At 42.4% G+C, this 576,716-nt stretch overlaps 7 protein-coding genes across 10 annotated transcripts in view; 5 read left to right on the forward strand and 2 right to left on the reverse strand.

Moving 5' to 3' along the window:
• Positions 1 to 64,911: 64,911 nt before the first annotated feature.
• SPOCK1 (SPARC (osteonectin), cwcv and kazal like domains proteoglycan 1) lies at positions 64,912 to 363,154 on the forward strand (the record flags this gene model as incomplete). The annotated part of the gene is made up of 10 exons (XM_084268439.1): positions 64,912 to 65,079; positions 164,077 to 164,122; positions 241,167 to 241,281; positions 268,378 to 268,510; positions 301,446 to 301,560; positions 349,821 to 349,937; positions 356,104 to 356,325; positions 356,929 to 356,991; positions 362,460 to 362,597; positions 362,964 to 363,154. 10 exons carry the CDS (start codon positions 64,912 to 64,914, stop codon positions 363,152 to 363,154), a joined length of 1,308 nt encoding a protein of 435 aa, XP_084124565.1.
• A 77,883-nt stretch (positions 363,155 to 441,037) lies between these two features.
• KLHL3 (kelch like family member 3) lies at positions 441,038 to 478,895 on the reverse strand. The gene is made up of 14 exons (XM_084268547.1): positions 478,843 to 478,895; positions 475,836 to 475,942; positions 470,585 to 470,706; positions 462,262 to 462,424; positions 458,974 to 459,083; positions 453,994 to 454,110; positions 453,132 to 453,281; positions 450,472 to 450,589; positions 449,573 to 449,770; positions 448,628 to 448,729; positions 445,877 to 446,005; positions 442,104 to 442,244; positions 441,745 to 441,888; positions 441,038 to 441,495 (listed from the first exon to the last, which is right to left on the reverse strand). The coding sequence occupies exons 1-14, from the start codon at positions 478,878 to 478,880 to the stop codon at positions 441,467 to 441,469; spliced, it is 1,668 nt and encodes a 555-aa protein (XP_084124673.1). The 5' UTR covers positions 478,881 to 478,895; the 3' UTR covers positions 441,038 to 441,466.
• Positions 478,896 to 498,826: 19,931 nt separating this feature from the next.
• On the reverse strand, positions 498,827 to 500,629 carry HNRNPA0 (heterogeneous nuclear ribonucleoprotein A0). The gene has a single exon (XM_084268526.1). The coding sequence runs from the start codon at positions 500,303 to 500,305 to the stop codon at positions 499,370 to 499,372; it is 936 nt and encodes a 311-aa protein (XP_084124652.1). The 5' UTR covers positions 500,306 to 500,629; the 3' UTR covers positions 498,827 to 499,369.
• Positions 500,630 to 513,722: 13,093 nt separating this feature from the next.
• Positions 513,723 to 514,908, forward strand: LOC311195124 (neuropeptide Y receptor type 6-like; the record flags this gene model as incomplete). Its single annotated transcript, XM_084268462.1, has 1 exon — positions 513,723 to 514,908. The coding sequence occupies exon 1, from the start codon at positions 513,787 to 513,789 to the stop codon at positions 514,906 to 514,908; it is 1,122 nt and encodes a 373-aa protein (XP_084124588.1). The 5' UTR covers positions 513,723 to 513,786.
• A 32,153-nt stretch (positions 514,909 to 547,061) lies between these two features.
• LOC311195332 (palladin-like) lies at positions 547,062 to 550,977 on the forward strand (the record flags this gene model as incomplete). Its single annotated transcript, XM_084268713.1, has 6 exons — positions 547,062 to 547,409; positions 548,642 to 548,704; positions 549,232 to 549,373; positions 550,014 to 550,037; positions 550,558 to 550,677; positions 550,964 to 550,977. The coding sequence occupies exons 2-6, from the start codon at positions 548,642 to 548,644 to the stop codon at positions 550,975 to 550,977; spliced, it is 363 nt and encodes a 120-aa protein (XP_084124839.1). The 5' UTR covers positions 547,062 to 547,409.
• Positions 550,978 to 551,286: 309 nt separating this feature from the next.
• MYOT (myotilin) lies at positions 551,287 to 569,417 on the forward strand. Of its 4 annotated transcripts, none has more exons than XM_084268549.1 (10): positions 551,287 to 551,526; positions 557,672 to 558,274; positions 560,381 to 560,531; positions 562,993 to 563,094; positions 565,128 to 565,177; positions 565,738 to 565,870; positions 566,968 to 567,175; positions 567,644 to 567,809; positions 568,310 to 568,443; positions 568,828 to 569,417. In XM_084268549.1, exons 1-10 carry the CDS (start codon positions 551,327 to 551,329, stop codon positions 568,998 to 569,000), a joined length of 1,920 nt encoding a protein of 639 aa, XP_084124675.1. In that variant the 5' UTR covers positions 551,287 to 551,326; the 3' UTR covers positions 569,001 to 569,417. The 4 variants fall into 4 exon arrangements, with proteins under 4 accessions (XP_084124675.1, XP_084124676.1, XP_084124677.1 ...); XM_084268550.1 differs by lacking the exon at positions 551,287 to 551,526 and adding an exon at positions 555,838 to 555,973; XM_084268551.1 differs by lacking the exon at positions 551,287 to 551,526 and adding an exon at positions 555,846 to 555,973 and having other exon boundaries at positions 558,098 to 558,274.
• Positions 569,418 to 570,701: 1,284 nt separating this feature from the next.
• The window catches only part of PKD2L2 (polycystin 2 like 2, transient receptor potential cation channel), a gene marked incomplete at both ends in the record, with an annotated part of 10,814 nt that continues 4,799 nt past the window's right edge, over positions 570,702 to 576,716 (forward strand). The window contains 8 exons of the mRNA XM_084268714.1: positions 570,702 to 570,762; positions 570,867 to 570,968; positions 571,210 to 571,340; positions 572,551 to 572,807; positions 573,264 to 573,485; positions 574,077 to 574,305; positions 574,824 to 574,994; positions 576,436 to 576,617. Coding sequence (XP_084124840.1) covers positions 570,702 to 570,762; positions 570,867 to 570,968; positions 571,210 to 571,340; positions 572,551 to 572,807; positions 573,264 to 573,485; positions 574,077 to 574,305; positions 574,824 to 574,994; positions 576,436 to 576,617 — 1,355 coding nt within the window. The remainder of the gene's footprint in view (positions 570,763 to 570,866; positions 570,969 to 571,209; positions 571,341 to 572,550; positions 572,808 to 573,263; positions 573,486 to 574,076; positions 574,306 to 574,823; positions 574,995 to 576,435; positions 576,618 to 576,716) is intronic.

A 576,716-nucleotide genomic window follows, 5' to 3' on the forward strand; every position in this document is an offset into this window, starting at 1 on the left:
AATTTAAAACAAAAGTGCAGCTTGTTAATGAGTTACAGTTCAGTGTTTGCAAGTCAAGGATGTATATTCTGCCTGTTGATCTCTAAGGACACTTGTCATGTGTGGGGAGGATCAGAAGACCTCTGGATTTAAAGACTCACTGCCCTGCAGAGTGAAGATGGAATGTAAATAAGAAAGGCAACTTTTAATCATCATTTTTTATCCGTTTCTAAACCAAAAAAGAAGGGAAACATTCTCATTAAACAAAATTCCACCCAAAACATTCTTCCCCCCACTGTTAAGATTTCTTTTTAGTTTCACACTTTCCTGAGCAAAAAATAAAGCAAGAAGAGTGAAGTTTCTGTAGCCATTATTATCCCTTGGGGAGAGTGCTTGAGCAGCCTGAATGTGATGAGCTGTTAATGAGGCTTTCTCTTCAGATTCCCTCTTCTTTCCAGGAAAGAGCTTATTCTCTCATCCTGAGCCCTGTGAAAAGGGACAAATTACAATTATGAAAAAAATCAGAGCATTAATAACCCAGGAGCTATCTCAGCCTTGTGGCAAAGCTCTGGCTGGCAGGTGCAGTGAGATTTCAGTGACCTTTTGAGCAGTATCTGGACTGGAGGCGTGTGGGAGCTTGGTCCTTCATTGTGGAGCAGATAAGAAAGGTGATGTGAAGAACTCTCTAGCAGCAGTTGTTTCCTCAAGGAATAGGAAATGGAGTGAGAGCTGCCTGGCCTGTATCTTCCCTTTTAGAGGTCTTAATTGTGTTAAATTCAGAAAACCTCTAGGCACTCTTCACCCTGCATTAAGCTTCTTGTCACTGAGTTATATGACTTGCTTTGATCCACAGCCCCACTGTGATTTTGAGCAAAAACCTTGGGACTCTGCCCACTAACACCATCCTGACACAGAGCAGCTGAGGTGCTGCACCTTGGGACAGCAATTTGTTGCCCTCTCTGACCTTGGCATCATTTGTGAGGCAAAACAAGAGAGGCTGGCTGGATAAGAAAGAGCAAGGCAGTCTTGACCATCTACTCAACTTCATGTTTGCTTGCCCCACGAATTATTTTCAAGAGGAGTGTGTGTGTATTGGGGGGGTATTGGTTTTGGTAGAGAGGCAGAGAGACAGGGGTGTGTCACCTATTTCTAGGCAGAGCTGAGGTCTGACAGTCCTGGCTGTCTTGGCTGCAACCTTCATGTGCTGACACAGCACCATCCTTCATGGGTAGAGATGCTTCTGCTTTGTGCAACTGCACAGGTAGTACTGTAAAATAAACCATTCACTGCTTGCAAGGGGGTTTCTAGTGTAAAGTCAGTCACAGTGTCCAAACCAGACTTCTGCTATGAGAAGGGTGGCAATGTGTTGCTTCTGGAAACTAATCCATCTAAACTGTACAGGACCAAGTTGCTCTGACCACACCAGGGGGTTGGCCTTGCTGGTGACTCTCCCTCACTGAAGGTACTCCTGGTACTTTGTGGCTCTCTTCTTTCCCTGTAATAGAGGAGTGGACCACCTTCCTAGGAAAATAAATAAGTAAGTTTCTTACGCACTCTACCTGTGTAGCAGCAGCACCGTGGGAGATGTTATTTACATGAGCTTCATGAATATTTATGGTAATATTTATAGCTTTGTTCAGCAGGAGGCTTGATCAAGTCAGTAGTATGTCTGGGAATTTGTCTTCAGTATACTACTTTTAACAAGAATAATTTGCATTTAATAAAGGGCCTGAGGTAGCACATTTCAATCCAGATCTGAATTTCTTGGTATTTGGGGAAATATTTGGATTAGAGGTTTCATTCCATATCCATTTTCACTAGGAGTGATAGAACAAAAATAGCTCTCAATCCAAAGGACCAGGCTTACAAGAGCAGTGTTAGAACATACCAGAAAATAGAGGAAACTTTCCCTTGTAGTCCCTACAGCATGGGTGCTGCATAATTAGGAGCTGGACCCTGACTGCTTTTGGTGACTGCCTTTCTGCCATAATCACTGCAGATAATTTAGGATGGACAGCTGGAGACACCTAGGAGCCCTGTGATGTATTTTAAGTGTGACGTACTTGTTCAATCCACCTTTCCCTCCCCCTGTGTGATCAGGCTTCTCTGGGCATCTTGGGTACAGTACAGCCAGGAGGGAGTTGTGGGGACGGTTGGCAGTACAGGGAGATGCCAGGCTGGGAACACAGAGGCTCTGTGCATAAGGGGTGTCTGTTGCCAACTGAACCCTCTGACGTTAAAATACCAGGTACAGCCCCCCTCCCTCTTACACCAGTTATAACTGGCCGTGTCTCCAGCTGACGGGCTCACTGATCGGTGTTGAGCTAACTAGGGGGAAAGCTGTGTTTTCTCTGGGCTGAGGTGTCTGGGGAGGAATCAGTGCTCTCCTTTCACCTGTCCTCAGCTGTGTGGCTTCACTGAGCTGCCCTTTAGAACAAGGCAGTTCTCAGGACCAGCCCTTGAGGCAAAGGGATCCTTCTGCCACCGCAGGAAGCACAGTATTAACTTGGCTGTAACTATTTATAGGTCCAAGCCTCTCAACAAAAAGTTGAAAGGCCAAGGAGTTAAGAGATGCAGAGTGACTTCAGCTGAAGACAGGGAACAGAAATAGCTCCAGGATAAAGCACATAAGAACCTGCTTTCACTCATCCTGACCTCTGGGTAATTTTTGGGGAAGAGACTTGTATGCTTTCCAGTTCTTCTCTATAGTAAAGTCATAAAAATATGCTCTGTCTAGTTGTGTGCACCACTCTTTCTCATGATTTTGTTTTGTGTGCAGCAGTATTCTACCTGGTTAGCTGGTATGGACAGGCTGTCTATGATGGGACCTCCCTGATTTGGTTGATATTGCTTGGGAGCATCAAACTCTGACCACTGTAAGTGGTAATTTGCCTGTTACAAGCAACAATTACTCCATGCCCCAAGTAACCTGTGATGTGTGTGGTTCCCGTGCATTGTTTGAGTCTTCCATGGTGCCTTTCACAGAGCAACCTACTGGGACAGAAGATGCCCAGGTTCCCCCCTCTAACTTGAGCTACATCATTTCACTTTTGAGTTGTTCTGCTGAATGTAGTTGCTTTGTCATCAGGTATGATATGGCAAGAGCTTGTGCCTATTATTAGACAGTGTGAGCTATAAACCTTTGGCCCTACGGTTACCTCCAGCCATTCACTGATGATTGCTGAGCTGCCATCTCAGCATAAATGTTATAATAAGTTTACTGAAAAACATTTACAGCTGTATTTGGTGTATATGTTTGAGGTTTAATTTTCTCAGCTAGAAAAACATGGATGTAAAGATTATACTATGGGGACTAGAATCAAGTTTTAAACAGTAGTTATGACAATTTCTTCTGGTTAGGCAACTTCTGTTGAGCTTGTTTAGTACATTTTGCAATCGTTTCAAGAATGGTTCAACAAACATTAAATGAAGGGTTCACTGAGGTCTGACCTTGCTGAGGTGGAAGGAGGAGGAATAAAAGGATCTGCATCTGTAGGTGCTTGCAGACTGCTGAAACCTTGAGCCAGGATGATTTAGAGCCTGAGCAGGGTTTATGCAAATGTTACAATTCTTCTGCATTCATACTTCAGTGCTGCTTTGCTTCCTCAGGAAGATATTATTGTGTCCTGGGTCATTAATCTCACCACACAGTGTACTATTGCATTCAAGATTTGTTAATACACTTGGCAGCCTTGCTTGTTTTTCTTAAGCATATGTTGAATATTTACACAACAGCTATTTGTACAGTTCCTGTAACGTGCCAGGACAGCTTCCAGTTAGCATCAAGAATCAATTCTCTGCCTTTCTAGAAGAACTTTTAGAAAAGAATGGAAGATTTAAAAGACTTTACCAAAACCTTTACTGTGTCTTCCTCCCTTGCGGTAAAAATTTACCCCCTAGCCATTGTGTGCACCTACTAATGACTCATTAGGAATGTAGCTTCATGATTTGCACAGTTGGTTTTGAAGTTTGATGTCTGGCTATTAGATATATTGTGGTAAAAGCCAGAGAATAATTTGAATTGAACTCTAGAGGTCTGTTGTGCTTTCTGCAGAGTTTGTCCCATTGCATTTGTGGGTAGTGAAGAGGGTCTGACTGCTCCCTGCTCTGTGCTGTTGGGAAAATCCATCGTGGAGCTATGCTGACCCCAGCAATTGCTCACCTGGGTTTGCTCCTTCTCTCCCTGCTGTTGGTAGTGAAAGGGTGTTGGCTTTCACAGACTGGTCATGGAGAAAACCTTCACAAAGCTCGTAACAGGTTTGGTACAGCAGGTAACCTGACCTGCGCTGAGGAATCAAACTATGGGGGACCAGCATCTGTGTGTCTCAGCCAGATCCCTTACTAATGAACCCAAACACGCTGCTGGTAGCCTCTACAAGAAGCTTCTAAATGTTAATTTTCACTGTAAATCATCTGAAGGGTCTATTATTGCTGCTTCTCAGGTAATACTTTGTGAAACAAGTGGGTGTTAATGGTTGCTCTGCACTTCCATCCATACTGCAGGCTTTTCCTGGCTGCCAGGCAGGGACAAATATTCTTGGATTGGTATTTCCAGTATGGAAACACACGTTTACTGGGAGGGATTGTGGTTCCTGTGCAATATGGTGGGAATCCTCTGTGTTCACCAGTAAAATGTGATTAATGGCATCACTGTACTAAATGCAAAAGCTGAATGGTTTCTAATGTGGTAAAGAAACAGCAGAAGGAAAACTTTAGACTTCATTGTAATGACGAGTGAAGATGAACTGCTCACAGGAAAGGAAATCGGTGGTGATGGTGATAATAGAAAAGTATCTTTGTAATTAAGAGGGAATAACTAAGTCTTAAAAGTTGTATGTGCTTTCAAGGTTTCACAGTTACTGATTTCTAAGGCACTGGAAAATTATTGATGCATTTGATTGGGATAAAACACTTAGAAATTCAGACTTGGTGTGAAAACCATCCTAATAAAGGCAGTTTCTGACTGCTGCATGTTGTGACACTGTTGTCCACATTGTAAACAGGATGATCAAAACCTGAAGTGGTAACAGCAAAGAGCTCCAAGATCAGTCTGATGTTGGAGAAAAACCTCTACAAAGGCTCTTTTCATGTAATACAGCAATATGAGAGAGGATCTGATTAGCAAAGTTATTTCTCCACCGGTACTCTTTAATCTAGGAGAAAAAGATGAGAAGAGCCAGTGACTGGAACCTGAAACCAAGTAACTTAGACATGGGATGGATGCTTTCATCAGTGTGCATGGGTAGCTACTGGAACCGTGTGCTGGGGATAGTAATATGGGGGTTTTAATCAGGTTCTTGTCATCAAGATTAGGAGCCTTATGAAATCTGTGCTTTAGTGGAAACTCATTATGTGGTCAAGTCCAGTTGGTAAAATATACTGGTTTATGATATAGGTGTGTATAAACGGGGTTGTCAGGTGGCAATGTGCATTGGTCAGAAGACTCTGCCTTCACCTGAGCTCAGGTTAGGTGTCGGTGAGCGAAGCAGGCAGCTGGCATATCTCCTCCATCCAGATCTTCCTACTGGACTGGCACCAGAAGAAGCACTCTCAACTCTTAGGCTGGGAATACTGCTTTGAATGGGGCACTGGGAGTGTTCAGAGCTAAGTATAGATTGTTTAATCCAATTATTTTAGCAAGTGAAGTCTGAAGATGTCACTGTAAGAGGACATATGTACACAGTTATTTCCACTTAACAGAATTAGCTAAGTAACGTAATTACATACTTAATAAGCACTCCATTTATTTGCCATCCAGTTATCAATTTTTTAAAAAGCCATTTTCTAATGCAAGTAATTAATTATTCCTTAAATTTATTGGGATGCTCAAATGAATGCAGAAATAGGGTACCAAGCATCCTGTGGTAAGCGTCAGTTTGCTTGGTGTCTGCCCTTTACCTTCTTGCACATGTCATACAGCCACAATTTTCTCCTATATTAAGAAGAAGAAAATGTGTGATAAGGCAGACTGAGATTTCTTTATATTACATATTTTAGTTTCTTTCAGGACATAGTTTTCCTACAGCTCCTAGCTGTATTAAGAGCTGTCAAAGCTGGGAAAAAAACCCCAACCAACATTAGAACCCAGAGCTTTATTAGTATGATTTATTTTTTCAATTTAATATTGTACCTGGAGCTATTTTACATCATGATTCAGATGCAGGGAGCACAGCTTACAATGCAGAACAGCTCACAATTTGAGTTAGAGATGTTTCACTGTAAATAATAGTTTTGATTTTAAAAAAAATAATTGAAAACCACAAAGCTACACCAAAGTCAGTAGAAGCTCTTGAGGAGAAATACTGCAGGGAAGACTCTTTTTTTCCCATTCTATTTCAATTTATGAGATTCAAAAAGTTAAAATGATTTAAAAGTAATTACATGGGGGTTACATGTAACATGTCTGTGTGTACCCTGCTCTGTGTTTCCTGTTGGTGCCCATTGCAGAGGAGTGATTCCAGTGCAGCAATGAAAGTATTTCAGCTTTCCAAGGCTATGAGCTTGACCTGGATGTGCATTACAATAGGTCAATGTTTTGGTAGTTAGGCATTTATTATGTCATCTATGAAAAGTAAAGCGAAGGGAGATAAGAGTCACTACTAAAGAGTTTTGAGGGATGCCAGGTACATTGATGAAGAGGATATGAAGTCTGGGATAAATTTGGAAGAAACAAATCAGAAGATACCAACAACTTATTAACCTCATTGTTCTGAGGAGCATAAATTTTGCAAAATATTTTTTTTATCCTTAAACATTAGCCCTTAAATCTAGAGATAGATATTGTTTCTGATTCTGACCTTTGCAACACCAGTGCAATGTGGAAGCCCTTCCAGGGAAGCCAGCAGCATTACCCTGGCTTGTGTAAAGGTGAAGGGAATCTGCCCCCCTGGGAAAGGTTTGAAGAGCTTGGGGCTTGCCCTGACAGAGTGTGTGTCCTGTGTCTGTCTTCCATTGAGAGGTCACAGAAGAAAGGAAACACCAAGCATGGGCCATGGTTAAGAGATATTAAAAGGTATCTGAAAAATAAAGATATGGAGCTACAGAGAGGTTTGGGTGAATGCTTCATTTGATTCTCATCACGTAGGACTAGTTAAGGCAAATGGATATTTTTATAATCAGGGCTGGAAGGTGACAAAGAGGCAGCAAACTGCAGTCAGAATGGAATTGTATCACTGTGACACAAGCACACGAAACCTTGAAATGCTGCTTGACTTTTATAGGAAACTGTAAATCAGGCCTGGATTACTTGAAAAGTTCAAGAGCCTTAGAAAATGTTTTAGTTTAAATGCAGCTGAGTTTTGTGATTTGAGCTGTTAGGCAGCCAGGACTGAAAATGAGCAATGCAAAGAAGTTATTTAAGAATCTCCCTACAGCAGAACATCGCACCTGCCAAAGGGAAAAGTAAAAAACCTGCGATGTTCTGTTTGTCAGCTGGGTAGATGTAGCTGTGAGGTTCACCAAGGTGAATGCAAGCTAAAAGAAGCAGCTTTGTAAGGGCTGCAATTTGTCGGTATTCCTTCTAAGATTAAAAAGAAAAAAAAATGATGGAAAGGATATTTGTCATTTTTCATCACAGTTGTAGGGCTTTTAAGTGCACAGTGCGCTTTGTATTACACAGGAAAGATGTAGCACCTCTAAACTGATGAACTTGTTGCCTATTTGCAATTCAAGAATACAATGCTAGCCTTTCTGATGTCAAAAGGCAACAGGCCCAGGGTCTTACCCTGTAATGTAAGTGTGCTCTGATGTGTCCTGGTTGCTTTTCCTGATTGTGGTTGGACTCTGATCTTGAAGGTCTCTTCCAACCCAAGTGATTCTATGATTCTACTTCCTATGTTATGGGGAAGAATAGACTGTTACGTTGTTTGTCTCTTATGGTAGAGCTTTCAATTGATACAGTAAAGTAAATGCAGTTACATGTTACAGAGAAACAGACATTATTACTAAACCACAAATTAAATCCCTCTGGCGATGCCCTGATTAACCTTTAATACACGCTTTTCCATGCACATCATCTCTGTTTGGTGCAAAGGTTCTTTTCCTAAGCTGCTGTCCTATTTAAAGTACCCCAAAGGCTTACAAACCAACTGGCAGCCAGAGCTGGGAATCTGCAATGTGTCCATTACACCCTGGCAATGTACTTTCTTGGGCTTTAAAGAAACTTGAACAGAAATCAATTTTAAGTGCTGAAACATTTTGTGAATTGATACACAGTAGTGGTGTGCTGCCTGGAGAAGAATGCAGAGGAAGAGAGAAAAGGTTTCCATGCCAGCAAATGTGTCTTTGACTGTACCAGAGAACAAAGTGTACAGACCTTGAATATAATTTATATTTGCCATGAGACCTAGAGATGTCAGAAGGCTGAAGTTAGTCAGGACGACTCAAAATGAAGGATTCATGCTGTGCTGCCTAAGCCAGAATGTCTCAACTGGGAAAAGACATGTTGAACACTTCAAAAAAGGAATGGAATTGGGTTTTATTTCACTGACTGACAGCTGTACATATCATTTGCAGGAAAACCACCAGTAATATCGATGTCAGCTGTACTCGCCATCTGAAAACAGCACTTCCCTTGAAAAGCCTTCCTTTTTATTAGATCATCATCTATGTCAACAAGACTCCTCCTTGGCCTGAGCCCATGCTGGAGGCCAGCCAAGGCTGGGGTGAACAGTGCGTGGGTGCAGCTTTGCAGTCAGGTTGCTTGTGGAGAGAGCAAATCAAGCCAGTCTGTGAGGACAAAGCCCCTGCTACAGCCCCTCAGCTCCCTCCCTGGCAAGGGCTCTCCCCAAAGGGTCTGTTTAGCACCCACAACCAAGGGTTGCCTGAGGATTTGCTTTCCAGTAGAAATGTTCAGAGCTTACCAGTTACAACAGCTTGTAAACCAGCTAAGAGTCAGCCCTAAATCATGATGCCCATAGGAATGGACATCCTCAGGTACCTGTAAGTGCTCGGTCAAGAGCTCTGTAATGACCCACTGGCCTGATGTATTGAGGCAGGGTGCCCGGGTTGGCACTGAGCCACAGTGATGGGGAGGCAGGCAGCAGGAAGCTTCACAGCCTCTAGCACAGAGGCTCATAAAGTCAAGCTTTAGTTTAAAACTTCTAGTTGCCAATACCTTTGAGGCAGGGAGTGATGGTGCCTTTACAGGGAGCTAATCAAATTGCCAGCACACACATTTTACGGTGATAACCGATTTGATTTACAGATGGGATTCAGGAAACTCAACCGAGAGGCTGAAATGATGATGACAGTCATTATGGACTGTGGCATTAACTTGCTGGGATGCAAAAAATCACTCTGTAGGAAGTAAATTAAAATCCATGAATGAAATTAATTCAATTTGTACTACTTGACCAGTAGGCTTTATATTCCCTCAGAATGTCATACACTACATCGTGTACTTAGAGGTCACAGTTGTCACAGTCCTTTGGAGAAAGGCGGGGCAGCGAGCAGAGACTGAGGACTGGAGATGTAGGAGCTAATCTGAACCCAGGCTCAGCATGGTGCTTGGCAGACATCTGATTTTGAAGTTACAGTCACAAGTCAATCCTGGCTTCTATGAGCTTCTCCTGAGGAATGAAATCCCCAGGTATGGAAATACAGAGTATGAACTATGGTGAGTGTGAGGCTGGTTATGGAAAGTATGTCATGGCTGAGCAGAGCTGAGTCCTGAGATGCACTACATTGGGGAGAGGCTGCAGACCATCATTGAGGGTCTCCATGAGCACCTACCAGGGATCAGATTGTTTTCTGTGATACTATGAGGAACTTGGCTGTTTTAAAAGGAAAACTAATTACTTTGTTCTGCTGGAAACTCGGGCATATCCTGGAGAGTGTGTGTGTGTAATGTGAGGTCAAGCCACTGTTCCTCTTGGTACATGTTCTGTCAGTGTGTCTGCTGAGACAGACGGTGATTCTTCTTGTGGAAAGCCAGTACAATTAGTTTTGTGTTAATATCCCTCTTCCCCTCAGCTTTGCCTGTCTCCTGCTTTCCTTTCAATACTCTGGCAGTTCTCCAGACTAGAAATTTGACGAAAGGGCAGGGATGTGTTACAAGCACTGGCAAGGTTTCTCATCTTTGCTTCCTTGTTCTCTGTGTGCTTACCCTCATGTGAGCAGGATACAGCTGTCTCTCTGGTCTGGGTAATGAGTAGATCCTGTCAGAAAAGCAGGTGCTATTCAAAGCTTCTGAGCATAAGAGTAACAGCCAAAGGGTAGTGAGTGTGTCTTCAGGCACCTCTGAGCCTGCCATGGGAGAGAAGTCCTGGATATCACTGTGACATTCTGGTACTGAGGAAAGTCACTGTTTGACATGTGCCCTGCTCCTTGTGACAGGTGACATGCCTTTTGTTTCCCAGGAATTAAAACATCTCTTGGAATCTGAAATCAGCTATGAAACTTGACTGTTTAATGCTGTCCAACGTAGTAAGAGCCAAGCCTGCCTTGCAAGCTCTCTGCACTAAGATTGATAGCAGGTAGAAATGAGTGCATCAGGTGTACTTGCTCACTGGGGCAAATGTATCAAATCCTTGCACTACTTGGTCTCTGATCCTGTTTCTGATGTCTTACCCCAAATAGCCTTCCCTGCCAGACATGAGTTAAAGGAATAATTTAGGGTGTCCAGAGAAGTGTTCTGTTCCCTGTTTACAGCAAAGAGAAGCAGCCTGTGTAAGTCCCTTGCAGGCAGCAAAATATGAGATGCTCTGTTCCAGGATGCTCTTCTCCCAAAGGACAACCAGCACCACAGATGAGAACAGGACACACAGGCCATCCTCTCCCTTTGCAAACCGGAGACTGAGCTCCTCCAGCCCTAGCCCTTCATCTCTACAGACAGAGATCTCTTACATCACCTGTAGAGTTAAAACCTGAGGTATGTGGAATAAACTCCCACGACTGCTAGCAGTGAAACACCTGGTAAAGGGGACTATTTCCAATTGCATCTCAGCACTGTCTGCCCAGGTATGCTCTGGAAATGCATGGGCTGGGTTCTTGGCTGTGTGGCTGGGCAGAGACCTGAGCAGCCTTCCCAGGCAGTGGTGAGGGGCAGAGCCTTGAACTGGCTGCTCCGTTTTGAAAAGCTGTAATTTCTTTCCTGAAGTTCAGAAGCGGACACTCCCCTTTATCTAATGATGATGGATGTTGTAGTTAAGCCAACAAGACAGCCCTGGGCAATAGGAGCACAGGGAAAGTCAACGTTAAGGAGCTTTCCATCAAGTGAGCCACTGATTATTGCTGTGCAGGGAAGGCTCCAACACCCTGCCAGGCTGACCCAGGCCAAGCAAGTAATTCCTGAGCAGAATTTAACTAAAGCTTCAGTGTATTTCATCCCTGCCTTAGACATCACAGGTACTATCCAGAGAAAAAGAAAGCCACCAATGCCTGAGGAGTGAGTTGTGCAGTATAAACTCGAGCAGTGATCGCGGTTTCTCTCAGCATTTGGGTGTTTGCAAGTCTCTCATTTGGGCTTTCTGATCCCCAAGAGGTGTTTTCTGCTGTGCTTTTTCACTAGCAGAGGTGTTAACAAGTCTCTTCTCTTCTTGGCTGTCCATTTTCACAGAACTTGCAGAAACTTGTTATCTCTGGGATAGCAACATCTTTGTCACACATGATTCATTTGAGGCAGAAGCAAAGCATAAAGATTGCATGCAAGGCATAAAGTGAACTGTGGGCATGATTATTTCTTGTGATTAGACAGGTCTTTGCTCTTTCCTTGGTGGTGTTTTTTTTTGTTTGTTTGTTTGTTTGTTTTTTTTAACAAATGCCATATAAACTCCTGGCTGATGTCAGCAGTAACCAAAACTGGGCCAAGCATCACAATGGCAGAAATCACAGTTCATTTTTTAAGAATACAGACTTTTATTAATAGAAGACAAGGTTCTCTTTTTTTTTTTTTTTTTTTAATAAATGATAGTCAGAGAAATTGAGGTAGACTTAAAGATTAATTGTAGTCTCCAGGTCTCATTCTTCTTGGATGAGAATAAGAGAAAAAAAAAGTGACTCAATTTTTCACATTTTTTTTTGTCCTCCCTTAAATACCTCCAAACCTGAGCAGCTTTAGCTTCCCCTTTCACATCACACAGCCAGCCATGTCCTCAAACCTTACCAAGAAAAGTGGAATGTCACGTGGTGCTTCTGAAAAGATTTTAGTATTCAGAGCTTGCCTGAGTCCCAGGAATCCTGGAGATAAGGCAAAGGTCAAGAAGAATTAAACAACACATGTAAAAATGAAAAGGTTTCTGATTTAATATTTGTGCTGTAATGATATTACAAAAAAGTGCAGTAACGTCTGTCCAGAAACTTGTGTATAGCTCTCTGAAACACCAGAAAAGGCTGGTTGAGGTTTGTACATTTAAAACCTTAATGTCTTCTATGCAGGTTTCCATGTGGTTTCATTTTAATAGGGAAGGTCCCTTTTGAATTAAGAATTGCTCATCATCCCCAGATCTTTACTGCAAGCTGGTACAGTTAATATTAGGTTATGAGGTTAATATTTTGTTCTGGCATTGCTGTTAAGTAAACCTTAACTTAATGTCCCATCCCCACAGGCCTGTTTATATTCCATCAGTGCTGAGGTACTGCCGGGCTGACTCCTGCTCTTACCTCTGCTGTCAGAGTGATTCCAAAGAAACTGTATCAATATGGTGATAGGCACTATATATATATATATATGTATAAATAAAATACATAAATATATAGGGCCTATAAATAATTCACTGGCTCCTTTTTAGTGTGGCTGCCGTACAATAGAGAGCTGCCTGTGCTAAAAGCATAGGGAAGAAAATAATTACAATGGAGCAAAAGCAAATATCCATGACAGTCCAGTAAATCTGAGAAATCCCTTGAGGGTGAAAGAACAGAAAAGAAATTAAAGGGTGGCTTAAAGCTGGAGTGAAATGTGAAACATTCTGGGAGGGTGTACAGGCAGGCTTAGAGCTGGGTATAAATAGCTTTGTCTGCTTTTCAAGAAATCCAAGGAAGGGTGCAGATATAACTTTCCCTTATTGCCAACTCTAGTGCTTCTGTAAAGATGGCAATATTCCTGTGTCACACTTCCAGCTGAAATATTGCAGAAGTAAGGTTGAAGCAGACTGGCACACATACATTAGATGCCAAGACCCAGAAATACACAGAGGGCAGCACTCCGAGACATGCCGGGTGCCCATCCTGCACCTCAAGGCACTGTTGCTCCTGCAGTACATAAGAAGGTCCCTTATCATGCAGGTCCCTTATCCCATCTCCCAAGCAGCTCTGTCCCTCCTGGAAAGCTTTGGAGTGTACTGGCAGATGAAAAATCTTTAGATCTGATCCCTTTTTCAGGGACCTGCACTGAAGGGACAATTCATCTATGCTGCAGAAATCACTGTCCCCAGACTGCTCCATTTTAACCTAGGAGTTTTCTAACCCCAGGCTCCCTGCTGATGGCATTGTGCTGCTGTAATGGTGCAGTCAGAGCTGAATAATAAAGTTCTAAATCATTTCTGGCTTCGCACAGCAGAATCTGAGAATCAGAATAGTCTTTATCTGCTTTGGACCTGAAATAGCAAAGGCTCTGTTTCCTGGATATGAGGTCCCACACAAGGAATGGCAGAGGATATTTTGTATTATTTGTGTTACTTGTGGGAAGAAAAAACAAACAAAAATATTATCAAGTTTCCTGAAAACAGGACAAGGGGATGGGGGAAAACCCCAAGCTGACACGTTGTCTGGATGATCTCCTTTAATAACAGTTGTGGGACCAACCTTTCCATTTTCATTGGCAAAAGGAAACAATTAGCTAAAGTGTCCTGCACCATTGTCACTGCGACTTCCAGGCCTAAGACAGAAATGACAACCATGGCCAAAAATTGAAAGATTGGCTTGATGGTGGTATTAGTGTGTGTCAGAAATGCTGAGATACAGCAAAAATGATTCAGGGATATTCTGCCAGGAACCCACTTATCCAGGGTTCAGAACCGCTTGAAGCTTTGATCTCAAGCAGAACTGGAAAATAAAATCGTTATCAGTGCTTGATGTACAGTCACAAGATCTTTTCCTAACTGCAGCACTGCCACAGGCACTTGAAGAGGGGGTTTGTTTCTCAACAATATCTTTTCTGTAGCTTGGGAAGAGGTTCCCACGCATTCCCCCTCCTTGGGGAGGTCAGGCTACAGGGTAGATGTGTGACACGGGGGCACTGGGTACATACACACAGTCACATCACTGGTTGCCTGTCCCTGTATGATAAAAGGAAAGAGGGAGCATTTTAGGCGCATTTATTATTTGTAATAAGGCATTATTTTTCCAGACACGTATCCAACGCTTGTAAGAGCCACCTTGCTTTCATTCAATGAAGAGGCTCCAGACTGATGTGCACTGACCGCTGCAATTAAGCTCACGGTGTGACTGTTGACCATTAAGTGCAAGGTTTTAATTTGTAAAGATGTCAAAGGTGTCGGTCAGCTACTGCCTGTGTAATCAACATGCTGCTTAGTGGAGGCACCCAGTGCAAAATGCCATTGCACGTGCTATGAGTTTTCAGTGGACCCCAAGGAATAATTCAATGCATTATTAAAAATCCTCTAATTTAGAAGAATATTAATTGAGCTTGGTGCTGAAGTTGAATATTGAATGGAGGGAAGCAGAACACTTTTGATTATAATGGAATTTCTTAGCATTTGCTTTCACATGCTTCAAAGTAATTTGAATAATGAGGTAAAGGTGGCAGCATCACTGAGTTTCAGCAGTTTCTGTGTAAACTCCCAACAAATTGTTGATTGAAATGCATTTAAAATATTTCTTCTGTTAACAGGAATTCATCAATTCCCTTGGCTCCTAAGCAAATAGCTGAAATCAATGTGTGACCTATTTGCCTTTGTGAATGTCAGACCTGTGTCACACCTCTCATTTTTTTCCTTCATAACATAATCCCCTTGGCTGCTATGACCGTCGCCTCTGCGCTGTCTCCCCTTTGAGGAATGTACTCTTGGTCTCACAGGCAGCAAAGGAGAGCGTAGGAAGTTCTTGCCTGTAGAAAGATAATGCAAGAGGTACATTGCTTAGGGGTGATTAACTGTGCAGCATCTTAACCTGAGGCAATTACTGCACTTTAGACTGTAAAAGCTCACTGAGTGAATTGGGTGTTTGGAAAGCAGCAGAAAAGCCATCGCAGTACCCTGCTCCAAAACCTGCCCTGCTCCAGTATCACTGGTGGGACTGTCACTGGCCACTGCAGTAGGGCTTTGAGGTGGCCACTGTGAGCCCTGGGGGGATCAGCTAGCAATGGCCATGCCACTGCTGCCTGGCATGGGCACCGTCCTCCCTGGGTACAGCAACCTTGTTAGAGGAGCAAAGGGCAGAGCCTGCCCACCCTGCATCTCCAGGGAACGCTCCACTCCAGAAGCATCGAGCTCATGAGGCCACTGTCACCATGACACTGTTACTGGCTCTGCACGTGGTTCAGCTCTCACAGGACTTGGGGAGTTTTCTCCTGCTGTTTACTCAAGCTGGAGCAAGAGGCTCCTTTTTGCTTTCTGTGGGACTTGCTGGAGCACCTTGAAAACCTCCCCAGGTTTTCCTCCATGAGCACCCAGCAAGGGGACACTCATTGTCCCCAGGAGTTGCACAGCCAAAGGCAGAGAGCAAGGTGGGTCCTAGCAAAGGACAAGGAAGCACAAAGCACCCAGCAGCAGTGTGGTTGTGCTTTTTAATCCATCTCTGCTGTTGGAAATGGTCAGACCTGGTAAATGATTTTATTGAGCACAGGAAGCTTAGGATGTGGCAAAACCAGGGGGTTGAGTGAAGGACAAAACAGCAGCTTGGAAGAGGAGCACAGCATTTCCCAGTGCTTCTTACGTCAAGCAACAAGACAAATTCCCAGCAGTTTCATGCTTAAGGTGCTAAAAGTCTAGTTTGATAATTAATTCCCTGTACCAGCCCCTGCTGCAACTGGTCTTTCTCTTACATGTTTGCTGTGAAGGCCTTTCAGAATCGGGGGAATCATAGTCCTGCTCAAGACACTGAAACACAGATAGAGGGATCCCATTCACTTTTTAAGGAAGAACTCATTCCTTTGTCTCCATCACTCAGTCAGAAGGTGCATCCCAGCGCCCTGGCCGCTGGCTGTGGGTTAGGCATGTGTAAATAGAGAGAGTTTTCATGCCAGGTAAACCAGAGTTTGAATATTTGATATTACTGTTCCCTTTGCAATGTTTTTTCCCCCCTCTGCCTACTGAAAAAGGGTTTCTGCTGCTGCCGTTTCTGTCTGCACGGGATGCTGGTGCCCTCTACTGCTTTGCCCAGGCTGGATCTAGAGAGGTTTGCCCGGAGGCAGCTTTCCCTTGCGAAATCCCATGGGACAGATACACACTTGCCTGGCAAAGGATATGTCCTTAGTAGGACTTGAGGAAAAAATTAGCCAAACCCAGCGCCTCTGATTCTTTTAATTCTATGGGGGAGGAAAAAAATCCCCGATAAATTAAATAGCACTGTCTTACTGGCTGATACGTGTGGATGTATGGATGGATGTTACTACCCAGGGGAGCTCCTACAGTCCTCAATATATTCCCCAGCCCACTGTATCGAGGAACGAGTGCCTCAGTAGCTCTCCTGGCTCACAGGATCAGCATGCAAGTACAAACTATTGGTGTATAACTTGATTTGGCTGCTGTGTCCAGCTCTGTCCTGGTCAGGCTCGTTGTCACAGGTCCCTGACAAGCATTTAGGGTGTCATCCAGCTAAAATCAGCTGGTTCCTAGGAAACGTGGGCTGGCAGCCCCACCATACTGGGTCAAGACTCCGTATTCCAGAGTACTAAAGCCATCTTGGAGAACTCTTAGACAATTCTCTTATTGCCTAAGGTAATTCTGTGCTGCTGGAGAAACGTAACAGTGTCTTCCCATATTTTTTGGATGTTTCCATTAGCTCTGTAACTTTTGCACAGCACATTTTTATCCTGCTGCTGTGTATTTTTAGCCACACTTCCATTTGCAGGTGACACATAGTACAGGAGCTGTCGTTGCAAGAACACCCATGGCTGGATTTTAGCTAATCATGTGCCGTCCCTTCTAACATTAGCATTTAATGTCTCTGTATAATACCTGGAGCTAAAAATACCTCTTCTCCCCCCACCCCTTGCAAAGTGAAAGCTGCTTAATGCAGAAACATCACCACGTTTTAACTTCTGTACTCACTAGATGTGATGCTACGTACCAGGTCCTGTCACCAGCAGTTCATCCCACCAGCTGCTCCTCAGTGGTGATCAGGAGGTTGAATACATTGGTCACCATACATGCTGCTGCCATCAATGAACTACAGAACATGGGGTTTACCAACTTGTAGTTGGTTACAAGAGTTCAAAGCAAAACATATGAAAACATTATATGTAAAAACTTAAATCAGGTAATAAGGTCACTTTTTCTGTTCATAGAGTGGGAGTTTGTATGGGTGGAAAACAGTTCTAATGTGTAGTGCATTTTTTTTTAGGTGTAACATTTGTATTGGAAACAGTAGGAAAAAATGTCTCCTTATTGTTAAAGTGCTAGTGACAGTGGAGGAAATACTTTTTGTCAAGCCTAAGCTGAATTGTTCCCTCTGCCTAGTAAGTACTCTGAGCAGCTTGGACACATTTGCAGTTGGATAGTTTTCTAACTAAGAGATGAAGCTGAAAATGCTTTCCACAGACCCAAAACCCCAGCAGGATATGTGGTTATGAGACTGCCTTCTTAGTGGACTTACTTTTCTTCCTTAAACCATATCAGATTCTAAGTTTTGTTTAAGACTGAGACTGGGCTTTGGGAGACTTGACCGTGCAGCCTGGGACTTACCCTGATCTCTCCCCCTTTGCAGGAGTGGGGTTGATTTGTCCTTCCAAAGCACATCCAACCTTAAGAAATCTCTCTCATCTGTAGCTTGCTCCAGCTCTGCCACTTTTATGGAGAGCATGCAAAGAGATCATAGGCTTCTGCCAAAGATATGCTTTGTTTGCTCTTGACAATGAACCACTGCTCAGTGAGAATGGTAATTTGTGCTTTTTCACAAAACGTGAAGAAACAAGAACCTGAACAGATTACCAGCACAGATAACTGCCTCTGCCAACACATGAACCTTCAGCTAATTGCTTGTCAGCTGCCTCGGGAGCCTGAGCAGTTACCTCACTGGCTCCTAGACACTTGGGGAGGGGGACGGGGGGACAATTCACTGTCCTGTGTGAAGCACGACGTTGAGGGAGATCTGCATAATGCTGAAAAAAATCAAGTCAACCAAACAGATACCACTTCAGTGCAGAGCAGCAAGTGTCCGGGAGGCATTTATCACACGCTGTACAAGTGCTATTGCATCCGGTCTGGTTGAGCTACACCATCAGAGCCTTTAAAATAAAAATGCCTTTATTCTGATTCTTCATAGATTAAATGCTCCAGCTGTGGTTTATGATATTTCCATGTCTTTTAGAACAGTTAAGCATCCCTCACTAAAATGCAGCTCAATCAGAAATCCTTGATGCTGCTGTTTTTCTGTGCTGACATTTTTTTCCTCTCTACAGAAGGCAGAAATCCTGAGTTTCCATTCCAGCTTCAAGTCCAAAACATGAAAGGATTAGGGGTTTGATTGGGGTTTTTTCTTCAACTCAAGCAATCTTACCTGTTCAGATGTTTCCTCCCTTTTCTTTCCTCTCCTCTTATTAGCCTTCTGCCCTTCCTCAGATTGATTCCTGCAGCTGTTTGGAGTCATGGCCAAAGCACTGCTACACGGCTACAAGGGGCTTGTGTTTCAAAACAGGTGTCAGAATTTGTGATTGTCTCTCCCTAAATATCAGTTGTGCCCATCAAAATGTATTTTATCTTTCATGGCAGGGCATTATCTGTTTGTTCCTGATTATTGTTTGCTGTGGGCAGCTGTTCTGTCACTGCCTGCAAGTTGTTTTGCTGGTCTTTCAGTTACGTGGAGAACGTGTGCAGGATTGATACAGTGGCTGGACAATTTGTGGAAAGGCAACCTGCTCCTGTTGTGATTAACTAAGCTTTGAAAACTTTCAGAACTGAGGTCTGGTTTACAAACTTGAGTATTTACAATGACTTTAATGGGAGTTTAACCCTGAGGGTGAACCTCAAATGAGTTGTGCAGAGCTGCTCAGAACACCCTGGAGAAATTCTCTTGGGACTTCCCACTGTAAAGAGGAACAGGGGTGGGAGAGACTCAAGTGGCAAAGATCCAGCCAGGGCATTCAAGCACCACTTCCAGAGATGTAAATTCAAGAAGGTCTCCAGGGCGCCTGAGGTACTTTTCTTGGTGGTGAGGGGGTAGGAGCTTCTCTGAGGGCATTACAGGGGGCTGAAGGTGTTGTCTAAGGGGTCCTGTGCAGTGAAGGTGCCCAAAAAGAGGGGGCAGGTGGCATTGTAAGAATATTTAACCAAGTCTGGAAAGCTTCTGGTTTACAATATTGAACCTGGACCTGAGCCCTGGGGACTTTAACATCCAAACTGGCACCTAAGAAGTTTCCCACTGAAAGTAAGTTCCATGGTGTTTTTTTTTCCTCTGACTTCATATATGCCACAAATGTGCATAAACGTGCCAGGACATGGTCTAGAGATCCGGGTAGTCTCCCTGATGGCCAGTGCCTAATACCGAGAGTAGCTAACGGGTGGCTGCGTTCCTGACCGCCGCTCAGAGTCGCACCCATCACTCGTCTTAAGCACGGAAGCGCGATCAAGTGACGCCGGAACACACACAGTTTGCAGCCAGCGGGTTTTGAATGTTTTTTCTGGGTGAAATTCAGCAAGGGCCCAGGAGAGGGCAATGTTGGCTGCCTAAAGGCTTCAAGCGGCACGCCAATCGCTGTTCCTGGCTTTGCCCCAGCCTGCCACCTACAAGACCCTCTCTGCATCTGGGCAAGTAGCTGGTGGGAGGACTGGGAGCCTTTGCTCAGCAGCATTTGCACCACTGTGAATGATTAAGTGTTCATGGCTCGCCTTTTTGTAACACATGTTGTGCTACACAACTCAGCCAGGGGTGGATGTCTAAGGTCTCCTAAGATCACCCAGGACCTCTCTCCTCCCCTGGCCACAGCTGCCCCAGCCCCGGCAGGCAGACACTGTCAAACACTGGTAAACTGGGAGCTGCATGATGCAGCCTCCACACTCAGTAATCTTAATCAGAGTTTTCCCTGACTCTAAAGGAATCCCCAGTCAGACACCAAACAAAAACCTGAACTCGTCTTCTTCAGGAAGGCTGTAAACAGAGCTGAATTTTGTTCTCAGATTAATCATTCAAATGGAGAGTGAGCTTGCAAGAAAGGTGCAGAACTGTGAGCTAAATTCAAAGCCTCTGCTGGAACCACGTCCCAGGAGGTGCCTGTGTGTGGGAGGAAAGGTCAGGAGAAGCCTTTGCGGAGTGATCCAGATCAAAGAACTCTTCCTTGCTGACAAATCTGGTTGCATAAAGGACAGCTCCTCTCTCCAAAGTTCAGGCTTCTGAAGTTGCCTTTAGATCTGTGAAATGAAAGCCAGTTCATTGATCAAATGCCTTTAGATCCCAGTGATTTCCAAGTCATGGCTGTGACTTGGAGCACACAGGGTTGCAAGGGGGAGCATACCCTTGGCTCTGCAGGGCAGAAAGAAGTGTGTCCATCCTGCTAGGGCAGTAAGTGTCGCAACCAGAGCTCTGCACTCAGTTTTGACCTGTTCCTTTTACAAATTGGCCGAGCCTAAGACCTTTCCTGCACAAATGTTGCATTAAAAACGTGATTTACCAGAGGCTGTACCTTTAGCTTGAGATAAAAACTCCAACTCATGGTCTGGAGGTTAGGAGGAGTGTTTAACCATGGCTGATTTCTACTACAAACTTCACTTGTTCTGAAACCACTGACTTTTCCTAGCACTAGCATTTCTTTCCCCCATCAGCTCTCTGTGTGAATGGCACAGGCATCTCAGATTACCAACTGATGTCTGCATGCAGGCTACCAGAGGCTCCTGTAGTCCCTGGGCAGTTTGGGGCTCTTCCCATGCAACACCTCCCACATGCAGCTGTAGACTTATCCCCAAGACCATCCAGATGTTTCACAGCAGTTACCTCACTTCTGTATGGCAGCATCTTCCTAAGCAGGCTAATTGTCCCTTTTTCCCCCTGTTTCTTTATTCTTTCTTTTCTGCCTACATAAGAGGAAGGTAGATCAGCTATTAAACCAGTCACTGCTCACAACAGGCTCACCAGCCTCTCTTTTGGTCGCTTATGGTGCTGTATGAATCTTTGACCAGTAAAGCACCTTTACATCCTCTGAAATGCCAAAGCCATAGAGGAAAGCCCGGTTTCAGATCTGATGTTCAGCGGCAGTCAGAGCTGTACAGAAGAGATCACAGAATCACAAGGTTGGAAGAGACATTTAAGATTGAGTCCAACCGCTCCTGTCCTATGCTAAACCATATCCCTAAGTACCTCATCTACCCATCTTTTAAAGACACCCAGGGTTGGTGACTCAACCCCCTCCCTGGGCAGCCTGTTCCAGGCCCTGACAACTCTTTTAGCAAAGAACTTTTCCCTCCCATCTGAGCTGACCCTGCCCTGGGGCAGCTTGAGGCCATTTCCCCCTGTCCCATCTCCTGTCCCCTGGCTGAAGAGGCCATCGCCCACCTCTGCACCCTCCTATCAGGTCAGTGTAGGTGGTGATAAGGTCGTCTCCCCTCAGGCTCCTCTTCTCCAGGCTGAACACCCCCAGCTCCCTCAGCCGCTCCTCATAGGATTTGCCCTCCAGCCCCTTCCCCAGCCTGGTTGCCCTTCTCTGGACTCGCTTGAGGACCTCGATGTCCTTCTTATGATGAGGAGCCCAGAACCGGATACAGCACTGGAGGTGCAGCCTCACCAACACAGAGTACATGCCAATCAGTCATGCTACTCATGAGAACGGTGCGACAGCCAGAGGAGGGCACTCTTTGAAAGACACCTGAGGTTTGAAGCTTTGCAGTTAGTCATGAAGCAATGTGCATAGTGCTAGGACGGGCAGGCAAAGTCTTGAGGTGTGCAGGGAGCAGGCTCCAGCACAGGTGGAGTTGTTGACATTCCAGTGAGCAGGAAAGACAGTGGACACGTGTGACTTGATCTGTGACTTTTGCCCGTGTGGATGATTTTCTGACCTCTCAGTGCAGAGCTGAATGTTTTCCAAATGCTGTAAGTACATAGACCTCACCCGTACCTGTGAGAGGGACTGCTTTTGATAGTCCTCCTTTCTTCCAGAGGAGGAGGAATTTCTGCTACTGCGTTTTAAATGCATGCAAAGGAATGTGGCATCTTTAGCTTGGATGTTGGTGGTGTGTTTCCACTTTCGTTCAGCTAGGAAATCTGTGTGTGAAGAAAGCACTTGTGGGAGAAAGGTGGAGGGTACAAGAAGCTTTTGAAAGCTAGAGAGCAGCAGTGTTCCAGCAAAAACAGGCTGGGAAAAGGTGTATTAAAGAGGGCAGTGTTAAATGGAAACCTAGCAGATCGCAGCACAAGTGAGCAGCTAAGATTAACAGCGCAGCTAAGAATTAATGAGCCAGCAGTGCTTCCCTCAGTCTGCAGCAGCAATGCATAATGCCTGTGTGGATTGCTGCTTGTGCTCTCCTGCTCGCCACACCTCATCTCCATCTGACGCAGAATCATTTTGCAAATCTCTATTAAAGCTGTAAGTGAGAGTACTTCATGGGCAATGTGTTAGGTCATTCCTCCAGCGAAGCCACAGAAGCCAAATTTCACAGTCCTGGAGTCTGATGCTTCCCAGATGAGACCTTGAGCTGAGTCAACCTAAGCAAAAATCTAGAGAAATGGGCAGTATCGTCAAGCAAGATGGGTATTTGGCATATCTGCATTCTCCTGTCCCGTGGCTCTTTGATCACTGTTGCTCTTTGGAAAAAGAAAGGCCTGAAGCTGTTTCAAGCCACTGTGACATCATCTGTTCTATAGGGAATTAGGTCCAGAAACTATAGGGCTGTTGGACTGGAAAAAAGATTTGTAGCTGTACTCATCCTGGGGTGTGTAAGATGTGAAGTTTTTATATCACAAAAAAAAAGTTTAGAACAAATATTACTCTTTTTAATATGGCACATGATAATCCTAAACTCGTAAACACAGTCAGCCCTAAAGAGAGGAGAAAGATGCTTCTCCAATAGCAACGATTGCAGGCTTGCTACAGGGGTATAGCTGATACACAGGTTGCTATGATGCTTTGGTTACTAGTGCACAAACTGCAGTGCTATGTGTGAGTTTTGATGAGAACATAGATCTATGCTGATTTAATGCTGTCCATCACTTGCATTGCTCCCATATGCATCAATCAAAGTGTGTTCTTGCATGCTATCCTCCCGTTGCATTAGAATTTCTAAACTAAGTTTCCAAGCTTTTAAAATCATTTTGCTGCATTTCTTTCCTGTTTTCTCAACCCTTAAGAATTTGGACAGTTCTAGGTTGTGAAGTATCTCTTTCAATGCAGATGCATCAGTGCTTCAACCCAGTCATACCAAGGAGGATCAAAACAAGATGTGAAGGTTAAAGATAGATCTGAAACAGAGAGAGACATGTACGTTTATCCCAGGAGCTATCTCAGTATTACAATACAAGAGGATTTTTGTGTATCTATAATCAAAGGCTGACTCTTGTTGCTTTTTAAGTCAGTGATGAATTTCTAGTGAATTGGATAGGAAATGTATCACAGTCTTATTGTATAATTGTGCTACATAAACAAAAGAAGGAACAAATCACTTCCCAAAGCAGAGAATAAATCTGTTGTCTGTTATAGTCAACAGTGCACCAGGAAATAGCTCATAGTAGTAGAAATGACAGTCCTGATTCAATTTGTGAAAACTTACGATGAGTTTTCTGTAACTCTGGGCCTTCCGCTGTCTCTGAGCCCCAAGCAAAGAAAGAAGAACCGTGCTTAGGGCCAAACCATCCCTCTGCTGCACACCAGATTCTTCCCAGGTCTTTGCCTCCTGTCTTTGTTCCCATTTTACATCAGAGATGCATAACGCATGCATTGGGTGATGGAAAGTTCACAACCTGAATGCAGGTGACTTCAGGTTACAGAAAAAGTTACTGAGAAAAAGAGTAAAGTTACCACCCAAGTCTGCCTGATCAAAGCCTCTAGTGAGAAGTGCCCTTTGGTGGGAGCGAAAACACACATTGGCACCAGGTTTTCCAAGGGGCTCTTTGGGTAATGTTTGTTCTGCTGTTACAGGAGTTCAATAGCTCTGGTACTCTAATCCTCTGGAGACTCTTATGTGAGTGGATGCCTCTGTTCATGGGTGACATCCAAAACCAGGAGATCCATGGTGACTATCTACTTTGATCTCCTGCAAAACTCGGGACAGGAGCCTTACCCTGCTTTGTGTGTTAAGCTTTTACCCTCTATTCAAGATGTATCATGCCATTGCTAATGTATTTTCTGCATGTGAGGACAGCTTATTTGGAGATGCTGTAACTCCAGGCTGCTTAGTGTAGGAAGCTGAACAGAAGCCGGAGTGCAGTCCTTGCTGTGCAATCTTAAAAGGAGCTGAAACTGTAGACTTCAGGGGAGCTGGGGTTTCATCTCCAACCTCAGAAAGCCACAGAAATTAATTGCCCTTCACGTTCGGTCTTGTTAAAGGTTAGAATAATCCATTCCTTTCTATTGCTGCAGCCCAGACCACTGTTATCACTCCAAAAACCTATTAGGTTTCAAAATATGATTAAGTAGATTCTTGAGGGAAGACAGGGTGGGAGAAACTGGGGTGAGGGTTTTTTTTCCTCCTGAAAGGTTAAAACTTTCACCAGAGTATCAAGCACACAGCTTATAGGAATTCTGCTTTATGATGGCATATGACACCCAGAGATGTTACATATTAACAAAACCCCACTGATAAATTTTGATAAACACTAAACTACCGAGCTTGTTAAAATAACACTTTTTTTCCAATCACAAATGATTCCAACATGGGGAGAGAAGTATCACAGCATCTCAACCTGCCTTGATCAGAAACGTTGCCACCGCGCATAATGACTTGTTGAATCAGCTGCGAGGAGCCATGAAGAGGACAGCAGTTCTGTCTCATTAGAGGCTGCAATCATTTGAAATGGGATTTTGCTCAGAGCCTGAAGAAAAGCAGAAAAGGTCAGAATTTCTGAGCAAATTCTCCTAATTCTCATGCCTTTGTACGTTTTGCTCCAGCAGAAAAGGAAGTGTTTCATTTCATGACTTTGTTTTGTACTTGGGGATATTTTTTTAATCAAAGGAAATCCAAGTTAAATGACCCAGTTGGGGTGAGTTATGAGCGCAGAGGGTGGGAGATGGTGCTGGCACCCTGTGCCACGGCAGCACATGCCTCACTTCCATCTGATGCTGAAGCAAAGAGCTTTTGCAATGCTCCTAGCTCTTAATTACCTGAGGCTTTTTGCTCCACCCCTTCCCCCTCCCCCCCCCCTTTATTTTTCTTTATTGTCATATTGTTTAGATGATCTGGGTACACTGGGAACGTGGTGTTTGCACAGTCCTTGGCTACAGCTTTTACTTGAGGTAGATGTTATTGAGGGGCTTTTAAAGCTTCTTTGAAAATAGGAATTGTGACTGTTGGGCTAGGGAAAAGGGGAGAAGATGCTTAACCAGCGTCTCTAATATATGCACAAACTCCCAGATAACTTCCTGAAAGAAATAATTTTGTGTCATGGGACACTAGATGAAAGGACAAGATCAGGAACATTGCTTTGGCTGTCCAATGCCTTTCTTACAGTCAGTTGGCCTCCCTCCAAGGAAACTCAGCCAGCTGTTTCATCTCAAGGCCAATTTAACGTGCAGAACAAACTTGGGTTTGAAGTATTCTCAGGACAGGACTGATGTGAGAGGGTGGGGTGTGTGACTGGCACCACTGCCAAACTCCAAGAACAGTCTGCGTGCCACCCAGCCTGCACGACTGAGGGCATGGTGGAAAGGTCATGTTGCTCCTCTGACTCCTTCACTGGCAAGATGTTTTGCTGTGCAGAAAGACACTGCACTGTGATACGAGGGACACAGAAAGGAGGAGAAAGAAAGCAATTTACGGTACCTCTGCTGTTTGAATCCTGCTGTAGCACTTTAGCTATGCTTCTGTTTTGGAAAGCACTTGACTTGAGAGAAATCACAGAATTGTAGGGGTTGGAAGGGACCTCAAGAGATCAAGTCCAACCTCAAATGGATATGACAAAATTACAACTATTAAATATTGTGCAATTTTTCTTTACTGTATTTCCCACTGATCAACACGTCCCTTTGCTGCCATCCCACCAAGGTGTATATTTAAATTCTTTGAAATATTCTGTGAGTTTGGGGCTATTCTGTTACTAAATTGTTTATTTTGATGTAGATTACACATCATCAGAGGGTGTTTGTCATCACTGCTTCAGAACTTGTTTGATGCTGTTGTTCTGATATATCTGTCTCCTGAATATGACATCTGCAACACAGGCTGCAATAAATCATGGACAGAAAAGCAGCATCAGGGACAGTTCCTCTAAGACTAATAGCAGTGAAATCTTCTATGTGCAGGTTTTAGATGAAGGTATATTTTTAAATGAAGGTAAAATTGTTTTACCTCTAAAATGCAATGAGATCCCTTGATGGGAATTCAGTCTACCTTGATTCCATGGCTCCAGCTCTTTACATTAACTTTAGCCCCCCCAAGCATTTTATAAGCACATAAGGTTGTAGGACATGCAAGTGGTCAGGAGCCAAAAGCCATACTGAATTATGAATCAAAAAAAGCTCCAACTAATGTCTCATTATTAACTGCTAATTCCCCGTTAGCTTGGTGTAACAGGTAAAGAATCCTGTGTTCAGAAATAGCATCTGACAAGCTAAAGAAAAATGAGTGTCAGCAGTGGTAAGGAGAGGTAGTCTGAGCAGTGACAGGATCTTGCAGACGTAAGGAGCATGAAAAAATGTTTTAGCAGAATAAATGTGAGTGAAAACTCCTAATGTGCCAATACTGGAGTCAGAAATCTCTGTGTTTCTACTTTATGAGGTGATTTGGATGCCAAAACAAAGTGGCATTTAATATCCACTTTGTGTAAGTGGTAACAACTGTACAAGGTTAAAAAAAAGGGGGGGGAGAAGTGCAATCTATTTGATCTGGCATAATATGTTATATTATAGGGCAGTAATTTGCATGGGAACCTGTACTCCAAGAGTGTCAACATCTATTGTTTTGTTATCACAATGATGCTGTCCACTGATCTTGAACCCAAAAGGCATCATCAGAGCTGCATCCAAGAAGTAAAAATCCCAAATTTCTGAGTCAATGTCTGCCAAATAAATAGGGTTTGACAAGTGGGACTCTGTCACTTACTCCACACATGCAGCCGATATAACAGAAAATACACTTAGGAAAAAGCTTCCCAGAGCTCTACTTCCTCTTTGCAAGAAAGTTGCTGAAAGATGCTGGTTGTACTGCTAACTGGTGTAACTTACATGGAGGAGAGAAGGGATTAAGTTTAAGGCTTGATTTGGGAAAATAAATGCAAATAAATGCTTGGAGATCTTTGGAAAGGACCCTTCCAAGGAAGCCACATGTGCAGATGTTTTTGCCCTCCAGCAATTTCACTTGTGTGATCATACTGACAACTTGATAATGCAGCAAGCACAGTCTGGCTGCAAACAGGACCCACCTCACATGCTTTCATTTTGGGAAGTGCTGAGGATCTCACCTTGAAGATAACCTTCAAGCCACTTACTTACCGATGTGATGGTCACTATAATGGTAAACATCCCCATGGAGTTATTTCTTGTTCAGTTTTGGGCTGTTCTTTTTTTTTTTTCTTCTCTGTAATTAAGCTTATTTTTAGCTGCTGTAGCTCAAACAGCAATTGTCCTTTACAAGATTACACTGAAAAATGATTTAACATTGTATTACACTGAGCAGATAAAGGGGGATACTAAGACCAGGGAAGTATGCAAACATTTCAGTAGGCAGGTAATCACTGTAGCCAGAAGAGTATATTTGCTAGAAGTTCTGCAAATATTTAGTGATTTAAAGGTTGCTGCTGTTATTGTACAGACTTAGATTGTCTTACTAAATTACAGTCTCCTAGCCTGAAAACTAATTATTTCTTTAGCAGAAGTCATGGATGCCAAAAATCAGTCAGTTTGCATGTGCTGGTTCTCTGCAGTTATATGCAGCCTTCTCTTTACCGAAGCATCTCAGAGCTCTTTAAGAATGACACGTGATCTTTTAGCCCAAATCAAAAAGTTAATTCAAAAGCTATGGGACACTCTCAACACAAGGTCTCCATCTGGTAGGATTTATCTCATGACTTTTTCTAAATAGTCTAATTCTAACCAATGAAGTACCACCTCTTATGGCTTTGTGTGATGGGAGCAGAAATAGAATGTTCTGCTCACAAGTTCTGGTTTTGACTGCTTTTAATGGCCAATTCCTATTTGCAGTTACAGCAATGCCAGTGTGCCTTCTTGTAAATATCTGACATGCAGCAATTTTCTTATTCAGCATTCTAGTAAGAAAACTGATTATTTGTTTCTAATTTACAAGCAAGCCATGGGATCCCAGGTCCTAAACCCCTAAATCCTTTTCCAGAGCAAGCTCTGTTGAGAACAGATCCTCTACATTGAAAGCTGTCCTACAGCCAGATCTTCCTTGAACTGTGACAATTTTAAGTCCATTTGTCTCAAAACTTTTATCTCATAGTATAGTTGATGTAACTTCCATTACCTCTCCCGCTGGTTTTTCCTTTTCAACATTTTTGGGGGGCATTGCTTTTTGACAACACGGGCACCTCAGCTCCCTTCAATTAAACAACTTCTGAAGCACGGTCAGCTGGAAGCAGTGGTCAGCTGGAGGCATTACTCAGCTGTCTCAGGTTCAATCTCATGATGTTACTGTTACCAAAAGCTCTTTCCATCCAAAGGTTCTACAGCCAAGATCCCCAAAGATGGTATTACAGGTCTAAAAGATAAAGAGCTGGTTCTTGCTCAGCTGCTCTGCAGCATACCAGGAGTAGCTCCTTTAGTGTTAATACAGTTGCATCAATTGGGAACTGATGTGAGAAGAAAATAAACATCTAGGTTATCTCTCCAACACTGCCCTTTAATTTGTAATGACTGAGTTATCATGAAGCCCTTCTAATCACTTCTTTTTCCACTGAAGATTAATACTGAGTAACAGGGTTCAAGAGAAAAGATTTTTATCCTCTCTGTGTAAGGCCTGGAGTGCTATTAGAATATTTTGCTGAAGGGTGTGCTCTGGAGGAAGCAGCATGGATGATTAGAAAGGGCAGTGGAGTTAGGAACCCTGTTAATGAGGTTCACATTGGTCTCTTGTATAAAAGAACAGTCATTTCAGTTCACTGCCCCTGCTTCATCCTGACTGTCTGACACGGGGGTGCTCCTTGCCTTCTTTTGGTCCAGCATCTGCTTCTCTTACTCCTAAATCTCTCTCTCTCTCTCTCTTTGTCCTTGTTATGGTTTAAGCCATAGAGAGAATAATTTCTAAAATAATTTGAGAATCAAGTTCCCTAAAGATATTTGGGGCTTTAAAAAATAATTTTAAATTAGATTCAATTGGGTTGCCTTTCCATTTCCTGAGCTAATAGAAGCTGCTGGTATGGGGCTGGGGGAATCTGAGCAGTGTAGGAGATAGAAATTTGCATTTTAAAATAGCATCAGCTAAGATTCTCAGGGGTGTTAGGGAACCCAGACTTTAAAGGAAAGTATGAAGTATTCTGAAGCCTAAGAAATGTTGCAAGAACTGACAACTCAAAAACTGCACTGTACTTTTCCAAGAGACTGTGCAAGCTTTCTGTTTCTTTTCTGAAGACATTTCTGTGCCTTACTTATGCTCTTACTGAGACCAACGCTGTGCCTTAGATCAACATCCCAGTTTTCCTGAACAGCTAGTTGCAAGTGGGAAGTCCTCTTCCACCTCCTCCACATTTCCCATACACCACCACTTCTTGTGAGGCTCCAGGTGAGTCATTTAGCTTGAGGCCACCCTGTTCAGCAGTAGATAGACATTAAGTCAGCCTAAGGCCAAACTGCAGCCTTAGCAACCAGTGGCTGCTCACACTGATAATTTCCAGTAAAGATTTCTCATGCTCCCAAAGCTCTCTTCCCACTGAGGAGTCTGCTGGGCTTTTACTCAGCTTTGTTTTCCAGGTGGCCTTTATGGAACTCGGAAGTCGTCAGCCAAAAGTTTGAGGAGAGCCTTGATCTGGCAGAAATCAGCTGCAGGTCAGCAGTGAGTCTTATTGACTCACCTCCCCCTGTGACATCCCTTTCGTGGGCACGTATGTTACTGTGGATGCCCAGTGTCAGCAGCAATCTATTTTCAAAACATGAAATTATGAAATTCCCTTAAAAGGGACCGATCTGTGATCATCTGGATATGGTTCTTTCTTTTCAATAACAGTAAGGAATTGAAAAAAAATCAGTGTTGAATAGATGGCTACAGAAACTATTGCATGCTGAGACAAAATAACTTCACATACTGTTCTCTTCAAAATCAAAATATGAGTTGGATTTCATCTGTAAGGAATGACAAATAAGTAAAGTGTTGTAACTGTTTGTATGTCCAAGAAAAGAGGCAGGGGAGATGAGCATCAAGCAGAAGACCAGAGGTCAACAGCTCCAGATAAATGCTAACATACAACTTTAGGTCTTAGTTCACTATGTAGGTAAATAAATACAGAAAGATTTACGTAGCCTCACACCCACCAGCAGCAGATGGAATCAAAGGTTTTGATGAGGCCTGAAAGATTCAGCTGTGCCAAGGGTGGTTAATGATGGCATAAAATTTGTTTAATTTTTTTGGAAACTGGGGAACTTTGAAGGCTGACAGACCACGTTATTCTTTAGGGATGTAAGGAAACCAAGACTGGCAGAACCCCAGGTGCAGATATTAATTTGTATTGGTGCAGTTCTCACAAATTCAAGGAGATTCCTTGGCCTCCCCACTCAATGCAGAGGGATCTCTGTGTGTGTTTAGTCTCTCACCTTAATGGAATGGGCTTTCAGCAGAATAGCGGGGTGAACTGCAGAGAGAAAAAACTCCTGGGAAGTAACGAAGAGCTGAGAAGTCTCACTGTTTTCTTTTGGCCATCTCACAGGAAGCTCTCAGCCCTTCTCATTTGATTCTGTATTTTGAATCCCTGAAGACTTCATCAGCACAAAGGAAAAAGAAAAAAACCTGACTGCTTGTCACGCACGTTTTTTGCATGAGTCTCTTGAGGGACAGAGTGTCTCTGCAAAGACAAAAGCCAAACTCCTTTGTCAAAAAATGGTCCAGAAAGTTAATACCTTTATCTCCACATGCAGAGTACTCAATATCTCTAAAAGCTTTTTCTTTTTTTTAAATTTATTTTTAAATGGAGCTCTCCATTGCCAAAGCCTGTCTATTTGTGTGTGTGCATGGGGCACTTTTCTGTTGGTTCTATTTACTGTGTACAACGCTTCTCTCATATTATAAGCTCCCCAAGAACAGATCTCTGCACTTGAAACCTTCAGTGCTACCAGCCAGTTGAAGGGTAACCCTGTTCTTAAAGGAAAGGCTTTTTGGTTTGCTTAGCTGTAGATATTCCCCACGTGATGAAAGAAGAAAGGGCAGAGAGGGCAAGTTCAATAGGTCGTATCACAAAGTCAGAGAACACAGCACATTGTTCACAGGAAAACTTGATCAGAATAACTGTGCAGATTTAAAAAAAAAAAAAAAAAACCCAAACCAAAAGTAGGTCTTGCACTAAATTACATAGAATTAAATAAAGACAAATTAGGCTGTAGCTGTTTCCCACAGTCAGCTGTGCTGTATCAATGACCTGGTTAGCAGGAGAGGTCTTCACCTAAGTCAGCAGTCACCGTGCCCAGGAACTGCATCACTGCATCTGAATGTGAATTTCGATTTTACAAAGTGTAACGGTTTTTTAATAGATCACTAAACCCTGGCATTCAAACACAGTGGTGTACTGGTCTTGTCTCTAGTTAGAGGTAGAAGACCAAAGGGTCAGTTTGCTCTCCATGTGTTGCAATCTGCAGAAATTTCTCTCCGGGCTTTTGGCAGTGACAGGTTTGCTTGTCACTGAGTTTGGTGTAAGAGGGTGGCTCAGTGAGAAGGATTTAGGGAGCATCTACCCAGAGGGTTCAGACAGACCCAAGCACATGCTATGCTCCAAGCTGCTGCAGAGAGCTGTCTGGCAGAGGTAGGCTTGGCGCTGAGATGGAGTAGATCTATCCTGGCTTTCAGCAGGGGCAGAGTGCTGTCAAGAGTAGCTGCCTGGCTTCTGACCTCCAGCATCCTCACATCTTGCTGGCCAGAGGGAAGAGCAAGCTCAGATCAGTCCCTGCAGAGATGGCCCCAGAGAAAAGGATTTAAGTGCCCTGTGAATTAAAAAAGTTTGATAAGTACTTGTGAAAATCCCTACTAGGCTTCTCTCTTTGCAAATGCAAACACCTTAATAACCTGATTGCTAGTGTCTCGCTCTCTCTTTCTCAGTCTTAGTTTGCCTTTAAGGTGGGGAAGTCCTGTCCTCCTCAAGCATATTAAAAAAATAAGGAGCTCAGACAATGTAATAAACCAGGGATTGCAGAGGAGCTCATAAGGGGAGCATACAGATACAAATATTATAGCCTGATTAAGTTCCGTTTCAAATACAATTTTGAATTGCAATATAATATTCAGGAGCAGCATATGATGATGTACATTTCTCACATACAGCAGGTATCACAATGATGCACAGGACTCCAATACCTTTACTGTCATCGTGCAAAAAACCCTATAGCACATAGTGCTCAGTACTTGCTCCCATCAAAAGAGACACTTAAGTGCATGTAGCTGTTTCTAGGAAGGCAGATCAAAAGAACTGAGCCAACTGAAGGCAAATCAGCTGTGCCGTTCTTGACCACCACCAGTATGAGGGATGAAGCAGAAATACAGATTGCAGTTTCTCCTTTTCTGCCATCAAAATTTACCCTGGTTAATCCAGAGGCACTGGAGACATTGCCAAATGATTGTGATCTATATTTTAACTGTTATATCAAGTTAGCCTTGAAGTGCCTGCTAAAGATGACTGGCCCACTAAAGATTACTTTTATTTGCAAGTGAAGCTTATTTTATACCTCCCTTTTCCAGCACACTGGAGTACCTATGGCTCTCAGCTTTGAGGCTGTTGTAGCAGAGGAGGATCACTGCAAGGTAGCTTTTCAGGTCACTAGTCATTTTTCATCAGACTGAAAGATCTGCCCTCTCAGATGGTTGGCGTATAGCTGGGATCTGAGCCTCTATTTCCAGTTGTCTAACGAGGACAGTGCTTGAGCAGCATATAACGCCAGACAGAATTACTTTCTGCAGAAAATATCAGGTCATGGTGATTCTCTCATCCTGCCCAAAGGACACGTCTCAGCTGAGAGTTTTGAAGTTAGAAGTGTATGATTTTTTTCCCCCTTATGATTTAAAAGTTCCTTATGGCAAATTCAAACAACTGGACTTGTAGTTGGTATGTTGCAGTTGCCTGTTAGTGTACTGAGCTTAAAGAAATGTATCTTATATGACTTGGGCTTTTCTTTCTTCCCAGTGTATGATGAGACTTGTTTTTTTCTCTGCACTCTTGCTTTAGGGAGCTAATCAATGTAGATGTTTGGATTGGGTCCTCTATGTGTTATATAACCTCTCTAGTAATCAGGAGATAGCAAGGAGTTATAATTTGACTAACAACAGAGATTGCCTAGGGAAGAGCATTCCTGCACAGCTACAGCTCCAGGACAAACATCTAATTACACCTTTCACTTAGGCTGAAGGAGACAATTAGAGACAGTGTCCAAAGTAGTTAACCAGGAAGAAATGGGGAAGCTGGTGGTAAAGCCATACAAGTAGTGTTGAGAGAATGTAAAGATTTGGGTGCTGGAAAGCAGTGAAGAGAGTCTCTGCATCCCCCACCTGAATCCCACTGGTAAGGGTTACCACTTCCCACTGCTGGCAGAGAGGGTAACTAAGGCACTGGGAGTACATGGAGCAAAGATTAGAGGGGACTAGACTTGGGACTATCTAGCTCTCCAAATTTAGTGCACAACTGAGATTCTAATCAGGACAAAGCCTTAAATGTAACAAGATGAGTATTTGTTAATGGGTTTGCTTTGTCTCAAGGGCAATGCTACAGACACTTTGATACTGTCCTTTAGCAGAGGGCAGCTTTGTACCTCTACATCCATGCAGGACAAGCCACCTGAGTGGGACAGGACCTGACGCAGTTCCCACTACAGACTGTATGGTGGTGAAGCAAATACATTCTTTACAGAGCTTCCCAGTTCAAGCTTGTTCAAATAAATAGCTGTTTCTATTTTATCTTCCTCTACCTGCCCAATAGGATGCCTTTATTTAGTCGGAAGCAGAGATGTGCATCGCTAAACTGCAGCGGGCGCATCCCTGGAATGAGGTCTGTGTGATGACCTCCCTGTAACTGGATCATTTTCTGGGGTATTTTCTGCAGATTGCAGCAGGTAGCAAATAGTTTTAGTCAAAGCTTTCAAATACTGTAATTTGATGTTCCAGATGGTGGTGTATGATGTTATTTTGACTTTACCATTATAATGTTTTATGCTCTTTTTGAAAACTAAGTACATAATGTGAAAAAAAATCCCATTAAATTATTCAAATATTTTCTTATGAGGCTATAATATAGGCAAAATGGGGAATGAAAGCAATTGCCAGAGATGTCCCTTTTTTTCTACCTGAGAACTGTGATTTTCTAATAAATGCAATACTCCTTGCTGAAGAAGATATATATTTATTAAAAAGAGTGATTGTTTGCTTTTCAAGGTAACGTTTTAGACTTTTGTTTGCTTCTTAAGACTGAATGAATAACGTGTATTTACACTCGCTGTGTATAAAGCTGCATTATCTTTCATTGCTCGTGCAGCCTTTCGAGGGTGTTAGGTTAGGAAATATATTGTAATTAAAACCGAGGAGCTGGCTTTAAAAAATAGTTATCCATTGCTGTGCCTGGGAAAGAAACGTTATTTCCTTTGTGACAAAAGAATAATAACCCTGGCAGATGGGTTGCTGCAGAGCTGGAAGAAAAGCTCTGTTAGAGTGGGACTGACAAAGCCTTCTGTGCAGAACAGGAAGTCCTGCCGTGGAGGTAATAAAAAAGACCCTATTTCTGCTCAACTAGTTCCAAATAATCCCTACTTTAAAGATGCCTTCTGACTTGCTAGGTAAATAGTGTGCTGTTAAGATATTAATGAGTCTTCTAGATTATTGGAATGACCTTGTTGTTGTTACCTCAGCATAGACTTTTTGAAATGTAACGTTGTATTGAGCTCAAAGCTTTAATATCTCCTGGTTTGGATGGTACAAAAGGATTCAAGCATCCTCTGGTTGCTTTGGCTGGTGCTTTTTTTTTTTTTTTTTCCCAGCAGATTGCTGTTGTTAGAAGACATTAATTAATATGTTATTGAGCCTGAACTTTCCCATGTCTTTTCATCTTTGGAAAGGGGTGATATCTCTGTGAAGAGCTCTCCAGAGAGCTTTGATGTCCATCAACTTCAGCTTCATAAATGCTTTGACCTGAGGGCAACAGAGACAACTCTGTTAATGCCCCTGCTGTGAACAGGATACACAGGTTATCAAGGAAAATATTTCTTTAAAATATTGAACCCTGTAAAATCCACCTTTACTTTCTCCTCATTACAATCAGCAATAAGACTTCCAAATTTTCATTAAGAACCCAATTAAGATAACTGTCACAAATTAGGAGACTGACAGACAAGCCCAACTCTGTAAGCCACACAAAAGTGGTGTCCCCAGATATCAGAGCAGATGCTTTACCAGGACTGTATTCCTAAATGAGTCCTTTCTCACACAAAGATCTCCCAAACCTGTGAAATCTGTGCTGCAGTGTAGTCAAATTAGCTGTAGCTGTAATCCCAGAAGTGGGCTTGCTGCAGCATTGCTGGAACCTGGACTAGCTGTAGTATCTGTATAGTATGGAGTAGCCCACCCTACCTTCTCAGCTGGGTTGCTCCAACCTCACCTACTCAGCATTAAACCAGCACAGGTTAGAGTAAGTTACATTGCAGCCACGGCTGTGACAGCTAGAGATGCATCCCCCTGATACAGGCAGAGGTGAAACGTTCCTGTATTTACAGAGTAAAATGATCTTTGAGGAGGATTATCTGAAGCAAACCTCTCAATAGAGCCTCAAGGGAATTGTTTCAATTTGACTTTTGTTTTGTTGACTATTCAATGCTACCCTATCTCTTCTTCTCTTAAAATAGATTAATGGATTTCCCACCAATCATTCCCCCTCCCCTTTTTCTTCTGTTCTTTCCTTTGAGGTGGTTTTCAGCTATTTTTGCAGGGGAGGAAGAGGAACAGGTTTGAGTATTATTGGCTCCTCAGGTCTCTTACACAAACAAGACAGATTGCTGGCAAATAGGGCCTAGATTGGATCCCCACTATTTGCTCTCTTTATTTTTACATTCCTTTCTTTTTTTTGCTAGAAAGTCCATTTAAAAGAAGTGAAGCAGAAAAGCCTCTTGCAAAAATAATTAGCTAGAGTCTTTTCAACCATGTGAAAAGGAACAAAATCTAAAAACCTACATCTTCAGCAAAGAAACACCAACCTAACGGTAATAAGGCCTACCTTGAAAAGACAAAGATGAAAAACAAAGCATTCAGGGCCAGTCCAGTGGTTCCTTTTTGAAGGGAGAGATGCCATCAAATTCCAGACCTAATCAGGATTCTGCTCTTTCAGGATTGCTGAAGTCAGACCTGAGCAAACTCAGAGCTGCTTTCTGATTTGGTCTGAGCTGCAGCTCATGTCCAGTGTTTCTCCTGACACTTTGGTGAAAGGCAAAATGTCAGAAGGGTTATTGATGCTGTGATCAGTGCTGTTTGAGAAAAGTAAGAGCCTTACACTAAACAGCAAAGGTTGCTTTCCCATTTTCAGGACGACTGAAACACTGTGAGAACTTGTAGAGCTTTGTGTTATGAAGCTCAACTTCTCCTGGTATTCTAGTCTCAGAGCTGCTGAAGAGATAAAGCTCAGCATCCTCCTAAGTTTGCATCCAAAGATGCTCTCTAGTTCAAACCGTGCACACTTGTGCATTTACTTGATGTGAAGGTGTGTGCTTTAGAGGAAAGCAACTGTACTCATTGGATTCTTACTTGATAAACTTCTGGTACCTAACAGAGACACTTCTGTGTACTTGGAAATGTGAACATTTCATGTGAAACTCAGCAGGATTGTAAATTAAGCAGTGATGGTGGTTAAAATTTGCTACAGGTAACACAATTTACCTCATTTGTCCTTCTTGGCTGACTAATACCTACAGTGCTTTCTTGAGATGCTGTTTCTTGGACTAAATCTGCTGAGACAGGGCCCCTCTTTGCCAAGTGACATGTATTGCTGTTCACAAAATCACTTCTAGGGGAGCAGTTATTCCTAAAGATGATAATGGGTTCTGTGTAAAAAGGCTGTCACTTGATTCATTATGTCTTTTTGCTGGTTTTGCTGGACAGGGAAGGAAGGACAACATTTCACAACTTAGTGTTTGTGATGTTGTTGAGGACAAAAGAGTTCACCGATAATATCTGAGGCTCACTAAACTAGGCTCAAAATTTTGCCTATATAAAGGGAACAAATGCTTCAAGTCCAAAAGGAGATTTAGTTCTTTGCTTTCCAAATCTCTCTTCTGAGTCCAGACTCATGTTTCTTTGCTTTATTGACCTCAAAATTAACAGTGAAAAACAATCCAATGTAAATCACCTTGCTAAGATTAAGCTCTTCTAAGGCTCCTCTCATAAAATATCTCTAGAGAGTCACTGCATGATCCTTTGTAGTCAAATAGGTAACAAATAGCCTTAATTCCATGCATGGACAGAAACCACATAGTTATTTAATGATATTAAGCAAAGTTAACTAACAAAGTGAGATGATTAATTCAGTGAGATGTTTCAAGTAAACATGAGAATTTGTGTTTAATCTCTGGGTATGCATCCACTGGTGAAGCTATTATACTTTTACTGTAATAGGGAAGAGAATGTAGAGCTGACATTCCTGTCATGAATGTGCTGTCCATGCTGTATCATTCAGACTTGTTCTGGTGCAGAGTTCAGATTTACCAAGATTGTGAAAAAGAATGTATAGAAAATTAGATACACACTTCTGTTTCCACCACAATTATCACATCATAAGCAGTGAGGAATGGAAAAACTTAATTCAAATCAGTGCCAGAGACTATTCCCCATGTAGGCAAGCAGGGCGCTCCAGCTGCCAACTGACTGTCTACTACAAGAAGCCTACCATAAGTCCAGAAAGCCTATTGTAAACCCATTTTATGTCATAAATGCAGAGACACTGTCTGCGGTTTAGATGAGACATGGCAGAGATTGTATTTATGCCAAGAAACAGGCAGCTCTACTGAAAACCTTGGAAGAGTCTGTAATTTAGCAAGACTAAGTCCTCAGTTGTTTAACTCTTCACTTTCAAGTGAAGAGTTGGGGTACCGAAGCAGAAGATGGGATTCTTTTCTCTTCACCCTTAGGCTGACTCTGATTCCTTCACTGATACCAGATACTGCTGCTTCAGTTGCTTAATTTTTTGCTGCTTTAGGGCCTGGATCTTTCATTGCATTTAGCAATGACACTTGAGATACTTTCTGTGAAGACATTTAAATCTCAGGATTTAGGTACTGACCTAAAGCCCACTGGCATTGACCCTGGTCCTAAGACCCTCATCATCATCCAGTGGTCAAGCTCTGAACACGCTGCTTCTGCGGTAACCCTAGAGTTTTCGGAGAATGGCAAGTAAACTTTCATGAAGATTTTCAAAATCTTATGATTCTGAAGCAGAATAAGAGCTGATTATCTATACCTAAGTAATGAAGGGAAGCTTTTAATTTGTACGAAGAACGAACTCACTGTTTAACTGTTGCCTGTAACTGGGGATTTATTAGCCACTATTGGAGTCTTAAGACTTTTAAGACTCAATTGGACTCTTTAAACTCAAATGTCTTTATATTTTAGCTCAGTCTCAATTACTTCTTTTATTCTCCTTGAAGGGCAGCTTAATAACAATTAAGTAGTTTTTATTCCCAGAAGATAAACCAACTTATGAAATGCTGTATCAGGGAGTCACAAACATGAGGTTGAAGTGTATTGGAGGAGTGAAAACCAGGCTTTATGCTCAGCAGTAATAGTCTCTCTTTGCCTGTTTAAGGGACTTTCTATAGCAAAACCCATTAAAGTGGTGATAACAGTTTTTCAAAACAGATTGAATTAAATGTTACAATTTCAAACCATGTTGAGTCTCTGTTTCTGACGGAAGAAAATGAAATGTAAGGTGAATATAAATGTTAAAAAACTACATCCTATAGCCATGAAAGGGCTAAGATGTGAAAATTACTTTCCCTTGTTGGTAACCAGTCAACGGTTCAGCTGCCTAAAAAGGGTCTGTTTCACCCACTGTGAAATGTGTGGGCAGAAATATCACAGTATCAATGCTGCTTTTGAGGGAGGGTTTTTAATGGTGTTAGGCTGAACACCCTGACTGTCTTTTGGACCAGAGAAATTATTTTCTTACAGCTTTCACTTCTGCTGACAGAGAAGTTAGCACCCTGCTCCTGTTCTACTAAGCACTCTCTGTTATTGCAACCACTGAAATTTGTAATGTTCTGAGCACCGTAAAGTTAGGCAGGCTGCATCCAAACTGGCTGTCATCATTCTCTCTGAAATAATATGATTTTAAATAAATGCAGTCCCAAATGTTCCTTTTAGTTATCACCACAAAACAATGCATGGAAATATTGCTTGCTACAGCTGACATGATGACTGATGTGGCCCATTGAAAAGACTGCTCACTTCCTTAAAATGCAAATACCTGCAGACAAAACCTGAAAACAGCTAATGAGCAATTGCCCTTGGAAATGTAGGAGACAGAAGATATTCCATCCCATTCCTTTACATATTCAGAGGCATGACTTCTCAGTAATTCACCCGAGCCATCACTCACTATATGATTCATTAGATGTTAAAAAATGTTTGAAGTTGTCATATATAAGACAACAAATGTGCAAACGAGATATGCAGCTGCGATGAATCTGCAGAAAAGGAACAAAGCAGACTTCCTCACTAGCCAGAAAGTTCAGAAAATGCTTTAAAAAATCCCAAACCACAACACTCCAACAGAAGGATGTCCCAATTTCACAAAAGCTTTCATATATGGTTTGTCACAACAAATGTATCTGTTCAATTCACAAATAGCTGTTCTATAGTAAATTTTTAGATCTTAGGACTAAAGACTACAATAAAAGCAAAGCTTCTGAGTAATTATACTATACATCTTAGCCATTCTTCCTAAAATATTTTGTTTGACCAAGTATGAAGGGTTTTTCTGCCAGCTTCCAAGATTCAGAAGAACCTCAATGTATTATTGAACTACATTAAAACAGAAATAATTCTGCTCCAGTTCTGCCTGGCCATACAATAATTTTTCAGACACCTCACAACAGTGGAAGATTCTTTAGAATACAATCTGTGTCACCTGAGAATTCAGAAATATTCCTTATCCATGACTAAATCTCTACATCTGCATGCAGTCCCTATGTAAAGCCACTCTAAGCCATGCCTTGAAAAGCGGGATGTTCTGGGCTTCCAGTACTCCAGCTGAAGAGATTTCATTTCAGAAGGTCGAGTGTTTTGATCGTCAAATTCCTTCTTCTAGTTTATAGCTTGCCTGTGAGCTGTGCAGTACTGTGAATATTGCAAAGTAAGAGGAAAGCTTACAAAGGGTGTGGGAGGGGGAGGAAAATATTATAAAATACAATCTAAGATAATCTAAAGTCTTAGAAATTTGTCTCGTCTCTTAGGACCAAACTAAGGACTGTAAGTTTGCTTAACAGAACCTTTCTCTGGTTCCTGATCATGTTAGTTGAAAACCAAATGCTCTGGTTTGATTTTTTTTTTTTTTACCATTTGCCACATTTCAATGAGAGATTTGGATGGATGTCAAACGATGATCAAAATGAAGCTGTTCTAATGATGACCAGCAGCCTTCAGTTGTACCTCTCATCTGTGCTGTACTTTTGGGAAGTATGCCAAGGAATATTAGAATATTATAATAACTTTGTTAGCTCAATTAACAGAGGTTCACGCTCTATTTCTGTACTGTTTGGAAATGGAGACAAAATAGTTGTAAAACAACAAAAAAAAATGGTTGAAGGAAGCAGAGTTCTGTATTAGTGTACCTCTTTCTTCTTCTAATATTCACGTCATCACAGATACATTTTTTTTCCAGGCAGTGTCTCTGCAGAGCTAAAAGGCTGTAGATTCAACTGATGTCCACATCATGCTCTGAGATTAAAGGAGATCGGGTATAATACAGGAATGACTTACAATCTCCGTGAAAGCATTTTGTTTCATACCATTGTAAAGAGTCTTTTGATTATGGGGTAAGGATCTAATTTCACAAGTCTTTCATGTAAATAATTCAGCCTTAAGAATCCACGCCAGGCCACTTTCTTTTTGATGCCTTGAGATACATGTGCAACAGCAATCCTACAAAGCAAAACTTCTTGTGCTTTTGAAAGATTCTGATGACTCTCTGAGAATATTTATAACTTGCCAAATAGCCTGAGCCTATTAACTGTGGGTGCATTGTTTGAACTTTTTATTTTCCTAATCAAGATTTGCACATTTCCGAGGAAACAGCTGGGTTGCTTGCACTACTGAGGCTTTGTAATTTCTTCCTTTGCTCCAAAGCAGGGACAAAAAAGACTTGAAGTTTTCCAGCAGGTAACAAGTCAATTCACACCATGACCTGGTGCCTTTGGCTCCTATTTCAAAGCACCTTTGGTACCCCAGGAATAGGAATGTAATCCCTGCTGTGCCACACTAGAGACACATATAGAATGGACAAGTAAATTCACGGGTTTTCAGGACTGTGCACATGGGTGCCAAGTAACCTGTCCCAGCATGGCAATCCTTGTTCTGTTAGACACCATAGAATCACAGACTGGTCTGGGTTGGAAGGGACCCCAAGGATCGTAGAGTTCCGACCCCCCTGCCACAGGCAGGGACACCAACCTCCAGGCCTGGAGCTACACAAAGTTACCCAGGGTCCCATCTAACCTGGCCTTGAACACCCCCAGAGACATCCACCCCCTCTCTGGGCAGCCTGTTCCAGCCCCTCATCACTCTCTCTGTAAAAAACTTCCCCCTAATATTTAATCTAAACTTTCACACCATGAAAACATCCTCACACAAATCTCACAGAAAAACTGAATAGTGCAGAATGGAGGGAGAGCTGGGCTCTGGGGTGGGAAAACAGCTCCAAGAATTTGTTAGATCCCCCCTGGGATGCTAATAAAAAGATTTGGGTTCCTCTTCTGACAGATTATTGTGTACTTTAGGAGAAAGAAAGTAGCCCCCTGCAAAGTGCTGGGAATTTAATACTCAAGCTCCTAAGGAAAGACAAGTCCTTACTGGAAAACTGCATTTATAGACTGTCCAGAGATGAAATGTTCAGATTTTGATCAGCAACTGAATTCTTTGACGCTGCTTTTTTTTCACAACGGCTTTCACAGGGCTTTGGTCCCATTCCTGCTTACTGTGAAATAAAACTGTCTAATCTTAAAAGCTGCCGTGGAACAGAATGTTCATCCTCCCAGCAGCTTTGCCTGTCATTGACATGATTATTTCCATGCTACACACAGGCAAAACAAAGCTGAGAGATTAAAGGATACACCTTTCCTGTACATTTTAGCTCAGGTTTGTGTCCTCATTTATCTTGCACGTGTACCCCCTTCCACCATTTGGTTATCATACTGTGTCATTTCAATTTGTGGCTTCCAGAGTCAGATTGGGGCAGAGCATCTGGGTGGTTTGTAGGGTAGGTGTCTGTGCAGCACATATGAATCCTGCAAAGCTGTCTGTCTGCACGGCATCTCACTCAAGACTGTATGTGTGGCTCCTTGTAACCTGAAGTCAGGAAGGGCTGCTTAAATGACAGGTGATCTGAGCTTCCTGGGTTGACTTTAAGCTTGAATTGAAGTGAAAGAACAGTTTTACAGTGTGACACCAGTCCTGGTTGGAAGTGCAAAGTCTACAGCTGGCTTGCCTAGCTGTTTCTGAATTGTTGGACTTAGAAAGGGTGAGTCAGGAGAGCCACAACAGCCAAATCAGAGGCTCAGTCACAGGTATGGATGCTACCAGAAATAAATACAAAGCTAACCCAAAAACTGGCAAGGTCTTTCCTGACGCTCATTCCTGGTAACTACGCCACCTTGCCATTTAAATCAGCTCACTTACTTGTGCACTGAGTTATGTGCAATGCAAATGATGCTTTAAATCAGTGATTTCCCTGCATGGCCCTCGGAAGGTTTATTTCCTCTATTTCATGCTCTCCCTCTTGTTGGAGGGGTCTGAGCCAGTCCTCCCCACTCCTCTCACTCCACTGTTGCACTTTTATTGTAATTGGTGTCTGACTCCTGCCTGCTTCTCAGGGATTCAATTTGCCCACCTTCACTTCATTATCTCATGCCCTTTAGTTTCTACTTAATGTGGACATTCGTGTGTTGGCATCCAGGCTGTGCTTAATGTATGCAGTGAACCCTCCTGATTCCGGTAACAGGCTGCTCCTAGGTGACAAAATTATCTTATGAAATACTCCTATTCTTTTGTGCCACTTGTTTTTTTCAGGCAGGAGCTTCTTTGTTCTTAGAACTGAATTCTTCCAGCAGAATCCTAATACAGGGATCTTCTTTTGATTTGAAATTCTCAAAATTTGAATTTTTTCTCCCCAGTGCTGTGTAGTTTTGATTTCCATAACTTAACTTTAGTGAATGCAGTACTTAACATTCCAGTGAATGTGTTTGCTCTCTTTGTTATAGGTACATGAGAGAGAAACTCAGTACAATTTCATGCATACAAAGGCACAAGTACCAAATTTAAGAGCCTTTTTATTGATCTAAACATTGAGATGTACCTGTCTTACAGAAAATATCTCCAGGCATGTTAACTCTGGGATGGGTGCACGTTCAGAAGTGTAACACATCAGCACAACATAATATGGCTGTTGTATAGAATTCTGTTTTAATGATCATGAATGTGACTGCCTTGTAATTACATGATATTCTCTATATAGCTAACAAAAATACTTATGAGCTGATGGGTGACTTAGGTACACAATTTGCCTCACAGTCTGCAGTGAACCTGGATTGTTTTTATAGGATTTGGCACGGGAAAGCTATTAAAAGATCAAGCTAGAAAGCCCACAGGGGAAAGAATCTCTGCTGCTCTGGGGAGAAAGGAAAAGAGATGCTCTTGCTATACCTCATGAAGCATATTTAAGTCTTAGCTTGCATACTGTAATGTTGATCCTTGTTGACTCTGGAGAGTGTATTATGTTGAATTCTTCAGGGCTTGTTCTGTATGGGACAGCTCAGAAATGTTGTGTGTCACTGGACAGAAGGCAAAGGCTGAAGAAAATGGCCTGAAAGCCCCAACATATGAGTCAAGCTCAAGAGTGGCAGTGGGGTTGAAGAAGCAAGCTAAGCAAGCCCTGCTGTGCTCCTGGCTTCCTTGCTTTGACGCTCTTGCCCACTGGGGTAGTTCTGAATTTGAGACACTTGATGAGGAAGCAGTACACCAGCTCTGCAACAGCTTAGCTGTTAAATGATCTTCCTGTGAGTGCTGATACAGGAGCTCTGTTATACAGAAACTGATCTAAACCCAATGAATTTGGGGTGGGTAAGTGCCTCCAGCCGCTTATTTGACCGTAACGAGAGTTGATTAGAATGTGTTGCCTGAGGTGAGCAACAGACTGCAATGTCAATAAGCTCCAGACCCTACTGAAATAAGTAAATAATAACCAGAACTGTGAGATGAGCTAAAAGCTTCAGACACCTTTTTGTTGGCTTTCTAGGTGAACTGTGTCCATCTTTCCTCTTGCACTCTCTGACAAAGGAAAGACACAAATTATATTCTAAGACTATGGAGGGAGAGGGGCAAACAGTGATGGATATAAATACTGAGTCAGAGTGATTGACAAAAATATTTAAACAACTCAATTTTTGCTTTTATTTTTTTAACAGGGGTTTCTAGGCTATATCAAAGCTGCCCTTTGTTTTGCTAATCACAGACTGCATAAAGATGAGAGCCTCATTTAAACCCCAAAGCGCCTGTTAGGTGTACCTTGTGCTTTGGGCCCAAATAAAATCCTGCTCTGTCTCTCCTGTCACAGGTTCTTGGTTGAAATGGTGTCTTTTATGACAGATCTCAACTTCTATGAGGAAAAGATTGCGTTATCATTAGATGCAGTTAGGTTATGGTGACCATATTGTAACATTCCAGGAAGCATCCTCTTCAGACCTCTGGTTCTTGAACAATCTGCACATAAACCAGTAGAACAGTTTTATCTCCTGTCAAAGAAACGTGCAAAGATCCAGTAGGGCACAAACACGTGGGGGAGGCAGAAGACAGGGCTTTTTGCAAACCGCCTTATTCATGATTAGCTGAGTTGTGCCATGTATCCAGATAATGATGGGATCCGAATTATTTTTCTTCCCTTTAGAGAAATGACGTCTCTCTCTGTGGACCCTAACAATGAAATTTGCATTACAATGCATGGCCTTTCTAACCTTCTGCCTGCAGTGTTCGAACTTTCCTTGATCATAATGATTAAAAATCTCTTGAGCATACAGTATTTTCTGATGTTAAAAGATTTTATTAGAGAAAAACCTGAAGTTAAACAGCACATAAAGATAATTAAACATAGAGGGTCTCATTTCCTTACATCTTCCTGTTTGGTGTGTTGCTGCAGGTTTCATTGCTTGTGATCAAAAGATGAAGAGGGAGTTCAGATAGACACAAATAGGTCATCTTCTCTTGCCTGGCTGTATCAGTATTGCGCAGCTGTAGTTGAGGTTTGCAAGATCTTTAACAAAAGTTCATTTCACATTCAGAACACAGACAGATTTGTGTTGCAGAATCCTTTTCACATCCACTCACCACACAAAAAGCATGTGCTAAATTGAGTTCAGCCCATAGCAACAGTTCTTCTGATAACCTTGGAATGCAGGCTGCATGGACAGAGGACACTTTAAGTCTTTAGGAGAAATACTTATTAAATAAGACCCTGCTTTTATAATAGAAGCCCAACTTCAATAAAACACTCTCAGGCATTCTGCTTCAAGTAACTAGGGCATTTATATAGCCAGGTACTCATCCAGCTTTTATCTTGCCACTTCTAGCACAATCTCAATTTATGTCTTTAATTTTTTTTTACTTCTGACTTTTGTCCATCTCTGTAATTATTTTTTTTCTGTTTAATTCCATGCTTGCCATCATGAAATCATGAAAATGCAGTTCCTGAAGCTGTTCAAATTTTGCAGTTTTGATTATTTAATTACAATACTTCTGGGCCTTTATATGCTATTCTTTATCACTCTAATCCAGATTTCTTTCAGAGGAGAAGGAACAGCAGGGAACCACGGACTTGAGGTGAGATTTCACACTTCCTCCCTCTCTTTTCTGGCTCTGAAATATAAGGTAGGGCACTGTTGGAGGCACACAAACAAATGTTTGAACTTTTCCTTCCCTTTCCTCAGCACCTGCACAGTCCAGCAAAAATCAGACTATTGGTTTTTTTGCTCAGCAAATACGATGCAGCATTTTGGATGTCTGCTGAAAGAATCCTGTTAGAAGGCTTATCCTCCTTCATTTTGTACAATATAATGTGCCCTGCTCACCTTCTAAGAATTTGTCTTTGTTTAACAATGGCAATGGAGCAGCTATACAAAGACAGATTAATGGGCATTAGGTGGTATTTGTCTCTGTCCCCTCTCTGGGACCATATAGCTTAACTACAGAGTTGGCCAGCAAAACAATTCAAAGAAAAAACAGATAAATGCCTCTTCCACAGATTATCATCTACTCTTCCTGGTTAGATTAATACAATATAAGCAAAATACTGTTTCACATAAAACTCCCGTATGATAAAGGGAAGGCAGAAAAATCCCATTAAAGTTGAGTGTACAATGAATATTTTGACAGACTCATCTGCATCTAGTTTCATGGTTTCATAGCTGCACATTTTTATCATTATCCTTAGCAAAACTATTCCATGTTCAATTACTATAGCCACTGAAAATATTTACTCTTATTCCTTTTACTGTTAACCTGCTGAATTTTGACTAAGTTTCATCCTTCCCCCCCCCCCCCTTTCCTAGTTCATTTCCTTTCTAGGCAAGGAAATTCTTACAAGCAATGAGCCTTCCTACCATCCTGCACCTTGATATGCTGTGACCTATCCTTCAGGAAAACTCTGCATGTCTTTTCTCAGAAATGAGTTATGTCAGGTCTTAGTGAAGTTAGTGTTTCTTATCTAAATTGCCTCCTAGTTTCACCAGGGGTTTGGATGATTGAAGTGGGGAACTAGATCCTTAACCAATATAAATCAAGATACCACTATTGATTTTAATTATGTATGGTGTCTCCTTATACTAACTGATGGTCCAGCCTGGAATAATAGTATAATAGATGGCTTATGATTTTTAAGAAAATAAACCTTTTTCCTCTCACTGGAAGCATCTAGCCTTGTTTCTTACACCTTTTCCTTCAGCAGCAACATTGCACAGGGGTAATGAGAGCCTTATAAAGCTTACCTTTTAACAGAAGAAGTGCTTTTGTGGTACAGGGAAGTTTATTTCCTGATTTAGCCTTTGCTAGTTCAAGATAGAGCCATAAGCTACCAAACCTGTATTGACACCTGATTTAGCAAAAGCCTTTCCACTAACCAGTGTTGATGGGATTTAGCTTGGCCCATTCTCTTCAAGCACTGATGAAGAATTACTTAATATTTCTTCCTTATGTTAAAGCAGCTGTGAGATAGGAAAATATACCATATACTGCGGGCAAATTCTAAACATAATTGTTATAACCTATATACCAGATTCCAGAGTCTAGTCAATGTGACACACTCTTAATTTGACACATATAATTAAAGGTCATAGCAGCACTTCCTAGTTTCAGAGATAGGGTGAAAAAAATCAATCTCAGCTACTTAGATTTTAAGGAAAATTTTATCTAGGAGAATAACCACATCATTTTTAAACCATTTTTCATATTCATATTTAGTGAGCAATCCTTGCTAAAAAGTGCATAGACAGTGACTTCAGGGAGGCTGTTTTCATAAGATTACACACTGTAAATACAAATTCTAGAATTAGACCTGCCTGCCTTTTCTTTTGGTAAACACACAGTCCTGCCCACAATGACATCCAGCATTTGCTTTGAGCCAGGTTTATTAAATGTACCATACACGGCTGCGTCACAGCAACTATTGTTGGGGCTGAAGGCAGGAGATGGTGACTGCTAAATGGTACAGCACAGCTGAATCTTGAAGATAGGCACTTTGTTTTAGGTGGTGTTTAGGTGGCTTTGTCAGCAACAAAGTGTATATGTGAGGAGTACATGCGTAGCTGGAGGGATACGGAAGGCGCCTGCTGGGTGCTGGATGAATACATAGTTGTATGCTGTGAGTACGCAATGATGTACATAATGATGAAATAAGTCACAGGTCACTTTGAGTTGTGAAAACTCCAGTTCCTTACTCATGGCAGAGAGAACTCAAAATCAGGAAACCTGGGCTCCTGTTGGTTATTGCAGACAGCAGTGGCTCTGCTGACCATGCTTCCTGAGCCAGAAGAACCTTTCATTGTAGTCTCATTCCAGTGCTTACCTTGGCAAGGTTTGGACACAGAGAATTCAGTACAGGGCCCTGAAGATACTGTAGCCAGTTCCTTAGCAAAATTTTAAGGTCATATTACAGACTGAGAAGTTATTTCACTTTCTTCTTATGCAAGGAGACATAAGGAAAGTGTAACCTAAGCAAGAACTAATGGAAGACAAATGTCTACAGTAACAGTGAATGAAAATAGCCTTCTGAAAACAAAACAACAACAAATAGACTCATGAGATTAGAAGAGAAAATACACAGGATCTAGGGTTTACCAATAAAGAAAAGTGTATGAAAAAAACAGCCTGGCAGGTCTTCTGCTGCTTATCTGAGACCTGAGTAGTCAGACCATCCTGATCTTGAGGAATAAGGTTTCTCTGAAGCTGTCTCTGAAGGTCTTTATTGAATTTCTGAGTGTGAATTACTTAACATTTTAGCTCTGCAGCAGAACCTGGCACAAGGAAGTCATTAATGGTTGGGTTAAGATACTGTATCACAGTTTTCTGATATTCAACCTTAGTAAAATGTTTCCAAAATAAAAAGGCAAGTAATTCTCCCTCCTGCCAAGGAACAAAGTTACTACAAAGATAGTTATGGCTTCTGAGTTTCTTTTAGTGCTGTGCTTCTGGGCTTTTAAACACCCTGCCAAAGTTGGGAAGTAAGACCTTTAAAGAAAAAAATAAAAAGAAAGTGTGTGTGTGTGGGGGGGGTTACCTCCAAGTTTACTCACAAGGTCATATCTATGTTTAAGCTCTTTGCTGAACTAACTTCTACTATTAGAGCTGTGGCAAGGACTGTCTCATATTTTATGTATGAACTCTGAAGTCCCTGGTTGATGTTATAATATAAACACTAGTAATTATTTTTAATGTTATGGCTGAAGATAGCAGTCAGCTACTGTATCCCATTGCTCTAACAGATGTAGGCTCTGAGGCTGCCCTTGTCCTGATGAGTTTGCAGCCTAATTATTAGTCGAAAGCTGTCTGAGGATCAACAATCACACAACTACTTGCACATGGGTTTTTCTCCTCAGTTCCCCAAAGACATACACAAAACCAAATCTGTGCTTCTTTTAAAGCCACATTTAAAGAAAATTAGATGTAGTAAATAAAGCTGAGTTTGAGAGGAGAAAAAAACCGTGAATAGGATTTCCCAAGTTGCATGGAAAGTGGGGGATTAGGAAGAAATACACTTGAAATATACCTGTTCACACAAAATGGACAAGAATCAATGAGAGTGGAATAAGTGCTTTCTTACAAATTTACATCTTTAGCAAAGATAGACTTAGGAAAATAACATCGAAGTCCCAAAAGAGTCATGTAGACAAATGCTAGGAAAAGTACAATAAATTCAGTGGCTTCCAGAACAATGATCTTAGTCTGCTTCATCCCATATGATTAAGTCTGTGAAGCGGGAGAAAAATTTTAGTTAATAAAATCAGGGTTTAGAATAAACCTGCAGGAGTTTTTAATGATGGAAAAATATAGAAAAAAATTATGTTGTTTCTATTTCATACAGAAAAATCCAGATATTTGAATAATTAAATGCCATAAAAACAACAGAATGTATCTCATGAAAAGGTCAAAATTACATTCTCCCATCTTTAGGTTTAATGACATTCTCCCATCTATAGGGTTTGCCAAAGCTGCAGATAAAAGTCACAGTCTACATCACAAACCATACTGCACCCCTAAATATAGAGGGCTCTATATTTAGAACAAAGCAGTGTTGTTAGTGCTCTGCTAAAGTGTTGTCAGTGCAGACTGTTTTCAGATGCATGAGGCAGGCTCTGTGCGAGGAATCTCAATCAAAGCAAACCTACCTTGGAACTTCCATTTCAGGTACAAATCTGCCATGACTCTGTGGCTCCTGAACCAGTTTCTTTCCAGTGGTCCATCATTTTCAGAGCATAACCTATCCCACTTGTCATCTCTTCTACAGCCCATAAGAAAATAAATAAAGGATAAAATGAGATACAGGGGGTTTCTGCAGGGGGTACATTTTATAGCTATGACAAAACCACCCAAAAGCCAAGCAGCAAGGTCTTTCCTCTGATTGTAAGGGAGAAGTATGCCGGCACTGCTGATGAGAAGATAGAAGTCTTATCTATATAATGAATACAGACAACTTGATAATATTGGGTTGCAGAAACAAAATATCACAAGAAAATTTCACATCCTACAGAAAACTGGTGAACTATTACCAAAACTTGACCCTGTTGCTTTGAGCTAAGGCTGTCCCATTGTAATGATTTGATGCCTGACTCAGGGTTTGGGAGCAGACTCAGCATTTTGGATGCACCCCTGGGAAAGAACAAAGGTGATCTAAAAGTTCCTGCTCTGTGGCTTTGTAACCAATAAATGATGCAAGAGAGCAAGATGATGTGAGCTCCCTTGGTTTATGGAACTCTGCAGATATTTATTTGCCTGTGGTTCACCGGGAAAATCCTTTCCTTTTTAAAGTTTGCTTTCACAGGAACTGCTGCTGTACCCATCCCACATTAATATTCAGGATCTGCACTCATAATCCATTGCTAAGCAACACTTAACAAAATTGATCTTGCATTAAGCAAGCTCTGGAGCTTGAATAATACATTATTTCCTCTTTCTAGTTATAATCAGTGAAAACCTTTGGTTGCCTTTTGAATGTCACAATATTAAAACTTTTTATTTTAAACACAGATGTAATTGCTAAGAAAGTCCATTTGGATTAAGGATCAGATGTAAATTCACCCTTGGTACTCTTTAATGCTAAGAGTAAATAAATTACAAAAAATTGTTCAACCCTTGAAGATGGTGGACAAACTTAAAGACCAGAAGGAATATAATATAGAGCAGCGATATCCCATTTTGCATTCAGATACATTGAAGGCAACACCTTGTCAGCTACTGTGTGTATTTCTTAAGCATCTCTGTCACTGTTTATTTATATTCTGTATTAAGATCACACAACTGTGTGCATTTATATGCTGAATACAGGAGTTTCTGATTCCCATACACGAATTTTATGTACATAGGAAATAACCTTGCCTCTCTGGAGTTTTCTGAATGGCTGCTGGGGATGGAATTCCATGCCTTGAAGTTGCAAGAAATTACCTGTTTCGTCTTCCAGCCCATTTCTCTGCCACTGCAGGATAGCTCCCCTGAGTATATTCACCAATGCCTTAATCATCCTATTCTTAAGAGTCTCAAGCAATGTCTCCTTTGAGAGTTAGCTGCACAGTCTATTAGATCTTAGTGCTAGACAATACTTATTTATATTCATCCTATATTTATTAAGCCAGAGTCCTTCCTGTCTCTTTCCTTCCCCAACCCCAGCTACACCAGTGCAAAAGAGAAAGCAGGAAGTGTTTTTCCTGTGATTGCCAAAGGCCTGGCTGTTGGTAGAATTATGTATGCTACTGCCATCAAGCCTTTCTTTCCCTTCCATGGAATTACTAGATGTCTTAAAATTAAAAGTTGGGTCCTAGAGACTATGTGTTGATTCATTTTAATTATCTCACAGTTCATTCTATAAGACAGTTTTCTAAACTAAATCTGAAATATAATTTTAATTAAAAATTCCTAACAGGATCCAGAGAAGGTGTTAATTTGTTGTCATCTCTTATGAGCTATTTTTGCTTATGCTCTGGTTTTCTCCATCAAGCAATCCAGTATCCATGTTGTAACACCTATGACTGATGTAAAGAACTTTAATCAAAGGCTCTTCCAAGAATCTGTACTTTGCAGTTAAGAAGTGTACGAGTTGTTTAAAAGGGTAGAGAATATAAGCTGTGTATCATTTTCCCAGGGTACATTTTTAGTAAAATTAACAAAAACACTCCACTTTCTTGTCTTAAGGACTTTTACATTTTTTTTCCTATTTGTTTTCAACAGTGTAAAATTTATGTTGTGGCTTCTCTGTATTTCATTATCCAGATCCCTCTCAGTTTAGTATCTTATACAAATTCTAGTACTGGGCTGTATCCACCTTCTACCAGGTAATTGACGAAAGTGTTTAATTAGACAATCCAAACATTCATATTTGCTTACTTACTACTTATTTCTCACCAGCCACTGTCTTAAATGCTTGACTACGTCTTTCTTCAACCATTCATTTCTACCTGGCAAGTCTTGTAACTCTGCTGCAGATGTAACTTGTTTATGTGTTCTAGCACAAGCAGAGTGGGATGAATATCCAGGCACAGTGCCCTACAGTGCTGCTCTGCATTGACATGTCCTTCCCTCCTGGCACTGCTCTGGATTCATTCCCACTATGACAAACTTTACATTACATTACATTACTGCTTGGGATTCACTAAGAAAAAACATTCCAGACAGGCCAACCTTTCCAAGGGCAACCTTTGGCCTTGGTCCAGTTGACCTTACAGATATCCTCTACTAAAATAATATTCTTGGTGTTTTTGAATAATCATGCAAATGACTGAATGAATTCTGTAGTGGAGAAGTGTGAGTAAAACCACACACATTCTGTGACACATTGACAATGAATACAAAACTGCCAAAACAATCTCAGCATAAATTTTCAAACCCTTTTTTCATCACATGCCACCAATTTCTGTGAAATTCTTATAGAGCTGCTGTGAGAAAAATAAAATATGTGATCTTTAATTGATAAAAATGTAGCTTGAAATTAAAACCATGAGCATAAACTTTAAATGTTCAGTGGGGAGACATTTAGTCCCACAGTATGACTGAACTGGATTTTTGAAAGGTATCTGAGTATCAACATCTGTATCTCAGCACAAGTTTTCCTCCTTGTATTTTATCCCATTTTATTCCTTCTCTTTATTCATGAAGGCTGAAAGTTTCTCTGAAAAAACCCACCCCACTGTGCAATCCTGTGATGGCAGTGCACCTCTAGTACAAATATCCCACCATTTGATAAGGTGACTCATATTTTTTAAAGAGGGAGTTGTAATTTTTTTAATCCAGTTGAGAAAAATTCATTACTTAGTGCTTTTCCATATAAACTTAAACAACATTTTGCTCTTGCTGTACTTCGTATGCTTCCCTGTCGCTGTGCATTTATTAGGCATAAACCAGGATGTAAACATCTGGTCTTAATTATACACTCTTTGTATTTTGCAGGGAACACAACAGTTTGCATTCATCCCTAATAAGGAAAACAGAATTATCACAGTAAGCCAGAAAGAGTCAGGGTTTGGTGCCCTTACATTCTTCTTTCTGGGATTTATAGACAGAGAAGTCTCAACTGAGATTATGGGATAAATCCAGGACCCAAGACATACTGTTGATTTTACACCTTTTCCCTCTGACTTTTTAGCTCTGTGTCTCTGATGAGTGCAGCTTTAGTTTCCGAACATCCAGCCAACAGGTTTTCAGTTTTCTGTTGAACAAAATGTCAGCAAGTGATGACCTATGTTTCACTAAAACTATTCTTGATTTCAGTGTGAAGTCTGGAAACAACTCCAGTATGTCTGAGCAGGTTCTTTGTTCTTTAGATACTTTCTCCCAGCAACTCTTTGGACTATGAATGAGGAGAAATATTGGTCAGGAGCCTGAAGCCACGTTTCAAATGAATGGCTTAAAATCACACACACTGAGCAGCCTACTGAGCTTGTCAGTATTTACATATCTAGAAAAATAAATTGAGACATGGGATTGTAAACAGAAAGCTGTTGAAGGGGACAGGAAATAACATTACTATTATATAGTTGTTCCTAGTCATGGTTGTTAAACCCTTCAATCAGAAAGCACAGGCAATTCTTTTCATGTGGCATCAGTGTGATGTTGATTGTCTCCTAATGTGCTCTTTCGCTCCGTGTGGTCCCTACTGCTGTTCTAGGTGACAATGTTTAATAGCTCATGCTTCATTTGAGGCCAGACTTCAGACTTTTCCTTTGACTTTTCAATGTCTAAAGTCACCTTTGTGTATATCTTCATGCATTTTTTCTATGAAGCCCTGGGGGATCACTATCTTTGCCCCTGTAACAATTTAATAATCTCATTAAAACATATATGTGGGCCAGAAACATTCAGACCTGACCTGTGCTAAAAGTATTAATTTTTTCTTGAAGGGGATCTCATCTGTGGCTTTGAAACTTGCAGTTTATACTTCATCACAGGTCAGACAGGCTGGTGGTGTCACTTGGATTTTGAAAAACATGTATATAATCAAGCTCCACACTTTGTTTGGTTGCACTCCTGTCAAATGCTCCAGTGTCTGCATGCAACCAAGAATCCTGCACCTGTAGGTGAGGAAAAATAATCTTCTCAACAGGTTATTTGCCATATTCTCTGCCAATTGCAATAAGTTGTCTATATGCAGTTTAAGCTGACTTTATGATTCTAAACTACTTAAGAAAAACGTTAAACCTTTGACTGAGGTGAAAAAATCCCTTTTCTGTCTGAACATATTACTACTAGGGTTTTGTAGACATTGTGGCTCCCCAGAGTAAGAGAACTGACTCACCTCTGAAAAAATATTTATTACTGACTTTGTTTACTCTATCACAGCATCCCAGATTTCAAAACTGGTTACAATTTAGCATGATTGGCCATTCAGGATAGATTTGAAAGATCCAAATTAAGTCCAGACAGAGTAGCACTGCTCCTATTTGGTCATCCCCCAAGATGTTGGTGTGGGGAGGGTGTAATTTGTGAGACAGACCACCTGGTTTTCATCACATCTGTAATGTAGCTCTTTTACCTGAAACCAGAACTGTCCAGATCAAAGTCTTATACCTAGAAATTCAAAATCCATCTCCATCGTAACTTCTGGGTTACAGAAGTTGTATTAAATACAAATACCCTTTTGTAGTTAATTAATTCAAGAAATCTTCATACATTTTTTTTTTGTGTATTGGGGAAATATAGTTATGACATCACTGGATGATCTTCCTGGCTCTATTAGCTTCTCCCATTGTATCATTTATTATTTACACTGCACGGAATCTACCTCATTTATTTGTAGGTTCTCCTAGACCAGTAGTTCTTGTTACTTCTAAAGCTACCAGGAGATATTATACAGATACTGGGCAGTTTTTAATGAAAATCTAATTTTTTTTGTGTGTCATAAAAAAAAATTTGTTAGTTTTTCTACCAAAGACATATCTTTCCTGGAAGATATGCTAAAGGTACAAGAACGAGGAATCAAAAATTTAGGGCCAGGAAAACTTCAAGAACCTGTCTAATAAATCTGCAAGGTCTCAGAAGTCATCTTGCCTGCTTATCTTTTGTTTCCTTCCCTGCAGACCCCTTTCAGAACTTGATGATTCACAAAGGAGAAGGGTGTATTGTTTGAAGCACTTCTCTCCCTCACTGAACAACACTTCCAGTTTATGCAGTTCTTTTCCCCAAGTCTATTAATAAGGAGAAGGTTCTACTTTTTCTTATCTCAGGAGAATACTTCCCTTGGGATAAAGCAACAAGCATTGCATCTTGTTCCTTTTCATCTTATCCTTTTTTTTTTAGTCTCTTCCTTAAAGTGAGAGGAACTTTCCTTGGGGGTTGTGCTGGTTTTGGCTGTGAGAGTTGATTTTCTTCACAGTAGCTGTGATAGAGCTGTGTTCTGGATTTGTGCTAGAAGTGGTGTTGGTAGCACAGGGATGTTTTTGTTCCTGTTGAGTAGTTCTTACATGGAGCCAAGGACTTTTCGGTTCCTCACAGTGAGTGGGCTGGGGGTGTGCAGGGAGTTGGGAGGGAACACAGCCAGGACAGCTGACCCCAATGACCAAAGGGGTATTCCATACCATGTGACATCATGCTCAGCCTATAAAGCTGGAGGAGGAAGAAGGAAGTGGGGGATGTTTGGAGCAATGGTGTTTATCTTCCCAAGTCACCATTATGGGTGATGGAGCTTCTACCCAGGAAAGCTTTTCCCTAGGAAAGCTCCATCTCATTTCCATTTCAGCTGCCTGCCCTTAGGAAGCGGTGAAGGAATTCCTTGTTTTGCTTTGCTTGAGTGCCTGGCTTTTGCTTTACCTGTTAAGCTGCCTTCATTTCAACCCACAAGTTATCTCACTGTTACCCTTGCTGTTTTCTCACCCATCCCACCCCAGGGAGTGTGAGCAAGCAGCTCCATGGGATTTAGTTGCCAGCTGGGGCTAAAGCACGACAGGGATTAACTGTCAGAGTTTTTCCTCTGTTCTGCAATACGTTCTCTATCCCCTGGGAAACACACATCTTCCTTACTATGTTGGATTCCTTGCTTTTCCAGTGACTTGGCATCATCAAGAACAGGAATCAAACAACAGGCTTATCTTCCCTTGAAGCAAATTAAATCTGTAGCTTTTCTCAATTCATGTCCCTGTAGATTTGATTAACCCTCTTAAGAGAACATGCTCCCCAGTAAAATGCCCCGAGCCACCTTTACTTAGCTTATTCTATCTGGTTTTGGATTTTTTGTTTTAACTAAGAATATTATTGTTGGTATTCCATTGGCTTGTGCACCAAAATCTAACCTAGAATTAACACTTCTCAGTTCCTCTCAGTCCAACAGTCTGTTCATCTCCTGCTGCAGTGTTATGTGCTACCCTTATCAAGAATGTTTCTGAGCTGTTACTGTCACTGTCATGGTTTTTGATGCAAGAAATCTCTCCCAGGGCATGTGAAATTATGTAAGCCTTTACCATTATGGCATTTCTTTCCAGGCATCGGCAAAATTGTGGCTCAAATATATGGCACTGTGTGCCACCCTGTGTGCTACTTCTCATATGGACTTTGACATTTAGTTCTGTATATACTCCTGGCCCCAGGCATGCTTTGTTATAATATTAGCAGATTATTTCTGCTCCCTATGGAATCAAAGCACTGCCCCCCTTCCCACAAATGTCACTGTAGCATGAATTCTGCTTGGCAGATTCTGATTGCTTTGTCTGGGGTGAATTCCAGGTCTTCTGCAGTTTCTCTGCCAGAGCTCTTTTCCCACCTGTGAGTTGGTCTCCTCCTCCCTTGGTGGATTCACTCCCTCCCACACACCTTGGGAAAACATGGAAAAACTCTATTCTTTTTCTATTCAGCATTTAAAATCTCAATGCTCATCTTTGTTTCTTTGCATTACTTATATCCCTTTAATACAATTTCAGATATGGCCAGAATGAACTGAAAACACATCAAGCACTTCAGAATCACTTACTGTGAGAAATAAGGCTAGTGACTGTCTGCCTCTCTTTCTGCCAGTCTCCGTGCTGGCCGACACAAGGTGAAGCTTGGCATCCTCCACATTTCTAGAGACTGTCACTGTGGGTAAAGCATTTTCCTCCTTTACAATTCCTGCCCCTAGGAGAAATACCAAGGTCTGAGGGTTATTTTTCTTATCCTGTTACCATAGGCACTTCAGTAATTGCTTAAAGCAGAGGAAGATTTCTGGAATCTTCTTAAATTTTTGTCCATTTTCTGACCAGCACATGATCCTTTGCCAAGTACTGCCCATGGTGTGAAGACATGGCTGAGCTGGTTGTTTATAGCAGCAGGACCCTGTTTAGCTGGCTCAGGATCTGCCATGCTTGAGCAGTGGCTGTGCTGGGGTAGATGCAGTGATAAAAGCTTATAACAGATCTGACCCAATGGCCAAATATTGTCAGGAATTCAGAACCCTCATGCTGCGCCTGGGGCATATGGTCCACGTTCTTCAGATTTCTTACAGCTAGCTGGGTGCTAGCAGACACTAATCCAGATCTAATTTTGCACCTTTTATGTCTCTTTCAGTTGTTGCCACACCTGATGACTCTCTTCCCTCCCTACTGAAACTTGTCCCCTTAAGCACACAGACCCTAAGGGATTAGGTGATGGTGTAAAAAATCATTTGGTTTTCCATAAGGGTTCAAGTTACTGGCAAAGAGAATCATCAGCTTCCCTAGAGAGCTTAAGCTTCATGCCTAAAATTTAGCAGCAGGGAGAAAGAAAATTGTTTCTCTCCATTATCTGAAAGTATTGCATTCCAGCACATTCTTAACATTATCCCCCATAGGAAAACATTGAAGCCACAAAGACTGGGAAGGGTTTATGAGTATGCAAACCATTATGGCTCCTCCGTGGCTCATCTTTATTGTCCTCATCTATAGCCATCAATATGTTTGTTTTATTTTCTTTAATGAAAAGAGGGTTTAGTGAGAGCCAGAAGATTGCTTGGTACAATAAATCCCTAGTTCTTCTTGTTTTCATGCTACTCAGCAAATACAAATCTGATGTTAACCATATGTAACTGGGCTGATGCCAGGTCTGGTCTCTGAAGTTGCAAGATGTTTTGGGACTCTGTCCATCAAGCAGCACTGCTTCCAGGCTGGCCCTGTAGTCTCCAGGAGAGCTATGGCTTTTCTATGTGCTTGTATGAGCAAGAGGAAAGGGGTATGGGAGGAGTGAAGTAAATGAAAGGAGGAAGGGAAGAATGGAAGTTATCATAAGTGCAAAGAACTCAGATTGTGAAGGCTGCCTAGGATGGTGTTAGAGACAAAAGAAAGAAAAATAGCAAAAATGGGAAAAATAAAAATATTGATAACATGCAGAAAGAACAAGAACCCTTGAGACTCACATTTATATGAATGGAAATCTATTTTTTGTAATTCAGCCATTCATGATGCTCTATCTTCCATACAATTTTAATCTCTGAAATCTAATAACAGAAATGATGTTACCTATTACTGTTTGGTACTGTGGTGTCTCACAGATGTTCAAAACAGGATCATAAATGTGTAAAAATTGAACAAATCCATTTGATATCCCATATATTAATCTCCAAAACCTCTATTTCTGTTCATATATTATAGAGAAGGCTTAAGGCAACTCTCTAAGACTGCTTGACAGCGGGAAATCTTGGAATGATATTTTCCAGGCTGAACAGAGCTACAAAACTTCATACCAGTGTTTCCTCCCAGCTAAGTATGAAGGCTGAGGACAAATTTAATTCTCATGACCTTTTCCATCTGAAAATGAGGACTGCGTTGGCAGAGTTAGCTCTGGCATTAAATGGTGAGAGCTGTTCACTGCAATATTTATGTTAACCGATTTTTGTGATGCAATTCCTAGTAAAAGTTCCAGTAGTAATAAAAGCCACTATAAAATAAGGTTGCCATTTTACAAGACACTTTGTGAAATACCATAAAATTACTTTTGTCATGATCACCATAACCACTAGAAACATAAGAAAGTGAAACCGTTTGTCAAATATGCAGGGATTATCTTCCCATTAAACACTTAGTCTTTAAATTGATGGATGTTCTGATCTGACCCAAATTGACTAATTCATGTGGGTAAAGTTGTTTTTTTATGTTAGTCTGCAGGTCTTGAGGACAGTAATGACAAGGCCTGGCTTTTACCTGGTGCACTTCTGGTTTTGTGGGCTCTTTCTGGAGTCAGTCACACCCTTCAGAGAACAATCAGCAGTGGCTAGGATGAACCTTCAGAAAACAGTCAGCAGTAGCTAAGATGAACTTCTGCTCTGAGGCATCATTCAGATGACTTGTTTCTTTTTCCTAGGATGGAGGAAATTGAGGATTAGCCTCAGAAGTCAAAAGTTAAACACCATGGATACCTGCCTTGATCTCCTCTTTCAGGTGAAATGTACCCATGCATCTCAGCATACACTTTATATGAATCAAAGTTTTTGCACTTTTAAATATATTTTTCTCTTTTCTTGTCACCTGTGAGCAAGATAGAGTTTCAAGGTGGGAAAGACCCAGTCCTGATATCCCCTTCCAACTTCTGTACGTGACAAGTCCCTTTATTTATTCATTGTTTTAGTGTTCTTTTGCTTGAGTTGTTTTGTTTCTTATACCTCTCTATGATTAACTGTGTTCAGCTTTTACTTTGCCCAGGACTTGCCAGTATTTCAATTTACTTTAATCTGGGATATTACAACTAAAACACACTAGAAAACAGACTGCAGAGCATGTAAGATATTTCCAGGTCAATGGGTTTTTTCTCTTACACTGAAATCACTGACATTGGGGTTAAGTGCCTCAGAAGGACAAGAACACAAGGGATTGCACCAACTGCAACACTCCAAAGTACCTGGTGCTACTTCACCTGCTAGAAATTCGTAATTTTCCTGCTATATGACATACTTGCAGTACTCCTGGTTGCAAGCATTTAGCAAATTCATATAAAATTCTAGGCACAGTTGCAATAAAAATATGGCTGTCTTACATAGAGAAGAGACCAGGAGCAGAGGCAAATAAAGAGGTCAAATCAGAACCTGTATTTGTAGTATTTTTAGAGAAGAGGAATTATAGTCTGTTGTAAAATGGACAAATGTCTTGGGAACTTTGTATAAGCCAACAATCACTTATTGCACAGGTTAAACAAGGTTTTTTTCTGCACAATTGCCCAGAAGAACTAAAAAAGCTGAACTCGCAGTTCTGAGAATCAGGGGAGGAAATAAAACCCCTCTCTATTAAGAGGCTACACCAGTATATGGAAGATACAAAGGGATGTTAAATAAAGTTCTGTCCCACTCCATGTACCTTTTCAGTGATATACTTTTAAGTCCAGTAAAGTTACAAGAATTAAATTTTCCTAATCCAACAGTGAAGGACTCTGGTACACAGTAAAGTACAGAAATGCACATTTTTACTAAATATATTCTTTCCTATGTGAATGGGGTTTGGGGTTTTTTTTTGTTTGTTTGTTTTTTAAATGAATTCAGTGGAATTGTGCCCCACAGGAAGAGGGGAAAAAACACCAGTAAAAGCCCAATGAAGATTTTCAAGGCTGGAAAGGCTGCAGCCACTGTCTCAAGAGCTATGGAAGCAATCAAGCAGGTAAAAAAGTGAGTGCAGCAGGGTGAAATAAAATCCTTCACATGACAACACTTAGGTGCTATCGTTAGTGACTTTACCCTGCTGGGTATGCTGCTGCTGGCTATGACATGGGACAAGTTCAGTGTCACTTTAGGGACATCAGGAGTGGCTGACATGGTTCTCCAGGCATCCTTGCTTTGGTCTGGGGTGAAGTTCATGTGCTGCGGTTATTTTGCCTGCTCGGCTGGTGCTGAAGGCTTTTGCTGTTAACTGAAAGTCCCAGAGTGTCCTAATTCACACAACTACATCGTTGTCCTGCATGGGGAGTTGAGCTGGAGGTGAGATCTGGCCCTTGATTCTCATTTGAGTGAAATGGTTTCTGCACCAGAAGGTTCTGCTTCCATAATGAACCTGGACAAGCTGCACCATGGAGAAGCTGGAAGGGCATGGTTGTAATTACAACTTCTGATCAAACAATTTTCACAGCTCAAGTGAATTATTAAATAATATCCAAAAATCAATACTCTGGCACTTTTTACAGCTGCGAGCATGATAATGTTTTTTAACTCCTCAGTAGTTTTTCTACCTTGGAACAAAAGAGATTTTCACATCCAAAATACCAAAGAATTGAAACCTCCACTATAGAAAGGTCTATAATATTATATTCTTGGATCAGAATTAGAAGCGATTATAGCACTGTCCAGAGATAAAAACAAGCAGACAAGGGTGTTTCAATTCCAGTCATGGATGATAAACAGTGTGGAGGTAAAATGCTGCAGCTGCTGAGTGATAGAGATTGCTATCAGGATTAAACAGGAAGCCTGTGTTCTACTGGATCAAAAAAGATTAGCCATTTTTTGAATATGGGATTATATAGTAATTAAAAAAAATGAAGGCACATTTCTGACACAAATGTTACCAGTAAGAATGCAATCATTCCCTTCATATACAATGTTTCTGTAATTTATCATTCAGGTCTTTGACTGGCAAGTGTATCAGCCTGCTTCATACTAAGTGAAGTCAACCCTGCTGCAGTCACTGAAGGAGCGAGCCTGGTTTAGTGTGCTAACAAGTGTTTTGTACAGGAGGAACTGCCACTATAAATATATAACAGGTAGAACTCCTACAAGTTTTGGAGGCAACAATGTTCAGCTGCTCTTTACCAGCCTGGCAATTCAGAGGTTGAAGAAATGGTCAACGGGGCATTAACTTGGTCTGACTTCCAGTGGGATCAAGGAAGTAGTTAACTATGCAAAACTGATAACCACCAATGTAGTTCCTTGTGCATAAAATTCCTCAAATATTTAGCAAGCAACGTGTTTTGTGTATGCTGGAAAGCCACAGTGTTTGGGGTGAAACACATGAGTCAAGTGGAACTGAATGGCAATAGATTTCTGTAAGCTCGCTGGGGAAATCTCTTAACCGTAAGATTTAAGATGGGGCAAGATCTTTAACGTCTGTGCAGAGAAGACAAATTCTCTGTTGTTAAAAGCCTTACAGAAAAGGCCTGTTCAGAATAAACTGAACAGTACTCTCTTAATCTAAGGAAGAAAGGAGGAAGCTTGTGTTCACCCTGCCAGGTGGAAGTTATATAAACCTTATCTGTCACTGAAACGAACAGTTTTATAGGAATTCTGTGCACAACAGAGAGATATTGGAGGGGCAGACTTACCAGGGAGCACCATCAGAACAATGGTGTAGTCCAGTACAGGCAGGAAGGTGGAGCAAGGCATTTGGCTATGGATTTGCATCCAAACCTGCAGGTCTTATTTTAGATTTGTTAGGCTTATTTTAGATTTCTGCCATTTGTTGCTTTTATTGGGTTATATTTTGCCCTCCTGAGGCACGTAGCTTTCATCAGATTCTGTGTGTGCTGAGGGGACAATGCAGTGTGGGGTACTTATGTGCATATGTGCTTGTTCTCTGCTGTTAAAATTAATAAACCCTCATTGTTTTCTCAGTCCCAGATCCTTTATCATGGTTATGTAGTACTTAGGAGCCATATTTAAAACCAGATTGAGGAATAGAACTGAGTTCAGTGCTCAGATATAGCAGTAAAAACTTATTAAACTTGACCCTTTGCTCTGTTACTAACAAAGACCCTAAGGTGTCTGTCCGGGAAAAAGGGGAATCAACCCTGTTGACAGATTTCTTGGAGAGCAAAGGCAGTATTTACAAGGCAGTTTGGTGATCCATATTTGAAAAAGCTGCCATATGGAGCAGCACTCCCATCTGTATTTAATACGGATGGTCAGAAAAAGTACATGTGCTCATTTTTGGGTGTGATGTTAATTAGCAGGGGCTGAGTTCGTTCTTCTGCCCAGGTGCAGAGAATGAGCCCATCAAGGAGCACCTCCACCCCGCAATTTAAAAACCAATAGCAGATGTGAAAAATCCCTCTTTCCTATTCTTTGAAATGCTCAGAAGAGGGGGAGGAGGAGGAGGAGGAGGAGTGTCTTCCTTACGGTCTTTGAGGATGGACACAGCAACAGCCACCCAAATCCCACCTCCCCAGTTGACAATGGAGATCTTTCTCCTTCCTTGCTGGAGAAGGTCTTTTCACCCTGCCTCGAGCAGTATGTAGCTCCCCACAGCTGCCTCTTCCCATCCTTCAGAGATGGAGACAGCTTTCCCGGACACCCTGCTGACAGCCTGGGCAGTCCCTCGCCTCACTGTCTGGTGCAGGAGCAGAAACCACAGGGTGGGCTGTGTAGAGCAGGTGAGGGGAGCTCTGTGTCAAAAGGAATTAAGGCACCTGGGCTGTGTTGCGCGCCTTTGGAACGCCATCCCTTCTGGGGAGGGTAAAACCATTGACTCAAGACACTCCACACCAGGTTCTGCAGGTTAAGGTTGAGTGCCCGTGCCTCCGAGGAACCCGCACCCAGCCTCCCTGACGCCCTTCGCCCTCCTTTCCCCCGCCCGCTCCGCCGGGTGCGCAAGCAGCGCCCCGCCCTGCCTCAAGCCGGAGCCGCTCGGCGGGTAGATGGCGCCAGACCTCGCCGGCTGCCGCACGCGCGCCCCCGCAGCCGCGCACACACGCGCGCACCTGGAGCCGCTGACGGCGCCTACTCGGGGCTCGGCGGCTCCGCGACCCGGCAGCGGCATAAAGGAGGCGGTGGCGGCGGAGGAGGAGGCGCGCACGGTGCTCGCAGCCTCGGCCGGCAGCACTGCCCGGAGGTAGGGGCGTCCTCACTCGAGCCGGCAGCCAAACTTGGCGGGGGCAGCGCAGGCTGCACCCGCGGGAGGCTTTTTGCCGCGTGTCCGGTACCGCTGCGTTCTCCCCGGGCTGGCGGCTCTGCGCGGCCCCGGCTGACCCGGGGTGTGTGTTAGTTTGTTTGTTTATTGATTTATTACAGCCGGTACCGTGGTGGTTCCCCGCCTCTCCGGGCTAGGCGGGTGGGGTTGGGTCTCGGAGGACCCAGCAGCTCCGCAGCCAGAAGTTGGCGAGGGGCGAGAGGGGGGAGACGAGCCCCAACGTGGGTCCCCGCAAAGTTCCCGGCCGCCCCCGCTCCGCTCCTCTCCTCTCCGCTCCTCTCCTCTCCTTGCAGATGTCGGGGGTGCTGGTAATCGCTGCCTGGTGCTTCCTGCAAGTGGAGAGCCGGCATCCTGAGATCATCACGAGTAACAGCAATCACGGCAATTTCCTGGACAACGACAAATGGCTGAGCACCGTTTCGCAGTACGATAAAGACAAGTACTGGAACAAATTCCGGGATGTAAGTACGTTTTACCGCATACTTCTCGCTTGTTCCGTCTGAGCGTAAGCATCCTCTCGGTGGGAGGCTGCTGGCTTTTAGAAGCTGTGGGCAGAAGAGAGACTGCAGCTTGGGCAACCGGTTGCTGCTTGTCTGAAGGATGTTCGGAGGTGTTGGGAAGCTGGACAGACAGTCCTGGTGTTCTCTGTTGCCCCGACCGTCGGGGCAGCTCGGGCTCGGTGTCAGTGTGTCTGAAAGCCTATGGTCTTCAATTTTCCTTTGGGGAGGAACTTTGAGCGAAGTTTCTGTGCCTGCTGCTTAGGAAGCTAGTTAGCTGTAAAATGATGGAATGCTATGTGTCTGAAAAGAGAATATTTACCAGTTCATACCACAAGGTGGTAAACACTCAAGCTTGCTTTTTTTTTTTTTTTTTTTTGCCTGCAGTTTTGGTGGAACACATTTTATTATCAATTCTGCTCATGGAAATCTTTGACACTAGTATAGGGCTGGAGGCAGCGATGCTTTGAGTTGGGTTTTTTTGGTCTGGAAAATAGGGGTTACTTCATGATGTGTTATGTCACGTATCTGTACCAAACAAATCTATTTCTAAAGCTTAAAATGAATTCTTGAGTTGCCCTAGATTGCATACAACTGCATCTATTTAATCAACGACAGGAGAAAGGGAAATGCAATGTTTATGGTCAGTGTAATATTTACGGAGCCCCTCTTACTTCTGTTGTCTGTACCCTGGAAAAGCTTTCTTGGAGCGCAGGCAGGGATCTCTGCTTCAGTCTGCCCGAGGCTGGCTAAGGGAAACGCTACTGTTGCTGTTGATCCTGAGCACCCTGAGGTTAAATGTTCTCTATCGCATGGGATTTGTGTGCCGTGGCTGTAGGAAAGGGAAGAGCAGAGCTGGCTTGCAGGACTATTCTGTAAGGTTTCTTTTTTAGGAAGCCCTGGTGTCTTATAATATATTTTCAAGCTAAACTTTGATGCTGTGCCTTTGTCTCAGTGGTCTTAACGCTGTATTTTACTTTGCAAAGAGGAAGTCAGAGTATTCCAGTTAAATGTGACCTGTCTCTGCCTAGCTCATCCTCCCTCTGTTTTTCTGGGCTCGTGGTCATCTCTGTGTCTGAGGGAGTGTGCTGCTCTGAATCTCAGTACAACGAAGTGTGGCCTTAACAATGGTAGCAACAGATAGTCAGAACGTGTGTGTTTGTGCAGTTGCTGTGATGACATCTGCCTACTGGGACTGCTGAAGTTGTGCTATAATAGGTGGCTGGAAGAGCCTATGCTTGTACAGTGACTGGTGTTTTCCTAAAGGGATTCTACAGTTAACAGTGGCTCAGAGACTGTCGCTGGGTTCCAAGGGAATCTTTCGAAATACCTAGTTTAGCCTCCTGAGGAAGGCAGGTGTAGAGTTTCACTTGTTAATTTCTAACACCTGACTTGATGTGGGAATTCAGCAACATTTGAAAATGGTAAATTGACAGATCAATCGGAAAACACTTCTAGGCACAGACTCATAACAAGGTACATCATTCAACAGTCTCTATCCAAACCGAGACCTTGTATTAATTCTTCATGAATTCAAAGTTTCTATTTCATTTTATGCAGTTTGGGGGTGGGTGGTAGGGGGTGGGTGTGTTTGTTTTAAGCCTGCAGTCCTTGCAACTTCACTTCTCCTCCCCTTTCCCCAAACTCACAAGTGAGTTTGACAGGGGAATTACACCACAGGAAAAGGAATGTGTATCTGAAGATTACCTCCTTCGTTGCCTCCTGTTTTAAGGTTTCACAGCTGAAAATGCTGGCAAAAACTTTAAAGCCTCAAAACCCTTTTCTATAGGTGGAATCATTTTATGGGGGAAAAAAAAAAAACCCAACCCATTTAACCAGTTCTCTGCCAAGTAAAAACAAATTCAAAATGAGGCTCATAGAAAATTTAGGTATCTTTCTTCCCCATCACTTTAAAATGAGCATGTTACAAATGTGTACGATTGCCCATGAAACCTTGTATGTGTCAAATTAACAGAGACTACTAATTATCTCCTATGTAGCTTTAAAAAAAAAAGAAAAAACCAAACTTGTATATGTAATTCAGCTTTTAATAACTTTCCCTCAAAGGAAGTGATTTATTGAATCATAGTCTTCTCTGGGAGGTTGTGTGTCCACAGGTGAAGGCCTGCATAGGTACAGTTGCTGCTAATGTAGTAGGTGTAGTAGAGGCAGCATGCTTCTTGTGTGCAGAGATGTAGTTAGAAGAAATCTGGTCCTTGCTTCACAGCTGTGTCTGGGATTATATTGTTAAAACGCTCGTGAGACCTGCCTGGTGAAATGCAGTGCGATGGCATTAACTGTACAGGGCAGACAGTGTTCCATTCGTAACTGTTGAATTGTAGGAAGCTGTCTTCTCTTTGTTCCCAAACTGGAACTGCATATCTACATCCTTACTAGATGAGGTTCTCAATGTGGGCTTTGCACAGAAGGCTGGAGTGTAGAAGTGGTGTTTCAGTTAACACTTTCTGGGCCTGATGGTACAGAGCAGAAGGACAGCTGACAGCCTGGACATCAGCAGAAGGAAGGTTGCAGTAGCTGTCACAATTACCTTTAGTAGCTTTATGAATTTGCTGTCATGTTATACAAATGCAATTGCACAGGTTTTTATGTAGCTGTGTCTTTATGTACAGCAGGAGAAAGGCTGCATGTATGGAGCTGAGGTCTGAGTGGTTGGGGTGTGGCCACTCTATATGTGCACAAACATCTGCACACACATATGGGCATATAAATCTGTTATCATGTCCCAGTGGTGGATATCTCTTGCTAGGTTTTTTTTTAAACAGATGATATATTGAATATAAAATTTTAAATTGGGCTTCTCAACCTTTTCAGATATTCTCTTCAAAATCAATTGGCTGGTCAGCCTTACTGAGCTATGGCCCAATATGGCCTGATTTGAGAAGACGGCTATTGATCTTTCTTTAGTACAAGCCATATTTCTTTTGGGCAAAGACAGCATGGTAGTTGCACTTAATGGCCCAGCAGTCATTACTCTTCTGTGGAAAGAGAGCACAGAGGTACACCTCACTTCATGTCTGGATTATGTCCACATAATCAGGCTAAATTTTTAAGTCTGAATTGAATAGTGCGAAATAATGACCTGTCAACATTTTCAAAAGGCCTCAAGGGATCTGGCTGAAACAATACAATACAGTCTTTTCACATGATTTGACTACAACTTGTAGAATACTCAAGTGCTCCAGTTTAAAAACAGTAAGATGAACGTGACTATCCTGTTGTGAAGCATGTACTCTTCAGAATACTGCCTTTTGTCCAGCTGTCCAGTATCAATAATGGTGTAACACATCTGATGTATTAATAGCTTGCAGCATAACCTGAACTTGATGTTCCTCTCTGTCTTCCACCCCCTTTTCCTTTTCTGTCATGGGTTTTCTGTGTGACCAATGACAAAATCTTAGCTCTGTCTGAAGGGGATAATAGTATTTTTCTTCCTCCCAACTGAGTGTTGAAGCTGTAAAAAAAGAAAGGACAGAGCTCAGGATCTATGGTAATGTGGAATTTATCATTCACCTAATACATATACATATTGAACTTGGTTTCATATGTAGTGAAGTAACTGACCAGTTCTTGTTTAGTAAGTGTCTGAAACACAAAACCAAAATCAATATAATTATTACTGCAAGAAGAAAAAAGTAAGCAAGCTGGAGTCTGTAGGGAGAAACTGCAGCCATTTCCTTCATGCATATTTGAGGCTTGGAAAAGCAGGCTTTAGGGATGTGGCAGTTTAGTTATTTTGATTTTATGAAAACAAATGTGGAGGGCCTCAATCTTTCCATGAAATCTGTTGAGAGAGATTCTTTGGCTTCAGAGGAGTGTGAGCACAAATTCGACACCTGAGTATAAATTCTTAAGAGTCTTGGAAAGCATTTATGATGGGACTAGCCATACACATCACTGTATTAGGTCACATTGCAGCAATCTCATTGTGTTCACAAATGCTTGATGCACAAAGCATGGAGTTAAATGTCCCCTTAGCATTAGGTCTGTCTTTTAATCAACATTACATGAATGCAGTAATTCTGTTACTCTTACTTGGAGTTATGTCTATTACATTTTTAATGCTTATTGGTAAAAAGGTGGTAAGTTCAAGTAACTATGGGTTAAACTGCAAAAAAGAAGAAAAAAGTTAAATGAACTTAGAGCATGTGTATTGCACCGTTGAAGGAGTTGCTATGAAGTTGAAAGCTAAGAATCTTGGTATGAACTCAGGTTACAGTGCATGTTTATACATGGCAGGCTGCCAGACCACGTTCTGAGCATTAACTAAGCAGTTTCTCTAATGTTTATTGCTTAGAGAGCTTCAGTTCAGCCTATCACGTTAAAACCCGCATGCATTATGTGCCTGGAGATGCTTTGAGACTGTGCATGCCTAAGCAGCAACGCATGAAATGTCATCATCTGTGTGTATAGGCTTTCAGGATATTGTGGATAAATAGTTCCATATAACTATCAGCAATATGAATAGTCATATATAAGTAGATTAGATATTAGATTTCCCACGTTGGTTGTAGACTACAAGTTATTCATGTGCATCACCACTTTGTGTTTATGGGTTCCTCCTTCCTCCTGACAGAAGCACAGTGTTAGCTGATGAAGCACATACAGGGCTTAAACTGGGGGACCTGTATTGTTCCAGCTTTGCCACTGAGGAATTGTTGGGATTTGGTCTGGCTCTTCACACTTCTGCACAGCTGTTCCTGTTGTTGCACTTAACTTTCTCTGATTTGTTTAGCCCAAAATTAGAAGTGTGGCGATGCAACTTGATAGTAGAGAGCTGGAAAACATGACCAATCTTGGGAAGGGTTGGAATACCAAGCAGGTGGAATTGGAAGACCTTGAGAACTCAAGTAATAGAAACGAAATGAAATCTAAAAGTACAAAGTAGAAGGTCATGGAATGGGGAGCTAACACAAATTTATTCTGGGTCCTGGCAGCTCAGCTTGAAATAGATGAGAGGGAAAACCTATGTACTTTTATTGATTTGCAGAGTTATTCTAAGTAACAAAAGTAATGCTACACTAAGGAGATTAAATATGTTGTAGAAATTCATAAAATGAGAGATTTCTGGTTTGGGTGAAGAAATGAAGTCCTATGAGGTATAGGAGAGACTTCCTACTTAATTAGGAATATTGTGAACACTTCTAATTGTGGAAGTTCAAGAAAGATGAGTTTTAAGAGTTAGTAAGCCAAAGGCTTTTCATCATCATAGGGGATAAGAGCCTGGTTTAAAAGAATATCCTGTATTAGTTTACTTACACAAAGGTAATTGTGTAATGTTTGTTGAGAGGCATGGCAAAAGCTGCCTTGTTTGAAGCTGTTTACCCAGGCACTCTAATATAGGTTGCCTCTTAGGGCTATCCTTACCTAGAAGAGGAACAAGGTTGGAATATAAATGTGATTGTAAAGGACATTTGAATGCACCTGCCAGAGCTGCATGAAGTTTAAAAGAATAGCCAAACATGAGACTGAATTTGTGCACCTGTAATTCAGAATGAGCATTGTATAAACAGAAGAGAAATGCTTACAAAAATGTGCTTCTCAAACTTGAATCTTTCCTTCTGCTGTGGACAAGGGGGGAAAAATAATGGTGTTTATGTCAGAATAGTCAATTTGAAGGTTAAATCAGATCAAAACTTGGTACAGAATTGTAGGTTTGTCAATACATTTGTCAAAATTCACTCTTGTAAAAAGAAAAGAAGCTGTGAGTTGTGTCAAACCATGTCAGCAGATTGAAAATAGTCACAGGAGGCTGAGTTCTGATGTCTGTTACTCTAACCACTGTTATCAGTCTGAAGTATCCATGGTTAAATAATGTTAGTTATATTCCAGGTAAATTATCTGGAATTAGGCTTGAGAAAATCAGCCTCATTATCCTCAAGTGCAAAAGTTAAAGCTTAGTTATGATACTATGTTTTGAACACCAGGGAGGTTATTGCCTTTTTTGGGGCTTGGATAATTTAACTGTTTGCTCTATACTTATGGTTTTAGCCAGGAGGCTTGAGATATGTAATTTCAGGCAGTGCGACTTTAACAATGTGTGCAACATTGTGTGGGTAAAATACTGAATTTGGGATGGGGCAGCTGAGCTGCTTTTCCAAGAGGCAGGACTTCACAGGGGAAATGCAGGTCAAATATTAGGTCTAGGGCATGAAAACTCTTTTTCTTTCAGATGGCATCTCTTCATTCAAGCCTGTTTGATTAATTATTTCCTTGTGTAACCCTAAATGAAGAGCTGTGGTGATCTTGGTTATGTTGAAGCTGATGACCAGAAGACTTCAGTGAGGTCCGAGTTTGCTTCTCGTATTCCTCACTATTCTGTTCCTCATCTTTCACTGTATGTGAAAGACCAGGTCCATTAAACAGTTCTGTTTGGTTTTGGAGGATATTATGTACTTGGAAAAGGCTGAAAGACCATGTGATGGCAGGAGGAGCTGTCCAGCTAATGGCAGCGAATCTGATACTGTCTAAGTCCCAGGAGAGTAGCGTTCTCCTGAGCTCTGTACTGTGATGGAATACAGAAAGGCAGAGCTTCACAGGGTGTATTCCTTGGATATGTATCCAAAGGAAGTGCTGTTTATTAGTATCCAAGGACAGTGCTATCAGATTAATCTCTTGTTTGATAATATAAGCTTCACTCAAGGTATGCAAGGGATAATTTTTGCCCCCTCTTAAGTGAAGCCAATCTTTTTGATGATGGTTTATTTAATGCTAGATAGGTACATCTCTAGTTTGATACCATGTAGAAGGAGGACTAGGCATTTCCTGTTAAAGCAGAGAGTTTCTCTATCTTGTTTCTTTTTAATGTTAAACTATATCTGGTGGAATTGAGGAGTTAGACATTTTAAATCTTTTAAAAACTTCTTTCTTATGGCTAAAAAAAAATTGTTTCATATAAAAGCAGTGGAGGGGCTGCCTTCAGTACAGATATGTATAAGCACAGGATAATTAGTGATTAGAATTGTCTGCCATATTCCTTAAACACAACCACAAATCTCCATGTTATGTTCACTCAGGACAACAGCATCTAAAAAGAAACCATGTCACATTTAATTAGAATAAATGTAGACTGGAAAAATACTGTGCAACTGTCAGTTATGCATATAAACTGCAGCTCTGCAGGACGAAGGAAACTGGTAAACCAGATATATTTGCTCATAAGGAAGGAAGTGGTAATTCAGATCAGTGGCCACAGATTTATTAGTCTCCTTATGCTTGTATAACAAAGTTAAGTTGGATATAATAAGCTGCTTAATGGTTTATTTTCATTGGAATATGAAGCAAGATGGACTGAAATGGTGATCCGTATGTGACTCTGGTTTTATATCTAGTCTCCTTTTCTTTCTGTAAAGCCTTTGGCTCTTCCCATGAAGAGGTGCTTTGAGTCTTATGAATGTGTCTTATCTTAATAAATGTTAAAAAGATTGGGAGAGCAAAGATTTTGTTGCTTGTAATGAACTTCTTATAGCCTAAGATGAAAGGTAATTTTTTTCCCCCAGAGAGAGTGCTGTCAGGGATTGTGAGTAAGCATTTCCCATCCAGGTGCAATGCCTTGTAAGAGAAAAGAAGACTGAAATTAAGTACAGGAAACTTCAATGGCTATAAATGGACAATTTTTGAGTATTCATAAAAAGATAATACAAACAATTTTAGAAGCATTTAAAACACATTGAAACTTCTAAATCTAAAGCAACATCTGCCACCACAAATAGTCCCATCTCTGTATGTAAAGGGGAAAAAATCAGGTTCTTATGGGCTATATACTGCTCTCAGCACTTTAAGAAACCACATTAGTCTCTGTCAAGCTACTCCATCCATAGCTTAATGGCAGAATATGGCCCTATGTGATCAAGCAAGAGCAATGTTCGATGTGGGGTGTGCTCAGCGTGGCTGTAGTTTGCATTGGCAATGAAAGAAGCTGCAAACAGGAAGCAATTTTGAAACCTGCCTCCATCATTGCAAAAGCATTACTGATAACACAGTTGATGCGTTCCATCCAGAATGATGCAAGATTGTTTGTAGAAGCTGAACTCAATAAGGAGATATTTAGGTATAAAATAAAGTACTAAGCTGAAGCCTTAGGACATAGCTGTTCTTAAAGTTGGAGCTTTTTGAAATTAGGACTTACTGAAACTGCAACAATGGAATAAATGTGTTTCCTCAGTCAATCTTTAAAAAGAGAAACTATAGGTACTAGCAAATGGAAAAAAACCCTCAAACCCAATAAACAAGTGCACATACACCCTCCACTCCCCAAATACAATCTGTGGTATAGGCATATGAATGCTGGATAATTTAACAGATCTAGCCAAAAGAGTCATGGCTGAGATGGTGACACGCTCCACTAGGTGAGAAATCATGGTTGGAATGGTCTTGTCTAAACCCAGAAATCTCTCCTCATGAGAAACATGTGGCAGAAGGAGGAAATTAAGAGCTTGGCATGTGTGTCTCTACCTAGGCAATCAATTTATAAACACAGGCTGCATGGGAAGAAGGTAGATAAGGAAAAATGTGTTGGACTTCATTGGTGTGAATTCCAAAATGATAGGTTGGTCATGGTGTTAGGGTTAGAGGGAGAGGAGAGCTGAAAGCTAGTTAGCTGGTGATCAGTATCCTGTGCAACTCTGAGCTGGGCAGCAAGTAAGTAAAGCTCTGGGTAACCCCCACTTAAGAAACGTGTGTGGTTCTGAGTGCAGTGGTAAAGATTGTCTTGTGGAGTGTACACAACACTCTGGACTCCAAGCAATGACTGCTGGCTTATTGCCAGATGAGAAGTTATAAACATCTCTCTGCCTCTATGTGGTCTTCCTACTGTGTGACTTGTGTGTTGTGTGGCGGGTGGTATTGGTTTTAATTTGAAATAAACATCAAAGATGCATTGTAGAAAGAATGCATGTGCTTTAATCACTTTTGTTCTTGCAATGTAGTTGTGGGTATCTGTAACATTCTTAATTAGCAGAGGAACAGATGGCAAAAGCTTGGTTTAAAATGGAGCATCCACTGAGTGATCATGTGCTGCTGCAAGCTTATTTGGGAAGCAGTTTGCCCTGTTCCCTTGGATGGTGCTCCAATACAGGGTGCAGAATAGGAAAAGAATTTGTAACGGTTAGGGTAACCTAGTGTGTAGAACATATAAAGCAAGGAAAACATCTACACTTTCAAAACAATCTCCTAGATGCTGGAATCTCGTGCTGCACAAGGATGAATTTCAACCTTTATTGTCCTACATACCTGAAACTTGTTATATTCATACGTAGAGTAAATATAACAGCATGTCCATAAGATTTCTCTCTTCCCCGTCCTCCTTTCTGTACAGAAAGGAACAATTCTGTTCTCTGCCAAATTTTTTGTAGGTATTGCAATGTACCTTACTTAAAAATGTTAACAAAACTAAAGCTCCTATATACATTTTGCTTGTGTGCTTCCAACATCAGCATTGTGCTGCTGTTGTTCAAAGCTAGAAAACATGAGAGGATTTTGTCAGCATTTCACCATGACACTTGTTTCACATAGAAAGCCAGAGGGCAAAACAAAGTGGTTTCTTTTGGTCCATGTAATATTTTTAGAGAGCAGTGTAGCCCTGCAGGCACAATCACTGAGACTTGCGTGAGGTAATGTTCAGAATGATGAGATCTCTGATGTAAAGGCTGATTGATTAGTTGTGTGACTCCATTCTCCTAATTCAAAACTTAAAAATCTTTCATTTTAAGAAGAGGCAGGAGCAAGGAGAACAGAAGGTTGCTGAAGAGAAAAACACTCTAAAAATGTTTTTTTCATCAATAAAGTAAAAATACAGTATTTTCTATCCCAGAGGATCTGGATTGTTTATTGCAACCATCCAATCTAGTCAAGATCATGTTTTCTTTTCTCTTTTTTTCTTTTTAAACAATAAATGATGTTGAGATGTTTACCTCGGTGAGATGACCTATATTTACCTTCAAGTCACAGTGAATTGGGTATTCTTTTAGTCTGTGAAACTATTTTATATCACACTTTCTCCCTGCAGACTCTGTGGATGCAGACATAAAATGTTTTTAGAGCGGTGCCATTCCCTCTCTATATGGAGTACTTTGGACACTCCAATGAAGTGGTCTTATAGCTGACACTTTCCTCCATGTGTTGAACTGTACATTTATATATGTTGTGAACTTTTAAATATGTGTGAACTTTTCCCATCATAAGCTCCCTGTATCTCCTCACAGCAAGCAATTCACAGAATAAACAGGTATTTTTTTGCTTGCCTAGACATCTTTGTCATCTCCAATTTTCATGTAAAACTGACTCAGAATTTTTCCAGGATGGAAATTAAAATTTGCAGCTGTGCCAGTTTCTTCACTGATAAGATTGAATGAATCGATTGTGCTTATTCAGTTAAATTGACAGCTGGTTTAATTCTGGAATGCATTTAGTGAATTTCTTTGGGTGGAAACTCTTCTATGTGCTTGATAATTCAGAAGCCAGCTCACTGGGGACTGTTGTTTTTTCAAGGACCAATATAAGTTTTATAATACAAATAATCTTTATCACCACTATTGATGTGGTCAGTTGTAGAACTAAAATGAAAACATCCATGTTGGAACGAGGTCTTTTTATGTTGACAATCTCTGCCTTCTCTGTTGCCGCTGTTAAGAGTGTTTTGCTCAGACTGGAAGCAAACTACAGCTATCTTTATTGAAAGAATAGCACTTGCTGAGAGTTTGACTCCTCTTGGGCCCCATGTACCTTCCCTTTCCTCTTGTAGAGCTCATCAAACCAGTTCAGATTCAGGAATACCCTTTTCTAAGTTAGCTGAAGTACTTACAGTTTAGTATTGAATGAAGTATTTTTAATTTAGATATTACCAAAACAGATATAACCATGATGTTCTTGGGTAACAGCATTCCAGTCATCTTAGTATTCAGCTAAAAAAAGCTACAGAACCAAGATCATCATTTCAGTTGTCCCGTAACACAACTAAGCCTGAGCTGTTTCAAACTTTAGTCAGAAACACTTCCTTGACCAGGAGTCTTCAGAATTTATTTAGCCACATTGGTTCCTGAGTCATAGGAACTTTGTCCTGAGGAATTCCACTCTCTTCTTTGCTTTTGAGGCTGAGTCAATGAAGTTTTAAGATGCTTTTTGTCATAGTGATTCCTGAACACCGTATGGTCATGGCTTTGGAAGATGTTTCTTAATTGCCAAAAGTATGGAAAAACAAGAGAAAATGCCTCATCACCCAGGATCTGAAGCTCCTGCAGCTGTGCTACTTTCTTCAGCCTTTCAAGGCTGTTGAAGTTGAATTACATAGTATTCCCTCTAATGATAGGGCTTAGCACTACCTGTGGAGATGCAGACTTGTTTCTTTCAAGTCAGACTGTAGCTTGCACTAAAGTCACTGTGCAAAAAGGAAAAAAAAGAGCTGAGGAAGAGATGAAGACCACCTAACCTGCTCTCCCAGTACTCCTGGCTGTGTAGTACTTAGGACTGTTTTGCGACTGACTATGGATTCTTTGCAAAAGCATGGGGAGATACTATTACAAAGTACAGAGAGCTGGAAACCTGATTTTTTTTTTAAAAGGATCATTAAGTTACTGTACTCAGCAGTTAGCACCACACCAGGCATATTTTTCATGTTCTACAGAAACCCTCATGAAATCCAATGAAAGGGAGTAAACAGCTTACTGTTAACAATTAGGAGGAATGACAGGAGGGAAAGTAAAAAGGGATTTTATAAATCAAACTTTCATTTGCTACCTGGGGGATGTTTCCTTCTGGGGGGGAGGGGGGGAGAGGGCAAGGTGTTGCTTAATTTTGTTCCAAGACAATTTTTATGGAGTGAATTCTTGATTTGGAGGAATGTCTACCTTCCTGGGCTTTCCAGTGAGGCAAATGTAATGGTAACTTAAATCATGCCTCGTCTGCACTTAACTCCTCCTCCTTGCACATCCTTTGCATATGTCATTGGCGGTGCCAGGCCTTTGCCTGCTTGCCATTTCTGAACACTACATGTCCTTTTTCCTGGGCCTGTACCCACAGACCACATAGAGATTGTGATTTCCTTCGTATTCCTGCATGGAAGACAGCAACTACCTAGCCTTTCATCCACATCTTTCAGTTCATCACTCCTTGTAATTCTGACACTGATTTGGATTCTGTGCTTGGTTTAGGGCGCTTGTATTACCTTTTGCTTTCACATGCAAGCAGTGGGAAAAGCTAGAGTGCTACAGGAATAGCTCCCCCTTCATTTCAGCCTCATCATTTGTTATGTAAGTGGCTTTATTTTCAACTTTCACTTTCTGAGAAGCAAAGCAAAATATATGGGTTTTTAATCTCTGAAGTCTTGTTTGTGCCCTACTGAGTATGAGAAATAAGGCTGTTTTCCAGAGACAGACCTTAAATCATGCTTCAAAAATTCATAGTAAATTCCCAGAAGTGAGGCAGTGGGAGCTACTGCTGTCATCTGGAGAATAAAAACAATAAGAAAATGCCAGGCAAAAAGTCAGGGCCAGCCTCACTTAACAAATGAAATGGCAAACTACCAGCCAGCATTAAGAGGAGTACCCAATAGGTGCTGCTTTTATCCCTGTACAATTGGCAAGGCTCCTCGATTGGTGCCTGAGAGAGAAGAGACTTGATACTCGGGCTGGGTACAACTGCACGTAAGTGGACTAGAGCCGTTACATCGTTTGGCACTTCTGACAACTTTATCCCAGGAGAGCACTGGGATTTCAGCTTGTCTGTTGAGTAGGACGGCTGCTCTGGGAGAAGAATCCTAACGTGCCTGAGACCTGAGTGGAAAAGATCTGCTGGCATTTCTGAGTGTTTCAAAAGTCCTGACCATACGAAGCACTGGTTTCTCTCTTACTGAGATTGGGGGTAGAAAAAACCACCCCACAATCCTGAATTTAAACCAACCAACCCAGATTAAAAGTGGCTCTGGCAGATTGTTTGCATGAAAATGATGCCTATTTAGAGGTGATTAATTCAAACCATTGTCTGAGATGCAGGACTTTTAAGCCTAAATATGTCTGCCTGGGGAAATTGTACTGCTTATTGTCATTGAAAAGTTGGTAATATCTTTCATCAAAACTATTCCAGGAATCTGCATGCACGTTTTATAAAGATGTTACCTGTAGAACGAATTTACCTTACTCTCAACTTCTCCATCATCAAAGATCTGTTCAGGAGCAAAACAAGCTGCCCGTGTTACCATTGTTGTAGTTGATATCATAGAATATGTCTGTCCTTGCTAATGTTTTCATTTCCTCTCAGAAATAACTGGTCTTCCATCTGTCCCTTTGCTGTGATCTATGTTGTGAGGGAATCCCTTATATCATGTTGAACTCTCCTGTGGAAATAATAGGATATGATAACTGTGGCCAAACTTTCATGATTTCTGGAGATAAGAGTTTTAATGTGATACAAGAGCTGAAATGAGTCGTCGAGAATGGAAAATGGATGTTTCCCACCTACATTTTGGCATGTGGTGTAAAGAGAGTAAAAATAATGAACTGCTCTTAGCTTTTCCTTCTGGTGACCAGTTCTCTCGCTTTTGCCCATTTGCTGACAGTTTTATACTCAAGCTAAGTGTCTCTGAAAACCAGATAGGATCCTTTCCTGCTCCACACAAGGTTAAGTCATTTTTTTCTGAAAGGGCTGTTACTGGTGTAGATTGTCCTTTGGTGCTCTCACTTTGGAAACCCTGTACTGAGTTCTTAAAGTAAGACATTTTGGATTATAGCATCTAACTCTGGTCCCATTTTTGAATGACAAGTGACTAGACAAAATATCTCTCAATGTGAGAAAGTGTCTCCTCGAATTGTCCTTCTGTCCAGCTAGTCTATTGACTGATTTGAACAGCCTTTAAAGCTGCAATGGCTACTGGGGCTGGGGAAGAACAGACTCTCCTGAGAGTCTAGGTTCTCCAATAATTAATAAGTCACTAGATAATGCTGTTCCATCATCTGGATCATTCTGAGTCTCAGTAGCCCTTTTCAGACAGGGACTTGACTCTTCACCTTCACTTAAGACTTGACCGAGCCCCAGCCCTGTCACACAGTGCTTTCCAAGTATGTGCTTTCTGTTTTTGAAGGCTTCCTGCTTTGACACCAGATTCCCTGGAAGCCATCTACTCTTATTTATCTCTGAAAGTGACTTTAAATAAGACCTGAGCTCTCAAGGAAAGAAAGCATTTTAAATGATTTCTCATCAAAATGTTGTTAGCAAGGCATACCTAAAAATAAACTGCTGCTCCCCTCCTTTCTAGAGTGAGCTGAGAGGACAACACTAGTTGAATCATCCCTCTGAGTCATGCAAACAGCTGTCATTGTTAGATGTAAAGATGAACTAAAAAGCTGTCATTTGCTTGAGAGTATTTTTATACTTGACTCACTTGTCCAGTGAAGGGGAGAAGGGTGGTTTTTTTTCCTCTTTGCCTCCTTTCACATGGAAAATTACAATGAAGCCATGTGTTGTGGTAATGGCTGTAAACTCTGCTACTGAAAAAGCTTTACAGGAATCTTCCACCTCAGAGCATCTGACATCCTGAATTTTTTTTTTCATTTTGTGTTTGTGCAGAAGCTCTTTGAGGCCCCGTGCAGACACCAACAGAGCCCTTTCCTCAAAAGCCTGTGCAAATACCTTCTCCTCCCCAACCATGTGCTGCCTAAAGTTCACCTTTATGTCTAGACTGTAAATATGGGCCATGGTCTCACCATGACAGCTAATGCTTGGCCCTCGATTTCATGTTTTTTTTCCTTGCCCTTCTCTATCTCATTCTCTTTGGTTTATATTTAAGTATTTCTTGTAGTCAACTCTGCAGCACCTTCTTTACCTGCACTACTTTTTTTGCCCCTCTTTACTCTTTTTTCACTCTTTCTTCTCTGTTGTCTTTTCTTTCTTTCCTTCCTGAATTTTGCTAGTGTTAATCTTCCTCCCCTTTTTTTTATAGGCATATTTCATATATCCTTCCTGTGAGAGTTCTCCCAAACACTGCTAGCTAGTCACAGCAGCACGGAGCTATTTTATGCAGACTGACAATGATGTGATCAGTCTGGTTTTGACCTTAAACCTCGGTCATTGAAAACCAGTGTATATCCCTGCACCAGGAACCCTTGCATTATGGGGTAGCAGTACCTGAAGAGTAGGTCAGTGCTGCAGGATGACACAACCTTGGCAGAAGACCTAAGTGCAGAGATGACTTCAGTAGTCTACCATGACGAAGACAAGAGTGCTACTTAAAGTCTACTTAGAGTCCTAATTTCTCTAGTACTCTGTCTAACTTATAATTGTGAGCATTTGCTTAAGCTCCCTAGTCACATCTTCATAACAAAAAAAGGGAGTTTTGGAAATCTGTCTAGCTTGTAACATAAAAAATAAATCCCTACTTCCACTAGAAGAGAGTGGAAAGGAGATGAAGATGCATCTCTTCTTTATTACGATGTCTACCATAAAGCTTAACGTCACTGACCCAAATGGCTGTTATCATTATATCTCTGAAACAAGTCATATTTTAAATACTTTTCTGATTTAAGGAATCTAATAATACAAGTCTTCTATCATGAACTGGAAGGCTTATCTGTTCAGGTTTGAGCACTTGAAGCTTTTTCTGGGAGCCACATTAAGCAAAGCGTGATGCTCTCTTTTAAGTTAAGTAATTTGAAATTTATTATAGTTGATCTCAAACTACTTAAAGAAGGTAACAGTGATACTTCTGCAACCCTGTAGAACCATTTATTTATACTCTGGAGGACTGAATTTATACCATGTAAGAAGCTTTGAGGCTAAGCCTGAGGACAATGCTGTCTGTCTGCAGTGTCTTGTAGGCTGCACCATCATGTTTTCTTTCCCTCCCTTATCCCTAACCAACAGGGTAATGATCTTTTTCTGAGATGTACCAGTCTTTAAAGTTTGTTAGTGGGCTTTTGAATGCCTTTGTTTTGGCATGCTTTCATATTGTTTGCTTCCTAATCACCTGGGGACAACTCTGCAAGGAAAAAATGCAATGACTGGATGTGACATGGAGCAGACCTGGCAGTGCCTAGTGATCCCCTGAGTGATGTCAGGAGCGCCCTGCTCCCTGGAAACTGAGCTGTGTCATCTGGTAGAGCTGTAGGCTCAGAGTGGGCTAGTGACACATCACATCTGCTGTCCTACTCTAGTGTCATGTCTGGTTAAATGTCTGAACCACTGCTTGCTTTCCTTCCTTCTCTTCCTCCTTTTCCTCTATGGGCAGACACTAGCGCTAGACTAATTTTTTAGGTGGTTTTTTTGTTGGTGGGTTTGGAGGGTTTTTGTGTGCTGGTAGTTCTTCTGCGGTTTTTTTGGTGGTGTTTTTTTTTTTCTTCTCTGTGTTGTAATTATTAGCTCATTGCATTGTATTCATTTTATGGGTGAAACCTTCTGGTGCGTTAGGTATATCAGTGGATACGTGATGCCAGATAAATGTTCTAGCATAGCGTTTGTCCACGAGAACCTGGATTCCTGAGTGTTATATAAATAACAGACTAGTAAGAGTTTGGGCTCCTGAGAAAGTGTTGTAGAGCTAGCAGACCGGTGCAGTCTTTCCAGTACTTAAAGCCTTGCTAAAGATATGAATTTTTCTGTTAGATGGGAGATCGCCAATGAGCGTAATTTTGTCTACCCTGAAAATAAACTTAACAGAGCCTCTTGGAACACAGCATAAAGGAGAGAGACTAGCATAAAGCAGCTATATTCACTTAATGCAGGAAATAAAGGTATTGTATAAAGTGTGGGTTATGGAAAAGACCCATTTGGAACCCAGGGTTAACGCTTTGTACTGAGTATTCAGCAGTTCATAGGTGCTACAAAAATTAATTTGTAGACGTTGTGCATTATTTCAGGGTAATTGTAGCCACATGATTATTATGTAAAATACCCTGGAATTAAAATGCATTCTTTAAATTAAGTCAATATTATGTTAACTAATATCTGTAGCCAGAAGTAGGAAGCAGACAGCATGGATATGTTATGTTTTCAATACCATGCCTGAAGCCTCAAACAAATTGCTGTTTATAATGAAGTTGTGAAGTGCTCGCCCTGATAAAGCTTTATCATGTTCAGATTGAAGATACGTTTCAGCATATTCAGGAATTCATAATAAACCCCCCAGGTTCTCTTTATCTTCTGCGTGGAAAACCATAGTTTGTACTTATCTGGTCACTTACCTGTCAAAACAGTTTCCCTGAGAGCTGGGGAAAATGAAGTGTGAGGCATATCATTGTCTCCTTAAGTCCCACTCCATTTTTCTGAATGAAAACCTGCTGAAGTTGTTGGTATCCTTCCATATCAGCTGTATGCACATCTGTAACCGCTGGGATAAATGTCTGTCATATTTCTGCTTTCCCCAAGGGAGTTCTGATTGTCCAGTAAATAATATTGCATGAGTATTTTTACCTTTGTCTTTAGGCCCAATGCAACTAGGAGGCTTTTAGTAGCCCCCAGTAAGCTGTTCAAAATTGAACTACTCACACTTTCAAGTAAAAGAAATACATAACCTTTCTCTTTCTTTTCTACTAGTTTTGTCAGCCAGCTGAGTACCAGTTAGCTTTCTATTCAGTTGCCTTCTAATATTTTTTCTTATATTTCTTGTCTTGTGTATGATTCGATAAGGTGTAGCAGTCTGTAGCATCAACTGAAGTTTTACAACCAGCTTCCTTGTGGCAGTCTCTTTAAATCCATCTCTACCTCACCATGTTCACATCTGCACAGTGCTGTTTCTATGGGAATAATTAGGAAAACTTAAAAAAATTAGGAAAAATAAAAGTCAGCAGCCAGTATTTGGGATGAGGATGAGGAGAATGCCTGAATGCCTTCCTTTCAGAGGAATTTAACGAGGAAAACTTGCTATCCGTAAATTCATGATGAATTTGGGTAACTGTGACAAATATGTTAATGGTTTAGTTAAATATGTAGGGAGAACACTTAGAGATTCCAAATCTGCAAATGTTTAACTATGTGCTCAGCTTTGGAGGAGTAATGATCACGAACTCTGTAGGCATGTTTGTGTGCTCCAAATTCGGGCCTTCTGTAGCAGGATTTATGTTTAGTGATGTGTTTGATTAGCTAGTGGCTGGTGTTTGAGCCCCAGTGCCCAGTTGCATGGCTGCAAGCTCCAAAATCTGTTGCTTTCACTGGAAAGCAATTAATTTTATCAATGTAGTAGAAACAGTGTTTAGGAAAAGCTTCCAGTGACTGAGTTATTCCTAAAATTTCATGAAATTGTGAAGCACTTCACCTGCCTCTGGAATGCAGCTATCTGCAGGGTAAAATGTAGCAGCAGGTCTTACATAGAGGAGTTAACCTGACCTGACCCTGCAAGGCTGGGTGTCTGACAGAATCACAGTGTGAGGCTGTACAGCTGCAGCCAGACCTGCAAATGAACAGTATGAACTATGGACAATCCAAGGAAATGACAAAGTGTCGTAGGAGATATGGAATATGTTGGTTTCTATCATACTTTGTGGGATCACAAAATGTCCAAAACGTGTTCAATTTTCTGAGATCGAGTGTATTTTGAAGCTTAACTTTTTTTGAAGTTGAGCTTGCCTTCTGTTTTAGTGGGGTTGATATTTCTCTGTGAACCCACTCAGTGGTTTTGATTACAGGTCTGCTCCAGAATGACAAGGTGAGGGTATTTTCTTCCCCCATTTCAGTGTTGTTAAATTCTGAGTGCTGGCAGGGCTGAAATATTAGTCACTGGGAGAGATTTGCCATTATTTTCAAGAAGTCTGGTGACACATTAGTGCTCTGAAGCTTTCACTTTAAATGAAGCTAAACTGACCTTAATGGCTGTCTTGGCTTTCTTCCCTGGTTGAACACTTCTGTATCTGGTGTGCAGCTCTCAGGTCTCTGTTGTTGATAAAAAACAAATTGTATGCTTATTCCTGAACTCAAATCATAGAATCACAGACTGGTCTGGGTTGGAAGGGACCCCAAGGATCATAGAGCTCCAACCCCCCTGCCCCAGGCAGGGCCACCAACCTCCAGACCTGGATCTACGCAATGCCTCCCAGTGTTTTCCCATTTTTAGCAACTTGGAGGTGTTAGCCATTTGTAATTTTCAAATGCCTTAGTGGAAGAGCTGTTGGTTGGCTCTGCAACATGCTGTTGAAGTGACTGGCATGCCTGACTGGCATCCCTGCCTTTGAAGATGACATTAACCTGCATAAAAAGGACTTTAGATTTTTATATTAGTGATTCTGTCTGTGCTGTTGATGTTGACAATGTTGCAACTAGTTTGGGGTTTCTTTTAAATCTAGCATAATTTTCTTTTGAATTTTTAAAATTTTAAAGATGCTTTTGCTGCCCATTCATCTTTCTTATGCTCACAACAGTAATCATACTAGTGAAGTCCAGGCATCTACCTAACCTAACATCCAGCCTGTGCCCAGTAGCAGACGTCAGGATTAAAACTGTAAGAAACAGATTGTTTCTTATTTCATATGTTTTCTCTTAGGGGCACCATTTGTACTGAGGACAGTAGTGTCCACTTCCACCAGAACTTTATAACCACTTCAAATAGTAGTATTTTTAGCTCGCATTAGGTACAGATGATGTTGGTTGGTTGGATTTAATTAACTTACTGTATTTTATATCTGAATCAGCGTGAACGCCTGGAACACTGTGGCAGGGTAGTTGTTTGGGCCATTTTTATAGACAGGAGGGCACCCTGGATATTACTGAGAACTTGGATCCTTTTCTGCACCTTAATAGAAGAGTCCCAAAGCATGTACTATATATACCATGTCCAATACTCTTACACTATGAACTAAAAATTCCTGGAAATAATATCAGCTTCTAAATACAAGGAAAGAAAAGAAAAAGATAAATTAAAAAAAAAAAATAGAACCCCCCAGGAAGCCCTAAACCCTTAACTACTTTGGGGTCTTGCTTTGTTTATAGTGTGTGCTAACTGTATAAGGGGATGAAGGGAAGGGTGTTACCTTGGGCATTGTTTCGCATTTTTAATCTGTTTAAAATTGCTGCTCTAATCTAAGGGAGTACTGGTGTTTCTACTCAATCAGTGTGTCTTTTCTGAGACTGTACTTCAGAGTAATTTCAGATACAAGCAGTCTTCTCTAATTGATTTTTATTCCCTGTGATATTGCATTTGATATGGCAATTTTTATTGTTAGCATTTCATCTCACAACCCATCTAAAGTGCCCCAAATATAGTACTTTGTACTGCTTCAGTTTGCATGCCAACAGCATGGGAATATTAAAGGCAGAGCATGAACGATCTATTGGTATTCCTCACAGCGAGCCCCCACGTTTGTCTTTGAAGGTGTTGGCATGGCAGATTGGAAGCTTTTTGTCCAGGTCTCCTTAAGCTGTGTTATACTCCTACTGTATATACTCAAGTATATCTTGCTACTTTTCTTAAAAATAAAGCTCTATGCATTCAAGTATGTATGGTGTATTCCCCCAAAATAATTTAGTCACGGTGGTGATTCATATGAATGATGATTCTCATAAACTTTTGTCATGAGAAATGTACAAATATACTCAGTTATGTTGTTATCTTGTTGGAGATATAACTGAAAAATAACATAAAAACGATGATAAAATGAAAAGCCGGGAAGAAAAAACACATTTTCCTTCTAATATGTTCTGGAAAATCCTGTAATGTTTTTTTGGCTCATCTGTGAGGGCTTAAAGAAACAAAAAAAAAAAACCCTTGCTCAGGTTGTTTTATGCTCTGCACGTGTTCTTACCCACAGTAACAAGGTGCTGGCAGTGATAGGAGCTTGCCAATGGGAAATGGCTACGTTGGACCAATGGTGCTGTATTTAATTTCAACCTTTGGGCAAAATAAGGTGGCGGCGGTGAGAAGCTTATGATCAGAAAGTGTTAATTCCCTCCTTTACTAGACATCAGCAGCAAGGGAGGATGAGAAAAGAAGAAATAAATTCATTTTACTCTGTCCCAAAGTGGTGTATCACTACCTGCAGTTGACTCAGTAGGCTCCAGATTTTGGGCTGTGTAACCCAATGTAGTCCAGGTCTCCAGAGCAGCAACACATGGGTTTTATTGAGAGACTAGGGAAGCCCTAGGGAAGGAGGAGGATCTTGTTAAGAGAGTGGCTGTTCCTTGTTTATTGTTTTTAACTTGATCTACCTCCACAGGTTATATTATTCTTGCTCTAGTTTGAATTTCTATTTCAAAGCAGTGTTGCTCCTTAGTAATTTATGAACAGAGGTTTTCATTTCCCAATTGTCTTATGCATTTGCATTGAAGAATGATGCTACAGTATTTTGAAATGCCTCACTTTTAATTTTTTTCCCCTTCCCCTCCATATAATTACTATTTGATTTAAGGTTGCTATTGATTTGTCCTTGGCCATTTTGCTGTGTGGTTTCTTGGTGTAAACAGATAACAGTTGAACACCAGATAAGAGGGCATGAGTGACACTTCCAATTGTACAGTGCTGTGCTGTCAGTCACCAGGAAACATTTCCTGCATTTGAAAGGCTCCTCCTATGGATTATCTTTTGTCATGGCGATTGTTTTGTGGTATTTGTTGATGTATTATCCTGGACGATAATGGAAATAACTATTTGTCAGGTATGACTAATTATGTGGCAACAATCACTTTTCTATCAAACCTACATGGCTTGAGCAGAAGGTTAAAATAGGAAGGGTTTTTTAACTAGCTTTCTGTTTACCTGTGGAACCTTTAAGTGATGCTGAAGAACTTTGCATTTGGGCAAGTCAGTAAGAAAATCAGAGCTCGTGTCATTTACAGTTCTTCTTTTACAGTTTTGCTTCTGCCAACTTGTAGTGTTTCTGTGGCATGATGCAACATAAAGGCTTGCTGTGACAGCCAGTTTAGGTACTGCACACGTAAAGAACCTCATGACCCAAACCCTAAAATCAGCCCAGAATTCTCCCACTCAATCCAGTGGGTTGGTGAGTGTGTTCTCTGACGTGATCTACAAACCTGTACATCTCAGGCATTGCACAGTTCACAACCAAAGGGAAAATTCACTTCAGATCATAATGCCTTTGATATAAATCGGTAGGTAAAGCAGAATGTTCTAGAACAGGATAATGTAAAGGTTTTTTTTCTGATCTGGGCTGCTTTTTTCCACAGACCTTGTGGAGAATCCCTGTGTTTTTTAGAGAGTTCCCATATTTCTTCCAGTCATCTTGAAGAGCGGTTGCAGACAGGCTGGAAATAGTGGCCAGCTGTTGAGAGTGCAGATTTGGAGCTGAACCACTGTCTCCTGCTGATTGAATGCTAAAATCAGCAAACCGTGATGAAATTAAAGAGCAGACCTCATAAAAAACCACGTAGCTGAGTTTTAGAAATCTTCTGTTTGCATGCATGCATTCATGCATATAGAGGAAAAGGCTTTCTCTTACTCTCTAATTGCGAAATTAAATATAATTACGTTTAATTGAGAAATCCTAAACATCCTTGGTCATCAATGAACACTGCCTTCTCCAGGTGAAAACGCTAACAACACCATCTGACCTGGGGATGCAAGGTTTCCCAAAGGCACTGGGGAGGGGCTGATGAGCTTAGATGGAGTTGTGGTAACTCAAACATCACAAAAAGAGCTTGAGTACCTTCTGCTTCTTTTAGAAGTTACTGAAAGAGCTCAATTTATTCAATGATGATCATAATCCTGGCAAATCTCTCGCTGAAGTAGCTGTAGCTGTATAGAAGCAGAATTCTGTTTCTGGTAGCATCAATCCTGCTAGTAACATGAAGACATTCGAGAGCTGTTCTGTCCGTAGCATGATTCTCCTTTCCAATAGAGAGCAGACAACCTGTCATAGGGCAGCGGAGATGCTTGTGAACCCTGGCAGGAGTCTGGACACAGTGCTGATCCAGCAACGGGTGATGGAAGGGAAATGCCTCATCGTTGGAAAGAGAAATTGGATTCTTGCCAATGTGAAGTACTTCTCTAAAGCCAAGGCTCAGCTCATATTGTACAGCTTGAGCTGCAAAGGTTTGCAAGGAGAAATTACCCGTGGCCTAAGACAGCAAAGGCTGGTTTGCTTTTCCTGTCAAAATACCTCAGCATTTGCTGGGCACTTCCAGGGGACAGTAACCCTCCCGGCGAGTTCCCCTGTGGTACTTATCGCTGCTACGGGAGGTGGGATTTAGCTGTGTGTGACTAGGAAGCCAGAGTGGGAGCTGCTGCCTGACTGGTACTTCAGTTACCTGAAAGGCTAAATGCTGCTGGACTCACACGAAAAGGCTTCTTAGTCACAAAGAGGATGGGATGTCTGGCTGACTGCTTTCAGCAAGAGGTCATTGGGAAGTTTGTCGCTTTTAGTCTGAAATACAGAGTACTCAGTGACTTTCAGATGAAACAGCAGCATTCTTCCTTTCACAGAGATTCTTAGTGACAATCTCTTCCTTGGGAAGGATTTTTTTTTATCCTCATTTTGCTTCTGCTTTAGGTCTGCTCTGATTGTCAGATGGTGCAGGGATGTTGCTACATTTGGATGCTGATTGTGTCATTGTCAAGGCTTTCTAGCGCTCAGAGGAGATGCTCTTTCATGTCTGTCCATGTGGCAGTCACTGAATATCCTGCAGCAGGAAACGGGACATACACAGCAAAACCCAGCTCAGTCCACAGCCTAAGGAATTCTGATTCAGCAATAAACATTATAGAGATATCTGGTGTCAAAGCCCTCAGATTCATCTGCCTCGCGTTTTCTAACGCTCAGGAATCTTGACATAATGCTGGTTAATATCCTGTGTATTTTCAGTTTGTGCAGCATGTTACAAATAATTGATCTATGATCACATTTTGCCTTTATTGCCATGCAGCTAGAAAGATACACTAGCCTCTTAATTACAGCCAGCTTTTAGTGAAGATAATTAAAGGAACAGCAACAAGGACCCACAAAGTTTCTTTCATTTTGACAGTGTCAGTATTTCAAACTGGGGTGGGAGATGAAATACTCTGTTTGCATTCAACCCTGAATGCTCTGAGGATGTTTGGAATTGTTCAGGCAATGACCCCTGTTACTCAAGGGCTAAAATCTGCAAGCCCAACTGGTTTTACCTTTCTTCCTTGGCTTTGGTTTTGTAGTTGGTGTTTCATATCTTGAGCTCTTGCTTTATCGTTTGGTTGCTTGTGTTGGTTTCTGGTTTCTTTGGGTGTGAGGTTTTGGTAGGGGGGTTTTGTGGGGATTTTTGGTTGTTTTGCTGTGTTTTTCTTCAGGTGTAGCGTATTGAAAGGCATGGTCTTTGATTGTGGTGGATCAAAGACAACTTTAATAACAACTGAGCAAAAATCTATACCCTCTCGATGGCTGAGGCAGCAGTCTCGGGTCAGGTTTCAGCACTTTTCATGAATACTAGAACCAAAACATTCCTGTAGGAAGGGTTGTCCCACCTTGGGGGGACTCCTGCTGTGCAGGCGTCTTTCCATCTGCACCTTCCTTACCATGACAAAGCCCACCGTGCCACCTCCCTGCTGAAGGAGGCGCAAATTTACATCTCTAAACGACCCTCTTTTTTTTCCTGCTTTTTCTCTGGCTTTTGCAGATCCTCTGCAACAAGAACTGGCTCTTTTCCAGGGCTGCTCTGCCATTTCCCACACTGAGACACCTGTTGTGAATCATGGGAGTGACAAAAGGAACATCCCATGGATCTCTGGTGTATTTAGTCTTAGTAAGTGCCCATTAACGCTGGTTGTATCTAATGGAAGATGGAAAGTTCTTTGGCACCTGCTAGAGACCATGCTAAGTGTAAATATTTGGAAGTTACAAGAGCTCTAGATTGAAGAGTTAATGCGGAGTGTTGTTAGCACCTCAGTCCTTCCACGTATTTAAGAGCCCACCAGAAAATTCTGATGAACTATGAAGTCTGTATAAAGTGATTTTGGGAAACCTGGTACAAAGTTATTTCTCTTTGCCGTGCTTTTTGGGGAAATCATAACAACTTCGCAAATCTACCATGAACGCAGGAACCTTACCCTTTCACTTTTGTGTAAAAAAACCTCAGTTTCATCAGAGAGATGACTTTGCAAAGTAGCTGTGAATTTGTTTAGAGCCCTTAGAATTGTACAGGAGAAGCTCACCAGACAGAGGAAGCCACAGGAATCTATGGACCTCTCTGAAACCCGAGGACCCACTTGTACTGGATCGTTTGAGAAACGTAAAATAATCTTGGGGGGAAGGAAAGAAAGAAATCCATTATAAAGAGAACCTTCCTGTTTTATTTCTAGGAAAAAGAAAAACCCTCAATGCAATAGACATGCTTTTGTAGTTAAGTTTGTAAACCTTTGCAACACAGAAGCAATAGTGTTCCCACAGAGAGATTCTGAGGCCAAGGAAAACATCCTATTTTTCATCCTGATACACTTAAAGGTGTTAAGTCAAGGTGAAAATATTTTTCTTGATTTGCAATGTATTTACACAATGTAACACATTAAAATAAAAGCTTGATTCCCGTTTTATTTACAGGTCATTATGAATTCCTTTTAAAACAATGCATGGACCAGCAAATTCCCTATTTGTAGTGTACCATCTGTAAGTCTTACTGGATCTATTTAATTAGATTTCAGTGCAGCATCTGTAGCACTGGTAAATTCAAATAATTAAGCTTCATGATTTCTTGTGTATTATAAATGTCACAAAACTAGTTGCTGCAGAGCAGATAATTCCTTTTTGTAATTGGAATTTCTGTCATGAATTGTTTCCTCATTTATAGCTATTAGAACTTTGAAAATAATTTAATATAATTGGGTTCAAATTGAATTACTTTTTGCTCTAAGTTCATACTTTTTATATCTTGTTCTGATGTGTTGTATTTTCCTTTTCGCTTCAGTTAAACTTAAGAGGTTTTAGGGAAAACATATAATTACTCCTTTATCATTGCAGCTAAAATAACTGTGTTTTGGGAGAGGAAGGAACAGGGAAACAGATCTAATGTGACCCAGATACAACCTGAGTTGTATTTACCCCAGAGCATTGCATGCTTGTGCCAAGACTTGAGTTTCTGAACATGTGTCACTATCTGATAACCTTGGTTTCATTAAAAAAAATATAAATCCAAACAGCACCATAGGCAATACCTAGATTGGTGATACTTGCCTCTTGGTACCTGGTTCAAGGGTTGTTTCTATAGTTTTCAAGGTTTTCCAGTAGTGATATAGAAAGTCCTTTGAGTAGAGACTCCAATGTTGTGATCCGGGGGCTTCGCTGTATAGCAGCTTAGAGAATGTTAGGGGTTGAAAGGGACCTCGAAAGATCATCTAGTCCAACCCCTTCACCAGAGCAGGATCACCTAGGTTAGGTCACATGAGAACATGTCCAGGTTGGTTTTGAATGTCTTCAGGGAAGGAGACTCCCCAACCTCTCTGGGCAGCCTGTCCCAGGGCTCTGTCACCCTCACAGGGAAAAAGTTTTTTCCTTGTGTTGCATGGAACCTCCTATATGCTCACTGCGCCTGAGAAGAGCCTGACTCCGTCCTCCTGACACTCATCCTTTACATATATGTAGACATTGATAAGGCCACCCCCCAGTCTTCTCCAGGCCAAAAAGACCCAGCTCCCTCAGCCTGTCCTCATAAGAAAGATGTTGCACTCCATCTTAGTGGCCCTGCATTGGACTCTTTCAAGTAGTTCCCTGCCCAAGCCATCGGATCCCTCGTGCCTGGCAAATGGAAAGTTTACGTGGTATATTCTGGGCAGACGTGAAGTCCCCTTTGGCTGTGTTTTAGATTGACCTCAAAGCCATGAGGCGTAGGTTAACCCTGCTCAGAGAGGTTGACTTAGTCAGCTTGCTTCTGTCACTGCATTAATACAGCTGCCTGGCATCCCATCATCTCCTGGCTCCGCGAGCTCATGTCAGCCTGGACATGATGGCTGTCAGCCTGGCAGAGCTGGCGTTGCTGCTGAGGGCACACAGCAAGGGGGCTTCAGAGACCAAGGTAGCACTGTTGATTACTAGACTGTTATATTTACTAAGTTCTGTGTGATGACATTGTTCTGTGAGGCAGAAGGGAAGACAGGGACACCCTACAGATGTAGTTCTCTGCAGGACTCTTGTGCTCGTTTCATTGAGTGGAGACTCCTGTTACACAGCACACTGGGTTAGAATTTGGGTACTGAATGGAGCAGAACTTACCTGGCCTTTGTCAACTGAATGTGAGAGAACTTTAGATTGGAATCAATCTTGTATGTTTTAGCAAATACCTGAAGCTATCTGGGTCTGGTCACAGACCAGCTCTTGGGAGCAGATCTAGATTTAATTTTTGTGTCTGCCTTCAAAGTTTTGGGAAACAGTTGAAAATTTAAGCAAGATGTGCTATAAATGTTCTGAAGCTAACAGGCAAATAAACCCTTTCCACGTAAAACCTACTTATCTTTTTGAAATTCCTTGGCTGACAACTTGATCTTCAGATTTCTATGACTTCCTGGCTTATGACATTTAAATTCTTACCATTGAAAATAAAGAGATTAAATCACTGAAGACTGTGAAAGATACCAGTTGATGATGTAATTTAATTGGTAAAACACTGATGTTTGAGGCTAAGGATTATTTTATTCAAAACTGATCTTTTCAACAAATCGGACACATGGATTTTAAAACCTGGGACTAGATTTTTGTTTACACTGACATGTAGCTTTAGGTGTTGCCCTGCTGCCCTTTAACCAAATGAGTTAGTGGAAAATCAGGCGCTTCGATCTCATTTTTGGATAGGACCACAAAGTGCTCTCACTGTTCTTGCAGTGTAAAGGTGTCTTAACAAGTCCCCAGAAGTGCCGATGTACTCAACACCCTTAATGGTGTAATGGGAAACGATTGCTCCTACACCTCCCCCTTTCTCTGCACTCACCAAGTGTGTTTCCACTTCAGGAATCTGAAGTAGAGATGATCTGACTTCTGGTTTTGACAATTTGCTGGGTGAAGGGTAGAGCCAAGAATAAAATTCAGGTCTCTGCAGTGTGATCATACTCTAGCTGTCCTGCCTGGTCCTTTCAGCCTGATGCTAGTAGAGGCTTTGCTCACCCAGTTGGAAGCAAATTTGGGGACAGCCAAATCTTACTTTAATTGTGTGTGTTGTTCTTGCAGGTGCAATTTAATGATTATTCTTTCAGCTATGGAAAGTCGGTGCACTTGAATCTTACTGTTTATGTGTAATAATGTCAAGTGATGGAAGGTTTGCAGTGATGCCTGTGGGAAATGTTGTATTTATTGAGTATTTATTACAAATCCCTTGCTGTAATGGAAAGTTAAGCAGCATGGGGAGCATGCTGAATAGGTAGTAAAGAAGGAATCACAGCAAGTTAAAAAAACTCTGTAGTTACAGAAATGCTGATGCTGACCAGCTCTTGAGAGTTGTCACTAAAACATGTGGAATCCAGTTCCAGTGTCTGTGAAGAAGGTTGAGAGTGTCTGACTGACCAGTGACACTACCACACTAGTAGTAGGCAAGATGCTGCTCAAAACATGGGAAGCTGGCACTATGACTCTAGTGTTGTGAGTGAACCAAAGATGATGTGAGATCAGAACAAACAACATGCTCTATAGCTTCGATTTCCAGGGCAGGTTGTTGAACAAAAAGGTCAAGACAGAAAAAAGGTTCAGTTTTATAAATGTCAGTATTGCTGGCTGGGCACTCACTGTGTGGGCCAAGCATTAATCTCTCACCAGGGTGAACATTAACGTGGCAGTCCTAACACACTTCTGTAACACTACTGTCTTTTCCAGTGATTAATGAATTAAGCATTATTCTATTATTACCACTGGGAATTGAGTGGAATCTGGTCTGATTAATAATTTTTCCCGTTAGACAAATTATCAGTTTCCAAACCATCTCTAAACGAGTGATCATTTCTCTTTCAAGGGGTTGTTTAATTATGTGTGTGTTTTAAATATGTTGCATGCGATTTATTGTGATTTATGGACCTGACAACAAGTCTGCATGTTTGCTGAGCACTAAGTTTTGTTGGAAATAAACTATTAGGTTCAGGGATTGTTCTTAAATGTGATTTTTTTTTTTCCCTTCTCTTGTCTTGTTGCATTTACTTAATGATTGACAGATTTACTTCTTTTTAATATTCTATTTTATTCTTCATATAAATTCTCATATTTTAGCCTTTTCTTTTTCTATCCCACATAGTTCTGCACATGCCAGTCTACATGGAGGAGTTCAAATGCTCTCAGCCTAATGCACAATTGTTATTTCTAAGCCAATGTAACTGCACTGAAATAACAAGATGAATAGAATCACAGAACACAGTACTGGAATACTGTTATGATGAATCAGGTTTAGCCATTAGCCAAAAATCTGCTGAAACAACTCCAATAATCCTGTATCTGCAGAACGAAGTGCACCAGATATTTTTCAAATACTATGAAAACAGAGACTGTGCTTTCCTGAAATTGCCATGTCCTTTATTATTGTTGTATATTTGTGAATTTTCTGGAGTCCCATGGATTTTTCATGATCAATATGGATCATGAAAAATCCATGTTCATAGGTATGCCACCTGGCACGTACCGGGGCTTGTAGTAATATGAAAGCCTTGGAAACATAGAAAAAGTTGATGTTTGCTGGCATGACAAGAACAGCCACAATAGTCAAGTTTATGTCTCTTACTCCTAACGAGATGTTACAGAAGTTTCTGAAAGGTAACTGCATGTTTTTCCAGCAGTGGCTAAAAGGAAAATATTGATCAGCATGGTTGATGTAATGTTGTATATTAAGATTTTTGGCATGCTCTAAGCGTTCGTTAGGCTGTTTTGCTTATACCACAGTTTTAGCAGCATTCAGGCAAATAACTGAAATGAAGATCAATAAAAGCATTAGAAATAAACATTATTCTCTTGGGTGAAGCAATACATTGTGTTGTACCTGTGCAAAGCATCTGCTTATGATGTAGTTAATGAGAAAGCACGATGAGCCAATTGATGGAGGAGTTGTCCCAGATTCCTGTCTTCTGGTGGGGTAAGGGAGGGGAAAGAAAAGAGGTGCTTCATAAACTGTTGATAGTCCCTTAAAGCTGAAATTTGTTGTTCTTACGGAGTGGCTGCAGGAAGAGTTGTGATGCGTGTGACTCCTGCTGAGCTGTGCTCTGTGGGAGTTGAGACACAGTGTTCTTTTGCAGTGGATGTGGCTGTCATTTTCTAAGCTTGATGCTTATGTAAAATGTGGCTTTTAAGTTTGTGATGTGGGGTGGTGGGTTTTTTTCCCATCTTTATGCAATAGTAGTGCAATTCTTTCAGACTTATGGTGTGTCATCTTTACATAACCATTGCAAGTTGCTGAAGCAAAGAGAAGATTCTTTAACTCCTAAGCCTTCAGTTTTTATTTCTAGTGACCCCTTTGGAGGGGCTGTGAGCAATGTTCACATAGATTCTGAAGAAGCCTTTAAAAAAAGTGCACCCACTCCATACACACCGAGCTGCTCCCAAAAACCATCATGTAAAAAATACAGCTAGAAGAAAGTAATTTTGGAGGAGCTCTCATCAAATACATTTCAGTCAGTTGTTCCAGTTTCTTAGTTCTTGTCATATTAATAGCTAAACCTAGAGATGGGGAAAAGAAATGTATCCTGTTTATTGACCATATTACTTCACTGGTATAAATTTCTGTATTTAATGGATTCTGATATTTCTAACTGGGTGTTGGGAGAATGCATGCAATCCTGTGCTAAAGGGGAGATTCAGGAGCATTTGTAACAGTTGGATGTTCTGTTGGTGTGTTCTGCTTTCAGAATAGCCTTGCTGAACAAAGCAAACTTTATAGAAACACAAAGTAAAACAAAACAAAATAAAATCTACAAGCAAATTAATCTGGAATTCACCATATTTTCTCATAGCCCTCTTTTTCCTTGTTGCTCAGAACTGCTATAAAATGATTTGTTTTAAAGGATGGTTGGCATTTGAAATCCTTTGAAAACCTGCTCTGACATCCCAAAGTTTATCCTTCTAAATGGCACGCTATCAGAAAGGAAGTTAAACAAAGGGTATGTGTAGAAGAGCACAGACAATATCAGAGGAAATGATTGTTGCACCTTGTGATCTCAAAAGCACATAACAGCTAAACTATAAAATAATGTTGTGTAAAACTGGGACAACAAGATATTAAAACCATGGTAGTAAGGGGATAAAAACTTGCAAAGCTGTATAGGCGATAAGGTTTCAGAATGTAGGCTAGGAGAAAACTGAATTTAACCAAGGAAATAGAAATGATGTAGACACAGTGCCTGATCAGCAATGCAGAGCAATGTTCAAGTGCAGGCAACATAGATGAGAATTGGGCCACAGTGAAGGGAGGAAGGGAAAACTACCATAGTTCTTTATACAGAATAACAAACTAATTTTCGATGTGGTTTAAAAAAGCCTTAAAAGTTGCTTTATTTTGTCAGGATCCACTATGGTTTTTTGTGTATGTGCTCCAGAGCCAATGATCTACCTGCTTTAAAGCAGAAAGCATTTCCCTTCTCTCTTCACCACCTGTAACGTGCTTCTCCCCAGGTATCTCAAGTCTCTTTCATTTTTCTCGGTAATCAGCTGGTTTCTTCAGCAATTAAAAACTTGCCTGCACACAGAAATAAAAGCATTGGTAGGCAACAAACACACCACAGGCCCTCTCCTCCCTCCTACTGTTGTTTCTGTAGATTCTTCTCGGTTGTGAATAGAACTGGTAGGAGTAGTTTTTCAAAACTGGCGTTTCTTCTGAACCACAGAATGCTTCACGAGTACCTCTTGAATGTCCTGCTTTCAAGTGGGGATGTTTTCTGAGCTCCAGAGCTCTCCTGGTCTTGTTTATTTTTCCAACTGGAAAAGAGACAGCACGATAAAATTCTACTTGTGGAGAAGTTTTCAAGTATTTAGGAATCTTACTCCACTGGGAAATGAGGGAACAAATTTGAAACTCTTCCAGTGTGGGTGAAATGTCATTGTCTGTCCATGGTCAGGGCTGGTAACACAGGATCCCGTGGTGCCGTTGTCAGGCTGTCACGGCAGGCTGGCGGGTGGCTGTGCTCGAGCACCCTGAGTGGAAGTCCCGCGGCTTTACTTGAGGGTAGATGCCAGGAGATGGCATCCCCAGGAAAAGAGCTCGTACGGGGCTGTTGGGGGTGACTGATGGGACTGAAGGAGAGTAAGGCAAAGCCACCTTGTTACAGCACGCTTCGCTCGGCAAAGGTAATGGTGTGAGCCCTGCCAGGCGGGGTGAGAGATTTGCTTTCGGAGAGGAGTCCTACTCACAGGAGCACTGGATTTCCTGCAAGGCTATAAATTAAACCTGTTCCTAGAGCTTTGCTGGGTAGCAAGAAATGTAAGATTAGATCAGATGAGTTCTATTATTCTGAAATAAGGTTCTGTAATGATTTGTTCTATTTTGTGATAAATGCAGGTGTTTAGGAAGGTATCAGTCACTTCAAGCCCCGGTCACGGGTTCCCCAGAGGAGCACACAGCTTGCATTACGTGTGACTCCAGTTATGTAAATGGTGAGGATGCCTTTCTCAAATCCCTGACCAGGACCCTGAGAGCTGCTAAATGTTACTGCAAACCAGGGAAATGAAACAGCTGTAAAATTTTGGATAGGCAGGACTCAGAGCCCAGAAAAAGGCAGAGGAATAAGCTGCCACGCTACTGTGCTACCACTTCTCTTCCATGTACGAAGACACGCAGCCTGGTCTGCTCTCATATTTGAATCAATGCAGGACTTGACTCTGCACACAGCACAAGGGGCAGCATACTGTTTCTGTAGCAGTGTTGTGATACGTCTGCTGAGGGAAAAATGTCTTAAAAATGAACGATAAAGGTTTCAGTGTAAATGAGGAACAACTCGAATCCATTTAAACTCTGGATTTTTCAATTGTCTGCCTCCTGTATTGCAGCGCGCTGCTTTTAGTTCCAAATACCTTATTATAGCATTTTAAATAACAAATAAATATAAATACCTCATTATAATATTAGTCATATAATCTGGTGAGCTGGTTTGATTTATACAGCGCGAGCTAAAGGGTGTTATTTGGCTCGTATGTACCCACAGATGCGTGCCTAGTCATGCTGTTTTATGTACAACACAGCTGCTACTGTGTTACTGAGTTTTCCATCCCAGTGAAATATATTTTTCCCACGTAAAGCCTGATTAATCAGCCTGTGTGCAAAATTGAACCCAGGCTGCAACTAAAATCCCCCATCCTCACCCAGGACTGGCAGATATCAGTGCAGCTGAGAGGTGTAGTTGTCATCTGAGGGGTAGAGGAGGAGGAGGCTGCCAGAGTGGGGGCTGATGCCTTGTGGGAAAGGACTCCCGTTGGAGATGGTGACGGACTATCTCCTGTGGGTGGGACCCCACGGTGCAGCAGGGAACTGGGGGTGAGGAATGGCCCTCCCAGCCAAGAAGAAAAACAACTCACAGAGTCACTAGGTTGGGAAAGACCTTTGAGAGAGTCCAATCATACCTGTCCTCTACTAAACCATATCCCTGAGTACCTCATCTACCTGTCTCCTAAATTCATCCAGTATCAGTGTCTCAGCCGCCTCCCTGGACAGTCTGTTCCAGTGTTCCATTACCCTTTTGGGAAAGAAGGGAGTGAAATCATGGCTAAAGTGCAGCCTGCTGAGAAGAGAGGGGTGGGGGGGAGGTGCTTTAAGATCTGGTTGTGTTTTTCCTCACACAACTGTGGTGTCACTGGGTGTGCAGGGCAGTGTCATAAATTAGAGCTTTCTTTCCTTCATTCTGTGTTGAGTCTGTTCTGCATGTGATGCTGATTGTGGAATGATCTCTCCCTGTCCTTATCGCGGCCTTTCAATATTTATGTCCAGCTGAAAAAAGGGAGTGACAGAGTGGCTTTGGTGGGTGCCTGTCCTTTAGCTGGTGTCAAACCACCACAGTGTAGCAACTGCAGGATTTGTGGGTTGTGCTGTGTTAAAGCCGTCTGTCACATCTGCATAGCTACACCTTTTCATCCTGCTCTCTGTGCCTTTTCAGAGCTATTATGGGGACATCGTCTAAGTAGACAAATATGTGGGTGCTTCAGTTGTGACACTGTGACTGTGTCATGGGGCAGTACACTTCATCAGGAAGGTGCAAGCCTGGGATTTAGAAAACTGGATCTCATGGCCTTTCATGTTTCCTGTATGCCCCATGTCACTAAACTATGGCAGCCCCCAGCTTGCAGTCCATACACCTTTGGCATGGGAACATGGTTACTTGTTCATGTAGGGACTGTACAGATGATGTAGCAGCATTTATGAGGCTCGCAGAGATCACCACTTTGTGGCCCCATGAGTACCTTAGAGGGACTGTAGGAAATGGTTTCCTCATGCCTCAAATGACTCTGGAGAACTCAGTTTTCCCCGAAGCTAAAAGCCCAGGTGCAGAATGTGCTAGGACTTGTCCCTGACCTTTCCTTTCCCTACTTGCTTCCCATTACTCCTCTGTTCCCCTGTATCATTCTATGGTTAGCTGAAATATTCAGGGTTCCAGCAGCAAGGCTTGCTGTGATTTGACTGAAGAACCATATGTCGACTCAGCAGGGCAAAGTCACCTATAAACTAGTTTAGATTTTTTGAAGGGGAGGACAGATCTTGCATGGAAGGGGTAGTGAAAATCACAGTGAAATGGCATCAGTGTCCATACTGCTAGGTAAGCAGTGCAGTGATATATCAGTCTTGATCTTTCATTACAGGATTCTGCTAGGCTGGTCATCTTTCAGCCTTTAACAGAGCAAAATAGCCACTTTAAATATGATTCATCCAACTCAGGCTAGCTGTGCTGTAGTTACATTTGAGCCAACTGGTCAAACCTCTTTTGGAGGCACTGGAAAGAAGCAGGCAATTAATTCTCCAGTGCAATTCATCTGTCCTGATTGGGATAGTTGTGTTAAAATGAGAACAGTGCCTGCTTCTGCCTGTTGACTAAAAGAAACCCAAGCAACCAACTTGGATGTGTCAATATTCAGAAAGCTGCTGACACATGATCATTCTGCTCCTTAAGCTTTTCTTTACCACCTCAGGTGATATATAGTCCTGAGTGGAGCAGGAGTTTTGTTATTAAGATAACAGCAAATCTTACTGAGTCACTATCTTTGGGCTGCAGAGTTCTAACTTTCCCATGGCAGACTACAGGTGCAATTCTTGAAATACAGCAACATTATGTATTTTAGGTTATAGCCCATAGATGGCTGAAAATTCTCAGTACTGGGGTGTTAAAATGGTAATGTTCTAAAATAGTTTAACATAAAGAAGAAATGTGACCTATTGAGAAGAGATTCTTACAGACTACACTTTCTTATTCCACAGAAAACAATTATAGCACCTATTTATTTATCAGTATCTTCAGTATTTTTCTTTAATATGGTACAGAAAAGATACATTTGCAGAGTGATACAGACAGTGCCCTACAGAATTTAGAGGTCTCCTAGATTTTGTTGTTGTTTTTCTCATTATTGTGGAAAGTTCTGTGTTACTCTGTAGCAGTGATACTAACAGGCTGCTCTAAAAGCAACCCTCAGCATTCCCACTGTAACCCTGGGAGCACTTCACTTCCATTCAGTGGATAATGACTAGAGGGTCGTTTTCTGGTAATCACAGGAAAACTTACAGGGACAGATGACAATGCTGAGCTCCAAAGAATAGTATAAAATTAACCTTGTACTTGTGAAGGTGGCTGTCACTAAAAAGTAACATTTCAAATTTAAGGCTGGATTGTTGTGTTGTGCTATGTAGCAGAATAGAGATTCTCAAGATGCACAAAGACACCTGAAACCTTGCTGTAACTGTCAGTAGTTTCCATGCCTTAACTGTCTGATTTGTCTTGTTTTGATCTGAGCAGAAGGGGTGGTTTTCTAACAAAGCAAGTGGCTTCTGTGGTACTTTGGATGTGAAGGGAGATGATTATCATTTCCCTCTACCACCATATGGCTCTACTGACTTGATTAGAATCACTCTTGATCTGTACCTTCAGAAATGAGATATTTCAACCTTATGACCTGGGAGAAATGGTATTTTTTTCTATTTGATATGTTTTATGAATGATCTATAATTTGTAATTTTAAGTCAGGTAAGCTCTTGGAAGCTGAAACTGGTGGATGTTTAAGTTTCCAGAAATTTAATAAATATATAATTTCCTCATGAATATCTACTCCCTGGTAAGCCGAAGCAGATGCTGCACAGTTTATCAAAAGATTATCATGAGAAGGGAACTTCTCATTTGTTCATTCTTTCTGTGGATACAATCTGGTGAAGTAACAAGTATTGATTTCACTTTTTTTTTTTACCAAATTCATTTTACCAAACTTTTCCCAATTCCATTTATGTAAAGAAGCCTTAAAATACCTGTAATATCCTCAAGCCAGTTGTTACCATTAAGGATTTAGAAAATAACAGCATGCTGATGGAGAGAGACCTGGGTGTACAGCTCTGACATTTACGGCTGTTTCTGTAAAGGCCAGTTTTGTCCATCAAAATGCTTGTAACATGCAAGTAAGACATTTTTGAAAAATATTTCTTCTAATTGGTGTGGAAGGGACAAGCAATACTGATTCTAGCTAGTTGCTTGCTGACTGACACAAAGTGAATACTTCTTAATAATCTCACATTTTGGTTAGCGTGTTGGAGGTGGGGAGAAAACCAGGGCTGTGTTTTGCCAGTGCACTTTATGTAACATTTGAGAGAGTTGGGTGGGTGGAAATGGTAGACTTTGCATTTCTGAAAGTATCTCCTGTTGTGTGTTTCTTCATAGCTTGGACCTGCAATCTGCAAGAGCTTCCAGGAGCTCCATTCACATTAATTAATGAAATGAGCACTGTTTTTGTCAGTACATTCTGTGACTGCCCCAGTCTTTTCCATGTTATAATATGTTAAAATATTTTTTATCTTAAATGAGAACATTATTTTACACACAAGTTTCTGTTCATAAGGAGGGGCTTTATTATGGGTACAGAAAGTAACACTTGTAGCTAGCAAGCTGTATGCAAGAAGCATTCTCATTGACCAGTACCATGGTAGCATCCTTGATTCATTGGCAATATCTCTTTTCTAGGGGGCAACCAAGTAACCCATAAGGACAGCTATTAGGTGGTTCATTAATGTTAGCAGATTGGTGTATGTGACTTTTTGCAGACCCAAATCCAGAGAGACAGATATGAGACTCCTTGCAGACTTGTTCTGGGATGAAGCTGGGTCACTCTACTCCTCTTTTGTCTCAGTGAGATTCCTTTTGCTGTTAATCTTCAGATTAAAGGGATAGTCTTCAAATGGATTATTAAAAATACTGCTGAAGTCTGGCAGTCATCCATTTCCTTACCAAAGACCTTCTCTGTGTCTCATTAGAAACGATCAAAATCTCTTTATTGTATGCTGGAAGAAACTCTAGTTAAATTTAAAAAGAAAAAGGAAGATTATGAAGCTTTAAAAGTCACATATCTCTTGTAATGTGCCAGAGCCAATGCCCAGCTCAATTTCTAGGAATCTGTTGAAAGATTGTCTCTCTTGTCCTTCTGTAGCCAGAAGTTCCTGAGGGCCAGTGTCTTTTGAAGGCTTTTCCATCCGATTTGTTGACAGTTTCAGCAGCACAGTTAGCTGTGCTAGTGAAACTGTAAGAGGATGAAGGGGGGTCCAAGGCATGGGTGGTATCTAAATGTCCAGCTCCAGGATAGAGTCTCAGGTGAGGAGCTATTAACTTTGCTGTGGGGAAAGATCCATCCAGTGTAAGACTCCACTGCAGCACATGTGAAAGGGTCTAAACGCATGGATATTCCAGAGGTATTCCATTGTGTCCCCATTTACTCTGGCTGAAGAAGATACTATCCCTTGGGTTCATGCAAATTGTGTGCCCTCTTATTCTTGCTTTTTCTGCTAAGATTCCTCACAGAATTTCTGAATCATTTCACAGATTATTTTGTTACAACTAATTGCTCTATTCCCATCTCTTCCAGTATTGGGTGTCCACATGCACATCCACACTTGGACGTGTTCTGAAGTTTCCATAATCTCTAAATTCTTTCTAAATAAATGTGGGCATTGAATGAGCAATTAACATGCTGCACCAAGTGGGAACTTGGCTCGGTGAATCCCAAAGGGATATGGTCCTGTCAATCTGATTTTATTTTTTTAAAAATTTTATTTTTAGGAAACACTTGTGCATAGATAAGCAGGAAGCTTCATGGGACCATCTGACATAACTATCACAAACCTGTAGCTGAAAAGGTTTGTAGATATTCTTGACTATAAATGAGTGCAGCTGGTGTACTCAAGAGGCAATCGGCAGCGTGAAAGAGATTACTGCCAGGTTACGATGCTACTAAATCTCAGTATTTAATATGCAGTAGTGATCATGTTCAGTTTGAAAGATGAACAATCTAGTCATTTTGCAAAAAAGGACAAAGAAATGTAGCATTGCCATGTGATAACCTTATCTGTGGCTCAGAGATGTCAGATTCACTATTCCTGTTTCTCAGCTAGAGCGTACCCAGAAATACTGAGATAGAAACACTGCAGATGTGGAGAAGTGTGGTCTCAATTTGTGCCAGAGGGGTTCAGATTAGATGCTAGGAAAAATTTCTTCACCTAAAGAGTGGTGAAGCATTGGAACAGGATGCCCAGGGAGGTGGCAGAGTCGCTGTCTGTGAGGGTGTTTAAAAAATGAGTAGATGAGGCACTTTGGGTGATGGTTTAGTGGTTACACTGGTGTAGGGTGGACGGTTGGATTTGATGATCTGGAAGGTCTTTTCCAACCTTGATGATTCTACAACTCTAAGACAGAGACAGTATTAAATTTTCAAGTAAGGCTCTATGCAAGTTGATGTACAGACTTGAGATGGCAGGTCAAAGGACAGCATTGCTCTAAGGAAAATATGGACCTGCAGCCTTGCCTGTGAGGGTTAAGGTTGTTCAGTTGGGATCTGGATATGATACATCCAGGCTACACCGTTATTCACTGTCAGTTCTCATCCTTTGCCATTTTGCTACTTAAGCCACTGTCAATTTGAAGGTGCTGTCCATGGTGAAGTTACTTACTGGACACGAGGCAAGAACTTTGTTGAGACAATGCTTCATTTCATTCTAAAAGCAATAAAAGACTATACCTGTTGTCTTTTGCTCGTTAATATGCTAATGTCATTTGGGGCGGGGAAATATCTTTGTGACATCACAGAATCACAGGGGTTGGAAGGGACCTTGAGAGATCATCGGATCCAACCCCCCTGCCAAAGCAGACATATTTATGGATTTTTTTTTCAAAGATCTACAAGAAAGAATCAGAAACATGAGGCTGGGTTGGAAAACTATAGTCAAAAAAACCCGGTTAGGTTGGTGGAAAGTAGAGTTCATTGAAGTTATAAATCTTTCTGTTCACGTGCTCTGTAAGCAGGTAGTTTTATGGTTGTATTCCATATTTTTACACCATCTGGAGAGTAAGAATTTCAAAGCAAATTTTTTTTCTTATTTTCATCACTGTGTCAGAAGTTTGCTCTAAATGCTTTGGGAAGAACAATTTTCTCACATAATGAATTTGAAAGTAAGTTTTGACAGATTGAGTCTCCCATTTGTCTAATAAGCGGAGTCTGTAATCCAGTATTACGTGGTGGTGATTGGTGCTGAGAGTTTGAGATTTGATTTTCTAACATTCTAAATGCAGAATGACATTTAAAAAGTGGTTGAATTCTTATTAGGAAGTTACATGCTCTTCAATTATTTTACACTTTCAAATTCCCTCTGAAAAGAACAACAAATTTTAGTAGTAACAGCTTAGAATATTTTTATTGAAAATCCTTCCTTTAGTGTCTTCCAAAATCAATTTATTAGAATGCCTGGTTATTGTTTGTGTTCATAAAATACATATAACATGCAAAACCAATTTGTTAGTGTTCTAATGCAAATCAAATTGAATAATCAAAACCAGCTATTCTGAACTTCTAGAGAAGGTCAAGCAAGAATTAGTATGGAGTGGTGGGCAGGAATGAAAATGCATGATTGAATGTGTTCCATCACACAACAAAGAACATTTCAGAGATTCCAAAGTTAAATCAGAGCAAAGCATTAAGTGTACAGGTGAGCTGGCTTGCTTTTGAGGTTTACGCTCTTGCTCCAAAGTAGCGCAAATATCTCAAAGTATTTTCTGTGCCCTTAGAGATGAATTAGTTGTACAGAGCCAGTTTGAGTGCCTGAAGACACAATATGGTATGTAAAAACACTAGACGCTTGCAGAAGGTAATTTCTTTTTAATGTCCTTTTCCTTGAGTCATTTGCCTATATCTGAATCTCATCTTTCATGTTTTTGAAGACTACGTAGATGAAGTGAGGAACCAGCAAGTCAGGAGCTGCTGAGCTCAAACGTGTTTTTCTTAATGTCATAGTTGGTTTTATGATTCCTTTTGAATCCCTTCTTTCTTTTTTATGTCATAGTGTCTTTCTTGCTCATTGAATGTTGGGAGCTAGTACTGCTGGAAGTCCTGTCTGCTGACACATATAGTATTTTTCATGATTGTGCTATCTATTGTACTGCATATCTGGAAGCAAAGTGGTTAACAATTTGCAGGCATTTGGCAAAGGTCTGTCTTGAATGCTCCTTGTCTTGATGATAAGAACAAGTTTGGGGCAAGACTACTTGTGAAATGTTTATCTTTTATTTTCTAATACCAGATATAGAGGGATCTGCATGTGAAGAATGTCATCTAGCAGTTAAAAATGGAAATCACCCTACACCAAATGTAAGCTGGTGTTGTGTAATCTGAAATAAATGTTTCTGAGACTGTTAACAGACTGGGGCTGCTACACTGGGTGGGAAAGGATTTCCCTGAAGAGAAAGGACATCTTATTGGTTCTCTAGGCGTTTTGTATTGCTATCACAATACGTGTTTCTAAACTCTGTTATTCTGACAGGGAAATCTCATTCTAAACGGACAGAATAACTTGGAGGAAAATTTGAGGGGGAGGTGTTTCTTCTTAGGGAACCATCTGGTTCAGTTTGAAGCTTCCTGCTCTACTCTTTGTCTGCAATAGTTGCAATTACTGTTCTGTATGTGTCCCGACACTTGGATGTAGTATGTGTGACAGCTACTGTAAACCAAACAGAACCTGTATGTGTGAAACTTGGATTCAGAAAATTTTTTTTCTATAGAAATAGATTCGTTTTTAAAGCCCAATTTGAAAAGTGTATTAAAAAACATTAATTAAAAAAAAATACTTTTTTTTTTTCCCTCTTGTTTCATAACACACTGAAATATTCCTTTGGATTCTTTTCTCCTCTCTACATTCAAGACATCTGCCTCAATAGACCTTAAGTCATAGAAGTAGCATTCCTAACCCTGTAAGCAGTTACAAAAGCTGATGGTTAGTGCTGAATGTAATGGATTAAAAAAAAAAACAAGGCTTTAAAAAAAGAATTCAGAAAGCCTCCATGCAACTCTTCACCATCTTGAATAACCTTTGAATGTCACTAAAAGCTGTGTGCAGTTGTCCTATTTTCTTGCCTACTGCAATTATATCAATTTAAATTTTTTATAAAGCTCTATGTATAATGACAAGTGAATAATTCACAGTGAATGAGGGTTGTCCACCACAACCCAGCCTTTTTTCCAGAGTAACAGATGCAAACCTTTCAATGGTCAATAGAGAGAGTTATTTGTCTCTCTTAAATTCTCAGTTTAAATAAAATTGGATTGTGGGCAAGAGAATCAATAGCTTAAATAGTTTACTTAAAAGCATTGAGGAGGTCAAAAAGAGCTTTTGTAACAGGCCAGATACATTGAAGGGACTGTTCTGTGCTTAGCCAGCTTTTAGCCGTGCTGCTGCCAGCCATGGTAGTATTTATGTAGTACTAAGGTATGGCACAACTAGATTGGTCTCTTCAAACGGATGGGTTTAGAACAAGTGTTTGAAACTCTTCAGTTCTGAAGGATATTGCCGCCAGAATCTAACTCTCTTGAGGTAGAAATCCCAAATTTCCAGAGGAGCTGAACAGAATCAATAGATTAGTCTTCAGATTTGGATGTAATGAAAATGAGACTGGAATAATCAGTCCTCTGGCAGCCGATAATGCTGGTGTGAAGACTTCAGCAGACTTATTTCTTGTGTTCTCTTTCACTGTATCATCAGAATGGCTGTAAGTAATGGATTTCTTACATGCCAGATGTTGCAGGAGTTTTTTTGTTGCAGAATCATTAATCCTTATTCACAACTGAGGTTGTAGACACTAGATAGCCTAGAGTTATTCCAGCACTGTTTAGAAGAATAGTCTGAACCAGAAACTGAGTCCACTTTCTTTGTGAACAGTCTATTTACCTGACATTTCCCATAAGGACTTGTCCATGGATCATTTGCTGCTGTTTCACTGGATTTCAATAAATTTAATCTAGAAAAGCAGAATTGTTATACATTTTGCTAAAATTCCAAATTAAGGAAGCTGAATGCTTCTCAGGGTTAGTTTAAACAGCAGAGGTGAATTTTTTTAGTTCAGCTTCTGAACAGAAACATTTGAAGAGGGGGAAAGGGAAATGTGTTTCAAAGAAACCAAAACTGGGCTAGGAGGTGGTGTGTTATTTTTAAAAACTCTATGCATGTCATATATGAGAAGAACCCAAAACACAAACATACAAAGCACAGTATTTTGTTCCTTCTTTGGAAAGATGTTTTGCATCTCTGTGTGTGTGTGTCCCACTATAACCTTTTATCTAAACTTTTCCAGTTCTTGCAGTGATAAAACTCTTATGGAGATTGTAGTGCTTGCTCCAAGAACACGAGGATTGCTTAGTGTGTGTCCAGGGTGTGTTGTAATCCAGTGGATGAACACGATGCTTATGTCTGTATGGGCTATGTTCTGCTAAGTTTTACAGCATGTCAGAAGGAGGGAGAGAACTGAATGCCAAGGATGAAAATTTTCCACTGTATTCCATAAATGTGCTGACTGTGAGGACTCTGATCTTGTGCGATTTCAGGTTAGCACCCCAGAAATGTCTTCTCTGATGGGTTTAGAATGGAGCCTTTGTATCTTCTGGTGGCTGAAGTTTGGTAGGGGGGTAATCAGTTGGTACAGCAATCCATTCTTTCACAGGCAGGCTGTGGAATGGTGGGCTTGGAATGATGTGATGCCTCTGAAATTGAGAAATAATAAAACTCATATGATTCCAGCTTAATCTTCTCCCCATTCCCCCCCCCCCCGCTTCTGGCCTGCATTTGGCTGGTAGGATATGGGAGAAGCAAACCAGTTAATTTTTAGATGTCCTTTATTGTATGCTGATCATAATATATCACAATAAATGAAAGAGGTTTTTTTCAGTTTGTACTTTTAAAAAATAACCATATCTGAAAATAAATTCTGCCTGAAACAACTGGAATATTATCTGACTAAGAGGGTAAAGCTTGGATGATTTATTTTGGTGAATTTGTGGTTTGGTTAAAGTGGAACAAAATAGGACTGGTTTGTCTGATAGTAATGCTGTGTGAAGCAAAAGGCATTTTAAAGTAGCTTATGAAAATAAAGTTCGGAAATCACAAGAGTTGTGTATATATACATCAAATTCAGCGCATAGCATTCTTGGTAACCTGACTGCTGACTGAGGATGAATGGATCTGTACTAAAGCACTTGGTTAGAATGGTTCCTGAAAAACCAGTGTCAGATCATTTATGTCCAAATAAACATCAGAAATAAACAGATGAAGAATATTATCAAAGAATTATAGGGTAATATAATTAACTGTAGTTTTGCTGGGTTTATAAGTAGCCTTTTGTAAGTCAAATGTGTTTTGGATTTTTTTGCAATGAATATGTTGAGCACAAAATTTAGCTGATGCAATAAAATGGACAAGCTGTTCAGTCACATTGTGTGTGTTTCTATGAGGCTAGATGCAATTCAGAGATCTGTTCCCAACTAATTTATAGAATTCAGTGGCAGCTCTTGAAAAGTGACTCGCCAGCCAGTCTCGTTCCTTCATTGTTGTTATAGTCCCTATTAAATCTTCCTCTGATGGAATTGGCAATAGAAGCTGCAGCTGAACAATTAAGAAATTGCTGTAAAAATACCTGAGGCGTGTGTGTGTGTATATATATTTATATACATAAAGTAGCTTTTTAAAAGTAGAATCTTGTTAGACCACAGCAAAAATAGTGAAATAATTTACATGTTTCTCCAGTGGAGTAAGTCACATAACGTCTGCACAGTATTTCTAAAAGTGTATTTGTTTTGTTTGTAATTAAATTGGAAATGTTAATGTAATTGCAGTCTGTGCTGCATGCAAAGCAGAAAACAACCTCAATGTGTGGTGTTCAGTGGGAATCCTAGAAAAGTGCTAGTTGAGCATAAGCGTATTGCTGCAAGGTCCGCAGTACGTAGAATAATCCCCATAACATGGTACAGGATGAGATCTGAGGGTGCTGCAACAATACAGAGCAGGCTACAACCTCTGTTCATCAGAAGATGCTGTGTTTACTCAGTGTTTCTACTGTAGTGCTCCTGCAGGCCTTTGAAACTCTCCCCTCTCCTGCAGTAGTGTTAAGATTTTCTTTGCTATGTGCCACTTCAGTCGGGAAAACTGCCACACAACTTACTCTACTGATTCCTCTTTGGTGTGCACGCAGAAATGGTCAACAAAGGTAAGCAGGATCTGTGTGTTCCCCACGCAATCTCAAAGCACTTTGGTGTTAGGCACTTACTGCTTCATCAAGAACTGAGGTTAAGAAGCTTTCCTCACTGAATTTGCAGCATTTTGTATGGGTGTACCTTTAATGTATGGTTTCATCCAGTTCCAAGGAGGAAAGGATCTCCCTCCTTTTTTTCCTAATGAAGAAGGCATGGCATTTTGGTTTTATACTTACATGGAAACCAGACTTTGTTTCTCTGAACCATACCCCTGCCAGGCCTTCCCAGGAGAAGCTGGGCACTGCCTTATTCTCTCTGGGCAGCGGTGACACCTCCCTACTGCCTGCTGGCACAAGCATAAGGAAATTCAGTGTGTGCGTAGGTACTGGCCTTGATCATTGCAGCCTCTTCCTGGATTTGTGTGAGAGTTTTGGAGGCACAAGTCACTCTACCATATGATGGATAATATGTTTTCTTAGTAGTAATAATTAATGGCTGTTAAAAGTGATTTAACATGGCTTGAAACCTGATGTCAAAGACATACACAACTCATAAAAGAACAAACTAAAAGAATGCCCAACACTAAGTGGTAAGGTGATAGTATTTGTATTGGCTCATTTTACAAAAAGGAATTGTCCTCTTTATTATTTCTGCTTATTAATATGCTGTTAATAAGATCTGAATAGTTTTTGAAAACATGTTCATTTACTGAATCCTCTGAGGGAGCAAACCTTGAAAGGAACCATGTCATTTGAAGTATGTCAGGCACAAATGACTGATATGTCTGTCTGCCAAAATTATTTGGCTTCATTTGGCTTTCTAAATGGGCTTTTTTGCAGTAGTGTCATACATAAGAGATGATTAATAGAATGAGGAAAATGAGGAATCGAAAAAAAGAATCACAAAATAATTTCCTTCCCTTGTGTTATTACAAGGTTGAAAAATTCTGAGACATCTTACAGCTGTTAGAAACCATTGCAAAGAAAGCTTTTTGCCCAGCAAACAGCTGAAAAGTAAGCATAAAAAGACATTGCCATTTTAGCAGCATCTTTTGAACTTAAGTCTCTCTTCTTGTATGTTAAAGCCTCAGAAACACTTTCCCTTATAGTCTGGGAATTGTTTTTCTTTGAGGTAAGGATGAATCTGTGTTTGTTTGATCTGTTTTATGTTCAAGGCGATTAACGTATATTCAGGATAATGAAAACCATTTCAAATGCACACTGCATCTTTGTTATGATTAAAGGCTGATATTAGCTCCCTGCTGAGGTTTGCAAAACCAGAGCTTGGCTTAGGGACATCTTCCTGGCTCAGGGACGTGCTTCTGGACTACCATAGTACATAAAGAAGTTCCTTCCTTGTCATGTTGGATTGTAGGATGTTTTGTTGGTTGTGGGGGTTTTGGTGGTTTTGTTTTGTTTTGTTGTGGTTTATTTTTTTCATTTTTGTTTTTAACTGAGATATAGTTGTTGCCTTTTTCTTTTGCCAAATTATTCTGTGATACAAACTTAAGCTGTGAGGTCAAGGTCCTGTGTCCTCCTTCTATTTACTTCTTTTCCACATGTATTAAAACCACTGGCAGAGCTGCTGGAGTTTGTTGTTGTTTTTTTCCTCCTGTACAGTTACATAAAGTGTTTTGCATTTAGATCTCTGAATATAACTTAAACTACAGACATACTGCAGCTCTGAAGTTTATCTTCAGACACCTGCCTTCAGCTCCTTATGTGTTTGGGTTGGAGAAAATGGAACAGGGAGGAATTCTCTTTTTACTTTCCTCTGCAAAATTCCTTAATATGTTTCTGTAGAGTGCCTGCATCTCTAACTTAAGAGTTGTTAGTTTTATTATTTTAGATGTTAATGACTCTTTTTCTCCATGGACCTGCTTTTTATGTTAGCAACGGCTAGTAAGGAAAAGTTGTGTGGCATGGTTGTGAGTTTCAATCCTGTGTGAGTTCATGGTTTCATGTCATGAAGAGATCAGAAACACTCTAAAGAGGGCAGGCTGACCACACAGACCTCTCACGTGAGCCCTATAGAACACTTTCTGTTACACAAAAACAATTACTGTGCATCTCTGAAAGCGCAGGGGTGGTTGTCTTGGAGGACTTAACTTGGAAAGCATCCTCAGGAAGCATGTAAGTCATCTGGGGTTTCTAGCACACTGGTGGCTTGGCTTGGGCATCCCTCTGCCCTAGCACTCCTCCCAGGACAGATTTAGATGCTGGCCTCTTCTCACACTGCACTGTGCTGGGGACTAGCTCTGCCAGGGTCACATGGGACTTGGATGGTCCAAGGGAGCTGGTGGATGGATTTGGCCACTCATGGGAAATGTATAGAAAAAGGGGTGTTTTAGGGAGGACCATCAAGGTTACCAATAGGTTGAAAACCACAGTCAGTGGCATAAATTTCCTTGAAGGAATATTTACATTCTTGGAGTCTTTTCCTACCCCTTTCTTTTGATTACTGATTGGGATTACAGACCAATTAACAACCTCCTCTGTGCCTGACTCTGCTCAGTTCTTCACTGTAAACCATGACATCAGCAAAGCTGTCAGGCTCAACTCCTCTGGAAGAGGTGAAAGGTTTTAACTGGAATTGCTAAAATGGGTTTCTTGTAGACATGTTGTAAGATGTTAATATACAACTACCATATCGGTATCATTGTAATTGTACTATATAAATTAGTTATCTACAGTATGAAATAAAATTATAATTTTATCGATACATCAGAGGCTGTAGACTTCCCTCAACTAAAACTTACTTTCCAAAGCATCCCTTCTCTCAAGGTAGCTCTAACAGTATGATTTCTTGCAAATTTGGAAAACACAGACTCATGAAATACCTTGATTTCTTGAACAACCGTGGCGCTACTTAGTAGAGCAGAAAATTAGATCTATTGAATTCCTGGTAACTATGTAAAACAACTTATTGCATTATCATATGTGTAAGATTTTCTTACAGGCAATTAGAGAACTTGAAGGCATTATCTCAGGAGGAAGAAGCAGGACATTTTACCTTTTCAAAATTCTTAACCTGGGGGAAAGCAACGTCACCTTGTTGTGCCAGGCTCATCAGGCTGCATTTCAAATGGGGCTGTGATTACTATAGTTGGCTTTGTTCACTATTAGCTCATCCCTTCTATCAAAAGCATTTGTTTCCCTAGTCCTGAGCTAAGTCTTAGCCTGTTATTGTCAGCAAGCCAACTTCTATTTTGATAAAATCAAAGTAAATGGGCATCTGTTCCATGTCCGTATTCAGTGCCTTGCAACATATTTCTGAGACGATGCCATACATCTAAATCAGCCCTTTCCCCTAATTTTAAATATATTTTTAGTATTTAAGACATTGTGACATTTCTTGCCACTAACTTCAGATTTCTGGAAAAAAATCCCTCATTACACCAGAGCTACAGAATCTCTTTTTGAGTAAGTGATATACTTGGAAACGTTTTCCTTATATGATAAGGGCCTCTGGTTTCAGTGAAATCTCAGTGGCATTCTCTTCTTCTCATCTTTCCGACCATTAAATTTTTTTTCATTACATTTTAGAACCAAGTGGAATATATTCTTCTTTGTGGAAAGACTAAAACTTTTTTTCTTAATGAAATCTTCTCAAACTGTGAATAGAAAGATTTCTTCCAAATGCTCTGGCAAACTGAAGCATTCACATTTTTTAAGGACGGCAGATGTCGACTTCAAGAAACGACATAATATCAAAAATGTTACTTTCAATCAAAGTGGGTTTTTTCATAGAAAATATGCAACCAGTCTAACTGTGCATCACATCAAGGGTGTTACTGACTCCAGCTCCAGTTTGAAGGGGGGAAAGAAAAATCATCCCCAAATGTTAAAGCAGCCTATTGCATTCTCTCCATATTTTCTGAGGAATGAATACATCTGACAACTGTTTATGTTTATGAACTTCATCCAAAAGGAACTTTTCTAGGAAAATATTACCGAGGTAAATGCGCTGACAAAGGTAACGAAGGTAAAACTCTGCTTTGGCAATGTTTCCTCAGGGGCATATTTTATAGACAGAAGTCATGTTCTCAAGAGTGAGGAAAAATCATTAAAAGAGGAATTTCATTATTGCTGAAAAGAATATAATGGGTTTCTATATGATGGAGAACGATGGTATCGCTCATTTGAAGCCTTTCTTAATGCACCAGTGACTCTACCATTTCAGTGAAATGCCAAAAGAGATGCATGGTATGAACCCCAGTGTCCTTATTTACTGCAGTGTTTTATCCTGGCATGTTCATCATTGAGTAAGTGCCATTGAGCAGAGCTGACATTTCAGAACAGAGTTCTTCTCTTAATTTTTTTTTTTTGGTTTTAACATTGTTTTGCCATTTGGTTCATTGCTTTTCAACCCCTCCTTACTGTGAATTTGCTTTTCTTATTCCTCACCTTTTGCTTTCCCTTTCCTTTTATAGGCTTGTTAGCATCAGTTAAGTGATGTTCATTGCCACTTAAAAGACTTTGGGGAAAAATTTGAATTTACGAAGAATTTGCATCTGTGAAATTGAAGACTTACATCTGACTATCAAACTGTCTTAGAACTGATAATTCAGTACCACACAGGCCTGGTTTTATTACTCTTAGGTAGTTTGCTTTCTTGTTATAGCTAAATATAGAATGGTTTATGAAGATAAATCAGATGCATCATTCTCCTAGTTTTCAAGAAGGGCTACAGATCACATTATGTGAGTCAAAAAACTGTGACAATATTAATCACTGTGTCAATCACTGCACCGTTTCTTCATTTTAAGCCACATTTTACCTCAAGTCTTAGAACAGTAATCCCCAGTTTTAAAATATACTCACCAGTCCACTCCAAAATGCCTTTCACTGTGTTATTCTCATTTATAAATCAGGAAAAACTGAAGCAAAAGGGGAAGCAGAAGTAAAATGAGTTTTCTGAGTCCCATTCAGCTTCCCCTGGCTCCCATTATACTTCACTTGTGATACGGCTCTTTGTTAAGTAATCATCTCCTCTTGATGCCATGCTGCAATCATGGTCATCTTTGCTCATTGTGTCCTTTCTGACAGCAGAAAAGAGGGATGAGTTGCTTTTTTTCTTCGGTACCACAAACGAGTCAGAGGGCTCATCAATACATACAGAAGACCTCTGACAGCAAATTTAGCCTGAAATAATTTCAGTGGTCCTTCTGGCCTTGCACCTGAATTGTGCGAGTTTTGGGGAAGAAAGTTGGTGTCTTTAAGGGGATGAATAAGCTTCTGTGGAAGCAAGGGAGACCCAGTCTGCAGCGGTGCTGATGGCAGTTGTGACACGTGCAGCTTGGCTGCAAGCAGGAGGAAGGAGCTGCTTTTTTTTTCAGATGAATGTAAATCCTACCTCTCTGAGGAGCAGCTGAGGCTGGCATGGGTTCTTCCAGGAAATAATAGCTGGGTTAACTATCCCAGGCTTATTATGATAATTACCACCCCGTGGTTTCAGCCCTATAATACATATAAGTTCCGGACTGAGAGCAGCATGAAGGGAAGTGAAGCTGCTCAGGAGCAGAAAGCAGCCTGGTGCTGTACCACATAGCTCAGCACAGGCTCCTCACCCTGCATCTGCTGCCCCCATGCATCTGCAGCGATGTCGGTGCCTAGTCCAGCTCAGGTGTATGCAACCAGTGCAGGGGACACGAGTAGATGAAAGACATTGCACACTCTTAGTTTTCTTGCCAGTTGTTGTGCACTGTAAAACCAGGAAAGATTTCCATGGAGAGAAATGTGGGACCTAGTCAGTCCTACTGTGATGGTCATTTGCAGAGTAGCTTTTTGGTGTGGTGTGGGTTGTTTTGATTTTTAATAGCCCCATGTCAAAAGGAAGGGGAATGCCTTAGATATGACACCTCTGTGTTGTCAAAGTACTGGTCTCCTAGAAGTCCTTCACCTCTCTCCAGACTTAATAGGTTGTCTTAGTGATTGCCTTTCTTGGTAAGGAAAGTGAAGACGATAGTTGGATGGTGGGATTATGATTAGTAGAAGTGCTTGGGTTCCTGTGTGCTGTTGAATGACAAAGGGAGGTGGAAGGTGCTCCATCTCTCTTAAATGTATTGGGTTCCTCAGATTTAGGTACAGCCTCCAGGTAAAAATAGCATTTCTCTACTGCTCTGTCTGTTCTGAAAGAATTTTTTTTTTTTCCAGCTGTTAACACTGGAGTGTTTCTGCACATCTTGATTTCCAAAGCCCAGCTGTTGATTATGTGCTCCAGTAAATGTCCCCAGGTGTAGTTCTCAAACACTCACTTCATAAGTAATGTCCAAATACTATGAATGCTGACATATATCTATTTAAAAAAAAAAAAAAAAAACCAAACAAGGAACAGAAACCCACAGCTGAGGACTGGATCCTTTTCTGATGTAAACTGTTACCCCTCTGAAAACTTATAATTCAGAATGTTTCTGCTTGGTGTTCAACCTGGCCAGCTTGGATGGGGCTTTGGGCAACCTGGGCTAGTGGAGGGTGTCCCTGCCCATGGCAGGGAATTGGGCCTAGATGGGTTTTGAGATGCCTTCCAACCTGAACCACTCCGGGATTCTTGGATAGTTCTGTGACCTTAATATCTAGAGGTCAGGAGACACAGTTATGTTGGAACCACTTCACACTTTTGTGAAAGCAGTTTTAAAACACTCTGCAGTTGAACTTAGGGATGTTTGTCGCAATCCTTTTGCATGGGTCTTTGACTCTACAAGGATGAAAGTTGTAGGCAATCAAGTTCTGTCATTTATTTCTGCCTTCTGAAGGAAAAAGGGCATATATTTCTAAAGAATTTGTTGAATTTTACTCCTTTTGACTTTTATTTAACATAAAGACTTTAAATGAATCCGTTTGGGAACAACACATAAAAGCACAGTATCAGTTTGGCATACAGCAAATTACCAAAATACATGTACTCACAATTTCTGCATATGAAACACGTGTCACTGTCCAGAACTTCAACTTCAAGGTTCTAGATCATAAAATGATTAATTTATTTTACTGTATTTTGATGGAGTACTTATAAAGTCAGAGTTGACAAACAGACGATGAGAAAGAACATGTTCTCTTCAACCTGAGATTATTTGGCTGAGGATAGGTTAAAAAATACAAATTTAAAATAAGAACCCAACTCAGTGGGGTGTAAATAACTTGCCGAGCAAGTTGTTGCCAAGCTGTGACCTACACAGCTGTTTGTTTGAGAACTCTTGCCCATACTGTGATTTCAGAGATGATAAATGTGAAGCAATTAGCACTGATTCATGCTCCTAAGTGCTACTTGAAGGTTCAGTCGAGAAACTGTGCTTTTGTATGATTTCCTGTAAGTGGTGCTTCAGCATATTTAATAAGGTCAGTTATAATACATGTTTGAAAACTGCATAAATGCAATCAGGAAAACATCCCTGATTGCATGAATAATAGCTGTTGTGCATGCTTAAAATGCAGTAAATTAGGATGTGATATAAATTGAGCTCTAGAGACGTTTTTACATTAATAAACTTAAAATCTCGTGTATTTTGACTAAGTGTTCTGATTAAGCAGTGATTTGTAGAGTGTGAGGAGGAAATACCCAGTTGCTGGAGAAAAGGCAGTTAGAGACGTCATGGAACCAAATCCGGTGGTGTTTGTGTTAGCACCTATGTTCCAGGCAGTCGCAGTGTTTCAGTGCAGGACCAGGCTTGGAGACCTCCTTACAAATCTGTGAATGATGCAAAGCTACATCCAGAATCGTGTGTGAAGTCAAAATGTGGTGGGTAAAAAACCCTGGCCAACTAAAAGCTGGCACTTAGAAGAACAATGATCCGATTTGTGATGTGTGGTCTGGCTAAAATATCAAGGCCATGTATGGGGTTCACGCTTGTTTAGAGTAACTAAAGCATGGTGTTCTGCTTTGTCCTAGCAAGAGCTTAAAGCTTGTCTTGACTTTGATTGCCCTGGAGTTTTTGAACTTCATCAGCTGAGTCCTTTGTAGAAGGTCTGACCTGAGCTGATGACGCACACTAAGATGGGTGGGCTTTGTGCAGCTAAAGTGTAGATGGCACGTAGATAGTGTATTGTGAAGAGGTCTCTGCAGCAGCAAGGTGATGATAGGCAATGTGCTTGTCCCTTGTTCTCTGCTCTTTGCAGTGTCAGTGAAGGTAAGAGCACATGTGGGGAGCCCTCTATTTCAGGGGCTCAGATTGGCTAAATGTCAGGTGAAAACAATTACCAGGACAGTTGGACTCAGATAACCTATGAGAGAAGTCAGTAGAAATGTCATGTGCTGGGAAAGAAAGGTTGGGTTTTGACCCAACTCTACTAGTTTACGACTCAGTGTCAGTATACCTGAAATAAGAATTTCTAAAGGGATTAATGGGGAGCCAGTGAACTTTGTAGCAGCTCTTTAAAGAAAACAAACCCCATAACAACCAAACAAAAGCCCCCAGATATTTAAGTAGCCAGCACAAACAGGAATCCTACAAAGACTTTCAGCAGATAATATTACTGTCATCTGTAGATTCTTGTCCTGTTTGTACCAGTTGAAATTGTGTAAGCACCTGCTCATTATACTAATGAGAGTTCTGTGTATTATTTTTTCTCATGCATCGGTGAGATTCCTCTGGAGGTTTTGCTTGAAGCAATTTATATGTGAGAATGTTTTCTTCAAGAAGTATCAGCGGTTATATGCTTTGCTTTGTTCTGGTGGAGATGCTTCAGGTATCTTAGGTGGCCTGTCAACTGACACACAATGACTGCTGTAAGTTGTAGTAGAATAGGGCTGGCAAGTCCTCAGTCATTTGGCCTATCCTTTTGCTCCAGTACCTCTTCTTTTCCTGACAGGTATGGATCAAGCTGGTTCCCATGCTGAATATTGCTAGTGTATGTTGCTCTACAACTTGGATGTGTGCTTCATTCTTCTTAAGATTTTCTAGTGCCTAGTCAGAATTTTTCTGTTGGAATTTGAGGTCATATTTACATTAATATAAAGAATAGATGCTTTTGCCCTCTACATGAATCTTTTGGGGACTGTTTCTTATCTTACTTGCAGACTGCAAGCATTATGGGTTATTGAAGAGGGCACAGTATCCGTTTTTCTCCATTTCAGGAGTCAGTATGAGTTTCCTTCACTGCTGTTCCTTTCCTGACTGTTTCCACAATCCTCTTACATTCCCTAGCTTTTACTCCAGTGGCTCATTGAAGAATTCAATGTCCATGAACAAGCTAATATGGTTTCTGGAAACTTAGATTTCCTTTCACTTGCAACTGCTTAATTGCCTGTTGATTGTATTCCCCATGTCCTTCTGAGATGCATTCTAAATGTGAAATTTATGTAGATAAAAGGTGTTCATGTATTTTTGCTGCATTTCAAAAATTATGATACTGAAGTTTCTTGAGTCTGTTTTAAGTTTTAGGGAAAAAAGTGGAAGCCATAGGACTTGAAGAACCAATGTGTTAAGTGAGAAGAATGTAAGGATGAAGATGAAGAATGTGGTTTCGTAGATGGATGAGAGTTTAAGGAACTCTGAAGAGCAATTGGCTTTGGTTTTAGCCTCTAAAGAGAGTAAAATTCCATTGACTGAGACTGAAACTCTCTTGGGTTTCTCATTCAATTCCAACCTTGTACTCACTGGGCCAATAAACAGATAAAGAAGAACTAAAAAAAAAATCAGATTAAAGAGAGAATCTATTGCTGGTAGCACGGCTGTGGTTACATCCTTTCCTTGCATCATAGATTACTCTCAAGCAAGACCATTCACTGTGGCTATTGATAAGACAAAAGCTTCTGCTTTTGATTGTTGCCTGCTGAAGAGATTGACCTTTGGCTGTGCTGAGCAGGAGGGCTGCAAAGAAAAATGCAGATGGGAAATTCATTTGCCTTCATTTTTAGGTTTATTTTCTTCCTCGCTGCCCACAGGTTTCTCAGTGCCATTTCAATGGTTTTTGGACTCTTCACATGAACATATGTTTCAGATGATGTCAGCAATTCTCCAGGTGCAGGGTTCTCTTGCTAAAGGCCTGTTCTGCCCTCTGTTAGCAGAACTGTATCTTCCCCACATGCTCTGTGAAGAATGAGGAGATCTGAGTTAATTTTTGGCTCTTTAGATTTATCCAGTTATGATGCTGACCCACTTTCTGCCCTTTGCTGAATTCAAAACTTCTGTTGACTTAAACCAACAAAACCCCACTGGAAGAACTTTTTTTTACATAGTGAGGGTGAGGGACCCCTGGGACAGGCTGCCCAGGGAGGTTGTGGAGTGTCCATCTCTGGAGATACTCAAGACCTGTCTGGACGCCGACCTGTGCAATATGAGCTGGGGAGCTGCTTTGGCGGGGGGTTGGACCCCATGAGCTCTCGAGGTCTCTTCCAGCCCCTGTGATTCTGTGATTCTGTAAATTGTACGTGTATATCTGAGGGCAAAGCTCATTTTTTCCATTGTTCCTTTTAATGGCATGACTGCAGATCTCACTTTTCTTAGGCTGCTGTATTTCCCCACACCATGGTATGGTAGAGAAGCAAAATGCTTCTGTGTAAACAGAAACAAGTTCATTAAAATGGAAACGTTTAAGTTGGAATGAGTTTGAAGCCAGGCTTCTAAATGCTGCCATGCACGTTTAGTACACCAATTCCCAGTGGTATGTGCAGCACACTTTGTTCAGGTGGGTAGCTTAAATTTTATTAAGTCTGGCAGTTCTTTATTTCACTGCTGATTAGATGACCTATGAGTAGTGTAGCATGTCACCCTTGCATTGAGAAAGAATTGGCACTGCCTGTGGAGTTGGATTCAATTGTTGGGACGTATGAATGTCTGCTTCCAAATGCTTGACAGAGATTAATAAAGTGCAGAGTTCCTTAAAGGGAATCAATGACAAAATGGCAGATGCTATTTTCTTCATCTGTTCTCTTGAGGAGTGGGGAGGGGAGCTGCATTTTCAAAGTAACAAATACAAAGAATTATAGACTGTTAATGAGGGATTGTGAAGATTGGGCACATCTCGAGTTCCGTGTGTGATGGGTTACTGCCTAGGTTGAGGCTTGGGAGTCTCAGGGCAAGTCCTGCCCTTGGTGACATAATTCACATGGGTCACAAGTGTAATATTTGTAATTCCTCCTCATAAAACATTTTAAGTACCTGTGGACACCTTTCTATTTGGGTTTTCCTGTTGATGCTGTCTCTTAAAATAGTGATTTTCAGGGAAATATTTTGTGGCAGTTCAAGGGAAGCTTTGCTGTCTTCTCCTGGATGTCCATGACCCAGTTCATACATACACATTTGCCTTAGGGGTTAGCTACTAGCTATGTGTAAGTATCTTGGGAAGAAAATGATTCCTAATCTTGATTTTTAAAATATTGTTGAGTTTTCTCTTTACTAGAAGAAATGGTTTCACTTTTTCTGCTATTAATATTAGGTTGTTGAAATAAAACTTAGAATTATAATTAAATGTGTCATACTACTAACACACTGTTACTTATAATTTACATTTACTGAAGATTAGGCAGGTGGTCGTTTTTTATCCCCATTAACATTTCAATGCAAATTTGGGTGTGATGTTGCTCTTGGGAAAATCTGTTCTTGTGGAAATGTGTCCTTAAATTGAAAACTACATGAGAAGGGAATGAAAGGATCAGCATTTTCAAGAAAATAGTTCCCTCCAGCTTCTGTGAAAACCTTGCTTGCTTTTCAAATCTTGTGCCAGCTGTTTTAAAGTTTTAGACCTACGAGATGGTCGTGCTATTCAATGTTTTTATAGACTAAAATAAATAAAAAATCCATCACAGCCAAAAATAGAAGCTATTGATATGTCAAAAAGTGTTAATGTAATCCACCTACATGTACTTAATTTGGTCTGTTTAATTCTTCTCCCTTTTCTCCTACTCACCCAACGTTTTTGAAGAGTTACAGGGTACGTGGGCTCATGTATTCTCCTTTGCAACTCAACTCCTGATGGGGCTGAGAAAAACTGTATGGAAAGTGCATCTTCCTGATGAAGGTTTCCCATTGTCCTATACAGTTACCTGCCCCCTGACAAGAAAAACAATCATTTTAAACACAATTTCCCCTACAAGTATTTCTCACATGTAACTTATGCTGAAGACTCCCTGATGAGTTAGGTTTCATTAACCTTTCTTTGAGTCCAACTGTCTTTGTAAAGAGAATTTTTTTTTAGACTTCAGCTCCAGAAATGATCCCTGGAAAAGCACTCTTGTATTTTTCTGTGCTATGGGCTTTGTGGTCATTTAGTTCTTTCCCTGGCATCACTGAGTGCCTATTAAATTGGAGTTTAAGGTTGTTAGATATGAGATGGGGAAAAAACTGGTTTAAGTGCTTAATCTACCCCAGTAAAATATCTTGAAAAAGATCTGTGAGAGCATATCACGTCCTGATTGGCGGCTGTATATAGAAGGCAAATGGAAGGAAACCCCTTTTATCTCTTCCAGATAAATTTAGCTGCAACAGGCAAGTATACTAGGGGGTGGGGAAGAATGTACGTTGAGAATTTTGCCACTCTAAAAACCAGTCTACTGGGAAGGACAGTGTTCTGAGAGATTTGTTCATTAGGTTACCTATTTAATTTATCTATATTGCCATGTATGGGTATGTTTTAAAAAACATATTTTGTGACAGACTTTATTGGTTGTGTAAGAAAAAAGATATTTTATTTGGGTCAACATACGAAGATTTTTTTTTTACAGATTTTGCTAACAGCTCAAATCTCTACTGTAAAATTTTCTCCATCAAATTTTGCTGCATATATAAAAAGAAAAGGCTTAATTGGGAGAATGAATCCAAGTGATTAAATGACAAATTGTTTTGCCTTTTATTTAATAAGGGAGTAAGCTAAGGGCTTCAGAAAAGGACTGGAAAAAAAATTCAGGAGTTAACTCCTGATTAACTTTTCTAACCTTTACCTAACTTGCTTTTTACACTTCCCTCTTGAAAACAAGTTAATACAAGCCAAACTCTTTTTGCAGCAGGTATCTGTTTCCACAGAGCTGTCATCAGAACAGGATCGGATTTCATGCCCAAGCTGTTCTGAGATATATGAGAGTGCCTTATGAAGGTATCAGCTTGGATTGAGCGTGTTAACCTTACTCAGACTTGTTCAGTTGAAGGATTTCAGTGGTTTCACTAGTATCTTCTCAGTGGAAGTAGATCTAGGTAGATCCATACTTTTTTGCATGCCTCTCAGCAGCCTGTGAAGTTGTGATGACCTGTTCAAGGTGGTTGGATTTACCACAGAGGCAGTTATGTTTGGTTTGGGGTAAAGGCCAGAGGAGCAGGACCACCTGGGCAAGCATTGCTGTGCAAGGAATACTGGACCTTAATTATAAACATACTACTTCTGGTGAGGACCTGAGCCCCATCCTGCCACTCTGACACTGCACATGTACCAAAGGCTTGGCTGCCTTTGTTTCTGAGCTCCTCAAGGGATAGGAGCTACCAGAGATGAATTGATGACTTTTCATCGGTGTCAAAATACTTTCTGTTTCTATCAGTGTGAATTTTACTGTGAATGTAGGAATCTCTTCCTGAAATATGTTTTCCAGGTTTGAGGGGTTTTTTGTTGGTTTTGGGTTTTGTGGGGTGGTTTTGTTTTTTTTTCAAACTCCTATTTAATGTGGCCTCTAAGAGAAATAAAAGCAATTTAGTTATTAACTAGGAATGTAAAAGGAAGAAAATCACAAAGTCATGAAGAAATAGTGTAGCCTTGGACCTTTAAGAATAAAAACAGCGTTGAGAGTTCTCAAGTGCTGTCACAAGGTTTTGCAATTTTCAACCAGTTTTCCTTTTAACAAAGTCTCAAGCCTCTCCTCTTCTGACTTGTCATGTTTTTCCAGCGTCTGTATGAAGCTCATGGAGGCCAAGGGATGAGTGATCTCATGAGGTCATCCATCAACTTATTCTTCACTCTCTGTAATTAAGCTAAGAGCACAGTGGGAGGCTCATCTTCATACACTGACCTTCCTGCAAGAAGGGAGGTTATACAATAGCAAACTAAAGTTTCTTTTCTAGTGTAATCAAATCTCTGAGGCTGGCCCTATGTGTATGCAACTTGTAACCAGTACAGAGACCAGAGCCCTAAATGGGAAATAAAGTTGTTTCTTCTCATCCTTGTAATACGAACGTAGATAATACACAACAAATACATTAGAAAGTCATCATTTGACAGACAGAAAAATTTCATTTTAGTGTTTTATTCAGGATTTTGCCATCTGTTGTTAGAAAAAGCTATTAAATTATATTGGACAAGACAGGTTTCTTGAAGGAGAAGGAATGAAGAAGGTGACATGGGGACCTTCACAGCTCTGGGAACAAAATCCAGATTACTCTAGTAAAAGCCCAACTAATAGCTAAAGAACATATTAGTGAAGCATACAGACAAGGCTAAGCAGAATAACAGATTTAGAGTTTCAAGGCTAGATACAGCGCCGTAACTGTAGTGTAAATGGGGCTGCTCTGATTAACATGGTTTCTGGTTTATCCATCTTCAGTAGTGATTTCAGTTCTGCTGCTTAAACATTTTCACATCTATGGACATATTAAATGGTCCTCCTTTGAATTGTGTACTCTGAATCATGTAGGGCTTTGTTCTTCAGGGCTCTCAATGTAATCACAATCAAATCCTAATAATGACAAGTTTCCTAAGGAGTGAAAACGCAGGTACAGCTGGGGTGTTAACCACATGACTTTGAAGATGAGACATTCTTTTAGTCTCCCAATGGATAGGTCTTATCCTTTCTTGTGCATACACCATATTTGCAGCAAACTACAGGTGTTAGTTTTTCCTCAGGATAGGAAGTTCCTAAACTCGTATAGTACCCATGACCAAGTGCTGTCCTGTACTTTGAATGTATCTGCCCACTTCTTCAATGACGGATTGTCCAGTCAGTGTATCAGAAGAGTTCTCTGCACTAGCTGTTCGTTGGTGTGCAGGGGTAGTGTGGTTTTTGCTTGTAAAGATTTGGCTGTTTTGTAATGTACCTCTTTAAATAACTGTTTCACTTTGTCCACACTGTGACACAACTCTGTGAGAGATCTGGGAGAAGGCTGGTTTAAATCACCTTCTTCACTTAAACAGAAATGAAAAAAGAAAAGAAAAAGTGGGAGTTACTGTCACACTTTTTGCCTTATTTCTACAGATCTTACGGATCCTTCTTTGCAAGAAGTAGGATCTGTTAACTCTTAAGGTCCTCCATATCTTAACTTTATTTTCAGGTTTTTGAACAGAAAGAGTGTTCACGATACTGAGTGTTTCATCCTGAGTCTATGCTGTGTAGTAATACTACTGCTTAGGTTGATTGGATGCTTGCTAGGCTGATGTGTCTCATTATGCTCTGTGCGTTGTGTGGCTGGCTGCTCTTCACTATTTCAGCGATGTAACTGTGTCTGGGGTCCCTGACCCTCATCTTACTTGTGCTGCAGTGGTGTACAGGAGCCTCGCTCCATTCTGGTGTGTCTCCATTCTGAAATATAGTTGTCTGATGTTTGACTCTTTTATGCTTTGAAGAGATGGAAAACGACTGCTAACAATTACCTTTCCTTGTTAAGATTTAGGGATACTAAGCTGGGGAGGATTTTTGCACAAGGTTATTTTTTGTGAGGTTATAACACACTTTAATAGGCTGCAATTGTTTTAACCAGAGGCTGTAAATATTAGGGAGAATTACATACACTGTGACTTTTGCAGGTTGTTAAACAAAATTATAGGAGGAACAGAGTATAGAAGGATGTGCATCACACGTGAAAGCACTCTGGGTAGGCAGCCTAATGGGGGGACAACACTAGGATATGTGGGCTGTTTTCTCAGCTGTGTAGTTGGCTGGTTGTGTGACCTTGTGAAATACATCCCCAGTTTTGTACCTCAGTCGTCTTTTCTGTTTAGCTGTGACCACTTCGTTTGCCTTTCAGTTCCTGTGTAGGTTGGGAAGAAATTGTGCTGCTGCAGCTACAGTCAGCTGAGTTTTGCTGTGCTCTTGACATGCTGCCTTCTGTTAGCGTTTTCCATGGCTAGCAGTTGTTGGTGAAGAAGAGGGATCTGGAAAGCAAACTTTTAAAAATATTTTTTTTGAAGACAAATGATGCTCAATGTGTCCCAATTTGCAATTGCCTAGAGAACAGCTCTGGCTTATTTTTAGCAAAGGTCTAGATTGGATACCTAAGTACCAAAATACATGGACAAACACCAATCAGGATTTTGAAACTTACTTTACATTTCAAAATTACCCCAGAGGCTTTCTCTGTCTGTCTCCAGTTCCCTTCCCATTTATTAGCTTAAGTTTATGTATTCAACTTAAAAAATTTTATGCAAGTTTGGAAGTGATGCTCTCTCTGAGTTGTACAGAATTAAGTGTATGCATCTCTGGACACCTACAATTAATTAAAACCCGGCCCAATGCAAACAGATCTCTGATGCAATAGTTCTCTATATCCCAGTGGTTTAAGAGCTTGAAAGCAAACATTTAAAAGCAAAATAATCAGTCATCATATCTCCTTCAATCAAATTTGAACTAGGAAGACTTTTTGTTGTTACAGGATGCTATAGAGACATGAAACAATTATTGATCAGCTGCACTGATTTCAGCCGTTACCTGTCACTGTATTGAAACAAGACAGAAGTGAAAGGAGGTAGAACTCATATTAGGATACTAGATTACTTAGCTCTTTATCTATTTTAGATTTCATCAATCTTAATTACTGGAGGTGGAAATTTTAGTCTCAGTCTTACTGAAAGCCATTCTTTCCTCCAGTCTTTCTGGAAAAAACCTTGTTGGCATTAAGTCAGCTACCTGCAGTTACGAGATATTTTTACTTTTTTTAACTTAAGACCAAACAGAAAGATGCAAGGCTATCCCAGACCCTTACCTGGATATCTGGCTAAAGAACAAAGAACCAGGTGCAGGGATGCTTAAGAATGCATGAAGCATCTCCCCAGGCATTTCTGTGCCCTGGTAGAGATTCTTCATCTTGCAGCAGCTTTTCCTCTTCTCCAGAAACTACTGCTGTTTTCATTATCTGTTCCTTAATTGTTAAAGTTAAGGTACCAGGTTTTTATTCCTTATGGGTTTTCATATACATTTTGCCTAGTAAAAGCAAGTTCTGTCTCTCACTTGTAGCTGGGGCTGATTCCTGTCCTAGTAATGAATGTGCCTTACTGAGAAGGACTGAGTTGTATGTTCAGGAAACACATGCACCTTTGGTATATCTTCAACATCCATGTTTGATCTTGTGCACTATCCTAGGTTCTTCCCATGGTAGAAATATACTAAGTGTATAATTATCACTAAATCCCCCCCTCAGAAGAAATACAACAAGGAGGAGAAAAGGTAATGCTTTTATTTCTCCCACTGACACTTACCCTTTTGGGGGAGAGAGGTGCAAAGTGGGAAGGAAATAAGGATGAGAAGTTGAGGGGACAGAACAGACAGCAAAGCACTCTGAGCTGTAGAAAGGACCAAAGAGGATTTATATAAAAATACATCTACTTATACATTTCTTCTGAAATATTATACTGAAATAGCAGGTTGAAATAGATAGTAGATAGATTCCAGGACCCATTATATCATCCTTCCCATCATTTGCCTACCTTTTTCTTTGCCTTTTTCCTTGGAAAAAAACAGGTCCTGGATATAAATGTCTGGAACAGTTTTTATAACAAGAGTGGACAAACTGACAGAGGATGCATTCCTTAGGGAATATCTGAATAGTTTTCCCTTCCAGCTGTTACCAATATTTGTCACTCAGATGATAAAGCTGTTTCCTGACAGTTGATCAAGCATACTTGACACTGTTTTAATAAACATGGAGTATTTCCCCTGTGTTGAAGTGGACTGCTTTTATCTGTTGGGCGAGCAATTTGTTCCAGACACGGGAAGGGCACCCGACAGTGGTGCCAATGTGTTACTTAGAATAACAGAGTGATGGACTACTAAACTAATCTGACTCACTTTGAAGAAGCCAAAGTACTTATTTCTCCAAGGACTGGTTGTTTATTGATATTGATGAAATATAAACAAAATATAAATGTAGCAAAAGGTGAAGAAATTAGTATGTTAACAGTTTTACTAAATTTCTCCTAGGATTTTTGGGGAAAAAAAAAATGATAAAGGAAAAAAACTATCAAAATTGGCATGGCTTTCTTGCCAAGTAGAATACTAAGAAAAGAAAGTGAATGACATTGAAATCAAGTTTTCCTTTTAAAAATCTGCCCTCCAGAAATGCAAGTCCTTTTTTTTTTTTGTATGTAACACTAACTGTGAGCCCTAATTAATGGACATAAACCTATATGATTCTATCTTGAAAACCTTTTGAAATTCACTACAGGAAAATGCTATCTCTGTGATAAGTATTTGCATGAAGGGTAATTTATTTGATTTTTGCTACTACTGCTAATAATGTGCTGGGTCTACAATAACACAAACCATGGCAAAATAAGCGGAGTCCATTTATTTTTCATACAGATAGTGTGCCCTAGACCCACCTGTGGCCAGGTCTGTGGTAGAAGCCAGATAGCTGAGCCTTACATTGCTTTTGGGTATAGAGTAGGAATAACCAGGCAGTCTAGCCATCCATTATTCATCTGGAGGTGATACCTAACTTAAGAAGTTCTAAATAATCCATTTCCAATTGATACCACCTTGTGCCCATGATGGAAACTGTATTTACACTTGGGTGTTAACGGGTTGGTAATTCACGCCAGTGGAAATGCTGTTATTGGTACTTGGTTGTTTTATTCATAGAATGGTCTGGGTTGGAAGGGACACCAAGGATCATAGAGTTCCAAACCCCTGCCACAGGCAAGGCCACCAACCTCCAGGCCTGGAGCTACACAAGGTTGCCCAGGGCCCCATCCAACCTGGCCTTGAAGACCCCCAGGGACAGGGCATCCACCCCCTCTCTGGGCAGCCTGTTCCAGCACCTCACCGCTCTCTCTGTAAAAAAAAGTCCCCCTAATATCTAATTTAAACCTTCCTTCCTTTAGCTTTAATCCATTCCTCTTTGTCCTGCCATTGTCCACTCCTTTAAAAAGTTCATTACGCTCCTGTTTCTCTGCTCCCTTCCGGTACTGGAAGGCTGCAATGAGGTCCCCCTGCAGCCTTCTCTAGGCTGAACAAGCCCAGCTCCCTCAGACTCTCTTCCTAGAAGAGGTGCTCCAGCCCTCTGATCATCTTCGTGGCCTCCTCTGAACCCTCTCCAACACTTCTATATCATTCTTGTATTGGGGCCCCAGCTCTGGACACAGGACTCCAGCTGGGGCCTCATGAGGGCAGAGTAGAGAGGGACAATCACCTCCCTGTGCCTGCTGGCCACCCTTCTTCTGATGGAGCCCAGGATAGCACTGGCCTTACGAATTATTATAAACTTTACAGATATTATAAATAAATATTCTAAAATAGAAAAAAAACCCTCCCCATGGCACTGAAAGGATTTGTTCTAGCTGTGTGCTGCTCTGGCTTGTGTGGCAGTGCAGGAAGTCAGATCCGAGAACTGCTCTGGCTGAAAACCAGGTGGATGGAACAAGTTGGAAAAAGGTCCCTGTTTTCTATTTCTGTGGCAACAGAGATTCATGTCAAAGTGACTAAGTAAAGATAGCTTGAGAAGGAAATGTAGCCTAATCTCTGGTATTTATTTGGCATAAGAAAAGAGCTGGTATCCTGATGACATAAGCAGGGCAAAGCCAGCATTCAAATCTCTATTATACCTGTGTAATAACACATATTATTAAATTTGATGGCTTTGCTTGGGATTTAGTATAGAATCAAAATCTAAATCTTGGAGAAGTAGAAATGGACACAGTGTTTTATCAGCATGTGTGGAACTAGTCTTGTTCTACAGCTCTTGGAGACCCACAGTTCAAGTGAAGTCCAGTTGAGAAAAAGTAACTGGGTGGTGGGAGGCGGGTGTGGAAAAGGGCAGGACTGGAATACTTCAGTGAAAAGAGGAGATAGAAGGGAAGGAGCCCCCTGGGATACATAGCATAAGAGGGGATTTTTGCTAAACGCTGAGGTTTGATAGGAACTTCTCAACTATTACCTGGTGCGTCTACTCTGTGTGGGAAACTTATAAGTACTGTATCTGGTGTCAAATCTGATCAGTTCCATGTCATTCCTCTGAGCAGTGCATATAGCTTGTCTGCTCACTGCAGCTTCCATAATGGCATTTCACTTCTTGTCTTGTAAACCAGTGATCACAAAAGTGGGCATTTAACTTTTCTGACCTAATGGCATGGCCTCACCTTAGAAGTAGCTCTCAGGGGTGTGCAAAGCAAATAACTGGGTGGAGAAAGCGACAGTTCCAGAGCAATGATTGATGCAAAGAATGTAACATGGTGCCAACAAGATGTATGCATGGTTCCTAAGCAGATAAGGAGAAGGAAAGTCTGTCTGAGAATTGCTGCTGCTTTTTCTGATTTTTTTTTTTTGAGTTGCAAGATATTCTCTGCTTTTCTTGCTACTGTTTCTGCGACTAATGAATAAAGATGAAGCAAGGTACTGTGCCTCTTGGATCTACCCAATTCTCTCCCACCAAGAGAATACAACTTGTCTATCATGCAGTCACCATGGTTTCAAGTCATGATAGCTAAATCCTTGCAGCTAAAAATCCTTGACAAGCCTCTGACGCTGTGTTTAATCCTAGCTTTGTTTTAATCATGATTGTGTATTCTGTATTTCTAAGACACGATTATAAAAGTGAAGTGAGCTTGTCAGGAAGTCACTTCAAGGCTTTACAGGGTTTGGCAACTGATACCCAAAAAATGTAACTTCTCAGTGAAGAATGAGGTGTTCTGTATCTAAGCCCAAGGACTGTTCTGGCATCATTGGTTGAGTCCCATTCTGGGTGTTGCCATAAGGAACCCTTGAATAGGAGTTGACAGCTTCCCTTGTTGCGTGTTGATGTGATAGGTGCAGGAGGCAGCACTCTGATGTGACACCAGAGTAACTGACACCAGAATTCAGTCCAGTCTACTATAGCAAAGCTGTCATTTTTTGTTATTTTATTTTTCCCCTGGAAGTTTATCATAATTTAGTGGTTTATTAACAAATAACTTTTTTCCTACTAAAATTGAAGAAGGACATGGGCAGACACTGGGGGTGGCTTAAAGAGAATAACTGAATTGGCCAGAAGGTAGAAAATACAGGTATCAAGTAATTACAAAATATGAAAATCTGTATTTTAGTATTACACTAACTGTGGAGCAATGAAAACAACCAGCTGCACTTGATGTCTATTTGAATTATGACCAAACAGTAAGAGGAGAATATGCATTTCCAGACCAGTGTAGTAAACTCAGAGGTTTGAGTAGGTTGGGTGAGATGAGCTCACAGATACTTGGATGTTGATCTGAACTGCAACAGGTTATTAGCTCTTTTGACATTCAAACATCAGCAACACAAATCTAACACATATCCAATAAGTAGTTAAGTCCAGAGCTGAAGGATCGCTCAAGAGGCTGAAAGAAAATGGTACTGTTTCTTCATAGCATAACTCTGATTTCCATCTTCTGATGCTGAAGTATGTAACATCACCCACATTTAAACACTTTGGGAGGGGGAGATAGTGCTTTTCAACACTCTCTTTAAAAACCCATGTGGTGAACAAGGTGGTTACTTGAAAGTCACCTAACAGAAAAATAGCCCAGGGGACTCTGAGAGCTGCCATTAAACAAAAGGATGAGCACAAACCAATAGGCTATTTGGATCCAATACCTTCCATGAGTCTGTGTCCTTTTAAAGAAGCTATTGATCTTTACCATCAGACATGTAGACAATCAGTCATTCTTTGGCAGCCACATGTATGCATGCTGCAGTAATCACATCATGCATCATGTTTCCCAGGAAAATATTGATTTTTTTTTTACACTTTTTTGAGTTTTCCAAAGATGATTTTTCTTTTTACAGTTTTTCACCACATGTGGATTTTATAGGAATCCTGTGTGAGGAGGGCAAATAGACAGTGTTGTGAAATCTCAGGGTGAGCTGGGAGGCTAGTTTAAAAGAAACATTGATTATTTTTTTTTTTTAGGAAGGTTATTGAAGTCTTAAATGTTTAACTGCTTTATTTCCATTTGATTACATTGAAATCACTGGTCTTAACAATTAGCCAAGTCAGTTATTTGCTTTTAAGAAAGACTTAACCATTATCTGCTCTATTGTCCTTCACAAAACATCAATGTTATATGCTTGATGTATCCTCACATTGTGGGAACAACAGAAAATTAATTGTCAACTCCAATAATTTAAAAGTGAAGATGTTACAGTTGCCAGGTATCCATTAAAAAAAGAAAAAACATCTACCAGAAAAAACCAGACACTGGGCTTAAGGGCTATGGATGTGATTTCACTCAAGTGTAATCACTGTAATTTGCAATGTGGTGTTCTTGGACTTTGGAGTTTGGACTCTGATCTCTGGAGGTCTCTTCCAACCCCTACAATTCTGTGAATATGGAGACAAACTATAGTGGGGTGAGTATAACAAGTACTGGGATGGCTTCTTTCTTATAAATGAATATATTATTATTGTTACTGTTTTAATTGGAAAATTGAAGAATTTTTGAGTTGGAGTGCCTGTGTATTTCTCCAGTGCGTCTATAAACTGTTACATAGTTACTGCAGTTTATCCAATATGCAGAAGAAAATTGTGTTCTCTCCAAGTGACATTGATTCATGCAGAATTTCAAGCTTTAATTTTTGTCATTAAAAGTAGCTGACTCAGAGAGAGAGAAGTGATTGGAAATCATACTGAGATGGTTTCAGAGAACTGTCTTGTGTTTCAAGAAAAAAATGTTTTGAGGCCATTCTGTTTTCCATGGATTATCAATTATAGCCTGATAGCATATTGCAAGGTTTCTGACCTAATTATTCATAGTAAAATCTTGATGTCCTTTAGGTCAAAGATAAATCTGAAATTCCAAAATGGATGTCCTACAATAAATCCATAGCTTCATTCCATTATCTTTGATCATTGTATTTCAAGAGATGTCTGGGTAAAAATACTTCCTTTCATATATTTTGACTATACAATGATTTCTTAGACCATAAAATAAAAATTCCTTCATTTTGATAGGACTTTTTTCTTTTTTTGAGTGAAATTTTATCCCTTATGTAGGAAGTACAACAGACAGAATCAATAAAACTATTGAATGAAGCTTCTTAAGATTAATTTTTCAGTGCTGTTAATACTGAAGCAGCACAATGTTAAAGCAATCCTTCCAGTGTTGGAATGTGCTGAGCAACACTTGAAACTTTTAGTACTTTAGAAGCTTTAATGTAACAAAAAAAATTACATTCCCTAAACATAATGTGGGAGAAATGTAAAATTTGATTAGCAGGTGCTATTTGTGGGAAAGGTTCTTACCCCCAATAGCAAGATCATTCATAAGGGGGATGAAGCGTAATAAATAATTGCTCATTTTGCAGCACTTCTGAGGGTTTCTTGCTGAAGGTGTGTTTTGTAGGCAGAGTTTTATCTGTTTATTTTTGTGTTTCTCTACACAACTCAGAAGGAAAGATCCACATCAATAAATATACAATCAATACTGACCTTGTTTCACCTAGCTTCAATAAGACAGCCTGCTGCAAACTATTCTAATTGAACTCTTGACACCCAAACTATGCTGATAAGATTGGTGTTGCCTTCTGTTCAAGGATGATAAATCATTTGGGTGAAATCTCAGCTCATTTAAACGAAGTCCTGTACAGGACTGAGTTTTATTTTCTGGGAAAAAGGGGTTGGTTAATAGAAGTGGACTTAAAGCCAGAGGAATTTATCTTGGGGCTGCAAAATAACTTTTCACAGTAAAATCTTAGGAAAAATACAAGGTGAAATTCTGAGGGAGGTTCTGATGAGGCATGTTGCCCTAGGGAATACACAAGAGAAGTAATGGACTGCGTTCTGAAAGTACATTCTAAGGTGGTGGTGAGACTTTTAATTTTCCATTGTTTCCATTAGAAACATCCTTCTTTAAAATAAAATAAATAATTTAAATAAAACACACTAGGATAGGGTTTGGTCTTGTGGCATTCTAGATAAGGGGCCAGACTCTGACAGGAATGTGAAAGGCTGGGCCCTAGAAATGGTTAGAGCTGATCTTCAAATGTTGTCCAAGAGGAGACCAAAGTAAGTGACTTTGTAGGTAACCTCATTCTGCAGCTACCGGGAGACAGCCAAAAGACAAGCACGCAGGAAGGTTGGGAGGCAAAACTTCCTGCAATCAGAGCAGCAGAGTGGGCCTGAGGTCCCCAGGTATAATCTCTGATTTAAAGGTCATTGATTTTAAGTAATTTAAATTTACATTTAATTTTAAAGCTTTTCCAAAGGAACTCTTACAGAGGAGCTGGTGAGATCACAGAATCACAGAACATTAGGAGTTGGAAGGGATCTCGAAAGCTCATCTAGTCCAACCCCCTGCCAGAGCAGGATCCCCCAGACTGAATCACACAGGAATGCTCTATCTCAGATGTGCAGAAGACAGTGAAACATTACTTACTGAACTTAGCTAAAGAAGGGACCCAAACCCATGAGAGCAGTTTCTGTCTGTCTCTTTTGTTATGAGTTGTTCTTCTCTTGGAGTTTTCTTGCTGTATAATTCAAAATTGATTGAAGAAAAAATAGCAGACAGGAAAGGCCATAAATCTCAACCCTCTGGTGGGGAACAGGAACGTATTTTTTTAAGAAAGAAGACCAAGAAGACATTGAGAGCATGCCCTGATGTGTCATTCTTAGGGCAGGAGTACCCCTACCCATGTACCCCCTTGCAGAATACAGGATGGGGAATGGCTCTTCCTGTCAGATTGTGACATGACTTGACGTGTGGAGTCCCTGTCCCCTCGGTCCTTTGGGGAAAAAGTTGTGATTTAGGAGTGTGATAGGTAAAACTACACATTCAGAAATAAATCTGAAGAGCTTTAGGACACATGGATAGGGACCTGTGTTCCTGACCGGACAGGAACACGGGGATGCTCTAGCGCAGTGGAAAACATCTTACTTGGCTCAGTGCAGTTCTGGTTTATTTTCTATCCGTGCACAGCAGCAAGTAAAATTTATAGTAAACCTTCATTTTGGGTATTTCATATGACATTTGTGTTAACTTTTTACTATTAAATCTAGGATTCAAGGGTATACACTGAGTTTTTTTTGACCACAATAAAATAATGAGCTGTGCAACTTGAAATGACCTCAGTTGCCCTACTGTCACTGGAGATGAGGTCTGTGTAAACATAAATATCAAAGTATTTCAATCATAATGTCAAAGCAGCTTTCATTTATTTATTTATTTGAATAAAAATACAAGGAAAACTTTTTTCCTGCCCTGGTGTCCCATTTTCATCCCAGAATTGCAGGAGCTGAGCCAGATAGATGGGCTCTCTTGAGAGCAAGCAAACTAGCTGCTACTTATAAATAAAAAACAATCACGTAATGGCAAAGACAAATAGAATTTGCTTCATCACTTAAACTTTAATACGTACAACTGGTCCCCTCTTACCATATCTTTGAAGGAATATTGTTATTTTTTCTTGGGGATTTGGGGTCTTTGTTTGTTTTATCTTTCCAACTGCTACTTTAAAAGCCATGGAAGATTTACAATTTCCATTGTGTATTGTACTCATGAGCTGTGACAGTGTAGGGTATGCTTATATGCTGTCGTATGAAGACTATTTTATAAATGTCAGTTGTCTAACACAATAAAATATTAACTTTAGCACATAAGGCAATACATTATTTATGTCTTAAATGCATTATTAATCTATTTAATAATGCATTAAATAGATTGAAATACGTTAACTGGGATAACAATGACTTGCAGCAGTTCTTCATATTTCTTATTACCTAAAACCCTGTGTGACCCTATTAATTTTGATTAGATGTCATCCATGGGTGTCTGTACAAGCAGGTATGTGTAAGGAAATCACTTTTGAAGACAGAAGTAGCCCTTACTTAAATATAGATTGTTTGACTAGCCTTTGATGCCACGTACTGAGCACTGTTCTTCTGGGGTCCCCAAAGGCACCTACCACAAATAGCCCAGGACTGGGCCTAGGTTAATGGTCTTCCCTGGCATCAAACCTAGTTAAGTGGACTGTGTAAAGTTGGAGATACAGGTGACTTTTAAACTTTTAATATATACTCTGTACTGGAGGTTTAGTGGAGATGTATGCAGGTCTCCAGGCATAACCTGGGCTTACACCTCACATCACGCTCTTGCTCCTGCTCTCTGCAAGCTATGCAGAGGATCAGCGAGCTGACATTTCTCAGTGCCAGGTATTTGTAGAGCTGGATGGTTCTGCACTGTGTTTTGGGCAAATGTTTCCTTCAGTAATAATGTGTTTTCATTTCTTCCAGTAGAAACTGAACTATTTTATGAGGAATAAAATAGTTTTGGGGCTATTCTTTCAAAACAGAGAATACCCTTAAGCAAAGGTGTGGCGTGCCCTGTTAAAATCTTTCTCCTAGTTGTGGAGGTTTAACCTTCCTATCCCTAGACAGTGCCAAGATATCTTGTGATGTATTTTGTACTGTGTGTTCTCTGACTCCTTGGTTAATATTGTTACAATTCCTACAACAATGCATAAATATTAATGAAAGCCTGTGTTAGGGTCTGTTTGGGCTGTCTTCCAACTTTTCTGTTCAGCTAGCAATAGAAAAATGTCTGGCCTTTTGAATGAATCAATATTTAAGCATCTTATGCAAATTGGAAAATTTTCAACAGGCAAATAAACATTTAATTCCAAGGCAAAGCAGGGTTCTGCAACCTGCCAGAGAATGTCTTTAACCACAAGTGGGAATAGACCTGCTACTGTCTGCTGACCCTACCCGAGCAGTTCTTGCATCTTTGCTTTGGCTACTGAGCCAACCAACCAGAAAAGCTGAAGACTCGTGAAGTCTTAGATATTAGCATAAATATCATAAGGCAGTATTTAATTTTTTTTATTGGAATTTTGCTCTGCTGTTTTGCTTCTTTGTCTTATTGTTCTTCAAGGTTAATTGTAGTTTGTTTTTTGAGTAGTTCTGAGGTTTGGAAAAGTGGCAAAATCCATCCCTTAGTGGCTGCTTTGAAACATTGTCTCCTTTTTTAATTTGATATTGTTAATAAACCAAACAAACCCCCCTAAAAAACCAAACAAAACAAACCATGTTTATAGTTTCTTCTGCCTTCAAGAATTCCTACGCAACACAGTTTCTTGACAGATGAATAGCAAGAATGCCTCTTATATACCTGAAGTCAGACAATTTTTAAGTCACATCTTCAATTCCTATAAAGAGGTGATTTTTTTCAGACCTGTTTTGACACTGCTTATCTTTGATGCTGTCAGCTACCTGCAGCAGCTCAATGGGTAGTGTCTAGAACTGATCTGGTATTTCCATGCCGTTGCAGCCATTTCTCACTTACCACTTCAGCCGTAGGAATGAAAAATAGATGAACACTAACAGGCGTATCAAGTTCTACCCATCTCTCCCGTGAAATCTTTGGCTTCAGTTGGTCAAGATTCTTCACTAAGTGTTTTGAGTATTGCCCTCTGGTATACTCCTTCATATGGACGTCAGACATTGATTTACCCTGTGTCAGAGTAACAGGAGAGACTCTTCGTTGTCTTTTTCCTAACTAGGATAATTACGTTTTCTTCAGAGAAGTGCTACAGAGTAAGTTGTCTTCTGTTTCTATAGTATTAGGAAAACACTGCATTGCCCACAATGAGTGAATAATTTGACTTAAGTCCTAAAATGCTTTGTAAAACTGTCAGTATGTTTTAAGACAATCAAGCTTGCTAGAAGCTGGCTGCTTTCTAAATCATGGCGAGTGGACTAATTGGTCACGGAGTGGAGAATATTCTTACAAGTGTATCAGGCTTGCTCATGTTGCTTGCATCCCCTGTCAGCTGTAGGCCAAATGCCAGAATCTTAGCATCCCACATGTGGAATTGGAAAATATAGATAAGTCTGTGGTGTCTCTGCTGATAATTGGGTTGGAATGAGCAAATACTCTCTGAGCAGCAAACTAACGAGGCTTGGTTTCCTACAGATTTGTGCCATGTGAAAGCTTTTCCAGCTTTCGTGGAGCCTCAGGCACATGAATAATATATGTGTTCATACCACAGGCTCTCCCTTAGTATTCTATTAGGGGCAGTTAGAAAAGCTTTCTTCTCATCCATCTCTCATGTTGGGATGTAGTTATCTTTGAGACCCCCTCCCCTTCTATCACACTGATTTTAAAAATCAGTCAGTGTATTCAGAAAGAGATGGCGAAGGGGATTTATGGACTTGTACACAAACCCTAACACAGAAAGAATGTGTAAACAGTGTGTCCTTAGGAAACTAGACTAAAAATTTAATGCAGCTATGAAAAAATGATTATTTCTTTTCTACCTGATGGGGTCTGTTTCTACTCTTAATCCAATTATATAATGTAAATGTCTGTTTTATCTGCTGCGCTGTAACCTATTGTTAGCTTAGGAAGGATGAGATTCACAATGAATATTGCCTCCATATGCTCTACGTTGAAATGCTTGAGAATGGGAGATCTGCCCTCCCAGTAAAGGCTGGAAGTGGTCTCTGGAGGTCAGATTACAGGATGTTAAGCTGTGTTATCAGGACTGAAGAGGTTCAAGGAACTATCTATCTGTCTGAGCGTTCAAGTCCCTTTTCTTCCTTCTTTGCTGGCTTCTGGCAATCAAATTCCTCCACTGCTGGAGAGCTGTTCTTACCCACATATCAGCTCTCTTACAAGGATCCTGCAGAATAACCTCCAGAAACAACCGCTGTCTGCAAATTGCCTTCTGATGCTATCTGCTTGATGGGGGGAATTAAATCCATAGTTTTTCTGTGCTCATTTAGAGAGAGCTATTTCACATGGCTTTAAAGAATACTCTTGTCCTGAACCCTAGGCATTAACGATGGGGCTGTCTGTGTCTATTCCTGGTGTAACTACATAAACTACAACACTTACCTTTCACTAGTGTCACTGTGACATGATGGAGCATCTGACCCTCTATCTGAGCTGTTGAGTAGACTATTGGTATCTTCAGCTCTAAGGAAATATAATTACAGGAATAAGCACCTGAAAAAATATCTTTATATATGCAGCTGAGAATACACATTGTTTTACTCTTTGTATCAACTATATCATGTTTTATTTTTGTACCACTATTACTTTGGTAACATAATTGCATTCCATGAGTCTTCAGTCTGTTATTATTAATGGCCATCATATTGGCAAGTTAATTTGGATACAGTTATTTCCTCCTCCTAATACAAACAAGATTTGATTAATAAGAAACATTAGGAATATATAATGTGCCCATTATTACAGTTGTGTATTTGCCAGTGTGTATTGATGTCTGGAAGTGGCATTGTTTGTTTTCACTCATGCATGCATTTGTTTCACTTGCGTTCAGCATTTTAAATAACAGAAAATTGCTAAAGCAAGTGGGGAGCAACAGCAACAACAACAAAAAAAGTGTTTAGAGCTGGTGATTAAGCCGTGTGAGTCTGTTACACTCCAAGGTATGTGCAATAAGTATGGATTCCACACGAAAGCCCAGTTATTCCCATGGGGTTTTGGAAGTTTAATGCTGTTCTTTTTCTGCGTTTGTGCCAGTGTCAGCAATGGAATATTGATGTGCTAATGCTAACACTTGCTGATGCCTCCTGATTTGAAAAGGTATCAACGAGTGATTCAGAAAAGTACATAAATAGTTGTCCTGCCTGCTTATGGAAAGCTTGAATTATGAGAAATAAATAGATTATGTATATCAAAGAGAGTACTTGGAGCTGAAGCTGTAATCTGTTTCCAGTTCAGCCCACCCCTCTACCTTTATAGCTTTCTAACACAGTTAAATCATACTGTGCTATTTTAAAGTGTGGTCTCTGACCAAGTTTTTTTTTTCCTTCCCCTCTTCCCCCTGCTCAAGATGTCTGGTTTTGATTTGTAGGAGAAGGTAAAATATGAAGAGTTACTCTCATCAGTTCTTTTCTTCTGTTCCAACCAATAAAGCCTGTACATTTACTGTTAGTTTTGCTTAGCAGGCTGACACACACACACACACCTTCTTCTTTTAAAGATCTTTAATATTTGTTGGTCCATGTGCTGCTGTCGTTCTGGTGAGTCTTTATAATTGCCTTCAGACCTAGCTATGTTTTCAGCCAGACCTGTTCCTTGGGTAGTGCAAAGCCACAGGTTCCAAGGACACCAATTTCAGTTTGTGGAGATGTGTAAGTTAGTATATTCCTCATCCCAGTGCTACAAATCTTCTTGTGTGGTTTCTAGGGTGACAAAAGTTGGCTGCCATTGACTTCCACTTGAAATTCTGGAGCATAATGCTTTAACTGAAGGGTTTGTTGGTTTTGTGGTGTTTTCTTTCCTCTGCACAATTTGAAGTAAGCGAGCTTGAAATTTCTGTGAAAAAGATATTGGAGCCAGAAATGACCTGAAAGCAGACCTGAGGCATTAAAAGCACTGTTTAGAAAAACTGTTGTCTTTATTTCTTCCCTCTCCATCCCACAATAGGCACACATGAGAACTGCCAGATTTTCCTACCCACCAAATGCAGCAACGCAAGGGCCAGAGATCCCTGTTCAGTAACACCTTCCAGAATGTAGATGTTCACTTCGCTGTGTTCTCATCAGCACCGAGGCACGAGTAGACCTGAATGTGCAGAGAAGGGTAGTACAAATATTTTCCAGCCCATGTGAAGTTCAAGCAGCTGTGACAGCAGCACACACCCTTGCCAGTACAGAGGCATGTACTGCCATTCCCTCCTCCATGCAATGCTGTCTTGTGACGTCTTCAAATCTATTCCTTGTCTTTTAGAAGGTACCACCAACTCTGAAGGGAGTAAATGCTCTTACCGTCATACAGAGTCCTAGCTGTTCAGCATACAGCATTGAGAGATACAGTGCATCACAAGTAAAGGAGATGGAGGAATTATTCTAGAAGTCACAGCACATGGCTAATCCGTTTCGCCACTGATGATATCCGTGAATCTGTTTGTCTGCTTTGGCTGATCTGAGTAGGCGTTTGTATTGGGAACATCACTGTGCTGTCTCAGTGCTTTCATATCTCTTGTATATTAGGGAGGAAACATCTCTAATTTAATTAGTTCAATTAATGGCTTGAACGAGTTTAGGATTTATTATACAATGGATGCTGGTTTAAGAGAGACTTAATTATTCATTTCTACATTTGGGTAAGAATAATGTAGCCTCAAAAGAAATAAATTCCTCTTAAGTTTATAGGTGTTAGTTTCTTCCACTGAGCTGTAAAAAAGTCTGATGAAAGAAAAATCTAATGCAGACACAGTAAATTACTCAGCTCCCACCTCACACTGGGATTGAGCTCAGAAATGATTAATGTGCTATAGATTTCTATAGCAGGTCAGAAGAAGCGAAGAAAATGATGCACTCGCTCTCACCAGGACACAACAGCCCCAGTGTTTATTATGTTCATCCATGCTTTGTCTGTCTGAAGGATACAGAGCAAGGAGCCAAAAAAGCATTTATCTTTATTCTGTGTAAAGGAGGGAGAAGATGACAATTAAATTACATAATGGAAAGACTAAACCTCTGCAATTTGTATTTGATCTAAAAGCACCTATTATCTAAGAAAAAGGGATCAAACTCTACTTTTGGTGATATTGTTACTATCCTGTAGTGTTAAGCAGGCAGCATGAGTGTGAGTGAAGAGCTTTTCTCTGTCTGTTTCATTGGGTGTAAAGAATGTGATGTTATCGGTTAAGAGAAAATTATGAGATTTAAATGGGTGAGGATTGGGAAGAAGAGACTATTTCCTGTTTTCTCCACACTTCTGTTCGTGATCTTTCTCCTGCTGTCTCAGATGTGTTGTGGCATCATTTTCCACAAGAAATTGCTAAGATAGCCTGGATCTTGAAACAGAAGTAGCTTTACACTTCTGCATTGGTGTACTTCACTTCAGGATGTCCTTGGGACGTAGCCTGTGCTGGGAGAACTGGAAATGTTGTTCTGCCTGTGTGGCATCCCTGCAGCAAACAGACCCTAGTTTCTGTGGTGGGTTTTTTCTTTATCTCTTTGTGAAGTTAATGTACTGGATGGTTGTGTAGCAATGAACAGCAGCTCATTCAGGGACGTGGTAATGAACAGCAGCTCATTCCAGGATATGGTCTTTGTAACCTATATGGGAGGTTATTCAGATAAGAACAGCTGGATGGGTTTTCCTGAGGAATTAGTTGTGTTGTATGCAGGCAGGACTGTGTTGTATGCAGGCAGGACTTCAGTTCGCTTGGCAGATGGCCACAACTCAGTTGTGCTTTTGAAATTTTCAAAAAAAAAATCCCCCCAAACCACCAAAACCCACTTCCCCACACCCCACCTTTTGTATATGCTGTTTTAAATGCTAGTTTTATTCAGATAATCAAGCATAACGTTTCAAATAACAAATTTAAGACAAACGCGAAATACATCAAAGATAGATCCTTGGGAGATGTAATCTGCTAGTCTGCCGGAGTTTTGTTAATAGATAGCTGGAAACCTGCACCTGTGCTATAAATAAATAACAATAATAAGCAGGATATCATCAAAGCTTAGTTAATTCCTCATAAGTGATAAGATTTGAGGATTTGTTTTGGTTGGCATTCCTATCACATCCTTTATGTATGTATGATTATACCAAGCAGCCAGGTTTACCTGTGGAAAAGATTTGAGTCTGAATTTTTTAACATTGGGTTCCTTCAGGTTCTTTGAGATATTAACAGACAAAGATTGTGCCAGCTTTTTCAAATTTGTAGGGAAAGCTATTATTTCCTTTTGCTAGTGAAAAGACATTACAATGTCACTGTTGATGCTTAGAAATCAAAACTAAAGAGTAATAGGGAGTAATGCTCTTAAACAGTGGGAATGAACTGGTAGATACCCAAGTGCTTCTTGGTCCTGTGAAATCCTTAAAATGGAACTGGATATTTTTGCACAAGTTTAGGCTACACTAGATACATAGCTTCTGAGTTTAACACTGAAAATACCAAAATTTAACAGTACAGCTGATCATCTTTCAGTCAAGGTTTTACTAGCAGGAGCACCTACTACCTTCCTTTTTTGAATGTAGAAGACATATGTGTCACAACAGAGCCTTACAGCACTAAAGTAAACTTTATTTCAAAGTCACAGACTGTGGTGTTCCTGCATAATGAGGCACACAGTCATTTTGGAAATAATTTCAAAAGGTCAATTTTTCCCTTTTTGTGCATGGGAAATGTGCCAGTTTTTTCAGTACTGAGATTCACAGACTGCACAGTCACAGCAATCTGTTATACTTTAGTCTGATTTCCTGCACTACCCTTTGAACTGAATTGTTCAACATCATCTCTGATATCATTATGTATTTATTTGTTTATTTTTATTGCAATTTTATGGAAGATCTCAAATCAGGAGTGGAGTTTCTCCTTGCAGAACAAAAAAAACCCTCATCCACAAACCAAAAACAACCAAACAACTGCAAAACCAAACCACAACACCCAGGATTTGGTACAAGACTATTTCTAGCACAATAATCAGTCTTCCCATTGAATGAGCAGTCAGTGCTTTGGATTAAACCCTATGGTTTTATGATGGCTCACCCAGCTGCTGTATCTTCTTGGCTTCCCAAGATCTTGTTCCGGTTTTCAAGACTTTTCCTTAGGGATCAAGGTGTCTGCTCTTGAGTTGGAGTTGCTTTATAACAAATTGCCTGCATTCTTTTCATGTGGATAGCCCAAATCTGATTGAAATTACTCTAACTTTCCATTGCTTAGTATTTGAATGTTCATTCCAGTCATCACAGTGGCTGAAGTCTACTTCTCAATATTTGGAAAGAGTTTGTGACAGTCTGTGTCCCTCCTGTTTTCATAGAATTGTAGGGGTTGGAAAGGACCTTGAGAGATCATCGGGTCCAGCCCCCCTGCCAAAGCAGCTCCCTAGGACAGGTCACTCAGATAGGGGTCCAGGCGGAAAAAATAATACTCCCTTTTTTTTTTCCCTTTCATAATAAAAGTTATTTTTTTACTTCATTCCTTGCTTTTGACATCACAGAAATTTCACTATCTCCCCTAATCTAAAAGATTAATAATATTTCTGTCTACTATTAGTAATTACATGAGGTGATCAAGCACAACTGAGCCTTCCAGGGAAGTGCACGAAGCTTATGTCTCAGCATTCCCCACAATTTTTCATCCTGTTGAACTGTTTCTAGGTCTGTGGCATGTTTCACCTTTCTGCTTCCAGTTTTATAATTAGGACTGCCTTAGTCTGTGACTACCCTGGACATCAGAGTGTAAAGTTTCTGTCTCATGTGTATGTGTAAGAGGGAAGCAATGCTGCAATCTGTTCCCTGGCATTTCTTACAGCTGTAGTAAAAGGCAGCAGCACCAGACTTCAATGAAACCCTGTTTTGTGTGTGTGTTTGTGAAGAAATAGTAAATTTATTGGGAGAATCACTTTGTATTTGAAGCATAACTCAAAAAAAAAAAAAAACCAAAAAAGAAGAAAGAAAAAGCTGGCTGTAATATTTGGGAGAAGACACAGTGTGGATTTTTTTTGTCTTGTCCTTTTTTTTGGTTGTTGTTCCTTTTTGCCCTTTATGCTAAAAAAATGATGTGAACATTTCCCTGAGAAATGTTTTTGCAACACTTTATGGTGAACTCAGACATCTCAGAGCCAGGCTTTAAGTTTGTAGAAATACATATTCACGCTGTTCTGTCCTGGCTTGTTTATTTTTAAGAAATTCTCTTTTCATGCATGTGATAGGTTAGCCATCAGCAGAAAGTTATCTCTGATGCTTGTTGATCAAGGGAGTATGCTCCAGAGAAAAAGGAACTTGATGCTGTCACATAATTTCTGTTTGTTGGGAAATACATGCTCTAGTTGTGATAAGATGTGATACCCAGGTTTGTGTTAGGGTCTAGCCATTCACTTTCCCAACCCAGATGATGAAACCAAACCAATATCTTAAAAAGACTCTTTTTCTATTTTAACCCCCTTTTTGCTATGCTCCTCTCAGGCAGCAGACAGCTAGTAATTTACCTGAGTTTATGGGTGGCTGTGGAAGCTGTCTTCGTTGCCCACCCTCTATATACCCACCAGCCACTCCACAGCATTTTACTGCAGCAGTGGGGGAACAGCTCATCAGGCCGGTGCTGGGAGGGTGGGGAGGACTGGGGTCCTGGGTGCTGTGGGCTTGGAAACACACTGGGACAAGGAGCTTGGTTGGAATGGGAGCAGAGGCATAGCACAGGAGTAACCACCCCACCAGACATGTATATTAAAGCCCTTGGGGGCTTAATGATGAGACCAAATGTGCTTTCCTACTTTCTGGTGGTGGTTGTGTGGTTTATGTGCAAAAATTAGGGACCCATTAAGGAATGCACTGGCTGTACTTGCTGTAAACAGACTTTACGTACATCACAGTGACTGAATATATAACAATATGGGGTTTTTTTCATCTCCAAATCACTTTCAAGTGTAGAATCGATCACTGTGCCACTCTACTGCAATGGGTACATTGCTCCAATTGCTAACAATAATATTGCAGTAAATAAGAAATGTTAAGAGCTTGTTTAGGATACAAAAGTGTAGGTCATCTTACTTCAAAAGGAAGAAAATTGTTTTAGGTGGAATTGGGTATTTTGTGGATTTATATGTATTTGACTGAGATGAGAGGTCCCCAGACCATCCCCCAGATCCTTTCTGAAATTACTTTATTTTGACTGATGAGCTGAAATGAATAAAGATGATAGATAAGGCAGTCAGTGTAGAGAGTCCTTGCTTTGGAAGAATATTTGTGTTATGTGTATGTCCAGCCCTGTTCTTTCCCTCTTCTATCTCAGGCTTTTTTGCTATGAATTCCAGAAAAGATACTCACAGGCTGTGACAGCTGGGTGAATATATATGATGTTAATAAAAACAGTATTTTAGCTATCAGTCTTCTCAGCTGGAGAGATACCTGTAGTAGCTCAGTGCTCAGAGTTACCTTCAAAGTTTATCATGCCATCTACAGAAAATAAGCTTCAAGATCACAGTGATGTGATCAGCCCATAAAACTGTGGCCAAAAATTCTGGATAAGAGATCAGAGCCTGTTCTCCCTTACTGCTCTCATCACTTCTCCTGCCCCTGGGGCCAGCAGAGCCTGGTCCAACCTGGCCTGGGAGCAGGTTTGTGTGTGGATCTCTGCAACTGCTCCCTGATTGCACCTTATGGCATCCCCGACACATTTCACATCTCAGCAGCCCTCAACCCCCCGCACTGTGTGCCCTCCCACACAGGTTTTGTCTGTAGCATTTCACACCCAAACCTCTACTCATCTGCTCCTGCCCCGCGCTGTATTCCCAGCCTCATGCTGTTCGCTGATGAACTGATGCTCAATCTCCTCTCAGAACTCCTTTGTTATCCCCCGCTGCCAAAGCTGTCTTAAGGTATTGGCACAGCAGCACAGTGCCTCATACAGTTTGTCTTTTGCAAAGGGGAGAAATGAGTCTGTGTTTGGTGGGCTGCTGCTTTGTGCTGGTAAATCACTGGCTGACCACTCTGCTACCTGGCTTCATGAACTAATGGTAAAAGAAACCAAACAAAAAGCAGTAGTGAGGTGTTTTGTAAACTTCAGGTTAATGAAGACAATTTAAATAACACATGGGAAGTAATTGTGGATTAGAAGCACTTGGAGAATTTCTTCCTAGTGAACTGGAAATTTTAATCTATTGGGTGGAAAAATGGGATGCCACTGCCTGGCTAGAATGAACTGAAACTGGATTCCCATATATCCAGTATGAGAATACTGGAATTGCCATAAACATTTATGTTCTGAGGTTGCTGCCAGTACATTGTGGAGGGATGTCTGTTGAATTGATTGTAGCAACTGTCCAACTTTCTAAAGATAAATTATTTGGCTCAGTTTTCACAGAACTACTGGCTGATTAAATCTTCAAGCAAACAAAGTGCAGCCTGCTTTGGATTTCTCTAAAAGCTAACTTTTTCTGGTAGGAGGCATTCCATTGTCTGGCTGATGAGTACTATATGTATAAATAATCAATGTTCATCAGAATGTCAAAAAACACGTGAAGAATCTGGAAGTGATGGGATGGGGAAGAAAGGCAAGATTCTGTGAGTAGCCCCTAAATAATAAATTATATATGCAGGAAATTCCTTCAAACTTTTCTTTTACTGAGAGATAGGTAATAGACATGTAACTTTTTTTCCTCCTCTGTAGCATCAGCAAATGATGAACCAGTGTTTTTGCAAGTGCTGCTCCTGCAGAGGGCTGATATATTCAGAAACGAATCTGTTATGCTTAAACTGAGGAGGCAGCATTGCAATTTCTCAGCCAGGTTTTTCTCTTATTTGTATAGAAATAAATTAGGCATTAATTCTTTAGTCCTTATTCCGCTCTCATTTCTATCACTTTTACATCTGCACAAACCTGCTAATTTCCTTTCACCTACTCCTGATTTCTATTGATACAGTCGAGAATATAATCTGTCCTGGTGAGTGCAAAGTAAACAAAGAGAAATAGATAATTAAAGATATCAAGGACACATAGGAGACAGAAACTGTAGTTAGAATCCATCACGTGCATCAGGACAGACAGTGAAAAATCAGGGTATCTAGATGACAGCCACAAGTGAAATGGAAAACAGACTAGGGGTTGTTTTTCTAAAACATGTTGAAGCGATGCCAGTGTGAAAGACAGTGAGACTGCATTGGTGATGCCAATTGAGGAAAGCAAAATGCCAGGCTAAGGTCATAATAAAAGGAAATAATAAAAAAAGAGTCTATTTCCTGAAAATGAAGTGATTGGATGAAACAGGAAAGAGACAGAAGAGAGGAACTGTAGACCGTCTTTTACTAAAACAATTCATGTGGTGGCTGAAAATCAGTATGAAGTTGAGAAAAATTTAACAGATTAGAGCAATTTTTTTTTTTTAGCGTGATTGAATGCAAAACCAAGCAGAAAATCTGAGCCAAGGTGAAGAAACATAGGTAATGAGAAATCTTTTAGGGATTTGCATACTCAAGTTGAAGCAATAGGCACAGAACAAACCCAACTGCTAACAGCCTTCAGTAAACACTCATTCTGCTGCTGGAGTTGTCAGCAGTCGCAGAGGAATCTTTGGAGTGTTTGTAAAATGTAGAGCCACTGAACCTTGCAGAAAGAGATAAAAGATATACAGGTAATTTTGCAGTTCTTTAATGTTAGTACAAACCTTCAGGAGAAAAGCTTTAAATTCAAAGAGGTACTCATAAGATGCTGAAGGTCTTAAAACCCAGAATTATGAAGATTTATGATTAATGACTTCTTCCCTCCCTACCTTATTTTGAGGTTTTGTTGATTTTTTTTTTTGAGGCAGGAATTTTAGATTAGCCATGCAGAACTAGATAGAATAATCTGTAAACCAGCAGGTACAGCCAGTGTGGAGTGAAGGGAAAAGGCTGCAGTTGAAAACGTCATTAATTGCATGGCTATGGAAATCAGGGGAGCACACTACAGTGTCACAGCTTGCAGTGACAAAGAATCACACAGAATATTGGCTGTGGTTATTTGAGATGTTTAAGTATATTGACTTTCTGGGGGCTTTTCAAAGCCAAAAGGCTCCATTTTTATACCCGGTTTGTAGACATAGGGAAGAGAGGATTATATTTGGTACAACACGGGCAAATAAAGCGGTACTGGAACATTCAGGGATGTTGGTGTGGGGTGAATGTTTATTCATCTTTCTGAGCAGATGTGAGACTCACCGTGGCCATTTCTTTCAAGCTCTTCCTGGTTCTTGTCATGACAAATGATGTTTGATCTTTGAAAGGATAGCAACAGATGTATAATGATGCCTTCCAGCAAATTTCAGGATCTACCAGTCTTTCTTAGAGGTGAGCTATAGATGTGATCTGAGAGGAGGGTCTGCTATAGAGAAAGGAAGGATTTAAAAATCCAGAACAGGGTCTGTCAGCAGCTGGTTCTTGAGGTCTCTGCTTTACCCTCATGCTATTGTGTTATACTCCGCTCGCTGAATTCATCTCACACTGCATCAGACTTTCCCATCACCAGCCAGTAATACATCTCAGTCCATAACAGTCCGGCTGACACGATCTAAATCTCTTTATCATCCAGTAATCACGCTTTGGTTTTGTCCTCAAAGGTCTTAAAAGTACTGTACAGTGAGCACATGTCTTCATTAGCATTTTCTTTTGCATCAAAGTATGCCTTAGAGGCAAGTCTCCCAGTTGACTCCAGTTAAGGTGCTGCTGCTCGCATTGCAGAGCATGTGAAACGGATTCCTTACTGATGAAAGGAGAAAACAGACGTGCTTGGAGATGTCTGTACCTCAGGTAATAACCAGCAGGTCAGTTCAGGGGATCAGGCTGGGCTAGTCTGAACTGAAGCATGGACTTCATGTGCAGAGCAGATGTTGCACCCTCAGCGTGAATCATCTGATTCTGTAAATCCACTCCTCAGGCCCCATGCTGCTTGCAGATGGAGATGTCAGGATCCGTGCTGTGGGAGGCTTGTTGTGTGCGTCCTGTCCTCCTGTAACTTACATCTGCAAACCTGCTTGTGCACATTGCCACTGGTGAAGGGTCCAGTCCTTCTCCTGGCACACGACATGGTACTTTTCAGCCATCAGATGGTCTCAAACAGCTAGTAAGGAGAATACATTAAATTGCCATTTGCGTTTTATTAACTGATTCTAACACAGAGAAAGTGCCTGCAGCCCCCTGACTGGTGCTAGGACTGCTTCCATCACATGCCCACTGTAAAGCTCTCACAGCATTAGCGTCTCAGTGTGCTTAACTGTAATTTTCTGAGGACCAGATGAGCTGGGAGGTCTAGGAGGGCCTTGTAAAAGTAGATCTTTCCAGTCCTCAAGCTAATATTAAAACTCTGAGGTGTTTTTCATTCGGCTGGATTTTTGCCTCTTGATTTCAGGTTGCAGTTTCCTTCGTAAACTCTTTTCAAAATACTTTCATGGGAATGAGTTTACCTCTGAAATATTCTACCAGCTCATATTATCTTTGATGGAGCTGACAAATGGCTTGACAGCATCCCTGAAATCTGCCAAAATACAGTTTCAGAAATGACAGTGCCAAGCAAGGTAATAATCTAAATGAATGTTACTGCAGCTGAACATTCACATTCCTGACTTTCTTTAATTCAAGCAGAACCAGGCAAATCCCCTGCTGTTTGTTTCTTAGTAATTATAAAAGTTTCTGGGTTGTGTTTCCCTGTTAAGGCACGATTACAATTCACGTTTCAAGGTTAGCTTTAACAGATAACCAATTTAACACAGCTTCAAATTGTTCCTTAGATAATGGGATGAACAGGAATAACCTTAATGTACAACTACTAAGAAGAATGTACAACTACTAAGTAGTAGTTGTATGCTATGTTTAATTAGCTGTTCAAATTCCAAAGGATCTCCTAAAAAATGGGTAAGAGCTGCTGTTACTTTGCTCCTCGGAAGTCTCCAAGATAGATGAATTTGCAGCCTCACAGTGTTTGTGGAGATGAAGTTTATCTGGTGGATTTTGTGATGTTACTGGGTTTGAAGTGTACTTTTCAGCTTGAGCTTTCTTAGGTATTAGAGCTGGTTTAGAGGGCTTACAATAGACATTATAGATTTAATGTAAAAATTATTTTATCTGCCTCACTAAAACCTGTGTCTGACTTCCATGCAGGATTGTAATGGTACTGTAGTGCCAGGCAATTTAGCATTTTAAATCTTGCAGTGTTTGCACTGTCTTAATTCCTAATTTTGTGGATATATTTTTAAGATGGTCTTGTTTTTGTGGCTATGTCTATCTCAAACAAATACTTATTAAATCACAGAATCATTGCTTTGGGTTTTAAGAAACCTTAGATGACGTGTCCCTCCTTTGGACTCGCTCCAGCGGGCTCATGTCTGTCTTATGTTGGGGGCCCTGGACCTGGAAGCAGTACCCCAGGTTGGGGTCTCAAGAGTGGAGTAGGGGGAGAGAATTCCTTATCCACCGAGTGGTTCATCTGTCAAATCCATCTCTACAATTGAGAGGCAAGGATGTTGTGCAGAAGTGTCAAATGCTTCTACACAGGTCCAGGCAGATGATGTCAGTTTCTCTTCCCTTATTCACCAACTCTGTAACCCTATTATGGAAAGCCACCAAACTTTTCAGGCAGGATTTGCCCTTACTGCAGCCATGCTGGCTGTCACTCCTTATTTTCCATGTGACTGAGCATAGTTTCCAGGAGGATCTGCTCTGTGATCTGGCTGGGAACAGAGGTGAGACTGACCAGCCTGTAGTTCCCTGAGTCTTCCTTTTTTTCCCTTTTTAAAAATGGTGATTGTGTTTCCCCTTTTTTAGTCAGTGGGAACTTGACAACTTCTCAAACATGATGGAGAGTGCCTTAGAAACTTTGTCTGCCAGTATCCCTCAGGATCCACAGATGCATCTCAGCAGGTCCTGTGGACTTGTGCACATTTTTTTAGAGGATGAATTTCCATCTCATTCCTTTTGCTAAAATCTGTTCAAATGAACTCCTCTCTAAGCCCAGTTTGCATTTTTTGAAGCAAACAGAAGCATGACTAAACCTCAGTTCTTAGCTTGGGTGAATATTGGTATTTATGAAAGAAATCTGCATTAATAAGGTGCAAGTAAACATCTTATTTACCTGGAGATTCTCAGAGCTTGCCACTGCTTATGGCACTTGTGAATAAAGTCAAGGCTTTGGCTTAGCAGCATGAAAAATTGTTTATGAAGAGCACTTAAGGCATATGTTCATTAATTAAGTCACTAAAGATGGAAATAAAGTTTTTTTTTTTTCCCCAGGACTGGTTAGATTAGTTGTAAAGCATCTGTCTCCAACCTTTTTGTACCACAGTCCATGGAACCAAGTAAAGGTTTATTTTAGAATGTGTGGAGTGTTGAATTGAAAACAGAAGAATGTTTTAAGAATAAGAGATTAATGTTGAGGTTTGCTCACTATAATCTTAGCAGATGTGTGAAATTCACAGTAATTGTGTGTATGTATGTCCGTGTTAGACTCTGGGTTCAATTAGAGAATGTTTCTGGAGATCTTCAGTACATTTACTTAATTCTATATTCTGTAGGTGCAGCTGCTTTCTAAGACATACATTTCCTCTGATTTTACACCTCTAAGGTTTGGAAATTAGTTACACTCCATGTTTGAACTACTTTCTCAGCTGTTAGAATTAAATAGGCAGTTGTACTAGACCTCAGGTGTAAAATTACAGCTTATCAAAATTCAAATGTTCTCTTGTACCTAAAGAAGTCTTTATGACCTTCAGTACTCTTAGATGTCTCTCAGTGGTGTTTTTTTCAGGTTCTAGCCTTTGTTAAAATGCTGGTTTGGTTTGCTTTAGACACATTTTATGATTTAATCCCTTTAATAGTGAGCAACTGTAATGCCTAGAGATCAGGAACACCCTTCTGTTTACAGCAGAGCAGTTCAAACGGGCCTCTCTGAGATCTGGATGCCATATACATTCTCTTGAACCCTATATACATTCTTTTGAACCATTGCCACTTGGGTAGAAGGTTCCTGAGGTTGTAAAATACAGGTTTGCTGGGTCTTATTTTCTCATGTCAGTGTTCATCCCATGCTGTGCCACGCTACATACTGACATTTTACGAGGTATGTTCTGGCAAGTTCCAGAGAGCATTACGTCTCCCTACAGGAGACTCTTTCAGATATCTGTCCTGATTCAAGAACCGTCCTGCTGTAAGAAATTAAAGGTCACTCAGTTTTTTCAACTTTAGTCAGAAGAACTTAACTTGAATGTCGTTTTATCATCATAATCACAGCTATGGACACTTAATACATTATATATTTCATATTTTTAATATAACCTTTTCTGAGAAGCTGTGAGATTCGGTTACACTGAATATTGTTTCTGGAGTGTGGGCTGTGTGAAATTCCCAATGTGCACAGTTAGGAATTCAAAACGATGGATCAAGAGCCAATGAGATCATGAAGTGTTTAAAGCTTCTGAAATTACCTAACACCGGTCTATCATGGTTCAATCTTTCTGCTTGTTTGTCAGGATTCTGAAGCAAAAGTGAAATACAGTCAGAGTATGGTTGGCATAATAGTGTTTGTCAGTGAGGACAGTGGATGTAGCATCTGCGACAGAGGACAGTAGTTGTGGGGTGAATAGTTCCAGGCTTAGTGTACAGGGTGTGAGGGGTTACTTATCTCCCTCCTTGAGGGGGAGATACTAGGATGGTTGCAGGGATTAAATGGAGTCAAATCCTTATCTGGTAACAATGATCTTGTCTTTGGTTTGGAATCTTGCAAATATAGGTCTGCACATTAATGCATTAGATTAGAGTTCCACTTGCATTTGCAAAGAAAAAGATAATGTGGATTAAAATGTTGAGCATGGATCTGAAATTGCCTCTGGACAGCATTTTGTGGACTTCTCGAAGTTATGCACAGATCGGGTGCTCAGGTGCTGTCTTCTGCTTGGAAAAAAGTAGGATCAATGCACATGGAAATCCTAGTGCTGCGGACACTAACAGCCCTGGCATTCAAATCCCACTGGAGCCATTACTGCAGTTTAGCTACCCTTTGCCTGAACCAGAATATTTTGTTTCTTTGGCCTTTTTACCTTTCTTTCCCCCGTTTGTATTGATTATTTGAGCTAAATCTTTTGAAATACCATTCCAACAAAAACTCTTTTCTCTCCAAAATACTATTACTTCAACCAGATGACAAGTAGCTTAGTGAAAACTAAGCTATTTAACTACATAATAGTAGTAACTTTTTGTTATTGTTGCTTTACAACTGACACAAGTTAGTTTCTTAATATTCAGAATAATCTGTTTTATTTCATCATAATCTGTCTTATTTCATCAGTTTAATAGATTAATGAGGTACCATCAGTAAAACGTTACATGCACCTCCTATGAGTTTTCAGGAGTAACACAAGTGTTTCAGTAGTGAAACAGTCATGAGGGATATTACTTGAATCAACTGCCATAACTATAATGGAAAAACTCGTTGCATCATAAGTTTGATAAATTGGTGAAGCTATTTAAAATATCCTACTATACGTTCAAGCTGTTGGTGATAAACTAAGGGAGAAGCTCTTTCTTGAGGGAGGACAGGATTTGTGTTTAGCAACTGCTGTGAGTATATAGCTGTTTGGCTTGCTGTCGGGTTTGCATAATGATTTTTGATGTGGTGTTCTTTTTTTATATAGAATGGATAAAATGCCAGAGGCAATTAACAAAATGATATTATAAACTGGAGTGGAAACCACAGATTTGTGATGGCTCATAGGCTTTCTGATCTGAAAATATGTACAAATGTCCCCCACAGTCAGCAACTGGTTATTTGATAGAGTAGTTGTCCGTGACTGGTTTTTCCTCATACAGTTCTCCAAAATTTGAAATATCAGCTAAAACTGGCTGCTGGAGGGCTGCACAGCTGTCCTCTCCAATAGCAGTGTGCCTAGTTTGATTTCACCTTTTGCAAAGGTTTTTCTCAACAATACTTGGAGCCAGATTTTCCTTGAAGCTACAATTGAAATAAAAACGAATGCATATGCTCTCCAAGGGACAGGTTGCTGCTCATAATTCAATATCATTCATATGGTCTCTTTCCAGTCATTAGTTATGCATTTAAATAAGTAATTTAAAAGATTTAGGACATACTAACTGGGTTAAACTGTCTCAATAAATCTCAGGAAGTTGTGCTTCTAGATAGCAAAGTTATAGAAGTTGGTTTTATTCAGCTGCTGCTTGTTCCCTTGTACATTTTAACCACTGGGATTTGTATATCTAAGTGGAATATCAATATGACTTTATTCATTCATAACTTTTATGTGTGTGATTATTAGAATAGTGAGATTATTCCCATAACAGTAAATTTTAAAAAATAACAACATGACTCAAACCAGATTTCTGAAGACTTCTTGTAAAATAACACAAGAAATAACTGGATATATTTAATTATTATGCAAATTGTTATTCACTGTCAAGCAGTTCTCATATGTGAAAGCAGTGGTAGCATTAGAATTCTTTTATCTGGATGTTGTTCTCCAGATACAACCCCCAAATGTTCAGCTAAAAAGGGCCACTGAATCTGTCAGAAACAGCTATTGCAAATGTGCTCTCAAAGCAACAAGGATACTGAAAGTAAAGTAACATTGCCAATGGCTTTATAACCTTCAAGCTTAATGTGTTTGGCTTTCAAGCTGCCTAAAAACAATTGCTTTCTAAATATGTAATTTGAGTCTTTGAATGAAAATTAAGATGCGGAAAGAGTTTAGTAGCTCTCCTTTCAAGGTATGCTTTAACTATTACACCTATGGAGGATATGATTTACTAACAATACTATTTTCTATATAAAGGGAACCTGCAGGAGGGCATTCTTCATTAACATTCACAATAATAATCCCAGATAAAGGCACAGTGGTTTTGAGAAGTGGAAGATAAGCGAATGATCGTGTGAGAAAACACCTAGTCCAGGTTGTAGTGTTAATTCAGGGATCAGAAAGGAGACTGCTTTAAGGTGGGGGGGACGTATTTCTGTAGCATCTAGCTCAGCTTCTTGTTTCCTGCTCCCTAGGGGCTACTCAGTTTGTAAGAGTGGGAATCCACGATTCCCAGGGCGGCTTCTATCTGTGCAGAAGCTGCTGCACTATTTAAGTATTTCTTCACAGGTCAAACTGAGGACCTGAACACAGCTGATAGGAAGAAGGTTTGTGTGTTTTCTAGCTAAGAATAAAAAAATCCTGTTGGTTTTGACTGTATTTTCCCAGTCCTCTGAAAATGGTGTAACTCCATTGACTTGAGCGTGTTCCACAGCAGACTTTTTTGTTTTCTAACTGGGTTACGTAACTGCCACCACAAATAATACAAGTGCCAAGTGCTGTTTTATCAGAGGGACCTCTGAAGCTTCTTTTACCAAAACACAGGTGGTTTCCAGCCTCCCAGGGGGGGCATTCGGCTTTGCTTTCCTGTAGCACTCTGCTTGGGCTTGACTCCTTGGTACTGAGTCCGTAAGTAGCTGCTGCAATCTGGACCTCTTGCTGCCTTTGCACCCTGTGGAGCTTCTGTCCAAGCATTCTGGGGCTGTCCTCTTCCTCTGATTTTATCCCCTGATTGCCACCTACGCCTTCCCTTCCAAAACAGTTTCTGGATAAGTAATTTTAAATTTAATTTACTGTCTAGCACTGGGAGCCCTGACGGAAGTTCAGAAGTTGAATCGATTGTGTTTGTTGTGAGAGCTGGATGGGGAGTTCTGGTTCAGAAAAGATTTGACTAAACATGCTGTTGGTGCCAGGGTATAATCAGAGAATAACCAAAGTCATCAGAGTCTCTTAAATGTCTGGTACCCAATGCAGGAGAGGGTAGGGGTTGGAACTAGCTGATCGATAAGGTCCCTATCAACCCAAACCAGTCTGGGATTCCCTGAGTCTCTGACCTTACCCATTTATTTAGGGGTCAGTAACTATTGAGCTTCCCTGCAGATTGCCCCAGGATCTGATTGCCTGAGGAAATTGTTTCAGCTGAGATGGTAAATCATCACTGCAATACTTTTCATCCTGGGGCCTCATGAGAAGTATTCCAGTGCCTGACTTCCCCCCCCCCCCCATCCTAATTCCTCCCTCCCCTTGCTGCCTCTCTGATAGCTGCAGTGGAGGCCAGGCCCCTTTGCAAAGGTCATGGAACTTTGTGACCGGAGAATAAAACACATTGAACGTGACTCTGCAGTGCTCCTGAGACTGTTCTGTGTGGTGGAGGCACTGTAGCCAAGGGCTACGTGTCATTAATTTACAACACAAGCAACCAAGTAAGGTTCTGTTTTTCAGCTTGGCCTTGGAGCATCTGTGAGAGCATGGCACATATGACAGCAAGTATCCTGAGCCCAAAGCTTGGGACACTCTTTGTTTTACCTTGCTGACATACTGAAGTGTGAAAGCCTTGATGAAAGTAAAGTTAGTAAGAATTATTTAAGGCTAGGTAGGGCTAAGAGACCCTTTAGCACCTGCTAATGAGAGGAAGAGCTCAGGCAGAAGTGATAATGTGTTTCTAAATTTAGTCTATTAAAAGGACCAGCAAAGAATAATCAAACCAAGGCCTTTTTTTTTTTCCCTTTCCCCTCCAGTTTTAGGCATTTCAGCATAAGCTACTGTAGACAGTCATGTAATTCTTGCAGCCACCCAAATATATCAGCTGTGTGTGCTGGCACAGCGCAGTGCTAAAGCAGCCACGTAGCTCCTGGCTCACAGCTGGCCCTCCTTCATCCTGCCTGAAACATGAGCAGAGAAAATGAGCATCTGTTTGCCCTCGACATTGTAGGCATGCCCCCTGGCTTCAGTCTTTTGGATAAACAAAGAGTGGTTTAAGGGGTTTTTTTTTAAGAAATATTTTTAATTCTTACTATATTTGTCTTTTTATATAAAAAAAACCACCAACCCAACAAACAAACCCTGCACAAAACACAACAAAACAATAGAGCAGCTGGAAGATTTCTGTGTAAAAGGCAATAGGATTGAATTCTAAAGAATGAAAATTCTTATTGTGGCTGACATGGACTCAGTGGTAACATATTCTTTGATTATTTTTCAAGTTTTTGTTCATTTCCAAAATTTTTGTCACCCCAGTGAATAATTATGACTGTGGGTAAAGAAAGCCTATGCTGAAAGTTTTGCCTGTCACTTTCTGTTGCCTATGGAAACTTCTAGAAACATCTTCCAGTGGCAAATCTTACTTCCTAATACATCACAAAAACCCCCCAACAACCAAGAAAAAATATATTTTAATTTATGTAAATAAGAATGGGCCACACTAAGCAGAAGACATTTTTCTGTGTGTTGGTGGTAGCTGAAGAGGAAGTAAGTAATGCTGAGAATTTGAGTCTGAGCAGACATCAAGATGTAATATCTGGTCAAGGATCTTTTGCTGTGGTTGCCCCCTCCCTGGCAGGGCTCAAGCACAGGCTGGGTGGGGCTTTGGGCAACATGGGCTAGCAGAGGGTGTCACTGCTTATGGCAGGGGGTGACACTAGTGGGTCTCTGAGGGCCCTTCTGCCCAAACCAGTTTGGGGTTCTGTGATTCTATGCCACACATACCTGAGGACTTACTTGGAGATGTATTTATATGTTCTGTACTGCTGTTAATAGACAGGTATTGATGTATTAACATTAGGGTCCATTGTGAACTCTTTATACCAGCCTGGCTTTCATTCTAACCTACAGTGTTTCATTATGTTTTCATTAGTGATGTAGGCACAGAGTTCTAGGGAGGTTCTGACACCCTTAGACCTTTCCTTACTCGTGGTTCTACTTCAGTTGGGAATGGATTCTTCTGATTTCACCACTTCAAGTCGCTAGCTCTTTAAACTTTGCACTCCTGGCCTTTCTGGGACATTTATTACTTAACTTTTCTAAGGTTTCACCTACCAATTTTAAAATGAAATATCCCCAGTACAAGCACTACTAAATCACTAAGTAGAAGTGTCCTGTGTGGATACATGTTCCCTGATTCCCAGGAGAGAAGGAGAGCTCAGAGGTGGTTAGAGATGCCTTCAGGTGCATGGGAGTTTGGAGTCAGCTCGTGATGCTAACACGGACTCCTGGCAGTTGCTACCACTGGGAAATCTTTATTCACTGAAGTACTCAGTGGGTAAAATATTTTCTCTTCCTCTTAAATAAATAAATAAACGATGTGTAATTTGCTGACACAAACTCTTTGCTTAAAACAGGCAATAGGCCTTGGGGAGATATTTATGATACAGGCTAGATTGACTTTAGCAAGCAGCAGCTGGTGCTTTCACACTGCTCGGTGTTGGAATGATCTTCTGTACTGCAAGGTAGAGAGGCAGAAAATGCAGCTGCATCTTTTTGGAGCTAATTTTAAAAAAGCGATGAGCTCGTAATTACCACTTTTCCCAGCTGGTCTTTATGAGGGTAAAAGGTTTAGTCATAGATCGAGGATGGAAGGGGAAAATACTAAGCAGGCTGCAAGCCAGTGTTAATAAACATCCCTCCTGGAGATACTTGGAAATTTAAGCTTCTGTTGGTTGGGAGGAGCTGGGAATGAAGATTACCTCCAAAAGGTTATCTGGCAGTCCTTAGGGCTATGCCCTTTGTATATGAGTTTCTTCAGGAAGGGTTTCGTGGCAGCAGGGTACCTCATGGGCCCATCCAGTTCAGCCTGATCTTCCCAGGCATTGGGGAGGAAACTAAACTGAGCTCCTTCTGACAGCGCAAAATATGGGGGATTTTCTGTGGGCTTTTTCAGCCAGCATCTCATTTCTGCTTGATTCATACAAATGACTTATAAACTGGATTAATGCAATGAAATATAAATATTTATGCACTCATTTAGCTAATGTTTGGATCTATTTATAAACAGGAGCATCTTGCAAGTGCTTCTTTTTGACAAGTAAATGAAGTAAGTATAGAGAGTGCCTGTGTGTTAAATTAACCACGCGTCATTAACTATCCCGAAATACCAAGTCTTAGGTAATAACTAAACCAAAAAGTGACAATAACTTCTAGGGAAAAACTTGAATACTTAAACTGCAGGCAAACAAGAAGCTGTTGTTTACTTTCCTGGTTGTTGGGGGAAAGAGGATAAACGTGTTTGGGTTAACCATTAATTTAAGGGGCTTTCACTGTATTGTTATAGTACTGATATGGGGGGTGATAGGAGAGAAGAGAGGTGACAAATTAACTTATCGCTCTTAGGGTCAATTTCTGTTTGCTGACTTTCCTGATGTGACTAAAAGGAAATTGTATTGGAGTCAGGTCTTGTTGAGGGTTTGATATTTTGCAAATCCTGGCTATGAATCTTGATGAATAGGTTGGGACAAATGAGATTTTTGATAGTTCTGTAAGAAAGCTTTTGTGAGCTTTTAAACTAGCACTTTTCAATATGTCCTTTGCATACTTAGTTTATTCTCTTGGTTGACTTTGTTGATGGCATATCAGTCTAAGTTGGCTGGATTTGACCCCGATATATTGAAAGATAAAAGAATATTTTGCTCTTGTTAAGAAACAATCATTTGTTATGCATCATACAGCAAAATGGATTTAAATCTCTTCAAAACATGTTTCATCTCATGTCTAGATTGCTCAAATCAAAATATAAAAATGCAATAAAGAACCAGGGCTCAAGCCTAGCAATTTATATTAGCTTTTCTAAATATTTTTTTCACTTGTTATGATCGCAACTTCTTTCTCAGTTATGTTTCCTGAGGGTAAAATCTTGAAGTAGGATCCCTTGATGCCGAGTGATGAACAGAAACAGAACTGCAAAGACGGCTCCTGTCCCAGGTCTTGCAATTGAATCAGGTCAGGGGATGTCAGAAGTGAGCTGTTCTCTCTGTGTGGGACTGTCTGAGGTTATCTGCTGTGCCGTCCCAGGTGGATGTCTATCGTAGGCAGGCAGTAGATTTCATAAAGGAACGGAAAGGAATCTGGCCAAAGGCCTCATCCCACACCCAGTGAAAACAGACCAGACCTCAAGATTTCCTATGGAATTGGGTTGGGGCCAGTTTGACAGGAGTCAGGTTTGTTTTCCTGGAAGTGGAAGCTGGGTATTTAGTTGTGATGAGAGTCCATCAGGGACCTGGAGTCACAGTACTAGCAGTAAAGCTCCGTACAGTGATTGTACTCTGAGAGAGGGACAGGCAGTGTCTAGAGTTTGGGGTTCACTCCAATTCCTGGCTGTGTGCAGAGGCCAAGTCAATACATCACTTTTATCTAACACTGAGCTGGGCTTAGGGACTCAGATCCACTCTTGGTTTGCAGCACCAATCTTTTTCTTTTCGTGCATGACAGAAGATGTGCAGAGTCCCTTCAGTTAATTCAAAGATTGGCTTAGTCATATGCAGGCACTGAACCAGAGGCACTGAACCACCTCCGAAGTGTGAGTTCTATGTAAGGACAGAGATATTTTTAAGTATTTCTTCATCAAAAATATTTCTCAGTTGCTATCACCTGTTGTTTTGAAGTGGATCTGTGCCTGGGTTTGCCTTCCCTTCAAAATCTATTGATGATGCAGGCTTCAAAGTCAGCTAGGAAAAATAGAAAGTTAATTCTTATATCAGTTATATTACAGATGGGTATTGTGGAAAACCTCTTTCTGGTGTTTTTGCAGTCAAAGAGAAAAAGAAAGTGCCTGGTTTTTGTTCTCTGTGAAAGAGAACAAAACAGGATGGCAAAAATGAGTACTAACAGGACAGCATTTGACTAATAGCAGGGATGTGACAGCAAAGGTGGAAAGGTAGAAAGAGTGAGAAAATTATTTAACTTAGAGGTGAATGTCATCTGAAATAAGGGATTTCACATTTAAAAGGCTGTTGAGAAGAAAATTGATTAATGTTAACATAATTTTATATTGTTTTATTTCATTCTTTTTTTCTTTTCTCATTTGTAATGCTTACCTATTCAGGAAGTTGAGGTATGTTTTTCACTTTTCACTTGTAAATATCCATGGACTGAATACATTTATTTACAAATACTGTAATTTGTATTTTACTTTAAGCTCTTATGATCAACTGTTAATGTTGTTATGAATTAAATGTATTGATAGATATTAACTGTTAATGTGTTATTATAGAATTATTAACATGTTAATATTAAAATGGCAGAGGTTACAGCAGACAGTATTTTTAAGGCTGTTAGTACCTGTCTTAGTAGGAATCTCAGAAATGTATAAATTTCTCTACGTTTTTGTCAGGAAGGTGTTTTATTGAATGGGAATGTTAAGTCTCTCTAATCAAGCCAATCGTATTTTTAAATGCATCTTTATAAATATGTATAAAAAGAATGATATAGACCTGGAAATCAGGGTCATGCTGAGGCATGGTATATCGCTCTGTCAGCATGCTCTTTTCCTCTTGGAAGAAGCTGCTGTGAAATGATGGTATCCATTCGGATGCTTTTAAGAGTTCCTCCTCCAACAAAAGCCATTTCAGGTTAATGTATAAATTTCAACACCTGCCAGAGTACCAAGCACAAAGCTCTGTCCATTCGTCAAGTCAGAGCTTTAGGTGGTATTTAAATGAGATATAGATTTTCTGCTCAACCATATCTACGGGGTGAATTTCACCTTTACAGTGCCATAACCATTCAGTTACAGTCCTTGCTGGCATCAATGCTGAAGTGAAACTAGTGCTGTATTTTCTGTTGTCCAACTGATGTAAGTTATCTTGAACTGCTATTGACTGTGTTGCCCTCATGTATGTATAGTTATTATTTACTCCTATAAATAATAATGAGTTTCATGTATTGAAAATCTCAGAGGTTTTCTCGTTTGTACTTTTTTAGGGTTTTTCCTGTGTTTCTTCTTGTGTATTGTCCTGATTCATCATACTGTAGTTTCAGGCTTTTTTCCTAAAATAAACACAGTTTCCAGTTTTAAAAAGTAATACTAAACAGATCTGCACAAAGGAGAAAAGGAGTGGGAATGGGTTTATGGAAGAGATGGGTGCTTTATGGAGTTTTTGGTGAGGAAGGTGCATTTTCTGTAAAATATTCCTTTTACACTGAAATTGAGATTAAAAACCCCCTTTTCCAATCCGTATTTCAAACCTGGTTCCATACGCCAGCAGCGTAAGAAATCTTTCCGAGGATTTGAATTATTTAACAGTTTCTGATCCTGAAAACCCAGCAGCAAAGGAACACCTAGGAAAAAAAAATGTAAGCAGGCAAAAATATTATGTTGCTGGAAAAAAAATTCTTTTCAAAAAGCTTAAAACCCCAACACGTTCTGAAAAGTGATTAATGTGTGGTGAGTTCAGTGGTACATCATGATCAATTACAGAGCACTGCAGACCCATGAAGTGGCTTCTGTATTAACAGAGCTGTGGAATTCAAACCAAGCCTGTGAGCCTATTTCTGGTGCCAAACCCCCTACTTCTCAAGAAAAAGTATAGATACTTTTGATGTATCTGAAATAAAATGTGAATAATAATCTTTGTTGTCATTGTGGGACATCGTTGCTGTCCATGAAGTCAGTACAGATGCTGAGCACGAATATACTTGGAGAAAGAAAATATATTTCCTCCTGATAGTTGTGCAGAATCACATCCAGCCCCTTCATTACAGGAGCAGTTGCCTGTCCCCCGAGCAGGTTGAGAGGAGCAGGGTAGTTCTGGTTCTCCATGGCAGTGTTACTGCTCACTGCTTCCCATGCTGGCCATAGCCTTCAGAAAGCAGTGAGGTGCATCTCCTGGGGTTCAGGAGAGGGCACAGAGAGTCCCTACTCATCCCCTAAGAGCCCTGTAGGCTGTTCTGCACCCAGAAAGTAAGACACACTGGCTTCCAGGTCTCCAAAGTGTTCCAAGTTAGGGTGATTGGATGGCATGGAATTCAGTGTATGGGAGACAATTGGTAGGCAGAGCCCCATGGAAGAGAGAATTCGGGTGTCTTATCCACAGTGATGGATTTTAAGTTACCCTCCTGACAGGAAAAAGAAATCTAGGTGTGGTTCTGGACAGCTTGATGCAGACATCTCTTCAGTGGAAAGCCTCAAGAAATGAATATAGAATACCACACGTGTGAAAAAGGAAATAAAAATGAATATGCAGAAAAATATCATGTGTTATAAAAATATCCCATGCTTCTTTGTTTCAAATACATTACTCTTTTGTTACCACTTCCTCTCAAAGAGGACACAAGTGAGATATACAGAATAGTCTGAAACTAAATTTAACTGTTGGGCTTGATTCTCAGTTCTTTAAGGATAAGGGTTGGTGGCTCTCTGAAGGCCGGGGAACTTTGCCTTCAGGTGAACATTTGCTCAATACATAGAGTACAAATAGATCCATGTACAGAAGAGTTTTCCATTCTTTCTGCACCGAGCCTAGTTTGCAGCAGAATGATCGTTTGGCCAAGTACTCTGACAGTCCCTGCATTCTCCACAGGGCTCTGACCAGATCTGTGTAAAACAGAACCACGAGGCTCACAGCAGAACTGTATCTTTACATCAGAGTCCAGGAGATTTTTTAAATTTAATAGTTGGGACACTGGCAAAAATATTCACTGCAAGTGCTCCTGGGTGTTATTGTTGTTGCTGTATTTCCATACATTCACAATGGTTTGATTTACCTGTGTCCAAATTAATATAAGTATTTTTGGATTTACTTTGCTGACCTTTCACCACACCAGGATGGTGTGGATCATGTGACTTTATCTGAACAATATGCTCTTACCTTTGCTATCAAAAGTTGTAGGCTGATATGAAATAATAGGGAGTTAGCAGAAAATAGTGAATAATGGGCATTACTTTGAAAAAGAAATGAGCAGAAAAAGTCAAGGTGTTGAACCCAAGGAAATTTTTATTCTTCAATTTCTAACATGGAAATTTAGGATACAACATGTGATAATCTAATCTGATTTGGACTAAATATGTCCATCAAAAGATTGATTCATGTGTAGTTTAGTTACGTAAAAATTGTACTACAAAGACTGTTTATATTTTTCCTGACTTTCCTTCTTTTTTTTTCTCTCCCCGTTTAGGATGATTATTTCAGGAACTGGAATCCCAACAAACCTTTTGATCAAGGTAAAGTTAGTATACATTTTCTGGTGTCTTCTGCTATTTTGTGCAATCCCCATGTACTTTATGCCTTTCTCCCTGTGTCTGGCTCATGTGGTAGTGAAGAGCCATATTCACACTTACCTCTCATTCCAAATGCTGTCATGGATAAGATGGTTCATGTATAAGGGTTTGACTCATCTCTATATTTTCCAGCCATGTTTTTTAGTCCCCACCTATTCCAGTTGATATTCAGGGGTGGTATATATGCTCAGAGACATTCTCTGCAACCATGAATCTTAGTCTAACATGCAATTTAAAATGGGTGTCTTCACGTAAGTTTTCTGTCATGTTAAAAACTTTGCTAATAACTGCCAGAAATGTGATTATTGGATTTCCTAATGCTTAAGGGGCTGGGTCTGTTAGCTTCTCTGTTTGCCTGTTGACAGTTGCTCATTTTCCTGTTTGTAATGTTCAGTGGAGCTCATGTAACTCCTGCTTGAGAACACATACGAGGCATGGGTATTCCAGCTGTAAAATCACAGGTAGATGCTAGACTTTTCCCATTGCTTAAGGCATTTTTAGGATCCTGCATTCATTTGACTAGCTTTGCTGCATTATCCAACACCACGACTCTTCAACTGCAGAATGCCACTGTCTTACAATTTTATTCAAAATGCTGTTCTATAAGTTTCAATCTACTTCTGCTCTGAAGTTCGTAGGGATTTTAAAAGAAGTTATCCTGAAGTCAGTTAGAAAGAAATGATCATATACATCAAAACTACAGTACAATTGAATTACAGTCATGTAGATCCATTGTATAGTCCTCCTCTCTTTTGCATCCTGTGTTCAAAGTTGAGTGTCATACGAGTGGAGCGTGAAACATCCACTGCCCTTCAGAATGTGAAGTGCCTATTTGGATATATAATCAGTGTGATTTTGCATTCAGAAAAGGTATTTGTGCAAGCAAACTCCTTGGGCAAATTATTGAGATGGCAGACAACTTTTAGTTTTGTTTTGTTTTTAAAGTCTTCACAGTGAATCCATCACAATGTGACACAAGGAGGGAAACAGAAACTTGGAAATTACTTGGCCTTCTTCAAGCATGAATTGTCTCTGGTGTCACTGGGATGTAGCCAGTGGATAATGGTTAAAGAATAGTAGATAATATCCATGTTGCATAAGTGCAGGAGATGCCCAGTAGTTTGGTTTGTTGCTTTTTTTTTTTCATAAGTCTTTAGGGAAAAAAAAAAAGAAGTTATGTTACAGAGAAATATTTTTATGCTTCTAGAAATGAATATTATGAAATTACACTTCTGAATCATACCATGAATCAAGCAAGTAAGAGAAGGAATGGTGTGAACAAATGAATGAAGGCATAACTAACGAGAGAAATGACAGGCTAGTGGAGGAGCTCAAATCACAATATTTGCTTTATTTGCTTTCCCTTTGAGCTTTGGTGGTCATTTACTTTACAAACAGGAGACAAACAGGACCAGATTTTAATCTTCAAAATTGCTAATATGTTTAGGCAGAGAAAACCCATTGGTATGACCCACTTTCAAAGATTTCACTTTATTTCTCTATTTCACTGCCAGATATGTTCCTTGTGTTGGCTGTATGTAGCTCCCAGGAATGTTATTGGGGGCTTACACATGTTGGAGCTGAAGAGTGGAGATTGTCTGTCTTTATGGAAATGCAACTTCAAGTGTCAAAGGAAAGGGAAAGATGATGTTTTTGTCAAGGCATGTATCCACAGAGATTTTAAAAAGCATTTGAGGGATTTAGGTTTACAAATCCTATTGACTTCAAATGGAAGTTATGCTCCTACCCCTTTTAGAGGCCTTGCGACCCTCTTTTCTTCCCAAGAGGAAAAACAAAAAGGTGAATCCTGACAAAATATTGCAAAAAGATTTTGAACTGACATGCTTTAAAATGGAACTTGTTCATTGTATTCCTGGGATGTCTGACTGGGCAAAACCACAAATCGTTTTAGAGAATCTAAAATCATGTGTGGGTACCTGGAAGCGATACAAACAGACATCTATTAAAGATTCCTGTCTCTGCAAAGGTTCATTTCTCTCTCAGTGTAAAATTTCTTGCGGACTATGAATAGTCTGTTGTCGGAAGGCAGGACGCAAGCTAGGTGATGCTGTCGTGAGTGGGATACTCTGCCTTGCACAGAGATCTCTGCACTCCTTTTGTCTCATTGAAATCTTAGAAACAGGTTTTATTTGGCCAGTAGGTCATTCTTTTTGACAAAGAGTCATTACTCTTGACTGTGGTAAAATTCACCTGGACTTGAACGTTAAAGTAACCACTTACACCTTTCTAAAGAGATTTTGTGTACAGAATTACCTTACAAAACCGTTGCTTAGTTTAGGTGGAGCATGTGAGTCTTTAGCCACAAACCTCTACGCTGTTGTCACCCAAAAAATGAAAAAAACCCACATTACGTTGCTACTTTAGGCTCTGAATCAGAAGCTGACAGGACTAATCCTCAGTTTGTATCTATAATTATATAAATACATATTTATACCTGTTAGGTGTATATATATATGAGGATAAATGTGTGTGTACTATATATATGTATATACTGAGTATATATATAGATTACCATTTAAATAGGAAGTGCTGAGAGGAGGAGGGAAGTGAGGCAGGAAGGTGGGCTTTCTTTTGCTTTTCCACCACAGCTTTAATTTCCATCATTTTCCATGCAGAGGAAAATGAATAGTCAAAAGAATTTGTCTTTGACCCTTGTCTAATCTCTTTAGTCTTTACTTGTCCATACTTCCTGCCCTGATTTTTTTTTCTTTCCTTGTTCCTTCTTACTTTGGGGTGTTTAAATGTCCCCTAAGCTCCTGTATGACTTCGGAGGTATAAAAGCTTTTGTTTAGTATTCTTTTGGGCTCTTATGTCAAGAGAGCCTGCGCAGACCTCGCGGTCAGGAGCTCTAGCTTGCTCCTGTCAACTCAAAGGATATGTGTTCTCACCATGCCATTATTATTTTGAGAGATAACCCAAAGGCAAGTTTTAACCTCACAACACCACGGTTATTCCTGCAGTGACTGAAGAGAAAAAACTTCTCCAGTGGGTGAATTAAAGCAGACTCCTGCCTATCTCCCTGGGTTGTTTGGGAAATCTGTGTCTAGCATCACTAAGCTAATTTGTGTGGATACCCCCGCTCCTTGGGACAGATTTACAAGTGTTTATTGGTTAAGATCTATTTCTCAAATTCTAAATCTAAAATCATGTTTGAATATTCTAATTGTGAAGTCCTCCATGGAAGCCAGACTAGAGTCACCATGACGATGCGGGGAGGGCAGCACTTAGAAGTAACTGAAGGTGGCTAGTACCTACCAGCAGCGATCTCCCAGAGGTAGCTGGAGGATTCAGTATGTTTAACAGCTTTGAAAATCTACAGCAGTCAGAGGTTTTCAAAATCAGCAGAGTTCTGCTTTTAGGCTCTTACTTCATTTGCATCTTTTAAAGAAGTCTGCTGGGTCCGACCAACTCCATAGTCTTTTCTAAAGTAGTAAATAAAGACATACCTCTATCCAGCAGATTGAATTATTTAATTATGCATTTAAAACTAACAGTAATCAAGTTGTCTGGTTTCTGCTTGCAGTGCAGTGAGAAATATCTGCATGTATGTCTAAATAAACCAAAATACCTTGCTTTGTACACACGACTTTCACAGAAACTGCCTCTAGAGAGCTGCATGAGGTATCTTTACATAACATGCCTTTCCAAGGGAGGTCAACTTGGATGGTTCAGCTGGGTCTCAGGGGGCACTTGAATGATCAGAATTTATTTTTAGCCTAGCTACCAGCCCAGCTTTTTATTCATCTTGAACCCAGGAGAAACCAATACAAAGGTGAGCATCTTGCTGACTGAGCCGAGCTAACGAGGCGTTGGGGCTGCGAAAGGCAGGAGAGCATATAGCCTGAAAATGATTGCTAGTCATTAATATTGAACTCTGTTCTGTCAGAGTTACAGAAGCCAGAAAGCAGAAGAGTGTAAGGGGCAGGTTGGTCAGGATTTTAAAATATGAATCAAAGGGTTGGGTGTGGGTTTTTTTTTTCTGACAAGGTCATTTGAGAGTTCTTAAAGAGCTTGATAGCTGAATTGACGTCCTTTCCTAGTCTTTTCCATCTACTTGGGAGAAAGAAAAGAGGGAATCAGGGGAAAAAGTTTAGCATACCATTCTCAGGTCAGAGATTTTGGTATGGTAATTAAATGTGTCTGATACTCTGCACTTAGTCAGACTTGTTAGAAAATTAACTCATTAAGACTTTCTGAATTATTGTAAGTGAAAGCTGTTAAAAAAAGTAAGTTTAGGTTATTGAAAGTTTCTTCTAAAAGCCACCTTTTATAACCTGTAGTAAATTCTTCTGCAGACAAATAAATGTTATTAATTTCATGATAAGAGGCACAAAGAAAGAGTACCTTTTGTTAGATTTTAAAGTTGCTGGAATCAATTTGGAACGGAGCCCAATTTGCTAGAGATATGGCTTTTTTAAAAGCATCATTACCCAGAACATAGGAACTGTGGAAATGATGGGATATACTTTGTGTTACAGATAGAAAAGCTCTGAATCCAAAAATATTTAGACCACTGAATTGAAACCTGGACTATGAGAGGGTGTGCCTGCCCAGGCAGCTAGACGGTCCTTGAGGTCCCTTCCACCCCAAACCATTCTAGGACTGAGCTGCTGTTATTATTAAGAAAAGGCAACATTGTAAAGGGAGAAAAAACTTGCTTCTGTTGCAGTGCTGAACTTTTCCCCAAGTTTCTTCCCAAGATTTTTCCAAAATCGTTTTCCACAACCATGGACTTGTCTGCTCAAGCAGGTGCAAGGTTCCCCCTTTCAATTTTGATTGTGCCACCATCTGAACTTTCCCCCTTGTCTTCCGGCCTTTGTCATTATTTTCCCTGTCTTTATTCCCAGTCCTCTTCCCCTGTAATGGAGAAACCTGGACAGGGATGTTACTACTCAGGGCTTTCATTGTCTGCCCTGGGAGGAGAATAAATATGTAAATTCAAAAATCCCTCTTCCACTGTCCCATGTGAATATCTTCATCTGCCTGAATCCAACCTACCAATCACTGACTCTAATGTCAGACACACTGGTGTAGACTCAGCTATCATTATTAATTACAGATGTGAACTCTATCATTTCAAAGAATTCCCCTTGAACACTAATGAAAGCCTGAACTGGCAAAATACCCTTGCTTTTGAAGAGGAAACACTGCTTTTGAGTAGATTGCAGCCTCCAGCATAGCACAGCCTATGACTTTCACAGTCCAGCAGCCCCATGGAAGTGAATTTGTCAAATTTAGAGCTTTATACCTCAAGATGGATGTATTGGTATTCATGCTTCCTCGCCTTCTGCATTGAATCGTACCTATGTCTTCCCTGTGTGTAACTGGCAAATCTAGACTCCAGAAATAGCTTCCTGCAGCTGTGCACAGTAAAGTTTGCCTAAAATACAGAAGCCTTCCAAAACAAAAAGGATGATAATGGGAAGCCTGTGATGCAGGATGAAAATCATAGAACGTACAATTATTTTTGAACATGTAATTTTCTCTTAGCCCAGTTAAGATGTTCTTTCAGAAAATGCTGAATAAATTCCTTTCAGAGAGTTGTTTAATACTGTACACATCTCAACCCACAAATATATGTTAGTTTTATAATAAATGTTTTCTATTACTGTGCCTCAGATGGCAGATTTCAATTGAGTAAGTTATTTTGCAATTTATTTTTTGACTGTAGTTGAATTAGTTTTAGAAGCTTATTCATAGGACAGCGGCAGATGAATTATGTTTATACATCTTCAGTAAATCAGTACAATTTTAAAGCATACCAACAGAAAACAATAGCTGAGATCCAGCACATGAAAGGCACTATCTTCCACCAAAGGCATTTCAAGCCTACATGGCTGCTTGCCTTCTCCAAGCAGATACATGTGGTTCTCTTCGTGTGCTAGAAGCTTAATATTGGATTCCTGATAAGATTGTAAGCAACCAATTTTGTTATTAAATATGACATCAGAAGTGACAGAGATGGGGTTCCTGTCTGTGAAGGTGTTAAGGCTGATGTGCTTTGAACTGAGATGATGATCGATAGGTTGCTTGTCTAGAATTTTATTAGCCCTCGGGGAGCACTTGTTAGCTTTGTCAATAATGGTGCTGCCTTTCTTTTAATATCTTTTACTTCGTTGACTAGGAAGCAGACATGATTTTTAAAGAGAAATTCATGCCTCCCCATGCTCATCCACCTCCCATTGAAGTAAATCCATTTCTGGGAATATCACCAGGTCCAACCCTGCTCTCATTGACTTCTCTCTGTGAACAGGGTCTCCTTCCCTTCAGTTCAATATTTACGAGTTCATTTTTGGAAACCTACCTAAACCTTTAAAAATGAACTGTTTATAAAATATATGCCTGTAGAGCTTGCTTCCTTAATTGTTGTGAGAAAAAACACAGTGTATTATCAGATGAACTGCTCCAGTTTGGATTCTTGTTTAACTAGACCAAACCAATCACAGGCAAAGTATCCAGCTTTGAAATATTCTTTGACTTAAATATTGGATGGCACAGCAGCAGATTTATACTCCGTGTCAGAGTGAGTTTTAAATCACTAGCCAGTCAGAAGAGTAATTTACACAGTATTTGAACGTTTCTATACTTGAGTTAATAGGTGATTACTAACTGTCATTTAATTCTAATTGAAAAACAAGAACTCCTGTGGAAAAGCAGAAGGCAGAGTGACAGTGGCTGTAAGAAAGGTATAGTGCCAAATTTTTAGGAAGAAAACAACATAAAACTAAAAACCAGTGATTTCAGTGTCAGATCTCAGTAAACTGAGAGTTGGTAATGCAGAAATTAGAGGAAGAAAAATTGGAATAATTGGCATCTTCTCAACATCAAGAGCACAAATATGAAATACCCAAACGCCAAGAGCTTGGTTGATGACAAGGTTCTCAGTGACTTCCATAGCAAGTGGCTGCTTGTATCCTCCAAGCAGATGCATGTGTGTGCTAGAAGCATAATACTGAATTCCTCAGCACAAATAGGTTGAGCTCTTAAGGGACCACAAAAGGTAGCTCCAAACTCAGAAAGCCAAGAACAGATTGATGTGTTTGGGAAAGGATTTGAGAATAACAATGTTTTACAAGTGTATTGGAAGGAAAAGAAAAATCATGAAAAATGATGGCTCACTGCTCAGTGGAGAGAGATGCTTGTATAAAGGCGCTGGGGATAAGGCCAGAGTGTTGTTACCTGTCTTTGCTTAAAAGGTCAGCTGTGGGCAGCTGGGTATCATAACTAATATCTTCAGCAAAAGTGTAAGATTCTGGGTTAGGAAAAGAGCAGGCTTGAGCAAATCCCAAGTTTGCAAATCAGCTGGAATTAATCTAAGGTTTAAGTGAATTGCCTAAAATAATTTTGAAGATATAAAGTTATCTTTGAAAACTTGATGAAATCGTAGAAGGCTGGGGAAAGGACAAGCAGCACATATAATTTTTAAGTTAGAGAAATGAAGACAATTTTAAATTATATCCCATGAGTTCAACCTGAAATCCCGGGGAAAAAAAAAGTATTGGAATAAATATTAAAGCAAATACTTGTAGCATCAAGAAGATAAGGGGATGAATAAAGCTGGTATGGATGTCAAACTAAACTAATTTTCTTCTGTGACATTTACAGGCCTTGAGACTCAGGGATAAGCTTACAGTATCACATATCTTGACTTTAATAAGGCTTTTGACACTGGCTTACATTACTGTCTTATAAGCAAGTTAAAGAAATATTGTCTAAAAGAAATAATTATGAGGTGGCTACAAAATCAATTGGAAATCTGCACTCTGGTAGTAGCTGTCAATGGTTCAATGTCGGGCTGGAAGGATAAATTGAGTAGAGTTCCTCTGTGATTTATTTTGGGTCAACTCTAGATGTTGAAATTACTATGCTTATTAAATGTAGCACTGCAATAAAATTCAGTCACCTTAAGAAGACTAAGAAGCAGTCTGAAAACAAGGGATAAAGTTCAGTCTGGGCAGATGCAAAGTTCTTGGGTAAGAATAATCTTCTGCACAAAACAGGATGGAAAACAATCAGATAGTCATAAATTTGGAGAAAAGGGGTAGGGGATTACAAGGGATTATGAACAGAACATGAGTCAACATTGTCATTCTGCAGCAAAAAAGAGAAATGTCACACTGGCATGTGCAACTGTGAGTAATCCTTCAGCTCTAGGCAGCGCCAGCAAGGCCTTGGCTGGAATCCCTTGTCCAGATTTGAGTACCAGGTTTCTTGAATAGTATGAAACAACTGGAAAGCCCCCAGAGAAAGTAACAGATATGATCAGAGTTTCAGAATATAGTCTGCGAAGGAGAGGAGTGCCTTCTCTGTGGAGAGAAAACAAACAACCAAACCAAAACACCACCAAAACCCCAAACCAAATCACAGATCCTATTTTCAAATATGTAAAATTAACTGCAGAGTAGAGGAATTATTCTCTGCCCATTGTGGATACAACAAGGAGCAACTTGTTTACATTGTAGCAAAGATTAATGGCAGCCTTTATAATGACTGCAATACTTAAACATTGGGAGTGATATTTTAAAGAGGATGTAGTCTCTGTCCTTTGGGGTATTCTGAAACATGTTAGATAAAGGACTTGCAGATAATGGCACATTGATAGCTGATCTAGCTATGGAGACTGGGAAAGGAATCAGCATCCTTCCCAGAATTGCTATCCTAGAGCTGTCATTCTGTAGTTGTATTTTGATTAATGGAATCCAGCTGATTTCATTGAAAGCACAGAAGAAATGCTGAAGAAGGGATTTCTTAAAATAGATTTCCAGTCAAAGCAAAGAAGGGAAAATAAATGAATCAGTATCCTTGACAGAAGTTTTGGCACCACCTGAAAAAATACAGGTTCTCACTTGAGGGGAGCAGTGTGCATAGGTACCATGGCTGTCACAGATGTGTAAACCTCCATGAACCTAAACAGGGAGTGGAAAAAGGCAGCTTGGTTTCTCTGACTGCTTCTCCCTACTTCTCTTGCTAATACAATTAGGAGGATGTCCTACAGAAATATCTGTATGTGGATATGAGTAGAGGGTTTTGTCCAGGCAGGAATCAGGGTCATGATCTAACACTAAGGTTAAAGATATGGATGAAAATCAGCTAATTATTCTCTTTCAATTCATTAGCTAGAACATGACGATGCATTTGTACTTAGGAATTAAATCTTCTGCAGCTATAAACCTAAATGCCGAGGGCATCATAAGACTGAATCACAGTTATTTTTTTTTTCCTTTTCTCATAGCTTCAGATTAAACATAGTTGCATTAAATAGTATTATTTCTCCTCTGATCTGATTGCTTGCATTGTAGCTTCACAGTCCTCAGTCATTTAGAAAGTTACTTTAAACTATGAAAGAGGGCCAAATTAGTACACAGTAATATAAGTAAGAAAAGTTTTTGTATGCATGGTGGTGTTCTGCACTAAAAAGTTCCCTAAGCATAGTATATTTAAAATTAGTGAGAGTTTGGTAAAGCATTATTGAATCACATTCTGTTTTTTCTCTCTGTGTCCTCTGGTTGCAGTGGACCTTGGCATTGATACATCTCTACCATCAGTTACTGCCCACGTGGTCCCTTCAGAGGTCTTGGTAACTTTGTGTGTATTGTTTTTGAAGAATAGAGAAGTATCTGAAGGATAGAATTTGACTTTGACTGTCCTTGAACCCAGTGTTTGAGGATTTGGTCAGTTTTAGCTACGAGAGACTAGTAAACAGCATTATTGTTCTATACTGAATCACAGAACTGTCAGGGTTGGAAGGGACCTCCAGAGATCATTGGGTCCAACCCCGCTGCCAAAGCAGGGTCCCTAGGACAGGTTGGACAGGTCAGTGTCCAGATGGGTCTTGAATATCTCCAGAGAAGGAGACTCCACACCCCCTGGGCAGCCTGTCCCAAGGCTCCCTCACCCTCACCGAGAAGAAGTTCTTCCCCATATTGGTGCTGAACATCCTGTGCTCCAGCTTGCAGCCATTGCCCCTTGTCCTGTCTCCACAGACCACTGAAAAGAGGCTGGCCACTTCCCCTTGTGTCCCACACTCGAGATATTTGTAAACATTAATAAGATCCCCTCTTAGCCACCTTTTCTCAGCCCCAGTTCATGTGCATCCTTGCAGTGCCTCTTCAGCTCTCCGAGGGTGATGCATACAGATGAAATGCTGTCCCATAATGAACTATCACATTCACTTTCACCACAAGGCAAAACTGTAGACTCAAACCTGAAAAGTAAGCAAGTTCTGTTCCTGGAAGAGCTTTAATTTATAAGCTGAGCAATTGATTCACTTAGTCTTTCAGTTGCCATCTTATCCTGAACAACAAACAAACAGAACTCAGTGATAAATGGATGTGCAGATAAGTAGTCCTAGGGATCACTGCACATTACAATGATCTTTAACTCAATGTAAGTAAGAAGTGTTGTAGTAGTGATGCATCTGTGTGTTCCTGGAATTTCTTCTTTCGTTTAATTGCCGGGGGTTAAAAAAAAACCCAAATCTGAAAATGCACGTTGGGGTCTCTAAGAGCAAATTATCTTTGCAGTGAAGGCTCCAGCAACTAAACCTGTTTCTCTGTTCACTGAAGACCTTTGCAACGACCTTTCCTATTTAAAACCAAGCAATGGAAAGTTGCTGACACAGGTCACAGAAGTCTGCAAAACTGAGAAAGAAAAGAACCCTTGCTTTTCATGGTGTTAAATACAGACATCTAAGTAAAAACGCGCCTGCTTCTCTCTCAGCAGACCATAAAGCTACCTAAGGAAGCAGTGTTAGCTGAAAAAATGTACCTGTGATTTGTTAATTCTGTTCTGAACTCTAGCACTAACAGTTTTTACAGTTGCAGTAAATTCACTTGAACCCATAGGACCTATTTATCCTCAAATCCCAGTGATATTTTAGCTATCCCAAAGGACACCACGGTGCAATAATTTTGTACTTCTGTAAGCAACATTCCTGTCTTTGATTTTATTGATCGCTGCCACCTTGCATCTTTGACATTAATGGCAGAACTGCAGAACTCCTGTTCTCCCATCAGTGTCAGTGCATTTGTTTCTCTCCCTCCCTCCTGATTTTTCTACAATTTGCCTGATGTACACATGGTACAAGCCACACCACAATTGTCTGAAGTCCCCCCTTAGAAAGGTATTAGATCTTTGGTTAGTTTTTCAAGTAGCAGTGCTCTTTTTCTTTCTTTTTTTTTTTTTTTAATTTAAGCTTCCCAGCACCCCTTTGCTGTGGTGAATAGACACAGTGAATATCCAGCTGACAGCCATTTCAGCAACCAAAAGCCAAATCCTCCAGGTTGTCTTTAAGTGTCTATTTTCCAAAATTGAGGGTGACCTCAGTATCCTTGAGTGTTTAAAAGCTGTGCTTAATTGTCTGAGGAGTTCTCAAATCTTGAGCAATTCTCAGGTTGCTGACATAAGAATGCAAGTTTAAAAAAGTGCACATCTTCAGCAGTGTGGAGACTGTCTTGTTCTGCATGCACTGGGCATCAAGGAGACAACTGCTTCTAACCCTTCAAATTGCATGTTTGCATGAGTGTCAGCTAAAATCTGACACTCATGTTGACACTCATGTTGGAGCCTGAAGACTTTTGAGCAATCACATCATTTTTTTTTTCTTTTTTTCCCCCTCTTTATTTTTCCTACTAGCATGGAAAGTAAACATCCTACCTATCTCAATGTCCATCTCAGCTCACACATTTTATGCAGGTCAAACCATTTGAAATATCCAAATAAATCCATGAAAAAGCACAATTGTATTTGAGAAATACCATGAGGGACCTTAACATGGATGATATGTCTCTGTATCAGAAACATAGATGTATTGGTCTTGATACTTTAAATCATAAAGATAATTTGTTATTACTTTTCAGCTTTAGATGCTTCCTCAACAGATCTCCTAAATATGCTATTGCTGTGTGCTGGGTGTAGGCTGTACTTAGTTGTTCTCATTCCTAATTGCCTAGCCTTGCTTCTGGCTTCGTCATCGTTCTGTTGGAAGAAAGTGGCATGATATCTGGGCAAACATTTTTCATTTTCTTTATGCTTCTCCTTCTGAGCTCCTTTTTCATAAAGTGGCACTTCTGGTATATTTTCCTACACAGGACTATGCCAATACCATTTTTCCAATGCCTATAAATAAATTAAGTATACTGTAGCTTGAAAGAGAAATTGCTATCAGCTGGTGTTCCACTACCTACAAAACATTTTATCTTCTTTCAGTTTCTATTACTTTGCTCTCCCTTGGTTTTGTGTAGGAAGTTGTATTCCCTGTTAGTGTCATGTGGTGCATTTGTGTATATCACACTTGATGTATGGAACTGTTGCAAACACCTAGTGTGGATAGCTCAGCTTTTGAAATTGCATTGAAGATGGACTTTGTGACAGATGGAGCTGTTGATATGATTTGGAAATAGTTCTGTTTGTATCAGTCAGTCAGGTACTCTATTTTTCAAAATGGAAAGAAAATGAAGGTTTGAGATGGAGGAGGAGACAGAGGCCACCCATCTAGTGGGAGCAGAGAGCTTGAGTTCAAACAGAGGAATGCACTCAAGAGCTATATGTGTCATTTTTATAACGATACAACAAATAAATTCCTTTTCAGAGGCTGGACTTTTTAAACAGGACACAGGTACTTAACTTCACCACCTCATCTGCAGTTATCTGAAAGCCAGATACCTATCCTGAGGTACTTGTCCATTTTGACGTTGTAGTAGACATTGGAATAAGTGTTTCGGGTTAGGAAGCCTCTTTGAGGTCTAGCTAAAATGAGTTAACTCCCAGAAAGCTAAAGTTAGATGGAATCAGGTATTGCACAGATCCTCTCCAAGAAAAGCAAGATGCATATGGGGCCCTCTTCTAAACACTGTGATCTCAACTTCCCTGGAGAAGAAGAGGTCAAAAGTACAATGGTTGCTACATTTATGAGGAACCTGTCCTCATTTTGAATCTCAGGGATTTTAGGATTGAAACTATTTCTGTGCTTTGTGGAAGAGATGATGCGTTCCAGGAGAGTAGTCGTGCATTCTATTCAAGGTTCATTCCGTTCTATGGAACAAAAAAGGAGTCATGCTGAGTTTAGTTTTGCACAAAGTCAGCTAAAGTTCCAGCTGCTATGCTAGCTACACCTAAGTTATGTTTATTGCCTTTCTGCATTTTCTGAAACTTCTGCCAGGCTTTCAAATGAAGAAAAGAACTCAGAGGGGATCTGTGACATGAAATGGCCATGGACAGGTATCCCTTACCAGCAGGCTTCTGCTGGCACACCCCCCCTTGGGTCATTTCCATCATCTTTGTGAGGTCCGGAGTATTTGAAGGTTACCCAGCTAAGAATATGGCAGAACACCAGGCAGAGAAACAGGGTGTGAAGGCTGGGGTGAAGGCTGCAGGAGCTGGAAATTTATGTTAGTTTCACTTTTACTCTTTTCCTTTGAGTTTGAAAGAGATGAGGAAGAGAGAGATGAGAGAAGTGAAAATGAAGTATGCAGTACACGATGTTTAATGCTTTGAAAAAGAATCAGATAGTTTAATAATGGATTTTGTGTGTGACAGTCCTTTGGCACACCTGGTTTTTACCTGTCCATCAGTATGCCGCGTGGTTTGTCAATCTAGCAAAGACGAAAGAGACTTTTGCTTGCTTTTCTGAAAGAACTCAATTTCTGTGATCTCTGTGCAGCTTTTAAATTAAAAAAGAATACTTTTTGAATTAAAATACAGAATCTAGACTCTCTAGACCTTAAGATAGGAAGTTTTTATCTCACTTCTGGTTAATATGCAGTGAAAGAAGGGGTGGAGTTTCAGGGAGTTGCTGGAGCAAGGTTGTACAAGATGAAAATGCTGCTTTCTGGCCGGTGGAGAGGCCAAAAGGAAGATTAAATTATATGTCTGGAGCAAAGGTCTTTCTTGTTATTAATTTTCGGGATGCCTGTGTTAAATTCTATTTTGTGTTTGTCCAGTAAATTGGCAGCTTAAGATGTTTCAGAAGAATATTATTTAAAAATACAGTCTGAAATATTCACAAGCACGCTTTTGTTTAAAAGCACTGGATAATTATGAGGCCATTCCTACATGTAGGCAATTTCCTCAATGATGGGGCCCTGGGCAACCTTGTGTAGGTCCAGGCCTGGAGGTTGGTGGCCCTGCCTGTGGCAGGGGGGTTGGAACTATGATCCTTGTGGTGCCTTCCAACCCAGACCAGTCTGTGATTCTATGATCTATGATTCTTAGTTTGAGAAATTAATTTTCAGCGTGCTGACTAAACAAACAAAAAAAATAATTAAAATAATTGTGTGATCTGTAGTAGGGAGCTAATAACAATGTTTTGTCTTGTATTTTAATTATGCTGGTTGTTGAATTAACTAGTATTTTAATAAAAATTAGTAGTAGCATTTATTTTCCATGGAGCCATGTGAGTTTACGTGACATGTCAAAATGTAAAGAGCCTAGGGTGTGGATGTGTGTGGTGAATGGATTTTATTTTAATGAATTATAATATAATTGCCCTGCCTTGGAAATTAAAGTTGGGCATTAAATCTTAATTCATTAATTCCTTTGCATCCTTTTTTTCTTTGGGGAGAGCAGAGGAAGTAGTAAAAATTCTTTTAAGCTTATAAAGCTGGAAGACGTGTATGACAAATAGATTTAAAACGAATTACTAAGAGGTAGGACACAAAGGCAGAATTACATCAGTGTCAAATTCTGCCCTCAGTTATGTGCAGGCTCCTTGGTGAAGTTACAGTGATTTAAATTTAGACTTGCATTACTTAGATGGAAAATGCATGCTTATTTCAGGATTTCTCCATTTCAATCATTCTGATAGAAACCTTACTACTGGGCATTCCTAACACGTGCATTTTCCTACCCATGTAGATATCATGTATTATGAGAATGGATGAGCAAATTTGGTCCCAATTAGCTTCTCTTTTTTTAAACTTGGACAAATTTCTTATCTTGGCTTGTGGATTTAGCCCATTTCTTCTCTGGTAGATGAAAGTACAAAGGTACAAAAGCAGTGCTGATAATAATTGGTAGAAACCTCTAAAACCTTTGAAGGATTAGGAAGCCACCTTCTCATCTCTTTTGCCTCATATCTCATCATCGATTCTGCTGGAGGTCTACTTCTGTGCAGTGGCCAACACTCTGGTGGCCGCCTTGTCTCTCTCGTCTGTGTGGGTGCTTATTTATATTAGCAGAATGGAATCATGGGATCATCAAGGTTGGAAAAGACCTTCAAGATGTCTGAGGTATCTGGCATCAGTCTTCAAATGCTTATGCATTACAAAGCTGTGGTTTTGAAAGAAGTTTCAGTGTGAGCAAAGCAGGATTATGCATGTGTCCCACGTTGTAGTTTTGCTGTTCACTGCAGTTTTCTAGGGGACAACTTCATAGCAGAGGTGGAAAAAACTTCAGTAGGCCAACCGCTAAAAAATGAGTAAGTGACCAGATCTCTGACTTCCAGAGCTGCCTAGCAAACAGGCTGTAAAGAAAGCATCTGCAGATTCAGAGGTAGTGATGAGCTCAGCATGATCCTGGAGTTTGGCTGGTTTAGTTCTGTTCTTCTAAATGCTGTCTGATGTTATGTGCTGCGTCCTTCTACTGAAGCAATTTCACACCTCATCTGCTGGAGATGAAAATGGCAGGGAACAAACTATAAATCCAATAAAACCTTAGTTTAGTGGATATATCATCCTATCAGAATCTTTTCAGATAAATAATTAGTTCATCACTTCCTCAATCCACTAAATTTGCAGAGCTTTGGAAATCACATGGGGTGATGTTAGCTCAACTGGCTTCCAAGTAGTCAGCCAATCCACCCTTGACCCTAGGCAGCATCAACCATATTGGCAGAATTCCTGAAGCTTATAGACCAGTTCTTAATGACCTTCAGTACAGGACACTTCACAGTTGCTCCAGGAATTTATTCTGGCACTCTCCTCAGGTACTCTTAGCCATTAGCGATTTGTAATCTGAACTTCCCTTTTACAGTTGAAACCACTGAACTTTTGTCTGTCACTGACATGGCCAACAAATGGGTACCACTTTAAATTTAGTGGCTTTTTCTTCATATGAAGCCTTGCTGTGATGTTTCCCTTCAGTGTTGACAACCACAAATCTGTTAGTCCTTCCTCATAGATCATTTCTAACCTTATTAGCCTCTCTCAAACTGACCCAAATGGGGCATTTCAAACTAAAAGCAGCAGAAACAAAGTGTTTTAGGGACTAGAAGGTAATCTTTGGTGTGTGATGGTAACACCTCTGTGCATGCCCATGAGTTTCTATTTGTGTGTGGGACAATCCGCTCATGGAGGTCGATGTTTTTTGGTGCTGGTTTTGCAAACAAGCAGGGTCAGAGGAGCAAGAACGATATGCAGTAGGATCTGAACCAGCACTTTTCCACTGTCTTCTTGCCAGTTAAGCCAGTTTGAAAAAGGTTCTTGCCATATCCTCCCAAGATACAAAAGTGGTAGTTTCTATTGTGAAGGGCTGCTGATACATTTCCCAAGGACCACACCACGTTCTCTATGGCTCCCAGTTCCTTCCTGCTGGACTTTGGAGTGTACATGTGTTTCAAGATATTAATTATGCAGTCCAGTGATAAAACTGGCAGATGTAGCTGGGACTGTAACAACTTTAGGATAGTATCAGGGCAGGAAAACTACATCTATAACATTCCTCTTCCCCAATCTTTTCACACTGTGCATTACTCAATGCATGACGGGGCTGAAGAGGGTTGTAATATCTTCCATCCCCTTGCACTTGTAGACTGCTGGCATTATGGAGTTGGCAGAACTGCCAGAATCTTTTACCATTCATCTGAGATTCTTTAATCACCTCTCCAAAGGTCTGTGACACCAAACCTAACTCTTCTGACAGCAAACGTGGGTGTATACAATTCCATTCATCATTCCTCTTTAATAGCTCCACCTTGTGTGTGTGCTTTGACTGTTTTTAATGATTTGTAGAGAACGGAGATATGATTTCACATGTGCACCCTGCTGTAAAACTCCAGGAAATCTGGAAAGGTTTTCCTAAACTGGATTGGTATTTACTCATGAAGAGTATCAGTCTAATGGGAAGAACAGTGATACATTATTATTGGTGTATACGTATGTCGTGGCTTAGCTCTGGCCAGCAATTAAGCACCACACAGCCTCTCACTGTATATTGTTTTATTTAACTGCTTTTCAACATTTGCATTCATATGGTTGTCTCAGCACTTGCATTTAAACAAAATGAGCTTTCTTCAGCATAAACTTTTTTGTATGTAAAATGAAGGAGAACTTGGGCATTACTTTCCTGCACTTTGGATTTTTCCTAGGATTGTATCTTCCATAAACACTGCAACCCAGTGTTTGTGTTCCTTGTGTTCTCCACCAGAATCTCTGGTTTTCAGTTTAGAAACAAATGGTGCTTTCACATTGTTTGAAATAGTTTCACCCTCATTGCTTCCATCTGGTTAAACAATCCTTTAATCCATGCTCAGGACAAACAGATCTTTCAGTTTTTAATGTTTTTATTAGTGGATGCCTGTATCATGTTCTGGTGGTGTAGATGAGGTACGATTGATCAGTTTATCAAATGACAGTTATTACTGGACCATTAATTCTGGCTACACAGATGATTAGACGTAGAGATTTTTACACCTAGGGCAGTGATTTTTTTTCTTTTTTAATAATATGGATTTAGAAGATATTTATGCAAGCAGAAAATTGAATCAGCATTGCCATTGGTGCATTAAATTATGCCATATTATTAGAGAAGAATTCCCTTAGAATATACTAGGAGATAAAAACAGAAAAAAATCCCATTTTTCCATGAGGATTACCAGGAAGGGCTTAGCATCTTTAAATTACATTTTGAACTTTCAAGTATTGTGCATGCCAAAAATCATTCCTTTTGCCTGCAGGATGACTCCTGTGTGATTTATGTATGTTCAGTGTGTGCACCTCTCTCCCTGAATCACTAGATGCTAGTGATGATTTAGCTTATGTGCTTTGATTTGTGCAGTTTGAGATCACGTGGTCTCCTGAATCGAATTAAATAAAAGAAAGGAAGGTGAACATTCTTTGCTATATGGAGGGATAACTTGTGTGTGTGTGTTATAAACAAGTGACTAATTGATGTGACAAAGAGTAATTCTGTTAGTTAAACTTGACCCTGGGCAGCAATAATGTGATTGAAATTTCTGCACCAAGCTGCTCCTGTCTGAAGAGTCCCATTCTGGTACTGACTGGGACAGTTAGGACACTTGGATAGAAGACAGGAAGAGCAGGTAATGCCACACTCTTTGGTACATCTCCTCTCTTCCATAGAATTTCCTCTTAACCACAGAGGTACAATTGCACACCAATTTAGACGCTCTTGGCTCCAAAAGCTGCCTCTTAACAAGATGTCATAAAGCGAGCAGAGTTTCCAGTTTCCTGGCATAAAGGCATCAATGCACAACACTTGATGGGAAAACCAGTCAAGTTTGGTCACTGGTCATCTTGAGAGAGACATTCATGTGCAAAGGGCAAGCAAATAGGTGGATATAGTTGTTTCATATGTTGTTCTACTCTGAATACGGCCAGAGGCTGCTTGAGAGTGTCCTCACTCCAGCAACAGCAACCTGGAATGATAAGTTAGAGGGAAAGGATGCTGGTAAAAGAGTAGTGGAACACTGAATCCAGTTAATTTCTGCTTTCAGATACCCTAAAACTGTTAGTTTTGTGGAATAGGGTCATGGATATATGGGACGTATCCCTAATGCATTGCAAATAGTGTTTATTTTTTCTTACTGTATCTCTAACACTAAGAATTCGTGCTTGTTGACTGTAAATGCTGTTGAAGTAAATATGCATCATCTCTGCAATGTCCATACAGTATTAATCTGTCCCTTGTTATCATTACCTTTCTGACAGATTTGTAGCACATCTTGTAGGGAAGGTACTATCACAGCCACCTTTTTCTGGAACCACCTGATACATTTAATTTATAAAAAAGCAAATTGGAAGATGATGGATTGTACAGTATAAATTTCTTTATGCTAAGGAAACTCTGACTGCTTAAGTGTCCTTAATGTCACAGAAGAAAAAAATAAAAACTGCCACAACTAAACTGAGATTGATTCAAACTGGAAATTACACACATTTTTAGAGTGTGAACTAAATTGTGCAACTTAACTATGGTAGAAAATGGCCACAGAAAGTTATAGAAGATTATTTAAATTCCCATTCCTGGACTTTCTCATAACTGTACATAGACCATGGCACCAGGTTAGATTAGCCCATTAGACTGAGAATCATCTGATACAAGGTTTGATTTCCAGCTTTATTGCCAGCTTCTTGGGAACCTGGGATGAGACCATATAAACTGAGGTTTCGTTCCTTTTGCATCAAATTGGAGTAACAACATTTTCTTTTTCCCCTACTCTGGTTTAATTTAGATATGTGTGTGTGTGTGTGTGTGTGTGTGTGTGTGTGACCTCCATGAACTGTGTGCTCATCAATTCTTTAATAGGGCTGTCCTCTTAGTTTTTGCACCAGCCGCTCCTGGGGAAGAGACAGTTGCAAAAACAGGTGCCATCCATCCTCTTCCCATGCAGTCCATCACCTTCCAAGGTTCTGCTGCTGTTATTGTCCCAGGTATCAAATCAGGATTCAAGATTCAGCGTTTAATAACCAGTGTTCAGTATTGAGATAGTTATGAACTAACAGAACAGGCTGCAAAAGGGGCAGGAACCTCTCCAGGTGGCTGTGAAACACTCACTGATAAGCCAGTTGCCATTTAACAGCTTCATTTTTCACCTCAGCCACCTCCTGATCCTGCCATTTACCTGTTAGTACCCACAAGGTTTCACTGAGGATGAAAACCTCCTGTTTGCCCCACATCCCTTTCGTGGCTTTGGATTGGACTATCCCTTGTGGCAAAGTGAAATTTTATAAAAGTTCTGAGTGTGATCATGCAAATTCTATCCCATGTTTCATTCAAATGAAAAACTATTACATTCCTGTATACCCTTTGGCTACTAATTTCTGTAAATTGATAAGAAGAAAAGTGATGAAATATTTTTGACACTGTTCTATGCAATTCTGTACATTTTAAAGTTCATGGACCCAATATATTCTAAGGATGAAACATCAGCCCCTTTGTAGTGAATGGGAATTCTGTCATTTATCTTAGTTGAGGCAGAATTTCAACCCAGATGCTTACTTTCTTTTTGAATCTAGTTCAAAATTAAGTAGACTGTTTAGAGTTTTTTAGGGGAGAATAAGGGAGATATTGTTGTTTGGGTTAAAAGACAGGGTGCATCCTAGGGGGGTTTGGAACTAGGTGATCTTTGAGGTCCCTTCCAACCCAAACCATTCTAGAGTTCTGTGATCCTGGAGGGACCATGCTCCAAAGAAATCATTTCCATTAGACCTTGAAACCACTATAGGGTATTTTCAGATCCCAGGTTCCACTCCAGAGCCTCCAAAGAGGTCCAGTGAGTTTTGCAGGCTGGTAAGGGTGCAAAAGAATAGCAGGAGAGGAGTGAATGAGGAGCATGGCTTGGTTAGACTTTGGGGAGCGTGGTAGGATGAGGAAGATGAAGAGTGATCCTTGGGGAGGATCAGAAGTAGGGAGGTGAGGAAGAGAGATTTAAAGAGAAAAGAAAACTTAGAGAAGATTTTTTTTTTTTGGTAGAAAAGAGATAAAATTAGGGAAGTGGGGATAATACTGGCAGGGAAGAGAGAAAAATTGTTATGATATGAATGAGTTCTATGAATAGGAGTGGAGTGTCTGGGAAATATTCTGTCCTTGGTTTTGAATGAATGATACTGCCCATGTGTCCTGGGTGGGTTCCACTCTGTCTACTGGTGCTAGACAAAGTTGTGAGATTTGCCATGTAACAGCCTTACACTACTGGAGTTTTCTGCAGTATCTTCCTGTTGCTTCCCCCACAAAACACAGTATTAAGTCCCACTTTATAAAAGCCTTTTCATTAGGAAAGCCAGGTTAAAAAGTGATGAGGACAATGGTCTCTCCCTTTTGCACTGTTTTGTTTACTTCAATTTTTGTCCTCCATCTGTTTGTAACATTTCTGCTCCTTTAGTTCCAGTTTTTTTATCCAGAATTTAGCAGTTTTATGATATTATTTCAGTTTTCGTATCACTGGAAATTCATGAATTCCAGCTACTATTGAACCTTACTGTGAAGAGTAGTTTGTGTGAACCACTTCAGAGACAAAAAGTCCCTGGTGAATTCAGAATAAGACTTTTTTAAGCACATTGATTTTTTTGAATTGCCTCTGGGTTTTGGTGTTATTTTCTAAAGAGTTTTTTCATTTTTCAGAATTCCTATTGCATCTTTTGATGCCTTATCTTCTGGCTTCTGTGAGCTTTTCTCTGCCTTTTATGGCTTTTCTATCATTCTACTACTATTTTTTGTCCTTTCCATCCCACCTATTATTCCGTGTTTCAGCTTGGATCTCTCTCACCCCTGTGGAAGTGCTGGTATGTTCCACATCAGCAGGGCTGATTGCTCCCATTAATATTTCACCAATATCTTTTGTAGGAGCAGCTATGTGATCAGACAGATCGGATTAGCCCCTATGTTGTTGGCATTAACAGTTGGTATTTTCTCTAACATTTAAAATCATCAGAGAAAAAGGGAAGGATAAGGCTAGGGAGCAGCAAGATGCTTCCATGACTGTAGGGCGACTGGAAATCATGAGCGAAAGGCTTGTTCTCAAACACTGTGTGTCTACGTGGAGTCAAAAAATAGTAATACTGAGAATTTTAAGGGTGGGGTTTTTTTTTAAATAAAGAGCTTAAAGATTGACTCCTGGAAGTCAGAGCTGTACATTCCAGAGCCAAAAAATAAGGTTAGTCCTGCAAGAGTTCAGAAAACAAAGTGAGTCTGTTTAGGTATGGTCTCACACAGTTATGCTCAACTAGGTAACTAGAAAAGCAATTAGGGGCAAACCATCAACGAGGAGACCTGCCAGAACGAAAATGAAACTGAAGATTACTGTTGTTTACCTTCAGCTTCTCTGAACTGAAATTACTTTTTGTTCCTTCTGTATTCAAACACAAAGACAAGAGCAGTTTAATCTATTTTATGTCTTTTCTGAACCTCCTGATGGGAATTATCATTTTTCCAATCTGCCTTATTTGCTTGTATAGAAGTGGCCAAAAGAATCTGTTTTAGTATGCTTCTGCAGTTGTAAAATACAGCTTTTAGTTTCTCTCAGAGTTTTCTTTCTTCTACACCATAATTGTCACTCCAGACATCATCTAAAACAAAGAATGTGTGTGTATATCTTAGGTTGTCACTAGATTCTCCAGTTGCTATTTTCCATTGATGGATATGGTGGCACTGGCCACCACTGATTTGTCACACTAGGATATTGGTGGGTTTACTTTAACGTACCCCTGCAGTGGAATTGTAACCAATTTCAGCAAAACCAGATAAGTAGAGAACTGAGATCTGCCTTGAAAAGTTTGAGTGGCTTTGACAGCTGGAATCAGTCACAGAAAAATTATTCCTAATATGACTATCATGTGCTGATGGCATGTAAATGCACATAGATATCCCTCTTGCAGTCCCCAGAGCCTCTGTCTCTCACATTTAGAGTGAAAATATGTAAAGATGACCAGGAAAATGAGGATGTGTGATGTTCATTCTCAAACTGGACAGGATAATAATCCTTAAAGACAATCAGCACAGTCCTCCCTGTGATTTTATATTGAAAATTTGTTGTCTCTTAAGAGTTCAGGCTCCCAGAAAATCACTATTTCTTTTCAATTACAAAAACTTTTACCATATGAAACCAGCTCACCAGAAATGAAGCCTTTACCTCTGCTCCATGCTTTCCATATTCCTTCCCATTGAATTGGGGTCTTTCCCACCACTTGCCCAAACAGAGCAATTCAGTAGCAGAATCTGTGACCCTCTGGTGCCAGGAAGGCAGAAAGGAATACTTCCAACTTCTCATCCTTCTGCTGGACCTAACCCCAACAGAGGTCCCGAAGAGGTGCATAGCTCTAACAATTGTTTCCCCAGACAAATCATAAACTTCTGAAGAAGGCAGTCTGATTATTCATAAAGATCCCCCCAGTACTTCAGCAAAACCCCTGTGCTGTAATTTGTCTGTTGTTCCTTGTTCTGTCCTATAGATATGAAGAACAATCTTGAAGGATAACTGCTTGCTTTATGACAAGCATTTGCTCATTTCAAGACATATCATGGCTCCCTGTCGAGTCTTTTCTTTCCTGATGAGTTCAATCTATTTCCTTTTTTCATTTCTTTACAAGTCATATTCAAAATTTTATCAAATTTACTGTTCCCCCCTGATCTCTTATCCTCATCTTATCCTCTTATCCTGTACATCTTGTTTATACTTTACCCAGACAGAACCATATTCCAACTGAGGGCATCAACAAAGCTTAATAGAGCAGAATAATTATCTCCCATGCTTTAGTTAAGACTTCCCTGCTAATACACTCCAGTAAAAAGAGTTTCCTTGTTTGCAACAGCTTGACAGTTTTGATTCCTATTCAGTGTGCAGTCCATTGACACTCTGGGATCCTGTTTTCTATTATTTCTACCTAGTCAATCCCCATTTTGTGTTTATTCCTTTGATTTCTGCTTTGTAATGATGCTACTTTGTATTTGTGTGTACTGTCTGTTGCCTTATTCATTCCTCCCATTTCCCAAGATCATTTTTCACTGTAACCTCCAGAGCATGACAGCTCCTTTCCTTGTTGCTGTGGTTTATAAGCCTGCTCTCCGTTCCATTATCCAAACAGTTGATCTATCTCTTTTAATCTCAAAATGCCTCCTCATTTAACTGAATCATGCCAATTAGCACAAAGTCCCTCATGTGAAGACAGACTAACATAAAAAATGAGCTAAACCCGCTCAGATGCCTGTGTTCATTTCAGTGCATTGGATGCTGGCTGGGTGGCTGCACTTGTTGGGGTTTGCTCAGGGAGGAAGGGTGGTGTTTGTTTAGCCCTTACTCTGAGCTATCTTGGTTTTATCTGCATTCTCCAAGGACTGAGCCTCCGGAGGCTCTGAGCCTGCCCAGCAGCCTGTAGGAAATGAACAGATGTACCAGCTTCACAGATCCATGGGAGCAGGATGTTGGTCCAGGGTAATGTTTGTTCTGTTTGGCAAGGTGATTATCAAACCAATCAAAACCCAGGAGCCTGGTTCTCACTGTTGGGAACTGAGCATCTTTCCTGCTGATAGTGCCTGAACCTAAATTAAACCCATTAGGAGCAAAGTGGTAGTTTCCAAGTGCTGGCAAAGTGACAAGAAGAAGGCAAGGTAGTTTTGTCAGGTTTGGGGTGTTGGATTTTTTTTCATAATCAGAAACTGAGCTCTTGAAAACTTCTTAACAAGGGGAGAGGTATTAGTGTAAGGAAAATCAGCTCTCTGAGGCTGAGAGCTGCAACAGGCACAGAACAAGAAATGCGAGTCACGTATCTCAGTACATAAAAGAAATTTGAGACTGTGTCCTTTGTGCACTGCCCTGATGTCTGTGCTGCCTGTGGGAGAACTGCCGTGGCTGGAGCTGTGGGAACTGGTATGTGATCATTGGGATCTGCACCAGCCTATGGTTTTGTTCGGGCTGGCAGCTGGTCCACTGGGTCCGGTGGTTTCTGTGCCAGCAGGGACCAGGATATTCCTTAGGGACAACCCTGCTAGCTTTGGAGATTTTGCGTATCGTCAGACTTCCAAATCAGGGCAGCATCATAAACAAAACCAAATGCAAACATACTGAAATAAATCATTTTTACAGTAATATTTGATGCTTTTCTTTGCATTCCCCAGTTTTCTTTTTTGCTAGTTCAGCGTGTGGGGAAAGAACATCACTGCTCCTTGCACAGGCACGTTATCTTATGGTCTCTGCTGTGGCATCTGCATGCCAGTTATGTAAATAACACTTTGATACCCGTGTGGGGTCACTTTAGCCTTTGACGTTATCAAGGCGTTGATGGTATGTGTGGTAAACAGTGTAAATTGGTCAATAGTTTAATTTGGTCTGCAACTTAATGACATTTTAAAGTATGCACTGGCATTTCTGCTAGGCTGCCTGTCATCGTTTTTGCCTTGACGTGGCAAATAAAGGCTTACTAACTCAAGAAAGAATTAGCATGAAACATGTCCATCAATCTCCATAAAGAAGCATTATGTAGTAGAATTTTATTAACTCTGAAGTAAAGGCGGTATAATTGAACAGAAATGTGTGCAGCAACTGATAGGGTTGTCTTGAGAAATCCCCAGGCTTGCTGGTGTTCCTTCTTTTTGAGCACAATTTTAATTCTAGCTTACATTTTTTTTTTTTGTTATCACTCTTCAGCCTGTGGACAGTACTAAATATTTTATTTGGAGAAGCTTTACAGAATAACCTGTGTTTCTTACCCATCAAAAGCGTCTGACTGACCTGAAATCAGATAAAGTGCACACAGGAAGGTACATTCTATCACCTAGATGCTGCAAAGTCACCTCTAGTTCAGCTGGCTGTTATTAGACCTATCTAGCAAAATAGTTCACAGCATCCTATATTGATAGAGGAAGATAAATGTTACAGTAGATGCACTTTAAAAGTTCATTCCAATTTTAGAAGCGTCGCTAGTAGCTGAAATATCCTACGTTTTAGGTATGAAGAGTATCACTGGAATTGATATTACCTCTGCAAAAAAGATTCTGAGAATCCGTTACAAATTGGGCTGGCTATTATGAACACATTTCATTTTATAGCATTATATACTGCACAGCATGTACACTTTGGAAAAAAGTGGACATAAATTAACCTTGTAAACGGTTTCATGTCTTGCATTGAACGAACTGCTGTGAGTCTAATCAGAAAAGCACGGAAATAAGAGATTCCCATTGATTTCAGTGGTCTTGGGTTCAGATCCTGCATGTGTGTGATTGTTGAAGTCATATTGTGACACATTTGAGTTAAAAAAAAAATAACTTATCTTCCCTCAGTTGCTTAACATTTAAAGCTGTATGTTTTCTCATCAGGAATGCCTTGTGTATCAACATCACCCTTCCTTTCCATGCAGAGCTCCTTGACTGCAGTAGGAGTGTCATGCATGGAGGGACAAGCAGGGTCAGCCTTAAAAAGGTGAGCAAGCAAGAAATGATCTGCTCAGCTTGCTTTACTCGGCGTGTATTACACAAGCTAGGTGACTTTCAGTCATTAATTACAACTGGCATGAAATAAGACAGAGTTAATTTTTTCCTGTTGCTTGTTAGATGTTATTTTACAGCATTTCCTATAGTTCCTCCATTTTTACATCAGAATGTTTGTACCATTTGTGTGTCTGTAACCAAATTCTTGACGTTACCAAACATTGAGGAAAAAAACTCTGATGATCTTTCAATTTTTACCTTGTTACGACCTGTCTCAAGTTCTGCAGGCCAGTTGCTTTCAACCTGACATCCACACCACTGAAATCAGAATGAGGATTTTAGTTGCTTGAGTAGATGAATGATTTCATGATACGTTTTTCAGAGAGATTAATGTTCTCAATTTACTTAGAAAGCCATTCAAGTCCTTCATATAGTCCAACAAAATAACTGTCCTCAATCTCTGGAAGTCTTTTCCTTTCCTCTCAAAAATATTGAGAAAGCATCTTTAACCACTAAGTGCTACCTTTTATTTATCACTACCTACCACCTAGGCATGCTTTGCTGCAACTGCATCCTACACAAAGAGAACTTATTTTGATTGAGGAGTATCCTAATGGCACTCAAACTCAACAGGTTTTTCATATCCCTGTAGTACACTTGCAGTTGATTTCTTTACAAGCAGCTGAGCTGTGAAAAGGGAAAACTGGAAAAACCAGCATTAATTCTTTGCAATCAGTTTGTTAGAGATGCAGTGCTTCAAACTGGTGGCTATTAAATGCAGAATATTTGTTGCTTGTAGGTTGGTACCCCAGAGGTCAGATACATATGACATTAATAATACTCCATTAGCTGTTGCATCGGTTCACTCCATCAGCTTTGCATGGTACTTGGCAGAATTCTTCATTATTGGGTTCAGGACCCCAGATGAAGCAATGCTGTGACCACCTCACTCCTCTGAGGTTCTTCAGCAGGGAATATAGTAAAGAGATTGCTAATTGCTTTTGTGAAACATTTCAGTTTGATGATACGTGCAAGTAGCTGTCTACATATCTAGAATCGCAGATCCCTCACAGGAGAATTCCCTGGTTTATTAGAGACAGCCTTCTCTTTCTTAATTTCTTTTAATACAGAATCAAATTGTACATTTTTATTAGAGACAAGAAAGCCTGCTTCTGCCTTGCTTGGTCTCAGTGCACCAATATTTTTAAGCCTGCTAAATGTTTCTACCTTCATCACTGATGTTTCTGTGCCTCAGTGTTTTCTTCCCAAATCCTCATTACTGCTTTCTTAATGTATTATTGTTTTGTTCTGGGCATGATAAAAGCAAAAAGCCATTTTGTGGTTTATTGCAGCTCACTTGTGTCTTCACGTAGATTATTCAAAGTCAGGTTGCCCAAAACTCAGCATGTACCTGAGACTTTGGATCTGTAGCATCTTAAGCCTTCCTAATTCCTGATTTACTTAACCCTGTTCACTTTCCCAGCCTTACCTGTGCATTCCTTTAGCTTTGGACTTTATCCAGCATGTCTTGATTAATTTTTTCCTTAACTTTGCAGTGAATCTGTAACTTTTGCATGGTTGTTTTTCCACTCAAAAGCCCAACAAAGGTTGCTCACACAAGCTACTATTGAATGTGAGAAGTGAAAGTTGAAAATTCTGATTTCTGCTCAAATACTCTTGAGCATGAGCCCAAAATTGGATTCCACAAACAGCAGGGAATGGAGAAGAAGCTGTAGAGGAAGACAGAAAGATCTCATTAGAAGTAGTGATAGCATGGCAGCATTGATTAAATAGGTGCAGCACTGAGATAGGCAAATTTTTATGCGGGATTTTGTAGGAACAACGGCTTAATGCTTTTCCCAGCTCAAACCAAGGACCTTCATATGCACTGTAACATTTGGGGCTATGTAGTGAGTGATGTACAAAGGTATTACAAGGCACTTGTATGAGGTATTTGACTCATTTATTATGGATAAGGTGTTAGAAGTAGTTCTCCAGGCATGTAGCTCTAATTTTCCATGCGGATTCCTGACATTTTTCTGTCGTTGTGTTCTTCCTGTCCTTTCTTTACTTAAAAGTTATTATTTTCATTTCAATAAACAGTACTTTTTCTATAATCTGGATATGTAGGGAATTTTTCTTGAAAGAAATCACTCTGAGTAAGCTCTGGATGTGAATTACAGAAAACATTGTGAACTCAAATACCTTTTTATCACAAATGTATCTTCAGAGACTTCTGTCACCTCTTATGCCATATAATTCCTGCATAGCCCAAGTGGTGCTGCTTTGCTGAAAGAAAGAATGGCTGGCTTTTTACATTGCTGGGTCTTATAAGTGTAGCTGTGATTTTTCTGAAGTTGGGGTTTTTTTCATAATAGGAAACTTGGAAAATAGGGATTTTTTTTTCTAATGATGCAGTTATGGTCAGGCAGGCTAGTTCAGTTGCCTGTGGTAGATACATTGTCAAGATCCAGAGGATCAGGTGATAAATAAGTAAATAGATAAGTCTAAATAGGTCTGTGCAAGAAAATGTCACATTGCCAGGAGTATTTCTTAGTAGATGGGCTGTAGGAAGATAAGCTTTTAATTCTTCAGTGGCAGATCATTTTCCTGCTGTATAACAAGGGCAGCCAGAATGTAGGAAAAGTCAGAGCTTGCAATTTTTTCATTGCTTTTAAAATTTCAGGTAAAATAAATTTTTAAAAGGCACTTAGGGAAATGGTATTTGCATTTCTTCTAACGGGGCACAATTTATCAAATTGAAATACTTTACTGGGTATTTTACTCTGCATTCTCTTCATTGTATATTACCAGTCAAGACAAATTAGGAGAAAATTTTCTTGGGTAAGCCTTCAGGAAAAAAACCCAAACAATGCAGGTGTGATAATATGTTAGGTTTGGATGTGTCTGATAAGCCTGCAGAGTACACTCTGTTTTCTTTTGCTTTTATCTTGCACTAAATGTACAGGAAATTCATCATTGGAAGCTGTGCAAGACATTCATGACACTTGTTCCTCTTAGGCATTTTTATCCATAAAGAGCTCAAACCACTGGCTTCCATGATTCTTCACTTGTGAATGTGTGGTAGAGGCTGTCATGTCCCTAAACTTCCTTCCTGGAAGGGGATGAGGTGGAAAAAACAAGAAAAAAAATACTTTTTCAGTGTGAATTTGCTCTTCAGTTTGTTGGAAATTCCTTTGTTGGAAATTCCAGAACTGATGTATGTTCAGGACTTTCCATTGAACTGGGAAAACTTCCTTCCTGCTTCATTTCAGAAGTCTTCAGAGAAGGGATGAGCTAGGATAAAGATTGCTGGCTGGTGGTTGTGATCATCTCTTCAACTTCAATTGCAGTCCATTTAAATGTTTGAACAGTGTCAGCATCAGGGCTAACAATGGCTCTGTAGTTGCCTTGAATATAGATGTTCACCTTTTATTCAAAGTTACCTACTTCTGACTACGTCAAAAATATTTCCCTCATTAGCAGAAGACAGATATTAATTTGTCCTTCAAAGATATGATAAGCATAGTGTTGAGGGAAGAAAACTATTCCTGGTTGACTGTGGCATTCACATAGCAGGACAATGTTGCTATTGATTTAGTCTGGAATTTTTTCCTGGGTTTCTCTTGGAAAAGAGCTGTTCATGTTCTGAAATTTGCTGCAAGACAGGCACATCATTATTTTACAATTCTTCAAAAATCCAGACCTTCCCACTGAAATGAAAGAGTTTTGATTTCTTTGTTGCTTATTCCATAGCTACTAACAACTCTCTTCATTGAAACTGTACAATATAGTGAAAAGAATTTTTTATTATTCATAAATAATAGCTGTTGGCCTGGAGACCAGCCAGTGAATTGAGTAATATAATGGAGCCCTTGATTTTAAAAAGTTTTATTTGTATTTGAGCTCTGGCAGCAGGCTTTTATTGAATGAAAGCTGTAATGCTCATAACACATTTTGCATGATGGAAGATCAGCTTCAAGCCAACCACAAAACTGTTGCTTAAGTGACAAAATTAATCAAGCTCCTGATCATTTGGATCTCCTCAGATTTGATTAAATAAATGAAAAATAGAGAAAACATAAATGCAATCAATGTTGAGAGGGAAATGCAGCATTATGGATAACTTTTGAGTTGTTTGTAAATAGATAAGAATGACCTAAGATGATTGCATAAGCAAGTTATCATCAGAACAGGAGTATGGTATAAACCATTTGAATCTGATCAGCATTTTATTAATCTTCTGTGTGGCTGGAACTATCTGTTCAGGTGCATGAAGGATTAAAAAGTGCACACTGAATATTTCAGCAGCGAGGCAGTGAAATTGTGAAGCCATGATAACGCTGGATAAAAGGGTTATATGAGTTTTCTGGCATCTACATTTTGGCTGCTATTTATCCAAAACTGTTTCATGGAGCAAAATTATATTCTAGTGGTTGTTTTTTGGCAGTGGGAAAAAGTTGTGGAAGCTCAAGGGACATTAATGAGTTGTAAAATCATGAATGGACAGAGGTTCAAAATGTCATTACAGGAGTAGATACAATATTTTGCAATACTGAAAATCGATTTATTCCATTTTCTTCAGTTACAGTTAGTGAATTTAAAATGGCTTGTGGACAGTTGGATGAGTAGAATAGAAATTATTTGTTTAACTGAATTGACCTTCACTACAAGCCAGTAGTCTCAGCATCATCAGGCATCACAGCATGGTTTAGTACCACTGCCATAAATTTCTATTGCCTGAGGTAGGAGCTTAGTTTTGATACCCCCCAGAAATGTGTGTGTTTTAACTCTGTCAGAGAAGGATTTGAGAACGACCAAATACTGGATCTACCAGAGTTCACGCTGATGTAGAGCTTGAGCTCCTCAAGATGAAAGGTGTACTTTCTGGAACTAGAACCAAGCCTTTACTCTTCTCTTAGGAGCAAATGTTTGCCCAACAGTGCTTAGACCATCCCAAGGTCAGCTATTTGGACAGATGGAAGATGAGCTCTTGCAAGTGCTGCTCAAATTGTCCTTTACCTTGTGCACTGGTGAAGTTTAGGTGCATGTATGAACCTATTCATTTTCAGGAGAGGTCAGAATGTTTTCACAGTAACACAGAATTGTAGAGGTAAGTTAAGGATACATTGTACTAATTTTGGATTGTATGGAAAGCAAAAATATTTTTTTTCCTATTATTTCTTAAATAAACTTGTTCATGGAAGCTGGTACTTCAGCACAGCAGCAGCTGTTCTCAGGTAGTGCAGAAGTGCCCTTCCATCAACTTTTTTAGACTTATATACTGAATATACTGAACAGTTCAGAAAACCTGGATTTTCTTCTGGGTTTTTTTGTAAACCCTTCCTTAAAAGCTATTGCTGGCACATCCTCAAACTACTCTTTCAAGTTTTATACAAAGTAGTAAATGTCTTTGATATGTAATAGAAGGATTCAATATATGCATACACAATTATAGTAGCTAAGCTGAAAACATGGGGCTTCCATTCTTTATGCTCATCAGTAGAGCTCTGAGAGCATAAAGCTCTTCATGAGGGGAAATTGTTACTCAAGTGCTTGGTTTTGAAAGATGCTGTGATTTGTAGTTTTGAATGATAACCAATCTCACTGAAATCAACTGGAATACCAATAGGAAAAGATGCAGCATTCTATAGGAGCTGGTTTTTTTTCTCTCCTCAATCAGTCCCTGGATTTAGGATGATTTTACTGTTTCTGGATTGCTCTTTCTGTCATTGTGGTGGAAACAAACCAACAAACAATAGGCCTTGTTTCCATTTCCTGGGAAACGTCTGTTCTCTGTATCTCTGCAAAATGGATACAGGAGATTGGGTTTTGTTAGCAACAGCAGAATTATACATACTTTATCCTGACTCTCCATAACTGCAGTTAACTTTGAATGTTTTTAGAGAAGGACTCCTTAACTTTTTCATGCCCAGTTTTCATAGCATACAAAATTAGTTTATTATTCTTTGGCTAAAGGCAGCATTTGTTGAGAGAAGTGGTGATTGGAATCATATAGCTACTATATAGAAGTAAATCTATCTTTGCCATCAAGAGCCTGCCTTTGAAAAGGAAACATATTTTTAAAAGTAGCTTTCTAATTAATTGTACACCTATGTTGCCATTCAGAGCAGTGGTGACAGCCCCTGTGCCCCCTTGCAACTAGCAGTGAGATGTTGGAGACATCTTCCATTCCAACATTGTACATCACTGAATCTGCTTTTACGGCTTCTTCTTAATATTCATGAAATATGCTTGGCAGATTTGTATTGCAAAAAATCTTAATACCTACCACTGTGCACATGATTTGGAATGAATGATTTTCCAGCTTGAACATTACTAGCCTTGTTCCTATTAAAAATCCCCATATTTTATGTAAGCAGCTTGTTGGACAAATTGTTTAGATGATGAAAGTTTTTCCTGTAGGCATGTTTGTTGCTTATCTTAAATTTTTTAAGGATTTGGTAATGTAAAGTAGTAGAAGGCTTTGCATCAAACAGACTCAACTCCCTGAGTTTATGCCTAATGACTGCCCCAGGAGTAGAGAGCAGGTTGAGGGAATTACATTCCAGTCAACGCATGACCCAAGCTGAAAGATTTGCCTTTAAAGTCTTGTTAAAGGAGTGACTTTGGGTACTGTGTCCAGTTTTCAAATGTGATCTGTCACTTGATAGTTTTGAAACCAATGGTATTTAGGGTCCTACAGACAGCTTGAATAGTGTATTATCCCAGAAATATCATATCTAGAAGATATAATATCTAGTGATATAATTTATAGAATTGTTCAGGGAAGCAAATCTGTTAAAAATATGAGTTTAAATAGATTGTCATGATCGTTATTCTACATTCTGCATATAGATTTTAACACACAGATATATACACACACACACCCTTTAAACTTCTGCCTCCTGACTTCCAGGGTCCTCAAGATAATTCTGGAAATGAGCAATCATACTTCTGAAATGTTCCCACAGTCCAGACTTATTAAAAGAGTGATGATCATTAGCCAGTTTGACTCCTGTATTGTGTCAGAGCTAAGTGGTTGTCATTGCTAAATTCAATTTCCCATTAATGTATCCATTTGGAGAACACAGCATGGAATTTAAAGGGGAAGAGACAAAAAGTCTGTGGACAATTAACACAAAGCATTTACAGCCAGACTGTAACATCCACCCAGAGTTGGGATTATGGATTGGGCCTTGCAGGTCCAAAATTGGGCAAAGTGAAATCCCGTGCCAGCTCAAAACCCAGGCTGTGGTTGTGTGTGTGTGAGCCTGTGACCCTGCACAGCCCTGCAGGCAGCCTGAGCAGTGAGTAAGAACAGAGGGGAAGAAGAAAACTTTCCTGCAGGTTGTTAAAGTAAACCAACCTAAATTCTGACTTCAGAGTTAACTGGAATTTCCTCTTTTAACTGGGTTGCTCTGGCACTGGTACAACACCGAACGTTGGTAAAATCTGCAACACTGCACTTGGATCGATCAGCTTAGTTTGTACACGTGCACTTAGTAACACCGGGTAGTGCTTGTTGCTAATGGCACCCACTCCAATCCGAATCCAATGCAAGTCGTGTTTCAGCCTATCTAGAATATTTCTGAATTTTGCACTGGGAATGGATTGCTCTGATTCTCTCTGTAAGGTTCCAAAGAGAACCTTCACAGTGCTTTCCATATTTCTAGCGTTGATCTCCAGTTAATGCCATCGACTTTCCTGACAGCCATTATGTCCTGGAGTCAAGATTTTCCTTCGTTGTACCCAGAAAGATGAGCAATCAGCAAACCCAGTGAAATCTGACAGTCGGTCTCACGTTAGGCTGTAATGTTTTTAGAGAAGGGGATATAAATATGCATTAGTAGCTTCCACAGATTTTTGGAAGATTCTGTTAGCTCCTTCTCTTTCCTGATTTTACTTTGGAAGTGAACTCTGTTCTGTAATGGTGTGTTTTGGGTCTAACAAATTAATAACAAGCAAAATGAAAAGAGGTTAGATTAAAGTTGCTTTGCCAGATCGTTTGTAACTGGCTGCTTCTGTGACAGTGACAGATGAAGTGTATGGTCTTTTTTGGATGTAGTATATGTTCTATCAGCATGTGCAAACCCACATTCAGGGGTTTCATCCAGAGCGGTACCAGAGAACTGCAAGGAGTAAATAATTAACAGGTAAAGAACAAGCAGATGGTGGTTAAAACACAGCATAATACCTGGGCTCTGTGGGATTCAGGAAACTTGCTGGAGGTTGGAAAAGAGATTCCTCTAGCAGCAATTTACTTCTTTCAACAGGGAGAACGATGTTAGGTAGTGATCAATAGGGAGCACGATAGCAAGCCTGCTGAAGTAGAGAGAGAAATTCTCTATGGGGAGAAAAGACGAAGCCTAAACATTGCATGGATTTGATCCTTCTTTCTTCTTGTGCTGAGGAGAGAACATCATGTTAAAAGGGAGGCTGTTCCTACAGGTACATATAGCGAGCAAACCAGAAGGATCAAACAGATTAATGGAAAAATACCAAACTCCAGTCTTCAGGCAGATGGACATGAAACAGGGTGTGTTTACTGCTGAATATGCTTCAGATCACAGTTGGGTGCTGTGTGAAAAGACAAACAAAGCAAGAGCAGACATGCTATTGCACAGACCAGCAGCAATTAGTTAGCAGCAGCCAAAGGGTTCCACAGAAAGCTCTAGGAGCACTCCAGGAATATTTGCAAAGCACAGAAATGTCATGACATAGATACTCAACCTGTGCAATCAAGGACCTGAGTAAACACTAAAGGGCAATTCAACTAAGCTGTACCAAATGATTGGCTCATGCAAATTAACTAATCTTAAAAGATGAGTTAATTCCTGATAGATTAGTAATAAGAACAAAGTAGGAGATCAAATGAGCATTCAGAGAATCTATCCTAAGTCTATCAAGATCTCTAGACATTTACAAAACACTAGCAAACAGGCTCGTGCAGTACACAGAGAATAAAAGGAGCAGATGGAGATAATTCATTAAGTTAGGGAGTTCATGAAAACACATAGAAGAATTGAAACAAAGCTAACGTAAAAATAGAAATGTGCTATTAGTAGATAAAAGACAATAGAATACCTTTAGGTAGTGTGGAAAATAACCGGCATGGGGACTCTTGCTGTAATGGCAGCAAGAGAAATCAAACTTGCAGACAGGAAAATTGAAGGGAAAATATATGTTAGCAATTTAGTTTACCACATACTGGACAACAGCCAACGGATACAGATGCTGGAGAATGTCATTTGGGATCAGCCTAGCAGGTGGACAAACATCAATGCTGCAAGCAAAAAATACTAATAGGATGCAAGGTTCTGTATAGAACTGATGATAAAATGTTGTATAGATGTGGAAAGGCAGTAGATCCCAAATTTTCTGAGAGAATTTAAGCATATGGTGGCCAGGCACACAAGGACCACAAATGAGAATTTAATTGTGAAGTCCTGATTAGAAAAAGCTGTAAGGAACAAAGAAATCTTGGCATGCGATTGCTGAATGCATAAGAATTCAATAGATGGCCTCAGTTGCTATCCAGTGACAGCATTTCTCATCAAGCTACACATCTAAGGGGATATCTCTGCCTTCAGATTCGCTGCCAGCAGCAGTGGTCGGGGAGGCAGCGGGCAGGGTGGAGAAGCAGCTCGCACAAGCTGGAGGCCAGTTCAGTCAGCGAGGGCAGAGTCTCCCACGAACTACAACCTAGAAATCCTGCCAAGGTCAAAATATTTCCTCAAGACAAGTGAGTTGCTTGGTAGCAAGCTACTAGATAAATGAGCAAATACCTCCTTTTTCATGTAACTGTTCAGCCCCTGGGTGCATTTATCATAAAACCACTAATAAATTTGATGACTACAAACAGAAACCAAAATTATCTAGTGAAGCAGGCACTCTGGTGAGATTTAATTAGCAGGACATAAGTAGAATCCATGGCAAAGATACCAGACACTCCAACCACCACCCACAGAAATGCCAACACATTCCCTTACCATCAGAAGGAAGATTTTCCCAGATTATTGCATTAAATAGCCTGCAGATTATACACAAAGCTTGAAAGTAGGAACCATAAAACAAGTAGAAAATTACTTCAGTCTGAAGTAAGAGTGACGAACTTAATCATATGAGGACCTTTATCACAATCAGTATGTTTTTACCTGGTTTATGACAGTAAGATTTTAAGGGAGTTTCATAAAATACTGAATAATAAGTAAGCTGGTTATGATATTCCTGCTTAATGTTGCTTTTTTTTAAAGATAAAAATGACAGAAGGTGCTTTGTAATAGAGAACTTCCAAAAATGTATTATATAATACATTAATAGCCTAACACAGCAGGTAATACATAGGAATATGAAGAATATGAGCTGCAGGGAAGTGGTATGAGGCATGGAATAGAAGAACTGAATTCCATCTTTTTGTACATGAACACCATCAAACTACCTAGCTTCAGAGAATTTTAACGGCTCAGAGTTTCTTGGACTTACTTCTTAGTGGCATTAGAGTGCCTACTAATAAAAAATAACGTGTAAAATATTTGTGCTTAACAATTTGGTATCTTGTCACACTCTGGGCAACAAGGGAAATGAAACCTGTTCCTTTCTCTATTGTGCATCTGTATAAACCAGTTTTGGTCTAAATACATCGTGAAGGAAGGAAAATTAAACATGAGAATTGTGTCACTATAGGTAATAATACATTTAGTCTGATGATACTATAGATACAAGTTCTAAAATGAAAATTATGTATCAAATCAATTTTCCCATGGAAATTTTGCAGGCAAATTACAGGGAGGAGCAGATGAAAGTCAAACATTTCGGTAGTGAGAAATCAGAAATCCTAGTATGTTAGCACTAAATCAAGGGTATAGTGTTTGGGTTTGCATTCTGCAATTAGTGTTCTTGTAATTTTAGTCCTTTTAGAATATTTCTTTCTGTTCTGATTTACCTGCAGGATGTGTTTCTGTAATGCAGGGGCTTTCAGCTGGATAGTCCACAAACTCCCACAGGACTTTATAGGCAACTTTAAAGACTGGAAAAGAGTGAATTTGCTGCTAAAAGAGATAAATTTGCTTTTCTCCCCAACTCAAAACTTATTAGTCTGGAAATTAACGACAGTGGAAGTAGTATGTTTTCCAATAGCAAAGACAAACTGACAAATTAATGGAAATTCAAGTTCTGTTTCTTTGTCTCTTCCGTGACTATGCCGACCTCTCAAAATATTTACTTCTACATTTCCTTTAACTGTAGGTAGTAAACTAACTTTACCTTCAACAGTAAATTATTTAAACTTATTTTTAATAAAGTAATATTTGTTAATTGTTATTATTTAGTCGGTTTCAGTCACACTTAGCATTTTGTAATCTTTTTCACCAGGTAGGAGCAGAGTGCCTCTTGATACAAATTGTTATGAAAATAGTTTTATGCCCCCTGCCTGTGGTGATGTTCTTCATTTACTACTTCTAGTAAGTAAATTTAGAATGCCTCTATCAGTTTGAGCAAATCCAAAAGAGAAGACTTTTTCTTACATTTCAAAGTACTCTATCTCAGCTTGGACTGCTTAGATATTTTTTCCGCAAAGCCTTTGAGGTTTTTGGTAGCATCAGCTTAAAATATTGAAACATACAGCAAACCTAGATTTCAAAAATAATAAATTAGTATTGCTGAAGCATGATTTCTTTTTTTAATAGATTCTAATAATAATCACTCTTCTGTCATACTTATGGAGGGTTACAATGTCACTAGAACAATTTTGGGGGTTATGTCTGTCAGTGATGAAGTCCACTGACCTGGCAACCAGGCAACAAGGTTTTGAGGTTTTTATGTTCATGTTCCCTTTTTAAAAACTAGGTTCTCCCAGCCTTTTTAAAAATTTTTTTTCCAGACCTAAGAGCTATAAATATGGAGGTCAGTGGTTCAATGGCTGTTTGGTGCGAATGTTACATAAAGCATTGTGAAATACATAATTAGTTTCTGGGGTTTGCTGTGTTTGAAAAATTTGGGAAGTTTGCTTTAATTTCAAGTGTTTGGCCTTTGGCTCTGTTGTGGCACTGCTTTGCTCAGGGTTTGACTAGCCTCTGTAGGTTTGCTGGAAGCAGAAGAGAGAAGTTGGGAGTCTTTATGACTTCTCTTTACCTTCTCTGTTTAGTCATAATGATGAGAGTTAGTTAACCTACTGTCTTCATTCGTGCTGTCCTCCTCCACTGGTCTTTATGGTACACACTGAGGTCCTACGATGTTCTTCCCATCATCACACCAAGCTGTTGATGTTACTCTTGATCATCTTTGAAGAAAGACAACCACACACGTGCTCACCAGAATATCTTTCCACTTCACTAACCGTGTGTCCCATACAGAGAGCAGCCATCAGTGTGCTGCAAAAAAGCAATTTTTGTCTAGCAGTAAGGTTTGTTCTAAAAAGCTTTGGAATAATCTCAGTGGATTATTTTTTTCTTATACAGCGATATACTCTTGGGATCTAGCTAGTTTTGCAATTACTTTACACCTCTTCCTCCTGGAAAAATAAATAAATAAATGGATTAGTGTATTACAGCTATGGGAAGACAAGCTGATTTCATTTTTGTGCTGTTTAAGTGATTGGAAGTGTCAGATTTTTCTGACTTTAATCCTTTTTGATTAATTTCCCTATTTTATCCTTAAAGTAATATCTTTCTCTCCTATAAAACCATTCCACAATAACCTAGAATATTTAGGGGCACTTTTCTGCTCTCAGTTATAAAATTGTAAATCCACGGTAATGCTACAGAGTTTCAAGGCTTTGCTTTCAATTTACACTGGAATAGCTGAGAACAAGAAGGAGTTCTGGCTCTTACAGTAAAAGTAAAGGAAAAATAAAAAGCTGTCCTTGAAATTTTATATAATAGTAAAACCTCAATCCCAGGGTAGCAGCAAATTATGCTGCCAGCTCTGCGGATTTAACCAGATATAGGAGTGTGCAACCAGATCCTCACAGTGCAAAGGTCTTGCTCAGAAGAAAGTTCTGTGCAGTTTGTAAGGATCTTCTTGAAGGAGTTAATATTTTTCCTTTTTCCATCATGCTCATTTCATATTGACTCAAGATTTGTTTACTTAGCATATTTCTTGCTGTACCAACGTGATCCCACGATCCCTTAGTTCTGCATAGAAAGATGTCATAGGCAAACGTACAGCTTGTCTTGGTTCTGTTGTGGTTTCATTCTGAAACTTTGAATTCTGTTTCAGTGATCAATGGGAACAGTCTTCTCCCATGAGTTTGGTATGCACGACATAAGATTTTTGGTATTTGACTTGAGGAAGTACAACCCTTCTGGTGCAATGATCAGTGTTACTTTTTTCACCTGTACCCCCTTCAAAAACAGAAGGCATACACCAAAGAGCATAAACATCCTGTTGTCAGCGGGTGAATATTCCCACTAGAAAAACTCTCTTCTTTAAGTATGACTTCTGGAAGTCTCTGGACTTCTGTTTAAATGGATAGAGATACCCTATTGGCCCTTAAATTAGGGAGGTTCAGTGATAGTAAAGTAGAGAAACATTATCCAAAACAATAGAAGCAAATTCCTTGAGGAAGCTTGTTTGCTGCCTAGTGACAGTAACCTTTAATTCCCTCCTACAATCTGACAGCAATAATCCTAGGACAGCAGGACTGAAAAGCAACAGGGATCAGCTTCCCATTTCACCCCTCACTTTCAGCATTATCTGAAAAATATTTAAATAACTTTATTTGAATTTTTAAACCTATCATTAGTCTATATCTTCAGGCATCTTCAGACATTTCTCTCCAGTGATCTTTCCCCAAACTGTCGCTTTGATTAAGTAATTTAAGAAGAATGTAGCAATAAAGATGATTCCTTGGAGCCGTATGAAATGGGTTCTTTTTTTCCAGTTATGTGTTGAAATTGGAGTTTCCCATTGAATCTCACTGTTGGCATAAAGGCTTTATCAAATACATTAATTTTGATTAGAATATTTTCAGGTATCTGGACACCTGTCTGTGCAATATGAGCTGGGGAGCTGCTTTGGCAGGGGGGTTGGACCCAATGATTTCTCGAGGTCCCTTCCAACCCCTATGATTCTATGATTCTGTGATTCTATGATCTTATGCATTAAAGTGAAAAAACCATTATTTTCATTTACTTTTGAAACAATTTCTGCTATATTAGGGAAAAATTCAAAGCCATGTTTGGGAAAACAACCAAGAGAAAATACTAAAGTTAAGAAAACCCTTTTTGTTACAGGAATATAAAGCACAATAGGGCCTGTTTTTTCTCTTGCTTTCAAATACTTCTTAAACAGAAAGCTTAGCCTGACATCAGTAACAGGTTTTTCCTGAAAATGGATTGTATTATCAGGTCCCAAAGCTTTTCTTTCACCTGGTGATCCATCAAGGCTTTCAGCGAAGTGTTCTAGCCCCAGCCCAAATAGCGATCTGTCTGGTGACTCCTAAATATACATGGATGTGTGTGAAGTTTATCAAACATTGCCAAGACAACCAGAAGGAAATCTGATAGCAAGAGTCAGCTTCTCTTCAGCCTCAGGTAATAAGCAGAATGGAATGAATTTTCAGTAGAGATAATGTAGTTGTTAAGAATAAGTCAGCCATAAAAACCTAGTTGTAATCTGTAAACACCAACCAGGTCTGGGCGAGCTGACTTTCACCCTACTGCAGAAAGCAATCAACGTTCAATTAGTCAAGTGTTTTGATTAGTTGATTTAAAAACATCTATGTACTGAATATGTATGAGATTCCTAAATCAACATCCTCAGATCAGTGGATGAATTTTTGACAAAACCACTTGTCCAGCAAGTTTGAATGGTTTACAGTTGATGAATATTTATTCATACATGCATTTATAAATGAATTCTCCAGTTCTGTTCCTTGGCCCTTAAGTAGGTGGTGGCAGTTGCCAACCAACCAGACTGTAATAACAAACAGCTTGTGATTTATTGTTTATATTTTCCTTTTTCACCTCCAAAATGTTCCAATGCAATCATTTTAGTCTGCGAGCTTTTTACAAACTCTTTTTTTAGTAGAACTGTACCTAAACTGGAATTTATATTTAGGCAAAGGTCTGGAATGTTATCCGAAGTGGTGTTTTCAAAGGTACTTGTGTTTTCCTTTGAAATCAAGGGAGTCCTTGATATGCAGTATGCAGAAATCTCTGCCATAGTTTATGCCTTCTGGGTGTCAAAATTCTTCCTGAAAATATAGACCATCTACCCAGTTCTGGTTTTGCTCTGCAAACACTTGCGATTGGGCTGTGATTCGTTTACCTTCTCATTTTCCCTGCTCATCTCTCACCCAAAATGTTTGTACTTGCAAGAAAAGCAGCTAACTCTTCTAAAATCTCCTGACATCAGGAAACACTTTGCAATCCACTCTGAGCTCTAAGAAGCCCAATTGTGCCAGCCTTTTGAAAAAGCTGACCTTGAGGATTATTTGTCTGGTGTTGAATGGAAGAGATGTCTGGTACTTACTGAGGCACTTCTTTGTGGTGCACTTTCTTCATCTATAAAATGGGATTAATTCTGTCTTCCATAGTTAGAAGGGGGTTGATGTGTTCTTCTGCACCTCAAAAGCATCATTAACTACTCCCTAAGTGTAAGCTCTGTTACTGTGTCATGGTATAAACCCTTGCTACTGCTTCCATCATAAAAACTAACTGTATCTCTGTGAATTGAACCTCCTGGTTCTCCTTTCAGTCATCAAACCTAGTTGATGCTGTATACTACCACAATCAGTCACTAGTGTTTGGGGGGGGGATAACAATATATAACGTTGCATAGCTATCAACACCAAATTTTAACACAGATATATTTCAAATGATAAAATCTGGAATTGGCAGCAGGTTTGGATAGGATCCTCCTAATAGCTGTCTGGGACTTCTTTTCTTTTTTTCAATAAAGTTGAGTGCATTATCAAGGGAAATATTAAAATTCCCATAAAAGGAAATTGAAAATACTATAGCATTACATTTTTATAAACAGATATTATAGTGAGAGCACTTGAAGTTAATTCAGAAACAGCAGGGAACCTCATTAATGTTATATAACGGGGATAAAAGTATGTCTGACTTCACAGCTTTGCTTTTGGGCGTGTTTACAAGAATTGTTAGCGGAGTCTCAATTTTTGGTTGCAGATATTCATTATTGTTATTAGCTTCCATGAAATGATTAGTATTTAGTTGGTTCCTATTTTGCTGTCGTGTTCATTAAGTTTTTGAACCCCTATAACACACTTGCCAAGCAGAACTGCCCTTTGCACGTCTAAGTGACAGGCTGACAAAAGAGTAACATGATGATTTCAGCCCTGCCTGCAATGCAAGCAAACCCCAGAGGAGGGGAAAAAAGCAATCCCATGTTAGCAATTGCAGTAGATACAAGTCTGGTGAGGTTACAAAGATTTTTTGAGATTTGCCAAAGAAGCCAATTTGACAAGAGTCTCATTTGACACCGAGATTTGTCAAGAAGGGAATGGATTTTTTTCATTGAAAAAGTGACAGAAACAAATTGACACCTGTGTTTTTAGGTTGTTGAGTTTTGTCATCTTATACATAGGAGAAACTTAGCAATGTTTTGTTTTGATGTTTTTAAAATTAAGGGTTCCATTTGCTTATTTGAAACATTTTTTCTGCTGTGTAACAACTTTTTTATGTGATGTTGATAATAATAGTAATAAGCGTGATGTATATATTTAAAAGCAACAGCTAAATAATAAAACCAACCAAAATTTCCTGAAACCTGAAAGCACAGTATCACTTGGGGAGAAGCAAAATCTCTGGTTATATTGTATGTTTTAATTTATTCTGAAAGAATTAAGTTAGTGATAGCTTCTCACAGGATTAGTGGATTAATTAGCTGCTTTTGAAAAAGAACTGTATTATGGCCTACATGGCTCATCACAGTAAGAGCTTTACATAAAATCTCTTGGTTTAATGAATAACAAGTTCTTTCCAGTAAGATTCCTAAAGATAATCCCACCACAGACCCTGTACATCTTGGTATTTGGAAAAAATATTTAGATGTTTTCAACCTGTCACATATCTGTGTCCCCTTTAATGTTTGATGAGTAAATAGTACCTGTCATCATTCCACAGAAAGTTTTCTCATGTTTAGAAGAGAGTTTTGATGAGTTGCAGTAGAGTCCACAAACCCCTAAAGCAATGAAGGTTTTTTGTAATCCTATGAGAAAATTAGGGGACCCATTCCTGAACTGATGGAGAAGGTCTGACAGCTCCCCTGTTACTTGCTTTCCTTCAGAGCAGATTTAATTTTTTTCTGAGTTTTTTTTTTTATTTTTAGGTTGAAAAACCATCAAGTTCATTTAAAATATATATAAATATATATATAAATAAAAGAGAAAGATAATTTCTACAGGTTACTTGTTTTATTGTATGATAGGCAGTGACGGTGACATAAGATCTCCCAGCCCATTAGTTCCTTGAATATTCTACTAAAATATTTTTCTGAAATTTAGAGTGGGAAAACCAGAACCTGGGAAAACATTTTTGTCTTGTTTTGGTTTGTTTTCTGCTAGAGGGAATGTCAACTGCACTACAGAAAGCAGCAAATAGAGTAGCCACAGGGAGACATGCATCTCTCAGATTCACTAGGGAGTTTAACTTTGGCACGTGAAGGTAAGAGAAACATGCACCAGGCATTTGGAACAACAAAATTAAAAGGAAAATCTTTGATAAATAGAGTTGGAATCTGATGTGGAACTGCCAGGCATAACGAAGGCACACAGACTAAAGAAAGGTTTAAATTAATTCATCGGCAATATTTTGTTGGTTTTGTTGAATTGTGCCAGACTAACTTTTCTTCTCTAACCTCTAGGCTGGGTAGTTGCAGTGTCTGAAAGTCCTGAATGACTATTAAAATTAATGAATTTGAAAGTATTCCTGAGGAAGGAAATTATCTGTGGGATTTCTTGAAGAAAAAAGGTTCTTAGCAAATTTTGGCACAACTGGGAGATCAAACATTTAAGTGTCAACTTCACTTATCTCTTACCATTTTCAAATTCGCTATTTCAAAAAATAATGTTTAGATGATAAATGCTTATTCCAGCTTTTCTTTTCCCCACTGAGCTCTGTCAGGTAACTGTGATTTGTGGCAATTATTTCAGCTGCAAAATTAATAAAGATGTGCAGCTCTGATATTTCTCTCTGAGTGCAGCCACTTAGTTAAAAAGATCTACAAAGCAAGGAAACTCAGAACAGGAAAAGTTAGAGAGCTTCTGTATTCATCTTCCTGGAATCATTCTGCTGCCTCCTGCTTATACTCTTGTGTTACTTTAAGTTATCTTAGCATCTAATGAAAACAGGAATGAGGTGCGGTGCCAAGCGTGAGCAGTACCACAGTTTGCTCGCTCTCTCCAGAGATGGAAAATGAAAACAGTTTGGCCCATTGAGCAGGGCCCAGAGGGAGGAGAGCAGGTGTTGCAGGAACTGGGAAACCGTCTGGAATAAAGGAGAGCCCCATGAGATCGCTGTGATGCAGCAGAATCCCTGAGGGCTTGTGCCCTCTGTGTTTGAATTTTATGATGTTGTTCTGCGGTCATGAAAAGGAAAAAGCAATGCCTGTGCTTGTTCCAGAGGGGCATTCAAAGGATGCTGAGGTGCTCAGGCAAGTGAATATACGTTTGAAAAATACGTGCATTTGGTGATGACCCTGTATAGTTTCAGTTTACACCCATTCAGTGGTGTCCAGGCATGACTGGATAACAATGTCACTTTTCAATTTTTTGTTTTAAACATATTCCATGTGATTCTGTTGGGCGCAGAACACACCTTTCATTTCTACAAGGGGATTCATTTGCTTTCCCAGGCATTTGCAAAGCAGAATACCATTGCTAGAGAATGAGAGGAGGCGAATTCATACAGGAATTTAGCACAGCCTATGGGCCCTGAGTTGGCATCACGCTGGTGCTGGTGATTTCAGAGGTACCGGTTCATCCAGATCACAATTCACCTAACAATGAATAGGCATTAAAAAAATAACAGTAAAACCAACCAAAAGTGAAGCATGCATCTCAGAGGCAGATTTCGATTGTGGACTTCCAATATGTTTGTGATAAAATGAGGTTATCTTCAGGGAATTAGGATGCTGATGGAGAGGAAAATGTGTGATCATTTGTAAGGCAGCAGCCTTCTCAAGACTTATATAATGGTTTCCTTATTCCTGCAGAACAGAATTAATGTGTCTTATCAAACACAAATCAATGCCTGTCTTTTACAGACTTCTTTTGTGATTCTCCTATGCAGCCTTAACTTGGTGTCTTAAGTTGAATTTCACAGGACCTAGAACTCAGTTACTTTGGAAATCAGTGCTATTTCTAAAAAGCCTTGATAGGAATCAATAGGAACAGAAAGTCAAAACTCCCATAGAATATATATACCTAAAAAAAAATTGTTTCAATGTCCCTGCATTTATTTTTATTATGATGTAAATAGTATATTATAGTGTAAACCAGAATTCTATTAAATATCATTATTGCAGGTGAATTTTATCATACATTGAAAGAGATATGTGTTGAGTATTGTCAAAATCTTGTTTCTGCAGAACAGTTCTATTTCAGAGAAATTAAAACCTTCATTGGTAATTTTTAATTATTTTTAATTGCAAACCCTTCTTGCTGTAATTTTTTTTGTATCTCTCAGAGAAATTGTGTTGCAAACCATGACTGGAGCAGCTAGATGCCATCACCAACTAATCAATTATAATGAAAAAAAATGAGAGTCAAATGTAGTGGAAATTGATAGATGTAGCATCTGCCTCTCATTGTGCCTAATATGAGGAACGTATTATTAGGATTGGAAACAGTTGCCTGAAATTCCAGCCAACTCAGGAGCTTACTGGTACAACTGGCTGCGTTCAGATGCAGAGGTTTGAGTTACTGGTTTTGATAGAAGAATGAGTGGGGGGGGGGGTCAAAAAGATCTGGAGTATTGTACATACAACACAAAGTACAATAGAAGGTGATCAACAGCAAGAAACATTGATATTATGGGCTGTAGATGTATCAGGGAGCTTCTAGAATAATTCTGGCTGGGAAAGGAGTTGAATACTTTTAGGCAAGGAAGCTATTGTCTGTTCTTTGATTAATTTTGTTTTTCAAGGACACAAGAGTATTTGTCTTTTGTTCTTTGCTCATGAGGCTTTCTCCAAAGGCATATCTGACTGTCCTCCTCCTAACAAGAGAAACCTACAATAACTCAAATTTCAGCCATTAACTCTTTCGGTTTATTAAAATGAGATTATTTTTCAGTGTTTGTCACTGTAATACAGGAATCCTACACAGTCTTCTCACATTTTTCATGAACTATTTTTGAAGTATGTGAGACTGGTAATATTACCTGTGAAATGAGGTTACCGCATCTATACATCTGAAGCTTCCTTGGGATAGAACCCAGTCCAGTGCTTCAAACACAAGATCCTCCTTCCTTCCCTTACCAGCTATTCACTTGTTTTGAAAGAGGAAAAATACAAACCAAAATATCCCCCCAAAAAGCCCACAAACAAAACAAAACTCCACCTGTAGAAAAGAAATTGAAGGTGTAGGGTTTTTTCTTGAATATTCTTTCAGTTTGTAAAGGATTTTTAAGCTACTCTCCATTGCAATTTTACCCTGTAAGTGCCACTTGAGTAATATTACTATTCTATCCTATGTCCAATGTAAATAAACAAATCAAGAAACTGTAAATTTGGGACCTGGGTGAAGGACATTGTGGGTTTACTTATTGTACCTCCTCCTATTTGAGTGGCTTTGTTTCCTAGTTACCATTCGTATTTTCTTTCATTCTCTGCTGAATAGGAACAGAATTTATATTTGCTGCCTGAACAGCTGTGTTGGCAAGATCCTTGTGGGGCCAATTTTGTGGTGTTTTCATGAGCTTATTCTCCAGGCCACACGCATCCTGGGTGTAAGGGTAGAGTTTGCAGTGGGCCATTGAGTTCAGTGGAAGCTGTGCATGAATAAAACATGCTGGACTGGGCACATTTTAGGCTACATTTTCAAAAAGACACCTCTGCTCTGATTTACATACCAGTGTAATTGGTCACTGTTCCAGTTGGGACAGTTTAAATATATTAAGTGTGTACAGAACCTCTTGGCAGGACTGAAGTCTGTGTTTGAATTGGAAAAAACCCCATCTGCTTTAAAGAATGTTTATGTTAATTAGGAGTGTACTGCAAATAGCTGTTATACATGTGGGTAACCTCTGGAGGCAAATTGTTCCAGCCCCATGGTGATTCAATGGCATTGTGTAAACATTGGTGAGGGGACAGGATTCCATAAGCCAAAAGCCAATTATATCCTGTACTACTTTGTTCATTATCATAACTTCTCTCTGTATAACCTTTCCTTAGTCTTTTATCTTATTCCCCCTCTCTTGGTGCCTGTTTCTATCTCTTGCCTCCCACCTTATGTCCCCCTTCTCCTTTTCACCTGAATAGCACTTGTGTGACTTCGAACACCATCATTTCCTTGGTAACTACTTTACCTTTGTGTTTCAGCAATAAGGGGTTGGAAAACAGTTCCAGGATCTTCCTCTTCACGTGTTCTGCTAATGCATTGTTTCCTGCTGTGCTCAGAGCCAGGTTTTGCATGTGCAGGGAAAGGACCCCCAGTAGGAAGCTGAACTCCTTGCAGGCAGCGTGCTTCCAGGCAGACCTGTCCCATACTCCCCTGTACCAGTTCTCCTGCCATAGGGTTCTCTGCCTGAAGGGAGGATAAGAGCAGGGATGGCTCTTGCTGGGTGTAATGAGTGATTTGCTGTATCCTTTTCCTGTCCTGCTCGGGCAGACGTTGCCTTGCTGGCACAAAGTTGTGTTTTCTACATTCCCAGAAACCTCTGTAAAAAAGATTGATCTGTCATTTCACTCAAGGTTTGGAATGCACCACTCTCCAGATATCTGTTTTCACAACTCCACTCAGAAATAGCTTCTACTGAGATGTTTAATGAAATTCAGTGAACTTTCTTAAAAATGACAAAAACCACGAGCCACAACCCTTCCTTATTTGTGAAATATGTTGTAACTAAGTGGCTTTGATATGACAGGTCAATAATACAACACAGTGCTATAGCAGATATGGAGATGAAAGAGCTTGGGGATGATATGTTGGGACAGGTCCTTGAGCCCCCTCTCTGTAAGCAGTCAAGAATAAATGTGTCATTTCCAGGCTTTCAGGCATTGTCATTTGCAAGAGTGTGCAAAGGTTTAAGGGCTATAGCTGCGGTAGTAGCAGCAAGTAGGAAGTTTATAATGATTAATACATTTTTATAGGCTTTGATTCTGTGTATCTCCTTGGGGATACAAAGTGCCCTTAACTCCTGCTGATGCTGGCAAGAGTTAAGAGTTGTTTAGCCCTCCTCCCTTCATGAGAGCCCTTTTGTTCCTACTCTCAGCCAAAGCATACAGTTGAGGCTTTTATGTTCACCAGTGTGATGAAACCCAGGTATCTGCTGGCATTACAGGATAAATTTCAAGCACTGCCTCTGCTTTTGCAAGTGCTAATTACTATAGCATTCCTTTCCTGTGGGTATCTTTTTCTCTTGTTCCTGAAATGGCATTAATCCACATACTCCAATGTCATTATGAAAAGGGAGACTCAACCAAGTAAAGTAATCGAGACCATCATTTAATCATCTTTCAGTAGAGCAAAGCCTGTGTCCTTTGCTGTAGGTACTTGGGTAGTATGGTACTGGCAGAAATTGCATCCTCCTAGAGCTGGTTTGTTACATCCCATGAGAGAGACCATTCTCCAGTAACGTAGGCAGAGAACATTGCAAGTGGTTTTGAGTATGTAATTCTGCTACCTCAGGAAGGGCTGGAACTAAAGATAGTGCAAGTCACCAACAGAAGAGGTTATCATATGCTGTACATGGGCATGTGTTAGTATAGAGAAAAATGTATTTACAGTAATTTTTGTTGGAAATTTCTCAGTGCTTTTAATCTTTACACTTCTTAAGTTTCATGAGTGAGCAAAGAAATGTCATCTTGGGCACCAATTATCGCTGAATTTTTCACTAGTATTTGATGAAGGTGTGCTAGCTGTGTGTCAAGAAACCTAACCCTGCTTCATATCTACATGGTGGCTGGCAGCTTTGGACCCTTATAATGCTGAAAAAACGCAGAATTACTGTCATTCTTCTCTTAGCAAGAAACCAATTTGGGAAGAGAGTTAATCATGCATCCACTAAATTGATGTTACTTGCCATGTGTGGTAGATAAAGAGTCATCGCTGTGCACCTGCGGTACAGGGAAGCAAGAGGTCAAGTGGTGATGACAGACATGAAATAGTTTAGGGCCATAAGACCGTTACTTAATTTCAAGATTTTAATAGTAGGGTTTTTTCCTCTTTTACACTGAAATTTCCGTTGGGTACCAGTCATTCAGGTGTAATGTGGATCTGCAAAACCAAAAACCTCATCCCGAGCTGCTGGTGTAATCTGTGCACAAGTGTGTAAGCAGCTTGTAGGACACAGCAACTGGCATTTTAAGACAAAAATCTTGTCTTAACATGTCATTTCAGAGAAATGACCTTCCATCTAGACACATCAGCTGCAAGAACTTTTAAGCTCCCTCCTTCATCTCTCTAAAGCAGAGTGGGAGTTGAGAGGGAGAGAGCTTGTGGTCAACTACCTGGTAAGACTCTGGAGAGTGAACCAGGCAGCTACCCAACCATAATAGGTTTATATTATCATACATTATTTGTAATTTGAGTACTCATCCAGGTGCCAAGAGTCTACCCGGGCTCTCTATCTGCATGTGATTTTGGCAGAGTATTGGGGGATTCTGTTTAAAGCTCCGAAGTTTGGGTTGTTTTAATAATTTTTCTATTGAGTAGATGGTGGCTTTTTTTAGGAAATTCTTTGCAAGACAATGGTTAGAATATTGCTGCCTATATTTTTCCCTTACTACCAGGTGTTAAAATCACTTTTTTCTTTGCCATTTTTAACTATCTTGATGTCTATATATAAAATTAGATATTCTTCATGGGTTTGGGAGTAAAATGGACCAACTACCGGGAAGGAAATAGTTCTTCTCATGTCACAAACTAGATAACCCTGAAGCAACGATGTAAACCAACAAAACCAGTGTTGCAGCAGTATCCTACCATAATGATCCTGGCAACTTAAGGGAGGGTGTTATTTATTCTGAGGTTTGAGTTTTGGCATGATTTACTGATTAGCAAACTCTGTGATGATTAATCTTATTGAGCTATAGTTTATCTAAAATACCACGCTAACTAAAGCGTCTTTCTTATAACAAGGTGTCTGATTTTTAGCATAACTAGGTCTTCACACTGAGATAGCACTTGAGAAATATTGAATATATCTCTGAAACTCCTAAGGACAAACAAGTAATACAATAAACTGGTTTTGACCGTGATATGTAGTAGCTGCTCAGGTTGTCAAGCTCAATTATGTTTAGATAAATTAAAGTTAAGGCATGTCTTATTCATGTTTAAATACATCAAATGCATTGCCCAGGCATTCATGTCATTGAACTGTTCACGTTAACTGTATTTATTCCTTTTATTTTATTTAGTATATACTCAGAGGCTCGATAAGTAGCAATATTGTGCTGTAATGAGCAGATGTATGCTGCAGTGCTTTTCAGAGAGATTTAGTTCAGTGATTACATTTCCTTGATCTGCCAATCTGCACATCAAAAGAAGGTATTTTGTTTAAATACTCTGTCTACCAATATTAACTTCACTGAGTAAGTGAACCCCCACTCCCCCTCCACACATCAGTATGTTTTAAAACTATTCAGGGATTATATTTAAGCCACTGTAACGCTAAAGGTACATCAGCATCTGTTGTAGCATAACATCCACAGATGAAAGGCAGAGAAGATAAAAGGGAAAGAGAATATTATTAATTAATTGTGGATATGTAATGGGCCCCACTTCCAGTCCAGTCTCTCAAAAGTAACTGGCATGCAGAACAGGCTACAGATGGATTTACTGCAGTGCACATATGTCTGCAAATAACCAATGCACATGTCTTGGGTTTTTACTTGTTGGATGACTGGCTTGTGGGAATGGAATGACTCACATTGTAACACAGGAACACAAAGAGATGCCAGCACACTGCTGCATCTGTAGTATTAACTCTGTTCAGGTGAACATTGGAACAGATAGGGGTTCTTTTCCCATTTCTTGTAAGTTTGACCCCTGAGTGGACTGTTACCTCTTACTGGGGTCTCCAGTTGTTCTTATAAGTAATTAGAGGCCCAGTGACACATGTTACTGTTATTTTTTATTGTTTATCTCTCTCTGCAAGGTTCAGTTTCACCCTTTGAATAAGTCAGCCACCTAGCACAGCTTACTTGGCCTTTAAATCAGCAGAGGTCTATCATGTATCTGGCTGGAACAAACAACACTGGAAAACAGGAATTTCTTTTCTAAATGACATGAACTAGTCCAATGTCCCCTTTCTCACAGTGGCTCGAGGCAGTTGCTGCAGAAAAACAATGTGTCAAAACTGTGCAATAAGCAGATAGGCAGGAATTTGCTATGTACCTTTGAAGGTCACCTCAAAGCCACCTTCAGCACGAGAGAAGTTCCCAACAGCTGCAGACTGCAAGGCTGGCAGGAATGCTACACAGCAGACAGGACAAAGACGCACGGATTCTTAATGTGCCAGTAAGTGGTGTGAGATGTCAGTAGTCACCATGTGTAGCGAGAGCAAGTGACCCAGAAAGAAAGCCTTGCACAGCTACCATCACAGTCATCTGATATTTCACAGATACAGGTTTAAGCCTTGAAATATTTAAGCTTTAAAATCCTTCATGGGATTAATTATGATAGCACTAGGTATTTTTGCTGTCTGCATAAGTGTCCAATCCTTTGGGGACCTTGTTAATTTATTATCTTCATCACTTTCCTGTGGCAGTGGTTCTGCTGTTCTGCTGGGGATGGGTGAGCATGAAAAAGCAGCACTCCTTTGGCACTTCTGTCTGCTGATTTCATACAGCTGACAGAGACTTCCATTCTGGGAAACTGAGCAAAGAATTACTGTTTTCCTCATACTAGAGCTTGGGTTTATGTGCACAAATGTCGTGTTTCAAAAAGAGCATCCTGCACATGTGTTTATATAAGTGGTCTGATATTTCCTCAGTCCTAGAAAGCTTGTTTGAACATCCCAGGACAAAATCCCCCTTGCTGTACCAATAAGACTTGCCTGTGCTTCTGCTTTGAGAGCAAGAAACGTTGATGCCAGCCTTAATCCTACACTTCTCTTACGAAACCAATATACAGGGCGACGCAAAGATCTGTTGTGTTGACGGTGCCCTGTCCTGCTGAGAAAGCTCTCTGCAGTGTTTGTTTACCACCTTCCTCAACAGAGGAAACAGCAAACGGGCTGGGTTTTTTTCAGTGGCAGCAGAGATGCTGCTTTAATGTCATCTCTGTCTTTTCCCGTGCCTGACTGGCTCTTCAGAGCCGGTCGTGCTGTCAGCCAGCAGGGTTCCATGTTTGGGCAGGTGGTGCACTGCTGACAGTGGAATAGCTTGAATAGCAGGAGAGGTGGCAAGATGCCCACCAATTTCAGGTCTGTTTGAGGTTACTAAGCCTGATATCAAAGTCTAGAGAGAATGAGCAGCTTTGATGAACCATGGCTTTCATGATTTCTTCGCGTTTGCTATGATACTGGCTTGCCAGAGCCACCAAAGCTTTTGGGTACATAGGGCTTTTCAATTCTTTTTCCCATTCACATGCTGCCCTGAATCAAGGCTGAACACTGACTTATGGTAGGCACACTGCACCACCCTTCATACTGCTATGCTTTGCACTCCCTCGTCGGAAATGCCAACAGTTGGGCGCTTAAATATTGCGGAATCATTATTGCCAGGGTCCTGAGCATCACAGCGAGCTCCAGTGGTTTAACACTCAGGCATTTTTCCTGCCATATTTTATCCATCCGAGAACCTGCTGTTACATAAAATGTAATTTGAAGTATGGTACTTCATTAAATGATTTTACAGTATTACAGCCACCCAAAAGCTTTGATGTAGAAGATAATTAGTAAGAAATTATGAGGAGATAAAGCATGGGTGGGCAGACAAGGCTAATGAGTCACAGTCAGCAGAAAGTGTGAACTGAAGGAGTGTGCTGTCATTAATATCCTAAGCATACTCCTGTTGTATTTCTGCCCCAGGTATGAAAGGAAGACACCAAGAAGATGCATTCTCAGAGCCAGAATCAGCTTCTTCATCTTGTGTGGTCTGTCAGACAGGGAGCAGTTTCATTGCTGAAACACAGTACCTTAAATTCTGAAAATACCAGGCCATAAAAATCAAATTGCTTCCAAAACAAGCAATGGTTTAATTGGTTGCTGAGGTTTTCTTCTGCTAAGCCTGAGAGATTTAAAAGAAGGGTTTGTTTTATTTAAGGATGGTATTATCCTTGTTAAGATGCTGAACTTCATTGCAATACTGATTGAGTTTCCACACTTCTGGCAGACTTGGTGATTGTGCTGGGGATGGTATTGAGCTTCATCACAAATTTAAGCATATGTGCTGCCTTGATGTTATTTGGATGAACTCTGCAGCCTTTCCCAAGAGAAGGGAAGAACCACTTAAAACTATTTAGTCCCACCTGAACAGGTACCACCAAGGTGTCAGCAAAATTCTGTTGTTTTCGTTTGAGGTAGGAAAACACTCTCCATTTGCTGTTTGGTTGGTCGGTTGGTTTTAGTATTGCTGAAGATGGTTTTGCTGTAAGTAGAGTTTCCAGGTGGCTGGTCTTTTTCAGATGGTATTTTGCTTCGGTCCTGTGTGTATCCTGGTTCATAGAGATAAGGTAGAAGGTGATGAGGAGGAAACTGCAGTGTATATTGAAACCAAAGATACCATTAATTAAGCAGGTAATAATCCAGAAGTAAAAGCCCCACGGGTCCATTGTTTAAGGAACAAAAAATATGATGATATTGGAACGACAAAAGGGTTTGGCCTTAGTTTTCTGTTGAGATTTTCTTTCCAGCTAATCACATATGCTCTAGTGTGTTCCTTCAGTGAAGAAGGTGGTCTTAGAGCACATTGTGTTTGAATAATGTCTTCCCTTACCATTTCCCTTGCAGTTCATCTGTATTCTGTTGCTGATGCAACTTGCAGTTACTGTCTCTTACCTTTACCAAGCTGCCTTCCTGAGGACTTCGCAGGTTACCAGCTCTTGTAGTCATTTTTAATCATTGTAAAGAATCATATCTTTCTAATAAGGCAAGTGATTAATTATCCTGCCCTTTTTATCAGTGTAAAGCCTGTCAGGGGTGCAGTGGCTTTCAATTACAACCTTTTGAGGTTTGCTTTGGCAGAGTCCAAAACACTTAGAGACAACCCCATAGTTAGGCAGCCTCTTTCTCTGGGCAAACTATTATTATCTCTTTGCTTACTGTTCTGTTTATTTACAAATAAAGACCAAATATCCCTGGTTGAACATATGAGAAAATAATAAGAAATTCCATTACCCCAATACCAAAGAAAAATTCTACATCAGAAGCTTAATGGAAACGGAAATGTATTATTCATTTCTATGATTAAAGAGCCCTTCAAAAGCTTAAAATAAATGAAATTCCAATATGAAATTAAAAATATGTTTTTCATTTACAGAGCGTTCTGAAGCAAGATGCTTTTGTCTTTCCTTAATAGCCTCACTCCAGACTCAATTGTTATAGATGACGGTGGAGATGTAATGGAGCTATACAGCAGTGCAGGGAGGGAGGCAGGAGAACAGTGCCTGATAAGGCGAATAAAGCAGCAGGGAACTTTACACAGCGTGTGAATCTGCTTTATGGCAAGCCATATTGCTTCCTTCTCCATAAATCTGGAGGAAGCTTTGGCAAAGGACTTGAGGCAGTACAAGGTCCAGAAGTACTGAGCATCTCCCAAACCCACAAATCCCTCCACGGCAAAACCCTGGTGTTCCTCATAACTGATGATAACTCATGTACCCTGGGCACATGAGGCAGCCCTGGTACAGTGTCTTCTAGCCTGTGCCTAGGGAGAGAAATACATATGTGCCTCTTGCTACTTTGGGAATTTTCAAGTGGCCTTTGAATTGTTTCCATCTGCCTTTTGAGTGTGCTCTGTGAGATGCCCCTGTACTCAGTGGGAATATAGACTCTGCCTTCATACTGTGGTATGGAAGATTTCCTCCACAGAGGGAAAAACACAACCCTTTTGACTGTTTACATAAATATCAGAAGGATTTGGTGGGACACAAATCTCCTTCAGCAGTAATCACATTTTTGTTGCAATTAGTATAACAAACTAAAAATCATTTTGCATTTCACTTAGGCCGTTTGTTTTCCCAAAGGGAGCTGTTCCCACCGTTAAAAACTCTTTGCCTGTGAAACAGGTGCATAAATAAAAAGACAACAGGAGAAGAAATGAGTAGTTATCCTGTTAGCATTCAGAGGTTTATGGCATTTTGCTACCTGTAGCTGATGGTGGTTAAGCTAATTGTATTCAAACCTCCCTATGATTGATTAATGCCGTGTGAATTCTAGTTTGCCTATTCTATTTCTGACACTGGTTCTTTCGCTTGTTCCTTGTAGGGAATATAGTGTGGGTGTAACTGATCTCTCCTCCTTTGAGTTCTAGGTATGGATGGGAAATTCTCCCCAAATCCACCAAACTTTGCACTTGCAGGAAATCTTTTTGTCCTGCCTTTTGTTTCCCTTCCAAGCCCCAGTGCAGTGTGACAGGCACCATACTATTCATCGCTTGGCTGGCAGCGCGAGACGTAGTACGCTCTCAAATTGCTTCGCGGAGCATCTCTGCAATAGATCAGCAGGGAGCTCTGAGATGAGGAGTGTAGCCTGCATCTCCTCTAAGATTTACTGTGTCGTACTCAGGGCTTTATTCACATTTCTGTGAATATACAGGGATTTTTCTTGTCTACAGCACAAATAAAATAATCCTCTCTTTAATCCTGTCAATACCAGTCCTTCAAATAGCCAGTAGAGGCCAGTCTCCCAGTGACGAAGGTCTTTAACATCTGCAGTTGCATCCAGAAGCTTCCAACTTTTGGGAATACAGAGTGCAGCACGCAATTTGGCTAATTCATGATGACAGAGAAGTACATGTCAGTGAACTGGTGCAGAACTGGCAGCCAGAGATACCAGAATTCATATTTCCTCATCTTAGACTGATAAACCTCTTGCTTCCACTTTTCCCACAGGCTAAAGTGCAGCTACTGCAATTTTACAAGGTTCATGAAGGACTACTGAGGAAATTTAAAATCTTCCTAAGGTGCTAATAATGTTAGGCTGTATCTACCAGAACAAGCTACCAGCTCTGATAGATAACTGAAGTATAAAAGCTCAGGTTAAGAAAGTCACTGTAACTTATATAGTCTAAACAGGGAATCCATAATACTGCTTACCAGGCTTTGAAACATCCATAGTCAGGGACAGGTCCTTGGATTTCATGTACAGGGCTGTGCATACTGCTTCTGTATTAAGTAATGATGGGACCTGTTCATGCATTTGCTGACTAAACTCAAAGCATAAGTGCTTTTGGAACTTTTTAGAACCATAAATGGAGACAACATGCCCATCTCTTTCTCCCCATCTAAGGAGACTGCTTTAAAGACTGCCTAAATGAAATGGTAGCGTTGTTAGCAATTAAATATTTTTAATAGCATTACCTCAGTAACACAGGAGCCAGCCAAAGTTGTCTCATTTTTTTTCCCTTATGGATTATTGCATTATCTGCAGGGTGCATCATCACAGCAGCAGGGATTCATCTATCTACATTTAGGTGTCTGTTACTATGGATCTGATTGTCTAGATTCCATTTCTCATTGGTACAGGCAAATAGATACTCTGGGGTGCAATTCATCTCATATTCAGATAGCTGTCAGAAAACAAGTCGGAGGAGTAGTCAGGTTTTAGATGCCTATGGTGTGGGAATCTAAGGTAAAATGAGATGGTTTCCCACCTGGTATGTTTATGTCTTGACATTTCTACATCAACATAATTTCCCAACTGGTAGTTGTCAAACACTGGAGGATTTTAGATTTTTTTAAAGCTTAAATGGAAGAGTGAGTGAGTCAGATTTAAGTGATATAAATGTTTTCATTTCTTGTTTTAGTCCCTCAAATGGAGAATTGTACAGTTTGGGTTTGTTTTTTTTTGCCCCTTTGAATTATATAGGATGTAAGGAAATGTGGAACAGAATGTATTTTAAGGGACTGCACTCTTACAGGAAATAAACACCAAGCACTTCAAATTGCCTCAGCTATTAGAAAAAAAAGCTTTACTTTCAAAGTGTGTTATTGAAATGGCAGTTCCCATCACCGTTAGCAGCCCCTGCACAGAAAAGCTGGGTGTAATACCTTCACACACAACAGATTTCTGAAAGCAGGCATTCAGCCACCCGCCTTGAATAAGAGTTTGACTTGGACATATAGTTATCCAGGCACAGTTTTGTGGTAAATTCAGCATGTGGTCATCATCACATAAAAAATTGTCCTTGGTGTTTATTAGCTTTTAGTGAGGTGTATCATTACTGTAACAGTTTAGAACCTTGAACGCCAAAGTTTGGCATCTTGCAATTGCTGCCTGGTACCGTATCTTCATGTACTAACTCGTATGTCACGTAGGGCTAAAAACAGGAGCCTAGCTACTGAGGTGAAACTACCTCTTGTGTCACTATCACATGAGAATGGAATGCCATAGAATCCAAGCTTGCTTTAAAACAAAAAATCCAACTTTTTTAAATTTCAAAATTATACACAGAAATATACAGAAGTTGGTGTAACCTGTGTGTTTCACCAGGTCATTACAGCAATAGCATATTGTTTGCAAGCTAAAAATTAAAATAAGAACATCTGATCAATATATTTTTCCAGGTTTTTTTAGCTAGTGAATATTCTACACATTCTAAACACCATGTTGCATATGAAACACAAAGTTCTGAAATATATGAAACTAGAAAACTGACCACAAGGATGTTAATTAGGGCCATGTCTTGAGTAACTGGGCAAGACTAGCCACATATTCTTACAGCTTCTTATAATCTGAGTAGCTTGGAATTGAAAGTTCAATTTGTATTAATGAGGGAAATCATTCTTCATGCTGTACATCAAGATGATAAAATGTGTATTCATTGACTAGACTACAGGTAGGAACATAATGAATTCAGGGACTCCCAAAATAGCTATCGGGCTTTACCTGGCACAGCTAAAATCTGTGCTGTCTGTATTTGACACCTGCTTTGCAAATCTGGTTTTGTAATGTCTCACCAAGCCCATGCTCCTTCCCCTGGAGTTGGTGTGACCACATCCTTTGACTGGGGTTCTGCCTTACGGCTGACATCACCACCACTCCTTTCTGCTTTATCAGTGTCTCTTCTATACCTCCCGTACTGGATATCTCACCAGTAAATGCAGCTTATTCCTTTCATTTCCTCCTAATTTTCTAGGCAACCTACAGATCTGTGTTCAGTTGAGCAACTCATTTTAATACATTTTAATCCATTTCAGAACAATAAAGTCAAGGCTAAGAAGAAAGGCATTTCAGGGCTGTTTTATGCGTACAGCACTGAAATAAAATTCTGATTTTCCTGTAGATTCAAGATTTTATCACTTGAGCTCAATAGAAATCCCTGAGTGTCTTCACAGGAACTTCAGTTACTTGGTTACTGCAGCTTAAGTTAGTATTTGTAGCTAAAACTTACCAGCCATCAGCTAAAGCAGCACAAAGGGCAGCATGCTGCTTGCAGTCGCATGTCATGCAAGAGGATTCATTCAGTTGTCAGGGAGAAGCAAGGACAACTTACACTTCTTTTCATCTGTGTAGTGGGCAGATGAGGCTTTTGATTTCTAAGTGACTGGTAAGAGGTACCTGTGATTATAGATTTCACCTGATGGAGGTGTTCAGTTATACCAGAATTTGGGATCCTACAGCCTGAGAGTTGAGATTGCATTGGGCTGTAGATGCTAGGTCTTGCCTCTGTGCTATTTGCAGACTCGCCTTGGAAATGTGGTATCAGTTGTACTTTTTCCCTCTTGGCTGAGTAGTTGGTAGGTGGCTAATTAATGAAATTCCACCCCCACCTCACACATTACCCACCCCCCCCACCTCCCACAACCAATTAAACATTAGCTTAGTTACCCAGGTCAATATTTCAAGGCAGTGCTGATGAGATAAGATGTCAAGTTAGAAGAAAAGAAGATCATGTTGGTAAGTAAATGTAACACATACTCACTGCAACTGCCAAGTTATGGAACAACTAGATTTTCAGAAAGTTAATTGGTTATTGAATCCTCTGAGTCATTTAAAGTGAGAAGAGCAAGTCTTCCTCAAAGATGAGGATGTAGCCTAAAGATAAGTTAAATGCCAGCTGCAGGCTGAAGTAGCTGGGCAAAACTTTAGTGGGGATGATTAGGATCATTTTATGTCAGCAAGCAAGTAACCCGTGATTAAAGTACCAAAACATACTGGCATGCTGTAAGATGATAGTACTTCTATAATACTTCAGTTGCATTTGCAATCTCTTAAGTAATATATGTGCCAGAGAGAGACACCTATGGGGTCAGTGGGCCCACAGAAGATGCAGCACTTAAGTGGAATCTCTGGTACTTCTCTTAGCACATCTCTCTCTCTCTCTCACACGCGTTTCTGAGGACATTAGTTGATTGCTACTTTTAGGTTGGCTTTTATTTTTTACTGAAACATGCACAGTTACCAATACATGGAGCCTTCTGTTCTTCACGTAACATTAAGTATTCATTGGGGACTGCTCACGTAGGTGTTCTCTGCTACAGATTTGCCTCAGGAGCCTGTAATTCCTACAAGAAGAGCACATATCTTTATTTCAGAGTCATCACGGGCTATCATGCTGGTAGATGCTCTCTCACATTCTGCTTCATTAACTGTTCCACATTTGTTTCCTTTTCTTGCCAGCCCTCTTAAGCCATATCCCCAGTATAACTCCATTAAAGCCTGTTTCAGCTTCAGTCAGAAGACAGATGGCTTCATGCTCTATTCCCTCCCTTTCTGTGATGTACAAATTAGGTCTTGAATACTTCTTTCAAATGTCAGCAAACTACTGGTTGCACTCTTGCCCTTCTAATAAAATGACAAAATATTATAATTGTGTTTTTTACACTGGATTTGAAAAATTCATGGTGCTAGGGAGGGAGCAACTAGACATGGGAGTGTGGGCACAGCTTGAGATGTCATTACTGGGCAGCAGTACTGCCCTAAGGACTTTATATCTGTTCCCACTAAATCTGAGCCTGTGCTCTGCATTTGCAGGTGCCTAGGGTATGGCCTGGGATAGTTGGTAATAGGCACATTTAATCTCAGAGAAATAGTAAAAGGAGTCTAGAAGGTATTAAATGGTGGTAGATGCCATCTTGGTGGATTTTTATGGGGAGGGCCAAGATCTTGTGTGAAAGACAGGGTGATCAGTTGTGGGTGTCTCTGTCTCTGATTTCAGCTGCAGAAAGATGTAGGGTTGTGTCAGGCAGTATTACAGTATAAATTGTAGGGTAATTGTCCACGTGTGACTGTAGCACTGGACAAATTTTCACATGATTTTGAAACCATATGCATTATCTAGATGTTAGCAGTTATGTGATGCTTTTAAGATTTCTTCTTCCTACATTGCTTCTGTGTACATTCTGTATGGATGCACACTGTCATCTTCACATTAACAGTTTCTCCAAATTAAGTGAAGCATGCAGCACATGCACTATTCTTTATTAGCTAATTATCTTGTTGTGAGTCCCAATATTCAGCAGTCCAAGCAAATAACATAGATGTGAATTATTCATTGTGTGAGAACTGCCATAAGGGGTAAGAATGAAAGATTCTGGCTATTCTGGTCTCCTCTTTTGATAGCACCACCCAGCAGGAGCGACAAAGGCATTGGAACAGTGACAGCATGCAGAGATAGGGTCACTGACCCAAACTATCCCTGATGTTTGGCTTCTGTTTTCTCTTCTAGAACATATTGCCAGGCTATCAGCTTTACCACGGTGGCAAGAATGTTTATGTCTGATGTTGGTTTATTTCCATTTGTTTCTTTTTCATTTTGTTTTTGTGCGTTTTTTTCTCAAATGTGTCAGCAGTAGAGTGGAAGCATTTCAATCCTCCGAGTGACCAGATCTGTTGTTTAGGTAAGCCTTGAGTTCCCCTACCTTCCTACCGGTCCTGGCTTACGAATCATTTAGCAAAACCTATTTAAGAGCAGAAAATTAAATCCTGATCCCAAAGAAACCGAAGCTTTCACTGGTCTATGACAACACCCACTGTTTCTTCATTAAAAGATAAACACCTGTGAAAATATGGCGGGTTTAAAATTTACGTATTCTCTGATACAGGCACTTAGGACTTCCATGGAGGCAATGGCTCCTGATCATCTCTTGATCCTATGATTCTGTGATGCTGTCAATATGTGGAAGAACTTCTTCACGGTGAGGGTGACAGAGCCCTGGGACAGGCTACCTGGGGGGTGTGGAGTCTCCTCTGGAGATATTCAAGACCCCTCTGGACACCAACCTGTGTGACCTGTCCTAGGGACCCTGCTCTGGCAGGGGGATTGGACTCAGTGATCTCTGGAGGTCCCTTGTGACCCCTATGATTCTGTTATTTATGGATGGAGGCATTTCTAGCATCTGCTAGTTAAGGCCATCAGAGGAAGTTGTGGGTAAGCAGCAATATACAGTCAGAACTCTGGCTGTAACACTCTGGGATTTTAAGCACAACGAAAAACTTATTTGAGGTTACTCCCAGATAAGAGAAACCATATGATAATTTTGTGTCACTACAAAAACATGACAGCCTGCTGCCAGTGAAAACACACATCACTTCCATATTTGTAGCCATGAGCCTGAAGAAGAGCCCAGCTTCCTCTTGGTTTGTTTGCTTTCTCAGGCTGGAAGTTAACAGCAAGGGTCAGTGAAGCCCTTAGAATCATAGAATGGTCTGTTGGCTTTGTCCTTTTTCATAATAAAACTAAATGATCCGAAAATCCACCTGAAAATGTAGTTAAGTGATGTAAAATTTAGAGACAGTAACAAATTACCAGTAGCAGAACATGCTGAGTTTCAAATCATCCCACAGCCTGAGAGATTGCTAAATTAATTAGCTTGATAGAAAACTTCAAGGAGGAGCTACTGGGAGAAAACACAGAAAGAAGGAAAGAAGGTACCTTCTTCTGAAACAATGACACTGTCACCTTGACACCTACTGTTTTGGAGTGTTTGCCAAGCCCTTAATAGAAAAATCTATAAATTAATGTTAGGGTGCTAGTCCACCTTCAGCAAATACTGAGAGCCAGTACTAAAGGCTGAACACATCCAAATGGCTCTGTCCCATATAGATTCTTCGATGGTTAAGGAGCCTATTATGCCTAATAAATATCTTGCCTGTTACTGACTGTTCAGCTCGCATTAAAAGGCCTCATATGGTAGTCTTCCTTTAGAGAAAAAAACAAATCACGAATATTTGTGGGCCATTTAAAAAGCTATAGGGCATGAAATTGATACTGTGTGAGAAAGAGAGAAAGAATTCCCTCATTAGGTCTTGTGCATTAGTACAAAGGCTGTTGCTGTAGTTTAATCTGAGTTCCTGTGATATATCCTCAGAGCTCATTTATACCAGATGTACACATGGAATAATACATTAAAATATTGATATTTATTTTAATTATGGGGTTTTTTAATGTCTCAATTTTTTTTTTCTTTGTATGTGTATGAAAGAGCCAGGGATGACAAAGTAGCTGAATTGAGTACCCTGGACTGAAACCTTGTCTCCTTGATTCCAGACTGTGATGTCTAATGTAATGGCTCTCAAGCACTATGGGCAGAATTACATTTTTCTTCTGTTGTTGAGGAACTTCACTGTACTGAACACTAAGGCAGCTGCTGTGGCAACAGTAGAAGCTGATGGGAGAGGGTTTCTTTCCTAGCTCTCTGACATAGTTGATAGGATAACTTCACCGCCACTTAGGTTTACTGGTTTGTACAGCTGTTCCCCACCTTTGTATCATAGTAAAGAAAGCTATTTTAATATCCAAGGTGCTGAAAAAAGGGGCAGAGTACAGAACATGAAGTTATTGCTTAATTATGTTCTCTCCCACACACCTAGCATATCCACGTTGTCTGATGTCTTTGCTGTGACATGACTTAGAGTGGATGAACATTTTGAGTTAGGTTTTTCTGGCAATGACTCTATCCTGGAAAGTACCATGAAATCAGCTGGAAAAATAATCTTGCCTAAATTATGAGTGCAAATTCAGTCATCATGTCAGACAAACACATTTTCTCTGAACAGATTTTAATGGTTAACTGTCATAAAATCAAGCTAAACTCATTTTCCAGTTCCAATAGCAGGCCAAGTAATGCCTGGAGGTATTAAAAAACCCCCAGGGGAGAGAGGAGGAATCTGAAAGGAGCATAGGTACTCCCTCATTGTCAGTACATCTTACTGTATGGCTTGCTCCGCCCTCTTCCTGCTGTAGAGAAAACCTCTTAGTAGTGAAGCATCCTTATTAAAAAGTCAATTTACTGATTAAAAACAAATAGAAATATATTCTACAGAAGAAGCAATGGGATGGATAAATCATGCTCAAATACAACTTCTATTCCCTTAACATCACAGCACATTTATATAAATGTAAATGCTTTTTCCTCCCTAACACTAAGGCCACAGTTACGCTGTTTCTATCTCCTGATTGTTATTTTCCAACAAGGCTCTTCCTTGAAATTGGAAAAACATCTGGTATTATTTGGTATTCGCTCCAATCTGTGGTCCACTGCTTATCTTTCACTGGGAACAGTGAAGTCTAGGGAGGGAGACAGCTGTTACAGGTAACATTCACAAGTTTTTAGATCAAAGCTGAATGAAGGTAATTCATTTAGAATTTTAATGGTAGGTTCCTGCTAGAGTCCTCCTTCCTTCCCATCCCAAACCACCAGTACACTGTTTCCTTGCTGTTCGTATTATTCTTGTCTCAAATTTGGGGCAATGCCTCCAGATATGTGTAGAGATAAATCAGACAAGTTGACACTGGAAATATAAGATGTATTCCCTGAAAGGGAGTAAAATCCAGTTTCCAATTCCATTGTTACTTCGTGTTTGAATTATTCATCATTACTGATGCACATGGTTCCTTTTTATTAGAACTCTGTGTTTTATCTTTGTTCTAATAAAAAGTAACATGTGCACCAGGACCCCTGAATAATTCAGTGTTACTTCATAACTCAGGAAGCTTACTCTTTTTCGAGGTGTTTCTTGCCTAGGTGTTCCAGAAATTAAGCAATTCTCTTAGGAACAGTTGTTCCTCTGTTGTAGAAGTGGATTTTAGCTACCATGCTGAGTGCAAAGTTACAGAATTTGCTCTTGTATTGCCTCAGGCAGCCTCGGCTCTTGCTCTGTGGGAGAAGGACAAAACAACATTTTAGTTATTCCAGACAATTACTCAAGTATCCACAAGGAACTGTTCAAACTTTAATTCTTCGTACAGGATTTTTCTTCGGGATTATTTTAGCTAAGTAGTGGCCAGAGAAATAGCACTTCTCCTCTGTCAGATGATATTTCCATCAGTGTATATATTTTTTTGAGATGCACAAAGCATTTTAATTAAACTGTGAATCTGTTTAAAGCCTTCTGACCATTGTTTTTGTGTGTTTAAAAATTATCAATCATGAATCAAAAGACATATCAAGATGCCCTGGAATGCATTAATGAGACTAGAAATTTAGCCTGGTGTGCATTTTCCAGAGAGCTATAAGGAGCCAACTGCAAAGCGTGTTGATTTAGCAGCAGCTCTGTAGAGGTAATCTTTTGTTGTTAAAAATTAATTCAGAGGTCTCAAAACCAAGAGAGGAACTGTAGGCTGTGGGAATTAAAAGTTGGTAATCAGTTTCCACACTTCTGTAGTAAGTAAAGCATAGCAAGGAAAAACCCAGCAGGAAGTACCCACTGTTGAGTGTTACTCTTCTGTATCTGTTGTTCTGCAGGGCTGTACATGTCCTGTAACCATATTTTCATGGCTAGCACACCCAACAAACACTTCTACGTTGCAATGCTAATGCTCGTCTTTGTGACGCTTTCTGTCTTCCAGCCTATTTGACAATCTGCTTTTTCCACTCCTGAGGTTAGCTGCTTTCTTCACCCTTCCATGTCACCCTGTGCAAAAAACTCACCGACCTCCTACTATTTAGAAACTCCCAGTCTCAAAATTTGTCTCTTTGGCACAATTTCAGCAGTTGGAGGTCGATTCCAGCAGAGTTGAGTTAATTTTTTACAAACTTATTTTGCAGTTTATTAATTTTCATCTCTATTTGTTTCACATCTTGCAGTGTGGAGTGGTATTAGATATTCACTGATTTGCACAACGCTTGTTTCTGTTAAACTGGTGCTAGAAGGAGGAATTCTCTTTGCTGTGTTTATATTTACTTTAGAACCAGCCAGGACAGGTGTTTGTTTTTCTGTTTATTTCCCATTTAAGTCTCTTCCAGATATCAATTATGTGACTAATGGATTATCCATAGAAGAGCTTTGACTTCTCCTGCTTGGGTAATTCCTCTCAAAAGCAATGTAAATGACATTAAGCTTCAGTCTATTAGGCTAGCCAGCCCCCAGCCAATTTATACTTTTGATGTGTTTTGTGCTTGTTGTAGTTCTGTGTGGCTGGGTTCTGGTGGAGGAGAACCTCTTCTCATTACCCCACTCTGGTGCCCCTGGATGTGCAGTGCAGTGTAATAAGTTAGATAGTTTTATTTCATTTAGTTCTTTCATTTATTCAGTTTCAAAAGACGGTGGTGAGTCTTTTGCCCATGATGCTGATTGCAGAATGATCCCTCCCTGTCCTTATCTCAACTCCTGAGTCTCTCAATATATATTTTCTTCCCTGTCCAGCTGAAAAGGGGAGCGATAGAGCAGCTTTGGTGGGCATCTGGCCTCCAGCAAGGGTCAAACCACCACAGAGCTGTTCAGATTTGTGCTGTTGGAGCAGCGTTCCTCCCATCAGGTCATGCCATTTGAAATCATATCTCATGGCTAAAATCTCCACAGCTTTAAAGTTCTAGTGGTTTATTCTGGCAATAAATTCTTTACAAATCTGTGATTTTTCTATTTTGCCCCCAATGCAGAGGTGTTCTGCAGAATGCTGACCATCTTGCAAGGTTTTCCACCACAGAATCCACTTGATAGTGACTGCTTCTGTGTGACAGGACTGAAACCACTCTTCTCCTAATGAAATCAGGCTTTGAAAAGCCTTTTATTTTTGTGTTTGTTTTGCTCAGTGCACACTAAAACTAATGTAATATGGAAACAAATCTTCCTCTGTTGATGTAGAAAATAAAGTGTTTCCCATGTTTCCATGGAGACAATCAGACTGCCATAAGCGAACACGAAACGGCTCTTGGCTCTGCAGAATGTAGCTGGTTTGAAATCACTACAAGTCATTCACAGGGGCCCTTTGCTTGTGTTCCATGATGGTGTCCAGGAGTCCCATGGTGATTTCTAGACAGCTAAGTATTACTCTAACCATTTTAAATGCTCGAAAGGAGAGGGAGCAGAGTGTGACTGACCGATTTACCCAAAGTCAAAGAAGCAGCAATGGTAGCAAGGAGAAAACACAAGAAGGGTGTCCTTCCCTTCTTGCCTCTTTTTCTAGGGTGTCCACTTCCCATACCCTGAGATGCTAAGAACAAGTATAGAGGGGGTAGTTGTCCCGTGGCATTCTGTTTCAAAGAGTCTAATCCCCATTGTATTTTATTAATTAAGAAAAAAAAAAGAGCTCCTGTATTTTATACTCAGTAGTTGGTAATGTTCGGAGCCAAATTCTATTTCATTTATCCCAGCAAATAAGCAAAAAAACTTAATGGAAAAAGTGGAGGTTTTCTCATTTCCAGGGCTGAATGTCTTATCTAGTTTAACATTTAAATACGAGTATGTAGAGATACGCTGGGTGCCTGGCTGGGAATTGCTGTTACTGTAACAACATTGACATTCAGTCTGTCGACAAACAGAGCAAACTCGTCAGCCTTTCAGAGAAGTCATACCCAGAATTTCTATTGCTTGCTTAGCTCTCTGCAGTGCTGTTAGAAAAGAATTGTAATTATGCATATACTGGAATAGAGATTCGTAAAAACAGCAGTTTGGTCCTCATTTTTTTACTGTTTGCTGATGGAATTGGTAATAACAGTGATGTGCTTTTGATTCTGTGTTACTTCTAAAATATAAGCATTAAAAGATAAGTTCTTCATGTTTTTAAATGAGCCCTGATGACATCAAAAACCTAATGAAGAAAGACAAAATTTGATTGGTAAAAGAATTTTCTCTCTAAAAAACAGAGTAGTTCTATATCCACTTCTATTTGTTTCAATTTTATTTTTTTCCTACTCCTAGTTCACAGTATTATTCTTCATTATAGTTCTTAATCAAAGTTGGAAAAGGGTTTGGTTTCTCACAAGCTAGCTATCTGAATTAAATCATGGTAATTTTTCTCCCATTATATTATTGCTTAAGTATAAATTACAGCAGCCACAGAAGTATTTCAGAAGGGTTTCATGACATACGATGCAAGTTCTCTCCAAGGAAATCAAAATATGTGTTTGCATTCATCAAAAATGGGGAGAGTGCATCTTTAATTATGCATGAATAATTTGAAATATTGTTTTCTGAAGAGGGTATAACCTGTTTTGTTGTCATCGGCCTTGGAGTAAAATAAATTGTATTAAATGAAATCTTACTAAATAAATGATAATTCACTCCAGTGTAACAGAAAACCAAAATAGTCTGGATCAGTTCACAGAGAAAATTATATTAATTTCAAAATTACTGAAGGATTGTCAGATCCAAGCATTCAGAAATCTCAAAGTTATCTTCAATATATTTCCTAAAATACGTCTCCTTTTGATTTGGAGTCTTTTGCATGGCTTTGATTTTTAAAAAATCTTTGTAGCCAGTTTTCAGTGTTTCCCCAGCAGCAGTGGGAACAAAATCAAACTGGCTTCTGGGGAGAAAAACGAAGCTGTGTTCTGGTACCAGGATCTGGAGATTTAAGGGACTCAGCCAGTATCACCCGTGTTCAATCACAGATATGGAAAATGCAGCCTCAGCTTTTTACAAAAATAAAATCTGACTTAGAGCCATTTCAGATGTTGCCAGCTAGCCAGTCCTACCAGTAAGGAGATACAAGTGCTTTGTCTCTCTTTTCCTCACATGTGTTGGGTAGAAAATGGAGCTTGCAAGCCTGAGGGAGTGGGTTTCACTCCCCAAGAGGCATGGCTGGGCTTGGAGGCACTGAGGGCCAGGACCTGCAATCGGCAGTGCCTGTCCTGCAGGAAGGACCGTGCGGCTCTGGCACCGGTAGGGTGGAGATCTGCTGGAGTCAGTGGCAGGATGCCCGAGGTTAGAGACGCTTGGCTGTGTCATTAGGGAGTACCTTTGAAAAGCAAGCACAGAGCTGAGGCTGACCGAAGGAAACCGTCATGTTTTTAGCTCAGCTCCTGTGCTGAGGATCTGTTGAGACAGATACTGCAGGACTGCGTCCTCCCTGCAAGGCAGAAACAGGGCTTGCTTCATTTTCTCATGTTCCACCAACTAAAGATTAAAGCGATCTTTTGAAGCTCTCTACTTCCATCCCAGGAAGCTTGAAGCTGGATCACCCCAGGGGTTTTTGGGACTCAGAGACAGAAACTGTGGAGCTGCTGTCATTAAACATATGCCAAAGCCTCGTGAGTCCCTGAGAATGGGAATTGGGTTGGTTTTGTACCCTCGCTACTTCAGAGAGTTAATAATTGAACAGAACATCTGACCGGTGTCCGTCTGTCTGTGGGGGTTTTAGGTCTGTTTTGCCTTCAGGTTACAGGGACATGCAGAAAGCCACCCCCAGGTATGGCACAAACCAGCACAAACCAACACATGGCAGAAATGCTCAGAAGTTGGAGAAGGAGGGTGGCGCTGATGCCAGACCATATTTTATTGAGCGGATGCGAGCGCTCTGCACTCGCACGTTGGTTGAACCTTTGCCTTGCAGGCAGGAGAATCGTTCCTGAAAAGTGCACCTGGTTCTAGCTGCAAAACAGAGCGAGGTCATAGCTGTATTTGACAGCTTCTTTTTCTGGTTTAGGGAAGTATTTGAGATATGTTTGCAGCATATTGTGATATAAATTATAATGATTCATTGTCAGATTGTGACTGATTACCACATCCACCAATGGAAGCACATTTCCTAACTCACAGTCCTGTCTTTTTTCCTTTTCTCATTTTTGCTGCATCAGATCTCTGTGTATTTGTCAAGGAAATTTATTTAAACACGCTGGTTCTTATCCTTTGCTTTGGAAGGGAAATCTGTAGAGTCCTTTTGCCTCGGATGGCCCTCAGCAATGTCAAAAGCAATTATATGTCAGCTATAATAAATGATTTTTGAAAGTGCCTGTAAAAATTAAAATAGATGTTTCCATGCACTATCCCAATGTCGTCAGCCACTCAAATGTTAGGGTGCTCTGAAACAAAACTACACCAAAATACTACACGGTGATGGAATACATGCTGACAGCTTGATATGTTACTGTTTAACTGCCTTGAGAAATTTCATTTACTGAAAATAATTCACATGCATGTTTGAAACATTCAAGCCTACAGTAATTAATTTTCAGCTGAATTGATTTCTATATGCAAATTGCTCTGAGTAATTATGCACAGAGAGAGCATGTGAGAGAGAGAGAGACTTAAATATCTGAGCTTGTTAATCGAAGACATGTTCTCCCCTAGACTTGGGGGAGGGTTAACACCAATTTTCTCCCTAATCAAGCAGAATAATTTATCCCAAGATTTGCAGACGTAGAATAAAAGCCATTGGTAATTATTTGCAATTTATAGGGGAGGGGGGTAATCTGTTATTAAATAACATTTTTGAAACCCAGAATTATTCATACCAGCTTTGAGAAGAAAAGTTATGCTCAGCTCCAATAAACAGTGTAGTCTTAGCCACTCAATGTGACGACTTACCAACCTGTAAAATAACTGAAACATTACAACCAAAACTGGTTTTAGGCATCATGAACCAGAACCATGCCCTCTTCCTTGCAAAAAAACAAGGGCAAATTGTATAGAGATTTTCCCTAATACAAGTTGAAGCTGGCTGCATGGCATCTTACATGTTTGCTTTATGGTTTTCATGGTAGTATGTAGTTCCTCCAAGTGACTGCTTAGCTGCTATGATCACACTTTGGCTGTCAGCGCTGCTCTAAGTGGAGACAAGATGCTGATGCCTCTTGGATGTGAAGTTTGACTTGAGCTGATCTTTGAGCTTCATGTGGTGTGGGGAGGAATTCAGGTGAGGAGTCAGTCTTCCTCCCTGCCTGCCTAGACTGACGGGTGTTCACAACTTCTGTGCTCGCTTGTGGAGTGTGGATGGAATCAAGTAAGACTTAAGAAAATTGAAATGCCCTCCTGTAATTTAATGCAGCATGTAGTAGAGAGGCTTTGTTTTATTATCAATCTCTTCTGTCTCAAAATATGCACCGGGATCTCTGCTTCACAGACAGCAGGTCCCATTTTCCAGTTCATCATACCTTTCTCGACAGATGTTCTTCTTTTCTCATACAGTCAGAACAGTTCCAAGGGGATTGCATAAAAGCAACTGCTCTTGACATTTCATTATGCAGAACTATTTCTGTCATTGAGTGATCATAGTACTTATTGTCAGGCAATTTTGAAAACAAAAAACCCAATATTTACATAATGCCGTTGCTGTTTGATTGTGTAGTTTGTTTCAGCTCCACTAAACAGCCATGAGTTTGAAATTACTCTCTTCCCCCAAACGAATGGTCATAAAAACAAAATCAAGCTCATAAATCTTGCTGTGAACTAGTTGTACAGTTTCTGCAGGATTACACACCCACTGCTGCAAGACATTGAGAGTATTTATTTGTTATCACCCTTTTAAAGTCAAATGTGTGAAAAATACATTTCCTCTGTTGTGATTAACACCGTGACCCACGGCTGCAGCATAGAGAGCTGCGGTCTTCGAGAGCAACTTCTCCCTCTATTGCTGTTGTCTGAACTAAGGAGTTTCCTCCAAGTCATAAGTCTTATTTTTATAGTGGCAATATATATAAAAACATGAAATGTAATAGAAAAGTATCTCAAACACTGTTGTTAAGGCTCTGTCTGACGTGGATTTATTTATATTGCAAACAAGCAATCTCTGGTGAACGGTACAGGGAGGGGAGAGGAACAGTTCATAAGCAGATGTTCTCTGGTCTGCTTCCTGGGGCTGTGAGGGAAAGAGATTTGGGATGCAATTGGTGTTTGTAATCCTTTTAGTATTGGAAAGAGATGTCAGCATACCCTTAGGAGGTTGTTAATGGTCTGATGCAATCCCTGGTGTCTATTGTTTACCAATTATTCTGGTATCTCTATGAGATAACCACAGAAGATTTATAGTTTTAAGAGGGAACTTAGGATGCTATGCATAATAAAAGCTTGACCAAAGAAAGGAATGTAAGTCTTTTGTCTATTAATGACAGAAATTCTGATTCTGCACCTCTCTTTGACATAATTGGGCCTAGCACAGGTTTTGGATCACTGCGTACATACAAAAGCCTTTCCCCTTTGCAGTGATTTGGCTGATCTATAGAGTACAATTTTCCTACAGAAATGTTGTGGCCAACGAACCAGAAACTTTAGCCCTTTTAAACACTTCTTCACTTGTGCTCTGCCAGGCAGGAAGAGACTTCAGAGCTCAGGGTACCAGGAAACCAGGGCACCAGCTGGCCAGAAAACAAATGCCAGTGGCAGAAACATCTAGATGTTAAGTGAGGAAGGGTAAGACTTCTGAGCCAAGATAAAAGCCAGAAATTCTAAATTTTCCCAGGATGAAAAACTTCTGAACATATTTATACTGAGAGATGCACAGTACTATATTTCCCATATTTCATCCAGCTGTCTCTTGGGATGGATACGGCCCTTGGAGACCAGGTGTGCCAAGATTTGAACACAGGAAAAGCTCAGGAAAGGAAACTATGGAGCTTAAACCTACAAAAAGATAGGTTGGGTGGTTGAGGTGGGTTTTCAGCAAAAGATTTATGTTTGTATGAAACCTTTGATTGCTCTACTGGCTAGACACACATGCCCTCCAGAAATTTTGGACCTATCCTCAACTACTGTCAGGTCAGATTAACTGACCATATGAACTACACCTTCAGTCTCAGTCTAAAGAGAAAGTGGAGATATGTTCACATATTACAGCAAGGCTTAAAGGTATTTTTGCTATTACTGTGCAGGCAGACCTCAGTAACTGCGTGCAGGCTCTTTAACATAGGAAAGGGATGGCTGTAGTTGCCTTTCAAGCTGATAAAATAACATCTTCATTATAAAAAACTTAGATTTTTTTTTTTCCCCACTCCACTTCCCACTTTCATTTATTTATTTGTATTTTTGGCTCTTCATTTTCAAAGATTTCATACCCATTGCTTTAGGACAAAAAAGAACTGTGCTGATAAATATGGTTGTTATGTTTCATCTTATTCCCAAGGGTCTTTTCTTCTGCAGATGATGAGCATCTGCTCCTAGTCATGTAGAAATCTGATTAACAAAGCATGATCTTTGATTAGCATATTTCAGAAACTGTTTCTTATTATGAGCTCTCCTTAGGGCTTGTGTTGCTTAGCAGTACAACCTTCCAAACTTATTTAACGTCTTGAGGAACTTTGCAGACATATAAATCCCTCTTTTTTGACCTTTTATGCTCATATGGATCATGCATTCTGCATGAAGAAAAAAAATCTCAAGAAATAATAGTCCAGGTTGTGGGGTATTTTTTTGCCATCTCCTGACAAAGCCCACAGCTTTGCTTGTATTTAATAAACTTCCTTCTCCTGTGCTGAGCTGTATGTAAAGGCTGTTTGTAATGAATAATAAATGACGCATCTATAGTCTGTTCTGTTTAAGGACCTTCATGAGCTTTTCCACAACAAATCAAATAATTCCTCCACACAGAGGTGGGGAAAGCTTTATTTATTATTATTGCTAGTAGTAGTATTCTTCTCAGATTTTAGAAGCAAGGCACTGAGGTAGAGAGAAGTTGACACCTGATTTAAAAGGAAACAGTGACCAGGATTTCCAACCACATCTTTTTCCATTCCTGTGCTTCAGACCGATGATGATTCAACAATGGTATTTGGTTTTGATAGACAGCTTTTTCACTGCAGAACATTCCAAAGTCGTGTTTCTTTTGACATTAATGTATTGTGTGATGCTGTTTTGGAACGCACATACTTCAGAAGTGCACATATTTTTATTGCCTTAGAAGACCTAGGGAGTTCCCAAAGTGGATATAATTCTTCAGTCAGAGTAAATTTTACGATGAAAAAATGCTAAGTTTTGAAACTCTGTACGATCCCACATAGACCGTGTGGGCCTAAATCTTGCTTCTCTTATTTATTCTATACTAGTATTGACTTTCAAGGCTAAACTCACATCCCCGCTGGCTGATAGAACACTACGAGCACAAGGCCAGAGAGTGCTCTTCAGCAGCCCGGCAATGTTGGCAGCTATTAGCCCTGGGCTCCTAGCCAGTTTGCACTACCATTTCTGTTGACACAGCATTTTGCATCAAGGATAAGTCACCAGCAAATCAGACAGTGTGCATGTGCTCCAGTAAAAGAGCAAGGCTAGCTGCAAGCAAGCAAAAGTTCTGGTCATTAAATTTTTTTCCTTGTAGATACGACCTTTGCATTCCATCAGCCCAATGAACCTATAATCTGGTGACCCTTCACGCTCCAAGTGGTGCTTACTTATTAAAGGCTTTGCAGAAGGAGGGTATCTCACTCTGTTTTCCTGTTTAAGAATATCTAGGTAGACAGATAGGTCAAATATCTGCCTGCGTTTTTAACTCAGTCTCCAGTGAGAGCCAAGTAAGAGGATTAAGAATGTATATCTCACCCGCTGTGCGCTGGGAGCGTAAGGAGCAGCGGATGGGCTACTTCTCATGTGCCGGTTAGTCTGACTAAGAAAAGACATGAAAAGGAAAGAGCAAACTGCTCCTGAAGAGCCGTTTCAGCCTTTGGTCTCTACAGAGGGACAGACCTGGCCCCTCAATCCCTGCCGAGATATTTTCCTAATGGCAGCACGCTGGATGTTGATGTCTCTTTGTTTGCAGTGCAGGAAACAAACAGCCTTTTCTCCTTCCTCGTTCACTTCACCTCTTCTATCAGTTTTAATGGATTTAAAAGAAAAAAGCTTTTAATACTTTTGGTTTGTTCTTATGATTTCCACATGCCTTTCACCAAAGGCATACCACTAAATACATAGGCAGTGGTGAAGCTCAGGTGCTCCTCACAAATATGTAATGGGTGTTATCGTGGTGAGAGCTTGTCGTTCTGGCTTGTCAGCCATCAGCTGCAGCCCTTCAGCTGTGCAGGAAAACAGAAGAATCCCCTCCTTGTTAGAAGTACATTTGCTGTCATATGAAGAAATTTCTCTCCCATAGCAAACTGAAGTTTCTTGTACTTCAAACAGTAACCTTTAAAAGTGTCTCTGCTCATTTAGTAAAAGTGGGGAGCGGTTATCATAATGTGCAGTAAGTGCTTCAGACAGTCCCAAAAATGAAACTAAGAGTGACCCATTAGGTGGAGAAGAAGGAGAGAGGTAAAATGGGATTTGAGGACACACTGGCGAGGAACAAAACATTAACTCCATGGCAAAACAATGTCCAAAATAACCCTAATCTAAACAAATCACTTCTTAAACAAAGGTGGAATTTCTCTGCATGGCTGAGACTTCCCTTCTTCTGAAATATTCACATATCCTTTTTCTGAATATTTGTAATTCATCCTGGCAGATATGCCTTATTGCTGATCTTTAGAAGCATCCTTTTGTGAGAGTCTGAATTTAGATAGATAGCCTTTCCAATGGGACTTGATTGCAGAGAAGTATTTGTAAGAGATTTTCCTGGGTGGGGTCAGTGCTCCAAATGGAGTGGTATCCAGCATAGATCTCTATCCCTCTGCTTTTTTTTTTTTTTTTTTTACTTCAAAGATTACCAAATCATCACTCATTTAAAGAAGCTCTATAGAAACTTGGCAGGAGCAGGCAGACTTGCACACCAGCAGGACAACAAATCCTGTCTGCCTCTGTTGAGCTGCTGTAGGGACCACAAGGCTGCTCCAGTGTCTAACGCACCAGCATCTTCTTGCCTCCGGGAAGGAGCAGCTCATGCCTCCGTTGAGCTCAGACCCTCTTATGCCCTTTGGATTCTAGACAGGATGGTCCCAAATTGTATCAGACCTCTGATACATGCTTAATATCTTCATTTATTTAAGGAGAGGGGAAAGGTGTGTGTGCCGTTCTAGTAAAACCTAGTGCAACATACCATGGTCTAATTTCTTTCTTTAGTGCTAGGCAGCGTTTTTATGTATAGATAGAAAACTGAAGGGGCTCCTCAGACTCTCCCTGCTTCTTTCTGAGTGTGGTTGTTGCGTCTGGGGAAAACAGTTCATCACAAGCCTCCTGTTAGAATACTGGCAGTGTATCGCCGTGCCATTTCCCTTCTCAGATAAGCGGAGCGTGTGTGTCTGCGCGCAGTAGTGCTGATCCTCTTGTCTCAGCTGAGTGCTGGGCTTGGTAGTTACTTTCTGTCTGCAGTCCTTTAAGTCCGTTTTGCATCATCTTTAGGGCACAGCATTACTCCTTCAAATCCACTGTCGTGCTGCCTCGCAGTGCTCTTTTATAGAGGGGCCGATTTTAACTGGCGGGTTGGTACGTGGATATGTTAAGGAGAAAGGTGCATGGGATCTTTCCTCATCAAAACTGTCAAGAGGGTACCTGAGAGTGAACCTGAGTACCCCCCACTTCGCAATGCAGCACTGCTCATCACTTTTGTTCATTTTGCAGGCTCCCACCTAGCTTCAGTACCTCAAATCATCCATCACATTACGGGGAGATGTTCCCTTTTCTGCTGCTGTCTCCTCTCCAGCAACTTAAGAGTTGTAGAGATAAAGATTACCCATTGTGTTACTCATCCTGGGGCTGGCTAAAGGGCTGAACATACGTTTTTGGGCTATGTGTCTGTTGGTCCTCTTAGACTCCAGTTAGGCTACTGGAGAAAATGACAAAACAGCAGTGATTGGCTCCTCATGGAACCAAAGGCTCAGACCAAAGCAGGGATGCTACCATCAAGAGGGGGAACATTGGAAAGTGTTAGAAGGAGAAGAAAGACTGAAAAGTTCCCTTTGGAGGAAGAACTTTCCCTGGGGAGCATCAGCAGGGACCGATTGGGTGTATTTGCTCTGAGATAGCAACTCAGCATGGTCTCTGGTCCCACCTCTGACAGCACTGATGGGGATAAAAGTTTTATGAAAGCCCAGGATTATTTTATTGTTATGACTGCTCTTCTGCTCCATCATTTTAAGTACACTAGATGCTTATCCAGGATAATTGAAAATAATTTCTACAAAATAATATGCCTGCTATATCTATGAAATTAAATTCCCTCTGCAATGTCAGTTATTAAATAGCTTCTGAAATACTAGTAATTTATTTTTACTTCTGAGAGTATTTTATCCCACCCTAATTCTTCTATGAAACAAACAAAATTATATAGATTATCATACCAAAACTTCTTCCCAAAGTATCATATCTAATATTAATGTGAATGCCAAGTTAGACTCACCTCGCTGTGCAATAATCAGAGTCCTTAAGGTCTCCATCTATCATCCTACCTGAACATCTTTATTTAACACATGGTCTGGAAACAGCAGCACAAGGGGAAAAGTATTTATTCTCTCAATGTGGGGGAGTTCATTCTAACCAGTTGTCATCTGTCAGCCAAGAGATCACTTTATATGCTATTCTCACTTTCTTTTTTAATATGTTTTGGATTTTTATAGCCCTTGATCCATCCAAAGATCCATGCTTGAAGGTGAAGTGCAGCCCACATAAAGTGTGTGTCACTCATGACTATGAAACTGCTATTTGTGTGAGCCGCAAGCAGCTGGTACACAGGTAAGGAAACTTTATGTCAATTGAGGGTTTTCTGTCTGTGCGTCCATATGAGGAGAAGTAGTAACATGAGAAAATTCCAAAATAAACAATAGAAAACTTTCCTTTAAAGTTTAATTGGCATTTTTTTCTTAAGACAAATGGAAGTCTTCTTATTTATCGCTCATTATTTATTTATAATTTCAAAAAAATTGGACTGGAACATGGTGCACCATGTCATGTGGAGTGCAGAGTGCTCTGCCAGGGCTGGGAGTTGTTTTCTCCTCTCACTGAGAAGTAAGTGTGTGTATTTTAATATATGAAAACCTGGAATATGAAATGAAAACACTGTGTTGGAGACATGTACAGTTCCCATACCTTAACTAGAAACAAAGAAATAGATTAATGAAGATTTTATATATATACATATATCTCAAACCTATGCTTCAATTTGGTGAAGAGCGCAAAAACATCGGTGGAACTTTGTAGAGCGTCTCCCCAGGGAGTCACATAATTACAGAAAGCTCCAGATGTGATTGTTGAATGACTGAATTAAGAGCAAATGAAATCCCTAGTATATTAAAAGCTTTGGCCCAGATGTTCAAATTAGGCTGCAGAACTTCACTGGGGGAAGATATGAATAAACGAAGAAAAGCCTACTGAGCATCGGTTGAAATATTCTACAAACAGTCAAGAATGAAGAAATTTATAAACAAATTTAGAATAAACAAGCCAGCACTGCCCTATTTGGAAGCAGAACAAGTAGAACTAGTAAGGAAACTGGTCAGGAGTATCTCCAGAGCCTCCCTGAGTCAACAACAAGAATTAAACAGAAGAACTAAAACCCCTTTGCTTGCCAACAGATGTGGAATAAAACCTGTCCTGCTGTAGTGGATGACTGAATGGTTGGTCTGTACTTTGAGAAAAATATGTTGTGTAATATGTTGTGTTGCTTTCCTTACATCTGAGTGATGTAAGGGAAACTGGGGGTTACTCTCCAGTTTCTTTCCCTGTTCAGTAGGGAAGCAAAAATTTCCCTGTAACAGCTCAGGTTCCTAAACATAGCTGTCAGCTGAGGTTGTAGTTCCACAGCTGCTTAAGCCAAACTGAATTCAGGATGATCTGATACCCATGTACCAGTACTACATCTCATTTTCTCTCATTGCTACCTGGCTGAGGAAGCTAATCTAGTTTAAAAAAAAAAAAGAATTGTCTTTGATTTATAATACATCATTAATGGTGTAATGTGCATGAGGCAGTATGTTTAATCTTTGGTTTTCAATAAGGAATGAGCCCTGGAAGGATGTTAGGAGTATGGCTCTGTGCAGTGCTTACATTCTAATGACATTTTTGGCATTATGTGGCATACAATTTGCAGACAGGGTAGCTCTAAAGTACTTGCCTTGTATAGGAGACCTGAGGATGTATAGACATAGATGTTGAACCAAATGCTTTCTGAGCTATTTCCAGTATTTAACATCCCAAAAGCAGTCAAAATGGCACACAGTAATGGTACAGAGGAGGAGCTGAATGTCCCCTTTTTCCAGAAACCAGGCTGTGTTTCATGTGATCTCACCACGACTCCTCCACTGCCTGCAGCTATTTCAGCTAACCTTTGAGTAGCACTCTGACTATGGAGATAAATAGAAAAGTACTGAAAACTTCCTTTGAAAATTCTCCAAACAATTTCCAGCAAGTTTTGTAATGCTGAAAGAACCACTGCTGATGTGTGATCGTGGCACATATGTCCCCAAAGTGATTTTATTCTCTAAATATCCAGCTACCCTTGCCTCAGAGGGTACACATGCCAACTAGGAAAGTAACTAGGCCACGTTCTCTGCTGATTTGGATGAGTGGAATTACACCACTAAAGATTTTCATCTTTAGTCCCTCAACATTCTGTTCTTTTTTCCGTGCCTGACCTGAATAGTGTTGTACATCCAACCCCAGTCATATTTAAGGCTGTGTTAATCAGGAGTAAGAGCATTACAAGACATAGAGTTGCACCTGTTAAAAACCAGTGGAAGCCTGAATACATCAGCATGGGCACACAGGTAGTAAGAGCCCTTGAACAGCACAGCGGCGATGCGATTGCATTGCACATCCACGGTGCTTTTGGGTGTGCTCAGAAGGATTTTCCATTTCATGCATCATTATCAACTTGCTCTAGTGGCTTTACAAAGCATGTAGGCTCAGCAAAAAGTAATCAGAAGAGCAACATCTTGTGTTATTGCTGAGGCTTCCAGAGTGAGCTGTGCCGATTTGCATCACCTGATTAACTGGCCTGCTGAAGAGTTGCAGCACAAGGAAACTGTATTTTTTCAGGGGTAGTGCAGCTAACTTTGAAATCACCAGTGACACTGCAATGCCATTGCTGCTTCCTTTCCTTTGTGCTGGAATGATGCTCTATAAACCACTGCAGGAATGCAGGGATGGCGGATGAAAGGGAGCTGAATGAAAACTTGTTACACTTTACATGTACTCAGATGCCAGCTCCGCGATGACTAACTCCCACTGTAAGGCTTTCAGGCAGAGCAAGCCTCATGCCTTTGGTCATGCCCACTGGGGGCCTGGTGGCCATGGGATCTCCAGGCCCAGATGGAAGGGCTCATGGGGTGGGAGAGCCACTCACCATGCTGGGAGGTTTGGTTGTGGCTTACCCAGGGTGCCGAAGTACCATGCCCCAGGGCAGCCTGGCAAACCTCCTTCCTTACACAGTCACCTGCTGAACAGCCTTGGGTCTTGAAGATAAGGGAGAGGATGTCTGAGAGGTGTTTCAGACAGATAATAGTATTTTGTCAGCACATCCTCTAAGGCGTTTACAGTACAAATTGGACAGGACATTATGAGAAAAGGCAAGACTGAGCAGTGATTGAGGAGTGTGTAGAAGATAAATTTGCAGGTACCTTCTTATATGCTTAACAGTCCTTGGACTAATGACAGACCCTTATGAAATCTTTTGTGCAGATTAAAACTCCTTTCAATTTGGACATGATCTATGAGGAAAAATCTTTATTAGTTCAGTTTTGCATGAAATGCAGTAGTTAATATCTCTCAAAGACTTCTCATACATTTGCATTCCTCTAAAACTTCATGCAATTTGTCTCTGACTGTGCTGGTGCAGCTGAGCAGGAAGGAAAGATGTCACTCTTGGGCTTCCTGGGAAAGAACAGCATGAGAAAAGCGGATTGGTGAAAAAATAACGGGCATATTAACATATCCAGGGTTTGCAGCTTTGTTCAGTCCATTGAACTGGCGATCACAAATTATTACATCACTGCCTTGTATGTCACTCACAAAGGTAATCAAGCAATGTCTCTGCTTCTCTGGTGTGACTTAAGAATCCAGCTATTTACTCAGTATTTCTTCAGTACTTACAGGGCTACTGCTGCTGACAAAAGAGGCCACTACTGAGTGCCTCACAATTTATTTTTTTTTTAAGATCTGGACAAATTCCCAGATAAAACATCTGTTCTTCTAAATTACTCATCAGAGGCTTGGTCTGACCAACTTGGCAACGCTGGCAACTACACTTACCCAGAATGAGCAGACAAATCTCCCTCTTTCTTTAGAAATCCTACAGTTGATACATCATTTCTGGGTTGGGAAGGACCCTGTTGGAAACCAGTCCAGTAAAACATCACCATGTGTGAAATTGAGCAGTTCAATACCACACTATTTGTGTGCTTTAAGTCATACCCAAAAGGGAATCCACAAAAGAAGGAAATTAATAGTTGTAAGAACATCAGTGACCCACCTGCTTTCAAGAATTGCTTGGGACCAGCACAGAAAAATCTTTGACCGCAGCAAATGCACTTTTAGGGATTTATGGAAAAGTTGTGCACGTAAGCCTGGATTTTAAACAGGGCTATTCCTCAATGTCTATGTCTTAGCTCAACAGTTACCTTTAAAAATGCACTAAATAACAAGACTTACAGACACCCCAGTCCTGTTTTGCTCTCCCATCAGACTTGTGCGTGTCTGGGTGTTTCATACTCCACTGGTGCTGCCACATACATGTTCAGGGGTAACATCTTTTCCTGCTGAAAACCTGACTCCCACTTTTTCAGCCACCTGACCTGTGTGAGGGAAGGCTTGTTCCTGAACTCGTGATGTTTAATTCCATGTGATTTATGTGGTAACGTTTATCAAAGCCCAAGTATGCATGCAATCTGTATGAGGTTTTGTAACAGAACCAAACCTGGGAGATGATTAATTATCTTTGGATCTACTAATAACATCAGTTTGTTCCCCAATTAGCCTTGCAGTGCTCATAGCTTCTTTTTTTCCCTATTCTCTTGTTCGTTTTCATGCTGATTCAGAAAATAATTGCTGTTCATTTTTGTGTTAAGTACGATTCATGGAGAAAAGCACATCCCAATGGGAACTTTACAAAACAACAATGCTCAGCTTCCTGTTGGTAAATTTATCACTGTTAATTGTGGTTTAGTTGCATTTTCTTCAAAGGACGACCACAAGCAGTAAGATAGGGGAACTCAGACAATAATAGGGCAAGACCACTCTGTGGTTTATTCATTATTTTTGTCTTTCTCCACTGAGACCATCCCTCTAGTTTTTCTAGCAAGCTTTTATTACTTCTGAAAATTTTCAAATCAGTGTCACTATTTCTAATTTCCCTGCTTTTTTTTCTGTTTGTGCTAAAGTGAAGAGGGAAGGGATGCAACTCCTTAACAGGGTGAATTCACCCCTATTTCACTGAAGTCTTGGTGCTACTTTGCAAGTTGGCAGAGGCAAGAGAGGGAAAATTATGCAGAAATTTTGAAAAATCTGCTGTGAAATTGCTGTTCATTCAATTGAGATTAAATTCTAGATGAGAAAAAGATGGAGCCCTTTTCTGTGGTGCTGCAGTAGAACACACTTCGTTCACCTATCTTGGGCAGACAGCATGCTGAAAATATGTTCTGGGAGACTGAGGCCTTCCTAAAGAAAGAGGATTCCTTAACTTTATTTCTGAGATGTAGGACCCCGCTTGATAATCTCAGATAATACCTCTCTATAATAAAATCACTGTGAACAATAAATAGTTAATGGATGCAAGAAATACAAATATCAAAGTTATTTTTTGTATCTCGAGGTTTTTTGAAGTTCTGGGATGAATTCACAGTTAGGATTTAATTTTTACAGCAGATTTGTTTATTGGCAGCAAATTAATTTTTTGGTTGATTAACATTTTCAGAATTAAGGGAAGAAAACTGCCCAGTTCAGAGCAAAAATAAAAGCTTTTGGCCACTGTTTTAGAAAAAAAACCCAACAAGCTATTTGAAATGTGTTGGATTTTATTCCAAGTAACAATACAGCAATATTTTCATTCCTCTGCAAACTGTTTTGGCGTCACTGAAACTGGTTTCCCCTAAATAAAAAGAGAATGTTTTCATGCAAAGCATTTTATCCACCTCTAATGCTGAACACTAATCTCCTGGCATAGATTTTTGCTTCGGAAGAAAGAACGTTGAAATATTTGATTAAACAGATACTCACAAAAAAAACCCACAACAGATTGTATTAGGGTTTTTTCAAATAAATATATTGTACTGGGGAAATTGCCAAAATTTAAGCTTATTATTCCCAAGGTTATCTCTGACGGAATCTTGGAGAATTATTTTAATCCTCTATGAATGAAAGTTCTAGACATGAACAGGATGGAGTAAATGGCTTTTTTAATTATAAACTACAATGCATTAGTCTATAAACTATTTTATTTCTAATATATAATCACTTCTGGCACGTTGCACAATTTAACTGTAGCTCATGCTGTTTGTCCAGAAAAATAAATGAGAATCTGAGAAAATCAAAGAGGGAGGGGGCCTTTGAGGTCGCAGCCCAGCACATCACATAATGTGATGTGCAAGTGGTGTGTACAAGTCTTTAGAGGAAACTTAAGAGCTTTTAAAAGTATTTCATCCCTGGACTGCCTGCAAGAAAAGGCATATCTCTGCTGCAGCGCAAGAGCTTTGAGGTTTGCAGCAGACAAGTAATAGACACTTGGAAATCCAGATTGTTTGTTTTTCTTATGTGGGCTAAGTTGCCTTTTAGGAAGACAGAGAGCACATGGCATGATGTGCCATCAATCTGCAAGTGCTCAAGGGGATCACTGAGTATTAAGAGAGAACAGTCTAAGAGTCTGGCTCTAGCCTTTTTTCCTCATTACAGTTCATTTTAAAATTTTGATAATGAAAATTATGACCTAAGCACGAACTCCCAAAAGTCAGTAGATTTTCCTACAAGACAGTCTCCATCTTTAATAGCCCAGGATTCAGTCCAAGGATGCCTAAATATTGAAACAGCACTCACTGGTTTTAAAAGCAGATATTATTCTACTGAGCAGGATAATGTGTAAGCTGTAGGTCTCATTCTCCAAGTAGTCCATTTCTCAGTTTCAAGTCTGCCTAAGGTAAATTGCTTTTAACTAAAGAGTCTGTAAGGAGACTCTGTGGAGTGAGTGGCTTTCATCAGTCAAGATCATATGAGCAAGTTCTGTTCTCAGTCATGAGAGTGACCTACTTGCTGCCAGGAGTATCTGCAGAAAGTTCCTCCAGTTTCTTTCTTTCCAGAGGAAGCTGGCTGTGGTGTCTCCATTCAACAGACTTTAGGTACCTTTTATGATGTTTTCTGGCTTTCTGGATACTCTGTTAACTTAAGTTTATTTCAAAACTCAGAGGTAAAAGACCCCTGAACATTAGCCAGCCTGGAGAAGAAAAGGTTCACTTTCTTGACTTTCAGTACCACAGTCATCTTTAAAACTGAACTCACATGTGGTCCCTGACTCAGAACAAAAGGTCCCCAAGTTTTACTCTATGCCTTTTTGCTTTTCCATGCATTTTCAAGCCCACAGAAAAATGCAGAAAGGCTAAAGTACAGTGAGGCAGAACACAGCTATCTCCCATGGAAACTGCACAACAGCTGACAAGGGGATTGTCACCAGGAGCCTAGATGGGGAAACGTTCCACATCCCAAGGCCAATTAGCCACTCCACGCTTCTCTCCCCAGAACTGGTAACTCATTGCTAGTCATGCTTCATCAGCTTTAGAGCTCATTAGAGTAGTGCAAGGTGACTGTCTCCTATTGGACATGAGTAATTTTTGAAATATATGAGAGTGCACAGCTCTTTTGTAATGGATTTTAGAGTGTGTAGTCCTCATCTCTCTCTGCATTGGCATAACAATAGATGAACTTGTTCTTGCTATCAACAGGGGATTTACTGTATTTTATTCACAGTCGCCAAGCACCTGGCTGCTGGGGTGAATGTCTTACTGCTAAGGTCATTGCCTTTTACTCTGCAGCTCCTACCTTACTGTGCTCCACTTTACAGAGAGGATGCCGCAAGCATAATAGGAAGTACAATGGTTATTGAGACATCCGCCGGCTGCATAGCTCCTTTTAGACCAGTGTCAGGGTATTCACTGAAAATCACCTCAGTACCTCTGGATACCTTTGCTGTCATCAGAAAGCTATTGTGTTGAATAGAATAAGAAAATAACCTTTTATCTTCTGCGCTTTAATTAACACTTGCGTATAGTTTCGTTTGTGCATTTAAAGACAGTATTATTGGATGGGTTGAATACTGCTTTGTAATATTCCTGCTTTTAATATTTCTACTTGTAGACTTTTAGCAGTATATAAAAATGGACCAGAAGTGACTTCTTGGATCATTAAGTTCAAACCCTCTGCAACAGTATCATATAAACGTTTTCATTAGCCTACCAAGTTCTGTGTTAAACATAGCAAGGTTTATTGCCCCCTCTGCTCCATTTAGAAGAATCCTTAGCATCTGAACCCTTCTGGTTAGAAACCCACTAATATGTAGACTAAATTTATTCAAATCCAGCTAAAGCTTCTGGAGTTTTCCTATGTGGTTCCTCAGTTCTATCCTTCTATAGTTCTAAACTAACCAAATGTTACTCTAAAACAGATCTCTTAAAAAAAAACATTCCTCTTGACTGTCTCAGTTTTCCTTTGTAGCAGAACTAACTGGGCTTGGCTGCTGGGGTCAGTAAAGAAATGAAACCCCGAAATTATCACTTTGCCTTCTTGCTGTTTAAACTCTTTACACATCTTTAGGTATTATATTGCCTCTGAGTCATTATTTATTAGGATTCTAATCTTTATTTCTTGAATTAATACCCTCTTTTCAATGCCTGTTCTACCCATGCCTGCTTTGTCCCTCCATATGCCCCAGTAGAATCTCTGCAATTCAGGCATCTGTATTCCAGGTGGAATATTTCAAGTGAGAAGAGTTCTGTCTTTGATGTTCTGTAAACCTCTGTTTTGATATACAGTCCAGAATTAGGTAGATGTATGTGCAATTTGCTGTTTCAAGGATTTGCATTCTACTCACTAGAAACACATAATAGCAAAGATTACTTTTCTCTCAACAAAATACTTTTATTAGCTTGATAACAAAGGGAGGGAGAAGAGAGAGTTTGAAATAAATACAAACAATAACTAGCTGAGCATTGCATATAAACTATGTAGGAAGTTCAGTGGTTAGAGCTCTGAGATCTGACTCATATGAAATTTAAATATTTAATTGTGGAAAATGCATGTGTGAAAGTGAATCTGTGAATATTACAGTTTGACTTGATGATCATAAAGGTCTTTTCTAAGTTAGATGATTCTGTGATAAGCAGAAGATTCATAGGAAAAACAAGCAAGCAGGAAGACTTATGAAAGATAAAATAAAGGAAGCACAGTGTTTCTTTTTAAAGAGTTTTACTATTATGGTGAGTTCTTTCGTTGACTGTACAATTGGTCATATATAAACCTCTTGATATAGCTCTTATCAGCTTGTCAAGAGCTAACATCCAAAGCTAAGTTAGCATTCAAAAGCTCCTGTTTCCCTCGAGGTATCTGGAAGAAGACTGAGTTAAAAGTTCAGTCACCTCCTCCACGGCATTTGTCGATTCCTGACTTGGATCCTGAGCTGTTCACAACGTCAGGAATGTTGGCTCTTTTGTTGTTTGGAAAGCTCCTCTTGTTCACTCTGAAGTGAGCAAGAAATGAAAACAGTAATTGGTGTAAATGTCATCTGCTTGGCAAATGTCAAGAGATTTGCCAACAAATGAATAATGAACAAACGAATAAGGTTGGATGGGACTCATTGCCTTTGCCTTGTCCTGTAAGAAGACGTTTGGCTTTGCATATAGAGTAGCTTGGTAATTTCTGGCTTTGCAGTGCTTTTTCAAACAGCCTTAACACGTCTTCGTTATGAGTATTATGAAAATCCAAACAGGTGGGTATATTAAGATTTGAGTTCTATGGGCTCTCCCTATACCTGTCACCAGTACCACGTTTTACCATTGACCTTGTATGTCACGAGCGTGTGTTATTACCTTGAGCTGTTGGCTGACTTTCTCAGTGACTTTGTTAATCCCCCTGGGACCTGAAATCTGCAATCTTTCTGGGCTTAACACAGCCCACTTGATCTATTTCCTGATACATGCTCTTTGGATTTTCTGTGTGCTAAAATTCTTAACCATAGAACTCCTGGAAACAAATCTGTAATTATATTTAATACGAGTTTATATTTTTTCCTGCTTATCCTTATCTTAAATCTGTTGAGTAATCCAGTCAGAAATTATTATTTATGTTTACAAATGACCTCCAATGCTCTGAAAATTATTCTGCATTTATACAATAATCTGTTTACTGGAGATTCTAAATTTATTGCTGGTTTCTGCTGTAGAAGCCCCAGGACATGAATGTGTTCAGTGGAAAAGTCTTTTTAGTGCTAATAAAAGGCATGCTTTTGTAAGATTGGGAGTGATGTTTACAGCGAAGGAATTTTATTAAAGCTTTTCTTCAATTTCCAACATCCCATTATATTGAAAAAAGTATTAAATGTGCAGCATTTTAAAATCTGCCTTTTGATGAATGGCATTATATATTCCAATTGCACTGAATATTACAAACAATATATTTTGAATGAAATTTGCAAATTAAGCCTTTAAAAATATTGCTTTTCATTTGATGCTGGTCAGTTTGCTCCTTTGTGTAATCATGTGTCTTCAGCATGATGCAGACTCAACATATATAACTTTTAAACCTACCAAAGACTGATCTTTACTGTTTGTAAAACAGTTCTATATTTTACCAGTGCACTTCAGGGATTTTCCATTTATTGCTTCTAAAGCCTTTCAATAGCAGTGAAAGGCATCCATAACAAGAGGTTAAAATTCTAATGAGTTGGGCCAGACTCTTTTACACCTCTTGCCTTGCATAGTTCACAAGGTGGGAAGCTTTGGCTCCTCTGAAGGTTGTTTTCTGCAGAGTTCTGCTGAATTCCACGTCTTGTTCAACATCCTTCATCATTTCAGGCACAAAACTTCTCTAAGAAAAATGATGAAGACAGATCCATGACCACCCTGAGGAATTCATCAGCAAATATCTTGGCTTTCATTTTTGAGTTGAAGGTTACAGAAACCTTCTAGTGAGGAGATCTTTTCCGCATAGGCTTCCTAGCTCCAAACAAGATTAGCAACAAAGGCATGAATGACAGCTAATATAAGTTGGAAAAGGTAGTCGTAGGTGTTTTATCCCTTTCACAGCCATACTATCTAAGGGCACACTAGAAAGAAAAAGCACATGAAAATTAAAATAGTGCTTCTTGCATCATTAATTTTCTTATTTGGTGCAAGTTGTTTTATCAAAATTAACTTTTAATCTATTACTTCCCACTTCCTTAATATTTCAATCTTTATCTCTTTTCATTAACAAGGTTATGATTACCTGCCTAGTGCTCTGCCAGAACTCATCAAGAGTTCAACCTACAGATTTTCAGTTTAGTCATTTTATATCAGATTAATTCCACCAATGAACCACGAATGACATTATTTATGGACACGAGCCACCAAAGTACAGTCTGTTTAAAGATCTATATATAGGAAGTACTAATGGTTAGAAATCAACCCAAAAATATTTTGCTTCTTTAAGTATATCTCTTTATGTATCACTGTTCCACTTACAAATTAACTCTAGTACAGCAATGCTGTTCCATTAACTTTTTAGGTGGAAGGAATTGTATCTTACTGTTGTGAAAGATGTATTGCTTGTGTCTCTAGATTTAAACCAGTTTTATAATGTATGATAATTTGATTCCTGTGAGCATCTTCTGTATCTTAAAAAAAGAGAAGGAAAATCCCCTTGACATTGTGGTGTGAAACATTACACTTCTTATTGTTCAGCCAGTTTTTAAGGGAGTCAAGGAAGGAAAGGCCATGCCAGTGGGCATTGTAATCACAGTCCATATCACCAATCCAAAACTCTTGTGTGATCTCTCTAGTAATTGGAAGAGGTGACCAGATGTTTGAATTACAAAAGTTCAAAAGGAAAAGAAGGAAGTTCTCTCCTGTGTTCTTTTCCCTTTGTTCTTTCTCATAGAATCACAGAATGGTTTGAGTTGGAAGGGACCTCAAAGATCATCTAGTTCCCACCCCCCTGCTATGGGCAGGGACATTCTCCCTCTGATCTGCTGTGAAAGTCAGTGCTAAATTTTCAGTGGCAGTAGACAAAAGATAAAATTGTATCTCCTACCAAGCCCCTTCATGTCTCCTCAAAACTGAAAAGAGTTCTTGTTTCAGAACCCCACAGCTCTCAGGATTTGCCTTGGTAGATTTGGTGGTCTGGAAGCTGTGAGCAGGCAGTTCATGAGACGATGATAAACTCCAGCATTTACTTTCCTCAACAGGAAGCTATGATTCATTAAAGCCTATCTCATACTCACATAGCTGTTGAGTTGGTAACTTACAGGGTTATTTGTGTTTGGAAGATCCATATTCACCTTCCTCGTATGTAAATTCAGTGGTATGTCTTTCATCAAGGACTGTATATTCATTCAAAGCCACTTAACTAGCTACAGTGTTGAGCTGTTGAAAATAAATAAATAGCAAAATATATCATGATAGATTCTGTTACACTAACGAAGTACAATTAACAGGAAGCATTTCTACAGATGTGTGCTATTAAATCTTTCTGGAATAGTGGGAACAGGCAGATTCACAAGTTTCCAAATAAGTAAGAATTATCAAGCCTTCATTTTGCTACCAACTATTTGATTTTTGTTCTCTACTTTAACAATGAAAACCTAAAAAAATCACTGGGAGTAAATACAGAATGTTCAGTGATTGCATTTTTAAAAGCCAACTTTTTTAGCAGATTCCAGAGTTGCATCCTACTCTAATTAGTATATTAAAACAAGAAAAAAGTAAAGAAAACTTGTATTGCTTCCACTGTAAAAATGTCATCTCTATGAAATCAGATATTGCAATTAGGTACAGTACTTAAAATTGGATGGTTTTTAATGTTCTTGGATTAGTTTTTAACTTTGTAGAATTATCTATATAGTCTTTGCAGTCTCAGTTTGCACAGCTGAGCTCCCCGCTGAGGGCTTCTCACACTGGCACATTTTAAGGAAGCAGAAACAGAAATGAGCTTAAAATGAAAACGAGCTTTCAGCTTTACTTATTGAATAGACATGTTCTGGAGTTTTCTGACAAAATGGTTTTCCTGTCAATTCAACAAAACATTTCCTAGCAATGTAAAGAGTAGCTCTTGTCAAGAAAGTCTCTCACCTCAGAAATGTGAGTGGGTTGGTGAAGAGACCTTGACCATAGAATGTAAAGAGAAGTTCAGGCCTTGTGATTCAGGTAGAATAGTCTTTGGTTCCTCTGATGAGTGGTTACTGGCTTTTCTTTACAGTTTTCCCTGAGAGTTGGTAGTTTTTATTTCTTTCTATCAGTGTTAATTGGAAAGGAGATTTGGTCTCATCAGTCTAGGTGAGTGTCTAATCACTGGGCTGTCAAATTGGTATCTGTCCATGTCTGACCCAATGAATATTTCATTAATTATGCAAAATCCACTCAGTAGCATGATGGATATGGCATTCAGCTGGGGCCCAAGCTGTACTGAGTCAGTACTGCTATTGTTACCAGGAGGATAAATAAAATCCACTCCTATGACTTTCCAGCACAACACCTTCAAGAAGTCAGTAGAATCAGACTGATGTGATCACCACCTCACTTCTTGACAGTATGACAAATTTATTTTACCTGAAGTGTATAGGTACCCCAAATGACTTAAATACTCGGATATTATTTGTACCTAGAGATAAAACAATTTTTTCTCTCATTATTATCTCAAAAGACAGAGAATGATTTTGCTCCTGGAAAAGTGTCCGGAGACATTTTCTTTACTCTTGATTGTTTGGAAGTGATCTGGCATTGCTGCTTTCATATTCTATTTCTACAGTGGTAGAGATGAAACACATTGGATTATGATTTCTGAAAGATGAAATCCTTTGCCTTGGTCTTCACTGCTTTCTGGCAAATGCTAACTATTATTAAAAAAAACCCAAAATCTGTTTCTTTTCCATTTTCTGGGACATTATCTTTACAAAGTGGAAGAAGACTTTCAGAGTAGTCCCCAACTAGCTTTTTTTCTTAGAATTCTCTTTGCATACTGGAGAATAGGCATTTTCTATCATTATCTTCATACATTTTCCAGGAAAAGCAAATGCTTCAGAGTTCACAGGAGTTGCTACGAGACCTGCAGGATTCAGGAGAAAGAAAAATACCACAAATCTTGTGAACGCTTAGTGATGTGATCACTCTTAACTACTGCAGTACTTTCCTTATGTTACATTTTAACTCTAGCAACACAACTTGTCATGAAATAAATATTCTCTGACACTTTTTGTGCTTTTCTTCTGCCTAGATCATCTGCACTTTGAAATTATTTTGTCCCTTAATGGGGGTTTCTGTTGTCTCACCCATCTGAATAAACATGCTCCTATACAACAGAATGCAGTTTCAAAATAAAGAACAATTTTTGCACGTTCAGGCTCTTTTAGAACCCTGTAAAATTTCAAAATTATGTTACTTTTCCAAAAAAGCAAATTATACCCAAAGGCTAAAACATGCTGTGCAGTTCATTGGAATCCCAATTATTTTCACTGATACACTTTATCTGCCTTTTCTTTTTATGTATTTTTATTTGTCCTCTGGCCTAAACTATATTTTTGACTTTCGGTTTTCCTCATCTTTCTCTCATCACTGCACTTTGAAGGAACAGGACTGTCATGGCAATTATGATTGGGATTAGAGGAGCTTTCTCCTGCAGTCCCAGTTTTGACCCAGAATGAATCAATCAATCATCTGTAAATTTTTCATGCAGCACACTACTAGAAAGGAATAGTTTTTACCTTAAGTATAAAAAAATGTGAAGTTTTGCTCTGAAGGAACGTTTAGTCTGTCACTGATGGAGAATGCAGCCTTAAGACTTCAGATTCTGTTGCAATTTTGACCATTTTTCTGTTTTCCTTTTCTTTCTTTTTTCCATGGCTATAATTTTTGTGCCTTCCAACTTTATTAAGCTCAAGAGCCTTCATAAAATAATCAGTCTCATTAAATCATTTTATTAGAATTCTCATTTGGAATTGATGATAAACTGTTTCCTTCTCTCTCCACAAATTTGGAGTTTTAGCATTTTTCCATCTTAACAAAAAGACAAAACCTTGAAAAAAGAAAATCATGTTCAGATGCACAATAAGGTTCTGTCAAATTACTCCAATAATTCATTCATGTAATCTTGAAATATTTCAATTTGATTTTGATGTTTCTGTTTTAACAACTTCCAGTGTACATTTTGTTTTAACACAAGACAACTTTCTATATAAACTACCCTACAACTCCAAATTTGGGTAAGCAAAACATTTTGGCTAGATTAGCTCTTGTCATCTTCAGTGTTTTTAAGGATATGGAAATCCATTTTCCATGGATGACTTCAACTAGTCAGCATTTGTTTCTTTGAGGAAGAATTGTTAAGTGTGATTCTAACCTTCCCATATTCTCGGTTTCAAGACAAGGGCCTCTGAGACACCTACTGGTTACCTGGAAGCACGGGAAATAAAGTAGCAGATTGGAAATGTTCAGGCCAGAAAATGAGATCAGAATAGCTGAAAGAAGTATTTATAGCACCTTATCCTTTCAATTGCTGAAGTCTGATGGAATTTGCTAAAAAAAAGATCCATCCCTTTCAAACATGAGATACCTTGGCAGTAGCAAACCAAGCTATCCATGCTCTGCTACCAAGTTATTGCTGATGTTCTTGGGTGGCTGCATGCCACCATGTCTCACAAACTTCCCAGTCCACTGGTATTGTGCACTTTCTTACAGCCTATGGCTATACTGTATTTCTTGTATTTATTGGTATTTACACAGCATCTAGAGAGAACTGCCCTAGTATCACCCACACTCTGACTATATAGAGTTTAGTAGGAACCAATATGGTCTGCTTATGCTGGTTTTGTTATTTTAACTTTGTCACAGCTTTATCGTGATAACATCTAGAAAAATGTGATTTCACATGTATGGGGAGTGACATTTGGGAATTTTCTTTTGCTGATTTAGCTGGCCTCTAGCTTTGATCGCTCTACAACCCATTATTTATAAAAAAAAAAACCCAACCCACACCATTCTAATTAGTTGGTTGTTGCAATCAGTGTTCACCAACTGTGGAAGATTATTTAAGCTTTGCAGTAAAGCATAATGTAAGATTTTTGTGCATTTTTTTAACGAGTTAAGAAGTCAAGAGAATAGGGTTTATTAGTATTTTCAACTCTTAAACAAGAATCAAACCTGCTCCTATCATGTAGTATCCAATGTCTTAAATTGCTCGGAAGATGACTCAACAGATAGAAATACAGGAAACTTGTCTGTCCTCTGCTTTTTCTTTCCTTCTTTTTAGAAATTCTTTCACTGTACCTTATTGGCATTTAAATTGATGGCCCATGTTGAGCAGAAAGGACATTTTGTAGTTTCGCTGTATAAATTAGTCTGTCCATTCTTCATTGCTGTACATTGTAATGCTGTGTGCCATTATTCTGGTCAGTCATCTGGCTTTAAATCTCTTTCAAGTCCTTTGACAGATTTTTCTAGTTTTAGCTAATCCAGTTTACCTGAAGCCCAAGACTGCCAAATTGAATTACACTGCGGTCATTCCTACTTAGCACCTCATCCATAGTTAATTTCTTGAACTCCTATGTTTTATCTGTGTATAAATTTTTCATTTGCAACAATATATTAGCTTAGCAAAGGAAGAGCTCAGAAGTCTGAGAGGGTTTTTAATTAGTTCCTTTGTTAGTTCAGAAATTTTTGCTTCATTTTGAACCAGCTGCCTGTACAAGTGAGGTTCAGAGTCCTTCCAGAAATTCGTATTCCAGTTTCTGATGAAACCCAATGAGAGCTATTATTTGCTAACGACCCAGAACTCTGCTAGGTCTAAAGGTAAAAATGCATTTTGTATCCTAAACCACACACAAACTGAAAATAAGAGAACAGATTGTAATGAAGCAAAACACGACAATGATTGTTCAGGTGATCTGAAAGGATTTTAGAATGAAGATATAATCGGTGAAGAAATAAATGCTTCTCCAAGGAACCTCATTTCTGAGGTTGAATGAGGCAGAAGAAAGTTTCAGAGGTGAGAGGGGAAAAGTGAGAGGAAAACGAGATTAGCTGGGAAGAAACCCAAGCAGTGTGGTCAGGCTCCAGAGATGGGAATCAAAACAGTTAACTACATCAGTGAGGAGGAAAGGCCTTTGCATTTTTTTCACAATTTTATAAAATACTCCTTAAACAAGCTGACCAGATCTTGAGAAAATAGGGTTGGAGCAGAGAGTCAGAGATGTCAGTCAGGCATAAGGCAGACCACAGGTGTTTTGAGAGAAGAAAAGCAGTTTATGAAGAAATACAACAATGTTGGGGAAAAAAGAGTAGGATTAATTTGGAGTGAAGAAAACCAACTAGCACAGTCCCTGGTTTTCCACTACAGCAGCAGATAAATGGTAGGAGGAAAGAATAGGAATAAAAATAAGGTACAACGAATCAATAGAAGGACAGGGGAGTGTAGTTAAAAGTAAGGTGGCACATATTCAGCCAACAACATTATCTGCACTAAACTGATTCCTGTTTAATAACTTAGCAGCAAAGAATGAAAACCTAATTTTTTACAAAACCTGTAAAAGTCTCGGTAATATTATGCTATATATCTTAATACAGCACTGCTTGAGTCTCACTTCTCCACGTGGTAACATATGCTTTTGAGGAAGCTGCTGTAGAATGCTGAAACTTTTGAAAGTGTAAATGCACAGCTACATTGCATTTTAATGGCACCTTAAGCCTCCAGAGCTCAAGGGTAGGAGAGCCTATGGAGCTACGTAGTTGAAGAATATGGGAAGAATGGGTAGTTTGTGATGCGTGGTTGCTAGGCTTCATGATTCAAGGTCACAGCAAAGTGAAATTTTAATAACTCAGTGGAAGTAACTCATGAAATGTATAACTTGCAGTTTCCACAAGTATGTCGATTGCATTCATCTTCAAATTTTACCTAAAGGTGTGTTTCACCACGTGCCGTCTCTAGACTGGATCATGGGCATTCAGTTAGTATCATAAATTAATGTGATTATGTAAATTCTGTCTATCGGTTTGGGATCTTCCTGAAGCTCCAGTCACCTTTCATTAAGACATAGCCTGATAGAAGATGGGTAATGCTCTTGATGGGCTCATTTGAGAAGCTGGGAATGGTATAGATATTATGAACTCCATCCCTAGCGTCAAATAACCAGACAGACAGCACTGAATATGTTGAGAAATTCAGCAGAATGTTTAGACATTCATAGTAGTGAGCTCTGTAAATCAACGGTGCTGAATAAGCAACTGGAGCATTAGCCTATTTAGATGCTAAAAAGGATGGGATTTTAAAATCACCCAGCTCCTTATAATATTTATAACTGGTTTGGTTAGCATGCATTTCACTAACATTCATTTTATTCTGACACAGGAAACTGCATTCTGATTATTTTTCCAAACCAACCTTGAATTTTGGATTTTGACCACGCTCTGGATGTGGCTTTGGGATTGATTTTTTTTTTTTTTAATTAATCTGTTGAAAAGCCAAAAGCCAATTCTATTCAGAAATCATATATGAATTTTTAGGTAATGGATGCTAATTGTGAAAGTCTTCCAACAGCTTAATCTGCTGTAGCCTTGTTGAGAATTTAATAAGCCTCTCTCATAATAAAAGGTGTCAGAAGGGGCAAATATTTTGCTAGCACAGCTTGGAACTGATTGTTTGTACCTTGGTAGCAAGTCTTCACACAACAGAAGTACTGTGCAGTCATTTTTAAAAAGAAACATTTGGTTTCATGCCTCAAGGGCAAGAATTATTACTATATTTTTTAAAATGCATTTACTTTCTCATCCCTACCAGCAATATGTCAATTTTTGTGAGGATTGTGTGTTATTCGCCTTAGGAAAAGCAAAATCAACATAATGAAGCAGAACGCAGCTGAGCTGTCTGAGGATGCTTGGGTTGGGGAGGGGTGTGGGGGCAGGCTCGTTGATTCTTCTCCTGCAGTTGCAAAGGGACAATAATCCACCCAAATTCACACTTCCGGTACAGCAGGGCATTTTAGAGAGTAGAAGTGAGGAATGTGTTGCCTGTGACTGAAGTACTGCCATTGCTAGAATAAATAAGGTCAGGTTATAAAACATCCTGATGGTACTGGCTGCCCAGGGAGAGGGTTGAGTCACCATCCCTGGATGTATTTAAAAGTTGGGTAGCAAAGTGCTTAGGGATGTGGCTTAGCAGAGGACGGGTACGGTTGGACTTACTGATTCAAAAGGTCTTTTCCAAGCTGGTGATTCTGTGACAGACATAGCGGTGGTGAAGGTCACAGTGTGGGTCTGCCACCTATTTCAGCCCACTACTTCAAGCAGTTCCATTCTGCCAAGCAGCTAAATGTCTGCAGAGACATGAGACGTTGGGGTTTAGATGGTGTCAAACTTGGCAGGCCCCCACGTTTGGCTGAGAATAAAGGCCTGTTTTAAAGCTGGTCCATCGGCACCTCCTGGGAGATTCATCAGTCATGTTGGAACTTTCTGGCATTGCTAAATGCTGCCAAGAAACCTGCTGTGATTTTTAGCCTAAACAACTTGCACCTTGGCCACGCAGGGTCCAGCACGGCAGCTAGAAGCACAAGCTGTAGCAGGTATATGGTGGAAAATGACTGCTCTGCCACGTCTGGCAAAACCACTTCTGAAGCTGTGTAATTGCATGAAACGGGGCATAATGAGTGAGGATCAGCCTCCCTTCCCAACCAAATGTGACAGCTCGGATTAATCTCAGGTGCCATCAGCAATTCAGCTTCCTCAGAGATCTCAGCAAGCTCCACCAGCAGGATGAGGCAGATCTGATCAATACAATATTTCAATATCAAAATAATCAGATCCCGGGCAGAGAAAAGGTAGCTTCAGTCCTCTTAAAGTATTCTCTTCTGGTAGGAGGTGGAAAAAAAATGCATAGGCTGTCATAGAAAGGAGGAAAGCAAGCCAATGCCAACAGAAGTATTAAATTTGCTACACACTTCACCTTTAAGCACTCTGCCAAGTTACAGCATCTGACACAGCATGCAAAACCCAGGGTTCAGAAGTGGCTGCTGAAGCTTGCTAAAAACTGAGGAGTGGGAGAGAAGATTTCAGCTTTAATTATGAACTTCCCGCTCTCTCTCCCCTCCTCTTTTGAAATTCAAGGCACTTCATTTTATTTTTACTTAGTTTGGTGTTTGAGATTCCTTTTTATGTTAGTACAAAAATAACGATGAAAAGGAAAATAATTCCCTTATGAAAATTCATGAGAACAAGCAGAGTTGAGAAGCTATGTTATTTATTCAGGACAGCATAATGACTTTTAAAAACACCAGGATTGTATGTTTGTGAGGATTTTTTTTTTGTTTTGGTTCTTTTCCTTTGTGTACCTTGCCAGTTTTCCTATCTGTGTGGCTGTGGAGCATGTATATTAGGTCTAAAGCTGCAAATCAAGAAGAGTTTAGATTCAAAAAAATAAATTGCCTGTAAGTACAATAATCTTTTACCTAAAAATGTAAGGTGACCTTTTGAACACCATTCTTATGTATTAAAGTGCCCGAAAGCATCTGCTTTACTAATGACCTTAATAAAAAAATCTTATCATTTTTAGTCCAGGAAATAGTAAGGTCAGGTACTAACATCTCAGAAGGATACTTGTAGTGGGAGATCTTGATATGGTGCAGAATGAGTTGCCTTGGCAGTTTGACAGCATCCACATTTAAATGCCATGTGAAAGCTGTTTAGACATAGACCTTGCTGCTCTTTGAGCAACCTTGCTCAAGTTGGTGCATTCAGGGGGTTCTCTGGCTCTCTGTTGCTGGATTCCAGAAGGTACCTGCAGCAGTTGTATCAAATCAGTTTGTGTAACAGACTACAGTTTTTCTGGCACTGTAAGTCTTTGAAATCTATGTCATCTTTTCCAAATCCTCTGTTCTTGTAAACACATAAGAAAATAAAAAATAAACTTTCCTGCATCTTGCAGAACCCATAACTTTGAAGACCCAGGGCCCAAGACCCTTTTAAACTCTTTATTATCTTTCACGAGTTTGTTGCTGGCTGGACCTAGGAACACCCATGGAAGAATCTTCAGAGCATTTTGCCTTCAAGATGTGTCAGGATTTTTTCTTGCAAAATGTATTACTGTAGCAAAACCTTCAGCCTTTCCTGACAAGCTCCCCCTCATTGTTTCCCCTGTGCTTATTTTCCCAGTGCCTTCTTACTGTTGGTAAGAAATAGAGGCTTGACTCTTCCTCTTCCCTTGGAAACACCTAATTTTCATTTCATTGAACTGACATCTGATACAGATTCACCTCAACAGTGGACATTTTCCTTTTCACTTTTCCCTACATTTTTCATCTGCACCTCTGAGCACAGCGTGCCTTCTGAGAACAGTCCTGTGGCTACTGGTGCTCTTGAGCAATGGACAGATTTAATTCTCATTGATGTCATTGTTTGAAAGAACAACAAGCGAGTAGAGTGGCAATTTACTGTGGGAGGAAGTCTTGAACAAGCCTCCTTCTGTCAGAAAGGTCCTTAGTCACCACTGTGACACATAATGAATCTTTGCACCAAAGTACAGGGAGCAGAGGGCTTTTATTTCTTATGGCTCTTTCAGGCCAAATCAAATATGAAGGCAGCAAGAGATAGCAATCAACAACCTTAGTACAATCAAAGAGTTGGAATTATTTCTTTGAATAATGAAATCACAGAAAATGGCAGTATCTAAGTCCAATGGGATGATGCTGAAATGCAAGGCAGCTCTGCATCTGGTTATTCTTTGTATGTGAAGGTGTAAATTCTAGGTAGAAAAATAGCTCTAATCTTATGTCTGTTCTCATTTTAGAGTGTTTGTATTAAATAAGGAGTCTATGTTTAATTCAAAAAAAAACCCCCTTTTTTCCCAAGGTAACATCTGTAAACTCTTTTCTTCACATAGCTTGACTGGTAGTGGCTCAAGGTATATACAGCTCTTGTGAAAGAAAAAAACCAAAAAGGTTGGAGAAAGGAGGTCAAATACTTAGCTCTAATAAACAGAATACAGAAATAATACAAAGAAAGAAGAGAGCATTGCCATTTATACTGGCAAATTGCAGCTCTGTCAGTCTGTTCCTCAAGAACAAGAGAAACAGCTTATGCAAAGGAAACAGAAACAGCCAGACACTGCTGGGTTTATCTTTAGTGTGATAAGCTTCCTTCAGGGAGACAAGAACAAACTGTGCACAAGGCATAGAGGAGGTACATGCAGTCCATTTTAAACTCTTTCCACAGTGAATTGTTCCAGTTTCAGGAAACCAATTAAGTTTGCAGGCTTCAGGGTCCTTCCAGCTTCTCAGGAAGCACAAATATTTGGTACTTGCTTTGGTGCACTGAACTTTTAAATCTTATTTCATTAGGGATTGATTGATAAGTGTTTTTATGTGACATCTGACATTTTGGTTTGATAGAAGGTCTAGAAAGAAAGAAGGAAAGATGGATGGAGTTAATCCCAATTGTGAGGAATACCCCCACGTGAGTTGTGATTGAAACCAACTCACACAACTCACAGTCACCTGAACACAGGGTTATACAGAGAATCCTTGTTGGTGGACCCACTTGTGTGTGCCTACTACAACCTGCCTTCCAAGGAGCCTGCAAACCCTGAGGATGCTGAGGTCACTTTTGCTGCATGAAAGAGGTCTCTGGAAGAGACCACTGAGATGGTCTTCCACACAATCAGCCTGACTAGGGACAGAGCTATGAGGGCTTTCAGACTTCTGGCTTTAAAGCAGAGGAAATATGAACAAAAGTTTCAGTCCCTGTAGCAAGCATCTGCAAATCCCCAACTGTGGGACCTCAAGGTCACTGGCATCCTGAGATAAACTGGCACAGCACCATCTAGACCTCCAGTAACAATGTCTTTACAAGTTCAGTAACATCAGTTTATCTCCATGAGCTATTTTGGTTTTGGCAAGTTAGTATTTTGTAGTTAAGGTCTATTTTATCCAAAAAATCCTAACCAGCTCGATACTACTCAGATTGGACGTGAAGTAGTTGTATTAGACAGCAGAAACAGGGATGAGCATTGCAAGTGATTTGCAACATCCATTGAACCGAATCCTATGTATGTGTAACATCACTGAAACAAGGACTTCAAGAGTAAGAACAGGCAGTACCAATCTCTCTGTGTCGCTTCCCTCACCCCTTCTGTGTTTGTTGTTTGGGTTTTTTTAAGAAACTTTCTGCTGTTATTTGCAGAAGTACACCAAAACTTCCCCACCCTTACACAGAATTTCTTCCTTACATCTAATCTAAATTTCCTTTCTTTCACCTGTCCTGCCCCTCCCTGCCTTCATAACCAGCTCCTCTCCAGCTTTCCTGGAGTCCCTTGAGTACTGGAAGGTGCTCTCAAGTTTCCCCAGAGCCTTCTTTTTTCCAGGCTGAACCACCCCAACTCTAAAACAAATTGTAAATATCAATAAACAAAATGACTTCTTTGTGCAGGTGACTATATTGTATATACTTGTCTGTGCCATTCTGGAGACAACCGTTATAAGCAAAGCTGCAGAGATCCCTAAGGAGCACAGCACATAGTGTCCACGCAGAGGGTTGCTCAGGATGGAAGGCTGTGGATTTGTTTCAAAAGATATGACTACATGCAAGATGTTTTGTTGGAGGGTTCAAGAAACTTCTGCTAAACCAAAGGCAGAGTTCAACCTGACTAGCAGACTGTCTTGGTGCCAATAGCTGGAGCTCCCAAGCAGGTGGGGAGAGGTTGGGTGGTTCCCACCATGGGGCTGCCAGCTGGGGCAATGCTGCCAGCTGCACACATCAGCTCTGGCTCAGGGCGAGCTTCTGGCTCCCTGGGACACAGCTGAAAGCCTTCAACTCCTGGGTGGAGCTAACTTCTGAGCTCCTATTTCCCCAGCCAGAGGTTTGTGCTTGTAAGGTCTGTGCTGGAGGGGAGGTGTGAGCTAGGCTTCTGGCTGGTGGCATCGGGAAACCTTCCTGTACTTTCCCTGTGTGAGCAAAGCAGATGTAGTTTTCCTGTGTTTTCATGCTATATGGTAAGTAGTGTGTCTGGGTAACGATGCTGAGTCTCTGTGTAGAAATGTGAATGTTTTAAGCCAGTGAAATTTCTTTATGCTTTAAAACGTTAAGCAGCTGAATTCTGCAAAACTTAACTGCACCTTAAATCTCAGCTTTTCATTGCATCAATTCACCAGTTGGAAAAGCAGGCAGGGCTTGCCTCTAAGTCTTAATACTTGAGCAAGACTTTCATGGAATATTGAAAATACTTGGCTTTCTTGTCCTAAGCATGGCAGACTCTTACCCCAGTGGGGAGTTCCTGCACAGTTGTTATTTTCTAATGATTTGTAGTCCATCCTTTCAATTCTGAGTCTTAAAGCAGGATTAAAGTTGGTTAACTTGTCAGGGAAAAAAAATAAAAAAGCCTTAATTTGCTTTGGCCTGGCTTGCTCCTGACATGTTTATTCTAAATGGAGATGATTAGCATAGCAAAACATGCTCCCTGAGTATGGGAATGTGCACTTCCATTGAGAAGGGATTTGCTGGCTGGCTGCTTACGGCAGCCAATCTCCTTGTCTAGGTTTTAATTTGTTTGTTTGGATGTTTGATGTGTTGTTAGGGGTTATAGGATTGAAAAGCTTCCAAAAGTCAAATCCAGCCTCTCAAATTATCACTATAGAAAAATACATGTTTACTTTTCAGAAAATGTGTTCTCCCTCAGAAATAGGTCCCTAGCAGTGGGTTTAGAGGGGGGGTGGAATCCAGATCTGGGTGAAACTTTCAGCTGTTGCTCGCTTGGCCAAACTGACAGAAATTATTTTTGACTGGCTTCAAATCCATTGACACTCGGTGCTATTGTTTCTGATGCAACTGGAGCTTGGAAAGAATATAGTCATTTTTTTGAAACCCAGTTTCTTGCAGTCAAAGCAGTGCTGCCCTGTGCTGCCAGTCGCATCGTGCACATGGAAACTCAGAGCACTGCGGGCTCCTTGCATCACTCTCCTGCCTTGCTGCTCACATTGCACAAAGCGCTACTGAAACTGCTGACTTTTAAAAAAGAACAGAACGCTTTGAGATGTTATCTGCTGTGAATCCTTCTTGTTATTAAATATCACTCTTTTTGAGAGAATGATTTTTTTCTTTCTTCTCAAAAGATCATGATGATTAAGGTGGGGGGGTGGGAATAACATTTCCTTCTACATCTGCAAGCCAAGTGCTGCAGACTGAGCTCAGGTGAAACCGTTTTGGTTCCCATCCAAGGGGAGCCCCTCTTCTCACCCATGGCTGCTGCTGGCTCAGTGCAGCTGCAGTGCAAATAGAGTTTAGGCTTGAAGCTCTGCTTGGGGTTTGGTTTTTTTGTTCTCAACAAAGTGATTGAGAGGCCACTAGGCTCAATGAGCTGCTGCTGTGATATGGACAGTTGTTGTTGTCCTGGAGCTGCACCAAATTGCCTTTCTCCAACAAGCCCCATTTATGGAAAAGTGATGCCAGGTGGTGTGGGAAAACAGCCTAGGCTAACTCAGCTCACCTGGGCTAACTCAGCACACCTGTGGTGGCTGCTTGGGGAGGTGGACTCTAGCCTGGACAGAACTAGAGCAGGCATGTCTAGAGTGGACTTTAAAAGAAAAGTTATAGGGTAGAAGTTTCATCTACAAATACTGTACAGTGTGCTTTCTACTTGCCAGAGCCTCAAGCTGATGTGATTTGTTAGGCATCAGCCTAGCCAAGATCCTCAATCTACACTGAACTTTGAGGTGCTCGTTAGTTCAGTCTCTCATTTCCATCCTGCATGCTTGGTGGCTAATGGCTTTTATGAGGATGGCATTAAATTGTACACTTCAAGTTCACTGAAGTCACAGTCTGTGGAGGAGGCAAAACCTCTGCTTTGAGCCATGATCCATCCTGCAGTCCACAGAGGAGAAGCACAGCACCATTCGGACCTGTGTCTGGTCTCAGCTCATCAGTATCCACAGGATTACATCAAAAACATATTTTGGACTCTGAATTTGTGTGTTTCTGGAAGCACAGGGCTGTAACTGAGGGGAAAGAGGAAATTTTCTTGTCAGGCTGAAAAGACAAAAGAAATGCCTGTAATCGAAACAGTTTGGGAAAATAAGATAACCATTACATTTTAGTAACAAAGCCTTGTTGGAGGCAAAGGGGGTTTCAGAAAAGTTATTTACTCTGGGAAGCAGAAATAAATGGTTTGTACAGCCCCAGCAGAAGAGAGCATGCCTGTGGAGTTGTGTTTTGGGGGTTCGGAGCCAAGCAACCACCCATCTGCAGCATTTAGCATCTAGTATAATGGTGACTCCATGAGGCAGAATGCATCTGAAAGAGGGAAAGCTGCTCTGTGCATTAAGAAAACTTCTCTGAACTAACGAGGGAATTCAGTCTTAAATACTAGGCTTCTATTTTCATAGTTTATGATATCATGATTGGATTCCTTCTGTGGACACAAGCTTCTAAATAGCCCTATTCATCACTGTGACAAAGGTTAGGCTTGAAGAAAACTAGAGCTGAGATGAAAGAATGGAATTTTTATTATTTTAGCAGCTGAATGTGTCATTACATCAGTCAGTATTGCATAGCAAATTGCAAGCTGTAGTGAAATTGCTTTAAAATATATCTGTATATATTTTTCTAAAACTGTGATAAAGTCATTCAGTGGTGCATTGAAATGTATTTCTAGCTGAACTGTTATATCATATCTTTTTTACTGTGGTATGAGAACAGATGGCAGTTATTTTTCTTAACGCTCTCCAGCAAAGCTGATGCAATGCCTTGCCTTCCCTTCCCTGGTAAATGTTTTCAAGTGAAAGACAAGTACACACGGCCAAAATGAATCTGCATTGTAACATTGACTTGTGGTTTCTAAAACAAACTTTTAATCAGCTTTCAACAGTAGGCTGGTGATAATTACCTAATGTGGTATCAGTCAAGTAGTTCATTATGACAGGAAAATGAGCTATTAATCAGAATCAATTGCACATGTTTTGCAATAACTTTTTGGAGCAGATGTCTTTTCATAGGCATTTTTAATGTAATAATTGAGTAGTCCATGACTTGAGGACAACTGCAATCACTCCCGTGGCACAAATGCATTTGTAGATTTGGAGATGCTCTCTGTTGCTTTGTAGCGTTCCTAGGGGGCTGTGATTGATCCGAGAATAACAGCTGCTCAGTGCTACAGCACGTACAAAGTTGTTCCATGATCTTATACATTTTTATAAGCATAATATAAATTGTAATGTTGTTCAAAGGATTTTGGTTTAAAATTGTCGCTTCCTTAACAGTAACTCAGCAGCTGGGAGAGGGTCCAGTGCAAATGTCTCTAAAAGCAACCTGATGTCACACTACTTGCCTGCTTCACTAGAAACACTGTGTAGGTCAAGGAAATGCTGTATTCTTAAGCGAAGTCATTTGTAGTTATAAATCAAAACGAAGCTGCCAAGTATTGTAGATCTAGGGCTGCCTACCAATTTATGTCTCTCTAGATTGCCTGCTGTAACATGCCATATTATAGAAGCATTGTTAGGAGCTATATTTAATTTACTTGCTATAAATTAATACTGTGTTGAAAACCCAGTGTTGCCTTGCCTTTCTCAGGGAAGCTTTTGTTCTTCTGTTTTATATGAGCATCTTCAAATAAAACCCGGCGTCTCTTATTTTACAGCCTTCGACAGAAGAAAGGAAACTTGGCCCCTAAGCACTGGGCTGGACCAGCTAACATGGTAAAGTGCAAGCCTTGCCCTGTGACACATGCCAGCCCCATCTGTGGATCCGACGGACACACGTACACTACCAAGGTAAGTTCTGCTTGTGACCTGAAATCCTGTCAGTAACGGTCATCCGGGGTGTAGCATGAAGATGGATTAATTGTCATTAATAGGCAATGTTAAATTACAGTCTAATTCAGTTTTGGATTTTTTTTTTTGTCTGAAAAGGGCTGATAAATGTGGATTTTAATTGATTTTTTTTTTTACATATCTGACAAACAGCAAATCAGAATGACAAATCAGGTGTCGTGATTTCATGATTCTCTGTACAGCTCACTTTTGCTGTGGAACACTTTCAGTGTTTATGATGCAACAGAGAGAAAATTTCATGAGGTTGGATTGTTCAGATGAGGGGATTTTGGGACAGTTCTTGGTTGCAAGATTTGGTCTCCAAGTGATAAAGTATCTCAGCAGTGTTATTGTTTTGTGATAGGTATATTTATTTTTTTTAATTTATTTGTTTTGCAGTCTGCATGGGTAACATTACAATTCATTTAAACCAGTTTTAATAGGCTTGTGTGCCAGATGCAGCATATATGATGCCATAAAAATAAAAAAAAAATCCCATAACACAGTGGGGATAAATTGGCTCATTGTTATATTGGAAATATGATCACCTTATGGCTTGACTCAATAAAATAAACTTGCTCTGCAGCCGTCTAGCAGACCAGATCTCCCATTATCAAATACAGCCTTCCATGTCTCTGATACATGTTCCATAATGAGCAGTTCAGGTGGTGGAAGTTGTGTTTAGAGAATGAATACCCTTAAGGTTTTCTTCTCTTCCTGCATGCAGGGTAAGCTTGACAGCCAGTAAAACTACAGTTTAAAATCCCACAATCCAGGAAAATAAAGTGATCAGAAGGAAAAAAACCTTCTGCTGTGATCTAACAGGGATGTTATCTTCGAGCTGCCCAGCTGAGAGTTCCTCAGCTGTTAATTGACAGAAATATTCAAATGCTGCCATAGCTAATTTTAAGCCTGTCTTGTGTTCTGGCTGAAGGGTTTGTATGGCCAAAGGAGAAAGACAGCAGAAACTCTTACCCTTTTACACAGAGGCTAAAGAAAAAGGGCTTGGAGTTGCCTATTGAACAAGCTACCTTCTTCAGTGCTCTCTAGGAATATGCAATGCTCCTCAGCATTGGGTTTTAGGTTTCAAATTTTTCAAGTATTGAAAAATACTTTAGGCAGAGCATAAAAGTTAAATGGTGTGTTTTAATGTCCTAACAAATAGCACTCCTATGGTCAGTAACGATTGTGGGTTTCCAGTATCCTCTATGAACAGAACACAACCTCTCCCCTCAAACTCACCAATAGTTTTCACCAGATAACATGACCTTTGTTTCTTGCCTTTAAATCACTAAAATCAGTTTTCTTTGGTAACTTTCTTTCATATGCAGTGCTGTTGGCAAGTAGTATTTCTGGCTGGCGTGTTCCAGGAGTGACTGGAAATGCAAAGGGTGGATGTTGGGGTGTGGGCAGTTACGTGCACAGAAATGCAGTATTCCATCCTGGCGCTGTGGCGCCTCCTTTGGACACGTAATGATGTGCTGGGTGAGCAAAAAGGTTCTTGCAAAGCTTGTAAACAAAAGATGGAGAGTAGCCAGTACATTTTGGAAGGGAAAAGTTTTCTGAAGTCGTATATTGGCTATCTACCACTTGGGCAGGTGGTATTCATGTAATCACAAATGTTATGAGTTGGAAGGGACCTCAAAAGATCATCTAGTCCCACCCCCTGCCAGAGCAGGATCACTTAGACTAAATCACACAGGAATGCCTCCAGCTGGGTTTGAATGCCTTCAGAGAAGGAGACTCCACAGCATCTCTGGGCAGCCTGTCCCAGGGCTCTGTCACCCTCACAGGGCAAAAGTTCCTCTGTATGTTTACATGGAACTTCCTCTGCTCCAGCTGCACCCGCTGCCCCTTGTCCTATCGCTGGCATCCCTGAGAAGAGCCTGGCTCCATCCTCCTGACTCTCACCCTTTACGTATTGATAAACATGAATAAGGTCACCCCTCAGTCTCCTCTTCTCCAAGCTAAAGAGGCCCAGCTCCCCCAGCCTCTCTTCATAAGGAAGGTGTTCCACCTCCTCCATCATCTCAGTGGCCCTGCATTGGGCTTTTTAGAGGAGTTCTGAGTCCTTCTTGAACTGAGGGGCCCAGAACTGGACACAATATTCCAGGCAACACACATACACACAGTGTTTTCATCCATCATGGCTCAGTTTGATTTTCTTTTCTGCCTTTCCTGGGCAGCACAGCAAGGGGTTAGGCAGGAGACGGGGCTTGTAGTTGGTCTGGGAGAGCAGCATCAAAGGATTTCACTAACAATTTGGAGTTGCTGTTCAACAACACCAGTAACGCACTGGGGACTGCTCTCCCCACACTTTAGACTGTTGACTGTGGTAAAAACAAATGAGAAGTAATGCTGTGGAAGTACAGGTGGCTGATAAAATTCAGATGAAATTTAGGTGTCAATAAATGTGCAGCAATTCCTGTGAAAAGAAAATAACCAAACATACCTATCACGAGCGCTCATTTAGCCACTTGATCTCAGAATAATTCTGGCTGTTTCTCTGAAGATATTGTGGTGATCACTAGTGTGCCAAAAATGGTAATAAATTGTTAAAGGAGCTGAGACAATCACAAAATATTATTATGTTTCCCTGTAAATGCTGGACTTCTCATTGGCTTCAGTTATCATCGCTTCATCTCAAAGCTGGCACAGTAGACATAGGAAATGCTCAGAGAAGGGTAGTAAAGGCCTTCAGAGATGTGGCACTTGCAGGGATGCACAGAATAACTGGAACAATTCAGCGTGATTTTACATGAAAAAATGACTAGTATTGGAAAAGGAATGTTGTCTCATTAGATCTTGTGTTTTGAAGTACTCTAACTTGGTGGCTTTAAGAAAAAGCAAGTATTTTTATTTTTTCAGTTCAAAATAAAATTGTGAAATTCAATGCAGCATGGCAGGACAAAGATATAAACAGGATTTATATAAATCCATGGAGAATGGATCCACTGCCTGCTGGTAAACCTCTATCACACTGAGTCCCTAAGCCAGTGATGTCCTGGAGCTGGGATGATTGGTGTAGTTCAGCAGGACTGACTTGTTCTGCTTCTAATTTGTTCTTTCTATTACTCTTTTTTTTTTTGTGGTTTTCTTTCTTTTAAGGGTCTGCAGCTTGGCAGGATGCTAGGCAGAGGGATTGGAGGGCTTCGATTCTTCTGCAAAAGTGAAGGCAACCTGTATCTTTAGATGAGGCAAGCTGATGATGGAGCTAACCTTCTTCATCCATATAAAGCTCTTTTCTTAAAGAGCATATTCCTCTACCATTTCAAGTTGTCGTGGTTTTCTTTTGTTTTAAACAGGTCCTGAGTACTCCTTATATCGTTGCTTGGCATTTTTAGTTTTGACTCCTTCAAAGTTTAGTTTTAGATCTTAAAGCAAAAATAAGAGTACAGAACTTGATGAGGGATGATGTTCCACAGAGCTTGAGGAATGTGGAGGACTCGGTGTTCTTTTTTTATGGAAACCTCAAGAAATTTTTAAGGATTCAGTTTCAAGAAAGTAACATAACATTTTTTTTAGTGGTTGTTTTTCTTTTAATTGATGTCTTAGTTGTTCCTGACTGGGTAATAAAATCTTCCATTCATAAAGGCTATATGGCAAAATAACAAAAGCTTTACCATCTCTCTGGTTTGCACTGATAAACTGTAAACTGCCAAGATGAAGCTTACTGGTTGGTTATGACAGAGGCTCGGGGTTTTTAACTTGGTCCCTCTGTTCCACCAAATACATAGTAACCTTCAGCCTCTAGTCTAATTTATTGAGGGCTAGTCAAAGGAATCTTTTTCATCTTCTTCATCTTCTGTTGGAAAATATTCAAAGGTGCTGGCGTCCAACACAAAGGTAGATGGGAAAATGTTGGTAATGGAGAATTTCATGCCAAGATCTTGTGCCACAAGGGATTTAAGTGTCACTTAAATTATCCCAATAGGAGACACAGAGTACCGAGTACTTTGATAGATCTTAAGTTGATATAGCTTCATATGTGGGAGTTGTACTGCTTGAAAAATCTCACCACTCTTTAGGCATTAAACCTTTCTGGTTCTTTTCCTGGAGTGTCTTCAACCTTGTCTTCATTGTGAGAAACAACGGCGCTTGTACAATTTTCCTTTGCGCCTTTTGACTTGCATAATTATGTTCTATTTCTGGAAACTTCATAAACTCCCTATCAGTATTTCTGTTAACTTGAACTCCATGTGCTTTAAGTTTTCAAAAACTTCACTGAGTCTAGTTACTGCTTGAAGTGCAAATGTTTTAAAGTGCATGCTCATTCTCCCATATTATAAAACTTTGCAAAGAGAAATTGCTGTTTCCTGGATATAACAGCTCTATTTAATGCTCTGACAATGCAAAGCACTTCCGTAGTATATTGCAGTCAGAGTTTACAAAGCTCTTTAAAGTACTGATGAATTAAGCTTATGAGGTAAGTAAGCCCTGTAAAGAGCTCTGTGTAATTAGTTAATGTTTTTGTCAGCAACACATTAAGAAAAATAACTCTGTAGCTGTCAGTTTTACAGGAAGTTTAATTAAGCTAGTTAATAAGGCAATTACCTGAACATGACGATGACTGCACTTAACTAATCAGAAAATGAAAATAAGGATGATCTTAAATTACAAAACATACTACCTCAAAGACTAATGGTCCCTTCAAAGATGGAAAGGTACATTGGCATAATTATTATGCTTCTAATTAGGTGCATTGTTGTTCTGCAAATTTTAATTAAATCATTGCAAACTAATTAAGTCCATGATCATGTCTTGTTTTGTTTGAAAATGGAAAAATCACCTCCTGTTGTCATAACATTAGGTAACAAATTTGATATTAAGGGATGTACAAGAGAAATAATTTTCTGACAATCTTGAAATGGGCGGAAAAAATGACCAAAATAATAAGGCACTATTAGTTATATGTGTGCAATGGGAGGGCTGCTACGTTTCGTTAGGAAGCATCTGGTTTCAGAAGCACAATTAAAAGTATTTGTTAAGGTGTCCAGTATTGAGCACAGCATAGTGTGGTTTTAATAACCCAAGTATCGACTGGATTACTGGAACTCTAGGTATGGGGTCCTGTTAACCAGCTGTGGTTTGTCACAGGATGACCCTGCCTTTCCTGATGGAAATTGAGGTAGTCTGCAGAGCCTTAGCAAGCATGAAGACCTGTCCTGTCCTGCGTTAGTTGAAGTTTAAATTCTGTGTTAACTTCTAGCTTTGGTTCTGTTTTGAAAGGGAAAATTAAGGAAATGCGGGTGGGAAACAGATGACACAGGAGGAGTAAGACAAGGAAGGATATAGTTAAAGGAATTCATATAGAAAATTATCATCCTTATGCATTTGACCCCTGTTGGTGAGAGGTACAAGAATAAATGGTTTCCTGTTCCCCCTCTTTTTCCTCATCTTATTTTGAATCAGCTCTTTGCTCTGAGTTCAGGGTCTAGGCCTGACATATTCTATTGTCTACATCTTGAGCCTGAACCTAGTAGATCTGGGATGTTACTCAGTTCTTCCACTGACCTATGCTGTGATGTTGGGCAATTCACATTTTCCTTATTTGTAGTTTGGGAAGATCTGGATTCCTTAATAAACCTACTGTGAAGTTGTCATGAAAAAGTTTGTATGATGTAGGCGTTGCAGGGGTGTGATGCTGCTTTGTATTAAATATGTCTGTAAGGTAGGATAGCACCATTTCTGAGTTATCTGGAGTTTTGTGATCAGGGTGGTGAGGACTTTTATATGGGGCATTCCAATATCTCTTTTATGGAAATCAGTAGGTTTCATGGGATGTTACTGTTCTGAATGAGTTTTCTGTAGGGAAAAATATATTGTAGCATCATTACTACTTCCTTATTACAATAGTAGGTTTTCAACATTCATTCCTCCTTCATTATTTGATTCATGCTGTTGCAGAGGGTTTCCTAGCTGTAGCAGTATATCTGGCATGAGGCTTTCAGAATTACTCACTTTATTCTTGCAAATAACAGCAGGGAATCTCTAGAGGAGGTTAGAACAAGAATTTGCCTAATGCTGAGTACCTTTGTACATCACTCATTGGACTCGGGCACATCTGGCTACTGTATTCCCAACAAGGTAGATATTCCTTCAGCCTTTAGTCTGGGCCGGGGAGACTTAAATCCTATGATCCAAAGCTGTGTGAAGCTGTTGTTGCATAATCAGGTCCTAAATAGTCAACGTGCTCTCTCAGAAGGCGAACCACACGGAGCTCTGTGCTGCGCCTACCGCGGCTACACGGTTTGTTCGGCTTGACGTGTGAGGCGAGCAAGGCTGTTTGATGAAGTGCTGCTTATCCTAAAGACAGCCTCTTGTTTATATGTTGGTGTGAGAATTTTTTCTCTGCATGGTCTCAAGGAATGAGCAGAGAATTGGGAATAAGGTAGAACTTGATTTTCACTGTCACAGATTATCAGGTACAGGTCTTACAGTAGTTATGCCTATGGGGTATTTCTGCATGAGCTCAAATGTTTATCTTTTGGTCAATTAATGTACTTTTAAAAGGCTCTCAGTTCTCCCCTGTGCTGCCTCAGAGGGGTATTTTGGCCACAAAAAAAACCCCAACAAACTGCCATTCAGTAAGACCTGGACAGGCTGGAGAGCTGGGCAGGGAGAAACCAACTGAGGATTAATAAAGGCAAGTGTAGAGCCCTGTGCCTGGGAAGGAATAACCACATGTATCAGTACAGACTGGGGGATGACCTGTTGGAGAAGAGCTCTGCGGAGAAGGACCTGGGGGTTCTGGTGGATGACAGGTTGGCCATGAGCCAGCAGTGTGCCTAGGGGCCAAGAAGGCAAATGGGATACTGAGGGACATTAAAAGGAATGTGGCCAGCAGGTCAAAGGAGGTGATCCTCCCCCTCTACTCTGCCCTGATCAGGCCCCACCTGGAATATTGGGTCCGCTTCTGGGTTCCCTGGTACAAAAGAGACAGGGATCTCCTGGAGAGAGTCCAGCAGAAGGCTACAAAGATGATTAAAAGCTTGCAGCATCTCCCCTATGAGGAAAGGCTGAGTGAGCTGGGGCTGTTCAGCCTTGAGAAAAGAAGACTGAGAGGGGATCTGATCAGTGGTTATAAATATCCGAAGCGTGGGACACAGGGCGAAATGGCCAGACTCTTCTCAGTGTCTGTGGGGACAGGACAAGGGGCATTGGCCTCATGTTGTAACATAGGAAGTTCCACACCAATATGTGGAAGAACTTCACTGTGAGGATGATGGAGCCCTGGGAATGGCTGCCCAGGGCGGGGTGGAGTCTCTTCTGGAGATATTCAAGAACAGTCTGGACACTGATCTGTGAAGCCTGTCATAGGGACCCTGCTTTGGCAGGAGCTTGGATTCAATGATCTCTGGAGGTCCCTTCCAACCCAATTCCGTGAATCTCTGCATTCCCTGGGATAGGGTAGTGTTTGTCAAACTCTGAGGGGTGCTGGAAAATACAACTCCTGAACTCCACTCAAACAATGCTTCGCTTCAGCAAATTCCTGAGCCTCCTTTCAAATCCCATTTAGTTTTATGTTTAAGTGGAGCAGCTTTTGCTTTTCGGTGGTGTCACATAGTAAATTCAAAACCCAAAACAATCCTCTACCAATTTTATATCCTAACTGGGAAAAACGAGGCCTGCATAACCACTGCTCTGTGCATTGTGGCTGAGTCTGTGACAGCTTCCCAGCTAAACCCCATGAATATATGTGTGTTTGCAAGATTTTTTCACCTGAATTGTGAGAACAGCTAAAAGAGGCTTCTGCAGTGAGTCAACAGATAGAGGCAAAAACCGAAGAGCTCTGGGTGGGCAGTTTTTACATCGTAATGACCACGTTGTCATATTGCCAGGTTTGAGATTCAATGAATTAATGAGATGTTGCTGTGGCCCAAGATGTAGTGCTCTTTCAGAGACTGCTTGTTGCTGTCCCTTTAGTCATTGGAGAAGGAGCTTTCATTAACACAAATGGGCAACAAAACAAACAAAACCCCTTGAATCCCCCCAAAATCCAAACAACCCCACAAAAAGCAAGAAATCTTTTTTAATCACATGAATCCCCCTATACAGAGAATATGGATTGTTTTTGTGGGAAACTGGCTACTTAAAACTCTGAAGGCACTGGTCAATGTTGGAGGGAGAAGGGGTTGCTTTGGTTCTGCTGGAGGCTGATCTCTCATATCCAGCACAAAGGCAGGACAGAAAAATATTGGAGGTGTTTTGGGGACAGAGTTAGATGTCCCACAACCTAGTTTTGTTCTTCCTTGGTATAATTTAAGAGAGATTAGTTAAAGCTCCTACTGCTTTGATTTCTACTGGGACCAGTGAGAAAAAGGCCCTGACAGAAAGGAAAAATTATCCAAAGTTGTACCTCCAAGTTTTAACAACTACAGGTTAAGTAAGTCAGTCTAATTGGGGTATGGCAATGTTTATCTCCTTTCTGTAACCTTGCCTAGCAGGGAAAGGATATTTTTAGTTTGTTTCTCCATAGTCTCACATTGCTCCGTCCAAAACAATTTGGCTTTGTGCAGTCTGGGTTCTTTATGATTAACATATTTTGTCAGTTTCTAAATCCGTGGGGTTTTTTCTTTAATTCCTGAATCTGTTATTTCACTGTAGTTAAGACTTGTCAAAGTTGAATGTTTAATTACTGAGTTAAGCAAGTTAAGCCCATAGAATCCAGGGGAAACTGCAATAAAATACCTCTATCAGGCATGTTACTGCAAGGGGTAATTCATTCTTTATGTTAGTTTGGTAACTGGACTATATCAAAAGCACTGTTCTGAACTCCCTAAAAAAACTTTCTCAATATGTGGCCGCAGGAGTGATGTGTAAACATCATGCTGGGAAAAGCAGCAGCAGAACCTGTGCAGTATAAAATAACCTTCAGATTTCCACGAAGCGCTGCCCGTCTCTGAATGACAGAAAGAGATTTCAGGCAGCATAAGGTTCCTTCTCTCACATCCAACTCCCTTAAACTCTTTACAAGCCAGTCTTCCCAAATGGTCTAATAATACTCATACAGCTCTGAAGAGACTGAGAGAGCTCATTATCTTTGGTGCTGCAGGAGTGAAAGGTTTTGCAGTTGTTACCTTGAGTTTCACCAGTGCTCCCAGAGAATAATAAGCTGTAAATAAATGAAACAGTAGTAGTATGTTGTTGTGGGGTTTTATGGGGTTTTTTTAAAGTGGATTTATGTAAATGGACTAGAATTCAATTGATAGGAATCACTCAAATGTATTTGCTGCAAATTAGCTATATTAATTTCATGTTTACCTACTATGAGTCTCTAGAACTCTTAGTAACTACACCCACATGATAATACAGCTCCTCCTGTTTGCGTGTCACTTGTTACCAAATTATTCCCCCCACCCCCCCCCCCAAAAAAAAACCCAACCCTGTGTGGGGGTATGTCATACAGGTCTAAAATAGTCTTTGCCAAGGTATTGACAAACACTAGTGGATATTTTGGGATTTTATTACAGCAATTTGCAGCATGCTAAAATAACTTTAATCTAGATTCGTGTTTCAATCTGGTTTTGGTGCTTTGTGGGTGTGTTTTGATTGTGTTGTTTGTTTTTAAAGTTGGGGTGACTGACTCTTTTTACATAGCAAACACTGATGCACTGAAGGGCAACTTACTGCAGGAAGCCTTTTCTTCCTAAGCTGCTCACATTTTCAAATATGTGCCTTTTTTTTGGAGAAATTAAATAATGTTTAGAATGTCACTGATTTTTCTCCTTCCCACTTACGAGCTTCTGCAGTATTGAAGAAGGCAAAGTTTTTATTTAGGCACCCAGGTAATTGCTGCCAATAATTAGAAGTTTGAATATGTAACATTCCCACTCTTGGCTGCTCAGTATTCCAAAAATTCAGAAAAACAACCCTTTTCTAGGGTGTGTTTTTAAATATATATGCTGAAGTCTTACTGAATTAAATGTGACTGCAAGTCATTAATGTCTTGAAAAATTAACTTCATCTCTAGGCTGGAAGACATAGGCTTATCAGCCATATTTTAGAAAATAAATGAACATTACTATTGGTTGTCTACATCACTCCCAAAGGGGTTTGTTTTCCTGGTGCTGCTTATTCAGTGCCTGAACTATTATTATTTTACTTTTTTTTTATAATTTTCACTACTGTATTGCCTTAGATATATAAAAAGTATTTGTTGATGAAGCACATCACCAGTGATAACTTACTTGGGCATTACCCCAAAAGAGAGAACATTAGATGCTGCTAGAAGAAACACAAACTGGAAGCTCTTTCTTTTCACACATGTGGAAGAAGCCAGTGCTGAATGACAGAAGATGATGTACTTTATTAATAAAGGTTCTACATTAAAATTACAGCAGGTGCACAGGGATAAAGAAGCAGCAGTGTGTAGACTGTGCCTTGTGTACTTTGAATTACTGTGTCAGTAATGATGGATGGAGCAAACAATAAAATCTGACCTGTCACACTATGCTTATGAGGCTAGGAGCCTTAAGGCATTTGTAATTGGCTTCAGCCAGCAATGTTAATGAAGGTGGATTGGAAAATTAGATTATTGGAATGATACAGACTGTTTTACATCTTTAGTATTCAAAAGAAAAGGCTAGAAACTCAAAGGGACTGAAGCTGTAAGGCTTGTTCTTTGTACACTGTCTCTTGTCCCTTTATAATAGAGCAGGCAAAGGAATAGCTTTCAGATAACAGGTTCATACTGTGTGGAATATGAGTTATTTAAAATTATTCTGTGGGGCATAGTTTTTAAACAGTGTGTGGGAGTGTGGTGCACATAGTTTCCATTAACAATAATGGGATTTATGTGTGTATCTTCTTTATATTATGCATCGTGCTCAAATGTGCCCCTATAGTATAATTGGACTAGAAAATGTATCTTGGGGTTGACATTACTCAGTGGGTTGTCAGTGTGGCTTGAAGTGCACAAGTGAACACATTTCTCATTTGAAAAAAAACCCACCAACTCAAACCTGTGCAACTAAATGGGGTTTTAAATACTCATGCACGAAGTAAGTGCATCATATTAAAATGTATTTAGCTGGTGTTAGAAATCACACTGGTATTATATGTGTAATATTGAGATATTGTGATAGCTGTTGCAGGCAAAATGATATGAGTATTTTCCAATGGGAGCATTTTACACAAAAATGTCAGTTTGAGCTCAGCATTCTCTTCAAAATCACTAAACTTACACAGAAGGTAAGGGAAAATCAGAGGGGAATCTATCTGGGCCCTCAAGATCTGTACCCTGGCCTGGAAATACCAGAACCTGCTACCTCTACCATGGGGTCCTCTGCAGTAAGGTCTTTACTCCATCAAACCAAAGGAAAGGAGTATGGAGAAGACCTGGGAGTGTTGCAGGGATCAGCTGCAGAGGCGGCAGAAGCAGACCTGGAACTGATGGGATAGAATCTGTGGGAAGGAGAAAGAAGAATGCTGAGAATGTCCTTTTGAGGAGGGGAAGCTGTAGGGTGCTCAAATCCGTAGAAAAATTGGGTGTAGCTTCAAGTTTTGGAGAACAACTTGTGCATACTGGGCCTGTGTCCAGTCACTGGCAGTTAGATAATACAAGTGGATCTCTTTGGCTTAATGAGGGTTTTCCCCCCAGAGGTAATACTACACAAAACACAAGTCTTTTCATTCTGCCCATCTGTGATATTTTCATTGCAAATAGAAGAAAGTAGAGGAGAGAGTTTGGAGGCCATGTAGTTATAGCCATTAATTTTTGGGTTTGTATGCTTTGGAGTGTTCTCCAATAGCATTAATTTTTCTTTTACTCATTTTAATGTGTTACATATATAGAAATAAGTATGTAGGGAGAAAGCATCACAGTCAAAAATTCAACATTGCAGCAAGCTAGAAGAATGTAATCCTAATAAAAGTAGCTTCTGCTGCAAACATACTTTTTTTTCTCTCCCCAGAAGAAAACAGTATATATTTTACTCCAAATCTATTGCAATGGAGGGTGTTTTCTTGTTAATGCAAGTTTTGTGTCTCCTTGTTGTCACCTGTTCAGACTGAGACAAGAATGTGAAGTGGGTCATTTCTAAGTCTAGCCAGCTGTACTCACTTTTTCTTGCAGGAGATCTTAATGAAAAGGTATGGAAGTAAAGGAGAAAGGGAAGTTTCCTAGTTTAGATTTCAGCAATGCTGGTTGAGAGTTCTTGGTATGAATTTCTGTGAATTGATAGACCAGACATCTCAAAAGTCTCTTAGTAACCTGCATTGTCAGGTCAAAAAGACTTTTTTAAAAATGAGTTATTTGACAGGGAGAGAGAGTGCCAAAATGTCTTTTAAAGAAAAGTTTTCTCCAGTAGAATGGAGAGGGTAAAGAGCCTTTTCAAAACTTCAGCAGCTGAATGGTGATGGCTTTCTTCAGTCAGTGGCGTAGATGTAACACTACGTACATTTGCATTTCATGATGAGAGTGAGTTCAAAAATGCAAGGAATTATTAATAGAAAAGCAGAAGCTTTCAGAGAGGAGATGACACTGTTATTCAAGCTGTCTCTTCCAATTCCTGTGTAGGATAGAAAAGACAGGGAAACCTTATGGGATATACTTGTAGTCTGGGGTTCTGCGCAGCTTTGCTGAGCTCACCCTGCACGACCTCTGCAAATAGATCTCCTGTCCTGGGGCAATACATGGCAGCACTGTGTGAATCCTCCCCGTCTCACTGTGTGTCTTTTGCAGATTGAATCCACCCCCGTGTGAGCTCTGGGGTGGTGAACAGGAGCTGCTGTTGGGATTTGGTTAGCAGGGGAGTAGTTCTGTCCTTTTCTCGTCTGTCTGGCTGTGACCATGCGCCACACGGCTCCAAAATTGGCCTGCAGCCTTGATATTTTGTGGTGAGACACATAATTACACCATGTAATGCATCTTGTCTTCTACCACACACTGTTTTGGCTTTAGGTGAATCTTTGGGGGTTATTTTTTGTATTATGTTTGGGCTGTTAGGGGCTAACTGCAGAGTTAGGCTGTTCTAACTGGAGAGGCAGAACCTGTTTGTTTTGGAGGGGTTTTTTTGGTTGTTAGTTGGGTTTTTTTGGAGGGTTGGTTTTGGGGCGTTTTTAGTGGGTAACCGTATCTTTCTCTCAATTGTAATCAAGAGCATCACTTCCACATTTTTCTCCCACCTCCCTGGCTATGAATGACACAGCATAATGTCTATAAAAATCCATTTCATTTATGGCCTGAATCCTCTGAAGCAGCTCTCTTCCTCCCTTGTGTTTAAAGTAGAAAACAGATGTGAAGACTTGAAGTCCACCCTACTACCTTTAGGCACGTTTGGCTATGACTTGACCAACCCTTGGTTATGATTGAGAGAGGAAATAAAAGCTTGAAAGACTTTTTCACCGTGGTCACAATCAACAGCCTATTCTTGGGTTTGTGGGCAACTGTTTTATTTTGGTCTAATTTATAATAGAGTTGTAAATGGAAGATCACAAATAAAAATGGCATGCGTTGTTATTATTATTACTACTTCTGTGTAACAAATGGAATTAATCAATGGGATTAATTGTCTGTGGAAATGACATCATTACAAGGCAAAAGCAACACCAGGACTGTCTATAAATAAAGATATAAAAACTGAACTCTGCAGAAAGTACAAAATAATTAATTTCATTCGCAGGGGTTCTTATCAGGGATTGTGGATGCACTGTTTGAAAAACCTGTCTTATTAAATACAAATTAGATTAGATAAAGTGCTAAAAGCCTCCTGTAGATCAAGGCTTCAACTTGTTAATGGACTTTTTTCCCCTCAACTTCAGATTTTCAAGTTATTCCTGAAATATCTTGCCTTTCACATAAATGAAAGCTGCTTGCTAAAAGTTCCAATTTTTAAAGTCTTGGTGTTTAACATTCTCAAGAGAGGTATGTCATAGAGGCACCTGCCACCCAGGGGGCTAAATGCTGTAAGATACAGTGTGAAGCTTGAAGATTGAAGACATTTACAGATCATATGTAGCCAATTTATGGAGACCAAAATGAAAGGCTCTTGGAGTTGTTGCACTGTGCTTGGCTGGAATATGGGCTGTTTGCTGTTGATGCTGAATGTGGGACTGTAGGACTTGCATCTTGTCTAAATTCTGCTGAAGTTGGTATCAAATCCTTTCGGCTCAAACAAACAAGCGGTAGAAAACAACCAACCAAAGCCTCTGTAAGGGAAATGAAGGAGGAATGCTAGCCTGTACAGAAACCTCTCTGTATTTTCAACACTAAAATCAGTCGTTGTAGAGCCTGTATTGGAGCATTAGTATCAGAAATGTGCTTTATTGCTTAAATATATCTTGCACAGGCACCACTGAGCAAAGAAAACCCTTTTGAGTTATATAACTCTTTGATGGGATGCCATAAGGTCTTTCATTTTAAGCCAGTAAATTCCAGAGCAGTAATTTAAAGACTACACTTTTCCTTAAATCTAAAAGCATGTTCTAAATCTTGCTGTATTTAGTTTGAGCACTTCCCTGATATTCCTGATTCTTTATTTTCGGACTGAGAGTTACATCACCAGCAGGCTTTCTGGGGTACTTTCTCCCTGCCATAAGCCAACTTGCCCAGGAGGAGGCACTGAGAGGCAAAGAACACGGTCAGCCCAAATATGAATATGGACTAAATAGAAAATTGGGTGAAGGCTTTTGTTCCTGTAGGACCAGGGTGGCAAGGGAGATGTCACTAAAATCTGCAGGCAGCATACTTTCAGTGGAAAATTGGTTTTACCTGCTGCAAGCTGTCAGCATTGCTAATTCAACAAACTTTAACCAGTTACTTTTACCAGAACCAGGGGTTGTCATTTCATCAAGGTGAGGATGACACTGCAGCCTTCCACAAGAGAAGTGCCATGGACCTTTGGGTCTTCACAAGTAAATTCTGTTCAGCTTTGATTAGGGTATCTGATACCCTATAGGCACTAGTGCTTAACACACAGGATAGGTATAGGGATGCTTCAGCCTTAAAGGTGCCTGTCTGTTTTCTTTTCAGCAGTAATTTTACTTATGGGTGACACCGAATCCAGCCTTGTGGTTTGAAGTGTTCCTACTGATGCCAAAATATCTGGGCTGCAGGTTGAGGGCAGTTAACTCAGTGTGTTTGCTTATTCCCTGTTCCTTAGCACCGTACAGAGTCTATATAAACACAGCTTCCCCTTGGGAAATAGGGCCTGTAAAGTTTAATTCAGAATGCATTTATGAAGCAAGGATATTGTGAGCTCACATGGTCATAGACAGAGAGAGCTTTTGCTGTCAAATACAGTGAAATATTAGATAAATATTAGATTAATAAAATGAATAATATGTAAATTGATGGCTGTGACTACAGGTTAGGATTAAGCAAGAGACGTGTCTGAACTTAGTCTGCAACAAACAGCTTCTGTCTGTGCTATGGGTTCTCAGCATGGAACAAATCTAATAACTAGACATGTTCCTTACTGTTGTTTAATTAGCAGGAAGGGAAATCTGGATTTTGGGAGAACAAAGGCTGTCAGCTGGGGCCAAAAACTCTGGGGCTAAAAGTGCCTGGTGCATTGCTGTGGCCCCAGGGTACTTGCCCAAGATTTGCTCTGGGATACAGATATAGCCTAGCACCTCATAAGTAGTTTGTTAGGGCTTTTTAGTAAGCTTTCTTGGATTGCTGCAATAATAGAAAAGTATGAATAATGCACAGCTTTAGATGGTGTGATATCTGTAATTCAAGAATGAAGGGAGGAAAAACTTGTATATTTACAGGTGTGAGTGAGTCCTATTTCTGCTGTGATAAATTTGGAGTTGTAGTTATCTAAACTTCAGTTTGCTTTCTTCTCTTTATTCTTTATATTTTTAATAGAGTATTTCTAAGAGCTAAATCATAACTGGGAAATAGTAGGAGATAATTTTTGAGCAACTTGTAAACTAATCTGAGACTAAAGAACAGTGATTGTATTGGTTGGAAAAATCAAATTAGAAGAACTATTCCCTTATCTGCTTGTGGCAACCCTGTAGGTTGATGCAACAAAATATTTGGATAGTCAGTAATCATTTCCCAATATTTAAAATTTAAATATTCTCATTTATTCTGCTCTATTACTTTTCTTTTACAGGAAAGTTACAGCTTTTCCTTTTATCTATCCTAAAATCAATTTAAAATCCAGGATTTGTTGTTATTTTCATTAATTGGAAGCATTTTTGATTAACATTTTCTCTTTTGATGTGCTATCATAAACTTTTCAGTGTTGTCAGTGGGAGAACGAGCCCCCACGCAGCACAGAATGTGAAAGCTCTGAATAAGCCTGGTGATTTCCAACTCACTGCCGTGAAGCTTATAAACTTCTGTAGAAATGGCTTAGAAAAAGCTTCCTTCATTATCACTGATTATCTCGACGTTGATATGATGAGTGAAACCCAGTCCATTGGTGTCTAGAATTTTATCATCTAATTCTCCTTCAGAGAAGACACCATACCACTTCAGGATCAAATCCTGTAGTTTACCAGTAAATTGAGTGACCTGCTTAAAGATAGAAGAGAATTTGGGATGTGAGCTGACAATGAAGCTCCTGTATCTTCTTCCCTTGGGCAAAAGCTCTCAAGACTAAGTATATGCTGGGCTTTCAGGGTGGCACATCATTCTCTGGGAACTATTGCTTTGTTCATATGCTCAAGACGTTATCTTTTGCTACTGTGAGAGCTGAGAACACTGTCTGCATTTTTCTGTTTATGCTGTTGGTTGTATCCAGGGTTTGGGAAGAGGCTCGTTTGCCGCCTCCCAAAGTCTGGTATTTTCTAGGCCTTGTATTTTGTCTGTATCAACTATCAACAGTCCTTTCCCTACTTCTGGTCTGCTCCAGGGTACCGCTGATAGACATTGAAAAGCCAGCCCCTTGTCTTCACAAGGCTTTTCCTGGATGTACTCTTGGAAATTTGTCTGTTTATTGACTAATTTCATCTCTCTATCCATGGGTTTGGGAGGGTGAAGGGAAAGGAAGGGTCCTTTCCACTTCCTTCTTTCCTCTGATTGTATAATCCCTTTGCTTTTGTGCCTTCTTCCCCTTATCTTTGATGGAGAGTTCTTCCCTCTCCATAGATGGAGTTCTCAGGCAGGCACAGGCACTGCCCCTGTCTCTCCAGAGCTGCACTAAGCAAGCAGTCACTTTCCTTGGTGCTAAATTAACTTCAGAAAATCATCACTGCTTCTGCTTCCCTCTTTTTTTTCCATTTTACGTAAGGGCACGAGATGCTCTGACGTGATCTCAATACGCTTTCTAATACAGGTTTGATATTTTATAGCTGAGGGACTCCTTGTCACTGAGCATCATCTTTGTTTTGGGAGCAGGGAGGAGTCAGTGGGATGAGCCGAGCGGTCATGCATCGTTACTCAGAGAATACTGCGTGGATGTAAAGCAGCAATGTATGCAGGGAAAGCATTTCTTCAGCGTATCCAGGAGGCTGGGGAGGGAAGCCAGTTGTATAATTCATGTTAGGTGCCATTGCTGCTGATCGTGAATTTAGTCTTGATCTTGGCAAATCAGTCACACTTAGGGAGTGACAAGGAAATGTAGCGCTGGTGACAGCCTGTATTGCAAATATTTTTAAAGTCTTGGCTAGAGCATGGTGCTAGCCCAAAATACAGGCTCAAGGCCTCACTAGACAGGCACTCTTGTCAGGGGCAATTGTGACAATCTAATCTTTCTTAAATTAAATGTTTTTCTACCCAGGGAGTTGTGCAAATCAGTCATGTTCCCTCAGTTTCCAACCGTCAGCCTGTGTGCATGCTCGGGGGATAGATTTCCTTGGTAATCCTGTGCACAGGGCTGCAGTTGACTTCTGCACACAGCTGTCATCCTTCAGCATGGCTCTGACAGCACAGTTCACCCATCCTTATTTCATTTTTAAACAGAATGATCCAGATCATCTCCTTAGCACCCTGGCCAGGGAAAACGTCCCTGTTGGGATGAGACAACTGAGAGACCAGGAGAATGCTTAAGGGCAGTGAGGCTTTTTCTGTCTGGCTGGTCAGGCAGTGGTCAGGAGGAGGAGGGACTAATGTGCTCCTGAGGGATGGAGGCCACTGTTGCTGACTTATTAAATGTCTCCCTGTGGAAGTGAGGGCTCAGACACCCTAACCCAGGGAAAAGGAGCAGGAGCTAACTACAAAGTAAGACAAATTCTCCAGTCTCTTAAGTGCGTTGCTTTGAACCTACTCAGTGACTTTTCAGAGTCTTCTGGTAATACCTTCGGACAGTGTACCAAATAGTGGCAATTAATGTTATTTTCAACATTGAATATAATTAATTTTACATATATGTATATAGGCATCCTATTGATTGTGTGAGCTAAATGAACAGCTGAAATATGTCACGCTTTATCCTTCAAGGATGCTCACCCTTGAGATACTCAGTCTCCATAATGTTGAGAAAGTAGTGTCTGTGTAAGGCACTAGATATCTGCAGGTTAAGCAGATCAAACTTCATTTGAGTGTCAGTTCCTGTAAACCTGTTAACAGTCACTGTGGGCATTTGTTATGTGGCAAAATAACTGCAAGTCAGCTGGATTAACTGTTTTCTCAGTGGTTCTGCAGGGAGTTAGACTCTTTCCAAATCCAGATGAGAAAAGGTGATGCTGTTATGCATGGCTGGGGTGTGTTGCAGTATTCAGCCAATACTGCTCCCAGGACCCAATTTCCTCTAAGCCCTGCTCCTCTGAGCAAACTCTGTGCTTCGAGTTTCAATTCTAAAAATGGAACTTTGGCAAAGATGCCTCAGTTGCTTATCTTTCAAAGGTGACATCCTCTGGAGAACTCGAGTACTGGGGCAGAACCCCATGTAGCTTTTAACTATCATTGTTTTATAATAATAATAAATTATTGATAAAATAACATGAAGGATTATGTATTGCCATTTACAAAGGTAACTTCTGAGTTCTTTTGAGGACATGTAGGACCTCCGGGGGGGAAAGGGAGGCTTTATCTAGAGCATCACAGCAGCATAAACTGCTGCAACTGGTTTTGTGCTCAGTCGTTTGGAACAAAGGTAACATTCACGTAAATGGGGAATAAATGCACATGCTGATAGATGGATAAGTAACCAACCAACATCATGCACAGCATTAGGCACAAGAGCATTGCCATTGGTGTTCTGTGAAGTAGTGTTTTCAAAGGGAGTTGCAAAGAAATACAAAAATAAATCTCGTGGTGATTAAAGCAGTTCCAGTCTCAGTGGTATGTAACTGGCTATTTGGTACTATGTAAAAAATACTGGTTTGTTATCTAGGTGCATCTTTTGATTCTTGAGCTGTTTCTATTTTCGGAAAATATTGTAGCCTAATGGGCTGCATCCCCTTCAAAAGTGTAAATGCTTTCTCCAAAGTCTCCATGGACTTTTGAAGCACATAAACATGACTTCAAACTGCAGTTTTATTTAGTTCTATTTAGGATTCTATGGTGGTAAACTTTAGCAGGAACACTCTTGTTTTCTGTGTTGCCCAGTCCTGTTGTCTTACACAGAAGCTAGAATAGATGGCCTTTGCCAGCTCAAAGGGTCTACTGCTATTTATGGGGTCATTGTACATCTCATTTCAGGAAAACACTTTTAATCTTCCAGAGTCTTAAAGCTCTTTGGGAGAAAACATCTAAGTTTTACTAATAAGTTTCACTCGTTCTTGATGAATTTATATTGGAGAGTAAGAAAATATATGCCACAAATCTCATCTCCACAATGGCCAGTTAGAGACTGGAAATATATCCCAAGACTTAGTCTGTTCACTAGGAAAATAACTATATGACTCCGTCTGCAGTTCTACTCTTATGTTTTTCTTAATGTAAACTTATTAGATTTTAAGTTGGACTGTTAAACGGAGAAACTGAGAAGTTTGCTGGGCCTCTGTGTGCAACTGCCAGTGGAATGAAGAGGAAAATTTCTTTTACTTCCCTAAAATACCCTCAGTGTTCAGCTACAAGGATTGGGATTTTTTACAGAGTTTGTTGCTCATGGGCTTCTCCAACTAGAAATCTTTTGTTTCCAGCCATTTCTTTTGCTAAGAAACAGCAGGTTGGGGTTTTTTTAGTTCTCACATCTGATTCCACTTTACACCAAGCTAAGTCAATAAATGACTGTCTCCAGGTACAAGCATGAGACCTACCAGGTACCAGTTTTGTAATCTAAACCAGTAAATTTTGGAAGAAGGATTGTGGTCGTGGTTGATTTATGATTTTAAGCAAGTAGTGGATTCTGACAGGTGGTCTGTGGGCATCTGGCATAGGGTTCATGAGCTACTTAGCTTTGTCAAGAAAGGTCTGTAAGAAAAGCAAAGCAATTTTCAGGAGGCTTGAAGTCATGCCATAGTGCCCTGAATTTTTAGGAGCTGGTGAACAAAAGTCTGAAAGTTCCCTGTGATAGAGTGCATGTTTAGTACTCTAATCTGGTTAACTGGATGTTGTCATCTCTCTGGATTTAAATATCTCTCCCTTCGTGCAACCCATTATATTGTGAGCTGGTGCAGGGCACTTGATGTTTCCTGCTGCAGAAGTGGCTGCACTTGAGCAGCAGTATGTAGTTATACTCTTATAAACACATAGGACTTTGAGTCCTTTGTAGATGAAAGAAGCCATATAAATGGTAATTTCATTACATAGTTGTCTTACAGAATGTTTTTCAAAAAACATTTAGTAGGATAGATATAGTACATCAATAACAGTCAATTAAACTGCTTTGAGATCTTTTTTGAGGATTAACAAATGTTTTGTTAGCTGCCTGGTATATATATTAACACATGAAGTATTTCCCTCATAAAACCTACCTGATTATAAATGTTCACACCTTACCTTGTGTTACACCAGGATTGCAACAGCTTCCCACTAGAAATGCCCATGTGGTTATAACCTGCCTTGAGAAATTTAGTGCCTTGGCCTGTGCTAAGTGTAAGAGTAAGATCAGTATGTATTAAATGCAAAGGGTTGGTGGGGTGTTTTCTTTTCCTTTATTTAGAAGGTATGCATGCTGTAGAATACTGTATTAGAGAAGTAAAAATGCTTCAAGTTTGGAGGAGGTTGTTGAAGCCTCTAGACTTTTTCAGGGTCCATGACCTTTTTTCTACTCCCTTGAGGATAGACACTGAAGCTATTCAGATAATTTTGCTGTTGAACTCACTGAAGTAGCAAAGCTGAAATCAAACCTGTGTTGTAAACTGGTATTTTGTGTTTCTTATTATGCACTTCATTAAACCAGAGGGGTTTTTTTCTAGATAAGCATTTGTCATCTCTATGTCAGATTTCTTAAAGAATACAGTGAATTAACAAGACATGTTTAATGCAGTCTTGACAGAAAGGTTAATGAGCATTCAGAAGGCAGCATGGAGGGAAATAATATGTACTGCTCCGGGTGAAAGCTACAAGGAACTAGAATAAGTTGTAATACAGCTTGTCTTAAATGGAGGTATTTATTTGTTTTACAGTGAATGTAATTAAAAAGGTTTTAAGCAATTTCCCCCTTCAGTAATATTCACAACCGTCTGTCAAGTCATCCTGCAGTAGGACCTAGAATTGTTGGGCTGAATTGTTTTGCTGAAAATATGTTTGAGAGTGTACTTTGAAAGGAAAAGGATTCATGCATCTGCCTGGGTCAGACTCTCCAGGATCAAGGGCATATGGCTGAGAAAAGTGGAAATGAAGGTGGATGTCATAGAATCATAGAATTGTTTTGGTTGGGAGGGACCATTTAGATCAAGTCCAACCATCACACTAACCTGCCAAAGCCCACAAAACCATGTCCCTCAGCACCACATCTCACCATCTTTTAAATACCTCCAGGGATGGAGACTCCACTGCTTCCCTGGGAAGACTGTTCCAATGCCTAAGAACCCTCTCTGAAGGAAAATCCTAATATCCAATCTAAACCTCCCTTGACACAACATGATGCCATTTACTCTTGTGCTATTGCTTTTCACCAGGAAGAAAAGCTCAGCCCTCTGCTCTCCACAAACTCCTTTCAGGTAGTTGTAGAGAGCAATTAGGTCTCCCTGGTCCCATCCTAATGAGGGCTGGTGCTGTGTTTAATGGCTACATGGCTTTTCCCCATCACTACCCTTGCTGAGCCAGTCCGATTACTCAGAGGGCTGAGGCCACAGGGCACATGGCTGCTTTGTACTCACCCATGATGCCTCTAGACCTCTGCATATTTATATGGCTTGTGGGAGGTTCCAAAAAGTTTCCATACCTCCTAAAGCTGCAACAACTGCCATTGAAAGGGATGATCAAAGTTCAAAGCAACTGAGTGAGTAGCTTTCTGTTCTCGAGCCGTCTGTGGCTGGCTGATGATTTGCCCTACGCAATGAATGCTTTTGCATTGAGCCAGAAAACGCCCTTGAAGAGAAGTCAGCAGTAAGTAAGGCCTGCAAATGCAGTATTTGTTCTTTTTGGGAAAGCTACCAATCTTGATGATGGTAATCACCAGGCTCCTTTTCTAACTTGATTAGAATCACAGTTGTGACTGCCAAATCAAACAAATTGGCATGTGATGGGCGGAACTTAAAACCCATCAATTACACACGCTCTGTCTGCAGTTACCTTTGCACTAGGGTCGACCTGATTACTTTGCTGTTAGTTCAGCTTCCATGTTATGCATTTTATGTGCAAAACCTTTTTTTTTTTTAATTTTAAATCCTCTTTTCTGCAGCCAGAGTCAAAATAAGAGAAAACTCCATTATTTATGATACATGTCATCTGCAGAAGTTCAACTATTGAAAGTTGTGTACTTGACAGGAAGAGAAAACAAGAAAATCATAAGAGTTTTTATTATACCAACTCACAGCTAATTACACGAGCTTAAACAAAAATGTCATTTGTACTAATTTAGTTACCTTGTTCCATGCCTGCATTCAGTTAAGACATAAAATCCCTTGTTCCAGGATCTCCACAATGTGTTGTAAAACAAGGGGATTAGCTGGTTTTGGGCAACTGCCTTGTAAGAGGACTTGTATTCCAGGATCTTTTCCCTTTATGCATGAGCAGAAGATGAATCAATGCTAGAGGTGCTGAAAAGTTGTGATCCTAAATGCTCCAAGAGGTGCTTTTCCTTAGAGATGCCAGACTCCAAGCACAGAAAAATTACTAATTTATTTTCAGTTTCAGAATTCATTTTTTGAGCTTCTACCAGCAAACAGCTTATTTGAGCCATTTAAAACATCAAAGGAGGTGTTTCTTGGCTTGGGTACATCTTTAATTTAAAGCAGATTTATTAAAGGCCAAAACAGGATAATACTGCAGAAGGATTAGCTGTGGTTACTTGATTTCTGAGCAAACAGACTAATTCTGCTTTCTTTGTATGGGTGTCTTTCACAGTCGGTCCTCACTGAGCGCTGAACTAGGCCTGGGGTTTGGGTTTTTCCTTTCTCTAATTTTTTGTTGTTTCTATTGTCATCTTTAGAAATCAGAAGCATTGCTGAAAGCTTTAACTTCAAAGCTTAAGCCGGCTTACTCTTCTTTGGTTGCTATGCTCCAAAATACATTCCTGAAGCTTCTTTGCTAGTAAATGCCAAATGTTTTGTTTCAGCGCTTCTTAGCATCGGGGCTTTTGGTTTGGCTTTTGTTTTTATTCATTCTTCACAAAATAAAAATTCTGAGAAGTCAATTAAAAAACCAGATTGGCATCCTTAGCAGTTAAATCTTATTGCTATTGCTAAAACAACACGAGCAGTGGTACTGCAGGCTGCTGTTTGTTTTGTATTAATACTTTGGACTAGCTCTGTTTATAAACAAGAGGCAAAAACCTCTCCCTGAGATCTGAAAGTTTACTTGAAACTGTATGTTTTGTACATCAGTACCAAGGAACCAACACTGCTAGAGCTGCATTACAGCCAGTGAAATCTCGGCAAGCCTCTTGTGAACTGGTTAATCTAATAGATTTGATGGGAAAGAAATGGGAAGAGGATTGGCCTCCTGGAATTTATTATCAGTAATGTTGTTTGGGAAGAGAAAAACTCTAACTGACCTTTACCTCTCAAGTGGAAAGACAAATCTTGGTTAGAAAAGGAGGACAGTCCACCTGAAAAGCAGGCACATGTGCTGTAAAAGCTCACAGTTCCACTTCTACAGAGACACTTAAGGACTGGGTGGTTCTCCTGGAAGCTCCCCAGGCCCTTTTCCATATGGGCTCTGAGATACTTCCTTCTCTTCAATAATCTTACAACACAGGCCCTGGGAAGCACAGAACTTTGAGCATGATATGCTAGTGTGTTGCTCTGTGATGTGCAGCAAGGTTGCTAGAGAAGGAAGAGACAGCAGAGGATAAATTCCCTAGACTAATTCAGCAGTGTTTGAGAAGGCAAAGTGGGTGCAGTAGCAACTTTCCTTTGTGAAAATATAGATGCCAGAGAGGGGGTTAAAATGTGCTTTTGGACTATTGTCAACCTGTACAGCCACAGTGGATAGAATCCCATCCATAATAACATACTGTCAGATACGTCAGACACCTTAAATTAACAACAAATACAGTACTAAACACAGAACCCTCACTGAATGCCAATGTCCAGTCCCTTGCTTTAAGATGTTCATGTGTTATGTGTCTACAGAAGTCATGACTTCGCAATTACTGATTGATGGGGAAAGTTGCTTGACGGATTTTTGAGATGCTAAGCTACTGCCATCATACCAGTCATATAAAAACTTAAAGGCAACATGTCTGCCCTTTGTAGTAGTCACCAGATGCTGTTTGTTTGCCCAGGTATGGACAGATGGGTATGAGAAAGATGAGGCAATGCTCCATCTACTCAGTCAGAAATTTAGATTGATAGAGCTGCACAGCATAGCTAAATTGCTCTGTTTAGAATGTCATTGCCTGAGTGGAAATCCTATGCTTGGGGATCTGAATGTCTTGCTTTGCCTTCCCTCTGCCATATGTAGGCAGTTGCTTAGCTGGTAACTGGAATATCTGTATGTGCATAGAGCTACAGATCGTTACCTCTTGATTATGTTCACGTTATCTGATGTGTTGTCTCCATGAGAGAAATTAAATTGCCTTTAGTAATTTGAAGCAAGTAAAAATGACAAATCATCGTTCTCATGTGATCGGTAAATGGCTACAGAACAAGGATGCATCTCAATTACAGGGCAAGTACATTTCAAGCAGCATCGATCGTACCAAATCTCCAGTTGTTTTCCTGTGATTTTCTTTACTTTTAAACTCAGATGGCTTTATTCTATTAAAAAAGTTAAATAGCTTCTTCCCACTTTGAATAACGCTATTAGCTATGAACTCTCAGCTCATAATTATGAAGAGTTAGAATAGAGAATGATTTCACAGAAACAAAAGCAATATAATGCTTATAGAAATGAAAGAAAGTAAAAATCACTTTTCTATTGCGTTTGAAGGCCCCATCTTGGGATGTGGCAGCCGAGCGTACTGCAAAACAAGAACTCCCACATGCAGCTAGAAAATGGTCATCATTAGTTGAGCTATCATGCAAATCCTGCAGGAAGAAAAAGGAGTAGGCATTTAGCAACAGGAGATGCTTTTGTATGTGAATATAGAACATGGGCTAGAAGATAAACTTTTATTTAAAGAAAATAAACCAGTATTGCTGCCTGTGTCTTTATTTGGATTCTGATCCTGCAAATATTCCTGACTAGAGAATGAGCATCTCCAAAGCCAGTTCATAGCAGTAATTACCAGGCATAGCACACAATTATACTGCACAATGAAGCACCATGCAGACATTCCCAGGTTAGTGCCAACCTGTGGCAGTGAGTCCCCACACGGGAGGAGGCTCAGGTGCAGAGCTGCCTCTGGCCTCACTGCCTGTGAGATGGAGCTGCCTCTTGGGGACAGGTGACTTTGTGCCTCCTACACACCTCAGCTCCTACACTCATGCTCAAGGCACTGGCTCACACAGAGCAAATGATTGGCATGACCTCAGTACTCTAAAGTAGTATGTGGAGTCACCAAAATCCTCAAGCTGAAGCCCAGATTTCATTGTAGGAGTGTGACTGTGTTTTGGAGAAGTTACTACCTTGTACTAGATATTGCAGGACAACTAACAGGAGGATGGGAAGAGCAGGGTGGTTTGCAGATTTTATAAAGGCTGGTATTTTGTGTTAAATCTAGGGAAGAAAGAGGGATTTGTGTCTATTTTGACTCTGTCCCTCATAGTGACAGAAGTGCTTTGTCACTGCAAATGCTCTAAAACATGTAACTTATTGCATGTGGCTGAGACCCAACAAAAAAAAAAATGCAGATGAAAAGTTTAAATTTTTTTTTTAAAAAAAGTGTTGTTACATTTAAAATCTTAAAATTGACAAGTTTAATTTTAGGGACCTGAGCCATGTGCTCTTGGAGCACCCGCTGTTGGCGATAGTAAAGTTGTCATGACCTGACTGCAAGAATGATATGTAAAGATTGCTTAGGTCTCCTGCTTTCCCTCCTCAGTGGTTAATTTAACCCCATGGGCAAAGTCCCACAGCTCTCCCTCATTAGGGCTGCAGGATTAGAGAGAGGTGTGGAGTGTAGAGCCATCAGTGGCTCTCGGAGCTTGGCTCCATGAGCCCTTTTGGTGGTACCCCATTCAGATGCATAAATCTGTTCAGCCTGATTGATGGCAGTGCCTTGGAACCCAGGTGTCTCTCTTCTTGACCCCACACCTGGAAGCTGTTCTCTTTCTTCCTAGCAGACTGAACCACTACCATCCTGCCAGCTAAGTGTGCAGCAAGGGGCTTTCTCAAACATTTGCTTGTTTACCTGAGACATCATAAGGTCCTGATGTCATTTCTTGGAGAAATGGGAATTCCTGAGCCACTCATCTATAACATCTGCTTCAAGGCTACAATTAGCATGCAATTTTAAAATGGCCCAATATGTATTTACACAATAGCTTGTGTTAATTAGAGATTATTCCACCACTGGTATGCATGCATAACTCTCATTTGTATCATCAGCAGATATATATTCTCATAAGGAGAATGGAGCTCCTAATTATAACTCCAGGTTTTTAAGATCTCTTTGTACAGCTTTTATTGTGAGAGTGAGCTACTGTACGTTCACCTGGTAGCTGTTCTATACAGAAAATGATGTATTTTTTACCCCCTCAGGCTCCTGTTTATTTTTATTGCAATAACACAAGACAGTCCCACCCAGGAGCAGAGCCTGCTGTAGGGAACTTATCCTTCAGGCTGAAGGAACAGTGAGTGTATGTCCAGAGAAATGAGATGACCTAGGAAAAATTCCAGCCTGGTTGTGGAATAGCCTCTTTTGTCAATATGAAGCCTACCCAAGTGGTCAGTGCTGGGGACAGGGCTTGGTTTGTATTGTCACTGTCCACTTTTTGTGTCACCCTGTCCCAATGCAGCCCCTCTCCTCTTCCAGAGCTCCAGGCAGCAGGTCTGGTTTGTAGAGCAGTGAAGAGGCAGCAGGGACAAGAAGCACAACCCTGCCACAGCCCGGAATTAAAGACTCGTGTCAGGAGTGTCATGACTTCTTCCAAACATGAATTCACGCTGTTGTCTGTCTCCCATCTGGGTGGTTGTTTTCAAGCTTTCAGGTTTTACAGAGCCTAAAAAGTTTGCAGAATTCCCATTAAAACTTGTTAATGTACGTGTTCAGCAGGATTCAATGGGAGCACACCATATGATGTTTCTTTCTCTTTCTTTATTGTGTCAAGTTGTTTTAGTTGTGGGGTTTTTTTTAAAAAAAAGTCTCTTGGACTGTAAGTGTTCCAAATATATAAATTTCTTTTCCCATCTGATGAAAACTGGAAAATGGAGACTTATAAAGAAAATACTGGTAAGAGTCCTGGCTAAGGAAGCGCTGGCATGCATGGCTCTAAAGCATGCAAACAAACAGCCCCTCTCAAAGGGTGTCTGAATTCCAATGGATTCTAATTATCTGCGAAGACAGATAGGTATGGAAAACTACTGATATAAAGAAACTCTGGACTAAAAAATATATATGCTGTAATTTCAGGGAGTTTTAACTTCTGCTGGTGGCAGGTACTGAGCAAAAGATAAGGTAGAAAATAATGAGCTTTTGGTATTTGTATCTGAAGTTTAGGAGAGACATATTGTGAGTGAACAAAAGAGGCACCATAAAACAGACACTGCACCAAAATAATTCTCGATGGAAATGTAAAAAGCTGCGGGATGCTGAACAAGATGCAGTGTCTTCCAGGCGAGAACACTGTTCAACAACAGAGTTTTAGAGCCACTGCTATTAGTAAGATGTAACATTTCAGGGTTTTAACATACATTTTAATTAGTGTGCTATAAAATTTAACCTCCTATTCCAATCTCCGGTCTTTTGAGAAAGAGACTTCATGGTTGTTTATCTTTGTGTGCATTGTCTGCTAATTCTTAGGTACTCCCACCAACAAAAATACATTTCTCTCCTTTTTAATTCACATCTCAGTTGATGACAGAAGCAGTTGAAGTTTGGAAGCTAAATTTTCCTTTTTTGTCAGCATAACTACAAGAAATTTGAAATGCTAGATTTCATATTACGACTTTCATGCAGTAAGACCAAACCAGAATCTCAGCGAGCCTCCCCTGTGCTGACCAGGTTCTGAGATACAACTGCTTTCCCAAGGAAAGGTGCTGTCAGACCCAGACTCCATATATTGTAATTAGATTCACAGTAAATATATGGCTATGTGATTCCCGAGCAGGGTGCCAGCCTTCATCCCAGCACGTGTAGTTAATGCATCAAATACTGTCAGCATGTGTGATGACCATCCTGCTGCTGGAGCTTTCATGCTGCAGTGGTCCTGCCTGCTCTCCTCCCCTGCTAGGGGAGCTGTTAGCTGACCTCAGCAGGGACCAGATGGGTGTCTCCTGGGGGAAAATGTAGCTTTCAAAGGTATTTAAAAGACAAGTTGATGTGGATCTTAGGGACACAGTTTAGTGGTGGATATGGCAGTGCTGGGTTAATGGTTGGACCTGGTGTCCTTAAAGGTCTTTTCCAACCTTAGCATCTTGGTGACAGGACAGAGGTCTGCATCACTTGGTACCAGCTGGGAGGCAGCTCACCTGGCTCCTCCCTGCTGATGCTGTCACTGCTGGAGGGCTGTCATCCCCTCTCTCACCCCACTGCATCCCTTCTTGGGTGTGTTTTAAGGAAATCCATGAGTTCCTTGTGTCAGGATGCATTAGCGTGGTCTGAAGGCTGTACTAAGCTGTTCACACAGACATTCATTAGTGAAATATACACTCTTGTGTAAAAGATCCCAGTAACTTATTCAACAGTATTACTGACTTACAAGGTAGATCAAAACCTGACAGCCAAAAGTTGAAAGCCAGTATAAAGACAGAGGTAAGCTGTTTTATTACATCATTAAAAAAACCCCAAAACCTAGATTCTACTCTGCAGGAACTACAAGCTGGAGACTGACAGACAGAAATAAAATAGCTGGGAATAAATTTTATGTAGCTATTTTCTTTCTCCCTCAAATGTGAATGCTTATGCAAAACACATTGCTGTAGATTCACTGACAATAAAAGAGGGAATCATTATATGAGTAGTGGATTCTCAGGGGAACACTTTAGCCAAAACACACTCTGCAATAATTTCCCACATCTTAGTTGAATAAATTAATTTATGAATTTTCCATGAATATGTACAACCATTTCTCCCCTCATATATTTTATTGATCTGCATATACATTTAGCAACAAATAACAGAGCTGCTTTTCCATTTGCAGTAAAATAGTTGAGAGATGTTTATGTGGGCCTTGGGGTTCGTAGTAAACAAATGCAGTTCAAACATCAGGGAGGTAGCAGAGAAACATGGAGCTTGGCAAGACCCAGGGAGCACAATGAGGAAAAGAGCTCAGGAGGGAATTGAGGCATATCCAATCAGACCCGAAATCAGAGGACAAGCCCCAAATTGTGGGACTGCTGCCAGTGAGCCCTCTGTAGAAACACTGCAAGGACCTTTGTGGCTAATGTCTTGTAATGTCCCTTCGGTGTGAAATGCTGGTAGGTAGGATTATTCCCTCATTTATTATGTTTTGTCCTGTAGGGCGTATCTCTCTGTTTTCATGTGAGAAGATGAGGATGGCAAAAGGAAAAGAGGGTACTTGGGTTTTCTTCACAGAAGTAGAAATGCAATGGCTGTGGTTTGGGGGAAGCCAACAGGCTCCTAGACTGTAGATCCAGTGGCAGAGCAGTTCAAAGACTTAATTATTGTTTGATTAGATGTCATCTGTGGTCACTCCGCGTCTAAATACAGCTCAGTTTGGCTTAGTGTCATTAAACATGAAGTTGAGCTACTCGTGGGTTATTACAGTGAGTAAGCACACAATCACATGGGTTATACGGTATCTCCATGTTTTTCTTCAGGGAAAGGAAGAACAGTTGCATACAGCGATTAGGTGTTGACAAGTAATAAGTATTACACTAATTTAATATATTAAAAAGATGGAATTCTTTCATCTTCCACCAAGCTGCTCCCTGCCCACCCAGCTCTGCATGTACACAAACCAACATCCCAAAGCAGTAGGGTGGGACTATGATGTGATTAACTTTAGGTGTAAGCTTACTCACCTGAGGCTGCACTATTGTGATGATCTAGTTTAGCTTGCTTCCTTGCCCTGTGCACACAGATGATGGAGCCCTGTTTAAGTAGTTTGGTTTTTTGGTTTATTTTGAGCTTTTTGATTGTCATTTTTATCACTCATGGCTGTGGAAAAGCTTGCCTTGCCATATCCAAGTATAAAGCTATTTCTTTCTTAACTGCACATAATAATGGGCTTGAAATAGGCCTTACCATCTTAAAGGTGGTATTTGAAGTATAATTGCTATTGCTTAGATAATTTGTATGTATTATGCATAATAAATTACATAAGTAATTGATGTTCTGTAAGGGATTAAATTATCAACTCCAGCTGTAGGAAGGAGATTTATGCCTGTGTTCTCCACAACATATTGACTACCAGAACACACTGCAGGAAGAGTTGTTGCCTTCAGGACTGTGTGCTCAGGGAGGGGTTTTCTCCTGTTCTCTTCTTCCAGTGCACTTTCTCTTCAGTTTGTGTACTGTGGAAAGTGAATTTATGGAGCACACATGAAAAATAAGTATTTATATTCCCTTCAGTCTTGCAAGAAATTAGTGTAAAGTGCAAGCTAAGCTTGTGTTTGTTTGCATGTGGCCAATTTGGAAGGGCTGAACATCAGAGAGTGTGCAGCCACCATGGTGCATTGAAGTTCAGATTGGCCGGGGGATAATGTCAACAGAAGAGGATGCAGGCACAGGATAATGGTCCCCTGCTGCTAGATTAAAGCCTGGGCAAAGATGAGCCCTTTTAACAAACACAAACAGAGGCAAAGCCAAGATATTTGCAGTAGTTTCAAAGCAGGAGGCAAATTTATCTTGTAACAACATCCTGTTCTGTTGTCTTGGCTTCCACTCTCCCAAAATAACAGAAGATGATGCTGTGATTTTCATCAGTGGCTGTTGCCCACTGCATCTCCATTGGACAACACCCAGGTCTTATGCTGTGTGTCCTTCAGAAAAGCTGCACATTTCAAAACACATCATGGCACGCTGGGTAAGCGTGCTGGCCTGCTTTTAAACAAAAAGGGTTTAATCTATAATAAAACTCAGGCTTAGCAAAGGGATTTTTCCACCCGGCATTTCCGATTTCCCCTGGCAGGAGGCAGTCTCTGTAGGGAGGAGCACCAGCCTCAGCGCTGCCGGCAAAACTCCATCTCACACTAAAAGTCCTCGGATCGGTGCTTCAAGACAGCAAAAACTGGGATTGATTTCAGTTCATTAGGTATCAAGCCAAAGAGAATGCCTTGTGTGTTTTTGTTCCTGCTTCTGTGTGCTGTTTTCTTTTACCCCATTTTGTTAGTTCATTAGACCAGTCTCTAGCAACTGTGATGCTGGGCAGTCTGGGGAAAATATCCTTGGGGCAGTGACAGCAGAGAGGGCAAATACACAGGCACAAAGCTCTTAGAGGGAAGGCAGCACTAAAATATATGTGATGCAAACAGCAAAGACTATGAATAGTCTCTATAAATCGGGGGTTTTAACTAGCATACTTCTGCAATATCAATTCTCCAGAGTTGTCTCATTCATCCAATATCACACATGTCCTGCTGTCCTAAGTGGTTTGAGTGTGGTGGCTGTGAAGAGGTGCTGTAAACTTCCATCTGCTGTGGTTTTAGGGAAGGAAAATGGAATAAGGAATGATTTGCAGAAATAGGGAACTGTACCATACTGCTCACAGTTTCTGCTTCAGTCTGGTTTTAAGATATTACTGTATTTCTGGAGTTGATGGCATGTTGGATGGATGGCTATTTTAGGGATGCTACTGCTAAGTGTTAAGGCAACTTGTAGTTATTGGTAGGAGTCGTTTAAAACTTCCTCCTCGGGAGAAGTTGACGTGTGGAAGGACAAGTCTCAGCAGCTGGTGAGCTGATTTCTTTCAGTCCTCACCATTGTGAGGATCAGTGTCTTTTCATGGACACTATTCAGGCTGAGCCTTTTGCTTGCAATAGACATTGAGAGCTCCCAGCTTCTCAAAAGACCAAACTAATAAATCAGTGGTGGTAACAGTGATGGATGGTATGATTTCACACCCGAAACATGGGAATGCAGCATAAGAAACACACAGGATTCTGGATGTTTGTGTTTCCTTTCCAGCTTTGCTGCTGATCTCTCAGGTGACCTGGAAGAAACTACTTCAATTTTCTATGCTGCACATCCCACATATTTCAGCAGTAAATAGTAACAACATGTTATGAGGCACATTTAGAAGTGTCATGCAAAACTCTGCACAGGAAGTATTTATTAGTGGTGTTATCTGTGATGAGCTGTATTTTCAATAGAGGCTGAAGTTTTGCAATCCGTCCAGTGACATAACCACTAACTGCAGTTTCTAACTTAATCCACAGCTGCTGCTTTTACATCCTGTCCTAATTACCAATGTATTCTTGCATTTATTGTGATTCTAGTGCAAGTTGGAGTTCCATGCGTGTACTTCTGGCAAGACCATCACGGCTCGATGCGACGGGCCCTGCCCCTGCCTTCCCACACCCGAGAGTTCAAAACACAAGGCAGAGAAGACTGGTGAGTTGAGCTGTTAATGGAATTCCAGCAGATTAATTGGTTCCTGATATGTTTGTAGGAAAATGTAAGAATGACATTTCTGAACTGGTAGATTTTCTAGGTAACACTCTCTGCAGCAAAGCAAAGGTACAGCTAATCCTTTTCTAAACACATGGTGCTTTCAAACATCTCAGCTGCTGCAAAACTAACACCCACTTGCTAGACTCTCATAGGAAAACTGAGTTCTGACTAATGATTCTCATTTTTGAGCGGAAATATTTTGAATTAAAATAGTGAATCTTGATAAAAAGAGATAGAACTGCTACTTGATGGTTGGTTACTTTTCAAGTAAAAAAATCCCAATCAAAACCAGACCCAAAACGGTAGCCTGTGTGTTAACCAAAAGTCATTTAAAGTCACACATATATATTGCATGGGGTCTGAATTACCATTTTTGCCTTTATTTTTATGATTGGAAGTTAAATGTGTGTGTATATATACCTATCTGTATATTTATGCAAGAAACACTTTCAACTACAATCTTGTTGCAAATAACATTATATGAAATTGAAGACAGGAGTCTCAGCACATGTGGACATTTTTCCTGCCAGCTCTCTGGTGAATTCTCTCTTTAGGTCTGTATGCTGGTGACCTAATTCATGCCCCCAGGTCTTTTCAAAGGAAATGAGCACAAGCTGTCTAGGAGTAACCTCATCCAAAATAAATTAGTTCTTGCAAAAGAGACTGACTAAAGGAGGGAAGTGCCACCGCCAGGTTCTGTCTAAGGGTTTCCACCCTGCTATGGGGAAAGCCCTTTGGAAGGGGTAAGCACTGTGTCGCTGTGGTTTTGTGATATAAGTGCAGATGTGCTGGTGAGTGCAGATGTGCTGTACTTAGCCTGGCTTTAAGTACAGTGTTGTCTCCCTACCTCTCAGGTGGAGTGCTAAGAGGGTTAATTTGCAGTTTCTGGGCTCCTGTCTGCATTCATGGCTCACATAGCCAAGGCAGTGACTTACAAAGGGTTTGCTCTGTCAGCTTAACTAGGGAAATGTGGTTATTTGCCCTGTGCGCCACATGGAGCATAAAAAAGACAAAGCTTTGACGGTGGTCTGTTTGACCTGAAAGACTTGAGAAACTCTCTTTGCTCTTACTCCTCCCCTCTATGTACACAGGCACAGAAACAGAAATAAAGTTGAAGCAACACATCCTTTGGTTAGTTCAGGCCCTGTCACTTCAGCTGAAAACACTGCTGAGCCTGCTGGTGCTGCTCCACACACTGTAGCCTCGAGCACAGCACTGCTTTCCATGTGAAGCCTCCATCTGCTTTCTAGAACAAACAGGGATTCTTGAAAATTCAGGTTTATTCCTTTTTTTTTGTTTGCAAATCACAGATGTTTTTCTGCATAGCTATCAAATGCAGATGGAGTGTTTTAGATGGCAAGGCTCTGAAATCAATATATAAATGTAATATTGCTTTGTGGGGCTGGAATCTTTTGGTTACAGAATACCCACTGATAAATTGCCTTATTCATATTTTCTATTTCTTCTAGTCAGGCACAAACACATACTTTTCTTCTCATAAGCTGCTCCCTATATGCCCTCTTTGTTGCCCTTATCAGAAAGAGTATCAAATTAATAAATCTTCAGTGACATTTTAAGCTTACAATTTCATTCACGCAAGAGGAAAACGATTCTAATAACCCTTATCTTGATAAATGCGGTTTGACAGGGTATATGTATTCTGAAACCTAGGGTTTTGTTTTGCTTGACTCAAAACTTCAACTCCAACCAACAAAGCATTAATTTAATGGATTTGGTGTTCAGCTGAGCAACTTTCCTGAAGGCTTTTTCAGGAAGGCAAACTTGAGCTAAAAGCGCTCCTGCCATTGCCTTGGTGATGAGGATATTAAGTTCCTCAATTCTGCCATCTTCAGTGTGACATGAAGATGTCTGTCCCCTTGGAGGAGCACCTGGGAAATAAAGGGAGCCATCACCAAAGGTGTAGGAAAGCATCCAAACAGTGAAGACACAACTCATCAAGTGTATGCAAATAAACTGCCTGTGACCCTGATTATCGTGCCATGAGCAAGTTACTCATACAGGCAGGGGAGTGTGTGTCTGTGCATATATGTCTGTGCAAAAAATAATAGCAATATATAGTATTTTGCTTTATCACTCTGCTTCTTTCTGGGGTTCTGTCCTGGAATGTCCACAAAAGGCTCTGGTATTAAGACTTGAGTAATCAATAGCAAAGAGGCTTTCAAACCTGCTTCATCTTAATTTTCATTCTTGATCTTTGAATGTGCCTGTAACGTGCCAGTTTAAAGGTTTCCTTTAGCTTGTTCTCTCAGTCTCTTCTCTTCAGTTGGCCCACTGATTGTGATGGAGTCTCAAACTGAGTATTTTGGAGTTTGTCATTCTCTTAATGAAGGGCTGCCTGGAGTTTCCATGTGAAAACATGAGGAGCTTCAATAAAGTAGTATAAATTTTAGCCAGGAGCATCTGAAGAGGGATTTGGTATTGTGTGTGTGCCTGCTCTCTGAGGCCTGGAAGCTGGCCAGCTTTCCTTGGGTTTGAGAAGATTATGAATTCTAATTGCTGACCACAGGAAAAACTTCGATAGCAGCGCCTTTTGTAAGATTCCTTTATATTTGCTCATCAAGTAGCGTTGCCTGGCTGTGGAGAAATAAGCCCTGGCTACTATCAAAGGTGACACACGTGAGGTGTACAAGGCAATGGTGTGATGGAGGATGGCAGTGCCCCAAAGCCTGGTCACAGCAGCACAAGAGTGATCTCCAAAGCTCTCAGCCTGGAGCTTCTGGCTAGCATTGTGATTACTTGTTGCCTTAGTGTTTTGTCTAATCTTCAAACAAAATCATTTCATTTTCCTCATCTAATGCTATAGTATCAATATTGCTGAATTGGTATGAGAATCAGTAGTTTGATTTCCCACATAAAAATTGTTATGAAAGAATTGTGTAGACACTCAGGACTCTTTCTCCTCCTTGTTTAGTTGCCAGGTTTGTGAAATCCATTCAAATGTGGCATAATCTTAAGTAGAAAGTGATGGAGAGCTAAACCTCATGCCTTGTACAGATGTGTCAGTGGAAAAATACTAGGGAGAATTACAGTGCAAATGCTTCCAGCAAAATGGAAATGCAGCTCTTAGAGCTACTGCATAAACTTCTTTATGCCTATTATACAACAAGGTTAAATGCTTGTGGTTGTGAACTTCCAATTTGAAGACAGTTTGCATTAATCTTAACACATTCATTTAATCATATTCAAATATTATTCCATAATAAATTACTTTTAGAAATTAAAAATGTAAAGGAACATTTAATTTCCAGAGTACTGTAATTCTAAATGTCATGACCTTTTTTTATATGCTTGCGAATAAAATTGGCACCAGCATCTAAGAAAAGCAATCTAAGTGTATGTGCTTGGAGGTAACAATTGACTGCAGTGTCTGAGTCTAATTCCTGCCTCCTCCCCAGGCTCCTTCAAAAAACATCTCTGTGTTGAGGATGAAAATCAAGACTAATAATCATGTTAAAAATTGGAATTCCTTTTATAGCACTAACTTGTGTTATGGAGATGTTAATAAAGTAACACAATGCTATCAAAGGAAAACTGCACCAGAGTGATTATCTTTAATGGCAGATAACAACAATATAATCTTTCTACCATAAAGTTTAATCTTTGAGGAGATGGCAGGATTGTGTTCTTCGTTTTCTTAAATGGAATTTTGAGTCAAAGTCTGAGAGGTAGGAAACGGGACTCTGAAGGCACTAATGGAAGATCTGGAAAAGACGACAAGCCCTACTGCTTTCTCCTTTCTTTGAGGCCTATTTAGATGCCTTTGGTTTATCAAAACACTTGATGTGCTTCATTATTCACAGCAGTGTTCCAGCTTTACAATATGCTTCCATGATAGCTGCTGATTTTCAACTCAGCTACTCACAGACCAAGGTTGAGCTGTAATCTACCCTGAGGTTAGCTGCCCTTTCAGAACAAGCGTGTCCTTTTATATAATACTACAAAATGAATAAGGCTATGATTTTAACAAAAGCAAAGGACTATTAACCGACTCTTAGTAGCACCTCAGTGACAGAAGTTATTTAAGACACAAAATCCTGTCTGCTGGTGGTTTTCAGGTACCTCTTTTGAAAAGCTCTGCAATACTTACTAAAGTTCTTGCCAAGCTTAACTTATTTTGACACTAGCTGAAGCTTCTAAAACCCCTCCATTTAATAAAAGCTTTTCAGACAAGAAACAACTAGTTTTACTACTTCAGCACATACAGTGCATTCTGTCAAAAAGAAAACATTGTGCAATGGTTGGGGTGTCTCTTGGAAAATGTGGCTTTAGAGTTGCAATGAAGTGGTTCTGTTGGTTTTCTCCATAGCATGTGACTCCTGGTTGTTAAGTGTTAGTGATCTAGTAGCTCAGGCAGGATGGTGTTTAGCAGCATGTCAGGCCTCTTTCAGACCACACATCCTTTCAGTGTTTTCTAAAAAGTTGAGTGCTATACTCCCAACATATTAGTCTTGATTTGTTCCTATCAGGGTTGCAGAGCCACTGGAGCATGAACAGGTGCAGTACTACAACATAGGTTTATCCCTATCTGTGCATTGTGTCTTTTTGACCTTGCAGAAATGCCCAAAGCAACTTTCTGAGGAAATGCTAGGTCATAGGCAGCAGAAAATATATTCAATTACACTGAGTGTTGTTTGAATTTCTAAAGAGAACCAGGAGAATGTTTCTAAATTACAGGAGTTGTTATAGGTCTTGGCAAATTTGATCAAGAATCCACCTTGTTTAGAGTATAGTTTAGGATATGAGTTGCAGCATTTAACTACCAGCCTTATTGGGTGTGGTGGATGAGAAGGTCTAATATCCCTTTCCTTTATAAAAAGAGCACTTGGTGCATGAAGTTCATTTGAAGAAATCAGTCTTGTTTCCCAGATGAGTTGTATTGCTTCTTGAGCCTGAATGACTGACAACTAAAAGAATTTAAAGTCTTGGAACTAAGTCTTCCTTTGAAAACTACTTTCAGCAAATATTTCAGTTTCAAATTGCTATTCACGAGGCTTCATGCCTGCAGAGTGCATCATTTTAAAGTTTATGAAGATGAAGTATGAGTCATGAACATGGTCGAGTTGAAATTGGTTCCTGGGTTTATTTGCCAGGAATTTTTTCCTTTTGTGACTTTAGCTTTGAAAAAAGATTTCTGACACTAAATTTCCAGGTTTATTTTTAAATGACCTATTTGAGTCCCAAACTCTGGGAATGGTACACCAAAAATGTTCTAAAATTAAGATACTGAGAGTTTCAAAGCTTTAGTATATCTCATTAAAATCTTGAGAGGTATGCCCATGTGAACCTCATGAAGATCAACAAGGCCAGGGAGAAGGTCCTGCACATGGGTTAGGGCAATCCAAAGCACAACTGCAGACTGCACAAAGAATGGACTGAGAGCAGCCCTGAGGAAAAGGCCTTGAGGGGGTTAGTTGACAAGAAGCTCAACATGACCCAGTAATGTGACCTTGCAGCCCAGAAAGCCAACTGTATCCTGGGCTACATCAAAGTGTGACCAGGAGGTCCAGGGAGGAGATTTTTCCACTCTGCTCTCATGAGATCCGGTCCGGAGTGCTGCATCCAGCTCTTTGGTCCCCAGTGTTTGAAGGACATGGACCTGTTACAGTCAGTCCAGAGGAGGGCCATGGAGATGATCAGAGGGCTGGAGCACCTCTTCTATGCAGACAGGCTGAGAAAGTTGGGGTTGTTCAGCCTGGAGAAGAGAAGGCTCCAGGGTGACCTTAGAGCAGCCTTCCAGTACCTAACAGCAACATGCAAGAAAGATGGAGAGAGACTGTTTACAAGGGCATGGAGCGACAGGACAAGGAGGAATGGCTTTAAACTGAAGGAGAGGAGATTTAGATTAGATATTAGGAAGAAATCCTTAACAGGGAGGGTGATGAGGTCCTGGCACAGGCTGCCCAGGGAAGCTGGGGCTGCCCCATGATCTGTGGCAGTGCTTAAGGCCAGGTTGGATGGGACTTTGGGCACCCTGGGCTAGTGAGGGGTGTCTCCCCTCATGGCAGGGGTTGGAACTAGATGGCTTTTAAGGTCCATTCCAACCCAAACCGGTCTATGATTCTGTGAATGAGGAGGCATGTTTGTTCAAACTGAGCTTTCAGTGCAGGCCAGGTATTAGGATGTAAAACAGTGATGTGTGTTCCAGCCGCAGACACGCTGCTTCTCTGGATGACATCAGTAAAGAGTAGGGTTTTTATCTCTAAACTAGGCAGGATCTGATAATTTTGCTGCAAAATTTTCTTTATGAATAATGTAATTCAGTCTTTTGATTTGTTACATGATGAAATGTCCTTACCCAAGTAAACCTGAGCTGTGTAGTATCCGTAAATAATAATTATAATTGCTTCTATTATTATTACTATTTTTTGCCTGCAAGCTTGCACGCAAGGAGGTGAGTCTGCATTATCCATTTCCTGAAAGCATGAAAGATTAACTTTTTCATTTCTCATAGATATTGTCTGAGAGTAGTGAAGTGGCTGCACCCAATTAATATTTGATTAAAAGAAAGTGAGAAGCAGGCAAGAACTGATACCTTCGCTCTTCATGGACGGTTATTACTGTCACCCACTCAGAAGTGAAAGCAAATAGCTTCTAGACTGAGGCAGCAAAATCAAGTTCATGCCAGGGTCAGAAGAAAGACCAAAGTACCAGTGGCTGGGGATGTTTTATTCTGTTGTTTGACCTCACACATGTCTTCCTTTTGTACACCAGAGAAAAGCAGGAGCTTAAGAGGGAAAGGCTGCAAAATCTACCTGTACATATTTCATGGGAAAATTTGTATTTTTGTTGGAGTGGTACATTAAATGGCATGCCCAGTCTGAGAGCCACCTGAGTGAAATTTTCACATGCTGAAAAAGAATAGAGAAAAAAAGCTTATAATGTGAACGAGAACATTTTAATTGATTGATATACAAATGCTAGTTTTTCACAATGTGTTTTTATTATTCCTTCACCACATCACTTCAATATCTTCTCCTGTGTCTGTGAAGGTGTATTTTGTCAGTGCTCATGTGCAGAGCTAACCTTGGAACAGCCCTGGAAGGACCCGTTGAATTAAAGTCCTTTTACTGCAGCTCAGGGAAATGGTGATTCCCTTATGAGAGGTTTGGTTAGGGGCCACTGGGCTCAAACCTTTGCTGAAGGAAATGTAGGTGTGATTGTGTGTTCAATACTTAACCACCTCCACACACTACAGAGGACTTCCCAGCAAAGGTTCATGTTGGTAACTTGTTACCGATGTAGCAAGTGCTCTGTGTGTTCAGTACATATAAGGCTCTTTCTGGTCCATTTTGTAAATCTGATCATCCTGAAGTATTTGTAACTCAGAAATGGATGTTGCTGAGTAGGAAATGGTAAAACTGCTGCTAATTGTATCACTCTGAAATTACAGATTCATTGAATCACACATCTTCTTTGCATCGATTTCTAGGCTAGCTACATATAATGATGTGGCCAATAAAACTGCTTCCTTTCAGATTCAGTGAAACATCTTTAATCAATGTAATTTAACCTCAAAAACATCCAAATTTTTGGTAATAGCTTTGCCGTATTTGAGACAGGTGGAAAGGATTTCCATGGCATGCAATTAGCAAGTCGTCATGCAGAACTTTCAGCTACCGCAAAGCTCTTGCAGATAAATTACTTGCAAGCATCTTCTAAGTTCTAGTTAGCATGTAAGGACAGACCTTGCAAGGCCTTATGATAAGTAGCTATCACACCTTAAAAACACAGAGCTTCCCTGAAGACAGCAAGGTGGTGTCTTGAGTCGTTTAAATCACCTAAGAAGTCAGATTATTTTTCAAGGCTTCCTTTTAAATATTTTCATGAAAGCTAGAAGAAAATAGAAGGAAAAGGAGTGGTATAATACTTTATACAAAGTATTACCCCATTCTGTCCCAAAATCAGATGAAATACCTACTTCAGGGTGGAAGGGATCATCAACTTTCACACGGGTTGCATGCATCAGGATTCACCTCACGCAATGCTCTTCACTCTCACTTTTATGCAGCTTTTAATATCCTTTTTTTGAGGAAAACTTAAAGTTTGGTATCTACTTTTGCATTAGCAAAAACTATTGGGAAAAATGTAATGAATGCAGAATGTGGCCATCAATAACCAAAGATATTAGTCATGCCAGGAAGAGAAATGGGAGAAATGTACTACACATAGTAAGATTTATATTAGGCACAAAATTGTATTTTTGAACCTAAGCATTTTTCTAGGTCCTAGCACATAATTCTCAATAATTTATCTTTGAGGAGCTGCATTTTTCCTATAGTGATAGCTGAAAATACACTTTTCTTAGTTTTTTTTTTCATTGTTAGAAATTCAAATATAGTAAATTACTTAATTATTGATTTGAAAACCAATTTGTACTTTGAGACTTGTCAGTGCAAACACTTGTACTCAGGGTTACTACTTGAGTAAGCAGGCCTATTGTCTTTGAATGAGGTCACCTGACTACAATTAGGGATATCAATATTTGTAAGACAAAAACTTTAGCTATTTATAGAGTCCATGTGGTGTTTTTCCTGTTCGCAACTACAGCTGACTGTGACTGTAATTAGAAATGTGTCATGTGAATCATAAACTTTATAACTGGCAAAAAAATGCTGTTTTCATAGGTAAATAAGCATCATATTTTAGGATGCAGGTGTAAGCAGTAATATGGTGTAGTTTATGGGCTCAAACCTTCACAGAGAAAGACTGTAAAGAGTTTGAAACTTCGTATCAAAAATGGCTTTCCAGTTTGAGAAAACCAAGTTTTTGAATTAGATGTGCATAGTATTTGTACAATAGAAATTAAATGCACGTTTTGCATATGCAGCACAGGAGAATTGCCTGCCCAAAAAGCTATGTTAGGCTCAAAGAGTAAATTCAGGTTTGAACCTATGATACCGGATTATTTTTTTACCAAAGAGTATAAATTAAAATTAAAGCACTTTGAGCAACTATACAGAAAAAGCACTTGGGTGTATATGAGAGGCTTGCTTTGACATGAACTTGAAAGGGAGAGAGACATGTCCCCTGTAGAAGTTGTTTTGCATTTTTGGTGTCGCTCTAAGGTTTTGGAACTTGGCACAGAAGCATTGATCATACCTGATCCCAGACAGATCACAAGTTAGGGATGATACCATCCATTATCACTTCTTCAGCATGATCTTCCTTGGATTTGATCAAATTACAGCAGGCTTCAAAATATAGCAGGCAACTTCTGCTTTAGAGGCAAAAGTGACAGAAAGGAGGAAAAGGCAGCATACTGTTCACTTTGCTTCTTCCAGGTACTCGCTGAAATGATGTTGGCTGTAGTAACAGCATCACTGTCAGCAGGGTTTGCACTTTTAGCAACTGCGTCTCTTTAACGAGGTAACACGCCGCTAGAATAACGTTGAGCCAGAATTCCTGTCTTAATGTTTTGGAGGTTGAACCAGGACATGAGACATAACTCTTCATCATTGCTAAATAAAGACTAATCCCTGATGACAGCAGGAGACAGGAGCTGCATAAAAATAACTGTGTCGCGGTATAATTATATTAAAAACAGTAGGATTTCTTCAAATCCTTTTTGAAATCTTATGAAAGAAAACTTTTAAGTGTGTGCTGCTCCTCTGGCAGCTCTCTGTGGCTGATGCAAGTCCTTCTGTTTTCATAAGCATTTATAGCTGTGCTGTTACCCCGGGCTGATCAGTGACTATGGGTTTCACCCCTAGCTTAGGGGTTGTCATCACCTAAAATGGATATCTTATAAACAAACTGATGTGGCCAGTCTCACCCATATGACCAGTAGCTGTGGATTGCTTACTTCCATGTGAAATTTGGTATGGAGGCTTCAGAGATGCAGCAGATGAGACCTGTTTCAGCATGGGGCATACCACTGAGCTGTATAAACCCATGTAGCATGCAAAGAGCATACTTAGCTCAGTGGCAATCAGAGCTTTATAAACACTTATTAAACCAAATGTTTAAATGGCTATTGATTATTTTTTGTCTCTTACCTTAAAGAAAAGGTTAGAAAATGACAGGCACGGTAAACACACAGTGCCAGCAAGTTACAATAATTTTCAGACAAGAAGTAATTTGACTTTGGATTGCCAACAGAAAACTATTGAAGTGGCACACAGTGTTAATAGAAACACCATCTCATAACAGCAGGTGTTTGTGCGCTGATAATGATAATTAGAGCACAATAATCTCTCTCATCATAAACAAAACCAAATAAATAAGACTGGTTTCATATAGGTTTTTCTCAGGGATGATGATTTTTTTTTTAACTTTTTTTTTGGGAAATATTTCCTCTCACAAGAAAAAGTTTGTAACATCTCCAGAAGCCTGACAGTGAAATAAATTATTATCATTTCCTCCTTAACCACAGGAATTTTGCTATTCTTCCCCTCTCTGTCAGCCAGGTCCTGAGGATGGATACTCATCATTCCTCAGGGAATAACCATCTTTACTACTATAGACTGAGGTAAAGAAGGAATTAAGGACCTCAGCCTTGTCCTTATCCCTTGTCACTAATGTTCCCGCAGTATTCAATAAGGGCTGGAGATTCTCCTTGATCCTCCTCTTACTGTTAACGTACCTGTAGAAGGACTTTTTATTATCTTTTACAGAACTGGCCAGTTTGAGTTCCAGTTCAGCTTTAGCCCTTCTGACTTTCTCCCTACATGATCTCACTAAATTCCTATAGTCGGCCTAAGACACCTGCCCCTTCTTCCAAAGGTCATATTTTTCCCTCTTTTCCTGAAGATCTTCCTGGATCTCCCTACTCATCCAAGTTGGCTTCCTTCCTCGCCAACTCCTTTTCCGACAGACTGGGACAGCCTGTTCTTGTGCCGCCAAGGTTTCCTTCTTGAGGAGCAACCAAACCTCTTGGGCTCCTCTGCCCTCAAGGGCTGCCTCCCATGGAATCTTATTGAGCAGCTTCCTGAACAGGCCAAAGTCAGCCCTATGGGAGTCCAAGGTGCTTGTTCAGGTGTTTCCCTTTCTTACTTCTCCCAGTACTAAGAATTCTATCAACTCATGATCACTATGCCCCAGGCATCCTCTAACCTTCACATCCCCCACTAGGCCTTCTCTGTTTACAAACAAGTCCAGCAGGGCACCTTTCCTCGTGGGTTCATTCACCAGCTGGGTCAGGAAGTTGTCTTCCAAACACTCCAGGAATCTGCTAGACTGCTTCCTCCTTGCTGTATTGTACCTCCAGGAGACATCTGGTAAATTGAAGTCCCCAATAAGGACGAGGGTTGGTGATCATGAGACTTCTCCCAGTTGTTTAAAAAACAACTCATCAGCTTCCTCCTCCTGATCAGGTGGTCTATAGTAGACTCCCATCACTGTATGTCCCTGTTTTCATTTTCCTCTGATCTCTACCCAGAGGCACTCAACCCTTTCATCATCATACTCCAGCTCCAGGCAGTCAAAACATTCTCTGACATACAGGGCTACCCCACCTCCTCTCCTATTCAGCCTGTATAGTTTATAACCAGCAACTGCAGTACTCCAATCATGTGAATTGTCCCACCACATTTCAGTGATGGCAATCGCATCGTGGTCTCCCTTAGTAATAAGGACTTCTAATTCCTCCTGTTTATTGCCCATGCTGCGTACATTGGTGTAGATGCACTTCATCTGGTCGCTCACCGACGTATCTTAAGGAGTATATTCTATTGTTGCTTGCTCCAGTGTAAAACTGGAATAGCTCCATCAGTAAAGTTAAGCTAGTTGCCTTTTGCAAAGTTACTCTGCATTTATACTGGTAAAAATGAATACAGACCAGAGGCAAACTGGTTGTTCAGAGAGTTTGTTACTTTCTAAGCACTTCTCAGTGTTGCATCAAGTTACTTCTGATTTTTTTCTAATTCCCTGTTTATTAGTGCAGAAGAACGGTGATAGTTTTTGAGAGATCACCACATCATTCCAAATATATATGCTTACATATTTTACAGCTCGCCCTGTCCCAACAGGGATATCTCTATGTTCATTTTCCTCTGAAGAGTTGCTTTTTTTGTAATTGAGTTTAATGGACTGTGTGTAAATCACCAAAAAAAATATTATCTGCTTCCTGTAAAGCAGATGTCTCTCCTTAGAGACAGACTAGAATGAGAATCAGGATCTGTATTTGTGAGGTGTTAAAATCTGAATCATTTTGGCTTAAGTCGATTTCTGTCAGGCAAGTGTCCATCATCCACAGAGAAAAAACTGATTAAAACATCCTGCGACACAAATAAAAATACATGTCAACATTAGCAAAGCTTCCAGGCAACCTGCATGGGATCTTTCCGTCCCAAATGTTAAAATGTACATGTAACTGTTCAGGTTTTTTATGCAGATACAGGCTCAATCCTGGAAGGCTGGGATTGGTCGCTCAAAATTGCAGTTTAACATTCCCTGCGTGTGTCCAGCCTCTCTGGAGGTCTTTCTTGGGACTAACTTGGATGGTCAGGTCTGTATTTGGAACTGAATTACAAAACTTGAATCCCCTACAAGCATTCAGATATGCCTTTAAATGTTTCTAATTAATAGCAACATAGAAAGTGGTTAAGCTTGCATCCAAGAAATCTGTTTACTTATGATGTTTTTCCAACTTAGTTTTAATTTTCTAATACTCTGTTCCACTGAGACAGTTTCACAACTAATTATTTAGAAAGGTACATTTATGGCAAGATAGTTTTTACCTTTTTGAGAATATACTTTATGCAGTTCACAGACTCACAGAATCGTAGTGGTTGGAAGGGACCTCCAGAGATCATCGAGTCCAACCCCCTGCCAAAGCAGAGGTTCCCTAGGGCAGGTCACACAGGTCAGTGTCCAGATGGGTCTTGAATGTCTCCAGAGATGGAGACCCCACATTCCCCTGGGGCAGCCTATTCCAGTGTAAATGATGTCATCATACTCTTGGATTTAGTATGTTATAGCCTTGGCTCTGTCATGCTTGCATGAAGGCGATTTTACGTACCGTCGTGTCCTATTTCTCATTTTGCTGACAATGATAGTCAGGTGCTAGGAGTTATCAGCCACAGACAACAGGCAGATTCTTCTGTTGTCTAAATTGTAAGTATGGTCTCTAACAGCAAGTACTCACTTATCAGGCAATCCCTGTCAACAGGAAAAATGAAAACGAGGGAAAATAAAATCATGTCACAGTCATTCCAGGCAGCAAGCTGCGTGTTACAGATGCCTCATTGATCCTTCACAATTGAAATTCAGGTTTAGGCTTTTAGGTCGCAAATATTCCTGGAGAATCTAAGATGCAAAAAAGTGGAAGGGATATGATCATATGAAAAGCAGTTTCCTGAGAATTTTAGCTGGGACAACCAAAATTTGGCTTCATTTGGGACAGTGAAATGAGGAAAAAGCGTGTTATTTGTCTGCGACGTGATTTTCCAAACAATTATGGTACGAGATTGTAGATCTCTGTAATGTCTTGCTGTGGAAAAGGAATGTCTTGGTATTTCTCAAGCATGATAGATACTTGTTGGTGTTATGGCACGATATTCTGGTGTGGTTAAGAAAATATCTATATATAGAAGGTACCTCATTGTGTTGTGTGGTTTTCACAAAGGGATTAATTAGCTTTTGCTTGAGGTATGTTCAGTTGAAATGTTACCCAGGGAACGCCAGAGACAACTTTCTCTCCATAAGTCCCAGTACCAAGGTACTAATACAGCAATTTTCCTGATAAGAGCTTGAAAGGACCTGAACAATACTGAATTCAGAGGGAAGCTTTCTAGACCTTGAGGGGTTTTTCATTAGACCCGCTATTTATTTCTAGCTTAACCCCTCCAGAAAAAAATGAGAACCTACAGTTCCAAAGTATGGTGAGATTAGGCTGTGACATTGCAAAGCCTTTCCTCGTTTGCAGTCCTTTCTTGCTGAGCCTGATGAGCTGGAGAAGCACTGGAAAAAACGTCTCAGAGATGATGCACCTTATCAATAAATTACATTGTTGGTGGGCAGCGGAGAATTAGAGTGAAATTGTCAAAAGCACTAAACTGAGCAGCGTTATGAGGTATGCAGCACACTTCCCTTTCATTTTACATCTTAACACTATCATTCTGGACATTTTAAATCTTTCATACAATTCACTTAGTACATTTAAAATTGTTAAATGAAGCTTGTATGTGAACCACTTTCCTTGATCCAGTAAAACCTCATAAGCAAACAAGAAATTCTCAACCAAAAAAATACATAGAAATTTTAAAGCAGAGTTTGTTTTTATTAGAAAATATAACTTTAAAGTGGTTTGATTTTTTTTGAATGTATGAGGAAGAAAGACATATGGTGGCTGCTATATAGCGTATCCAGTAACTGCATTTGAGAATGCTGTTACCCAGAGGGCAATGAATAATTAAAATAGATTTTTCAATAAAGAAGCAAGTGGGAGGAAGGGTTATCTGTTCAGTTTACGTTTTTACAAAAAGAAGTCAAGCTGGCTGCAAAAGCACTGGACAGTATTTCATGTTTCTGAAAAAAAGTTCCTTTTTTGTATTTTCAATTGGATGTCCTTGAGAACTGCAACAATAGAAATGGGAAGAAGTTCATTAGCACAAAGTGCATAATTATACACTTGGGATCTAATAATATGAACATCTGCTTTAATCTGAGAGCTCTTTGGTTAGAAATGTCTGAAGGAGAAAATGACCTTGGTGTGGTAGCTGGTCACAGAATAACTACAAGCAACTATGACCCATTCGAAAGATTTGGATAATCCTCAGGTATGTCAAGAGAAGCATTTCCAGAAATATTGGGAATATTTTACAGGACGCTGGTAAAACCTTTTCCAAGTCTTCTGTAAGTTTGGATCAGCAATGTCCATCAGAGATTATTTCAATCTGAAATAGAAGAGTGAGTTTTTCTCAAACTCAGTCTAATGCTAAGCCACCCTTGTCACTGACATCTTTGTGCTTGGTGCAAGACAAAGTCAAAGTTCCATCTCCTAAAAGTTAAGCTATTGGAAGCATGTATTGAAGATATTAGTCTGGTGTAGGTAGTATAAATAGGGCTTTACAGCAATTAAAGAATTGCGGTATGTGTTAAATTGAAAAGAGTATGTTTTTGCATATCATTTTATAGGTGGGGAGGTTTAGTTATATCTTTCAGGGTGTAAAATGAATGAAGAATTTGAGAAAGGTTTAAAGACATCATTTGTAAGAGATACAGAAATCGTGAGTGCATGGCAGTATTTTACACTGTTGAGGTTCTGTGGCAAATGCAACCTTGCAAATCTGTCCACTCATGTAGCCAGACTGATTTTCTCTCTTGTTTTCTCACTATCTTTTTTAAGACCTGTCTGTTAAACATCTCTAGATTCTATTTTTTCATTACCAACACACAGTAAAAGTGATTGAGGAGTTTCTGTTCTTGGGCTACGGTAATTCCCATCCCAGTTTTGCAAGGCTGTACAAAGGTGATGCGTTACTGCTGAGTCTTGGGGCAGAAGGCATTTGGCTACATTCTTGTGACAAAGAATTCATAAACTAGAATTTATGTGGTGCTTTATGGAACCAGCTGATTAACTGCAGCCCTCAATAAAGGAAAGATGCCCTGTGCAATTGAAGTACAGGGATAAAAAGCGTGACAATAAAGAAAGATGCAATTGAAAACAATATATTAAGCTTCTGAGAAGCAGATTCATTGGCAGGTCTTTGCATTTCAAAAGAAATTCAGAACCTGCTGACACGTGGTGTACTATTTCTTCTTGTATGACACCATGGATAAGAACAAGGGTTCAGAAATAAACTCCTCCTCCTGACCTTGGGAAACTGAGTTACATTCAAGCAGTTTATGTTTTAAGGAAGCCTGGGCTTGTGTGTCAGACTCTAAGAACCAGAGATGGCCACAGTGCAGCTGCTGCATTTAACTTACTCTAAAGACAGATTATTTTCTGATTTTGAGACAAAAAGCTAGCTGGTTTCATTACCTTTATGTTTGGTGGTTGATTGTGGATATTTTTTTACCAGCAAATGTTATAAAAGAAGTTATTATAAGTGTAAATATTTACACCTTAAGCTTGTGAATAATGCCCAGTAATATTCCCATTGTTACTGAAATTCTAATTTCTGTGAATGGAAAATTTTCAAAACACCATGAAGGGTTTGAAGTTGCTCAGTATAATGTATGTTTACAAGGAGACTGGTGGTGACTGTGAGTTGGTGGGATTTGTCTTCCCTCTGTAGGTTGCACAAGATTTTGCTGTGTGTGATCCAAAGGTTTATTTTCAAACTCTTTCTGATTATTTAGTAACCTCAGAAAGTAGTATAATATACACTCTGGAAAACCTGCAATGTGTCTGGGTGAATGACTAGTTCTTTGTGGTAGAGTTGTTGTGTACGTAGAAGTGTTATATGGCCAACTGGTCTGCTGATGCTACAGAGAGTGCTTCTCTGGCAGTAGTGACAGTTAAAAATACTTTGTTTTATTACGCCTGGTGCTTCAAATATATGAATATGTATTAAATGTGTTGTATTTTAGACTGGTGGTATCCCGTAGTAATGAGTTGCATGAATTTAGATGGAATGGCAGTTCTTTTTCAAGTGGATAGTCAAGGGGAAGTTCAGAAGCTTATTGCACTGGCATGGCAAGGGACTGAGAGTAGCAAGAAAGTTTTTAGTGGTGAAATAATGGAATTGTGGTTGTCACTGCAAACTGGCTGTATCATCATGTCATTGCCCAATGTCTATTCTAAAGGACTTCAACAAACTGGTGTAATCTTTCTTTAAAAGCAGCCATAAATGCAAATATTATATACTGTTACATTGCAGCTTCATATTCTAGATGACAGTAAGACAAATTTCACCATGCTTAGTGATAGAGCATTTTCCTTGGCAACACTTTGACCAGTATATCCCTTTAACCTAATTCAGATGCGAGAGAATACCAGTCTCCAAGCTCTTCACAGCCTTGAGTAATTGCCGTTTGTTTCTGTCCTTCACCTCTTTGCTCTTCTGAAAACAGATTGTATTCCACAGCAGGGTTTCAGTGATGAGAGGTAAAGTAAACCCTCCTCTAGCATGCTTTGACTTTCTAAAGTCACTGCTGCTTGAAAGAGAAATTGGTTTCCCTTGAGAACATGAGAGCAATAAAACAATAAAGCTGTAGATGAGTTTGTGTAAGGACACATAAAATCTCAATTCCTCACTGTAGATATTTCTGTGAGAAGCAGGAAACTGATTCACTTATTGCTAGTGTGGCCATTGTATTTAAGTCATTTTAGAAGTCCAAAGCCTCTTTAAAAGTGTTTATTTCCCTGAGGAGACAAATGCAGGATTCTGTACCGCAAGGCAAGTATGTGAGCCTTTAACTAGATTATAAGAGTCCTTTCCATGGGTCTGCACTGCAGAAAATGTCCTTAGCTGTAGGTCACGATGAATAGGAAAAGAAAGTAGCCAGAAGAGATCCAGCCAGTCAGCTGGTTTTATGGGTAGGTTGTTAGGCTGTAAAGGACTGGTTTCAAATTTAGACCGAAGCTTACAAAGGAGCTGGGTGTAGGCATTCTATTGAAAAGACTAGTCTAAACGCTGTAGGGCAGAATACTTGAGCTATTAGATACTTCCAGGACATTTTATTTTGTAGAACAGAATGCCCTGGTCTCCTGCAAATGACTTCTCTTCCTCCTTCAGAATACCCAGATGTAAAGTTAAACTTAACTGGGTTTATTTCATAGATGACTCTTTTGAATACATATTTCAGGCATTATACCAAGGATAAGAGTGGCTTTGATGCCACAATGATAAGTACTCTGTTAATGCCTACACAGAGAGATAAGGCACGAGCATACTCACTCACCAGCTAATTCAGGATAATAAATGAAATCTAAGTGAGATGTAATTTGTGCTGTTAATAAGTCTCTGTTCATGTTACTAGCATGCTAATCTATGCAAAATGGTTTGTTTTGCATAAAGATATTGTTTTGGAAAGATGCCATGTGGCCTAGCTATGGAAAGTCCTCAGCAAATTGCACTTATTGTGCAATGCTTGCTCCCTTGCATACTCTTCTCAGATACCCTATATAATCTTAATATAAATAAGCAGAATCTGCGTGCTCAAATATGTTCTTGATCCAGTCCTCTTGCTGCCATTACAAACTAATGAACATTCCTGTTGTGGGCATTTTAACACTTTGTGCCATTGAAACCCCAAGTTGAGTTCTTCAGGCGTTTTGCTAATGTTCATGGATTCAGCCTCACATCACCTGAGTATTATGCACCTCACAGCCAGCAGGTCCAGGGAGGGGATTGTCCCACTCTACACTGTGCTGGGGCAGCCTCACTTCAAGTAACGGGTGCAGTTTTGGGCATCACAGTATATGACGGACACAAAACTATTGGAGAGTGTCCAGAGGAGGGCAGGAAGGATGGAGAAGGGTCTGGAGGGGAAGACTTATGAGGACTGAAGTCCCTTGGTTTGTTCAGCCTGGAGAAGAGGAGGCTGAGGGGAGACCACATCATGGTCTGTGGCTTCCTGACAAGGAGGAGCAAAGGGGCAGGCGCTGATCTCTTTGGTGAGCAGGGATAGAACCCGAGGGATTGGCGTGAATTTGTGACAGGGGAGGTGTAAGTTGGATGTCAGGAAGAGGTTCTGTACTGAGAGAGGGGTCATGCACTGGGACAGGTTCCCCAGGGAAGTGATCACAGCACTGAGCTGGGCTGAGGTCAAGAAGCATCTGGACGATGCCCTCAGTCCCGTTCTCTGACTTGCCTGGGCCTGTGTGGAGCCAGGAGTCGGACTTGAGGGTCCTTAAGCGTCCCTTCCAGTACAGGAGATTTTTTGAGTCTCTGATTCATGTAACATAGATCAGGAAACCTCAAGCAAACATTCCTGCTTTCAGCAAAGTTTCTTCTACTCTCTTTCCCTACATGTTTCTAAACAGAAATTAGGAATAGCAGTCAGCTTTTTGTAAGGCACCATCAGTCCTATGGATAAATTCCCTGTTTATTCTCTCTCACTCCCCATTTGACTTCCCACTGACTTTTGTATGTACTTGTCTTCCCTTCTGGCCTTTTTCCTTAAAACCAGTACTGTGCAAATAATTGATTTTTTAGTTTACTGACTGGACTGGAAAGTCAGGATTTGAGGGGTAATTCTTCATAGTAAAGTAAAAGACTTTTAAAAAAACTCTTTAAAAATTAAATCTGACAGTTTTTGAAGCAGACACGTCACTTAGAAATGAATGTGCTTAATTTCAACATTTCAGTGCTTCAGCTTGTCGGTCTCAATTTGCAAATTATTTTGATTGTCTCAAAACTACATTTTCCAGCACAGAAACTGTATGCCAAATAATAACAACAACAATAATAATAATAGTAGTCATCCTCTTCTCCCCAGGAGTGCAGTAACTTCCCTTGATATTAGGTATTTTCTCTTAGCGATGATTTTGCATGTAATGTAACTCTACTTGCTTGCAAAGACTTTTCAGTTTTGGCATGCTTCAGAGAGGCTTTATTGTTGGACCTGTATTTTACCCTCTGTTCACATTTTTAGTCTGTCTCTGCTCTAAATAGCAAAAAAATCATGAGAAGTTGGAAGAGCATTCTGGACAGGTACAACCATACGTTCCTCCTGAACGGCACTGGGTGTTAGGCTGAATGAACCTGGGGTGACAGACCATATTCTTTTTTTTCTTAGCATCCTGTTCCCCTGGCAGTTGTTTCTGTCCCCAGGACTCAGAAGGTGCTCATTATTCCTCTCTATTCTGCTCAGGGTGAACCTGCTCATAGGCCCTTTGAATACAAGTTCAAATGTCCTTGACACTTGGCCAGACTGGAGCCATCTCCAGCAAAAGGGTATGAAAGCAAACCTCTTCTCTTCTGCCCTGGAATGATCTAAGGAGAGTTCACAGTTGCTCTGTGCATTGTTAGTGTTGGGACAGATTACCCTACCGCATCGAGGACACATAACCAGCCTCTTTATGGGCCACACCAGTGATTCAAATTACTCCTGAAATAGCATTTGCTGCTCTCTGAAATGTGTGGTAATCAGGTCCAAAAGGCTCCAGTGACGATGCTCACTTTTGTTTGTTAGATGTCATGCTTGACCACATTGAGAAAGGAAACGAATGGGGTTTTGCTTTTGTTACATGCCTTGAGTACTTAATGTATGTGATACACAAAAAGTGGTAGCATTATAGGTACTTTTTTTCTGTCTTTTCTTGTCGTGGTTGTTCTACTTCAAATAGACTTTAATCTTTCCCTATTAGTAATTTGTACTGTGCATATAGTTCTGGCAGATGCTGAAACTCAGAAGTTATAGGAAATACCTATTTTCAGTGGAGTTCTCTAAATGGTAGAGTCGTCAGTTGCTTTAACGCTCTCTGGACAATCAGTCAGACGAGATTTCTGTCTGCTGTAAATCCAAATAGCTCCATTAAAGTCAGTACGGATTTATATCAGTAGAGAACCTGTCCTGGAGTATTCACAGCTTGATGGCCGCCTCCTTTCAACAGGAAAAACTCAACTCTGAAGGAACAGGAGTTTAAAGTAGTTTGGTTCAGACCAGTTCATAGGAAGTGTGACCTTTCCCACTGCTGTTATATATATTCTGGATTCTGTAACCTGCTGCCTTAGAAAATTAGAGTTATGTATTCTTTGGTGACATGTTCCTCTAGCTTCCCTAAAGGTACTTGTTAACCACAATTAGGATGGAAGGCAAGAGCAAACATGCTATTAACAAATGCGGGATCTGTGCATGAATTCAAAGGTTTAGTACTGTGTTTCTCTTCTCATCTCACACCTGAATGTCACCAGCCTGGGAATTATGCAAGATCGTGTTTTCACTTTTTTAAGAAAAGTGTCTTTTGAAGCTTCCTGAATGTGGTTTTAAAACCTTTGATAATTGAAATCATTCTCAGACAGCTGTTTGGCTTTCAAAGTACACTGAAAGTGAGAGAGTTTGCTGAGTCCATCTTTCAGATAGGATTAATTCATCCCCTTTTCTGTATGCAATATGGTAGGTATAGTGTTTAATTACATGTATGCTTACCATTTAGTCCATAGCATCATTTTTTCCTTCAGTATGGAATGCTCCTGTTTTGCCCATGTGCAAGTAGAGAAGTCAGCAGTTAGGTTGGATTTCTGCAAAGCTGCAGAGCACAAGAGGCAGTGAATTGCAAAGGGTGAAGAAAAATTTTTTAAAAGTCACATAGGCAGAGCAGTGGATGTGTGCTGCCCTGGAGAAATTCATTCTTGTGCAGTTCCTGGCACTGATTTCCTTTGCAAATAGTGCCCCTCTTGCTAAGCCAGGCTTCTCATGAAGGGTTGCTAGCTGCACCTCCTAATTTTCCAGGTTCCTGACTTGAAACTCGTTTGCAGGAGCACTGAGCACCCTCAACTGGAGTGAATGGGCAGTGTGAAGTGAAATGTTGTTTCCAGATACTGTGAAAAAGCCGCTCCTTAAACTAGATCTCCACAAATTGACTAGCGGCGCCATTCTTATGTTACAAATGCCTTGCTTTGTAATTCAAATTGCTATATAATAATCTCTATGAATGGTATAGTAGCAACAAACAGCACTGGTGATTGATTAAACACTTCAGCCTCCCTTCAGAGTTTAATTAATCTTAGCAGGTCTTTATTGCCTCGTAGGCTGCAAAGTAGCAGAGATTATTGCCGTTTTAGTGGGGAATAGAGTAGCTTCTCCGAACGTTGGTTGTGGGTTTTTTTCCCCTTCTTCTGAAAGTCTTCCTAGACACATGAGCAGAAAGTTAACTTGCTTATTGTTGTGCTTTAACCCCAGCCAGCAGCTATGCCAGCTCACCCACTTCCCTAGTGGGGTGGGGGAGAGAATGAGAAGGGTAAGAGCGAGAAAACTTGTGGGTTGAGATGAAGGTAGTTTAATAGGCAAAGCAAAAAAGCCATGCACTCAAGCAAAGCAAGGCAAGGAATTCCTTCACCACTACCCATGGGCAGGCAGGTGTTTAGCCATCCCCAGGAAAGCTCCATCACCCAGAACAGTGACTTGGGAAGACAAAAGCTACTGCTCCAAACATCCCTCTTCCTCCTTCTTCCCCCAACTTTATAGGCTGAGCATGACATCATGTGGTATGGAATATCCCTTTGGTCACTGGGGTCAGATGTCCCAGCTGTGTCCCTTCCCAACTCCCTGTGCATCCCCAGTCCGTTCTCTGGTGGGATGGGTTGAGCAGTGACACGTGCTGGTGTTCCTTTCTGAGTTGCCCTGTGAGGAAGGTACACCATAGCGATGATACAGGGGCCTTCATATTTTTTATTCATTCATTCGACACCTATGCTTCCGTTCCCTTATTTCTCTATATCTGTGAGTGCATTGTGTGGGTACATTGTCACTCCATGCAATATTTTATAGGCTTTGTCCAGCCTATCTGTCTGATACAGAAATCATTCAAGGAATTGACCTCCTTTCTTAGCTTGTCTCCCCATCACATTTCCTGGGAGAATTCTTGTGCTTGGCTATGGGAAAGCAATGGCAGGGCAGCATCAAAGAGTCAAAAGGAGCTTTTATAGTTTTAATGCAGTGCACTCAGATGACATTTGCTCCTTGCTCTCCTGTAGTGGATATGTTGGCTTCTTCCTGTTTTCCCTCAGCACTTGCTATCCCCTCTATTCTTGCATGAACTTGCGTCCCGTAATAGTAAATGCCACAGTTTAAAACAATAACTAGACAAGAGGCTTACCAGCCACTACTTCTACTTAATACTAGCTTCACTTTTGATTTTTTTTTAAGTTTCAACTAAAAAACCCCAAACAAAACAGCAGGAAGAGGACTAGCATTGGGTCATAGCATACTTTTTACTTCAGAATCATTTTCTATTTGAGGCTTTCAAGGGTGTAGGGTGACTAAAGCTCCCCACATCTACATAGGGTAGATTGTTTCACAGAGCATGAGCAAATGAACAATTGGCAGAATAAAACTAGTACCTACGACACAGTAATCTTCCTCCTTTCCTGAATGATTTTTATCATCATCATGAGAACAGTCATAGTCTGTCATTTATTTCTCTTCCTAGGTTTTTTTTTTTCTGGTTGCAGAATATGCACATACAGTGTGTATATTATATATAACCCACCAAAGAGTCACTAGCAGTGTGAAGTTAACCTTTCAAAGATTTCATATTTTAGTTATTTACCACTCTGCCTGTTCCTCTCAGATTACCAAGGCAGCCAAAGGACAGGAGTGACCATGCGGTCAAACTGAAGAACCATGAAAAGGTCATATTAGAAAATGTATGATGCCTTTAGTGCGTTTTATTCTGCTGTCTCTTAAAGACTTTAGGGGGGATTAAAAACCTCCCTCTTGTGACAGAGATCATAATGAGAACTGAAAATGTCACAACAGAAATTGATTTTATGTTAATGATTGTAGCAAGAATGGGAAAGGATTCAAAAATTACTCTTTAACACTAAATCTACTGCTGCAGAGTTTCAGTGTTGTGATGCTTCGTGGTTTCAGCATTCAGCTCAGCCTGAGAATGTTCTCCCCATGTAGGATCAAGTGATCATCGTACCTCGTGCTTGGCACACCCACAATTACAGAAAGGAACAAAGAGCTTCAACGTGTAAGTTTAGGGAAGCCAAGCCAAATAGCTTCATCACCCTAAGCCTGATAGATAACACTAGCACAGCTCCTCCTAATTGGACTTGGAGATGTGGAAGTAGCAAAAGCAAAACCAGAAAACAAATTCGCCTCTGAGTTGGGCTCCCTGAGAGACTTTAAAGATCATTTCCATTTCCTCTGCTGATGGGATCTGCATCCTTACAGTCTTTTAGTTGGAGCAAACAGGAAAGCTTTGAGCCTAGCTTAGACCATGCTTTAGAATAAAATAGAAATGTATGTGACCTATGTGCAGCCCTGCAGTACTTGCACACTTGGTCATTAACCCAACAGAACTGAATGAATTTCAAGTGAACAAGTCAGGCAACTATTGCAGTGGTAGTGCTGTGTTTTCCTCTGTCTGAAGGCATTAACTTCAGCAGGATAACCACAAAAACACTTTCACAAGTAGGCTTTCTGATACTTGAGTAATACCCCGTGGTCAATGGTTTTTAAAAGCAGGTTGGTAAAGTAGGGTGGCGATCAAAGCAACTAGTTTCTCACTTCAAACTGTTAGTGACCTAGATTTTATCATATTACATTCTCCTCAGAAGGATACTGAAGCGTATTTTCCAGAAATGGCTCACTAGTGATTCAGATATCTCACAGGTACATAGATAAGAAGGAAAAGATTAATATCAGTGCAGCCTAATTCCAAACAAGATATCAAGATTCTTTTCCCCAAAGCACTTTCTAACCACTTATTCTGCTAAACTTCTGTGAATGCCTTGAGAATATGGTCTAGCCTTGGGTTTATCTGCACATGGAAATCGTTCTTGAAGGAAGCAGATGGGGTTTTTTCCTATTCCTAAGTAACTTCTTATGTAAACAAGTTCTTACTGGTACTCTACAAGAATTCTGGGAAGACACAGTAAAATAAAAACATAGATTTGCAGAAAAGATTTTTAAAAGCCTGGTAATAAATGACACACTTAAGGAACTGATAAGATATATCTGCTGTAAGACAAATAAATGGGAGCAACAGGTAACAATGAATGGAAGTTACTTCAAGATTCACTGCTTAAATAAACATTCATATGAAAAAGGGCAAGGTAGGAATTCAGATTTCAGCATTAAGTACATTTATGATGGGGAAAAAAGTTGCCAGCTATAACTTTGGTGGTGATAAATGTTGTAATTACTTGTTATTACCAAACTGAAAGTCCCATCTTTCCATCTTTTGCCTTACTGTTAGCTACTAGAACTTTGGGAGTCTAAATAAAAGAAAAAATAGAGTTGACTCTCTTAAGAACTGTTGGTGTATGTAAAGATGTTGGTGATTATTTTAGTTGGAAAATCAATCAGAAAATGAGATTTGAAGCAACAGAGGGAAAGGCTGTGTCTCCTCATCCCTTTTATGTCCTTCTTCCTAAGGTGAGCTCCTGTCCTCCAGTCCACCTCAGGGGCTGTCTTTTCCCTTTCTATCACCCCTCAGCTGGCTCACACACGCTCTGTGTATCAGCATCCCTCTCTTCCCTCTCTCCCATACTCATAGGCTGCCATCCCAGATGCAGAGCCACCTGGTTTGGCAAAAAATAACGCTCTTCCCTTACTCCAAATCTGTCATACAACACCACAGCTTTGGTTCGTAACCAGTGAACTGCCTGAGCACCTAGAGATTGGTTCTTTCCTCTCCCCAAATTAATTTGTTTGATCCTGATTCTCTTCTCATGGGCACCGGGCTTCATATACAGAATCTCTTTAGAAAATGTCCATCTGCTTCTCTTCTATATATGAGGTACTTCATCTCTTCAGCCCTCTCTCATTCTCAGTTTCCTAATCTTTAATCCTATTTATAGGATTCATTCTACATTATTCATCATCTTGATCATAAATAACTAGAGGAAAAGATCTTATAATAAATATTATTCACTTCATTATATTTACAGGTACAGCTGTGAAGGCTGCAGCATGAGCTGATGTTCATTTCAGAAGGGAGGCATGCCCATTAAGTAGAAACTTATTGCATGGCTTCAGCTTAAAACCTGGTGCAATTTTATCTGACTTTCATCTGATTTTAATTCAAGAATTTGCTTGCATGTGTAAAGTCATTTCAATTAGTTTCATCCCATTATCTCTACAGCCCTGTGAGTAATTGCTGCTGTCTGTGAAAGAGTATGTGTTCATATTTTGTTAGACAAGATTGTAACAGATGACTTTTAGTCTGATTTTCACAGACTGATAAATGTGATAAAGGGTAACTTTTCCAGAAAGGCCAGTCTCTTTGAACTTGCAACTCCAAGTGACAAGTAAACAGGGTTCTTGATTTATAATATTCCATGTGGAACATATTATGATTAGACTCCAAACAATGATGAAATATTGCCGTTAATACACAAGGAAAATAGCCAGAAATTTGATTTCAAATCAGAACGAACAGAAGATCTGCCCACATCATGACATTTGATGCCAGGCTTATTTTCACCTAATTGAATTTGTTTCAATGAATGGCAAATAAAAAAAAATTACAAAGCTAACAGTTTGATTTGAGCCCATGACCTTCAGTCCCAGAAAATGTCTGTATTTTCCATTAAGAAGTCTATACTCTGGATGGATGGAAGTGGATTAATATGCCACCAGTCAGGAATCAGTGCGAGTAGATCCCTTCGGCTAGTAATTGTTATTAAACTGGTTCACTGCACCCTGCATAAAGTGTTAAGTCTCTTGGTAGGGGTACACAGAACTCTGTTTATTCTGAGGAACTCCTGAACCGCTGTAATTCATTTCAGATTTGTAGTTTCACCATCTTTAAATTGATGTCATCTTTTACAAGGGAACGAACAGCCAATTTTTCTTTTTTAACAAAGCAATGCAATTTAATGCTTATAGAATTTATCTGCCCGTGGATCAGCAGCATAACACAATTTTAATTACACTTACCACACTTCACTGAGTTCTCTCATTCTGTAGCAAAGTCTTATCGGAGTAAAGGTCCGTGAGATGTGTTGAGCTCTGCTGAGCCCTAAGTCACAAGGTTTGCATTCTCATCATTAAAAAAAAAAAGAGCCAGTCATTTACACTTCTGTATCAGAGGGAAGTGATACTTATATAGAGAGCTAATGGAAAATACAAACTACTAAGTGCCTGTATGGTTAAGAAATCAAGTGCAAAGCCTGCTAAAAATATGATTAGAGAAAAAAGAAGGAAGTGTTGAAGCCAGTCAGGAACACTGGATTGAAATAATTATTGTCAGTTGTTCGTTATGTATTAATTCATGGCTAAGTGGGTTTTACTGCTCTCTTTGCAGTGCAGATATAGTTCTCTGGTAGTAAGGCTTTGTGTCAGACCACTCACACTTAACTGCAGTGCTTTTGTTAGATATGAATTCATTGCATTCATTGCTGCCTTTATTGATGTGACTACGAGACACAGAAGCTAATGAAAGGAGGTCATGTCCAATGGCAACATCTTACGTATGTAAGTGTTGCTTGCTCACAGCACCCACAGAGGGAGGAAGAGGCTTTAATGGCTTCCAAACTATTTTTCCTAATTTCAGGAATTACTTGCATCAAGAACTATTTTTCTTTATTATGTTGAGCAATACTGGAGGAATTTCTTAACAGAAGCTATACAACCTCTTTGCTGAATGCCCTTTCATACCCGTTGAGCCTATAAGTCAACTCAAACAGAGCAGCAGGATCCCAATTCCTGCCTGGTTTGGCACAAAACTGAGGGCTGAGCTGAAAAGAGAAACCCAAGGGAAAGGCTCAGCAGTTGGCCTGTCACCAGTGGCACAGACGGCAGGGAATTCCCCACAGCTGCTCCCTGGAGGGAAGTTTATGGGAAGGGAAGTATTTCAAGGGGAATTTGGGGATGGATTTGGCACCTGTGGCATTGCAGAGTTTCATGGGCTTAAGCTGTTGGGATATAGGAAACAAATCTGAAACAAAACAGACTTTGTTAGTTCCATTACATAGAGCACTATTTATCTTCTTATTTGGATCTATAACTATCGACTGACAGTAGTAGCTCGTTCTTCCCTTAGAGGAGTAGAAATACCTGTACAATATGGGAACAAAGAGATAATTTCAAGGAGTTCTTGGGAAGATTTACTTAGTGATTTTGATTTGAAGTGCATCTGTTAAGTGGCTGGAGAGAAGACAGTCTGAGATGCAGATCTCAGTCAGCGTGCTGTCATCTACCAGCCTTGCACTCCTTAGCGTATCTTGTAGCAGCTCCAAAGTTTGACAGCAGAAGTACAGTACAGTAGTATGGTACTTTTTGGAGTACAGATGGGCCAAGCACAGATGGCTGAATTACATCCTGTACAGCCTCTCAGTTAAATAAATGTGGAATATTTGATACTGACACTGCTAGGGTTTTTTTCCACATTTACAATGAAGTAAATAGTGCCATGAATTTTGGATTTTCTCTTTACATCCCCATCATCCGTCCCAATTAGTAGGTTTTCTTTCTGATGCTGTAGCAATGTGTTATATTCATTTTCTCATCTTTTGAAAAATACATTTTATACATCTGGAAGGGGTTCAGTAGTTCTCTATTTTAAGATAACTTCCTTTTAACAATTTACTTGCTTAAGACAGCAAAGGAGTCAGATATTTGCTAGGCCCATTTTATGCAAGTGGGATAAAAAGATGGTTTCTAAAGCAAAAAATGTTTATAACCTACATAAAGGCAAGAGAAGAAACTGGCAATGTCAGTTAGAGATGTGACAATCCAGGTCAGCAGGACAGGCAGTTACCATGCGTTTGTCTGGGTTGGCGTAAGCATCATGTTAAAGTGGAGCTTTAAGAAGGATTCTGAACATGGCTTTTCAGGTGTTCACAGAGAGTTTCTGACAGGTGTGACAAGCAAAGCTGAAGATATTGTTTCAAAATTTAGCAACTGGGTAATAAAGGCTGTCATCGTTAACAGAGAGAAGTCAATGATGGCTTGGTAGAGGTGTGATTAGAAGTTAAATAGAAACCATAAAGGGTGCTGAACAGAGACTGACAGCTTGTGTGTGGCACTGCAGGGAGGCTTGTGGAAAGATGCTCATAGCTGAGCACAGCATGGTCAATGTGAGGAGTTGGACTACGTGATCTTTGCAAGGTCAGCTTAACAGAAGCTTTTTATAAGGATATGAAGAGGAGATGGTGGGACTCAGTAGGGCCAGAGGAAAAAGTGTGAGAATAGTCAGGAAGAAAGCTGATGAAAGCTGCTTATGTGGGAGAATGGATTAGAGAAGTCGTGTTTTAAACTGTCATTACTGACTTCGCAAGAAACTTAAACAGAGCTGAAGTCTGAGACAGTCACAGGAAGGGGTACAGCCCCATTTAAAGGTAACAGGGTGAAGAGGATCACCATTGAAGGAGTTCAAACACTAGAGAGGAACAATGAGGAGATCAGTTCTGCCTGTGGGGACCTGGCCAGTGCTCAGGAGTGGGCATTGGTGAGGAGATGTATGGACAAACGTTTCAATTTGATGGGAAGAAGTCAATCCATCAGTTTTTCACTTGAGTGAAAGAAGCCAAACTGAGTTTGTGTTTGTGGAGGGCAGAAGTAGTGTGGGAATATCAGTCCTCTCCCAGATTGTGAAAGACAGCAGGAATGGGACAGCATGAATATACATAGAAGACAGGCAGAATAACGTGGGAGGCAGAGCCATTGGAAAATAAGATTCTTGAGAAAACTGCTGGAGGTAGCTGAGAGTTGAAGAAACAGTAGTTGACATCAAGGTTAGGCAGACCCAGGCCCCTAGAAATGCATAAACTTGGCTTTACTGATGTACAGGAAGTGGATGCTGAGCTGGAGAGGAAATCCAGATGGTGCTTTGGGATGGGACACAAGGCCCTGGGCAGAGTTCGGTGAGTTTCCAGACAATGCAGGGGTCGCTGGGGTTTATGGTAGAACAGTAGTAAGTAATGAATAATTATTTTCCATTTTAAAAGAGAGAAGTCATACTGATTCCTACACTAGAGAGCTTTGATTCAATAGCATTTTACAAATATATTCTGATGACAGGGACAATGACGTAATTGGGAACATCTGTAGCATTTGCCCAGGCAACATCAGTTAACAAAAGATACATTTTATTAATTAGATATACCAAGCAGTTTGAAAGTGAACTGATGGTGAGAGCAAGGGCAGAGAAAAGCGGGGGTATCATTTTCATTTTCTAAACAAGTAGAATAATGATCTCTACAATTCAGCACAGCAGGTCTTGAATTTTTTATTCTGAGATATCATAAAATGTGGATGTGGATGTACAACAAACACAACTCCCACAAAAGCAACTAGGTGAAAAAGACTCACTGAGATGAGAATAACTATATTTCCTCTTAGAGAAAAAGTGATTGGCAGATCAATAGTCAAAAAAAATATATATCCAGCTCTTGGAAAAATCTGTGAATGTTCAGCTCCAGCTGTACTGCAGACCTCAGTTCATCTCTGTGAGTCCTCCTTCCCCTCATAGGAGCTTTAGAATGATTTTATTAATCTTTCTTGACCTGATGACTTCTACATCTATTTCCTAGAATATGGATTTACTTTTGAGAGTTACAGGTTACTATTGTAAATGTATACGTGTTCCACCATACTGTGTATACGATATAGTGTATAGAGAATTGATGTATACCCTTCTTCCTTTCGCTTCTTTAAAAAAAAAAAATGCATACAGAGGGTACTGAAAGGGGAAAACAGCTCATTTCTTGCTCAAAAGCAGATCAGCTCAAGAACTGAGCACCCGATTTGTGAGCTGGGTGACCCTGCCAGACATAAGGTTCCCCTCTGCCACCCTACCAGGCGTTCATTCTCTGTTCCCTGGTCATCTTGTGCCCTGATGTTGGCTCATAGCACATCTCTCATGTCTGCAGTAAATCCCCCCAAAAAAGTGTGTTCTTTTTATTGGGCTTCTGCCCTCTGGCTCGCAAAGGTTAGCACAGGCTACTCCAGCACTGAACTTACTCCCTGTTAAGTACTTAATTGCGGTAAGTTATGTTGCCTCCACACTTCGAGCCGTGTCCTGGTGACTGATGACACATCACCTCCGCCTCTGTAGCGTCTTGTAAGAACTTCTTCAGACTAATGCTTTGTGCTGCTACCTGCTGACTGCTCGCTGTAAATACACCAGAGTTTGTATCTCCTGGGTTTCAACGCACCTCTGGCGTAGGAAAATGTATAGATCTGTTTTCCTGAAGCACTTGGGGTTTTGTTTTTTAAATTACTTCTGAAATTCTGTTACACAGTAAAAAGACCTTGTAGGTTGAGTTAACATTTTCAGTTTATAATTTTGACAATGCAATACAGTACAATTGAATTCATTGGGTTTTCCTATTTCTCTGTTACAGAGATTTTTGAGGGTCACGGTTAAATCATCCTACCTGCAGACTGATTACTAGTGAGGGAATGCATTACTCTGGGTTTAAATTGTCTTTTTGGGAAGAGACTTTAATCTTTCCTTTTGGTTTGGTGTGGACTCCTGTGCAAATATTACAGCCTATTCAACTATATATTTTCAAAATGTTTCGTATTTTCATCTATGTCTAATGAAGCATGTCCAATGTTCCTCACTTTTTGCCCTTTAGAAATCTCTAGAAATAATTTCTTTTTCTGCTCGTTGTCAGAGAAGTTCTTCAGGAATACAGAGAAGGGCTGAGGATTTGTTATATTTTTCCAAAAGGAAATCTGAGTGTGAAATCTTTCCTGCAGGAGCTGTTTCTATCCTATGTTTGTGTTTAGCGGTACTGAGTTCTCAGCTAGGCAGTGCTGGGAGTTAGAAATTTGGCAGAGGGTCAAAGTCTCTAGGGACCAGTCTGGTGGGACAGACTGCATGTGGAGCTGCTTGCTTCCTAATTCAGCACAGTGATGTTTCATTGCTGCTTTCCAGGAGTTAAAAGAGTCCTTTGCAGCACCCCTCTGTGCCAAGCTCCCTGTGAAGCTTCTGGGTGCTGGATCTGGAGCACACGCGGCATTTTCCTGCCAGCTCAACCCCAGCTCCTCAGTCCTCAGGGACAAGCAAGATTTCAAAACTCTTTTGGTGCCTCTGGCTGGGATGAGGGGCTCTCTGCTCAGGGTGTGTGCAGGTACTTGTAGTCAGGAGCATGAGCATCTGACAGTAGCGCTTGGACTCTCATCCAGGAGCCACTGGACTAAAATTTGGATAATTTAACACCTGACTTGGGGACACCAAAGTACTCGTAATGCTGGAGGTCACATTAGAGAATGAGGTTGTGGATGCCCTCTCCCTGGAAGTATTTGAGGCCAGGCTTGCTGGAGCTTTGAGCACCCTGGTCTAGTGGAAGATGTCCTTGCCCATGACAGAGGGTTGGAACAAGATGATCTCTAAGGTCCCTCCCAACCCAAACCTGTCTATGATTCCAGTCATGGTGGATATGAGAGCAGAAGGCAGCTTGGGGGAAATCTTTGAGGCACCCTAGGATCCCACCATGCTTGTGGACTATAGAGATAAGTGTATAGTGCAGGGCATTGGTTCTTTTCTCCATGTCTCGCTTAGAAGATGAAAATGATCTATAACTATGCCATCTGAAGAAATATAAGGTGTTTTCAGCCCGGAGAGCTGGAAACACTGCTTGCTTTGGCACCAAGTGAAAAAGGGATGGGAAAGAGAGAGGAGGAGGAGGAGTATTTAACTGCCATGTGTGACACTGCTTAGATGAATACTTCCCAGATTAGCTATCAAACCACTACCTGGCACACTCAGTCACGGTCTGCTGCTACATACGCAGCTTTGGTTGAACTTTCACGGTTTCCTCTGAAGAACTGATTATGTTTGGATACCAATCAAAATTACATTTTGTCTGAAACAGGACACTTGTTTTCTTATCTCTGTTCCTACAAGCTATTGTTTTTCAATGAAACCAACAACAGCAAAGGTCAGGATTTATGCAATAACTTGAGTTGTGAGTACAAAGAGGGAGCTGGAGTAGAAGCTGGAAGCCAGCCATTTACCACGGCAAGCTCTCTTCTTTCTCCTCACAGTGTATCATGGAGGAATATTAACATCCTCTGTATATACCCTCTCCATACCCACTGTTGGAAATGTGTAATGTTACTCTTAATAACAACATTCCATTATTTTCTATCTCTCAGTTGTCAATAAATCATTTGTTAAATGAATCAGGCCTTGTGAACTTGTACTGGCAAGATTGATTTCTGCGTGACATTTCTTTAGGAAATGAATTAAATCACAGAAAGAAAAATGTGTGCACAGTGGCAAAGTGTACTTTCACAGAGAGGGTATTTATGATGAATAGAAAGAAGATAGAGTACACATGCTTCAAAGAACACATTCTTGTAATGATGCTCAGTACTAATATGATCTGAAGTAAAGATGGGAAGATCAGACGCTTTCAATGCAGAATGATTACCATTTCCTCTGAAAGCATTATTTACTGTAAATTCTGGAGAATTTTAGAAATATATCGAGTTCTTTCATTGTCATCTACATAAGTCCTTATTTCTTTGACTCTCCTCAGTATCCATCAAAATAATTGGGCTTTCAGCAGTGCTTTTTACAGACAGGTGGATATGAATCCAAGGGTGATTTTTTTTTCTCTTAACTGCCTGTGTTTACAACTACTAAAGGAGGCTCCTCTTGCATTATTACTTCTCTGGGAGTAGCCCTGTGGTTCTGTCTGCTATGCAAAAGAAGGGGTGTGTGTGTCCTTCACCTGTTGTTACATAAATACTTAAATGCCATCTCCTGTGGCCATCAGTGAGGGTTTGAGGTAGAAGAAAAAAAACATCTCAGTGAATTCTCTAAGATTTTCTTAACATTGTGAGTGCGTTTCTCTTGTTTTGAGTTATTTAGAGCTGTAGCAAATGAACAAAATATTTTCAGAAACCCATGTTTGTGAAAATATTTGAGGACTTTACACCTGGCAAAGTGTAAAGTTTCATTTCTCACACTGGGAGGCTTTGGCACTGGTCCTGGGTGGGAACAGGGTGGAGAAATGCCTGTTACAGGAGTGCTACCCCACCGTTTAGACTGCAATAGCTTAGTTTGAAAATATTGGGTTGAATTCCAAACCCATTTTACAACCAATTACCCAAGAAAATACTACACAGTGAGCTGCAATCTACACTCGTTTAATTTATGTAAGTGTAAATCTCAGCTAGTCCACTTGATCTATACAGGCAATGTAATTCTTTCTATGCATTTCACCTTCACTGTGGAATAAAAGAAATGCTGTGTTTTGCAGAACAGTCCTGATAAAACAGTAATCAAACTATCCAACTGTGTGAAGTACCAGCAGATCATTCATGTCTGCTTTCTTCCGCAGAGTTTAGCCAAGTTTAAAGCAAACACTTCCACTCACAAATAATGTTCATAGTTAAATAATTGTGTTTGGACCATTGAAGTATATCAGCAGGTTTTTCTTTTTCTCAGATCCTTGGTTGTGTGTTGTGTTTGGTTGTTGAAATACATGTCAGCATTTCTGCTAAAAGGGAATACCTAATACAAGTCTGTATGACTTTAGGTCATTTTTGGCCTCATGGATTGGACTGTGGCTTACAGCCCTGGACCAGGAGAGATGCCTTGAAACATCCTTCACAAGCCTACAGCCTATTAACCTGTTTATCACTTAGAGTCATAGAATGGTTAGGGCTGGAAGGGACCTTAAAGATCAAGTTCCAACCCCTTGCCATGGGCAAGGACTCCTCTCATTAGACCAGGCTGCTCAAGGCCCCATCCAACATGGCCCTGAATACCTCCAGGGAGCGGGCATCCACCATTTCTCTGGTGTTTAGTTCTAGTGTCTCACCACCCTCGTAGTGAAGAATTTTTGACTCATATCCAATGTAAATCTACCCCCGTCCAATTTAAAACCATTCCCCCTCGTCCCATCATTACATGCCCTCTCTGTCATCACCAAGTCAGCATCTTCTCCCCAAATTCCTTCAAAGCATTTGACTCTCACAGGCATCTACTGGGGAAAAAACCCCAAATTTGGTACTTCAGTCTCTCAGTATGACCACTTTTCTAGATAAACAGCAGAAATTGCCCCTTAAACTCCGTTCCTGGAAATGTTTATCTTAACACTCCTAAACATATTTGTACAAATCTTTTTCACCCTCATTGTTGGTCATCATCTCTTGCCTAGAAACCAGGAATAAAATGACTTTTACCTCCCTAGATAAACACCATCCCCTTGTGCCCGAGCCATTTGTAACTGCAGGCTCAAAACAAGGACTCGACAGCACCAGCAGTGCAGCACCGCCTCTCAGCCAAGAGGAAATGATAAATGAAGAGAGATGTAGAAAGCAATCTTTGTTATTTAGTGCAGGACATAACTGTTGTGTTTTACTTAGGCAGTTTTCGGAAAGCGAAATGGCTATTTTGGCATCGCTGTTAAAATCTTTATTCCAGGTAGTGGCCCCAGCCCCCACAGACTGCTCTGCAACAGGCCACACTCAAGGCTGCACCTCGAGTACTGTGACCGGTTCTGGGCTCATCACCATAAGAAGGACGTTGAGGTCCTTGAATGAGTCCAGATAGGAGCAACTGGGCTGGGGAAGGGGCTGGAGGGCAAATCCTATGAGGAGCGGCTGGAGGAGCTGAGGATGTTCAGCCTGGAGAAGAGGAGGCTGAGGAGAGACCTTATCACCGCCTACAACTACTTGAAGGGAGGTTGTAAAGAGGTGAGCGGTGGTCTCTTCAGCCAGGTGAGAGAAGATAGAACAAGGGGAAATGGCAAGAAGCTGTGCCAGGGAAGGTTTAGATTGCATATTAGAAAAAAAGTTTTTACTGAAAGAGTTGTCAGGGCCTGGAACAGGCTGCCCAGGGAGCGGGTTGAGTCACCATCCCTGGATGTGTTTAAAAAAAGGGTAGATGAGGTATTTAGGAATATGGTTTAGCTTAGGACAGGAATGGGTGGACTCGATTTTAAAGGTCTTTCCCAACCTTATGATTCTGTGAAAACACTGCTCCCTTCATGCCCGTTGCAAGTGCTCTGTACCTGCTCAAGTGTTTCTTTTCCAGATGAAGAATTTCACTTGAATCAAGGGAAACGTTAAAGCTTCCTCAAATCAAATTACTCAGAATAGGGCTTAATTGGCCTAATAGGTAAATTTATCCAGCTTTACCTATAGGTTTTACCATTAATTAGTATTACTTATACATAGTTTTACTCATTTGGATTTACTCATCCAGGTTTAACGTCGATACTTCAAGGCATTCCACAGATTACTTTTTAAACAAGAGTTGATTATCAAATTTACTGAATCCTTTTGGGACCATATTGATCAAACAACCTGCAATCCTCTATCAGCCACACACAAATCAAACCACCCAGTTCTGCCATCGGCTACGCTGCAACCACATAGGCTGGCAGAGGGTTGAAATTTGGGATGCTGTCATCCTGAAGGATAATTGTGGGCATAGTGTCTGACTCTCCATTAGAAAAGTAAAGATATACTGACTAATTGTGTAGGTTTGGGGATACTGGCTATAATCAGTCATAGCACACCTAGTAGGACATTATTTTGAATCCTTTGCAGTGAGACACACACAAAGCAGCCTGGCAGTAATTAGCTTACAAATGAATAATGGGATTTTGGTCTTTAATGTTTTACTGCTTTTGCTGAAAATGGCAGGGATAGCAAATGTTGTGCTAAAGGCCTGTAAACCTACAGGTATTTTAGAGTCCTTGCTTTTAACGTCCAGGAATTTGTGGGGAAATTGGAAAAGTACATTCCAGCTCTGTAGGGAATTAAAGAATAAAATAAAATTACAGGGGCTAGAGTGTGAGAAGGTATCCTTGCATCTTTAAGATGCATCAAAGGAATGGTGAAATCTAAAATGCAGGAGGCTTAATAATCTGTTCAAATGTTCGTTCAGTGTACTGCTCCTGGAGAAATCAGACTCCACTTCCAGTTGCACCCATGTAAATTCAGGACCACAGAAAAGCAGCATCAGGCCTGTAGTTAATAGTATGGTTCAAAAGTTTTCCAATGGACCATACAACTGGATGAAGGTGATAATCTCACCAAAATATCGCTTTAAGTAAAGGATGAGTTGGTGTAGCTCCCTCTGTACAGCATAAGAGAAGCTTGTCAGAAGCATGACCTCAGCATTCCTAATTAAAAACCTGCCACTGGAAAGGTGCTGATGTTTGCACAACACACAGTGTTATCTGGAGCACCAAATCCTCGGTCCTCCAGGACACCTTGCTGAACCTTGGACAGAACTAGTTAATTGTGAACACTTGAAGAGCGTTGATCCGTGGCTGCTCTGATCAAATCATCATTCTGAAGAACACCTACGAGTGCTGACAGACGATGGGTCAGAAAGGGCCACACTAGACCTGTGTCCAAAGACGTGCCACTGGCCCCTCCCAAAGCCTTGTCCTTTCCTTGCCAGTTCTTTCAGCAGATACAGTTCCAGCTTTTTCATTTTCTGCAGGATGACCAGAGTTTAAATTAGATACAGGTTGTTTTCACTTTAGCTTAAGCCATCAGCCTGTAGACACCAAGGCCTGGGAAAAGGGTTCTCCGCCCCAGCCAGCCTTTTCTGCTTTGCTTTGCTTTTTTTTTTGCTCATGGTCTCGTCTGTGCTTTGGGGAGATGATAATAATTGCCTCTACAAAGGCTTACTACTACCCTACAATACATCCTGTCAGCCTGGCCGCTTTCAAAGCTTTCTCAGCCACTGTTCCAAATCTGTCATTTCTTTAAAAAAAAAAATTAAAAAATAAAAATATTCCTTTCACACAAACCATCTTTATCCTTTTCAGAATTGCTCAGCTTATGGTTTTCATAATGCCACAGGATGGTTTTGATCTCACTTGCCACTTTTTTTCCCTATGTTAAATATTTTAGTAGTGCAAATATTTAAAAAAAATCGGGACGTTTTCAATAAATCATATCCTTGACTACACAAAACTCAATCCTCCTTCTAAAAGACTTTAAAAATACACAAATGCACATGAAGGGCTGAGAAGAGAATTGACATTTCTTTAAATGATTCTTTAAAACGTGCATTAGTAGGAGATTTTTGCAACTCTATTTCATGCTTTTTGAAGTTATTGATTCCCACAGTAGCTAAGTGTCCAGGTGCTCATTAGTATGTTCATCTCATACTTTTCTTTATACTATCACATGAAGTTATGTATCTATAGGAAGTACATTTCACAGTAGGCAAACAACAGACAAGTAGGTCTTTTGAGCCTTTTTTTATCTACAGCCTTCCCTGACACTCAGCTGGGCTTAGCTGTCCTCTTTTAAAGCCTGGAGAAGTTTGCTTTGTGCTTTACCAGCACCCCAACTCTCCAATGCAGAAGCAGAGGCTGTAACAGCTGAAGCATCAGTGACTACCCCAGCCAAAAAACCCAAAGCTCATTAAAGCCACTCCACCACTTTGCTGGTGTAAATCCAAGCAAGCTCCTGAGCACTGATTTTGTAAGGGGAGAGGTCCTGCCTCATCGCACACCCAGCGAAGGTCCCATCATCTGGGGAGTTTCCACAATCCCTGTTGCTTACTCCCTAGGAGGCAGTTGTCCAACCAGAACCCAAACCCCTGCCGTGCTGCACCTCCTTCACCTTCAGTCAGCTGTGGTGGGAAGCATATCTCTGAATGCCTTTGGTCATGACAGGCATTGGAGCATCTGTGAACCAACCCAGACAAGTGTGTTTCCTAAGCTACAGGTTGCCATTCACACCTTCCCTGGAGTAACACTGGTTCCAATAAAAACCTATTCAGATCTTAAATCCATTCAAATCTGATTCTCAAAATACATGGTATTTCCTTACTAGAATGACTCCTTCACTTGATTGTTTCCTATTGCCCTGAATGCTGATTTCCTACGCTGTATTTCCTGGTGGGATTTACACATTTCTTGATTTTGCAAGGTGCAGTAGTGCAGAGATAGTTCTGATTTCCTTCCAGGGGATCTTTGCAATCCACTGTAGAGCTGTGTTGTCTCATTTGCACTTTCTTATTGAATTTCAATCAGTTTTTCCCAACAATTTGCTGGAGAAATTCCCATGAGACATCTTCAAATGTTCCTAGCCTCATGCTGTCCAACAGCTCCTCATTTTCTCTTCTAGAGTTGTCTGTGTTTTCTCATTTAGGAATAATTCACCACATGACAACATTTTACATTAATGAAACCCTGGTGGTATCAGACGTGATAACATTCAGTAGGGAACCTAGAAAATAAGTACAGGGATATAGACAGTATAAAATAAAAATCAGCTGATGTGCAAAAAAGTTAATGAGGGGGAAAAATAGTTTCTGCTAGCATATGCTGACTCACAAGTATCTCTCCCTCCATCCTGCTCAAGCTTGGGCAAATTGGATTTATCTATCACTTCTCAAGGGTCCCCAAGGAAGCCAATAAGGATGGTGGACTCCAGTAAAAATGAAGTGAATCTTCTCAATTGCTTCCCCCTTTTTTTTGGTATGATAGAGAACCAGTACCTGGCAAAAAAAAAGTCTTTGTAATAAATTTCTGTGTCCTTCTTGCAGCTTTTAGGCAGTATCCTAAATCACAGCAGGTACTCTGAGACATGGGGTAGGGTTTTTTGCTGTGGGAAAGCAGATCAGTAAAGGAGCAGTCATCGTGCTTGCTGGCTGGAAATGCCCTGTGATAGATACACACAGGCTGCACAATTAGAGTGCTGCTTTTGTCTTTCTGTACAGGGATCTGCACATAGGTTCTTCAGGTAGCAGCAGTCATCATTATCATAAGGATGGACACCCCAAACTTTACCTCCATAATATGCACTACCGGTCTGGCACTCATTGGCATTTAGATATTCCAAACCACAAAAATACCTTTTCTCATCAAAACAAACCAACAAAAATAATCTGAGAGCTCATTAGTTTTAGATTTGATCAAACTTACAGAGATGAGTAGTGTCAGAAGAACAGAACAGTGTAAAAGAAGTGTATAAAAGATGCACTGTAAAAGAATAGAGTCAAATAATAATGAATAACCCTGTTTACTATAACACTCTACAAAAATTATCTACTGCCATTGGGGTTTTTTCCTAATTTAGTTTAGATCCATCTGTGATTGCACAAGGAACTGTAAAAATTAGAAGTCTGTTATGCTTCATTTCATATATAGCCACATTTTCAACGTACTTTTTGAGAAGCTTTGCATGTGTTTACGCTCTAACGTAGGCATTCTGTGAAATCATCTCATGGCTTTGCTTTTTTTCTCTATATGTAATCTTTTAATGTATGTTCTTGGCTGTTGCTTTCCTGCTGTGATTGAACATAAATAGATCTGCCCATTTCTTCTGAAATACTGTCTAACTACTAATTTTACTACCTACGTTTTGCTCTTTCAAGCTCAAGGCCATTTTCATTATGGAAGCTAGCAGCTGCCCTTATCATCAACAGCTCAAGTTATTTCCAACTATGGTAGCTATGAACATTTTTACTGAATCTCAGTTTTTTCTAGGAAGTGGAGCAAAGCAACCTCCTGGGTGTGGGAAAGTTCAGCAGGTTGTCTTAGGGCTTTCAGCTGTGGCTTTGGAAGGTCTGTAGGAAACAATTCCATCTAAAACTCAAACGTGCACTGTAGGGTAACCTATACTGTCTGCCTAAAGAAACCTGTACCTCAATGACCTCATTTTAATCCCAGTGAGTTTTGTTTCTACTCTTAATTATTCTTCCAGCTTTTCTTATTTACAGAATCACAGAATCTTAGGTGTTGGGAAGGGGCATCCAGAGGTCATTGAGTCAAACTCCCCTGCCAAAGCAGGTTCCCTAGGACAGGTCGCACAGGTCGGTGTCCAGGCAGGGATGGAATATCTTCAGAGAAGAAGACAAGTGTGGACAGGAGTACTCTACTAAGACTTCTTTAATCCAGAGCACAGCATAAATTTCTGGAAAAGTCCATTCAAATAGAGATTGTTATTTGCTGGTTTAGTTTACAGTTAATATAACTCTGTCCATTCCTCCTTTCCGGGTGAACAGCAGAAGTTGAATGAGAACATTAGGGTGAACTGGCAAATGAATTTTGGGAGGCTAAGAACAGTGCAGGAGATAACACTTTAATTAGTACCTGACATGGCTAAGATGTCACAAGGGAGGTTACTCCCACAAGCCAGTTCCCACAGAACCCCAGCATAGTTATAGTTTGGTTGTATTTTCAATAAACATCCCAGCTTCTTGGCACCTGGCAAAGATGAACTTTCTAGGCTTTTCACAATTAACATGAAAGGAACTATTGTTAAGTACTACAAAAGCAGTTGCACACTTTGCCTATGGCTTTAGAAAGTGAGCTTTGGAGCTCTCAGTCTTTGTTTATACAGTTCTAGCTGAGGTTTGGTTTTAAATGTACCATTTTAAGGAAGCTTCAGATCAAAGCCCGTTGCATCTTCCCGATAACTCGGCTGCTCCTGTAATCATCTCTAGAGTCTGAACTGCAGGATCTTGGCGTCTGCTGCTGTATTTCTAAGACAAGGCAAAACAAGTGACAGAAGGATCAGAGGTGGTTATCAGCATAGGTGTCAAGGAAGAATAGCCAGTGAATGCTGAAAATGCAGTACGACAAATGTATCCACGTAGAACTCTGTCCTGAAACACTGGTGATGATGGGAGGGATTCCAAATGAAAGACCTTCATTTATTGAACCAGCCAGGCATGCTTGGAATGCAATGCCTTTCCTTTTAGTAATTGTAAACAATCCATTCCTCTCTACTTCATAAAATTATCAGCATATATTACTTCATTTTTTACTGTTGTAAGTTGTCTGAAGCCTTAACAAAAAGAGCAAATTGGAGCATTGTCCCTTCCAACCAGTGAAATGTCAGGGCAGGTAATTCTTGCCACAATTCCATCACCAAAATACCGCAGATAAAACACTCTGAGTCAGCTACAAGTCACATACACAGATGTATGTTTGTATGCATGGGTGTGTGGTTGCATTTGAAGTGGAAGGTTAGCACAGCACTGAATTTATCTTGATGTTTACTTTCAAATCAGCTCCTGCAGCAGCAGTTCTTGAAGCACACTTTGCATTCTGTATGCCTGGGAGCAGATCCACTCCCCAAAGCCTGGAAACCGATACATATATCTTTTACTTTAGTTGTAAAGTCTATTGTGATAACCCACACACACATCCAGGCAATTATATCAGGGTGAAATAAGTTGTTGACTTACCTCCAAGAGAGAAAATGCAGCGATGTTTGTTAGAGAAAGCATGGTTTAAATTGCTGCATTTCCTTTTTATACAAAGAATAATATAAAAATTACTACTTGGTATAAAAGATGAGCATTATCTCCTGTCAACTTCTATGCTATGATACATTTAAGTCAAACCTTTTTAAATAGTGTTACTGCAGTGGTTTTAAATGTGTGGTTTACCATACAACTTTGCACCCCATTGTCATGGTAGTCTTCAAAAACAAAAACATGAGACCTCTTCTTTTCCTTGTTGAAATGAGGCCTGTCCTATTTCTATCTGTAGGAATGTATTATCACTACTGGGCAATCGTGTAGGTTTGTGCTAGGTCAGATTTTAATCAACACTCAATGGACTTGTCTCCCAGGCTCATGGGACAAACGGCTGAACTGCTTGTTACAACTAATCTGTCTTAAAAATGCAGCTGGTTTTCTGCTCGTGAGCCAAGCAGCAAGCAAGGCTGGTTTCCATGAATGCATCCACTGCTGCTTAGAGATCTCCAGGTCTGATCTTTCAGGTTATGGGCTGAGATGGACTTGTTTTCAATGTTTGCCATTTCTTATTTACATTATGTGGCTGATCACCTCCAGCACAACACATTGGGGTTCTGCTGTGTGGCAGGACGTTTGCATCTTTTTAAACAGGAGACTCAAAATTAGTGCCACGATCCTAAGTGGAATTCTGTCATGGCAGACTTAGTTCGTGTGGAAAGGGCACTAACCATGGCAGCTAAACATGCCTTTTTTAAAACTCGTGCTTTATTCCTCTTTTAAAAATTTCTCTGCATTTGCAGTTTCCTTTCCTCTACAGAGGAGTTTGGAATTAGCCCAAGTCTCAGGGAACATTCACAAGCTCCACTTTGGCATTCAGTAAATGGGCAATTTGCTCCTCAGTCTCTACCTAAGAGAATATTTAGTGTTGTGTAACTATATTACAAACCCAAAGAACCAGCCTTTCCACATGCAATTGGTAGTAATGTAGTACTATTTGTGAGATTGATTATTGTAATAACAGTAGTAATGATAAGGCAACAGATACATGCCAGATAGATGACAGAGAAGAAAAATGACATAAAACGTGCAACACACATTCTGTGAATCTGGTTGCATAGCTTATTTGTTGTGAAATACACTGTGATGTGTCACCGTAACTTTCTTCTGGACAATGTGGGCTCCTTGCTTGTCACATAGTACCAAGCCATTACGGCAGCAGGCATGACATTAAAGCAGTAATGCCATGATGTAGTGCTTTAGTACTAAGTTTTGCTCAGAGTTAACCACAGTGTGAGTTAGAATTCTTTTTTTTTTTTTCTTAGTAGCTTGAGATTTTACAATATTGTTTTGCTAGGCTGGAGTAAAAATGGGTTGTGAGAGAACATTCCATATTGATTTAATCTTATGCCTTTACAGGTAAGTTCAGTTTTAATGTTGATTTCTAGCACTGAGCACTTTCCAAAGTCCCTCCCTGAAAGAGTGAAATACAATATTATACTATTAATTTTCACCACCACCACTGTGTATAGATTAGTATCTGTAGAGCTGAAAAGTCCATAATGGAAGTGTGCCTATAAAAACCTGAGACTTTACAACATGCTAATGGCTTTCCATTAGGTCACATTAATGTTTTCTGCTTGGTGAAAATAGGTATTTTGCAACAGTGCTTTCAGTTTGTTAGGGATATATAACTGCTGGACCAGCGGCTTCACTCATGGGAATAAATCTGCACTTCCAGTCCTTGCTGTTAAATCACTTCCAGAGGATGATTCGTAACGCTGCAGATTCAGATCTGAAAATGTCAGCTGGATCCAGCAGCAAATACATCCTCCTCCTCCTGCGCTCGCGTTGCCGTGACGCAGAGAAGTGACTGATTCTGCTCATGGTCCCATTGCCACGCCAGATGCAGGGCACTGCACACTGTGATAAAGTAGACAAGCTGGATGCCAAACTGCCTGCCTCACCATCCCAGTTTGGAGCAGCAGCAATACCAACCTGCCTCGAGCAGGGACGTTGAGGGCTGCTTGAAGGTCATCGAAGTCCGTCAGCAGTGCAGGATCTAGGAACTAATATTATGTGGGGTCCTGGTGTCAGAGGGTTGCTAATGCAGAACTTTCAGTACTTGGATAAAACTAAGGATCAAGTCCTCTGGTTTTTCTCTTTTTGAAAGGTGTAGGGAAAGATTTGAAGCCAGATTCTCTTCTCTTGAAGAACATACACATGTTTATTTGCATATGTTTGCTTGTGTCCTTGTCACAGCAATAGAGTTTTGAATAGTTGCTGAGAGACAACTGGGCAGAATTCAGTCACTGGAGAGGGGCTATGGAGAGGTTCCTCCCTTCCTGTTTCTCTTCATACCAATTTAATCAGTGCTCCCATGTCATGTCAATATCCATACTGTTTGCAACCTACACATTCTCTCCTTATAGATCTTCAAATAGCAAGAGACCCATTATCACATCTATTCCTCCTACAGCCCTGTTCTTCCTACCTGAGAAACCTTTCTTGGAACTTCTATTAATAGTAAAGAGGTACATTTGCACTGTATTTTTCATGAAGAAGGTTCTTAAAAATGCTTTATAACTTACACTAATGCAAATTTATATGAGGATCTTAGATCTGGGGCTGCTCAGAGCTATGCTTCCTAATTGTTTGATATGTAACTAATGGGCTCCATCACCAGAAATAAATCACTAAGTGCTCTGGTTCCTGGATAGCCAGCTGCAGGATGGGCCTGACTTTGTGTGTGTTAAAGTCATGCCCTCACAGTGTCAGTCCACTTTAAAGAGTCTAAAGTAACATATCCCAAACCAAGCAAATTCAGAATCATTAGAGACATCCAAAAATGTTCAAATAATGTAAATAAGATGTGATGCAGATCCATTAGGTAAAGGGGCAGAATCTTTTTAACCATGCATGTTAGCATTAAAAGAAAAATGTAATACCAGAAATGTAAAATAATGCTTCCTCTGTTTTAATCTGCAGGAGAAAGTAAGATCAAGGGCATGAAATATTTGAATAGAGATTTGACTGAACTTTGTATCAAATTTTTGAAGCCTCATGAAGAAATTTATTATTCAATACACATTAACAGTTGGTTCCTGTTTTACTCATGATACAGCAGTTATTCTTCTAGAGAAAGAGTGCAGTCCTAAGAGAGGAGCTCAACACATTATCCTCTGTTGAAACATCCTTAAGCAAAATGCTTAAGTAATCTCTCAGCTATTCACAAAAATATCCCCTCTACAGTATTCAGAAGACTCCAGTTCTTGTGCCTCAAACTAAATTCCAAGGGAAATCTGCTGGGTTGGTGGAACTTTGCAGATTCATTGGTGAAAACAAGAGAAAGCATCACCCAAGGTGTGGTTATAAAGACAGACCTCAGGTGAGGGAATGAGGCATCTTTGAGGAAGCTATGGCATAGAAGGGGCTTGAAAGCCTATTCTTGTTGCATCAAAATCAAGAGAAACATTGTGGGTAGGACAGGATACAAGGGTACTGTGTCTGTCTGAGCCACCACAGGGTATAACTGAGCTCATGTGGGTCACGGGTTGCGGCACTGGGGTGATGGCAGAGGATTGGTGTAAGCAGGAATGCACATGGCAAAAGGTGGTTCTTGACACATCTAGTGTTACAGACAAGGACAAAAAAAAGAGAATGATTTAATTATGAATGTCATTTTGTAGCTCCTGACTTGTTAGATTGGATGGACTATACAGAAAAATCCTTTCAGTCAGATTTACTGTTAATTAATCTACTTCTGTTCCACCTACACTGGGCATTCAATCTTGTTTTCTGTTGCAGTTTAAAAGCATGGATTCAAATTACCTCAGTCAATGCAGTTTAAACCAAATGACCACTTGGTGAGATTTATTTTAGAGGTGCCAGTTTTTCAATGGGGCGGGAGGTGTTCTGCACAGTCCTGAGGCCAGGAGAAGAGGGGAGCATGCCCCATGCCTCCTGCACAACATCCTGCTTGAGAGCAAATACAGTATCCCTCAGAGAATTTGACTCACTTTCAGCTTCTGTGGTGTCAAGGGTTGGCTTTGTGTTTAGAAATACAGGAACCTGAATAATGAAAACTGCCTGAGAGGGTATTTTCTTTAATATCACTTTTTTCCCTGTGGCATTTGACTTGAAGTCTATAAAGCTGAGTATACCTGTGCAGAAGGCATGAGGTGGTGTCAGGATGGCACAGGAATGGCTGTTTTCAGTCCAGATTTCCAGCTTTACTTTCCTAAACATGTCCTGTGCAACAATAAATATTTCACAAGTATCAGTCTGCACAGTAAAACTCAGTTACTCATTTCTTGGACAACTGAATCCTTTACCTTTTTTTCCCCACCCACTTGATAGAATCAGTAGTCAAAGCTGGATTTACATGTGCAAGTTTGACTGGAGATAATGTTTGTGAAATACTCCAACATATGGATAACCTGTCATGGAAGAAGTATTGGCTAAACAACACTTACTTGTTATGCACTATATTTCTCTTTTCTCCTTAGCAAACCTGACTTTCAAAGGACAAGACTCGGCAGGAGGAAAGAAAAGACATTGCCTGCTTTTAATTCTGAAAGATTATATGATTATCATTATGTTCCTGCTCAGAAAATGTTTGTTAAGACAGGTTATTGAAAAGAAGGCTGCTACAGTCTCTCACGTTGCTATAGTCAACTAATAATATTTTGGCAAAAATTAAGTCTGATAAAAATCAGCCAATGACAATTCAAGAGGGGATGCAGGCATCTCCCATCCCATCTAAAAGAAGTATCTCTATCGCTTCTAACATGGACTTAGGTACCTAACTCCTGTTGAAATGAGTGCATGATAGAAATTTCTTTGTCTTTAGGGATCTCATTTTACAAAACAAGAAATCATTTATGCCTGTCTAGAACAAATTCATTCCTGAATAATTATTACCTATAAATTTAGTTTTCTTCCCACCCTTCCACCCCTTCAGGCAACATCTCCTGATGGGGGGTTGTTAGAGGCAGGATGATGGAATTTCTTCTGCAATTGCTTATGTTGTGATTTTTCTCTGATAAAAGACTCCATAACAGCCAAGCAACAACAGCAGCATGAGATGTTCCTTGTAGAGAGATGGCATGGGGGTCAAAAATCCTATCATTCTATGATTTTTGTCTTAAGATAAAATGTTTTCTAATGAGTAAAATGCAGTGTTAATGTAAGAAAAACTCTGATAGGCTTTTCCAGCAGTGTTTTACAGTTAATATTGCATTGTCTTCCGTTTCTTTTTCATTAACTGTTTCTTTAAGACCTGATTTTTTCTTTCCTGGCCTCAGCCTTAGCGGGACAGTGATCTTCATTTTTTTATCTCTAATAGGAAAATCTATCAAACTCTTTCAGCTTTCCAGAAAAAACGTGGAAAATCCTCTTCCTTCCCCCCCATATGCTAAAAAACTTTCCACCTAGAAAAAAAATATATAATGTCCTATTTTTAACTTCAGAGTTCTCTTTGACCCCAGAAAACTGTGTGAACAATCAAATACCACAGCCATGAGGTATCAGCAAGTTCACTGCAGTCATTGGAGCAGTGAGTTTAACTTGGGAAGACAAGCTGTGGGACTCATTGTTCTTCAATAAGGTGGAAGGAGGAATATTATAATGTGCAGTGAATTGGAGAAGACATACTGTGGCTTGCCCTGTGAAGGATGTCTGCCTCTATGGCATAAAATCTTGCTCTCTATTCCAAGAAATGTCATTTAAAATGTAGAATGAGTGCACTGCAGGAATAATAAAATTGTCTGAGCATGTGAATTTTAAACACTAAACATGACACAGAAACAAGAGTATTTTTTCTGACAGAAATGGGTGACTAATGCAGCTTTCTGCCTTTAAAAAGAAAAAAATATTGGCTTCAGCTGGACGTTAATCTCTTGGCAGAAATTTCTGGAAAAATTAGATTCCTCTCAGTAAAAATTTATAAGAAAAGGGATGTTTTAGCTAGCTGGCAAAATGGAATTGACAGCCTTCAGAGGTGACAAAGTCTCAGTTGCAGTAGAACTCGAACAACATAATTTTCTTTTTTAAAGTATATAAATAAGAATATATATTTTTTATTACTGTGATAATAGCCTTATACTAAACCAAATGTGGTTATAAATTATTCCCAGCATCTTGTTCGAGTGGTATGTCTAGGCACTACGTCCCTCCTCCCCATCTGTTTGACTGATATTTTTCTCTGAAATCTTAAAAGGTGAAAGCATTTAAGTTAAATAGTCACAGCGCTCTAATTGAGAACCCAGGGGTAGCTCTGCATGGCATTTCTTCCATCACAAATCATGCCAGCTACTCAGGAGGTACTTGAGTACAACTTATAATTCATAATGATTTACATTTCCTTTTTAACTTGCATCCTTTCTCCTAACCTTCTCTTTACTTCAGAGCCCTGAATGACAAGGACTTTACAACCTTAAACAATATTTTCCTTAATGGGCTATCTGGAAAAGGGTTTTTACTGGTGGTTTTGATTCAAACTGGTCTTTTGTTCTTTTTCCAGCCTGCACTGACAAAGAATTGAGGAGCCTTGCCTTGCGGCTAAAGGACTGGTTCGGTGCTCTTCACGAGGATGCCAATCGTGTCATCAAACCAACGAGCTCGGAGACGGCACAAGGCAGTAAGAAAACACCTTTCCCATTGAACTCTGAGTGTTGTAGGCAGCTTCCCAGCCTGAGAGAGCATTCAGCTGAGCACAGCAGTTAGTGCTATGGTGTCACATCAAGCAGGTGCCAGCAAGTAAACAGGAGACCTGGTCCTGCAAATAAATAGCTGCAGTGTTTTCTAAAGGAGCTGCAGCCCGTCCGTACTCTCTCTGGCTCAAACTGCTCTAAAAACTGCCAGTCAGAGATAGAGAAACCTTTGCAAGTTAATCAGGCAAATAACTGGGTCTGAAGGCCATGGAGGTCACATCTATACTAGTAAATAAAACTGCTGAGGGACTTTTCTCAAGCCATGAGGTTAAAATAGCATGCCATAGTTCATGTCAGTGCAGTTAAACTCCATGACCCTCCAAATCAGTATGTCTGCATCCAAGTCACTTCTTGGGGATGGTCCATGGGATCATAGATCTGTAAGATCAAGTCCAATTGCTAACGTAGCACTGCCAAGTCCATCACTACACCATGTCCCTAAGCTCCACATCTACAGGTCTTTTAAATCCCTTCAGGGATGGTGACTCAACCCCTTCCCTGGGCAGCCTCTTCTGGTGATGGACAGCCCTGTCAGTGAAGAAATTTCTCCTAACATTGAAGCTAAACCTCCCTGGCACAACTTATGGCCATTTCCTCTTGTCCTGTTCCTTGTCACTTGGGAGAAGAGACTGACACCCACCGTTCAAGTAGATGCAGAGTGATAAGATCTCCCCTCAGCCTCCATTTCTCCACAATAAACAACCCCAGGTCACTCAGCTGCTCCTCATCAGACTTGTTCACGAGACCCTTCACCAACCTTGTTGCCCTTCTTTGGACACTCTCCAGCACCTCAATGTCTTTCATGTAGCGAGGGGCCCAAACCTGAATTCTGGGTATTTGAGGTGTGACCTCACCAGTGCCAGTATGTTTGCCTCCCAGTTTATAGCCAAGCCTTTTCTGACCCACAGTCAGTGGCATGAGCCAAGAACAGGGCATACTAGCATAAGGAAAAGTAGGCCAGTGTTGGAAAGGGCTCACTTTGATTTTGAGAAAAATATAAACATCTGCATTTCAGCCACAGGGGTGGAATCTGCTGTGTCACAGGTATGTAATAACACCACCTATTTCCCTTTGATGGAGGGAGATTTTGGGTTGTTTTTGTTGCGTTTTTTTTTAAGAAAGGACTAAAATGAACTGTTTAGAGGGCATTTACTCTCTGTGGGTTTAGCCAACATGACTGATTTTGATGTCATTTACCCACCAGGGAGGAGAAAGATTCAAATAACAGCATCAAAAGAGGTCATGTTCATTGGAGAGCAGATGTGAATTTATTTTCTGTAAGGACTCATTAATCCTTTTTAATACTATGTCCCAAAACACATGGGCACCTGGGTTGCAAAGAAGGATGCACAAGCTTTATCTGGGTGTGACTCACCTTCAGTTCACTGCCCTGGTTCTCTGGAACCAGCTGCTGAAAGCCGAGGTCTGCACACAGAATTTTGGCTTCTGAGTTTGTGTAGCATTGGGTTGCTTCTTCCTAAAGAGACAGAATGTACCACAGGCTGTATTGCTCACAACTGTAGTCAAACTTGATTAATGCCAGGTAATTCTATCTTAAAACTGTGGTGAAACAAGCAATGTTCTGTGTGAACAATCTTTTTCATACCTCCCTTGTTTTCCCTAGTATTTACAACAAGGGTGATGTCTTTAAAGCCGTATGTCCAACTTATTTCTTAAATAGTAATACGAAACGGCTGTTCTTCTCCTGCAGAAGCAGCTGACCCATAGTGCAAAAACATAACTGTATGTACAGCTAATCATGGCTTCAGGATGTGAATTCACTTCAGAGCCTATGACAGAAAAAGCCAGGGACTTAAAATTTTGTCTGACATCCCTTAGATACAGAACCACATGAAATCTCATTTTGTAAGACTGTCAAACGGATGTTTTTCATGCAGATGACCTGTGAGCTGCTCATGAAGACCTTAGGAAGGACCAAAGACTAAATTAATTCCAAGGTGTTGGGTCTTTTTTTTTTTCTAAAGCAATTTCAGTGAGAAAAACATTCCTGGTAATTCTGCAGTGTTTGCTCTGATTCACAGAGGAGCTGTTATCTCTTTTTAGTTTAGTTTGATTCCTGGCAGCTTCTATATGAAAGGCAGCCTTGATGATCTTAAACACTTGATCTCAACAATGTTCATTTTTAGACTGTTGACTTAGTTTGGCACATTTTCTTATATGTCAGTTAAAACCAGAAATCATTTCTGAATGCCACAAAACTTGGGCTTGTTTTTCTTTTTAAGAGTTTGCAGAAGTATTCATGAATCGATCTGCGAGAGCCAAATTTTGCAGCCCAAATTCTCTCTGGTAGCACTGGAAATATACACGGGGTAGGGACGGCACTATTTGGCTTCCTCTAACTTCAAACGTTTGTAAATATGAAAGACATCTTAAAAAGGGCTCCAAAATTCAAAGCAACGTTCAAATACCTGAGCTGAAATTGAAAAACCTTATGTGTATCCTGGCAAACAGGACACACGCGGCTCTGGAAACAGCTCTGATGTACATGCTGCCCTTTTTTTATTGCTCTGCATGTGTTGCCCTCCTCACCAGGCTGATCACTTCATTAAACTGAACTGGTTTGGTTATGCCTGTAGAGTCTTAAAAGGCATTCACATCCTCAAAGAAATCCATTTTGGGTATGCCCCTGTGGCAGTAAAAGGAACAGATGGTGGGATGCGATGACTAAGATGCCTCGGACACATCAGCTGTCTAGAGAAGGTGTTCCAACAGAGATTTCTCTATGCTACATTAAATTTTCAAGATGTTACTGTGAGTGTAAATAAGCTTTTTGAGTGTATTAAGTTCACTCCCAGGTGAAGGAAAAAAGTACAAGCTTTTTTTTCCCCCTAACTCTCTTGAAAGGAGAGGGATGAGGGCAAGTCATTGTGTTTTAAATCTCAAACTTTGATTCAGTGAGTTATCTGCCAGAACCCAGAAAAGCAACATAGGCCAGGAACTTTGTCTTCTGCTGGCTTTGTACAATTGAAATCTCCTTGATAAATAATATAAGCAACTCAGGGACATGCTTTGACATAAGGAAATAATAAAACTAATTAGGTAGTATGATCAGATCCAAATTGCTCGTGAGCCTGTTGATAATTTGTAACATTCCTCCACTGTATCTAGAAAGTCTCTTTGGTTGGAGTGGGAGTTGTTTTTCTTTTACTAGAGATCTGTGCAATATAAAGGATTTTTTTCTGGGCAATATTTCTTCTCCTCCTTCCTTTATTTTAAACGATGGGGGAAATTGGGTTAATTATTCCCCTGTTAATTTAATTGTAGTACACTTTAATAAAATAAAACTGGCTCATGTAAGTCAACTCTTGAAGGTGCAAAATAATTTTATGTGCCAGAAGGTGTGTTTAGTTTTAATTAGGATTTTCACTTAAAGACTTTTTTTTTTAATTTAATTCCATTTTAATTCAGAGGAGGTGGAGCGTTTTATGTATTAATGAGCCTTTCGCATGTAGGTCACCAGTTTGATTTCCTTCCAGATCCATAGTGAACTTAAGCAGTTAGGATGCTGAGCAGCTGTCAGTCAGAATGAGTCGCTCCAGGTCCCTGTGAGCAGGTGTCCAACGTGAGCGACCACCACCACGACTGACATTAATTGGCATCTGTGTGGCAGCCCCTGCCAAGGAACCAGGAGCGGGAGTGATATGGAGCCTGCAGTGTTCCCTTGTGTCTCGCTGTAGGAACTGGAGGGCTGAGCTGAATGCAGCACAGAAAGATGCAGAAAAGTTCTCACTGAGGTTACTGCTATTCCAGGTCTGTTGTGCCAGACAGAATTCATTACAGAATTACAGTATGTGGCTTATTTCATTCAACTTACTGCATCATATTTTTAAGCAAGTATATAGCAGAAGATTCCAAAAAATTTAATTCATTCATTACCTGTTGGCCTCACCAAGTCGATGGGAGGACAGTGATCTCCCAGTGAAGGAAGGTGAGCTCCAAGAACTGTTTTCCATGAGCTGCCATGGTTACACAGTAAGCCAGAGCCTGGCTTGCACACTTAGGACACACTGCTTTCATTCCTGTTGCTGGGTGCCAAGAGCATCCAGGATTGCTGGGCTTGGACTGCAGGTGCAGTGCTGCAAAAGGTGATTTACACACTGTAGCTCTTCCCAGGAGACAATATGAAGTGGGGGTAGATAGTACTATTCACCTTCACCCACATACTGAAGAAAGATTAAGGAATTAACCTTTTCACTGATAATAACCACATAGGTAAGGGCTTTCTGTTGCACCTACCACTGTAATATTTAAAGACTTCCAGACTACGCTGTCTAATAATGCAGCACTGCTTAATAATATGGCCTTTTAATGAACCTAATCTGGAACTCTGGTCACAATAGTGAAAGCTCCCTTGTTTATAAGAAATTACAATCAAAATCTCTTCAACTAATGTAATTAACTGTCATCGCAAGTGACCTTTCATGATCATATCTTGCATCCAAGCCCTGATGGTGTGTCGCAGAGCGGCCTTCGTATTCACATCAGTCACTATCTAGTGATCTGCTCAGACAGCTCAGTACCGAGGGCACGCTGCTGTTGTGTCCCTGAGTGCGTGTTGTACACACAGATAAAGACTTCCCAACAGGGAGGAAAGAGGGACTCGGAAACAATCCACAGACACTGGCAGGGGCACGTTCGTGCCAGGATCTCCTCCTCCCTGCGTTGATCCTTGCCGGTTAGGAGGTGACCTTTGGAGACCTGCCGGGCTCAGCAACACGTACCGTACTCAACTAGTTGTATAACAGGCCTTGTAGTTATTCACCGTAGCAGCATTAAGTGCCGCAACAGGGTGTAAAGACCATCACCAGAGACAGCATCTGTTCAGGAAAAGAGCAGCCAGTGGAAAACAGCTGTTTTTCCCCTAGAAGCTGTTAAACTGGGACAGCTGAAGCATGTACCAATCCCTGCTCCACTGTGCAATGAATGAGCCACCCTTGCCTGTTGGATTGCTTTGCTTTTACCCTGCCCTGCAGAGGGGAGTTGGGCACAGCATGCACCCACACAAGGCAGGGCTGCATGTCCTGCTCCTCATTGCTTTGTAAAGGCAAATTCATGGATTCTTAAATCCTGTCACTCAGTGGGAGATCACACAGTGACCAAATCCTGCTTGCTGTCTTTGGATGAATAAAATAAATGAAGTCAATAGTCCTAATTGCTTCAGCAAGGCAAGCAGGCTTTCTTCCTACATCTAGTCATATGGCCTTTTTCTTTTTCACTGTATTCAAACTCAACTAGATAATGTTAAAGGAGATAACAGCACAAAAATGTGATGAAATGTTCAGCATGATCTCTCCCTTCCCTGCCTGAGCTGCCTCCGGCCCTGAGGAAACAGTGTTACCTTCTTCCTTTCTTAGAGAAACATGTATTATGAATGACATACACCTTCCCATTTGTTAACCCTTCTGATTGTTCCTCTGTGTTGCTGACAACCTTCAGCTGCGGTTGCATACAAAATGCACGGTTCCAGCATAAAGCACTGCCCTCCCTTGGATTAATGCTTAAAATAGCAGGTAGGCTGCAGAGCTTGGGCAAACTGTCAGCGTGATTCCAGCAACATCTTAGGTTTCATTTTAACAAAGCAGCATCCTGAAATGGGACCTGACACTTAGAGTAAATAAGACTGGGCTTGACCTCTTGTGATGAAAGATGCAGCAAAAGGAAAAAGCCCATCAGGCTTCTCCACGTGGGCTGCAGCAGAACCAAGACTGTGCAGGCAGGTTATCACAGGGAGCTGAGCCAGCATGAGCACAAGGTACCTGAAGGACCCTCTGTACCTCTATGTTCCTAGACAAGCGTGAGTGTTTCTGAGTCTTTGTTGAAATCAACATCCTTATTTTCAGCTTTCCTGGCTGTAATTACAAATTGCATGGCAGATAACTTGGAAATCAGTCCGTGTTTCTATTGAGCATTGAAAATACCTCAACAGCATGGATTTATCATGCCCTGTCTTCTATTTGGAAGAAGGCAATGAGAGTCCAGACAAAAAAATTACAAAGGCTTCAGTTTAGCAATGATTCCTGTGCAGTGGGTGTGCTGAGCTTCAGCTGGGGATATTTGCCTATCTCCTTACAGGATTTGACACCAGCATACTACCAATCTGTAAGGATTCCTTAGGCTGGATGTTCAACAAACTCGACATGAACTACGACCTGCTGCTGGATCCCTCGGAGATCAGTGCCATTTACCTGGATAAGTACGAGCCGTGCGTCAAGCCTCTCTTCAACTCTTGTGACTCCTTCAAAGACGGGAAGCTTTCAAACAATGAGTGGTGCTACTGCTTCCAGAAGCCAGGTGGTGAGTTGTGCCCTTCACAAAGAGAAGTTGTTTGGGTTTTCCTCCCTTTCATGTTCATTTGATCTGCTTGTAGGGGTAGTTTGGTAAGCGGCTGCCTTACAAAGCTCTTTTCTCTGGCATTGGTGTGAAAGAGCGCTGTGTAACGATGTTTAATGTCACAGATGATCTGTATTAATATCCCTTGATCATTAAAACAAACAAAGAAGTAGTAAGTGCCAGTGCACACAGTCTAGAAGTAAGCTCTGCTGCTGATAGAGCACTCAAGAACTTATTCTTTTATTAATGCAGAAATTAGTCAATTAGCAAATCATAAATTAGAGACCTGGCATGATGACAGCTTAGTGAAAAGAGATGAAAAATGGTTTAACAATGGAAATGGCCCCCAAATGCTGTTCTCAACTACAGTGTGCTGCAATTTTTAATTTTTTTTTTTTAATTACTGAAGCTAATGACATAAATTTGTTTTGCAGTACAGTACCAGCATATGGGCTTCTTTCATTCCCAGGTGTACAGTAGTCTACATTTCATGTCAGTAGTGAAGCCAGTCATTACTGAGTCTGTCCCGTACCATCTGGAAACTGATTCTCCTACATTACATTTTAGGTCTGCCTTGCCAGAATGAAATGAATAGAATTCAGAAGCTAAGTAGAGGGAAGAGTCTGTTGGGTAAGTTCGATTACTTGCTATTCATTTACTCAACTAATTAAAGCTTCTGTGATTATTGTAACTTTATATGCAGTAATGTTTTTTCAATTAGAGACTAATGTTTTGAGTCAGGAATCCGCACCACGGAGTGTAGGCCTGGCACTATGAAATTAAACAAATAACGAGATAGCAACGTACAGAACAGGTGTCAGTGTGGCAGCGGGTTCAGAACTAATTTACAGCTCTCCAGAATTGCAAAGCCTCACCTGCACATAGCTTAATACTGTCACCTCGTCGGATCACAGTAAGGCTGCTCAATACTCAAGCCTCCCATTTCTGAAGCGGGACCAAAGGTGCCACAGTGCATAGCCAGCGGGGTCAGGTCTTCTTCCAGGTACGGTGCAATGCATGTATCCCTTAAGGTTCAGCTTGAAATAATCACCCTTAAAATACTTCAGTGTACCCTGTGTATAGGAAAACAGGAATTCATATCAACTCATTTTAGGCAGCCCCGCAGGATGTGCCATGCTGTAAGATGTGATAATGCCTGCCCCTCTCTCTGCTGACTCGTGGGAGCCTGAATCGGTGCATAACACACGCTGCTTTGATGGATATCTAAAATTAGGTGAAATAAATCCCCATATGGCATATTCGTATTTGATTGCTAAAAAATCAGCTTCTTGAACCGAGTAATTCCACACCCTCAAATGACACCGTGTTCTGTAGCCCAGCATTTCTGTGGTAGTATCTTACTGAAACTTCCAACCTAGCACATTTGGAGCAGAGAAACAGGAGGGGAATGAACTTTTTAAAAGGGCAGAAAATGGCAGGACAAGGGGGATGGAGTGAAGCTAAAGGAGGAAAGGTTTAAATTAGATATTATGGGGAAGATCTTTACAGAGAGAGTGGTGAGGGGCTGGAACAGGCTGCCCAGAGAGGTGGTGGATGTCCCATCCCTGGGGATTCTCAAGGCCAGGTTGGGTGGGGCCCTGGGCAAGCTTGTCTAGATCCAGGCCGGAGGTTGGTGTCCCTGCCTGTGGCAGGGGGTTGGAGCTCTGTGATCCTTGGTGTCCTTTCCAACCCAGACCATTCTATGATTTGTGTACATAGAGCCAAATCACACGAGGCAGAGCAGTACAGACCGATGTCCCTACTTACAAGAAGCACTGCATTTCACCCCTGAAGAGTCTGCCCTACCTCTGACCCAGGTGGTCAGTCCTGTCATTGAAAACCCATGTCAGATTCTTACAGCATCACTAGCAGCTGCGCTGCAGTGCTTCTCGACTTGCTCTCAGATTTTAGTCTGTTGTTTCCAGATACTCATTAGCAGACTCTGCAAACAGCTTCTGCAGACCTTATCTTACCAAACCCTGCCATTCCCAGATGCCATTGCCATTTGGGCCCAAGGTACCTACGAACAACCCCAAAGTGGATCCATTGGTTTAAAATAAGAATAAACATTCCCAAAGGCCACAGGGACTATGGTTTAGTTCTATCATCCTTTCATAGCCAGTTCACATAAAGATTAAGATGTCTCAGAGTTACAGCTCCTGCTGTTCCTAGCTGTGAGAGTGAAGGGAGGATTGATTGCTCAGTTGTGTGTGTGCTCCATTCAGTAAATATTTTGCATTTGTGTTCAAATGAGTGTCCTGGCAGAGGATAGCACGGTGTTCTCTGTCTCGTGTGTGTCGTGATTTTCAAAGCCAGCTAAAGGAGTAAGAAACTTAGGTCCTAATAGATAGCTTCAGCAGTCCCATATTTATTTTATGTGTTGCTGTTATTTGCTATATGCAATAAATGTCATCTAGGTTGAAACATAAGTGTTTTTTTCCAGTGTGCAGGGGAAAATGATGGCTGCATTGCAGGTAGTACCACATACAGGCAGTTGTAGCACATGTCACTGGGATCTGATCACAACAGCAGGAATAAAATGACAAAGTAAAAGCAGTAAGAACGGTCCCTCAACACAAATAACTTCTAGTCAACTGTATTAAAAAAATGAAGGATGAAAGTGGTTAAGCTCAACAAATCAAGAAGTGTCAGGCAGAGGTTGTTCCACAAGCTAGAAAATTATAATATAGAAAGGAACTTTTTGCTTCACCTACCTTGAAAGTCTGCCTGCATAATGGCACCTGTCTGGGAGATTTTAATCTGATCTCACAGCTATTTATACAGTGGGAAACATTGACTTTGCACTGACTGAAGAATCATGCAAATGGAAACCAAAACACACACGTGACAAGAAGCACTGCTTGGAGCAACAATAAAGATTGAAAGAAGAGATTAATGTTTTCAGAGCAACTAGCCTCTCATTATTCTCTCTCTTTCTCTGTCCCTGACTTGCAGAGTGCAGTACTTACAGTCTGGACAAGTGAGCGCAAGGAAGATTTCTGTTAACTCGGTCCCATTGATAAAAAGTGATGACTTTTGATATTTTGTTCTCTGTATATTTTTCAAAACACATGACAGTCGCAGCAAAGTACTTCAAAGCCATTGCCATTAGATATGTTGAATTCGGAGGCTTTCAAATAGAGTCTAACGTCCCAGGGGACCGAATTATAAAGTAAACAGCACTATTCATCTTTTCCTACCAGATTTATCTAGAGTACAATTAACTGCAGAGAGTGTACTTTTAGAGCATACAACTGTGCAGCCTGATAATGCTTCTCCCACATCACTAAGGTAATAAATTTCTGCTCCCGTCACTATTTTCTTCTGTATCAGCCCTGCGAATTCAGCTAACATAATAGCTAATACAGGGAGCTGTGTGCTGGCTAGCACTTAATTCTGTCAGGCTTTTACCTGTGTGCTTCACTATCTTTAGCATATAATTATTCTCCACATGTCCTCTGAGGAAGGGGAGTATTATATAGATAAGGAAATGATGCCAAAAAAGAAAAAGAGAGGGAGAGAGAGGTGTGGATCCATAGAGAGGATATAGATGCAACAGTGCTGTTCAAGTTTGCGTGGAATAATTAAATACTCCATGGGAGAAGGAGAGATGAGGGAAGCAGGATTTAGTAGCCTGAGGCAGTTCAGTAGGGAGTGAATAACATTTTGTGGTGCTTAATAGTAAAGCTGGTCCACTAGCTATCCTTCCTCTACTTGTGGGGAAGAACCATCTGTGCAAGGACCTCTGGAGAAGAACAATGAACTCCTCTATCTTTCCAAACCCCATCCTGAACTATTGCCACTGAACTGGCTGCCCAGATACCATGCTCCAGAGTAGCTGAGCCTGTAGACAGAGCAGCTTGCTAGCGAACATGGGGCCTGATTTGTGTAGGACCTCCACAGAAGTCAGCAAGCTGTAGGACACTCACTCCCTGTGCTGCTCTGTCCTCACCAGACTGTCACCTGCACCTGACACATGGGAGAGGACAGGCTATAAGCTCCTCCCTGATGGCTGGCAAAGGCTGTGCCATTAGTATGCATAGCTAAATACTTAGAGCTCTGGCATTACATACAGATTGGCACAAATTTCCCGTGCAGAAGGAAAAGTACCTTCTACTCTTTGCTGTGACCCAAGTGTGAATCCTTTCCACACACAGTTATGTTGGCAGTGAGCCTAGGCCATAATTTATTTTTAAAATCCATGGCTTTTATAGGCAGCGTGGAACATTTTAATACCTTGCAAGAAACACGGGGAACCAATACAGAAAAGGCCTGTTTCAGAGAAGGGAAAGGTTGCATTGCATAAGGAAAAGAGAAAGTATGAGACAGCTTGAAATGCAGAGGCTCTTCACCTGTAATGCCACCAAGGTTCGCCCTTTGCTTCTTCCTGGAGCCAGATGCTCATCTGATATAACCGGGAGTCCCAGGGACACTGGTACAGCCACGCTGCTTTACACCAGCTGAACATCAACACCTGAGCGCTTCTTCCAAGGTTGCTCATATTCTGGTAAACACCTGGAGTGCTTAACAGAGAGAGGACATGAGCATAAATATGAGAAAAACAAAACCCAAACCTTTCCCAATCAATATTGAAATAAAGGATTGAGCAGTGAGCATTAACTCACCTAAACCTGCAAAGGTGAATACATAAGCAGGGCTGCTAGAGCCACTTTTTTTTTTTAAAATAGAGAAAAAGTAGTCTTTGTAGCCATCATTATGCTTACCTTTGTTCATGCAGATAGCAGTGGCACCTATAAGCAAACCTGCTATAAGATCATGCTTGGAAGGTATTTAAAATACGCTCACTAATGGATGTGAAGTGGTCTCCAAAATGGATCAGATACACTGAGACTTTGGCAGATCTTCAAACATTTCTGTCCTCATCTTCCAGACCTACAGTAGCACCACTCAAACATAAGACAAGGTCTGCAGAGCAATGAGTTTGGAAATTCAAGGATTCCCTTTAGAGATGTGCATGTGCACACGCGTGTGACTGACTGACTTCCACTTGAATGTCTTTTATATAGGAAATTTCATGGCATTGGGTCAACACCTTCTCATTCATTTTTTCTGTGAGAAATGTAGTGGAAATAGTTCCTTTGACACATGAACTGTCTGAAGAGATGCTATACACATGGAACTAGTTAAAACACTTACTGCATGACCAGTAAATCACCAGTGTCTTTGACAAAAGAGAAAAACACTTTCTCAAAAATCATTTGAGACAAGAAATTTGGGGGCAAGGGTGGGTTTCTGCCATGTTTCAAATTGAAACAATTGGCAAAGAAGGGAAAATGACTGTACTGACCTCCCTTGGGAATAAAGCTAACTCATCTCAGAGGACAAGAGATCCTTTCATATTGAAGTACATTCGCTGTATCTGATGAAAACGGTGGGAACAATAAAACAGGTTTCTCCCAGGAGCTTCCTTGTCTGTAAAAGCCAGAATGAGCCCCACTCTACAAGGCTGAACTATATTGGTTTTATTGTGAGACAAATCTTGGGCTTCAAATCCAAAGACTTATTGACTTCAAAACCCTGTTGTCCCTCTCTGCAAACCTTATGCATTCCTTCTTTTATACATGGGAACGCTCAGCAAGTAGGAAGTTGTGCTTGAGATTAGTATGAATAGCAAGCAGATGGCAGATACCTTCCAGGGATAATTACAGTGTTGTGGAAATACTTATATAATAAACACTGAAGGAGTGCAAATGGAAGGGAAATGCAGAATTAATGAAGTTGGGGTAATAATCCAGTTGGGAAGAAAAGTTTCAAACCAGGAGTTAAATCTGAAAGGGGCTCTGTGGGAATATTAATCATTTGGGGACAGACTGAGCCTATCTCTAGTACCGTATGCCAGCACCCTCCCTGTGCTGTATATGCACAAACATTTATGCACTGTGCAATGACCAGGGTGGCTGAAAATAGTTAATCACATATAATTTCTTCTGTCTCTTAGGCACCAGATAATCAAGTGTATTCTCTTGCCGACATCGTAAAGATCTTCATGTAAATACATGACAAGTTCATCACACTTTATATACCTGCTTGCTCCTACAGCATCTTGCATTACTGATTGTCTCTTATATTTTATTCAGGTGCTTTCATCCCACGGTGCAATGAAGAAGGTTATTACAAAGCCACTCAGTGCCACGGCAGCACAGGGCAGTGCTGGTGTGTTGATAAGTACGGGAATGAGATAGCCGGCTCAAGAAAGCAAGGGACTGTGAGTTGTGGTGAGTAATGATGTGCTTTCCTCAGACAGCAAAGGAATTAACACTGTTGTAAGCTGTGCCACTGCTGTACGATGGAGCAGGATAACAAAAAAGTGACAACAGGGAAACGTGAGTACCAGTGTTCAAAGTGCTCCCGTGTTTTCCTGTTCAGAATACAGATGGGGGCCTTGTATACACGTTGGTCCTTTGGACCAATGTCCCAATTCAGGATGAAAATTAAAATTTAGAGGTTGTTTCAAGAATAACTGAACCTATTTGTTTGAAAAGTAACATTGCCAACAGCAGTGGCTTGGATGACAAAAGTAGTGATGAATGAGGGATTTGGTGTCATGGGAGGGAATGACCTTTCCTGCTCACCTGTTTCAGAAGAAGAGCAAGAAACCTCAGGGGATTTCGGCAGTGGTGGATCTGTTGTGTTGTTGGATGATTTGGAAGATGAACCTGAAACAGCAAAAAAAGACAAAGACGGCAAACTGAAGATTCATGTAAGAGCAGCTAATGAAGATGATGAAGATGAAGATGATGATAAGGATGATGAAATTGGTTATATATGGTAGTGCCCATCATAATGAGGACTCACGTTTTGCACAATATTGCAAGTCATATCATATCTCTGCAATTGTATCTGAGAGTACCTGGCACAAATATTCTCTCTCTACTGAGTTTAATTTTGTATAGTCTAGTTAATTTGGAAGATTTCTTAACTCTTTTTCTTTTCATTTCTTTTTTTCCCCAGAAAGGACTGTTTGGAAAACAGCTTTTGTTCAGTTGGTTTGGGGGATTTTTGTTCTATCCACAGGGGCAATGAGTTTTGTTTCAAAAACATTTCATGTCTTGCTCCTCAGTTGCACAGCTTATGAAATGCATCCTGTGAAAGAAGACTCATAGAAGGGGGCCCAACACACCAATACAAGGCTTAGAAGCCCTTCTCGTGTTAGAGAATTTGTGATCTGGATCATATCAGAAGCAGTTCCTTTCCTTTCATGGTGAAGAAAAAGTGGGTGCCTCATTTTCCAGTCTCTATTTGTTACATTCCAGTAAAGAGTATGTCTCTTTGGATAGTGATACCCAGTTTAATCCAGTGATAAACCCACTGGCAGGATTTTCTCTTTCTCATGTTTTTGGAGCCAAACAGGCTTAGTCCAGCCCTAACTGATGGCAGAGCTCCCACCAGGGTGTATATCCACTCACAGAACCTGTTTATTCAGTTAAGGGACACAGCCTTGATCCTAAGAGATGCTGAGGACCTCCAGCTATCCCAGACCAAGCCCTACAGGCAGGGAACAGCATCCACCTGCCTTTTGAAGTGCTTAAGGAAAGAGCATTTTGTGAATTTGTAGCATCATAACCATCTCCAAGGCTGTTCCTCAGCTTCCATCTGAACTCACTTGTACTGAGTTGCACTAACATCACACAGGCAGCCTCTGCTTCTGCTCACACACTACAGACCTGCCTGTTCTTCATTTACTCTTAGCAATCCCTCATTCCAAAGTTATAAAGCCGTCAAAGACACTAACCATCAAAAGTAATAAGCTGTCATTTCTTTAATTTAAATAGTTAATATTTATTTGGCCTGTTTCAAAAAGCAACTTTAGGTGGTCGTATTTCATAACCCCTTTGCTCAGAGTGACAAGCTGAACACTTGCAATACAGGCACATAAAGGAGAATAGTATTAAAATACAATCTCTGATTCCCTCGGCATCTCCCATATATTCACAGCTCTACAATTGCATCACAGCATATTGAGATTAAATTATTTGCTGTGTCCTTTCCCATTTCAGTTCTTTGATGCAGTGATGTACTGTGGTGACTTTTTATTATTTTTGCTGTTTTCAGAAACAGTAGGAGGTACCTTAACCCCACTCTCACATTAGGCCTCAGACATAAGTATTTTAGCAGTGCCTGTGATTTGCCTATGAGTTATTTTGCAGGATGAAAACTGTCCTTATTTCACAGAAAATTAATTAGATTGAATTTATGCTTTCCTATGAGTTAGAAGTGGGTGTAGAGGGGGAGATAGTATGGAGTCAAATCACAGCTGGTCACATATTCCCTCAAAAGCAGGGGAAATAATATCACACTGTTGGCAAAAGTCACTTTTCCAAGGACACTGGTCCAAGGCTTGTGGTACTCAACCCCTCCAAAGTCAATGCCCACTGCAGAGCCCAGCAGAGCTCTGCAGCCCCTCTCCCCAACTCTTCAGGACCTCCGCTTTCCAACATGATCCGAAGAGCAGTACACAAGAGGAACTCCTTTCACACACCATGTGCTGCAGGGCCTCAGTTGTTTTCTCCTCTTTCATTTCCTATTTGTCTAGCTCAATGACCTGAGAACAAAGAGTGAGCCTGCGTAATTGTTATTAATGCAGCAGGATGTGTAAAATCGGGAGGATGGTTCCCGCCCCTGCATCCACCCAAAAATCTGCCATCACAGTCACTTGCAGAAGGCCTGCACTCTTCCTGCCTCAACCCCCTTTGGCTTTCCTATAGCTTTTGAAAATGTATTTTAAAATCCTTGTCCATGAGCTGCACCGCACCCAGATAATTTTCTACTTGCCTTTCTTAGAAAATGATGCTGAGGAACAGCTTCCACCACCATTTCTGTTTCCCTCAATGCTATGATATTGTGAGCAGGAACTAACCACTATCAGTGGCTTGTTTCTCAAATGTGCCTGGTTTCCTTCTGGTATTTGACTAGTCAAACCCACACTCTAACTGCACAGGGCCTGTGGAAGGCACAGAGCTGCATTTTACCCCGACACTCAGCAGAGCTATACTTCTCCTGGCTGGACCCATTCTCCACACACAACTAGGTTGTCTGGGGCTGGTTTTTTGGTTTGGTTCGGATTTTTTTTTTTACCTGCAGCCTTGTGTCCCTTTGCAACAGCCCATCCCGTTACTGGACATGCCTTCAAAGGCCATGTAGCAAACCCCCTCTTCTGCCCAGCGCCGGTCTCACCAAGCCCTTGCAGGCCACTCGAGGGTCCCAGGTGCCTCCTGTGTCACACACAAACATGCAGAAGGGGTCTATAGCACGAGGGTACATGGACATCATAGGGTTACATAAGCAGACATGCCCCCACCATCCATTTCCCAGCACCACTCATGCTCTTCTAGCTCATGCATGCAACTGGTCCACCTCAGAGACAGCAGGTTTGATATCTTTCTCTATAAAACAACTACTCTGTCAGAGTCACCAGCACACACGTGCTGCAGGTCCTGGACAAACTGCTGCATGCCCAGCACAGGCAGACAAGAGGGCAGATGCCTCAGCTAGTTCGGCTGTGCTCTGGTAGCACATTTCCCTTCCCACAGACAGACACATGGACACTCAGACAGGCAGACACCCTTTAAGCACACTGGCCCGGAGTCAGGAGGATGCCCCAGCCAGGCGATCATTCAGTCACCTGCTTCAGTTGTTCAGATGTTCTTCTGAATCAGGGCCAGCATTGGCCGAACACCATTTGATTGCCCAGTTCAGCTGGGTCTGCCCAGAGGAGAGTTTGGAGGGAGCAGCTGAGGTCACAACGTGTCACAACTTGGGTAGGAGCAGGGCACAAAGGCTGCTGGGCTCAGACGGACACCTCAGACTATGGATTGCTTTAAGAGCAGGTTCTCTCACAACTATTTAGCAAAGCTCTTTTGTGATCCACTGGCATCCTCCAGTGGCTGAGGGATGTCCAGCCTACATATACATATGTGTATAGAGGTATGTGCCTGTATACATACATCATAGGAAGCTATCATAGAAATGTCTTGGTTGGAAAGGAACACGTATATGTATGTCTAGATGTGTGTCCAATTTCAAAAGGTTTTTGAAAACACTAAGAAAAATATTTTATTCTTTAAAAGAAGAAACCAGCCGTTCTACCATGAACCAGTGCTCTTCCAGATTGAGCCCCTTCCATTCTTCATATTTTGTAAAGGATTTAATTTGCTTCCAGCTTAATTTAATTCCTTTTTTCTTTTTATCTTTTCTTTTTTATTTTTTTCTTTTGCAAAGCAGGATTTCCCATCTGCAGAAAGGCAGTGACCTTCCAAATATTTCCTCATTGTGAAAAAAAGAGGGAAAAAAAAAAAAAGGAATCAGAGTTTTCTCATTCTTATAGAGGCACAAACCAACTTTTAATCTCATTTTCTTTTCATATTAGAGACTATGAAATACTGTTCGGCATTGCTTTATGTTTCAAGGTGTCCTTTTAACTACTGTGGTTAAATCAAAATCTCCTTGAGTTCAGATTTCAGCACAGTTGGGGTTTTTGGGTCATTACTGGCCTTTGTTGTGAACACAAAGAATCCTTTTCTCTTTCTTTGCCTTTTTTTAAGCTATTCTGTACTATTATTTTAAGCCATTTGAAGCGTTTATTTAATATTTATTCTACAGTTTATATTGAAAATGTAAAGTTTATATTTAAAACAACACTGTTTGTTAGTGAATGCTTCTCTTTGCCTCTCCAGCCTGGTCTGTTAGTCTCAGTGTACATTTCTGGCATGGGAATATTTTGATATTAGAAGTTTTGTAGCATCTTTCCCCCCCCTCCAGCAGCAAATGACATAGATCTAAGGTCACCACTTGATACAGACCACCAGATCGCTCAAGCTTTGCTTCCTACATTTGTTGGCTTTTATTGCAGTCCCTTCTGTATGCCATTCAAGTTCCTTTAATACATAGACCGCTTTGTACAGTTACTATACATCAAAAAGCCCTTTCTACAGTAGGTGGGTTTTGGTCTTTTTATACTTTTCTCAATGCTGTTGATGTCTGTTACTGTTAAATGCGTAGATCTGTAAGAAGAGATCCAAATATTACGTGTTTCAGTTTGATGTCCCTACTGTAGATGGATGTAGACTATCATAGTAAGTAGAACTGCTTAGTAAATTCTGAATGCTTTTTCCATAAGGAGTCAAAAGTGGAATGTGAGCATTTTGCTATCTTTGGTTATCTGTAAATGCTTAACTGTAGTCTGAAATAGTTGCATTTTCGTCTGTCTCAATAAATTTTAATTTGTCTGCGACCCCTTATTGCCTGTCCTGAATTTTATTAAACTTTGGGGATCAAAAATACTGCGGTACCTTGAGTCAGCATTTAATCATGCATGGAAATGAATGGCCTTTTCTAGTTGGTTTATACCTTATACCTCTGTTCAATGTCAGCTGTAATCTGTGAAGTTAATGTAAGGTCTCTAGAAAGCTATATTTTAAAAGCAGAAATGAAACCAAACTGAAAGCAATAACTGTGTAAAAATCAGAACTTTTCAAATTACATTAAAATTGATTTCTAAGGAACTAGCAGGGGGGAGGTGGGGAAGGAGCTTTTGTTTTTATTTCCTCCCTAGTCCGCAAATCATGTTGTTTCTGCCTGCTGCAGGTAGCCAGGGCAATGATGTGAACACAGCCAGATTCTACAGTGACTGTTACCTACATATAAATGAAGACAATATCATATTGAATACAATAGATAGGAAGCCATCCTCACTTAGAAACACCTGGGTTTGTGTCTGTCATTACATTGGAGCTTCTCTTTAATATCATTAAGCAGCTAACATTATTACAGTGCTAATTATAGTTAAAAGTGTTATTCCATCACCTTTCCTCTGTCTGTGCAATACTAATGCACTGTATGAAAGCCTGAAACCTATTTTCAAACATTTGTGCAATTATCTTCTCATCTGTTAATCCATTTATAACTTATCTGTCTGTGCACTGTTGGCTGAGTTGTGCCATCAAGGGTCAGAACTGGCCTTAAATTTCTGTTAAATTGACTGCATTAATTAGCTTATTGTGGGTATCAGACATTATTTCCAGTATGTTGCCTTACCTGACTCTAAGAAGAAATGAGCTTTGCCATTCCAAAACCACTCTGACACGCTCTTCAAATGTTTGATCTTCCATGTTTAGGTGATTTAGCTGCACCAGATGCAGTGGCACTGAGGGCTGAAAGGCAACCAAACCAAATCCAAAGGTTAAGTAGGAGATTTTAGTTGTTGGGAAGGGTTAATAAGCAGAGTTGGTTTCAGGGATAGGGTTTTTTTTAATGTCCTTTCTAGATTTAAAATTGCAGGCATCTTGTGGGCTTTGTGTTGTATTACACATGCATAGCTATGCACACACACACGCCTCTCTTCTATATACAAATGTATGTGTATATATATCTATAAAAAGAGATAGATATAAATATGCATATAAAATCATAACTTATGTGTGTATATATATATACACACACATATATACACACACACACATATCTATTTCTTCCATGCCTCCAATAAGGTTGATCTGGTGTTTTATCACCCATGCTTTGCTACTTTCTTCTGTTACATCTCCTACTGGGTTAAACACTGTGAATTAGTCCTTCAGTTTCGTACATTAAAAGACTCATAGATTATTATGATGTCCCACCTGTCATGTCCTGAGATGCTGTCTTGATTTATATTCAGATTTTCCATGAGCCTGTCCTCCATTTTGGATGAAGATCAAGGAAAAATGATCAGCATCTGGATGGCTCTTACCTGCAGGTCAGTGGAGTCCATCCATCCTCTCCTAAACATGCTTCCCATCCTCAGTAAAAGCTGCCAAACCAAGCATGGACCTCTGCATGGAAAGGGCTACATGTGACACAGTTACAAGATTAACTATTTACAGAGACACAGCCTTTTTTCTACCCCCACTGCTATCCAATATTTAACTATTTTCATTATCTTACTGATAATATTTTGCTAATGATGATGCTGTTGTTGTGTTTGGTCTGTAAAACTTCAGCTGAGAGATGAACACACACACACACATATAAAACCTCCTATTTTTCCTCTCTTGCAGTCGCTGTTGAGCTCCGCACCAGCATTACCGCCTGCACTGATGATTACTTTCATTTTTCCTTAAATACTGACAGTCAAAGGGCGAGATATTAAAAAGAAAAATCATGTCACAACAGCTTTGCACACTGTAAAGCTTTTTGAATAGATTAAAAAGAGCCAGGGAGCTATTAATAAGCATTTGACTTCGTGAACACTCCCATTTTTGAAACTAGACCATCTTTTTCAGAGGGAGCGGGGGAGGCGAAGTGAAGAGCTGGCTTTATGTAGTCAGTCTTGGGAAAAATTATATTAAAAAAAAGGAAAAACCAAGCAGTGAAACACAGATTCAGGTAAGCTGTGAAGGAGAGGGACAGACCCACTGAGCAAGGACAGAGACTACTGGTCTTCAGTGGAAAATTCCCACTGACATGACAGCGCAGGATCAGCCCATCACAACCCACAAACTGCAGAGGCACGTTCCTGCTACAAGCTGGGCTGGTCCCGTTCCCCTGTGCTCAATATCTAGTAACTGCTCCAAAATGAATCCCTGTAAACTAGGATTTAAAAAAAAAAAAAAAAACCCACAAAACCCCAAACCACACAGTGGCAACTCTGGGAGGAAGGGAAAAGCAAGGCCAGAAGCAAACTCCGATTTTGCCAGCACTATATCAGCCCAGTAATGAGGCAAGAGGAATGTAAAAGGCTCAAACGTGTGTGTTCGATGGCTCCAAAGCCACCCTCCCAGCTGTAGCTGTGCAAGAAACCCCTCAGCTGACAGCAGATTCAGAAAGAAATACAGTGTCTGGCAGCTACTGGGCTTGAGTATCACCTTCTTTCACGTAGCACTATAAATTCCTGCAATTCCACGCTAAAGGGTTGGGCAGAGTGAGAGTTTGTAAAGCAAACTTAAAATGCAGGGTCTTTGCCATGTAGTAACTGCCTTTTCTCATCTATAGTTACTCAATAAAAATCATCGCTGGAGCGTGACTCTACTTCCATTCCCAGCCAATACATTTGCAATCTGGCCCTTAAACACGGGAAAATCTACCCCAGAGCATATTGTTAGAGGGCAGGTCCAGCAGCACATTGGTTTATGCTTTGAGAAGATCTCACCTCGGAAATTATGTGCAAGCTTTGGGCAACTTCAGGCTTTGACACTGATTTTTCTACGTTGAACATCACAAATCCAGTTAATGCAAATATATTCAGGTACGAGTCCCTATGAGCAGGAGCACCCAGACAGAGCTTTGCTTTATCACAGCTGATGCATCAATTTATCACAACCAGCAAGGAATTGACCTAAATAACTACCAGCCTAAAGGAAAACTTAAACAAAACTGAGACTGTAACAAGATGTAGGTTTTCAGAGATTAACATAGGCTATTAGAATAGTTCAGGTTACAAAGGGATCTTACATAAGATCAATAGTCCCACTGTTTTTGGTACAAGTCACGCAAGGAGCTGACACTTACAATGAGGTTTGGTGGTTGTTAGTGACACTAAGGCTGCTGCTCTCCTCCAGTCCTACTGTGAGATCTGCTGCTACAACAAGAGGAAACGATACAAATAAACACTGCCTGCTCACGTACCGTGTTGGCCAGCTTTGGAAGGTGGGTACTCCTCTGTTACACAGGAGGAATTACCGTAGATTTGTCTTGGCGAGGATGAGCACACAATTTGGCTGGGCACTGTGGTGGTAGAGACAAACACATCAGGCTGGTTGTTAAACGACCCAAAATAACTCCAATATCCTCTCAGAGCAGGGCTGCCATCCCATCTGGTCATGAGCCCAGTTTCCACCCTCAGCTGAAATCATCCTCTCCTAAACGATTCTTTGGTAGGTGGCTTTTTTCTTCTTTTTTTTTTTTATTAATTTTGTCCCCAAGCCTGTGAGTTAATTAAGTTTTTAACAATGAGCTGTATCACTGTAGAACAGGATATCTGATTGCTCATCTGTTTTACATAATTGATTAATTAATAACCTTGCTAATTGACTCTGTTAAACTGGAGCAAGGCTATGTCCCAAACCACTGCTTGTAGGGCTACATTAAAATCAGGACATCGTGGCTGCTCCGTGTCCCCAGGCTCTGTGGGGGACGGCAGTATTGACTTACCAGGGTTGCTGATTTAGAGAGTGAACCTTGTTTTCACCTGTACGCCAAAATTTCAAAACGTCTCTGCTTTTTCCCCTCTCCAGACCCCTAGTAGTATCTCCTTGTGCTTGTGAACTCCAAGGATGCCTTTCTTCTTTACATACCAGCCACAGCTTATGTGGTGCAGAGTGTTGCAGCCCCATGGCCCATTTAAGTTGGCAGCATTTTCCGCCACTGTTGGCCACAAGTGCCAACACAGCTGTAAAGTGAAGCAGAAAAGCAGCAAAGCACCCCCTACCCACCTCCATTACCTAAAAACTGCACTGTGAGCTCTTCTCAAGGGCACTGTGTTCTACACAACGTGACCTGCATCTTCCTCGAGAGCAATCACAGCTGAAATAAGGCACAACCTGATGGATCCTGTGCTACTAAATGGAAGGGGACTGTGCATAGAAACGACCACCAACAACAGTTTGCATTTTGATGTCATTTCTTCTTATCACCCCCAGATGTGGAGCACGATGCATTTTTGCCGCATGATGTCATCAGAAAGCAAGCCAGCAGCGCGGTGGAGGGGTGCAGTCATTGCCTGAAACATTGATCCTGAGGGTGCTTTCCAAACAAGCTTCAGCCAAAGCAAGAAGCAAGTGTTTCCCTTCAAATCTCTCGCTAAGAAAAGGTTTTCTCAGTCCCAACCCACCTGCACCTACCTGAATAGGAGCCCAGAGTGATTTCACCAAATGCTCAGGGGTTTATTCTGCCCCTGGAGAGCAGGTCAGCCAGGACCATCCCGCTGCGCTCTGTGCAGTGAGTTAAAGATGTTCTGAAACAGAGAAACCATGTTCTGAAACAGCAAACAAAGGGCTAAACATCAGCACTTGCCTTGGCTTTCAGAAGTCAGGAATCACCCAGGAGGCCAAGGTGCAAATCCACCACCCCTGATCCATCCCAAATCTCTTCCCACACCACTTGATCCATCCTCAGTGCTCATCTCTGGCTGCTTTATATGGACCACAGCAGTGGCTGAGCCTCATCCCTAATTCAGGCTGCAGTCCCACTGAAAGGTCCTGGCACAGGCAGGTCTTGATAAGAATGAAATCCCAAGGAGCTGGAAAGGATTTAGGACTTAGAAATGAAGAGATGGGGGAAAATCCTCCACAGTGGACTAAAAACTGCCTTGACACATGCATCTGCAGAAGAAGCTACGGCCAGTGGCCATTTATTTCTGAATATCACAAGGATTCCTGAGACATCAGAAAGGGAGGGAGAAGGTGGAGTGACTCAAGAGCCAAGAGTTAGCCATCAAAGCCCTTTCTAAAAGGCTAAATTAGGGGAAGATATATGCCACCCCCTTTTTTCTTTTAAAAAAAATCTTTCCATAGCAGTGTGACAAAGGCTGGTGGCATCACTCCTGCCAGGATCATTTGTACAGCAGAGCAGAGGTAGGAAGTGGGTTGGTAACACGCTGTACTTCCACAGTGCCAGGGAAGTTTTCTGAGTAATGAATCCAGGGGCTAATCCATCGTGCCTGCCATTTCAAAGAGCCCTGATAAACTCGTCTCTTCTTGTTTTCGTCTCTAAGGCTTTTGCAGATTTGCCAACACAAGTTTTCCCTGAAGAGGGATCACAATTCAGGTCTGAAATGCTCTAATTATTTACAGTTTGTCACACCGTAATTTATATTTATTGTTTGTGGCTCTTATTTACACGTGTTCATTACTTTCCTATTTTAGTCATTTATCCTGTGTGCCCCCCCCCTTTTTCAATTATTTCACATATTCACAGTTTATCAATTATATTGCCAAGATGCATTTAGAGAGCATAATTTGTTTCTAATGCATGATTTTTTGACAGCATGATTTGTTTTCACATTTGCAGAGAATTTTAAGATGACAGTGACTCTAGGGCAGAGAATTAAAAGTTGAGAAGCTTCTTTCCCAGGGAGACATTTACTCTCACCTACACAATACACACTCCTCATTGCCTGCATTTGCTGACCTGCTCATCAAGTCCATGCTTGTTCAGCTCTCAGTGCAGTTTCCCTCCTGTGAATGGAGTGTTAGAAGCTCTTAGGAATGATCCAAGCTCCCTAGGTTCCCCTTCCCTACCCAACAGCCCTGCTGTCCCCTCAGAGGTGGCTAAAACAATGCTCAAAGGGCTGAAAGGGTCATTCCCTTTAGAGTAATTGCCTTTAATGAGGAGGACAAAGAGCCCTTCCTGCCCTTCACTGGGTTTTTGGTGAAGCAAATGGATCCTTTCTAACAAAGTGCTGTCATGAAGGGGGTCCCTGTGCAGGGGGACCAGTAAAAGCACTCCCCCTGTTCCCCTTACCTACCAAGAGCTGTGAGGGGTTTCCTGCTGTCTGGCTGCCACTCTTGGAGCTTTGCATGCTGCCAGGCTCAGTCTGGCAAGGCAGGGAGACCAGCTCTTCAGAGCTAAGTGCCAGGAAAGCACAAGCCCTCCCACCATCATGCAAGAAGGCATCCAGCATGGGATGGGACTGGTTACCTGCATTTATCCATTTACTGAGGCAGCCTGGCCTCTCCTCTCATGGTTCCAGCATCCCCCACAGTATTCAACCTAACTCTACCGACCTGCAGCTCCAAGACATGACAGAACTAATCATCTTCCCAGTTTTAGTCTCACCCCCATGATCAGAGGAGGGTGAAGGAAGAAGAAAGGACTTTTTTCCCTAGACTGCTTTGGGTGAGAGGCTCATTTTCAGAGAGGTGGCACATTAGGGAGCGAGTACTCTGCTGGGATGCTGCACAGTATGTACAGAGGTGCCAGCTCGGCAGTGACTCCGGCCCAGAGGAAATCTCTTCACCCATGGATTTTGAGGCCACATATTAAGCAGAAATTCAGCTACAGGGATTTTTTGCTATGCCCCACAGATGTGTTTTCCTACCTGGCTTCTGCCACTGAACCCCTCTAGCTGCTTTTGTTCCCATGATCTGATTTACTCCGTCCAGCGAGGCTGCAGGGGAGGATTTATGTTAACGAGGTCTAAAGCAACCGTGTCTGACTCTTACTTGCTGGAAGCAAATCAGGTTCTGTCTCAGCGACAGCCCAGGTAATTGGGCAGTGCTGTGCCAGTAACAGGGACACGGCCCTTATCTCCAGACTGATTATAAAGAGCTGACTAGAAGAGTGGGGTTTCTGAGAGGGTTCAGAGGCTGTGGGACAATAGATGTTCATTGAACCATTGTTTTATTTCCAGGGAAGATGAAGGCTGCTGGATAAGTTTGGTGCCCTCAGTGATGTAGCTGAGGCCTCATGCTTTGTCGTCTTCTTGTTTTTCCTTTCAATGTGAGCTTTTGGAGCACATCAGTGGCATCCATAACAGTGTTTGTGATCAAGGCACAGCCAGGTCAGAGGGTTTGTCTTTAAAGGAGCAGAAGGCCAAATCTGCTCCACTCTGCTCACATGTGATATCCTTCACATCCCTCCTTTCTTCCTCCTTGGAAAGCCCTTTCAGATGCATCCCAGTCTACCACTGTCAGGACAGATGGTTCCCAGCATCATTTCTCAGCTTTACCCAGGCTGAGATGGACCTTCTGAATTTGCACCTTCAAAAGACACACATCTGCCTTGCAAGATGTATTTCAAAGCTAACTCATTCTGTATTTTCTGACCTAAATGCTGCATTCATGGCTTGTTGAAGCCATTTGAGGTAGCAATTAATTTCTGAAGGTGGAAACTGCCTTTTGAAAAATATTTTTAAATAAATATTTGCAGAAGGAAAGAGATAATAAGAATACTTTCCTTTAAGTATTTATGTACAATAATCAAAGCTTTTCACGTTCAATTTCAACAAACTCATTTCATAGGGCTCTAAATTTGGTGTTTGGTATACAAAATCAGAAGTCAGATGCAAATTCTGCAGGATATTATATGACTGTGTAACAAAAAGCATAATCACTTTTCAGAGAAAAAAAATCCATACATGTCTAAAAGCCTCATGTAACAAAATTACAAATGGGAGAGTGGATGGGACACTTAATTCCTAGATTATGTTTTAAAAAAAAAAAAGTTATTTAGGTTAAAAGAAATGCATTGGCTCACTGGCCAGGGCTGTAAATCAGTGCGGCTCCTCTGACAGCAGATGGACCTCAGGAGATGCATACTAGGAAGGACCTGACCTGTAATTTTTGGATCAGAAGGAATCACAGGAGATTCACTGTCATCCCACAGTGCTTATGAAGGCACTTTGAACCTTTGGTCCTTTCATGGTCTGAATTAAAAACAGTATTTTCCAATGCAAAGCTATCACACGTGAATAGAAAGAGGAACCGTTCCCCTGTGAATGTGCCAGAACCCTGGGACAGGCTGTCCAGAGAGGTTGGGGAGTCTCCTTCTCTACAGACATTCAAACCAGCCTGGAAGCGTTCCTGTGGGATTGAGTCTAGGTGATTCTGCTCTGGCAGGGGGGATTGGACTAGATGAGCTTTTGAGGTCCCTTCCAACTCCTAATGTTCTGTGATTCTGTGACAGATATCTACAACATCCAACAGACCAATCTGGGATTCAGGGTATGTCTCTGAGGTGCTATGGCAATAAACTCTTTGGGGAGCATACTGGGGGCTTGATGCCACTTCTGGCCTCCTTGGGGCTCCCTCCCACCACAGCTGCTTTCCTTAAGATTGGTGTGAAGCCAGCTAAATCAAAAGTATTCCTGCTTCAGTAAGGGAACAGCCAGGGCCAGCTCCTTCCCTGCACATCCCAGGCTGTCACTTGGTAGGAGCTCAAGGCACCCATCCGGCTGCGGGCTCGCAGCGGGTTGGGAAGCAGCGACCTCGGCATGTGGCTGAGTGCACAGAGCAAGCCAGAGCAGTGGGCAAAACCTTCCACCTCACTGTGTTTTCAAACACAAGCCACAGCTTTCCTTTGTATCCAGATTCATTTAACCTGCAACACAAGTCAGCGGGGATGTGACGTTACCAGGAGCTGATTCATGCCCACCAAACAGAATTCCTTCAGCCACAGAAAGCCTGGAGAGGGCATTTGGAGTGAACATGTGTCCCTGAGTTTCTGCTACTGCCATCACAAAAGGGCTCATTTGACACAGGAATGAGCATTGGGAATGCTCCTGCTGGAGACACAATATTGCATTTCTGCTTCAGCCCTGCAAACAAGCCATTTTTTCCAGCAGCATGATAGGAAGGGTTATTTCACAGCTAGTTCCCCCAACTTTCCTCACAGCTCAGTCCTGCTTTTCACCTTCAGTGTGACTTTGTAATCCACGGTTGGTTTCAAATCAGCCATTCAGTGTGGTAATGAATGGATTAACTTTCTGCTTTCTGATGAATAGTAGGAAAAATGTTTCTGAATTATCAAAAAATAATTGGAATTAAAATTGTAAATGGCTTCTACAAGGGACGTTTTTGTAATTAGTTGAATCCGTGTGATGGAAGTTATTATAAATAACAAAAAAATGTGTTTACCTAATCACTGGGAAAGTGCACATTAGCTCTCTAATTAAAGTCCCTCATGGCTCTACTACAAACTTTGGACATAAAATAATTTGTTTCATGCTTCCTTTAGCAGGCAAAGGAAACTCCATCGGTTCCATTTGTGCATGTCCACAACTGTGAAGGTGGCTGCAAATTTAACTGCCAAATTCACACTTACTCATCTCACCACCACCCTGTGACTTGCCAGCACCTCACCCCAAGCACAACCCACAGGCCAACTGGTCCGTGCCATGTCGGTACCTGCTGATACATCATGTCACTTGGGATGCTGCTCAAGGGAGAACTGCAAGTTGTAAGGTTCAAGCACACGGGGGTGCAGAGGGATGGAGCAAAGCCATGGCTGCTCTGGGAACTAGACCATGGTTTTCTGTGCTGGGAGAAATGCCATTTCCTACTAGCATGACCTTTTTGGGTTTTGCTGTGAGTTGTCTTGCAAACCACTCTCATGTCTCATGACATGATGCCATGTCTTGTGAAGCTCATTCACCACCCTGCACTCCACACAGCACGAGGCTCTCAAAGACAGAAAGGTACTTATCCCACTGACCCCACATTTCCAACCCCGGTGTAGCATCCCTGCAGCCTGGAATCTTCTACCCATATCCCTGAGCGGGGATCAGAGCAATCCCAAATTCCCTGGGTAACAAGTATTATATCTACACATACCTCTAGGTTCCCGTAGCCATAGCCATGGGAGGGGGTGGCAAGGCCATGTCATCGAACAAACACACACCTAAAACCAAGGTTCCAGCAAACAGTTGCAGCGCTGTGCTTCAGGCCAAGGTCCAACAGCTGCTCCTAGCACATCTGCTCCATTTCCAACAATGAACACACTACTGCTAAAGGTACTTTTGAGATAGCAGTATCATACATATTCAGATGAAACCACTGCGATACGGCTTACTGCCATTTCCATGCCGCTCAGAGCCAGGTGTGAGCTCCCGTTTGAGCCAACACTGCAATTTACTGTATTTCAGAAGTGCTTTTCAGCTCTGGATAGAGCCAATGGGATGTTCTGTATGCTTTGAAATGAGCACCCGCCTAAGCACATCTCTGGATGTGGCCACAGGAAAGTGCTGCAGGTCCCTGGCACCGACATCTCCTGGATGTATCCATGCGACGGAGCAACTTCCAGGTACAGTGAGGGCCAAAAGTTTTGACCACAAACATCATCTCATCTGGTTTTGCCCCAGATATTTTATTTTGGGAAAATAGAGTTTTTGTAGATGATGCAGGAAGGGCAAATCACATGCTCTCAGCCAGCTATACTAATCACCCCAGGAATCATGGGCCAAGGCAGCACTTTTGTAAACCTTTTTGCTTCAGAACTGTTCTCCCAAAGTAGTCTAGGGTTTTAATACAGGAAAGTCAGTATCTCATCATTAAGTCACATTAGAGAAGGAATTTTTTTTAAATATGTTTGACCTATTTTGTGGATAGCTAACACAGATTTATCCCTTGTGATGCTAAATAACTGCTTAAACCGGCTGCATTAAACTCAGCAAGATTTTGCTACAGTTCCAGAGATAAATTCATAATGGGGGTGGGGGGTGGGTTTAGGACTCAGTTTGTCTGGTCAAAATCCTCTTTAAATGTCTGAAATCAGGCAACACAGTTCAACAAAGCAAAATACCCTTTAGCATCATCTACTTGGAGAAAGCTATTAACTAGATACATTTGCCACGGTATCACGTTCTGCAAAGGGAGTTGTGCTACATTTCACCAACAGCCTGACAGCTCTGCCGTGACTGCTGTAACACCAGAGCAGGGAGATCCTCTGTGCTCGAAGGAAACTACACAGAAAAGTGCTAACATCTTTTTCTTTCTTTAACATCCTTAGCAGGTAGGCAAGCAGGGGAAGCGTATGACTGAGGATGGTTATTCCCCTCTTCCAGAATGTCAGAATCAATTAAACTATTTACATTTTTGAGGTCAAGAGAAGAAAAATGCATGGTTTAGGCAATTAAGGTATTAGAAGTTGCTTTTCACTGACATTAACAGCCCCTGTGGTAATGCAGTTGGATCCTTTGTCTCCTCTTCCTTCTCAACCTGCTCCCCAACCACACACATCCATGCTGGGACAGAGCTCCAGGCTGTTCCCCACCCTCCACGTGAGACTATTTTGGATGTAGATGCACAGTTAATTTTTCAACACAGGAACACCAGCATCACTGGGAAAGCCTCCGGGCTCTGCCCATGCAGGACATGGGGATGCAGAAACCCTCCCTAATAAAGCAAGGAACAGCAACCCACACCCAGGAGCATTGCCTCTCCTGCAGGCACACCAAAACCACTACAAGGGGGTTTACTGTGGAGGAGATGGTCCTGCTGCCATGAACCATGGCAGAGGAGATGTTACTCAGAAAGGTGCAAACCCATTGCCCAGAAACAAAGAGCTTGCTGATACCACACACCTCCTTTAGCCTGTAAATCACTTCATCAGGCTTCGGTGCATTATTTACTGTTTTAATATGGAAAATAGCTTCTACACAGGGAAGAACTTGCTGATACAGTCCAGACAGAAACCAGAGGCGATATTCCAGAGCTGTACAACCCTGTTTCTTTCCCATCAGCACAAAAATTCAAAACGTTGATCAAACATGTTCGTTTCCCAAACATGTTCGTTTCCCAAACATGTTCGTTTCCCAAACATGTTCGTTTCCCAAACATGTTCGTTTCCCAAACATGTTCGTTTCCCAAACATGTTCGTTTCCCAAACATGTTCGTTTCCCAAACATGTTCGTTTCCCAAACATGTTCGTTTCCCAAACATGTTCGTTTCCCAAACATGTTCGTTTCCCAAACATGTTCCTGGTGTGGTCTCACCAGGGCAGAGCATGGGAGGAGAAGGACCTCTCTTGATCTACTAACACCCCAGGATGCCATCAGCCTTCTTAGCCATGAGGGCACATTGCTGGTCATGCTCATCCTGCTCTCCACCAGCACTCCAAGGTCCCTTTCACCTATGCTGCTGGATGCGCGAGTATTACAGAACAGAAATTACTGCTTCCACTAGAAAATCTTTTAAGTCTTTCCCCCTCCAGAAAAAAATCTTTGGTTTTTTTTTTTTTTTTTTTGAAAATAGGTACAGGAATGCAGACTGTTTAAATGCTGAACACTCAGTTGTGTCCCATTTTGATTTGTCATGGGTAGCAACAACTGCCAAGAAGCGAGGATGTAAGGCTGTTGCATACAAAATACACCTGGTACTTTGCAAGTCTGTGGAGAGATGTAGGTGCCCAAATTACTGACAATCTGAACAAGTCACTCATGCCCTTACCTCCATATAAGGTGGGAAATACCGTGAAACCCATTTCTGTGCCCAATTTACTCTGTGACCCCTGCACACATTTTAAAGGGTAATTTGTCATTTTGCTGTCATGTAATTTCAGGTCATGGGATCATCAAGTCAAAACTTTGCTTTGACCCTCACCTCCATAATCCAGAAGTCAAAACACCCCCATTATAATTAAAAGTAGATGGATTAGGTGAATCACTGCAGGTTTTCTGACACCTTAACCCACCCTGCTGCAAGCATCTCCTTTATTAGCCCACAGCCCCAAGTGGGGAAAGATCATTTCACGTCCAGGGAAAACCTGACCTGCTGCATGGCCCACGGATCACAGGAGGTGCAATGGGAGCCCTCTGGGTAATTTATCTGCCTGCTTGCTTAGGTGGAGCTGCAGCCTGAAGCAGCTGCAGCAGTAAATGGCTATAGTAAAGAGTGACAGGATGATACTCAATGATATACTGAGCAATTCAGGGTGTAGGGAACGTAAAAGGAAAGAAACAAGACAGTACTGAATGCAGTCCTGAGAGACAGAACGATGGAGCCAAAACCACTAAAACATATATTTATATACATAAACCAAATAAACCCACAGCACAAGTGGAGCAGCGCAAGGGAGGGCAGAGCAGCTCCCTGCCTGCAGAAGCACTGGGACGTGGGGAGCAGGAGGAGAGTGAAGGGTGCACGAGCTAAAGCAGGCAGGTAAGCTGACATGATGCTGAGCCCACGTGCCCTTCGCAAAGGGCGGATGCTGAACACCAGTGAGTTGTTCTGCGGTGCTTACAGGTGTTGTCAGCCATGAGGGGCAGTGGGAATGGTGGTGCAGGGAATTAAATTTTGTGGAGCAGCAACAGGCTGCAGGCAGAGAAGCCTCATTTATTCAGCCCAAACTCAGCATTTGCATTTTCACAAATCACAGAACCACACACTGGTCTGGGTTGGAAGGGACCCCAAGAATCACAGAGCTCCAACCCACCCTGCCACAGGCAGGGCCATCAACCTCCAGGTCTGGATCTACACAAGGTTGCCCAGGGCCCCATTCAACTTGGCCTTGAACACCTCCAGGGACGGGGCATCCACCACCTCTCTGGGAAGCCCATTCCAGCCCCTCACCACTCTCTCTCCCCTAATATCTAATCTAAACCTTCCCTCCTTTAGAGCTTTAATCCATTCCCCCCCCGTGTCCTGCCGTTGTCTGCCCTTTTAAAAAGTTGATTCCCCTCCTGTTTCCTTCTGAAAGGAAATTTGGGGTTTTAGCTGCTAGTTTGCTGACTCTCCCAGAGCTCCACGTGCAAGTGCCACAGTGCCTGAGTGCTACACCCCTTGTAACTGTGACCCACCCTTGAAAGGGGCCTCCAACCCTCCTGGGAGGCGATGCATCAGCAGACAGCAAGCAGCAGCCAGGCAGTGCTGGGGAGGACAGCAGGGCACCTGGGCACTGCCATAAAAATTGCGACTGCTGCTTGAAGCAAAACATGTTCCAGCAAGTGCTTTAAAAAGGGATCCCAGAGCTTGTGAATCCCATTTGATACCTAACTGACGTTATAAGTATCTATAAAATACCTGTTACCCATCCGCAAACTCTGGTAATAATCAATTGCTAATTAATATCACTACCTTAATAGATCCTTTTTGAGACACTGGACGGGCAGCCAACAGCACATATTGATTATGCACATCACAGGCACTGAGAGGAAAAGGTGCCTTTTGTCCTGCCCCTTTCAGAAGCTGTGCGCCAGCAGCACCTGAGAAACAGAAATCAGGATTACCAGAATAATTCATTATACCTTAGTCCTTTTGGCTCTGGATACCAACACAATTTCTACAGCAATAAACATCCCAGGAGATGTCTGGTACCTGCCCAAACCATTACAGAGGTGGAAAGAAATCAGTGTGAATCTAATAAACACTGAAAAGCCAGCTCCCATTCAATGTCTCAAACCTTTGCTGGAATGGCTGTTCCAGGGAAAGGTCCTGTACAGTGCTGGCTTTTCCCAACATGGGATTTGTCCCTAAACCCCTTGGCTATGCAAGTTCTTCCAACATCACATTACTGAGCCTGAACGAGATCTGCCTGGGACCTCAGCCTGCAGCCCATTGTAGTCAAGACTCCTACTAAGACCTCCTCTGTTCTGCTGGGCTGCACCCTACCACTTAGGTATTAAAACTATAAATTCCTTCAGTAACAAGAAATAACACTCCTTACTTTTTTTTTAATTATAAATCTTACACTTAGAATAATTTTTAAATGACTTTCAGTTGCATTCTTGCTGCTATCAATCAGAGATGCACTTCAATTCCACAGGGCTCTAGGGAATCAGTGGGTTAGAAAAAGCAAATAGGAAAATAGAATGAATATTTTACTTTTGTTATTCGTTGCAGTTGCAGAAAGTGGTCCCTGAAATCTGGTAAAAGCAGTAGGAATTTGCTGCCCTTTTAATATGCCCCCTTTTAAGGCGTCTGTTAAGAGCCCAGAAATTACAGCAGTACATCTCAGACTTCTATAGAAGCCCAAGTTTCTCATGTGATAGAGTTATGTGCTTTCCTGTTGATAATTTACTGGGGTTCAAACCTCCTTTTCCTATCAGCACTTGCGTGGGCATGCATGTGAGTGTGCAAGAGAGGGAGTAGAGTGCCCACCCACCCAACAGCTTCAATTGAATAGTGTGATATCCACGTGTTGCTGTCTGCAGCTCTGTGGACACCGGACAACCCAAGAAGCAACCAGGACCACTGTACATAAGCCACAGCTTTCAGCCAACGTCTTATTTGTGGAAGTTTCCTGAAATGGTTCTACCTGTGCCTTTTTTTTTTGCTCTGTGTGTTTTCCCTTTAAAGCCCTGGTGTGAAAAGCCATTACAACCACCACCGGCGCTCCGGGCAAGACTCTTTCTTTCTCTTTATTTCTACAACACGAGGTGATTACTGTCAGAAGTTCTCTTATTCTTCCTGAAAATCAACCCAAGCTTCCCATTGCCTCTGGGCATGACTTTCCCAGCCTGGAAGCCTGTCATCTGATAAGGACAGAAAGAAGAATTGGGTACTTCAAATAAGGGAAGAATAACTGCAAAAATATGAGAACCTTGGCTCATGGATGATGTAGAATCCCATGCGTCTTCTCCCATTTTTACAAATTTAAAAAAAAAAAAAATCTGTATCTACAGTGATTTCCAGTTTGTCCTTGCATGGAATTATTTTACCTTCTTAAAACTGGAGAATAAGCTGCCTTGCAGCATGCTGGCAGAAAGTGTCTCCTTGTTCTGTGGCTATTGGTAACGGGGGATGCATGTGGGGATGCACGGTAGCTGTGGTGAAACAAGGCTTCCTTAAAGCCTGATCAAACAGATAATAGGCTGAAAAGAGATGTATCTTAGTGCCAGGAACAAGTCCCAGCCAACACTGCTACAGGTAGATGAGCACTGAAAACACCTTCCTGAGTGCATGGGAAGTCAGAACCGGTGGGAAAGCAGAGTAACAGGAACAAACTCAAACAATCCCAGGATGGGACCTTCTCATGCTCAGGAGGATGGACCCAGACTCAAACTCTCCTTCCAACCCAAACCCAGGCTGCCACCTGAGCAGTCTTGCAAACAGAAAGGGGCAGAAATGCCCCCAGACTTTCTTTCCCTGGAGGGAAAGAAATGTCCCCAATGACAGTGCAGAGATGCCAAGGAGAAGCCTGCAGCTAGGAAGGAGCTGCAAATCCCTCCATTCATACCAACCGCCCCCATATCCCTCACTCTGCCTAGCCCAAGTAATCCAGATAAATAAAAAATAAAGCCAGCATGCCTCATTTTTCCTGACACCAGAAAAAAAGAGCAAATTAGCTGCCTTTGAGCAACAATTAGGAAGCAGAACATTTCTCTGGGCATTGCTACAGAAGTAGATCATCCCTCAGAGCAGAAGCCATAATAGCTTTTGAATCATTATAAGCACTGCACATTCAAGCAACAGTGATTTGCACAGAAAATAATCTAGGGAAGACAGAAAGTGGCATTTATGTAAATAAACTAACCTTAGCATTTTGGTACATTTGTATTGCAGAAGAGTTTTGTTTTTCTACACTGAAGGAACCTCAAACAAGAGAAAGAAAATACCAGGAAGGATTAAAAGGGCTTCAAGAATTTTAGTATATCATGTTCTTTGGTGGGTGGCTGCTCTCCACAATCTGATACTAGATGCAAATAGTTGCAGCCAAATTAAGTTCTGTGTTTACCAATGCAATTTCAGGTTGATATCAAGTCGTCAGATTTACTCAAACTCAATGAAAATTGCACATCAATCACAATGTCTGCATCAGAATCAGAGCTGAGGATTATTTTTAAAAAAAGCTCTGAGAAATTGCCACTCAGGAAAAGGTAGCTTTGAAGTTGCTACTCCTGCCAGACCCTAACACCATCCCTAGGCACCTGTATCTCTGAAGCTGCTCTTAATTATTTTAATTTAAAAGGAAGCAAAATAAGGAGGAACAAATTTTAAAAAAATCACTTGGGAGGAACAAGCACAGCTCTGCACTTCTGCATTGCAAGGAACCAACAAAGCACGTATACCCAGGACTACTGGGTTAAATTAATGCAGCTCAGTTTGTAAGTCTGTTTGTCCAATTCAACTAGAGGAACTGATTTCAGTTAAACTGCTATTCCCTAAGGGATTTTGCTCCAGTTTTATTTGTTTTTACACTCATTTTAGTTAAACTATTTCAATTTTGCCTGCAGGAAGAGTGCTTGGATTTAAAAATAAAGTTTTGGGAAATAAACAAAGCCATCCCATGATGCTAATTGTACTGAGAAAGAGCTGAATGCCTTGTGTGGTGGTACCTTCTATGGTACCTTGCTTCTCTCATTGCTAGAAGAACAATGCCAGGGTAGCAATCAACAGATTTACCAAAAATTATGTAAATACAGTCTTTATGGAGAGTTATCCCTGTCCCTGCCTATCCAAGGCAAACCTGGTGGGACATTTTTAGGCAGGTGAATTTATGAGGAGTGCACACTGCATACATCTTCATTGACTGGCCTCACAGCTCCGGCACTGCTGACCTCTGAGAGCTTCAGCACAAATTAAGGTGTCCAGACAAGTTTTGAATAATTCGTTTCACAGTGTCAAGAGTCCTTGATCAAGGTAGGAAAAAGCAGCGCCGAGCGAGGCTGAGTCCTCACACAACTCTACTTAATGTCCTTTCCGCCGCAGGGTTTCTGATGGGTCGAGAGCCTGTGATGAATGAACCTGCAGCCGATGGCAGAGTTTTCAGCCTTTACTCCAGAGATGCTCTGCTAACTCAAAGGTCATCGAGACGCTGGCCTCGTACCCTGCGTTTTACCAGGGAGGGACTGTAGCCCATTAGAGCTTTGATCACAGCACAGCATGCTGCAGCCTGAGCCTCCAAAGAGAAGGAGCAGAACTGGCCATCTCACTGGAAAACATCCCAAGGAGGTGGCACTCGCCAGCAGAGACACGTGGATGAGCTGTTGCAATGACTGGCAACAAGGCACGGGGAGAATAGCAAAAGCCTAGGGAGTTTTGGAGAGAGTACAGCAACATGTCTCAAGTGAGGGAGAGATCTAACACCACTGGAGCTGCGCTGGGTGTTACCATGCCCCTGCACACCTCTCGCTTGAAGCCTTGCAGATGCTGCCTTTCTAACATCACCTACACTGAGTGGCAAGATGAGAGCCTGACCACCACAGCTGTGGAGCACTGCTCACCTCAGCAGCCCTGCTTGGGATCTTGGCACTTGTCTTAGCCAACAGACTGTGCAAAGCCATTTTCTGTGGCTGGTTAAAACATGGGTGATAGACCTGCAAGACAGATACAGGGGCACACTTGGAATACATCTTCAGTCTTCACCCAAGGCATGGGTGGTCAAACCAAAAGAGCATGTGCTCTGACACAGGACATGCAATGACACCATCAATTCCAGGGGCAAGCCCAGCCTGGTGTAGCACCACACAGAGATGGCAGAGGGTTCAGAAGCACCAGGACTCACATCTCAGATGTCTGCAGCTGCCAAGGTGTTGAAAACCTGGAGCCCTCTCATGCCACGGAACACAAAAATCTCGTATCAGTGATGGCACCACCACATCACAAAGATGTTCTTGCATTTGGTATCCAAAAAAAGGGGATCACTTCATAGTTGTTCTGAAAGGCTGGGGAGAACATTGATGGCAAGCAGAAGACCAACACACAAGAGCAATTCTGCAGCCACAGCAATACTCCAGGCCTGTCTACACTGCAAAGCAAGATACTGCTCCACTCGAGGGAGCAGACTTGAAATGCCATGGCTGCAGTTGAGGTGCCTCCATCCCCACCACAGCACAGGGCTCACTCCTCCTGGATTATGCTTTTGCTGGGTTCAGTTTTCCATTAGATGGGGTTTGCAAATCAGAGGCAACCGTATTTTATAAATTGAGCCCTCTCCTATATGCATAATAAATATTAAAACATCATCGCTTCAATTTTAGGCAGGGAATGTTTATGTAAGAACATGGTGCAGATGTGGTGAAAGGCTAATAAAGCAATGCTAATTATCTAATCAATCTTTCTTAACCTTTGTCTTAGACACTACGCAGCACTTCACTAAGCTTAGATCCATTTTTCAGGGTCTAAATAATGTTATAATCATAGCTGTAATGTGTGGGTTCATTGGAAACTTCTCTTTAAATGCAACATTGTCAGTTTACATGGAAATCTGTCTATAAGCCATCTGTTGCAGAAACCGGTCATTATCAATTTCATCAATCTGTTCCCAAATTTTGCAGATGCCAGCCACTAGGAACCATCTGTTAGTGTCAAAAAAGTAACAATTCAATAAGCAGACTATTTGGGGAGGAGGTGGGGAAATATGCTGCAATATTTGACACAAAAGGCAAACTTGTTAATTGTTGCAGTTTTTACTACTGACCTACAACTTCTTTCAGAGCAATGCCAAGCTCATTGATTAGCCATCAGTGGGAGGGAGATTTCCAGAAGACAGTAATAACCATCAGCAGTAATGAAGCTGGAGAACTGACACCTACTCCTGCTGTAACATATTGTCCAACAGCATCCAGACTGATGCCGGCAGCGACTTTCCCAAAGTCACCAGTGTAATTTGAGCAGTTCTGAATGATTACCTCTAGCAGTAGTTTAAATAAAGACAACGTGTATAAATGGGCTGAGAATGCACATTTTCATGGATTTGGTCACTCTTGTGAAATAAACCAATTCCCACATCTGTTTCTCCAATGACCACCTCACACTGCGGCGCTCACAGTTGCTGGGACCATCTGGATGCCCAAAAATTAAACCCCTTGAGCACTCTGCCATGGTCTGGCAAGGCACGTCACTCCTGCAGAAGCAACGCTTCTTTGCAGCCCCACAAGAAAAAGTTGCTCAAGCAATGCCAAGCAGAGCCTGAGGGTCAGCCTCTGGTCTATGGAGAGGCCAGGACCTGGCCTTCACCTTCTCAGAAGTGATAGAAGAGATAACTGGCATGCTTTTATCAAAAACTTCTTGCCTTTCATTTTATCATTTGCATATCTGTAAGCTCCCACATCAACTGTTACACTCAGAAACTTAGTTATTAACTATTCTGACAACAGCTATTTATCACCAAATTGCTCATGCTTTATATACCTGTTACCTCCACAAGGTTTGCTTGCTCCTCAGATGCCTCTGCTGCAGCCTCTACATTTGCCTGCATGCCAGGCTGTCTATGGATGCAGAATCATGAAAGGTAAAAAGATTTGTGAAGAGCAAAGCACAGGCTGAAAATAAAGGGAATCAAAGATACGGTGGACATAGATTCACAGGATTTCAGGGGTTGGAAAGGACCTCTGGAGATCATCTAGTCCAGCCCCACTGCTAAAGCAGGATCACCTAGAGCAGACTGTGCAGGGTTGTATGCAGGTGGGTCTTAACTCTTTCGAGATAAGGAGTCCCATTGGCCTTCTGGGCCAAGAGGGCACATTGCTGGTCATGGAGAGCTTGTTGTACACCAGGACCCCCAGGTCCTTCTCCAGAGAGCTGCTTCCCAGCAGGTCAGCCCCTATCCTGTATAACAGGTGCCTGGGGTTATTCCTCCTTGGGGGAGGACACTTGTCCTCATTGAACTTCACTGGGTTCCTCTTCACGCAGTTCTCTAGTCTAGACATAGCTAGAACCCTTGTTAACAACTACATTTTCCCTGTGCTTTCCTTGTCCACAGAGAAGCCTGCTTTGACAAATACCTGACAGATAAACACAAAAGGTTATAACAATAAAGCACAGCATCTTAGTGTTAATGAATGACCCTTGCAGCAAGAAAACAAATGGGTTTAGCCATAACTTTCTCAAGAAAAAATAACCCAACTCAGGAGGATGTGCATTTGGAAAGTGCTTCCATTTGCAGCTTGTAATGGGTGCTTTTATTTGGGTCAACTGCACAATTGCAGTATCACTCTCTGGGAAAGCTGCTTTGTCCCTACAGTGAGCGCTGGGACACTCTCACCTCAGCCATTTGGGTTAAATCTCTATCTGCCTCAATCTCATTTAAAAATGCAATAAAAAAAGACCAAACCTTTTTCTACAGCCAAAATAGGAAGACCATATCTGCAAAACTACCATTGTAATCACCATCTTCAGGCCTTACAATTCCTTAAATATATCCTGGTAAAGAAATTGCATCACAAGAGCACAGAAAGCTCCCCTCACAAAGGCCCAAGCTCAGAAAAGCACCCATGCACCTCCCACATCATGCTTGGACTAGTGCTTATTCTCATGCCTATATAGCCACATGCACATATACATATAGATCATAGAATTATAGAATGGTCTGGGTGGGAAGGGACCCCAAGGATCATAGAATTCCAACCCACCTGCCACAGGCAGGGCAACCATGCCTAGAAGATCTCTACAGACACTCACAAGAAAGCCTATGAAAGTACTGCATTAACTATTGCTTATCCTGACAAGCTGCAACAGCTCTTCCCATCTGACCTTCAAAGATGTTTCCTTTGGGTATGTGTTCCCCATAAATCACAGCTGGAAGGTGCCAAGGCAAGGCTGATAAATGTGCGGGGCAGGCGCAAGTGCTCCTCATCTAGAAGGGAGCGTGGAGCTAGGCCAAGACGAACAAGGGAACGGATTCATATGTTAGAGCTGTGAAAGTCCTAATTAAATGTTCATTGATGCTGTCAGGGGACAAAGGAATGCAAAGAAAGGTGAGTGCTGGGGTAAGGCAGGCAGGAGGTGGCAGGAGAAGCTGATATTCGTAAACACCTTACAGAGAATGAGATCACCAGGCAGTTTGCTGGTAGAAAAAATGGGGAAAAAATTAAAAGCTCAATATTCATATGCTGTGCAGCAAAAGCCATGCCCGGGCGGGATTATTACAAATGGATCTGGCTGTGCTTAGGGTTTTCAATGCGGTGTTTATAATAAAGGGTAGCTACAGTCTCTTACAGCTGAACATCAGCATGCAGACCTGCAAGGATAACTGACCTTTTTGAATGTTAATTATCTTTAAAAGGCCTGTTTGCCCAGAATTGTCTGAACCAGCTGTAACCAGCTACCAGTGTCACCAAGGAGAAATGATGGACGTCATGAGAAGTCATTTGATATCCATTAAAGGGGAGGAAAGTCATTAAAATATATTGGGCCCAGGGACCTTATGAAACAAAGAGAAGGTAATTACTTTAGGCTTGGATTTACCTGCCTGGACTAATCAATAAAAAGACACCCTGAAAAAGCAGAGAGGGAGTGGAAAGAACACATTCTGACATGTCTGCAAGGAACATCTGTCACTGGGGCAGAAGAAAAGGTCAGTCCGCTTGTCTGAGCGCCGCTCGCTCAGCTGCACCCATGTAAGGGGAGGGGGGAGTTAACCAGGGGAGCAGGAACCAAAACACACCTTTTTGGAGGAGTCACGGGTCAGAAAGTCCGTGTCAGCACACCCTCAGCCTGGCCCTGGCTTTGCCTAGTTGCGTGACCTTGGCCATACCACGTTGCACACAGCCAGGCTGCAGCAGCCAGGCAGACAGAGGTACCTAATGAGGTGCCCTCATTTTGCTGTCACCGTGTGTGGATATTAGCTGTCCTCACAGGGGCTGAGCTGTGGAGAGTAAACCATTTTGGAAGCTTAAAGTGCACCTTTGGTGGCTCAGCAGCTACATGGAAGAAACCAAGCTGCTTTTTCAGCCTGGCAGTATAGATTAGCTTTGTAAAATTTCCCTGGATTACGTGGTATCTTCTGGGGATGTCCATGGCCAGATGCTCAGAGGCTGCAGGATTCAAACCCTTACAAAAGTTTTCTGGCTTTTTAACACCCTGGTAAGCACTGAGCTCTTTCAGAAAAACCTCATCCCACCTAATCTCTTAAAACATTTCTTTCTCGACCAGAATACGTGCAAATTAGCTCAGCAATAAGGAGTGAGCAAGGAAGGTTTAAGCGCAGAACTGCCACGGGCACCTCATGCCACAGAAGCAACCCTGTCCTACTGCTCCCAATTTTAGGCACTGTGCAAATCATTTGGGATTTTATCAAAACTAAGTGTCCTCTGAGCCACTTAACAGAACTCCATGTATCTTCCAAAATGAAAAAAAAAAAAAAACCAACCAAACCCCCCTAGTTAGTTTTGTATCATTATTTATTCTAATTAAAATCTTTGTCAAGGGAATCTATTGCCTTTTTTTTCTATTTTCTGCTCAGATGTTGCAGTCCTTGACATTACGCTGTGGTCTATGAAGACACAGAATATTAATGCCTCCCATTCCAGAAAAATATATTGAGTCTGCTCTACTATTTTGACCTTTTCAGTACATTGTATTTTGATTAACTGGCCACCTCGCTTCTGCCCCACAGGTCTGCAAGGCTATAGAGGGACAAAGAGGTGGAAAAGCTACCAAATCACGTTTCTAATCGCTAGGAAGGTTAAAAGAGTGTGATAAAACACAGTATCTCGCAGATGGGCTGAGGCATCTGGGCTGTGGCACAACTGCATGTGTAGAGGAGAGCAGTGGAAACCAGAACCAAAAGGCTCTACTGTCATCACAAGCATCTTTCCCATCTTGCTCCTCTCTATTGCTTTCTCTCATCTGCCTCTGCAAGCCCTGTCTTTCCTGAGAGCCAATTAATTCAAGTCACAAGTATCTGCCCTGAATTCTTGCAGGTAATTAGCACCACGGGTTATCAACAGGAAGCTGGTACCCACAGGCACTTCAGATAATTGTGTTTCAATATTGGCACATTTCTGCTTACCACAAAAGGTCACTTCAGTTTCCCTCCTCCGTTTTTCTCCCTCTCTTTTACTAAATGAATGAAAAATCGTTATCGTTATTCTGAACGCTCTAAACAGTTGGCAAAGACTTTGGGTGTTATGGGACAGACATGAGTGTTGCAGGCACTTTAGGAAGCTGCAAAATTGCTATTTTCTAAATCCTTGGTTTCAGATACAACCCACCTAAATGAACAGCACACCAGTTAATACAAAACTGCCCAAAGTCTAGCTAAATACTTGGGCAACTGAATTAATTTGAAAAGAAAAGCAAGGGAAGGAATATGTAATTACACCATAGCAAAACTCTTGGTCGCTTTAACCAGCATCTGCAATGTGGGTTAAGCTGTATTTAGCAGTACACAAATTTGGAGGACTCTCTACCTGTTACAAGAAGTTCTAAAGGGTAACTACTCATTTAATTATATGATTAATAGCTGCCACAAACAGACCAAGTATTATACATGAAGGACCATGTAATTACTTTGTAAATATGGGATTATATCTGTCCTTGAAACAAGAAAACAAGTTAAATCAGCCTTGCAAAATTGTACTCCCCACTCGCAGCGAGCGAGTAATTCTGTTGCAAAAATAAATTACAAATCATCAGCTTCTTCACTGAGTAGCCCCAGCCAAAGGACAGCTGTGCTGCTGATGTGACAAGGCCAGACGATTTCAAGGCAAGGCTGTATTAAGCATTAAATTCCAGTAATGACATAACCTTAGCTGTGAGAAGTGTTTGTGAGCACGCAATAACTTTGTAGTTGCCTCAGACGGCTGCACAAACAATGCACTGAGTAAAGGAGCAGTCAGCATTTGCACCCCACTGAGTTGAAGTTACAGTCTCAGAAGCATCACTGCTTGCTTGGATTTGGGAGTGTGGGGGGTGGGCTGTGGCCCCACAGTTCCTAATTTCTACCCCTGTGTACACTTCTGGTACCTCACCTGTCTTTTCCAAGACATACATACATGCTATTTACCCTGGTGTTTTCTGCAAAAGCTCAATCATAGTCATTTGATCTTCTCACCCAGATACCTTCTTATTGACACACGTATCCATTATGTCAGTTTATTCAAGTCTAGCCAGTGAAAGCCAAAATTATCCCCAGAGAGGTTCACACTCACAGTCCTGTAATACCAGTCCTTGAGGTACCAAAAGGAATCAAATGAGTCTTGTGACTTTGCATTCTGAATGACTTAAAGACAAGATCTCCTACAGAGTGCATTAACAACAGGAGAGCTCGGAGTTGCTTTGAGTTACTCCCTTTCTATCATCACTGCATTATTACACTTGGGGGCTTTTTTATTGTATCATTAAAGTTAATGAAATCTTATAGACACAGAACTGGTGGGTGGTGCAACGGGGAACATTAAAATCATACTCTCATTTCAATCACTCACAAAACTGGAAAGCTAACCACTTAACCAGTAAGGACTGCAGGGAGCTTGCTTAAAGAAACGTCACAGCCCCTTCAAAAAAGAAAAGCGACAGTATCTCAGTAAAAGCAAGCGTAGCCATAGTGCAATTCCCACTTGGCTGCAGGAAATCAATACCCACTTCATACAGTACAAAACTTTTTCTTTAACCTTTATTCAAGGTACAACCATACAATCAATCCAGGATTTCAGCCTCATGACCTTTCCCAGCGGCATGCAGCAAACTCGACCAGCCCTTTGGGGGTCCAGCCCCTAACTGAATCCAACCCTGTGATGTGCAGGTGCTTCTCCAGAGGAGCAGCATGTCACACGCTTTCCCCCTTGGCCCTGCGCTCCGCTGAGGCTCCGTGACCGAGCAGCAGCTCCCGCTCACATCCTGCAGCTCTCTGCATGTCCTTGGCTTGCAAGAAAAGCAGATTGTTTCCAGCAGCCCAAGAAACATGCTGGCTGCCTGAGGAAGCAACAGACCACTCACAACCCAACAGATATTTTTCCTTTCCTTTTTTTTTATTAGCCCCAAAACTTGCTGTTTTGACAGAGTCATTGCAAAGTTTTACATGTTCTCACCCCTCACTGTAAAATACAGGCAGGAACTTTCCTCCCAAAGGGATAAAGCAAAATAAGAGGACAGAAAGTCACCTTAGCTCGCCTATTTTGAACACGGATTGCTTTGTTAAACCAAATTCCCTTTCTTTTCTTTTTAATAGGGTCATTGAGTCATTTAAGCTTTTACATCCAAAACCTAAATACTTCTCTCTGCCGTCAGCTGCCAAAGCAGAGTGACCATTCCCAGCCTGACTCACATGGAAAGACTCCAGCAGGAATCCCACAAAGCAATGCCCTCTGCCCTTCTTTGTGTTTCTGCCTCTGCTGCATCTCTGGCTGAGAGCACAGGTACACCAAGTAGTGATTCTCTTGTTTAACAGTAGGCTTTGAGTAACTGATCCAAGAAACACACATCCTAGGCCTAAATTCAGCCCAAAATTCCTCTGCACAAGCATGAGCCATTGTGGTTCACATGTTACTCAAACATTTCAAGCCAGTAATCTCAAAATTCATAATCCCAAACCACAGCCCTCAATGGAGAACTCAGATACAACATACACACCTCCAAACACAGGCTGAGCCAGTGGCAGATATTAACACCTGGATGGGGAGTTTCCTGTAAAAAAGCAGAATCAAACAACAAAATTGAGCTCTGGAGCCCCACACCCACCATGGGTTGTTCCTCGTTACAGAGAGAGTGATGCTCTCAGCTCGTACCAACATGCTGTAACTCGGTGGATGCTGAGGATCTGTGTGCCTGCATGCATGAAAACTTCAGGGTTTTTCACTTTTTAAACCAGCAATGCCTATTTTCAGCACATTTACTGTCACCCCTATCCCTGTGCACTTCCAGAAGATGTGTGCAAAACTCTCCTGAAGATGCTTGGGTGAGACAGATATGTATGTGTGTGCACACACACACCATGGCACGATTTTCTGCTACTCAGACCTGGAAAGCAGGATGAGTTGGGCGGCGGGGGGGGTTCCTTTCTTTCTGCTTCTTGAAATGTGTCCGAATGGATGTGCTGGTGCTGGTTGCCTTAGAAACCAGCAGAAGTTATCTTGCCTGGCCCAGGCAGAGTCTCTCCTGATGCTGAGAAAGGGAAGGCAGCAAGGCAGGTACAAATGCTCACACTGGAAAGCTAAAAGGTTTTTTCTTCTCTCTGCAAACACTGTGATGTGACAGCACCAGCACAACCCAGCATCCTCCAGCCAGCCCCTTTCCAGGGCCAGGAGATGCAGCACCCAACTGGGTCTGACCTTCCCGGTGGACCTTTGTCTCTGTCCAGGGAGACGGGAGGTGGCTTTTCACTAAACAAACCCCCCAAGGACAGTCACAGCTCCTGTGTCTCATCTGCTTCATGGATGGGAGTGATGGGACAGCTTCTGTCCTTTTAGGGTGACTTCTTTTTTCCCCATAACCAGCAAAAACTATTTAATTGAATTAAGCAAGTGTCCTTTCATATGTGTGTAAATACAAACAATATCTGACAGGTACAGATACCTATCTAGATGTTTATATGAAGTGATCTACATATGAAAAGGCTACTGCTGTGATCACTCGTATTTTAATTATCAGCACAGTTCTGTTAATTCAAATTCTACTAGAAACGTGCAAAAAAATCAACGTTTGATAAACACAAAAAGGCTTTAATGGGTCAAGAAGGATTATATTTGTGTACTTCTGCAAGCTGTGCAAGCAAGAGAAGCAAACAAAGATGGTGGAAAGTGTTTAAAGGAAAATATTTTACAATAACTCTTCAAAAAGGTCTAAAATTTACATATTCATGCCAAGATTTTCCCAAGACATTTGAAATTATATTCATGGGGGTTTTTGGAGGGGAAGAGAGAGAGTGGGGCAGGAATGGGTAAGAAAGTATACAAATATTTGAAGGCCAACTTCCAAATGTATTTAAATCCTTTCCAAATGCAGTCTAAAGGTCTGCACAGCCTGTGCAATCATTGCCTTCAGTGCCATTTTTGTCAGTTCAGCGCAGTATTCAAAATCCATTTAATGCTACAAAAAAAGGAGCAGCCTTCCTCATGAATTCTGATTTATTTAATATTAAATCTGAGCCTAATATGGCACAGAAGCAGCAAAAAAAAAAAAAAAAAAGGTGCTTGAAGCAACAACCAAACTTACTTTCCACTCTGCCAGGTGAACAAGCAGTTATTACATTTTTGTGGAGCACCTTCCAAGCTCCATGTAGCTGAGTTTCCTTATTAAGAAATGCAATTTCACTTGGGTGCTGCAACAGCAAAACGCAGCATGTTAGGTCACGGCTAACAATGGAGACACAAATGCAAACACAGATATAACTAACTTTTTTTCCTTTTTTAAGGGTGGCAGTAATAAAAATGGAAATCAAGCCCAAACCTGGAGTTGCTGCCAAGCCTTGGCCAGCGCTGAGCGATGCTGACAGCCACAGCCTGTGTGGGCAGCATGCCCACTGCTGCCCCAGCCCACTGCCTGTCCATTAGATACGGGCAATGTCTGAGCATCCTCCCTTCCAGCGCCAGTAAGAGCAGGGCACGTGAGGCTCTGCCCATCCTCCTTGGTTTATGAACAACCAGGGGAACTAGCAGAGCACAACAACATATATTTTTGAGAGGATGCAGCAGCTACAACTTCTGACTACACACACAGCAGCTTATTCTGCACCCACGGCCGGAGAGCTCAAGGCTTCATAGCCCAGACACAATGAAACCAGCAGTCAGGGGATGCCAAAGCTTAGTAGGTGACAAAGCTTTCTCAGGAGGAAGAATTTGCCCCATGTTGATGGATAACCTGTTCTCTTTAATGAGACTATGCAACGACTACAAACTAGGGTAGGGGTATCAAATAAAGTAATTATTAGATCCACAAGACAAGCAACCAAATAGATTGAGCAGAGTTCCAAAATTAAGATGCCAACAAGAAGCAATTACTTATCCTTTCTTTTCTCTGGGTTTGAATTAAGGGTAGTTAACGTCACCAACGAGATTAGTTACGAGAACTGGTGAGAATGACTAATGGCCTACAAGTAAATTCATCTTACATCTAATATATGAAAGTGTTTTGCTACATTTTGACCAGGACAACTCCCCTCCACCTTAGTACAGAAGGACAAATCCCCAGATGAAGCAGGGCAGAAAGTCAGCTGCAAATCTGACCCGGAGTACTTGTACTGCGTTTTTCATGTCTGGATATCTTTAACAAACAAGGCTGTCTCAGGAAAGGGATTCCAATACAAAAGCAATAAAAAAAGGTCCCTGTGGTGGCTCAACAAATGTTTGTTTGAATGAGTCCACATGGGCCGTGCTTGTGCCAGTTCTGTACTTTCCTTGGGTGTTTGTATAACAGATTTAATTAAATATTCCTGAAAATCCACTCCCAGCTCCTAAAGCAAGCTCTAAATCAGCCCCCATAGTAGGAACTGAACTGGCAGGGCTGAGCAGCAGGCTGGGCTTCCGCCAGCCAGCACCAATCTCCAATTTTACCCATCACACAACCAACCACAGTGGAAACCCAAAGTGCAGCTGACTCAGGGACACTCGTACAAAGAAAAAGTCTTCCTTTGTCAAATAAATGAGCTGTTAGGAAATATTTGCTCATCTCAAGTCCATAGTTTGCAGGTGAGAGAGAAGAGGATTGTATTTGAAGAAGTGGTTTCTCCTCTGATGCACAGCTGTCGCTGAGCACTGCCTGGGGCCAGCCCCACAGCCCCATGGGCACAGAGAGGTGCTTCTATCCACATCCCCCCCAGGCCATCCCTCCATCATATGCTACTTGTGCGTAACCCCTCAGCAAAGCCACACTGACCTGCCCAGGCTTGAGCTGGGTGTTTAAACTAGGAATAAGAGGAACTCTGCAAGGGAAGTACAAGTTACATCACACTAACTGAGCAAACTCAGGTCCTGGGGCTACAACCTGATTAGCTGCATTTGGGTGTAATTTGTGAAGCTTTTTCCCAAAAGGCATTTTTCCCACTCAGATCAAAGCCATCCCTAGTAGCCAGGGAAGGAAACGAACTGGCAAATGCAGACTGTCCAGCTCCCCTGGGTCCCCTCCCCTCCACACATCCTGTAGAGGACAGAGTTACAGCCCTCACTTCACAATGCTCATCCCTCACTCACCTCCATCACTGAAGTTAGCTACGGATGTTATTCCTGTGACATTGCCACAAGCACAGCCAGCTGATGAGGACATGGGAAAGACAGGGCAGAGCAAAAGGGAGAAAGTTCTTAAATAAGAGTAAGAGTAAAAATAATTAAAAGAAGGGTCAGGAAATAGTTCTTCAAGATTGTATGGAATCAACTTTGAGAAGCAGATGGAGGACTGGTAAGAGGATCGCTTCGTTTTCTCTGTGCAAGGTTACCTTTCTCTATATTTTATCCACCAACATTGTAATTCTATTTCTAAGCCTAATAAATTTTCCCACACAAGCCCTATTCATTCTTAAACCTATGACTGCTGATTCAGGGAACTGTCATGTTTTCCCATGCCTGCATCGGTTCGCACTGTACTAAAAAAAAGGAAGATAAGTACTAGAAAATAAAAGGCAACATCGTGCTTTCACCTGAAAGAGACAGCCTGGGGGGACTTGACAGTCTTATTTCACTGATCATCAGTCTCTGCAATAGGTTCTGCAACCAATTAATGAAACACTGGCTGTAGGAATCATGATTTCACAAGAAGTCTGACCTCTCTTACACTGAAATTTAGAGATAAACATGGGGTCTATTTCTCCCCATCACTGTCCCAGTCCATGGCAGCAAGTTGCTGAGTATCTCTGCTGCACTGCTCAGGCTGAGAAAACCACCTCCCCAGACAGCCACACTTGGTTAAGAACATGATGGGCACCTCTACGCTGTCCCAAGAGCCACGGTGCACGTTCCCACAAGCAACGTGATGCTTCCAGACCAGAAAAAGGGAATTTTTCCTCATAGCTTTGAAGCAGGTGCCATCTTTATCTCAGAAAGACTTTTAGTTTCCCTTTGCAAATAGAGAATAGGATCCTCTCTTCCGTTGCTCAAGACACGGTACCACCAAAGAGAAAGTCTGCAGCTTCGCAACACCCCCAGCTCCTGACATCAAAGGACCATTTTGAAGCACCAGTTCTCCAGGCTATCCCATCTCTAGGCTACCTTCAAAACCTACAAAGAGGATTTTAGCACAGACGAGTATTTTTTGATCCTGACATCTGTTTAGGAGTAAGTGCACTGACACCACTATTTTGCTGTCCAGAATCAGGCAGTCAGGCATCACTGTCCCTTGGGACCACCTTTCCGCAGGCAGCCTCACCTGCATCCTGACACTCCTGCCCTCTGGTCACATTTTCCTTTGTAAAAAAAAAAAAAAAAAAAGTGGTTAAATTTCAAACATTTGATTTCGTTGGCCCTTTTTCCCCTTGGGTCTGCAACGTACATGCTCCTCTCCCCCAAACCTAGCACATGTCGCTGTGCTAAGAGAAATAATAATTAATGTACAAACACAAAGGGCACGAGGCTGAACAAGAATCACTGTAGTTGTACACATTCCCTTTTTCTAAGGTTATTAGTCTCATAAGAGGAAGTCTTGGAATTCTCTTTGAAGCAGTTTTAATTGGGGAAGAGCTGGCACTTGCCAGCTATAACAACATTGATGTTTGTCATCGAAGAGGCGTCTCTTGATTTGCTTCCTCTTTCTGCTGATGGAATTCGCTAAGCGGCCAACCTCATCTTAATTTATTTATTGGCTCTACTCAAGCAATGGCTACAAGTTAATTAAAGTTTGATTTTTTGTAACGCAAAAACATGCTGTATAATGTTTTTATCACTGATCAAATCCTTGGATTACTCTGTTAATTGTGACCCGGCTTAATCACGAAGATTATTCCAATTTAGAAGACTATTTCTCCAGCTTATCTTCGCAGTCACAAACTGTGTTTCCCTGGCAGAAACTAAGGTAAAACCATTACATGTGCTTTGGAAACAACATCTAATTTCTCCACCAAGTGTTCTCCATTTAAATCAACCACTATTCCTACTATGGAAAGAACCAGAGCAGCAACCCATCCTTTTTGTAATAATTTATAACCTCTCCACAACTGAGAGCTTTTTATACAGAAACTGCTGCACGATCCATCTCCACCCTGCGCAGACTCAACTTTTGTTGGCAGATTTGTCAATCATGTTTATAGGCTCCTTTCCACCATCCAGGCAGGAATTCTCATCCTTTTTTTGATCTGTGTCATAAAAATGTAGTAGGACTGATATACACCCAAGGACTTTCTGTTGATTTGTTTCTGTCGTGCAAGCAACGTCTAATTTATGTATAACTTATCTCATACTATTAGATCACTTTGTAATCATATTTAATTTAGATTTATTCCGGACAGTTCAGGCTGGCTCCGGGCATTTAATTAAATTTTGCCCTCTTAAGCCACTTAGTCAGTCCAGATCTCAAACATGATGTAGTTTTTCCTTGGACAGCTCTTTTTTATCCGTAACCTTTGAATTGGTAATTTGTGCAGTTGCATCTTACATGACATTTTCAAGAACTCCTTTTAAAGCCTGGCCTTGATGCTGAGCAGAACATACAGCGAGCACCAGTTGAAAAGCTCAAGGAGAGGAAGCACAGCACCATCCAGCCATGCTTTGACAGGAACAACTCCATGGGAACACTGCCTTGCCATGCAGAGGTGGTCCAAGGGATGAGGTCAAAAGTAGGGTTGGCACTATTATTTGCACTATTAAATTACAAATTCGGTTCAGTTTTGAAGAGCTCAGGTGAAAATTAAAATGTGTGCCTCATGCAAATTTTTATAGAGAAATATTGGTTGAAAGAGTATAAAATACAATTAATATTAATTTATTTTTTTTTTTCTTCAAGATGATTGCCCTTCAGGAGATGGGCATGAAAGTGTTTAGAAAAAGAATAAAAATACGTAAGTGAAAATTAGGATTAGGAAAAAACCTTCAATACTATGTTTATTAATGACTTTGGTCTTCTCCCCTGATTTATATTAATAAGTTAAAAAAACACCCAAACCTCTGCATGAACAGGGCTCTTGGTGGTTCCTTTAGAACTCTTCCCCTCTCGCTGATTACCTCTCTCTCCCCTTCTGCTGTTATAGACAAATTACAGTGTTTCAGAGAACACATTTTAAATTTCCTTTTGTCCTGCAATTTCCTTCACCTTTGTTCCTCAAGCTCGAACAAAATCTTTCAAGCCTCACACACACTGTCCTCCCTACTGCAAACTCTCTCAATCTTTTCCTGCTGCTCTATCACGTCCAAAGTCATCAAAATGCTGACAAGACGTGACTCCACACCAGCCACACGCCTGCACACATTTTATTGTAGTTTGGAGCTCCTAAAGCCCTTGGACAACCTGTCTGCTGCTGTCTCGTTCATGCTCACAGTGGAGTGCACTGCAGAGACAGCTGGGCTAATCATAATGCAAATTCAGGGAGAAACTAGTCACTTAAATTCCACTAATATATCTTAATTTTTCACCCAGCAATGTGATATATAGTGCCAATATAATTCAATCTTCTTACATTTTTCATCAATTGAATAAATCATCCCAGGATAGAGTCTTTCAGCCACCCTATTTTACCCCACATGCAGATCTCCTTCAAAGAGATGCAGAGCAAAGCCTACATTCCCCTTGATTATACTCAAGGGATTCAAAGAAGAGTAAATACAAATCCTAGGAACGTGCATGTTGATGGACCCTGACAGTCCACTCAGGTTGGTCTCCCATCCCTGGGAGAACAGGGAACATTACTATTTCAGAAGGAGGAATAAGAAACCTTTTGCTAAGCATAAGTTGCCTACAAGGAGCTTTCTTGTTGCTGTTAAAGCTCAGACATTAGAATTAGAGGATTTATAATACCACTTCCATAATTCTTTACATGTTTTTTAAAACAAACCAGTTGTTTTGACCCTTCCTTCCCCAGCCCAACGTATTCACAGCACCCACAGAAACATCCAGACCATTGTAACAACACCAAACCCTGGCTTTTATCAGCACTGCTCAGCAGGAGCTGAGAATGTCATGATGGACATTTACTCAAAACTGATTTCAGAAGCATTAAAGGGTGTTCTGATTTACCACATACCCCAACTCTTGATCTCACAGGCCCAGATTCCCATATGCAGGTGCTGCATTTCAGTAGCTCCTTGCAGCACGCCAGGTTTATTGAACAAAAACATTGCAAAACTCTGTTCTCCTCCTCACTTGTTTCATAGCACATGGAAAAAAGCAAATGGACAATTCACCTGAACAAACAGCCACCGTTATAAGCTAAGATTGCAAAATGAGTCTGGAGGAGTACAAGCACTATTGTTACCAGAGTGGGCATTTGTATACTTCAGCTTCCATCATGGCTACAGCCTTCTAGGAATAACACGTTTATATGAAACTACATTTGTGTTTTGTTAGCACTTGGCAATCATAAAAAAGTAAAAATCAAGACAAATGTATTTAATTTACATATTTTCCACTTTCCCCCCCATCAGAGGCTATTTTGCTACCAAACTGTAGCTCCCCTACCTCTGGCAGTGCTGCTCTTTGTCATTACCCTTTCATCATTTGTTTTCAAAGCTGCACTATAAACTTTCTATCAATGCATTACTAATAATCTTAACAGACTTTTATCAAGGAAAGCCATAGGTTTCCATTGTCAGGAGGCTTTTCTCTGAACCTCAAGTGCTGGCTTTTTTTGACAATTTATCTAAAGTCAATTGTCTTCTATTGACTTTTTTCAGCTGCTTCCAGAATGACAACACTTTTTAGGTCTGACAGTTCATCTGGCCTGCTATACTCTCTCTCTCTTTTGGTTTATCCCTACCATACATAACGCTTGACAAAATACACTGTACTCTGCTAACAATATCTTACTTCAAATGGGAGTCTGTTGCTCTCATCACCATCAAACAAAGAACCAAAAAAATATTTTTAAATGCTTTTGAGGTTCTAATTTGATAGCAAAATTAGGTACGTTTTTGATGTTTTAACTTGCCAGACTGTGATGTGTCAGCTTCCTTTGGGAATCAAAGTGCTTACTGAGGAGGCAAACCCTAAAAGATGCTGGAGCAAGCATAGGAACCACAGCTGCTTTGTCTCTGCTGGAGCAGTGGCTGTGTCCTTTGGGCATCCCCAGTCCCTTTGGTCCACCCAAATCCTCAGTTCCCAGCTGGCACAAGGTCTGACTCTGCACCTTCTTTCCCACTACCTCATTACAAAGTCTCCTCATGTGCAGCAGGGAGAGATGAAAGCACCATTTACAGGCTTTGCTGAACTGGAACCACATGTCTGTTTTCCTTCTGTAACACACTTTTCCTTCAATACAACTCTATTTTCCTCCACATTCTTTCATTCTTTATACAAAACCAATTTGATCAAGCTTTGCTCTATATTCTCTCCAATAAGCCATTTCAAGATTTATTGCAAACTTATCCTGCTGCAATGTCATGTTAGGAAGCAAATTAAGTTTATTTTTATATCTCTTTCTTACAAGACTATCTGTTGAAACAGGGATCCCTTGCTTTTCTAAACACCCCCCTTGACTTCCTTCCTTCCTTCCTTCTGTGCCTTTACACTTCTCTTTCACCATAGACTAGTGAGGTCTTTCCTCCACAGCGTAGAGGTAACACTACCCACAGCTGCAGTCTGGACATCAAAGCAGCTCAGCTTTTCCAGCCTTCCCATCACACACCCACAAGTCCAGAAGATGCTTCAGAGATTATTGGCCCAAGCCAGAAATCAACTTTATGGGGCTGTAGTCACTCACTGCTCCCCAGTGCAAGCAGAATGGGGCTTGAATGAGGACTTGTTGCCGAAAAAAGTCAAGAAAGAAATTATTTAAAGTGCTGGATAATCTCTTCTTATTCTTCCAAATACTTCTCCCTGTTGCACCTCTTGGGATGGTTCTGGCACACCAAGTTCCTCGCAATCACGTGGCTTGGGTTTGTGCCTCTTGGAGGTACCCATGTCTACACTGGTAAGAAATCCCTCTCCATCCTATAAAAAGATTCTTCAGCCATGACTTGCAGTTGCTAATTTTAAATTCACAGTACATCGACCTTGAAAAGCCTTCTTCAGCAACTTCTGCCACATATGTTCTTAGCTATTACACCAAACCCTCCTCTGCTACATAAGAAGAGAACAAATAAATTCTAATCACATGCAGAAATCTCCTTCCAATATTTGCTAAGCACTAAATCAACTCTTTATCTTCCCTCTTATTATTTCCCAGAATACTCCTAAAGCTCAAGAGAACCAGAAAATGAGAGGAAAAGTGCAGAGTGTGCTAAAAGAAATGGGGGGGAACCATTTTTTTTTTGTCAAGGGAGAAATTAGGGGTTTGAGTGATGGCTGACAACAGTCTGATTGTTTAGGATGAGGAGACCAGCACCAGATCCGAACTTCACTAAAGTCTGAAGCTGATAACTAGACCAGAGCCTTGAGAAATCTCTTGAGTAAAAAAGGTTTTTATTATTAAAGCAGAAATTGTGTAGGAATTTGATGTAAGATAGAGAAAAGAGTCTGCCTTTTCTTTCGGCAGATGCTGGCACACAGCCTCTTTCTGTTTTGATCTCCCCTAGGTTTTTATTTATGCCACATTCACAGCCTTAAATAATCTAGATCTGATTCAGGGTGGAATTTTTCTACACTTCTAAATGACTCAGGACTGAGTCCCTTCAGCTTTGGATGGCAAAGGTTCTCCTAAGCAGGGGATCCCTAATCATTGCTCCTTGTGAACTTCCCAAACCCCATATCCCTGGAAACAGGCATTTGAGTTCTGGCTATTAAAGCTACCCAGCACAGGACAAAAGAGCAACGTGGGTCAACATTGCCCCTACCACCGTTTCAGTCCCTGAATCCCTCTGCACATCTCCAGGCTAAATTAAAGCAGAAAAAAAAACCCCCAAACAACCCACAAAACTAAACCAACAAAAAACCACACAAATAGCTGAATAAGTGTCCCTACCACTCCTTACACAGGCTGTGAGCTCAAGGTGACAGTCTGTAGGATGTCCCATTAATTTACGACTCACACCCCCACTCACACCTCGGTTCCTCTCCCTGTTGGCCAGAATCAGAGGCAGCAGAAGCAGCATAGCTGTAGTGGGTGCAAAATGCCATAACACTGGGTGCAAAAGGACTCCCCCACTCCCAGAGCCACATTAGCCCCAGTAAGACATGAACAGCCTTTGCTTGCTCACAGCTCAGCTAAAAACACCTCTGGGAGCGGGGCTGCCATGACCAGATGGTGAGTGGAGCAAGGGGTGGTCTCAAAGCCACTGCAGAAGCAATCAAGTGAGAGTTGGGAGCCTCTGTTCTCAAACTGTAAATCAGAAAGAAGCGGGATTTTTAAACACACAAAGGCAACTTGAAGATAAAATGTTCCTCCCCCCACTCCCCCTAAAAATATAATTCAAGGAGGCCCTGCACAAATGCAATCTCAGCACACAATGTTCAGCTGCACATGGACACACAGACACCCTGGTTTTTTCCAGCTCCAAATCTGAATCTTGTGAGGAGAATGTATTTGATCTGCATTGCCAAGTGTATCGCTATAAATAGCACACAAAGCTGTGGGGGGTGTATAATGCTACCAAGAGAAGTCCTTTATTTTAGCTGAACAATTCTCTGCAGCTTTCATAATTTTCCTAACTGAATCCCACCAACAGTCTGCATCACGTGAGGTTTAAACAAACCCACGATATTTTCTGGATTCCCAGAAGCCATCTAGAGTGTATTTGGAAACTAAATGAATGTAAAAAGCGTGCTTCCAGTAGTGGAAAATGAAAACTTGACAGTGTGGAAAGGTGACCACGCTGTAGCGAGCTGAGGAATGGAGCAGAACACAGTCCTGTACTAGTGAGCACCAGTAATGCCACACATCAGGTACAAAGGATCCACAAGAGGACACATTTATGGAGAGAAAAGGAGGATGCTGCAGGGCTAAGGGCAGAGAGGAGAGAGCAGCCCCAGCACCACTCTGTGACGTGCAGCTAAGTAGTCCTAAGCAGGACTAATCGCATCACAGAGGAGCCACCAGCCTTTGGCATCACCCAGGTAAAGAGCAGTAAGTACTTTTCCAACCTTACCCACCCCAGATGAATCTCCGTTCTCAGCACTGCTTGTGCCAACAGGAGCTGGTCTCGAGTCACAGTTGGTGCCTTTTACTCGTGCAATGGACTCTGAGGGCAGAGAGAATTAAATGGGATTTTGGGGCACGTCAATGTGCCTCAGATGATGCTTCTGACAGTTTCCTCCACAGACATTAGGGGCTGAAAGCATCTGACCACAGGGATCAAAAGGGCTCCAGAGCAAGAACAGTTAATTAAATCAAGGGTGTTTGAAGGAAGGATTGGTCCCAGAGCACCTGATGGTGTAGGGGGAACATAGTCCTCATGGGGGATGGAGTGGAGCTGCAACCTGCAGAACAGTACAAAACCGTCAGAATTTGGAGATGAAGCAGCAGGTGAAACAAAAGAAAATGAGACATTGGGGTTCATGGGAGAGCTGGAGGAGAAAGATGATCTTCCTGCTCCTTGGAGAGGAAGTGATGATGGGAAGGTGTCCCTCATCCTTATTTAGGCTGGAAAGTGACCTCTGGAGCCCAATCCCCTGCTAAAGCTGGGGCCTGAGCTGGTTGCATTTGCACAAAATACGTGCTGATTTTAGACTGACAATACAGCTTACATCAAGCTGCCCATATCTGTTAAACACGTTTGTTCTTTAAATTCAGACTTGATATACTTTTGCACATGGCCTACACTAAAGCAAACGAGATTACTCTGGAAAGCCAAGCAGCCAAATCCTTCTAATTCCTGCTAGTAACTGAGATTTCATTGCAACTTGCTGAAGCTAAAAATAATTAGCGAGTAAACAGGCAGACAAGCCAAGTTGAAAAGCAGAGTATTGCAAGCTACTCTTTACTGGAGCCCTGGTTACATTTCACCAACTTTTAGTTGCTTGTGGAAAGCAGCCACGTAATTTTCTACTCTGTCTTGTAGGACAGACAGAGGAAGGAGGACAGAGCCAGTAACTCATGGTGCCAGAACGGCTCCATCCTCCACACCAGAGCAGCAACACGTTGCCTCCTGCAAACCGGTGAGCGATGGGAGGGAGCAAGTCCCAACAAGACAGGGAAAAAATTTAGTAGGCTGCAAATTCAACACCATTTCTATAGGTCATGTTACACAGCCCAGGAGGAGACAGTGAGATCAAGTGACACAAAACCATTAAGCATTGTATTTCCCCAGTGCAATTTGAGTAATGAAACACCTACAGTTAGATGACTCTCTGTTACTCTAGCCAGGAAATATCAAAGCTGCTCCAGCCTGGGAACTGCTCAGGGATTGAAGGGGGTGAGACGTGTGAGCCAGGGCAAATACAAATCCTGCAGCCAGGTCTGGTCCTGGTGACAGGAGGATGCAGTCCAAAGGGCTGCAGCAGATAAGCAAGTGAAAATGGGATTGTGAGGAACAGGGTGGCTCACTGAGAGTCTGAAGGTCCTCAGGTTCTCAAGGTGCCCTTTTGGGAGAGCTGCATGATTCCAAACTGTCATTTTGCTGATGATCAAAAGCAATAGGCAAGCAAACACGCACCCCTGAGCGGCATTGGGCAAATACAATAGCTGTTAAGTGACTGGATCAGAGCAGATGCTGAAGCAGCAGCGTTCGTGCTGACACCATCGCCTGTCTGGGGGCAAGCAGGAGTCTCTGCACCCCACAGCATCCAGCCTGCCTTCTCCCAGGGTAGGCAAGGGATTGACAGGGTGCCACATCTCATCCTCACTCAAGTGCTAACGTGCCTTGGGGTCAGTACCAGGCTCATCCCGCTGCATTAAAGGGTTTCAGAGCCAGCTGTAGGGACAGACAGGCAGCGAGAGGTGAGATGTGAGTGCTGCCAGGGAACAAGGGCATGCATTGTTTGGCAGGCACCAGGCAAATGCGGGTTTCCTGGAGAACACTCCGGTTTCTTGCACACTCACAACCCTAAAACTCAAAATTAAATACATGGAAATAAATTGTGATGTTGAAATGCAAACACAGATCAAATGTGCACAAAAGGCAAGACACAACCTCAGCAGCTGACTGCCAGCTTCACAGGGGTTACAAACCACAGCTCTGCAGCTTCTCCACCCAGGAGAAAGTTTCCAAAAAGTCCCCTTTTCTCAGCAATTCCCCAATAGGCAGTTTGGGCATCCCAGCATACAGCGCGGTACCTCATGCTCTCCATTTCTCCTGCAGCGTGTAATGCACAATAATCATCTCAAATCCTCTTTATAACAATGCCAGGAGCAAGAGCATGTGGGTTAATTGGGAGTGAGGGAAAGCTGGAACAAGCCAGCAGCACTCCCCCTGCTCCCAGCCCTGCTCCAACCCCTCACGCTCCCCCAGCACAGGACAGCACAATTCTTTCCAATTTTCCTTTATGATTTCATTTTAAAACATCATATAAACGTGAGTCTACGTGAGGCTGTTTCCATAAAAACCCTGCTTGCTGGTACCCACTTTGAATTAAGTGTTTTCTATGCTCCATCACTGCTGGTCAAACCATGAACACCCTGAAATAACAAAGATTGCCCAGGTCCTGCGTCAGCTACTGGCAGGACACAGAGATGTCACCCAAAATTAGAGTGAGACAGGGGAAGGTCAGAGATATGACACAGTCAAAAAAAAAAGTACAGAAGAGCTACAGGCACTTCAGGTCTCCCAGTTGAATTCCTGGCCCATAGAAGAGATCTGAAGAAAAATAGGAAAACTAGGAACATTTTTCGGTTTAGCTCAGGCTTGCTCTGTTGAAAGGAGGCCTCCACTCTCATTATATTTCTTTTTTAGACTTCAGGATCTGATCACATCACTTCAGAAGTTTTCTTTTTTTTCTAGGAGGATAAATCCCTGTCACTATTTCAAATGCTTGCACTTTAATATAAGCCACAGGCTACTTTAGGAATTATATATATAATTTTTCTTTTTTTTAAAAAAAGAGAGACATCCAAAGAGATGAGGAAGTCAAATTATTTTCCCTGCTTTGATGTTTATTTGTGTTCTGTACTGCGGGGCACTTGTGCAATATGCACAGAAATGCCAGGAGAATGAGTGAATCCTGTTTGAGTAATTTAGAGGATGAAGTGGTAAAAGGAGCCACTTTGAACTCAGTCCGATGGCACATTGTGAAACTCACTTTCTGATCTGCACATTCACTTTTTCCCCAGCTTGGGGTTGTTACCACCAGGAGGGCAAGCCCGACCAGAAATATGCAAGGGTGGGATTTCATGCTATCTCTTTCTGTCAGGGTTCAAAAAGGCAACAAAGGAAGTCTTGGTACCAAGAAAATACATGCCTCAATTTTTTTTCCAGAGCTCCCTGGATTTAAAAGCAAAGATAAACTTAAAGGAAAAATAAAAAAAAAAAATCATTTTTGTACAGAATTTTAAGAACTGATCCAAAGTTACAAGGGGAATGTGGAAGAAAACCATGCAACTGCATCCTGTTTTTTATGAACACCACAGCAACACCAATAGTTTATCTAAACAAACTCAAGTGTTGCAACTATTAATTGAAATCCAACCCTTGGCTAATGTGAATTAGTGCTGCCTTTTAATGCTCCATCACGATAAGCAGCTTGGAAATATTTCAAACAGATTTGGAAAGTTGTTCTCCATTAGATTATAAATACTATTAACAGATAAAAAGTCATAAAAGAGCCCGTCACTTCAAAGGGGATCTTCTGGCCATTCCCAAGCAGAAGAGCTGAAGGTACACAGCTCACTAAGCCAAATTTCAAAGCAGAAAAAAAATCATGGCATCCAGAATTATTATTGATTCCTTAAGTTATTAACTTAAAGAATTACCTTGTTCACTTCATTTTTGTTAAGGATAAGATACTGGCTAGATAATAAGGGATAAGCCAGGCCAAGCTTTTAGCTCTAAATATTAGAGACCTTTGAAGAGAGACAGCAAAGATGTGTAATGACATTGGGTTTTCTTCCCAGAGTGATGCCACAGACAGCCAGGGAAGAGCAGGGCTCTCACTTGAGTCAAGAAAAGGGGCAGGAGCCCAGTTCAGGGAAGAGCACCAGGTCTCAGACACCCCAGCACTTCCATCTGCCTGCACAGGACACATCTTTGTTAGCAGTTTGAGAGATACTCGTTATTGACAGATCAGCTTGAGGTTACGCCAGTAGCTATGCAAACATGCAGTTTAAAAAGCAATGACAAAAAGAAGTCCTTCCCAAATGAACGAATTGCAGAGAGATAATGAAATGGAGCAGACAAGGCCTCCCGAGGGAAAACAGGATTAAATTAAACTTGCCATCAGCTGATCAGCATGACGTTTTCTTTTCAGCAAAACCCATCAAAAGAGATTTCGCTGCAAAACACTGCTTGGACAACTAGTAAAGGCTTCCTTTTTTAATCCCTTGCCCCCCTTCCTACTCAAGCGAATGAGTCAAACTTAAAGATGTTCACACTGGTCTGGAGAGCAGAGGGGTTTCCCAACTCCCTCTCTGGCATTACAGATGAAGTGTCCTGCTGAGACATATTTTGAGCCTGGAAATAGAGATAACCCCCTAGATCAAGTGGATCTGCACTTAGATTGTACCACCTTGCCACTGATAACAGATTTCAAAAAAAGTGCTGCACAGGAAAGATTACACAGGGATCTGTATGTCCAATCCTCTTGTAAGCACAATCCCCTTTCCCAAATTCCTGACGTGTTCCCTATGGGCAGCTTGTCTTGATGGCTACAAATCTCTCATACAAACCACATAACAGGTAGTGACACATTTACAGCACTTTTCATCTTTACAACACTGTGTGATGGTCAGTTTTTATTATACTTACCAGACAAAGTGCTTTCCTTAGTGTCCATGAGGAAAGAGATGATTTTTTTTTCCCAGGCAAGCTTTTAGCCTGGCCAGCTGTAACTACACAATAAAGATATACACACATTTTCCCATATTAGAGTAATTGATAGAAAAAATTAGGTCTAAACCCAGTATGTTTCTGTGTCTGTTCCCAGCCAGCCCAGCACATCATCCTGAAAATGTTCTTTTTTTATGGTACCTTCGTACGTGGTACCATCTAGCCCTGAAGTGCTCCCTCAAGGGCTGGCATTAGGCTTAGAAAGGATGAAAGAGTGAACTAACAAGATCAGAGCTGTTGCAGGTTCAGCTTTAGGGGCCACAGAAAGCAAATTTCAAGTTTGTAGCGCTTGCTTATTCCTAAAGTTATTAACAGCTCCAATCCAGTATTTATAGCTGGCCTGCCTCCCTTTCCCCCCAAGAAAAAACTGTCACTATTTTAATGCTGTAATAAGAAGCTGATTTACTAGTGTGTAACTTCAAAGGGAAGTTTTCTTCTGCTGCATGTTAAAATATTAATGGGGAGTAACGAAGCACGGTGACGTTTCACAGCACCCTGGGATGGAGCTCTTTGGGGGCTCCAAAGCAGCGGGCTCCCTGGCTGGTAGCTTTTGTTCTTGCCTTGTTATCTAACAAAGCAGCCTGTCGGAAGCTCCCTGTCCTATTTCCCAACCCATGGCCAGGAACTAGATCTACTTTCACAGCACAATCCATTTCCTTCACAACCCTGAAGCTCCCAAGCAAGGTCACGCAGGAAGAACCAGACACAGAGCAGGCTCATGATACTGTTTCACATCTAGAGGGGGCTTAATAACGATGCAACGAGTTGGGAGGGAGCAAGGAAGATTCAGGAACAGGCCATAGCCAGGTACAACTTAAAACCTCCTCAAAAGGCTACACAAAGGATGTGTCCTCCATCCCAAGCTGCATCCTCCAGCCAGACACATTTGCAGATGACACCCCAAGGTCACATACAAGCTGCAGCCAAAGACACTTTTCCCTTTCAGTCAGAAGGGATCTGATAGGGTTCCATCAGCCAATATTTGATGCACAAATGTGTCAGTTTAGCACAAACAACATGGCACATGCCCCCATCCTGTATTTTCAAGATTAGTCCCATTGCCCTCGCTTCTCCCCCCTCGCTTTCTGCTGGCAGCCCAGCGAGCACAGCAAAGCCAGACCAGGGAAGCTTGTTAATCACCTGCACCAGCGTGGTTCAGAGGCAGGATTGTCAGCATATTTTATGCTATTACTGCACTTTGTAGCAGCGCGGAGCCCGTGCGTGACAGCCCAGAGCAGACAGGGAAGGTGCACAGAGGTGCTCCTGCATTTAGATGAACTTGCAGGAACCGCACACAAAACTACTTGAGGAATTTAAACATGTAAGGTGGCTGGAGAGCTGCGAGGGGAGTTGTCAGGGTAAAAAGAAAGCTGCAGAAGAGCTCAGACAGCAGTTCTTGCCTGGGGGCTGGAAGCCCTCAGGTGCCAATCCCGCACAGGCATTTGCATTGCGCAGTGTTAACAAGGGGGGGTGCTGAGCTGAGCGGGATGTGGTTTCAGATGAGACCTTTGTGTCTCATCACTGCTGTCCGGCTCTGATGCACGTATAGGAATGCAGTTGTGCTCTGGTGTTTTATTCAAATTCCCGTTCAGATATCTGGGCTTTTTATAATTCATTTTTCCTGCATTGCCAAGACTTCTGTGCAAAGAGAAGATGCTGTAAGGCTTTACCCAACCAGCTCCGCAGGCGTGATGCAGCTCAGCTAACAGTGGCATTACACAGAGCTGTGACAAGTCGTGCCTGGCTCATCTGCACTAAAATAAAAAAACCCCCAAAGCTGGTGTGTCTGGCCACGCTCCTCCAGAAAGATTGAGAAGTGCAGTGTATCATAAAGACCGTAAAGAACAGACATTGCTGCTGTCCCTCGTTTGGGGTTCTTGCACCAACAAATACTACCTCTCCAGGCAGGATCCATATCCAAAGACGTAACTCCCATTTGCTCTTCCAACAGACCGAAAAGCAGCTGTGGGGAAAGCCCATTCCCTGGATACACATCATGTTTTGTTTGCCTACTATATTGTGGCTATTACGCATATCATTGAGCATTTGAGTAAGAGGTACCTAGAGAGGAACTGCAAGAAAAATTGGACAGAAACCTTTACAAATCATTGAAAGAGGCTGTGACTAGGTCTGTCTCTCCTTACCTACTCCCAAGGTAGAGAACAGCTACTCTTGGTCTGCAGCCTCTGCATGTGCTGGATATCTGTGCCAGTTTTGGGTAGGACAGAGTTAATTTTCTTCATTGGAGCTGGTTTGATGTCACCCCTGACTAATCTCAATAAACATTTCAGTAGCCCAAGTCATTATTTACTATGGAAACATTGGCTTCTGGCCTCCATGGTGGTTACAGCACATGAGGTCCTGTGATGGAGCCAGAATTACCTCGTGCCACCGCTACAGCACCCAGCTTTCTTGTGTGGGAACAATGCAACAGCAGAGCCGCTGACTCGGCCTCACGCCGGGGAATATTCATTAGAGTGCACTGATGTAGAACGCACACACTACATTAGTCACAATCCTATAAATAAACATGTTTTTCATCCACACTACGTTAATCTTGATCCTATAAATAAACAGATAGAGCAGAGTCACAGCTTTCTAAGATACCCCCTGCAGAAAGAGAGTTACTGTACCAGAATACATCACAGAGCAGGATACATTGGCTGCTTCTGAAGAGACCCTGGCTCCAATCAGTACCGTATAATGGGAGTGTTATTTAAGGGGAAAAAAAGGAGGGGTTGTTTGGGGAGGATGGGTGAGTTTATGTACTGTAGTACTGCCTGGTGTTAAGGTGCATCCTCCTGCCCACAGCCTTGGGCGAGAACTCCATAGTAAATTCAGCTAAATAAAACCCGGTGTCCCACGAGCAGCACCTGGGCGACTGGATCTTGCACAGAGACATTTTCCCTCATGAGGTGAGAAATATACAGTAAAATCCTGCACTCACACAGTATCCCCCCTACTTACACGGCACCGCTATGCTTTATCAAATTAAATACCCACAGGAATCAGTTCACCAGCCCCAGAAATGCGGCAGCTGGTTAACAGTCAACCAGGTTGGGATGGAGAGGACACTGATTCCAAATAAGATGATGAGGAAGCGTAGAGAGGCAGAACACGCTCACCTAAATTGGGATTTGGAGCCAGGGTAAGTGGATATTAGTGCTCCTACATATAAGCTGTAAAACCTGTTCTTAACAATCCACTTTAGCCACTGAGCAGCTAAGGAAAGAAAAGAAAAATAAAAACCATTAAGATGATGGAAAGGCACAGAAAGAAAAACAGAATGAAATTGAGCCCTTTTAACCTCGAGCAAGTGGGCCTGGAAACTTGAAAATAATTAGATACAAGGAAAAAAAAATGTGAAAAGGAAGGGGAAGGGATTAGTATTTAGTCTAAAGCACAATTTCATTACCGGTGTTTTATTCCTTAGCATGGTTTTGGAGTAGACCCTAGACATTTCTGTCTTTACAGCAAATAATATTTGTATTTTAACATGGGGTGAACCTACAATTAAGAGCACTTTATAAGTCTTCCTATCTGTGCACATTTGCATCTGTAAAACCTGAATTACGTTCTAGAGGCCATAGATCAGAGAGCACTGAGCACTACTCAGATGATTGGTAATATGATGCATTGGCCATTTTAATTAACTTTCCCACTGGGGCTCAGCTGTTTATACACAACACAATAAAACGTGGTCTTAATTTTTGAGACCTTAAAGACAACGAGACAAAATTAGAGCAAGCTGTTGAGGGTGTCCTGCCCAACCCCTCTTCCCAAGAGGTGAGCACAACCCAACAGTGTTGCAGGAGGAGTTCACTACAGCATGAAATTTGTTTCAGAAGCCTTCTTGTGTCAGAAGCCTAAACAAGTGTTTAACATTTCCATTCAAATGTCTTTAGTGACTTTTTAACCAAATCTTGTCTTCGCAAAGGAATAAAAAGCTGACTATTAGGAATATTGCTTCCTTTTCCATTTTTCCTTCTCAAGAGTGTGTAATCAAGGGAAATTTAATTGTTCATGAAAGACAACATCTGCATCACAAACCCATCGTATTTCTACTTGGAAAGCTTCCCGGCACGGCTGTTCTGGTTGGTGTGCTTTACCTTTATACTCATCATTAATGAAGTTGATTTTGCTATTAGAGGCCTGGAAGCCGTGGCAGGGGGTGATATTTGCGTCCAGAGCATCTGTGTTCATTTTATAGGAGATGCAGTTCATCAAAAGTGGATACAGACGACTAAACCAGTGGGTAAGGAGTGTTGACTCTTTATTCTATTTAACAGTAATGAAATGTAACAAGTGTACCAGAGGGATACATTTTCATAACCAGACAAGCAGATGGGTGAAGGAATTTGACTTGCTATAAAAACCTCGTGACTGCTGAGCAGTCTGAAAGGCTCCATGGAAAGAACTGTCTCTACTGCAAAGTGCATTCCTTCTTCAAAGATTTCACGTTATATGTGACAGTCTCTGTCTCTCTGGCATTTTTCATCCTACAGGTGATGAATCCTAAAGCACGGCTGCTGGTGGCTGCCCAGAAGCTGTACACTCCCAGACCACATTTTGCTTTAATTCCACCAGATTTCTGCCCCTGTACACAGAGGTGGGTGGAGTGGGGATGGGGAGGACAGAGGTTTAAATGCAAATCATTTGTTTGATTGATTTCACTGCCTGATGGGAATCACATTGTGTTGGAACATTGCAGGTTCTCTACTTCAAATGCCCTAACACCATAGGAATGCTGGAGGAGAGGTTAATAGCAGCTATCACCTGAAGATTATGCACATAGACCAGCCAAGCCACAGCAAACCAAACTCAGGATCTTTCTCATTTGCACTGTGCCACTCAAAGGCAGATGTATCCTTTCTGTGCCTTAAACAGGAGAAAGCATAGCTTTATGGGATACATAGAATCATAGAACAGTTCAGGCTGAAAGATCTAATCCAAATTGCCCTGCAATGAGTGAAGGCATCTTCACCTCAATCAGGTTGCTCAGACCCCTGTCCAGCCTGATCTTGAATGTTTCCAGTGTTGGAGTATCTATCACCTCTCTGGGAAGCCAATTCCAGTATGCCAAAACCCTCATTGTAAAAATGATTCTTCCACAGGTCTAGACTAAATTTACCGTCTTTTCATGGGAGTTAGCTGTAAATCTGCTCTGGGCTACGTCTGTCACGTGTCTACATCTGGGAAATATCTTGAACCAGCATTGAGATCTCCCACATCTGCTGTAACTGTACTGCAGCAACACTGCTACAATTTAATGGCAGAAAAGCTTCAGACCCTTTGTAGTTATGATCACTGAATCCATCCAAAACACCTACAGTGAGGCAGCAAAGCAACAAAAGCATCAGCAACCCAAATGAGAGGGAGCAGCAAGCAGAGCACTCCCCCTTGTATGGGGTGAGTAGTAACACGCTGCCACAGGCCTCAGCCCTTAACACAAGCCAGTCTCCTGATGCTAACAGAGCACAAAACACAAATTTAACTTGCCAAAAAATCACAAATCAATAAGACATTTCTTAAATTAGTTAGATTCAGAAGAAAGGAGGAAAGTTAATTAACGTTGCTTATCCCTCACCGAAGGCCCAGATCAATACTTTTCAACACAGATGCTCAAAGGCAGGTGTATCACCTTGACAAGGCCGGTGGGTGCTTGGTGCCCCTAAAAACCAGACAGCTCACTACCAATTTCCCATAAGCTCTTTATTGTACTGGCATGATTGACTGGGAGTAGCAATCATGGTCAGCCTGCTTTGATGTTCTCAACACGCCAACCTGCTGCTTTGCTTGGCTCGAATCTCTTGTCTTTGGGATTTCACATGCAAACTGATTTCCTTGCCTATTTGCACTCATTTGCAAGAGGCACAAGTCATCCAAAGCAGAGACAGATGAATACTCCAGTGCACATCGTGGTGCTTCTGCTTGATACCGACCAAACCCAATGAGCCAACCTGTTTATAACCAGTCAGCAAGATGGGTACAAAAATCTGATTTGCTATAAAATGCTCAGAGCTGCTGAAAGTCTTCAGGACTTTCTGGAAGGAGTCAGTTTTAACAAATCATGCCAGAGTATTGAAAAGATTGATCTTGCTTTGTCCAGCTACTGTCCCATCATTAACTTTCCCACAGCTCTGCCAAGGCTGTACCTAATGTGCTGCTATACAATGGGATGGACAGTGTGGGGTGGTTGGTGCTAGGGGCCAATGGCCAAGCTACAGATGTTACAGGGGGTTACGTGAGACCAGCTTTTGTCCAAACACACAACCACTGGAGCATGTTTCCACTGCACGTGCCAGTTGGGTTCATTTGAAGGGAACCTACTCTGTGCAGTCTGAGGCATGCAAACCAAAGCATAGGAAGCAGTCAGGGAGTTCATTTCAAAAGCACTTTCACACACAAAACACAGTACTACCATGGACATAGCCACACACACATAGCTTTTCTGGGCAAACAAGTGCCTAATGAGCAGATTCACAATCAGCACAGAGCGCCTATTAACTCAAATCAGAGCTCCCCCCTCTATAAACTGCTGCTACTCTCTGAAATCCAAGCCCTACCTCACATCTTCTAGCAAAACATCAGCTGTCAAGGGACTGAACACCTCCAAAGGAAGAGGAGAAACTTCTGTCAAAAGGCTTCATGTCAAAAGCTGTTGTCTGGCCTCCAAGTTCACCCTGTGCTGGTGGCCAACACTGTCCTGGTGGCTTGCAGACCTCTCCAGCACACAAGGAGACCTCCCAGTGACCCCAGGGTGCTCTATCCCACACTCCTTTGCCTCATCTCCCCTCAAAAGGGACTATTTTACTTTCTACTTATTGCTAATGTGATTTGCAAGTACAATTCAATTGAACTTTTCTATAGGCTGTAACACCTCCATTATCCACAAGCAGACCACACAGAATATACATCTTTTAGCCTCCATGTGCAAAACAAAATTTATGAGTAGCCTTTTGCACCTCAAATGAGACCTGCAGAGACAAAAGAGTTGTCCAAAAGCTACTATGGGCTGTTAGTCCAGTTGAACTGGAAGCTCAGAGCCAGCAAGCCCTCTCCAGACACTGGGAAATGCCTTGCCTCTCCTCCATAGTAGTTTTTCTCCTGCTTCAGGCAGATACAAATTGTATCCTGATGGGGAAAAATCATTATTCACTTTATAATTTGTATTTTCTTTAAAATCAATTTTCCTATTTTTGGTTCTGAGTCTCTGAAAACCTGGATTAGAAAAGGGTCAAGGCTCTCCAGGCTTGCAGGGCAGATGTTGTAATAAGACTAAAGTGTCTGTTCAATATAAATGAAAACAAGACAAACTCACCAAGAAACAGCAGAAATAATAAGCTGTCTAAAGTTCACACTGGATTCTGACATTGTAATATGACAGATATCCTTAAAAGCACTTCAGAAGCAGCTTTATCAGCCCAAAACACTTACTAAATGAAGCTGATGTGTTCACACCATCACTGCTAAACACCAGGTCCCCTGTTTCATGCCCCAGTGAGGGCCATCATCCCACTGGCAATGCTGCAAGACCCAGTGCACAGCCTTATTGTGGGAAGGCACCAAACGTTCCATTATTCCCACTCTGGTAACGCTCCTGCCTGCTTTCCTGAGGCTGAGGAGAGGGATCCTCACTGAAAAACACATTCTGCTGCTTTAAAACCCAGCAGTGATGACTGGAATCCATAAGTCAGGTTGCTTTCAGGGTTTTTCCCCACTCCACCCCCCCCCAGACCTGTGGGACTGCTCCAAGCATAATTAGGTTTTGGGTTTACAAAAATTACCAGCATCTGTTGCCTGTTCTGTACAGACTGCCAGTCTGAGGGGACTGCTCCGGGCTCACTACAGCTTTTGTTCTCACAAAAAGAGAAAACTTTGCAGAGCCTGGAGCAGGGCTGCTGGCTGAGGACCCCAGAGACTCGCGTTCTATGTGGGACTGGGAGCAGAGGCGGAGGAAGGAGAAGGGTATTGAACTCAGAGCGGCTCATCCTTTAGTTGAGTTTAATTTGATGAGCCTCAGTTTAAATAGATACAGGGAAAATTCCCAGCAACAGCTACTGCCAACAATCCCATTACAAAATAATGCTGGCATAAAATAATCACAAACATATGCCTCTCTCTCACTTTAAAGTCAGTTCCAAGGATTCAGAGATTGACCGAGCCCCTTGCTGATTAGCAAGGAGACGTCCTCGTTAGATGAAAAAGCTTTCCTTCCCTGTCCACCAGCACAGAAAAATATCACAACAATTCTACCCAAGCAAAAGAGTCTTCAGCAAAGCAGGGTGCTGGCGGGGATTAGCAGAGAGGACCTGTTAATCCTTCTCCTCCAGTTTCTGGAGGGGACTCGGGGTGAGTTCCTTCATTACCATGGTGCCAGCACCATCCATGTTACCCTCATCACACCCAGCATGTTGCTTCCTCAAAGCTGCAGCCAGGTACAAACTGCAGGATGCAAAACCTATGGCTTTATAGGATGACTATGGCTTTCTGGATTATTAACAAGTAAGAAATGCATCTATTTTGACGACAGCAGATGATGGTCACTGAATATGGGACTGTAATGCACGCAGCACTCTCTGTAGAAACGTGCCAGCACAGAAACTTCTACCCAAGTCCAACTCAAATTTGGTTCAAATCCTTTGAATTTTGGCTAATTTAGTATTATTCACATTTCTAGATAAAGCAGCTCCTCTGGTTTCAAACCTGAGCTTCTACCTTGCTTGTCCCCTGTACCTCCCTTGTCACAGCTCTTCCCTCTCTCTGCACACAACAGCACTGCGAGCACATCATCCAAACTTGACAACACTCTTCTCTTCCTTCTCTGAAGCCCAGAAACACTTCCAGGAATTCCTCCCACTTCTTTGGAGATGCTGACTCACTTCTCCAAGACTGGAGGGGATTCATTCCCATACCCCCAGCATCTTCTGCACAGGGGCACTAACCCGTTAGATAACAGCACTGTAAGTAGCACTGATTCTAACTCAGGGGACTGTGTTCAGCCAGCTCAAACCTGAATACATTTTTAGGAATACATTATGTATGAGGGTATAGCTATACAAGTGGAGTTAACAAAACAAAACCAAAACCCACTGAATGTTGAATGAGGGAAGAGCCAAACTACCTGCCCTGCTTCATACCACGCTCAGTCCCAGCTCAGGACTTCTATGAAGTCAATATGAACATGTATTTCATGGCACAGGGGATTGGCAGGTGGCAATATATGCTCTATACCACTGTACGTTTTGAAAGACATTCTCCATCAGCTGCTTCTGATCCAGAGGGGGCACATGCAGCCAGGCACGTGGTCAGGAGCATGAGTGTCACTACAGCCACTGGTAAAGAATTACACTAAAATCAAAGTGAGTTGTCACACCATGAACCATGAGGTTGGGCAAGAGGCAGGGCAGTACTCCTGCAAGTATAATTTTTTCCAAACTGTGCCTAAAACAGTTATTCTACTGCCACAAATGCAGATGTGCAAAGCTGCTGGAGCCGTCGCTGTCACACGTGGGCTCTGGAGTCCTGTGGGGATTCTGTCAAAGGCACCAAAGCTTTGATGCCAAAAGAACCAAGTTTGCAGCACCCTTTTATTTTCTTATCTCCTTCTCTAAAAAAAGGTAGAGGGAAGGAATGTTCCAAAAGAAATTGATGAAGGATTGATTAAAAAGTGCCTTGAACTAAGAAGGGTAAAAAGCCTTTAAGTGGACATGTAGAGGGAAAATTGTGTAATGATATGCTACAGCTACATGATTAAGAAGTTAAAATGGACTATGAAAGGAAGGTAGAATTGAAGACAAAATAACAGGGCTATTTCCAGCACATTTCAAACAAAAAGGCTTGTACCTGGAGTTGTCAACCATTTCTGAAATCAAAAGACAAAACCTACTTCCTACAGCATTCCAAAAATTGAGAGAAACATTTCTCTTTGCAGGAAAGAAGGCAGCAGACACCAAAATGACATTTTCTTCTCTCAAGAACATGCTACTGGCCAGTGTACTTAAACCCAGGAGAGACCTGGGGGGATTCACAGCCACAGATTAACAAAACCCCACCACAGCTATAACCCACTCCCCCAAATTCTGCAGAAGGGAAAGAAAACAGACAGCAACACCCCAACCACACGTTTGTACCTCTGGAGCTGAGAGGCACAAACCTGGCTTAGAAAAACCTGCTTTCCTGTAGCACAGCACAGGCTTGTCCTGCCAGCTGAAGAGACAAAACAGAGTATTTGGGAACAACACAGAATGGTCAGGAATAAGTGATGCACAGAGCTGGCTGCAGGGAAACGTGGATGATACCACATCTCTGTGGTGTCTGCTGTGGGACATCTAAGCAAGTCCTTGTAGTGAAAAGGGAAGGGCTACCACAGGCAGTTTTCAAGACATGGACGTGGTCACTGCTATGATGTTCCCTCGACTTTCAAAACAAAGTGGTAAGGAGGTAAAAATACTTGGAAAATAGCATGAAATCCCTCCAGCACCTCAGCACTGGAGTGGTTCTCAGTGAAAACCTACCTACCTCCTCCATTAGAATCATAGAATCACAGACTGGGCTGGGTTGGAAGGGACCCCAAGGATCACAGAGGTCCAACCCCCTGCCACAGGCAGGGCCACCAACCTCCAGGCATGATCTAAAAAGGTTGCCCTGGGCCACATCCAACCTGGCCTTGAACACCTTCAGAGATGGGGCATCCACCACCTCTCTGGGCAGCCCGTTCCAGTACCTCACCACTCTCTCTGTAAAGAGCTTCCCCCTAATATCTCATCTAAACCTTTCCTCTTTTAGCTTCACTCCATCCCCCTTGTCCTGCCATCGTCTGCCCTTTTAAAAAGCTGATTCCCCACCTGTTTCTCTGCTCCCTTCAGGGACTGGAAGGCTGCAATGAGGTCCCCCCACAGCCTTCTCTTCTCCAGGCTGAACCAGCCCAGCTCCCTCAGCCTCTCTCCATAGGGGAGCTGCTCCAGCCCTCTGATCATCTTCATGGCTCCTCTGATCCTTCTCCAACAGACCCACATCTTTCCTGTGTTGGGGCCCCAGCTCTGGACACAGGACTCCAGCTTGGGCCTCATGAGGGCAGAGAAGAGAAGGACAATCACCTTCCTGTCCCACTGGCCACCTTTTTTCTGATGGAGCCCAGGATAGCATTGGCCTTCTGTGCTGCAAGAGCACACCACTCACTCTCATTAAGTTTCTCATCCACATCAGGGATGTGCAGGCCATTGGGACTGTTCTGGGGAAGCACCCACCTCCTGGTTATTCCATAGTGCTAACCTGGAAGTTTGGTCAGACACCATGTAGACAAAATTAACTGAGGATTCAGGGTATAACTGTAACTGTCAGGTTTTGAAAAAGCCTTTTTTCATCTCCACGTCAATCCTGTTTAACTCTCCATGCTGAAAAGTCAAGCAATATCTTTTGGGTTTGTTTTTGAAAGGACTGAACACTGTCACAAATAGCAGTCACAGGCCAGGCTTGGAAGCCCTCCAGCTCAAATACCCATTGACTTCAGCAGGCGTTTCCGCGCGTGAAGTACACGCAAGATCAAGCACAGCCACCATTGTTACAGCACCACTTACAGAAGCGCTCTATGCTTCAGAAATAAATTGATAGCTGCAAGAGGAACAAAAGACCATGTGCTATTGTACAACTGAGAGGAGGCTCAGCATTGCTTTCTACAGCACCCAGGCCACACGCATCAACTGGTTAGACTGGAAGCGCTGCTACGGCATTTCACTGTCCTATGGCTCCTACACACACAGGGAAGAGATTAAAATCTTGTGACTTTTTTCTAAAAGCAGGAAAACAAAGCATAAATCCTGCAAGCCCCATGAAAGCCAAAGCAACAGGCACAACAGGTTAAAGAAATAAGCCTTGGGCAGCTCCGAGCTGTAAACCACAAAGGAGAACCTATGGTGAGCGCTGGGTAAATCTCAAGAAGCCCTGCCATAATTTTGTGACACGGTGAGTTATGGTCTCTAGCTTGACATTTTGATAACCATTGCTTTTAAAGCCAAATCTGTGAAAAAAAAGAAGAGATAAATCATTAAGAGAAGGAGGAATGATTTCTTTAGCTCTTTGAAGCGTGGCCACACTGGAATGCTGTGAAGAGCCTCTTCTGCTTCTTAGAAAATTCCTCAGAGATCGAGTACAAAACTGGTTTCTAGAAACATTTCTTAGCCAAAAATACCCAGCCAACCAACAAAACCCCTACCAACACACCACAATTCTGACCTCTCTGACAAGCTAAGGCCAAGTACCTCTGAGATCTTCTGAGACTACTAAATCACTACTAGATTTGGAATTGTAACTACAAAATTACCTGAATCACTATAAATCGCAGGCCAGCTGGTGATTGCTCAGAGATTTATGAGGCAGCATCAGTATTTAGGTGGATTTTTACTTTTAACAAACTTTGAGGTCACAGAGTCAAAAGGGAGCCCTGAAAAAGGAGGAGTGGAGGAGCTGGGAAATGAAGCATCAAGCATCTAAATGAGGACTTCCATAAACCAAACTGCAATAAAAGACCTTTAGCAACAATTGAGATGAGTATTAGACAAGGGTAAATATTGTTGTTAGCTTACAGCAAACAACTGATAGGCTTTAGGAGGCCTGTGAGGGAACATGAACCCTCTTAGACCTGGTATGCACAAACAGGAGAAAAGCATTTGCAAGCAAAATTTTCTCCATACCAGGAGTATCACAACCAGCAGCTGCAGTGGCTAATCTGATGAGTGGTAATTTAATTTTATGCAACCAAAATAAGCTCTGAGATAATGCAGTTTTGTAGGAGACACTGTGTGACAAATGCTTGTTTCGTACCAGTCTGCTATTAATTTTTAAATGTATTTATTGTTAAATCCACTCTCATCTCCACACTGAGATCCTACTGCAATCTTTCCTTCTTTAACTGCATAATTGATGCCATCTTGTGGTGGGAAAAAAAATTGGTCTTCTGATGGTTTCAGTCCCTAACAGCCAAAATAATCCCTGAGTAACTTGGTGCCGGAAGAGCAGTGACTCTATTCCGAACCTACGGCTCTCCTCCAGACTCCCAGCCTTCAGGACCATATTTCTATTAAACTCTGAACGGTTCCCCCAGCTCTGTGAAGTTTGCAGAAGCATGAGCATTTAGAAAGCAAAACTGCATGCAGGTTTCTTCCTCATTCACAGCTGAGGTACCAAACCTGTGGCTGTGGTGCTCCCAGGGACAGCCCAGTTGAGGCAGCTACATTCAGCTCCCCCATCTTAGATGTTAAAACAACTCAACTTATTCTCTTCTGCTGAGTCTCTTGTTCCCAAACTCATGACTTTGGCATCACCAGTCTCTCCCTACTTTTGATTTCTTTCAGAGAAAGCCAGAATACCACTAGAACCACTGTGCATCCCTCCCTCTCCTCCTTTCTATCACCTGGAGATGCTTCACTTTTTTTTTCTCCCCCAATTTTATTTCCAACATCCCAACCTCATCCATTTCATGGAAGTCTGGCTTGCTGGCCTCCCCTCCTGCAATGTATGAGCACATCCTACCTCTGGGCAAAACAAACTGGTCCCTACAGCTCCAGCAGATACTCAGGTCAGGAGCATCATCCTGAGTATCACTCCAACCAGCTGGGCTCTGTCAACTATAGCAGAGCTGCAGGCAGGGGACCAGCCACCCCTCACCTAGAGGGGTGCACAGCCAGGGGTCCCCACACCACCCACAGCACCTCGGCTGGCAGGGCTGGAGAGGGGAACAGCGTGAGGCACAGCTCAGCGCTGGCTTGCAGGGGAGGGAGCAGGAGCACAGCTGGGGATGTGCCGCTTCAACTTTGCCTTTAACAAGGAAGGAAGAGCTTGAGAGTGTGGGGACTGCTGACCTCAGGGATCACCTCCAGCCTTCAAAAAGCCTCTAGATTTACTTCTCAGCTGCTATGAGGTATATTTTACTGTCCCAGTACAGGCCAGATGAGCCCTTTGCCTATCAACCAGCAAAAGCTGAGTAACACCAGGAATAAAAACCTCCTCCCATGTGTGAGACAGCGCATCAGGTGAATGACAACAAGAGAGAACACGTCTTCATTCCCAAGTCTCACTTCTTAAAGCTCCTGGGTGCAGTCAGAGAATACAGAAGGTGGGACACTGCTTGTGGAGCTACACTCTGGAGCGCTGGAGTCAAGCCACATCAGTGGAACCATTTCTGGTTTTTATTAAAACTCCCGCACAGTAAATGACAGAGCTGGGACCTGCCTCTCACCCCAGCTGCCTGCTGAAGCCTGTGCAAGGGATGACACAACCAAGAACAAGACCACATGTTTGTCTGCCTCTGTGAGATCCTCACCTACCCTGAAGGTCTGGAGCAGATTTTCCTCTGTGTTTCAGGTCGCAGAAACATCAGGCTTTTCTGAACAACAAGCTGACAAAACCTGCCTGCTTTGTGAAAGATAAGAGGAAGGGGAAATCTCTTTATGTTTTGTTTTCCTCAAACTTAATTTGCTGTTGCTTTATTAAGTATTGGATTTTGGTTTCTATAAAGGTAAACAATGTTATCGCACAAATCTTAATCTTGTAATTGCAGCCTCACTCGAATTACTTGATGATTAGCCTCCAGGCATAACGCTCATCTCATTCAGTTATACCTTCATTATCATCAGGTTCATTAATTTATCCTCTGCGTGCTAAAACGTTGCATGGTTATAGGCAACATTTAGCAATATTCAGATTATTGGCAAGGTCTCCTGTTCTCCACAGAAGAATTTGTAGGAGCAATATTACAGAGAGGATCAAGAAATTATTTTTTAAGTCCTTGATGCACTGGGGTAACTGTTAAATTAAAAAATATTAGTACTTAGTTGTCATTTCTGAATGGCTTTGTGACAGACCCCAAAGGGGCTTCACCAGAGCATAGCTGGATTATAGAACCATAGAATGGCATGGGTTGGAATGGACCCCAAAGATCGTAGAGCTCCAACCCCCTGCCACAGGCAGAGCCACCAACCTCCAACCTGGATCTACACAAGGTTGCCCAGGGCCACCATCCAACCTGGCCTTGAACACCTTCAGAGATGGGGCACCCACCCCCTATCTGGGCAGCCTGTTCCAGCACCTCACCACTCTCTCTGTAAAGAACTTCCCCCTAATATCTAATCTAAACCTTCCTTCCTTTAGTTTTAATCCATTCCCCCTTGTCCTGACATTGTCTGCCCTTTCAACAAGCTGATTCCCCTCCTGTTTCTCTGCTCCCTTCAGGGACTGGAAGGCTGCAATGAGGTCCCCCCACAGCCTTCTCTTCTCCAGGCTGAACCAGCCCAGCTCCCTCAGCCTCTCTTCATAGGGGAGGTGCTCCAGCCCTCTGATCATCTTTGTGATGAACATCCTTCTCTTGCCTGCATGGCCAAAGAAGCCAGGATCTGCCCCCAGAGATGGTTCTTGGCGCCCTAGGGTAAGTTTCACTTGCTGAATTGCTACCTGTCAGCAGCTGAGTTTGCTAACCCTCCCATTAGCCAGGGCTATGTGTCTCTTTCCTTCTGTAGCTGTTCTTGGCAGTGCCTTACATTGCCAGGTTGTACACAGCTCCTCTATTGCTGTTTTAAATAAACCCTTTTGGAAGGGGGCTGAGAGCCTCAGACAGTCCCACAGCAGGGAAGGAAAGGGTGGAAGCCAGCCATTGAGGCTGTGAGCTCAAGAGAAACTGTCTTCAGGTGACACAGGTGATGGATCCAGACACAGCAAAGTCACCATAGTCTTTCCAAGCCAGGACACCTAAGCTATCAACCACAGGGATTTCCTTCTCTTTCCCCCTCTAGATCACTAAATTAGATTTTCTGTTATAAACACAATATTTTGGCTTAGTAAATCAACATCTTTAGCAACACGGAAAGATCAGTGCAACACCACTGGCCAGGGAGAAGTGATACAGCTCCTGCCCACAGGTAAACCAGAGAACCATCTCCCTGGTGTACCCAATGTATTGGGTAAAAGGAAGGAATTAAGTAAATACACATGCAAATATATGTGGGCAAATTTAATAGAGGCCTTTGCACTCAAGTGCTAACATTTGTACAGCTTATGATCTGCACATCTCTTGTGTACTTTTAGGCTGCAGACAGCTTCATTCAACAGGACAAATAGGACTTGAGTTACAAGAGCTGGGGGGGAAGTATTTCTCTGGCCTGTATTCCAGGGCTGGAGCACAGACAGGAGATTCAAAGTTACTATTATAAGTTGCTAACACTTGTTTTAGAGATTCAAATTCAAAGATTATACAAGTGACATTTATTTCCTCAGAAAACAGTGACTTGGAGGTGCCTCAGCACTGGGTTGTGGTGTTATTCCTCCAGATCCCCATACAAAGCCAACCCCAGCCATCTGCAGGGTTACCAACCGGTACTTTCTTGGTGTCTTTTCTTTGGGGGGGTGGGAAAAAGTAACCCAAATCCTAACTCCTCAGTTCTTCACAAATCCCAGTCACGTGGAAGAGAGCTTGTGAAGCCTCCTGCTATCTTTACACTCCTTCATCTGGGCTTTGGACCAGCTCTTAACAATGCTTGCAAGTGACTGATGGCAGCCTGGCTCTGCTACAGCAGGGATGTGAACATGAGTTTGGCTTCAGACTTGGTGTGTGCAGAATCATGCCCAACTAATTGAATTAAGTTATGCTGAAACCAGTGATCACTTAGGGACTATTAACATATCAGTTAATTAAAGCTGGATTTACTAAAGGTTACGAGATGAATTGTCATCTGTTAATCTGTCAGAATCTGAACATTGAGGGGATATTTTAAGGTGATCACCAGCAGAGCTGGTTACTTCTTTCCCACACTGACTTCCCTGTGTAAAGCTGCTTGCCTGACACAAGAGAACAAAAAGGCTTGAGAAAGTTGACAGCTCCCTCAAGAGGCCACGAGTCCAGGTTCCACTAATAACCACATCCTTAAATCATCAGGTTTCAGAAATCAATTGTTAGCTTCATAAGATAAAAAACATTAAGGAAAAATGTTTTAATTGAAAGGGCTCAATTAGCTCTAAAACTACCTAATGCTTAGACTTACCACGTCTTGGTTTTACTGGTTGCTTTTACATGTACTTGGAAACAAATCCAGACAATCTCTCAGTAAAAGCAACAGGTCAACTGAAGAAGAAAGGTATTTTCTAGGGAGAGCAAAATTAAAGCAATCTGGCCCCAATTTGTTTAAATGGCAATTATAAAATGAGCTAACTGCAGAGAGATACAGATTTCAGAACTGGAGACCTTCTCCTTAGCAGCCACGTGAAGAACCGGCGGGGGTGTGTGGGCGTGTGGGTGTGTGTGTGTCTCATCTCACACATCTTTTCAAAAAAACTAATTAAAAACATGGCACGGTGTCAAGCTCTTGTGTAGGTCTAAATCTCATCTCCATAAACTAATAGAAGTTTTACTGGTTCATGAACAAGCCAGTGACAGCATAAGCAATCAGTCCCCTCTTAGGCGATGCTTGCTTCCGCGTTATGATAGAAAAGCAAGATGCTAATAACCTCCTGGGCCTTATTTCTGGAGTTTGTATTCTGAAAAAGCCCACAGTTAAGGCAGGAGACAGACTGAAGCAAATAAGGGGCTCTAATTTCAGCCAAGAGTGACTATTTGCCCTGCAGCCACCCGTACCAGCTCAGCAAAACCCCACTCCTCCACCTCCAGGGATTTCCAAGTGTTACTTACAGAGCTGAGCAGCCTTTCGGTAATGTCATTGAGACTCAGGTTTTAAATTATGCTTCTATTAGACATGAATCCCAGAACCCAGCAGCTGGAGAGCATCCATCTCCCTCTTCATCTAACATGATCGTTTCTTTCAGTTTAAATTCTGATCCAAGCACTTCACACACCACATGGCTTAACACTAACGAGACTTTGGGGCAGTGCTAATGGTCTGAGTTCCAGTTTCTACCTGAATAAGAGGGGACTTCAAGAAGGTCTTGCAGCAGGATAATTGCCAAAGCCTCACACCTAACAACCCATGTGAATGAAGATCTCATCCACGAAACACTGAACTACTACAGCTCTCTGGGGCAGAAAATACATGGGAAAAAAGAGCTTGGATGTCACTGTGGCCCAGCAAGTAGGTAATCATCAGGCCCTGGTGCAAATCCCAGTTTGCTTTAGGATTTCTTTCCTCAGTTTTCCCAGTGCATTTTGACCAAGAAAAGCAAGCAATATTTTTGTATGTTATGGGGCTTTTATACATACACACTAGCTATACACACGTGAAAACTCTGTGCAGTTAAAACACCCAACAGGAGGAGGCTGCACCTCAAAAACCTGTTCAGACCAACAGGTTCCTTGCAGGTCCCCATGACCAAAGCTTCCCAGCACCTGCACCACTGTCCCTATTAGCAGGAGTCTGGTGTGACTGCCTGGCACTCACCACATGCCCAGCATGCCTCTAGAACTTAAAAAAAATAATGCAATTAAAATAATTCCATCATTTCTTCATCCTCATACATAAGCAGAGCATCACAACAGGTAGGCAGGACACCCAAGTTTTAACTATTTGAAGAATCAAATAGCAAGAGGGGTGGCAGGACTTGGTTCCACATTACAAGAGGCAAAAGGCCAGATTCCTCCTAGACATGCTTGGGGGCAGGCATAACAAGTGGCAGAGGTTCAAGGCTAAGTGACACCCTAAAAGTTCCTGGGTACTCTATACTTGCTTAGCTCAGACTACAACACCACAGTGCACAGGTTTTGCCCCTAACACCAGTTTAAAGGCTTTCCTCCAACCCCCATCCACTGAGCTGCCCCTCCAGGAGCCTCACACTAGAGGGATCATAAACTACACGGCTTAAAAAACCCCCACTAAAACCCACCCTTTAAAAACCCCTGCTTCTTGCCTGCATGTTATTTTTTAGCAGGTGCCACCAGATGAGGGGCTCTGATCAGACACAGTTGGCACACAGACCAGGGAGGGTTTGTACCACAGTACCACTGATCCCCAGCTACACACAGCAGAGTGTCTGTGTGATGAAGTTGTGCTGCCTGAGAAGAAAATAATTGCATCCCCCCCAAAAAAACCCCACTGAAGAAGCCTGCTTGCAGAAGACACCCTGCATTGCAAACGGCTCTCACCAGCCAGGCTTGTGCTCATTTATTTGGCTGTGCTGACCCCCAGAGTCCAGCACTCCATACAGCATATCCCAACACAAACCCACTGCACTCTGCTCGCTCTGGCAGACTGGGGGGGGCTGCACCCCCACCCAAAACTCTGCACGTGTGAGAAGCTGCAGAAACGAACAGAGAAGGGGGGAAAAACACCCCAGCACAGGCATTACAATAAAAGCACGTAGAGAAGCTCATGGGGAAGCTGTTTGAGTACATCTAATATCTGCAACCACACATCTGGCTAACCCCAAATGATCACTGTATAAGCAGCTGAGAATCCTTTCGTTCTGCTTTTTAAGGCAGGAGAAAGATGATAATTATTTTCTATTTTATATTGTATATTTTTAGGACTTCTTATTTTCATTTTTTTCCCTGAAATAAGTTTGCCACGTTAATAACTAACAAAGGTCCTGATCAATCATTATTAAATACACAGAAAGCAGAGAAGGATAATCTTGGTTAATTATTCTTAAGCATTTGCTGCATAAGCAAAATTATTCTGTAGGACACAGCTGCAATGTTAAAAGCCACTGCAATGGAGCCCAGAACCCCTCCAGCACAGGGGGACACCAAAAGCTAAGTGACTCCTCTAAATGAGAGCAAGAGTTTCTCAGTTTCAGAGCTCCAGACAATAAAGCACAGGCCAAAGCTCAAGAGCCCCCAAAAGCAATCAGGAGAGGCAGCTGAAGGACAAGGACATGCACTCAGCACGGTCCCCTTGTGTACACCCGAGGCAGCACATCTCACCCCAGCATCGACCAGCTGAGCCAGCAAGGGACGCCCCAAGGAGCCCTGGATAGACCGTGACCTCCTCAGCCCACAACGCTGTCTTCTCTCACCATGTCCTTGCTAGCAGTGTGCCACCTTGATTCCCTATTGCTGCCAAACCCATCACTGTGCCCTCTCCAGCTGTCTGGAACAACTCGCAAAGTCCAGCCAGGGGTCTGGAGCTTCCTGCTTTTCTGCCAGGGCTCCTGCTTGCTGGTGTCCCTGCCACTGCACCTACCAGATCATCCCAGACACAAAGAAACACAAGGTCCAGCCAGTAAGCAGGGAAAAGAGAGTTGGGAGAGAAGTGCATAGACCTTTGTAAAATCTTAAAACAATTATCATGCAGAAAAAAACCCAGCAAATGGGAGCGTTCCTCCCCAGGTAGTCAGGTTTAAGGTGCAATCACAAGAAATGGGCAGTGAGCACTGGGTGGCATTCCAGGGCACAGCTGAACAGTGAAGGGGCAGTTCTGTACCTCAGTCTTTGGGAACAGCACAAAAATGGGTATGTCACAGTACATTGTTCACTAGAAATCAAATGAGCCATTACTCAGTAACACTCATGCTCTGCAGGTGGGGAGAAGAGGTAAAACAATCTCCAAATCAGTCAAGATGCTCAGAGGAAAAAGCGTGGGAAAAGCTGAGCTCCATGAAAACCACCAGCCAGCTCTGATGCTTCACCAAGCCCCACTTGCCCTCGTTGTTGAGCCCTTACAGTATTCACACATCAATCACATGATCTTTTTACTTCAGATTTGCAAAAGACTAAGAGTAAATCCAGGGAAGTGAGAAAATGGGGACAGAACCCCAGGAGCTAGGACTGGGAGCCCAGTTCTCCCCACTAGACTAACCAGAGGAGCGTCTCACAGGCACCTTTTATTACACATTCCCTCCAGATCAACATGGGGAGAGCACATCATCCTGGGAAGAGGCACCCATGCTGCAGTCCATATCCTCTGCCCTCACTAACTCAGGGTGCAGGTTGGTACTCAGCACTGAGCACTGGGGATGTGCACAGGTAAGAAACCAGAGAAAAATCTGCCCAACTGGAAGCTTTAAAGTACTGTGATGTATATTTTAGAGGGAAAAATAGATACAAATTATCATTTGTTTGGATCAGACTCTTGCCTTGTGCCTTTTCCTTTGAACTAGGAACCAAACCAAAGAGTCCTCCTTTCATACACGCCACTAAGGAGACCACAGTTTCCCTTATCTAATTCTAAGTCTCCTTGTGGAGGAGCATTTCAGGCTGGTTTCTGTGAAAGTTTACTATATCTACATACCTTTTTAACTTTTAAAGCTCAGTGCCTAGGGAAAAAAATAAAACTGAAGTTTGTCTTCAGGTAAGAAGCATTTTTCACAACCCAGACAGGAATTATCTTCCCTCACCTCCCTGCCAGCCTGATAAATCTCTTCTAATCTGTACCTATCCTACTCTGAAGATAGGATCTTTGTTCTCTGCTGTGCTTCCCAGCCTCCACCTTTTTCTGCACCAACTTTTAGACTGATACTTGTCTCCCCAGCTGCTGCAGTGGCTCAGGGGTCTGGGAACAAGGACATCAACCCTAAAGATCCCCTCTGCCACCAGCACACTGGATGCCTCATTGGAGACACAGCACCCTCCCAGCTGCAGGGCTGGATGCCATCAGCTCTGCACACACAGGGGACAACAGGAGTCTGCTGAAGCAGGGAAAAAGTAAGAGGAAAAAAGGCTTTCTGGAAATTAATCAGAAGAACAATGTAACTTGGTGTGTCATTCTGACCTTGTACTACCCAGAACCCCTGAGTCAGCAAACAGGCTGCTGTAGCACCAGTACATCACCTGTGCTAGCACAGCCTGATGAGCCAGAACCAGGACTCCCCCCACAAACAAGCAGGAGTCCCTCAGCATCAGCATGGTAACTGCAGCACCTCACTGTCCCACTGGCAGCAGGGTTATGGCACAGAACCCTCCATCCCCTCACTCAGCACTGGGGGCTGTGATGTCTTGCCACAAACAAGCACGTTGAACCCCAGAACTAGTTAAATGTGAAATAGCTGCTCAGGAAACATCCCACTCCAAAGACAGATTAAGCCAGGAGAAAGTCTGCAATGCTGTACCCACCACATATCCCCTCCTTGTAGGAAAACATCCTCTACACTTAAGGGAGGGATCTCAGCATTTCTCCTTCCAGGGATGAAGAGAGAAGGCAGGGCAGAGAAGACACAAGACTTCACTGCAACCTTGCACAACCCCAGCACCATCTGCAAAATGCCTGACCGAGGCTCATTTGCAGCACAAGGGGTTTGTACCCACCTCCATCAAAACAAGCCACCCATACAACACACACGACCCAGCACTAAGACATTCCCCCCTGCCTGCACATACCTCCTCTCCTGGAGCTCCATCCTCAGCTAACACATGGCTTCCTCCAGTTGCAAGGGGTCCAAGGTCCGTCAGCTCCTGCACCACTGCGTCCCCTTCCTGACTGATACCACCTTCCATCACTTCTACACCAGGGGACTTTCTCAGAACCCTCTCCTTTGTCTTCAGCAGGCAGGATGAGCTGTTGGGGACTGGCAAGGGGCACAAGGCAGCTCTCACAAAGAAGCAGGAGAAGAAAATCCAGGAAAGCTGTTGACCTTCTCCCAGACAAAGCAATCCAGGAGGAGCAGAAGACTCTGACTAAAGTAACCAACACCCATAGCTCAAACCAGTTGCTCCCAATTAAGGTTAAAGCCACAGCAGGTGTTTCTGCTTTAAATAATGTGCTTCCACCTAGGCCCCCCACCCCTGCTTTTTTTTTTTAAGGTAGCTCCTAAACAGAGGAACTGCTTCTGCCCAGAGCCCACCAGGACCCATTCTAGCCACTCTAACAATGAGCTTACCAACGCTCCAAGCCCCAGTCTAAACAGCGTTGCTGAGCGACTCATTTCCCAGTGATGATGTGATCATTTGCTCTTGTAATTTGTCTCAACCCATATGTTAATGAACACGGGGTTTAAGTAAGAATATAAAAACAATGGTTGCATTTCTTGTTAGACAAGCCATGCAATTCCCAGTACCTTGTATGCTTTGCAAAAGGAAGCCTGTTTTACATTCAAAGTACAGCTATTGACAGCACCACCTAGGACTAGGGTGGGTTTTCATGACACACACAGTCCACATGTCCGTCTGCTCTCAGAAGCCACAGGCCTTTTTTAAACATCCTCTTGCTCCTTCCCCACCCATCCCAGACCATGCTGGGCCACAGCAGATACAGGCTCAGACCTGCAGCCATTGTTCTCCACAAAGCCTGACTGAAGAGGGATTTTAAGAACCACAGAGAAGACGGTGAGTCCCAACCCACTGATGTCAGGGGACCCTGTTAGGAGTTTTGGCAGGATGCAGTCAGACTGGGTGATAAAGGGAGAAGCACCACTCAGGGTCAGAGCCAGCCAGTGGTTTCCTGATGCCAGGCAGGGAGGCAGAGATTGGTCTGAAAATCTTAGAAACTCATTTAGCATAAGAGCCTTCAGCTGTTTAAACCCTCCAGCCTAATCTGAACTTGGAAAGTCAATTTAGACAAAATCTAACCCTCCCAGATGTTATCATGGTCACCTTTCTAGGTAACTGCAAATTAAGTATCCCAGGCTGTTTTCCATTAGTCCACAAATTAGCTGCAACTTATCAACAGCATTTTTTCCAGTAGCTAAGTGAGTCCTGTTATCACTGTGGGTCTGTGCAGCTGCCTTGGGGATTTCTGGGCACTGGGTCAAAGCTGAAACGCTCTGGCACACGGCATCTGCCCTGGGATGCTACAGTGACGCAGTAAAGCCCGTGTGACTATGTACTTCATGTACATTATGGCATCTAAAAGGGAATGGACAATGTGACACTTGGTAGTTCATTAAACTTCCCTTCCAGAGGTAAGAATGTTACCCAATTCTGAATTAATTAGAGCGGGCTGGGAGACTGTGGCTCTGTAAATACTGTACTTTCCATGGAAGAAAAGCCTGTCATGGAAAAGACCAAACGAAGCCCGGAGTAATGTGGCACAGGCTGCAGCTGAGGAGGAGGAGGAGGGGCTGCAAGTGGCATTTCCCAGTCATTCCGAGCTGAACTCTAATTTGGCTCAGGTGCCTGTAGCTCCAGCTGGAAGGGCTGCTGGCTGAGCTCCCCACACACAAAACCAAGGTGACTTTACAAGCCCAGGAGCTCTGCAAAGCTGGAAGGGTTGTTTGCACCCGAGCTGGGTAGTATTTATACAGTACGTGCAGCAGACAAAGTGTCCTAGGTGGGGAAGTTGTGGGGAAGGGCACAAGGAAGATTTGGTTGTGAGTAAAGTGTAAAGTAAAATAACTGTCTGTGTCTCAAACCTGTGTCCTGTTCTCTGCTCCTCTGGCATAATAACAGAGCCTGGTAACCTGTAAGTTAGAAGTTGAGCTGTGTGAGACAAACCACAGGGCAGAAGGATGCCCCTTTCTGGGGAAAAAAAGAAGCAGCAGCCAATTAATACACCAGGTGGTATGTAAGACAATTAAAAATGTCTTATGAGCAAGTGCAGCTTTTCTGATGTTGCCTGCACAGCTCTGGCAGCTGGTACTCACCAGCAGAAATTGTGCTTAAAGATCCTTAATAAACACCAAATACAGTCGTAGGGTTTGTTTCTGCCCCAACACAGCTCTGACTTCAAGCACATGATTTAAATTACACCTCAGCATCCATCCAGTGGGATAAACTCACTGCTGGGTGAGATAACATTGTGGGAGGAGTAAAACGCAGGGAAGTATGAGGAGGATGTGGCAAAATCACATTTAAACCTCTTACGCTTTAGAGAAGAGGGAGAGGTTCTTTGGGACAGGCATCATACATCCTTTGAAGGGTCCCTTTGGAAGTTTTACTGATTGAAAGAAAGAGACTCTAACCTTGTCAGACCTGTAGTTTACTGAGCAATATCCTTAGCACGGGCTGCAGAGGTTCACAGTGACAGAAAGGAGGCAGCTCATGATAATATAGTCTGTAAATTGGGGCCAAATGGAATGCATTGAGCTTCAGCAGCTGTGCCAATTAAATCCCATTCAATTTGCTGAACAAGAACGTTAGCATTAATCACTTTGGCAAATTTCTTAGACTATTTCGTGTCACTAAGTAGTTAAGTGATTTTTGTGCTTGTTTACAGTGCAGAATAACATTATATGAAGCAACATCATTAGTCACTGAGCAACTGTGGGACGCTCTAGGAACCCGTGCGGCTCGTGGCAAAGGTTCTGGGTGGTCCTGTGCCTCGCACAAGTTGTTTTTTACAAAAGCATCCAGTAGATTATCTTTTTTTTCATTTCAATTATTCTTTGCCATCACACAGCACCATCAGCACAGCCAGACAACAAGCTGCCAGCCGGGGAGGAGCAATTTTTGCCTTCTGAAGCCACTGCGTCCCTGTCCGTACATCCCTCACAGCCATCACACAAAATTAACTCTGTCCCAGCTGAGACCAGGTCACATCATCACTTGGAACAAGGAGATCCTGTGCAAAGGTCCCACTGCAGTTCAGGCTTCAGGGATGGAGGGAATCCCCCCCTTGGCCATATTCATTCATGTGGGTCTGCAATTAAATAGGTTCATCTTTTATCAGATGTTTGCAACTTCCACAGTCGAGGTTGTTCTCTGCCCTACCTTTGATTCCTTTTTGGGATGATTCACGTACCAGATTACTCAGTATTGGGGTTGCAGAAGCAGCATGTCTCATCCTGGGTCATTTCAAAATGCCTGGTACCCAACAGCAACACTGGGAGCCAGTTTCCTGAGCTTGGCAACAGCAACCCAGGCTGGAGCTCACAGCCTGAGAAACGTGTGGGTGCCAGAGGAGAGCAGCAGGAATGAGCATTGCCCATGAGGAGATGTTTGGGGGATCAGCTTGCTCACTGGAGAGGGGAGAAAGCAACAAGTGTCTTTGGGCAGGGAAAAGGCTCAGCCTTACATCTCAGTGATGCTCCCTGGAAACAAGGAGATTCCTTGCATGGCAGAGCTGCACGGGGTACCAGCAGAGATGAGCTGGGACTCCAGCTCGCTGGGCTCACACATAAGGATGGGAAAATGCCTCATTCAGTCAGGGAGCAGAGCTGCTCTGCCATACAACCCTGCTGGGTGAGCTTTCCCCATATTTCCTTTCCTTACTCTTTTCCTCACTGCAAAAGCCTCATGCCCTTCTGAAATAGATGGGACAAGCTGGGAGATACTGCTAGTATGGTCCTTCCCCTTCCATGAGTGAAATTTGGGGTGCAACACACACCAAAAGATTAAAATTGAGGATGCAAAAAGAAAGAAAAACTGTAAGTAAAAAAAAAAATCAGGCAGCAAAATCAAGGTAGTGAGATTTCTTCCTGTATTGCAAAGGATATTCCTCAGCTGCAGCTTCCTAGGTTTGTAGATTTATCAGTTTAAACATGAGTAAAAAGGGGCCAACTACACAGGAGACAAGTAATTTTGAAATAAAATAAGGAACAGTTGCAAAGTCCCCCAGCTGCACAGAGCACCCCACTAGTCCTTACCCAGGAGATTATATTTCAGGATCCCACCACTGCCCTGCTCCCCAGGACGCAAGGTAAACCCAGGGTCTGAGGAATTAAAGAGGGAAGAAGCCACACAGAGTCATGGGACTGTTCCTGGCTGTTGGAAGCCAACAAAAATCAAAACAGACCCAGAAGAGTTTCGTTAGTCCCATTTTATTCCAATTAAAGGATGGGGAAGTACAACGTGATTTTCTTTCATAATATAAATATGTCAGTGAAGACTATTTCTCGATTCATTCGTCACACCAGACAGGGCAGCTGTCAGGAGAATTAGTTTGCAAAGTCCTTGGTCCTTCACACTCATGCAAAAAAATCTTCAATTAAAAAAAAAAAAAGAGCTTAAACAGTCAAGTCATTACTTTACAGTCAGCTATCCACCCAACAAAGCCTGGTTTACAAAGAATTTCACACCCAGGTAGATTATTTCACCATCATCCATTATCCCAAGAGGGGGGTTTATACATAAAATATACAAATTAAAATTCTCAGTATTTATTTCTTGTCACAGCAGAGGAAAATAATTTATAAACCCAGAAACAAAGATAATGGCAGAGGGAGGGGAAAAAATAAGAACTCATTTCCAGACCATAATGTCGAACACACTCCCAAACACTGTAGCTTTGAGCAACAAACGATGCTCATGAGAACATGATGCCACGTTAAGCCAAGGGGGCAACTGCTTTGCTAGTGTGTGTGATTGGTAACGAATCCCAAAGGTTACAAAGGAGCTGTGTTCATCTGTTGAGCCATCCTTAGCTCGATGAATAAGCATCACACATCGCTGGGTGTTAAGGAGTTTGGTCTCCAAACACTGCAAAGGAGAGAACAGCATTAAGCTTTCATGGTGGTGTCATGCAAATGCTGCCAAGTGTATTTATGGTAATTACAGTGCTGCACACATCTGTACAGAAAAAGTATTTGGATAAACTGAATGAACTGAAAATGGGCTTTAATCACCCCCCACTTTATCTATTAGGCACAAATGGAAAAGATGGACTCGGTTCAAACTTGTTTAAACAACAGATTGCTTGAGGCAATCCTACCCTGGCATGGGCTTGCCTGCTTTGCAAACCCAGTGGCTGGGCACCCAGACGTGATGCTCCACGGGTGCATGTTCCCAGGGATGCTTTTTCTGCAAGATCAAAGTCACCTCTGGGAAATCCACAGCTGGAATAGCATGGGGTGAGTCACAGCACATGGTGACCCCCAAAAAGAGCTGACAGGGGAAGAGGGCTGAGAGAAGCCTTCGCATTCCCAAAGGGCCACTGCGAGGATATAGCCTGAGTTTGGTTCATAAAGCTTTTACAATTTCACTCTGGGGGAGGGGGTTGGGGGGGTTGCAGGGGCACACAGCTGTGTGTGGCATCCTCCATCTTCAAGCAGCGCTCACACAGAAGCTGAGAAACAAAACCACTGAGAGGCAGCCTGTCCACCAAGCTGACCAGGAAGCAGACACATGGCACCAGAAAATTAAATTACTGATTTTTTTGTAAAATAACTCATAATCTAAGAGCGTCCTGGTGACTGAGGTAATGGATTGACATTTATCTCATAACAGTAAGCGTTCTAATATGTTAGAATCAACAGAGGAGCGATCCCAGATCTTAGTTACAACATTTAATTTCTTGTGCAGAGAACACACAGATTCACACCTACATCACGGCCAGCCAGAACTGCACTGGGGTGTAAGAGAGAGATCCAGAATTTAACAGAAGTGTCATTGACGACCATAAAAAGCAATCCAAAAAATTATTTAAAATTGTCTTATAAAAATATTTACAGTAGAATTCGTTAGAGCTAATGCAATGTTTTCAGTCCTAGAAAAAGGCAATCTGTAAAGGATCTGGCTCAGGTGCTCAGGACTAACAATACAAACATGGAACCACACACCAAAGACAGACAAATTGAAAAAGCATTTTGGGGAGGGGAGGGGAAGGGGGGGTACAGCTGGTTCATCACGTGTTACAGTTGTTCATATTGCATAGCTGGAAAACGAGGTCACTTGACTTGCATAACACTGCAACGTTTGAGAAGGAAAGAGCGAAACGTGTTGTTTGCCATCCAGGAGAGCTGGCTGCAGCCAGGAACGGCATCACCCACCCTGGGTGAGGGCTGCCAGTCCTAGCCCTGTCCAGCAAGCCACAGGTCTAGGTCAGCAGCGGCAGAAATGCCATTTTACAATAGCAGAAAATCACCAAAACCAGCTCTCTTTATAAGCAAGGAAGGTTTTATAGAGAGACATAGAGCGGGGGGGGGGAAGTTATCCATCCTTCTGGCTTATCTACCATCTGGCAAACACAGCAAGCTTCAAACTTGCAGCTCTGTATCCTAACTGCTGCCTTTTCTCTCTAGCCCTAAAATCATCCCCTCTGAGCCATGTTGGCCTTCAGCCCAGGGATGCCCAAGTGCAAGGTCAGTCGGTAACAGATCCCCCCTAGCACACTGTAGTTAGGCCATACAGTAAAGCTGCATAGTTTTATGTTCTACATGCCCACACCAGAACTAACAAGGGCCACGAGAGCCCAAACCTGCACCCAGCCTTGTCCAGTCACCTCAGTCCGACAAGAGAGGCCAGCTCTGAGCAATAGGCGTTGCCTGTCCTGTGTTATCCTCTCTTCCCACAGGCTGTGGGAAAGGGAAACGCTTTTTGGTGTTTGCTTTCAGGGCAGTGACTCCAACCCCAGGCACCACTTTGCACATGGTGCTCTGAAGATGCCCCTCAGGACCCTGACCTGTAGGCAGCTGCAGTCACAGATACATTCCTACCAGCCTCAGTAGCTTTCACAGGTAGCAACCCCTAGGAAGAGAGCAGCATTGTCCCACTACTGTTTTGGCACGTTTCACTGCAGATTGTGGAGCCCAAAGCAAAAAGTTTAAAGGGAATTGTAGAAACACTAATTCATTTTTTGAATTATTGTTTTCAAGACCTCTGAGCTGACACACAATGGAAGGGCAGACATCAAGACCACTGCTGCCATTCCTTTGGACAGTTTGCTTCTGTTTGCAAAGACAAGAACATCCGAAGATGAGCAGGTGCTGCCTGCCATTCCCTGTGAAGGTCAGTCCCCTCTGTGCAGGGGACACAGCAAAAGCAGGTGCTGTTTCCTCACAGCAAACAGGCACCCACCTTCCAAGGACCATGTCAACTCAAACACTAAAAATCTACTTATTTACAGAAGTAACCCTCTCCCCTACAAAAGCTGCACAAGGTGATACAGCCTTGGATCCCTCTGAAATAAATTTTTAAGTATTTTTCTCTTCTACTGCAGAAGGTCACATGGAATCTTTTTTGATAAGAGATATACAGAGAAGGAAACCAGCAGAACCCCACTGGTAAGTGCTGGAGCTCAGCAGTAACGCTACAAAACACTCTCAGCTGATCTAAAGGGGGAAAAACACAAAACAACAAAAAGAGGAGAGAAAATCTTGTTCTTCTCTAGTTCCCTTCATATGCAGACACACTCCAGAGCTCACAAGGTGACACAAAAGGGTATTTTAAAGCCAAACATCTCCAAGAGAAAGCTTTAAGAATTTGGGATGTAAGCAAGACAACCACCTTCCAGCCAGATCAAGGTTTGTCTGTCTTGAGTAATTTTACTCATTCTTCCTACTAACAGAGAAACGCCTTCAGGGTGGGCAAGATTAAAACAGTAATTACAGTGCCAGTGATGAGTTAATTTCCATGCTCTGGAAGCATCCCAACACTGCAGGTATTTCATTTTGCTCATTAATCACAGCTTGGGTGACAGGGCTCTCCCTGGATTAATGTCTCCACGCTAATGGCACCACACGCTATTTAATGTCTAAACGCTCTATTATGAAATGGCATCGAGGTGCTGGACAGAGCTAGAACCTGGGCTTTCAGCACAGCTGGAGTGGGTTGGGAATATTTTCTATCCAAGCAACACATGTTTCATGGGAGGGGGGGACAGACCCCACCGGAGCAGCACACGTTTTGCTGGGTGGTGAGTTTTGTGTGGCTGAGAGTCCAGCCCCAGGGAAGGCACTGCCCAGCAGGTCCCACCACGTACAGCAAACAGCATCCATGGCAAGTAGAAAAAAAAACCCCCACGTGGTATTTATTTCTACCATACAACAAGCGTTTCAGGGGTACACGCAGTCGTCCAGCGGCATACACAAACGTACGACTGAGACAGCGTCACACTCAAACCAGAGCACCCTGTTCCAGTCCGTTTCTGTCAACTGCTTTTCTCAGTTGGTACTCGGAAGCCTCCGCTGCCAGTAGTAAAGTCCACCCTCCAGGCACAGTGAGTAAGTAGTTCGACCGATGATGTACACGGAGCATCAGTAGTGGGGAAATCCAGAAGGGTTCGTTTTTACTCACACGCCCCAACGCAGGAGTTTTGTTTCACACAAGCAATTCAGTGCCTGCAGCTCAAGGACAATGTTTATCTCAGGACACTAGCCGTTGAGAAGAACAAGTTGATTGCACCACAGATAACAAGCAACACCTCGCGTCTGGCATGGAACGTGGCCCCAGAGGGACCTTTTGCTGTGCTACGCAATCCACCACAGAGCAGATGATGTTTGTAACGTATCACTTGTCATGCTAAGATGTTAACAGCAATGAGAGAGGTCGAGTCAGAGGTCAGTCATCTTCCCAACACCACCTAGCTGGATCCACTTCACTTTTGCTCCTCACGTTGGCTTGATCATGTGTCACAAGGGTTTGTGAATCACAGCCACACCTGTTTGTAAGAATGGAGAGAGAGTTACTGGAGGAGCAGCTCCTGGGTTGTGGTGTGGCTAAGGTCATCCTGCAAAGCCAAAGACCAGCAACAGGCTAGCAGATGGAGATGTCTACTGTTTCCATTAAAGGTCCCTCTACTGAAAGCAACAGAAAGTGCACAAAGCTGTGAGATGAAAGCTGCAGGAGGTACAGCCTTCCAGTTCAGGAACGACCCCAGCTGATGCCAGCTCTCCCACTGACTACTTACCCGCATAACTTCTCCCTGTGCTCATGCTGGTTGGTAATAACGTCCACTTGTCTGTGATGGGGTTGTAGTACTCCACTGAAGCCAAATTGCAGGAGCCATCATCTCCTCCCACCACGTAGAGGAGACCATTCACCGCACAAACGCCTCAAAGCAGAGCACAGATGGTTAGACACAGGCTAACTCATCCCCCGCAACACGTCGCCTGCCACGTTCTGATTCATTCCCAAGCAGGTATCTCACCTTCCATTTTTATCACTTCCTTACTAATCCCCATCCCTTACATCACTAGCACATTAGCTGCACTAAAACCACACAGACAACCTGCAACCAAACGCCACAGAAAGGCTTACTGCTGTTACCTGCATTTCTTCTACACATATTCATGTCTGCTACTTGCTTCCAGGTGTTTGTCCCTGGATCGTAGACCTCCACACTCTTCCTCACTAAGGGTCCATCGTGCCCCCCAGTAGCGTACAGCAGCCCGCTGAGAACACCAACACCTGCCGAACAGAGCACAGCGTCAGCCAAACGCATAAGGGAAGGGGGTGCATGTCCCTAGATCTTATCCTGGGTACTGCCTTGGCCTAAGGCATTTCCAAAACATGAGCCACATGTGCCTCAATCACCTAGGAACATGGTCAACTCTCCACCCAACCAACACGCAGCACTACAGCAGACCTGCCCAGTAACGCCTGGCGGATGTCCTACATTCCAGGGCTGTGCCCCTTCTCAGGCAGATCTTAGTCTAAGACCAATAGCTTAGTCCCATGACATTCATTCACCTTTATTCAATTTTGGACTGACTTGTTCTCTCTTCCCTTTGCCTCTCTGACCACTTCATCCCACCCTATCTGCCATGGGGCCCTTTCCTTTCAGCCTGGTTTCCAAGTCCAGGCCCTTTATTTCTGCTTTTCCTGCTGCTTTTGTGTGACATGGCTTCATCTCTTGGATACTCTTCCTCAACAGCTTAAGGGCTCCAGTTCTTGAGGCTGCCTCTGGGTTCCTCTCCCCCCCACTCATGCCCCTAGTCATGGCAGCAGCACTTGGCACAGACAAGGTGTCTCCAGTCCAGTCCCACCTTCCCAATCACTTTCACAGACCCCTGGGCTCAATATATGGGAGTGACAGGCATCTGAAGGGTGCTTCTGCCTAATGTTAAGTAAATTAATTAATTAAAATGTTCACCAATCCGTGAGAGTTATAACTTCCAGCAACATATCTTCGATAATAGGTTCAAAGGCTTCTATTAAAATTAACAAGGCGGGATGTTAGTCAAACAGAAACATAAATCTGAATTGCATCATTTCAACCACGGCGTTAAGCAGCAGGACAGTCCCTGGGCCCTGAAGATGGGCTCGTGCTGATGCTTGAGGGAAAGGCACAGAGCTGCAAAGGCGTGTGCAGGGAGGAGACTTCCCAAGTTGGTCCCTGTGCAGCATCTCTCCTCTTTGCCATATGCAGCAAAGGAGAGCACAGGAGCAGCACTGAGATGGTGAGCTGGAAAGCTGGCACCATTCGGGCTCAGAAACATCTCCTGGTGGTGTGTAACATCCCAAAAGTGCAACATGTCACACTGCTTCAAGCCTTGTGACTGCCAACAGGAACAGGGAGCACAGCAGCCACCATACTCAACCAGTGGGATGGTGACGCCCAAAAACGGTCCAGCACCTAACCAAGACCAGGTGATGAATTAAAACTCCAGCAGGCACACCACTGGGAGACAAGAACACTGCCACGGGTCTGCCACATCACCTTTCTTCCTCAGACTGGGTTTGGCTTTGACCAGCCATCTCTCACTGCACCAAAAGGCACTGAAATGCCAACATGACACTGGGATTCACGGCTCCTCTCTGGCAAGCACTGCTAATCCATCTCTAACTGGCATAAATAGCCACCTTACTGGGCCAAATTCCTAGTCTGGCTGAGGCTACTTCAACATGCACCACCTAGGAAGAGGACAACATGTCCTAGTGTATGTCCTGGCCCCAGAGCTGATGCCTCCCAATTGAATAAGAACTTGTTTAACTGGTGAGGAAAGCTTACTGCATCTGAGCCCAGCAGACACATTTGCAGCATCTTAGGATGATGATATTTAGCTGTCTGCAAAGAATTTGCATTTTTAAAAAATACTCTGCTAATTTAAGTAAGTAGGAGAGTAAAAGTCAGAAAGGATTTAAGGCTTCTCCACCTACAAGTGCCTCCCTGTGCAGTGAGGCAGAAAAGGGACACATGGACAGGACGTCCCTGCCAGGAGGGTCAAGGGATCCCCTCGGCTGCTCCCCATGAATGCAGGTGGGCAGCACCCACACATCCACACGGCCTCACTGCCTGGATCAGGGTGACCCCAAGGATTTGGAGCCACCTGTCCTCACTCCCACTAGATGTCAGCATTGGGACTGCGATGCCGGCAGCTCGCTGTACGGCTTCATTTCTGGAGCTGTACGGTAGATCGTGCTGCAGCATCGCTTGTGATGAGTGGCACCGGGCAGACACCTGCCCAGGGGCATGTGGGTGACAACCAGAACTTGAGGAGCACGGCTTGCAGGTGGGGAACAGAAAACTACAAGGCTGTTTGGCAGGCGAGAGCATTTCTAACACTGGACTTGCTGTGCAGAGATGTACTTGCAAAGCAGCGCTCAGAGCAGCATTTCAAACACACAGTTCACTAGCAAAGGTAGTTCTCTAAAATCCATCTCTGCAGGCACAAACTGGTTTGCTGTGCTTCAACACGCTGTCAGCACCACAAGATAATCATTCTGTTCTCCTAAGAGATCACATCACGCTAGCTATAAGCGGCAAGAAGATACTAGAAACGTTTTTGACTGGATTCAAACCAACAGCCTGTGACCATATTTGCCTGACCTGGAGTTAGAGCATCAGAGTGAGGAAAGACAGTGTGGAGAGAGCAGCCTCCCAACCACCCAGCTCAGAAGGAAAAGGTGTTTCAGCCCACAGGGCAGCCTCTGAGTTTGGCTGCCCCCAGACAACTGCCACTTTGAGAAGAACCGCATGGTTTGACATCAGGGAGGACCCACTGCATGCCATGCAACGGGGCCAACACTGAGACCTTTAAAAAGAGGCTGAGGGAAGCCCTGATCACTCTCTATAACTGCCTGAAAGGAGGATGTAGTGATGTGGGGGTTGGTCCCTTCTCCCAAGTAAGTAGCAGTAGGATGAGAGGAAATGGTCTCAAGTTGTGTCAGGTGAGGTTTAGATTGTGTATTAGGAAAAATTTCTTCACTGAAAGAGTGGTCAGGCATTAGACCAGGCTGCCCAGGGAGGTGGTGGAGTCGCCATCCTTGAAGGGGTTAGAAAACCCCCACAGAGGTGGCACTCCAGGACATGGTTTAGTTGACACGGTGGCGTTGGACAGACTTAATGATCTTAGTGGTCTTTTCCAAGCTTAAAAATCCCATGATTCTATGACACATTCCCTTTTATCTGAAGGTGATTTTAAATGCAATGGGGTAAGAGATTTTTATCCCTTCCAGACAGGAACAGCCATGGAGAGGACAAGTGCATACTTGGCCTACTGTCATGTATTAAGTTAGAAATCATCAAGAGTAGAATATAATCCTTTTTAGACATTGTTCACTCCAGACCAGCTCTTGCCAGCCAAAGATACACCACAAAATAGCTTAGCAGGGGCAATCTGAGATTAATTTTGTTACCTTCACTTGGTCTGCACATCACCCAGTGCAGATGTGCTTTGTGCTGCAGAGCACCCACTGGATACTTGCAGAGAAGATCCAAAAGGCAAATCCACCTGACAGTCCCCAAATGATAGGAGGGAGGAGGTGCAGCTTGGCTTTCCAGTCCCCAGCTGAGCCCGCAGCTGGTAATTTGGAAAGATAACTCTTTGCTTACAAGTGAGATGCCTCTTTTAGCAAGGCTACTTCAAAACACTGCACGTTATTTCATTAATCCAGAAATTCATTTCAGTTTGGCAGATTTTAACTAGAGCTGCTGAGAGCTTCCAAGCAATTATGGTTTTTCCCCCCTCACGGGAAGCAGGGGGAGATAGCAGGTTGCACTTGCCAGCCCAGCAATGCCAAAACCCCTTCCTCCTTGCTGTGATGAGAGGAAAACCCAACTATCATCTGCTCTTACAAACTCATCCCAGAGCCAGTACCTGCACCGCTGCGTCGAGTGCTCATGTCGGCTACGTAGGTCCATTCGTTGGTGGCTGGGTTATACTGCTCCACGGTACTAAGGCACTGACGGGATGCGCCATCATAACCCCCCACGGCATACAGCTTCCCTGGGAGAGACACACAGGAGCATCAGCATTATGGGTGTGACTGATCAACATCATCACACCCCAGGGGAGGATGGATCCCAGCTGAGGGCGGCCCTGGGAAACGTGCCTGAACCTGCTGGGATGTCTGGGGAAGATCCTAGTGAAAGGATCTGAAGCAGACTCACAGGAAGGTGGGACTTTTGTAAAGCTGTTAAAGCTGTCAACTAAGACAAGGAAACAAGACAACACTACAAGCCTAGTTAGAAGCCAAAAGCCCAGAGGGTTTTCCAAACGACTTGTTGCCCCAGGAGAAGAGGTAACATCAAAGCACAGCCTGTTCATTGAGTGTTTTCTCCCATTCAGGTGCCACAAGGCAAGGCGTGCTTTCAGAGGTCGATACTGTACATTAATTACAACATCACATGAGCAATAAATATGCAATAGCTTCCGATGTTAATACCTGCATGGAAACCTACACCTGATGTTGAAGAAACTGGGCCAAATCCAAACCAACCAATGCCACCAGCACAGCTGAGCTCAGCCTCCTCACTCATGCCAAGTGATCACAGCTACTCAGAGTATACCATGGGAAACCCTCACACCATAGTATATCTGTCCCTCCCTACCTCAACTCAGTGACAGCTGAACATACACCAAGTGAGACTGGAAAAACAGACATCACACATGAAACAAGGCTGATGCTCCACCATGTCTTTTGTTCACAGGCCTGACTGATGCTGTCTCCTTGTCTCCCTGTATCATCCATCACCTTGTTTTGCACTTGGGCTGTAAATTCACTAGGCAGAGGGGGTTTCTTAATGTTTCTTTACTAGAGCACCTAGCACAAAGGTGTTCTGGTTCAAGACTGAGCCTCCCAGACACTACAAGAAACAATGATTATTAAGGTCCAAATGTGTAGGAAAATTCTAACCCAAATTTTTGTACAAAACCAATTTTCAACCCATAAGACCAGAGCCTGGCCACAAATGAGCTATGCAGTTCTTTAGCACATGAGACTCCCAGCAGCAAATATCATCTACAGCCTTTCCACCCTCCTGATTCCATGACGCCTGCAAGACTCCAAGAACAGACCAGCTCTTCTCTTTCTCATGGGCCTGCCTCTGACCTCTCTTCTCCTCCAGCTCCACTCATGGCCTCCTTGGGCTGCAATCATCAGGAGAGGTCTGCAAGGATCAGGTTTGCGACTGTACTCCTTCTGCCTCTTCTCTATAAACATTTCACTCTTATTTGTGCTGTGGTTTCAACCTGCCCAGTGTTAGTCAATAACTAAGGCAAGAGTGCCAGGCAGAGCAAGGCAAGATAAAGTTCCCTGGCTGGCATCAATTATTAGATGTTTTCAGTATCCACAGACATCAGATCAATCTTCATCACGCTCAGATGAATGCTGTGGATTAACTGCAGGCTGCAGCTTGCTCCCTACAGCGATACGATGAGCTGCTCTTCCCCACCACATGCCCTCCTTGTTTTTTTTATATCATGGATTCATGCAACACTTATCTGCACTTTCAAACAGAGCAAAGGAAAAGGATTTCATATGTCTCCAGGAGAAATCCATTCCATAGAAATGCATCTCTTGGGTATGTACTTAGTATTTGCTCCACATCCACATGACTGACCCATTTTAGCAAATCCCACTGACTATCACCCACCCAGCACTTCACAAACAGGGCCCCCAATTTTGAAGGCGATGCTTCCTAAATAGATAAACTTAGCACAACCACTACTACTTATTCTGGAGTTATCTCCCTCCCTCTTCTCACATAAACACATTGCACATACATAAACACGTTTCAGACAGGTCAAACCGAGCCACTCCCAAGGCAGCCTCTAACAAGGCTCGTGCCAGAGGCTGCTCTGTGCTAATCACAAACTGCAACACCACGCCAGAGACAAGGTCAAATAAAGCCCTTCACTTGCTTCAGAACTGATTTTGCTAAAGGAAGAAAAGGTTCTGACTTTGACTGCTCTCTCTCCTGGATGCAAACCACACTGCTCAGCTCCCGCTCACCCCAGTTAGGTGCTGCCAGCCGCCACCATCCCTCCAAGCATCCTCTCCCACCCACCCCGCCTGCTTCACTCCCGCAGCGCCAGCTTCGATCAGTCCCTGCTCATTTACAACCAGAGCAGATCGTGCTGTGCGTGCCTGCAAGCCTGATGTCAATAAACACAGGTTTCAGCATTCCTGCCAAACCGCCAGCTTGGGGCTGTGGGATGGGCTATGTTCCTGTTTCTCTCCCCGAGCAGCTTTCCCATGATGGGTACTCCATCCACGCAGCGTCTGCTGATGGCAACAGCACACACTGCACAATACTGGCTGGCCAGAAGCAGCCCAGAAGGAATAAGGACTCAAAAGAAATGTGCATACACCTAAAGGTGCTCGCAGGAGCCACGGGCTGGTCTGATATGGGTCTGAGGCTCTTGGAAAAGTTACACATGATTTTTCACTAAGACAGAGGAGAACATGGAAAGCTGCAGCGATTAAGTCACATAAAATAAATCTTTACCAACTAAAGATAGTCTAGAGAACAGTTCCTGCAGTTCCCTCCTATCACATTTAACCGTTCGGGCTTCTGTGTGACACAGGAACTTTTGCTTGATGGAAACGGCTGCTGATTCTCTTACCCTCCACAACTCCAACTCCAACACTGCTTCTTCTTGTGTTCATGGGAGCCACAAAAAACCACTCATTGGTTTTATAGCTATAGGCCTCAACTGATGCCAGACCTAGTTAAAAAGGGGATACACAGGTTTTCTAATTAAAAAAAAAGAGAAGAAAAAAAGATTGGTGTTGCACTTTCATCTGCCTTCCACCTCCTCCCAAGCCCATCATATCCCCCCACGCTCCTGCAACCCCATTTTCTAGCCCCTTGCCTCTCAGGCTGGGACCAGCATGTCACCACCACTTCTTCAGCAGCTGGAAAAATTGTCACCCCCACAGCCCCTGCCCTGGGACTGCTGCTCCTCTGATGTGCTGGGGACACCAAGGTGGAGCAGAGTCCAGGCACCAAGCCCAACCTTCCCTGTTTTTTCAAGCGTTTCCAAAGTCCACGTAAAGGTGGACTTCCTTCCCAGCCCCTGCTGCTCTGTACTCATCACCACCTGAGAGGGGGAGTTCAGGGTTGAACCAAGAGGCAAAGCTTTACAGCAGAGGTGTGAACTTAAACGTGCAGCTATGCCAAGCCAAATCCCAGGCACACACAGCCCGTAAGATTCCTCCCTCGCTGGCACTTCGCTCACGTTGCTATGCAAAATTTCATTAAAATCAGGAGGAAAAAAAAAACCAACCCTTTTCAGTCCAGGAAAAAGGCATGTTCATACAGAGAACAAGGCTGAAAGATCTGCATTGCTTGAGAAAAAAACAGTAATAAAGTGAGCTACTCAGTAACTACTGATGGGACAGAACATGTGGTGAGCTACAACATGCAGTAAACCCAATTTCTCTCTCTCTCTCTATAAAACCCTAGCAGAAGGGTGCAGGAGCCTCACTAAAGCTCTGCAGTCTTTGGAGGGGTCTCTGAAAATTGTGTTTCAGGTCAGACAGTGCCCAGATTTCACTCATTCACCTACCGGTGCTGCCATCAAAGCCGCCCACTGCATACAGGAGATCATTGAGCACAGCTGCACCTAAAGTGCTTCGTCTCTCCTGCATGCTGGCTATGGATGTCCACTGGTCCTTCACGCCATCGTACACATCAACTGTTCGTACCCTTAAAGATCCATTAAAGCCCCCGACAGCATAAACATTGCCAGCCATGAATACCACACCTGGGAAGAGAGGGGAGAGGTTTTTACAGAGGTTTTAGGAACAGCTCGGGCAGTGAGCATCATCAGGTGTCTGTCAGGGCATGTAAGACAGCTGGGAAGAGCAGAACGTGGGCAAGTCTCTGTGGGTTGGAGCCAAGTTGTATGGAAGGCAAAATGCACATAAATACACAGCAATGTAAAGAACAGATGGATTTTCACACCTGAGAAATTTTCTGAGGCAGAGGGGACAACAAATAGTGATCCACATTGACAATCCTCTCAGATGCCTTCAGCTGAAGACTCTCTGCTTAGAGACCTGCTCTCCATCACCCGCCCCTCAGCACAGAGAGGGCCTGACTCAGCTCCTTTGATTTTTCACTAGGAAGCCAGCAAGGAGAACTGGATCCCTGTGGGCTGCCAGGCAGCGGGATGGGAAAAGGAGGTAAAATACTGATGGAGGAGCAACCAGGAGAGATGATGAAGGGAGGACAGCAGCTATGGAGGGCAGGCAGGCAGGAGGAAGCCCTCTGGAGAGCAGGGCACCCACCTGAATGAGAATGATACGTGTGCATAGGGAACGAGGAGGAAGGAATGGCAGAACAAAAGATCTGCTTGAGGCTGGGGGCACAGAGGAAGTCTGAAGGGATAACTGAGGACATCCAGCCAGCCCTGAGGAGCTGCACTGGGAAGACAAAAAGGGCTACAGCAAAGGTTCCCTTTACCTGCTCTGCATCTCCGTGAGGGAAGCTCAGCAACCTGATCCCACCGCTCCTCCTCAAAATCGTAGCACTCCACACTGCGAATGGCTTTGGGCGCTTGTCCACCCACCACAATCATCACCTGGAGAGGGAAAAGGAGAGCTAAAAAACCTCACACACCAGTCCAGGCAGCTGCTGTCTCCAAAGAAACCATCACCCACCAGAACCTGATCAAGAGCAGCTGCCAAAACCATTCTGCAGGCCTAATAAAAGCTTCTGCATGGAGAGGGGGAGTTATCTCCCATTTAATGCATGCTAAATACAGACTCCATCAACTCTTCCTTGCATTTCCAAGGTGGAAATCCCACTGTATTTACCCCAAAAAGGGCTTTGCACCACAGCACACACAAGACTTGCTGCAGAAGTATTTTTAAGGGAAGATGATCCCAGTGTGATTTCCCCAGCCAGCCTGCTGTTTAGTCATTATCTCCATGGTGGTGCTAAAAATAATCCATGCCACTTAGCAAATCAAACCTGACAGCTGTATTGCCACCTGCAGGGAAGGCAACACTCGGGAAATCACCAGGACTATTGAGACCCAGGGTGCTGGGCTGCTGAAGGAAGCGATTTCTCAGCTTCATTAAGGTTATAGCTCCAACACATATTGATGCAAATTCAGTAATTAAACCCTAAATTCCTTACAGATAGCAAAGATCTATGCAGAGGTGATCAAGGGCAATCTCAGGAGCTCAACAACCACCCTGACAGGCTAGGCTAATGGTCCTTCTAGCCAGACTGTGTTCTCAGCAATGGCAAGCAATGGATGCTGGTGGAAAAGTGAGAAGACCTAGAAAGCATGCAGTGTGGTCCTTCCCAAATCTGCCCTGTCTGCCACCAGAAGACAAACTGCCCATGGACTCATTAACTTCCCAGGGGTGGTGGTCCCATGAGCCACCAGCTCAGCACTCAGGGGCTGCCCATCACTCCCAAGTCCCTGTTCTGAGTGCTGGAGACCAATGTACACACAGACAGCATCCAAACCACTGCCACCTACAAACAACCAGACCTGCACTTTGTTCTGAACACATCTCTACCCTCCACAGCTCCAAGAGTGAGGATTCTCTCCCCTTATCTCAGCAAATTGCCAGGAGCAAACATTACCCACAACAATCTGATTTCTGCAAGGCCAAGGAAAGCAGGATAACAGGGCCTCAAATATAGTCCAAGAGTAGATGGGAAACTAGCTTTAGCCTCTGAAAGGTGGCTGAGAGGATAAGATCATCGCTTGAGGTCATTTGGGTAATGAGCTCAACTCCAATTAGGGTTGCTTTAAAAGTACAGAGCTAGACAGCAATTTAAAGAATTCGAACTGTATGAAAATAATGGACTATTTGATCTACAAAGATGAGAACGTGTCATTAGAAAATCGAGTCTAAATTAGCAGCATGACTACTAGTTGTGTAACAGTCTTCCATGGAAAGCTGCAGAGCTTCACTCAATTACAGGTTTAAGAGATCTCACAGCAGACAGTAATCCCTCATCAGTGGGACCAACAGATGAAAGTTCCTCAGTAACAGGATTGCTGGAAGATCATCACCTCCTCCCCTTTCTTTGCAGCTGAAAAGAAAGGAGACCTGCAGAAGGTTTGGGTTTGTACTCATGGGTCATGCTATATAAGATGAACACTGGTTCGCTGTTTATTTTATCCTTTAGCCCTTGGACAAGGGTCACATCAGCCCTTCACAACAGCCCCAAAGCTGTGTTCTACCAACTTCATGTCAGTGCCAGCAGGCAGCAAGGACACAACACGCAGACACACACTGCAGAGCTGCAATTTCTCAATGGACAGTTCAATATCTAAACATCTGAACGGTCCCTCACACCACAGATCTCATACACCACCCCACAACCCAAGGTCCCTACACTCTGTGCTCAGAAAAACAATACACTGTGCTTTTGATGTTTTGCAGTCTCCAAAATGCTTCTGAATAAATTCAGTGACAGGCTGTTGAAAGGCATCATGCCAAACTGTGTTTATCTCCAGGGCACAGGGAAAAGGGTTCCTGTTGTCATTTGTTTCTTCACTAATGAAGTGGTGGCCAGAGCATCACATGCCTGCAGGATAAATGCAGGGAGTAACGGGATTATTTATTCAGTAGCTGCTTTGAGTCTGTTGAAATTCTCTTCAGACTTCCTGCCCACGGGTCGAGGTGCTGGTGCTTCCTGCTTTCAACTATGGATATGGGAAAAGAAAAGACACCTACTGTGACCCTCCTCTGCAGGGCTCTGTCAGGCTGCTACAAGCCAGCAAAACCTCAGCCAGCCCTCCAAGCACTACAGGCAGCTGCCTGCAGCTGCTGATGCTCCCCGAGTCAGCGATCCTCGAGCCCCAGCTCCAGCAGCAGCAGCCATTCACAAAAACATTTGGGGCTGACAAAATGTTTCAAGAGCAGAGCCCTGCCCCTGGGAGCAGAGATACTGCTTCTCCAAAGGGTTTGGTTTAGCTAATGTAGTTACACATCCTTGATGGGCACAGGCAATGCCAGAAGAGGGAGTAAAACACTTCAAAGGGCAATCATGGAGTTAGTGAGAAGTAAGAAATAAGTACTCAAGCTCCTTTCAAAGGCAGAAAACGCCACCAATAACACGGTGTGAGGTGATGGGAAGGGACCAGCTCGGCTTACCTTCGGCAGGCTAACAGGAGTCCTCGGCTTTGTCCTGGGGTTCTTTATCAGTTGCCTTTGATCCAGAGGAAGCAAATGGTATTTCATGGCCTCGATAAGGAAGTCTTTACAAGTATTGTTATTCTTGATTAAAGCTTCTTCTTCAACTGTCTGAGAGCACACACACATGAAAGATCATCTAAACTGAAGTACTTGGTGGCCTGTGCCACCAGGAGCTTTGTAGAAACCCCATGAAACCTAGAATTTCTCTTCCCAATATGAAAGAAAAGGCAGAGGACAGACAGAAACTTCCATGTCTTCCCAAAGAAACACATGCAGCAACATCCAAGCTCTTCGTTTCCCTCCAGGAACACTCAAGCGTCCCTTCTTCTGGGGAGTCTCAGCTCATCATCAATGCCCAGATCCCAGGAATTAACTTGTTGAGAACAATCTCCAAGTCAGACAGCATCTCACCTACCAGTCACACAGACCTCTTCTTACGCACAGAGCACGTCTTAAGCCAAAATTATCACACATGACATGTTTTCACCGAGCTAAATGTCCTGTGCTTTAGGGGAACAAACTGCACGAGCTTGTAACATCACAACCTGGGTATTTTCAGGGTGAAAAGTCCCAAGATATTAACTTCTAAATGGTTCTACGAAGAGGAGCAGGAGCTCTGCTCTCGGCATTGCCTGGCAGAGCACAGGTCACAATTACAGGAAGGTTTCAGCGCTCACACACTGATGTCTGAATCCACCCAGTTTGTCCTTTTATTCCTCTGTTTACAGACTCAGCATCATGGCAAATTACCCATCTGAGACACAGCCATTGATTAAGGAGCTACCAGCAGCTTAAGCACAAGTATTAATTAATTACTAACCTGTACAAGATAATCTCTGGGCAGAAGGGGGAGGCGAACGTGCTCCATCAGTTTAGCCATGTGCTCTAAGCGAGACTCCTTCTCGTAATTTATCCAAGAAATAACTGCTTCAAAGACCTACACAGAGAAAGTACAATTATATGGAGAAGAGAGAACAGGCTTGCAGGGTCACCTCCCCAAAATCAGAAGCATTGTGATTTTACAGTATCGAAGGGAGGAGATGGAAGGTCTCCAGGCAGCATGACCACACACAGAGCACAAGCACCATGGCAGCAAACTGGTGAGCTGACCATGCATATCAATAAGCAACTTCACATCTAGATGTGCTGTATCACTCTCAAAGCTAAGCATGTGTCCAGGACAATCATATACCCCTTGGACATTAGTACTGGAAGGCAGCCAGGAAACTTAATGAGCCTGCTGGCATTTGCACCAGGCACTCTTCATTAAATCAGCCAAAATGATTACTCCTGATAAGAGAGATCTCCCCTCCCAAAGGAGCCTGCCCCGTTGTAAGCCACTATGTTCACCATCACATTTAATCACTGCACCAGCTCTCTCTCCCCACCCCACAAAACCAAGTAGTCTTCAGGACAGATCCACCACATGCAGAGGAAAACCCCTGTCCACAGCCACACACACGTATCTCACTGCTAAAAATACCCAGATGCTTCCGCAGGGAAACAAGGGCATTGCTGGACTTCTGGTCTGAACCAAAATCCAGTTGTACTCCCAGATCCAACCGGTTCAGATAAGCATCCAAACTTTGACTCCGTGACAAACTGGGTACAAACAACCCAGGAGCCATGCAGAGCCCTGCACAATGAACAGAGGCAGGCAGAGGCATCCTACACGGGCTGCTGGCATGAATATAGATGTGCTTATGTAACAGCCACACTCCTCCCAGAAGAAAGGACTAAAAATGACACTGGGAGCAGGAGAGGCTTCCTGAAACACCCAGCAAGGCAGGGAGAGGGGTGGTGCGCCCTCAGATGCTGCACAGCAGGATCTGGATCCTTGCAGCAGAGCTTCCCCACAGAGTCAGAATTAAATTCTGAGCCTTAACTCTCATCGACAGGGAAAACCGCCCAAGTGCTCTGCAACCCGGTTACTGGAGAGAGGCTGAGCACTGACATCCCCCATGGACCCCGGCCAGCCCGTGCCTGACCCAAAAAGGCCCTTTGCCCCAGCACACTCAGCACTATGCCCTTGGTTTCAACGACAGGGTCACCAAATGGTCAGGCTAATTTGCACAGATCACTTTCTTCCTTCTTTTCACCACCCCGCCACCTCCCCATCACTCCCCAAGAAACCATTCTGTTGGGTCCAAGGGTCACTAATTGGACAAAATTAACCAGAACTGAGGGCACCACCTCTCAGCCCCTCCTTGCTGCTGGCAAATGCATCTGGAGGAGGCATTGGCAGACGCATCCTCCCACCACGGAGAGGCAGAGCAGAAAGGGGGTTCCTCATCTGAGGCTAAACCAGAATCTCTTTCAAAAAGCCATGCAGCACCAGCCTCATTTCCTATGCCAGTAAACGCTCTTGCTGAACTGTTTGGAATTCAGGACACTGCACTGAGGGTTTAAGCAACGCGATGGGGAGCCGTGTAATCAAACCCCAGCAAGCGCAAAGGAAAACAACTACTGCAGAACCTTTCAGGATTTGAGAATGAAAATACACAAACAAATAATTTCACTCTGGCTACAAGGCATGTAAAGTAGAAACTAGGTGGTTGTGAGGTATTTAATTTTTTTTAATTGCAAATGAGCAGGGAAGGAGCATAAGGCAAATGCTTTGCCAACAAACACGCTTTTGATTAACCTCTTCTGCACAAATGCTGAGCTACAGAACAGGTCACAGGGCTCAGACATTCCCAGCTGCAGATTGAGACGGCAGCAAATAGACCTTAAAGGAAGGTAACGCGAATGCACACATGGAATAAGCTGCTTCCTCAGTGCTGGAAGCCACTCCTGAGTTAGGCACATGCTGCTGCTACCCTGTTGTGCCTAAAAATAGCAGAAATCTTTTAAAAATGAAATTCTGGCACCTTCTGTTGGCTCTGATTCCTAATTTTATGAGAAGGGGGGTAAACCTTAATCCAAGACAGCAGTATCCCTATTTAAAGACCACATCTGTTTCCACTACTGCCATGCCCTCCCTCCACATGCTGTGCCTGCTGCAGACCCTGAGCAGCTGCTGCTGCTCCCCCAGGAGATGGGTTCCTCCTGCCGTGCACAACCCGCTGCCAGGGTGTGATGAAATGAAGCTGTTACCCACACAGATTATTCAGAGCAAAGGCACAGGCTGAGTTAGCAGCTGGCACCTGCCTGGCTGCAGGAGCAGTCCAGAGCTGGGGAGAAGCAGATCTCCCACCCCATGGAGAAGAAGGGTAAAAGCCTGGAAGATCCCCTCTCCGCACACTACCTAAGCTAAGAGTAAGCCCAGATGCTTTCCCAGTCTCTTCAGCCAAAATTCCAGTTGTTAGATGATCCCAAGATAAAACTGCTCATCAGCTGCTACTGCATGTTAGCAGGATGAGTCCATTACTAGGCTCTGTGTAAAATCCGCAACCCAAAAACCCCAAATCTCTTTAGAATTTCTTTGTCACTGTCCTGAGTTGGCAGAAGTCCCTTCTCCAGGGCTGGAAGCCCCTTTATTTCACATATCATCAGTAAATATGAATAAATATAATTCTGTGTAGCTTTTCCTTGCTTACATGCACTTCTGTTAAGTATATGTTATATGCTATTCATTACACTTGTATGTTATAATTAAAAAGCCAATTAGGTCAGGTACAGAAAGCATTGGTAAAACTCTTCTTCAAAGTACTCATCTATAGCAACAAGAGCAGGCAGGGACCAAAATAAACCTTTGCCCCAGGCCAGACATGCCTGTGCAACTGCAGAGGCTGGACAGGGCAAGGGGGAGAGGGCAAACAAGGAGGATCTTCTCTGAGCAGAGGGGAAACCTCATCCCCATTTCACAATTAAAATAAATTCCTGTGGTAGCAGACAATTTTTGCAGGCCTGATGGCCATGGGATGTAGGCATGCCAAAATCTGCAGGGATAAAGAATATATTTTATTAGGCCAATTGGTCTTAGTCGGGGGCCAGCAGAAGAAGGGGAGAACACACAAGCTCTTGGGCACACACGCCTGGTCCTGAAGCATTATAAGGGCCACACTTCCCACCCTGGCTGTGCAAATGTCTGGCTCCAGGCAGGCTCAGCTACAGCACTTCCCAGTGCTCCAGGAGTGAAGTGCTCTGGCTCGCAGGCTGCGGCACAGCCAGGAGACATGGCAACACAGGAACCCCTCCAAGATCTGGGTGCAGTAACTTAGCTCTCAGGTGCTGGAAGTAGCTGCCTGCTTTCTACATCTTACTGCTTAAAAATAGTTCTCTCTCCATCACATGGATAGCTCATGTCCATCACACATGCACATGCACACACAGATACATAAGGACAGATACATACAAGCATCTCACACGTTAGCAGATATGAAGAGTAAAGGTCAGGAAAACTGTTGTGAAGGTAAAACAAACCAGCAGCCCACCAGTCTGTCCTCAATTTTCAGCACTTCTTTGGACTCCAGCACACATCTCATGTTTACGTTCAGACGCCATGCTCTGCCCCTCTCCTGTTACCCATATCTGCTATTCCCAACGTGCAGCTCAAGCCTACGTTTCCTTCCACCGCCTTGCATTCTCAACTTTTACAATCAGCTAAAGAAATACTGGGTTTGATTGTGCAAAGCTTGGATGAGGGAGGGAGTGCTTTGATTCCTCTGGGCATGAGGCCAATAAAAGCTTTTTAACAATGCTGCCCAGAACTGGAAAAATTGGTTACTAAACTCGCACTTCCCTTTGCAGGCTGTGAGGCTCACGCAAAGTGAAGCCACTCTGAGTTCACCCTGTTTGGTTTTCACCCCCCCTTTTTGGCCCAACTTGTGTGGCACAGAGCAGCACCCAGCTGAGACACCCATGCTCACCCCACGCCTGTGGAAACACACTCCCAGAACCGCTGAGGTTGCTGCCTGGGGGTGTGAACGAAGCATCGCTGCGTTCACACCTCATGGGGTGTGGGTTTCTGGGGAGCTTCACTATCATCACCCAGGTACATGCAGGTCTGTAGCCCTGAGGGAACAAGCAGGATGGTGCAAACACCTGGACGTGTGGTCTCACCAGCTCAGAAAGGACCAGAAGCACCAAGCACAACCAGCCACAGCCACATCCCACCAGAACACAGGCGTACAACAGAAGTCCTGAGGTTAGGAGCCACAAAATCCTCAAGCCTCCCACAAGTGTCCATCTCCCTGCAGCAGTGATTCAGAGGTGAGCATGTACCACCCCCCAGAAACCTGCTGCAGGTCATGCAAGAAGCCCCCACAGCGGAGGGGGCTGGACCTGGTGTTGATGAAGTACCATGACCACAGGTCATGCTCCTTCCCAGGACTTCAGACCACACAAGATGTGTTGAACATTTCACCCACAAAGCAACATCAAACAGCCCCTTTTTTTCACCCTTCCATTAAAAAGACTGATGATGCTAGAAAAACATTTCCTTCCTTCTTTTTGGTCACAGGCCTCCTTTGCTTCTGTCTGACGTGCAGCAGAAGCCAATACTCCTCCCTGGCCTAATGAAATTCACCTTTTTTTGAGGTTTTATGGCAGGTAGTACGAGCTTTACACCAACAGCAGATGGGAGGGTCCTAGTTTTCCGAGAGGGAAGGTATTTAGTTATGTCCCCAAGGGCTTTTTGGAAGAGATATGGATCTGAGAATCATTACTTCCTACAAAGAACCCAGTGAAGGTCATTTTTATGTGCTTTTAGGATTCACATTATTTTCACTTTTCTTTTCCACATCAGCCCTGTTGGAAAATGGCCCCTGAAGAGCATAACACGAGCGCAGTTCCCGGTGCGAGATTCAGAAACATTCCAGCAGTCTTACAGTCACTGTTGCTATACAATTTACTGTACCTTTTCTTCAGAGGAGACTGTGAGCTTGTCACTTGATATTAAACTGCAAACCTGGTCCAGACTAAGGCTAAGAAATTCTTCTCCTAGCATCACCTCAGGGAAGTGCTGCTCTGTTCAACAAACGAAAAGGGGGAACAGAAAATTATAATGAAATCCAGGCTCTAAGTCAATGGAAGGACTACAGCGTTCTGAGAACTGTTATTATCACAGCTCTGAGCACCCGAGACAAACACTGTGGTAGAGCAGGAACTGAAAAGAGCCTCAGAGCAGGTTAAAGAAATTTGATCTTGCTTCAAGGAACTCAAGCCCCATGAGACACTTTCCTAAATGACGCTAAATGGGAACTTAACTTTCCTCAAAGCCACTAAGGAGCTTCCAGTGGCAAATAGGATTAGAAGTGGCAATGGAGAGAAGTGCCAATGCCTTTCTGAAGCAGTTAAATAACCTGGCCACCTCGAGATGCGGTTCTTACCCACTTCAAAGTCCTACACAGTCTCAGACCTGCTCAACAGCTGGGTGAGAGACTGATCCCTGATATTTTTAGGTATTCAAAGTTCCCTGATATTTGTAGGTATTCAAAAGGAAGTCCATCTTTAACATGAATCAGCCAAACAATCTGTCTGGTGCATATGCTCAGCAGCAAATAGTGAGGGGTCCCAGGGCCTACAGCTGAATCTGTATGTGCAAGGGGTAAGGGGGGAACCTTATCCCACACATAGAAATGGAAGGAGAGAAGCAAAGCTGATCCCACATTTAAATTCTTTCCCCCGCTCCAAACCCTCAGCACCCATTTACCCCAGCAGCCTTGCCTCTTTTCACTTAAGCCTGCAACTGCACAGATATCTGTTTCTCCCCTTTTCCCTCCAAATCCCTCCATGCTGTAACTTTGGGAGCCACTTGAAAACAAAATAAACATCGTTGCCTATAACCCCCAGCTGGAAGAATTATGACCTTACAGGTGCAATAAGGATCATCAAATCTGTGGAGCTTTACATCTAGCCAAAGGGAACTAGGAAAGAATTTCGAGGTCAAAACCACTGTTAGCCATTAGCAGACAGCTATGGAAGCATTTGTTGCATATACATGCCAATTTAGTCTCACCTGCCATTTGCTGAGTCCAATTTATCTTTGGTTGAAATATGGAAACACGAATCTCAGACACTTCATCTGAAGTCACTTCCTTTAAGCCCTACCATCTTCAGGTTGGAGAAGCTCAGGCTCATGTATCCAAAGGCCTCTCTCCACAGCAAGATCTGCTCCTAGTTTTCACCTTTGCAAAGTATTTGCTGGCATAGCTTCCACAGAGGAGCTCCTTGGAGATCGTACCTGAACAACTCTTCACCAATGTTGGTGCTGCAGAGGACACTTGGGCTTTCCCAACCATGGGCCCTACTTTTTGCCTAATGGAGACCAAAGCACCACAGCTAAGCCAAAAGCTCTGACTAAAACCAGCAGAATCTGGATAGAGCTTATACTCTGCCATGCCATATGTAAGACATAATGAACTCATCTGGCCTTAAGTACTTGAGGGGCAGGAAATGCTCCCCAGACAGTAATCTGGATGCACTCTGACTTTGGGACACAATCTCCTATTCATTCTGGACTGGCATCTGGCAGTAAAAATATTTGCTGATTTTATTAAAGTAACTTGTTCCTGCACCAAGGCAGCTCCTCCACCTCCTCAAGTTATCCATTGGCCAGAACTAAGCATTTCCCAAGTAGCTGAGCGTGGACTCTTGAGCTTGGGGACTTCTCTCTTGGTTTAACACTGTTACATAAACAACATGGTGAAAAGAATTTTAATGGCATTTTTATTAATGGAGTTCCATTAACATTACATGGGCTGTGGTACTAACTGGGACTTAGGAAGGCCAATAAAACAACAAAGCAGACTTTCTAATTGCCAAACAATCAAGTAAATATACAGTGAATGCACTGCTTGTTAGGTTAAAGATTAAACAGGGCCTGGAACCAAGGATAATGAGATATTACAAGCAAGCCTTTATACAATTAACCATTCCTTCCAGGGTACCTTTTCCTCTAGGGGATAATACAGCCAGAGCAGCTGAAAAGGTTTTACTTTTATTTGCAGGAGAACAGGGGAGGACTTGGTGGGCACATTTTTATTCTGCTGAGGTTCTTATGGTCTAATTAAGGACTAAAACATATCAAGGAAAATGTTGCAGGACAGAGCAGGTGCTCTGGGAGACAGCAGGTGTATGTTTCCCAATCTAAATAGGCAGAAAAGCAGAAAAACAACCTGAGTGGAGAAAACTACCAGCTTCTCCCAAGCCGAGGTCAAGGGCAACTCTGTTGGAAGAGACTGGAAAGTGCTGGGGAGTTAAGAGCGTGGGGCTGCTTGGAACAGCTTTAGCTCTACACCACAAGGGACAAATGCTGAAAGCCGTGTTCTGCACCTACTTACTGCAACCAAACCCATCTACTCTCAAAGAAACCATAGTCTACCCACCCTTGGAGTAAGTCACCAATGCTCCACAGCCCAGAGGCTCAAACTGCATGGCAATCGTAGCTGAGCGTTCCCCCTCTCACCCACGAGATTTAATTTTGCCTGGTGATGTTTATTCCTCAAATGCACAAATCCCCAGCACTGCTGCTGCTCTCATGGGGCAGCATGCACAGGGAGGACACCAGCATGGCAACACTGTGCTGCTGAGCAGGCAGCCAAATCACAGAATCACCAGGTTGGAAAAGACCTTTAAGATCGTTAAGTCCACCCATTCCTGTCCTACGCTAAACCATATCCCTGAGCACCTCATCTACCCTTTTTTTAAACACATTCAGGGATGGTGATTCAACCCCCTTCCTGGGCAGCCTGTTCCACATCCCCACAACAATTTCAGTGAAGAATTTTTTTCCTAACATCTGATCTGACCCTGCCCTGGTGCAGCTTGAAGCCATTTCCCCTTATCCTATCACTTGGCTGAAGAGACCACTTCCCACCTCTCTACAACCTCCCTTCAGGTAGCTGTAGGCAGTGATAAGGTCTCCCCTCAGCCAAAGTGCTTACTGGGAACATATTGAGGAACTATCTGTGGGCTGTGATGCAGAGGATATGGGGTTTTCACCTCCTTAGGCGTCCCCCTGAGACCAAACCACAATTCACAATTCCCAGCACGACAGAGAGTTACAACCTTACAAAGCCAATAAAGAATTTCTCCCCTGTCCTAACGCTCCAAGTAGGAAGAGACCGACCAGATGTTGCTCAGCCTGCACATCACTGTGCCTGGAAGCAGGTTTAACTGGACAGACAGACGACCCTTCCCTCACCTGCATAGGCGTTCGCCTGCTGCAGCAGCTCGGCACACGCGTGCACGTCGGCAAAAGCTCGGATTCCAAGGCAGTTGGTGGGATGCAGCTGGGACTGCAGGAAGTCACAGCAGTTTTTTCTAACATCCATCAGTTGCAATAAACTAGCAGCTGGCAGCAAAACCTGCAAAGGCAAGAAGGGGGGGATTAGGGTTAGCAACCAAGCAAGCTTTGAGTCACAAATTAGATGTGATTCCCCTTCAGAGTGGGACACATCCCTGTGGGGTACAAGGAGGAAGGTTAAAATTTTAGCACTGTAGGCAGAAGATCCCCATCCATGCTCTAAGAGGCAGAAAGAGCTATCCCATGCTGGCCTAGGAGAAGAGCTCTTCTCCCCCAAGAGACCTCAAGGTGGGTAAGGAGAGGTAAAAATGCAAAGAGCCACAGATGCACCTGAATTTCTAGCTTGGCTGCAGGTAGGTCCTGCACACAGATTTATTTCTTTTTCCCCTTTGAAGAGCTTTATACAGCTTTAGATGCATTGCCCCCACTTTCAAAGCCCACAGCAGTTCAGCACTCTCCAAAACCCGGAATTTTCTTATTTTCAACAAAACCATGTTGGCTCATGAGCGAGGTGCTCAAACTGCCCTGGTAGAAGAGGGGTTCACTGTAAGCTCAAGCAGGTTTTGGTGACAGCAAGGTTCTCAGGAAAAATGGGGACAACAATTCCATCAGCAGCCTTCATTTTCACACTCACAAAACGCCCTGGACACATCACGGCTGTGGTTGTGCCTGCACCTGGAAATGGGTTACTGCTTTGTATCTACACAGCTAAGCAGAGAAAAGGGAAATGGAATCAGATCAGGAATGTGACATCTGCTGCAAAGACCACCTCTGAGACCAGTGAGTGGGGCAGGAAGTAGGAAATAAAGTCAGTCGGGATGTTACAGCCCGTGACATCAGCTATTTCCTTTCTTATGTCGTACAGCAACTGCAGAAGCATCTGAGCCCAGCTCCTCCATAGCCCTGACTGCTTCACACGTGTCCTTCCAGCCAGGCATCTGTGCTCACCATCTGAGCACATATTTCCGGGAAACCCAAGTGGCTGTTAAACAAAACAAGCAGGTCAGCAGCACTCGCCTCCCTGGGTCTCGATGGCAGGGAAGGGAAGATGATGGCCCCTGCAGTCCCATCCCACATCAGGGCAGGACACTCACTACCTGCCCCGGGTATTCCTTAAGCCACTGACACATTCCAGGTCATAGAATCATAGAAGCATAAACTGGTCTGGCTTGGAAGGGACCCCAAGGATCATAGAGCTCCAACCGCCCTGCCACAGGCAGGGTCACCAACCTCCAGGCCTGGATCTACACCAGGTTGCCCAGGTCCAGCCCAGCTGTACAGATCCAGCTGCTGCCAAGCAGCCACCCCAACAGGGAACAATAAAAAAAGAAATCAATTAACCCAGGAGCCCATTTTGGCCCAAGCCTCTTGATGCCAGGAGGAGATTAGTTTGTGGGCTTGATTAAATCAAGATAGCAATGCTCTCATATGTTTGAAACCTAGCTGTGAACCATTTCCTATCTATCTGAACCATCTCCTTACATCAGCAGAAACACGGGCACCTGACTTGCATAAGGGCTGTGGGTAAAGAAGCCAGACACTCTCCAAACCATCTCTGGCCATGTACACCCAGAGCTTCCTTCATTCAGGCCCCATCCATCCAGCAGCCCTGCCTGCAAATCCAGGTGGGCTGCTTACCTTACGTGCTTTGGGATATTGCCTGTAAAACAGAGGCTGCTCACTGCCATCACTAATATCCACATGCTACAGCCCCAGGACACCCCAATACTGCTCTTACAGCCTCGTGCTGGCTTGGCAGGGCAGCACAGAAGGAGCCTTATACCAGTGCAGTTACTGGGAAAAGGGCACAATCGTATAATACTTTTCAGAAGTGGGATATAAGTAGCCTATCAAGAGATGAGTGGATTTTCTCCTTCATATTTCCCAGCTGAACATCTCACCACTCATCTTGTTTTTACCAGGGAAGGCGAAAAGCAAGCAAAGGATATCCGCTAGCACAGAGTCTGTTTCCTTTAGAAATAACAAGAGGAAATGCCCTGCCTAAACATGCAGCAGGACCAAGCTGCAACTCCATTAACATACAGGGAAGTTACTCACCCGGGTCTGGATTTGGCTCTTAATATTTGAACTCCAACCAACGTGGAGGATTTAGTGAGCTGGCTTCTCTACCAGATCAGCCTCCATACCAAATCCCAATTCTCTTTTGAAACTATGTCAAAATCCTCTGCTATTACTACTGAGGCTGACTTGTTTGCTAAATAAAGTCCAGAACCTCATCAATGGGGGGAGTATGTTTATATATATATACACACTCAGACACATATATATAACACACATACACCCCCCACCATAACCATGTAGTTCATCATCTGAGCCCTCTTGCTCCACAGACCCTGTACCAATCACAGGTTTTAGGGAACACTGCCTGTGCAATTACACACTTTTATAAATCCTTCATGGCTCTGAACTAGAAGCATCTTTCAGCCAAAAGTGTTGGTCCAAGGTTCATTCAATAGGTAGGGTGTTAATGCTGGACTTCAGGGACTGGGGTTAGTTCCCCATTCCACCACAGCCTCACAGGCAGCCTTGGTCAAGAGTTAATTACACCATCCCTCCTCTGCAAAACTGGGAGAGTAGCATTTCCCCAAGGCAGGGGATATGTTAAAGCTTATAAGCTGCTTTGACAGTTTAGTGAAATGGGAAGCTAAGTAAAGGTACTGGCTGCAATCCAGCCAGCCTGTCTAGGGCCACAGCTCAGCCACCTCTTCCCAAAGAGGGAGACCGCTTCCCAAACACCTTCACAGGGAAGCCCGTGACCAGAGAAACAAGCAGATCTTGCATTGCAAGGCAGGTTAAACATGTGGGTTTAACTGAAGAGCTCTAAACTGCACAGGTAACAGAGATAAAACCACATTTGTGTAAACGTGGCTTTTCAGTGCAAGGAAGGCAATTAGGCTTTATCACTCCCCCACTGCTGCCAGGCCATGCTGTGGGTGAACAATGATGTGTCTATTGAAATGCTGCACCTCAGGTGAAATAGCCATGGCAGAGAAATGTGCAGCAGGATCAGAGATCCACAAAACCTCTCTAGGAGCAGGCCTACAAAGGGATATAGAGCTGAGAGAGAAAACAGGCAAGCAGCTGGCAACTTCCCTCCTGGTATTCCTTCAGCTTCACTGCACTGAGCGGGTACACTGTCCCTCAGTAAGCAGTGAGATGAAAACGTGAAGACATCCATCAGACACAGCAGAGTCCTCTGGTGCCACATCCACAAGTTTCTCCTCACCTTTCTGTTAGGATAACCCAATCTGAAAGACCTTCCATAGGCATAGGACAGGCCCCCATCCCAACCACTGTAACACCCCTGAGAAGTCAGCCCTCCTGTTGCCTAGGACTCTCCGACACCCCAGGAGGGTGACACGTGGCAAGTGGCTTTTGCTCCAGGGAGGAAGATAACCTTGATTTATTGCATCTCCTAAAGCTGAGCTGAAAGGCTCTCTGCCTCACCCGGGGCTCACACTTACTGTAGCTGCAGCTTTTGGAGTGAACAGGAGGAAGGGAGATGAACCAACCCATCTATCAAGTCTTTATCACCAAAACTGCATCTGCCAGAGATGCTCTCCTTCCTTGCTGGGAAGTCCTGTCCCTGGGGAAAGCTGAGGTGCAGAAATACACATCTGAACAGGAAATGCTACAACTTCTAGCAAAGCTTTTTTCTTCATTTCTCAGGCTATTTTTTATTAGAATTATGATGTCTGCAAAGTTGTCAGGTTCAGTATCTATCTCCTCCAGACGGCTGATTGCAGATTTCACTCTCTATTTTCTCAGATTTCATCTCAACCCATGGTAGTATACAAAGACATCACACACGTGGCATTTCATTGTGAAATCAGGTTAATCAGGACTTTCCCAGGGAACCATTACAACCCTAATGGTAATAACTCCCTTAACTGGGAGGGCAATTCTCCAGCTGCTGTACATAATTAAGTGCCATCAGTAAGGATGGGCACCACACACTGAAGGAGGACTTATTCACTGCCTAGAGCCAGAAGTCCAGGTGTCTTCACAGGACCATCTAGGAGAAGGAGAGACCTCCTCCCAAACCTCCTCTTCATTCAGCTCTGCTCAAGAGTGTTAAATTGAGCCTCTTCTTTGCAGGACTTTGCTCCATCACTCTTCACCAAGCTGGCAGGTTTGAAAGGAGCACTGGAAGGCAAGCAGCAATGCAGCCAGTTCTGCTGGAAAAATCAAGACCTAACTGAAAAATTCAAGGAATCAATATGTTAAACAGCCAGCTGCTACGTGCAGACAGGGAGCAGCAGGACCTGTGCTCTCTTTGACACATGCATGTCATTTCCCCTGAAGTCAGCCAGGCCTGCATGTGAGCATCTGTGACCTTCCTCGAGTCACTCACTGCAGTTTTCCTCACTCTTACACAAACTGCATGGCACAATTTTCTTCCAAATAAATTTATCAAGCCCCATCCTCAAACAAGATCTTTTTGTCATGGATATGAGTCTTTGCAACCAATCTTGATGTGGGGAGCAACAAAAGAGGAACAAAAGCAGTGGGGACAGAACCCCCAGGATTGGTTTTCCTGAGACTACAACGTGGCTGCAACAGAGACAGAAGTTCTTCCTCTGCTCCATGTCTTCCAAAAAGTGGGAGGTTAAATCCCAAGTGTGCATTCAGAAGCAAAACACTGCTTGGCACAGAAGCATCTCTGTCATTCCTGAGCCCTCCTACTACTGCATCTACATTGCCTTGAAATCTCACTCTAAAAATGAGGTTCCAAAGCATAAAGCAGGTTTGCATCTGTTGGGGCAATCCCACCCATGTACCCCCAACAGAGCTCGAGCATTCGCTACCCCATGGGCTCAGTGCTCTTCCTCATGGAGCTAGGGGGGACAGAAACTCCCCTTCACCCACACACCTGGGATATCCCATTGAGGAGAAATTATATAAAACCCCTCCAGTAATTCACTGTGTGGCTGATGACTGGGACTGGCTGCACGGGCTCAGCCCCTTGGACACACATCCTTCCTTAAGAGAAACAAACACCACTTTGTGCAGTGAAGTGACAGTCGGCTACAAAAATACATGCTGGGAAAAACAGAGCCTCACTTCCTGAACAGCACAGCAGGCATAGAAAGCAGAGAGAGACAGGTTTCTACAAGGAAAAAAACCAAAACCCACCAAAAACCAACAAAAAGACTGTGAAAAGGCTCGTTGCAGCTGAGTGCTGGGCACTGCTCAGCACTCGAGCACACTTGGGACCATTCATTCCTGCACTCCCATGTTACCTTTGCTGTTCATCTTTTTCTCATTTCAATTCCAGTCTCGTTTTATTTTGCTCACTGACAAGAACTTGTCTTCTCATCTATTCACATGTAGCTTGGCTGCATCTGTTCAGTTAATGGCATTTAGCAATCATCTCCTCTTGTATCTTCTACAATGAAATCACCTGTCGCCTACACCCAGAAAAATGCTTCTTCCAGCTGCTGGGGAAGTTTGAAGAACTGCATGGCAAACTGCACAAAACCCCTTTCAAATGCAGCCTCACCCTGCTAGAAAATAAGAGCTTCGTGGCATGACAATAGGAAACCACAGGAGATACCTGCTGGGGAAAGAAAAGGGCTCACCACCCTCAAAGCAAGCTGGGGAAGGAAAATCGCTGGATCAGGGCAGAGCAGCGCTAGGGAGGCATCCTCCTTCCAGCTGGATGGCTGACACAGAGCTGGGCAGCAGGAGGATGTGACAATGCAAGGGACCAAACCTGCTCACTTCTTCCTAAGACTGACACTGCCAATCCAAACCAGAGACCGCAAGGAGCTTAATATTTTTGTGTTCATGTTGTTCACCTTCACTGACATGAATCTTCCCAAGCAATCACTGATTTCCCCTCCATAAGCTTTTCTTCCTGTGGCTGGAAGTGAATATTAACCTATTTACAGCATTCTGCTTGGGAGTAAAACACATAGAGACAAGATGGGTATTTCTCTCCAAGCTCTCTACCAGTTTCATCACAAAATGACAGTAAATTCCATAAAACATTTTCAACATGGATGTCTAACATAATAAGACTTACACTGGTCAATCTTGGTTTAGATCAGCTTCATTACTTAGCCACCATGAATTAACTAAGGTCCAGCCTAAACAGTTACAGAGTGATTATTTAAATAATTCTCATAGGAAAAGGACTTGTTCTATTAGACTGGGAAAAACCACTCTGCCCAAACCTTAGTACTCACCAAACTTACACTGTTTTATATTACTGAGAGATGGGAGCCAAAACATAGACAGGGCTCTTAATTTAATTAACAGTGACATGTCCTAGGGAGCCTGCTTTGGCAGGGGGGTTGGACCCGATGATCTCTCAAGGTCCCTTCCAACCCCTACAATTCTATGATTCTATGATTCTTTGTAACCCCTAGGCCATCAGAAGGCAGGCTTTGGTTCTTACTGAAAAATAGCTTTCTGGTTGCTCAGAAAAGGTAACATCTGGGCTTCTTCACAGACCTTCTGGGCAGGTCTATGCTGCCAACACAGAGTGGGACTGAGCTGGTTCTCCAGCTCCTGCAACGCTGCTTATTCCCAGGTGCAGCTGTACTGGAGCTCTGAAACACTCTCGTGGGAACACAGCCAGAGCACGTGTAGTCACTCCAAGCAAGCTTCAGTCAGAGCAGACTGACTGGCACCAGCATGCCAGATGGTATCCTGAGCTCAGCACGTCCCACGTGCAGAGTGGGTGCTTCTGGGCCATCCAACGACCAGCAGCACGGAAGGAAAGCACACGTTTCAGAAAGCATGTGGGTACAGGCTCCACGTTTCCCCACAGGAAGAGGGACCAGCCAAAAAAGGCATAAATGTTGGTTTTCCTCCAGCAATGGAAGACCCCAGAGATCCAAGGAACTCCACCCCCCACACTATGTTTTCCTGAAGTAATGTTGTATCTCAGTTCCTTAGCACCTTGCCTATAGACTGTTAATTAAGCATGGGCAACACAGCAGACAGCTAGTTCAAGTGACCCACAGCTGGCTTTGAGCCTCAGCTTGCTGTAGTGGCACCTCAAAGGTCTCCTTGCTGTGGGTCCCAAGCAGTCTGGCTCACACAACCTCACTGTAGGGCAACCGGGGCAACTCTTCTACCGCTGTGACAACCGTCAGGTTAAAAGGATGCCAGAAAGTCAAGTCTGTAGAACAGTGGGGCAGAAGGGGCAAGAAAAGGCACCCACAGACTCTGATCATCCTTTGATGGCAAAACGCTGACACAGCTCAGGGTTTTGCCCAAGTTTCTGCAGGAAGACAGAAGACCCAACATGCTGCAGGACAGAGGAACCTGTGCCCTCCCTGAGGAACCGGAGCACAGAGGCACGTCCCATCCACAGCAGCAGCACCAGTCTAATTTTATCATCTCAATTAGGTCAACATAATGCACACAGCAACGTTGTTCCTCTCTCCCCAGCATCACAGACCCACACTTGTTACCCTGCCCAGCATTTGTGTCACAGAGAGGAAAAAAACCAACCCAAACCACCCCTTGCAAAGAAAAAGAGACCAACTGAAAAAGCACGTCCACATATGACCTCCCAGCATCCCTTCCAGAAATCAGCAGCTAAGTGCTCAGCCATTTTCTCATCACAAATACAAGTAGAGTCAAAGAAAAAGCCTCACCAGCAGCCTCAGCCACGTGACAGCAAAATGCTCTCTTCCTGAGCATCCCACTTTATCTGTAGGCTGCCTTTCAATTACTCTTTCCACCTCTGGACAAATATTTACCACAAAGAACTTCAAGACTGAGCACAAGTGCACAGAGGGGAAAAAGAGAAAGGAAGAACGCCTGCATTTGAGCAATATATTCCACTCTCTGCTCTGCCAAACAGCTCCAACTACCCAGAAGAATTAAAAAACTAACCACCCAATTCCTCAGCCATGACCTTAAAAACAGCATTTGACTCGCTGCTCGTTTGAGTCTATTCTGACCTTCGACAGACTGACCCACAAGTCAGCACAGCTTCTTGGAAGGCAAATGCCTGCTCCCGTCACAAGAGCTGGGCACAGAAGATAAATGCAACATGACTTACGCACGGGGAAAGCGGTGAAGTGCCTGAAGACTCAACAGAGACTGGAAGTAGCTCTTTTCAAGCTCAACCTTTTACTTTCTGCAGCCTGAAGAGACCGATCGCCCCCGAAGGACCCGGGCCTTTGAGTTTCAAGTTTTTTACTTGGGTCTCCTCAGGAGGTGCTGAGGCAAAACCTACCTGCACGTTCTCTTCCGTGACCTCGATCTCGGCGGTGTAGATGTAATCAATCAGCTTCCTCAGGGTCTGCCCATCAACGTCTTTAATCTCAATCTTCTTGGCTTTACTTTCAGACATGTCTCCTGTAATTCATTTCAAAAGGAGAGTTAGTTTGCTTTAGAAGACCTCAGTCCCCATACATTCAGCACACCTGCCTGGTACCCAACTAAAGGCTGCCTGGGCACTCTGCCTGACCATCAAAGAACCACCAGCAAGATTCCAAGAAGTCTCTTAACAGCACCTAAAACACACCTCAACATTTGAAGACACTACTGTAAAAATAGAAGTAGCCAATAAATGCAACAAGCTCTATTTCTTGCCAGAAAAGAACCTGCCCAGGCTCACCTGGCATTCAAACACAGACAGGAGCTAAAAAAACCCCAACAGTAAAACCCTCATCCACGGCCCATCACAGGGCCAGACTCAAAGAGACAATGGGCAAGTCTTAGGAGAGCTTTTTATTTTTTTTTTAATTACACACATACACATAGTTAGATGAGTAAGATGCAACAGCTAAGGTTTGGTGCTTCACAGTATGCCCTATAATAAAAGCAAGGTAGAAGAGCATTGCCCTCTTTCTTTAGAAAGTGCCTGAGACCTGCTGAGGAAAACAAGCACAGCAGTAGCATTTACATCCAGGGCACTGCCAGCTTCTTTCCTAAATTGCTGTGCTGTAACCAGTCCTCACAGTTACACCTTATGCAAAGCACTTGTGCACAAAGATGTACTTCTCACCTCTTGCCTGCCCCACCCTGCACCAAGGCAGCATTTGGATTCAAACTGTATCCTTTCTCCAAATATAAAACATAAAAATAAATGAAACCAAACCCCACCAAACACACAGAGCAGGAGCAATAACTTCCCCTGTGGACATACAAGCAAAACCCATATCTGTGTAAGAGCCTATATCTGAACAGGTGCTTTACACACACCTTCCTTGTGGTTGTTATGGCCAATGCTGTGCAGGCACCAGGCACTCATACCCCATGTGTAACAGGAACGTGAGCTTGCTGTGGGGAAGAGGGTGAAAGACTCCCCAGGGCCCTTCAGCATCCATGCACACAGTGACCTCACCCAGGTTTTAATCACTAAGATCTTGAGGAGCCACAGAAAAGAAAGAACAAACTCCCAAGCAAGCAGAAAGGAAACTACAAGAGGAACAAAACAAAGCTAAACAAAGGACAGCATGAAGAAATGTCAATTCTTAAGCCTGGGCATGAATAATCACTACGCTACGAAATGTGGTGAGTCAGTACTGCTGTGGGATTAAGAGGAAAAATAGTTCCTGCAGCTTATGTGAGAAGTAATTACAGCCTACATGGCCGTGCAGCGCGCGGCAAGACGTGGCTGGGCACACTAAGTGCTCAGCACAGACTCAGATGCTAACGGGGGTCCAAGCCCGAGCAAAATCTGGATCTGGAAACTGAACTTTGTGAATTTGTTTATGCCAATAAGGAGGTAAATAACAGGAGTGGGGTCAAACCCTATTAGAAGGGCAGACAATGTCCCAAGGGAAATGCAGCCTGAAATGGTACTTGCCCCAAGTTCAATTTTTAAAATTATATAATACATTTTTATTCAGAGAAGCCCGTGAATACAAATGTGCAGGTCCAAAGCTGCACATGCAGGTCCCAAATGACCTACATTTGGAGGGCCTTCAGAGGATGTAGGACTTCTCAATTGACATAATAAATGCCATTTCCTCCACACACTTCCTCCTGCACCCCCCCATAAAACCAAAACCCCCACAAACAACTCCAGAGATGAGAGGGGCCTTCTGAGAACAAGCCAGTGCCCATCAGCCTACATGGAGCTAGAGGTGCCTGTAAGGAGCACCCAGCTAAAGCCCACTGCACAGCGAGGGGCAAGCAGGGCAGCAGGGAGGCTCCAACACAGGGACCTGGGTATGGATGCAGAAATAGCTTGGAGGGACCGATCTGATAACATCATCTGTCTTTGTGGCGTTCATGTGACACAGCCAACAAAAATAAAGGCTGTGTGGGCTTCCACACCCACCAGCAAGCTGCCAGCCCTGTGCACTAACAGCCTCCACTGCCTCTGCTTGGGTATCAGCCCAGCGCACGATGAGACGGGGCTGTTGTGTGCTGTGTCCCACAGTAGGATGGGATCTGACCCCCTCCAGCCAGGCTGGGGTGATCGAGTGCCCACCACTTGCCAGAGGGTGCTGCTCCAGATGCGTCTGTAACACTCTGGAGAGAGGAAGAACCTGAAAACATCACTTGTCAGCAAAGACAGGGGCTGTTGCAGAACAGGAGCGGGCCATGAACTGCCCACTTCCCCAAGCACAGACCCAAGGCAAACACGGTCTCCACAGCATGGCTGTGGGCAGATGAAGAATGGGTTGAATTAAGGGAACTCATCCCTTCAGAAAACAAACAAACAAACAAAAAGCCTTAAAGCCCACAGAACCCACCCCCTCAGATGTCTTTCACAAGTAGCACTGTACTGACACCTGAACGACCGTCAACTTCAAAGCATGAGGGGCTGCACAGTCCCTGGCTCTGCTGCAGTCAGGCAGATGCAAGGGGCAGGGTAGCAGCCAGGTAAAACAGGCAGAGTGGCTCCAAGCAGTCCCTCTTTAGGGTGCAGATAGTGCCCAGGCACCAGCCCCTCATAAAGGCAAGCTCTCCATATGCACCGTGCTCAGCGCCCAGCAGTGCCTTCTCGATTCCCCTCTGCTCTGCTGCTTTGTCACAAGACAAGCCACAGGCTCAATGCAGCAGCTCCAGGTGCCTTGTTTACCCAGCAGAGTTTCCTACGTGCTGCGCTCCAGAGAGGCTTCTGAGAGCACAGCTACAGCTCTGGTTGTTTCTGATGTCAGAGATGTGCTGAAGGAGAATACACAAACACACAGGGTAACAAAACCACAGCACACGGGGCTGCAAGGGGCATCTCTGCATTGCTGCTTCCTCCTCCAGCACTTCTACAAGGCCTCCAGTTATCTCACAGGAGCAATCCCAGCAGCGTCACTCAAGTATCTGTTATCTTTACTGAAACAATTGCATTTTCCTCTAAACTGATAGAAATTACTGTCACTGCCCATCCCTGCTGAATGGTGCCAACAAGGACCAGCCACCATTCAAAATGCCCCAAGGAAGCCAGCAAGGGAGCGACACTCAGTTTGGAAGCACTGGTTCCTGTCTTTCCTTCAGCAGTGGAAGAGACAAACAGAAGACATGCCCGATTATTTTTGGACTTCCCAAGGCTATTTCAAAGAGAAATGCCTCACCAGAGGATGCCAGATGGCTTAGGAAAGATGCCAGTGTCATCACAAGGTCATTCCCCATCCATCGGGACAGCGCCTGCAGAGCAGGCACCAGGCCAAGGGGGATGAGCTGCGGGTCTCAGGTAGGCTCCCACTGCTCCCAACTTTACACAGAGCATTCACTACACAAGCTGCCAGCACTGCCAGGGACACCCCCCCCCCCACCGGCTTCCCCCACTCCCAGAAAGCAGCTCCTCCAGTGTGGACTCCGTGCACAAGCAGTCCCTGCCCACTCCTGTGAACACCCACCCGAGTCCGAGCCATCGGGTTACATCGCTGGTGTGCAAGGCAGGAAAAGCCCAAACCCAAGTCACAGCCAAGTAATGTTCAAGCTGTGACTTTAAAACAATCCACAGAGAGTGAGCCACCACGCAGGGGGAAAGAGATCAAGGGCTCAGTCTTTGCAAGAGGGAGATCCAGAGATTTGGGACCGACTGGACCGAAAGTGAAGGGAGAGCTGGTCTTTCCCTGAGCCACTGTCCCTGGGGACATGTCAGGGGGAGGGGGCGGGCGGGTGCCAAAGCTGACACCCAGCCCAGGGGAGCCGAGCCAGCCACATGACAGGAGTTAGCTGATTACTGTTTAACTCGCAGCACGAGGGATTACACGGCCTGGAGAATTCCTGCATGGAAACACGAGCAGCCTCACGCCGCCACCTTCCCGCTCAGGTGACCTCTAAGGATCAGAGGGTTTTTCCAATACTTTTTTCAACTTTTCTTCAGGAATGAGGATTACAGGTGCCCTCAAATCCTCTGTGAGCTGCCCTGTGCAAACAGTTTCCTCCTAGCAGGGTTTGCTCCCTGCCACCAAGGCCAATGCCCACTTACACAAACACTCTCCACACTGACGAAGCCATGGCAAACCTCATGCCTCGTCTCACATTCAGACATCTGTTTACCCCTGAAGTTCTTTCACCCCTTCATAACAGAAAAGCTTCCCCAATTACAAGCTTTTTCCTCAGAAATACTACGTCCTGTTTCCAGTAAAGCAAATAAAAACAAGGCCTAATCACAAGGCTTTTAAAAGGAAGAAGTAATCCCTAGATGACAGGCAAAAGGAACACAAAACAGCAGCAAACCCCTGAACCTCCTTTATGCTGAAGCTGAGGAACAGTAACAACCATTCCCTGGCACATACAGCCATTTTCTTTAAGTCAGTTCCTATCCTGGAAAGGAGGGAAAGGAAAAGGAAAGGAAGCTAAGCAGCTCCTGCCCAAACTAATTCTACTGGAATGATTTAAGTTGGTCACTCTCCTGCCTTGGGACTGGCACGTGGTTTTTTTGCTGCCCCACCTGGGCACAGCCTCTAAAGGGGCTGTGCCATAGGGATAAGGAGATCCAAACAAGTCCTTTTCTTCCCTTCACACCGAGATTGCATCTGCAATTAGCAAACCACACCTGTCTGCAGAAAGGCAGGGCTGCTGAAACACTGGGATCAGGAGAACAACGGTGTTATTCCAGGCAGCAGCAAGAAGTACCACGGGAGATTAAACATCTGCGACCGCAAATCAGCGTCGGCAGGGCTGAGCCTTGGAACTACAACTCCTGTGCCAGCAACTTCTTTGATGTGCACGATGAACATTTAGGGCACCGCACACGTGCTTGATGTTAATGATGTGTTTTCATGGCCTAAGGTCTTGGGGGCGGGGGGGGAAAGCCAACCCAGAAAGCAGCAAGCCAAACCTTACAGTAACCTGCCCGTGACTCATGCTACCCGCTCACCCCAAAGCCATACAACCACCCCATTCCCATAGCCTGTGTCTCAAGGAATTGGCCAAGGAGGATGCAGCATCATCCATCAAGAGCAAACTGTGAAGCTCTTTCCTCCACAGGCTATGTCTGCTCTTGCCAGACACACAGCCAGGAGCCACTGGACCTGCAATGGCCTGTTCAACTCGAGGGCAGCAGCTGGTATGGAGAAGGGTACCTGTAAACATCGCACAAAAGTAAGGGCTGCAGGCCGCAAGGACCACGCGGTGGGCTTCCATCTCCACAGTTTCGGCCACAATCACCACGTCACAGAGGAGCCGCTTGCTGGAAAAACACCAGAAAAGACAAAGATCATTTCAGAACTCCTGGCCAGGCAAACAGCTGCATCAGCACAGGCTGAAAGAGCAAGCAGAAGACTCATCATTCCAGAGGAGGCACCTGAGCTGATCCCCAGTGGAAGGTCCTCTGATCCTTCAGCTACCAGCTCCTATCAGTGTTTGCATACAAAGCAGAGTTTGAATCCTCCCAGTGCCTGTTTGTGTTTCTGGCTTTTCCCAGAAAAACAACAACAATCTGGAAGCCAAACTAGGCACATATGCTGTCTGAAGAATGGACAGGTAAGGGACTCCTCCCACCTCTCTAAGAAAGAGGGCTTGGAGAAGCCACGGAGGAGCTTGAGAGTTTGGACACTACCTGGAGCTATGGCTATAGCAGATCTCTAAGAAGAAACAGCCCTACAAGAGAAGACTAGCAGCACTTTCACCTCTCCACAGAGAAAAGGGGGAGTTGAAGTTATTTCTGTACCTTCTTCCATGTTCAGCCCTCCAGACTGTGACCACCAAAACATCTCCCAGTGCTGACTGGACAACTGAGACATCAATCACTAGAGTTTATCTATGGGCCTGAGGACTTGGTTTACCACATGAATTAGTCCAGGATTAAGAATCACTAGGATAAATCACAGGGATTCAAACAGAAACCAAAAAAACTTCTGAGCTTCCCCCACTGACTCACTGCACAGCTCTGGAAAAGTCACTTCATTAACTAGTGACCTTTTCTACCAGCCCCACGTATGTCCTTTGAGGATTCATTAGTTAATGTTTGCACAGGGCTTCGGAGATGCAGACAGCTAGAAGTGCTCAGCCTTCCAATAAGTTGGTTTAAGATGTTTGAGCATACAAATGTAAAATAAGGGCGTTCTTTGCAAATGTCAAGCCTGGAAAAGGATCAGCATCTGTAAATCTAGATGTCGCCTTCTCTTCAGAAGTGCTCATCACTGTGCTGCACTTTGTCTTTAGGAAACTAGTCTCAAACACACACACAGAGCTTCTAATGGACTAGGTATGGCTCCTCTTCTCCCCCACGTGCTGGAACACATGAACAAAACTATTTGTGAAAAGGAAGGTTACAGCTGGAAAACAGGATTCTCCAGTACATCGGAGCTGGTACTGCGTGCCTGACATTCGCCCCAGTTTGGGAGGGTGATGGCAAGGAGGGGAGGTCTTTAACAGGCTTTTAACAGAGCTTTCCTCACTTCCTACAGCTTCTGTTCAATTCCTCTTTGGACTACAATTATCTCGAGTACCACTCATGAAATTAATTTCATCTGCATGTGAAAGCTAAACATTTCAAGTGACCAATACAAAGCAAAGAGGTTAGAGGCTTAGCAAGATTTTTCTAGACCCTCTGCATGAGATTTCTGGATGCATTTGACTGGAGACACTATTATTCGAGGTAGCTATTAACAGTGATTGCTGACAGCTTAAGGGATGGAAAACTCAATCCACATACAATAGATGTGAGAGCTGTATATTCCAGAACAGCAGCAGGAGCTGACAAAGAGGACTGCCCAGAAGAATAAAACATCAAACAGGTGCTTAAGGGCAGCTTTCAGTCTTCTGTTTTATGACTTTGGTATTGCACAAGATACAGCTAGCTATAGGCACTAAGAAACATTGTCCATCTCCAGCTACTCCCACCATGCTTCAATTAACAAAGGAATAATAGTAGCACAATAGATTTCTGAATATAGCTGCTCAAACCTCTATTTTCAGATCCTTTGCTTTCAGTGCAAAGAAAGGACTAGAGGGATGCCAATTAAAAAGAAATACTCCACATCATGTAATTTCCAAATCATGTCATGTAATTGTTACAAGGAAAGGCTATTTCCATTTCCTGCTCCTATACAACTGAGAATTGCTGTCAGACATCTGTGGAAGGAGAGGTCTCTAACCTTTCTCCACAAGAGAGATTGTGTATATGGGAAAACTACTTAATCCACAGAAGAGAAGTGGCTATTGCAACATCTTCTGAGTACTTGGAGAGTGCAGGAAGAGTAAAGGGTGTTATCTGCTTTCATCATACCATCTGGACAGTGAGGGATCACATAGGCTCGTGTATATGACACACATACTTTCCACAGGAATTAGTTTTAAAATTGGGTTTCTAAGTCTCTGTTTGAATGGCAAAGGGCTCAAGTGAACCAGTTGGAGAAACACTCGCTGAACTCCTGTCTGGTTTGCAGGATGACAACAACCAAGGAACAACTTGGGTTCATCCACTGCCACCACACTGCTGATGTGCTGAAGGTTGTGCTCACTGGTATTCCTCCCAGCCTGCATTCTCTCTGTACCTTTGCTGTTGTGTAGAGACCAAGGTGTCTCTTTTAACCAATATCAGGATTTTTTTTAATTGTCAAGTTCTAACATTCTTCCAGAGTTGCTGCCTTTTTTTCACCCCCTACTTCGGAGTGCTAAGCCCAGACTGAGCGACGCTGTTAGTTAAAGGCAATAAGAACAGTACATTAATAATCTTTGGTCTGTAATTATGTGTAGGTGTCTTAATGTCTGTAATGTTCTATTATTGGTTTTCAGACCATTAGCTCAGTTAAGAACATAGTTTACAGATGGATTTGCTGTAAGTAATGGAAAAGACTAAATGAATTATCATCTCTAAATGAAGGCTATTGCTCAGATGATGGTTTTGACCCATAGCTAGCTTCCTTCTGCTGGGAAGACAGAGAGGTCTGAGACTGGGAAGAGCAACCCACCACAAAAGGGTTATAGTTCAGCTGTCTCTTCCTCTTTGTTTATTAATACCCTACAAGCAACCATTGTGACAAAGATAGCACTTTGTCCCCCCTCCACATCTCCTTGAAGCCTTTTAATTCCAATCAGCATATTTCTGCTACACCAGAGAGGGCACCCATTAAATCCAAAGTGTACCTCCGTAATTCATTCATGACCTTGAATGCCTTTCTCATGTGAGAGGGGTTGACTGTCACTGTGCGCTGGTCCTTTTCATCTTCAGCTGCCTCAGAGGATCGGGAACTCTGCTTGATGCTAAAACAGGGACAAAAAAGGAATAGAGAGTTTGATTCAATGACACTTTCAAAAAGAGCATCGATCATAAAACTGCAGGACAGGGCATTATGCAGGGAGTTATCTGGGTGTTTGTTAGTCAGCTCAGGTTCACCATATGAAGAGCATCACAAAATGCAGCTACTTCTGCATGGATTTGAAAGCCAACCCAGCCCACGCTCCAGTCAGCAGGGAAGACAAGGAACAAGTGCCAAACCCTCGAGGACAAAGCCCAGTTTACAGGCTTCAGGCCACGAAAGCAGCGTAAGTTGAAATTCAAGCCAGAACATAATTGCTTCTCTGAATAGAAATAGACTTCAGCACTGGGAGCTACATGAGTACCGCAGGCATTTTAGCATCCAGAGAGAGAAGTTCAGTTTTCAGTGTCCCCTCTGAAAGACACAAGCATACAATGCACAACTCATATCATCTTCTAAAGAGGCAAGAGGAAAGGGACTGTTAAACTCCCCATGCAGCTTCCAAAGCATTGGCTTTCCAGAGGTCACATCCCACCTCCATTCTAGAATTGGGTCTTTCTAGTGCCACTGAAATGTACAGGAAGAGTTATTAAACCAGACTTTCCCACCAGAACCACCAGCTGTATAGGTAACATCCAACCAGATGCACCCAGTTACGAGCTGTGTTTAATGAGGCCAACAGGTGCCTAAGGCAGATCTGTGTCCCCATTACTTCCTGTGCAGCGCTGGCTCTTTATACAGAATTGACATCAGGTCAATATCTCTACCTCCCTGATCTGAAAGGGTGTGAAGTCACTTGGAGATAAAAGTTTCCACCTACAAAAAAGGCAGCGCTTGGAGCTGGATTCCTGTTCTGCTCAGCCCCTCAAGCCTGACAGCAGGCAAACAGAAGTCAAGAAAGGTTAATCAAAGAATCACAGAATCAATCTCCTGCGCTGGAAGGGACCCATAAGGACCATCGAATCCAGCTCCTGGCTCCACACAGGGCCAGCCAAGTCAGAGCATGGGGCTGAGGGCATCGTCCAAATGCTTCCTGACCTTAGCCAAGCTCATTGCTGTGACTCCTTCTCTAGGGACCCTTTTCTAGTGCCTGATCCCCCCTCTCAGTAGAGAACCTCTTCCTAACATTCCCTGTCACAGCTTCACGCCGTTCCCTCAGGTTCTATCCCTGGTCACCAAAGAGAGGAGATTGTCACCTGCCCCTTTGCTCCCTCTTGTCAGGAAGCCACAGACCATGATGAGGTCTCCCCTCAGACTCCTCTTCTCTGAGCTGAACAAACCAAGGGACTTCAGCCTCTCCTCATAAATCTTCCCTTCCAGACCCTTCCCAATCCTCATTACCCTCCTCTGGACACTCTCCAATAGTTTTGGGTTCCTCTTGTACTGTGGCACCCAAAACTGCACCCAGTAATCAAGGTGAGGCCATCCACATCAAAAGCCAACCCCAAGACAATGGCACATTTAGGAGGTAACCCAGTCACCACCCTACAGACGACTGGAGACCTTCTTAGAGTTGACCTCCCCCAGAACAGTATTCTTCAGGTTTGTCCCTTCCTGCCTGCCACCTTAGTTGGGCTTGTATCATGATAAAAAAAGGCTGAAGTGGGTTAAACCAATGGCCTAGGCAGCCCAGCATCCTGACCCTACCAGCACTAATCTCTGAAGGAGGGCACAAAGACATGGAAGCATGGAGGGGTCTTCCCCCAGAACAACCCACCAGTCTCTGCTAGGCTGTGTATGCACGCACGTACACATCTATCTATATACACATATACTCACTCACAGTGACTTTTCCTTGGAAAAGCACAAGTATTCACAATTTACAACCCCCTGACAGCATGAAGCCCTTGCTGAACATTGCACCCTCCTCACTGTCTGACAGGGGGTTGTTTCCAGCACCATGTCCCTGGAGACCACGTGAAGCTCTTTGCCCCCACAGGTGTCCTTAGTGGGCTGTGTCACCCTCCTAGAAACAAGCCACTGAACAGCAGCCAAGCTGCACGCAGCTCACATCCACGCCTGCATACTGAGCAGCCTCCAGCTTCGTGCCAGAGACAAAGGTTAATGCCCCAAACCAGCCAAGCCCAATTCCTTCTCTTTGCTGAACGAACAAAATATTTTCAGTCATAAGTGAAGCCACAAGGCTGAGCACGGCACCGCTCAGCACACATCCCAGCCAGGGAGACAACTTCCCAGACTGCCTTACAGCCATCATCCAATTAGCCTAGTATGGCTAATTAAAAGAAAGAAGAAGAATTAAAAAAAAAACAAAATCAGAAAGCAGAATACCTCCTGTTAAATGATTGGTATTCAAGGGACTGGTACCAGGCAACAACAGAGCCAGCTTTTCTGTCCCTGAAGAAAGCCGAACTCATTCTGTGCCGCACGTAGCGCCGGCAGCATTCACGGCACGGAGCAGCGACAGCACTCAGCTCCTCCCCAAGCCTGCCAGATTCAGCCAAAGCTCAGCGCTGCAGCATCTATCGAAAGCCCTGGCTGAAATCTTAAGCTGAGTGAAGTTTGACCACAGCTTCAAAAACCCCAGCACAAACCCTCCTTGCTTTTTAAACAGCTAAACTGGCTCCGGCGTGTCGTGGTGGCAAAGGAGTGAGAAACGAGGGTCTGGAAAGGCCAGTGACTTCACCAAACTCTCAGTCTGCAAGGCTGAAACACATACAGGAAGCAAACAAAACACACAAACAAAAGCAAGAAAAACAAAAACAAAAAGAAAGTGAAACCTCAAGGCAGCAGCAGGGACAGCTGGACCAGTGCTCTTGGGGCAGGACAGCTGGACCGCTGTGGAACACTGCTCTGGTCATCATCAACCACAGACCTTGTGGGATCCAAAAACCAAGTGATGCACACAAAAATCATGGGGCTTCTTTAATAAGAGAAAAAGCACACCGCTGAGATTTATTTATTAGGACTCCAGTGACAGAGACCAAAGATTCACTATGTTCAAACTTTTCCGCTGGCAAAAGATCCAGTTCAAAGGACACAGCAAGTTTCATTGAACACCAAAGTAAATGTCAGATCAACAAGCCTTCATAAAGCCCCAGCTCCACCAACATTTCTCTGTGTGTTTTAAAAGCAAAAGCCTTGCCTCAGAAAGATCAATCAGTTCTTCCTAAAGAGCATGAAAAGTAACCTTTTAAAAAGCATCCTAAAAGGCATCCTCAACACATTTAAAAAATTAATAGCCCAGAGCCTTTAACTCATCTTCAAGACTGACTCAGCTTCCACAGAACTGCTCTGGTAATGGAAGGGGGATGATTTTATCTGGGAGAAAGATTTCACACCCCCATGCACGCACTCCCAGGGGTCACCAACACATTTCCAACATAAAAATGCAAGGACCTAAATGCTCCAAGCAAATGTGACCTGCCCCAAAGCAAAAGCTACCCCTGCAAAGACTAAAGCAGCCCTAGGTGGCCCTTTTCCTGTGTTTTTCCCCCCACAACATAAAGAATTATTACGCTTATTACACTATTGTTGTGTTAATGGAGCAAAACAAAGCAAGAACAGGGTCCTCTGATCAATGGTACTGGCTGAGGCCACCCAGACACACAGGAGCTTCTGCAGATCAGAAGGTTCAGAAGGTTCCCCATGCACCAGCTCTTTGCCCCGCTGATGTCCGACTACACCGGCGTGGCTGGGACCCAGCAGCCATTCATTCTGTGCCTGGGCTACCCGGGGCTGCACACTGAGCGTTCAGACAAGCTCATTTCCCTGGGCCAGAGGAACATTCTCATTAGGGACACAGCAAGACTCTCCTAAAATAAGCAGAGAGGTTCGTACTTTCAGAAAGCACCAACCCCACCAGCACCTCCCGCACAGCCTTGGAACGCTGTCCCCAAGTCGAACAAACGAACCCTGATCTGAGAGCTCCCAGTTAAAGCACTGAATTTCATCACAGCCCAGTTCACACGGTGTTGGTCCTCCCCAAGACCCACTGGCAGGGCTGGGCTGAGGCTGCCCGTGGGCTCACGGCACAGCTCCTGGCCCAGCTGCCTGCCAGCCACCAGAAAGGTACGTTAAAACCCGTAACCCGCAGCTCTGCTGCATGCATGCATCAACTATAAAGTTGGGTTGCCTTAGTTACCAGCAGTAATTACAGATGCCTTTGTAGATTAGGTGGAAGAATAAAAGCCTTACTTAGAGCTAAACTGTCCCCTGGCAAGATTATTACCGTGCAGAGAGCTGGTAAAACCCGGGAAGAAAATCCCACCTCTGCCAAAACCAATTCTACCACTGGCTTTACTGGAGGTCACCCTGAAGGAGGGGCAGATCTCAACTGTGCTCTCCTTTGAAGCAGATAAGGATGAGTTTTTGCTCACATTCCAGGGAGAACAGCTGCCAGACTCAGCTCCTAGCCCACATGTGACACCACGAAGGTCCCTCCCCACCAGGCTCTAATGATGGGACTCCAGACACATCCAGTTCAGACCAGCCTCATTCCTCTGTGCAGCACTGGAGAGTCCCTGGGAGCTGCTCTCATCTTATGTCTGCACACCAAGTTGTCCAGTATCACCACTGAGCATTGAACCTCCAAGGTTGGCAAAAGAGTCAACAGGGCTTGGTGACCTCCCTTCCCACAGCACAGGCAACCCAACACCTCCCTACAGACTTCATATCCTTATATTAACATAAAGGTGACATGCTGACCACAAATTTTCCAAGCCTATGGAGCTTCTGTGTGGGATAGGTTACAATTGTCACTGTAAAAGGTTAATCTTTGGTTTGAGAGGTCTGACATGGCTCTGATTCAAATATGTGATAGGTGCTCAATAGCAGTTACTGGTCTTCAAAAATTAAATGTCTCTAAGAGAAGAGACAAAAATACTATTTTAGTCTCAGCAAAATGAAAAATCATTTTACCTTAACTGGAGTAATTCTCTGCTTATGATCAATGACCAATATCACAGCAGAAATACATTATGCCCAATGGTTTTATTCCTCGAGTCACATAGACACAGTAAGAAAAAGATGTCAGTGTAACAGCATTTTTACAAAAATCTCAATTTCTGAATTTGTCTTTAGGAATATACAAAAACAGTAAGAAAAAAAAAAGTGACTGAAGGAATCTAAACACCAAGATGGATTTTGAGAAGGTTTCAGAGAAACATATTATGATTAAAACATATGGGAGGAAGCATAATAGAAAGGATTACTATTTTTAATAGCAATATAATTTTCCTATTTTGTTGAATTTTTCAGTGCCTACATCAACATGGAGACATTAGCTTAGGAAAAAAACACACAATTGGTATATACAACAGATCCCCAAAAGGAGATTCATTGTATCAAAGGAGACCTCAGGGGAAAAACAGACTTCTAAAACTACTGAAAAGAAAAGTCTTTGCTGACAGTAATGGAAACAACACAAAATAACTCAGATATGACAATACCATTTGCTTTCAAAGGCAAATACTGTACTTTTTCAAACAAACATGAAAAGACTAATGAAAGACAAAGTTAAATTTACAGGGGGAGGTAAATTTTCAATTAAAAAAAAAAAGGATTCCAGGTCTTTCTTCCTCAAACTCAAATGCAAATCCAGAGCCTGATCACACAGCATTATGTAATTTCTCCATAAAATACAAGTCCCTCTCAGCACAGTAAGAGGCAATCAGGAGCCTGAAATAATTTGGTGCCGAACGTCAGTGTTTCAGGTTAAATCCCCCCTGTCTCCAGCCGCTTCTGCCCATGAGCAATGACATGGGCACATGATACCACCGCTCAACTCAGCTGTACGAGTTACCAGGATATTTGAGTCCAGTCAAGCTTAGGACCAGAGTCAGAGGTGATGTGAGCACCAATAACATGTTCCTCATTGACTACAAAAATGGGAAAAGCAATACCCCTACAAACCAGGGGGAGTTCTGCTGTCACCAAAGTCAGGGAGTGTAAAATCCGAGGCCTAATCTGAGATGAAATTTGGGGCAAAAGTACAAAAATGGGAAGAGAACCAGCCCAGGGTGTTCACCCACCAAGGTCGTTGTTTACTTGTCCTCCCAGGGCTTGCTCAGCACAGGCAAAGCAGCCTCAGCACAGCCCCACACAACGTGCCCTTTCGAACCAGAAGGCAGGTGAACATTTCCAGCTTTCCTTGCCAAGAGTCAAACCACATCACTACTGCCCAAGACCAGTTCAGGACTGCCTCCCTCTTCCCCAAAACCAGAAATACAAGCAGCAATTTAGGTAATCATTCCTCACTTCCAGGGGCAGAGAACATACTGATGGGGACAGTCCTTCATGGCCTAAAAACAGATGGTCTGGAGAAAAATAAAAAGAAAAGGATGAAGCAAAACAGTTCGGGTGCTTTCCTGGGGACTTTTTCACCACTGTAACCCCACCAAAAGGCTTCCAGTCAAAATCAAACCATTGCTGGTAACCATTAAAAAAAAAAGGTACTAAGTAATCATGCTAAGGATGATCCCAGCCTGGGCTATCAAAACAGCTCAGCTCCACTTCCTCAAACACTAGACTCATTGATATACACACACACACACATATGTAAAGAAAAAAAGAAGGAAAATCCATTCCATGGGATGGCATCTAGCATGACAATACAAGATTTCACTTAAAATTAATTAATACTGGAATAATATCCAGAGGTGGCCACTCACAGCCTCATGGGAAGCAGAAGCCCTACAGTGTAATTTAAAGAGAGATGTGACACGCAGCAAGTTTTGCTTGATACATGAAATACCCAAACAATCGCAACCCCTGAGCCACAGAAGGGTGGAAAGCTGCCCTTCAGAGCTCGCACAGCAACTCCCACAGCCTGCTGAGTGTGTTTTCCCCTCAACAGAAGGAAAATTTCCAGGATTTGGGGTTGACCCCAGCTTAATGTTCCAATGTATCATATTTAAAACAAAACTTCTGTCAAGCCCTGATCATTAGTACTACCAGCAGGTCAAGCCCCCTCTCCGTTCCCCCACCCCCCTGCAAGGTCACCAGCACAAAAGGAAGCACCCAGCACATCCTGTTTTTTTTTTAAAAAATACAGAAAAAAAACCCCAATAGCTTAATGTTTAGTTTGAAGAACGAGCTTCTGATGTGCAAAAGACACCCAGGCAGCAGGGAGGAAGAATGAAGGCAGAGGAGGAACACTGAACATCTCTCTGGCACCTATGAAAATAACCTCTTCTACATGTTCAGTGGGCATCAGGTCAACTCTGCAGGCAGCTCTGCACACAGATTTGGGAGGGAAATAGCCGCCTTGCAGGAAATAAAGTGTATATGGCCCAGCTACCGTGCGAGGGAGACACAGGATTCCCTCCTGCCCACCCTAACACCCGTGCAGCGCACGGCTTGCACATGCAGACAGGTAAATCGACCCCTGAAGGCTCCACAGATGTTACAGATTTTCATTCATCGCTCAGGAAAGCGCCAAACACCAGCGGGCACGTCTTCAACCCACTGACCACGTCAGCTGCCGGAGGTTCAAGATACAAGCCGGGCAGACACAAGCCCGTGTCTTGAGGCATGTCTTGTGGACGGAGCGAGCCTGCAGCACACCAACCCACCTCTCCCGCCCCGCATCTCCCGTGCTCCACCAGCGATTTCAGAAAACACCCGCTGGAGCAGCTCCCCTTACCTCGCCGCCCAGCTACAAAGAACATCCCACTGACAAACCCCTCCGTTCACCTCGGCTTGGGTAGTGGGGGCGAAAGCCTGTCACCATGACACTGCAACATCTCGTAATAAACCGGCGGGCGCTCATCGCAGAAGGTATTTCTGCGGCCAGGAGGAGGGGGGAGGAAATCCCGTCCCGCATGCCTGCGCACCGCCACGGAGAGCTCCCGGGGCACGGCATCCCCCCCCCCCGACGAACAGCATCCCCCATCCCGCATCCCTCGGGGCAGGAGCTGCTTCCCCCCGCCCAGCCCCGTTGCCGGGGCGGACACACACACAAAGGCTCGGCGGCGGTACCTACCTCTCCTCCTCCATTGCGCAGCGCGGCGGGGGCCGGGGCGGGCGGCGGGGCAGGCTCAACGCCCCGGGCCCGGCATGGCTGCGAGCGGCCGCCCCCGCCCCGGGCCGCTTCCTGCGGGAGCGGAGCGCTGCGTCCCCGGCGCGCCCCGCCGCAGCGACTGCCGCCGCAGCCCGCACCGCCCCCCGCCGCCGCCTCCTTCTTCTTTCCCCCTCCCGCCCCACAGCCCGACGGGCTTGCGATCGTCTCCGGGCAACGGCAGCTGTGGAGGGCGGCCCCGCCGCGCCGCCCGCCCCCGAGAGCGCCCTCCCGGCCCGGGCTCCGGTTAGCGCCGCTGGCACAGCCCCCGATTACGGCAGCAGGGAACAAAATAGGTCAAAGGAGCGCCCGGAGCCGTCCTGACCGGGGGAGCGATGGTGGCGGCCGGGAAGGCACCGGCCAGCGGGACGCGGGGGGAGAACGGGCGGCCCCAGGGGAGCGCCTCTCGTCTCCATCCACCCACCCGCCGGCCGGTGAGCTCAGTCCTCGCATTGGTGCCGTCCCTGCCAAACTCCGGAGCTGGCCCCTGGGCAAGGCGGTCAGCGAGCTGAGGGCACGTACCCACCCGAATCCTTGCAGTGCCCAGGCTAACGCAAAGCTGTAGCCGGCTGAAAATCCCCAGCAGCCAGGACGAGGTCAAGTGCACACAGGGGGCAGCAGGAGATGCCCAGTGATGCCCAGACCCACTGATGGGGGAGAGGGGCCCAAGCCCCACCGTGTCTCCTGCTTCCTCCCCTCAAAAAGCAGGATCTCACCTACAGTTCCCCAATATATAAAAATCTCACTGTCCACCCATGCAATCTATCAGGCCATGCAGCATGGGCAGTGCAGGTTCTGCTACACAGCAGGAGCTACTTCAGCCCAAAGCACGGGGCTAAATCCCATTTGCCACGTTTATTCCAGTTGATACAAACACAGGGATAGCATAACTTTTTCCTCCCTCAATTTATGAAAAGATTTTCTCAATCTTACTCTGCAACAATGAGACCCCAGAGGTTAATTATAATAAAGACGAGAAACACTTACTTTCTTCAATACTTTTTCATTCACAAAACGTTCTCGTGCAGAGGGAAGAAGTAGGAGTATCAAGAGATTTCTCTTGCAAGATGCTATTCCACCTCCTTTATAAATAAAAATACCTCACTCTTCTACATTTCTCCTCAAAGCACATCACCCTCATCCTTACCAACCTAAGTTTCACACAACTTTTTAAATATATCAGCAATGAATAGATACTATTGCACCTTCTACATGAGGGTTTCAAAAGCCCAGTGAGAATCACAGCTAGTCATCCCCCCCATTCTTCAGATAAGAAAGCTCAGCACACCTGGAAGGTAAAGGACTTTATCAAAGTCACATGGAGATGGAGAGTCAAGAGTCCCACTGTTCAAACACCATCTGGCAGCCTCCCCACAAACAGAAGAAATAGAGATAAAGCCATGAAGTCAAACTTCACACAGGATTCAGGCAAATTTCCTGCATTTTTCCTTTCAGAATCCTGTTAAACTGTCAGACCCTCAAGTCCTTCCTGAGTGCCCAGTCTTACACTTATGATGCACAACATACAAAACTCAGACACGTTTAACCCAGAGAAAATGTAACTATACTAAAAACAGTAGAATTTACCTAGAAAGCAAGGGCTGGAGCTTGTTTCAATTGAGCAAATCTCTTTGTAATCATGAAACTCCACATACAAGAGCAGATCCTGAAACTGCTGCAAAATACCCACGTGTTTTTTATCATCACATAGTTTTTCAATAACAAAATACTAAGCTTTGTCCATTAAAAAACCCCTACATTTCACTCCAGTCCACTGAGGAATCAGACACCTAGGCTGCACCAAACCAGCAGTACCTTCTTAACTGTCCCACCGGCACAGGTACTGCTGGACTCTTCAAATGCCAAGAGCACCCACAGAAAGGTAAATCCCAGTGATGGAGCAAACCAGTGAACAGCCCTTGCTGGAATGGGACAAAGGCAAGTTCCAGTAATCAGAGATTATCTTTACAGCAGCCTTGCAAAATAATCATGACTGGACAACAACCCCATGACAAATTTTTTTTGGTGTGTGTTTTTGAAGTGCAAAGATTGAGATCTTGAAGGAGCAGGGAGTTAAAAGGAGTAAGTAATGCCTGATGGGTGGAACTTTTCTAGCCTCTTTCAAAAATTCCTATTCCTGAGTAGTCCTAAATTTCTCCTATATGTAATCTACCTTCAATCACTGCCCACTATGTAGCCAGAGCTCAGAGTATAAGGATCCATGGAATGACTGCTCCAACCATCCCTTGGCCCACCAAAACCTTTTCAAATTCCTGTAACAATCTTCAGATCTACAGTGAAAGACCAAACAGCCCTCAATTCTAAGAAGCTATGGGGAGAGCAGAGATCAAAGCATTGCCAGTGTCCCTCCAACAGCAATGGCTTTCTACAATACAAATGCCAGGAAAGGAAGGAATAAAGCCAGCCCCTGCCAATCTGATCCAAAACTCAGTCTGGCAGCTAGTTTAATGTAAAACATACCAAGTGCTTTCAAGAATTTAATTCTCTGAAGAGTAGCCAGGAAGGGCCCCTCTCCCCAGGACCCAGCACAGGTATATGTGTATACAGGAGTCAGAGATCCAGACCATAAACAATTTGCCATCTTCAGCAGCTCTCCTTTTTAATCTTTGTCTAATAATAAAACTTTATTCATAAATATATACATACCTGAGTGACTAATCTGATCTAACCCTGAAGCTGGTCCTGCTTTGAGGGACGTTGGAACCAGATCACCTCCAGAAGTCCCTTTCAATTAAAATTATTCTGTGATTCTAATTGAGCAAATATTCACTTAGATCTATATTTAGATCATACATTTTCTGAGAAAAAGTGCCCTGAGGAAATTAATATAAGAAAAACAGTAGGAGAATCTGCTGAGATAGCTGTGTCCATATCTCCATGGCTATCTGAAGGTGCTTGGAGGTGGTACTCACATACCACACCAACTCCCAACGGACCCAGAGCATTAGGCACCTTGGCAGAGAAGTCCTGAAGGTCATCTGCTGCCCAACCACTGCTAGAATTCAGAGCATGCCATATGCCTTTCACATAACAAAACCAAAACAGCAGCTAAAATTTAGCTACTACAGCAACTCACGGGGATCCAAGTTACCACAAGGATGAAAAGGAAATACTGAGAGACCTTCTAGGTAGGCACCTCTCCCAAGCTGGAATCAGCGGTGTTTTAGCAGCTGAAGTTTAAGAGGCAAGAGGCTCCCGCTGAAGCACTGCATCCCGAAGCATGTGATTAGTAGAGCATCCACCCAAGCACTCTCCCCAGACAAGGTCCTGCTCTCCAGGCAGAGATGCTGCTGAAACCATCGGCGTCTCCAGCCTCTGGAGCTGTTGCCCTCTGCTGGTACATGTCCCTCCCTTACACTCCTGTCTGCCACAGGCCAGCAACATTGGGGTGTTTAATCTTTAATATAAATCATCATTCCCATAAAAATAGTGGGTTTACTCCAATAGTTTCATCATAACATTCCCAGCTGTATAATAATAATACCCGGGCCGTGACTGTTGGGGCATGAGCCATTCTATTGCTCTCCCTACACAGCAGTAACAGATCAGCTGAAAATAATTCTTCCTGCTCCTCCTCTTACTCTTTCCTGTAACACAAGCAATTGATGTCACCCGCAGCCAGCTCTGTCAGAAGCACAGGCTTCCTGCCCTCTAGTCATATTACGTATTTATCAGAAACTGGCTGGGAGATTTTCAGATAGATTTTATGGTTTAGAACTGAGAACTCAAAAGGAAAGAAATAACATTCAGGAAGAAAGCTGTAAAAACAATTGTTGTGGGCACTGGTCAAAGGCCTTCAGACACCTAAATACCAGAAAGTCCCTCTGCCCAGTGGGCCCTTATTTTGACTCCCATCTCTGCACCTCCTGAAGCAAACGGTTCCTGCTACAGGCTCAACACACAGACTTGAGAAAAAGTTCAGGCTGTGGTCCAAAACGTGCAATTGTTTTCCCTAAAAATTTTTTGCTTAAGTGCTAAGGTTTCATTTTAATGTGATTCTCTGTCTTTACAATATATCCTTTAGTGCTTCTACTACCACCTTCTGTAATACAGGAAAACTACTCATATGCTTCATGAAGATATGATTAAGCTATGCCTTAATTAATACTTGTACGCTGTAACTCAGAGAGCAGCATAAACAAACCTATTCTCATTCAGGATCTCGCCTCCCCAGTTCCCTTTACTGTTATTCCTTGTATACTCATTGCCTTGCTCTCCCTCTTGATGTTTTTTTTTTTTTTAAACATAGCTTTTGCAAAGAGCAAAAAAGGAAAAGAAACAGTCCTAGGGCACCACGTTCATCTCATAACACAACATGCTGCAGCATTAACACAAATGAGTAAATAGCACAGCTGTCACACACAGAAATTCAGGCAAGACTCTTTCTGCAGGCACATTATTTTACCTGAACAGAAAAAGCTGTCTCGTGCAGCATGCCTTCCTGGCAGATAATGGACTGTCCTTTGTTATCCTGCTCAGTATTTTCTGTGCAAACACCTTTTTCTGCTCAATTTCCATAGCATATTCAGAGTGGGAAGTGTATGTCAGGGGCTCAGCTCGGGTTTCTGTTCCCTTAATGGACTTTCATGGTGTGCTTTTCAGGGCTCAGCTTTCCCATCCTCTCTCCACACAGAAGTGTGCCCTGTGAGGGAGAAGAAAAAAAACCAAACAAACAAAAAACACACTTTAGAGAATATGCAGTACCTGTTTGTTGCAAAAGTTTAGATCTAGAGCTGCGCTAGCAAGGAGCCCAGCTCTTCCTTCCCAACCTTCCTTCCAAAGGTGATGTTTCTCAACTCCCTCTCAGCTGACTCCTCAGTACACAAAAAACAAGAGCTCCCCATTGCCACCAGCCACGTGCAAACCCAAGGTAACATTAACACACGTGGTGCTGATTTATCACCAAGCTCATGTCTAAGAGAGGCTTTAAAAGTAACCACAGAGTGGTAGCCCAGATTCTAGCTGGTGCTGGGCAAGTACAGGAAATAGTACAGGGCAAGTACTCCAGTAACAACTTCTAAATGAGGTAATTACAGACAAGATAATTTGCCTACATTTAAAATTGCAGACAATAATGGATGGGCAGGCCTGAAGGGAAAGAAGCACCAGGTTACTTAGTGCAAAGGCTTGAACCCCCTTGTTCTCCTGGGGACCACTCCCTTTCAGGATAGGTCTCCATGAAAATAACAGCAGAAAGCTAGCATTAGTTCTCTTGTAGAATGCACTTTGCTAAATACCCCATGCAATAGGCATAAGCAATTACAGCTACAACCATCCTGCAGTCCAGAAGTGATCTCCTGAGCTGGCAATCAGGCGGGACTCAGAGGATCTCTCTCCAGTAAAGGGAGTGAGATCCTTTGAGCTCTCATTATTCCAGCAGTGGCGGAAAGAAAACAATTAAACAAGCCCAAATAAAATCACACAGTGAAGGACTTTGGATGAATTTGTTACCCAGTAAACTTAAAAGACTATTAAAACCTGTAAAGTTACTAGATAACCACACAAAGAGAATCAGGAATTTAGCATCAGAAATCTTTCACAACTCCACAACCCAGCCAGGGAGCAGGCAGCGAGTCTGAAAACAGCAGACATCCCTTTGTGGGGGGGCAGGTTTGGAAGATGAAACAGGAATAAGTTATTTCCCAACACAGCTGACAGCACTGTGCTCTTATACAACAGCAAGGTGTGCTGAGCCTCCTCCCAGGGCCATGCCCTGCCCACGCTGATGTCATTTGTTCATCAGAGCATGCGGTTGGGAGAGGGAGGCTTCCCACTGAAGCTGGGTTAGTATGCAGTAAACAAGATTATTGATCCACAGAGAAAGAGAACAAATCAAAAGCACGTGAAGCTCCAGCCCCAAGCAGTACTGCATTTTATCCAGCATTGCTTTAATCCAAGCCTATGCTGGAAATAGGGACTCACTCCTGCTCCTCTTCCCAACTAGTGCCTGCAATGCCTAGAGTCACATTCCTTCACCCTGGGATTTTGTGGAAAGCAAAATTACTTACAGAATAGGAAAGGTCCACTGTAAAAGCACAGAAAGCAATAGAAGTTACAGAAAGTACAGAAGAAACCGTGATTACATTAATCTTTTATACCAACTAGATTACAGACTAACAGCACATTCCCAGATGCACAGCTTTGCATGCTTTCCAGTTCAAAACAGCATTCCCTGTGAGAACTGGGCTTCTGAGACACACTCATTAGCAACTGCATGGTATGAAGCAGCCTCTGAACAACTTAAGTATTTTAAGATTCCCCAGCTCGTTCCGCTTCTAAGGAATTTCTCAGCAACGTTCATCAGCAATTTGTACTCTGATGGCAGTGAGCAAATGTGCGTCTTGACATATTTACAGCCAGAAATTTAATCCCTTGCTGAACTGGCATCGATTCCTTACTGCATTACGCATGAAAGGGATATTTATAGCAGTTTAATGAATGTAATATGCATCAAAATTATACATAGCCCTACACAGTGTAATTCAATTTATTTTATTTGAGGAGAAGCTGTTCTTTCCAAGTCTGTGTATTTTCCATTTGTGAAAGCACTCAGGAATGAAACTGCATGCATCAGACTAAGAGGGTTAATATCCAGATGCCTTGGACAGATGGCATTATTAGTCTGACTGGGCTTGACATCTAGTTTTCAAAGTTAAGGAGCTTTGGTTACTTGGATGGCTGACAATCTGAGAATAGCCAGCACTCTAAGCTTGACACCGTCTGTAACAGCAATAGGCAATGCTACAGCTTAGCCTAAGACTCCCAGAAAAAAGTTAGACCAAGATCAGCAACACTGAGGAAAGCACTTAAACTGCTGTTGCAACTTTTAGTTTAGGATTCCTGCTGGCATAGGCTGAACCAAGGACAGAGAACAGCACTTGAATTTTTTTATGCTGTGGGTTTTTTGGCTGTTGGGGTTTTTTTTCCTTCTATAGACTACATCGGAAGCATTCCATCTTTTTAACTGCTTAGTCTATGGAGCAAAGATAAGAAAAACAAAGAATCTGAAGAACGTTCAGCTTTACAGCCTTTGCTGTCAGTGCTCCCTACAAAATGGGTTAGACATTTGTAAGGGGATCCTAGACAGGATTGAAACACTCTTAGAACCACATGAACAAGAGCTATCAGTTCAAAAGTGACTATATTTTGCCCCAGAAATTGAGCATCCCAACGCCACTAGTCCCTTCACAAGTCCTAGTATACAGATAAAATGACAGGTAAAGTTATACAGCGAAAACCCTCCCATCCTGTTGTAAGAAATACACATCAGACACCTGTCAATAGTAGTACTTCCATTACAGCACAAATAAACACTCATTAAAGGTAGGTCGGAGTAGAGGTTACACCTCTGCGTGTGCAAATACACAGACCAGAAGTAACAGAATAGCAGTACTTCAACAGGAGACCTAAAAAAAAAGCCCATCACTTGCTCAGGCTGGCTCAAAACTCCTTAGAATGTGCTTCCTTCATGGAGTACGTTTTCAAGGGATTGTTTTATTCATTTAAGAAATGCAAAAACAACAAGCAGAAAACTCATCATATACCAGAACACAGAATGAACAAAATATTAAATAGCCTGCTGGTTGCAAACTACACCTCTGGTGAGGTACTTGACATTTTGGGAGTTATGCTTTCAATCATCTGATACTAATCCAAGGTGTTATACACAGCCACATGGTTTGAAAAATGCATCAGAAATGCCTTCTTCCTAATTAAATAGCTTAGAAAGCAGGGGTCCATAACAACATTTACCAGGTAAATGTGGTATAAATTCTCGATTACATGATAAAAATTAATCCCTAATAGCTACTGCAGGACAAGAATGCTTGTTACAAGGCTTGGATAAAACTACTTTCTATTAGAAAAGCAACGACCTCACAGACTGCAGGAGCAAAATCCCATTCTCACAAGAGGTACCATGTTTCTGCTTACAGAGTGCATAACATATGGGTGTCCTTAAGTTTTAGAGATTAACAAACAACTTAAACCAGGCTTTTGCATTTTAGAACGACCATTCTGAGGTATGTAGATAAAAGAAGCTGCCCTATTTTCAGCTCTGAATGGGAGGCTGGGGTCCTCGGCACCACTCAGGCTCAGACCCTTTTCAGCAGCACCAGGAATGCCATTATCTTTCGACAATAGTATCAGCTGACAGAGAGGGATAATAAACCAGTGTTCTGACCTATCCACTTAGGTCTTTCAATGCTAAATCAAAGCAAAATTTGCCTTGCTGAAGGGATCTCAGTTGGGGGAGGGGGAAGAACACCATAAAGCATCTTAGAACCTTAAATTACAATTTTAACCAGTGAAGCTAAAACAGAGGCAGTTAAGCATGTACAGACAAAACATCCGACCCAAGCACATCCCCCATCAGTGCCCCGCTGTGCAAACCGCTGCCCTCCCAGCAGGTCTGCCCTCCTGTAAGCAGAGCTGGGGGTCCAAGAGCACCTGCACCACCTGGAACTACTTGGCACAAGGCAGACCCAAAAGCCTCAATTCTGGAGGGTAAAGGCTGCCCAGCAAAGTACGCTACAGGAGCCTGTGGGGCAAGGCACAGCTTTCATTTCCCAAGTCTGCCACAGCTGTACCACAGTGACCCACAGAGATTTATTGTGATGGAAGTGTTTCAGCTGCTACTGCTCTTCTGAACAACTTTTTCATCACCTAAAACAGACAAAACTGGATTTGGACAAGCATCCATTCATTCTGTATACAGGTGTTCAGGCTGTTTCTTTTGAATGAGGGAGTCATTGGTATTGCAAAAGTGTATGTCAGGCTAATTGTATGAGCCAAATGAAATTGGAAAGTCACAGGAGACACAGAACAAATCATAGAGCAGACATGCATACTCCTTACTATGAAAAAAACTGTGCACACATCAGAAGACACGTTGATACCACAGCCTCTGAAAGGCTTTGCTTTTGGGAAAATTCTTTCTTTGTGCAGACTACAAAAACCAGTAACTGTTTTAACTGCAGTTTTTCTTTAAATGCTTAGAGTTAATTAATTGCTCTCACTTTCTATTTCTCACAGGTGAAAACAACAAAATCCAGCATTTGTACCTGAACAGAAAGCCACTTGATTACTGAAATCGTTTCAGACACCTACATTTCACAACTCAACTACAAACTACAGATCAGCAAACAAAAGTTACTTTATTTCTACCTGTGACCATCCCAGAGCCACTGTGCAGTCTTTATTTCTTTATTTACATGCCAGCTACATGTTTCATTTTGCCTCAGTTCTCCTCCTGTGCACCTCTAAGCAAATACACCCAGGGTCAGAAAACTACTGAACACACATGCAAAATTTAGCAACACCTCTCTTCTGTCTAGGACCTGTACTAGAAACAGATTTATATTCAAACAAGAGTTTAAGTCACTGTGCCTTTAATACTATCCAACACAGACCTGCATCTCTCTCTATCCCACAGCACGTGCTAGCATTACCACCCCTTATTAGACAAGTGCTTACACAAGCCTCTGGCACATTACCTGCATTGTCACACTGAAGTTCTTGCTCCCAAGAGACAAGAGGTCAGAGCTGAGCAAGTCCCACCTACTCCAGATGCTCCCCACCGAATACAACTAAAACAGATTATAATATTTTGAAAGAGCAATTAGGTTGCACAGTCCCTAATATATGTGCAATTTCCAGGATCTACTTTTTATTCTGTAAGATCTTAGTCCTACAGAACTTTTGTTGTACAGATAATCAAACAGCACAAGTCAGTACAACAGTTCTCAAAATCAACCTAGAGCTTGGCAAAACAGTCTTGATTTCACACATGAAGTCACCTTTTAAAAAACCTACTTGTTTATAGGATCAGCATATTCTATGACAGCACAGACGTGAAAACACCATAAAGCAAGAGCTGGTGCACAAATCTTTACCTTCCTGAGTCAAATCACAAGCCACATCCCTTGACAAGGTGCCACTGCAAAGGGCTACATCACATGCCCAAACAACTCCAGGCCTAGAACTCAGTAGTTTTTCTCAGCTACAAAAAGCTTCAAGTGAAGTTTGAGGATGACTGTCCAACACAAAGGAAAAACATTTTAAACCCAGTGAACTGAAATCAACCACCTGAAGCCATCCAGCAACAAGAGCTGGTACTTGCAGTGGTTCACAAATCCTTCTCCAAAATGACTCGCACTTTCAACCACCTGTCAGTGATGCTGGTTCACAACAAAGGCTAATGAGCTTTCAAGATAAAATTGCAATTGCAAACAGCAAGTTACTCGGAAGCTATTTATAAATAAACTAAGCCAAAGAGAATCAGTTTCACTGTAAGAACCAGAAATTATCACAATCAAGAGGAAACTCAGTTCTTGGCTTAAATCCTGATGATACAAAAAGGTTGCCCTGGTTATTTAAGCTTACACAGGTGACTAAAGTTGATGCAAGTTTTACATCTAATAGCAACAAAAAGACTTATTTCAACTAAAATCAACATCAGACGCGACTGGTATCAAAAACTGGCAATACCTTCAAGCCCAGAAGCACAATGCCCTAGAGGGTTACTTCCCACTGGAACCAGTGGGAATTACATGCCTACGCCTGGAGCAGAGCAAGAATCAGCTTTTAACATGCAGTCCCATAAAGCATCAGCATTAGACTCTAAGAGCTTGGAAACTTAAGTCAAAGTAGCTTCATACTCCTTAAATTCATGCCCCGTGTCATACATACTCTCACTCAAGTATATAAGGAATTCAAATCTTTATTTGATATCCATAAACCCATAAACGTTGCTATTCTATATTTCTATGCAGGAAGGCAGTTTTCCCCTAGAACATTATACTTTTTAATAAACAACAAACTTTAATTCTATTGCGTGAAAGGGCTACAAATGTACATTTGTTAATCAAGCAGACCACACAGATATTTTTTGCTTTACAACTGGCACCTATGTTACTGGTACACTCAGCTGGCTCATTTATCATAGCACTTTGCCCACATAGTTGAAATTATCACTTTTTGAAATATGGGCAATCATAATTATTATTTAAAAAGAAGAATGTGTGCTTTGGTGGGCATTGCAAAGCCTTTTCTCTTTTCTTCCAGTCAATACTCACGGAGCCCATCTTTATTCACATGCAGATGTCATCGCACACTACACCAGTCATCAAGTGGCACAGAGTAACTTTCAAAAGTCTAGAACAATTGTTAGCAAAGGAATTTTACTCCTGCTGTAACGAAGCCTGCAGCAAGGGGGCTGCCATCCTGTCGGTAGATGGTGCTGCGAGAGATTCTCGGGGAACTTTAACGAAGGACAATAGTTCAGAGCGGAAAGTCTGTTAACCCGGTACTATGAAAACAAGTACGCGTTTAATAGAAGGGATAAATAGCGACCCTTTCCTGGAAGGAATCATACACAGCCAAACCGAGAAGAGGACTTGAAACTAAGCAATCGGAAATTCTGAACATTTTATATGAATGAAGCACATGCTTAACACAAACTACTTCTTCAGAACTACACAGTACATACTCTGATGGAAAAGTCCTATAGAAAAAATTGACCAACCATGTCAGCACATCAAACTGCCTCGTACAAGATGGTGGATGCACACAAACTGCGTTAAGTGAGAACGAGTATTTAAAAACCAGACCACATCCACGGGTTCGTTCTTTCAAAAATTTCTCTGTCGAGTGTTTGAAAACCAATAAATCCACAAGGGGGGGTAGCAAAAAAAGTCAGTTAGGACCTTTACTGGCAATAAAATATTTACTCTTAAGTACGCAGAGATTTTAAAGCAGAGGAACGCTTGCTTCGAACCTAGAAAAGCCTTAAAACCGTACGGAATGCATCCTAGGAAAAAAAATTAGACATCTATAGGTCAATGAACACAATGATTTATTTAAAAAATAAAAAACGTAAAAACGATTTTTTTTTTTCTTCCTTTACAGAAACGTTACTTTCAGTCATGGGATCCGAGTAGATTTTGTAGAAAAAAATGTAGTAGCCAGGTATCGAGTCCTTACAACAAAGGAAATTCCCCCATAGCCCTCCCCAGTTTTTACTCCAGATCAGCAAGATGCTTCCCACCCCGTACCCCCAATAAAACAAATTAAAACAAGACATTTTTCGTTGCTAGTATAAAAACGACCAAGGTCCAAGTAATAATAAAAAAATAGAGTCCATCAATGACTGTAACACAAAGTATGTGTATGTGGGGCCCAGTCCATCTTCAGAGAGAAAGAAGTGGCACAGGCAGCAGAGGCGACCCGCAGGGGGCATTTAGGAGCTGCTCCCACAGCAGGGAGGCATTTAAAAGGAGCTGCCCTTCGGCGAGCGAGGGGCGAAACCATTTAGAAGCTGCCCCGTATCAAAGGGAGGGCTCTCCACGCCACCCCCGATGGGTTTGGGCGCTCCAGCTCAGAAAGAGCCGCCCCCATAGCCTCCCCCACCATAGCCTCCTCTGTACGGTCCACTGTTACTGCGGCCCCCCCAGTTGCCGCCCCCTCCTCCACCTCCTCCGCCGCTCTTCATAGGGCCGTAGGAGGACTGATGCTGGCTGTAGCTGCCGAACCCGCCGTACCCGTTGCCGTAGTCGCCGCCTCCCCCTCCGCCGCCACCTCCGTAGGAGCCGCCTCCGTAGGAGCCGTAACCGCCGCCACCTCCTCCACCGTAGCCGCCGTAGCTATTGTAACCGCCGCCTCCTTTGGAAAGGCCGTTGTGATCCCGGTTGCCGGATCCGCCGCCGCCCCGACCCCTTCCTCCTCCTCTGCCTCCCCGGGAGGGCCTGGAAGAGCCGCCACCTCCCCCGCCTGACTGGATGTCCTCCTTGGGCACGGCCTTCTTGACCTCCACGCGGTGGCCCTGGATCGGGTGGAACTTGACCACGGCCGCCTTGTCGGCGGCGTCGTGGTTCTGGAAATAGACGAAGCCGAAGCCGCGCTTTTTCCCGCTCTGTTTGTCGGCGATGATCTCGGCCTTCTCCACTGGGCCGAACTGGCTGAAGTGCTGCACCAGGTCCCCTTCGCCTACGTCCCCTTTGAGGCCGCCCACAAAGAGCTTCTTCACTTTAGCGTGGGCCCCCGGTTTGGCCGAGTCCTCCCGGGACACGGCCCGCTTCAGCTCCACCGCGTTCCCGTCCACGGCGTGGGGGGAGGCGGCCATGGCGGCATCGGCCTCCTCCACCGCCGAGTAGGTGACGAAGCCGAAGCAGCGGGAGCGTTTCGTCTGGGGGTTGAGCACGACCACGCAGTCGGTGAGGGTACCGTAGGCCGCGAAGTGCTCCCGCAGCCCGGCCTCCGTCGTCTGCACGTTCAGGCCGCCGATGAACAGCTTGCATAGCTGCGAGTTCTCCATGCTGCCGCCGGTGCCGGGGCTGCGCCTGGGCCTGGCGCCGAGACTCCTCCTCCCGTTGGGGGGCAGCTCCGTAGGATTTTTCCCCTCCTGCTCCGTCCTGCCGCTTCTTTCCCCCTCGCTCGCTGCGAACAGCGCGACCTCACGGCTGCGGCAGCCGTCGGCGATGATTCCCTCGGCCTGGCCCAACGCCTTCGCTTCGCCTCACCTGACCAGCAGAAGAGACGGGGCGTCCCGGCTGCCGCCGCTCCCGCGGAAAGGGGGGGTGAGGGGAGGGGGTGGGGGAAAACACAAGCACGCACAAAATGGCGGCTGCTACTTCTTCAGAGCTCGGCCGGCGACTGGTGCCCACACAAAGGGGACTCTGGGAGCCCCGCCCGCCAACCCGGCCACCGCCGCGCACGCCCCCCCGCACCGCCTCAGCCAATGGGAGCGCGCCTCCGGCGACGCCCGCGACTCACCTTTCGGGGCGGGGCTCCGACCGCGATCGACGAGCGGGACGACTAATCACAGGGCGCGACCTCCTCCGCGCGCCGGCAAAGGGCCCGGAGTTCGGCGGTGACAGGCGCGGCGGACAGCCAATCAGCTGGCGCTGTAACGGCCGGCGGTGCGGCTCATCCTCTGAGCGAGCCGAAAGAAAGGGGAGGGCCCGGGACCCACGCCGATGCGGCAAGCTCGCGGACGTGAGCCAATGGGCATCCTCCGGCCCGGCCGCGCGCTTTCTCCTGGGCGGCTCCGCCCTGCGGGCGGGGGCAGCGAGCGGAGGGTCGCGCGGGAGCGTTTGAAACACTGACCGTTAGGCGGACGCGCCGCGTGCCCCCCCCTCCTCTCGTCAGGGACCAGACTGAGGACCGAGTCCCTCAGGCGGGTCCCTGACGGTAGGGAGGGGGGCTGCGGTGTGGTTATGCGTTCTTCTCTTCGATTCAGCCAGCCTCCCCCTGCACCCCCAGCCAGGCGCCTTCGCTTCCTTCAGCTCGCTCGCCCTTCGCGGCAACGCGGACTGTGTATTCCCGGCGGGCAGCTCTTCGTTTCGTTGCGCCTGGGTCCTCTCCTTCCCCCCTTCCGACTCGGATGGTGTTTGTTCCCTCACCTGTCCCCGTTCCCGCTTCTCCAGCGCGCTCCCGGCTACCCGGTCTGCTGCCGGACCTCTTCCCGCTCGTTTTCCTGTTAGTTTCCTCACCCGTTTCCCGGTTTCTTCCCCTCCCCACCCGCGAATCTCTTCTTAATTAAATACCTCCTTTTTAAAGCTAAGAGAGATAAGCAGGGCGTGCCAGCCCCATGAAATGACTAAGAGTGAGATTTATTTAGATGTATTTCCTTTTTTTCATTGTTTTGATAGTTCTCTAAACACTGTCAGCTGGAAGGCTGACACCCACTGGGGTTTATGTTGGGAACTATCTTGGACCTTTCACCTGAATTTTCTTTCACCTGTGGTGAAATTTTCTTTCCCTGAATGTGAAAAGGCCACTTGCATTTCACTAGGCACAGCAACACCTGCGACCAGAGTTTCTGAAACTTGATTTAACTTACTTCTCACAGAGGTTTGTCTCCTCTGTTTCGAAAAGTTTCACAGAATCACAAGGTTGGAAAAGACCTTTAAGATCATCAAGTCCAACCGTTCCTGTCCTATGCTAAACCAGATCCCTAAGTACCTCATCTACCCTTTTTTTAAACATGTCCAGGGATGGTGACTCAACCCGCTCCCTGGGCAGCCTGTGCCACATCGTGACAACACTTTCAGTTTAGAATTTTCTCCTAACATCTAATCTGAACCTGCCCTGGCAGCTTGAGGCCATTTCCCCTAGTCCACTTGCTGAAGAGACCATCTTCCACCTCTCTACAACCTCCTTTAAGGTTTTGGTGAAGGCAATGTCACAGCTTTTCTGGGGAGCACCTTCCTTTGCTCATTGTTTCCCCAAGGAGATAGAAGTTTCAGGTTAGACATTGAGACGGTCTTTGAAAAAAACAACCATGGCATATACTAAAAGTGAGGGCAAAGCTCAAAAGCTCACAAAGCATTAAGGCACCTGTATATACAGTACTCAACCCACTCTTCCTCTGTTAAGTAAATGTATATACCGATGTATATACGTGGGCTCTACTCACATGACACGTGCTCCAGCCCTGCAGCCATGTGGTCCCACCTTCCCTGTGCCAGCCCTGACACTCATACAAACCTGAGGCGATCCATTTAAGGCAAACTGAGTCAGCCAAGAATAATTTTATTGTGATAAAGGACTTAGTTTCAGTCACCTCAGCTCTCTGAAACAGCTTGTTGTGCGATCCCATGAGTGCTGTAAGGAGGCAGAATTGCATCACCCCCCCTGTTTTTGAGCTGCTGCTGTGGAAATGTCCCACTGGAGACTGGCAGGTACAAATGTAACATTGGCTGGGCTGGAAGGCGAGTTACTTGTAGTTCCAGATGAAGTCCAGAGAGTCGGAATGTTTCAGCACAAAATAAACTGACTCTTCCTCACATCTCTGCGGATGGTGTCAGCTCCGGAGATTAACCCAGCTAGGAAAATTATCACCTCATTTCTGTCAGCAGGCTGGGTTTCCATGCTTTGTCTCAAAGGCTGTGATTATCATTAACCAGTAGAATTAATGTTTGCAATATAGCAATCCTATTTTTTCCTAAATTGTATTTTCTTTTCTGTTATGGCAAGGTCCATTAATAGTAACTTATTAATGTGGCAGGAATGTTAAATGCCTGTGTTTGACAACCACGTATGATGTGACATGTTTAGATTCATTTACCTCCATGCATGAACAGACACCATCATTTTACCTAGTTTTACAGAAGAGAACATGCCCCTAATGTCACTGAAATACTTGTGGGTTTAAAATAAACAAATATATCCCACTCTATTTAAAAAGAAAAGCTTCTTCCCAGAGGCCGCCTGCGAGCTCCACACAATTACAGGAAACACAGCAATGTATTTTGCTTACCACTTATTGTAAAAACTGCAGGGCCCTTCCCAAGATAAATTCATATCTGCTTCATGTAGAAAAAACCCCATGAGATTTTTATAGACCCTTAATAATGTACAGCAAAGAGGAATAAAAATGAAGAGGAGCTAATTATGACCTCAACGGGTAACAGAGCGAACAGGAGGGTTGTTGATGGCTCACTTTCTCTTCCTGAAAGTGAGACAGCCAAGTAGGCCAAGGAAGAGATCAAAGAAAGAAGGCACTGCTTCCTTCAGCAGCAGCAGGGGATGAGGGTCTTTGAGATGGGAGCAAGCCAGCAGGTAAAACCAGCTCCTGACACAAGTGTAGCCCAGCTGCTTCCTCTTCATTTGCACTTGACTGGTTGATTAATGGAAGGAAGACACTGCTAAACTATATATACCCATCTCTTGCAGGCAGAGATGTCTCCTGAAGTAACAGAAAAGCCAAACAGCACCTGACCCACTGTCCTGCCCACTGCCCTTTTCCAGCTGCCATGAGTGGCCCCACTCAGATCATTTATTCACTCAAGATCACGTCTCAGAGCTCATTCCCCATGTGGCCAGGTTCAGGCTGTCGTAGACTGCTAAACATCCTTTTTTTCTGCACATCCCAGGGACTTTCATACCTCCCAGGTTATCTGAGCCACCCTGCAGACTGAGACCTTTCCAACCCCCATGGCAGTCACGCCTGGCAAGGCACCCAGTCACCTCATCAGTTATTTACATTCCCATGTACCACGTGCCTTTACATGCTCCCAAAATGTGCTGCTTCCCTCTAGCTACATCAGCCACTGCAAACATGAGGTGCACAGGTACCACCGTGGCCAAAGAACAAGGCTCACGCCATGCATGTGAGAGGGGATGGCTCTGCTGAAAGAGACAGCTCTCAAAAACAGCAGTTTCCCCACTTTTTTTCCCCATTACTTCAAACTCTCTATGGGTAAATGCATAACATCATCCTATGTGTTTAAAAGGCAAACACTACGTAAAAAGAAATACATACTTTTCCCCTCCTGACAGGGCAGCCACAGCACTAAACTGTTTCAATTCTGATAACAACCCAATGTACAACAATTAATTGTATAGGCAGTTTAAGTTTCTAACACAGGTAAAAGCTCCACCTGTACCATCACCTAAAGAAAATGCTTTTCTTAAACCAGAGGCACTGCCCAAATGATGTACCATGTTAAATGTCTTCATGGATATTTTGGAATATTAGGAGGAGAAGCACATTGCTTTCATGGATAAGCCATTCGTTATTGTAGTAGAAAGCACAGTGCTGTGAGCCCACAGGAGGGCATCCCTGCTTAAGAGATTGTAGAGCAGAGGCATTTACAGCCTCTCTGTCCAGCACTGGGCTTATTTCTTACCATACATTCTTCTGAAGAATACATGAATGAAGAATTTATAAAGCTGACACGAAAGACATCGTTAAGGAAGTCTTTACAGCATGCTTTGTCACTGAAGAAACATCCTTCTCCCATATTGTTTAAAGGATCCAAACTTCTAAGATAGAAAAGGAATACTGATGTTTGGAAAAGAGCATCAGGGCCAGTAAAAGGACTTTGGGAAATCAGAAGTAGCTCTTACAAGCTATAAACATTTTGATTATCTAAACCCTCATATAAACACAAAGTCATAACCTTTTAATTTCTTTCAACCTCTTTAATCTATCTTATACCCCTGTGGTTGGCTTCCACAGTCAACAGGTACTGGTTCTTTTTTAAGTGTATCAAGCGGCTTTTTATGAGCCTAGGTATGCTTGTTAGTATAGTGCAGTCCTCCAGATTTCAGTCTAGTTTTACCTTGCAGCAGAGGCAAAGCATTCTGAAACCTATGGGATTCCATCACATCATCTGGCTATAGACAAATTTCATCCTGATTTTCTAAAATGGGAATGGGCATAGGTGGAAACAGTTGGGAGCAGAGGGGATTCAGTCACCATTTCCCAGATCACTTAGAGATCCATGCACATTCAGGCACGGATTTTTAACCCAACCATTGCAGAGGTATTGCTAGATGTTAGAAGCCTGACTCTGACCCAAGCAACACCCCAGGCAGGGAGGAACTTTGCAGTTCACAGGAAGATACCATAAATGAAATTCCCCATCCTGTCCTCTTGCTTTAACTGTAAGTGTGAAGAACTTCTTAAAAGTGATACAACTTGAGAGAGGTCTTGCTCTTTTTTTTTTTTGGCAAAAGGTTTACCTACCCCCATTCTGCTGCTTGTACTTTAATCTGCATATACATCAAACCTGTAATCTTACTTCTGAGACTATCATGAATTAGCACTGGTTGAGAGGGGGTTTTCATTGAAAAAGATTGATTAAAATGCACTGAGAGGAAACCAGATAGTCTTTGGCCTGTCTAAACTTTGAACATGACACTCGTCAGGATAAAAATTTCTACTCCATGCAAATTCAGATGGGCAATAAAACACTACCCCTCTCTTTTATTGGCTTAATGCAAAGTAAGATATTCTACAGATAAAAAGGTAACAGCAGAACAACCCGCAGGAAGTATTTCTTCAGCAAGTGGTATCAAAAGTTCATCTTACTGAACAAAATCTTCCCTGAGCCCTTTGTAAGAGGAGCGTGCTGAAAGAGAGAAACACACCTTTGTGAAGGGTGAAGCAAAAAGTCCTCAGAAAGCTGAATTTGCATCCCCTTCTTTGGACTCACATTACCATTTTTCCTTAAATCCTGCCCTCCCCTCCTCTTCCCTCTGAAGCTCATTTTCTCTTTTCCTCTTTCATCTTTTCACTCTCTTGTCATAATTCATGATTTCCTTTCTTCTCTTTCCTAAAAGTTTATATAAGAGCTGGTCATAATTTGGAGTGATGGCATGAAAGAAAGATAGCAAAATACAGTCTGACAAGTCAAGGTTCTTGTCAAGGATCAAAGAATCTACCAATGCCACAACAGAGAGGGTAGATCTTTCACTGTATCTTAGTCTGAGACAGACCAGGATCATAAGTTTTGCCCAAGGAAACCCTGGAGCCAGCAACAATCAGCCATGCTCTGATCTTTACCTGCAAACCTTTATGTATTTTCCAGTTCAATTAAAAACTACTTGTCCCCCCCACCCCAGCTATTCCTAGGCCCCATCTTTTTCTTGTTCTACAGAACCTCAGTAGGGTGTTTTTTTGTGGTGCTTTTGTGTGGCTGACATTTTGCTTTGGTTGAAAACAGCAGGAAGAGTTACGCTATGAAGTTCAGTAAGTGCCTGCCTGAAATTAGCTGTAAGGCATCCATGCTATTCAAGAAACTTTCAAATGAGGTGGAGTATAAAAGTGAGACACAAAATAGCAATCTAGAATTCATATTTTTAATTCAGAAAATCAATGTTGTTATTGCAGTTTGAAACATGGAGGGAAACTGAAACAGACTGAGATTAACAGGAAAAAAACTCTTGATTGTTTAAGTATTTCCTAATTAACAATTCGGACAGTGAAAACTGTCATAACCTAAGAACAGTGGGGTTTGGTGCTCACAGTGTTGTTATAAAAAGACTGTAGAATATGGAGAAAAAAAAACGCACAAAGATACAAATGATCATATTCCCCCCAAATCTGTGAGCTATTGAAATAATTCATTCTTTGGCAGAGATCTGTCTTGGAAAACATCAGCTGGAGAAGTTCTCAAAAGCTACAAAGGACTGAATCAGGGTTTAGAAAGTGGAAACTATTATAAAATATGAACGAATGCAGTCACACTCCTATTATGATTACTCACATATCTTATCTCTTTTTCAGTTAAAAGAAGTTACTTGGCTGACCCAAAAAGTAAAGACACTAACCTTCCAGCCAGAGAGTATCTCAATCCCCATCTCAATTGTATGCTGAGTGAATAAGGTCCAGAAATGAGCCAAAAGTCCATTGCATGATAGAATTTTTTAAATGAATATGCTATTATAAGTAACTCATTTATAGTTAAAGTAGATTTTGGAACATTTGACTTTTCATCCTAGGCATGACCTAATTGAGAGGTACAGACCAGAATGAATGATCAAGGATATTGCCAAGCTATTCACTAGAGCTGTGCAATACAGTGGAGTGAAACCTAAACTCCAGGCAGTGAACCCGAGGGATTTTTGTGATGGTTTTCTGCAATTAGGAAAAAAATCCTGAATCATAGAACACTTCTCCAACTTACTCATATACTGCAGTCCTCCTTTATCTGCGTGATTTTTGGAGAAAAATTTGCAGCATGTACTTAGTTGATTTTCAGATGCTGATAGTTTGATCAAAGTTCTGTGTGACCTGTCCTAAGGAACCTGCTTTGGCAGGGGGGTTGGACTCAATGATCTCAAGGTCCCTTCCAACTCCTATGATTCTGTGAAAGTACAACCGAGCTGCTGAAGATACCTTATTAGGGTCTGCATCTCTCCACAAAATGGGGAAATGTGAAGGGACTGTGTTTTTCCTCCATCACAGCACATTATCTTACCTTCCTGAGACTACCCAGCACATCTGACACTAACATAAGAGATTTCCAATCGTTTTTGCTTATTTCTCTGGGCCTCATTGATGTGTTATAAAGAATAATACTTGTTAGGAAGAAATACTCCAGGATCCTTCAGAGATGTTACCAGCCACTGGACTGGTCATACACAGGGACCCTACAAGCTGCCTGGTTCAGAGGACGGTGCCCTGAGCTCGGTGCTTGTATTGTTTAATCGCTACCCAGCTTAAAACCAGCTTGGGAACATTTATGCAAGCTGAGGTCGTGCCTCTCGCTGCTCTATAGTCAGACACCTGGAAAGGATGTTCCGATTGGTTTGAATATGAATGTCATACCTGGAAAGCTTTTAGGATCAGGCTTTTCTTGGAATGATTGTGATGAGGTGATAGTACAATGACTGGCATTCAGCATAGAATCAGTACACTCATCATTTTGAGTCTTGTTGTTTGTTTGTTCTGCAAACTGAGACCGTCCCTAATAAATCTCTTCAAAAATCATATCAAAACTCCTACTGTTTCCCACAATACAGAGTCATCTGAACTGCTGCAATCCCACACAGGCAGAGTTACTAAATTTACACTTGGGGACTGGCAAGCCGATCGCAGGCTTATCTGCAATGTATTTTAACTTTCTGATCAGGTTACATAGAAAGTTTGCCTCTCACTGCAGCTGCAGTCCTGCCTGCCAGTCAGTTATCAGCAGCTACTGACAATGTCTGTTTTCCCATCACTTAATATCGAGCAATTTAGAAATAAGTGATCATTTATATAAAGTAAACACAACCCTGCTATCCATTAACCTTCTGTGCAAACAGACACTACAGCACCTGGCTGAAAACAATATACCTCCATCCCTCTATATACAGCCATTGGTTCCAGTCAGCATACATACCTTTGACGTCAGGCTATGCCCACGAGCCTCTGATGTCGGAGGTGATCTGATTCACAAGGGGCTACAGCAAAATTAAACCCACGGAAGGCAGCAGGTTGGTGTGACTGTAAAACCAAGGGGATCACGCGTTAAACACTCCAGGGTTCCCACAGATGGAGGGCTGCATACAGTGTTATATTAGAAACAGAGACCTATGTAAATAAGAAACCTGACCTTTGTTTGAAACTTATAAATAGAATCAGAACAGCCTTTCATTTTGCCGACTTATTTCCTTTATAAACAGATAATGCATTTTTATGGCTTGTTCCGATGCATATCTGCCACATTTCATTTTTAGGTCTTGATTGACTCCCTGGGTTACACTACAACCAGAAGCAGAAACTCTGAAGTGCTTTGGAAAAGCCGTGTTTCTGTAGCATTTTGGTCATAATCAAAACCAGCAAGTGCTAGAAATGTTTTAGAAAATTATATTCACCTCGCTCAATTGCAGCATTTTGGCTCAAATTTCAGAAGTCACAGACCACGCCTAGAATGAAATACAATGGGCTGAATTAAAGCAAAGGGAATTTTAGGAGGAGATGTTAAGAGTGTCTTAGGCACTTGACTGCCTAATCTAGGATTGTCATGGATTTTTTTTTAAACAGGTTAGACAAATACATCACAGATAGATACAAATACACTAGAAGGAGGAGGTTCGTCTGGCTGATCTCAGATGCTCCCTCCACCCCTAATTTCTACAAATACAACAGCCTGACAACTAACAATATTCACAGATAATTAGTTCTAACCTGCAGTCTAGGTACAGCATCAGTCTCTCTCAACCCAAAAATCCTCCTAGTTTTCAAAATCATTCTCAAAAAAAAAGACCTAGATAAAGTAAGACAGACTCCAGTCCACTCTCAAATGTTTTGTCTGCAGGTTTCCACTTTTCTAATTTACCAGGGAAACACAATCTAGGTTCCCAAGTCTGTTTCCACACAAACACATTCAAATTCTGCACTATTTCTACTGCCTTTGTTTCCTATTTGCTAGTCTTGCAGACCCTCAGGATGCTTCAGCATTAGAGATGGGGATACGGAGCCTAAGTGGACCCAGGTATGAATTCAGGATTTAAAAAGGAATGTACCAAATAACACGTCCTAAGACAAGCCAGTTCCTTTCCTGTCCCATAAACGTCCATTCTGAATATTTAATAGGGAAACATGGAATGCTATTTTTTTATAAACGAGCAACTATAAAAGGTATATAAAAGCTTTAACTGGAAATAATAGTAATAATAACAATAACAATAATAATGATGATGCCCCTTTTCAACATGTGCTGATGTGACTTGCCATGCTTTGCTTTTCAGGTAGGCATACTTTTACATCTCTGGAGTAGAAGCTAAAAGAGCAATTTATAAGGAATATACGGTGATCTTAATTGCAACAGAGCAAAGGATACACTTATTAGGGCGTGCATGCTCTTTCAAAGCAGCTTACTGTATTTTCCTGTCTCCCTCAGATGAAAAAGCAATAAGCCATCTGCAGATGTTTATGTATGAAATCCAACATAGGAAAAACATTTGCACTACAGAACAGATAAGATAATTGAAAATGAAATTGCAAGATAAGGTGTTTGACAGGGCGGAGGGAAGCTGCACAGTGGAGGAAAATCCATCCCCATGACTACTGGTCCTTTCTCCTCCCTGCTCATTGCTGTTTGCCTCTTCTTGGATTCCAGAGCTCGTTTTATTCCTCAGCAGCCTTCCTACAGCCTGGTGGATTCAGTCACAGTTGGAAATTGTGAAACTGTGCTTTGTTTCAGAAAGAGAAGAAAGCAGAGTTTAAGTATCGCTCTAGCAGCAGATGGCTTTTCTTTGGATTCTTTTATACACAAAGGAGATGTGTTTGCTGGCTTTGTAATTAACTGAAAAAGGGAAAAGAAAAATTGTTAAAGGCAGTGTGGATATGACTTGAATTTTTCATCAGGTAAGAAGTCAGAAAATACATAAAACTGTGACCAAACTTACTGAAATGTATCTTTTAAAGGATTGCTGTGTTCTGTACGTCCTATATTTAAAATTGAATGGAAAGTATCCTCCAGATTTTATCTGTGCAATACTTTGGAAGTTAATAAGCAGACAAGGTTTGCAGCCAAAACATTCACTGGTCACTTTGAAGGGATGGGACTGTGCATCTGTAACATAGGTAAGAAAATACTTTGGGCAGAAAACCTTTTTAAAACTCATTTTATTTTAGACTATGCTTGTAACTTCCTTGAGTTTATGCACGTTTCAGTAACGTTTCTGCATTTAGAGGAATGAAACAACTATGCTAAGTGGATTATCATCTCATATAGTGTGTTAAACTCACTGTGGTAGAGAATCTTTTTCCAAATGCATGGATTAGAGATTGAAATAATTAGTTCTCTTATTAAATACTTCAAACCAATTCTGATACCAGCTGTAGTTGCAGTTCCAGGATGCTGATTCTGCTAATATTTATTAGCTTTAAAAAATGTCAGGATGTATTACAACAACAGAGCTCAACATGCTGCAGCACATACTGGTGTAACTTCTTTTTCTAATGCTATGAATACTTCAGATGTTTGAACAAGGCAGGTGTGATTGTTTTATTGCCAAGGACACGCTTAAATTGCCTTGCAGTATGGCATGGACTAAAGACTACACTTTTTAACTCACAGTACAAAGCAAATAGTGGAAAGTAGTTAATCTTTTTCCTGAAAAAAAAAGGATTGTGTAGGTGATCATTGTGCTTAAAGCTCACGTAGTGCATGAACTGATCAGAAGTTCAGCACAGGGACTTTTCCTTAATGGTAGAAAGTGCCAAAAAATCCCTCCCACCCCCAGTGAATTCTTGGGAGAGGATATTCAGCACTTGCTCTCAAACCCCGTTGTGCAACCATGGATAAATAAGCATCACAAATAGTGCACAAAATATCACAAACCTGGCTCAGCCTCATGTCTTTTGAGTCCTCACAGCTTCTTCTGCTAACATAAAATGCAGAGATGAGCAGAGCTTGTCTTTGAAGGCATCTCACTTCCAAGCTGGATCCCCTGCTACTGCCTGGTCTTTCCTCAAAGGACAGGGCTCAGATCTCTGAGGGGCAGGTGGATACCACAGGCAGTGCAAAGAGAAACATCCCCCTTGGGATAAAGCAGCCAGACCCCAGCACATCTAAAGGGGCAGTAAAGCTCATCAGGGAAACATTTACCACTGGTTGGCCTCTTGTCCTTCCAGCACATGCATCCCTCTGTGTGATTAATCCAGCCAGGCAAGCAGTGCTGCTCCAGGGGAAAGTGGTTTGCAGTGCATCTCAGGAAATAGGTTGCCCGAAGGTGCTGTTGCCCAGCCACATCACCAGTTACTGCAGGATGCAACAGTGTTGGCTTCAGAATCCCTTTCATTTCTCCTGGACTTCTTAGAAGAGGTTTTGCAAGCTCTTGTACACACAGAGTAGTACACATTGCTCTCGTTCCTGCCCTGCTGGAGTAGGCACACCTGGGAGGGACCACTATGTCTGCCTGAGACACTAGGCTTCAACAGGTTTCTCTGCTGTCCCCTCAATATAGCTGTGACCAAGCCAGGTGGGTTATTCAGGGAGCCTGCAGGGCTGTCCCTGACCACACATTGTCACATAAATCTACAGCAAACATTACTACACTAGTTGAAAAGTGTATTTTAATCAGAAAGGTAGTGGTAACAGACCCTCCAAAGGTTGTTGGGTTTTGTTGTTGGGGTTTTTTTCAGAATCTTAATTTGAGGCACCCAAACTAAAGTCCTGCACAAGTATCAGGATAAAGCAGTGGAGGACATGAAAGCAGCCAAGCGTTTTTATTCCTTCATGATTAAATAATGGCAATGATTTCTGTTAAAGCGTTGACAAATCTACACATAACCACTTTATTTCCAGTAATAATAAAACATCCACCTATCTCTTCTTTTTGTGCACCATCTTTAACTTTCTACTGCTTTTTCATCCTCCCTTGTCCACAGGGCTCTCAACACTAGAGTATTTACTACTAGGGGTGAAGACTGACCTCCTTCCAGCTAAGTTTCCATTAATTCCTACTTCAAAAAGGAACTAAGGTGAGTTGTGTTAGAGTTGTGTTGAAACATTGTGTGTAGAGAATATTTAGCCACCTTGCAAAGCAACGTTTACATCCTTCTTTTTTCCTTTCCCAGGTTGGAAACATAGTCTCTCTCTGTCCAGAAAGCTGGTGAGCTTTGATTTAAGATTAACTTTGACTCAAGGATAAATTTAAACCCATCAAGATATTCTGCTGAACCTAATTCTTCCCATTAATAGTTTTGTAACAACAGACTCGTACTAGTATCAGGTTTTTGCTTGACAACTGTTAAGTTAGAACTGAAAGAAGAATCAACTTAGTGTCTCTTGAGTGCACATATTTAACCACAGAAAATTTTGGGGGTATCATTTGTCAAACTTGTGCAACAGCAAATGCTGTGTAAGGAAATGAGACAACCTTTAGCAACTACTGATACTGAAATACTTGTATGTGTAACTAAGAAGTGATCTCTGGCTTACATTTTTCTCAGGTTGGATTGAGACAAAAGGCTGTGCTATCTTTAACACCTGAGCAGGATAAGAAACTCCCTTAACAATGTCATTCACGGGGGTGTTGAGTATCACTTAAACTCAAGCACACATCATTTTGATTAAGCCAGAGGGATTTGGTGTATTAGCTCACATTGCTTTGTAGTTTCAGAGAAAATGTGTGATGTCTAAGCTAGCAATGTGATGGCAGGACCCAATTCTTCATTTTTCTGATATTGCCCTTAGAATTCTTTAAGCCTTGATAAATCTCTGGCCGAGACAGATCTGAAAATATATTATTTTGAAAAGCAAAGTTTATCCAGAGCTGGCAAACAGAGCCATCCCTGCTATTCCTTACACTTCACAATCAGTTACGGTTCTGTAACACTGTTGGTGCAGAACCTCAGAAAAGTAGCATCAACCTCCATCCACTACTCAGCCACCAGCTTCTCCTTTCAGGATTTCTCAGTGCTATAATAGGTTGTAGTAGGTTTGCTCCAAACTTGAAGGACACCAACTACAAAGACAGACTCGTAGTAACCACTGCCTGGGAAAGCTCCATACAAAGTATATTCTAAATAACACTAGGTTTTGTCCACAGGTTGGCAGATGCTTCACGATGGACAAAGCCATTCAGCATCCCAGTGAGATTCTGTCAAATCGAACTATCTCTAACATTAGCTACTCTCAGTTTTTGAACTTTGATACATGCCAACCTTCCTTCCTTGCAGAACTCTTGCTTATTACAGCCTACACATTAGTTACAACAGTGGGGCTCTTGGGAAACCTTTGCCTGATTGTTATAATAAAGAGACGGAAGGAAGCTCAAAACGTTACCAACATTTTGATCGCCAACCTCTCTTTATCAGATGTCTTAATCTGTATCATGTGCATTCCAGTCACAGTTGCTTATACCTTAATGGACTACTGGGTATTTGGGGAAGCTATGTGCAAGATGAGTTCTTTCATACAAAGTCTGTCTGTCACAGTCTCCATTTTCTCCCTTGTCCTCATTGCTGTCGAGAGATACCAGTTAATTGTGAACCCACGTGGCTGGAAGCCTAGTATTTCACATGCTTACTGGGGAATTCTTTTCATTTGGGGGTTTTCCCTCATGATATCCATGCCTTTTTTAATATTTCACCAAATAACAGATGAACCTTTCCAGTATCTATCTTTCCATAGTGATTTCTACAAGAACAAGGTTGCCTGCATTGAAGCATGGCCATCCATTACAGAACGACTGGTTTTCACCACCAGTCTGCTGGTTTTCCAGTACTGCTTCCCACTGGGGTTTATTTTTATCTGCTATCTCAGGATATTTGTATGCCTTCGAAGGAGACAAAGTAAAATAGACAGGATGAGGGAGAATGAGAGCAGGCTGATTGAATACAAAAGGATTAATATGATGTTGGTATCAATTGTTGTGACTTTTGCAGCTTGCTGGTTGCCTCTCAATATATTCAATGTTGTTTTTGACTGGAACTACGAGGCACTAATGAGCTGTAATCATAATCTAGCATTTACCTTATGCCACCTTGTGGCCATGGTCTCCACGTGTATCAACCCCATCTTTTACGGATTTCTCAACAAGAACTTCCAGAAGGATTTGTTAGTATTAGCTCACTGCTGCAGGTGCTCAGCATCACAAGAGGAATATGAAAATATTGCCCTTTCAAATCTGCAAACTGATGCATCTAAAGGATCTCTGAAACTGCATAACCCCCCAGTGGATATCTAAAATAATCCAGCATCTGTTTCCGAAATTTTGGATTTTGTAGCAGATGGCTTCTTCCTGTAGGTCCTGGTCCTGTTACTGCTGAGTTTCACAGAAGTCTTTGCCATGTAGTTCAGCAAAGCAGGACTATGCTCCCATAGGCATACTCCTAGCAGGTACTTTATCATAGTATTAATGCTACCAAGCCATTTCTAAGAGTCCCAAAGATCAGTAATAATTAATTATACACAGTATTAGCATCTTAGTTTTTTAACCCTCCAATTCCAAGTCACAGGCACACTACCTTCACACCAATAAAGACATTTCTATTGCAGCCATGAACGCCGCAAATACTGCAGCATTCCTAATGCCATCAGCCCCTTCACAGACGGTTTGCTGGCCTCTTAATTTTCCATCCCTACATTGTCCTACCTCTGTCCAACCTGCCCGTGAGTTTATAGACAGCTCACACTGTCAGGAAAGCCCTTTAAGTTATCCTAAGCCTCTACCATCCGATCCCTTTCACCCCAAGCATGCAGTTTGCTTTGGTTTAGAATCAGTTCAGCCTAAAAATTGTATTTTAGCATGCGAAAAGGCTAGAGTTGGAATTCTGATTTATTTTTTAAATGAGCACAAATACAGGCCCCATTTGATGCATTGCAAATTCCACTCAGATTGATGCTGCTCAAGATGAGATAAGTATTTCACATTTCCCCTAAAAGCATCCTATTCTACTCCAAATCACCAGTATAGATCATTGCTTTCTCTGTTACCATCATGACCGGTCTTTAGAACAGACCTTTTAGAATCTCCATTATCAAATAAAAGTACTACAGATTCAGAGTAAATTTTCCTTTAGCTACTTACCCAGATTATAGGTTCCTCTGAGTAGAAAATGAGGTTTGCTTGCAGTTCTGAAGTATCTCTCTCCACATTTCTGCCCAAGCGGAGGGCCAAGCTTGAGGCAGATGTGGTCATTTCTGTCAGACCCTGTTTGAAAATAGTGTTGTTCGTAACACAGTGCAAAGGAGCCTGGAAGCATGATACCCAACACAGCTTTTCTCAAACCTGAGCATTTTAAAAAACATTTTCCAGTCTGGCCATAAAAAAATAACTAAACATTCTTCATACATGGTACAGTGCCAACATACATCAGCAGTTAACACTGGGCTGTTTCAATACAATACCTGGAACACGTTACTCCAACAACTCACCATGCTTTCTCTTGTTGAAGTTAAATAGCATTGATTACTGTAGCAATTTACCAATGCCCTGCCAAGGCAAAATAAAATACAATAAAATAACATTCAGATTGCCATCAGCTCACTGCTAACTGAACAGGGCATCATCACTGACTTGAAGACATCGCCCTTCCTGCTGCACGTTCCCTCCCTGCATGCCCTGGTGTTACCTCCAGTCTGCTATCTAATTTCCGGACAAGTCAATAGGAGGGAACTGACTTTGACAGGAATACAAACAGACAGGGAGAAGCTACTTCTTTTTAACACATAAGCATTATGGACTCCTCTAATGCTGTGTGTGGTGGTGGTGATGTGTGTAACTCCACAATACGCAAGATTTAAAGATTGCTGAAGTCATAATGATAAACTGACCAACGCTGCCCTGTGTTAGGTAATGCTGAACACTTTCTTGTCCCTTATTCTACTGGTAAAAAGCAAGTGGACAAAATTATAGCAGAATGTTAAGTTACTACTTGATGCAACCTGAAGGACATCCTCAGGGGAACAGAAACAGGGGATTAAATACAGAAAGCTAGAGTGGGAACCTGGACTCCAGAACATCATCCAAATGTACAAAGGCTCAGCAGTGATGGAATTTTAAACACCAAACTGCATCAGAGCTTTGTTCAAGTGGTTCGGTCACATCAACCAAACCAAGATATGTATAAACATGCTTGTAAATTAATATATCCTTACACCTGTTTGTATTTTACGTTTGACGGGTTTAACTGTAAGCACATAACTAGAGTTAGATACTTGGAAAATGGTAATAGTTGTGAAAATAATTCTGTTGAACAGAAAGCTCAACTGATTATTGACTGTAATCATGTAACTGGGTAAAAGCAGTGCCATTGCTGTGTGTAATTTAAATACTTTGATTTCTCCTGTCTACTGACAAATAAATATAACCCTGTATAAAATCACTACATTGCCCAGCTGGTAAATTTTACTGCCTCCAATCCTGATCAGACAGCTCTCATACAAATGGTTCGGGAACCTGGCTCAGCATTTCACATGCCTACAGAGATCGGTGAAAAATTAGGTATTCGCTGCTTCTGGAAGGACCAAGGACTTAAAGACAGGCTGAGAGCCTGCTCAGGGTGCCCACATAGTTTTTGGTGAAGGACAGAGTCATAAAACAGGGAGGTTTCGAGTGAGTTTCTTCCTCAAGGGCAGAGCAACCTTTTACTTTATGATTTGTACTCAAATATAATCAATGTGTTTGGATTACTGTTTTCTTAGACATTGACTAATCTGTGCAGCTTGTCAGAGTGGAAGTTTCCCTGCAGCAGCTCAGGAAACCTGTAGCACAAACACTAAAAGGGCCTTTCTGAGCGCTGCATTTACTGTGTTTTAATTCATCGATACCCAAGTAGGAGAAAGATACTTCTGACTTTTCTTAAGGCAAAATGCCCACACTGTGTTTGCCTGCATTATCAATATTTTATCAGATACAATAAAACTCCTGGTATTGAACAATGGCACATATTACTGGGACAGATTCCAGCCTCAGAGAAGAGATGCTTTTGTTTTACCCAACCCTGATCCACTATTAATGGCAAATAATGCCCAAGTTCTATTTCTTGCCCTTTTTTTATGTTACATCACAGCTGCACCAATTGCAAGGCAAAAACATTCAGCATAACTGTAAGTTACACTGCACCAAACTGTACAGCAACAGGTAACATTCTGAGAAACACTATCAGAAAAAAAACTGTTGGGGAAATGAATTTGGCGTCTAAAAAGGGTCTGAGTCTTACTCAGATTCTAAAAACAAATAAAAATTATGTCAAAGCAAATAACTACTTATAGAAGTGTGGCCAAATAAGGCAATTACATGATATTTTATACCAGTGATATAGCAAACTCTGCTCCATTAAGGAGGAACTTTTTCCCTGTGAGGGTGCCGGAGCCCTGGGACAGAAGAAAACAAAGTAAAAAGACAAAACATCACTCCTGATAGAGAGGCCTTTTAACCAAAAATACTACCTCAGGACTCACATGCTACCATGGTCTGATTACAGAAAGTCCTCTAAGCCCTGCACCTCTTTTCCCAGCTTCCTCCTCTTGTTCCCCACACAGAGATGAACTGGGGAGGGGCTGGTTGCAGGATGCACAGAGTGGCCAACAGAATACAGCCACCTCCTTTCTTCCGGCTCTGGATTTTATTTAATCAAGATAAAATAGGATTTGGCTTTCAGGAGAAAATCCATCATATTCTCTGCCTTGCCCTTTTCAATTTTCACCCAACTCTCCCCCTCCCTCAGGCCCATCACAGTAGATGGGTGACGAACCAGCCTATTAGGTACATATGAAGTTTGCTTCATCATATACGTGTTTGTCTTCCTCATTGTTTTGAGCAGCACTCCAAGAGGAGAGCAAATCCATACAAAGCTTTGAGTAACCTCACAACAAAGGGTCAGCCAGACTGCACAGGTACGTCGTGGAACTTCACAGACTCTGTAAATATAAAACGACACTGTCCTTTCAATTCTATGCTAATAAGACACTTTAAAACGTTCCACAATGACACCCTTAGAATTATCTTGTCTGCTATCACTCATTTTTAAACAAGGTTCCTTTGGCACGTAGCTCGATTTCTATGCAAATGCACTGAATGATGTCTTTTATTTCATCTCATAGGCTTCTCTATTAGTCACAGGCTATTTACATAATGTGATGGAAGTGGCACCTGTGTGGAGCTATTCTCTGTGCAGAATTCATTTCACCCTCATGCCTAGTGAGAAAAACTTGTTAATTCATGTAGATGATAGGGCTATAGCAGCTGCATGACTTAGTTCTTCCAACCAAGAATGGCTACTAGAGTCAGAAGAAGCTCTTAAAGTTTGGGGTACCTCTAAAGAGAACATTTATATCCCCTTGCCAGCTCTATTTTTAGGCTGGAGGCTTCTGCTCTGCTTACATCCATGAAGCTGGAACTGCAGTGTCAGTGGTGGCTCAAAGCCATGGATTTCCCAGGCACGGATTTCCCAGGCTCACACTTCAGTCGTCACTGCCACACAGCCTCCAGCTCCACAAACTCCCAGGCCACTGACACATTTCCCCAACACACTCAAATCCTTCTCTCTCATCCTCACTGCAGGCTGACAGATTTCTCTATTAACAAGCAACAAAATACCTACTGTGGGACTAAAATCATTTGGATGGCATAGTTGTGCCAGATGATCCCAAGGTTTAGTTTCTACCTGGAAGCCATCTGAGGATTTCCCATCGCTACTACTACTAGGAACCACCCCACATCTGCAGCCTGAACCCATATTTCCCTGAGTAGCTGGCCAGTGGAAGCCATTTAACCCACACCAGATCGGTGGGGCTGGGGTGGAAGAGGTTGTGTGGATCCAAACAAGGACGGAGATCTCAGGACACTCCTTATGTTCTGTTTTGTCTCTCCAGAGCCAACTGTCCCATTCTTCTGGAATTTTCCTCAACTGAAATATCTAGCTGTCACACCCTCCCCTCTCAAGTAACTCTGGAAACACTTTCTGTCTCATGGTCCATCCCCCTCACCTGTTGCCTCCTGGACAGATGCCACTGTGGCTGAAGAGAACTCCTTTAGCAGAAGGGAGTACCAAGCAGCCTGGATTTGGGGGAAGGGCTTGACTCCAGCGTGGTAGGGAGTGAGCTGAGCTTAATGGAGCAGGACAGAGCCAAGCCAAACCTTCACAGGAGTCCAGACCCCAGAGAGGACTCAGGGAGATTCTGCAAGAGAATGGAAATGGGTTCACAAGGCTCAGAGTAGATTATGAATATACACATAAGTGTAACTCAACACACCAGCAGCTCTCTGGGCTTAAAGAGACGCTCTTTAAGCATCGTATCTCCCTAGGACATTTTTACAAAGAGAGAGGGGCACAGGAACCACGTCACAAGAGGGAAAACCATGTCCACGCTGCAGCCATGCTGGGAGAGGTGAGACCTCTGGGCTCTCCTTGCAGGAGCACAAGGACCTCAGGTGTCAGCAAGGGTCCCCAAAGCCTCCTCATGTGAGGCGTAGGGCTCACAGCAAAGAGCGTGCAAGAGCCCAAGAGCCAGGGCTGCTCCGAGCATACGGCCCGTGGCTTTGCCACAGACAGGCACTTTACATCCTCACTGAGTGGCTGTAAGTCACAGAGTGGTTGTACATTTGCTCTCTCTCAAAGAACTCAAAGTAAAGGTCAGAGGGACATCACTGCACCTGCAGGATAACCCTTTGGTGGGATAACCAATCAGCAAACAGTCTCTTTCAGGGTACCCAGGCCTAATGTTCCCCTATCTGCAAGGCACATGCCCACTGACTGCCCACTGACATCTCTGCATTTTGGTGGCTGCTGGTGGCTTGTAGCCCTTCCCTCACAGACCTCCAAGCAGTACGAGCAGCTCGAGCTCTCCTTGCACTGAACACGGCGTGAGCTCCTGCGCCAGGCAGAAGTCCGAGTTAAAGGTCTCCTTGGACTCGCAGCACCGACATCAACCAGCACCAAGTATCTCCCTGCGACGCAGCCTGTGCTCTGTCCTGCAGCTGGCTCTCCATGGGCCGATCCCTGCAGGCACCATCTGGCTCCAGCTCTTTGCCGGAGGGAAGCACCAGGTCACAGCACTCGGGGTGGAGCAGGGAGGGACCACGGGGAATGTCACACTCCAGCGGTTTTGAATGCCACCATCCGGGTCAGTGACCGTAAACACGATCCCCAGAGCACATTCTGCAGGGGCATCCACAACCTTTGAACACTACAGAAGCTGCCGCCAACCAGTGCCAGACCCCACGCTTGCCAGGCAGAAACCCCAAACCTGAGGCATATAAAGCTATAACCACAATCTGAAGTTTTCTTTATTACCAGGTATATCTTCTGCCTGTGTTTAGGTACACGTGCCAGACCACAGACATACTACATCTCATTGTCAGCTGAAGTAACTGAAGTCCTGTGACTAACTGGGAACACAAGATTGCTGGCTTCTAATTAAAGATGAAGCTGGGACTCCTTTAAAAACTGGCTACAGAATTAATATTGAGTCCACAAGCAGAATCAGAGTTGACTGAAAGGTCAAACATAGGGAGATAATTACTGCTTGGTGTCTCAATGTTCCAAAAAACCCAAGCTCTAAATTTAAGAAAGAAAAAAAGAAAAAGAGAAAGAAAAAAGGCATGCTGGAAATGCTGGAAGCCTTTGAGGAATGACAACAAAAAGTTTCTTTCTTTCCCATCCCCATCGTGCAAACAGACCGAGCACAGAGATATTGAGGGCATTATGCAAGAAAACCCCAACAATCATGTCAGCCCAAGTATCCTGTTAAACTCCAGGTCTTTATACACAGAAACACAGGGAAAATCAAATATTTCAAGGGAAAAGCAGATATTTTTGTTGTTAGTACTGTTTACTTTGCTGACTGATCAATTTACAGACTTGATTAGCTTTTGTTTATGCATCTTTGAGCCCTCGCCTCTTTCCAAAGGAAAATAAACAGTGTATGAAGCTTCTAGGAGTACTCATGTTAAAAGGCTGCATGGGGTCAGCGTTAAAATACACCCAGGATGTTTTGTGCAGGGAGGGGATCTGAGGCAGCTGCACAAAAGGCACTTAAGAGCAACAGTGAGTTATGAACTAAACAAATTACAAAGACAAAAAAATTTATAAACAGCCAAATTAATATAATCAGGAGTTAAATCTGCTGCTAAGAAATAATAGCTGCTTCTTGTAGTCTTGGAAAAGGTCAAACAAAAAAAGAATCAACTCCTAGTTTAATTATTAAGAAGGCTTTAAACACATACAGAATGACTGAGCTGCTGAGGATGGGAAGGGACCTTTTGAGATCACCTAGTCTAAGCCCCTGTGCTCAGTAAGATATAAAGCTTTTCCTGAAGTAAAATCATAAAAATCATAAATTTACCTAATTAAAACTTCAACAGAAAACCACCCCTGGGAGAGCTGGCAGCAGAGCTGTGAGGGTGTGCGCGGCCAGCAGTGCCCATGGCCAGCAGTGCCCACCTCCCTGCCAGGCACATCACTTCGCCAGCCAGCTCCAGTTCAGCATCTCCCCACCCTGGGGGATGTTTTTCTCCACCTCATATCACGTTGCTGGCAAAGCAGGAGATGAATTTTCTGAGAAAAATAAACAAATAAAGAAAAATTTCCCGGCTGAGGCCACTCAGGGGTGCAGAGCGAAGGCAGCTGGTGGGAGGGCAGCAGTGGGCAGATGTGATGTGGAGCCACTGATGCAGCAGGCAGGAGCCTGGTATGTCTGGGCAGATGTGCAAGGCAAAAAGTACTATTTATTTATTTATTTTTCCCACCCAACAGACCAAACCAGGGATTAAATCAATAAAAATTCACTTCCTGCCCACCTCATCTGTGGAATCACAATGGGTTTGGAAGCTAATGTTCCAGTAGACAGTACAGATATAGAGAGAGACCAGCAGAACTGCCCTAGGTGACCAGAATCGAGATCCTGCAAATGACTGTCCTCTACATTTTATATTAAATATGTCAAATTTGCTTATCAAATAATAACAAACATCAACCTTTCATTACGACTTGACTGGTTTTGCCTCGGGAGCAATGCTCTGGTCCCCAAGGCAGGCACTGCTCGCATGCCACCTTGAACACAATCAGATTAGCACTGGGTTTGCTCGGCGCGCTGAGGCCTGGGCGCGGTGGTGAACCGCATGCTCAGCGCTGAAATGGGATCAGCAGGACACAGCACGCTGCCCAGGCCCCATTTCCATCCCCTCTTGGAGAGGGCCGTGCTCACCATATGGTGCTCCCGCTACGCCTGTGCTATTTCTAGCTTCAGACACTGGAATTGGACTGGACAGGTTTAAAACCAAGGCTTCTGCTGACCACACAAGGACCGTTCTTGCTGGTAGTTGAACCAGCATCGTGCTATGCACCCTTCAGACGATCCCCACGCAATACTTCACATTACCCCATTCCTCACACTTATTGACCCACATTTCTTTCTCTCCCACTCTTCTCACAACCCCACGTGCCTGGATTTGAACAAGTGCAGGCTCTGACATCATTTATCCCATCATTTGTGGGGCACTCTTCAAAGATGTTCTGCATCACTTAGCTTGCTCAGCAGCTAACTGCAGCTCCCAAAGGGATACGTGCACGTCGGTAAGTGAGATTATTTCAGCTTCCCAAGCCAGATGGCTGATTGATCTGATATTACAGAGCTCATAGCCAGACTAAGGCGGTTTGTCACGCTCCATTACACAGTCTGCTTCCATGTCTAGTTGAGGATCTTCGGATCCTCTGGAGAAAAGAAAACTAAAACCAACAAAAAGACGTTACTCCCCAAACAATCAGAAGATAGAGGTACAGCAACAGCCTTTTTCACAGCTAAGTCTTGAACCATCTTAGGGAAATCAGTGTGCTTCCAAAGTGGTACAACTTTTCCCAGTCAAGTATTCTGCTCATCACATACCTCCAACATGTGAAGTTGTTGGGTATCCCAAAGAAAAGCCACTTTCAGGTCCACATCCTCATTTTCAGTATATTTAAAGGTCAGGACAAACTCAGCTCTGGATCCTTGCCCAGGTCTACTTACTCTGCTCGGATCCCCAGCAGCACATGCTTGTTTGGGCAGCCTGTAGGACCAGCAATCCCTTTCTGCACATTACTGGGAGCTCCTGCCATGCTTCCTGCACAAACACTGCCCCAACTCTTCTTCCCAAGCATCCCAGACCTCTCAGTTCCCCAATACACCCCACCTTACACCGACACTACTGTAAAAGACAGCAAAAGCATTCAGACTCCGTGTGATCAATTAATTCATGCAGCTGCATTTAGACAAAACCCTAAGAGAATCCAAACCTGCTGAGCTTTGTGCATGAGCCACCGGAGCTGTCTGCTGAGTTCCACCCTCATGCTCATCACTCTGCTAGTAAATCTGCAATTTCCACATAGTTTTCTCCTCATAGCCTCCAAGTAATTATGCACAGCCTGAATTTATGAAACAACCAGGTATTTTCTTTGCTCAGACCTGAAAAGGAGGCAGAAAATAACCCAAATCCTTTCCCCATCCCACTTCTTTATTGTGTTGACATTGGGTTGTTTTGTCTCCAGAGACCAGAGTTAAAGTTCTGACCCCATCACAAGTCACAAGACTTGATGGAATTGCTTCAAGTCCCTATTAATTATTTGTCCACATCATAAAATTATCATCACACAGTCTGTCGTTATTAGTCATTGCTGTTTGGCCAAGGCAGCAGGTTGGCTTGGTGACACCTGAAGTACAGGCTGGGTTGGGTGACTTAGATAACACAGCAACTACCTGCACAAGGCAAACCTTTATCTAGGAGACTGTTGACTTTTTTGAAAAAAAAAAAAAAAAAGAACCAAATCAACACCAAATTTCAGAGGAGTGGTTATTTTCTTGGCATCTTTCCTTCTAGTGTTTTATGGGTACAAGCTATTTTTTTGCATTGCAAGAAATTAAGGATGTATTATGCTTAGATTGTAGCTACTTAATTTTTCATGCTAAAACCCTCAATGCCAGATGGCTGATATGTGGCCATTTAGAAACCAGAAGGTATCAGTCAGAAAAAAAAATAAAATAATAAAGCCCTCAGCTTGTTCACTGAGCCCTTGTTTTACCCATGTCCTTGCTTGTCAAATTGTATTTATATTGCTCTGAACAGGAAAGTCATTTCAGAGAAGCATCAATCTTTATTATTTCAATGCATCTCTCCAGCCTTCAGAGCTGTTCTTTCCCAGCCAAACCATTACTCGTCAGAGTAAAATACAGGAGCACAGAATAACCACCTTGGAGCTACCTTTTGCTAGGTCAAGAGATCTTTGGGTCATCTCCATCATCATCTAATTTGGGACCATTAAGAGAGGTGCACAGTGGTTCCTGTTGTCACCTTCAGGGTACAGTTTGCTGACTGGCAAACGGTGAGCATCCTTACTGGGACAGCTGAACCCCCACTGGGACAGCTGAGCAAGGCACAGGGCACACTGCTGAGCTGTGATCAGACTCCCTGTTGATCAGCACTAGTGCAGAGAGGAGCAGAGCCCTGTCTCCCTTCCGCACAGCAGAAGCCTGGGCTTACACAGGAGCACCAAAGCATTTCTGTCCTGTTCACGTTACACACCAATCAGCATTTGCCAGAACATCACAGGGGAAGGAAAAGAGCAGCCCTTAGTTATGGTCCTCGTGCTGTTGTTCGACTCAGGGGTTGTATTAAAAGGGAAAAGCACAGAGAGCAGCTAATCAGCAGCTCCTACCAAATGAAGTTGTGGAAATAGATTCCTTGAGCAATTAGCCAGCAACACTCATGTTTTCACAACTCAAAGTCTTTGCATTTTTATCCAGCTGCTGTTTCATTAGCCAAGAAAGGACCAGGGAGGGACAGTTCACAGCCAACACGAGTCTCAAACACGAATGACCTTACTGCCACAGTGCACAGACGTAAAACCCTGCATCACAGCTTTGTTTCCATAGTGCCAAAAGCTCCACAGGTTCCATGTGCAGTTTTAATTTGAGGTTGAAGATGTCACTCTACCTTTGCACGTAGGATTCTTTCATGACAAAGCATCACTTGCTGGATAAAATACCATTCAGCACTGTCACTCCCATGCTCCAGTTGGAAGCTCTCATGACAGAGCAGAGCAGCTGCCAGCAACTTGTAGGCTGAAAGAGGAATTGGAATAGCTTAGAGACAGTTGATATACCCTGGAGGGGTCTAACAATAAACACAGTAGCACCAGACAGCCTATATGTTGCTGTGCTTCTTTCCATACCTACTAGTCCCTCAAGGTATCGAGGGCCTGCAGCTGACTGTACTGCTGGGATTGGGGATCATGTGCTCTATCTGCAAACCCAGCCTTTCCAGCACTTTTCATCCAGTCCTGCACAGTGATTAGAGCAGGTCAGGGGGCCATGACAGAATATGACTGTATGGGTTTGTCCCTACTCAAGATCATCCTAGATGAGGGCTCCTAGAGCATCTTCCCAGGCCCGCAGGATGGGCCAGCCTCAGCGCGAACACTGAATTCTTTCCAGTCTCAATGCCAGGATACTTTTTCCTCTCTAAGCTGCCTGCACAGGAAGCTCTTCAAGCAAAATTTCACTCCCAAAAGAAGTTTTGCCCCTGTGCTAGGCAGCTGGAAAACCATCTGAAGTTGCTTCCTAGGAGCTGCTCTCCTGAGGAGAAACCCACTGCCCAATTTCGGACTGTCCCAAAATCCCATGAGCACCTCCCCTCCCCCAGCTCTGCTCTCTGGCCCCTGGCACTGACATTGGAAGCAAGCACTGACAATAGCTGTGGGAGTTTTCTGGACCCTGAATTACCCCAGACATTGGTGCAACACATCCAGCCAGGGATGTTTCTCCTCTTACGCAGCTTTAAAATCATAAAAGTATAAACGAATACATATGGGACCTGAGAGTAAAGGATGATTCCTCGTGCTTACACAGGCTCAGAGATAATCTCACTGCAGTTCTCAGTGGAATTAATTCATGCACTGTGTGCACATAGTGTTATCAAGATATGAGGAGGAATGCATTACATAAATATACATTTATCAGAGGGAGTGGAGCAGCTGAGGCCAATATTAATTTTTGCATCTGCACTCAGATATGCTTTGTAGATATTTTCCTGCAGCAAATGATTCGATGCATCACAATTAAAGAAACACAATGTAATCTTTCCTTTGATTTAATTGTTCTGCTACTGCCAGATCTGCAAGTTCAAAATACATTCCAAGTCATATTTAAAAGAGAAAGATTATTTTCCAAATTAGCACAAATCTCCTAATGGGTTCTGAATTACATGCTGGGAGCCTTGCGATGCATTGATTTGGGGTACTTAATTTTAAAAGATTTCCAAAGCACACCAGCATGAATCTGAGCTGATATTTCCCAGGAAACTCTAATGGACTTGGGTATTCAAATCCCTCAGAAGATCAATCTCCTTCCTCATACGCTGCAGCACACAATCTCCTTCTCCTGCCTGCTCAGAGCAGAGCTGCCACTCTCCTAACCCAGAGGTGCCCACGGCAGGAGGGAGCCCTGCCTCCTCGCAAGGCAGCAGCCCACCCACAGCATCCTCATCTCAGGTACTTACATGGCTCAGGAGCAAAGCCATGGGGAAGGTCACACACGCACACACAAAGCCAGAACAATGAGAGATGCCTGGGAAGACACCAAGCACAGACTCCAGCGATGCCCTTTCCTTTGCCAGACTCCGGAGAGGCAACGACCGGCTGCTACCAGAGGCAGGCTGCATACCTGCAACTTCCCTCACTGCTACCGTGGGCAGATTTGACCTGACAAAAGCTTTTACTAATAGTTCTATAAGCTTGCCCAAGGTAAAGCAGACATACACACAGATATGCTTGTTAAATAGCAAACAAGAGCTACGTTTAGAGATTTGTGCTCTGCTGCAACCAGAGACAAGAGGAGAGGAGTAATTAACATCACCCCAATTAACGAATGTGATTCCTTCTGTCATTCTCTCTTCCTTCCCCTTGCTATACATCCTGAACATTTAATTTAGTGTCCAGGCCTTGCAATGGAGAAATGTCAGTGCTGAAGCTTCTTGAGCATAGAACTGAGACTTCCTAGCACGGGGCAGCCCCACACTCAGCAGGGGCCTCAAGTGTCAAAGCACAACACACTGTGACCCTGCAGAGACCCCCAGGCTGCAGAGCCACTGGCAGTAATTTTTACAGGAACAGCAGGCACCAGCCCTGTGTGGATGGAGGTGTTCACCAGCCCTCCAGGACAGGTTTCCCACGAGCAGCAGCACTGTTTATTTCAGGAACCCTTCCTCAGCAAGGGATTCAAGGAAACAATTACCCAAACTAAGCTGTATCCTCTTTACCACGAAGCACTTGCCCTTCCTCAGCACAGCCATCCTAGAGTTCTCTAACTGCCTAGCAAGACAGAGGATGCTCAAATAATTAGCATAATTACTAATAGTATAAAATATAAAATAGCATAAATAAAATATAAAGTAGGATAATTACTGTAGCAGGTACACAGCAGGACCTGAAAAATCACCTCAGAAAAGAAATCAGTGCAAAAGGAGTTAAAACTCACGAGTTTGGGGTGGGTTTTTTCCTTTTTCAAATGTCCTGCTGTGTCTGGCAGGCAGAAAGCGGTGTGCAAGCACAGGCAACAAGATTTGGAAGGTCAAGATGGGAACCAAAACCAGTCATGTCCTACCAGCTCTCTGTCCCTGCAGCTGGATTTGCACAGAAAGCAATGCACAGAAAACACACAGTCCCAGGCGGGCTTGGATGTCTCTGGATTGCCACATCGGCCAGAACAAACCAATCCCAGAGGATGCTAGTGTTGCCAAACATCACCTAAGCCAGGGAGAAAAGGGTCCTTTCCTGTCTCGATGGGCTGGAGCAGGGAACATCCCAAACTTCTCCCTTCGCTTCTCCTCTGCGCACTGAACAATGCCAGCAAGGAGGGATGGGATGGGATGGGATGGGATGGGATGGGATGGGATGGGATGGGATGGGATGGGATGGGATGGGATGGCAAGGCAGCCATGGACACCCAGCAGATGGAAAACCGGCTATTTTCAGTGCACAGCAACAGGCAGCAATTTGCTGAGGGTGTACTGGGGCTTTTGGAGCTGTCCTCTACCCCAGGCTGGTGCCAGCAGAGGAGCACACTGATGCACTGATGGGTGGAAGTGCCAGTATCTCTCCTGTTGCACACAGGAACCAAGGACTGTTCTGTGCAGAGCCACTGTGCAGCTATTCAAGCCAGTGTTGCAGGTTCAGACCCTTTGCCTCCAGACACAGACTTACTTCATTTAGCCACTCTATATGCAAAATAAAAAATGCCTAAATTCCTTACTTACATACCCAAAACCTAACACACCAGAACACATACTCCTATTTTTCATGTCCACACACTACTATTAGTCCATCCCACCTGGAGACCTGGAGCTAAACATGATGCACGTTTAAATCAATTAAAGAATTTTGCCTCATTTGAACAGAATTAAGTTAGACCCTCAATACCAAGCCCCTACTGTGCTGTGATACTGATGGTTAGTAGCATGCACATTAGTACGTGCAGCAAAACATAACATGACATCAAATCCTCTCAGAACGGAACCTTATCAAAGAAATGATTGACAGGAAATATGTTCTCCAAAAATAACCATGGTATTTGCTCAGGGCACTCACACAAAGGGTATCTTTGAGCCACAGCTCACATCTTTGTTGAAAGAGAAACCTCTAAAACATTTTAATTTCGCTCATTTTAACTTTACATGTGAAATCTCTAAAAACCAACAGCAGTGTGTTTTAAAGAGAAGTGATGCTTTTCTGTGTACAGTTATTGTTTTCTACAACATATGGACAGCATAAAGCAAATTAATGATGTTAGCACAGACTCTGAGCAGCAGCTTGATGCTCACACAGAGGAAATAAGCAGGGACAGGAATCCTCCCAAAATACAGGACAGACACAAGAAAGCAGCTACATGGTTTGAGTTGCCAGAAAACTGAAGGCACCCCATGATAATTATGACTTTGTGAGGTCTATAACTACATTTCTTTAGCTTTTTCACGTAGCCACAGCTTACATCTAACAGTCTGACAAGCTTTTTCTGTGCTCCTGGCACCTCCAAGCCGTACAGACAATGAAGAAGCAACCTCGTTTAGAGCAGATGGGAATAGGGGGTATGTCAAACGTGGGGTTGTAATGATGGGCAGTCAGACCAAGTCACCCAGAAGGACAGGTTAAAAACAGAGCTAAAACTCCAGCTGTTGCCATCAGCCTGGGGAGCTGACAAAGCAGCTCAGCCCTTCCTGCCACTTCACCAGGCTGTGCCAGCCCCAAGGATGCTGGTTTGTGCTCCCCTGAGCTCTGTCCCACATATCTGCATGAAGCACAAATCAGATTTGGTTTTGGTTTGGCCACAAACCCCTGCAGCAAGGCTCCCCAAGATGGAAAGGAGAATTACAGGAGGAATTACAGCCACCAGCTGCCTGACAAGTTGCTTCCTAGGAACTGAAAGTATTAATTCATAATGTTTCAGTAACCTGCAAAGGCAAAAGTACAAAACTGTCACCAGTGAAGCACTGAAACTTCTCAGCTCCCCTCCAGACCGTTCAGACCCTCCTGTTCTTCACAAGAACCACCCTCAAATGTTCTTCTCTTCCTCTTGACAACTCTTACTTGCCCACATACTTCCTGAAAGAAGCCTTACTGGGATGCTTCCTCCACTGATTTTAGCCAGGCTAAAGGCTGCAAGCCTTGGCAAGGCGTTTGAGGTTAAAACCAAAGACTTCAGCAAGTCCAGCACCTTCCTGCTTCGCACACGCCTTGTGATGCAAGGGGGACAGCAACAGCTCAGCTGGGACATGTGCAAGTGGACTGCAAGTATCTAAAAGGCTAAAGCCTTTGAAATAGCATTAACAATAAACTTTAAAAGCAAAAAAAAAAAAAAAAAAACCCACAAAAAAACCCACCCCAGACCTCTGCTGTGGCCCTAGTTTTACAGTTCAGTAAGTGCTCAGTAAGGGTTTGCTGCTAGGTCCCAAGCTGTGAGGAGTCCCGCTGATGCTGCTGGGGCTCCCCTGGCCAGGCGCAGGGCGGTGGTGCCACCTGCCGTTCGCTGGGCACGGGCAAGGCCGACAGCCACGTAACAAGAGAATTACTTGATAAATGAATATCCGGCATTAATGAAAAGCCTCTCGGATGCCCGGGGGTGTCCTGTGGCAGTTTAGGGATAAAGGGGGGTTTAGGTGAGATCTATTTACACAGGAAATAGCCCAGGCAGATCCTGGCTGACACAGTCCTTAATGCTGCATGAAACCAGCCTGATGCCCTTCTAGAAGCAGAGAGCAGGATAACAGACAGACATTGACTTTTAGGGTTGAAGGTACTTTTATCCTTCAGCTTAGTTACTCGTAGCTCCTCAGCCAGGAGCATCACTCCCACAGACCCAGCAGTCCTGAGGGGAACAGCACCAAGCACTTTTCCTAAAAGCTTATTCACTATTTAGGGGAGACAGAGCCAGCCAGCCAGAGCCCCTGCTCTGTTCCACTGAAGGCACCACCAGGAGTCCGTGACCACCCCCAACACTTCACCTTCCCATACCACCTCCCCATGAGCCTTCCTCAGTCACCCTCCCCCTCACATCCTCCAGCCGAGCCACCCCCACTTTCAGGACCCTCTCAGCAGGGCAGGAGGTGACAAAGCCCCAGGAGGGAGGCAGGTCCCCCTGCCCTGGCAGGGAAGGTGCTGGCCCTGTGACAACAGTGGCTGGCCAGCAGCACGGATGGGACACATCTGCCCAGTGTGGGGACAGAGGACCTGTCCCTGCCCTGCCAGAGGTGACATTGCAGCAGTGTCCTGAGGGACTGGGAACACAACTGCTTACTCCTCAAGACAGCTTGCGTCTGGACCTGACACAGGGACAGCAGCTCCCTGGAGTCTGAGAAGGGAAGATACTGTTTTTCTGGGGTCCAGTTCAGCTGCTCTGTATGAGAATCATTTCCACTGTCCCTCCAGAGTTATTTATACCCGTGATTGTGCTCTGTTGTAAGCACTTAAGCCTGCTGTCCAGCCAGAAGACAAATTTCACAGCAGAACTGGTGGCTCTTCCTACCCCTATGAGTTACTAAATGCTGATAAAAGGTGCTGTGCCACGCAGGGAAACAAGCAGAATATTTCTGGCAGAGCACAGGCAACATCATTTTTAGATGTCCTTACTTACAGGCATGGAAACCTGCAAGCATGAGGGCCAGAGGTGCTGGTGTGGCCATGGGGAGAGCTGCAGCTGTTGGGATGGCATCCTGAACACGCAGAGGGAGCTTTCTGCCAGAGCTAAAAACAGAGAGCCGGGGTGGCGCGAGCAGAGCGCGAGCCATCCCTCTGCTGCATCTGTCCTGACAGTCTCGGGCTGAGGCACGCCTAAAGGAAAAGGACTCTGGAGGTCCCTTCCACCCCCTATGATTCTGTGACAATTCTGACATGTTTTGCAGAGCTGTATCACGACACAGGCTGCAGAGGTTTGTTAGGAGCCAGCCTGGGGGCACTTCAGTCCACTGTCTCTATAGATATCGGGGTAAGCATCCTACCCAGGACTGGCAAACATCCAACAATGCTCACCACTCCTCAGACTGCTTATAGATAAGTCTGCATGGCCCAGCCTGGCACAGGTTTAAGTTACAGTGGAAAATATATTAGACATGTCAAAATGTCTGAAGTTAAACCCCAGGCGATGCTGCCAGAAAGCCCTAAGACCAACCAGTAAGCGGATGCCTCGAGGCATAATATAGGAACATCTCTATTGCAACACTGCAAGCAAGCTCGGAGCTGAGATGAGTCAGACTCCCCATTGAAATGCTGCTCCAAGGATTCAGCCTGTGGAGAACAAGCAGGCACCTCTGCTAAATTGCTTTCAGAAGTTAATCCCAAGAGATGATTGGGGATATCTGCCAGCAATGCCACTTCTGTTGTGTAATAACAGAGTTCCAAATCACTCCCTCAATGGCAAACCTTTTGCACCACACTTGCTCAATCCCCTTGAAGCTACTAACACATGCATTTGCATTTGCCTAACGGTGACAACATCAGAGGTAATCTGAAGTCACACCAAGATACCCAGAACAAGCATCTAGGCTAGAAGTACTGACCCCTCTGGTTCAGTGAAACATCAGATCTCCAGAACAGCCGGCAATGGCAGGAGGAAGGTCAAGTGTGTCCTGTGGTCCAAACAGCCCTCACATGAACCTGCATTGCTCCTCTGAAGCCAGAGGAACCACACCCATCCAAAGTTGGGGTTGGAGTGGTATGTTATCAAAGCAGGAGACAGCCCAACAACTGCTGGTCTCAGACAGGTTTGGTTAAGTTTAATCAGCCAGACTTGGCTGAGTCTACTGGCAAGTCCAGTTTCAGACAGGTTTGACTAAGTGTAATCAGCCAAACTTGGCTAAGTCTATCAGTGATACCACCCACTGGGAGACCTCAGTGGTGAGAGGATGGAGGGAGGGCTTGAGGAGTTGCCCAGCACACACACTCACAGCCCTTCCACTGCCTTTGGACCACAGACAGGATGTGACACCTTCTGGCAGGGACACCTCTGTGTGGGGTAACCTCCCCAAGTCTCCTCCTCTGCTCACAGAGGATTACTTGTAACTTGCAGTCTGCTCCTGGCACTTTGATGAGGATCTCTTGGGGAAGGAGCCCTGACCACCAGCAGCAGGGACAACCTCTTCAAACAGGTATGGCAGGCAGATGCAGAAGACTCTCCTTGCACACCTATCTGCTCAGCATCCTCTCTTTCTCAGCCTAACCAGAGGTAAATCACTCCTTGGGAGGGACCATCTGGGGCCTGCCAGGCTACCTGGAGCTCCCCTGTCTCCCAAAATTCATAGCACTGCCAAGCAATGTCCCCATCCCAAGCTCCCCTGGGGCAGGGACACTGGCTTTCTCTCAGCTTCTTAACACAAGAGCAGGAAGATGTGCTGGATTTCCTCACAGGAGTGAGAAGAATTACTTCAATTCTTACCATCAAAAGCATCCTAGGTGACAACTTCCAGCGAAGACAGCTAGTTTCTCCACAGGGTATGTCCACTCATTCTCACACCAAGACCATTTGTTACCTTCATCCAGAAAGCCCTTTTCTGAATATTTTTTTTAAAAAGGAGTACTCATGTACCACAGAGTTTGAGGTGGTGTAAGTGGAAACGTCACTTCAGAGGTCCCTGACAGATTACTGCAGGAAGAAGGGCCCCAGCAGTTGTGGCCTTTGCACCAGCTGCTTTCCCATTTTGGGAAGGGTTTGAGATGGCTGGAATAGCCAGGCTCTTCCCACCACCCCTGCGCTCAAGCCAGTTTCAAAAGTTCATCTGATAATTACACCATGGAGAGGTGAATAACAGGTTCAGTCCCTTCAGCTGGATTGTCTTGTGGGAGGATCCAAGTAATCCCACTGGCTTGCAGCAGAGTTGCTTGTCCAGTGCTCCAGGAGTTCAAGACCCCTTCCTCAGAGGTCTGCAAGCACAGATGAAAACCACAGGGGCAAAAGATGGACACAGGAAACAAGTGTGAGTGCAGCTCCCAGAGCATCCCCACACCACAGTCTGTGCAGCATCACCCAGCCATGGGCTCAGATGCCCTTGATACGATTTGCAGTGACACAAAGGAACGATACAGCCATTAATAAAAGTGTCAGGAGAGATGCTTTAGCCAAAAGTGATTTGTACCGTTTTGCACAGCTTCACAGTAACGTTGAAGTCCCTGGGGTTGTTCAGCCTGGAGAAGAAGAGGCTGAGGGGAGACCTCATCGTGGTCTGTGGCTTCCTGATGAGGGGGAGCGAAGGGGCAGGTGCTGATCTCCTCTCTTTGGTGATTAGGGATAGAACCTGAGGGAATGGCATGAAGCTGTGACAGGAGAGGTGTAGGTTGGATGTCAGGAAGAGGTTCTGTGCTGAGGGGGGAGTTGAGTACTGGAACAGGCTCCCCAGGGAAGTGGTCACAGCACCAAGTCTGACTGAGGTCAAGAAGCATCTGGACGATGCTCTGATTTGGTTGGCCCTGTGTGGAACCAGGAGTTGGCCTTGATGATCCTTATGGGTCCCTTCCAGCTCAGCAGATTCTGTGATTCTGTGAATGAAGCAAGAGACAGGTAACTGGAAAAATTTAGGAACTGTGTTTGCAGGAAACCCAACAGAAAGTCATCTCTTCAACATGGGAATAGGGGAACACCTCCAGAATACCACAAATGGTGCCTGTGCCTCAGGCTGCTGGGCTTTGCAAGGCAGCTGGGTTACCTTCATGGTGACAAAATGAAGGCTGACAACACCAAGCCCAAACAGTCTAACATGCTTCAGCCTCAGCTCAGGAAGTGCATTCTTGTGGTAGAAGACAAGATCCAATTTGTTTATCCACACTTTCAGAGCAATGGACAGCTTTGCTTGGGGATGTCTCCTCCTACCCTTTATGTGCCTGTACAAAGCTGTCCCCCCAGAAGAGCTGTTAATTAGTGTTTGGGAGCACGGGAAGCTCTGGGCACAGACACAACCCCGTGGTGCAGAGACGCCCTCGCTCCCACAGCTCCCTACACGGTCCCTCGCTGAATAACACACCTGCCTTGAAATCAAAGTCCATAACAGCACCGAGCTTCTGCCATCATCAGGACATGACCTGAGCCTGACAACCTTTACACAGCTCTTCTAACAAGTCTGGAGGATGCTAATGTGAAACTTAAATCAGCAAGACACACACTGGCCCCACCAAACCCTGCATTCCTCAGCATTTGGGGAGGGGGGAGTAGCTCAGGTTTTCTTTATATCTCAAGTGAATAGGGAATTCTTTACATTCCAGATCCATATAAAAGAGCCCTGCTTCTAATGAAGTTTTGCTACACTTCTCTTTCTCAGCCCCCTTTCAATGTAGAGTGTCACAATCGACCTGAGCTGGCATCTTTCCAGCACTCAGGACTACCAGCATGAGAAATTAGAAGCAGCTACAGATCTGGCCACCTTTGTATCTCACAACAGCGGATCTGTTTCACTCCAGCTAATGGTGCCTCACTGTTGACTTTCAAACAGGCTGGAGAGAACAAATTGCTGCAGTTTATTCCCATACAGCTGACATTCCCGCCATGCCATCACTCACAAGCAGGGAGCTGAACATTAGAAATGTAACCCACCACCCCAGACAGCCTTCAGTCCTCAGAGGGGAGTTGGTGGAGACGAGACTTCCCACTTCAAGACTCGGCACCGACACAAACTGCTGGCAGCAAGAGCCCCCAAACCAAACTGATGGCTTAGAGAGGTGAGTAATGCTTTAATTTCTAGCACACTAATTGCGTTCATAGGTTACATGAGAGCTTCTCAGGGGGTGGGGAGGAGAGGCAGGCATATGACTCTCAATTTCAGATAGCAGCATTCTGCTTTCTACATGCTGAGCTCTGCTCTTACCTATAGGACCATTGAGGGTTGTCCTTTGTGCATCCTGGCAAACCAGGAGCTCCAACCCTGCAGCAAGCTTGGCTCAGTCCTCCTGCCTGCACAAGCATCTCTTACCCTTGTGCCCAGGAAACGCAGGAATGCTGTGGTTTCCAAAGCAAGAGAGGATTCCACTGCCAGCCAAAACACACCCTGGCTCCACAGCCCATGTACAAGGGGTGAAGCCATGATGAGCTCTGCCCCCTTGAACAGCTCACTTCATTAATGACCTACTTCACAAGCAGACATCCACCAATACTTCATTTAGTGCCACAGGCTGAGAGAAGAGGCGATCGGTCCACAAGACATTCATCAGAGATGTAGGGTCAGCAAAGCATCAGCTGGGCTCCACAGCCTCCTCCTAAATATGGCTCACAGGCAGGTTAAAAAGAAAAGAAGAAAGCAGGCAGAAAATACAATGCATCTTCTCAGTGAGAGTCTTTCCATAACTGGGAACTGCGTGTAATGGAGTTAACCAAAACCACAGGTATGAGATTTGGATTAAGTCTTTCCTCCTGCTCTAACTTTCATCAGCACAGACTGCTCTGATTCTCTAACATCACAGAACTCACATTCCAGCTAATTAACTCAAAAGCTGCCACCATGGGTCACAAAAAACACACTACCTGGATGGATATTCCTCCACAGCAGCAGCTAAGGAGGCAGGACACCCTGTTTGTGCTCCCTGCAACCGGGCAGCAGCTGAGGGTAACCTCAAGCCACAGGCAGAGCTGGGGCAGTCATCTCTTTTCCTGCCCAAGCAGCACAGGACCCTCAGCTCCTGCCCTGTGGCACAATAAACACTTTGCACAGCCTCTGTCATGCTGAGTGTGGTGGGAACAGGGGCCAGGTATGGGTGGGAGCTCAGGGCCTCCCAGCTCCAAATGACAAAAGAGCTGAGGATCAAGCGAGTGACCCAAACCTGCCTCTGGAAATGAATTTTATTCCAGCTTTTGCCTGGATACCAACTTTACCTTTTCAGGTTGCTTTTCAGTGATAATAGCCATTATATTTCAGATAACCAAGAGCTTTGTTCATAACACTGTGTTATCTCCTAGAGAAATTCCTAGCAAAGAGTAGCATGAAGAGTCAGTGGTGTGCCTTCGCTGCCTGAGAGGGGATAGCTGTCCATTTACCACAAACACTAGTACCAAAACCTGTGACTCCCCTCCACTTCTGCTGCTTATTTAACCTGTAACGCTTGAAAAGCATTTCCTGCCCAGCTCCCTCAGCAGAAGCAAACTCCTTTTTGGCAGGGAGGGCAGGCAGAGGCAAAGCTCTCCCGTGTGCTGCACACGTGCCTTCATACTACCCTGTCCTGGTTTCTGAAGGCTGCAGCTGGCAGGGGACACCCCCTCACTGCCTGCCAGGGCTGCTGCAGGCTCTGGTTCCAGCACTAGCTGGAGTTCATTGCTGCCTTCAGTGCTGAACACCGGCTGGTGAAGTGTTTCCAGAGCAGTTGGATACACACTCCATCAGGCATTTTTGTTTTCCTGAGGCTTTCCAGCAATTAAACATTCCAGCTTGCTTAGAGGACACTTGAGCTGGGGTTGAGCGGCCGTTCTGTCTCTGTCACTCTCTAGGAGACAGAAAACTCAAGCCCTGCTGTATTTTTAGGGTTTTTCTACCTAGAGAGTTTGCATCTCAGCTGCCAAAAAGACAGCAATCCGAGCACTCCCTGAGATCACTGCCTAGATATGCTCTGGAGCAATTCACACAGCACCAGAGCAGATCAAGAGACAACCAGTAGCTCAAGCTCAGACCACTGCTGGGCTTTCATTAGATAAACTTTTCACTGTAGAAACCTCTTCACAAGAGGGGAAGAGAGAGTATGACCAGAAAACCTTTGCCCCACTTGTAAGCAGAAGCAGGTATGTACCAGCGTGCAATGCAATACGGGGTGAGAATAAATAAGCAAGCCATTCCTTGGTTTTTCTACTGAAAGGGCATTAAAATGTAAGAGTCTGGGCACTGCACATCTATGGTTACAGAGCTGCAGCTCTGATTGATATTGAGTCCAGCACAAGATAAAATCGTGGCTGGCTTTCTAGATTGCCTATGGGGGAAAACGAACATACTTGCTTTAGCGATGAGAAGGGTTGCTTGACAGGCCCACAGATTTGTCTGACACCAGCTGCTTCCATATCAAATGCTGTCCATGTAGTTAAAATTAGACTGATCATATTTCCTAGAGGGGGTTCGGCTGTACAGCCTGCTGGCCGCCTGTGCCTGGGCTCCCCAACAACAAAGAGTTCACTGCTCGGCATAACCCAGGCACGGGGTACTTTGTGGAAGCCCCAGTGCCATTGCTGTTCATTTAAACTAACCTTTTCTCCTCCTTGGACACAGGGTATGGCACACAGCACGGTCATGAGAGGGGTTTGTGAGAGCTTCAACAGGCCAGTCGTGATGCTTCCTAGAGACAGAAAATAACCATTAAACCAGGTGTTGGTTTATTTTTCATTCAAGATCGATATGTGCCCCTTACCTCATCCCAGGCAATGCTTCTGGCCAGCTAAAGTTTCTGTGAAGTGACTTGGGGTTTGTAAAATTTTTTACCCCCAGAAAGCTTCCTTTGGCTGCACAGCAATAGCTTAATTTAGGCAGCTTGAGTAATGATGGGTTTGGAAGCTGGCACTTTGAACTGCTTCAGAGTCTGAGCCTCAGCTCCACACACCCCTCAGACCTGGAGTGTTCAGTGATATTCGGGTTATTTGCACTTTGCAGGCATGATGTGGGGCCTTGAGCAGCCTGGTCTAGTGGAGGGTGTCCCTGCCCATGGCAGGGGGTTGGAACTTGATCTTTGTGGTCCCTTCCAACCCAAAGTATTCTATGATTTACACTCTGTGCCAAAGGCTGGAGTGGTGGTTTGCAGCACCACAGGTAGGTCCCTGTTTGAGCTCTGTGGCAATACTGCAGCATGTGCAATGGGATGGCAGTGCTGTCACAGCTGCTGGTCTTACACACTTGGTTACAGGATGCACTCTGGGTCCCAGCAATGTTGGGTAATTTCCAGAAACCCCACTGGCAGACCAGAGCTGTTGGTATAGACTCAGATTCTTCTACATGCCAACAGCTGCCCCATCTTCACGGGTGAAGACATCAGGGGTAGGTCCTGGCCTAAACATAGGTCTGAGAGCAAGTATTTAGGAGACCCCATCTCTGCCCCACTGTCCAGCAGCCCTCCAGCCTCTATAAGAGCCACACAAGGCCAAAATGACTGGAAACCCCCTCCTCATGTTGGCACCCATGCCAGCTGCATCCCCCTCAGGTTACCCTCAAACCACCCAGCACAAACACCCCACTCCAGAACATTCTTAAATACATCTCTTGAGACAACTCTGCTGGTCCAGCAGCAACAGAGGGAAGAGCCCTGCCCCAGTGTGAGCAGGAGGGAGATGAAGACCCCATAACCCACATGCTCTCCCCCGCAGCTCCCAGGCCTGCCCATCCCAGGGCAACCCACACAGCAGCCCAGACTGGGGGCTGGTCCTGTGGTTCATGTGCCCACTGCAAACCCCATAGCTCCTTGGGGAAGGCACCTCCAGACAGATCCTCACACCAATGACATGGGGACGTGGGGATGGGTCTCCCTGACAGCTCAGACAGACGCTCCTCTGCCAGGAGGCCAGGGAGCTAAAAACATCTCCTGGCATGTCAGTGAAACAGGAGACAAAAGAGCTTTAAATACCACTCCCCTTAAGCAAACAGTCCCCAGAGGGATCCTAGGGTTCTTGTTTGATTGTACAAGTTCAGATCTCACCCTCTGACTTTGCTCTGCTCGTGGAAGCCCTGGCACTGCTCATCCTGGGTCTCAGTGATGTGGCACACTGGAGCAGGGGCTGACCCCAGCAGCTGGAGATCAGACAACGGTCATGAAACTCAGCTGCTCACCTCCGTTTTCACTGCTGCCTTCTCTGTGGCACAGCAAGAGCACAGGAGCTCAGGGCCTCAGGTTCAGCAGGTGGAGAGGGTGGGCAGGCTCAGGAGCTTTGCTTCATCTCTGGATCCTCCAGCTCTGATGACACCAGGTTTATATGTGCTGTGGGATAACCACCCAAGCAGAGGGTGACAGAAGCTACAACAGGCACATGCTGCTTTACAGAACACTTTTGAAAATACTATTATTCAGGCTCTGCAAAGCTATTTGCTTCAGAGTACAACTTAGCTACTGCTCTCAGTCTATAGATATCCTGTTTGAATGTGTTCCCACCTGAGGAAAACGACCTCTTTATTCTTATTCCAGACCATTTCAGTCAGCTAAGGAAAAGCACCAGGCTCTGTGACAGAAATGGCTCTTTTTCCATTTTGGTAATCCCTAGTAAAGACATCCTGTGCTACACTGGATGCTCTAGCAGTCACAATTCATATGGTGCCATTCACAAAGATTCCTTCTTCGCAAAGGAGGAGGGACACACGTACCAGGTCTGGTTTGGGGACAGCAGAGATCTCAACAGGCTGAGTTCTGCAGGAAGTGCAAACGTAACCACACAGCCACTGACAGCAGAAACAGCAACTCATCCCTGGAGCAAAGCCATGAGTCACACGTAGTTACAGGCACTAACTGCACAATTCCCATCTTCTCCTAAACCTGCTGGAAGACATACCCACCTCCTTGGAAGGTGTGTCCCACATGAGGAATGGAGCTGACTAGACTGCTCGCTCTCTTCTTTGGCCCCGTTAACTTAATCCTCACAGGAGGAATCATCATTGTATTCTAGGGTGGATGGGATAACTTACTTGCTGGCTGAATAGCATACAAATATTTTCAACTCTAAAGAAAAAAAGACCATGGATTGTCTTATGGATTAAGGCTGAGGCTCTGCTTCAGTGCAGGTATCCACAGAGGAATGAGGAAAGCCTCCTCCAGCAGTGAGAGGCAGAGCTGGAATTTGACCCATCCCTCTCCATGCATAGCCAGGCTCATGCAGGCAGGGCAGCCACTGGTTCCTGGCACTGTGTGGCTGGCTACTGGGAGGGGAAAGGTTTACATGTAGATTTGTACCAGACTGGAGCAGCTCAGCACCATCCCAGTGCCTCAGCCCTCAATCCACTCACTGACACCACATTGCTCTTAAAGTTGTAATCCACAAGACACAGAGCCTGGTGTTTCCCCACAGCCTTCAGGAAACCAGTTTGTCTCACTTCCTTACTATATAGTGCCTGGACTGCAGAAACTGCAATGCCCAGGTTCTGGAAATAGGTTTCTACTTGGTGGCACCGAGTACTTGTCCTGAGGGTCCACATAAAAGCCCCCAATCTCCATGAAGCGCAGCGCTGGGCCCGTGCAATGTGAATGCTGAAGCCACACACAGCCCTGGCAGCAGTGAGCAGGAGGGTGCACCAGGATGCCCAGGGACTCCACAGATACTATTGCCTTTACTCACACCTGTGCGTACTCTGCAGGTTACAGCCGTGGGCACCAGAGCCTTTGTGCACCACACTCCCCAGGATCTGCAGTCTTCATGTGTCACTCAGTCTGAGCTCAAAATCCTTCCAACATTCCTGCAATGCTCTGGCATGCAAAGAAGTGGGGCAGGGTTGGGAGGTTTTTTGGTAGGGAAGAAAGGAAGCAAACGACCAGGATCTCTGTTTGACACAAACCTACTTACTTTAACAAGTCTGGAGCCTCATGATTTCAAGTGGAAGCTTAGCATCTCTTAAAATAAGCTCTAGGCATCTTTTAATGTCGGTGCTTAAAAGAGGATTTAGTCACTTGGTTCTAGGAACTCAAGTGTCCCATGTCCGTCGGCAGTTCAGCTGTTACCCAAATAAAGGGAGGGAAAGCCAGGATTTTCCAGCCCTGACAAACAGCTGTACTCAGAAGGGGCATGTAATATAAGGGGTAAAATGAATTCCCTCTCAGCGGTAGCTTGTGAGCCATTCCCAGCCGCTGGATGCGCAGAAGGACTCGCAGTGGGTCCCATGGGGCTGCACAGAGTTCATCCCGGTAGGTGGCCCCCGAGCCACACCGGGGGGGGACCTCTGCCAGGAGGGACTTCTGCACAGGGAACCTTTAAGGCATTCCAAAGGTGCTTTGGAGGGAGAGGTATTGAGGCCCCATCTCTGCATGCTGCACTTGGAGAGTGGGGTGTGTAACACCCTGAGCACGCACACCCCTACACACTGCTCATGGACACCAACATCCCACAGGCTTCGCAGCCACGTGAGCCACACACAGGGTGTGTTTGAAAATGTTCACCATCTCACCCAGAACATGCCTTAACTCCTTCCCAAATTAAATTTCCTATATTAAGACCTACCCCACTGTTATACTCAGACTCCCGATGTTCTTTTCCTCGCGACGGGGCTGCTCCCTACGAGGGACAAACTCCTCTTGGCAAAGCCTTCCAAGCACGGGGCACAGCGCAGCCCCTTCAGCAGCTGTGCTGTTCTCCATGACTGAAATTCTTGGCTAAGCCCAGCGTGAGCCTGTCCTTGAAAGCCAGCACACCTTTCTGTCCTTCCTGAACAGCACCTATGGAAACGCCCTCAGGAGCGCCACACACAGCTTTTGAGACGCAGATCTACCTTACTTGCTTGGGGGGAGGCATAAAGTACTTAACACATAGAAAATGAGCCTTTGAAACAGCATTTTGAGTGCTATATTCCGTTGAAAAATTGGTTTTGGAAACGTACTCAACTGCATTTCCACATACTAGAAGGACTCTCAGCAAGCTTCAGATCCAATCAGGATTGTGCTGTTTCTGTACATGCCTTCTCAGTGGCTACAATGACCTCTCCTAGCTCTTTGCTTATTTTCAGAGTGTCTTAGCTGACCCAAACATGCCCCTCTCCCCACCCAAAAAGCAGTCACTTTAAGAAATTATTCCACAGTTAGAAACTATCATAAATTCCCCTGCAATCTAACCAGTCATCCCAGGATCCCTGGTGCGTGGGAAGAGAAACAAACACACTCTTTTCTCACTTCCCACAGAAGTCTTGTTATTCCAACCCCCCCCACCCCACCCCCCCCGGAACAACAGAGAAGCCACTTTCAAATCACATATTCACGTCAGCAACTAACTTGCAACTAGAACCTCACTACTGAGGTGGTGACAATTTCCCCATGTAGCCATATGGCACAGAAGAAATACAGCTCCAGACAGAGCTTTCTCCAGCCCACTGCCTTATGGAAAGCCTCAGTCGCTGCAGTCCCTATGTTCATATCACTGTTAAGCTCTAGAGGGTGGTGCCACAAGACATCCCAGTGTCTAGCATACGCTCCCAGAGCTTGAACACCTCTCTGAAAACGAGTAACACCATCAGGTACACGCAGATGGCTTGCAAAATGTGATGCTTTCAAACTGACTGAAGGTTATCCTTCTCTATATAACCATTAGGGCCAGATTTCTCAATAAAGGGCATCCTGGGACATTAATATAATGATGCAGCCTTGGTCTGAGAGTTTCTAAGAGTGAACTTTAAACTGTTCTACCCATACACACACACACACACACACTCTTTACAAAGCAGCGTATTTCAGATCTAGCAGATGACCATTTTGTTTCTAAAAGAGATTTAATGTGTTTTCCATGATCTAAACACCTGGCAAAAGGGCTCCGGGCAGCTTTAATACTTTCCTAACCCCGTGTTAAATTTGTCCTAGGGTTGCATCTAGCATAATTCTTCAGCCACGTCAACTATTCAGGTAATGCTAGAATGTCGTCATTACGGTTTGTGTCAACAGTATGATCTGTATGTACCTTGTAATCATTCTGGTGTTGGGTTGCAAAGGTCCTTGGACTCTTCATTTGGCCGGGTCTAATTCTGTCCTCTTCACAAAGATCTAGAGTTACGCTAAGTAAAGGCTGACATTTACATGAGACACTGGGGCTGCTGCAGTGACTCACCAAGGTAAAAACCTCGGCTGGATATTCTTTCAAGGGCGTAAGCTGGACAGTGCCGATGCTTCCGCTGGCCTGCTGCGGAACGCCGCGGTGCTTAGCGAGGCAAACAGGGACAGAGGGGCACGGCACGCGTGGACCGCGGCACGACCCGCAACGGGACCTCAGGAGCCTGAAACAGATAGGTAAAGAAGCCTGGAGCATCACTCATACTGTAAAGAAAAGGAGACACGTCAGAGAGAAGACAGCTATCAGAGTGACCTTCCAGCCTTTTCTTGGAAGCTGAATGAGCTCATCTCGGCTCTGCTGCTCCGTCGGACAGCCACGCGCGCAGCCTCACACACAGAAGCTCACTATTCAGTCACGTGAAAACAATCAGCAGTAGCAGGGCTGGTCAGCGTTGCAGCCAGAGGCCAGCTGCTCTCACTACATTTACTATCCCAAACTCACTCTGCCCTGATAAAGCAGCACCAGCCCCCATATTCAGCACAATGGAAAGTCTCCTGGTTTACAAAACATCCTGTCATTAAGTCTCAATCAAATCCACAAAATTCAGTCTAAACTGGTGCCTGGGCCAGTGATGAAGCTCAAGAGCCTTTTATCTACTCTGATGAAGTCTCCTTTACCCAAATCCAATGTTAACAGTGAAAGCTGCAACACACAAAAAGCAACCTGTGACACAGGAGGAGCACAGCACAGGAGATGAGAACAGAGCATTTAACATAAACCACACATGCCAAGAATGAGTTTGTCTACAAACCGGAGTGCTGCAAGCGATGTGGATTACAAGGATAGCTTCTGCTTCAACAGTTTACACCTGAAGCACAGAGATTTCCCAACAATGGGGTCTCCTCTGAACCTAACCAGTAGGATCTGCTTTGGCAAGGGACTAGCGTAGCCTTCCTCAAGCACTGGCAGCTGAAGCATCACCTATACTGCTGCCTGTATTTACTGCATGAACACTGACTGCTTGGTGTGTTACGTGGCATTAGCCTATTTTCATTTGCAACTGTGACAACCATACCCTTTGGCCATGGTCTCTGCCATGCCAGAAGGTCTTTGCAGCAGTCATTGCATTGAGGAACTAATGCCATGCAACTGGGAAACTGTCTTGAGCAGAAGTTCCTATGCTAGTGCTACTACTGCTCAGTGCTGAGGTTCAGTGCCTGTTTTATTATGGCTGGAAACTTGTCAGAAGCTGTTCTTACTCAGGTCAGTAGACAGACCTCTCTCTAGGGTCTTGCTTCTCACTCCAGGTACGGTGTGTCCAACCTTTCTGAGCAAGCTCCCTGGACCACCTCACTGTGCTTGAGTTGAGACCACAGCCTGTCACAGTCCCACCTCTGGCCACTATGCTGACCGTTACCTGACAGGCTGCAGGGAGCCAACACAAACAGCATCACAGGCATCTGTGATGGAGTGCAGACAGCACTGGTTTGTGGCAGGAACCGGGAGCAACTCAAGAACATTGGCTTCCCAGGCCCTCCTCCCACATCCAAGGGTTTGGGATTATCCAGCTGTCCTTGCATCACGGCACAGCCCTGCTGATGGCCACGTAATGTAAGCTTGGACAGGAGCCATCCTGGAACTGCTTGAGAGATACTTATAACTCAAGAGCCACAGATACAAATATGAAGGCCATGGGTGGTCCAAGGGCATGTGTAACCACTTTTCTGGATCAGAGCCAAGGGTAACACACTGCAGGTTTGGATGAGACACGATGACACGCTCTCATAGGAGATGTCTGCCTTACAGCAGCCCATTGTCTCACAGGGCTACACACATCAAATCCCAATAGGCTGCAAAACACCCTCCACTGTAATCAGTTTAAACTGTTCTGGAGACTGACAGAAAGCAGGAGAGGAACAGAACGGGGCTCAAATAAACTATTTGGACCAGATGGCTATGCAAAGCTCTGAAGAGCTGAGATGCATATGCTGACTTTATTTGATGAGATGGCTGCTTTTGTAGCCTACTAAGATGTTCAAGGTAACTAAATCCTAGGCTGTTGAGGTGCCACTGTATCTCTACACCACCCACCTATCTGCATCTCTACAAATGTGGCTCCAGGACAGGGTGATGGTCAGCTAGAAGACCCCAAATTTGAAGTTACTTTATCATGTTACAAATGCAGCAAGTACCAAGCAATCCCATACAGAACCAGGAGCATCAAGTGTAGGATCCAGACCCTAAAGAAGCACATATGTTTGTCTGACCTAGAGCACCATAAGATTGCAAAGAAACAATTGTAAACTGAAGGAGAGACCTGCCAAGCCACAGCCACTTTCATCTGGTTCTCAGCAGGCTGCAAGCACAAAGCAAAGCTGCCACAAAGGCAGTGGTTCAACAGGCAAGAAGCTCACAAGGGGTCAGTTACAGTGGCCTTAGCAACCAATCTTGAAACAACAAACAGCACTGTAACCATCTGCCATGACCACAGACATACACAGGCACAAACAGAGGACCTGGCAGCATGAGACAACCTCAGACAGCAGATAACGTAGAATAAGGCTCTGAAACTGCCACCACAGGTGCTAGGAGTGGGAGAGGGTGAACGGCTGGCTTGGATGGCGAACACAAATCCCAGGGCATCCTTTAGCAAGTCAGCAGCTGAGGAGCATTGCATCACACCAAACAGATCAGCAGGGAACATATATTGCTCCTACAGTCAGCAGAAAGTCAATTCAGTTATTTCCATGACTTGTCCTTGCTGACAAACCAGGTTGGATTCCTTCCCCACATCTGTAGCTCAGGGCAGACATGGCAGCACTGTGTCCATGTCACACACGTGCTGCTGGCTCTCAGCCCTGAGCCACACTTTTGATGCTCCATCCAGAAGCAGAGTGGATGCAGGATGACAACACTGCTGCTGTTGCTGCAAGTTATGTACCAATCCAGGCATTTTTACCCACGCAACAACATACATGAGAAACAGCAACATGACACCATCAGCCTGCAGCACTCCACCAAGAAAAGGCTCTATTGACATAGTAAGAGAGAAACAAAGGCAAAACTTGCAAACCCTTTATTAATGAGCTACCAGTAACTACTTTCTTGCATCACACCAGTATGCTACAGTCTTTGTGTGAGAAGGATCTAGTACCTGGATTATGAGGTACCAGTTTCACTTCAGGTAAAGTAACAAGGGTTTTCTCTAGGCTCTTCCATCCAAATGCAGAAAGCACCTAATGCCATCAGGGATCCAGGCTTCATAGGGCCTTGGGTCTTTCACAGTGGTCTCTAACAACAGCTTTCATGCTCTGGAGGTGACCCAAGCCTACTCTCAAATACTAAGGATACCTCTATTTTCTCCGGCACATATCACTTGCTCTCCAAGCAGCATACACTCAGTTCAAACAACCACCACTGTGTTGTAAGGAAGAGGACACAGTTCTAAACACCCAAGGATTTGTGCTTGTCTTTCCAGGTTCACAGGGTAAATCTGAGGACTAAGCCTCCTTGCAACTCTCAGCATCCTGGCAGGACCAGAGGAATGTCACAGTAAGTGCATACATTGTTTGGTCAAGTATACTCAGCCTCCTAAAGTCTCTTTCTCCATCCTGCCCTGTTTATTTTTCTCCCCACACCAGAAAAAAAGTGGAAAGCCTCCAGTGTTTTGCTGACCATTGGTTCCTCAGCCAATGAAGTCTCCAGCAGCTGCTCAGTTCAACAGTTACATCACTTCAATTCAGCCGTTATCTTTTGTCACTGAAAGAAGGTTACACGTTTTTAAAATTGTTTTTAATAGCATTATAGAAATATTTTGCAGGGATTGGCTCAGGCATATCCTCAGCAACTGACTAAGAGGCAAGGGTCATCATGAATATCTCAACTTGGACCCTGAGCTCTGGAAAAGGGCTTTCTGGCTTGGAACATTTACTAGCCAGAACTGCTGAGAGAATTGATGGAGCTGGTGACAGGGCTGGAAATGCTCAAGGGGCTGCCATGCAGCTTAGCCATTTGTCACCCTACTTCAGGGATTCATTTCAGAACAGATAGGTGTCTAGCTAGTGACATGGATTATCTCACAGGAAAGACAGATTTGCAGTGCCACAGCAAAACCAACCCAAGCACTTCAGTTGCCCATTTATGTGCAAGACACAGTTCAAAAGCCAAATGAGATGGATATGAGTGCACAACAGTGCTCCACTATGGAACAAGGACATATCTTGCACTGCAAATGTTTGATCATCTTAAAAGGGCCTTTATCCTTAATCAGAGACCTTATTGTAGCCTCTGCATCAGCTGAGCTTCAAAGGATATCAGGACATCCTACAAAAGTTCCTGCCCATTTCTCTACATTCAGCTTCCCTGTAGTTACCACATACACCACACAAGAAGAAGGAGACCTGGGACCAAGCAACCCAGGCAGGGATCTCTGCAGAAGAGGACAGCTGCTGTCAAGCAACACTGATCTTCACATAGAGACTACACGATGTAGGCAACTAATTGGCTCACAGCTACAAGACCATCAAAATTACTGGTTATCAGCTCCTCCTTGCAGTAACTTGGTGTTCACAGAGCAAGGAAGCATTTCTTCTTGGACCACATGAATGGAGACATTCCATGTGGTATTTATTAGGCTGGCACAAGAACAACAGATAAAATTTTGATAAAAGCAGATAAAACACTCTGACAACTTGTTCTGTTTCAGAGTAAAGTGCCAGCAACACAGCTGGGTTTATGCACATGAGACATTTGCACTGTAAAAATCATTTTTCTTTGCCATATAGATGCAGAGCCCCTCAGCGAGCCTGACTGGAGCTGCCTATGGAAGCACACCTGCTTTTACTAAGGTAAAGAGTACAGGCTGAGTAACAGAGCTTGTTCTGCTACTACTAGCATGAGATTTTGAGTTTTCTTGCTCCATCAGAAGGTGTTTAGAGGCTGAAACACTGGTTCATTTGCAAATCAAAAAAGCCAGGGTGCTTCATTAGTAACACTATCAAACATCTTAATTGGTAAACAATTCAGACAGACAGAACCACTTACATTAATTCATCTCCTTTATTTCCTACAAAGGAGGCTGAAGTGGAAACCTCTCACACTAACCGCCCTTATTATGGGGAATCCACTGGAATAGATGCTTTCCCTGGATTTGTATCTGTCTTCAAGTGCATAAGAAACCAAAAGCCTTATAATGACTGCTGCAGGTGGAAAACCCTCCACCCACAGCCCACTGCGAACACATTTAGAATTAAATCAGCAATACAGGCATGAGATCATCTTCTTCACCAAAAGCTCTATCACTCTGTACTAATTCCTTCAATGAGGAAATACTTATGTCAGCCATTTAACACCAATTTTTTTTTTCCTCCTCCAGGGTCTACAAAACATAAAAGCCACTAAGGGCCAATTAGTGGTATTTGAGTGTCGCATTCGGGCTACACCCACCTTACAGGTTCACTGGTACAGAGAGTATGACCAGATAATAGACTCTGCTGATTTCCGAATACTACGAAAAAGTAGGTGTTACCACATCAGTTTGATGTCCTTTTACTGGGCTGCTGCTAAGACAGGAACAAGAACTGCTCTAAAAATCAGGGTATCGTCCAGGTTCATAGAGGCAGAGTTCAGTTGACAGGTATCAAATGACCCGAAGTCACAGGCTGCTGTACAGAGCCCCTGCTCCCTCTGGCAATGGGTGAGCAGATCAGGCACAATGGTAGGAGATTCCTGCTAGTTATTAACATAGTTAACATATAATTAATGAAAGAGCTACTGAGCCATGGAGGTGTTGTCACCATATACTGTAACTACTGATGAACTAGGGAACAAGCTTGCAATACAAGCACACTTTAAGCAATTTATCATACTCCCAGACACGAAGTCACAGCTCCAGTGAGCCAAATACACAGCAACTAACCCCAAAGTCAGTGGAGCTCTCTTTATCACCTCAGTGAAAAGGTGTTTGTGCCATCAGGTTCCCCAGCCAAACCTAAGCTTCCCCAATCCAGATGTTATTTTTCTTGGGGGACAGAGGGAAATGGCCCCTTTTGCAACTGGGATGACAGCTGAGCTGGGAAAGGAGAGGAGGGCTGAAGGGTTTTCTTCCATTCTGGCATTATAACTGTTTAATTTTTTTTTCTTTCTTATTTTGAGCAGAGGCTTGTTCATCAGCTGTCCCTGGTAAGTACTGAGTGATGACATCTCATCAGTTAATTACCCCCAAGTTTAATTTTTCCCAACTCATCCAAGATAAAACAATAAAGCTTAAGTAGGAACCAGCAGATAGAATTCAGCGTCAGGATAAGAGCTTTCAAGTTCCTGGTTTTGACACAAGGACCTGAAAAGCCCTGATTATTTCACAACACAATGAGAAAGGCTATTGTCCCTTTTACATTCAGTCAAGGAAGAGTACCCTGGATGTTAGGGGAAAATGTATCAGCCACTCTATCCTGTCATCTTTTCTGGGGTTTAAATCTGTGCAAGACAGAATTTATCAAACCACTTGTGCCTCATTTCATTGAAGTTACAGGAAGAAAGATCCTTCCTTTGCTCCTTCTGAATCCCTTGGACTCCCTTGCATCACTTCTTTGCTGCCAAGCCCCATCAATCACTAAGTAGCAGTCCTTCTGCAAGGACCAGTTCTTACACATTAACATTTGGTTTTTACGGTACAACAGCATGCCTGAATTTGTCATTCCAGAGGAAGTCTGTACCCTGGTTATTACTGAAGCTTTTCCAGAAGACTCTGGTATATTTAAATGTGTTGCTGAAAATGAATTTGGATCTGCAGCATCCAGTGCACGCCTCTCTGTTTCCCCAGGTAAGCACATGGGTCTCTGAGCAAAGCAACTAAGCACAAGAGAATCTGCTGTGTCAGGCAGCATCCCAGATAGTCACCAAGCAGACACCAGACCCAACCACTGTTGCAGGCTCAAGAGAAAAGAAATGCCCCAGAAATGCAGTCTGCTAGGGTACCTCTCTCAAAGCTGGGTGCAAGTTGCTCCTCATTTCTGCTTTTGGCCCCTCTCTCTTGGGTCAAGGAAAATACAGTGCAGATGTTGTTTTCTCTCACAGAGGAATCTCACCCCTGAGCTTTATCCCTCCAGGGATGCCAGCTTAGCCCAGCACATTGGCTATATCTAAACCTTGTTTACTGTAACACAGAACTTGCCTGGCTTGCACTGAAAGCCACCTCCAAACAGCACCTAGCATGTAAAGCAAAGCTCTCCAGCCATGGTGAGAAGTCAGGTTTGGCCAGTGCAGCTGCACAGGTTTTGGTCCCTGCAGAGCCCAGGCAGGTGACCTCTCATCCACCTGCACAGCCACACCATGTCCCCTCCTGTTACCAGCACATTTAGCTGCTGAACCACTGCTGCTTTCTACCTGACTCATGGATAATTCTACTTCCAGGAGCAAAAGAGGTGGAAAGCTTTGCAGGTGCTGCCCACAGGCCAGCTGTGCAAGTCACCATGAAGAAACCCACCTTCCCGAGGAGCAGCCAAACAGGAGCCAAGGACCGAGACATGGCTGGGCTGCCATCCTACAGCACAGACACCCCAGGGCTGGGGAGCAGAGCAGAAGCCACAAACTTCAGCCAGATGAACTCCAAGAGTGAAGCTGAAGATTTTCATGGATCTTATGAGAATTCACCTCAGGCTTCACCGCTGCGGTAAGACAAAGAGAAAAAAAAATCACATGTCTGGGTTAGTTTTACACAGTACTCAGAGGCTGAATCCTGGTAATGCAACTGCAAAGCTCCTGTGCCCCATACCTTAACAGGGAAATGTGCACACACACAACCTGAGCTGTTTGCCTCAATGACAAGGGGAACATGTAACACCCAGCCCAATTTGATAAAGTATGTAACGATCTAAAGGCTCAGGTAAGCGCCTGATGGTATCTTCAGAAGTGCTTACATACATGTAACTTTAAAAGCATCAGCCCAAATATTTATCCTCTAGAAGACCTTGGTTCCACAGCAGAGCATGATGCAAAACCCATAGTACCTGGGACATGTCAATTCTGTGACCTCGGTCAGGGGGCATCACCTCTTGTTTCTGTTCCCCATTCTGTAAGCCAGCAGTAGAACTGGGGACCCTGTAAGCACAGTGCAGATTGCACCCACAAAGCACTGTGCAGAGGACAAGCACTGAATCAGGGACCCACTGAACAGAATGAAGTGTCCCAGGCCACAGCAGGGACACTCCTTGCCCAGGAGGTGGAGATTTTTCCCCAAGAATAAGGCGTTCCCTCTTAAACCAAGACTTGTTCCAATTTCTTCCCCCAGTGCAGCTCTCTGTAGCTTTGTGCTTGTATTATTAGTTACCCTGTTTAATTGTGCCAGAGAAGCAAAACAAGCTAGAATGAACATCTTAGCAATTACACCTCAGATCTTTGTAGTGTTTCTAGGCATAAAAGACCTGTTCCAAGCCCAGCACTCCAGCAGTTTCCTCAGTCCTGTTTGGGAAGGGGAGAGCTTTGGGGCAGCCCTGTGCCTGAGCTCTCAGCTGAATGCCAGCACTGCTGTGCAGCGATACTGTTACGTCGTGTGTAGAAGGCTGGCTGTGATAGAAAGCATCCACTGTGTGAGAGAGTATTTTTGGATGTACTCAGCCACTTTAACTGCTTATTTTAATAATTCTGAACACCCTCCTCCAAGCTCACTACAGCACAGATCTTTTTTCAGTACACATTTCTGAATACACTGGGAGTTTTTTGCTAAATCACCAAGTAAAAAGGAGCTTGCCTCAATACCCTGCGGATCACTAAGAGGAGCTCTCAGTTTTGTTTCAAGCCTTTCCATGAAATCCAGAGTTGCTCCAAGGAAATCAGTTAACCAGCCCCCACCACAGCATCAAAACCCTGGCTGGAGCTAGCTTGTATGGACTTCAGGAGGCTGCAGTGCTGGCTTGCCTGTGAGCCTGAGATGAAGAGTGGTGGTCTTGCCTTCAAACATCACAAGCCAAGCACATGAATGCATCAGGTCAAGTCATGCTCAACTACCCCAGGTCCCAATGCCTAGGGATGAGGCTGTTTGCTTGGGAGTCCCTAACGCAGACCAGCATTGCATTGCTTGCAATTTTCACCTGGTGATGGTTTCAAACAAGGGCTGACTGTTAAGTAATTGTCCGCTGAGCAAAAATGAAAGCTTCTTATGAAACCTCTGGCATAATCACCTCTTGGAAGGAATGGGGGCAGTAGATGTTTGCTAGCTGTTCTTTAAGAACAGGACTAGTTTCCCTACATCTCCCCAGATTCCTCAAATGCAGCAGGAAACCTGTATTCTGTCATTTCTAACAAGCAACCAGTGAGGAAGCTCTTTTAAATGGTACCTGCTGCTTAGGATGTCTACTTGTAAAGTTTATTGCCAGCAGAAGTACAGCAGGGAGCTGCTCCTGCAATTTTATTTTTTAAGATCTGGTTAGTTTGAAACACAGTGCCTGCTGCCCTGCATGGAGGGATACAACATGCCACCAAAATCAGTTGTGCAATAGCTTTTACAAATTTGGTCTGTATAAAACATTACCTAGTGTATGGAGCTGCAGAGGGGTTTGAATACCAGCAATGCTGAAACAGATTTTGGAAGGCATTTATCTGTTATGAGATACAGAGAGAAAACTATTAAAATATCTAAAATAACCATCTATGAATATTTAAATATCTTTAAACCCCACTGCCTTATTGCCATATGCGTGGAAACACCATCATGAATGGGACTCAGCATTGTAAATGTTGCTGATGCCTCAAACTAAGCAATCATCCCTAACGACTAGCTGTACAGCCAGTCTTGTTAGATTTAGCCAGATTGCTCTCTCACGTAGCAAATGTGGTTTGCAACTGTATTTCCCAAGACAAGAGGAAATACTGATAAAGACAGTGATGACAGAACAGAGCTCTTACTGGGAACAACTATAAAATGAATGAAGTCCTTGTAGTCATACTTCTCCAAATTACTGCTTAGCAACAGCCACTCCACACAGGCTAGAAAATGCAATTCTAGAAGACTGCCACTACCAGCTACTCCTCTCTTCATGCTTACAGAGTCCTTCTCAACAGCTTAAAGTAGAACAAAAATCAATAGTGATTGTTAACTTTAACGCCACCTAACCCAAGCACACACACGCAAAACTTAAAAAAAAAAGAGGCTCCAGGCACCAAGTATACTGCCAGGTCTCTTTTAAGCAGCTTTTAAGATTCTTTAATAAATAAGCAAAAGATAGTTAACTTTTTCCCTAGCTGTTTGCTGCTATGTGACTCAAGCAAATAGGAGAACCCGACCAGACACAGCGAGCTGCCATTCATAGAAAGGAAACTGAAGCAGCGAGGAAAAGCTGGTCTCCAACACCCCGCAGTGCTGGTCAGGGGACTCTTGAGTTACCCTAGCACAAGCCATGAGAGATTTATTCCTCTGCCTTTACCAGCCCGGCTTCTAGTCCTTTCAGAATTATTTTCCTACCTTCTAGATCTCACCTCACGTTTTTCTGTGTCTTCTCTTCCACACAAGTCGCCCTAGTTGTGTCCAGCCCTTTAAGTACATAAAGCTGTCCTTAAACCGGTGTCTTGCAGCCAAGAGCAGCTCTGAAACCAGCACACTGCACCCTTGAAGCCGATGGGAAGCCGGGGAGCCTCTCTGAGCACACTCTGACCTAGAACCTGCCCCCAGCTTCCTACAGGGCAAACGATGATCCCACGGTTACCTTCTTGCTGTACTCACCCCTCTCTCTGCAAACCACGGACTTTTTCAATCCTTTTTCTAAACTTAAAAAGCACATCACCTCCCCAGCACCCAGGAGCTCGCTTCCTCCCCTAATCACTTTCATCAGGAGGAATTTAAATAAATTAGCACTCAATTAACACCTGCTATGTAGATTTAGTTCGCAAACGGCGGAGTGATGTTTAAATACAAACACCAAATGAGGATTAACCCTTGAGGATGGCAGTGCTGAGAGACTCACCGGGCCAGCGAGGGGAGAGGAGAGGCAGGAAAGACCCCACGCAGTGGAGCTGCGGGGCTTGGGAGGGTTAAACGACACCGTGAATGTCAGGCAAGAGTTGCAAAAGGATAATGAAGATCCTTAAAACGCTATCATGTTAATTTAAGATGCGAGGCATTGAAGCCTTTGATTAAAGAGAAACAAATCACCTAATCTGCCAGCAGCATCTGTTGCTGTTTTGGTGGAAGCATCTTTAAATCCGAGTAAATACGCATAATAATACACGCGAGCAGCAAAACATCGTCGGATAATGTTTTGCCATCAAGTATATTTTCCATTACTGGGTTTATGACTCTTCGGGCACTCATCCGACCACTTCCCCACCCCTGATTAAGGTCCGTACTAGTGCGAGGTGTGGGCAGCACCGAGGGATGCGGGCTGGGTGCGCTGCGGGGAAGGGATTTAAGCCACATTGATGTCTGGCTTTCGGGTATCGGTTGCGTACGTAAAATACGCAGCCTTAAAGGCAGTAACGCAGTGTCACCGCTACAGAGGCAATTAGCTGGCGGCAATCAGTAAATGAATTAAAAAAGGAATTTCATGGAGGTACCCAAGCGGGGTTCAGGGGCGTGTGAGCGTACTGCAGCGGTCCTTCCTCGCTGCTCCCTACGGCTGTTATGGGCAACCCCCCCGCTTCCCTGCTCGGCTTGTGCAGTTCCGGCCCTACACAGCACGTACCCAGGAGCAGGGGAGGCGAGGGAGCCGGGGGCGGCCGGTCCCGGGGCTGCGGGATGCTCCCGGCGCTGCGAGACGCACCCAGACGGAGCAGCGGGACGCTCGCGGCCGGGGCAGCGTATAGACAACCGCGGAGCCCCGGTAGCCGAGCCCCAGGCCCGGCTGCTGTCAGGTTTTCCCGCTGCCCAGGCGGGTGATTTGCTGACCGCGGGCAGCTGCCCAAAACCCGGGGTCCGGCCCTTAATTGAAGTGCCCCCGGCAGGCCGGGGAGACTCTTATTCTGACACCGGTGCGGGCAGGGACCGGCCGGTCCGTGGTGTCACCCGCTGGCACCGCGTTAAAGCGCGACGCTGGCAGCGCGGGGCCGCTACGCCGCTCCGGGGCAGCGAATGACGGTCCCTTCCCAAAACACGGGTTACAGCCCAGGTGACAACTTCTAGGCTGTAGGTAAGGTGCTGCGTTTGGGGTTTGCTCCACCTCACTTGGTACTTGGAGGCCGGTTAGGGAGCCGGGCAGCGCTGGGATAATAAATCGCCTTTGAGGTACCGCGGTGCCAAAGGGAACGGGGGAGGCAGCAAAGAGGAAAAAAATGACTATTTTTTTTAAAAAAAAGAAAGCGTCTCTATTGGTACTTACTGCTTCTGTCTTGTAAATTCAAGCGCCTCTGCGGATTTATCGCTTTATACCCAAATGCAGGTGGAATGATTGAGGAAAACATCACTCAGCCCTTGCTGCGAGTGAGCCTGTGCCCCGCGGGGCAGCGCTTATTTAGCATCTTAAATCCAGTATTCTGGAAAACAAAGTAAATGCTGGTTTGTGCACACAGCCTGTAGGTAGAGCGAAGGAAGCTGTGCTCGGGCGGTGATAAAAAGTGGTATAAACCCAAGATTCAATGAGTTTTCTGCACCAGTGAATGAGAACAGCGTGCGGATGCGCTCCAAAAACTTGAGCAGGCTTCAAATTCCGAGAGGGACAAGGGGAAAGCAGGGGAATTTTTACTAGAAAACCTCTGTTTGCTTACAGTTATCTTACAACTAATATTGGTAGTTACCTTTAGGAAATGAAAACTTTGAATCTTCAGAACGAAAGCGATATCTTCAGTTGATGTCTCCCCAGGGGAATTTATGACCTGGTGGAGCTCTTCTTTGGGCTCTCCGATGAGAGGAATACAATATACTGGGTGTATATATAGCAGTGAAACAGCTGATCTCAGTCGAGCAAGATTACCATTTTTTCCAGCACATGTAACTGTGTGGATTTATATTCTCTTTTTTTTTATTAGTAGCGTTTATTTTGGGGGGTTATTTAAGTATCCTGGAGCTAAAGTCGTTTGTCTGTTTTAACAAACTTGCTCAGTTTGCTCTAATGACACTTTCTTCTTTTGTAAATTGATAAGAAGCCCGTGTGTAGATATCAAAGACCTGCGAGCTAAATGCAGGACCTCTGAGCAGCTCGGCTTGCCCTACTTGCAGCTATGCCATCCTGACAATTATTAGCCCCAACAGCAAATCTCAGGAAATAACTTCAAACTGAGAAGCACAGCAATTGTCATTCTAATCCCAACTGGATATAAAAGGTCTGAATGCAAAGACCGTTAGAGAAGAAATCAGGATATCTGGTTTCAAAGGTTTAGTTTTAGGCTTAAAAGAAAGTGGAACCTGTCTCATGCTTTCCTGTGTGTGGTGTAACAAATTTCTTGGCACAAATGGCCAGTTCTCCAAGTTCAGTGTTCTGACAGGGCAGAAAGCTGCAGGACCCAGAGATCTTTAGTTAAGATGATATGTGGCAAATTACCATGCTTACCAGTAGTATCTACAGTTGTCTCTAGACTTAGGCAGGTAGTGGGTCATCTCAGTAAACTAATTACTATTCCCTGTAGAAATTACTGGGCTCTTGCAGATTAGATAGCCATGGTAAGCACTGCACCTGAGCTGGATAGAGTGTGTGACCTGTTAATCCAAAACGTTCATACAGTTCCAGGATAGTTCTAATTAATCCTAAATCTCTTTATTTTAAGCTCAAGCTTTAATTGTCTGTTGCCTGAACCTCATACTCTTTGCATTGCTGTTGACTGCTCACGACACAGTATTTTTGTGATTCAAATGGTGATGTACAATTTATTTTATCTGTATTGTCTTCCTCAAGGGAAAATCCACACCAAGAAAGCCTCTATTCTGCAAGGCAAGGGTTCCATTCTATCCAGGAGCCCAGCCAAGAAAGCTTTTGTGGCCTACCACCTAGTTTTTACCAGCCACCAATTCAAAGCCAATTATCACCAACAAAAACCCAGGACAGCCGTGAAACCTCTCCTATGAGTGTCCCTAGTTTCCCATCTGTTTCCTCCATGTGCCAACCAACCATGTTTAACTACGAGCGTCCAAAACATTTTATCCAGTCTAAGAATGTGTGCCAAGGGCAACAGCAGCCTCCAGGACCCATAACCTCTACAGAGTCAAGCAGACAAATCAAACAGTCCTCCATCCTAATACAGCCTCGTAACCCAAGCGGGCAGAAATTCTCCTCCTCGTCATCGCTGAGCTCTTCAATCACACTCTCCTCGCCTTCCTGTAGTGCCCCTAAGGAATCCACATATCCTGTCACACCTGCATCTGCGCAGTCTCCTGCTAGCTCTTCATCTGGGCAACGGCTTATATCCATGCCTAACCAACCCCCCGCAGCCTTCCTGTGCTCAGTCCTACCCTCGCAGCCCGACTATAACAGCCAAACTCCTTCTCCTATGGAACCTCAGTAAGTATATACAGGCTTCTAACCTCTCCTTGCTTTCCTCTGGCCTGGCCTCCCCCATGCACTGACCATCCTGAATCCAACCCTCTGGTGAAACACCAGCTCAGTTGAAGCCAATGGCACAGCTCCCATTGACTTCAGACTCTGCATGAATCGGGTTAGGAGGCTGAGCGCTTGCCCTTGGTGTCCGGGTGAGAGAGATGGGTCCCCACCAGGAATTAAACAGCACAGTCCTCATGTCTCAGCCTGCTGTGCAGGTTTTGTGGAGTCAGTTTGAACAGTTTAGTTTGATTTGGTGGAAATCTCTTATTCAAGGGTATTTGGAACAGAAGAAGGACACCTATCTCAAATTTATTTCTCTCAACAAATACGGCTTATAAACAGGGAGGCAAGGGGGATGGCAGTAGGGAAGGCAGTAGTATTTCCCACATATAAACAACTTTAAGATTCCTAGTAAGTCCCAGCAGTATTTTCAGGTTCAGCATCATGATGGGACTCTGCTCACTTCCTACAATACCATTTTCATTACTCATACACGCTGGCAAGAAAGGCAGCCACTTGAAAATTTTACCCCTTCAGACCAAAGACTAAATTCTTTCCTGAATATGTATTATATCATTTTGCCTTTGGGCTGCAAGCCAAATATCTCCCAAGGTCAGTGAGATCTCAGAGGGACCTGGGTCTTGCCTTCTCACCAACTTGTATCCCTGCCAGTATTAGCTGGAGCTCCTGGGGAAAGTCAGGGTAGAACATGCAATGAACACTCAACAGAGAGTATTAGAAAGGTGATAGGGGCAGGGGTCCTGCTGCCTTGGATATAAATCCAGGTTTAAGTGTCAGTTTGTACTCAGGAAACCTGAATGTTTCTGGGGAGGGTTGTTTCTGAATCGCAGCGCGGTGGGAAGCACAAAGGTAAGAGGGAGAGGGATAGCTGGGGCTCTCAGCAGTGTTTCTTGTGCATGCAGGGGTTAGGTACTTGTGTCTGAAGTAACCACGGGGCTTTGGCTCTGTTGTGTGGGGTTGCTTGGGCTCATAGCAAAGGGCTCTGGTGCCTCACTAGGCTTTTCATATAAGCTGCTCTTAAATGCAACATCCTGTGAGTTGAGGAGTTACTTTCCTAATCACGCTACAAATGGGCAAACGGGGACAAGAGACTTATTAATCTGCTGGGCAAATGATTAAAGTTTTTAAGTTATAACTTGGGCAAGTTATTAAGTCCAGGCAGTGCTGGGAATACGTACCAGAATTACGACCCTTCTACTCTATTCTAATCAGCAGAACAAATTCCCACAGGACAGGAGGAGAGGGTTTTGAGTAGGAATAATTGCTGCCCACAACTCCAGCAAATGAGTCTCTGCTGCATGGAATGAACCAGGTTGGATCCTGTCAGCACACAGTGCTGTGACCTCTAGCAGACCTTCACAGTCCATTTGGAGGGATGCTCCTCTTTTCCTAGCACCTTGCAGAATCAAGTGTACTCTCTTAATTCTATGCCTTGGTTGTGTGTCTTGACCATGGATTACAGTGCTATGTGCAGGGTTGCAGCAAGGGCTCCCAAAGACCCAGCTTAGCCTGGGGCAAGCTTGGCTCCTGAAAATACCAATTAACTTTCTGGGGCCAAGAAGAGGACAACTAACAAGCTATTTTTTCATACTCAACTAGTTTGTGACCTTGTTGTGGATTTGCAGATCCTAGAGCCTTTTAATGACTGAAATTGTAAAGGAATACAGTGTTTGAGGGAGAACTTGCTCTCGGACAAACACATCGTTTGGCTCCCTGAGAACACAGTGAGCCTTCCTGCACCCACGTGAGGCAGGGCAGAACCCACTGCAGGGTGCAGGGATGCTGACCAGCAACCCACACTGCTGTGGGTCGTGTGGGAGGACACTCAGTACTTGGTTAGTCCATGATGCTTCCCTTCAAGTTTTTGATACTCACTGACACCATCTAGCCTGTCTATCTCCCAAATGCTTTACAGTTCATTTGCACCACAGTTCCTAGGCAGCAGATCCACATTTTTTGTGTGTATTTTGTGCATTCTGTGAAGCTGTAGCAAAGAGTCAAGCAGGCTTACAGGAATAACTTTGTTTTCTCTTCCTGCCTGAGTAGTTACTCACAACCAATGTATAACAAACAAGCTAGCATCAACTCTATGCAGAAGACATCAGACCAAGAAATTCGAGGAACAAAAGAAGCCCTCATTCAGGACTTGGAAAAGAAGCTCCGATGCAAAGACAACCTTCTCCAGAATGGCAACCAGGTAAGGGAAACCTGATGATTAAAGAACCAGTTTGATAGTGCAAACGGGGATGCAGAGACTAGTTCCAGGGGCTGGGGCCTCTAAACTGAGCTGAAAACAGAAGTAAATCCAGGAGCAACACTGCTTAAACACCTTTAGTCAGAACTTCAACAGATCCCAGCTAGAGTTCTTTGAGCCATTTATAACCAGAATATTCTGTCAATGTGATGTGGCTGAATTTTTTTCTATTAGATACATAAGATACCCACCACCAAGAAAACCAAAACCCAAACCTCTTCTAACAGTGACTCCATTTTTAATGATGGCGCAGGGCTGGTGTAAACAGTGGCTCTGAAAGATTTACATCCAACTTCTTCATTTCCCAAGCCCCTCTTCATAGATATCTTTGCTACTAGAATGCAAGTAGCTGTAGCGGTGGGCCAGGTTCAGCTGAGCCCTCAGAAGGGCCCTTCCCAGTAGAGCAGCAGCACGTGGCTGGTGCACAATGAAAGACAGCCTGAATATGTGGCAAGAGAGATGGCTGCTGTAAGCCTGTGTGTGGGCATCAACTGTGACAACTGAATGTCTGCATCCCCTGTGACTTCTGAAAGCCATCTGATGCAGCAAGAAGGCTTTGAGCTGCTACAGCCTTTCCCTCTTGCCCTACCTTCTTGGCCAGCACACACTATTCAAACTGTCTTTGAATCTGTGCAATCAAATTAACAAGACTAGGGCTGGGAGAAACGTATGTGTTTGGAGCTGTGGCTCAAACTTGAACTCTCTGCTGGGGAATCCTGCTGAACATTGCATCCACAGACAACCAGAAACACATGGAGAATACTTCAGTTCTCCAGACACGATTTCACCCTGGCTTTCAATGCCAGGGTTAATAAACCACTCCAAATCATTAGAAACTTAGAGAAGGACCAATCATCTGAAAGCTCATTCTAGAGACCATCACCACATGGGGTAAACCAACTGGATTTGTTCTTGCTCATATAAAACAAAATCAAAGAAAACACATGAGCTTTTATCATAAAGTCTGTCTTCTATAAGAAGGTCTCTTAGTCTCAGTAGCTACTTAGTTATTTTGCAGACAGACAAAATTCAATTCCTTCTACCATAAAATCCAAATTTGGGAGAATAATTTGCTTACCAGTAGGGAAGCAGATTACAGCAAGCTAGAGCGAGCAGGTCTCTAATGTGGCAATGTCTCTACTGGCTGGAGGCAGGCTGGTAAAAGCCCAGTGTTTATAGTCTTCATCTTCTTTCCCCTGAAGTAGAAAGGAGTTTTGCTATTACCATCAGTGAGAACAAGTTTGTGTTATATATATAATTTTAAATATTAAAGGAAAAAAGTATATTAGGTCAAATCTGGCTTAATGTGTCGCTAACAGGATATTAATGTGTCCTGTCTGCTGTAAGAAAGCTTGCCACTGCAAGCCAGCTTTCCTTCCCATAGGAAGCCAGGCTAAAAATAAGGCTTATGCAATCGCCACTGCGTCCTCCTCCCCTTGTCCTCCAACAACGCCTGAACCAACTGGCCAATCTCAGCCACGCTTGATAGAGCTGGAACGACCTCGGGGATATTAAGTGCTCAGGTTTTGCAAAAGGTCTCTCGCTCTCTTCTAAAGAAAAGTCCCACAGGCCTCCCCAGACCCTTATCTACCCAGTAACCCCCCCCACACGTCCTGTATGCAGTAGAAATTCAGCCAGAGCTTGTCCTCATGTCATAAAATCCAAACCCAAGATGAATTTTGTGGGAAGGGAGGTGTTCGGTGTTCTGTTGCTCAGGGGACAAATGTACTCTTCTAAAGTAACCCAACAGGCAGAACTTGAATTAAACTCTCATATTCACCCCCATGTGCTGCAGCCATAGTGTAGGAGCTTACTGTTACATGTCTGAAATGAGTTCTTGCCTCCTCTCAAGAGAGCACACAGCTTTTCCCAAGGTGGCTGCTGCGCTGGCATAAGGTTCCCTTGTGCTTTCAGGGGTTGTGGTGCACCTCTCTGGCTGTGTCTGCTTCTGGTGTGGCTTTTGCTTTTTTGGGAGTAGGGGAGGCTAGCATCCATCACGCCTCTAGCTCCTGAAGTAAATCCACAGCTGAATGACTTGGGAAGTTTTCCCAGTGCTAACAGAAAGGTACCCTGGGACTTACTCTGGCTTCTGAGATGATGCCATCAGTTACCCATAAATAATCCCAGCGGAGAAAGAGGAGGAGTGGAAGGCCACAGATGGCATTAGAGAGGCTTTGATGAACAGGCAGTTTAATCTTTTATGCATTTCAGTGCTGTATATATTCAGCCTGACTTCAGGAGGCATCACAGACTGCAAACCCTCTGGAACAGGCATGGGGTTTCTATTCAGCCGCTACTTTTGTTGACAACACCCTGAATTTGTGGCATATTAATGTGTTCTCACAAGCTGCTCTGAAATAGTAAATGGACTTCTGACCAGAATTCCTCTCTGCTCTGCTTTAAGAGATTAACTTATGAAGAACGGATGGCTCGCAGGCTGCTCGGACCAGTAAACGCTGCAACTGTCTTGGAAGCACAAAGTGAAAACACCATGCAGAACGCACAGGTAACTGGGACCTCTCTGGACAACAATGGTGATTGTGCTGTGACCTGCTGGTACCAGAACAGGGCAAAGAGATGGGGTTTGTTTGGTGCCAAGGGAGGGGAGGGAAAGGGGCAGCTCTCACTGGCAGGGTGCTGTATAGTAGGAGTTTGGGGTTTTTTCTGGGGACGTGGTGGCAGTGGTGGGGGCAGGGTGGGAGGGGGAATTTAAGCACCATCCCTTTGCTGGGCCTGATTTGTAGGAATGACCTCTCCAGGCAGGAATTACAACAGCTGCTGTGTAGCACGTTCCACCCTGCCCGTGACAGGCAGGGAGCAGCAGACCAAGGGAGACAGGTACCCACTCTAAGAGTTCAGGCTTGACCAGGACTGCAAGATTTACACCTGTCACTGTTTGGAATAAGTGACATTGACTACAAGAGGTCAGAGCCTTGGGGTAGGGTTGGTTGGGTTTTAGCCCTTCCAGGGGCCCGCGATTGCTAGAAGGCAAAGCAGTAATTTTAACAGCTCCCATGCTGATAAACAAGACTCTATTGCTACTGCCATTTTCAAAAGCATTTTAGTTGGAGGCTGGCATCATTCATCGATTATTCAGGCCACTTAAAAGCTCCCTTTGGCACTTCTGTGATCAAAGTTGGTGGAAATGTCTGTGATGTGGCCCTGGGTACCTGTGTGACCTATAAAAACACCCCTCCTGCTGCATGCACGCAGGGAGCAGCAGGTTGGTGTACACCCTCCAAAGTGCAGTTAGCAAAGCTCTTCAGTGCAAGAGACACTTAAGATCACAGCATGGGAGGAGTATGCAATTTGAGCTATTTCTCAACAGTCGCTGACAACAGCAGGCAAGATGGGGATGTTTTAGGGATGTCAGAGCACAAGGGAAGCCTCATCTTTTGCAGTGAACAAGGAAACATTCAGTCAAAACAGGATGACTGACAACTTTTCAGGGTGTGTGAAATGCTGCATAATAAGGAGTATTGGAAGGAGGGGTTGGCTTATGTTCGGGAGATCTTATTCCTGTTGCTCAGTCTTAATTTAAAATATTCTAGTCACTGATTTATTCAGCCCCCTGAATCCTCAGAAACTTAACTACACAGCCAGTCCATATAATAGAGCACGAGAACTATCAGCAACTCAATCTCTACAGCATCGTTTCACAAGGCAAGGAAGAATTGTACAGAACTGGTCTAAATGAGCAGATACAAGCAGATACAATTTGGACTCAGCACTGAGCTCAGTCCAGCAAAACCCTCATTCACATAATGCTTCCCCTGAACTGAAGACTTTCTGTGCTTGAAGTTTAAACCCAGGTTTAAATGTTCCATGGGAGTGGGCTATAGAGCAGAGAACCAAGCATCCCAACAGCTCTGTGCAGACACCCCAGAACTTTCCATGCAGAGTTTCCTCTGACTTCATTGCTAAAAAGAATCGCTGGAAATAAACTCTGCTTGCATTTCCCAAACATCCACATTCCTTGCGGGAATCAATCCTGGGTACTTTAGCAGATTTACTCATGTGATTGTGGAGTTGTCAGTGAGCTTAGTTGGTGCTGTGATCTAGAAACAAAACTATTTTCCAGCTCAGCATGTGTCCATTGCTGTTGGTACCATATTTAAGTGGGCACAATACAGAGCTCTTGCCAGCAATTCCACTTCTATTCCTGCAATAGAGAAGGACACTCCGTACTTAGCTCTCATTTTAGATACTGACAGTAGTTCTGCTCCCCTCTAACAAAGGTTATTGGCTGGCCAAAAGTCTTCTGTGCCAAACAAAACTGCTGCACCTATCACCTGTGCACAGTGATGAGAAGCTGTCCCTATACTATTAATAATACTTGTTACTGTCCTGGCAAAGGCCAGGCTGAAAGCAGTGTGTTAGCTCCTAACACAAGGTTCTTTCCCTCTTGTCCCGGTGACTTCTCAAGTATTCAGTTTGCTTTTTAGCAGCAGTTGGTATACTAACTTAAAATAGCTTCTCATTCAGTTTCTAGATAAAGCTTTCTCTCTACATTAACTCACTTCTTTTCTTCTTCCCAAGCACCAGAATGCAGAAAACATCAGGCTGCAGGTTCCTACAACACACGTAAGGTAATGCCTAAACTTGTGCTGTGATGCTCCTCAAGGCCTTATTTCAAATGCTTCTCATCAGAGTTAGTTTTACTTTGCTATGTAGCACTTTCATAAAGTAGTAATCACCAAATTCATTCACCTCCACTAAAACACTACCATTTGCAGATGGCTGATGGTGCTGGTGATCGTAACCCAGTCAGCTCTAAGCCTAATGCTGTAGGTTTAAAGACTGTGTACCCAAGGCAAATATGCTTCATAGTCTAGAAGCTACAGCTCTAGTCCATCAATGTAAGTGATGAAATACAGCAGGATGAAACACAGCCTACATTGCTCTCATAAATAGTTTTGGGTATTAGGCCAAAGATGAATGTTTCATATGTTATGTGTCTGTGTTGAATTGAACCACTTGAGCAAAATAAATGGTTGATCCAAACTCAGGCCTTACAGCTCAAAGACCAACCAGAACTGTAGGGCTGGATTCCTAAATGTGTTGAGGGACTCCAGCTGCAGTCGGTGCTTCAATGTTGTTTGTGCTTTGGCAACTTTTACCCTGTTAACTGCTTCTGTCCACTTTTTAGGAGCAGACCATCCTCCAGAGGAGATGACCGTGGACACGACTCAATCCAGGAAAAGTTCTTTCAGCCACGTTTTACACAAGTGCCTGAAGATGTAATTATTGAGGAGGGGCGATTCTGCAGGCTCGACTTCAAAGTAATACCAGCCTTTCCCTTCCAATTCCACTAGCTCTGTGGGGTGTGTGGCGTGAAAAGAGGGCTCTGAGCAGCAGTGCCTTTGCACTGGAGTAAGCCAGCACATGTGGCAGATGGTTTAGGCTCTCCCCAGGCAATGTAAATCAAGAAATAGGAGATGGCTAAGTGTGCCAGCCTTTTACCTTGGAAAATGTAAGTGGAAGTAGCTGCATATTAATACAGGTAGAGCTACACTGTGGTCAATATGGGGCAGCACAGAACACCTTCCAGACCTCATTGGTCGTAAGAAATATTAAAGCCCTGCTGAAAGCAGGCATTTTGTGAGGTGTTTTGCACTGGGACACCACTGCTGATGTCAGTGGACACAGGCTTAATGCTCTGCACAGCCTGTTTAGGATGAGTTGGCCTTTAATGAACGCTCCCTAAGGTGACTGTGTCCTTGCTGGAGCAGACACTCTGACAAGGAAACACCATAACTGCAAACAAACAAAACACCCAAAAGGCCTGAAGCTGCCCAGCAGCTGTACCAACCCCAGCACAGGGAAGAACCAAGCTTTTCCACACACAACTTTACTACAAAGACTGTTTACTGGTTGTGGTTTGGCCTGTTCTTCTCCTATTGGCTTCAATCCGTTTTTCTGAAGTAAACTCTTGCCAGACTTTGACATGACCTTGAGCCATTTTGCTGAAAATTGTTTAACTTCTGAATGCCACAGACAACCTGGAGCTTGTCTGCAGGACAGCTTATTGTCATACAATACAAAACAATAGCTGTGGGATTAAAAGGGTGAGTTTTCCCTCTCTGGAAACCCACAATCTGTATCTTCAGCCTAATCCAAACTGCCTCACAGTATGGGAAAAACAGCGGTTTGCAGGAACAGCATCTGCTGTCTTGTAGCTAAAGCTCATCTCTCCGTGGCACTTCATGAGCCTTCCTCCCTGTGCAGCACCTCGTTAATATTCTAAAGTAGGCAAGACTAAAATTTTGCAGTAGGATCATGATTTGATCATCTATTGTCATGAAACCTGTTATAACACTGAAGGGCTTCTATTACCTTAAAGCTGTTTAACTCTTCACTGCTTTCTTTTCCTTCACAGGTTAGTGGGCTGCCGACTCCAGACGTGATGTGGTATCAGAATGGAAGGATGGTTCATCAAGATCAGTTCCATAAAATGATAGTGTCAGAAAAGGGATTCCACTCATTCATTTTTGAAGCAGTCAAATCATCTGATGCAGGGACATATGAATGTGTGGCTGTCAACCGTGCAGGAGAAGCATCTTTCGCAGTAAAAGTGGAAGTAATTGGTAAGACTGAGAGGCCTGACAATTAACCAGCCATGCATGGAAATCTCAATTATTTAATGTCTTCCTCCATGTGTTTGGGACATAACTAAGAATTAGAGAGAGATCTGCAGATATTCAGGCTCAAATGATAACACCTCACCCTTTCCAAGACTACTTCAATACATGTATCTGGGATGCCATATTTCTTCAAAGCACTTTGGCAGGATATTTAGTTGTAGTGGGATGTCCAGAATATGGGATTTGATTAATCTCCCTGAATTACTAACATATGTTAATTGGCTCTCCTCCTGAAGTGGGTTGTGTCTAGTACACCCTTATGGTCATGGGAATTGCCTCTAGGCCAAGGAGTTGCAGTAAGGAACATGTGCCCTCCTGAATTTAGCATTCTGAAATCTTAAAAAAACCCAAGCCTGATGTTAGGGTTCCATACTTACAGTAAATCCTCCTTATCTTCCATCTCTAATTTAGCAAAAGAACATCACACAGCTCCAACTTTCATCTTCAAGCCACAAAGCAAAAAGGTTTTTGAAGGAGATACAGCCAGGCTCGAGTGCCAGATCTCTGCTATCCCAACACCCCGCATTTACTGGAAAAGAAACAACGAAATGGTACAATATAATACAGACCGAATAAGGTATCCTACTGAGTTGGCCATTGGCGTGTTAGGAAACAATAACCAGTACTTGCTAAGCCAGATTTTAATTAGCTGGTTTCTAAAAGCAAAAGATGGAAAGTCGGATCTGCCCCTCGTTTGCAGCACAGGGTGCCCAGGCCCTTGTGCTGGACAGGGATGCTGCTCAGTTTTGTGTTAAGGGCAAACTGCACTCAGAAGCTGGTCTGAGTTCTAGCAGCAGGAGCAAGGCCTGGGGAGAAGTGTGGCATTATGACTGAAACATGCAATGCACACATCGTGCTCCAAGACGATGGGGCTACTTGATGCCACCTTGAATGGTATCACGATGTGACTCACTGGTGGCTTGAACACAAATGCAGAGTTTACAGCTAAATAGTTTGCAGTGCCCTGCAAGAATTGTTCGGGGGTTTTCTTAGATGCTCAGTATGTAAACTGACTGATTTCAGTGTCTTCTCTCCTCCCCCTCCAAGCACTTACACACTTACACCTTCATTTTTCAGCTTGCTACATGACAATACTGGAAGGATTTGCCTCCTGATTCATAATGCAAACAAGCAAGATGCTGGCTGGTACACCGTATCTGCCGTCAATGGAGCAGGTGTTGCCACATGCCATGCCAGGCTGGAGGTTGCAAGTAAGTACCACATCAGTGTCACAACTGAACTTGCATTCAGAAAAGACTCTCGCAATTAACCTAACAAAGCTTGGATTACTGGGAGGACTTCTTTCCAAGGATGCAGAACTAGACAAACAGCAACTATCCCAGGGAAAACTTCTAGTTAGTACCAAGACACTGGGATGTGTCCTACATCTGCTGTCCCCGCTGTTAAAAGGCTACAGTTCGATTGCCAATGAGAAGAAGGGTGAATATAAGTCTGTGGTGCCTGAGACACGGGCTTGTCTATTGAATTCTTCCTAAGGGTTTGCTGGTTTATGTTACAAGATAAAAAGCAATTGGGTTGCTCTATGGGGCTTTGCCTGGGAAGACACTGAAAGAGACTTTTTTTCTCTCTTCCAGCACATGCAAACAAGCCAGTTCCAGCCCCAAAGCAGTTACGGGTTCGACCAACTTTTAGCAAGTATTTGGCACTTAATGGAAGAGGACTGGACGTGAAACAAGCTTTCTCACCTGAGGGAGAGTTTCAGCGTTTGGCTGAGCAGTCTGGACTGTATGAAAGCGATGAACTTTAACTGGAAATGAAGAGGAAAACTCACGCCTATAAGAGACAATCACAGCATAGATGCAGTTAACTGGTGATTGCTCTAATTAGCAGAATACTTATCTATCTATTTTTACTTTGACTCTTGCACATTCAGCTGTTCCCATTTTACCATGTTAGGTTTTATTTATATGGGTTGGTGAATATAACCATTTACTGAGTATTATATTTTAACTACAAAGCCTAAGAAAGCAGGCCAATTAGTTTTTACAAGTGTGGGGTGGTTTGGGTTCCACCTGCACTTGGCTACATGCTAAGGTAGATTGGTTTGTACTGCTTCTCTAACATCACTCTTGATAATATCAGAAGTCTGTACTGTCTGAATACTAAAACCAAATAGCCTAGAGTGTTTTTATGAGAATAAGTTAGACACAAATAAAATATTAAATATCCAATGTTGGCTGTGACTCTTCCTTCTCTTAAAACCAGCTATAGCTGGCTGGCATCAGCTGCAGCCTGGCAAAGGTGGGTTCTTACCCTACTAAGTCCGTCACTGGTCCCTTCCCCTGCCTGTTCCCCCCACTGCTTGTCAGCTGATAGCTCTAAATTATTTACCATAAGCTAGATGCTGACATTAACAATAAAACACAGTGGTGAGGCATCATCAACACATTTCCACCCAAAAGCTGCACTGTATGAAGTGTTTTCTCTCCTCACCCCTTTAAAGAAGGGGTGCCTGTGACTTTTCTGTCTGGGGCCTCTCAACAGGCTGCTGCTTTGAATCACTGCCATGGTTTGCGTGCTGCTATTCACAACCACCTCACTCGAAATAATAATAAATACCACAAAACCTGATCTTGCCAAAATCCAGCAAACCTGAGTTCTGAAGAACTGTCAGCTGCTGTTGTTACAGGAACATCTGTAAAGGCAGAACCAGCCTGAACTCATCCCAGGGATACAGAATTGTGGGGGTTGGAAGAGATCTCAAGAGATCATAGTAACACTTAAAAGCTTCTGGTCAAACCCATGAGCATCACGCAGAACAGAATGAGGTCCTGGCTTCACACCACACTGGTGTATCATTAAATAAACCCCCAAATCTGATCTGCACACTATGAAACTCCTGCAGCTTCTCTGGGCCTCCCGAGCAATGAAATACACTAAAGTAACTCCCCGTGCTGCGCTCTCAGTGGGTTTGAGCTGATGGAATGCAGATACCCAGTTTGCCCGTAGGCTTTTTGACCATGAAGATGCTTGGGCAGTGTTAACACTGAGCGTTGGGACCAGCTCTGGCACTGGAGCTTCCCAAGATCTTTTACAGCCTGGGAGTCCCAGCAGCACCTGAGGTCCCAGCCCGGGCACACATTTACACATCCCGTGTTCCCTGCTGCTCTGCACAGCCAAAGGGAAGTTCCTAAATGCCTGAATGTAGCCTGGGGGCAACCAGAGACTGCAAGCCATGGTTTGCCCTCCCCCGCTTCCCCAAGGAACGGCTGCCAACGCGGCAGCGGGACCCGGGCGCGCTGCGGGGTTTGGCGGGGACAGGCCCTCGGGACGCCGCTGGCAGATATAAACCCACGACAACAACACGGTAGCGAAGGGCAGGCGGAGGCCGCCCTGGTCTCCCTCGCCAGCCCGAGCCCTCCCGCGGGCGGTGAGAGGAACCGGCCCGAGGCGGCAGAGAGGCCCCGCCGCCCGTTGGGATTCAAACGGGGCAGCGGTCGGAGCCGTCATGGAACCGCCGGCAGCGCCGCAGCGGCCCGCGGAGGCCGAGCAGCTGAGCGGCGGCGACGGTGCGTGAGGCGGCCCCTCTCCCCTCAGGGCCGGCCGGGCCCGGCTGCGGGCTCCGCCGGGCACGGAGGGTCCTCTGACTCCTCTCCGCCCTGTCCCCGACCAGGTGCCGCGAACCCCGGTGTCAGTTTCAGCAGCGAGGCGGAAGTGAAAGCGACCCTGCGGGAGCTGCTCATCTACATCGTGTTCCTGACGGACCTCTGCATATGTAAGTCAGGGAGCACCCCAGGGGGGCCGGTAACGAAGGTCCAAGCTGTACCGCTGCCCGTGTTTGCTCCCAACTCCCCCCGTGTTCCACCCGAAAGCCTCACATCGGTTAAACGTGCCCTAACTGCGCTTTTCTAGTAGCACAACTTAACGAACACTGAAGCAGAGCAGCAGGGTCAGCCGCCATCATCCCCCTCATGTCAAGCCTGAGAGCACCTCTTCTCTCTGCCCCTTCTTTCCAGTGACGTTCGGCATGGTGAGCTCGGACATGTACCACCTGAACACAGTCATGAGCCGCCTCTTCCTGGAGCCCTACCCGAACTATGAGGGGAGTGGGTTCCAGAGCATTAGGAACAGAGCTGATTTCTGGAGGGTAAGGCTTTCATTGCAAATATGTTTTCTTGGGGAACAAACAAGGGAAGAAGCTCCCAGTGTTAATTCAGAGCAGTCCAGGTGTGTAGTTCTAAAAGCCACCTGCTAGATGTTGTACTTTCAGCTGAAGAAGGGCAAATTACTCCATAAACTGCATTTGGAGAAGTTCTGGGTACAAACACTAATACTGACACTTCTGAATAATCAGTCCAGGAAAACAAAAGGCTGATTACTTGCCACATCATATTCTCACTATTTGGCTTGGTCTGAAGTGAGCTTCAATAAAGCCAGAAAGAGTTTGGGTTTACATGCTTTTCAGGTGTCAATATATATTCATGATTCCCCCTGGAGCAGCCAGGAAAACGTGCTATCTCCATTCACCTGGTTTACTGTTACATGACCTCATAGTTCAGTGACAGCTACAAAACACTTATCTCTGTCTTCACTACTAGGTGAAGGACTTCCCAAAATATCCAGCATTGCCCAGCTGACAACAGAAGGCAGAGGTTTTCATCCTAGTCTCCCTTAAAAATGGAAATGCCTAATTCTAACTGTACTTCCCCCTTACCGTGTCTGTTACTCCCAGTCTATAAAATAGTGAGCCCTTGCTATACAGTCGTGTGCTGATGTACTAGAGGTGGTTGCAATACATGCTCAGATGGTGCCAAACCACAGGGTGATGTTGTTTTCTGCTCAGAATAATGTTCTCCCTGAGCTTTATGCTCTTTATCTGCATCTAAGAAACATCCAGAAAAAGGAGTGACTTAGGGACTTTTCTTCCTGCCTTCAAAAATAAATATTTCTTCTTTCAGATGTCTAAAAACCTAGTCAGAAATATATCCTAAAACGGATCCTCAGAGATTAAAATAGCCAGCAAGCTTTCTTAACATCTAACAGTTGTGTTTAAACATACTTGTTTAGGATTCAGCAGAATTTTTCTATGAAACCCCAGACAGGTGTATGACAGTTCTACCCTGAGTAATCCATTACCTGTCTCTGATGGAATTGCATATGGAATAGAAATGACTCATAGCTAAAACACATCAAGTGGGTTTCTAAGACAGTACATAGGTGGGAATTGTTTGTATTCAAGCTTAGACTCTGTAGGTATAAGTAACCTGAGAACCCTGCAGAGATGTATATGCTAAGAAGGGGGACAACAGGGGTATTTTAACCTTATTCTGAAACTGTAACCTGACTCATACACGTAGTTTGCAGAAGGTCCCCTGTTGGATGGGCTCTTCTGGGACAAATGGTACAGCAACACGACAGACACCTTCCAGAACAACGACAGCCATATTTACTACGAGAACTTGCTGTTAGGAGTAGCCCAGATTCGCCAGCTGAAAGTCCGCAACAACACTTGCTCCATCTACCCTTATTTCCAAACGCTCCTGGAAGACTGTTACAGTGAATACCGGTACCGAGCTGAAGACACGTCTGACTTCGGCCTAATGAATGATTCTGAGTAAGTCACCCTACTTCAGCACAGAAATGTTTTTGAGAACTTAACCAAATCCTTAATGCCAGTGTTCTTCAGGGAGTAATAACCACACGTGCAATGAGCCGAGTTTCTCTCCTGTTTACATTGAGATAAATCATGGATTTGGTTTTGTGCCAATGTTATAGGAGGGAATCTGGCATGGGAAATTTATAGCAGGGAAACAGGAAGAACTGGAAACAGCAAGCCCAGTTCAGCAGAAGCACACGTTAGTGGGCCTATCTCCACCAGCATCTCCAGAGAAATGCTTGATTATACGAGGCCTGAATTTAAGCCACATGTTTATAAATTGGAATCATGCTAGAATGCTCTGGAAAGGGAGCCCAAAAGCCTGCTTCACACACTTCAGTTAGCATTGATTAAAACACTTACTTCAGCCCAGTTTCCATAAGCTGAGCTGCTTTGTTTTCTCATTCCTGACAGATGGAAATACACTTCAGCCTCCTCGTTATCCCCGTGGTACTGGGGGTCGATGGGCTTCTACAGCAGTGGTGGGTATGTGTTCACCTTACCTAAATCGAAGCAGAAGAGCATGGAGAAGTTGGAGTTTCTCAGGGAGAACAACTGGCTCACTAGAGGAACCAGGGCTGTGTTTACTGACTTCTCTACGTATAATGCTAACATAAACCTCTTCTGTGTAATCAGGTGAGTTCTTACCTTTACTTTGTGTGAAATCCAGTTTACTGAGCTGTGATGCTTCCATAAGGACAGGAGGGAGGGCTGGTCACATCAGGCATTGGCAGCCACATTTCTCAGGTAGCAGCTGGCAAGACAGTGATCTGATCAGAAATGCAGACATTCCGTTAGTGCAAGGAGCCACTCAGATCCTTCCTTTCTGGCTTTGGGTAACGGTGTCTGGTCTGTACAGCTGGCTGCTGCTGTCAGCTGGCACAGATTTCACACCTTTTGCAAGGTCAAAGGTGGGATTATTATTGTCAGCTAGTGGAGGGAAAAGATTCAGAGCAGGGTCAACCTCTGCTCTCCTGACATGTGGATTCTTTAAAAGTTGCTAACCAATCCCCATAGCTTGGGTATCCCAAGAGCTCCTTGTTTTCCCTTCAACCTCCCCTACCATGCAGTACTCTCTTTCATGGGGAACATAGTGTAACCCCTAGGAGAAGTTCTTACGGATGTAGGAGTTCCAGTAAGATATTCTTAATGTCACAACATTAGAAAATGAAGGGCTGAGATGATTTAAAAGGATGGTAACTAACAGCAGTCCATAATTTCTTTCAGGTTGGTGGTAGAGTTCCCTGCTACCGGGGGAGCTGTCACCTCCTCACATACCTACTCTGTGAAGCTCCTCAGATATGTCACCTATTATGATTACTTCCTGGCTTTCTGCGAAGTTGTCTTTTGCCTCTTCATCATCACATTCCTAATCCAGGAAGCTATAAAAATAGTAAAACTGAAAAAGACGTATTTTGCAAGCACCTGGAACTGTCTGGATTTGCTGCTGCTGGTGGTGAGCTACCCCAGACTTTCCTGTGCTTCCTTGCCTAGGTTAGCACTAGGTGAACACCCAAAGAGCCAGACCACTCCAAATCTGTGTCTGGTTCAAGTCAGTACCCTACTGCTCTACACTGAATGGGTTACATGGCCCACACCATGGCTCAGCACCCTTGAACTCTACCTTGACTAGCCTTGCTGTCAGTGTGCTCTGGCTCCCCATCCTTCCTACTCATTATCTGCCTTTAGCCTCGATCTTCACAGACCAAGGAAGCACTAGCGTGTAGCAGAGCTGACACAGTAAGATGAGAATGTATGCAGGACCCTACATAGCACAAGCCCAGAGTTACCACAGTACAATTACAAATCAAGTCTCATACATACAATTTACAACCAAGCACCTAGAAAGCTCAGGTTCAACTCTTACCAGGAACCTTTTGAAATCACGACAGTCTTTTTCCTGTGCAAGATGACAAGCCTGAAGGCAGGGCAGGTAGCCAGGCTCTGGTTTCACTTGTTTCTGCTCTCCCTCAGATATCCCTCCTTGCCATTGCCTTCAATATCTACCGCACTGTAGAGGTGTCCCTGCTAATGGAAGAGCTGCTGTCTGATGCCAGTGTGTATCCAGACTTCTATTTCCTTGCGTACTGGCAAGTCGTTTACAACAACATGATTGCTGTCAACATCTTCTTTGCTTGGATAAAGGTATTTGTTCTTATTGCCTTTTTTTCCTCCTAGAGAATCATGGTGCCTCTAAGCATAGCATAAATGTTCTCTTTCAGCTTTCCATGAGGGAGCTGCAAAGGTGGGGCTACAAGGGAAAATTTGGCTTTTAAGATTACAGAAGAGTTTAAAATTCCCTCATCCTCACAAACAAGGGCCACGTGAATTCCAAGCCCATCTAAAAAAGATTTTGCATGAGAGCAGTTGTCTTCATTGGAGCAGCTGGGAAATTACCATGGCCAAACAGCCACCTCAACCTTTTCCTAGCCCCAGTGTTCTCCAGGTCACAGCCTGCCCTGCACAAATGGCATGGCTGTAACAGGTGAAGCTTTCCACAGCTTTTGAAGCCAAAAGTTATGATAAGAGTAGCTACTTTTTAAATGCTGAGGAAGGCAGAATGTGTCTGAATTTGATTTAGCAGTGGCTTTGTGCTGGGCCACCTTTAATTCCTTTCTTACCTGCAAATAGATTTGCTGATCTCTGGCCAGAGTAGCAAACTTCTCCACAATTAGGGCTACTTCTGTTCCTAACGAGGTGCAGAGGGACCAAACCAGTCCAGTGTGTTTGCATGCCACTGCCCCATGTCTACCAAATCCTGTTTGGGGCCTGCCCCCAGAAGTCAGTGACTTGGGTTTGGGTTCCCTCAGTGATCCCAACGACCAGCTTCAACTCTCCAGAGCTTTGCCTTCTGCCAGGTCCACTCTCCCAAGGTAGAACTCCCAGCACAAAGCAGCTGCAAAACAGGCAGGGGAGATGTTCACATCTGCCAGGAGAGATGATGGTTAAGCCATGCCCCAAGTACCTGAGCATAAGCTCTCACGAAAGGTCACACCCTTTCAAAATAAACGGGCTTTTGGCCTTCCTCTGCCTCCCAGGCCAGGGGGAGTGGCTGTTTGGGAGAGCTGGCTCTTGACCAGTTCTGTGCAGTCTTCCTCATTGCAGCCATCCCCTACTGCTGCATGCTCCCTTGCATCATCTTCCCCTCAGACTGATTACTGTTAACTTAGTAGCACAACTGGGTTTCTAATTAATGACTGTCATTAAACAAGGCTTTTGCCCAGGCCTTGTTTCAGACCCAGGCTAAGGGAGCTCCTTACCAACTCAGCCTGTCAGGGAATCGGACACAGGAGGGTGGCACAGCTTGCAGCCTCCTTGACCAGGGAGAGCTGATTACACACACCAGTACCCAAAGCCCTATCCACACGCTATCACCTTTAGCACAGAAGCATATTTGCCTTGCAGAATACTCACCTTCTCCAAAAACACACCCAATCCTAGTTCTCCTTACAGACACGTACCATGCAACTTATTTCTAGTTAAGACTAAATCTGTAAATGATGATTACAGATAATGGTCCAGAAATTGTTACTAAAGTTGCAACATATTGATTCCCCCAACAACAATCTGTTCTGTTCTCTTGCAGATATTTAAATACATAAGCTTTAACAAAACCATGATGCAGCTGTCCTCCACTTTATCTCGCTGTGCCAAAGATATCCTTGGATTTGCCATCATGTTCTTCATCATTTTCTTTGCCTATGCTCAGCTAGGCTACCTGGTCTTCGGATCAAAAGTTGAAGAGTTCTCCTCTTTCCAAAACTGCATGTATGCTGCTTTCTAAACTTTTTGGTAGAAAATCCCCAGTTGGTGCTGGTGCAGACCAGTTTCTGCTAAGCAGAACTCAAGAGTACAGTTCTCCAACCC

The sequence above is a fragment of the Gallinula chloropus genome, assembly GCF_964237585.1.
Source record: "Gallinula chloropus genome assembly, chromosome: 10".
NCBI lineage: Eukaryota > Metazoa > Chordata > Aves > Gruiformes > Rallidae > Gallinula > Gallinula chloropus.

What these genes read in the sequence shown, in the direction of transcription:
- KLHL3 (XM_084268547.1), bottom strand. Translation starts at nt 478,880, where the DNA reads ATGAGAAAGGCATTCAAGGTCATGAATGAATTACGGAG. An exon ending in GTCATGAATGAATTACGGAG is followed by an intron (nt 475,943 to 478,842) that starts GTACACTTTGGA and finishes GTGTTTTTCCAG; the next exon opens with CAAGCGGCTCCTCTGTGACG. An exon ending in TCACGGAAGAGAACGTGCAG is followed by an intron (nt 462,425 to 470,584) that starts GTAGGTTTTGCC and finishes TTGCCTTTGCAG; the next exon opens with GTTTTGCTGCCAGCTGCTAG.
- HNRNPA0 (XM_084268526.1), bottom strand. Translation starts at nt 500,305, where the DNA reads ATGGAGAACTCGCAGCTATGCAAGCTGTTCATCGGCGGCCTGAACGTG.
- MYOT (XM_084268549.1), top strand. Translation starts at nt 551,327, where the DNA reads ATGAAGAAACCCACCTTCCCGAGGAGCAGCCAAACAGGAGCCAAGGAC. An exon ending in GTTCCTACAACACACGTAAG is followed by an intron (nt 565,178 to 565,737) that starts GTAATGCCTAAA and finishes TCCACTTTTTAG; the next exon opens with GAGCAGACCATCCTCCAGAG. An exon ending in TGCCAGGCTGGAGGTTGCAA is followed by an intron (nt 568,444 to 568,827) that starts GTAAGTACCACA and finishes TCTCTCTTCCAG; the next exon opens with CACATGCAAACAAGCCAGTT.